Source organism: Theropithecus gelada, chromosome 12 (genome assembly GCF_003255815.1).
Source record: "Theropithecus gelada isolate Dixy chromosome 12, Tgel_1.0, whole genome shotgun sequence".
NCBI lineage: Eukaryota > Metazoa > Chordata > Mammalia > Primates > Cercopithecidae > Theropithecus > Theropithecus gelada.
Genome location: NC_037680.1, coordinates 44,714,492 through 45,238,615, shown reverse-complemented (window position 1 = coordinate 45,238,615; position 524,124 = coordinate 44,714,492). Strand labels below are relative to the sequence as shown.

General features: G+C 39.7%; 3 protein-coding genes and 1 non-coding gene across 7 annotated transcripts in view; 2 read left to right on the top strand and 2 right to left on the bottom strand.

Annotated features, from left to right (window-relative positions):
• NOSTRIN (nitric oxide synthase trafficking) overlaps positions 1 to 11,044 on the bottom strand; it is a 62,480-nt gene extending 51,436 nt beyond the window's left edge. Inside the window, exons 1-2 of one of the 3 annotated variants that reach the window (XM_025404410.1) lie at positions 10,799 to 11,044; positions 2,243 to 2,328 (exon numbers count right to left, since the gene is read on the bottom strand). In XM_025404410.1, the coding sequence (XP_025260195.1) occupies positions 2,243 to 2,328; positions 10,799 to 10,825 (113 nt within the window). In that variant the 5' untranslated portion in view covers positions 10,826 to 11,044. The remainder of the gene's footprint in view (positions 1 to 2,242; positions 2,329 to 10,798) is intronic. The other 2 variants (XM_025404411.1, XM_025404412.1) reach the window with 2 other exon arrangements.
• Positions 11,045 to 36,740: 25,696 nt separating this feature from the next.
• Positions 36,741 to 354,122, bottom strand: CERS6 (ceramide synthase 6). 2 transcript variants are annotated; one of them, XM_025404126.1, is made up of 11 exons: positions 353,503 to 354,122; positions 262,348 to 262,453; positions 248,243 to 248,373; positions 179,007 to 179,064; positions 119,365 to 119,415; positions 115,274 to 115,366; positions 94,608 to 94,736; positions 91,743 to 91,849; positions 46,353 to 46,509; positions 45,737 to 45,760; positions 36,741 to 42,361 (listed from the first exon to the last, which is right to left on the bottom strand). In XM_025404126.1, exons 1-11 carry the CDS (start codon positions 353,670 to 353,672, stop codon positions 42,209 to 42,211), a joined length of 1,179 nt encoding a protein of 392 aa, XP_025259911.1. In that variant the 5' UTR covers positions 353,673 to 354,122; the 3' UTR covers positions 36,741 to 42,208. The 2 variants fall into 2 exon arrangements, with proteins under 2 accessions (XP_025259911.1, XP_025259912.1); XM_025404127.1 differs by lacking the exon at positions 45,737 to 45,760 and having other exon boundaries at positions 353,503 to 353,866.
• LOC112636775 lies at positions 203,776 to 203,881 on the top strand. The gene has a single exon (XR_003122252.1). It is a non-coding gene; the product is annotated as a U6 spliceosomal RNA (small nuclear RNA).
• LOC112635964 lies at positions 252,198 to 252,872 on the top strand. Its single transcript, XM_025404128.1, has one exon. It carries the CDS (start codon positions 252,254 to 252,256, stop codon positions 252,761 to 252,763), a length of 510 nt encoding a protein of 169 aa, XP_025259913.1. The 5' UTR covers positions 252,198 to 252,253; the 3' UTR covers positions 252,764 to 252,872.
• Positions 354,123 to 524,124: the final 170,002 nt, after the last annotated feature.

Sequence of the window (524,124 nt, the reverse complement as noted above, 5' to 3'; positions counted from 1 at the left end):
AAAGAAAAAATGCTCATCATCACTGGCCATCAGAGAAATGCAAATCAAAACCACAATGAGATATCATCTCACACCAGTCAGAATGGCAATCATTAAAAAATCAGGAAACAACAGGTGCTAGAGAGGATGTGGAGAAATAGGAACACTTTTATACTGTTGGTGGGACTGTAAATTAGTTCAACCATTGTGGAAAACAGTGTGGCGATTCCTCAAGGATCTAGAACTAGAAATACCATTTGACCCAGCCATCCCATTACTGGGGATATACCCAAAGGATTATAAGTCATGCTGCTATAAAGACACATGCACACGTATGTTCATTGCGGCACTATTCACAATAGCAAAGACTTAGAATCAACCCAAATGTCCATCAGTGACAGACTGGATTAAGAAAATGTGGCACATAGACACCATGGAATACTATGCAGCCATAAAAAAGGATGAGTTTGTGTCCTTTGTAGGGACATGGATGCATCATTCTCAGCAAACTATCGCAAGAACAGAAAACCAAATACCGCATGTTCTCACTCATAGGTGGGAATTGAACAATGAGATCACTTGGACATAGGAAGGGGAGCATCACACACCAGGTCCTATTGTGGGGAGGGGGTAGGGGGGAGGGATAGCATTACCTATTGTAAATGACGAGTTAATGGGTACAGCACACCAACAAGGCACATGTATACATATGTAACAAACCTGCACGTTGTGCACATGTACCCTAGAACTTAAAGAATAAAAAAAAAAATCATGAATAAACTTAATACACTGAACTGTACATTTAAAAATGGCTAAAATAGCATATTTATGTTATGTATATCTTACTAAAATAAGAAATAAACTATGAAAAAAAATTTGGCTGTTAGGTTAGAAGTTACTTCATATTTAAAATGTTTCTCTTTTTGACTCCTTTTGACAAACCTGGTTTTGTTCTTTATAAAAGTCTGTTTGAGCTCTCTCATATCTTTCTTTGGCCTCATTCATTTGGTGCTGATAAAGCTAATGTTTTCCTTTTGTCTTGACCTTGAAGGAAACCAAAACATTCCTCTCAAAAATGCTGGGGATTGTTGAGTTTAAAAAACTCTGCCCCTCTCTCTGCTTTTCCCACCTAAAGACAGTCCAACACTTGCTTATCTGCTCAGAGATAGTGGTGCCAGAGGATCTAGGAGCAGACTTTAATCTTCCCATATATTTACCTTCCCACATTTTCCTGCGTTTTGGAAGCCCGAAGATGCTATCTTCTTTGTCTTGTCCCTATTAGGATTTCTGGCTCTTTGGTGAGATACTATTTAAGCATGACCTCTAAGCCACTGCCTTGAGAGAGAAATGCTTTGGAACTGAGGCCTCTCCCATGTGATGGGTATAGCATGTGTTCATAAATTTCTGCTTGTTTTTTGTTAATCTAACTTGTTTTCAGAAGAGTATCTCAACTAAGAGCTTGAAAAGGGAGAGAAAAGAAATTATGTTTTGTCCCCTACAACCTACTAATTCAGGATGCAATCAGTCCATGGCGTCTTTGGTCTTATGGCACACATTCAATATTTAAAATGTGAAATAGTTTAAACAGTCTCTTCTGAAGGTCTCTTTAGACTTGCTTATTACAGAGCTATCTAGCAGTAGGGAAAAGGCCTAAAAAGTCCCTTATGACCAAATTCAGTCCTTGGGTTTTCTCATTTTAAGCAGGGCTTTTGTAACTTTCTTGACTGAGTTAAATGTCCTCATTTCAGCACAGTGAACAGTTTTACACATGATCACACCTAGTATTAAGAAGACAATGCTGAAAATGGTGACTTTTCATTCATCCACCTGACAGTGACTAAGGAAATCAAAAAGCCAGGCTCTAAGAGGTCAGCATACAATGATGAGTAAGACAGCCTCTGCCTTTCTAGAGGAGAGAAAAATGTAAACTAATAATTGCTGTTGGTGTGAAAAGTGCAATAATGAGAGTATGCATCAGATCCAACAGTGGGCCCCAGGAGAGGGTAATAAACCCAGTCTGAGGAATCAGAAGAGACTTGACTGAGCCTTCCTAAGCAGAATTACTTCCTGTTGTTTCTTGATTTTTATGGCATCCAGTTGATAAATGTGCAATAGGGGAGAATCATTCTTCAAGCAATCTCTCGAGTACCAAAATATAACACCACATTCTGGAAAGTAGGACAGCTTGTAATCACTCCTCCAGTCATATCACTTGCTGCAACTAAAGAGGAAAAACCATTTATTGCAAACGTGCATTTTGTACCTTTGCTGAAGAACAGATGTGACCTGTTTGCAGAAATTCTCTCCATTTTGAGAAAACTCCTTTAGGTTCTTGTATATTTTATTATACTGCAAAACAAGAACAACAACAACAAAAAACAATGAACAGGAAGATTACAAGCAACTCTGAAGATAGAGCACCTATAAATTCAGAAAACTGCATTCACAAACCCACACGCCCTCAGGGCCCAGAAAGCCATTCAGTCAACAAAGCACTTGGTATGTGGTGCTAGCAGAGTATCAAACTAAGGACATAGGGTGACAGAGGAGGAAAGACCTAAAGAAATGAGCGGATCCAGGTCCCTACCTTTGGTGATGGAACAAACTAACACCTAGGATACAGGAACATTCTTACCATATCCATTTACCTTTATGCAGTAGTTTAACTTTCCTGTGAATTTAACACAGAAAGCTGTGATAGGACTTCATAGATGTATATTAATATTAGCAAACCACTTCCTTGAAACTGCCTGGGACACGAGGAAAGTGGTGAGGGTGCAAAGCTTTAATGAGAAAATTGTTAATTTCTAAAGCAGAGTTTGCAAAATCCTGTGGCTGCTGGCACCAGTCAGGCCCCTGAATGAGTGAGGAGCAGGGTGGGGACTGTGAGCTGGAGAGGCAGCTGTTAGAACCATTCTGGCCCATCACTGCCACCTGGAATGTGGCCCAGGAAAGCCAGATCTCCCACTTTGTCCAAAAAAACTGAAATCAGGATTTGCATCCGAAACATGATTTTTTTTTAATGGTAGCAAACAATTCACAAATTAAAAAAACTCTGCAGTGTAAACAAAACACACTTGTAGTGAGGTTCCAATTTGTAGCCCCTCTCATGAAGGAGAAATAATCCTCCTGTCAGAGGCATGAAAGTAAAATCACTGTTTGGCAATCAAGCTTTCTAATTTTTATTTCCAATAAAACTAACTTGCCATATATGAAAGGTATGATACTATTAAGGCCTCCTTCCTCCCCTTACAGGCACACTGGGGAAGTTTAGGGGAGTATTTTGAAATTGTGAGAAGATCTGCAGTAAAGAACCTTGTTTAGCCTCTTTGTTTACTCCTATGTTACCTAAACATGTTCACTAGATTTCTCCCTAAGTCTTTTGTCGTCTTCTGCAACACCTAATAGCATCCCATGAAACACACCTCAGTGTCATGAGAAGAAAATGCATAAATGTTTAGCAGGGTACATGCTCCTGGAATAAGGTCATTTCTCAGCCTCCCTCAACCTTAGGTGTTAATCATGTGACTAAAAGCTATCCAAGGAGATGTGAGGGAAGGTTTTGTATGAGGTTTCAGTAAAGGCTTGTTTGCACTCTTGTCTTCCTTCTGGACTTGAAAATGCAGGCCAAAGCCATAAAGTGGTATTGAGATTGGACATAATGCATTAAGAACATAGAGTGGAAAGAGAAAAAGAGCCTGGGTTCCTGATGGCTGTAAAGGACACCACAGGAGCCCTCAACTCTCTACTTTTGGACTTATTTTATGTGTGAGAAAAATACAATGTTTTTTTAAAGATGTATGTATTTGGGGTTTTTCTAATATGCAGCTGAACATAGTTCTAACTCATACAGGGTCTTTTTGCTTTGAATTATGAAATGTTTTTATGTTTTATAACATAATGATACAGAAAATAATAATAATGTACATTAGATACTCACTACCTAAGTTATAGAGATAGTAACACTTTGCTTCTTCTCTCTCTTTAAACAACTTTTTTTTTCTTTTCATAATTTATTTGGCTATTCTGAGGCATTTATTGTAACATATGAACATTTGTCTAATTACATATCTTTTTAAATCCCCGTTGGGATCCTGATTGGAATTGTATTACATACATACATCAATTTGGGAAAACTGACTTTTTAACGGTGTTTAGACTTTCTATCCAAGGACATAGTAAGTTTTTGCATTTGTTCAAATTTTATTTTATGTTCAATAAAATTTTATTATTTTCTTTATAGGTCCTGTGGCTTTCTTATTTGATTTATTTAGAACTATCTCACAGTATTAAGCTGTGGATTTTTATGTATTGTCTTACTGACTTCTCTCTCCAGCCCACAGCAAAGCAGAAACAGACTCAACAAAAAGCCATGGGGCTGTGTGCAAGAGAGAAAGACCTGGATGCATATGCTTACGAAGTAAATCTTCTACTCTCAAACACTATAAAGCTGGGGCTGAGGATGGGAGAAAAGAAAGCAGAGAGATGGATTCGAGGGATTTAGAGTAGGAAGGAGAAAAAGAACCTTCCATTAGGGGAAGCAGGAGTGGAAGGAAGAGACTTCAAGATGAAATGTCCTACGGGAAAGGCCCTTACCAGTCCACCATCACCAGAGGATAGTCTGCACATAGAAGTTACCTATGGGAGAGAATTAAGGGACCCTGGACATCAAGTGTGGGATGGGGCATGTAGAGAAAACTCTGCCCATAACCAATGTAAAAATGAGTAGAACCAGTTGAGAATTTTTCTATGTGCTTGTGTTACAGGGGCTGCTGCATTTCCTAAACTGATCAAGCCATCAAAACTCCCTAAGACACATTTTTAAATACTGTCTCAAGGGAACTAGTTTTAGGAGGCTAGGCCATGCTGAAAGTTTATAAGCCAGTGATTGAAAACTCAATGGCCTTTAGTGGCAGTGGTGAAGCCTGTGGCAAAGGCATTCACATTCAACCTCTTTGTTTTTTTTTTTTTTTTTTTTTGAGACGGAGTCTCGCTCTGTGGCCCAGGCTGGAGTGCAGTGGCCGGATCTCAGCTCACTGCAAGCTCCGCCTCCTGGGTTTACGCCATCCTCCTGCCTCAGCCTCCCGAGTAGCTGGGACTACAGGTGCCCGCCACCTCGCCCGGCTAGTTTTTTGTATTTTTTTTTAGTAGAGACGGGGTTTCACCGTGTTAGCCAGGATGGTCTCGATCTCCTGACCTCGTGATCCGCCCGTCTCGGCCTCCCAAAGTGCTGGGATTACAGGCTTGAGCCACCGCGCCCGGCCCACATTCAACCTCTTAAAGTAAGGGGCTGCTGGAACAAAGCACTGTCTATGGCCTCCATTGACCCTAGGGCTGCCAGCTCTAGAATTTGGAAGATGATTTTCCGTCATTTCGTAGACTAGTACTTTCTAACTTTTTCCCCAAAATGGCACACGTAGAAAATATTTGTACTGGAAGAGTGTGGTAAATAGACACAGTTGTTCCAGGAAGAGGGAACTGGCCCATGGCTTTGCCTCCTACCTCGCTCCCAGCCATACTCTGTCAATTCAAGGGTGCAGAGGACTTGTGTCTCAGGTACACCTGTAACCATCCTCAGACGTCAAACTCCAGTATGCCCAGGCACATGCAAGTTGAGAAGGTCTTCATAATTGTTAATTTAGTGATCAGATAAGAGATGAGGTTATGAGAGTAATGGAGAGAATCTTTACCTCTGATCCTATATACTATGCACCAGAAATTCCCCAACAAACCCTGATCCAGATTGAGATAAAGGTGACATCAATAAATAAAAGAGTTGCTAAGAATATTTTCATTATCCCAGCATAAATCCTTATTTAGAATCAATGATTCTGTACTTTTCATCATGTACCACCTACTCAGACTTGGAGATAAAAACTGTGAAAAGCAGATCCACTTAAATGCCAAAGCAGACCTCCAGAGACCATATAATTCTCTCTCTCTCTCTCTCTCTCTCTCTGTGTGTGTGTGTGTGTGTGTGTGTGTGTGTTCAGAAAATCTTGGAACATACCTGCTTTGTGGGGGTGAAATCACTTGACTTTAGTTTTGGTTGTCTTACTCCTACCTCACCACACTCCCACCCACTAGAGAGGACTCTGAAAGGGTTCCATGGAGCACAGTTTGGAAGCCACTGAAGTCTAATTCCTTTATTTACAGTTAAGGCCCAAAGAGATAACGATAATCTAATTAGTTAGAGACAGAGTTGTGATTAGAAATGTTAGGTATGAAAATCAATTAGAGAATCCATTAGAATCAAATACATTTATAAATGGCTGATCTTTTTAATCACACTAAGTTTACTCCAAGTTATAGTAACCTTTAAGTGTCATGTGCAATACAGCTGGCTTCTTAATGTCATCAACCAGCAGAAGAAGAAGGGCTTGCTGTGGTCGCAGGGAGGTGGAAGGCAATTTTGGTGTTCTTTTCCTACCCATTGAGCTTTTAAATATCCTAACCCCCTACCAAATATTCATTTCAGAGAATAATCTACTATTGATTCTACATCTCCATATGAATTCATATTAATATGCTGCTTCTCCTGGGGAATCATTAATTATTAGGAAAAACAAAAAACATTACGAGGCTTTTCTCCCCAGATAAAGGGATTTCAGTCTGGTAGTGGAATATCTGGGATCTTCCTAAGCCCCTAAAAAAATAATAACCCCTTCACAAATAGACAACTGGTCTACACAGACATTTCCCATTCAGCCATTAGGAAAATGTTTCTTCCCAGAATTTGTAAGCAAATTCTGTTGATAAATATAGCCATTACAGAAAACATTCAGTAATCCAGCCAATCAGCACACGAAATGGTTAGACAGATGACTTGTAAAGATTATAAAGTGCCTACATCAAGCCTGGCCTACCTGCTCTTTCTGGTTGAATGATTAAGAGGGTTAAATTTAGTTCTAGAAAGAATTATAGAAAAATTTATTTGTATTGATGCTAGTATGGAATAATTTTCTTTGAATAATGATGATCCTCACAGTGTTAAAGAAACCATGATATTCCACTTAAATTTAACACTGGATGCCAGGCTCTGTGCTACTGATATCATGTGAGTTCTGATTCACTGGGGGCGATGTTTCAAAGCACTGCCCCTCTATGAAGGGAATCCATGTACGTGTTCACCAGCTGCGTAGTATTTGGGATCCCTGTGGCAGACTGCCGCAGATTATGGGATATGGAACATTAAAAAGCATAGTCTACTCCATCCTCTCCTTCTTTCACTTTACACATGAGGAAACAGAGGTCCAAGAACGGCATGTTACACATCTCACTGATGCACACTGGAGAGGCTGTGGGCCACATGACGCCCATGCCAGATGCAGCCTCCTTCTGTATTTTTGCAGTGACTCAGATTCTCCCAGGTGCTATGGACCATGGCACCGGCACCATTTGAGTTAGTGACAGTCATTGTCTGGTGTCCAGGCTAAGCCACCAAGATGGGAAGCTCAGGTTGACATCTGAGCCAGGTTACCAACCTGAGGAGCAACCTGGTGCCATTTCAATGGAGGATGACATGAGGGGAGTGGCTGACTGTGTGGAGCCCAGAAGACTTGCTTTGACAGACCCCTTCCTGGATACTGAATGAGTGTGTAAAAAGTAAAAATTTGCTCAAGCCTGTAATCCCAGCACTTTCGGAGGCCGAGACGGGTGGATCACGAGGTCAGGAGATTGAGAACATCCTGGTTAACACAGTGAAACCCCGTCTCTACTAAGAATACAAAAAACTAGCCGGGCGAGGTGGCGGGTGCCTGCAGTCCCAGCTACTGGGGAGGCTGAGGCAGGAGAATGGCGTAAACCCCGGAGGCGGAGCTTGCAGTGAGCTGAGATCTGGCCACTGCACTCCAGCCTGGGCCACAGAGCGAGACTCCGTCTCAAAAAAAAAAAAAAAAAGTAAAAATTTGGCTACAGCTTGTTACTTGTCCTTGATTTCTATGTGATTGTTTGATAGGAAGGTGCTATTAATACTTTCTTGTGATCGAATTATTTCCTTTGGAGATAATTGGATCCTACTTCCTCACTTTTCTTGCACATGGATTTGAAGATGAGTTCCCTAGACATATTTTTAGGTTTAAGAGCTAAACCTAAACCTTCACAGGCAATGGGGCATCAAGGCCCAGAGCCAATTCTTCTCCTTGTCAAAAACAGAACTTTAAAGATATCTTAAAGATATCTTCTTCAAATAAGTTCTGACACTCTCAAGATTAGTCCTACACAGCATTTAGGCAATCTTATGCCAACCTGGTGACAATAATTTGAACTCAAACACTGACCTGGCTCTTTGAGGTTGACGGGCCCAGCTATCAGCCTATTTTGCCCATTAAAACTTGATCTAAAAGAGATTTTTAAATTTTTTCATACCATGAGCCCTTTTTGTAGTCTCATGAAACCTATTTGATTCAGAATAACATTTTTAAGTAGCGTAGGGTTACAAAGGAAATGAATTATATATTTTTAGAGTGTATTTTTAAAATTATGATATTATATGCTTTTTAATTAACATGCTAAATTACATATCTTAAGTATTACCAACATTTTGAAGTCAGGTTGAATGTAAATATTTCTAGATACGTGCAACAACTGTCATGTTGTTATAAAATTTCTGATTTTTATTGGTTACAAAGTCACAGACACTACAGATATTACTAGCAGTATTGGGGCTTATTGCCTATATTCTGGATTGAATAAAATTCTAAATCTCAATTAGAAATCAGTACAAATAGAGATTTGTTTTCACTGAAGTTCATGCAACCCACTGAGTTCCATACGTGGGTATATTGGTATGGGCCCGGTTAAGAACTGTAGCTAAGACTTTATGAATTGTGCTCTGTGCAACTCTAGGGACTCACGGAAAGGGACATTTTGCAGGTGCTTAAAGCTTTGGGTTATTTTATAAAACTACCTAAGTGTTTCATGAGGCACTCATTTGCAATCCATTTCCTTGTCTTATTTTGTTCCCAAACTGTAGATTCATCTTCACATAGCATTGTTTCCCAAGTACAAGCTAAGAATGTACCAGGAAATCAACTTGAACACTTGATTAAGATGAAACAATTGCAAATAAATAAATGTTCTGTGACTTTAGAGGGTATGGAAACCCAGGCTGAAGGGATATCCGCCTCCCCATGACTCCCGGATACTTTTGGTGGCAATGAGCCCATACAGATGACCTTCAGAGTTTTAGACAAGGACAGGAGTCCTTGGCCCAGCAGAGCACAAGGAACTATTCAGCATGTCAGGGAGTGGAGCTTTAAGCGGACCCAGAAGTATGGTTATGGGTTGCCTTGGGGGCTGCTGAAAGAAAACATTTCTCCACATCTTAAGACTGACTTTGCTGCCTGCAAAAACAAAGCTAGGCCTTCAGTTTCCTTTTTATGTATTTATTTATTCTTCTCGTTTTAAACTTAATTACATCTGGCCTCCATTTCCCTCTCTTCTGTCCATTGAACTCGTCCCCTGGTGTTAATTGTCTTCTTTGGTTACTATTAGTGCCAAGATTTTGCTGCCACTTATCCCACGCCTGTCCTGGCCTGCCACCCTGATACAAAATCATCGAGTAGGAGTGTTGAGACAGGGGAGGATTTTACAGTTTAGTAAGGGAGCAACCTCAAGGAGAGATAAATAAATGATAAAAGACTACTTAAAAATTATTCCTAATTACCAATGGAGAGAAGACTGAGATTGAAGTAATTAAAGGTGGAAGTTTCACTCTTAAAAATCTATATATAACAATATCATTGGAATTTGTTTCTACATTAAGCACAAATTATTTTTGTGTTTAAAGACAGTAAAATTAGGCAGAATTGGCTACTATCTTGTCATTAGTAAAATTACTAGTCATTTATGAGTTCATCTCATTTAGCTCATCTGATTTTCTGCAATAGTAGCCATAGTTCCATCTTTTCCAACCATGTGCTTTTCTTATCCACTGAATAAACAAAAAGGAAATCAATAATCCTCTGCTGGTCTTCTTCTTCATGGCTCTATCTCAGCGCCCATTTATCTGCTGCTCCACAGTTTGTGTTACTAATACATGAAGGATGACTGAAACCTCTTGCTTATGACGTCACCAATCTTAGCTTTTCAGCCCCATGTGTTGGGATAAAACACTGACCCTCCTTAATTACTTTATTTTCAAAGTAAACATATCCCCTTTTATTTTAGTTGCTTCTTATTTCCTAAATTACGTCTCTGCTATTGCCACCAGTGACCTCACAATGTCTTTGGACTTCTGACCAAACTTATATTTTTGGTAGTGCTCCGAATATTACCAAAACAAGCAAACATGGAACAAACATGCTGCTAAACCAGTCTGAGAACTACTGCAGGCCAGGCAGAGCGGAGAGTCTATCCTTCCTCCTGCAGGACTTGTGATCCTTGACTCAACAAATGAGGGCAAAAAAGCACAAAAACTCTCCTCCCTCACTTTATTCTCAGAGCCAAAAATTGGCTGCGGACATTCTGTGTGTTTTTGTACCCACTCCACACGTGATGTTGGCACCATGGGTGTATGTCTTAAGAATGTTTTCCAAACAGCCACCATCTGGATCCAAATATGATGCTTTACTCACTCAAAACTTTTTCCAAGAATATGAGAAGGAAAGATGACAATTACCTGCCCTGTCATTTCCTAGAAAAAGCTCTGTTTTTAAACTGAAACAAAGAAAAACCACAAACTTTTGTACCACAGCCAATATCTAAATGTGTTTGGTTTCTGAGTGTCTCAAATTTCTTAAGTTAAAATCCATTAATATATAAACCCACCCTCCACCCTCCTCACACGCAGGCACACAACCCACACCGAGCTACTCACCGGACAATCTGTCAGTGGATCCCTCATGTCGAAATGTGTCTGGCTTTTGTCCTTTCACCTACGCTCCAGCATTCTAGACACTGTAATCAAGGTTGGGTGTGTACTGGACTTCCGGGATTCAAAGGGCCTAGAGTACGTCAGTCCTTGTCAAACACACCAAGGAGGAAGTCCCAGCTCTGGACTTTCATCCCGTTTGTTTTCTGAGAAAGTAAAGAACTGCTCTGGATGAAGAGAGCCAGGGTGAGACAGTGCGAATGACTTCTCTAAACCCTCAGAGGGCAGGATCCTGAGTCCTGAACAGCATAACATTGAGATAAGGCACAGAAGCTGCAATGTGTCTCCAATAATTCTAGCGCTCGGTCTGACAGTGTAGGAACACATATCCTCTCAGCCTGTAGTATTAATCATGCTTGTTATTTTCTATATTGTATGATGCTTTGACTTTTTGGGACCTCGTGGACTTGGAGAGAGACTGCCTGTCTGAGGGTTAGCTAATTCCTAGAGAGAGCAAACAACTGGCTTGTGAGCATGCCTTTAATATGCAAACCAACAAATCTAGAGCCCAACCGCCCCGCCCACCTCCTTTATCCAGCTCTCAAATACCAAGCCCATATTCCCCCACCCCCTAAAATCCCACAGGGCCAGATACCAAACAACTAGGAACCTACTCCTGTAGAACTATAACTACAGAATGTTCAGAAACAGCTATCAGGACAAAGTGTACACTAACCACTTCTCCGAGCCTAACTCCACTCTCCCTCCAGCCCCAACAGGATCAAGAGGCTAAGCTTTCAATGTAAAGAAAACAATTGCCTAGATTTGGCCTCATTTTTCATCACTCAAAAGGATAGACAGAATAAGAACTCAACCACAGCTTGAGTTCTACTGCTTTCTCTGCACCTGTGGTCCCAGTTGCCAATCATTAGATTTCCAATGAATGGGCTATTGACGTATGACAGCCATTTGCTAGGCTGTGGGCAGTTCTGTTTGACTGGCAGGCAAGGGCAGGCCCCAGTTTGAAAGGAGCTCCATCAACACAGTCCAGTGGAACATTTCAGAGTTGAAAAGCATTCAGTTTTCACCTGCCTGGCTGGCTCAGCCTCCATTCATCTGTCCCTGGTGTGCAGGCTCCATTCAATGTCCCTAGAAATAAGCCAGTTGCAGTGGCTCATGCCTATAATCCAAGCACTTTGGGAGGCGGAGTCTACAAGGTCACTTGAGGCCAGGAGTTTGAGAGCAGCCTGGGCAATACAGCAAAAGACTCCTATCTCTACAATTTTTTTTTTAATTAGGGTGTGGTGGTATGTGCTGTAGTCCCAGCTACTCAAGAGTTTGAAGCAGAGGATTGCTTGGGTCTAGGGGTTCAAAGCTGGGCGACACAGTGAGACTCTGTCTCTAAAAAAAAAAAGAAAAAAGAAAAAGAAAAAAAAGAAAAAAGCTTCTAGAAACAACGTAGAAGAGTCGAGACAATTAAGGAAAAGAACTTGCCTTGCACCGTGGAGAGGAGGGGTCTTTTCCATACAATTAATGTCCTCCCTCTTTGCTTATCCAAAGAACTTGATCACTGGAGGTTACAACAATCTTGGGTAGCTATCTCAGGACTGGAATTAGACAAGGCAACTCTGTATAATAAAAGAAATTTAAGTCAGGTACAGTGGCACACACCTGTAATCTTAGTACTTTGGGAGGCTGAGATAGGAAGATTGCTTGAGGCCAGGAGTTCGAGATCAGCCTTGTCAACATAGCAAACCCCATCTCTATTTTTTTTTTTTTTTTTTTTTTTGAGACGGAGTCTCGCTCTGTCGCCCAGGCTGGAGTGCTATGGCCAAATCTCAGCTAACTGCAAGCTCCGCCTCCCGGGTTTACGCCATTCTCCTGCCTCAGCCTCCTGAGTAGCTGGGACTACAGGCGCCCGCCACCTCGCCCGGCTAATTTTTTGTATTTTTTAGTAGAGACGGGGTTTCACCGTGTTAGCCAGGATGTTCTCGATCTCCTGACCTCGTGATCCACCTGTCTCGGCCTCCCAAAGTGCTGGGATTACAGGCTTGAGCCACCGCACCCGGCCCCTCTATTTTTTTTAAAAGAAATTTAGAGACAGGATATAGACGGAAGTTAATAATATGTGACTCAAATTCCCACTTGCGGGGGCTTCTGTGCCCTCAGAGATTTTAAATAAACTTGTCCAGAGCCACAGTTCTAGGATTTGTGGCAGCTCAATGTCTTCTCTGTGATTCCTGCCCCATTTTTCTTGCTGCTCTTTGTTTCATTTCAGTCCCAACTGAGTCCAAACTGGGGAAATTGGTCTCCCTTGCCAGTTTCCACAAGAAATGCTGTCACACAAAGCCTACTGTGATCTTTGTATATGAATTATAGATTGGTAGGGCACTCCTATCCCCAAACTCTTCATGTGTGCCATTCCCAGTGCGCTGACTAGCTTTCCCTCAGACCTCCTGGACATCTGCTGAATTAAAATCCTTTCATCTTGCTCCCGTCTGCTGCAGGGCTGTTGTAAGTGCAGCAGGGGATCCTGGCTGAATCCAGACTGAGAATTAGAATTTGGCTATTTGTTGAGCTTCTCAGAGGAGTGTTTGAATGTGCAAAAAGCCTTGATTTTGGAGGTCAGAAATAGGTTGGTATCATTTATCCTTTGTCACAATAATACTGTGTAACAAACAGAAAACCCAGTGGCTTCAAATGACACAGACTTTACTTGGTTCAAAAATCTATAGTTTAGCTGGGTGGATCTTCAGGTGTCCCCTGACCTCACTCATGTAAAAGCAGGTCATCTACACAGGGCTTGGCAGAGCCATGCATCTGGGCTTTTCTGGGCAGGGGGATGACTGGGGGCTAGCTGTTGGCTGAGGCCGTACTTCATGAGCTGGTAGTCTAACCAGGCTCTTCTCAGGGTATGGCAGAGGAGCCACAAGAGTGAGAGGAACAGCTCAAGGCCTCTGGAGGTACAGCTTAAAATGGACATCCCATCATTTCAGCCACATCCAGCTGATCAAAGCCAGTCATGGCCCAGCACAGATTAAAGGGACAAGGAGAGCTTCTACTTCTTAATAGGAGGAGCTCAGTGTCCCATTGTAAAGGGCATAGAGACAGAGAGGGGCGGACAATTGGAGTTAGTTTTCCATTCCATTTACTACAATGACTGGTTAATATTTGTTCTTGAGTGACCAGAGATAAAGCATCAAGGACAAGGAGCAGGTAGCTGGTTATGTATCTTCCTCTCCCTCTCCCCAACCCAGCCTGGGGTGACATGTTTTGAACCTCAGCAGACTGAGGTTAGGAAGAGAAATAAGAGGACCTAAATCATAAAAGACTCTAGATGGATAAGGGCTGTTCTCTCCTCTGACCCCACATTCCACCCTAAACATACTCTGCTAAGGAGCATAGCAAAAAGCACCTCTGCTGGGTATGGGTTGGGACAAGGCAGCAGCAGGGAGAACCTGCTAAGGTGTCTTCAGCCACTGAGGCTCAGGTAGGTGAGGCATCTTGATAAGGAAGATAGAGCAGGCCACAGTGAGCACATTTGTCCCCGAGCATGTGAGAATTCTTCCAGTCCCGAAAAATGGCCCAAGGGGACTTTGGGAGGAGAAGACTGAGTTCCTATGTGAGTAAGAGGAGCAAAGAACCTTGTAGTTTTGGAATTAATATTAACAACCTCATTTGTTCCTACAGTTCGATGAGAATGTGAACCTAAAGGAAAAAACAACTGAGGCCAACTTAATATAAGTAGAGCATTTACTTGGGCCAAGCTTGAGGACTGCAACCCAAGAGCATAGTTTCAAGTTGCCCTTAGTATGTGCTCTGGTTAGCAGCAGGTACAAGTAGGTTTTTAAAGGAAAAGAAGAGGAAGAGGAAGTTCCTGAGTTGTTTGCCAAGAATTTCCATGAAAATAACGTAAGCTATTGATTGGCTATACACCGTTCTGTGTATCACAAATTCCAGGAACATAAAGATAGTAGATGAGGCAGCTAGTCAGGAACAAAATGCCTTTAAATGATTGCTTCCAGGCGTGGGTTCAAGGCAGAGCAAGACTGGAGCCCCATGCTCCCCTCTCTGGGCCTGATGAATTTGGCATACCTCATATAGCTCAGACTGCTCTAAGCCATTTTTCTTTTCTCAAGAACTATCTCCTATCTATCTATCTATCTATCTATCTATCTATCTATCTATCTATCTATCTATCTATCTATCTATCTATCTAGGTCTATCTATGTCTGTCTATCTATCTCTGTCTATCTATCTATTTATCTCTCTCTCTCTATCTCTATCTATCGATCGATCGAAGCATCTCTTCCAAGAAGGTATACCATTCACACTTTCTGAAAATTTTAATGTGCAAAGAATTCTTTTGAGTTCTCTGTTCTCAGACTTGTCTCTGGTCCTACATTTCTGACCTACACTCATACTCTGGCTGCTTTCCAGCCTAGCCTCCAGTTAGATTTACTGTCTGACCTCTCCTGTCCTAATCTTCCTGCTTTCTTTCTCAGTCTCCGCTCAGCATGTGCCTTCCTGGTAGGGCCTCTCTGCAGAAAGAAAACCTGCAACGGATTCCCTTCCAGAGCCTGGCCTGGAAGCTGCTCTGCTGGACTCCAACTTTCACATTTTGTGCTGCCTCTAAGGGGAGTTAACAACAATAGTACACATGTATTAAGTATTCACAAACAAATACTGGGTGTTGGTAAGCTGGTAAGAAAAAGGAGCCCAAATGTAATAGGAGCTAATGGCAATTCAAAACTTGCCTTGGAAGTTTCTTTTGTAGCCAAAACATGCAAAGAACTGGCAACGGCATAAACATCATCAATTGAGACCTAGGTAAATACTTTATGGTAATATAAGCTCACATTTAAAGGACTTACCACATGTCAGGCACCATTCTAAGTGTTTTACAAATACAATTGGCCCTCCGTATCCCTGGGCTCTGCATCTGTGGATTGAAAATAATAATTTTTAAAGTAACAATAAAAATACAAATAAGTGTTTATGACTACTTATATAATATTTACATAGCATTAAGTGTTATGAGTTACCTAGAGATGATTTAAAGTACATGGGAGGATGTGTGTATGTTATGTGCAAATGTGACACTATTTTATATAAGGGACTTGAATATCTTTGGATTTTGGTATGAGGGGGTATCCTGAAACCAATACCCCATGTACACTGAGGGATGACTTATTAACTTATTTAATCATCACGGTTATCATTTGAGGTAGATATGTATTATTTTGATCCTTATAATACCCATAGGGCAACAGAGGCACAAGGTAGAGACGAGGTCTCACCATGTTACCCAAGCTTGTCTCAAACTCCTGAGCTCCAGCGATCCATCTCTCTTGGCCTCCCAAAGTGCTGGGATTGCAGAAGTGACCCACCGCACCCAGCAACACACACACACACACACACACACACACACAAATTTAAAGGATAACACTTATGCTAACTTTAATTTTTAAAACAGAACTGATAGTTGAGATGATGACAGAGTGCCTTGTTATTTTCGTATGTCTAGGATTTTGCTTACGCTGAGCCTTCCAGTGGGAAGTCCTTCTAGCTTTATATTGACCCAGCTGATTTTTACTTATCTCCAAAGTCTAGCTTGTGTTGTTTTCTCCAGAGAGAGTGAACTCTTGCCTTTATACTACTGCTATCCATTGCACACACCTCTTTTACTTCATTTATCTTATCGTGTTGAAAGTATTCATTTAGGCTGGGTGCAGTGGCTCATGCCTGATATCTCAACACTTTGGGAGGCCATAGCAGAAGTGTAGCTTGAGGCCAGGAGGTCGAGCCCAGCCTGGGCAACATGGCAAAACCCCATCTCTACCAAAAATAAAAAGTAAAAAAACTAGCCAGGCATGGTGGTGTGTACCTGTAGTCCCAGCTATTCAGGAGGCTGAGGTGGGATGATCACCCGAGCCCAAGGAAACTGAGGCTGCAGTGAGCCGTGTTCATGTCACCACACTCCATCCAGCCTGGGTGACAGAGAGGGACCTTGTCTCAAAAAAAAGAAAAAAAAAAAGAAAAGTATGAGTTTAATAGTCTGCCTCCCACAGTACTCAATGAGCTCCTCATAGCCAAGTATCTGGAGCAAAGTAAATGTTCAATAAATAATTGCTTTCCTTTGAATTAAATACCGAGAGAGTGACTCCATTAGCAAGTTTCTCTTTTTTGGCAAGGCAGGGGATATTGTTTACGCGTAGGCCCATATCCTCAGCTATCAGGAAGCAGAGTTCAAAACACTGAGACAGAAGATAAGTGAGACCTTCTGGGCAGGAACTCTAAAATGGGAAATGGTTCCAATGCACTTGGGAGGCTCTGACACTGATTAAAATGGCCTTGACAAGCAGGAAACGAAGTAGGACTCGGCAAGAATCCCAAGGGGCCACTTAGAGAACTTTCTTGGAAGTTTGTTGGTTAAAATATATAAACAGATGAGGTAAGGAGAGTCTTGGGATTGAGAATAAAACCGAAGAGTTCCCTAATGTTAAGAATAAGTTTGGGGCCGGGCGCGGTGGCTCAAGCCTGTAATCCCAGCACTTTGGGAGGCCGAGACGGGTGGATCACGAGGTCAGGAGATCGAGACCATCCTGGCTAACATGGTGAAACCCCGTCTCTACTAAAAAATACAAAAAACTAGGACTACGCCTGTAGTCCCAGCTACTCGGGAGGCTGAGGCAGGAGAATGGCGTGAACCCGGCAGGCGGAGCTTGCAGTGAGCTGAGATCCGGCCACTGCACTCCAGCCTGGGCGACAGAGCGAGACTCCGTCTCAAAAAAAAAAAAAAAAAAAAAAAGAATAAGTTTGGAAGAGCTGGAGTCTAAAATGGGCAGGGGTCTGACAAGTTTGCCAAGAACATCTAAGAGAATTTTTGCCATATTCACAGTAAGACTGGGGCAGCTGGCCTGCTGGTATTAAAGGCCCAGTGGGCAGGAGTACTTAGCCAGGCTGCTGGGGTCCAGGGGTTAAGGGGTCAGGTGGGAGCAGCTAGCTGTCAGCAGGCCACATCTTCGAGAGCGCTTTCTTTGTAGGACTAGCTATGACATGGGTGACACATCTTGATACACATTAACATGTCTTCCCAAGGCCAGCTCCTGGTTCTGAGTCCTGGATGACGCCTAGTCCTTGACCTGTTTGAGCTGACAGAGGAGCAGCAGCTTTCCCTGTTACCGCAGCACACACATGTGCACCACGGTCAGTGTTTACCATACCTGACATCACTTCCACCAATCACCCTCAGAGGGAAGTGTAGAAGCAATTTCATTCTGATTAAGTCACTCTTATTTTCAGTCTGGGATCATTGCAATGGTAAGTTTCCCTAATTTTCATATCTCTCCAAAGCTAAAAGATACATTTCTGAAGACTTGTCTTAATGCACATATTTTTTAAAAAAGTTTTTAAGGGTTTTGAGCTTTGCCCAAAGCCTCAGATGGAAAAAAGAAAACTATCCAATTTAGAAGCACTAATGAGTATTTTAAACTGTGGCAGAAGCAGTGGGGGTAAACACTGATGCTGTTATTGTTAATAGCCAGCCTAATTTGTAGCATCTAAGGTAACTTTTATGCTCTGCTTGTACTAATTACATTGTGGTTGTAAAAATTGCACAGAATAAGCTTTTTGCCTCTTAACACCTCATTGAAATTACTTAATTTTTAAATCTGAGCCCAAATGGTCATAATTAACTTACTATATACATGCAAACCAGTCTTATATTCAGTGTGCTAGGGTTTAATTTTTATTATGCATGTCCAAGTGTCATATATATTAATTTTAAAACTCCAGGTGTTAATGGAGAAAGAAGATGAAACCAAATAGATTAATTTGCATAAAACAAATTAGTATAAATTTACTTTTCCACAATAAGCCCTAGGAAATGAAGACTAATGGACAACTAATTAACAGTCAAGTCATCCTATAGCTGTGATCTATGGCTTTAGCTTCCAAAGGAAAGCATGAGAACAAGGACATTTTACAAATGCAGATTTGCCCAAATTACATTATATCTTCATAATCACCTGAGTTAATATTTATGTGTCATTACTTACATTTTTTTCTAAGCTCATCTATGATCAGTCTTACAAATCTCAATTTAAATGTACACTGGAATATCCAGTATAGAGTTGTTTTAGTCTCCAAGGCACATTATGAGTTGGGCATTTTTGCATAGGTAAAGTGCCAACAGTGGGACTTATTCACCTTTTCCATGTTGGTCCCCTCTACACTTTATAAGTAATGGATTTATAGTGATTTCCTATAAATCATTGCCAAGTTATGGAGATGGAGTCTTAGAGAAGAAACAAAAGCATGCCAAATGGTTATTTATTGTGATCTTTTCCTGTGGCAGCAACTGAGAGGCTAGGGGATGGGCGTGGGAAGTGGTAGAGCTTTACTCTTTACTGGACTTCGTTTTGCACTTTTGAAATTTTATATGCTGTGCTTGCATTACCTATTCAAAACTATTTACTACGAGCCAGGTGTAGTGGCACACCTGCAATCCCAACTACATAGGAGGCTGAGGCAGGAGGATCCCTTGAGCCCAGGAGTTTGAGACCAGCCTAGGCAACATGGTGAGATTCCATATGAATTTTTTAAAAAGTATATATTAATTTTTTAAAGCTATTGTACAGCCCTGAGACTGAGGGCACCCTGTCCACTCAAACTTAGGTTCAGTCAAACAGCCCTCTGAGTACTTGTTAAAAATCATCCCCTTAGGCCCGGCGCGGTGGCTCAAGCCTGTAATCCCAGCACCTTGGGAGGCCGAGACGGGCGGATCACGAGGTCAGGAGATAGAGACCATCCTGGCTAACACGGTGAAACCCTGTCTCTATTAAAAAAATACAAAAAAACTAGCCGGGCGAGGTGGTGGGCGCCTGTAGTCCCAGCTACGCGGGAGGCTGAGGCAGGAGAACGGCGTGAACCCGGGAGGCAGAGCTTGCAGTGAGCCGAGATCCCGCCACTGCACTCCAGCCTGGGCCACAGAGCAAGACTCCGTCTCAAAAAAAAAAAAAAAAAAAAATCATCCCCTGTTGTCTTCTCACTCAAATTATTTAACCTCTAAGTCAACTCCTCTCCCAACTCTTCTGAAATGGTTCTACTGAAAAACACGAGTTTTTGCCTCTCTGTAGCGTTTTACACAATTGATAAATCATTGATGTGCATTCATCCATTCACTCATTCATTCCAGGATGCCTTTGAAGCACCTTCTTTGTTCCACGCATTGACGAGAGATCCAAGGAGGAACAAGCGCCAATCCCTTCTTTCAAGGACAGCAGTTTGATGAAGGAAGGTTACATTATACTATGATAGATTATGAAGACGATGATAGATATGATGATAGATAGATATGATGGACAGATTATGAAGATATGATAGATACAGAGGAGGTCTTTAGAGAAATGTAATGGGAATTACAAAGAGGTATCCCACGCAGCCTAGTTGGGAATGAAGGGAAACACAGAAAATGCTGGTAAGAGATAGTCACACTTGCTGACACTTGATATGCATGTATCAGTCGTGTTTACGTAAGAGAAACTGTTCTGTTGTATCTGGAAAATTATCTCTCAAGAGTGCTTTGAGTGCACAGTTTGCATGGGACCTTATAGTTCATGAGGCTTGGAAGATACTCAAGAGGCCAGATAATCGGATGACTGCAGTGCCATGTTTTAACTTTAACCCAAAGGTAAATGGAGTCACAAAAGGGTCTTTCTTCTCTCCACATAGGAACTTATGCACATTTGTGATATTTAGATTTTTGTTTGTTTGTTTTCTTTTTTGAGACAGTGTCTCACTCTGTCACTTAGGCTGGAGTGCAGTGACACGATCTTGGCTCACTGCAACCTCTGCCTCCCAAACTCAAGCAATCTTCCCGCCTCAGCTTCCCAAGTAGTTAGAGCTAAACGTGTGTGCCACCAGACCCAGCTAATTTATTTTTTAGTTTTTGTAGAGATGAGGTTTCACCATATTGCCCAGGCTGGTTTCCAAGCTCCTGGGCTCAAGCAATCCACCCACCTCAGTCTTCCAAAGTTCTGGGATTACAGGTGTGAGCCACAGTGCCTGGCCAATATTTAGATTTTAGTTTTAGGCTGTTCATTCTGACGGTAGTGTAGAAACTCTAAAGCGAACTGAGATAAGGATTAGGAAGAGTGAGGAGGCTGTTGCCAGGAACCAGGAGAAAAATGGTGAGGCCTTAACTAACCCAGGAGGCAGTGGTAGAGTTTTAAAATGGAACCAGCAAGACTTGGTGATAGACTGGATTAAGGGTAAGTAATGAGGGAGTGGGAGGAATCTAGAACGAAGCCCAAGCTTCTGGTATCTTCCTCAAAATTCCCTTCTCTATGGCCTCCATGGGAGGAACTAAAGAACAGGAGTTAATGATATAGGCTTTGGAGTGTGGAGAATTCAAAAGTTGGCTACGCTACAAATTAGTATGCTAACTTTGGGAGAAATTTCTTAGCCCCTTTGAGTTTCAGTTTCCTGTTATATAAATGGAAGTAATACCATATATTTCATAGCAGAGTATACAAAACGACTGTTCAATAAACATTTACTATTATTACTGTTATCAGGATCACTTTATTTTTTGCAGAATAAAGATGTTAAAGATAATTTTATGGCCAGGTGTGCTGGCTCCTGACTATAATCCCAGCACTTTGGGAGGCTGAGGCAGGTGGATCACCTGAGGTCAGGAGTTCAGACTAGCCTGAGCAACATGGCAAAAACCCTGTCTCAACTAAAAATACAAAAAACTAAACAAAACAAACAAACAAACAAAAAATTAGCCAGGTGTAGTGGTAAGCGTCTGTAGTCCCGGCTACTCAGGAGGCTGAAGCAGGAGAATTACTTGAACCTGGGAGGCAGAAGTTGCAGTGAGCCAAGATCGCGCCACTGCACTCCAGCCTGGGTGACAGAGTGAAGACTACGTCTCAAAAAAGAAAATAAAATAAAGATAATTTTATATTATACATACAAAACACTACAAAATATAACTATCCTAATTCAAAAATTTATAAAACTCACATGACTACTCACCAAACAATTTAGAATTCTCAAGAAGTTTTACTTAATGCATTTTTTTATTTCACTAAATTTTTCCTTTGATAACTTGAGGCACTTGTATTACTTTACGACTCTTGAAAGTCGCAGATAGCATCCTCATTTTAAAAAATAAACATTTTGCATCTAGAGATCTGAAAATTTTACTTAGGACATTAAGATTTTGAAAACAAATATAATGGTTAAAAATACTCTCAAAGTTACAAACAAATTGCAAGTTCATTACAAGGATTTTTTTTTCCTTTTTTCCTGAATAAGTTGCCAATCTAATGCTCATCATCTTCTAATATTTTAGTGTGCATTTCCTTCAAACAAGGATGTTCTACAACAAAACCACAATACAACCATCAAAAGCAGGAAATTGAAGTGGATTCATCACTACTATCTAACCCTCAGTTCCACCAATTGTCCTGCCTAAGTTTCCCATAGCAACAGGAGCTAGTTCAGTATCGTGCCTGGCATTCAGACACTATGTTTCTTTAGTCTCCACTCTGGAACAGTTCTTAGCCCTTCCTTGGCTTTCCTGCCATTGACAGACTTGAAGATGACCAGTTAATTATTTTGTGTAACATCCTTCAATTTGGGCTTATCTGATGTTTCCTCATGATCAGATTCAGGTTTCGTATCTTTGGCAGGAATATCACAGAAGTGCTGCTGTGATCGTATTGCATTCATTCACGTGACTCATTTCATTTGCCCCATTAATGATGGTGTTCACCTGATTACGATGGTGTCTGCCAGGCTGCTTCGCTGTTTTAACCTTTGAAGTTAGTAAATATTTTGTGGTGACGTACCTTGAAACTAGGCAAACACCTTGCTCCTCATCACATTTTCAGTTTATTATATATTAATTTACATCATATGAACTCATAGTTTGCCATTTTATTCAATGCATTATAATTTATTACTATTACTACTTCTATGGCAAAGTTGCTGTAGCATTTTATTATTGCTACAAAAGACAATCAATCATATTTTCAATGAAATATACTCACTGAATGATGGTTCAACACACGAGGCAAAGAGGGATGTCTTTGGAGAAGGCACTTAAAGTAGAACATTAGCAAATTTTACTGCTTGACTAAACCAAAAATGAGCTAACTCAATCTGGCTGGGGGCCTGTTAGGACTGTTTCTTCTCACTGTGGCCTGACTAAAAACCAGCAGCATTAAGCAAGTGTCACATTTCCCATGGCCTGTGCCCCAATGAGGTGGTTCTGCTCTCATAAGCTCTTTTATGAGACCAGTTTTCCCCAGTGCCGGTTCAGAAAATCTGCTCAGAGTTGGCAGAAATGGTTCAGAAAGCTTCTTGAAGGCCCTTTGTTTCTTGGTCTGACTTTCAGTTTGTACCAGCTACTTTAAGCAGCTTCAGCTTCCCAAGGTTACTAGCAACTTCTACTTTTCCTAATATATTTGGTTTTCCATTGCATTGGTTGTGATAGTCTGTTAGACTAGTAGCCTCCCAATTAACTGTACCTCCACTTCATCCCTCTTTTTGAATCTGGGCTGGGCTCGTGACTTCTTTAATCAATAGGAGGCACACTCCAGCTGATATGGTTTGGATCTCTGTCCCCACCCAAATCTCACCTTGAATTGTAATAATCCCCACATGTTGTGGGAGGGACTCGGTGGGAGGTAATTGAGTCATGGGGGCAGGTGCTTCTTGTGCTGTTCTCATGACAGTGAATAAGTCTCATGAGATCTGATGGTTTTATAAAGGGGAGTTCCCCTATACAAGCCCTCTTGACTGCGGTCACGTAAGATATGCCTTTCGCCTTCTGCCATGGTTATGAGGCCTCCCCATCCATGTGGAACTGTGAGTCTGTTAAACCTCTTTCCTTTATACATTACCCAGTCCTGGGTATGTCTTCCTTAGTAGCGTGAGAACAAACTAATACACCAGCTTATTAATTTTGAGGCACAAAATATCCTAGATTTTAGTTGGTTCTATGTCCTCATAACATTTTCCCATCATTCTTTATGTACTTCTTTGCTTTCTGGCCCAACAATGTTCTACACCCAGTCTTAGATTTCCCCGCCCAGGTCTGGGTTCAGCTACTTCAAGGAGCCCTGGTTCCTTTTCGTGGAGAATGGGTTTAGGATGGATTTAGAAACCAAGACCTGGGTCACTAGGTGTGCTAAGGAGGAGCTATTGAGGAGGCATTGACTCTAGGCCCTGAGGTGGACAGTTGTGAAATATCTATCATCTATCTATCTATCTATCTAACCTGTGTGTGGGTATACACACACATACTCACATGTAAATGCAGATATACACTTACATCTCTGTTCATTTTGATATCTACCTATTAAAAACCATACATGGATACCTACAATTTTAATCCAATACTACTAAGTTCATTCGGTTTTCTCCTCCTCCATATTTACACTTCCCTTTTCCAGCAGTGAGAAACTGGCTCCCCTTATTGTTAATATATTTACATCTTTGATCAATCCTCCCCAATGTAACCCATCTCCCACTGCTTCCACTCTGGCTTCTCATGCCAGGCTGCCCCTCTGCAGGGATGGCCTCACCATCCTGCTTGGGCTTTGATTCTTCGTGCTTCCTCCTCCAACTCCTCACTCCCACCTTGTGTGGATTCCTCTTCACCCCCATCTTGGACTATGATTCTGCCAGCTGCCCTGTCCTCCTGGGCAGACACCTCTATGCCCAATGTGGCCCCCAACGTTCCACTCTGGGCCACAGTGATGCCCTCACCTGGCAGAGATATCTGCTCTGCTCTGTCCTATTTGAGGTTTTGGGACTGAACAGTTCAGGAAGAGAAGGGAAAGGAACGGAAAAAGAAAAAGGAAGAGAAACTCATCATTATCATCATTTTTTTTTTTTCTTTTTGAGGTAGGAGCTCACTCTGTCACTCAGGCTGGAGTGCAGCGGCACCATCATAGCTCACTGCAGCCTTGAACTCCTGGGCTCAAGCAATTCTCCTGCCTTGGCCTCCCAATGTGCTTAAATTATAGGTGTAAGCCACCAACCCTGGCTGTCATCTTTATTATTTACATCATTTACATAATTTTTTTCTTATCACTTACCTTTCTTATCACTATTTTCTTTGCTGATTTATCTTCTTCCTCTCATCCCTCAAACATGGGTATTTCTCAAGGTTCTGCTTTGGCAGGCAGTGCAGAAAAGATCAAAGCTTGGACTAAGTTCTTTGCATCACCACTTTCTGGTTGTAAGACCAAGGACAAGGTTTTTACCCTCTTGTGCTTCAGTTTATCTGAAAAAAAAAAAAGAATGAAAATCATAACAGCCTCCAGTGTCAGTCTTCTATTTCCAATTTTTGTTAGACATTTCCACATGAAAGGACTCTCATCAGCTTAAATTCAAAATGTAAAAATCAACCCATTTTTCCTTTCCAAAACTGAGGCATCTTCTCACAGCTCCTCTTTCTGTAAATACATATTCACTCTACAAGAATTTATCGGGCATCTGCTGTGTAGTGGACGCGGTGGCTGATAACGGGCACCTACTGTGTAGTGGACACGGTGGCTGATATGGATCAGCTATCAAAGGCAAGGCCTTTGCCCTCAAGACGTTTCCAGTGAGTCCAGTGGGGAAGGCCGTGTGGTAAGTGTTCTGATGGAGTTAAATGGTTGTACCTTTTCTTCTCAAGGAAGAGCACCAAATTCCCAAAGACGAAGGCTTTCTGGGAAGACTAACTTCTAACATAAATTAGTCTTCAAGGCCAAGTAAGAGTTAGCTACATGAAGAAGAAGAGGAAAAAGGTCTCCGTGGCAGTGTAAGCAGCATGGCCAGAGTCCCGGAGCTGTCACAGGCATGGCACATTCTGAGATAGGCAGTGCCGATGGGGAGGGATGAGGATGGAGTGGAAGGCCAAGGTCAGGCCACTAAGGGGAAGAACAGGTGGTAGGGAGTGGGATGCGGGCTGCCTCACTGCTTCATGCTATATCCTTTGTCTCAAATGCCCTTCCTCTTTCCACTTGACTCATTCAAATCCTATCCATTCTTCCTTGCTTTCTCCTTGAAATATTTTCTTACCTGATCCCAGAAGCAGCTGTTACCAGCAGCGAATCCTTATGGGTCTGCAGCAACCTCAATTCTTAGCTCCTCAGAAGAAAGAAGTTGGGGCTGGGTGCGGTGGCTTATGCCTGTAATCCCAGCCCTTTGGAAGGTCGAGGCAGGCGGATCACTTGAGGTCAGGCATTTGACACCAGCCTGGCCAACATGGTGAAACCCCGTCTCTACTAAAAATACAAAAAATTAGCCAGGTGTGATGGCGGGCGCCGGTAGTCCCAGCCACTCTGGAGCGGGGGCAGGGAAGAATTTGACCGAGGAAAAATAAGGCAGAGAGACTAAGGCAAGTTTTAGAGCAAGAGTGAAAGTTTACTAAAAGGTTTTAGGGCAGGAACAAAATGAAGTAAAGTACACTTCGAAGAGGGCCAAGCGGGCAACTTGAGAGATCAAGTGCCTGGCTTGACCTTTGACTTAGGGTTTTATACATTGGCATACCTCTGGGGTCTTGCATCCCTTTTTCCCTGATTCTTCCCTTCTGGTGGGCTGTCTGCATGCCCAGTGCCCTACCAGTGCTTGGGGAGGGCTGCCTGCGCAACGTGTTTACGGGAGTTATAGGCATGCTCACTTGAGACGTTCTTCCTCTACCAGTCTAAAGTTCCTAGAGGAAGGTCATATACCAGTTAAACTCCCCCATTTTGCCTCATAGTGCGCATGCTTGAGCCCACTTACCTAACTCCTGAGATCTTATTGGGAAGCTGCTGATAACCAGTTTCAGGTTTTTTCTATCTGTCGGGAGACTGCTTTCCCTGGTGCTGGCTGTGACTAATTGTTTTAGAGAAATAATGACTGTAACAGTGTAACAACCACCTGACCATCACTTGATGGTCGTCTGATGTTCCGGATTGGGCGGGCAGCCCTCTCCTGGCCTGCTGATGTCTGCCTACCATAACACAACCTCTCTCTCCTCTGAACTTTTCTGGCAATTACTATTCTCACAACATATTTGATATAACGATGATACCAATGTCTTCTATCTATAGATTTTATTTTTATTTTTAAAAGCCTTTTGCTGGCCGGGGGCAGTGGCTTATGCCTGTAATCCTAGCACTTTGGGAGGCTGAGGCAGGTGGATCACTTGAGGTCAGGAGTTCAAGACTAGCCTGGCCAATATGGTGAAACCCCATCTCTACTAAAAATACAAAAAAAAAAATTAGCCGGGTGTGGTGCTGTGCACCTGTAATTCCAGCTACTTGGGAGGCTGAGGCACGAAATCACTTGAATCTGGGAGGCAGAGGTTGCAGTGAGCTGAGACACTGCCACTGCACTCCAGCCTGGGCAGCAGAGTGAGACTCTGTCTAAAAAAAAAAAAGTTTTTGCCTTGATCATTAAGTTTGATGTACACATAGAACAATTATTTCTTCAGAGCTAATAACTTCTGCCTGTGGCCTGCCTCCCTAACTGGATTGAGACCCCCTTCAATGCAGCAGCTTTGCCCCTGACTTCCTTATACTCCTCACAAAGCCTAACATAATGTCTCAAACGATTGGTGCTCGATATATTTATTGACTTGATTTTGATGTGCATTTTACTGCTTTCATTAGCATTCTGGTTCTGTGGGTAAACAATTTGGTACATGTAGCATAGTGTAAACTACTGGTTACCATAGTGCAAACTATTTTATAACTCCTCAGAAATGACTTGTAAGTGATACAACTAAGAAATGGCAGCACTAGAAGCGTGGTATGCCAGGGCTCTGTTCTGTGTACCATCTAGTACCCTCAGCTAAGAGAAAAACAATATGCATTGCTCTTAAAAACTCTAGGGATCCTTTTGAACTCATCTTTGGTGACATGGCTCCAATTAGTCTGAAATCTAACATAGTCTTGCTTGATGGCTTGCCAGACAGTAACTAGCACTCTGGGTCAGGAACTTAGGCTAGAGCCAAGAGTTCAATCCTGATGAATCAAATTAACAGCTATGACTCAGAAAGAGGAGGGCTGGTAACTGCTCTTTTATTTCCTATAACTCAAGTTACAGGATATAAACTCACTTTGTAGCATTTCATCCCTCACCTACTACCCACCCCTAGGACTATTTCCCTATGAGTCTTTCAGCCCATTCTTAAAACCCAGATCCCTAAAAAACAACTTTACTATGCGGATCCCTTCCATTCTTCAGTCTGCAATGTCTTGAATGACTGAACTGCTTCCCCTGGTTCTTTGTGAACCTGTGTTCTGGGTTAGGTTTGACCTTGCAAGTTCCCAGGGTTAGATTGAGGAAGATGTCCCCTTTGTGAACTAGACTGATAGAGTGAACTTGAAAAATTGAGTTCAGTTATTGATGTGTTTGATTTATTGGGGGTCTTTCCCAAGAAAAGCTTCTGATATTGTTGAAAGGACTAAATAATATGATACCAAAAAGAGGGAAGATACAGATGAAAACTACAGGAGGAAAAATTAGATCTGTAAGAAAAATTAACAGAGGTAGATAAGAAAAAAAGCCAATGGAGAATTCGAAATGCAGTACAAATCTTGGCAGCCCACACCTTCAGAAACAAATGCAAACATTTGGAATGGAAATGAAAAAATGGAATCTGTGTAATGAACCAGAAAGAGTACGCATAAGTTTTGGAATCACTCAGGTCTAGGGTCAAATCTTTACTGTGCTGGGGAGTGTTTAACTGGCTTATCATAAATGAATAAATAAACAAGAAAGCAAGCCCTAATTTGCAGCTTTTGCTGCAAATTATAAAGTTATTAAATACATGGTCTAGGAAAGTAATGTCACTGAACACGGATTTGTGAAGAAATGCACAACAGCACACATAAATACAAATACAAATTTGTATTCATATCCTTCATACAAATACAATAGATGTAAATAACCTCAAGAGCATAGATGATAGTTGAAGATAGGTAAATCATTAAAAGTGATGTTTTTGGGTATTTATTACCTGTAAATATGTATTTTTTTGAGGCAGGGTCTTGCTCTGTGCCCAAGCTGGAGTGCAGTGGTGTGATCACACCTCACTACAGTCTTGACTTCCCAGGCTCAAGCAATCCTCCCACCTCAGCTTCTCAAGTAACTAGGACTACAGTTGTGTGCCACCATGACTGCTGATTTTTGTTTTTTGTTTTTTTGGTTTTTTTGGTAGAGATGGGGTTTCACCATATTGTACAGGCTGGTCTCCAACCCCTGGGCTCAAGCAATCCTCCTGCTCAACCTCCCAAAGTGCTGGGATTACAGGTGAGAGCCACTGTGCCTGGCCTTATTACCTATATTTTAAAATATAATTTTAATTTGTAAGTTTATACAATTTCTTAAAATGACTGTTTAATGATCAGCTTGCAAAATTTCAGAAAATATAACAATCAGCCTGTACAAGCTGGTATGAGCTGCCTCCACCACACCACTGATGAATGATGATACACTTGATCCTTATGATTGCTGGATTCCATATTTGTGAATTCACCTGCCCTCTAAAATTTATTTGCAAACCAAAAATCAATACTCAAAGCATGTGATGGTTAATTTTCTGTGTCAATTTAACTGGGCTACAGGATGCTTAGATATTTAGTTAAGCTATATTCTTGGTGTATCTGTGAAGGTGTCTTTGAGTGAGATTAACATTTGAATCTATAGGCTGAGTAAAGTAGATTGTCCTTCCTGGTGTGAGTGGGCCTCATTTAATTCCTAAAGGCTTGAACTGAACAAAAAGTCTGAGAAAGGAAGAATTTGGTCTCTCTCTGCTTGACTGTCTTTGAGCTGGGACATTGGTCTTCTCCTGCCCCTAGAACCAAACTGGGACTGGAACTTACACCAACAGCTCTTCTACTTCTCAGGTCTTTGGACTTAGACTGGAACTGTACCATCAACTCTCCTGGGTCTACAGCTTGTGACCGAAGATCTTGGGACTTCTCGGCCTCCATCATCTTGGTGTGAACCAATTCCCCATAATAAATCTTTCTCTCCTTCCCTCCCTTTCTCTCCCTCTCTCTGTATACACACACACACACACATACACACACGTATTTTATTGGTTCTGTTACTGTCGGCAAATCTGTACAGGCCTGAGGCAACCTCAATTCTTGCATCCTCAAAAGAAAGAATTTGACTGCGGAGGCATAAGGCAAAGTGAAAGACCAAGGCAAGTGTTTTAGAGCAGGAGTGAAGTTTATTTAAAAGTTTTAGTGCAAGAATGAAAGGAAGTAAAGTTACTTGGAAGATGGCCAAGTGGGCAACTTGAGAGATCAAGTGCCTGGTTTGACCTTTGACTTAGGGTTTTGTATGTTGGCATACTACCAGGGCCTTGCATCCCTTCTCCCGATTCTTCCCTTGTGGTGGAATGTCTGCATGCGTAGTGCTTGCTAGCACTTGGGAGGGGCTGCACTCAGTGTGTTTATTGGAGTTGTATGCATGCTTACTTGGGGCCTTCCTCCCTTACCAGTTGAATGCTCCTAGAAGGTCATATAACAGTTAAACTTCACCATTTTGTCTCTTAATAAGCATGCCTGAGCCCACTCTCCCAACTCCTGAGATCTTATCAGGGAGCTGCTGATAACCAGTTTCAGATTTTTTCTATCTATTGGGAGACTGCCTTTCCTTAACACCACTTTGACAAATTATTATTTTAGAGAAACAGTGTAACAACCACCTGACAATTACCTGATAGTCACCTGACATTCCTGGTTCAGGGGTGGCCCTCTTCTGCCCTGCTCATGCCTGACTAGCTACCTACTGTAACAGTTCTGCTTCTCTGGAGAACCCTGATGAATACATGCATCTTTTATAGTCATCTGTGGTGAAAATTTTGAGTCACTTGATGCACATATTCTAAGCTGGGGCTGAACAAGGCGCCACTCTGCCTTCTTCTTTCAACTCATGCTGTAAACAAATATTCTTTTTGTAGTTTGTCTAGTGACACAACTTTCGCATCTTTGTGCTTTTTGTTGGTGATTTTGCTGTTTAAAATGGCCCCCAAGTGTAGGGCTAAAGTGCTGTCTAGGGCGCTTAAGTGTAAGAAAGCTGTGATATGCCTTATGGGGAAAATAAAACCACCTTTGCAAAATAACAGCGAGAAAATTTTAACAGTGAAAGAAGTCTGATCTAACTAACCCTCATCTTGCCTTTAACCTCCAAACTGCCCTTAATCATTCCTTGGGCTTGGGACAAGCTAACCTTGGGAGACATTTAGTTTATAGTTTAAACAATAGCCATTCCTCAAAACTAAACCACCCTTTGTAAAGCTAATGAAAGACCACCAGGTTAGGAGGATGACAGGAGCCTAAATTCTGCTAAGGTGTAGACATAAAGGATTATCAACCATTATTCTGGAGGTTACAAGATTTGCAACTTCCCCAATTACTCTTGCAGATAACATCTGTCTTGCAGAACCTAAGATTGGCCTTTTGTGATGTCTTTTCAGGTTTTTGCATTTCTGATGACCAGTGTCTCCATCTGGACCTCCCTGTGGCCCCAACCAGGTGGTGGCCCTATCCAGAAGTGAACTGAGCACTCATAAGGACCATTTTCCATACCTCTATGATTGCATCCTTGAAAAAACCCTAGCCTCTGAATTTTCAGGGAGACTGATTTGCATGATAATACTCCAGTCTTCTAATCAGCCAGCTCTGTGTGAATTAAAGCCACACAGAATTAAATTCCTTTATCTTGACAAATCAGCTCTATCTGGGCAGCCGGCAAGGAGAACCCATTGGGCAGTTACAAAAATGCATGTGTTGATAAGCTTCATTCAGGAATGAGTTATAGTGCAGTTGACTGTGAGTTCAATGGTAATTAACCAAAAATACAGATTAAATAGGAAGTCTTTAAACAAATACACATAAAGCAAGGTTATGTATTAATCAGTTGATGAAATGTGACCAGAAGGTCCCGGAAAACTAACCCTGTATTTATCCTAGGAGTAATGATTCAGCACTGGCTAATTCAGTGCTTGCAGTGACTTTTTAGAACATAACTATCATGAATAATGAGAATAAAATGTATCTACCTTTGAGGGGATAAGTGGCTTGACTGAGGTAGTTTTGCACCCAGCATTATGCCTGACACACAGTAGGAAAACAAGGTTGATTCTCTTCTCTGTCTAACCTCCCTGGGTGGTGGTGTGATGCTAAACTAAGTAGGTTCATTCATATGCAACTAGCAGTTGTGAAATCTACAAACAGCAAATATTGTCATTTTTGGCTTCTCTCCTCCTCCAGAGAGGTGCTTTGGAAATCGCTCTCATCCATCAATTCACAGTCCACTAGGTGCCTTTGAACTACATACAGAAAGGTGGTAACGAAACAACGGAAAAGAACTGCCTTTAGTCAGGAAGTTTGCCTTCCTACCTAAAGATCTCCTCTGGCTGATGATTGCCAATTTCTCATATTTTTTTTCAAGTTGCTTTCCTTGAAGTGACCTGGAGGCATTTCCTGTCCCAGATCCTAGCATACTTACAGCAAAATCTTCCACCTCTCACTCTCCATCAGGACTTTGACTTTGTTGCTTGAGGGTTAAATCTTCAGTAATATATAATCCTTTATATCCTCCCATGGCCATGTGCCCATCTTCCTGCCTTGTCATGCAGTGCAGACACTACGGACACACTAGGAGTTTGAGAAGGCTTTTTCCAGTTATAAATACAAATTAGTATTTGTTCCATTGCTTAGCTCATGTTCTTTCTCTTATTAAAGATGAAAACCAATAAGATTATGCTACTCCTGTCTCAAATCCCTGAAGTATTTCCCACTACTCTTAGCCTAAAACTTGCCCTCCTTACCACGGGGATAGGATATGGGCCCTATATGATCTGTCCCTTGCTAACTTTTCAGTCTCATGCCCTGAGCTTTCCTTTTGTTCATTATGCTTCATCCACACTGGCCTTCTTGTTATTCCTTGAATTTAGAAGCATACTCCCACCTTGCAGCCTTTGTCTTGCAGGTTCCCACTGCCTTTGCCTGCATTGCTCCTACGCAAGATCCCCCCACTGGCTGCTCCTGTCAGTAAGGTCTTACTTAGCTCATATTACCTGTCCATAAGGTACCTTTAACCACCCAATCTGAAGAGCCCTGGCAATCACCATGCAATCACCTTATTTCTTCATTACTTTGTCCTTTTGAGATGGGATTGTTCCCTTGACATTGACCCCCCTTTTGGGCAGGAACTGGAGTGGCTTTTTTCACTCAGCCTGCTGAATGCTGGAATTAGCTGGTTGCTCCTCTCTAGCAAAAGCAGGCTCTGTGTGGGCCCTACAATGGCATCCAAGCCTCTGTCCTCTCAGCACCCTGGTTCTTGTCTGGCATCCAGGAAGAATCAGGTCACATAGACGGATTGAAGGGTGGTGTATGCGGAGGATCTTATTGGGCAATAAAAGTGGCTCTCAGCAGGATGGGGAATTGGAAAGGGGATGGTACAGAAAGGTGATCTTTCCCTGAAGCTGCACTGTCTGAAGTTAGCCGCATCTATTTGTAGTCTCCAACACTTGGTTGCTGCTTCTCTGCTTACCACTCAGCCACCTGTATCCCTGACACTCAGCAGCTTGTATCCCCAATGCTCAGCCACTTGTGTTGCTCTGCCAGCTGAGTCCTTTTATGGGCACAGGATAAAGGTGTGGCAGGCGGGGGGGGGGGGAAATTGGGGTGAAAAATGGGGCTAGCTGTTTTCACTTAGGGCTGAGGTTCCAGGCTTAAGGGTGGGGTTTAGCGGGGAGCTCAGCTGTGCCATATCACTTTGTCACTATGTGAAATTGCTTTGTTTTAAGGGCTGAATTGTGTCTGCCTCCAAATTCTTGTTGAAACCTTAACCTCTATTGCCTCAGGAGGTGACAATATTTGGATGCAGGGCTTTTTAAAGAGGTGATTAAGGTAAAATGAGGTCATATGGGTAGGCCCCAATGCAGTATGACTGGATTCCTTAGAAGAAGAGGAAATTAGAATACAGACATACGCAGAGGAAAGATCACGTGAAGATACGGTGAGAAGGAGCCATTCATAAACCAGGAAGAGAGACCTCAGGAGAAATCAGTCCTGACGGCACCTTGATCTTGGACTTCTAGCCTCTAGAACTGTGAGAAAATACACTCTGTTACTAAATTTATTTTCTCATGGTTCTGAGCCACCCAGTCTGTGGTATTTTGTAATGGCAGCCCTAGCAAACCAATATTCCTTGTTTCTTTTTAAAAAATAGACTTTATTATTTTAGAGCAGTTTTAGGTTCACTGCAAAATTGACAGGTATGCTTCCTGCTTCTATGGAACTTACAATAAAGGGAAGAAAAAAAACAAACAAGGAGCTGCACATCATATATCATCAGGGAAATGCAAATTAAAACATCAATGGGCTACCACTACAAATGTCACACAGTGGCCAAATTCCAGAACACTGACAACACCAAATGTTGGCAAGCATGTAGGGGAACTCTGTTGATTGCTGGTGGAAATGCAAATGGTTCACACACTTTGGAAGAGAGAACCCACACGGGGAAACCCTGAGTTCAGAAAGAGTTAGAGACAAAGTGTTGTCTCCTGCTTGTTTCCTAACAGATGGAACGTTAATTGCTAACAACTCTTACTAGTTCTCTCGTAACTGGGTTCATTTGTTTCTTCAGCAAATATTTCTTGTGCCCTATTACATGCCAGACTCTATGGGAGGCTCTAGGAATACTGGCTTTATGCTGCTTATTTTGTTTGCTCTCCCGCATCTATTGTCTGCTGGGAGGCTGAACCTTGTAGTCTATTTCCCCAGGGCTCCGCACTGTCAGCTTTCTGATGAGTCCAGCCAATGGGTAGTACTTTTTGCTGAGTCCAGCTAACGGGTGGTACAACAAGGCAGAAAGAGAGAGACATCGGGGTATTTTCTTTCCACCCAGGTTTATAGCCCCCAAAGAGTGGCCTCTCTTCCACCCTAGCCCCTCTCACTGGCCTCTGGTTACAACCCAGGGATGGTAAAGGCTTCCCATACTTGCTAGCCTCTGGATGCCTCACTTTCCCTTGTTTGATGTTGTAATCCAGCCCATGCCTCTGTAAAGTCATCCTTTTGTTAACGTTTCTTCAACGTAATCATCTCACAGTGACTCTGTTTCCCGCCTGGACCTTGGCTAAGGCAGGCTATATATAATTTTTAAATTTCAGGCTAGGTGCAATAGCTCATGCCTGTAATCCCAGCACACCGAGGCCAAGGTGAGAGGATTGCTTGAGGTCAGGAGTTTGAGATCAGCCTGGGCAACATAGCAAGACTTCACCACTACGAAAAATTTAAAAAATTAACTGGGTTTGGTGGTGTGTGCCTGTAGTCCCAGCGACTTGGGAGGCTGAGGTGTGGGGAAATGCTTGAGCCCAGGAGTTTGTGGCTGTAGTAAACTATGATTGCAACACTGCACTCCAGCCTGGGCAACTGAGAGAAACCCTGTCCTTAAAATTTTTTTTTAATTAAAAATTTTTAAATGTTAATGTCTAGGAATAATATAACTTTTGTTTCTTCGTGCTCTAGCACTTTGGGAATAATCAAGGGTGTGGGTCCCAGGATCCAGTTACCGTGCTGTTTGGCTCTGAGGGACCACCCAGCGTCCCAGCCGATCTTGGTACACAGCTCTCCTCCTTTGTTGTCCTATCATCTCTCAATGTTGTTAGCATTGTTGCCACTGTTCTCACTGAAGCAAGTGCATGGCTGGTGGAAACAGAATTAGGCAGGAATAACAGATGCTTAGGTTGAATATGGCAGCCCCAGTAGTAAGCAATGGGTCCTAGAGAAAAGATGAGTTGCATTTTGGCTACTTGGGGGCGATACTGCTATAGTTTGAATGTCCTCTGCAAAACTCAAGTATTAAGGTAGGACCTTGTCCTGATGCATGAATTAATGCTTTTATTTCAGGAGTGATGAGAGGATGAGTTTGGCCCAGTTTCCTCTGTCTAGCACACTTGCTTTCCCATGTGGCACCTTCCACCATGCAATGACCTTCACCAGTTTCCAGTGCCATGCTCTTGAACTTCCCAGCCTCCAGAACCATGAGCCCAATAAACTTCTATTCTTTATAAATTACCCAGTGTGTGGTATTCTCTTACAGCAGCAGAAAACAGACTAAGATGCTTATAGCATTAGATTATGCTATGTTTATAGAACTGAAGAATTCATGAATTCCAAATACGAAAAATAAGACTATTTTTCATAGTCTGTATTTTTGTGTCTCAGAGGAATGTTGGTAGTTTAACTTATTAAAATAACTCATGCTTGAAATCAGCATGAGTTACTCTATTGTTGGGGTGGTTATAATGTTTATAAGATTTTAATAGGGTATCTGCTTTATTTTTTGTAATACTTCTGATAGTGGTGGGGTGTCTGGTTGAATTTTAGTGCTATTTTTATGGCTTTTGAGTCCTAGATGACCTAACCTTAGAGCAGAAGAGCAGAGTGAGAGAGACAGTATTTCACAGGAAAGACAGAGAAAGATGGAGAGAAGTTCTAACAAAGTGAGGTACAAACCAAGAGAAGATGATGTGGGCCAAACTCCGATGAGGGGTGCATACACAGAGAAGGGAAGTTTTCTGTTGTGCTTTGGGTTGTTTATCCTAAGTGCCTCTTTTAAAATTGCTTTAAAATAAGCATAACCTGATATATTTCAGATGAACTCTATAAACCATATTTTTTTTCCAGAATAAAGTGCTATATAACATTTAACATTGAGGTTTTAATCTTAATTTTCAAAGAAACACTATAGTCTATCCAAGTTAATGTAACATTAGTTTCTCAATGATCACAGTGATACTGGGATTTGACGAGGCTTGTAACAACCTACTGGGATGATGTGAGCCCTTATTAACCTCATCCAGTGAGATGTGATGTTTTACCCACATGAGCTGGTTAGCATTTACAGTAAAGGGCACTTACACTGCACTCTTAATACTTATCTTTATTATGAAAGTGTTTCCAAAGTAAAATGATCCTCATAATAATGATTGCTTCCAGAGATCAAGAATGAATAATTATATTTTCATATAAAAATCAGCAAAACACAATAACAATACATAAAATAATTCTAATTGGCTAACAGTATTTCATTCCATTTCTGACAGAGATGCTCAAGCACTGAATTGTCTTAAGAAAACAAGTAAGGTTTTGTCACCTATCCTATTTCTCACTGCAAGTTGAAAAAAATCAAATCCAAACACCACCACCCCTTCTATGACAACAAATGGCTCTGGAGGTAAATGACTATGTGGGCAAAGAGTTGATGAAAATCATGAGCTTAGGGGCTTTATGAAACTTTGGAAAATCAAACTCAGAGGTTGTTTCCATTCTTAAAGTAATGAAGCTCTAAGTTAAAGTTCCAGAATCATCACATAACTGTTCCTATTCCATAGCTCATTTCTTTTTTTGCAGGCAATCTTATTTTTTTAAGGGTAGTTTCACGATGACAGTTTTAAAAAATTACTGTGGATAAAGAAAAAATTGTCTCAATGAAATAGAATTTTTCACTGAATACAGAAACCATCTCAATAGTTGTTACCCCCTGGTTTCTAGGCCATACAACAGACATCAAACTACGAAGCCAAACTTTCATGGACCTGTGTTAAGAAAAACACACATATATAGGCATACTACTTTTTTTCAGAAAAATTGAATTAGGCAGAGAAGGAAGTGTGGGTGTACAACTGATCCACAAGCTATTGGGAAATCAATAGCTAAAAAATGTCAACACCCTGGCTTCCTTTTATCAGGAACTCCAGGAGGCTGAAAGTAATGTGAGTGCATGAGATAAGCGAGACAGATCTTAAGTTAACGGTCCCCTCCCATCCCTTTCTGGGCAATCTCCAGAATGCCTAGTTTTGTGGAGACACCATGTACTATCTGGCTGCAGAGACTTTCTTAGACCCCGTGTTAGATCCTGTGGGGTCTTAGCATGTGGCCATATGGCAATGCATTCCTTTCAAAGGCTTTGGGTTGAACTCAAGTGGGAAATACCTGGAAAAGACTAAGCTTCTCCTTTGGGTGTCTGCTGATCCTATTAAAAATATTCATGATGCTTTATGATCTCCAATACAATTTTCTCCATGAAAACAAGCATCAGATACACTACCTCTAAGTATTTATTGGAGGGGTTCCAACAGCCTCGTGGACAGGCCTTCTCAGCAGCTACTGAGTGCCCCCTAGGGGTGGGGAGGGGACAGTGCACACAGAGGTAAACCACAGAGCCCTTTTCTGGCCTATTACGATGAAGAACTAAAATGTGGCCAGTGAACCAGTCAGTGCTCATCACTACGGGGTAATTTGAGAATGGCACAATTTCATTTTACCAAAAGAAACCTTCACTGGCTCTGGGGACTTCAATATCTTCATTTAAAAATATTTGCTGCGTTTTCTTCAAGGGCGGCTTGTGACAATTGAACTGTTGATTATTCCTTCCATGGACAGCATGGTAGTGGCAAGTGCAGTAACTGGCTCATTGCATTTTCTCTTTCCATACAAGTTACTGGAACTGCCATGTGATCACTTTTCCAGCAGGCTGACTTCGATGTGATTTTTTTCTTATTTAAATGTTAGAAACACCTCAGGGCTATTATTATTTATCTACAAAGCAGAAATCAGCCAAGGACAAAGGAAAAAAGTAAGCTAATCAGAACCTGAAGACCTCAAATGCCACATGAAATGTAAACATTTAACTTTTTATTTCCAAAGGATTTCTTGAAGCCTCCCTCTCTGGAGATAATGATATCACCATACATACTGATAGACAATCTTTTAATACCTTTGGAATCTTACAATTTTTATACTTCAAATTAAGAAAAACGCTCAAATGTTCAGGCAACTTTGGCATTAACATTTCCAAGAAAGGGACAAAAACAACTATTAATGCAAAATCATGAAGAGATTGGGGACAATTGTGGGTGTCTATAAAGCTCTCTTTGAAAAGCTCTTTAAAGCGAACTCGGGTAAACAGAAATGAAATCTGACTTTACTTAGGCCAAATAACAATGAGGTTTGAATATAAAGTGGAAGATTCAGGCCCTTTTATTCAGTTTGCTCAAATTCAAACTCCACCAAATACTCAGAATGGAAAGTTTGGCAACAGAACTGGACATGTGGAGGTTCACCAACCATTTTGATCAAAGGTGATCTGATTTTATCTCGCTTCTTGCCTACCCTTTCTGCCTTGTTTACCTTGACCAGATGCCTGTGGCATTATATAATAAGACCTCAGGGCACCATCCGTCTGGCAGCCCAGCAGAAGTAGGATGCTAATAAAACCCTGGGGTAAAGCGGCAATCATTTGCATTTTTATCACATATACTTGAATAATCCAAAATACTGAGAGTTGCTTCCCTATGCTCAACATCCATAGGACCAAATTTGGAAAGGTGAACTGTAGTTGGCTTATACGATGGTCTTAGGTTCTCTATGACCTGCACTTAGCCATATTTAGCTCTCTAGATAAGAGGCTGAAAAGATTCTACCACCTTCAGGTGTGTGGAGAACATGACCAGGAGACTGACAAACAAGGAGGGAAGTTTCTGTTGTACCTGGTGAGTGGGTTTTATGAAAAGAATATGGGTAAGGATGAGTCAGTGATATTTTGGTTTTATCACTTTTTGGAGAAACATACATATACATAAATAGAACACACGTTTTTATATAATTTATTGACCTGGGCCAAATTCTATTTGATTTTCTACTTCCTCCCTACTAAGAGATCCAGAAAAGCTATTAACATTAGAGAATAAAGTATTCCTTTTTCTAGAATCCTTTCTACATACCCCTTTTTACCCTGGGAAGCTCTGAATGTGACCAGGAAGGAGGCGATATCAACACAGGCTAAGTTAATTAATGAGAAACAGCACTCTGACTAACCTATAGTTGAATTTACAAAATACACTTCAAAGCTATGGCCCAGCACAGGGGGAGGATGAGATACTGCACATATTTTTCTCTCTCAGCCTTATCAGGCTACCACGGGAAAGCTACAGACAGAGATATATTATTCTACATTATAAAAAGCCTGCAAACCCTATTTTAATTAGCCCCAAAGAACTCTGCCCTGAAATGTCAAATGAAATAAAACTCTCTGGATAACACAGAGGACTGTGTGAAGTGAATGCCATCACTGAGAGAGGCCCCAAGTGTTGCCAGTTCTCCTTCTAAGTAACTTCTGGGGGGAAAAATGATTACTTAGATTTGTCTTTGCTAATGACAGGCCCAATTTACTTCATTTTATGCAATTCTTCTAAACCTTTAATTTACAAGCTGACCTCCTTGAAATTATTCTTCTGTGCTCGGGTGTCATATGATCTAAACCTGAACACATTATGGATCTCTAAAGTTAATTTTACCCATTGAGAGGACTTGCCCCAGACACTAAAGTAAGCTAAATATGTTCATATTTTAATTAAGAAACCTTTACCTTCTCAAAATTTTCAGCTATGCTATTACCTTTTATACATATACCTGCCTTTTAGTAGATGTTCTGATGACTAACAAGTCCTTTTATGATTGTTCTTACAAACTCAACCATCCACAAATTACACTCCTAGACATAGGCCTGTTTTGTGAAATAAAGTAACAAGACTCTAAAAGCAGAATTATTTGCATCGTTTTCCCAATAAACAACCAGATGTACTTCTAAGCCTCTTCAATTATTACTATGGACCATAACAGAAACATTATTTTGTAAATAAGTAGGGAAAGATATAATATTACAGTAAGAATTTTTTGGTTGGGAGCATTCTTTTAACTATTAACCCACAGATTGCAAATTGTGGGCACAAAGCTCTAATTTTTTCAAAGAACTGAATTAAATGTAAATGGTTCTGAGCACGATATGCACTCTCTGGTATTTCTGCACACTCGTTACCATTTCTGCTACTGTCTTCACGGCCCTGATTCACACATTTATATTACGGCATTTTTGTTTGGGGTTCGTGTTTTAAGTGATGGCCTTCTTGATTTATGAAGGGTTTTATAATCCCTTGTTCCTCTTACTAGAAGTTAGAAGAAGAGATAAAATCTTTGGCCAACATACAGTTTTCTTATCTGTACATAAATAACACTGCTGTGTAGAAGACTTATGGAAACTTATTCTTCAGTACTTTTCCTCATTGTTGATATTGCCATTGTCCAATAGAATTTTTCATTTTTTCCAGAAACAGCCCCACTTGAAAAAAAATCCTGGAAACCAAAGAAGCATTGTAGTGTAATGCTGCTCAGTGTCTAATAACAGGAAAGTCATCTGGATTACGTTTAAGGAGAAAAGCAAAGGGTAAAATAGTCTCTCTCCCATTGGCTTTATTTTGCTCAGCAAAATAAAAACATCAACATCAAGTACTAGACAGGGCTTTTTCTTGAAAGCTGGTTGCATTAAAGTGCTTTGCACTGCACATGTAATTTTTATCAACTCTTGAAAGATTTTTTTTGTCCCCAAATATACTTCTTTCTTTTATAATGTGACAGAAGACTGCACTAATTATAGGGTAGTGGCAAAACCTGGCTGAAATCAGCTGCTCTCTTTATGTTATTCCCAGAACACAAGACAAATTCCCATTCTTAACAGTGATTTCCTTGTTTATAACTATGAGCTTCAGTGAATATCCTCCTTCAGAATCAGAGCACTGACCTCATCACAGAGAAAAACAAACAAACAAACACACTCTGTAACCTACAAGGTTACCCCTCAACTAGCTATCACACCCATTGAGGAAATCTTGGCTGTGTGCACAAGAAATGAAATCTATTTCAAAGCAATTTAATACAAAACCATTCAAAAAGTTCTCCAACAACCATCTTCTTTAATTTGAACTGCGAATTGACCATGAAGAGTGAATATTAAACACCTGGTTCGTCCGGTTTAAATGGTCACTGAGACTGTATAGGCAATTTCAAAATGGGCACTGTAACAAAAAGAAAGCAAACCTATTTAGAGCTGAACGAGAATCTTGCACTGGATTTTGCTTGCTCTAAGTGATAAAGTAAGCTGATGCTCATAGCACATTGGACTACAGCAAGAGAAAGGGGGAGAAGCAGATGGAGCATCTCCTTCACTGTCATGAGCCCAGTGAGTAAAAGGAGTGAGGAAACCCTCTTTTGTCCACAGATTTACAAATACAAAAAATAAATAATATTCTAAGACAGTACAAATGCAAATACTGTTCCCTTGTGTCAATTACATACAGCATGCCTACATAGAGAGAATGGTAATTCTTCTTCATTCACAGACAGGACACATGGCAGTGCACTATTCAAAATGCTTTGATAATCTTAATTTTTGTTTCTGGTGCTGAGATATTATGAAAGGAACTGCATTTGCAACTTATTAAATACTTCCAGGAACAAACAGTTCACTTTGCTTGGGACTTGTAGTTTTCAGTAATTAATCATCCATGGAGCAGGAGCCGGTCAGGAGATACCCGTTGGTACCACTGGTCCCATTGGTGGTTGTCGCAGTGTGGGGATTCTTCCCTGGAGGTTCCGAGTCCTCCTCATCTGAGCTAGACTCAATATCACTTCGATCATCCTTGGACACCTGTGGAGTAGAAGCAGGTGAGTATAACCAGCACCTAAGAAATCATCAAGGTATGGCATGCTAGAAGCACATGCAGTCATACACAAAGGGAAACAGATCCCAATGTTAAAAAATTGAAGAGGATGAGAACATTGCCATAGCAATAAGTTCCCCTTCATTGGAGAGATAAAATGTAGGCGACAAAGGTAAGTATCATGGAGGGCTAGACTTCCTGACCTCTTGAAGGTATCTTTCCATATTCAGAACGTACTAGACCATGAATCCCGCTTTTAATCAAAAAGCAGCATACTGTGCCACTGGAACGGCATCACAGGCATTTAGTACAAATGGATAAATTTACTCACTGATGATCACATTCTCCTTGAGAATAATTTAAAGTCAGCTCTCAATTAACCATACCAATGGAGATAGTCACTAGCTCAGAACATTGAAAAAAAATCCTATTTGGCTTTTTAATGCATTGTTTAATGATTACATTTTTATTTTGTGTATGCTATAATTAATTAGGAATTTTGTTTCGTATGTCACACAACAAATGGCAGCAGGAGGCATCTTTTTTTTTTTTTTTTTGAGTCAGAGTCTTGCTCTGTTGCCTAGGCTGGAGTGCAGTGGTGTGATCCAGTTCACCACAACCTCTGCCTCCTGGGTTCAGGATTCTCCTGCCTTAGCCTCCCGAGTAGCTAGGATTACAGGCATGCACCACCATGGCCAGCTAATTTTTGTATTTTTAGTAGAGACAGGGTTTCAGTATGTTGGCCAGGCTGGTCTGGAACTCCTGACCTCAGGTGATCCACCCACCTCGACTTCCCAAAGTGTTGGGATTACAGGTGTGGGCCACTGTGCCTGGCCAGGAGACATCTTAAGAACCTGCTGAGTGGGGTAGAGCTTGAAATATTTCCTGAGGAAAATCCACTGACCAGATCATCAAGAACTGGCTCCCTGCCAGGCGAGATGGCTCATGCCTGTAATCCCAGCACTCTGGGAGCCTGAGGTGGGTGGATTACCTGAGGTCAGGAGCTCAAGGACAGCCTGACCAACATGGAGAAACTCAGTCTCTACTAAAAAAAAAAAAAAAAAAAAAGCCAGGTGTGGTGGCACATGCCTGTAATCCCAACTACTCCGGAGGCTGAGGCAGAAGAATCGCTTGAACCCAGGGGGCGGAGGCTGCGGTGAGCCGAGATCGTGCCATTGCACTCCAGCCTGGGCAGTAAGAGCAAAACTGTCATAAAAAGAAAGAACTGGCTCCCATCCTGCCAAGTCTCTTCAATGCTCCATTCAATCTCCCTAAGTCACATGGAGGTCAAAATAAGGTGAGAAGATGTAAATCTATACATTACCATAAAGGACGAGAAAAATCCTACTGTCTAACAAGGAAGTAATTTTTGTGGGAAATTAAGAAAATACTGCTTTTAAGATAAAAATAGTTTGAACCTCCTACTCTGTAAGTCTAAATTATGGTAAGCATTCTTACCCAGAAGGCCTTAAGATTTTTGAGTAACTCATCACTGCTTACTTATATTTTTCAGTAGTGTGACAAAAGAGACCTGGTAGCCTTCCTTCATAGGAACGTTCCCAATCTGGTCCTCCTGTGATTCTCTAGGGGTGGGCTGGGGAGGTTGGCAAAGTCCCCTGGGAGGTACGGCAGAATTAACTGGGGGCTTTCCCACATCACACCCCGTCTGTGCTACCATTACACTCTAACATGAGAATCCTGGACTCCCTCCACTCTGCCCAACTTGAGAAACTAACAGTTCCTGTGGGAGAACGTCCTCTCTCTCAGGTGGGTGGGGTCAGGAGAACGCGAAAGCTCAGAACTACTGCTTTATGCCAACCAGTGGTGATGAAGTAAGTATCGTAAAAGTGAACCTCACTCCAATACCCTTTGAGATGGGACTGAACTCACACAGGCCATCTCCAAACAGATTTAGATACTCAGACTCCAAAATGGCTAAAGGTAATTGAACTTAAACATTGTGAGTCACAAAGCCAGCATTATAGTAAAGCTCCACTATGTTGATAAGTCCATCAGTCTTAAGTAGAAATCTCCAGTTTTACAAAGTGATTAATTTACATTTGCATGCTCAGTCAGATTTTTTAAATTGCACTTAGAAAAATCTATACTTACGTTACCTTCAAAGAAAGGACAATTTAGAATATCTCAAAATAGCCCAGAGGAAAATAACTCATGGCCAAGATGAATCTTACTGTCCCAGGTGAGAGCCGCAAGGGCAGCTAAGATATTGTGAAGCCTGAGATCTAGAATAAAATTAATCATCATCTCTTCATAAAGTAGAAGGAATAAGTTGAAGAGCAGGCAACGTGTCTGGTAGAAATAGCAATTCAATTTAGGACACAAGTAATCTAAGCAGCATTCTTGCATATTTAGTTATTGTTATCATATTGACAGTTTTGTGCATGTTGACTAAATTTGTATCCAAATGAGGACAGAGAGACTTTAAAATAGAAATACATGATCTTTTTTTTTTTTTTTTTTGAGACGGAGTCTCGCTCTGTCGCCCAGGCTGGAGTGCAGTGGCCAGATCTCAGCTCACTGCAAGCTCCGCCTCCCGGGTTCCCGCCATTCTCCTGCCTCAGCCTCCCGAGTAGCTGGGACTACAGGCGCCGCCACCTCGCCCGGCTAATTTTTTGTGTTTTTAGTAGAGACGGGGTTTCGCCATGTTAGCCAGGATGGTCTCGATCTCCTGACCTTGTGATCCGCCCGTCTCGGCCTCCCAAAGTGCTGGGATCACAGGCTTGAGCCACCGCGCCCGGCCAGAAATACATGATCATTTTAAAGAGTGAGAGGTCACAGAGAAAAATGAACTTTAGCTTCTGAACAATTAATTGATCAAAATAATTAGGATTTCTACTAGAGATGGTGCTGAGAAGTGGTTTCATACTACATGACTAGATGCCCCGACTTCCCCTGCAGAAGAGGCCAGCTCTGTTGACCTTGATGAATCAGAATGGTCACGTGCTACCATATGGCCCTGGGCAGGTCAGGCACACAGCTGATGCTCAGGCCTCCATTCTACAATGTGTTGATCCTCTCCCCCTCCAACTAGTTCTGTTTCTCCTACTTTACTTTGGTCTATTTCTGTCTTTTAGCCAACATATTAAACACCAGTGAAAGAAATTCTTCTTCTCTGTTGGATCATGCAACATTTAGCAGAACACAAGCTCACACCAAAGGGCCCTAATAGAGCTGTCTCTAGTGTCCCTTGCAGCTCATGGAACTGCAGCTCACATGAAGCCTCTAGCCAGTGTCAATAGGTTAGACAGAACAATATGCACGGAAACAAAAGCATCTGAGTGCCCCTCCAACAGGCAAGAGGCACTCAGGACAAGGACAGAGAGAGAGGAGGAGAAACTTACATGTAAAGGGTTCCACTTCCCAGCCTTCCAGGGTAGCAGAAGGAAGAGAACAAACAAGTAAGAACATGTCACAGAGAACGATCTGGAAAAGTCTCTGCTCTACACACATGGTGGGAGCTGAGGCTTAGGAAGCTTTATTCGAATCAACCTCAAGTCCACTTTTAACCAAAAAGATTTAACTAAATCTTGTTGGAAGTCATGAACAGATTTGTTTTTCAGTTTGAAAGAAAGGTTTGTTTAAACGGGCATACTGCACTAAGTGATCCTTCTCATAAAAGGAAGTAAGTGATTAAATTTCTGTTCAGTATAAATATAATCAGAAGAGGTCCATGGTTGACAGGAGGAGCGAGAGCAAACACAACAAATAATATATTATTAAGTCTAAAATTACAAATGCATATCATTGGGTGCCATCGCCAGCAAAGGAACACTGAAGACTTAAAAAATGAACTAGAGAAGGAAATGACATTTTCGTTCATGTTTCTAGGTAGTTTTGTTCAATTCTGAAGAAATAATACCAATTTTGATGAAATATGAAATAGTAAATAGTTGATCCAGAGAAATTACAGAAACAAAATTTTCTAAGACATATTGGAAAAAGTGAGTTACAGCTTACCTTGCCTCTTGAAACAGCTTTGCAAGCTATTTTCACAATCAAGTAAGACCAGAAGCAGTTCAACCCTTGTATTAGCAACAGCAGTAGGTTAAAAACCCACCAGGAAGGGTAAGGTCCAACGATCTCCCAGCTTTCAAATAATGTGGTATTTAACACCCTAAGCAAAAGAAGCAAGTGATTAGTGAATGTGGCATTTTCCTTTGCTTTCCAAGGAACTCTCGTCACTCCTCTAAAGCAGAAGGTCAACAGTGTCTCCCAACTACCCCCTCTCTGGCAGGATGGTATGAAAGTTTGCCAGGTACTTAGAAATGTCATTTCCTGAAGAATTGCCCTGGTGGTATGACTTTCATTTGGTTTTAGGTTGAATATTTTTTCCCTATTCGCTTCTTCGAAAATGATAAAATAAATATAATGTAAAATTGACCATCTTGACTTTTTTAAGTGTACGGGGTTCATTGGCATTAGGTAAATTCACATTGTTGTGCAACCATCACCGCCATTCATGGTCAGCACACTTTTCATCTTTCAAAACCAAGATTCTCTACCCATTCTACCAGCCCGCATCAACCACCATTCTCTTTCCTGTCTCTGTGAATTTGACTACCTTAGCTACAGCATCAAAGTAGAATCATAGTATTTGTCCTTTTGTGACAGGCTTGTTTCATCTTCAAGGTTCATCCATGTTGTGGCATGTGTCAGAACTTCCTTCCTTTTTAAGGCTGAATTATACATATATATCATGTTTTATCCACTCATCCACTGAAATGGAACTTGGGTTGCTTCTACCTTTTGGCCATTGCAAATAATGCTACTAAGAACACGGGTCTACAAATATCACTCTGAGTATGTATCTTTCAGGCATATATCCAGAAGTGTAATTGTTGGATCATATGTTTCCCCCTTCACTTTTGCCATCATTTCTTTCATTAATTTTCATTCATTTTTTTGGTTGGGATGCGGTATCTACTTGTTAAAAGGCCTGTATGATCTTTGAAGTTGCTTTTGGGCTTTAAATAAGTGAGAAGAATGCCATTCAATGCCAATACACTGTAAAAAAAGAGATTAACTCCTAAACATTACTTAAGTACAAGCCATACGCCTAGCACAGGGAAAAACACAGTGGAAGTGAGAATATGAGTGAGACGTAGGCTCATATCTAGTAGGAGAGTCATTAGAGGGTCCTTAATTGTGTAAGGCTTCCCCTGGGAAAGCACTGACAATTAAAAGACATCATTTTGAAGTGATGTCTTGAAATGAGTATCGGAAGGATTTTGACAAAAATGATTAGAGAACAATGAATGTATTTAGTTTTAAGAGTATGTAAGAGTATGTATTTGAATTAGGAAAAATTATTTGAGGTAACTGGTTCTCTCTGTAATCTACCATCAGAACTAGAATGCAACAGCCACCTGGAGCAGATACCTCAAAGGCTGGTTTTAGTGCTTTGCTCTGGTCCCTGCCTGTGTCTGCTCCTAAGCACTTGGAAATGGACTCATGTCATCTGGACCCATATTGCTGCCACAGAGAAGCACAGCACCTGCATAATTTTGGAATCATTCTTATTCTCGGCTCTCCTCCTCAGCTTACCCCAGGGATGGTTTGGAGACCCACAAGAAAACTCACCTAAGTGCATTTCTACTGCCTACCACTGCAGCACTTTGCTGGGACAATCTGATTCTAGAGGAGAGGCTGGGTGGACAACACTTAGTGGTTAAAGGGAAGGGAGAGAAAACTCTCGAATTTAAGACACAGATGACTCATATAAGAACATAAGACAAATAGATAATTTAAACAAAAGAAACTGTGATGAAAGCTTTGAGAGAGGTTAGAAAAGAACTTTGTGAATTAGAAAAGAAAAAAACAGGCCGGGCACAGTGGCTCACTCCTGTAATCCCTGCACTTTGGGAGGCCGAGGTGGGCGGATCACCTGAGGTCAGGAGTTCAAGACCAGCCTGGCCAAGATGGTGAAACCCTGTCTCTACTAAAAATACAAAAAAAAAAAAAAAAATTTAGCTGAGTGTGGTGCTGTGTGCCTGTCGTCCCAGCTACTCAGGAGGCTACAGCAGAATTGCTTGAACCCAGCAGGCGGAGGTTGCGGTGAGCTGAGATCATACCACTGCAGTCCAGCCTGGGTGATATAGCAAGACTCCATCTCAAAAAAAAAAAAAAAAGAGAGAGAGAAAAACAATTATTGCAGTTGGAATAAGAGGTAAAGAAAAAAGAAAAAAGGAGAGGCTAGGCACTGTGTCTCACTCCTGGAATCCCAGCACTTTGGGGTGCTGAGGTAGGAGGATTGTTTGAGTCCAGGAGTTTGAAACCAGCCCGGGCAACAGAGCGAGACCCTATCTCTATATAAATAAAATAACAATTAACCATGTATGGTGGCAGACGCCTGCAGTTCCAGCTACTCGAAAGGCTGAGGCAGGAGGATCACTTGAGCAGGAGTTGCAGGTTACAGTGAAGCTATGATTGTGCCACCGCACCCCAGCCTCGGTAACAGAATGAGACCTTGTCTCAAAAAAATAAAGGAAAAAGGAGAATGAAAAATAAAATAGACAAATAGATTCTTCCCCATCCCCCAATTTCTGCCACTCCTATTTACAGACTAGAATGAGACTAACAGTTTGTCTCCAACCCTGCCATACTAGTTGTCTTTAAAGCGTAATACATAATAAACATGTTAAAATTCTAAAAACGATAGAAATTTAATGATTTGAATTTTACAAGTCATTAAAAGAATAATACCTCATGAAATAGTTGTATTCACTCTGGGGAAGGGGGATAATATTAGGAAATCTGTTAACATATTACAAACATAGGCCAAATTGGTATAAATGTAATGATTTCAACAGCATCAAAGACACTTGGTAATGTTTAATTCCTCATTGTTGATGTTTAACAATTAGAATACAAAGGACTTACTATGATTTTTGTAACCCTTTCAAATCAGCATATTAATAAACACCAGAATTATTTCCTTTAAAATCAGGAAAACCATGGACAAAAAGTGTAACCATTATTATTTAACACTATTCCGGAAGCTCTGGCCATTGAGTATGGCAGGGAGTCAGAGACTGAATTTCAAATACATAGACATAAAATATCTATAAATATTTTAAAAACAGCAAACAACCAAAATGTCCCATAACAGGGAACAATAAAAATTAAAAACTTAGTTTTCATTCTTATTCCAGAAATTTTTTTTTTTTACATTTTAAAAATTTAATTTTTACAATTTAAGTTCTGGGATACATGTGCAGAACGTGCAGGTTTGTTACATAGGTATACATGTGCCATGGTGGTTTGCTGCACTCATCCACCTGTCATCTAGGTTTTAAGTCCCACATGCACTAGGTATTTGTCCTAGTGCTCTCCTTCCTTCACCCCCCAGTCCCCGACAGGCCCCAGTGTGTGATGTTCCCCTCCCTGTGTCCTTGCGTTCTCATTGTTCAACTCCCACTTATGAGTGAGAACATGTGGTGTTTGGGTTTTGAGAAATTATTAATAATAAATAATAAATACTTATTAATAAATACAATTACTTTGTAAAAATGACTAAATTAGGATAATGCCTACATTCCTGCCTTGTTTATTATCTGAAGAAGCAGTTATCTCTTTAAACATCAGTTTGCAGGCCAGGGGGACAACAAGGCTCAACTCCGTGGCAGTGTGGGAGGACTCGCACACCTTACACTCTTCTATCTCCAGCATCCTGCAAAACACCTGGAAGTAACATGCTTGCTAGACACGTTCGTTGCTAGACACGTAACATGCTTGCTAGACATGTGTTTGCTAATCCAACAATTCAATAAATATGAAGAAGAAAGCTCTGAAATAATAAAAATAATTTTATTTCAAAACTAGCTCTGCTTCTTGACATACTACACATGTTGATATTCAGAGAAACTTTAGTTCCCTTTGAACAGAAAGAAGTTCTGTGTAAATAGCAACAATGACTGCATTATGCTATTCATTATAAGTTAACCTTTGCTGGATTATAGACCGAGAAGCTTTCTCGCCATTGTGACGCTAGGACTGATGCTACTGCTTGGCTTAATTTGAACAGGATGTCAGAGCAGCCGTTGGCAACATGGCATTCACATTAATTTCTGAAACACTGCATCAGGATTTATAGGCTTTGCCATGACAATCAGTGGCACCTCTGATTACTTATGAGATGCTGCTCAAAAGTAATGGGATTTCGTTGAAAATCAACTTGGCTTCCCGTAGAGACACTTGAGAAAATACAATCAGTGCACCAAACGGATATATCTCTCAGTGAGAAGCATGGTAAGAAAAACAATATATTAGGAATTTATACTGGGGGAGAGAGAACATATGACACCCGGACTCTAATAAACAGTAAACCTAGGAAAGAGCCTTTGTTTGGCCCAAGAATGTTACAATTGAGGAAACTGGTTTTTTTTTGGACAAACTATTAAAATGGTGACTACAGAATCTTATTTCTGAGAGGTACTTTAGGAGTATGTACTTTAATGATGCCATCACGAACCTATGGTGACAGAGTTCAGGATAGTGGTTGTGACAGTTAATACTGACTGTCAACTTGATTGGATTGAAGGATGCAAAGTATTGATCCTGGGTCTGTGAGGGTGTTGCCAAAGGAGACTAACATTTGAGTCAGTGGGCTGAGGAAGGCCGATCCACCCTTAATCTGGTGGGCACAATCTAACCAGCTGCCAGCAAATATAAAGCAGGCAGAAACACGAGAAAGGTGAGTCGGGTCCAGCCTCCCAGCCTACATCTTTCTCCTGTGCTGGATGCTTCCTGCCCTCAAACATCGGACTCCGAGTTCTTCAGTTTTGAGACTCAGACTGGCTCTCCTTGCTCCTCAAGCTCGCAGCCAGCCTACTGTGGGACCCTGTGATAGTGTAAGTTAATACTTAATAAACTCCTATATGTCTCTCCTATTAGTTCTATCCCTCTAGGGAACCCTGACTAATACAGCGGTTGTCTTTGAGGGAGGACTGACCGGGGGTGGGGGGATCTAAGGGAGGCTGGACCCTTCTATATCTTGATCTGGGTGATGATCACATGGGTTATACATACATACAAATTTATCGAGCCATATACTGAAGATTTTTTGCACTATAGTGCATATAGGAATTATACGCCAATAAAATAAAATGGAAGACAGTACCCTGTGGGCCAAACAAAACACATATATACAAAAAAAACACACAATGTACAGCTTTCGGCTTTAAGAATTACTCTAATATCAGTGTTCTCCTTAGATGCTTAGATGCAAAGGGGTATGGCCTTAAGTATCTTATTTAAGACACTTTGTGTTTGCTTCACAAAAACGGTTGTAAACTGTTGTGCATAAATATGTTCATCCCCTACACACATAATAAAGAACTGTATAATAGTTCTATGATAATCAAAGTTAAGATAAAGAACCCATAAAAGTTAAGCATGAGCTAAAGTAACTACAGGGCATGGCCAATTCAAATTTTATGATTCATTAAAATCACCTACCAAGGCTAAGCTTTTGGGGTGGTCACAGATGAATTTGTATTCAACATATGGCTTCTAAGAAAATAAATTCTTTTCTTTTCCAAATAATAGCAGCGAACCTCTACTGTTGGCCTAATGAGTACAGAGGCAGAAGGGACCTGAGATCATTTTTCTTTTCATTCATGTTAGGCTCACTTAACCACTAGATGGCATATCATGCACGCACAGTGCATACTCAGGCAGGTTTGTTCTGCCCAAACCTTTTGCTAAGGGTGAGTCCCAGTACAGAAAACACTTGATCTCCATGTTATACCCCCCATTCTAAAAATCCCATCAAATGAATGGGCATGCCATCAAATGAATGGACATCCCATCAAATGCATGAAGAGGCGTCAGTTAGAGCTGTTTTCGTCCTGCATTTGACAGAAATGTGCCTACAGGGCAAAGCTGGGCTCCATGCATTTCACTACTGATGCCCTGATACACCTGTGACCACCCCAATATCTTAGCCTTGGTGGGTGATTTTAATGAATCATAAAATTTGATTTGGCCATGCCCTGTAGTTACTTTAGCTCATTCTTACCCTTTATGGGTTCTTTATCTTAACTTTGATTATCATAGACATAAGGGATATGTGTGTGTGGGATACATACATTCATGCAGAACAGTTTACAACTTTTTTTGTGTGTGAGGCAAACACAAGGGAGTCTTAAAGAAGACACTTAAGGCCATACCCATTTGAATTCTAAGCATCACTGTGACTTAAAGCATTATGCTTTCCCCTGAAACCTGAGGACTGAGGTCTCATAATGTCACAGAGTGCAGTGTAAAAAGACCTTCACTGGCATCTTACTCCAAAAAGCTATCTCCAATGCTCAATTTCCCCATTCTCATTGCAACTTCCAAGTAAGAGTTTAAATCCATTCTCTGTAATATGTAAAATTAGATGAACATTCTTTCAGCCCTGTCCATCTTACTTTTAAATACTCCAGTGACATACAGGCAGGAGCACATAATGGTAATCAAGACGTTAACAATGGCCCAGGTGATCTTATTGTATGAATGGGTTACAGGTGCATGTTTTTGATGACACCATGGCCTTTGGCCACGGCAAGTAACCGCAAGTTTACCTCCACCGCTCCTCCCCTACTTTAACTAAAGAGTTCTATCTGAGCCTTGGGTTGTATGTTTTTGGAATGATCTCTAAAAAAACCACAATAATAATTAGATCCAAGTCAAATATCCAGAGAGCCAAGATTTCTTCTCTAAGGAACAGAGTCAGGGCCTCACTTTAAGGAGTGCTACATAATGTCAGTGAGGATACCTTGAAAAGTAAAATGAACTCTGTGGTCAAAATTAGGGTGTGGTTTACTTCATAGCTTTTGAATGGTCTTGACTTTGCTTTCCCAAACAGACCTCAGTGTATTTCATGATGTGCGTTTCTCTGGCATATATGTTCATTTGACCTACATAAAACATAAATGAAAGTAGACTCTGACTAATCTGCTAGCATGTTTTGTCCGTTTTAAAGTAGATGCTGATAGAAATGCATTTAAAATTCACTCTGAACAAAAAACGTGGGCATTTAAAACCTGAAAGTCAGGTAATTAAGTCATGATTACAAGCAGCCCTCGTTGTGCGGGTTTTCTTAAGGTAACAGAAGTTCCAGGCTTAAATAACATCAACATCATTAGTCAACATCATGTTGACATTAGTCAACATCAAGACTATCACAAGGCTGAGAACGATGTTTGCAATTTCCTTCCTTTTTAACAAGACTGCCCCTGCTGCAACTTGCATTCTCCACAACACTGGTGTTGATATCAAGTTCCCAGTTTTGGGAGGACAGCTTCTGGGTAGCCTCCAGCATGGGTGCCTCATTATCTTGAATAAAAAAGTCACTAATCTATTAATCTGTAGCAAACATGGAAGTTACTTATTTTCTTAATTTTTTTTGTAGAGACAGGGTCTCACTAAGTTGCCCAGGCTGGTCTTGCACTCCTGAGCTCAAGTGATTCTCCCACCTTGGCCTCCTGAAGTGTTGGGATTACAAGCATGAGCCACCATGCCTGGCCAGAAGTCATTTCTTTATCCCCGGACAGGAATCTGAACTTGAACATGAACAAATAATCTATCTTTCATTTCGCAGTGCACATAAGAGTTCCATCTGTATCCTTAGCCAATAGGACATGGGGTCAGTGAATTTATTTTTACTTTTAGGTCATAGCCAGGCCAGTCTTAGGAATTGGTCTCTTATCCCAGGAAGTTTGTAATTGGTGACTTCCTGGCTGGGGTAGATGTTATTATTTTTTTTCCAAAAGTACTTGCTGCCCTATTTGCTGTCTGCCTGCCTGAATTCCTAACTCTGCCACTGCCTGGTCTACTTACCCACGCTCCTGACCTTCCAACCTGAGTCCTTCCAGCCAAGGCTGTGTCCTTCGGGATGTATCCTGATTCCAACATGCTTGTTTTCAGCCCTCTAGTTAGCTCTTTGTTGCCTATGTGTGCATAAGACAGACTTTTGCTTGGTTCTCTATAACTTCTCTTCCTGGAGTAATTACCATGTGTTAAGCACTGTGCCAAATATGTTACATACATTGCTTCATTTTTGCCCATTCAACGTCTCTATAAGATCCTCAAATAGCAACACTAATACTAGTTAATACTTATTGAACATTAACTATACGTTAGGAACCGGGCTTAGGCTTTATATGTTAACTCATTTAATTCTCAGGAAATAAAGCCTATGGGATAACTTCTATTTCTTTTTTTCCACACTGTGTCCTGTAATTATCCCTATTTTTCATATGAGGACATGGAAGCAGAGGAATGTAAATAACATTCCCCAAGTCAGATCGCATTAGTGGGGGACACTGAGACTTGAAGCTACCTGTCTGCTGGTCTAGGCCATCAGGTTCTCCCATCCCTTTCTCTGTTCTTCACCCAGGCTTACACTCAGAGCTGATCCGTCCCCACATTATGATGGAGGATGAACATCAATATCTCTGTTCAGCATTTCTGCAGATCTTTGCCATTGGCCTGTAATTCCCTGTAATGTGTTGTCCCTTGGGCTCATAAGCTAGTTTCTGGTAGCCATAAGCCAGGCCCTGCTGCTTCAGTGACCCATTTGGTTTTATTTATGTGGTTTCCCCACTTTGGCCCACCCCACTTGACCCTTAAATCCCAATATAATTGTCTCCATTACTGAAAATTATATAATTCCTTTCATTACTACTTTGTCATGTACACAAAATATTCAAGACACAAAACCAAAGATCTTCGTAAATTCAACAAGGAAATGGGAGTGCCAGCCCTGTGCCCTTTTCTTTGCTTTTCTCTTTGAAAGGACTGAGGCGGAGGTGTATCTGTAAATATCCCTTACTTTAAGAAAAGGATAGATAAGACTGACTCCTGCTAGGCAGGTAGAAGCCTAAGAAAGACTGTGATTCCAGGGACTTACTCTTTCAGTTTTCTAAAAGAGTATAAAACCAGCCTCCCATCCTCATAGAGGCAGGATGGCAGAAGTGGCTCTGAAACCTCCCTACACTTGTGTGCTCCTCCCTGAAGGGCTACGTTTGCTCATTTCCATTGTAGGATCATTCCGAGCAAGGCCAATGGCAGGCCAAGCACTCTTGGGTCTAGGTGGGGAATGCTGTCAGATTACCATGGACTTCCTTACCTTTTTTCCCTTTTCCCCTTCCCTTGAAGATTTCAATGGTATGTTTTGTAGAGGTGAGAGAAAACAAAGACCAAACACATACCAATTTGAGACTCTGGTTGTGAGATTATTTGTTTCAGCTTCAAAGTTTCTGGGTCTAATCAATTAACTCAGTTAAAGTAGAAAATCTTGGTCATTCTGATAATTCACTGAACTCATCTCTGACGGACCCCACTGACAAGGAAGTAGAGAGGGAATTTCTAGCTGCCTGGCAGAAGGAGCCTGTTTACAGGGTGGCTATTTACAGCAGAAACACAGAGAGGCTGCTCTAGTTACTTGCTTCTTGGGAATAGCTTCCATTTTGGCTTCCTATTTGGGCAGTTGCTAAGGCTGGGACAATTTGTATTTTCTCATTTTAACAACTTGAATACCCATCTATGGGTGGGATAGGTTCTTAAGCCAGAGGGGCCTGCAGTGGGGTGGGGGCATGGTTATTGCACTGATCACAGCCCACGGGAGTGATGTGGTTTTGTACATTCCCTAAAGAAAGAAATAAGGCACACAGTATCCATCTTTATGCCTCCATGCTGAGAGTCACACATGGATATTTCAAATGAGGATCCCTAGAGATGACTAGAAAGCATGAGTAAAATACATCCCTAACTAGTCCACTGCAGGATTTAAGAGAGCTAGAGCCATAGTAATATTTCCTTCTGTTTGGAAGATGTTCAAAGACTTCATGTTTATTAGATTCAGTCTCGTTATTAACTGTAAAGTCAGCAGATCAGATACAATACCAACTTTTTGGTCAGGAGATCCAGATCCTAAAATAGTATTTAATTATCCAAGGTCACAAGACAGAGGTTTTGTTGTTTCTTACCAAAACATATAATCTTTAGGAATCCCTCTCTCCTTCTTTTAAAACTTACATTAAAAAAGAGAATGTGGGCTGGGCGTGGTGGCTCACGCCTATAATCCCAGAGCTTTGGGAGGCTGAGGTGGGATCACTTGAGCCTAGGAGTTCAGGAACACCCTGGGCAGCACAGTGGGACCTTGTCTCTACAAAAATAAAAATTAGCCAGGTGTGGCAGCACATGCCTGTAGTCCCAGCTACTGGGCGGGGCGGGGGCTGAGGCAGAAGGCTCGCTTGAGCCCAGGAGTTCAAGGCTACAGTGAGCTATAAGCATGCACTGTACTTCCATCTGGGTAACAGAGCAAAGGCCTGTCTCGAAAAAAACAAACACAGAATGTATAGTCTTGAAACAATTTTTAGCAAATAAGAGCTAAAAGGGAGGTTTAGAAGTGATCATGTTCAGGCTGGCAAGACAGGAAGAATGCTTTCCTCTGCTGCCTAAAAATCTCTCGAGAAGGTTCTGGTAGGGTCTTGGCTCTGGGAGAATCTCAGTATTTAACTCTTTAGGGATCAAATTCCACCCATCTTATTTAGCTTGAAGGGAGTCAACATCACCTTAGGCATTGTGTGTGTACTCTGGGTATCAGAACTTCAGGTAGGCCTTACCTTGTCTGCACTGCAGGCCTGGTTGTGAGACTTCTCTACCACATCCAGGAGGCAACCATTTTCCTAAAGCAATGTATTAACTAATAGGTTCATCTGTGATCACGAAAAAATTTCTGAAAACTGAATATTATGTATTATTATGTAAAGTATATATACTCACTTGCATTTTGTCCTTTGGCCCTTGAAGAAATCTAGGCCTAGACACTTGAACACACCAACTGGTTGGTGGGTCCAAGAGTTATGCTAAGGAGTACGCTACAGTTCCTGAGACACAGACCCTCCTTCTTTCCAACTTCCTTCTTCTCATCTCTCATGTCTTATCTCTGAGACACGGACCCATAGTGCCTCCTGGCTCTCTGGACTCTGATACTTACATGGGGAGTGGTATTTGATGCCTGGCTTCTCACCCCCTTGGAAAGCCCTGACTTCCCTGATGCTGTCTGTTCTAGGGGTCCCCGTCCTGACACTGTCCCCCAAATTCCACCCCCAGCCCCATCAAGCCACACCAACTCCTTCATTTGCACACAGGTGGAGAGGGAGGATGGGAGCAGTTGGGCATGGGGTGGGTGGCAGGAAAGCAGGGGATAAGAGGACAGTGTTTTACCCTTACCTAGAGTGTAAGAAATTTCTCCTCTAGCTAGCTGTGTGTGTGAGGATGTGATTTGGCATGGAATTCTAAACAGGTATAGATTCTACTGGAAGTGTTACAATACTTTAAAATAAAGGTCTGTTTTTATTTCAATATTTACAAGATTAATTCTTCACTTTTATCCTGCAAAAATATCCCTAAAAATTTTGGAAGTGCTGCTAAAAAGAGAAAAAAGTATCCTAGGCCTGCAGTCTTGAGAGAGATTCTGCATCATATTATCTCTAGGTTGGCAAAAGAGAGATGCAGTGAACATGCTTTTAACAAAGAATTGCGCCCTGTGCGCCCCACAAGTAAGAAACAGTTGTGGAAACTGAATTGTAAGATGCTCAAAATCAAGGGGGAAAAGGACCCAAATAAACAACAACAAAAAGCCTTAGGAAAGTGAATGCACAGATTTAGATAAAATTTTGCTCTTGCAGGCTTCACAAGTATGACAGAAAAATCACACACATGAAACGATATGCACTGAATAAGTGATCAAGACAAACATAAATGTATCATTCTGTTTAATCAACAACTGAAATAATGTTAACTACTAGAATCATTGCTATAGAATACGATGGCTGTGCCTGGGAATATGGGTGGGAAGTGAGCTTCCTCAGAGAAGAATTGAGATTTGAGTACTACATTTGAACTGGAAGTCAAAAACACCTGGTGCTAGGCTCAGTTCGTGCATTCCCTAGCTCTGTGATGTGAGTTGTCTTATTTCTCCAAGCCTGTTTCCTCATCTACAAAATAAAAGCCTAAGACAAGATGTTTACTAAAGGTTTCTTAAACTCTAACATAAACAACCTTATGAATTTTTATGTTTTCAGATTTACTTAAAATTTCACTTGTTCTGATTGTTTTCTCCGTGGATAAAATACCCCATTTGTATAGATGCAATCTTCTCCGGTGAGTCTTCATTGTTTCTCTGATTTTAACCTAACAAGCAAAACCAAAGGAAAGGTTTTGTTTTGGTTTTACACCTAGATGTATGGGAAAAAGCAAGAATGCAGAAAACAAGAAAAAAACGTACAAGATCCCATCTTTGGGAAGGAATCTATGAAGGATATAAGGCCCTGAGCAAATGTTATATTTATGAGATCAAACCACTGCCTCCTGAGCACAGTGAACACTGTGCAGAACCTCAGCTTTCAGCAGCAGGACATTTAAGTTGGATAGCAATGGCAACAGAGATTGCTTAGCAAGCCCTCAGTTTAGGCATACTGTAGCTGGCAGCTACGTGCGGAGCTCCTTGTTCGTACCCCATCACCAGCTTCCACAGGGAACCAGGCAACCAGGCATATGAATACACAAGGACTGGCTGGGTGTGACCTGGCAGCAGACAGGAAAGTCTGCAGCCTCACCTTATGTGCCTGTTCAATCCAGCAAAGCTGAAAGCTATCAGCAACACATTTTGCCACGTTGCTGTCTTTAATTTCCAATTTGCATGCAAGGCCTGACGCATGAACTGTACAACTTGGTGTCACTGGACACATTCCAGTGTCAAACTCAGTCTCTCTCTCTCTCTCTATACACACACACACAGACACACACACACACACACACACACATATATATAGTTATTAATTATTATTTTTGTAAAAGGTGGGGTCTGTTGCCAAGGTCGGCCTCAGACTCCTGGGCTCAAATGATCCTACTGCCTTAGCCTCCCAAGTAGCTGGAATTACAGCTGTGCCACCACTACATCTGGCATAATCCATATGCTTAAGATATTTTCTCCATGTGACCAGAATATTAAACATAAAAATGACATCTAAAATGAGCAAGATATTTGGGTACACCCTCCCTAAACAATGAAACTGTATCCCTGAGAGAGATTTTAAGATGGATAAGACTAGGTACCTACACTCAAAGAGTTTACAAATAAGTGTAGGAGAATCAGACAAATACATTGATTACTAAGGTAGAATTATTAAATATAATAGGTGCTCCAAGCAAAGGGAGAGTTTTGAGCAAAGCCATGTATAGGCTGGAAAGCAAAGGGTATACACAAGGGACACACTGGGTACCTGCAAGGCAGTAAAGGAGAAGTGTTGGCATAATTTTGTGGAAGGTCTTTCTTGCTGGGAAGAAAAGTTTGAACTTACAGTGGAAAACAGGGAAATCCTGGAAAATTTGGGAATGGGGGTGGGGGAACTAGATTAAGGCCTTGATTTAGGAAGAATATTATGGAAACTGTGAGATGGTTTCCATCAGGGGAGAGTGGAGGCGCAAGGACGCTGCATAGAGGCCACTGCACATATCTTGGCAAGAGGACATGAGGATCCTAAAAACAAGAGCAAGGCTTGAGAAACACAGCTGCTCTTAAAGAAAAAAATACTGCTCAGTGATTATTATACTTCATGGAAACAAGTACTCCAGAGAAGTGTGGAGCAGTGAGAGAGAAGGATAAACAGGAAGAATGAGATTCCTCAAGAGAGAAGAAAGCTTGATTTATTTACTGAAGTGGCATGGGCTCCCATAGCAGAGTATGCACCCACCTCCCCCTCATCCAGTAGTGCTCTGTCTTCTGGTACCATATTTGGGTCATAACAAAGTACCTGATGCACCCCACACCCCAAACCACATCCTCAATCTCTTTTCTCTTTAGAAAAGGTGATCAACTCATTCGCACAACCGGTTGTTAGTACTGCAGTAAATAAGTTTCCAGCCATATTCTAGCCCCCAGATTCTTTTAACCTGACACTTCCTGCTATAACCTCTTACTTGTGTTTAGGATCAGTTTTGAGGTAACATGGCTTTTGATCAAAGTCACTGCTATCATCAATATTTAGCTCAGTGACCACACTTATCTTTTGCATCTATAGCATGAAAGCAAGTGAAGGTAGCAAAAGGGAGATTGGTTAAATACCTGGTAATCAAGAAAGTTAAGTGGAATTAACTTTATTTTTATTAAGTTTGTACTGTATGCCCAACACTGCCAGGAACTATGGAGGATATATACTAGTGAACCTCAAAGAACTTCCTCTCTATTTGAGGAACTGGGGTTGGAATAAAAATTGGCATACTATTTGGCTGATAATGTTACAATATGTGTCAAAATGTGCACATCTAATGAGCCATGATCCTCTCTGCAAACATCTGTCCTAAGGAAGTAATCAGGAATCCGTGAGAAGATTTATCCATGAAGATGTTTATTTCAATATTATTTATAATAGCAAGCCACTGGAAACATCCCAATTAATGCCCTAAAATAGTGCACCAAATAATGACTTTTTCATATGGCAGATACTCTGTAGCCAATGAAATTATATTATAGAAGAACATTTAATGAAATGGAAAAATGCTCAGAATACAATGTTAAATTAGAAAAGCAAAGCTATAAAAGCAGTATGTGCAGGATGATCTTACTTTGGTAAAGAAAAAAGATGTAATTTTAAACACATAAAATGTTAGAAACAAAGGTATCAAACAATGAACACTGGTTATCTCAGAGCTATAGGATTGAAATTTTTTCTTCTTCTTTGTGGTTTCAATTTTTCTACAAAATTCCTATAACAAGTATTTAACTATAATTAACATGTATGTAATCATATAAATATTTGCTTAAATTAAAATTTGAGGAAGCCACATGAGAATGATAATATACAGCCAAGCATTAACAAAAGCCAATAGAGGTCTTAACTGGGACAAAGAGTGCAACAGATTTTCACAGGGCTGGATGTAAGGTAGAAGGTGGGGCTCAGACACCGGACCACACTGAGAACTAGCTAAAACAGGGCAAGGTCAGAAGCAGCTTTCCATAGGACACGCCCACCAGTGTGCCATGTCAGTTCGCCATTGCCATTGCCAAGCCAGCACCTGGGAGTTAATTGCCCCTCTCCATGACCTGAAGACCCAAGTTACTATGCCTTCCCTAGAAATTTCTGCATTAACTGCCCCTTAATCTGAATGTAATTGAAAGTGGGTGTAAATATGACTGCAAAACTGCCCTGAGCTGCTACTCCCTGCCTAGTGGGTAACCTGCTCTGCAGGAGGACACACAGAGCTACAGCACTGCCTCTTCAATAAAGCTGTCTTCTTCTACCTCCGGCTTGCCCTTGAATTTTTTCCTGGGCAAAGCCAAGAAGCCTTGTGGACTAAGCACCAGTTTGGGGCTCACCTGCCCTGCATCAGATGAGTTTCCAGACAGCCACCTCTCCTATCTCAGAGCTGCAGGAGGGCAGCCTCACTCTAGCCAGAGTCCCAGCTTCCTGCTCCAGAAAAGGAGACAGTTGCCGGAAAAGCTCCACTTTCCCCATCTGCTCAGACTGTCAAGTTTTATGTGCATTGAATAAGGGGTGGAGACAGTTCTGAGCAAGCATTTGGCTCCCTGGGAGTGCTGAGAAGAGAGGAGGCCAGGGAAAAGGAGGGCGTACCTGTGGGAGAAAAGGACCTGCCTATCTGGGATGGGCTTGTGCATTTCTCACTCTAAAACAGATTTTTAAATTCCATCTGAACAAAAGAAGCAGCACTCAGATTCATCCAGGTTATGAGTGTAGGGATTCAGATAGTGAAGAGGGATCAACTTAAACAAACAGTTGCACATTTGATATCCTTTGCCCCTGGAATGTGGGTTTGTTGGCAGGCTTGGAGCTGTCTTTGTCAAGGTGCCTAATATTTAGTGCTTAATAGCTGCCTAGGGACTGTGAAACCTGCCTGGGTTCTGCACTTTTCTGTTACTTTCTCATGTCACGATTTTGGAAGATATAGGAGAGGGAGTGCTTCTGGAAACGATGGGTACAATCCCTCAAATCTTGTCTTTTGGGGAAGGAGGAAATGGTAAGAGAGAGCGGTAGGAAGGGATGGGGGAGGCAGGAATCAGGGGTAGGAAAAGGGCAGACAGAAAGGACCCAAGAGATCTGCTTCCCTGGGGCACTGCAGGTGCCTATACTGTGAATCAAGAGCAGGCCTTGCACAAACTCAGGGTGGCATTTAATACCTGTACCCCAATTTCTGGGATTAAACATTATACTAATAAAAAGACAAATAGTTGTGCCTTAGACCTTAGGAGAGGGAAGCCTCTGTGCAAAACTCAGAGCCTGAGATCTGAAAGCCTTTTCCATCTGTAACTGCCAGGCTGGAAATCTGCCTGATGTGATCAATTTGCTGGCAGGCTTTGGACAGGCACAGACAACACTTTACTGAGGAAGAGAGAAATACAAACACAATTTGACTGAAGCAGTCCCCAGGCCAGTCATTCGGTGGGGTGTGCAGGTTCAGGAGTAGGACCACAATGAGTTCTTTTGCAGAAATCACTGCAAATACTTCCAAGTCATGGTTTTAGAGATGGTGGTTTTATTTAGCAAAAAATATTTTTCCAATACTCAAAAGACAGTATACAGAGTCTCAGGAGGTTTCATCTAAAAATAAATTTTAAAAAATTAACTAACACGACAAGGCACTCTCTTGTGTTTCCACCAGTAATACTGAGTTTAACTGTGCTTATCCATTCAATGTTAATTACTTATTTCCGTAGTCTCTGATCACAAATAAAATGGTTACAGTCAACAAGCTGAAGGTAAGACTTCTACTCTCACTGCAGGAAGAGCAATAGCCAAGGCCATACCTTAAATCAGAGAGGAAATTTATCCTACACACCATTGGCCATCTGAGTGTACAGGGCCTAGCTCCTTGTCAGAAGGTTAGGTGGCATCTGGGTAGCATCTGATGCAGCTTTCACTCACAGATATTACGGATGTTGATGAGAAAATCGCAACATATTCAAAGAGAAAGTGGGCAAAGAATATGAACACAGTTCACAGAAGAAATACAATGGCCAAGAAAACATGAACAGAATGTTCTGCCGTATTAATAATCCAATAAATACAAAGTAAAACAGGATACATGTATGTTGAAGTCTTTGGGCTGAACTATCATGATATCTGCAGCCTAATTTCAGATAATTTCGCAAATGTGTGTGTGCGTGTGTGTGTGTATGTGCGAGCGTGTGTAGGAAGCTCTATTGGTATAAGGGCTAACAGTTGGTGAGGGCAACTGGGGGTATATGCATATTTACTGTTTTTTTTCAAAATTTCTGTGGGTTTGAAAATGTTGAAACTAATAATTAAAAGAAATATTTAAACTATATGATCAAATGTATATAAAAAAGAGAAAACATCATGTTATCAAAAAATAAAGTAAAACCACTCAAGTACATAGTTTGTCAGGGTACAAGTAGGTGAAATCTTCATAGAAAATAATTTGGTTATACATATCCAGAATATCTTAAAATAACTCTCTACCTTCACAGTCACTTTTACAGTTATCTATCTTTTAAGAAATAAAGGTTACCAACAAAGATTTAAGTTCAAGAATGCTTTCTCCATACTATTTGTTTTTAAAAAATGATTAAAAATTCATATCTATAATGGTAGAACATTATTCATACATTAAAATCATGTCTTCTACCTAGTGATGTGAGAATATTCTCACAACTTAATGAAAAGTGACAAAAGATTTAAAAAAAATTTTTTTGAGACAGGGTCTCACTCCATTGCCCAGGCTGGAGTGCAGTGGTGCAATCATGGCTCACCGAATCCTCTACCTCCTGGGCTCAAGAGATCATCCAGCCTCAGCCTCCTGAGTAGCTGGGACCAAAGGCATGTGCCATCATGCCCAGTTAATTTAAAAAAAAAAAAAAATTTTTTTTAAAAAGATGAGGTCTTGCTATGTTGCCTAGGCTAGATTAAAAATTACATACAGTATAATCTCTAATTTTCCTTTAGATATTTTACACACATACGTATAAAATATGATTTAAAGAGTAATTAAGTGAAAATATGCCAAAATGGTAATTAACACTAGGTACTTCTGATTTCAGGGATTTAAAATGTTTTCTACACTTTCCAAATGTTCTCTAATGAGTATGTATTCTTATAATTAGAGAAAATAACATACTTTAAATGTATATAAATGCATATAATCATTTTTCAAAGATGATTATATATATATATAGAAAATATATACATATATATAGAATCCTTTACCCTTTTAAATCAGTTTGAAAATAGCTATTTGTGTTCAACTCTCAGGTGCAGAAGAGGTGAAGCTGCTTCAGTGCCAGGGCTGAACATCTTTAGGATTGCACAAGGTGTACCAAGGGGATAAAACAGAATTTGAGCCTGTTGTTAGTTTTGGTGTTAACATTCCTATGTGTAAGTATCCCCAGTGTGGCACTCAGATAGCAACAAAGAAACAAAGTCAAGCAGAGAAACACCAGACATCAGAAGAGACTCATCATATCCCTTCGCCCCAATCTTCCTTAGATAGAGACCACACTTGGAACTTGATGGCAGAGGGGTGGGATGTGTGCTTTTCTGAAGGTCTATTAGTGGAGACTACCCATCTTCTTGTATGATCAAGGGCAATAAAGTAAAATAATAAACTTATCAAATAAGTAGTTGATGATAAGTAGCAATAAAGTTCTAAAAGAAAATCCCTTTCATAAAGAACCCAAATTCTTTAGATTCTATTATTCTAAACCTCATCCCTGCTCCAGTCTCTGGCTACAAGTCAGGTTGCTAAAACCTGCTTCTGTGTGTTTCTACAAGGTGCTGGGTGGGGCCTCCATGGGCCCAGGCGAGAGGGAGCAGCTCTGGACTTTCTCGGGTCACATAGCTCCCATGCGGTGAGGGGCATGTGAGGTCAAGAGGAGGTGCCACTGGGAGCCCATTCAACCCTTCTACCAGGCTCTGGCGACGGGAATCTGGGGATTCCTGAGCCCACTTTCTGGGTTTGCATTCGCCTCTTCTCTGAGGACCAGATGCGGGTATGCACAACATCCGGTTCATTTTTTACACTGATGGGCCTGGGAGGTGATCCAGAGGCCAGCTGATCTAAGAGGGGAATGTGGCATCCCCACAGGTGAGTATCAGCCCCTCACAGCGCTTGATGACGTCAAAGGTAGGAGGAGAAAGGGAGAGGCTGCCTGCCAGGGGCTGGACGCCCACTCTCCCTGACGCGCCACATTCTGGGGAGGACTCTGGGGAGATGGACATTCTACACTGAATCCAGACTTCTGGATCATTATATAGGTACATTTGTCCACATCTGAATATACTTGATTTAATAGTTGTTAAGTTTGAATTGTAACACCAACATTTAGACATGCAGTCTGTGGGTTTCCATTTGTTCTCTTATCCTGGACCTTCCAATGCTAGGGTTGAAGGTCTGCAGTGAACCATGTAAGCTGGTGTTCGACATTTTAAAAAATATTTTTAAACTGATAAACATACATGAGATTTTGGAACATGTACATAATACATAAGACATGCCTACTGAGATGATTAAAAGATCAACTTTTATTCATAATGGTGCTTTCCATTGCAAAACTCATTTCCCTTTATCTGAATAATTCAGAAATCTGGCTTCTCCACTTCCCACCTGTGTCCCATATGCTTCAAAGAGCCTGTTCAATAGGCTGATGGTTCCCAACCTGCCTGCTCACTTAAATCAACTGGGGAGCTTCAAAAGCAATGCCGCTTGCCACGTATCTCCAGAGATTAGAATTTAGTTATTCTGGGGTGGAGCCTGGGCATTGGAATTTTTAAACAATCCCCAGATGATTTCAATGGTAAACAAGTTGGGGAATCACTTCTGTAAGCTTTTCCCCCTTTTGTTCTCTATTTCCCATCAGTACTCATTTTTAAAAAATCCCTAACTTTGAATAACAATTCTGAGTACCTTTCTATTGATCCATTCCTGCTCTCAGGAAAGACATGATGACTATGGGTCATTTATGATTGTGTGTGCCTGAATGATATTTACTAGGCAAAATCCAATGTTTGAAATTTTGTCCTCCTCCCCTATCCACTTTATTGAGGACAGCAGAGCCTCGAGCTTTAGAATCCTCAACTTTTGAGGTTGCCAAACTGTCCCAACTCATAGATACTTCAGGGACCATTCTTTCCTCACCCTCCTTTACTGAGAGCTGCTCAAAGCTTACGCTTATCCTCCCAGGATTTTGCAGACATTGTCTTTTGAAGCGAGGGTCTGAAGCATGCGTTTGTAAACTCCTTCAGACAGTAAGTTAAAGTCCAACAAAAAGGAGGCGGTGTGTTCGTAGGATCTGATAGCCTGAAAAAAAAAAGGTGTCCTTATCTCCACCCACATGTAGTTCATATAAAGAATGATTCCTAACCAGAAAACAATAACAAGACAAGACACTTCCTAAAAATTCTCTTTTTTTGGTGGTGGTGGCAGGAGGCGAGGGGCAGAATGTGGGGAATCAAGTAAATTTCTATTCAAATGTAAAAATATTTAAAAAATTTTGTGGCCCACTGTATGTTCTAAGCACACACTTAGATCCTGCGCTGGATACCGAGTGAGTGGATGTTTGTGATTCATAATTCAGTTACAACGATTTGGGTCATTTAACATCCATGTTGTTAAAGAGAGAGCAATGTTCATTACAGACTTTTACTTAACAAAAATATTCCCCTTTACCTTCAGTCAATACCATCAAGTTTCCTAAGATGTAGCATCAGGCTTATTATATTTAAAACACTAGAGAAGGTTATATAAAACATTTTCATGTCAAGTTTTTAAAAAGCAACTCTTTCTTATTATTTTGAGACGGAGTCTCGCCTCAGCTTCCCAAGTAGCTGGGACTACAGGCATGTGCCACACACCTGGCTAATTTTTCGTATTCTTTGTAGAGACAGGGTTTCACCATGTTGCTCAGGCTGGTCTTGAATGCCCAGGCTCGAGAGATCAGCCTGCCTTAGCCTCCCAAAGTGGTGGGATTACAGGTGTGAGCACTGCGCCCAGCCAAACAACTCTTATATAAAGCTCCAACTAGTAATTCATTGTCACTTTGCCTCAAGCTGCCTCTTCCAACAGGTGTGTGTATATATGTAGGAATATAGACAGTAATCTCCCATTTAATCACTCTTTCACTGGGAGCGTTACGGCTGGCCCCAAGTAGTGTGAGGCTCTGGAGCAAACTACACCTTCCTTACCTAAGATATCGACTCAAGTGAAAAATCAGTCCATGTGGAAAGGCAACCAAAATTCCAAATAAGTAATTATCCCAAGGAGATAAATATCAAAAGACAGCAGGGAGTGGTTCTACTGTTTAGCGATGCTGAAAAATTTCAGGGACACTCCTAATCACTAGAATCAATTCTTCTAACTTAAGTCTTCTAATGACCACCCACTGCAATTAGAATAAAAACCCAAACACGTTATACAAAGACCCACAACACAGTCCCTAATCTGCTCCCTCTTCTACTTCCCCAGTCTCAATGCCCCTCCTGTCCATCAATCTTTCTGTTCTAGGGCTAGACCAAGGCCATTCCCACCTGTGGGTGTTGGTGTTAATGGTTCCCTCTGCCTGGCCTCTTTATTGTCCTTTATTGTGTGTCTATTTCATTTTAGATACTTGCCCACAAACTTACCGCCTCCCACTTTAAAGCATAAGTACAATGATCACCTGCATTTGACCTGCTTTGGATCTGCCAAGGCACTTATGTACTCTTTATCAAATAATAGGTGCTGATAATGGAGGATTCCCATGCCAAGCAAACGGACAGCTGGCGGAGCCCACTTCAGCAGCCCAGAGTGTCCCTGGTGGCCATACCAATTGACAAGTATAGACCAAACAGGGCTACTCCTCACATTTCTCTTGTAATATTTATACCCACAGGCATAATTTTTCAGTACACTGTTCCACGATAATTGTATTTGGCCTGTTCACTACCAAGACTTTAGTTTTAGCAAAAACTTTAGACATGCAACAGAAAAAAGAAGGAGAACATTAGGCTCCTGAAAATAAAGTTATTAGAAAGGCAAAACAGGGGATGAAACATCACATTGAGACTTATACAAAGTGACTTTAGAAGCCATTTAAAGTGAACAACATAACATGCAGAACTGAAGCGAACTGCAACACCAGTGAAATGTTAACACTCTGTTTTCATCATCATTCACTGTGAGTTGTTTTTTCTCTGCAGAGTAAGACAAACGCCAGTCACGTCAAAGCTCAAACCTTTTCCCCTGAATACTCTGACTGAAGTTGGGTGGAGCCTCAATGACCGTGGAGCTGCCAGCGACATGCTCATTTCTTGAAATGAGTACTATACTGAAACTGATGTTTTCAGATGCCACCTGCATAACCCTGGGACTTCTGTTATTTCCATGCTTCTTGCACCAAGGAATCAATGCTCACAATGCTATTGTTGCTGCTCTCCACAGGTGGACAGTAACATCTATGGCTTTCCATGTGAATAGCAACACATCTTTACAGCATGCTTGCCTGAGCTAGGCCCTGTGGCTCTGAAATGAACATTTTCCTTATTTATTATATATATGAACTCTGGTCTCATTACCAGCATGCTTAATCACACAGTCAACATCATGCTCATGATTCCCTAACTCAAGCTTGTCCAACCTGTGGCCCATGGGCTGCTCTGAATGCAGCCCAACACAAATTCGTAAACTTTCTTAAAACATAGTGAGATTTTTTTTAAAGTTCATCAGCGATTGTTAGTGTTAGTCTATTTCTTGTGTGGCCCAAGACAACTCTTCTTCTTTCAAAGCGGCCGAGGGAAGGCAAAAGATTGGACACCCCTGCTCTAACTGGTTTTCTAGCTCAGTTTGTCTTCTTTTTTTTTTTTTTTTTTTTAGTTCTCCAAATCCATACATATAACTGCCTGCTTGGTGCCTCCTCTTGGATATTTATGAGGCAACTCCAAAATCAAACTCATATTTCCCATTAACCCTATTCAATATAATACCACTATCACTGCTATTATTAATCATCATAGCTCCAGAGATACACTGTTGCTTTTATTCCCCAATTTTGCAGCTCAGTAAGAGGTTAGAGTGAGTAGATAATTCATCCAGTATATAGACGGAGTGATAGAACCAGAATTTGAACACATACAGGGTTTATCCAGAGTCCATGTTGTTAACCACCATCTCCTTACCACAGTCCATGGCTTCAGCCCTCACTGAGTTACTTAAGTCAAAACTGTGGCATCACTCTTTCTACCTCTATCTCCTTTACCCATCCCCTCCATAACCAATGTGGCTACATGCCCTGTCCATCTCCTGAATTCCTCTGGAAGCCATTTACTTCTGTCTACCACCACTACCACCACTCTACTCTAAATAATGACCAACTCCTACTTAGGCAGTAACTGCCATAGGCTTCTAGTCCCCACTTAGACCTTGTTTCAAAGTGATCATAAACAAAATGACAACATAAGCAATGAAATCATGTGGCAGTATTTTGTCAGAAGGTGGTCATCCAGATAATCTAGAAAATGTGTATTTAAAGAAATTAGACTACTACTGTGAACAATTTCAGAATCCTTTCTTAATTCCTGAAGATCTGCGATACCCCAGAGGCTGAGTTAACCCAGGCTCATTCTTCAGATGGCAGCTCCAAAGTCATTCATCAGGGAAGAAGCATTGCCTGAACCTCAGAAAAGGCTGGATGTTAACAGCAGTTGATATGTTTGCATAATGCTCACCACACTGTAGCTATGTCATTCATGTCTCTGCCCTCCTAGAGAGAAAGCTTCATCAGGGCAAGGACTGAAATGTGTGCCTTTCCCATCCTGGTCTCAATTACCCAGTAGTGTTTGGCAAACAGTGAGTTTTCAAATATTGGCAGGATAAATGGAATTTTTCTATAATTCAAATGGCCTTAATATTTTCTAACTCCGAAGATAATACATAGCATGTAGTTATACAGAAAAAGTTAAGAAAGTAAAGTCATGTCTTTCCTATTTTTTTTTCATATTGTGCTTGGTGAATATTTATTTTAACCTGCTGTGTAACAACTTTATGTGAAGTGCTGTTAAACAACATGTATCTAAAGAAAAAAATCCGTGGAATTTTCTCTCATTATGCACCAAATATGCATCAATTCTGGAAAAGACTCAGCACTAATTTTTCCCTTGCTCTTTTTTTTTTTTTCTTTGCCATACTGAACTTGACAACATCAGCTCCTAATTGGACCTGGAGAGCTCAAGGAACATCCCCTTAAATGTTCCTTTCCAGGTCGGGTGCAGTGGCTCATGCTTGTAATCCCAGCACTTGGGAGACTGAGGCGGGTGGATCACCTGAGATCAGTAGTTCGAGACCAGCCTCGCCAACCTGGTGAAACCCTGTCTCTACTAAAAATACAAAAATTAGGCGAGCACCTGTAATCCCAGCTACTTGGGAGGCTGAGGCAGGAGAATCACTTGAACTCAGGAGGCAGAGGTTGCAGTGAGCTGAGATGGTGCCATTGTACTCCAGCCTGGGTAACAGAGCGAGACTGTCTCAAAAAAAAAAAAAAAAAGTTCTTTTCTTCTTCATACCACAGAAAGCAGTGGAGTCAGTTGCATCATGTCATTATTGAGGATTCCACTATTTATGCTTAGCAAAAAATAAAATGGAATAAAATAACAGCATAAAATAACAAGAGTAAATAAAAAATAAATGTAATGCGGGAGACACCATCTGCCGCTCCTCTTAATTCACTTGAAATAGGGGCCATGAATCTTCTGCACCCTTGGCCCCTCCCAGTTCTGACCTGCTTACCTTTCTTAGTGAGACCACCTAGTTGCACACATGGTAAATTTAGGAATTTTCATGGAAATTTTAATATACTCATTTTTACCATATGACGAACCTTAGACTCTATTCCCTGACCAAGATTTTGTTCTACATTGTATGCTGCTCTTCCCTCTCTGCTTTTGCTTATGGTGTGAGCTTAAGGTGGAAGTCCTTCCTCCCATTTACTACTTATTCATTCTTCAAGGCCCAGGTCAAATATCATTTTCTCAGTTAGACCATCATCACTGAATTCATCAAAACTTCTAGTGTAGGCTGGGTGCAGTGGCTCACGCCTGTAATCCTAGCACTTTGGGAGGCCGAGGCGGGTGGATTACCCGAGCTCAGGAGTTCAAGACCAGCCTGGGCAACATGGTGAAACCCCGTCTCTACTACAATACAAAAAAATAAAAAATAAAATAAAAAAAAAAAGAGCCGGGCGTGGCAGCATGTGCCTGTAGTCCCAGCTACTCGGGAGGCTGAGGCAGGAGAATTGCTTGAACCCAGGAGGCGGAGGTTGTAGTGAGCCAAGATAGTGCCACTGTATGCCAGCCTGGCGACAGAGTGAGACTCTGTCTCAAAACTCCCCCCTCCAAACAAACAAACAAAAAAACTTCTACTGCAAAATTTTCTACCGCTGTTTACCACTTCTGGCTGTCTGCTGTGGGTTACAGTTGGCTGCCCAATGTTACAACTGGATTGCAAGCTCCTGGAGCAAGGGTACCACATTCATTTTGTATCCCTGGTGGTTAGCCCTGTGCCTAAGCTTTTTATGATTTACATTTGGTACTTCAAAAAATCATGACATTTTCTTTGACCAAGAAAATGTGCCTAAGCTTTTTTTGACCAAGAAAATGTGCCTAAGCTTTAGCCCTATGCCTAAGCTTTTTATGATTTACATTTGGTACTTCAAAAAATCATGACATTTTCTTTGACCAATAACTTACAAAAAATCTGTGATGCAAACTCCAAGTTATAATGTTCCATTTTATGCTTATTTTGAAGTCCATCCCTCAACAGACTATTTACTTAATTTATTTAAATTCTAATCAGAGGAATGAGAGGTAACAATACGAAAGATTTTTAAATTCTCTGAAGTTCTAAACTTCCATAGTCTTAAGCATTATTCATCTACAACAGTGTTAAAAAAGTCATTATGTAACAAGAACAATTAGATGCATACCAGAAACATAAAGTGGCTATTTTCTGTTTGGTTCCTGATAAGTTGCCATTATTTATCATTTAATAGTCACCACCATCTGTCATTTAAAATCTTCACACCATCCACCAACATTGAATGGCAGAGCAAAGCTGATTCACACCTCTTCCTGTTGGTCACATGTAACAAGCTCTGTGCTAATAGATGCAAGCAGAAAGCAAGGCCTGGACTACCATGCCCAGTGTCATTTGTCACAGAGGGAATCCTAACTCATAATTTGAGTCTCTCACCCTGTATATAAAATAAAACTATATTTCATTTAAGTGTGTAACTTTTATAACTGAAAATTTCAAATATATCCACAAATAGAAAACAGAATAACAACCAACCCATCGAATACACATTCTTCAGCAGCTTTAATAATAATCAACTCATGGTCAACACTGACCTCTCTCCCCCTGCCTACCCTGGATTATTTCGAAACTAATCCTTGACACATTATCTAATGTATACATCTCAAACTCTTAAAAAATGCTCACCGTAATGCTATTATCACACCTAAAGACAGGAACAACAATTCACATTCACCTGTTGATGCCATCGTGAACCTGCTGCAGAAATGGCTGTCACTAAATATTTCCCAATAAATAGTTCAAAAGCTGTTTATAAACTGTTCATATGATGTTCAACTATTACAACGGCACTTTTAGGACAAAAGAAAACTGCTCATTCCCTGAATGCTGCTTAATACTGAATTCAGTTTTTGAAAAGAAGATGTACATTATATTTCTTTATTCACATACAAGACACAGAGCAAAATCCTTTGCATCCACACTCTCATTTCAAGCTCAACAGCCACTCTTCCTTTTGGTCCCTGCCTAGAGTCATAAACATGGATAATTTCATGCAGGATTTAAAATGTGTATCGGAACAAAAGGTTTTAGACACTGCAGCCCTTCATTTTATAATTTCACACCACCCTTAATGAATTTCCTATGAATACTGGCATTAAAGAATTTGAAAGAGGTAGCACTTTTTTAAAAAAGCAAATGTCAGATTTACAAAAGGATGTTGCAAAATTTTTTCCTTACACATTAGAGGAAAAGGACATTTATGTGACAAAGTGTCTTTCTGCAAGCCAATATTGGATTTTCCATTGTTGGTGGCTCAGTCTCTCTTGGGAGGCACTTAATTGAATCAGTCTTGAAAGGTTTTCATTGTGTTTTTCCTGAGACCCTCTTATGTATTACAGATGCAACTGTAGTGAGTACAGCTGTAATGGAAGATGCTGTCATCCTATTCCTCAGTCTGGCCTCTGTCACAATTGCTTGTGCCTCTTAAGAGGCTGGCATGCTATCAGGAAGAGGTCAAGGTAGACAGAAGCAGGAAGCAATAGCTCTTCACAGGAACGGATAAAAAGTAGTGGGCATAAAGAGGTGGTATAGCCACCAACGGATCCCCTTAGCACAAATTCTAGGCAAATCCACCAAAATACAGAGTCAGATCCACACATTTATCAGACAGGGACCAGAGGTGAGAGAGCATAAGAGAATTTCGTCATGGTCTGTGAGGGCGAGGTAGGGCGAGAGTAAAGGGGAAGGGCAGGCATGAGAGACGTGCTGCCAGCAAGCCTGTCGTGCACTGCCTGCCATGCCAGGGCTGTCCCTACACATGCGTCAGTTCCATCTGAGAACCTGGAAGGAAAATGCTAACCACCACACGATTCTCTCTGACTAAATGTTGCAGCTGGATTATTCTTCACTTTCCCTGTTCTATTTGAACAGTCAGACATTTCTCAATTTAAGCCTTTTTCCCTCCAAGAATCCTCCTTTACCTAGGTACCCTCATCTAAGGCCCACCTATGGCCAGGCACAGGAGGCTGAGGCGGGAGGATCCTTGAGGCCACAAATCCGAGACCAGGCTGGACATCATGGTGAGATTCTGTTGCTACAAAACATTTGTTTTTTTAATTCGCTGGGCACGGCGGACATGCCTGTAGTGCCCGTGCTTGGGAGGCAGAGGCAGGAGTCCAGGAGTTTGAGGCTGCAGTGAGCTATGATTGTGCCATTGTACTCCAGCCTGGGCAACAGAGCAAGGCTCTGTCTCTTAAAAAAAAAAAAGCCCACTTGGGTCTGATAAGGTCCTCATTGTGTCCATGTATCAACCATCGTTTTCAAATGAAATAGACACAGCTCTATACAGTGCTTTAAACCTTGAGATACTTTCATGTGCATTTTTACTTAATATACACAAAAACTCTTTACCAAGGAAGGTCTTATTACACTTACTTACAGTGACGGTAACAAAAGTAGGAGAAGAGTGCTGATTTGATCAAGTTTACTAAGAGTAAATTAATGCCAAAATCAAAACACCACCATGCCTGGTTAATTTTTACAATTTTTCATAGAGATGGGGTCATGGGGTCTCGCATTATTACCCAGGCTAGTCTTAAACTCCTGGCCTCAAGCAATCCTTTTGCCTCGGCCTTCCAAAGTGCTGGGATTACAGGTGTGAGCCGCCTCGCCCAGTTGCCTAGAAAAATATTTCTTTCTTTCTTTTCTTCTTTTTCTTTTTCTTTTTTTTTTTTTTGAGACAGGGTCTCCTTCTGTCTCCTAGGCTGGAGTGCAGTGGCACAATCACAGCTCACTGCAGCCTCAATCATCCAGGCTCAAGTGATCCTCCTGCCTTAGCCTCCCAAGTAGCAGGGACTACAAGTATGTGACATCATGCCTGGCTGATTATTTTTTTCAATTTTTAGTAGAGACGGGGCCTCATTATGTTGCCCAGGCTGGTCTTGAATTCCTGAGTTCCAGCAATCATCCTGCCTCTTCAGCCTCCCAAAGTGCTGCGATCATAGGCATGAGCCACTGCACCTGGCCAAAATACTTCTTAAGTGCTGTTGGTGACAAAATCTCACCAGCATTTCATACTCTGTACTCAGAAACTGTTTCATGTCCAAGGATCACACTCATGGAGCCCTGAAACAGTCTGATTATATTACCACAATCTAAACAGAATTAGGGTGTCAATCACACCCTCTTACCCCAGAAAAAAATTGTCCTTGTATAAATTTTTAGGAAGCAGAAATGACTAAGATGGGTAAAATTTATAGGCCTAAATCTACCATTAACCTTAATTGATCAGTTCCTTATTAACTTTTTTTTTTTTTTTTTTTTTTTTTTTCAGGGGTGTGGAAATAGTCTGTTAAAAGTATTACATGGCATGAAGTTGTATCAGCACCGATAGCTGCAAACGAGCCTGGCACGGAGTTAAAAAGTCCTACACTGACTGAACAATCAAAGTGCCGTACTGTTCAATTGAGGCGGCATAAGATCAGTCTTGTAACCCTAAAGAACACATACTCAGTGAAGAACTGGTCCACTTGAGAACAATGTATGTGTTTAAATGCTTTGACTCTGTGGTTGGATGATACTTTATTTTTTAACTCCTGTGGCCTAGTATTTATTTCTTAAAGATTGTTCTACCTTATGCTTAAGGAGCTGAAACTCTGCAGTGTCACTTGTCAGGATAGTGATTATGTGCAAGTGGGAGAGTTTTTTTAAGTCAACAATAAATGTCTTGCACTGTGAAAATAGCAGCTTGACTCCCACATTCATTTCGTAGCAGAAGGCATGAAATGAATTGGCCTTTTTGAATTATTTCCGAAATGTGCTCCAGATGCATATAGATAGAGCACTAAATATAAACCTACTTGCTTTTGTTTTTGTCCCATTGCTAAGCAACTTTTAAACCAAAGTGATATAGAATGAGTTCATCATCACTGTTCTTCAAATTTAAGTCTGTAAGAAAACAAAGCAATGTATATTCCCAATATACAGTCTGATAAACCCTGTTGACTACTGATAGATGGCCAAACACAGCCATGCTGATATGTGTGTGCGTGTGTGTCTGTCTATCTTTTGTTCCTGATGGATTCGTTCATCAGGTTCAGTGGTAGCTTCCTATTTATAGTGGCATAAATGGTTCAGTGTTAGCTTCCTATTTATAGTGGCATAAATTATACCAAGGACGTGTGCCACTCAGATCTCCCTGCAAGACATTTTATCACTCAGCTGTGAGGGGCACAGTTAGCTGACAGCCTCCAGCAGCAGTGCCCTCAGAATCTGCCCCAGGGTATGAGCCAAGGCATGTTTTTCGTGGGCATATCCCCGTCAATAACTGATGGTCAGCTTATTTTGTTCTCCTTCTATACACTGCAGGCTTTTTAAACAAGTAATCTATGTCCACTATCTCTTCTTGCTTACCGCCCACACCTCCTATACCAGAAACCCTTGCATGCATAATTCTACACATTTTTTTTTAACTAGAAGGTCACCAACCCCCTCATCATTGCCAAAGCATAACGTCATAAAACTTTCAGAGCTTTTAGCTCTAAAACTTTTAGCAACTGAGATTTATTCCAATTCTCCCATTTTATGGATGAAGAAGAGAATGTGTACAATTTCACAGTGACTGGTAATTTCATTTGCCTTGATCTGCCCTGCAGTATTTGATACTGCTAACCCCTCCATTTTAAAATAAAGTATTGGCAATCTGATTTTCCCCCCTAATGGGTTCAAGAGAAGGCCTGTGAAACTTTCCTGACAATAAGCTACATTAGGCATGGGAAATGATTACTAGAACATGTGTCCGCTGCAATTCAGATTCTTGGGCGAGACCCTTGTCAACCTTTACCTGCTCCTCCACCACCATCATGTTTCCAGGATTGTCAAGAGGCTTTTGTTACGACTGGAAAAACTCCCTAGAAGTGTATTCAGTCTTTCTCCTATGCTGGAGTTGAGCTGCTTGTCTCTTAACTTTATATATTCTTCTACTGTAAGATATGCATTTGGTTAAACGACAGCTCTAGTAACTGACATACCTTACTGTCAAATTTTTCTCCCTTTTCTCCAACAAAAGTGCATTACTTTGTACTGCCAAGAAGTTTTCAGATGCAGAAGCAATAAGGAGCGGCAAGTTGTCACAGCTTACTGAGAACAGTGTTAACATGAACGAAAATTAACTCTTGTTCCTCTTCGCTAAGGGGAAAACAATCTCCATCTGTTCTCAGGTGATGTGGAAATCTACTTAGCTGTTTTTCAAGGTTCTCAAGATACTGGTCCAGAGAAGCGTATCCTGAGTCTAGTTATAAATCATAACATGAGAGTTTTAAGGCCCATTTGTTGTACCAAGACTCTATAAGCACAAAAAGTGCCAGCAAAATACAGTTTCAATGAAACTGTTGGGTTTTCATGTAAATGCAATGAAGTTGTTTTGTCTGAAATCTCAAAACCATTAAGGCCCTCATTTATGTGATAAACATATTCCCTTTTATTCCTTTTATTGTTTTGCAGCAGGAAGCAAGTGATAGTCTCTCCAAATTTAAATACGAAAAGGAGCCCCATGAACTCCTGGAAGCCACTGGTGTGATACTTATCTGATGTAGATCATAATAAGCACAACTCAGCATCACTGTATGTTTTTATTTACATATGTAAACAGTTATCTTATATATATATTTATCTATCTCTTTGTATTGTAAACACACAGCCAAGTATCACTTTATTTGACTTCTGGAAAAAAAGCAGGTCAGAAGATAAAAAATAAACAAGGACCCTACTTGTGTATGTAGTTATTTTCAAAATAAAGCAACCTTTCATCATCTTCCCCAAATCTTTGAAGGATGGATAGAGAGCAAGTTTTTAAAAAAGGGACAGAGAAAGAGTGAGAGAAGCCACAAGTCAGTTATGTCTGGTGTGGGCTGCCCAAAGGCCAGTCCCCTACATACTACGCCAGAAAGAGAGTTGAACCCAGACAACAGCTCTCAGGGACAGCATGTGGGGTGAGAAAATAATAGAATGGAGAATTAGGTAGAATATGTATGCTAAGGAGGAGAGAGAAGTTAAATAAGTATTACTGTGGCATTCAAAATATTTTTCCTTGATTTGGGAAGAAAAAAGTAAAAAGGTTTATATTATATTACACTGAATTAAGTAAACAAGCTACCGGTCTGGGGAGGGCCATTTATGAAGGTGAATTCCAAATTAAGATGCAGAATAAATCACAGAGATGAACTGCAAGATGCACCAGCACCAGGTGCAAGGGACTAAGCACAAAAAGGGAGAATGAGATGTGGTCCTAGCCCTGTTGGAACTCACTCTTGACTAGAGAAAAGTGACAAGGAAAGAATGATTACCAAACAATTCCATTATAACAGTGCTTCAGGAAAATGCCATGTGACTGCTACTGAGAGTAGGGAATTTAACATCTACTTCAATTTTTTAATGGGATGGGGGAGATAAAATTTGAAATAAATGCAATCATATGGCTAGGAAAGAAGAAGGGGGTCAAGTTCCATGAATAATTCATTGCTCAGACAGACATTCAAGTTCTGTTTCTTCCCTACCTCTTCACGGCAGCTTTAACCTATTTTGTGAAGCAACTGACTTATTTCTCCAATATATTGTAGACAATGTATAAAAAAGGGTTCTGACCATTTTTCATGACATGCTGACTTGGCAAACTGTGCTCCTAACATAATGTAGTATTCTAGGAAAGGGACGTAATTTAAGGAGCTTGTACACAAAGAAAAATTCCTTCAGTGCTTCACATATCTTCTGAGAATTCACTAAGAGACATGGAGTTTGTTACATATTTGAGACCGGGCACCTAACTGACAACACAGTAAGCCTGATGAGAAATCCTTAAGGGTGGCTGCCGGGGACAACTCACCAGGTCCCTCATACAGAATTTAAAATCGTGATGCCAGAACTCTTCCTTGGATGACTGCATGGAAGGGGCAAGATAATTTCCCACCCCCTGCTATTTCTCCTTTGCCCTTCCCTTCCCATGGTCAAATGATACTTGAACATCACTTTAAAGCATTCATTGCTGTATGATGATGTTTGTCCTTCAGTAGCATACAAAAGATAAAATATCCTTATATTTCCACAGGATAAAAACTAGGAAATTTGGTGTACTAAAGTCTTGATTAACGGAAATACTGTGGTTAACTTAGTGATAACTAGACATTTTTCCTTATTTTGTTTTGTTCATTTACTGTTAGTCAAAAGGTATAATAAAAAGCCACTGAAAATATTTTACTGTTATTTGATGGTTCACAATCTTGTGCTGCTTCAGATTAACATCAGTTACGACTGCAGAGCATGACAGAATTAGCAGGTAGGAGGCTTGATTGGAACAGAAGTGACTCAGGGCACTTTCTGGATGTTATTTTGGGAAACAATGCCAAATACTTCCCTATTTAATTAGCATGCACTACTGGGTAGTAGAATTACAGCTAATAGACAATTCCATTTCATTAGATGCATTTTGCTATATTTATATTTCAATTATAAAGACCATCTAAAATATTAAGTGATTAAAACAGTACTTCTGTATCGCTCAGAATTTAAAAGCATTTGGAATTGTTTCAGTCTGGTCATTCTTTTTTTTTTTTTTTTTTTTTTGAGGCGGAGTCTCGCTCTGTCCCCCGGGCTGGAGTGCAGTGGCGTGATCTCAGCTCACTGCAAGCTCCGCCTCCCGGGTTTACGCCATTCTCCTGCCTCAGCCTCCCGAGTAGCTGGGACTACAGGCGCCCGCCACCTCGCCCAGCTAGTGTTTTTTTTGTATTTTTTAGTAGAGATGGGGTTTCACCGAGTTAGCCAGGATGGTCTCGATCTCCTGACCTCGTGATCCGCCCGTCTCGGCCTCCCAAAGTGCTGGGATTACAGGCTTGAGCCACCGCGCCTGGCCCAGTCTGGTCATTCTTAAACGGAATGTACCCAGAATCATTTCTTTGAACATGTTTCCAATGGCCTTTTTGAACAATTTTAATAAATATTTTCATGAGTCCTGGATTCTACATTTCTTCATAACTTTGGAATAACTCATAGATCGCAACACAATGTATTAGTTGCCAAACAAATCAAACTAAATATTTATTTTGCAACACGTCTCTTTAATGCATGGCCTCTATGTAGAATACAAAGTAGTCTAAGACACAACTGTTTGTGAAAATTATATGTGGGTTTACATGTTGTCCATTCAAAAAAGGACTTAAGATAGTTATATTTGGTGGCTGCAACTTGCCCTGAGAGACATGGAATTTGTTACGAATTTGAGGTTGGGCACCTAATTGACAACAAGCCTGATGAGAAATCCCCAAGGGTGGCTGGGGACGACTCACCAGGTCCCTCATACAGAATTTAAAATCGTGATGCCAGAATTCTTCCTCGGATGACTGCATGGAAGGGGCAAGATAATCTCCCACCCCCTGCTACATCTCCCTTGTCCTTCCCTTCCCACGCTGCCCTCTCTCTTTGCTTCACTCAGGAGCCAACATACAACACACCATCATCAAAACCTCAGACCTGGCTGCTGGTCACAGCTAGTCGGAGTTTGCATTTTAGTAGACCTACTTGTTTGGTGATTTTCTTCAAATACATTTGACAAATGTATTTCCAATTCATTGACAATCCACTTTATCAACTGAGCATTTCCGTTTTATGACCAGTTGTGGATAAAGGCAGGACTTACTAAACTTATTAAAAGCAGTACTGTCTCCATCTGATCTGTTTCTATCTGATCAAAACAATTCAGTGGCTGGGATCCTCCTGCTTTTGAAAGCTACTAAGTTACTGTTGTCTTTATCTTCTTTGCATCATAAGGAAAGATGCACGTGGGCTGCAACATCTCAGTCGTGATTGTGCCAAACTGCAGGTGAAACTCTAAAATTTCATTCTCCATTAAACAAATATTTATTGATGGTTTTTTAGTGCTAGCTGTTCCTGGGCACATAACCTAATCTATATCTACATCCCCAACACCCACACTGTGCCTGATGCACAGCAGGCTCACAGTAACGTGCGATAAACAGATCGATAAAGAAGAAATGATTCTTTGTCTATGAGGAATTTGTGAAGTGTTTGCTCTCTTGTCTGGGAAACAAGACACAAAGACATGAAAAGTTAAATGATAATACACGATAAGACACAGCCTCACAAGGAACAGAAGGATTCTAGGGATGCCAATGATCCTGTGGTTCCGTCTCCTTGGCAACACTGCCACCAGAGGCATGGAAGAGGTTCTGCCAATGCAAGGACACGGCCAGGGTGGCCTGCTCTGACAGCACCACAGAGCCCTGCGCTCTGGGATTGTGCAGGGAAGGTTTCTGGGATGGTTATGGTACTGGTCCACCACACAGGCAAGAAGGCAAAGGGCAGGCACACGGCAGTCCAAGGCTGAGGTTAGGACAGTTGAGAAGGAGCTCAGCATGGATGGGAGTGGAAAGTTGGCAGGAGAGACCCAAGACTAAAGTCAGGGAGGTGATGGGAAGTGAGGATGGAGAGCACTAGCCCGGTACATAACTGTGCTATGTAACAGCCTAAGCAAATAGAAACATAGTTGACAATGGTTCTTCACCTGCTCTAGGATTTTCCATAAAGTATCAGTTCTCTCAAGTAAGTGAGATGCCTGGTCAAATACACAATTTTCAAATCTCTGGTCCTAGCATAAGACTTTATTACAACACTCAGATATTTTTAAAACAGAGCAAATGGTCATACTGAATTTTCTCCCTAGATGATAAACACATCTTATAATACCTTGAGCAAACAATCTTTTTATTTTTTTCTCTTCCCCCAGTAAAGGCTTCGCTGCAGGGATTGGGAAGGAGGGAAGGAACACTTAATACATTAATTCTCTACAGAAAGCGTTACTAGGACAATGCACCTTTTTTTTTTTTTTTTTTTTTTTTTTGAGACAGAGTCTTGCTCTGTTGGCCAGGCTGGAATGCAGTGGCACGATCTTGGCTCATTGCAACCTCTGCCTCCCGGGTTCTGGCAATTATCCTGCCTCAGCCTTTAGAGTAGCTGGGATTATAGGCATGTGCCACCACACCCAGCTTATTTTTGTAATTTTAGTAGAGATGGGGTTTCACCATGTTGGCCAGGCCAGTCTCGAACTCCTGACCTCAGGTAATCTGCCCTCCTCAGCCTCCCAAAGTGCTGGGATTACAGACGTGAGCCACCACGCCCGGCCGGTGACAATGCATTTTTTTGTTGATTCAAGTCACAAAAGGAAAAAGCCTACTTAATCAAGAGCATATTCTGTTCTCCCTTCCCAATATTAGGAGTAATTGCCTGAGGTCAGGAGTTCAAGACCAGCCTGGTCAACCTGGTGAAATCCCATCTCTACTAAAAATACAAAAATTAGGTGGGTGTGGTGGCGGGTGCCTGTAATCCCAGCTACTCGAGAGGCTGAGGCAGGAGAATCACTTGAACTCAGGAGGCAGAGGTTGCAGTGAGCCGAGATTGCGCCATTGCACTCCAGCCTGGGTGACAGAGCAAGACTCCATCTCAAAAAAAAAGAAAAAAAAGAGTAATTGCATGTTTTTTTTTTTTTTTTTTTGCCTAAAGTGGACAACAGTTTTAAAGACTATTCCAAGGCTGAATGCATTTAGTACTTCACTCCACCCACTGCCTTATTATTACTCATGAGACTAATTTTTAATGGCCTAGCCAGAAAGTTGGCAAGTCTCTTCTGCAAAGGACCAGAGAGCAAATGCTTTAGGCTTTATGCGGCATAACCCTGTCACAACTACTCAGCCATGCCACTGTAGCAGAAAGCAGCCAAAGACAATATTAATAGATGGCAAGGTTGTGTTCCAATAAAACTTTACTAATACAAACAGGAGGTGGGCTGCTTTGTCCCACAGGCCATACTTTGTTGACCTCTGGTCCAGACCTTCAATCCTAAAATTACATTAAAATTTTTATGTTCATCTGAAAGAGACATCTCAACACACATTATTTCCATCTAACTCTTCCACATCCTGTAAAGGTGTTAACCAATGCTGATAGATGTAAGAATTACGAAAAACACACCAAAATACCTTATGTCCAAAAGATACCAGGTTTCATCCTTCAAATCTTTCTAATATATTTAACATAGACCAGCACCAAGGCAAATTTCAGAGCAAATTTGTTGAGGGATTGCATGAAAAAAAGTCAGGTTTTTCAAATGTGTGAAGTCTGCGACTAATCTGTTCCTTATCAACAATTCAGAAAAGCATATAAGCCATGCCACTTTGGTAAAATACATCTTGAAAAATAAATCAGATAAAAAAAAACTTCTCCTGCGTGTCTATATGAATTTCAAATCTTATCATGGAAAATGGTAAAAGGATGATTGAGTCTCCTCTGTAACTTTTTTGTTTTGGTTTTTTGTTTTTTTTTTTTTTTTTGAGACACAGTCTCACTCTGTTGCCAGGCTGGAGTGCAATGGCATGATCTCGGCTCACTGCAACCTCCACCTCCCGGGTTCAAGTGATTCTCCTGCCTCAGCCTCCTGAGTAGCTGGGATTATAAGGCGCATGCCACCACACCCGGCTAATCACACCAGGCTAATTTTTGTATTTTTAGTAGAGATGGGGTTTCACCATGTTGGTCAGGCTGGTCTCGAACTCCTGACCTCGTGATCCGCCCACCTTGGCCTCCCAAAGTCCTGGGATTATAGGCGTGAGTCACCGCGCCTGGTCAATTTTTTTTTTTTTTTTTTTTTTTAAATTGTAGAAATCTTCAGAGAGAACAAAGTCACAGATAATTCCCCTACTTTTCAGTGAAGCGATCAACAGAAAGCAACATTCTGAGAAGGCAGATGCTCCTGTCCGAACAGTAGCTGACCAGTAAAGGTACATATTTGACTCTAACCCTCCTGTAGCCAAGGCCCTGGCACTTCATGGGACATGACTGGAGATGTGGAAAATCATTATCTGGCCACGGAAAGAGGTTCTGGAGATAGTGGTATGCCCATTCACTTGGGATTTGTGAGAATACGGTAAGCTAGTACAGTTTCAATATTACATGCTCACTGACTACTGAGAACAGAAGCCACTAAAGGGAGACAGTTTAAGTCTCATAATTGGATAGACCATTTTAGAATTTTATTTCAGATGTATCTATGGTCATGATTCCTTAATACAGACTAGTGGGAAGCTATAAAATGTAATAAAAACTTCTGACCACTTGGCTATAATGGGAATTTATGTATTTAACAGTAACAGCATATTTTGAAAAATGCCTAATATTTATGAAGTATTTTATAGTTCGTAAAATACTATTACACTTGATCCTTAATATTTCTGGTAAGGTAGGTAGACTATTCACCATTATTTTACCGATGAGGACATAGGGTAGGTAGATTATTTACCATTATTTTACCAATGAGGACACAGGTGCAGAGAAATCACACACCTGGTCTTCAGACAGTGTGGGAGGAGAAATCTGACTCAAAACAAGCAGCCTTTCTAGCCACTGTACCATGCCACTTCTCTTTCAGCATCTTTGTGAATTTGCTCCTTTCTTTACCAGATTCTAATGTATCGCTGATAGATGATGATGTTTGCAGTATGTTATCTTGACTGGGGCAGAATGACAGAGGCAATCATTTTTAAATGACTCTTTTTTTTTTTTATTGAACTACCACCAAATATGTATCTTATCAAATGCTTTATGGCCTTAAAGAAGAGAATATTGCATTGTAGAAAGAACAAATGGAACATAGTAAGTACTTGCTGAATTGAACTGATATTAGGAGACCAGAGTCCAGAGAGCCCAGTGAATCATTGACTAGATGAATCTGCTTTCTCTGTGTATTAAGGGAGAAATCGCACCTATCTTACTTAACAAAGATTTAAGGAAATCAACTAAGAAAATGGACATGAGACCGTTTATAATTAAAGAGTACCTAATTAACTCAACAAATACTTACTGAGTGGGCACTGTAAGGCACTGTTGATGGATGTTAATGAGTTTGAGTACAATCTATGCCATATTAAAACCACAGCTTTTATGGGAAATTGTTAGGAACGTAGAGATTACATATAAGTGGACTATAAGAGAGAGTTGCAGATCAATGAAAATTTTAACAGCTTACAATGATGCGTAGATTTACTCTCAAAAAGGATCAGATCATTGACTGTGTGACTACAAAGTAAAGGCTAAAACGCATAGATTTTTGAGTTGAGGAGAGCTAACTAGACACGACTTTCCAGAAATTTAAATACAAGAGAAAATATTTAAACTTTTAACACTTTGAGTGATGGCAAGTCGGTGGGGCACCAGTGATTGCTTGTTTGGTAATAGTAGTGCAACAAGTATCCAATATGTATTATTGAAGCTTTTAAATACTGACTACAAACCCAAATCTTTAGAAGTATATGATAAATAAAGACTTGGCTAAAATTTGATCTTGACTATATACAGCACCATCTGGGAAAAATAAGTATGTATCTGAAGGAGATACTGATAAGAAAGTCTGCTGTTAATTATATCAACAGTGAAACTACCTGATTCCACAGATGTCATTTAATAAAAGAACAATCAAATTATCTAAGGATGTGTTAAGAAAGAATTCCTACCAGATAAATTCTCAGCGACCCACTAAATATTTGATTATTTGATAAAACTGGTAAAGCAGTAAAACTCTTGATATAGTAAACCTATTCATATGTTTGCTCAGGTTTTAGCAAAAAACTATGTAATTATGGAAGAAGAATGTTGTTACTGAGAACAGGAAATAAAGACACATTATCTTGGCTTCCAGGATGGTCATATTATGAAGTTACAATTTCAGAGTTTCATATGTTAGCAAAATGTGAGAAGATGATGCTTCTACAAAGATTATCATCACACGTACCTGGAGGAAACCCATAACAGTATTAGCAAGATTATTTCACAGTCATTATATGATATAATCATACAAATACTGATTCAAAATAACAAGGTATTATTAAGACAAATAGTAGAGAAAACTACATTTTGAAGAACTGATGTAATGTTCCCAGATGATTTGATACAATAAAATTCAGAATCAGAAAAGACCAGCATGAAAGCCAGAGAAAAAGGTGACTGAAGGAATTTACAATGTTTATCTTGATGAAGATAACAGGAAATGGGGGAGTAAGAATTTTTTTTTCCCCCGAATATTTGCTGGGCTGAGGTATAGAACAGGAATTAGACACTGTATATAGTTCCAGGGTCAGAACTAGGACAAAAACGCAGAAAGTATTGGGAGGTAAACTGTGACAGCCTGGGGCAGAACTCTCTAATAATGGCCACTGTGCAACTGGAAGGGACTCTCTTTAGAGGTGCAGAGTTTCCTTCCACTGGAATTATTCATGTGGTAGCTGAATTATTTGACAACAAAGTCCTCTTCCCACATCATATTCTACTTATCTCACAATCCAGGAAAGACTGTGAACAAGAAAAAGCAAAGCAAGGAATTCTGTGGTGAGGCTGTGGGCAGTGTAGTGATGGGCTAGAGGAGGAGTTGCCACTTTCTTTATCCTCCCCTCCAAAATAGGGTCATTAAACAGGTTAGCAGGGCCAACAGCAGCACAGAGTGGATATAAAAATTGCACTTTCTGGGGTAAGTCATGTCCTAGGAACAGCAAGGCCAGCATTGGCTGGAACCATCTACACAGGGAGACCACAGAGGACAGTGATATCATCAGGAAGGAACAGTGGAGAGATCAGTTTTGGTGGCCTGTGTGTGGGAGGGTTGCATCCCAGATGTCCTCTGGACAGAAATAATCAACACTCCCTTGGATAGCGTCCCAGCTTGGAGAGAAGAGGAAAGGGCTGTGCAAATGTGTCTCACCTCTTGGCTTATTAGACAGGATGAAGAGTTCCCAGGCAGGACGAATGAGTCAACCTAGGAAGCAGGCCACAGATAAAATATAGTGTGATGCTAAGAAGTGGAAATGAATTAAAGCCAGTAAAGGGCAGTAAATGAGGAATGTGACAAACACAAGTTCGCTTCGTTAGAGTTATGTGCTGAAGATGATCATAATAAAATCAATAGCCAATCGAGAAATGGTGTGGGGATGACTGAATACCCACACACACAAGAATGAACTTGGATACCTACCTTCCACCATACACAAAAATCACCCCAAAACAGAGCATAGACCTAAATGGAAGAGTTAAAACTAGAAAACTCCTAGGAAAAAAAAATAGGAGTAAATCTTCATGACCTTGGATTTGACAATGGTTTCTTATGACGTCAAAAACACAGGTGACAAAAGAAAAAATAGACAAACTTTATCAAATCTAAAAGCTTTTGTGCTTCAAAGGACATCATCAAGGAAGTGAAATGCAACCCTCAGTAAGGGAAAAAGCATTTGCAAATTATATATTGGGTAAGTCCTTTATATATCAGATACATTATTATATTCATCATTCAGATATATAATCATACATAAACTTTGACAACAATAAAAAGACAAATAACCAAATTACAAACGGGTAAATAATTTGAAATGCAAATTAAAACTACAATAAGATACCATTTAATACTCACTAAAATGAATACAATACAAAAAATAGTAGGTGTTGGCAAGGAAATGGAGAAAGTAGAACTTTCATACATTGTTGGTCAGATGTCAAATGATGCTGCAACTTTGTAAAAGAGTTTGGTGGGTGGGGTGCAGTGGCTCATACCTGTAATACCAGCACTTTGGGAAGCCTAGGCTGGAGGATCGCTTGAGGCCAGGAGTTCAAGTCTAGCCTAGGCAATGTAGTGAGACCCTGTCTCTACAAATAAATAAATCAGCTAGGTATTGTGGCACGTACCTGTAGTCCTAGACACTCGAGAAGCTGAGGCAGGAGAATCACTTGAGCCTAGGAGTTCAAGGCTTCAATGAGCTATGATGGCACCATTGTAGCCCAGCCAGGCCAACAGAGTGAGACCCTGTTTTTTTTTTTTGTTTTTTTGTTTTTTTGTTTTTTTAAACTTTTGTTCTAGCTCTAAAGAAAAAGAACATTTGGTTGTTCTTCAAAAAGTTAGAGTTACAATGTAATCCAGCAATTCCATTCCTAAGCATATGCCTAAGAAAATTGAAAATGTGTGTTCACACAACATCTTGTATGCAAACATTAATAGCAGCATTATTAACAATAGCCAAACAGTGGAAACAATCCTGAAGTCTGTCACCTGATAAACAGATAAATAAAATGTGGTACATCCATACAATAAAGTATTATTCACCAATAAGAAACAATGAAGTACTGATACATGCTACAACATGGATAAACCGTGAAAACATCCGGAAACAGAAAGAACTCAGTTACAAAAGATCACATATTGCATGAAACCATTTATATAAAATGACCACAAAATGTAAGTTCACAGAGACAGAAAGCAGGTTAGTGATTGCCAGGGGATTATAGGAGGGAAGAATGAGGAGTGACTGGCAGTGCAATAGGTTTGTTGACAGCAGCATCAACACAAATACATCAGTAATGAATGCACTGTGCTATGATGCTGTCATAGGAACTTCTTAGGTCCATTATAATCTTGTAGGATCACTGTCATATGTGCGGTCCATCATTGGCCACGAAGCGTAGCTATATGGTACATGACTGTATTTCCAGAAGCTACAATTTGCTTTCTTTACTTATGGTGAGGTTAAATCTTTCTATAATTTTGTCATTTATATTTTTCTGAACTGTGCCAGTTCAGAGCCACTCCAAATACTTCTATTGAGTTATTGTTCTTTTTTTCTTATTCATTTCCTAAGAGGTCTCTCTTTTCATGTTAAATAAATAATCTCACTTAACAAGCCAATACTTACATAACAATTACTATGAACCTGACATGTTTCTTAGCTCTATAGAGACATAAAATCACTTAATATTTACAACAATGCTGTGATTGGGCATCATCATCATTTTTATTTAAGAGATGAGGAAACTTCAGCACAAAGGTGTTAAGCAGTGGAGGCAGGATTTGAACCCACGCACACCGGTCCAAACGTCCCAGCTAACCAGTATACTCTCCTGACTCGTACAGATGTAGCAAACAGCAAACTTAAGAATGTCAACCAAGATACTCAGACCCCAGAAAATGTGTAGAATCTGGTCACTGTAAAAGACTGTGATAGGTGTTCTTTTCTGGAACTGCACTGTCCAATAAGCGAGCCACATGTGGCTCCTGAGCACTTGAAATGCAGTTAAACTAAATCTAGATGTGTGGTAATGTGAAATATACACTGAATTTCAAAGATTTAATATAAATTAAAAGAATGTAGATACTCAAAACATTTTAATATTAATGTGTTGATAATGTTAAATAGTATTTTGGGCCGGGTATGGTGGCTCATGCCTGTAATCCCAGCACTTTGGGAGGCCAAGGCGGGTGGATCACTTGAGGTCAGGAGTTTGAGACCAGCCTGGCCAACATGGTGAAACCCTGTTTCTCTAAAAAAAAAAAAAAAAAAAAAAAATTACACCAGGCGTGGTGGCATGTGCTATAGTCTCAGCTACTTGAGGCTGAAGAATCACCTGAACCTGGGAGGCAGAGATTGCAGTGAGCCGAGATTGTGCCACTGCACTCCAATCTAGGCGACACGGCAGGTTTTTTTAAGACTCTGTCTTAAAAAAAAATACTATTTTGAATATACTGAGTTAAATATGTTATTTAAGTGAATATCACCTTTCATCTTTAAAAAAAAACTTTTAGTATGGCTACTAGAAAATATTGTGTTACTATAAATCCTGCATTATATTTCTGTTGGACAGGGTTGTTCTAGAAGGATGTATTGTGACTGGAAGAGAAGTCTGGAGGAGCAGTGCATGGTTCTTAAAAGGCTAATCATGGTGTATGCTGTCTTTGAGGACCATGGATTGATTATACAACAGACAATAAGCCAACTGTTACTAAACCCATCAACTACCAATATTCTGATGACTCTTGATGAATTCAAATATAGTCAAGAGGAACCTGGAAGATATTGTTGGTGAATACAAAGAAATGGGTTGAAAACAAAAAGGAATATAGGGCAGGGGAAATAATTTTGTTTCTTCTACCTAAAGCACAGTCTTTGAAGGAGAAATAGGTCTGTGAAATGCTTCTTAAAACTAAAGTCTAATCTACCTCCATGACACTTTACCCTCCACAGGTGAGTCACTATTTCACACAAATACTCTATTTGCTATAATGTATAATTTAGCCAACAGAGTTGCTCAGTAAGTGCAACAAAACTATTTAAATATTGATAATCCATCGATGTTACCTATGTCCAGTAAATGTTTGGAAAAAAAATTTATAATCTCTGGCCTCCCCCACCCCATACCCCAAATTATAAACCAGAATATTAAAAGGATCTGTAGGAATTCAACTGCAAGTACCCCAAGGGCAGCCCTATGTCTGACTGAATTATCAGCATTACCAGTACCATCCCAGTGCTAGTAACGCAGCAAATGCCCAGTAAATTTTCACTAAATACACACAGAAAATGGTAGTTCATTGGAATTTTAAAGTCCACGCCTAAACAATATGGAAAACGCAAAGAATGGATATTCTAGACTGGCGAGCTTACTGTTGTAGATGGCTAATCACACAGATGGGGGCAAGTACTTAGAATGAAGACCCAGGAGTCAGCAAAGGTTTTCTAAAATCCAACTTCACATTCTTTTCCTGACTCTGCCTCTATCTGTGCAGGGAGTGACTCAACAGAGTAAATCCTGAATTCCTTAAGACCTTTGACAAAACTCTTTTATATACCTTAACCAAGGTGGGGAAATAGCAGGCATGACAATCTAACAGTTAGAAGGCTTAGTAATGAGTAGAAAAATCATACAGGAAGACTGGTGTTTGGGGAACTGAGGTCAATCTAAAGAAATTCTTCAGGGGTGGACAAGGAATCCCTCTTGGTCAACATTTTTCTTCAGTAAGTTGGAAGACACATGAAAGGCATATTTGCCAAGTAACACAAAGCTGGAAGAGACTTTGGATAGAATTCAAAGACTATTTGGTTAGAATGGTATATAGCTAATGCAAATTCTCTAGGATAGTGGTTTTCAAACTTTAACATGCAGCAGAATCATCAGGAAGGCTTATTAAAACACATTGCCAGGACTCATCTCCAGAGTTGCTCACTCAGTGGGTCTTGGGTGGGGTCAAGGATGTGCACTTCTAACAGGTTCTCAGGTGATGCTGCTGCCACTAATCCAGGGACAACCCTTTGTGAACCCGTGGTACAGGAGATTCCTGTTATATACTTGTTTGCAACACTACAGTTTCTTTCTTAATTCCAACCTTCATGGCTGAGGTTCCTGAGTCATATTCCAGACTAGTGCCTTCTATGACCGATGGCTTTCTGTGACTTCAGAACCCATGCAAGCCACATCCTTTTCCAACTATTCTGTGGAAATCATTAGTAAAGAGTGCCACCCTCTTCTGGAAGAAGAAATCAAGCAGTTTCTTGAGGTATTCCCCTCCCCCAATATATTTAAACCTCTAAATACTTATGGCAAAATTCAAAAGGAAAATGGTTCAGAAAGCTTATTTGGAAAGGGTGGCTCTATCAGGAAGAAGACTGGCATACTCACCAGAGAGGAAATATACCCAGTCGTGTGGTGATAAAAACCACGGCAAACATAACAAACAGGAGATCACACATTTTCTGAAACTTGGCATAATTTGCCATTTTGGCAGCCTATGAAAGAAAGGAATGTGACCTATTAATGTAGTTAAACTGATAATAAAGTTTCTTTCAATATGCATGAGTCTGTTATAAGATACACTTTATCAGATGCATAAAATTGCCTGTGACTGAAATGTCATATATCATGCATCAGTATTTATAAATTACCCACAAGCTGAGTGAGAGGCAGCATTAGCCGTAAGTAGAATTCCTGACTGTTACAGATTTAATAAAATATTCAGCAACCTGAAAAATTCAATTGTACAGTTGACTTCAGAAAAACAGAGAGAAAAATAAGAAATTCTTACATCATAGATGATATTAGCAAGCCAGAGATACCAAAACAGAAATTTGGTATAACAGTTCAAACAGAAGTGCTGGATAATCCTTTAAACCTTTTTATGAATCTCAAATACTGAGGCCACAAACTTTATATAGAATATATGGAGCTTTCTGTGTTTTTCTTCCTTTCTCCTTAAAATTACAGGTTTTCTTTAAACAGGCACAAGGAATACTCTGGGAGATGCTTTTCTGGCTTATTCTCATGAACTTAGAAATGAAGAAAGTGTCAAGATCATGTCATTTCAACTAATCCATTTAGGTAGAATTTTCAAAGTTACATGAATGGGTCATTTTTAGATGAAAGCCACCAATGCTCAAAGGGTCTGTGAAAAGTACTCTCATAATTTATGAGAGCGATTTAAGTGAAGACTTTTTATATTATAAATTAGGGAAGAAATCACATCCCTTTCTCTACCATCTACTTTTTTACAAATGATTCTAAAAACAGGTGAGACTGAAAACATAATTTTGCTTAATCATCTCTTTTTACATTTTTACATAGAATTCACAGCACCTACACACAGGGTTATAAATTGATGATGTCTTCTGAATTTATAACGTTATTTTCTACTTCTTGGAAACTTAAATTAACTGAGTCAGATTTGAAAAGATTGTTGACATTATCCACAGAAGCTATAATTTAAAAGATTTAAATAAAGCACAAAGTTATGAGAGGAATGTATTCCTAAGGGGAAATATCTATTAACTGGGTGGAAGTTAGGATTATAAGCTTTTAATTTCATGAACACTTCAGGGGTAACACCATAAATTATGTTAAAAGGTACCTTTTACCTTCTTCTGGCTAGGTAAATCATGACATTTTTCTTTTATATTTTTTCACCAGTATTCAATAAATAAGCTTTAAACACAAACTTTTCAGAAATGTCTAGGCCATAAGATAACATGTTGAGGAGCTGACAGGTAACTTATCTCATTAATTGAATACTCTGAGTGTTATTTATTTTTATAATGTTAAAGAGAATCTAGGTGATGAAGAACATTTGTTTTTAAGCCACATGACTGAGATTTCTGAATTTTTTTTTCTGGATACAAGTGGAACTTGATTAGAAATTTTCTGAATCTACCCCATGGCACTACCAAGCATCATGCCAGCCATTTCCACAGGCAATGCAGTTGGCTAATTGTACAGGATTGATTGTACAGCCTTAGGTTGCAGCATAAATTTCTACATTCAAGCAAACTTAGGATTTAACCAAATGGTAACTCATTTCCAGGGGACTGCAATATAAGCAATCTATATTATTGATTATACTTATTATATTTCTTTATAGTAATTATATTTCTCCTATTAAAAATATGTTGAATAGAGGTTAGCTTGAATCACTTAAAAATCATAGCAACAAATTATCATTTGACTTATCTAGCCCATTAGGTCTATTTTTCTATTTCATAACATGAAAGGACCAGTTTTTTTTTTTAACAAAGTACTGTATACACCTCAAACTTTAATTGCCTTTATAGTAGATTCAAATTTTATAGCAAAGAATTCTGCTTATATTGCAATGACAGGTCATTATTTGAGGGTATGTCTAGTCTACATTCACAGTACAGTAATTGCTTCAAAGGTGGCAAAACAAAGCAGTTAAAGCAAAATGGTTGGCCTAAAGGAAAATAAATCAGAATTCAGATCAGACTGTAAGAACCATTTCTACACAGGCTTTGTACTCTTATAAGGTAATTCTGACCAGTTATATTAATTTCTTAATATAAAATGCAAAGATTTTAATGATTAACATTATTGAGTATGACTCTTCACAGGAGCCACAGTTAAAAGTAAATATCACATCACAATCTTCCTTGGGATTTTACCTTTTGAAATATGCTAGAACATTTTAATTTATTTTACCACTTGAAGAATTCTAAACAATAGTAACCAATTCATATATAACCAATATTTCCACAGATATTCTTTAACTTTCATATATAGAAAACATAGTTTCTACATAAAATTTGCAATTCGTATGCACTTTTCACTGTAAAAACATTAGGAAAATGTGTATTGGCAATAAAAATGATGATCCCTACTTAATTTTACTGGGATGTATAGCTTCCATCATTACCCAAACTGAGTTTTACAAAATTTCCCAATAAATCAGGGTAAAAGTTACAACACACCAAACAAAACCTAATCAAATAATGATTTTCCTTTGTAAAATCATTCATTTCTTAAGTATGGATTAGTAAAGGTTTTCAGCATTTTATTAACAATTTTTTTTGTATAAAAGTTTACATACTAATTTAAAATCTCATTTTCACCAGTTTAACCTACAAAGAAACACTGCAGTTTCAAGGCAGTTATTTACTATTGTACCCAAGCACCATCTAGCATAACATTGAAGAGCTAATGAGATTAGGGACTTCCTAAATTCTGGATTTTGTATTCTTAAAGATGAAAGAAAACTTTTACCTCCAGAAGAGCATCAGCCGAATCATGAAGACAAAGGACCAGCGTTCCTACTCGGGCCATATTGTTGACATATGAAAAGGTAATCAAGAAAATACATACAAGGTGGTGCAGGAACATAATGCCAAAGTCCTTGAGGAAAGAAAAAACAGCCATATTAGAGTCTAGCAACATCACATTTCCATTTCGCCATTCAGCCACTGAACCAGTACTTACTGAGAACCTCCACAAGCCTAGCACTGAGGATGAATAAGGTATGAATAAGGTATAACTCTTATCTTGTGGGAGTCCATCACGTGTTGGGAGAGACACATAGGAGATCGGTGGAAGCCCAAGATCAAGGCTCTGGCAGATTTGGTATCTGGAGAGGGCCCACTTCCTTGTTCATAGATGGTGACTTCTAGCTGTGTCATCATATGGCAAAAGGGGCAAAGCACTTATTTAGGGCCACAGGAGATAGGAGGAAATCAGTGACTACCAAGAATGCGATCAAGCCAGGACAAAGACCATATCATAAAGAATGTTTTGTAGCAAGCCAAATAATTTGAAGCTATGGGAGAAATCATTACAGAATTTCAAGAAAAGAAGGGTACTATTTGCATTTGAACCTTTTTAAAATTTTTTATTTTATTTTATTTTATTTTATGTTTGCTCTGTTGCCCAGGCTGGAGTGCAGTGGCGTGATCTCAGCTCACTGCAAGCTCCACCTCCCAGGTTCGCGCCATTCTCCTGCCTCAGCCTCCCGAGTAGCTGGGACTACAGGCGCCTGCCACCACGCCCGGTTAAATTTTTTTTTTGTATTTTTAGTAGAGACAGGGTTCACTGTGTTAGCCAGGATGGTCTCGATCTCCTAACCCTGTGATCCACCCGCCTCGGCCTCCCAAAGTGCTGGGATAACAGGCGTGAGCCACCGCGCCCAGTGTATTTGAACTTTAGGAAGATCTTTGGGGCAACTGTACAGGTTTAACTGGACCACTTCTCTGACTACTAAATGGTTGGGGCTTCAGAAGGTACTGGTTGTGTCTTTGAACAGAGTGTGGCATCTATGAAGGGACAGCAGGTTAAGGTCAGAGGAAAAGGGCATCGTATAGCTCCCAGCCCAGATGGTCCACTGTCTACAGAAGGGCTGATAAGCCACATAGCAAGGGTAACGGTGGTGCTGTGGTCTAAATATTTGTGTGCCCATCAAATTCATGTTAAAATCGTAATGCCCAAGGTGATAATGTTAGGAGATGGGGCATTTGGGAGGTAATTAGGGCATGAGACCAGAACCCTCATGAATAGGATTAGTGTCCTTGTAAAAGGGACCCCAGAGAGCTGCTTTGTCCCTTTCACCATATGAAGACACAGTTAGAAGGCACCATCCATGAACCAGGAAATGGGCCCTCATCAGATACCAGATCTGCTAGAGCCTTGATCTTGGACTCCCCAGCCTCTGAAAGTATAAGAAATCAATTTCTGTTGTTTACAGGACTCCCAATCTACAGTATTTTGCCACAGCAGCTCAAATGGATTAAGATGGGGGTGATGGTTTTCTGTTATCTCAGATTTGTTGGAATGTGCATCTCAGTGTTAGCATCCTTCTCCCAGAATATGCCTGTTGGGATACTAAAATAAGAATCCTACCATGTTGGCTTTTCTGATAGGACCTACACAAACAAGCCCCGAATTTTTAAAAATTGTTTTATGTTAGATTCAGGGGGGTACCTATGCATGCTTGTTACTTAGGTATACTGCATACTCATGGGGATTGATGCCCTGAATTTTAATCATTATCTGTCCATAGACATTAGAAAAAAATATATCTTGCAGCAATAATAGTAAATTGACCATCCTTATTTTGGTCAGCTTCAAGGGAACCTCATCTTGGCCTCAGTGAAGATTTTTTTTCTGATATTATCTCTTGACTATCTGGACATGGTTTGTTGTGAAATGGAATTTTTGTTGCTTAGAAATATAGTCTTTTACTCATACTTTTATCTAACCTATATATCTCTCTCAGAGTAAGTCTGAATTTCTTTGAGACTTAAATGCCAAGACTGACCCTAATGTTGCTCTATTTGAAGCCTCTGGCGGAAAAGGACTATTCCCCATAGACCATTCATCTAGGGTAGATTTATTTGAATCTTTCTCTCTCTCTTTTTTTTTTTTTTTTTTTTTTGAGACGGAGTCTCGCTCTGTCGCCCAGGCTGGAGTGCAGTGGCCGGATCTCAGCTCACTGCAAGCTCCGCCTCCCAGGTCTACGCCATTCTCCTGCCTCAGCCTCCCCAGTAGCTGGGACTACAGGCGCCCGCCACCTCGCCCGGCTAGTTTTTTGTATTTTTTTAGTAGAGACGGGGTTTCACCATGTTAGCCAGGCTAGTCTCGATCTCCTGACCTCGTGATCCGCCCGTCTCGGCCTCCCAAAGTGCTGGGATTACAGGCTTGAGCCACCGCGCCCGGCCTTGAATCTTTCTCTCTAAGGGAGACAGCGTGAAAATGAAAAGCATATCTGAAAACTGACGTATGAGCAGATCCCGATTATGAAAAAGCGCAGCATGTAGGTTAAATCTAGGGGAATAAACCCAAATTTTTATCTTGAAAAGTCAATATTCATATAGTCATTTATTCATTAAAAATAGTGACTGAGCATTTACTATGCTCTAGACAGTTCTAGGCTTTGAGGAAAAATAAGTAAGAAAACTAGACAAATACTTTTGCCCTTGTGGAACTTGTATATTCTAGTAAGGGAGAACAGACAAAAAATATAAGTAAATGATCTCTTATAGTAGAAGGTAAAATTGTGCTATGGGGGAAAAAAAGCAATCATGATAAGAAGGGTGGGGAGTCCTGGTTGCTGGGGGAGATACATTATAATAATATACAGAGGGGCCAGGCCAGGGCAGGTCTCTCTAAGAAGGTGACTTAAAGATGATGAGGAAGCTAGTCTTATAGATAGATGGGGAGAAAATATTCAAGCCAGAAAAAACAACCAAGGCAAAGGCATTATCCATCACGGTCTTTCTATCCTGATGTGTTTAAGGAATAGTGAGGAGGTGAGTGTGGCTGGAGTCAAGTAAGAAGGAGAGACGTGTAGAAGCCAGAGCAGCATTATAGATTATAGATTTTAAAAATTAGTAGCTTTTTTTTTGTCTATTACCACTCTTTTAAAAAGATATTTTAACTTTGTTGAATAGAAAGTAATCACTCTACTATTTAATCCCTGATATGTAACTGTTCTACGTATCATTTGTATTCAGATCTAAATTGGGAGGTTAAGGGTCAAGAATAAAATTATTTCTGAGGTTGTAAGGACTTAATTTTATCTATCACATTGCAGTAGGTACAAAGCACTTATAAATACTCTCTAATACTGCTCGTCATGATCACAAAACAGGACTAGGTTTTTATTCTTACAGATGTCTTCATAAACTCCTTCCTACAACATTCCCTCGTGAGTATTCTCGTTTGTTCTGAGAATCAGCGTGGGCGACAGTGCTAAGGTTGGTGGATGTTCTGCCAAGCTAAACATCTGGTTTACAAAGGCAACAGCAACTAGATTAGGTAGACTCCTCGGTTCCTTGTGAATTCCACTTAATCTTCTACCCAAGGGGAAGGAGGAGGCCCTAGTGCTCTCTCTTTTTCTAAATAGCCTTGTACTTTTCCTCTGTGACCCTTTAGCTCTCATGGCTTCTGCCCTGGTTCCTGATTCACTGGGTGACAGAGCCACTTTCTTCTGGACCCCCACTTACCTATCCTGGACCCTCACTTACCTATCCACCTTTCCACAACTCAGAGAGGCCTCTGTCTCTAACTTATATTCTCCAATTCAGTTCAGTTATTATTGTTTGATTTTTCTGTGGTTAAGGCAACTTCTAAGTTAAACATAAGTGCAAGAAAGTTAAAACCAGGGTCTTTTCGACAGGACCAGACTCCTGAAAAATGTAGGTGTCTTGAACAATTATGGAGCACCTATTTCATAAGAGCCAATTTGTAATCCAACTCATCAATTTTGTAATTTTTGGTAGGGTAATTGCCTATCTATATAATTTTTTTTTTTTTTTTTTTTGAGACAGAGTCTTGCTCTGTCACTCAGGCTGGAGTACAATGGTGCAATCTCAGCTATTGCAACCTCCGCCTCCTGGGTTCAAGCCATTCTCATGTCTCAGCCACCCAAGTAGCTGGGATTACAGGTGTGCGCCACCACATCCAGCTAATTTTTGTATTTTTAGTAGAGATGGGTTTCACCATGTTGGCCAGACTGGTCTCGAACACCTGACCTCAAGTGATCCACCTGCCTCAGCCTCCCAAAGTGCTAGGATTACAGGTGTGAGCCACTGAGTCTGGCTATCTATACAATTAAGAGACTGGATCATGTTATTTTTATGCTGTCAATTCTATAATTCTAGGCTTCATAGTTATGGTGATTAAATAATATTTGAAGTCTTTACTAATTTCATATTTGTGTATATGTGGCGGGGAGAGAGTGTGGGAGAGCCCACACATGCGCCCTCTTTATTTAGCAGCTGAGTAGCTGCTGATGTCACTACAGGTTAGGGTCTGAAAAGTCAACTTCAACAACTTTAATTGCCTAAATGATTCTGTCTACAGTTTAGTGAACATGTCCGGAGGTTATTTTCTTCCCTGGAAAGTGCCTAACATTTATGGACAACCATACATATTGATTTATTACTAGGATAAACAGTATATTAGTTTGCTAAATGAGGTCAGATAATTTAAGAAACGAAGTGCAACGATTTCTCTTATTTTCAATTAACCTAGTCTCCAAACAGCATGACACATTGATGGTAGATTCCACTGTCAGGAGAATCATGCGTCTTCCAACAGTTAATTCTAACTGCCCACGACAGAACTGAGCATTGAGAATGCAGTGGCTGACCTACCACTATATTCCTTCATCTAGACTCACATTTACATCTAGTTCTCAGCTCAGGCAGAAGAGAAATGATGACCATACTCTGAGTTTAACACGTGATTATGTACAGGTGCAACTTACCAGTTTTACCTACTTCTGAAATTCTGCTGTCTTTGCAGTTAGTACCTAAGGTCTTCTTAAATCATCAAAGTTAGACAATACCAAAATGCCTTAGACATACAATAAAAATTGCACTGATAACATTTTCCACTGAAAGATAAAATCTGTTCTCTCCAAGCTGTTACTTACTAGATTCCATCATGTGGAGTATAGTATTCTACCAGATAATAACTACTTCAAAACAATGGACCCATTAAAGTAGAGCTTACCTATCAACTAATATTTTAAACTGTTTCCTAAACATAATCAAATGAAAACACACACTGCTTAATTCAGAAATTCAATGAGTTTATATTTGCTATGCTTAATACACAGATTTCAAAGTTTAACCAGCTGAACACCTAAAAAGAACAATACTTTCCACATTTTCTATTGTTCAGCTCTGAATGATTGCTCTTGGCTCACTGAAAGAGAACAAGGGTTTTTCTCTATTTAATTTAAAAATGAATAAATATAAATTGATTAAAACACTTATGGAGGATTAGTACCATTTTATAACGAAGTTTCCTGAGATGTATCTAATATATCGTCAATAAACAACCCAATGGCCTTGCCAATACAGCACAGCTCCTTTAAAAATAAGAGCCTTGTTTTTCAGACAAAATTTGCTTTGTAAAGATGTTTTTTGCATATAAATCACCTGGTCCTAGAAAACATTTGTTCTATTACTGAAGGATTCACAGTTATGCCCATGGCAGAAGACCAATTTTCATTACAGTCCTATCTGTATGAATATGAAAAAAGAATGAATAATGGATTTGCCATCTTTTACATTTCTGCTTCAGAATGCATTATACATAATAAAATACCTTTAATAAAGGCCATGCAATCATTATTTTATGTGTTACTCACGTCCTCCTGACCCAACACATTTCTTTGAGCAGGCACTGAATCTGGTCCAAATAACCATTTTAAACAAATTGCCAATTTGGATTTTATCAATGCAGGGTGGAAAACTTCCATCCTTATATTTGCAACTGTTGAAAGTGATTAGTGCATACACAGACACAGTCATGGCCGAAAGAACATTAGCATTTTAGGTTGAAATGTTTTCCTGCATTTTTCATAACTGCAATTAAGGACAGAGACTGTGATTTCTTACTGGTCTTCAGACTGAAGACTGATGCCAAAGCCTTTATTCAAAACAGACTGGCCTGGACACGTGCTTTACTTGTGTCCTCAACCTCCTGCTATTCGGCCATATTGTTTCTTGACATTTTCACAGCCATTATCAAGGGCTCCTTCTATGTTCCCTGCTTGATATTTACCCTAATGTTGACCTTTACTTCAGTAGCTTTGCCTATGTTAATTATCAGAGACAAGGGGGAAAAAAATCAAACATGGTCATCACTCAAACTTAATTAGAAGTCTGAAATAAAAGAATTCAAGGAAGAGTCATCCATTTTAGTATTAAAAGCTGGTAAGATAATGCTGTTTTTTCCTCATTACATTTTCAAATAGCATTTAGGGAACCTAGAAAACTTTCCTAGTCTGTTCTGTGTAGCTTTCACATCAGAAATTCCTGGGTACAGGTAAAATTCCAGCTACCTGGGCTCCATCCCCAACTGTTAGAATGAAAATCAGCATCTTTAATTCAGTTCTCTAGGGGAATTTTACGTACAGTAAAATATTAGCACCAAACATCCAGAGGGATCTACCTCTCATTGAGACACAGATCTGAAAGTTTATATAACGCAACTCCCTTCACAATGATCAAGCTGTAGAGAATCTCTGAAATAATATTGTTTTCAGGAGGCACTACAAATTCATCTTGATGTACATGCCTTTACAAAAACAAAATTCACCCATTTTTCATTAAAAATAATACATACACATACTATAAACAGGAACTGTTCCCTAAATTCTCATTGGCTGGATAATATATTAATTTTATGCAATCTCTTTTGGGAATAATTTTTGCAACTGATTAAGAAAAAAATATTAGTGAACCTCTTTATAAAGGGAATTTAGAAGATCAAGATTTTAATTAAAGGCTGATTTAGATGTGCACAGACAAGAAGAATATGAAATACTTCTGAAGTGCAAGAAAAAGGCTCTTCTCCCTCAGATGCAAATGACGCATATGAGCTTTCCTGAATTTAATAAAATTAATAAATCTGTAATCTAACTAATATGAATAGAAGTCAGGTAATAGCACCAGGTTACTCAATGAACTGATTTTCAGACTCTCTAGGAAACAGAAGAACAGCAGCATAGCTTAAAGCTGATTTCATTTTATGGCAACTGCAGTAATAATAGAAACCCCTCATTAAAAAACAAACAAACAAACAAACAAAAAATAGTTCTCTTATTTGAAACTCCAAGGCACATAGAAATTTATATGACTTTTTACAGAGTAACATGTTTTTCTTTTTAGGGATAATAGCAAACAGTTTTCCTTTCTCTCTCGTGATTTTCCTGCCTTGGCATAAAACTCAGAATGCTGGGGGTAGAAGTGGACTTTAAGCATGTAACTTGGCAACGTGCTAAAGAGAGCAGCTACTCAGCCTTCATCTCCATTTTAGAATGAATAAACAGATGGAGACGGTGAGGATTTCAGACAAAATTTACACACATCAAGAATAATCATGAGCAGCTTTTCCATTAAGGGAATATAAAGATATAACAGCTTTTCAGCCTTTGGAGATGGGTAAAGTCCTGATGATCAGGATGAATATATATAAAATCTCTTAAAGAATACCAAAACCCCCAAATAGTATACTAACAAATCTTAATATTAAAACTAATGTGTGCAAATAAATCACAAAATACGTCCTTAAGGCAAAAATGAAACACAGTACCAGAAATTCACATCAGAATAATTTGCTGCTTTGTCCTGTCTTACGGTGGGTTCTAGAATAAATAGCAGTACAACTTCTAAAGCTTTAATAATTTGGTTAAAAAACAAAACAAAGAAATAAAAGACTAAAAAATTGTGTAGGATTTTGAGACAATGGCTAAATAATAAAAATATATTTGGGGTGATTTATAGAAATCAGTTGATTCTGGGTCTCTCCCCATTAGATAATTTGAGGAGAATCATAACCTTCTCTTACCAATTCATGATGTGAAGAGTTCACATAATGTATGTACAATCTCCCACAATTTATTTGGTTGTTCTGTTTCGACTGGCTTTGAATTCTGGCTCACTCTAAATAAGAGAGTTGGTTAAATGGACCATTTAAAGAAAGATATTTCACATAAGGCTCTTCAAAACTCCAACTAGAACTCACTTTTTTCTTATGTATAGCCTATGCACCCTAAGGTAAATATCTACAGGAAAATGTGGAAAGGAATGAAGAACTGTGACTTATTTGGGAAACGTTTGTTCCATTATAAAGTGGAGGAGTCCTGGCAGGAATGAATCAATTATTCCCTTCTCCAAAATTCAGTTTGTGAATAAAATTTCATTCACATTAGATCTAGAGTTGAATCTATTTCAACACTTTTTTCCCAATAGATTATAGATTTTTCTCCTTTTGGACTAAATGTATACACATTTAGGTCCTTGAGGGGGATAACTGTAACACACAGACTTCATTTTAAAAACACCAAGTGCCATGAAATTAATTGGTTTAAAGATGTTGAATTTACTATGGTTACTATCAAAATGTTTTTATAATGTATACTGATGTGATTTAAATATCTCCACTAGCCATTCTCAAATCTAACATCCCCACTGTCCATCAAATATGCACAACAGGTTATTCTACTTTACAGCAAAGACAGGCAAAGGGCCAGATGGCCAGATTTGGGTTTGTAAATAAGGTTTTATTGGAACACAGCCATGCCCATTTGTTTACTTACTGCCTATGGCAGTTGTCTTGCTATAGTGGCAGAGTTGAGAAGTTGCAACAGAGATTACATGTCCCCCCAAATTAAAATATTACCTGGCTCTTCACAGAAAAGCTTTGTGACCTGCCTTAGAGTCACATCAAAGGACATACGGGAAAGCATCATATTGGAAAAGTCATATTATCTAAGATGTGGTAACCGCATAGGCTCATGGCTAACTTCACCACATTTTTGTCAGACCAAAAAATGTGTAAGAGATTTAATTTTCATAGCTGTCCTGATGTAATCCATTAAATATTACTCTCAACATTCAGATAAACTATAAAGAAAGAGAACCAAAAAAATTCTCATGATCAAGTATAACCACAGCTTTTAAACAATTTGAAAACCAAGGAGACTTCACAAGCTTTCAAACGTAAGATGCTTGTTTGGATTCAGTATTGTTTTCTCTACTGCTAGATGTGCCGTTACTTTATGGCTTCTAGAAACATATATAAATGAAATAACCATTGTATAAGCAGAGTTTACTCAATCTTTCTCCCATGCAACATTTATGGTCCCATTTCAACATCAAGAACTCATAATCTTGTCTGCTGTAAATTATTTAGTTAATATTTAATCTTTAATTGATTTTATCACCATGGAAAAGGACACAATAAAATTTTATTTGCACAATAGAAAACAGTAAGATAGTGCTGTTGATTAGCTTCTGATGGGCCTGGCCAGAGCGTGGAGCTTGATTTCGAACGCCTTGGAGTCCTCCTTCACGCCTTCCTTCCTCTCCTGATCAAAAGCACACTCTCCAAATGCACTCTGCTTTCAAATGATGTAGATCGTTTTCTTAATTATACATGTCTTTTTATTCACTGAACTTTAGATCCTCAGAAGCTCTCTATTACTATGAGCCTTGCTAAATCACAAGTGCCTGGAGACGACGGTCTTGTACTACACCTTCTGGGTTCTGTTTAAATTACCCTTGGCTCAGTCACACTAGTTTGCACAGCTTTTAATGGGGAAAGGTCACTTCTGAGACATTTAAAACATACTCAATCTAACAGTCTTAAGTAATACAAGGGTTAGCAGAATTAACTTTTTTTTTTTTTTGCAATAATCCCCGGAACAGAGATAATGGTAACCGTTTATGATATCAAACAAACCAATTTGGGCTGAAAACATCCAGAATGATCAGTAGGGGGCAGATTGTGTTCTACTAAAATCAGAAACATCCCAGGACTCAAAAGCCATCGTCCATGTACTATAAAGGTCTTGAGGCCTAAATTGACAATGGGTAACCAGGGACTCAATTTTGTGCTTTAGACAGAAGATGGAAAAAGTCTCCCTCAGGTCAACCAGGTTGGGATGGCATGTAAATTGTCAGGAGGGGTTTGGGGAACTCTCATCATCCTCAGCCTTATCCTCCACATTCTAACTCCTCTTTCTTCAGCTGCCTGAGCTACCCACTCCTGACTCCTCACAAACATACAGAATTCTAGCTGCAGAATTTCCTGGAAGCTGCTTCTTGTCTCTGTGCAGACCTCTGGCCACACAGTTTTTTTGTTTTTTGTTTTTCCTTCTGGCTGTGATGCTTGTGTTTTCTCCTCATTTGGCTCCTGGCCCCATCCCACCTTGACTACCTGGTGAATTCCTACTTACCCTCTGATTTGCCTAATTCTCATGTGCCAAAGGCTCTTCTGTCTGATATTGTCATTTATTCTTAACAACAACCCCATAAAGCAAGTGTGACTTTGAAACTCTTATTTTACATAGAAACTGAGGCACGGGAATGCCACATCATTTTCCCTAGTCACACAGTGAGGACGGGCTAAGCCAGCTCTGCATCCAGTTCTGTGTGACTCCAGAGCTCAGGTATCTACCTACCATAGCAGGTTGCTTCTCAGAAATGGACGTGTGAGGAAAATGTCTCTGAGGAAGGAGGCAGGAAAGAGAGGACACTCTGGAAAACACATATAAGTGAGAGACTAACAAATAGAACAAGGTCTACTCCTGGAAGACAGGAAGAGATGGGGATCAAGAACAAAGGTGCGGCCGGGCGCGGTGGCTCATGCCTGTAATCTCAGCAGTTTGGGAGGCCAAAGCAGGTGGATCACGAGGTCAGGAGATCGAGACCATCCTGGTTAACATGGTGAAATTGCCCGTCTCTACTAAAAATGCAAGAAATTAGCCGAACGTGGTGGCAGGCACCTACAGTCCCAGCTACTGGGAGGCTGAGGCAGGAGAACTGCTTGAACTCGGGAGGTGGAGGTTGCAGGGAGCCAAGATCACGCCACTGCACTCCAGCCTGGGTGACAAAGTGAGACTTGTCTCAAAAAACAAACAAACAAAAAGAACAAAGGTGCAAGGGTGAGCCTTGAGTGGAAGGTGTACCTCTTCTCAAGAGGCCAAAGGGAAAGACAGATGAATGGGTTTGTTTATATTTATGGGGATGGAAAGTGAAGGTGTTCATGACTTCAGGCAGAGAGACAGAGCCATAAGCAGCCAAAGTGGGTGTTTTCCCAAGGCCCCTATAATTGACTTGAGAGAAACTCCCCAGCAGAAGCTGAATGACCAAACATCCCAAGGGCCAGCAAGACCTCCTGAGAGAGATGGGACTCCTGAGGACCCGAACTTATGAGCCCAGAGCCCGAGACCAGTAGCACTGCGTGGCTCTCTGTAATGCTGCAGCCCTCTGCAGCACACTGGAAGAAGAGGCTCCTGGTCATCACCCTCCTGCAACCTGAATTGCAGTATGTGGCTGAGTCTATGAGAACCAGGGCTGACCAGTGGCTGGTTATCTGACCACGAGACCTAAAGATGTCTAAGAGCCTCTCCTTTGACAAGGCACTTGGATGCTTGATTGCCAGCATAAGCCACTGCGGAAGCCAGCCTTTGAATAAAATCCCATAAAAACTGCCCCATGAAACACTTCTTTTCCAGACAGTAGTTCTATTGTTCTTCCACCAGTCTGCACATGGTGCTGGGTTGCAATGCTTTGATCACAAATGGTAGCTTATTAAAATGAGCTGCTCCTTTTCCCTGCTTATATTCTGAAGACACAGCAGTGAGAAAAAAACACAACACAGGCCTAAGACTTGGGAATATCTGCCTCAGAGGAAACTGAACTTCAAGGGCAGAATACTGCAATTCCAATCATGAGAAGTTGCATAAAAGAGCAACTTCACACCTTTGTGAAAGAGAGGTGAAGCGGCCCTCCTGATTGTGTCTACAGGTAGCAGGAGTGAGGTTACAAGGAGAGAAGTCTACATCAATCCCCATCCCTGCTAGGGTGATCTGATGTCATCTGGTGTGATTTTAGCTTTTCAAGAAAAGAAAGAACATGCTGATGCAATGTGAGGCACTACCTAGGAGTCACTTTTTTTTTTTTTTTTTTGAGATGGAGTCTGGCTTTGTCTCCTAGGCTGGAGTGCAGTGGCGTGATCTTGGCTCATTGTAACCTCTGCCTCTTGGGTTCAAGCGATTCTCCTGCCTCAGCCTCCTGAGTAGCTGGGATAACAGGTGCGCACCACCACGCCCAGCTAATTTTTTGTACTTTATGGGCTTTCACCATGTTGGCCAGGCTGGTCTTGAACTCCTGACCTCAAGTGATCCACTTGCCTCGTCCTCCCAAAGTTCTGGGATTACAGGCATGAGCCACAAAAACTGATCTGGGAGTCATATTTTTAGGAAAGACTTAAGAATATTCCAGACCAGCCGTTCTCACACATTTTGGTCTCCCCTTCATAGTCTTAAAAATTATTGAGAACACCAAAGAGTATTTGTTTATGAGGGATATATCTATCAGTATTTAACATACCCACTGTTAGAACTGAGACATTTAAAAAAATATTTAAAACACATTTATTAATTTATTTTAAACAAACTCCATTACATATTAACAAATTTTTACTAAAAATTACATTTTCAAAAAAAAAATTGGTGAAGAATGGCTTTGTTTTCCATTATTGCAAATCTCTTTAATATCTGTTTAATATTAGAGAGTTGGATTCTCGTAAGTGTGTATACATTTAATCTGTTGCCAGATGTTGTTTGGGTTGAAATATTTGGTGAAAACCCAGTATCACGAAGACAGACAGCTGGAAAAGGAAGAAGTACCTTAACAGTACTTTCAGATAGTTATGGATATTCTTCTTTGGCACTGTACTAAAATTTGTCAAGTCAGATACTCTTAAAAGTTGGTTGTAATATGGAATCTAAAACCATATCAATAAACTTTTTATATTCTGTTACATTAAAATCCATTGGTCTGTGAATGGATCTTTTACTCATGCATGATTTTATAACATCGTGCATTAGTTATCTGGAAAATATTGATTCACTGAGTAGTGATTTTTTAAGTAAAATATTTTTGAAAATCACATTTGTTAATATCACTACCAATCTCATCAGAAATGTCAAGGATTGACAGGCTGTCAAGTTTTTGCAGGTACACATAAGCTTTCCAAAAATCTAATTTTTGCTTGAAAGCTTGAGTTTTATCACTGACCACAAATAATGTCAGTTGCTTTCTTTGAAACAACGTGACAAGCTCATTTTGTGCATTTTCAAGACAATGTCTGTCAAATACACAAGTTGGAATGACTACAGTTTATCATTCTTTTAAGTAAAAATGGGCTTCTATGAGAAAAAGTTCAGCTCAAAAGTAAAATAACTGCATTTTTCTTAAGACAGACACCATTGCATATCTATTTCCAATTTCATCACACACAATATTCTTTTTCAATATATACTCAAGGAGAGAGGTTTAATAAAATTAATACTGTTGGCCCTCCATTATCCATAGGTCCTGCATTCATGGATTCAACCATGAATTGAAAACTTAAAAAAAAAATGGACGGTTGTATCTATATAAATATAAAAACAGATGGTTGTGTCTGAATAAGAAAAATGGATAGTTGTGCACATGTATAGAATGTATAGACTTTTTTTCTTGTCATTATTCCCTAAGAAATACAGTACAACTATTAACATCGCATTTACATGACATTAGGTATTATGTAATCTAGAGATGATTTAAAGTATATGGGAGGATGTGCATAGGTTGTACACAAATATACAATTTTATTTTATTTTTAATTATTTTTATTTTATTTTTTAGCGATAGGGTCTTGCTGTGTTGCCCAGGCTGGTCTTAAACTCCAGGGCTTAAGCAATCTGCCCACCTTGGCCTCCCAAAGGGCTGCGATTACATGTGTGAGCTACCACAACTGGCCAAATACTACACCATTTTATATAAAAGACTTGAGCATCCATGAATTCTGGTATCCTCGGGGGCGGGGCGTGCTGGTCCTGGAACCAATTCCCCATGGATACTGAGGGACAACTATAGTTTTTACTGCTTCATCAAGAGCATTCTCAGGTGAAACTGACATTTTTTTTTCTTTCTGCAAGAGTGTGGCATGAAGGGTACAATGACTACTATTAGTAGCAGTTTGGTGCCACCACCAGCAATTTTGCCCATGATTACTTTTGAATTCTCAGTGAAAATGTCAACACCGTGAGAAAGGCAAATGACATCTTAGCACTATTATACAAACAGTTTTGCCCTTGCAGGCCTCCTGAAAGGGCCTCAGGGATCGTCAGGGATTCAAACAGCACATTTCGAGAGGTACTGATTTCGACAAATTATTTCCAAATATTGTCCTAGGAAATGATAACTAGCCATATTATTATTAACATCTGCGCCAGTCAGGATAAGCTAAGATATGCAGCGATTACAAAGACCTTAAAACCTCAGGGGTTTAAAACAAAGGCTTATTTCTTACTCATTACATGTTATTATTGGTTGGGGGCCAGGGGACTCTGCTTGCCTGAGGCACTAAGAAACCCAGGCTGACAGAGCAGCCCCTATCTCCAGTGTTACTAATCACTGTGCTAGAAGTGGGAGTTCTAGAGAGTCTCATGCCAGCAACTATAATACTCTAGCTCAGAAGCGGCTCAAATCAATATTGTTCACAGCCCACTAGTCATAGGGCCCCACCCAATCACAAAATGGGAGGCTGGCTGAGAAGCACAATCCTGGGTGTGCCTGAGGGTGAAAAGCTGGCAGTATCTGGCAAGTGCCTTAATGACTACAAGGAAAGGCTACATTTATTGAGCATTTATGATGTGCCAGGCACTGTTCCAAGTACATGTACTACTTATTTACTTATTTACATTTACAACACACCCATGAGGTAGGTTACGTGAACTCCATTCTCTGGATCAGAAAACTAACGTACAGAAAAGTAAAGTAACTTGCTCAAGGTCACATCGAATTAGGAGTGGTGCTGGGCAGGTAGACAAACTCCAGAGCCCACGCCTTTAACCTCTAAGCCATATTGCACCCATAACAATGTTTTCCCCAGTCTAGGACAAAATGAGAAAAACAAAGACTTTTACTTAATGATAAATTTAAAGGATTGTCCTTTATTACAATATGTCCTTTCTCCCTTTCTTTTATGGTAAAATGCCCTTTCCTTTATGAATCAATGGTGTTAATGGTAGGTGCTTTTTGACTTTCCTTACTGGGTCATTATGTTCCAGGTACTGTCTAAGCGCTATTTGTCAAGCACTGTACTACACAGTTTTACATACATTATTTTATGTAATTCTATTCCATGCTGCTTCTTCATAAGAAGATTAAAACATGCATTTTCCTTTCCCCTAAAACTAACTGCAGCAGGCAAGATCTGGAGCATGATACGACCTCCAAAGGCATCTAAAGCACTTACAATAATGGCCTCCAGTTATTCTCCACAAAATGTTAGTAGAGAGCTTACACAAGCTTATCAATAAGTTTCTTGCTAGACTTAATCATACCTCTCTGTCAGGAATCTTTTATAAGATGTAGTGTTTCTCTCGGTTTCAAGACCAAAAGAGCAACAAGTTGATTTCACCAGCTGGGCCCTGGAACTCTGCCAGGGATGCTTTCCTGAGAAGGACTCTGAATACAAGCAGAACTCATTGGCCGAAGGCCCAAGCCTTCAAGCCAAACAGCAGCTTAGTTAAAAGGGACATAGGATTTAGACATAAGCAAGCTGTTCTGAGCTCCAACACGAAAATATTTATGAGCTTCCTTTGGATATTTTAGATGGCAGGAGAAATGTTCATTGTGAACAGGTGCTAAAGGATAAAATTTTGATAAAATTAAGCCTTGGGAAATAGAAGAGAATTTAAACATCTTTTATTTTTCATCTAATCTTCCCTTTGGGAAGACAATAGTATTTCTCATCACTGACCAAATAAGTACCAACTCTGGAAATGATTAAAAGTGAGGCAATGTGTTCTGTCACCATGAAGATGAAAAGTTCTCCCCTCATTTTTAAACTTCAGATTCTATGTGGAAATAGAGCAACTAAAAAAAAAAAGATGCCAAAAAAGAAGAGTTTATGAGTACAAGAGCCATTTTAGAAAAATTCGTGAACCCAATAAATCAAAATAAGTGATTGTTAAACCTATTTAAAGTACTGATTCTAAAAGTTTGAGGCATGCATTTGGAGCCAGTGTTTATAAATCCTGGTCCCTGTTTGAAAATGGCCATTGACACTCTTTGTCATTTAATATGGGAGCCAAAGAAACACTGTGATAACCCTTCTGTTAACAAAGTCATGAAAAGTCTTCTGAAGTTGATTTCCATAGTGTATTGCCAATGGGTGTCTTCAAACATCCCTATCCCATCATAAAGAAGCAGGCTGTTTTTAGAGGCTTCAGTTAATAGTTCCAATACAGAAGATGGAGAGTGCATCTGGCAGACAGAACGTGCCATAAATCTTCACTGATGGCTAGAACAGCAGGTCCTCCAAGTGGGGGCGTAATAAGGATGAAACTGCCAAGGACCCATGGGGCCATTCAGCAAGATGCAAAGGGGAAAAGCAAGCACTGAGGCTCCCTAATGAGAGATGGCAGCAGAGGAAAAGGCCTTCCTAATTAAAACCTGTGCCAGGGAATAAGCACGTCTGGCAGTGGCCAAATTCCCATTTTTGTGCAAGAAACAAGAATAAACCAGCTGCATCAGGAATGTACAAATGTAATCTGACCAGGAGAAGACAGAGGCGCTACCTATCTAAAACAAACTATTGGTGTTGACTAGCAAAAAATATACACTCGATTTCTAAACACTGACAATATATACAGGCCTAGGATCAATTCCACAAACTTTACTACAAAATTATCCCTTTTACAGGTGTTTTCCACTGATGCTATATATGTTAAAGTAATACAAAATGATACATTTCAATCCCCCAAAATAATTTACCTATGAAAAGTATTGAGATAACAGTCATTTGGCTTAAAGCAATTGATATGGTTTGGATCTGTGTCCCCTCCCAAATCTCATGTTGAAATGTAATCCCCAAATATGATTGGATCCTGGGTGTGGTTTCTCATCATTTAATACCATCCCCCATTGGTGCTGTCATCGGGATTGTGAGTTCTCATAAGATCTAGTTGTTCAAAAGTGTGTGGCACCTCTCCCTCTCTTTTGCTCCACCATGTAAGACATGCCTTGCTTCTCCTTCACCTTCTGCCATGATTGTAAGTTTCCTGTGGCCTCCCCAGAAGCCGAGCAAATCCCAGTATCATGCTTCCTGCACAGCCTATGGAACTGCGAGCCAACTAAATCTCTTAAACTTTTCTTAATAATTTACCCAGTCTCAGGTGTTTCTTTCTTTTTTTTTTCCTTTGAGACAAGGTCTGGCTCTATCACACAGGCTGGAGTGCAGTGGTGCCATGTTGGCTCACTTGGTGCACAACACCACGTCTGGCTAAATTTTGCATTTTTTGTAGAGATAGGGTTTTGCCATGTTGCACAGGCTGGTCTTGAACTCGTCAGCTCAAGTGATCCACCCATCCATCTTGGCCTCCTGATGTGCTGGGATTGTAGGCATGAGCCACCATGCCCAGCCACAGGTACTTCTTCACAGCAGTGTGAAAACAAACTAATACAGCAATAAAGACTTCTTGAGCCCTGCTGGCTCATTGCAAAGCCATGTTCCCCATGTGATGAGAAAGCTCAAGCTAGTGGAGGGACTTGGTAACTTTTGGTACAGCAATGTCTTACTAGGACTGGCTTCTGGAAGCCAAGGACAGCTATTCCTGCTTTTTGACTCTGGATGGCACCTCTAGTTCTCACTAAGCAAGAGAAGGACCGATAAAATGGCAAAGAGCTGTGAAAGGCTTACTACCTGTAAGGAGCATAGCAAGGCAAGGATTATGTACGTGTGTAATCCAAGAGTGAATCACAAGGCTCTACTTGGTAAGCCTAGCCTCTAATTCATTCCCATATTACATGGCCTTGAGAAACGTACATAAACTCACTCTGTGCATCAATTTTCCCAAGTTAAAAAAAAAAAAGAAGAGCGTTCTAGCTCTCTGTTATATAAGTGTTTTATGTGACTACCTGGACAAAAGGTCTCCTCAAAAAAGAAAATAAAATGCAACATGAGCCTTGCACAGTACCTGGCATATAGAAAATAATCAGTCTACATGTATTGGCACTACGTGACCAAAGAAGGCTCCCTCATGTAGGACAGAAGAGACTCACTTGACATACCATCACTAAAGAGTCTGTAAATGATTTCAGAAACCAACTCGGAGTATTGGGTGCAATGAGTAAAGGAACCACAAATTATGGTTGTCAAAGAGTCATCTGTTATGCTCAAGCTCGCCTTGACAGGGACCACCTACTTCTTCTGAGAATCAGTTGGTATATACCATATTAAGGGCCTTGTAGCCATACAATCAGAAAAGACAGCTTTTTGCCACCCAAGTAAGCCACTGCTGTAGGATGGTGGAAGGAGCATATGTGGGGAAGGGGACTTGGGTAGTAGGCCCATAGACTCTTAAACGCTTTTCAGCTGCCACTTGGATACCAGTTTGCAACTTAGCAGATTACTGATTTAACCAATAAATGATACATTGCAGTACTGTGCTCCATCATAACGTAAAGGAACTGATTTCGCTTATTCATTTACCCTCAACTTACTGATCCCCACGATGAGCAGCTACACTGATAGTCGTGGGGGTGCAAAGGTGAACATATCTTGCTTGCTGGGGACTAAATGCTTGTGTCCTCCTCAAATATATATATATTGAAACTCTAACCCCCAAAGTGATAGTATTAGGACATGGGGCCTTTTGGCAGAAGCCCTTGTGAATGGGACTCATGCCCTTATAAAGGAGGCCTCAAAGAGCTGTCTTGCCCCTTCCACCATGAGAGGACAGAGTGAGAAGGTTGTCATCTATGAGAAAGTGGGTTGTTGCTAGACACTGAATCAGCTGGTGCTTAGATCTTGGGCATCTTACCTTCCAGAACTGTGAGAAATAGATTTTATAAGCTACTCAGTCAATCTGGCATTTTGTTATATTAGCTCAATTGGATTAAGACATTGCGTTTTATCCTCCAAGTATTTGAACTTTATCTTGAAGGTTTTAGAAACATAATTCTTAGGCAGCAGATAAATAAGAATGACTACTTAGATAGGAAGACTGTTTGAGACTACATAACAGAGTGGGCAAAAGGAGAGGGAACTGTATGTTTGTCAGTGATATTAAGGAAGAAGGTACATGGAGTGGCAAAAACAAGAGCAAAGGAAAACGTCCTGGCTGACATGACTATTGGTTCTAAAGGTTACTGGAGGAAGAACAAGACTAGAAGACCATGTCTTCAGTCAGGAGCACTTTGCATGTAAGGCTTAATTTCCTCATTCATAAAATAAGCATAAATAATAAAATAATCAAACTGGACCTTTGATTTGTTGTCAGGACTAAATGATATAATGTACAAAAACAACACAATGTATGTTGTGTATCCCTTACCCCAAACGCTTGGGATTAGTAGTGTTTTGAACTTTGGATTTCTTTGGATTTTGGAATGTTTGCATTATACTTACAGATTTACATCCCTAATATAAAAATCTGAAATGCAAAATGCTCCAATGAGCATTTATTTACTTTGAGCATCATGTTAACACTCAAAAAGTATCAAATTTCAGAGCATTTTGGATTTTCAGATTTAGGGATGTTCAACCAGTACTATCATCTGTGACTACAGATGTGGAAGTATGGACCCAGAGATAATGTGGGGCAGAAGAGAAACATTTCAGAATTAATGGGAAGGAAGTACAAACTCAATCATCCAGGGAGATGGCATCCTGTAATTCAGGTCCAGAACTCTGGTACACCCAAATATGTAGGGCACGGGGCATTAAGACAAAGGACAGCAAGGTGACTTTGAAGGACTGATCCAAATATGGTGTCACAGAAAAATAAGTAGTAAAGAGCTAGAAGTGCCAATTCTGCCCAGAAGCTAGTAGGATGAAAGCCAGAATAAGTGGATTTAACACGTAGGGGGTCACACAAAAGCATTTCCAGTGGAGGGAATAGGTGGAAACCAGATCACAGTTCACTGAGGAATGCTGCATTTCCGAGACATATTTTGACACTGGATAACCCTGCAATTGGGGAATTAATTCCGTAGGGCTGAAACACTGAGACTTTACTCTCTCCCAGGAGCTACAAATAGAATTTTTGCTTTTTATTTAATTTGGAGAACAGAGGACTTGGGAATTAGACTGAGAGAAAATTATTTCTATGGGGATTCACTGCTACATTATTACATGCAGAAAAGAAGGCTGAGTTTTAGGGGATGAGTGAAGAAACAATAGAAACAAAATACAAAACAGCACAAACAAAAATGGAGAACTTTCTGTAATAATGCAGCAGGTCATACTACCCTAGGGCTGCCAGGAGAACAGGTATGAGTGCCTTTGAGAGTCTACACCCACCTGCTAAGGGCCATTAAAGATGCATGTTTGCAAGTACTTTAGGACATAACTGCTCTTACCTTTCTTTTGATATCGGTGAACTGCGAAAACATTAAAGACCAATAAAACGACAGCTCCAGGATGTAATAGTAGTGAAGGTCAGTTGTGAGTGGCTGAAGGTGAAAGAAAAAAAGGAATGATTAATAGTTAATAGGGAACCCAATTTGTATCCCAGACATCTCAAGTTCACTGCTCAAAAGTAACATGGTCTTGCACCTGCACAAAGGCAGTTTCTGTCCTATTCTCTTTGTAGATGATGGGGCATTGAGGATAACTTTCATCCACAGCTTGATGATATTACTCTCATTTCATCTCCGACTCAAAAAGCATTAATTAGCATGAACATTTGGGACTCAATTCATTATTCAGTTTAACAATAGCATTTATGATTCTTTGTCACAAGTATCTGCAAGATTCCTTAAGCAACCTGAAAAAAATTCCAATACAGACAAAGAATAACCCTGGACAACTGCTGAGAGTATAGGGACAAGACGGTAGGTGATAGGAACTGGAATACTATATGGGTCACTGAGGCATAGATTTAAGTTCCGCATTAATCAGAAAGCTTTTTTTTTTTGTTATTAGAAAATGTTCAGTACATTTCAAATATCAAAAAGAATTATTCAAAAATATTTACTGAAAGATCAGAGGGACAGGAAGGCTGCCAGCAGATACCAGACTAGGCACCCAGCCAGGATATCTGATCACATCTCAGCTCCACAGCTTAGCAGGTATAAAACCTGGGTCTTAGTTTAGTGATACCTATGCTTTAACTGCTCAGAGGCTCAGGGTTGGGGGGAGGCTCAGAGAGGCAGTGGAATTCAGGAATATTTATTTTGCACACAATCCCACTAAAAACAAGAGAGTTTTCAAAAAACATTTTTCATGAGTTGTTTTTAATTGTTATATTGAGTTGTAATGATATGTCTTGCTTTATCAAAATGAATGAAAAACATTTGAAATTCATCACACAAACAAGTCCATACCCCCATACACAAGATGATACCATATATAGTAAATATAATTGAAATGTAAATGTTTTGTACACCAATAGTAGCATAATGAATGACAATCAGAAGAAGCTGGCACTCACCCACTCTATGCATGGGAATCACGGAAAAGTTGTCCTGCATAGGTCTTTGACAACAAAATACACAATGGGACAGGATACTCTAACCAGCAATCCTAAAGTCTAAATGACAATGAGCCCCGCTGTAGACTGAAAGTTTGTGTTCCCCCTAACATTCATATGATGAAGCCTAATCCCAATGCGACAGTATTTGGAGGCAGGGCCTTTGGGAGGTAATTAGGTCATCAGAGTGGATCCCTCATGAATAGGGTTAATGCCCTTATAAGAAGGGACATGATCTCTTAGCGTATTCTCTTCTAGCAGCCTGAACGGAGACAAGCATCAATTCAGCAACTCCCTGAAGAGAATCCATTTCCCACTGAACTGTCCTTGTAAAACTTGAAGGCATTAATGATGAAGGATGGATATTCAGGGCAGATGGATAGCTGCAATAAAGTTTAGAAAATTGGGCTCTGGTTCAGGACCCTTTGAGCCAAGGGTAAATTTTTTTAATGAGTTCTCAGCCAAGGGCCTGAGAACTACAATTGTGTAAAATAAGCTATTGGTTTCACCATTGCTTTAGTCTCTATCAAATATCCTCTGAATGTTCAGCTTTCTTGCCATGTTCTATTGTTTATTTATAGTGTTTTCTAATGTGAATAAACCACTCGAAAGAGATGAAAATGCCAACTTCCACCACCTGGGGAAAGGCCCAGAGGAATTATAAGGGCAAGTCAGAGAGCATCTGGAAACCGCAGAGTTCATAGAGAGCGTCCCATTATAATAATTACTATGTCCAAGGAGTGCTTTGCAGTTGACAGTGCTCACTCACATGTTAATTTCTTTGGTTCTCATAAAAATCCTATAAAATTAGTACTATAATTCTAGACCTAGATTATATAGTTGACAGGAAATTGCTGTCAGTTAATTCAGGTTAAGAGGCTAAGGCTAGGTCTCACAGCTAGTGAGGCCCCATGACCACAGCTAGGGTATCTCATGTCCAACTTGTGCTTCTTATGCCAAGCTGGACAAGGTTCAACTGAATGCAGCTTCACATTGTTTTAAACTTAGACTATACACATGTATATGAAATTATTTAATATGTAACAAATAACATGTGTACTTACATAAAATAAGTGTATCCTTAATAAAACTGAAGTAGACAACTACTTTTTCACCTAAATGTCTGTTCAATTATCTATTTAACATATATATGCTAAAGATACAATAAATACGTTTCATAAGCATGTCTTTAAAAGTGCCCTTAAGGATAGCGACTGACTTGGAACAGCAATCTATATATTTACATAGACATGCTTACACACAAAGTACTATAATTGCATACATAGTAATTGTATGTTGTTTAATTCCACCCCCACCACACACAAAGAAATCAGCTAATATTCTTTATTGCTATATGGCATTTTCAAAGATGCACCATTCCCATGAGAGACTGTGAATTTGTCCTGCATTCTGGGGACTATATGCTGAATCATACAGAAAACAATCTTGATCTGAGTCCTCACACATAGCATCTTGCCTTCCATACTAGTGGTGTTTCCTGTTTTTTAAAAAATTACTATCTCCCAGACCCTCAAACTTTCATGTTGAATCTACAGTGCTGTGAAACCCTCTGCAGCTACAGTATAGCTCTAGCAACTCATTTTCTCAGAAATAAGCAATTTCTCAGCTCCAGCCATGAACATGGCAGTTATTCTGGACTAAATTATAGTTAGAAAGAAGAGTAGGGATTACATTTCATTTGGCATTTGTATGTACTTTTATAAACAGAAATGTAGACATACATGGATTTTGCCACTCACTATACCATTACAGGACACAAAGAGCCTTATGTGACAATGTTCCAAGTATGGTAAACAGCAGTTGGGCCTGAGAACTACAATTGTGTAAAATAAGCTATTGGTTTCACCATTGCTTTAGTCTCTATCAAATATCCTCTGAATGTTCAGCTTTCTTGCCATGTTCTATTGTTTATTTATAGTGTTTTCTAATGTGAATAAACCACTCGAAAGAGATGAAAATGCCAACTGGAATTCAATTTCAATGTGTCCTTAACGTTGAACTAGCTCAAGGAGTATCCAGTGCCAGTCCCCACCCTCTGCCGTGACACTGTGTGTAACAAAGAAGACAGACACAGGGCAGGGCTGTTCCCCATAAGCCTGTGTATGCCCCGAAGACCAAATACCTCAACAGACAACTCAAAGAAACCCCAAACAAAAAACCTGAAGTTGCTCATTATAATGTATAATATGTCTCTTCAAAATACCTAGCTGCATTTGCTTCTCTTACATAACATATCCCAACTGAACACAGAGTTATAGAAATTTCCCAGCTAGAAACTCTTAGATAAGTTCCAGCTTTTTTAACTGATCTGGGAACCACAACAACACATGCTTATATCACTGAATTCATGGAAAGATGCAAAGGTGTGCCAGTGGGCAGAGATCTAAAATGCTTCCTTTCTGGAATATGATTTTAATCTCACTTTCAATGATGCTGTTTTTAGTTTCAGAAATAATCCTTCCACACGTCATAGTACAAGCCCATTTTTCTGCATTCAGGGAAATGGTGCTTGATTTACATATTTGGAGGCTGCTTCTAAGCCACAAAGTGAACTGAACTCAGTGTACCTGCTCCAGCCTCACACTTGATCCTTCCCACTTGCTGTTGAGGCAGGTCTGTGCTATGTCAACAGAACTACAGACTTACCTGTGATTAGAAGCAGATCAGCTGTTAGGAGCAGGAATTTTCCACCTGTTGAACTGATTGATCCTATTCCCTTGTAAATGTACTTTCCAAGCTGACTCCATCTGCTAGGGCAATCGGGCCTTGATTCTGAACTTCACTAAGAATAATGCACAAATTACTATCCTCACTAGATTATGTCCAGCACTGATCAGCGGCAGTGGGGCCAAGAATGAAGGTGGTTGCCCAACCTGTTGGGGCCTGCCTGAGACCATGAAATTGACCTAAGGTAGATACTTTGTGTGTGTAAAAACCCAGACAATAATGCCTCCTTACCTGATAGGGGTAGTTGTACCAGCAGTGCCTCGTATTCCACAACCAGGGGGTCTGAAAAAAATGACAAAAAATATTTTACATATTTTAGAACATGGATAAGAGCATAAAAAAGGTTTACAATAGGGTCTTGCTCTAATATTTTTGGATTTCAATAATTTACCTGGGTGGGAATTGAAGAGCTTTAAAACAGTTAGGCATAGGATACTAAAGCAACTAGTATACAATATATTCTCTCTTGGTAATCTAAACTCAACTGGTAGTATTTTAGGCTGCTTCTGGGATGCAGTCTCAGCTGGTATTTTTTCTATTTTGCTGGTCACTTAGACATATTCCTGCTACATAACCAGCCTCAACAGCAGCGCCCTGCAGGGGTCTCACAGAAACCAGATGTAAATCCTCCATCTCACTCTTATCTATAAACATTGATGACAGTTAGCATAAACTGCCCCGAAACTCCTCAGACTCAATGTTTACCAAGCGACATTATTCATGCCTTGACCAGGGTTCAGTGACATGCAGGTACACTTCTTATTTCAGCAGGACACTTAAGACTAACCCTCACACACATGCCAACTCCAGACCTGTGATCCAGGTCTTTTTATGACAAAATAATCATTCTTAATTTGAGGGCAATTACTTGCCTTATGACACAGTATAATTAGGAAAATCTAAGTGTACACACAGATTCCAAACATTTGTAATAATCAAGGAGGGGTTGGTATGAATTCAAATAGACAGCTGAATTATCCAATAAGACCAGCACAAACTTTCTCAGGGTTTCAAAATAATTTCAAAAAAAGTATTAACGTTATAATTCTTTTGCATCCCTTATCCACAGCTGTCAGCACTTTCTGATATACATCTATATACATTTGATATACATCTATCTGTTTCTTACAATTAATCTGCCAACATCTTCATCAGCCCTGTGTCATAGGAATGAGGACAATTAGCTTCAGGTGGCTAATATCTGCTGAGTCCTCCTTATGTCATATATACTTTTAAAGGCTCCTACACATATTAACTCATTTAATCCTTATAGTGGCTACTAGTATTTTTCTTATTTTATAGATAGGTAAATGGAGGCCCCGAGGCTGTGAATAACTACCTAGGTTCAATAGCTAGGCAGTGCCAAAGGTGAAAATCAAACTCAGACTCTCTGATCCCAAACCCAAACATGACACTGTGCACCCTGTCTCTGAGTCTGATCAAACTAAACCCGATCTCAAAGGAGGGAACCAGATTCCTATACAAAGCCATGCACTGTTGTAAACCTAACTACGTTCCAGAATCTTTACATTTCCCTTTCATTCAAGCACTTTTCATTTTCTTTCCGAGATCTTAACTCGGCTCCTGATTTTGCCTTTTGCTCCCTGTTCAGCACTGTCTGTATCATGTAATCTCACTGCACTTAACTTCCTGAGTGTCTGAGTTGTCTGTCTGTCTCCTCCATTTCTCTCATCTATAACATCGATGTTCATTATTGACCTCACAGAGTGATTGTGAAGATCAAACGAGGTAGTGTGCATAAAATTACTTGGGAGGCTTACTGTGTTGTTAAGTCAGCAATATGTGCCCATTTAGGAAGATGTAAAAAATAAAGAATAAAAAGTAAAAATAATTTAAATTTTCATCACCATTAACATTTTGATTTATGACCCATTTTTGGTCTTTTGTTTCTATGTAATATAGTTATAAACATGATACAGATCAATTTACTTTTAAATACCCATATACATGCAGGTTTTAAAAAATGTGGGTACAACACAGCAACATCTATTTTAAAGTACAAATATTAGTTATTGCCATTCTCTCTGATAAAGTTATCTCCTCAATTGAAAGCCCTTGAAGGAAAGTTATGTCATATGCATGTTTATCCTCTCACCATAGACTTCCAAGTTCAGCACTCATCTACTGAATGCTAATGAAAAGGAATACACAATAGAAAGGCAAGGCCTCGTGTTCATCTAAATTTATCAGTCCCAAGACCACTGGGCATGTGTGTGCTTGCCCCTAAGGATGCAGCACTCATCTCTGCCACTGTGGCCATCCTTTCCAGTGACAGGCAGGAGGGCAAGGTATAACTCACAATGATCCAGAAAAATCTGTCGTTCAAAACTTCCCTTCCTTTGTGAGCTTCTTGGCTGATCAGTCTTCTAAAACCCAGGCTTTTCTCTGTGTGAATCAGATGTGCATCCCCTAGACCTGTTTTCACTGCATGCCCAATGCCTGACTGAACTACAGAAACAGCGAATAAGTGTCTGCCTCTCTTCGGGCTCCTATGCACTGGAGGCAGGGGCACAGGCCTGGATACCATGAATCTGATGAAGCTACCAGGGCCCAAGGTCAGCTCACAAGTTTTCTGGCCAATCATTTAAGAATATACTCTTTCACACAAATGCATGTTCACATACACCCCTCACTCTGACAACATCAGGTATTAATATCACCTTCTATATGCACAGTACATTTTTCTAGGATCTTAAGTTATACCCCCCAAACACGGTGAGACAGTAGAACAAATATCTTTCCCAATTTATAGATAAGAAAACCGAACTCTATGAGTTGATTCTCCTGATTTCTTACAGCTCAACACTGGTGTATGAATCTGGATTGGCTGCTTATAATTTAGGCATAACTTCTCCTTCTTTTTTTTTTTTGATGGAGTCTCATTCTGTCACCAGGCTGGAGTACAGTGGTGCGATCTCAGCTCACTGCAACCTCTACCTCCTGTGTTCAAATGATTCTCCTGCCTCAGCCTCCCGAGTGGCTGGGACAACAGGCGTGCACCACCATGCCCAGCTAATTTTTGTATTTTTAGTAGAAACAGGGTTTTGCCATGTTGGCCAGGCTGGTCTCAAACCCCTGATCTCAGGTGATCCACCTGCCTCGGCCTCCCAAAGTGCTGGGATTACAGGCGTGAGCCACCACACCTGGACCCAATTTAGGTATAACTTCTTTAAGTTGATACTATAAAGCTGACATTTATCTACTTTCTCCATTGATAAAAATTTTCCAGTTTTTTAGAATCATTTCCACATTCATTTGATGTCAAAATCCATATATTCTATCACACAAATTATAGGACAGTAATGTAATTAAGAACTTAAAAAGATGAAATATTTAGACATCATAGAGGAATGGTGATTAAAAATACACTAAAACCCTCAATTTAGAAAGTTAGGCCTAGCATCTCCCTAACTAATAATAAAAACTCTGTACCTAGGAGGTTGCATGGCAAGTCAAGCACATTTTCCAGAAACAGAATGCCTTTTTCACATGACATTACAACATCAAGGAAGGTTATCAAGGTTGGAAAATCTGAAATCAAATTTTGGGTCAGTCGTGGTGGCTCACACCTGTAATTCCAACACTTTGGGAGGATGAGGTGGGAGAACCGCTTGAGCCCAGGAGTTCAAGACCGGCCTGGGCAACACAGTGGGACCTCATCTCTACAAATAATATGAAAATTAGTTGGGCCTAGTAGCATGTGCCTATAGTCCCAGCTACTCAGAAGGCTGAGGTAGGAGGATTGCTTGAGCCTGGTGGGGGCCAAGGCTGCAATAAGCCATGATTGTGCCAGGCATTGGAGCCTGGGCAACAGAATGAGATCCTGTCTCAGAAAATAAATGTTGTTACAATAACCTATGGTTCACATTATTCCTTCTCACTTATGTACACTTAAATCATGTTATAAAACATTTCACAGATTTAAAGTATTTTATACGTGTCATCTCATTTAATTCTGACAACAACATTGTAAGCAATCAAGATAACATCACCAGTAGAGGCCAGCAGATACCATTAAAGATTTACAAAGAACATGCCAGCTCAGAGCTTCACCAACTGTTAAAATGCAGACTGAGGTCTGGGCTTGGGGATGAAATTCTGCATTTCTAAAGCTCTCCGTTGATGCTGATGCTTTTAGGCTACGGACCACATTTTGCCAGTAGTAAGGTACTAGGGAAAAGTAAGAAGGGTGATTCCATCTTTTTGGTATTTACCATGTGTGAGGCATCTTGCTAAACACTTTGTTATGATATTTCACAATTCAATATAGATAAATGAATTAATGAATTATTTCTAATCTTTGCGAGAATCATTTGAAGCCAAAGAACCACTGCTACTAAAGCAATAGCTAAAGATATGCTTCTCATCCAGCCTCCTTGGCTGGCACAATTCTGGTGGAAGCAAAGTTTGTGTGTGCCACTTGGGGATGATGCCCCTAAAAGGTCAGTGTGAATGAGTTCCTCTCAGCCTTTCTCCATTCCCATTGAAGGGAGATAATGAAAACTGAAGCAGTCACCACTGGCCCTGAAATGGAAGTTTCTATGGAGTCCAGTATCAGAAGTCTCCCACCAGCCCTGATCTGCTTCCCTCTGGATTGTATGTATGAGATAAATAAATTCCTATCATTTCTCTCATATCTAAGCTAGTGTGTTTTGCTTACTTTTATATACAGTAGCATAGCCTGTATTCTAATATTAATATCTGCATCAAGGCAAGTATCAATTATTTTGTAGACAAAGAAACAGTCTCAGAGAGGAACAGTAATTAATTAAAGGCTACACAGCTGCTAAGTAGAGAAAGTGGAAATCAAACCTAGGCCAGCTGGGCTCTTCCACTGTGCCTTCTGCTGGGTACTCTGGGTGACGAAGAATGAATAATGAAAGAAAAACATCACAGGCATTTGGAATAGATTCCCCCAAATGAGCTATTACCTAGAAACACTGAATTTTAGGTTTAGAAAGGACCTCCAAGTCCTGTAATCTACAGAACAATCCACAGGTCCAGATGGGTAACCAGTTCTTCTTACTATTAAATAACTCAATGGTTATCTCACTGACAAGATCCCTTAGGCTTCCTTCTTTCCTGCTTTTTTTTTTTTTTGCCTTGGTCAACAGAAATTGCATTTATTTATTTATTTATTGCATCTGCCCTAATCACTAACATGACTGTATTTGAAGATAAGGCCTTTGGAAGGTAATTAACGTAAAATGAGGTCATAAGGTTAGAGTCTTAAACAAATAGGGTTGGTGGCGTTACAAGGAGAGGAAGAGGAAGAGAGAGATTTCTCCCTCTCCACACGTGTGCTCAGAAACAAGACCACGTGAAGATCGCAGTGAGAAGGTTGCTCTCTGCATACTAAGAAAGACTGCACTCACTAGACACCAATCCTTACCAGACCTTATCTGGAACTTCCAGTTTCCAGAACTATGAGAAATAAATTTCTGTTGTTCAAGCCATCTAGTATATGGTATTTTGTTACAGTAGTCTGAGCTGACTAACATAGCATCATAAGAGAACTCCTCATAAATGGTGCTTACTAGCTATTAATTACACGTCAACTAATTTCAATTTAAGAAGACTTATAAAACATCTGAATAAGGCTAAGACAGGCCATATCATAGTGGAAGAGAAATTACCTCTAACTCTCTCAATCTAAGCCACAATGTATAATGGGATTTTTCATTAGATTAAAATGTGCCTCTTCTCCCAGACGCATCAATTGAGATCTAAGTCAGCAGCAAGCATATCCATCAATAACAGATTCCCTTGGGAGGCATCTGTGGCTGTTCTTACCCTGAGCAAACCTGATCCTGGCACCAGGATAGGAGTCAGAAGCACTGGTGCAGGTCAAGCCTTCATCGACATTTTGACTATACACATAAGAATTGAGTGCCATTTATTCTATGATTTTTTTAAAGAGAAGGGTAAAGAAGCATCTTTAAGGGTCAGTAAATCTGCTCTTTCATCCAGTTTCTTCTTTTACTGGCTGCACTACAGAGGTTTCATTGTGAACAGAAGTCAGAAAAACAGGTAAGGCCTGAAACTTTACTTTACCATCTGCAATTATCACGTTAGTGCAAGCTTAAAGAAATAGAGATTTTGAAGCAAGGACCAGAGAAAAGGATATCTGATTAACCAGGCAAGTGGTCAGTGGTTAAACAGAAATATAAATACACATATATACATATATATATGCTTTTTTCCCTCCAAGAATCAGTAGGTATCTGCAGCTGAAGAAACAGTAGTTTCTTTGAATTAATAACTATTTTGATTTAACAAAAGAACATGAATCATAAAACATATTAAAAACATTTTGTTGCCTCATCAAAAATGTAAAAGGTGTGTGGGTATTTACTCGAAGTCAGCACATTGAGGCAAATTTCATCTTTTGCTCTTTCCATAAAAACTCTTACCTAGCTTTCACAAAGCCCAGCTGATGCAACTGGGAGTCAAGGAACATAGTCTAACAGACATTTGTTCTCTACGTAGTTGGATTATGTTTAAAACTACCAAAAATCTAGATTCTTAAACTACTTGGACACTACTTTCACTAAAACTACTCTGAGAAAACACTTCCTGAGTTATATTCAAACCTTATAGCTTTTGCTTACATTGAGGATTTACCGTAAGAAACAAACAAAAGAAAAATGCTTCCATGAATTTATACTGGAAACATTCACCCTAAGTCCAATGTGTAAGTTCCACAGGACAATTTTGCTTCAAAATTTAGTCCAAGGCAGGATGAAATACTTCCTTTCTGTTAATGCTTAGCATGTTTCTTTGTGCCAAGTGATAATTATGTTTCCCCATTGTTATTAATACCTTTCCACCCTGGTTTTGAGAAGCTGAGATCTAATTCGAAAGCTCAGTCATAGCAAGTGTGACCTGTGATTGCCTCTCAACATCCTTGCTTATTTCTCTTTTCATGTGTAATTTTAAATGTTCAATATCTATATTGATAATTTGTTACCTAAATATTGAAGATTCTTTTAAGAAACAACTGTGTAATTAATTTAAATGAATGTAAATCAAATCAATTTGAGATGATAATCTATAATTTTAATTGAATACACATTATAAAATAACTCAGAATACAAAGAAATATTTCACATTTTGTGAGTTTACAAAGGTATAAATAAATTGTGTTTGGGATGAAAAGAATGAAGCCAGAAGTCTCTCAGCCTGAAGAAATTCCTGATTAGTGGTGAGCAGCCGAGAGCACTCCCAGAATGCAAGAGGTGCCCTTTCCTCCTTTCCTAGGACAGTAGACGTGTTACTATAAATCTACCAAGCACAGCAGTAACCCCTCCCTAGAGGCCTGTGGCATCTGCATTAGCCTTGAAAGCTCTCCTGATGTGGAAATGTAATTTGGACTTGACCCCATGGCATTACATAAAGATAGCCTTTCATATTGATCAGACTTTAAAAAGGATGCTAGTCCTCTAGACCCGGTCTAGCATGTGCCTTTACCACATTCTGCAATCAATTTAGTAAGTAACTTTCAGATCTGTGAAGTACATACAGGTATAAAGATTTTTTTGGAGATAAGCACTGAGGTCACAGGATTTCCAAGAGAGTTCTATCATAGAAACAAGTAGACGGAAAATGTGAGTGGCATTTCCATGGCTTCTTTAGCCTTTCAGCCAATAGTTCTCAACTTCTGCTTCTGTTCAGCTGAGGGGCTCCACACACATCTAACAGTCACCACGGCACACTATGCACACTACAGCTCAGGGTAAGAACGCCATGGTTCTCAAGAGTCTGGGAATATGGCACTTGAAAGACCACCTCTCCCATTTGTTCTGATGTGGACTCTCTTCTTCACCCAGCAAGAATCACTGCCAAGTAGAAAAGACCAATCAATTCCATGTTTAGAACAGGAATTAGGGAGAAAGAGACCAGGTATAGAAAAGAGAAGATGAATGAAAATGAGATAGAAAGACCTAGAGGGAGGGAAATGGTGAGAATGTCAACACACGGGGAGAGAGATGTGCAGGCCAATGTAGAATTTGAGAACGAAGCCAGTGAGAGTGGCTATTAAGAAGCACAAAATTAGTCAACGGATATTTTAGAGAAATGGTTGATAACATGAGACAAAGGATTACTATTTCTAATATGTAAAGAGGTCATAAAAAGTGATTAAAGCATTTAAATATCCAATGAGAAAAATGGGAAGAAGATACAAACAGGCAACACATCAAACAAAAACATGTGACCAAAAGCACATGTAAAAATCACAGATTAAAACTAGACAGAATTTTTTATCTGAGAGTCTGGCAAATATTTAAAAAGGTTCATACCCAAAGGTCACTTATATACTTATAGGAAAACCAATACTCTGCAAACTGGAATAACCTTTCTGAAGGGTAATTTGGTAACATATATCAAGGGTCTTTAAAAAGTACATATCTTTGACCCAGCATTTATTGTAAAAAATTAACTAGACCCATATGTAAAGGTATTGATACATAGATACCTATTGTAATTCTATTTACAATAAAAATTTAAAACATATCCTTGACCTAGCACTTACTATTTAAAAAATAATTAACTAGATCCATATGTAAAGGCATTTATACCTAGATATCCATTATAATTCTTTTTATAACAAAAATTAAAATAAATCGGATTGTTCAATAATACAGGGTTGACATTTTTTTACTTTGGGATTCTCTGGAAAGAGACAGAGATAAAGACCCGGATGCAAGCTGCTTTGGAGAAAGTAAGATAGACAAAGCTGAAAAACCACTACAATTTTCAGGAATGAGCTGGTTACTGCTGCAGGCAACTGCATAGGGAGCCCCTGCGGAACCACTCAGCATGGATCTTGTAACTGTCTCAACATGGGACAGGGATGCTGCGGCATTTATCCACCAACACCCACCCCCCATTGTGAGAGTTGTAGTATTAACTCCCCCATTTTTCTAGGTTGTATCTTCCTGTGTCTCAGTGACCTTCGCAGCTCTGGAGAAAGAGCAGAAATATGGTCCAGCTTGTATGTCATGTGGCACTGTCAAGGGTGCATGCCACTGCTCACTACTGCTGTGCTAAAACCAGATGAGCTACGGAAATGTTAACAGGCACATTCATGTTTTAAGTTAAGATCCAGTCACAAGAAGGTATAGAGTGTACTTTACGTTTAAAGTAGTTATATATTTAAACACACCCACTAAAAATTCCCGGCAATATATTTACCCAAAATTGCTTAATAATTATTGAGTAATAATTATTTCAGGGGCTTTCTATTTTTTTCTTATGTTCATATATTACTATTAAATTATATATTGTCATAGTTATGATTTTTCTGCAATGACCAAGTCTTATCTGGATAATAAAAAGCCAAGTTTATGTAGTTTTAACAGGTCTTATTTCAAAAAACACACTGGCAAACTAAAAACAGAACTACCATATGATCCAGCAACCCAACTACTGGGTATACATCCAAAGGAGAGAAAATCAGTATGTTAAAGAGATATCTGCATTCCCATGTTTATTGCAGCACTATTCACAATAGCCAAGACATGGAATTCAACAGATGAATAGATTTTAAAAATGGTATGTATACACAATGAATTACTATTCAGTCATATAAAGGAATGAAATCTTGCCATTTGTAGCAATATGAATGAATTTGGAGGACATTACTTTTAAGTGAAATAAGCCAGGCACAGAAAGACAAGTACCTCAGGTTCTCACTCATATGTAGAAGCTAAAAAGTTGATCTCATAGAAGTAGACAGTAGAATAGTGGTACTAGGGGATGGGCAGGGTAGGGGAAGGGGGTTAGCCAGAAGCTGGTTAGTGGGTACAAAATATAGCTAGAAAGGAAGGACAGTCCTAGTGCTCTACAGCACTGTCGGGCACCTATAGCTAACAATTTATTGTGTATTTTCAAGTAGCTGGAAGAGTGGGTTTTGAATGCTCCCAACACACATAAATAATGCATGTCTGAGGTGACACATGCGCTAATTACCCTAGTTTCATCTTTATGCATTATATACATGTACTGAACTATCACACTGTACCCCAAAAATATGTAAAAATATATGTCAATTAAAAATAATAAAAGCGAGAATGAAAATACTTTAAAAAACCCAACTTTGCTCTATATTTATAAACAACATTAATAGTATTAATAATACATTGCCACCCTCAAATTATTCAATAATTCTAATTAACTTTAATAGCTAGCACAGGATATAGCTGCCTTTAGAGTATTTATATGTTCACAGTGATATTTCAAGTACAAACAAGTCATTAATAATTCTAAATTCCCAATTAAGAGAAAGTAGAATGAGATAAATAAGATGAGCAAATAGTATAGAATAAAACCTTGCACTCATTACAGTGATAATCAACCATTCTGCCACCCACCCAACTTGCTCTCACCTTCCAAGATCCCCATCAGTCCCTTCCTTACTACTTCTCAACCCATTTACCTAGGCCTTAATCTGTTTGTGCTATTACTGCACGCTTCTCATTCACACATTGTTTCAAGTATTAACTGAGTGCCTGCCATGCATCAGGCACTGGGCTGGGCATGAAGATGCAATGGACAAGCTCTCCATTCTCAGGGAACTTACCATCTCCTGGGTAACCAAAACAATTATATTACGTGTTACAGCAGGAATAAACAGAAGTGGTAAGGACATAGTACATAAAAAGACACTTGGTCCACTTTGTGCTACTATAACAGAATATCACAGACTAATTTATAAAGATCAGAAATTTATTCCTCGTAGTTCTGGAGGCTGTTGTCCAAGATCCCTTGATTGGGATTTGGTCTTGTGAGGGCCTTCTTGCAGCATCCTCACATGACAGAATGCTGAAGGGCAAGCTACCCAAAGGCTGTGGGAAGCCTCTTTTATAAGGAGCCCTCATGGCCTAATCTCTTCTTGCAGGTCCCACCTCTTAATATTATCATGTGGCACCACCTGAACTCTGGAGGGGACACATTCAAATCACAGCAGCCTTGGAGGGTGGGTCGGAGGGGAAGGCTCCATGAGGAGACGCCCGGTAGTTATAGACAGAGGACAAACAGAATGTAGTCAGTGAGCAGATGGAGGAAGGGAACTGCAAGATGGAGGGAAGAACCTATGCTTTCTTATAGCTTATGGACCAAGTCGTATCTCCAACATCACCATTTTTCCTTATCATCCCTTTCCTTGCATTATTCTCCAGATGAAAAAAGTTCAAATGCCTCCTCCCCATTTCCAGCTGAGAAGGTGAGATGACTGTGCCTGGTTTTCCAGGTTCCTGTCTGTTTGGCAGACAACCGTGACCATGCATGACTAAGTCCACTCTTCCCAGCCAGCAACCCCTGCCCTCCCCAGGCCAACTTCCTTGTGTTCTATTCATTCCTATCTCCTCGCCAGAACTACTCAGACCCCTCTGTCTTTCTGCCTGCTGCCCAATCTTCCAGGCTCTAGTTTGCTGGCTTTCTGCTTCCAAAAATGTTTTTAAGCATTAGTGAGTCTTTCTCTGCATAGAACTCCAGACTCTTTGAAAATGCCGTAGTTCATAAATTACTTTCAATGTTTAAGAAGTGCCTATCATGTTTCCCTGTGGTTTCATCCTCTTAGGTATTGATTTTCTGAATCAATCATCAACATTTAAAAAGACTTCTAAGCACATAGGAGGCTGCAGGCTATCGGATATTGCTCATAAATAAGAACAATGTGGATCAGTGGAAAGAGGCAAGTAATGAAAGAGTAAACTAATATTCATTGGCCCCTTTCCTGATATCAGGCACAACATAAGTCCCACTTGTAGTTTCAGGCATTGCTGTATGAGATGCTCATCGTGAACCTCATAAACACTATAAAATAGAGAATTGACAGCAATGGCCAACGACCTGAATCCAAGCCTCTCTGAACCATGTCCTATCTGTGTATGAGCGAGGTACTAATCTTCCTAAACAATATTTTCTTTTTTTTTTTTTTGAGACGGAGTCTTGCTCTGTCGCCCAGGCTGGAGTGGTGCAGTGGCCGGATCTCAGCTCACGGCAAGCTCCGCCTCCCGGGTTCACGCCATTCTCCTGCCTCAGCCTCCCGAGTAGCTGGGACTACAGGCGCCCGCCCCCTCGCCCGACTAGTTTTTTGTATTTTTTAGTGGAGACGGGGTTTCGCCGTGTTACCCAGGATGGTCTCGATTTCCTGACCTCGTGATCCGCCCGTCTCGGCCTCCCAAAGTGCTGGGATTACAGGCTTGAGCCACCGCGCCCGGCTCAATATTTTCAAATAAACTGTTTTTCATGACTAAGATACAGTTTTGTCAAACAGAAAAAGAGATTATGAGTGGAAGTCATAGATGAGAAAGAGAGAAAAGATGGGGATTTCTATTTTAACATCCCCTAATAGACACATCTGGATATACATACAGTGTCTTTAGTTTTTAATTGACACATTGTAATTGTACATACTTATGGAATACAATTTGATGTTTTAACACATGTAGATATTGGATAATGACCAAATTAGGGTAGTTCACATATCCATTACCTCATGCATGTAATCATTTCTTTGTGGTGAAACCATTCAAAAGCCTCTCTTCTATTTTGTAATATACAATATCATACTGTTAAGCATAGTTGCTCTACTTTGCAATAAAGCCCCAGAACTTATTCCCCCATCTAACTGTAACTTTATACCTGTTGACAAACATCTCCCCACCCTCCCTCCCCAGTCTCTGGTAACTACTGTTATAATCTCTGCTCCTATGATAACTGTTTAAAATCGATGCCACACGAATAAGATCATACAGAATTTGTCTTTCTGTATTTGGTGTATTTCACTTAACATGATGTCCTCCAGGTTCATCCACATTGCTATAAATGACAGGATTTTGTTCTTTTTCATGGCCAAATAGTATTCCATTGTGTACATATGCCACATATTCTTTATCCGTTCATTCAATGGACACTGAGGTTAATTCCATGTTTTGGCTATTTTGAATGTTGCTGCAATAAACATGGGAGTGCAGATATCTCTTTGACATACTGATTTCCTTCCCTTTGAATATATACCCAGTAGTGGGATTGCTGGATCATAGGATCTCTTTACTTTTAATCCTATGAAAACATCTATTATTCCAAGGAGTTGATGCATATTGTCATTCCAATTAGTGACTAATACAAACGTCTGTCTAAAGAGCCTATGTGTTCCTCCCAGGGATTTACGAGGGCTTCTGGAGCCATGCCACCTCCTCAAGGCTCCCAACTCCCACCAAGAATGAAGAGCTGGTAATAAAAGTGTAATTACCATGTACAGACAGGTCTTCTCATTCCCATATGAACAACTACTCAGGGGGGAAAGTAACATATTATGAAGGTAGAGGACATGTGAAAATAAGACAATGGACTTAAAACAATAAACCAAAATCTTGTTCTTCCCTTGTTCCAAGGTAATGGGCTTTTCAGCTGGAAGTCTGACGATCCAGCCAGACAGTGCTTCTCAGCCCCCTTGCACTAGGAAGCAGACATGCTTCCTCCACATTTCCCTTTCCAACCAGTGGGAGCTCAGATGAGGCAGGAATCTTGCTCCCAGTAGGCCTGACAGTACCTCAGGCAGCAATTCACGAAGGGCCATCTGCAGATTTTTGAGGGTCCCTGAATCCAATTTAGGATAGTATGAAGTCAAAACTCTCTTCATAACAATAGTAAGACATTTGCCTTTGTCACTGTGTTGATATTTGTACTGATGGTAAAAAAGCAATGGTGCCGTCACACTGTCTTCCACAATGGTTGAACTAATTTACACTCCCACCAACAGTGTAAAAGCATTCCTATTTCTCCACATCCTCTCCAGCATCTGTTGTTTCCTGCTTTTTAATGATCGCCATCCTAACTGACGTGAGATGGTATCTCATTGTGGTTTTGATTTGTATTTCTCTAATGATTAGTGATGATGAGCTTTTTTTCATATGTTTGTTGGCTGCATAAATGTCTTCTTTTGAAAAGTGTCTGTTCACATCCTTTGCCCACTTTCTGATGGGGTTGTTTGTTTTTTTTCTTGTAAATATACCCAAAGGATTATAAATCATTCCACTATAAAGACACATGGCCGGGCGTGGTTGCTCATGCCTGTAATCCTAGCACTTTGGGAGGCCAAGGTGGGCGAACACCTGAGTTCAGGAGTTTGATACTAGCCTGACCAACACAGAGAAACCCTGTCTCTACTAAAAATACAAAAATTAGCCAGGCATAGTGGTGCATGCCTATAATCTCAGCTACTTGGGAGGCTGAGGTAGGAGAATCACTTGAACCTGGGAGGCAGAGGTTGCGGTGAGCCGAGATCGCACCACTGCACTCCAGCCTGGGCAACAAGAGCGAAACTCTTGTTAAAAAAAATAAAAATAAAAATAAATAAATAAAGACACATGCACACATATGTTTACCGCAGCACTATTCACAATAGCAAAGCCTTGGAGCTAACCCTAATGCCCATCAATGTTAGACTGGATAAAGAAAATGTGGCACATATATACCATGGAATACTATGCAGTATAAAAGAGTGAGTTCATGTCCTTTGCAGGGACATGGATGAAGCTGGAAACCATCATTCTCAGCAAACTAACACAGGAACAGAAAACCAAACACTGCATGTTCTCACTCATAAGTGGGAGCTGAACAATGAGAATATATGGGCACAGGGAGGGGAACATCACACACCAGGGCCTATCGGGAGGTGGGGGGACAAGGGGAGGGACAGCATTAGGAGAAATACCTAATGTAGATGACGGGTTGATGGGTGCAGCAAACCACCATGCACATGTATACCTATGTAACAAACCTGCACATTCTGCACATGTATCCCAGAACTTAAAGTATAATTTAAAAAAAAAATCTCCAAAAAATCCCCCCAAAAAACAAAGCAATGATGCGTAAAACTGCCGGAGGCTTAGCAGGAAACAAGACAGTAGCACCAAACTCTACTAGCAGATACTGTCTTCTTCACTAGTAGACAGCTGGGATTAGAAGGAAACAGTTTCACTGAAGTCTATCCTTGATGAAGCATAAAAGTCATTAACTTCATTAAACCTCTACCCTCGAGTAAACATCCAGATGATGGAACGAGAAGTACACATGAAGCACTTCTGGGGCAAAAAACAGGGAAGAAACTTGTGTGATTCTCATTTGAGTTGCAGGCTGAACTAGGCACTTTTTCATAGAGGGCCATTTTGATACAAAAGTATGACTGACAAGGTGTGGTTATTCTGAATTAAGTACTTGTAGACATTTTCTCAAAAATGGACAAAGAGAGCCTGTCACTTAAACAAAATCAAATGACAGTATGTGCTGCCAATGATAAAATTCAAGCTTTTAAGTGAATATTGTTAGTATTTTGGAAAACATGTATAGTCCACTATGAACCTTAAATCTTCCCAACAGCTAAAAATTTTTCTGAGGGGATCAATAAAAACATTAACAAATGTGAGTTTTTAATATTCCATAATGACATGTGTAAACACTTGTAAGATCGCCATACCTCAGTGGACCAGTAATTTCCAAATGACCAATGCATGCTAAAAAAACCATGTATGGGTGAAACAGCCATTCAAAGGAAAGATAGATTAATAGATGTTAACATTAACTGTGTATAAAAAGTCCACTAACATTAAAAAAAGACTATTTGTTGAGTTTTGCTATAGGATCAAATAAGAATATTTACAGTTTTCTGGAAAACACATTAAGATACACCTACCTTTCCCAACTACATATCTTTAAGTTTAGGTTTTCTTCACATACTTCAACCAAAACAACACATCACAACAGATCGAATGCAGAAATAGGAATGAGATTCCAGCTGTCTTCTACTAAACCATATATTAAGGAGAACTGCAAAAATTTCTAATTTTTTGGTTTTTTTTGGTTATTTTGGCTGAGTGCAGTGGCTCACACCTGTAATCCCAGCACTTTAGGAGGCCGAGGCAGGCAGATCACAAGGTCAAGAGATCGAGATGATCCTGGCCAACATGGTGAAACCCTGTCTCTACTAAAAATACAAAAGTTAGCTGGGCATGGTGGCATGTGTCTGTATTCCCCGCTACTTGGGAGGCTGAGGCAAGAGAATTGCTTGAACCCAGGAGGTGGAGGTTGGCAGTGAGCCAAGATCACGCCACTGCACTCCAGCCTGGCAACAGAGAGAGACTTTTTTTCTCTCCAAAAAAAGAAAAAGAAAATAGTTATTTTTTCCAAATGTCATTTATGTTACCTTGTAAAGCATTTATTATTATTATTTTGTTGTTGTTGTTGTTGTTCTTGTTTTTTGTTTTGTTTTGAGACAGGGTCTCGCTCTGTCACCCAGGCTGCAATGCAGTGGCACGATCTTGGCTGACTGCAGTCTCGGCCTCCTGGGTTCAAGCCATCCTCCTGCCTCAGCCCCCCCAAGTAGCTGGAACTACAGGTGCATGCCACCATGCCCAGCTAATTTTTTGTGTTTTTTGTAGAGGCAGGGTTTCATCATGTTGCCCGGTCTGGTCTTGAACTTGTGAGCTCAAGTAATTTAACTGCCTCGGCCTCCCAAAGTGCTGGGATTACAGGCATGAGTCACCATGCCCGGCCTATTGTTATTTTTCAATAAGGTAATGTAAGCCACGTGCGGGGGCTCACACCTGTAATCCCAGCACTTTGGGAGGCCGAGGTGGGTGGATCATGAGGTCAGGAGATCAAGACCATCTTGGCCAACCTGGTGAAACCCCGTCTCTACCAAAATACAAAAAATTAGCTGGGTGTGGTGGTGTGCACCTGTAGTCCCAACTACTTGGGAGGCTGAGGCAGAGGAATCGTTTGAACCCTGGAGGTGGAGGTTGTAGTGAGCCGAGATCACGCCACTGCACTCCAGCCTGGTGACAGAGTGAGACTCCATCTCAAAATAAATAAATAAATAAATAAATTAAATAAATAAATAAATAAATAAAGTAATGTAAATTCCTCAACTTTAATTGTTTATACAATAAATGCCAATAGATATGACAAATAGCTAATATCAATAACATAAACAAAAGCTCTTTAAGATCCTATATAATCATTACAAGAGTAAAGGTCCTGATACCAAAAAGTCTGAGAACCACTGCCCCAAGGATGGGAAATCAACAGAAGAAAAAAACCCGTCTCTGAATATCACGTGGAGCAGAGCTGCTCTGCTGGGCTAGGCCATTCAGAGCGGGGTTGTGACATGAAGCAGAAATGAACTTCTCTGTCCTTTAAGCCACTGTGCCGCTAAGTTTCTTTGCTACATTACTGCTTCATCCTGACCAATTCGAGGTACATATGGCAAGAACTCCAGTTCTCAAGATGTAAGTTCCTTCAAATACATTTGCCAAATAAATAATATTCAGAATGTGCAATGTCACATCAATAGTATCTGATATCCAATTAATGTACACCCTCCCTCAAACTTCCTAGCCAAAGGCCAAAATTAGTATCAAGAAGCCAAAAACCAGTCAAATCAAGTTGAGTGTGGGAAGACTCTTTTTGTTAAGGTTAGCAATATAGAAGTTTAATTAGACAATCCTTAGCTGTGGAAGAGGAAAAGGGATGGCCTTTGAGATAATACAGCCTAATCAACCTTCAGGATTTTCACAAGTCATCTATTTCTAAAAATGAATTTATGTTGAGTTAAGGTCTAGCTATTTTAAAATATCATCCTCCTGAGGACACTTCGAAGCAATTATACAAGAAAAGGTTGAAAAGCCAACATGCTCTCTCTCTTAAACATATTAGACACTCTCGGCTTGACTTTTCTTGCATATGAAAATTGACTTGCTTTTTAAAATGTTATTTTGTCATCGTGCCTGGTTACTACATCTGAAAACCTACATGTAACAGGTCACAGTATATGAATCATGACTCCAAACATATTAAGTATAAAAAGTTCTCTATTTCCCAAACTCATACCCTAGGAGAAACTCCCAGTCATCTTCTGTCTAGAAATGATTGCATATGGCCATGGAAGACATATTTTACATGAGTGAATATATTAAAAGGAAAAATGTTATGCTGTCATTATTTGAGAATGCCGCAGGAAAATACAAAATTCAGACACTTCCAAAGCAGCCAAATACCGGTAACATTAAATTATTTAAGCAGTGAACACCTCTTATATGAATGGCAGGGGAATCCAGAGTAGAGAGACAAAAGCTCCTTAATTTCTCAATCCCTGCAAATTCTGAAAAAGCAGGGAATACGAAGGTGCAAACTAGAAAGGACCCAGGAGCCCCACTCTCAGGCCTTACTCTGCCATCAGCCAGCTGGGTGACACTGAGCAAGCCAATTCTCCCATCTGGCTGCTCATGTATAAAATTAGAGGCTGGACCAAATAATTTCTAGAATTACTTCAAGCCCTAAATTTCACCACCACCTTTTTTCTCCCAAAAGACAAATTCTAGTTTGTCATGCTGACCGTGGTGCTGACCGACCCCATGAATGGAAACTTGACATCATAGGGAGTCCTCCCTTTTCCTTCTTTTCGTAATGACCCAATTTATCCAGTGTAATTTAGACTTTTTGAATCGCTGATAATATGAAGCCACTTTTATTAAACATAATCAGGGCATTATTAGTAATCAGGACAATAAAAAGCTCATTTTGTGCAATTTTATAATGTTTGAGTAAAACTCATAAAGTGAGTAATTGCTTCTCAATGTATCCTCTATCTGTGAGGCTCAAGTTTTATATTATGTTTGGTATTAAAAATTAAAATTTTCTAAATTAAACACTGATGAAAATTTGATGGTAATGATTTAGGAAATTAATACTCACCCTCTTTTCTTCATAGCTACTTTCATACATTAGAATTCAGAAGGAAATAATAATTTGGCTTATCATTACTCAATACTAATAAGACAACTGGTCAAACTATGTCCTTCAAATAAACAGCACATCCTTATTTATTGTGTATCTCCTGATTTAGGATAGAGAAGTTATCCTTTGAGTTGCTCAGTTAATTACAAGGAAGGAATTGCTCTCTAGGCAGTTATGCTTTGATAATCAGTTTCTGATTTTAATCAAGCTTGTTTTGCTGTTTTCCCAGCTTCTCATCTTCCAAAATTGTGTAATCATTTTGGGGGGAGGAGTTGCAAGATACAAGTAGGATAGATTAATGCAACTGAACTATGTCAAGAGGCTGAACCAGCAATACAGAAGAGATTTGCTGAATATAAGATAAAGCTTCTCTCTGAATGAATCAAGAGAGCTCTTAAAAACAACGAGACAGAAAGCCTTGGTGATTAATGAAACTAGGATATTGAAAATGTGATCTCAAGTTCTCTCTCCACTTACTTGGAAACAAAAACTAGATGGCCAAGTAGTCACAGTCCACCACTGACCAACCTGTATCTATGCAAGCAGAATACACTAAGTAGAACTAGGCCTTTCTTTATCTTCTGTTGTATTTTTGGAATGCTTTTTTGTTTTGTTTACCCCAACACCTAATAAACTTCTAACTTCACTGATGTCTACAATATTAGCCCATCAATGTGTACATTCTTGTAGTTAGGCTCATACTCTCATGGGGTTTCACTTATTACTTGCCAAATACTCGATTCTTCAGGTACATGTACTATCTTTTTCAGAACTTGCCTGTGCAAACAACTGAAAAACAAGATTATTACTGTACTAGAAATTGGCAATGTTGGAAAAGGACATGAAGTTGAAACAAGCTGGAGGCATCAGCCTTTAGGCCAAGGTATACAAATGACTTCAAAACTCCAATCTATACTTCCAAGGGCTATGACTCAGAATGTATCCATGAGGCAACCATTAAATGGGAAACAGGCAAGAGACAATGACACTGTACTCCAACTGAAATAACTTTAGTAACTGAGCTGAGAAGACACACTGTTCCATCAACTTTGAGAAGTATTATCTAGAAAACTTACATGGAGCTAAGGTGTAATCTTCACTTAATAGATGCATCATTGAGTTAAATGACAATGCTGTTTTACACCTTCAACTAGCATTTCTAAGATACTCTAATTGAAGGGGTTTTGCTACCATAAAAATATTTTCAACTGTATAGAAATAGCCCAGTTTGGAGTGCTTAAATATTACTAGTCACCAATTCAATAAATACATATTTTATAATGTAAACTGGGTGAAAATGTATCAATTTAGCTTCTGAGTCTAGGACATATATCCTGAAAGAATGACCCCATTTTCATATATCATGAGTTGCAAATAGAAATAACAGATATCTTTTACATAACAGTGTAATAGGATTGTATTATAAGTAGCTACTGTGCCAGCAAACAAATTTTAATCAAAGATAGAAATAAATCCACTCATTGTAATATTAAAGTGTTTTATAATGAGACTCACAATTCACTGTAATTTTGTGCCTGGAAAAACTAACAGGACACCCAAGAAGAGGAAAATTACAATTAGTCTAAACAGGAAGTAATCAAAAACTGTCTAAATATAGGGAAAATTGGCATCTATAACAAGCTCCAATAGTAACAAGATATAACTAGCTGTACCACGGATTTCCTTAAGCTTCAGATTATATTTCTTTAAATGACGCCACTTTAACAAGTGCTATAAAAATAATCAAACTGAATGCTGGGACAATTAAGTCTCTAATGTATCCTCACTTATTCATTCAAGAATATGCATGTGGCTGGGTGCAGTGGCTCATGCCTGTAATCTCAGCACTTTGGGAGGCCGAGGCAGGTGGATCACGAGGTCAGGAGATGGAGACCATCCTGGCCAACATGGTGAAACTCTGTCTCTACTAAAAAAAAAAAAAAAAAAAAATTAGCTAGGCATGGTGGCATGCACCTGTAGTCCCAGCTACTTGGGAGGCTGAGACAGGAGAATCGCTTGAACCCAGGAGGCGGAGGTTGTGGTAAACTGAGATTGTGCCACTGCACTCCAGCCTGGCAACAGAGCAAGATTCCGTCTGAAAAAATAAAAAATAAAAAAGCATGTATCAAGCACCTGCTCTGTGCCAGCTTTACAGGTGCTAAATTTCAGAAGGAAATCATAATTTGGCTTATCATTACTCAATACTAATAAGACAACTGGTCAAACTATGTCCTTCAAGTAAACAGCACATCCTTATTTACTGTTTATTTAGGAGTGAACAAAACCAAACAGACAGAAAATCATTGCTCTCCCAGAACTTATCTTCTAGTGGAGGAAACTGTCAGTAAACAAGAGAAATAAGTGAAAATACACAGTATTTTACAATACAATGAAGGCGAAGGAGGAGAGCAGGTAGCAGGAAAGGGGCATATGAAGTGTCAGAGGGTGTGCAGGGAAGATGATATTGATAGCACAGCCAGGAAAGCATCACTGAAGTAGTGACCTTAGAGCAAAAGCCTGAAGGAAATCACTGTCATTGTAACTTTCACTTTTCTGTTTTGACTATGTCGTTTTCTAGTTTCTACCTTTATTTATATAGAAATAAGCCATCCACACAGAGGAAAGAAGGCATGAATAAGAGAAGACAAAAGGTAAACTTGGCTTTTAACTGGCAAAAAGTTCACCACTGCTTTCTTCATTTCTAAGTTTGTGTGTCACCTTGTGAGTGCTGCGTTACATCCTCAGGTGCAGTCTTTGCTAATTGATGGGTCCTGGAAAGAGCTCTGAGATGGGGATAATTAGACCTAGGTGGTGGGGGAAGGGGATGTGACTAGAATTCAGATTTCTCAGGAGGCTGGTATTCTCTAGCAAGTTGGAAAATGAAAGGGAAAAAATGCAGAAAAATTGACTGTTTTTCTGCATGAACCCCTTAACTGCTCCTTCATTTAAACTGACATCCTATCAGCTTAAAAAATAGTGTGATTTTCTGTTTCAATTCTCTGCTCTATAAGATAGCCAAGGTGATTATCCATGAAGTTTTATGAAGTCAAAAAGAGCAAGAATTTTAAAAGTAAAAACACTGTAGGAATAGATGTCATTGATTTTATTCCTTAGATCATCCCAATTGCAACATGTTTTGATAACAAAAGACAACAAAGTAAGTAATATAAAAACGAGTCTGATGGATCATACTGATAATATAATCAGGATTCTGAAGCTGTTTTTACATCCAAGACCCATATGATAAACACCTAATTCTTCAACACGTTTGACCAGTGTGTCTAATCATTCTAGTGTTTCAAGAAAATCTGCTGTTCTTATACAACACATTCTTCTGACACCGTCGTGTATGTTAAGATATATGAGTTCTTATGACAATCTCCTAATTTATGTCTCAGACTAACCCGCGAGTATATAACTTTATGCAGTGGTTGTTATTTCTGGAAAACATAAATTCACAAGGGCAATGATTTTCAATTAAGGTGTCATATGAGGATCATTTTTACTTTTTTTTAACTTACAAGTTCCTGGGTATCAGAGACATGAGACACCCAATAATACCAGTAATAACAGGTTTATTTTGCTCAGTATGAAGAGGGTGGCTTTATCTATCTTGAGCAGAGCTGCTTGTCCTCCTCCTCTAATTGCCTACACCAACATCATTCTCCCTTCTCTTCCGTAATTATAGAACCCCAACATTAAGGTGAACATACTGTCTCCTGAAAAAGCAAAGATGACAATTCTCAGCTTTCTTGCAGTTAGGTAGGGCCCTGTGACTCAGTTCTGATCTATGAAGTGAAAATGGTGTGTGGAATGTCTATAAAGGCTGTTTAATAAGAGATGACTTAGCTGGAGAACAACTTTTTAGCTATCTACCTTTTCCTTCTTTTGGGGAATTGTTTCATTGATGTGATGGCTGGAGTTCCAGCAGCCATCTTGCACCAGGGAATAATCGGGAAGATAGAAGCCGTGTACCGGTATGGTAGAGCATAAAGACAGAAAGTCCCCATATCCTTAATAACATAATGGAACCATATGTTCCAATAACATAATGGAATCATATCAGACTTCAGACTTCTTTGACATGAGAAATAAACTTTTTTCTTGTTTAAGCCACTATGACTGACTGACTATTACATGTTCCAAACCTAATCCTAACTAATATACTAGAGAGGAACAGCAAGGGACATACATACAAAGTCGGAGAAAGATTTCAATGGTTTACAGTACCCATCCTGTGAATTTCTAATGTACTGACATTCTTCCCCAATATCTCAAAAGTCATGCATATGTATAAGTCTAAGCATATAAAAAGATCTAATAGCATTTCAGCCCCATATGCTGAAGCAATAAAGTAAAATAATTCACCTGAGCTCAGTATACTAAAGAATAATTAGCATAGTTTAATAGTTCTAAATTGATAAAAGATTAGAGTTGCAGCCTGGTGCGGTGGCTCACAGCTGTAATCCCAGCACTTTGGGAGGCTGAGGTGAGCAGGTCACCTGAGGTTAGGAGTTTGGGACCAGCCTGGCCAACATGGCGAAACCCCATCTCTACTAAGAAAAATTAAGAAAAAAAAACTAGCTGGGCGTGGTGGCGGGCACCTGTAATCTCAGCTACTCATGAGACTGAGGCAGGAGAATCACTTGATCTCAGGAGGCAGAGGCTGCAGTGAGCCCAGACCATGCCACTGAACTCCAGCCTGGGTGACAGAATCAGACTCTGTCTCCAAAAAAAAAAAAAAAAGATTGAGTTGGAAATGGAGTGCAAGCAATGAACTAAAGCTCCACAGAAGGACTCCTTAGGACATGCACTCTTGTTGACCATGGAATAATGGATAAAGAGGAGGTAAATATGATCCCAAGGCCTCTAGCTTGGGTGACTGCTGCAGATGGCGAGACCCATAAATAAGATGAGGAAAATCAAAGTAGGAATAATGGGGAAGGAAAGAGAATGAGTTTGGTTTTGCCCTTGAAGAACATTTCACATTATCTATGGGATACAATGCAAAGAAGAACGTTAGAAAAGAGGCTGGTAATTCAGGTTCACTTGTTCTGCATTTTAAAAACATCTGATGATTCCACACCAATTACTCAATAAAGCCTGGGCTCCTTATCATGATTTCAACCTGAAATCAATTTACAACTTAAAATCTGCCCTCCACCTACTTTTTCAGATCTGTCGTTAACATCGCTGTCTTTGCCTACAAGGCCCCACCAAATACAAATATTATGCTTAAGTCACAGATGACTCTTCAGAGGTTCCCCCAAACAAGCTTCACAGAAGGTCCCTCCATGCATATTTCTTTCACAACATGTATCCATTTCACTTGAGGTATCTGTTTACCTGTCTGCCTCCCATACTAGACAGAACTATTTGAAGGCCTAGCCTATTATCTTGGATGTAGTACATTAAAACTGAGAAGCACACCAATACTTAGTTAACAGAGGCTCACACCTGATGCCTGTATTTTTGCTTCCTCATTTATCTGGAACACAGAAAAGAATCAGTGATGACTCTGGATGTCAGGGCTGGGGGAATAATGCAGTAGTCTCATCCATTAGAGAAAACATATTTAAAAAAAAAAAAAAAGAGAGAAAAAAAACTGCCAAATAGCTAACAGAAGCAGAGAGCTTTATACCAGAAAAGAGGAACACACACACTCAAGTCTCTGATAACTTTTATTTCATGTGACAAAACACATCGAGTGCAGAACTGATAGCTCACATTCGGTAAAGGCAGGCAGGAGAGTGTGACATGGAAGAAGGGTCAAGAGGCAGGGCTGGGCTGGGGTAGATAAAGAAAAGCACTACAGGAAACCTCTCCAAGCCCCCAGAACACAATGGCCACTTTACCTATAAAACAGAACTGAGATGCTGAGCTACTTGCTCACCCTCGCCTGTGCAAGAAACTGACAAAGTGCATGGGCTGATAAGATCTGGGGTTTTCCTGCTCAAAAGTTTTCTAAATGTCACTAGGTTAGCATGGATCATCCACTTGTTAAAAACACAGAAAATCCCAATCCGAAATACATTGCTTAGCTTCTCTAATTTATAATGAAAAGAAAAAATAAAATAATGACAAGCTATAGCGTAGAAAACAGAGGAGCCTTATCCATGTTATATGTGAAAACTTTTGCCAGCTTTTTGTGACATGTATCTTATTTTTGGTGAGAATTAACAAAGATGATCAAATGTATGTAGATTACCTTTTAATTGGCATGATACAGTACAATATAACACAAGATATACATTATAATATTATGAAATGCTGACAGCATGAGAACTTGTTTGAGCCCTTGAGAAACAGTGTCTTCTTAGTTTATGTATATCTCAGGCCTTTTATACACAGCATTGGAATATGGTTTTAGAAGACTCCAAGAGAGGAGAACCTGAAAAAGGAAATGTGGCACCACTCACGTATGCCTCACTCAAATTTCAACTGCTTCTCATTGTGGGTTCTCAATGCAGGCCCTTTATAAAGACACGATGAAAATGAATATTGTTTGACCTAGCAATCACATTCCTTAGTATTTATTCAAATAAGCTGAAGACTTAGGCCCACATGAAAACATTCACACAAATGTTTATATCAAAATATGGAAGCAACCAAGATGTCTGTCAGATGAATACACTGTGGTATATCCACATAATGGAATATTATTCAGAGATAAAAAGAAAAGTGAGCCATCAAGCCACAAAACAGACATGGAATAAGCTGAAATGCGTACTGCTAAGTGAAAGAGGCCAATCTGAAAAGGCTACATATGATTCCAACTACATGACATTCTGAAAAAGGCAAAACTTTGGAGAAAGTAAGATCAGTGGTTGCCAGGTCTAGGGAGGTAGGAAGGGATGAAAAGGCAGAGAAGAAAATTTTTAAGGCAACAATGTTACTCTCTATGACAGTGTAATGGTGGATGCATGTCATTATATATTGGTCCAGATCCACAGAATATACAACACTAAGAGTGAACCTTAATGTAAACTATGGACTTTAGCCAACAATAGTGTTGTAATATTGGCTCATTAACTATAACAAAAGTACCACTAATAATGCAAGATGTTAATAAAAGGGAAAACTGGGAAGTGTGGGGGTCAGGGGGTGACAATGGCAGGGTGAAGAGTATATGGGAATACTCTGTATTTTCCATTTAATTTTTCTCTAAACCTAAAACTATATATACGTATATATACACACACATACACAAATACACAATCTACTAATTTTTTAAAAAAATTCTTAAAACCTCCAAGTTATTTAATGACATCACTTTGTCAACAGAAAATGCAAGCAGCTTGGAAGATAATATGCCATAATAATTCAGAGTATGTAACTTCTTGAGCTAGACCTCCTGGGCTCAAATTGTAGTTCGTTCACTTACTAGTTGCATAATTTGCATAATCTTGTTTTATTTCAGTGAGAATTTACTGACTACTGTATGTCAGACACTATTGTAGGTATGTGGTATACAGCAGTGAACACGTAAAGATCCTTGGCCTCACAGAGCTCATATTTTACTGTGCAGAGACAGGCAAAAATAAATCAACAGATAAAGTAAATACAGTAAGAGAGAAGGTGATGAGCATGTTGGAAAAATGAAAATGGAGAGCAGGTTAAGGGGGAGATTAGGTTACGAGGGAGGGCTGAGGAGTATTTCCTCATCTGTTAATGAGAGATACAATAGTTTCCACCATCTGAGGGTGCTGTGTGTTCCATGAGATCTTCCATGGGACGAGCTTCCACAAATAGCACTTACCTGGCTCAGTCAGCAAAGGTGGCCTCTTACTACAATTATTGCTAAGAAAAACCTTAAGTAATTGGTAGTAAATGTTTAAATATGTTATACCTACCGTATTTCAATTCCTTATTTTTTTTTTTTCCCATAAAATGCTAGAGCAGAAGCTAGTATCATGGGAAGTGTAAAATTTAAATACCTTAAGAGACTCATACACTTCAGGAAAAACGAATACTTGTAGAATTTGTGGCTGTTTACCAGTAAAAACCATCTTTTCATTTACCTTTCTATTCACTTCTGCCAAGAAATCTCATATATGATTGTTGATCATAGAAAAGATGTGGCAACTGTGTTTGTGTAGGTTAGGTTTGGCTGCAAAGAACAGAAAAACTCAAAGAAACAGAGGCTTAAGACAAGAGAGGCATTCGTTTGTTTTGTAAAATGTCTGGAGACGGTGATCCAGGGCATCATGGTACCACGATGTCATCAGGGACCTGGGTTCCCCGTCAGAGGCGTGTGAGCCAGAGTAACTCCATCTTAAGTAGAAGCTGGGTAAAATGAGGCTGAAACCTACTGCGCTGCATTCCCCGATGGTTAAGGCATTCTAAGTCACAGGATGAGATAGGAGGTCAGCACAAGATACAGGTCATAAAGACCTTGCTGATAAAACAGTTTGCAGTAAAGGAGCCGGCCAAATCCCACCAAAACCAAAACGGTGATGAGAGTGACCTCTGGTCATCTTCACTGTTACACTCCCACCAGCACCATGACAGTTTACAAATGCCATGGCAACACCTGGAAGTTACCCTATATGGTCTAAAAGGGGGAACCACGAATAATCCACCTCTTGTTTAGCATATCACCAAGAAATAACCATAAAAATGGGCAACCAGCAGCCCTCAGGGCTGCTCCATGGAGTAGCCATTCTTTTATTCCTTTACATTCTTAATGAACTTGCTTTCACTTTACACTGTGGACTCACCCTGAATTCTTTCTTGCACAAGATCCAAGAACACTCTCTTGGGGTCTCGAATGGGATCCCTTTTTTGTTAACACTCCTAGCTCACTGCTCTGCCACTCTTAAGGTGTAGACTTAGTCCCTAACATCCAAGGAAGCTGCTGGTGCCATCACATCTGTGTGGAAGGCACAGGAAGAGATAAGGAAGGGCCTCCTGCTTGCCTCTGAGGAGACTACCCAGAAGGCCTTCCCCACAATGCTTTTCATGTATGTCATTAACCACCAAAATATCCTAGCCCTTGGCTGCAAGTAAGGCACGGGTTGTTGAGTTGGCAGCTGTGTGTGCAGCTAAGAAACAAGGAGAATGGGCTCTGAGAGGTAACAGCAGCTGTTCAGAAGGGTGAAACACATGGCCATCCCACTTATCTGGCTGAATGGAGCACCCAGGACTCCAGAGGAAATGCAGAAGGAGACTTTCTGTTTGCAAGATTTTTATATAGTTGCTGGGAGAAAAGGGAATTGATGGTAGTTGCTGACATATTACTGAAAATCAGTGAAGAGCAGCCTTTTTTTTTTTTTTTAAACGGATCCAAATTCTACCAAAGACCAAAAAACAAAGCAAAAAACAGACAAAAACAAACCACCCATAACCAATTCCAATAGATTTTAAGACTGAAGAAAAACTTAGAGATTTTTTAAAAAGTATATATTATACATAACACTACAAGAATACCTATGGTGAATCTACATAATTTTTTTAATGTAACTGTTGAAAAATATTTTCAAATACCATATAATAAGTGAAAAGGCAAGGTACAATATAATGTGAACTACACAACATATGTATATGAATGATAGTAAAGAAATCAACCTAATTTTAGTTTTCAAAATCTCTATATAGAAAATGTGAATTTAAAATTATAGGGGCTGGGCTCTGTGGCTCACGCCTATAACTTTGGGACGCTGAGGCCAGAGGATCACTTGAGGCCAAGAGTTCAAGACCAACCTGGGCAACATAGTGAGACCCCTCTTTACAAAAAATAAAAAATAAAATTATAATTGTTTTTTTAAATTCTGAATTCCAGTAGTAGTTCTGAACTGCTTGACTGCCTTTATATTTTCCTATGATCTTTGGTGTATTTTAAATTTATAATCTTTAATCATATATAATTTCAAAAGTCTAAAAGGCATTCAATGAATCATCAACTGAACTAATAATGCATTTTTAAAGTACTATCATTTTTAAGTTTGGAAAAAGAAAAAAATACACACACTGTGTTTAACTGGATGGTGATTTGGAAACAAGAATGAAAAATCAGTAACTCAAAAGCATCAGGTTCTCAAAGGAAGCGAACCACATGGTGCTAAAAGAATACAAAACAACATAAACCTCCTAAAGATCTGAACTCAAGTGGGTCCTAGCATTACCAAGATACTAAAGGTCGAACAATAGGCTCCATTCACACTGGATTCCAGGCTTTCATTTATGACTGGGATAAGATAAAAAGAAAAATCTTCAGCCTTGTTTTGATATTTTTGGTTATGCCTGACTTCTCTTCATGGCAAAGATGAATCATTTGAATAGCTACTAAGTATTTACTACATGCCAGCAAGATGTCTGGCAGGAAGCTACAAAGCCTTTATACCACGTACTGTACGCTGTGGGAAGCTGGGCCGTGGGACCCCAGCTCTCTGGGTCTAGCTTTCTTTCCAAGGTCTTTTTTTTTTTTTTTTTTGAGATAGAGTTTTGCTCTTGTTGCCCAGGCTTCAGTGCAATGGCGCAATCTTAACTCACTGCAACCTCTGCCTCCCGGGTTCAAGTGATTTTCCTGCCTCAGTCTCCCAAAGTAGCTGGGATTACAGCCGCCCGCCACCACGCCCAGCTAATTTTTTTTGTATTTTTAGTTGAGATGGGCTTTCACCATGTTGGCCAGGCTGGTCTTGAACCCCTGACCTCAGGTGATCCACCCACCTTAGCCTCCCAAAGTGCTGGGATTACAGGTGTGAGCCACTGCGCCCAGCCCTTTCCAGGGTCTTTGTAGGTACAGCTGTTCCCTTCAGATACTGCCTGTCTCCAGCTCTCACCAGTGATACTCTTCCTTTTACAGCGATCTCTACTCTCTCCATTTTATTTGATTCTGCAATTGTACTAGGCAAAAAAGACCACTGTATAGAATCCAGAAATTGTTTAATATAAAATATAACAAAGTATGTGAAATGTATTTCCTCCAAAATGGTGTTTAAGTTGGTTAGAAAAAGTATATTCCAACTAGCAAAATTAAAATCAAATACTAGGTTTATAGGAATGGGAAACTACAAAATTTGAAGAAAAAAAAAAGAGAGAGAGAGAGAGAGACAGCCTTGAATGGTATACCAGGGCTCAAAGGTCTCAGCTGAAGATAATTATGACCGAACACTCAGTATTGTAATAGTCTGTCCTGATGCTGTCAACCATCTATTAGAGCACAGAATATTCTTATTTAAAAGAGACTACAATATGTCTGTAAGCCAATCTATTTTCATAAATCTTTTGGTATAAATTGTCTAAAAACTATCCTTTGATTCTTAGCAATACAATACAAGAAAGAATCTTTTCTGACTATCAAAATGCACTACCCATGTAACATTTCCATCCAGTACAGCTGCAAGCAGCATTCCTGGCAGACATTTGCACTGCATCCCAGTGGGGAGCCCGGCAGCCAGGCAGCTTTAATGCTTCTGTATCTTGTCACTTTGTGTATCTGACTCTCCCCAGGGATCCTAGTTTTCAAAGGTGCTAGTGATTCTTAGCTAAATACCCCTGTCAACTTTACATTGCTTACCCTGAATGCATGAGAGAAAGACAAAAATCTAATTCTCAATCTTAAGCGAAAATGTCAGGGATTAAACTTGCTCTAGGAAAACAATATCCCTCTAATGAGCCACCGGAGGAAATACAAGCAGAAGATAAGAAATGTAAAGTGTCTTCCCATAACCTTAAATGGGGAGAAAGGTTTTGTCGGAGATGAAAAACGTGATTATGTGAATCACTGTGCTCCTTTCCACTTATTGCCTATAACTCATAAATTACAGCCTGTCTACGAATGGTACATTTGGTACTTGGGAAATTCTTTATAATTAATAGGCCTCATAATTCTCTAGCTGCTAGTCTAGCAGGTAATCTTACATGCCTAATTGAAATGATTTCCTAATCTTCATTCCATTTAAAAATATAATTAGGAACATTAATGATAGTGAGTTTAAATAAGCCTTTTCCTAACATGTTCATTCTTAGGATACAACTATACTCGGATTTCGTTTGGCTTCTCTTTTTCCCTTTTCTTGAGTCACATGTACATCCTCCTGGGACACAGATACTGCTACACTGCTGATGCTAAGAAGCAACTCAGATAATCCAGGCTGTGTATGAACCGCCCCATCCCCTCCCGCCCCTCTGCTCCCGGCTGCCACTCCAGATAATAATCTCTACAGATTTGCTGTCTGAATAATCCTATGGATTTGTTGTCTGCACATAAAATGCACACTTCTTTGTTCTGTTACATTAAAACCAGGAGGCATTTCTCATTATCATGCCTCTATGTTTAAACATCACATTTCAATGTATCCGAACTATACTCTAGGAAAGAGATGGTCAATTTGGAAATTGCTTCTGGGACAAACATTTTCTTTCCATCGTGCAACAAATTTACCTTTAAAACAAGAGACACAAATTTTCCTTTCAAAAGGATTCAAAACCAAACTGAAGCCAAAAGAAAATAATAGACTATGTAATAGCAAAAAAAAGTGTAAAATTTTTAGAGATAAATGGATATCCAAAGATAATGACGACACTGCTATTGCTTTTCTCATAAAGAAGACATGTTATTCAAGATTTTTTCTTTTAATTCCAGTGAACATATTTAAAAAGTCACAGGTAGTGGTCAAAATATATCTGGAACAAATTTTTTCTTACTATAATGTTTGTTTTATATTTCTTACAGAGTTTAGAAGAGTATGAAAACATTTTTCTACTTCAGCCCTTGGGGAAAAGCAAAGCATCACGTGACAAAGCATTACAACTTCTAGGTGAAAACATTACCAGGGCCCTTATAAAAAAAAGAGAGACTGTTAGAAAGCAGGAAAAAACAAAGCCTCATTAGGTAATAATTAGCTAGGCATGGCATAGTAAACAAGGTTAGAAGTTTCTCTAGAATCTCCTTTATTTGGAGAGGTGGGAAGGGCAGAGGATTATGGGTAAAGCTAGGTTTCAGATTCTCTTATATTTGAAAGGTTAAGGGCAGAAAGCATAACTTGATGGCAGTGCCCATAGAGCTCAACCCAGTGCCCCTACATAGAGGCCTCTCAATAGATATCTGTTGAATGTTGTGCTGAGTAAATTTCTCAGCCAGCCATGTAAACATGTAGAGAATTTTCAATTATATTCCACAATCACTTAAGGATCCATGTCCCTTGCTGTTATACTGGCAACAGAAAGCATACACTCACTCCAGGCACATTTCCACGTTTGTATTCCATTTGAATTTTCTCCTCTCTTTAGTATAAAATAATCTGTTTTCTTGATTTTGCATCATAGTGCAATACTCAGGATCAATTTTAGCTTTTTAATGAAATATTTCCTACAAAGAAAATGGCATTAATTTCTTTATCTATGTGTTCTTCCATCTGGGTGATTGTCTTAATTTTATACTGAATGCCTGCTGTGTGCTAGTCAGTGTGTCAGGCACCAGGGTCACTGTAATGACCAAGCCACCATCCAGCTTTGCAAAGAGTTCATAGCTTAGATGATTAAAAAAAAAAAAAACCCAGACAATATGATCAAACAGGCATTACAACTAAGATAAGGTACCATGGAAATATACAAGGGAAGTGTTAACATTGAATACACTGAAGAGACGGGAAATGATGGTTGGGGATTAGTCTTAACCTTTCTTTTCTTTCTACATCTTGTGATAATTTACCTAGCTAAAGTAGAAATTTAAAAATAAAAAAGTAATCTGATGAACAATGTGTATTAGCATGATTCCATTATTTAAAATAACATACATATATTTGTTTATGCATAAAACATTTCTATACACCTAAGAAGTACTTAGATTTCTAGAGAGAAAATACTAGGGGTAGGAAATGGTGTGAGGGAAAGAAAAGGAGATTTTTGTTATTTTTATGCTCTTTTGAACTATTTTAACATTTTCCCACATGCATTAATAACTTTAACTTAAAAATGACTTTTAAAATATGGAATTAAATCAAAAGAAAAGTGAAGGTAGTGACAAACTGAAGGCAAGGTTGACAAAACCATAACAAACCAAGTGGGTGACTACAGGATCACCTACAATCTAAAGCGAATAATGGAGTAATCACGACAAAGCCAGGGTATTTCAGACTAGTGCTCTGAATGTGTTCTATCACAACAACGCAAAGGCAACAGAGGCCTCAAAGCTTGACCAGGCAGGGGAGGCAAAATCTACTTCCTTGGGATTGCGTCAAGGACCCTAAAAGAGAAAACCTGTTGTATAAAGTTACAAACCAAGGGTGGGATACAATGATTATTAGCTTTCTAGTGGTCAACTGTAAAGAAGAAAATTTATAACGTCTAGGAAATAAAAGCAGAGCAATTTGCTCAGGGAATTTACCTACTCTTGTCATTCAGAGCTGAGAAAAATTTCTTCTAGAAGTACTCACAAAGAGGATACTGTGTGATACAGGGTATCCTGATAGTCTCACGATATCCAGTGACAGGTTTCATAAGACTTCTTCCCATAATTACTCCCAACAGAAGCTGATGGCACCATGCCAAATGTAACTCACAGAAGCATTTCTGAGGGGGACCGTCTAATGTAAAAGACTGGGACATCCTGTTTAATAGCATGGCTCTGGAACCAGACCGCCTGAGTTCAAATGATGGCCCCACCACATAATGTGTTGTAAGAACTTAGGCAAATTACTTGACTTTTTTTCTGTCTCAGTTTCCTTATCTGTGCCTTAGGGTTTGGTGAGAAACAAATGAATTAATACATACACAAATTTTAGCACATTGCCAAAGAGGCAAACACTCAATCCACGATGGCTATTTACACAATTATGCTTGACTTTTCTGTCATGTGAGGCTTTACTCAGGCATTAAGCATGCCTGATACTGGGGATGACTATGGTCTTTGCTGGCTAGGTGCAGACTCCCATGCCTCTGCAAAGAGTTCCCTCTTCTGTGGAGGCTCAGGAGCCTAGCAGAGAGCAGAGACTAGAGGATCTCCTACAATCTAAAGAGAATAATGGAGTAATCACGACAAAGCCAGAGTATTTCAGACTAGTGCTCTGAATGTGTTCTATAATAACAACGCAAAGGCAACAGAGGCCTCAAAGTTTGACCAGGCAGGGGAGCCAAAATCTACTTCCTTGGGATTGCATCAAGGACCGTAAAAGCGAAAACCTGTTGTATAAAGTTACTGATACTATGTTTACATTATTATTTATATTGCGTATAAACTAGGACTAGGCATTGCTCACTGAATTCTGAACAATAAAGCTCTTAAGTAGGTCCAATGACTATCTAATTTTACAGATAAGGAAACTGAGGCACAGAGAAGTTTAGGTAATTTGCAACATGTCACACATCTAGTAAACGACAGAACCAAGACTCAAGTCCAGCACACTGGCTTGGCTCACTATCTTAATTACTATATTGTATTACATCACATACCACATCAGTTAAAAGTTACAAAACTTTCACCAAAAAATTTATAAAGCTTACTACAGAACAGCCTTGCTTTCTGACAAGGTTTAGTTTAAGCCCCTTCTAGATAATAACATATTAACCTCCTATAAAAGAATGCCTGTTCCACATCATTGGATCAATGACTTCTTTGGAATAAGTGGCTGCCACCATCCAGGCAGAATCTCTTCTTAACCCTCTAGGACCTATTTAGGAGGAAAGCCTTCAGAAGACTAAAGAGCAACAAGCCCACAAAGAAACATGTGGGCTTTCCTCCTGAAGGTCAAAATGCATACTATCCGTATTTATTTTTCGTAAGTTTTATCATGTAATATTTCAGGTTTACAACATGATGTTATGGGATACATATAGACAGTAAAATAGTTACTACAATGAAGCAGATTAACATATTTATCATCTCACACAGTTCCTTCTTTGTGCATGTGATAAAAGCAGCTAAGATCTACTTATTTAACAAAAATCCCTAATACACTATTAATAACTATAGTCCTCATGCTGTACATTAGGTCTCTAGGCTGGTTCATTCTACATATCTGCTACTTTGTATCCTTTGATTTACCTCTCCCTATTTTCCTCCTCCTACTCACCTACCCCCTGCTCTTTTATTCTCTATATTTGCATATTTGAGCTATTTTAAAATTTCACATAAGTGAGATCATGCAATATTTTTCTTTCTGTGTTTGGCTTATTTCATTTAGGATAATGCCCTCCAGGTCCACTCATGCTGTGGCAAATTGCAGGATCACCTTTTTAAAGCTGAATAATATTCCACTGTGTATACATACACATTTCCTTATCTATCCACTGATGGACACTGAGGTTGTTTTAATATCTTGGCTACTGTAAATAATGCTGCAAGGAGCATGGGAGTGCAGGTATCTTTATGAGGTGATGATTTCATCTACTTTGGATATATACCTAGAAGAGGGATTGCTGGGTCATAGGGAAGTTTAATTTTTAATTTCTTTAGGAAACTTCATACTATTTTCTACAATGGCTGTACCAATCTACATTCCCAAACCAGTGTACTAGAACTCCCTTTTCTCCATACCCTCGCCAACATTTATCTCTCTTCTTTTTGATAAAAGCCATCGTAAGAGGTATGAGGTGGTATCTCACAGTGCTTTTAATTTGTATTTCCCTGATTAGTGATATTGAGCACCTTTTCATCTGTCGGTTGGCCATTTTTATGTCTTCTTTGGATAAATGTCTGTTTGGGTCCTTTGCCCACTTTTAAAAATCAGGCTATTTGTTTTCTTGCTGTTGAGTTGTAAGTACTGTCCTTATTTATAAAGCCTTTTTGCATGACTGTACTCTACTGGCCTATAGCAACTAACTTAGGATAAGAAGGCTTAGGTTCAAGTCCTGGTTGTACATGAGATGTATAAAGAAGAGACCTTGGTCAAAACAAACTTCCTGGTCTTCAGGTACTATATCTACTATAGTGTTCTTGAGATTATCAATAAGACAATATTGCCTCGTTGTAAAAGTTAAGTGTTCTATAAAACCATAAGATAAGCATTGGGATCATCATTTATCTTCAAGTAACAGGACTTGAATAGTAATGATATAAAATATTACTTTTGTACAGAATTCTACTATTAACTCATGGCCAGAGAATATTTAGAGCAGGTTTTGCACTGGTGTGGCCAACATGATTCAACATGGCCAACAAGATCCTGTATGCTTCTGTAGGTCTTACCTTGTGAATTACAGCATACATTTTTGGGTTTTTGGTTTTTTTGTTTCGTTTTCTTGAGACAGAGTTTCATTCTTGTCACCCAGGCTGGAGTGCAGTGGTGTGATCTTGGCTCACTTCATCCTCCACCTCCCTGGTTCAAGTGATTCTCATGCCTCAGCCTCCCAAGTAGTTGGGATCACAGGTGCACACCACCACACCCAGTTAAAATTGCATTTTTAGTAGAGATGGGGTTTCACCATGTTGGCTAGGCTGCTCTCAAACTCCTGAGGTGATCCACCCACCTTGGCCTCCCAAATTGTTGGGATTACAGGCATCAGCCACCACTCCAGACCTACAGTACACATTTAAAAAAAATGTACAGTTGGTTCACAGGACCTCATGACAGACACTACCTATAGCCTTGACTTCAGCAACACCTATTTTTAATAACTAAAAACAAAATCTAAGTCATTTTACCAAATATTTTATAGGATATCACTATATCAACTTATAATTTCTTTTCCTAAGTGCTGATGTCTTTTGATTCCTGAGATGCATGAGGAATCTGAGTTTATCAGTTTAAGTGCTTAGTAATCTAAAACCAAAAGTTTCAACTCTGAAATTCATTAGGAAGATTATATATTGAGGGAGACGCATTACAGAATGGCTGATAATCAGCATCATCTCAGCCCGAGGTCCTTTCTTACCAATATTAATATGGTGCCAAAAAGGGCCATCTGACTAGCACTTTCAAGCAGATGATTTTCTAACTATTTATTAAAGAGAAATATTTTCCATGTCCCAGGGCATATTGCTAAGACAGGGATTTGTAAGTCCCAATTCATTATTGGTTTTGGCAGAATTTTACTGTCACAGTTGTTAGCGTTGCTGGCAGCAGATACCATTTCTCTGCTGCAGCAGTCCATAGAAGAGATGTCCTAGATCAGCAATAAAAATGGAGGGAGCCAAATAATAGAAATGAAGATTTAAAGGCAGTCATGTGGAGCTGATAAACCTAAGGACGGAAGAGATAATTGAAAACAATAACACACATATCTAAGATAATTAAACAAACATAGCACACCAGAACATGTCCTCAGGTCATGTAATTTTAACACAAGGTATTTAAATCTTAAATCTCTTTCAAAGGAGAACTAGAATCCTTCATTGTGTTGCAGGAAAAAAAGAATTCTAGGTACGCCTGAATGTCCTTGTTTTATGAATAGTTCCCTGATGCAATCAAGATGGCCATTATCAGTGTCAGAGCCATCTAGTTGAAAAATGACTCCCATCATGAAAAGTGGAGCAGCCATTGGAAATGGTAGCTGTGGAGAGCCCACTGGGGTGCAGCCTGAGTTTAAATCTCTTCCCTTCAGGGTTTCAATTGGAAAAACAGTCATTTACAAACACAGTGTCAGCACATTCTATTTTTCTTCTGAGGGACTTGCAGACCTTTAAGTGATTTTAATACTCATGACAATACTGGTAAAAACAACAATAGAAACTTTGCTTCATATTTACTGTACTCCCAATGACCTGATAAGAGTATTGCCCAGCTACCTTTAGAGAAGCCAGACTTCAAGTGCATATTATTCACTTCACGTACCTGAATCCATGACATGTATAAAGGCTGATTGTTGGGCAAATATGTCTATGGAAAAAGAATACAGTCAACAACTTGCCATAGAATTAAAATGGGTGTCCTAGTTATCTCTTCAACATGACTCTTCATTTACTTTTACAAGGAATGAAACTGGATGAATGTGAAAGAGAGCATGTGTCTGTGCATTGGTGAGGCTTCCAGATGTGCATAAGGAAGAACGTGATTTTTTTTTTTTTTAAGACAGAAGCAAGAGGCTCCTTAGTGGGGAAAGGGCCAGATTTCCCAGGATGTTTTTGTTGTTACTATGTAGCAATAAATTGGTTTATTCTTGTCTCTTATTTTTCCTACTTGCAAACAATCAAATCAGATTAAGCTTTAAATACAAGTAATATAAGAAAAGTTTAAAAAAACAACAATTCATTAATTTTTCCTTTTTTAATACTTTTTCCCCTTGGTTTTAAAAAGAACTACCTATTTATTTAGCGGCTAAGGGCTTGGACTTAGAAATCATTAATGAATTATGTGGTTTATGTTTGCGCTTCCAGATTGAAAACAAAGGAGCACAGCTCAGGTGTTGCCTATGTGGCTTAATCCCTAAGATCAAGCAATAAATTAGTAACTGAACTAACATTTAGCTCTTCAAATTAAACTCAGAGTTATTCATAAACTTGTTCCCATCATTAGCTGGTATTCCATTTTTAGAGGCAATGTTTTGATTACCAACTTGAACAGAGGCAAAAATTCGGAGGTCAACTGGCCGCAGGGAGGGAAAATTATGAAATTAGTGAAGCTTCTGGCCACAGACCCACTAGTGACCCTAACGATTGATTTCCTTGAACTAAGTTAGCTTATTTGATTAGAGTCATCACAGCCCATCAGCAAATGTGACTGCAATTTATAATACTGACAAGCTTTTTTTTTTTTTTTTTAATTCTTAAGGTCTAATTATGTAAGGGTTGTTGTGAAGCTGCCAAAAAAAGGGGGTTAGGGAGCAGTGACAGAAAGCGATAATGTATGAAAAAGAGATTTGTAAACAACACCACACAGCACAGATATGCTTTACCAGCTAATAAATTATCAATCACTACTGTAACAGTCTTATGAACTGCCTGGCAACTGAGGTATTAGCCACGCTTTCAAAAGATACATAGTTGGAAAAAGGGACGAGGACTTAGATATGGTAGGCCTGGCTCAGATTAAAGTTACTGATATGGTTTGGTTCTGCGTCCCCACCCAAATCTCATTTCAAATTGTAATTCCCCATATGTCAAAGGAGGGAATAGTGGGAAGTGATTGGATCATGGGGGCGGTTTCTCCCATGCTGTTCTCGTGATAGTGAGTGAATTCTCATGAGATCTTATGCTTTAAAAGTGTCTGGTGGTTCCCCGGACACCTCTCCTGAACCATGTAAAATGTGCCTTACTTCCCCTTTGCCTTCAACCATAATTGTATGTTTCCCGAGGCCTCCCCATCCATGTGGAACCGTGAGTCAATTAAATGTCTTTTCTTTATAAATTACCCAGTCTCATGTAGTTCTTTACAGCAAATACGAAAATAGACTAATAGAGTCACTTAAAAAATCTTCTACTTCCCCTTTGCTTTAATTCACAGAATAAATGTGTAACATACTTGTCCCAAAGGCTACAGAGGATACAGTTAATATGAACATAAATGACTACTTTGGAAAATAAACATATGGCTTGGTTCTAATAGTTCATCCTTCTTTAGTGACTAAATGAGAAAAAGAGTAGGAACTGCTACCTTCACAAGACATGAAAACCTAGGTAAAAGCGGAGCTAGGATTGCTATGCCAAACTGCCCACTGTAGCATGCATCACTGCACATCCCTTTGTAATCTCAAGTGTTCCTATATATAAAAAGTTAGAAAATCTAATTATCACCATTTAAGAAAAATTTCAACACAGATTTACTGTTTGCCTCAAGAAAACCTCTTCATTCATTTACAACTAGAAACTTTCTCTCCTGACTTCCCTTTCTCTCACCACCCAGTCTCCTCAAAGCTACCTCTCACACTCCTGCCCACTCTCCAAGTGACAGAATTTCCACAATCCTAAAAGCAGAAGGAAAATTTTTTACTTCTATATTGTTCAGGAAGAGTGATGCTGATAAAAATGAGATATGAGACAACAAATAATTGTTGATGCTTTTATAAAGGCAATATTATATGACAGTAGGAAAAACAAAATGCATATTTAAAACTGCAGAGAAATACTGTGAAACATTTTAATAACAATTGAAGGGGTACACGAATGCACCATGTAGCTGCCACCAGCACAGATCTAGCAGACTTCTGGTAAATTTCATTAAAAAAAATTCACCAGAAGTCAGATAAGATAGATAAAAGCATTCAGATACTGCCTCTGGAGTGTAATAAATAGACAAAGGGGGCTGGGAGAGTACTTCAGGTTGCACCAAGATCTCACTATGAATTAATTTGGTTGTGATTTAGAGGCTTCAGGAGTTGGGCTATTTCATTCAAAGAAGGAATCAGTATTGGTTGGTAGGGCCAAAGAAATGTAAAGGATTTAACAATTGATGAGTCACTCTCAGTGTTCAGAGCAGGAGGGAAGGTTGTAGTAATAAATTCCCAAGCTCTGTCAATGATGTGCTCGTGAATGGACAGACAGTAATAGAGTGGAGCCACCTTTCCCTCCAGCTCCCTAGTGGGACTGTTGGACACTCTGGCATTTGTGATTCCTGTCCTTCCCCTCCTCTCATGAGACACCAACTCCAATGTCTGCAAGAAAGCAAACAGAAAAAACAGGATATACCGGACCCTACCAAAACAGAGGTTTCTTTGGCTTCAGCTGTCTATTCTCCTGATGTCACAATTAAACCTGGAGCAAGTGAGCAGCTACAGGTAAAGCACTGCTACGTGGAACCGCAGCTCCTCCTTTGTGTGTGTGTGTGTGTGTGTGTGTGTATGTGTGTGTGTGTGTGTGTGTTTTTAAGTCTCACTTACCTATTTCTTTTTCCCCCTTCTCTGTTAAATTTGTCTCAATTCTCAATATACCTTACTTAACATGCCATCGGTTTAATCTCATATACCTCCTGGACAAAAAGCGGATCTAGTTCAACTATTTATAGAGTATTCATGTCCAGGAACCATCCTTGAGGGGCTTACAGTAAGTTTGGGGAAGCAAACAGGGAGCACTGTGACAAGGACAGTCACACACTCTTCATGGGGTGAAAGAGTGTGATGGGGTCGGGGAGGGCAGGGACTTGGGATAGCCCAGAGGGAGGAGGAAGGGAAGGGAAAGGAGGATGGAATGTGAACAAAGACTTGTGTAATCAGAGGGGTAAGCCAAGGTAGGAAGGGGTGATAGCACTTAGGTCTACCAGTGGCAAAACAGAACTGCTACCGGGGAATAAAGCAAACCTTTCCCATAACAAAGTGAAATATTATTCTTTCTAGTACAGCCAAAGCTTTTCTTGGTTAAAAAAATACAGAAACAGAATTTCTGGACACTGCATACTACATAATTTTAGTAGAAATTAAATACTTTAAAGGCTAAAAATATTTTTAAAATAATTTCTTTCCCATTTCCTGCCATAAATTATCCATATTAAGACATAATACAATATCACGGAATTGGTTTGTTTTTTAGGGGTTGACTTCACACTGAGATGGAGTATTTTTACCAAGAGAGGCCATGTAACAGTGATGAACGTGGAGAAGGAAGCCCACGACCTGGGGCTGATGCCAGATCTGTCACTTAAAGTGACTTCACCTCTCTGAGACTGTTTCCTTCTGTTTTAAGTGGAGTAATAACACAGATGTTGGAGGGCCAGGGAGAGGATCAACGAAACATCACACTTGAGGATGTAGCACAGTACAGCTTGAGGCAGTAGGCTGAGGAAGCCCATGGCTGCTGCAGCGAACGACTCATCTTTCTCTAAAATCAGTTTCCTTCTCTCCCCTAAGTACCGTACAACTAAAGTATATTTAAAATTATTTGTATTAGGATATTCAGGGCCTAAACTCAACATTGGACCAAATGAATCTGACAGAGTTCTACAGAACTCTTCACCCCAAAACAACAGAATATACATTCTCCTCATCATCACATAGCACATACTCTAAAATTGACCATATAATTGGTCATAAAACAATCCTCACTAAATGCAAAAGAACTGAAATCATACCAAACACACTCTTGGACCACAGTGCAATAAAAATAGAAGTCAAGACTAAGAAAAGTGCTCAAAAACATGCAATTACACAGAAATAAAGAAATTAAGGCAGAAATCAGGAACTTATTTGAAATGAATGAGAACAAAGATAAAACATACCAGAAACTCTGAGACACTGCTAAGGCACGGTTAAGAGAGAAATTCATAGTACTAAATGCCCACATCAAAAAGTTGGAAAGATCTAAAATTAACAACCTAACATCATAACTGAAAGAATTAAAGGAACAAGAACAAATGAACCCCAAAGGTAGCAGAAGACAAGAGATAACCAAAATCAGAGCTGAACTAAAGGAAATCAAGACATGAAAAATGATTCAAAAGATCAACAAATCCAGAGTTGTTTTTTTGGAAAAAATTCATAAGATACACAGGCCACCAGCTAGACTAATAAAGAACAAAAAGAGAAGAGCCCCTACGTCTCTCTCTCTCTCTCTCTCTGTACTCTCTCTCTCTTCTCTCTCTCTCTCTCACTCTCTCTCTCCGTCTCCCCCCTTCTCTGTCCTTCCTCCTCCACAAAAAAAAAAAGAGAGAGAGAGAAAAAGAGAAAATCCAAATAAACGCAATTAGAAATGACAAAGGGGATGTTACCACTGACACCCGCAGAAATAAAAATAACCATCAGAAACTACTAGGAACACCTCTATGCACACAAACTAGAAAACCGAGAAGATATGGATAAATTCCTGGACACATACACCCTCTAAGACTGAACTAGAAAGAAACTCATTTCCTGAACAGACCAATAATGAGCTCTGAAGTGGAATCAGTAATAAATAGCCTACCACCAACAACAAAAAGCCCAGGACGTGATGGATTCACAGCTGAATTCTACCAGATTACAAAGAAGAGTTGGTACCATTCCTACAGAAACCATTCCAAAAAATGAGGAGGAGACACTCTTCCCCAAGTCATTCTATGAGGCCTGAAATCACCCTGATACCAAAACCTGGCAGAGACACAACAACAAAAGAAATCTTCATGCCAATATTCTTTATAAACATCAACACAAAATCCTCAACAAAATACTTGCAAATCAAATCCAGCAGCACCTCAAAACGCTAATCCATCATGATCAAGTAGGCTTCATGCCAGGGATGCAAAGTTGGTTCAACATACCCAAATCAATAAATGTGATCCATCACATAAACAGAACTAAAGACAAAAGCAACATGATTATGTAAATAGAAGCAGAAAAGGCTTCTGATAATATTCAACACCCTTCATGTTAAAAATTCTCAGTAAACTAGGTGTTGAAGGAACATACCTAAAAATAGTAACAGCCATCTATGACAAACCCACAGCCAACATTATACTGAATGGGCAAAAGCTGGAAGCATTCACCTTGAAAACTGGCACAAGACAAGGATCTCTCTCACCACTCCTATCCAACACAGTATTAGAATTCCTAGCAAGAGCAATCAGACAAAGAAATAAAAGGCATCCAAATAGGAAGAGAGGACATCAAAGTATCTCTGTTTGCAGACAACATGATTCTGTATCTAGAAAACCCAAAAGCTTGGCCCAAAAGCTCTTTCAGCTGATAACTTCAGCAAAGTTTCACAATACAAAATCAATGACAAAAATCACTAGTATTCCTACACACCAACAACAGTCAAGCCAAGAGCCAAATCAAAAAGGCAATACTATTCACAACAGCTATAAAAAGAATAAAATACCGAGGAATACAGTTAACCGGGAAGGTAAAAGATCTCTACAATGATAACTAGAAAACACTGCTCAAAGAAGTCAGCAAAGACACAAACAAATAACAAAACACCCTATGCTCATGGATAGGAAGAATCAATATAATTAAAATGGTTGCACTGCCCAAATCAATTTACCGATTCAATACCATTCCTATCAAACTACCAATGACATTCTTCACAGAACTAGAAAAAGCTATTTTAAAATTCATATGGAACTAAAAAAGAGCCTGAATAGCCAAGGCAGTCCTAAGCAAAAAGAACAAAGCAGGAGACATCATGTTACCTGATTTCAAACTATACTACAAGGCTACAGTAACCAAAATATCATGGCACTGGTACAAAAACAGGCACATAGACCAGTGGAACAGAATAGAGAGCCCGGAAATAAGGCCACACACCTACAACCATCTGATCTTTGACAAAAACAAGCAATGGGGAAAAGATTCCCTATTCAATAAATGGTGCTGGGATAACTGGCTAGCCATATGCAGAGAAGCCTGAAGCTGGACCCCTTCCTTACACCATATACAAAAATCAACTCAAGATAGATTAAAGACTTAAATGTAAAACACAAAACTATAAAAACCCTGGAAAACAACATAGATGATACCATCCTGGACACAGGAACACACAAAGATTTCATAACAAAGATACCAAAAGCAGTCGCAACAAAAGCAAAACTTGACAAGTGGGATCTAACTAACTTAAGAGCTTCTGCACAGCAAAAGAAAATATTAGCAGAGTAAACAACCTATAGAACGGGAGAAAATATTTGCAAACTATGCATCTGACAAAGGTCTAATATGCAGGATTTATAAGGAACTAAACAAATTTACAAGAGAAAAGCAACCCCATTAAAAAGTGGGCAAAGGAAATCAACAGACACCTTTCAAAAGAAGACATACATGTGGCCAAAAAGCATATGAAAAAAAGCTCAATATTGCTGATGGTTAGAGAAATGCAAATAAAAACCATGATGAGGTACCATCTCACGCCCATCAGAATAGCTATTATTAAAAAGTCAACAAGTAACAGATGTTGGCAGAATTTCAGAGAAAAGGGAACACTTACACACTGTTGATGGGAGTGCAAATTAGTTAAACCATTGTGGAAAGCAGTATGGCAATTCCTCAAAGAGCTAGAAGAAGAACTACCATTTAGCCCAGCAATCCCATTACTGGGTATATAACCAGGGGAACATAAATCATTCCACCATAAAGACACATGCATGTGAATGTTCATTGCAGCACTATTCACAATAGCAAAGACATGGAACCAACCAAAATGGCCATCAATGACAGACTGAATAAAGAAAATGTGGTTTGTACACACCATGGAATATAATGCAGCCAGAAAAAAGAATAAGAGCATGTCTTTTGTGTGAACATGGATGGACCTGGATACCATTATCTTTAGCAAACTAACACAGAAACAGAAAACCAAATACCACATCTTCTCACTTACAAGTGGAAGCTAAGTGATGACAATTTATGAACACAAGGAAGGAAACAACAGACACTGCGGCCTTCTTGAAGGAGGAGGGTGGGAGGAGTGAGAGGAGCAGAAAAGATAACTATTGGGTACTGGGCTTAATACCTGGGTGATGAAATAATCTGTAAAACAAATCCCTGTGATATGAGTTTACCTATGTAACAAAACTTCACATGTACCCCCGAACCTAAAATACAAGTTAAAAGATTTTTTAAAATAAAATTATTTGTATTTTATACTAAGCATAACTTTTTTAAAAAGGCAAAATAAGGAACAGGGTTTTTTTCCCTTCTCCAAAAACAAACTCAAAAAATTATATTCATTATCTTCACTGAAATATGGACGTACCTTTTTTCGCCCCTCTCCTGCTAAGTTAGAGACTCTAAATGAAAAAGTGCTTTCTCTGTGGAAAAAGGAAATCACAAAAAACCCCACAGTTTTGCCAGTTAGTGAGTAATCATTCTCTTGGGTAAGGTGGGATGGCGGGAGAACAGAATAAATCTTTAAAAAAACTCCCTCTGTCTTTTCTCCCCTTTTAGAAGTTACTATATATATATATATATATATATATATATATTTTTTTTTTTTTTTTTTGAGATGCAGTCTCGCTCTGTCACCCAGGCTGGAGTGCAGTGGTATGATCTCGGCTCACTGCAACCTCCACCCCCGGGTTCAAGCAATTCTCCTGCCTCAGCCTCCTGAGTAGCTGGGATTACAAGTGTGCACCACCATGCCTGGCTAATTTTTGTATTTTTAGTAGAGACGGGGTTTCACCGTGGTGGTCAGGCTGGTCTTGAACTCCTGACTTCGTGATCCGCCCGTCTTGGCCTCCCAAAGTGCTAGGATTGCAGGCATGAGTCACCGTGCCCAGCCTAGAAGTTACTTTTAATATGTTGAAAACATTCTGCTTATCTCTTCTTTCTAAGTTCAGTCTTACCTCTTCAATGCCTGGTAAGTCTTCCTAACAAGCAGGAAATGGTTTACTTGCCTGAAATTGGCTGTCAGTTGAGTTTTCTTGGGTATGCCTAACAAAATCCGCAAGTGATACCCAAAAGGCTGTTTCCCTGCATGTGGACCAATGCCAAGGAAAACAAGGAACACGACTGCTGCAGTGGCTAACACAGGTCTCCTTGCCTCCAGTCTTTGTGAGTTTTAATTCATTCTGCACACCGTGACCAGCTTTCCTTTCTTCAGCTCAATCATCTGTCACTTCTTTATGCTTTCACTAATAAACAGAAGCTGAATGCTTGACCCAACCTTTGTTCTTCTGCCTCTCATCGTTCTCATACCTGCTGCCTCCTCTCTTCCCCATCCCCAAACACAACCCTTCCCACATTCCAGACTTACCACTCTCTATTCTTCCCCTTCACCTCCTCTCTTCATCTTCCTGAGCGGAAGCTTCTTTCATCCTCACTGTCACATGCTCAGTTCAGACTTCCCTGAGCACCCTATCTGAAATCCTCCCTCCCCTTCTGTAATCCTAGACATCTGTTTTCATCATCACTATACTACTTATCATGTGCTGCCTGATGTCATCTTAAAATACTTGCAAGCAAGTCATATCTTCTATTAGCCTGTAAGCTGTTTAAGGATAAAGAATATGTGACCTTTCCACAGAAAGATTTTTATGCTATATCAGTTCTTCACAAAATGGCATTTCCCTCTGGATATACTAGTGAATGCCTTCTCAGAGATCAGGAGACACCAGTAGGGAACCGGCATGGTATGATAGGCTGAATAATGGCACCCAAAGAGATCCACATCTTAAATCCTGGAACTTGTGAATGTCACCTTATATGGCAAAAGAAACTGCAGATGTGATTATGGACCTCGAGACGAAGAAATTATCCTGGTGTATAGAAAGGAGACAGAGGGAGGTTTGACTACAGAAGAGAAGGCGATCTGATGACAGAAGCAGAGATTATAGTGATGGATTTTGAAGATGGAAGAAGCTGCCATGAGCCAAGGAATACAGGCAGCCACTGTGAGCCAAAAAAGGCAAGGCAAGGAATTCCCCCTCCTGAGGGAGATGACAATAATGATCAACTGGTATCAAGACCTAAACTCTATTTTTAGTTTCTACACTCCCATCTAAAGGGCTACAGTAGTTATAATAAATGATGCATAGAATGGTGCATTTTTGGTGCTAGCATTCATTAATCAGAATCTTGCTAGTCTTTGACAAAACATCATGCTATCAATACTTCTTGTACTACATAGAAATCAACTAGAGGAGTCCATTCTCTAAAGTCAAACAACTGGCTAATAAGAAAAGGTAAGTGGTGAATCATTTCCTGCCTAGCCCCACCCAACAACAACAGAAAATATTATAAATTAGGTCTATAGGGCCTCACTCAAGTTGTATCCCATAGCATTTGGTAATTTTGTTTTTACAGTTTTTTAAATAATTCACATGAAATCAAACTAATTAGCAAAGTATCACTTTATCAATTTCTTTACAGCTTCAAGTACTAGCTTAAGTAAAAATTGAGGTGAGGATGGAAGGGGCTGTGATTAGGAACAAAGTAAACAGAGCTAGTTCTTGCTTCATGCTTCTGATAGCAGTGATGCGTGCACATACACACACGTGGGCAGAACAATGCGGTATAGTTACTACCTCTGCCCATTCGGATCAAATAGCTAGTGCCAAAATATAACTCTTCTGCCAATACTGAACAACATGCATCCTATTAAGAAACTATGTTATGATACCACATCATTTACTCTTAACCCCCTAATCAAGGGTCTGCTACGGAGAAGAACATTCATCCACAAAGGAGATCCTGACAATTCACAACAAGGCTATTAGTTGTGGAAACAGAGTATGTTTACTTATGCTGTGGTTACTAAGTGTCCTCAGTATGCAAGTCATTATAGGCACAATTCCTAGAATATTATCAATTAGTGCTCCTAAGCAATATGGGCCTTTCCTGTACTCTGGAAAGAGAGGGCAAGTGAAATGCTAAAATGGTTATATTCCATTCTGCAACTTTCATTAGACTACCAGGAAACCTTGTACTGTGCCAGGGAGAGGCAAGAATACCTGATCTTCCATTTTGAGGACCCAAGAGTCAGTTTGATGCTCCCTGATTACTCTGTTAAAACTGTAGTAACGGAGACATCATGAAGCATCCTTCAGTCACTTCTTAGTGGTGGGACCCTGGCTATCAGCCACCACAGCGTCACTAACCAGATCACACATGCATGTGTGTGTGTACACACACACTCTCCTTTAAACATAAGACAAAACTACTGGAAAACTGCCAACCGACCAACTATTCAGAACTAACATTCTAAGGGTAGATCTTTTTTGTGTTTTTGAGACAGGGTCTCTTTCTGTCTCCCAGGCTGGAGTGTAGTGGCACGATTAGTGCTCACTGCTGCCTCAATCTCCTGGGCTCAACAGACCTGCTCGCCTCAGCCACAATGCCTGGCTAATTTTTATATTTTTTTGTAGAGACGGGGTTTTGTCACATTGCCCAGGTTGGTCTCGAATTCCTGGGCTCAAGTGATATGCCTACCTCGGCCTCCCAAAGTCCTGGGATTATAGGTGTGTGCCACTGCCCTGGCCTACGGTTGATCATTTTTACTGCTAATTCCACATACATTACTAATGGGAAATAGGGTAACAAGAGTTAATGAGAATTCTCACCTAATTACTACAGCATACTTCATTTTAGTCATTAAAGTTCTTTTCCCCAAAAAATTTTTAACAAAATTATTACAAAATAGCAAAGTGGCATTTTTAAAATATTTTGTTACTCAAGTTTCTATGAACCATCTACCTGGCTGGATATCAAGCGCTATAGGAGATTCATGTGGGGTATGAGGCCCTGCTGCGAGCAGCTTACAAAACTGGATGGAAATAAATTTGAGATGAAAGCACTCAGACATGATACTTCAAACTTAAGTACTGAATGATATTGTATAATAATGATAATTCCTATTTACGAATTTATGAATGAACACCTCTTGTGGCTCAGGGATGAAACAAGGTGCTTTACATATATGCAATACAACCTTCCAACCTATACGCTAGAGCTTTAAAGGGCTTAACATTATAGGTGTTCAATGGTGAGGGGATCCACAAAGAACCTGGGCTGGTAGGTTTTAGGTAAAGGTGAGGATGGTCATTCTATGTACATAAGCAAACCCTGAGGAAGCCATGCATCCATTTGCCTGGGACAGGAATGTGTGGGGCAGTGGAAAGTCTAAAGACTAGGTGACAGTTTTATGCTTCATTTGCCTTTGTCAAAGTTGCTAATGTCCAGAGGAAAAGCTGGAGACTTTGTTCAGTGCAGTTTCTATGGGAAGCCAGGGAAGAAATCTCAAGAACAAATCAGTTAAACTGATTACAATGAAAGACGTGTCTAAAAGAAAATGACATTTCCAGCACAGTAATACTCATCTGGTATTTGAAAGCAAGGCAAATGGTGCAGAGAAGGGTGAAATGGGGCGGCTGGGGAAGGACAAGTGGTCTGAGCAAGCATGTCGCCTGTGAAAGGGTTAAATGGTAATGAAGGAATAGTGACATCAACATCTGGTGGTTAAGCTCTTCCGGCCAGGATTAAGGATGTAATTTTACAGCAATCTATGCGTGGATTGGGCCGAGGGATGGAGGAAAGCTCTGAAATGACTCTCCACCGTCATCTTTAGTTTCCAACTCCCCTCAGTCACCACTCTGGGTATATGGAGGAAGATGGGAAGAGAATACAGAGGAGACATGGGTTAGTGGTAGAGAATGAGTTAATAAGATGAGAGACTATAGATTAAGGTCAGGGAGAAGGAAAGTGAGGAAGCCCTTTCCATACAAACACCAGGTATCTTTTACAATGAGGACAAGCAGGAAAACTAAGCCTTCTTTGCCTAAAAAGTCCCATCTCCTTAATGCAACATTCCACTTATCAAAAAGCCTCATATTGTATAAGTATTTTTAGACAAAGCTTAACTTCTCTGCTAGATTACAAAATCCCTGAAGGCAGGAGCCATACCTTCCTGCATCTGACACCATGCCTTGTGCATAGATGCTTAATAAATGTCAGCTAAATTGAATTAGGCTCCCATGTTACTGATGACACCAGGGAAAAGAAGAGTAATAATAGCCTTGGCACCACAAGGTGAGTGTCTCAGACCATTTCATCCATGGTGCCCACAATCACTGCTGTCATAGGATGGGTGCTCAACAGATACTTAAAGAAAGAATGAACAAATGAACAGAGATCAGTATCTCCCACCAGATGAACAGAAGCTCTTTGAAAGTAGCCATGAATGGAACACCCTTTAAATCCCAGCTTCTTCTACTTGAATGCTTTATGCCCACATTTCCACTCAGCAACATGCAGGGACTGCTTTGTCCGGCAGCTGTAGGATTAACAGAAGCTATTAAGTTGTCAAGGTAAAGTACACGGTCCTAAGGGCACAGAAACTTGATGCATGTCTAGATATGTAAATACTGACATCACTATCCATATCGAGAACATTGCCAGCACTCACTCTAGCAGGCGCTCTTGGGCCCCCCTACCCCCACTCAGGAAAACTACCTCTATCAATATAGATTAATTTCTATCAGGGAAAAAGTTATTTTATCCTTTTCACTCTTCACTTCCTTGTGGAAGCCTAAATTTCTTGGGCACAAAATGGTCATCTTCTCTGTGCTTTGGAATAGTCATCCCAAGATGTCTAGTATCACCAGATTTTTGATTAATAAATCCTAAGCAATGACAGCAATGGCCCCTGTCAGGCAGGCCTATTCTCATGTGCATTAATAAATGAGAAGAGAGGCAAACATAAACAAAAGAAAGCACAAACACTAAGCCATTTGTCCCACCTGACAGCAGACCCAGTACCAGATACTCCCTGAACTAGAGTTCCCCTGGAACCACACACAGAGCTATAATCAGAGCATGAGCTGGTCCGATCGGAATTTCTGCTGCTCTGCTCCACATCAAGTACTTGTCCTAAGCAACCCACCCCCGTCCCAAACACACCCAGACAAGATGAGGCCCTTCCCTGCTGAGAAAGAACATCGGTTTCACAAGCAGAAGAACATCTCATTACTTCCCCCAGAAAGCTGTTCTTAAGCAAAGAACATCTGGTTTGTTTCATTATTGTTGTTGATGAGGAAAATGTTCTATTATGGTGATCATTGTATGTGAACGCCATTAGCTCTCAGATTTTATAAAAAACACACTTGAGTAATGCTTTCCTTGCTGAATTCAGTAAATGATTTTTCTTTCTTTTAGCTAATGCAGAGTGAATGTGCTGGTACAGATTTTGATACATGGATCGATACTTCATATCAAATTACCTGAATCTTCTGGGAGTTACTAGTTTTCTATTTCCCATGGTAGAAACAGGAGATGAATACTAATGCAATTCCCTTCTCAGGCACTGCCTCCAGCCAAAGGAAGCCTGTAAAGCTAGTTTTGTCATAGCATATAAATTAGACCAATGTTTTCCATAGTCAAGTTCAACTCTAAACTTTTGAGAAGTCTATGCCTTTAGGGGACTGTCTAATAATGAAAATCATATTTAAGTGAGTGTTGGTAGACTTTGACATGTGCTCTTTTTTTTTTTAATTTCTAAAGTTTCTACAAAGTTGCTATGTTACCAAGTGAGCTGAAATAATAAGATGTATGGTTTTATAAAACACCAAATCCAGAAACTCTTGTATAATTCCAGAAGAGCAAGTACTCAGAAGGCAGCAGCCACCATTTGCTCTTGGAGTTCAAGGAATCCCCAAAATCTCCCCCAAAAATCTATATTTCAGCTGTATTAAGTTCTAAAGTCTGTATATCTCACAGCCTGAAGAAAGCTGCCAGTCTGAAACGCCATTATATCAAGACACAGCCTGAACACAATGCAGAGACAACATGAAGAAAGGCTTCTCAACGCTCTTTACAGAAAATTTTATAAAACCAAAATCAAAGTACTGCATACCATTAAACAAGAAGCTATAAGCTATAATCTCAGTGCTGATGAAATACCTTTATCATCTGAAAAAGTTTTTAATTTATCCTAGGCAGTGGACAATTTCAAAGTATATTTCCCGAAACGTCAAAATACGAAGTTGGTCAAACTAGCTTTTAAAAAAATCCCTGAAGTGAATTTTTGTTTATATATTTTAATTGATATATAGTAGTTGTACTTATTTTGGGGGTAATGTGTGTGTGGTTTTTTTTTGATACCTGTATACAATGTGTAATGTTCAAATCAGGGTACCTGGGATATTCATCACCTCAAACATTTTTCTTAGTCCAATCAGTTTCTTAATATGAATAGTATATAGATGGTCTGCTAGTTACATTGTAGAAAATAAATTCATAACATAGAAGGAGAGAAAAAATTGTTCTGTGGAATGATATCAACTTGTGTAAAAAGGAATTTCTATACCCAGTCTGAAAATTAGGAGATGATTTCTGATGAGATCCAAACTATCAAGAATGCAGCAACCGCAGATTCTCAGCTTTGCTAGTATGAGTTCAGCTGAAAGTAGTAGATAAATAAAGCAAAACAATGAGAACTAGGCAAACACAAACAGCTGAATTTTTTTTTTTTGTTTTGGACCAAACATTTCTATTTCTTCGCCATTTAAATGGAATTCAACTTTTAATTTTTATTTCCTCCTCTTTAAAATTCACAACCTCACATTCTTTTATGACCCAGGTATACCTAATCCTACGCATAGTCTCTTCCATTCCAATTCCTACATTTCAGAGTTAATTTTATTTAATAGAAAATAAAGTATTAAAGATATATTGAAAAAAACCCTCCAAATTTCTACCTCTAAAAGGAGTCTTGATTTTTACCTACTGTTGTGATTTATCCACTACATGACTGCCACAGTAAAACATATACATGAGATAGTTACTTTCATGTAACATTCTACTACACATTTTAAGAATAGTTTCTTTATAGTTTTTCTTAAAAAGATTGCATGCGCGGTGGCTCAAGCCTGTAATCCCAGCACTTTGGGAGGCCGAGGCGGGCGGATCATGAGGTCAGGAGATCGAGACCATCCTGGCTAACACAGTGAAAGCCCGTCTCTACTAAAAAAATACAAAAAAAAAAAAACTAGCCAGGCGAGGTGGCAGGCGCCTGTAGTCCCAGCTACTTGGGAGGCTGAGGCAGGAGAATGGCGTAAACCTGGGAGGCAGAGCCTGCAGTGAGCCGAGATCTGGCCACCGCACTCTAGCCTGGGCGACAGAGCAAGACTCCGTCTCAAAAAAAAAAAAAAAAAAAAAAAGATTGCATGCCATTTTGTCACTTTGATAATTTAATTAAAATATTCTTCTAATATGAGACATTAAGCTCAGCTTTAGATTTGCTATTTTATATATGTGTATATATTCATATACATTTAGTGAATATCCATCACCTCCACATTATCCCAAGTTGTAATAAGCAACTTCCCACATTCACACATCCATATTTTGTATTCCTGTGTAATTTTTTCTCTTTTTTTTTTTTCAGATGGAGTCTAACTCTGTTGCCCCAGGCTGGAGTGCAGTGGCACGATCTCAGCTCACTGCAACCTCCACCTACTGGGCTCAAGCAATTCTCCTGCCTCAGCCTCCTAAGTAGCTGGGACTACAGGCATGTGCCACCACACCGGGTTAAATTTTTTTTTTTTTGTATTTTTAGTAGAGACAGGGTTTCACCATGTTGGCCAGGCTGGTCTTGAACTCCTGACCTTGTGATCTACCTGTCTCGGCCTCCCAAAGTGCTGGGATTACAGGCGTGAGCCACCGTGCCCGGCAATTTTTTCTTAAGGATAAGTTAATCGGAGTTGGATTGCCAGGTCAAAATATGGGAAGATATTTAAGATTATTATGCACCATCATGCCGCCTTCAAGGAGGTGGAACCTGCTCACCATACTTATCAGCAACTTCAAATTCTTTACTCAATTATGGGATATGAGCTGAAAGCTGTTAGTCAGGATAGTCTACATTACTGATTTTAGAGATGAAGCAATTAAATCCAAGAGAGATTAAGAGGCTTGCGTAAAGGTCATAAAGCTGATTAATGGCAGAATTCAATAACAAACCCAGGCGTTCTGACTGCCTCTGCAGGGCCTCACAGTCACATTATCCTTGGTTTCTCACTGGCCTTGGAATGCCCTCCTCAGACAGAATGCCAGCCACAAGCCAACACAGAAGGAAAACGAGGTAGGGTAAATGAAAGGGATGAGGAGAATCAGAACATATGCAAGAGGGTAGATGTAGGTAGAAGAGGGAAAGGAAAATGCAATAAGCAGCAAGCAGCACTGAAGAATTTCCTTTGGTTATTCAAGATTGCTTTTGTTGCAGATGTTTACCTATTTGCAAGCATCAAAGCATAGCCAGGACAACGGGTCTTACCAAGTAGGAGGCAGCAACAGTACAGTGTTTTTCAGGTGAAGGGATGACAATGGACTTACACAAATAATTCCCAGCAGAGACCACCTCTCTTTTCCCATCTTATAGATGAGAGAAACGAGGTTTCAGAGAGCAAAGGTTCCATTAAATATAATGAGCAGGGTCAAGACTGAAATCTCACTCCTGACTTCCAATTTATCATTCTATACTGATGTGACTTTTAGCTTTCATTAGTAAGGTAAATTTACTAAAAAAAGTTAAACGGCTAGCTTTTTATTATCTAAGTTGTTGTTGTTGTTATTGTTTTTAACCTAGACAGTCTAAAGACAGCAAAACAGGCTTCCGGTTTGGCTTCGGGCGAGTCAATTCATCTTTCTGAAATTGGTTTTTGTTTTCTGAAATGGGAAACTTGGGATAGGTGATCTTTAGGGTCCCTTCCCAATGTTAGTATTATATATCATGTGCACTTCTTATAGAAGTATTTTATGGGGGTCATTTTCATTAAAACCAAATTTAAAGCCTCCTTAAACAGCAACATAGTCCAAGCAATTTTAAGATTTTTTAAATGACACAAAGAACAAAATCTTAAACGGACTCATATTCTAATGGCTAGACAAATTCTATTCTCAGTCTCAAAATAGGCAAAACAATTACAATCTTGTTTCCATGTCAGAAAGATTCCAAACTAAGCAATAAGCAAAAGAGAACGTCTCAAAATATGAAACCAGGGGAACACTTCGTGGCTTTGTGTGTTGAATTCGAGAACACCGCATGAACAATGAAAGGCTGCACCTTAGTTCAGGTTGGATTCAGAAAGTCTAAGGGAGTGGGCAAAGGACTCAGTCTGACGGGGCACTCTCAACTGCAAGTTTTCACCCAGCAGTTAGTCGTGAAGTCAATGTAACGGGGGCAACCGTCATGTTTTAAAAATGTAATAAAGTAAGTTATAATAAGATTTATCAGAGTACATTTCAGAATGCAGCAATATGAGACAATTGGGCTAGTTATTGAGATACTGCTGCCGGTCTCAGAGCGGAGACTGTGCAAGCCACATTTCTATTGGCTTTAAGGAGTTGGTGCCTCGCCAAGTTTAGCTTCTTAGAAGCACTTGAGGAAGGCTGGAAGGCTGCAAGAGGAAAATGGGACTTGCTCCTTTCTGTTTTGCTTCTAGTTCTTGTCATCACATTCGTCCCCTGCCTCCCCACCCACTCAGAAGTGCGTCTTCACTCCAGTAGTGGCAGTTCATTCCAGTGGCAGCAGCTGGTTCCAGTTTGTAGTTTTTCCATATTCCCAGAGTCAAGCCCATCCTGTTCCCTCAGGGACACCAGCTGGTCAGTGTCCCCTTGTCAGAAGTCTTCTCTGGCTCCATGGCTCTTCCTTTGAGCCTCTATGTTCTGGAATCCCCTTGTCCTCACAGTGGCAGTGCCTTCCTGCTATTACTACCTTCACTATATCTCAATGCGGCGCTAATGGATGAGGGCCAGTCCTTGAAATGTCTGTTACAGGTCCACAACAACATAAGGAGCTTACACCAGAGGTAAATTAACTAGATCACTAAGCACACTGTTTTCAGCTAACTTTTCTTCATTGAGAGACTTTTTCAAAAATCAGGAGGAGCTGCTTTACATTCAGGTGCAAGCGTCTTATCTCACTGCAGACTGGCAGTAAACAGCAGACCAATTTACTTTGAGCAACACAGTCTTGATGGTTCCCTCTGGTTAATGATTCTTTATGTTAATGATTCTTTATATTACAGTCACTCCTAAAATTAACTTCTGTGGTTTCTATCTCCAACGGATCCCTGACTGATATTGAAATTAGACTTAGGTATATCTTGAGTAACTTTTCTTTTACATACATGCATGTGTGCAAAATGAATTGTGTACAAAATGTACCACATGGGTTGGGCGCAGTGGCTCACACCTATAATCCCAGCACTTTGGGAGGCTGAGGCAGGCGGATCACCTGAGGTCAGGAGTTCGAGACCAGCCTGGCCAACATGGTGAAATCCCATCTCTACTAAAAATACAAAAAATAGCCTGTCATGGTGGCACACACATGTAATCCCAGCTACTTGGGAGGTTGAGGCACAAGAATCGCTTGAACCCAGGAAGGGGAGGTTGCAGTGGGCCAAGATCGCACCACTGTACTCCAGCCTGGGCAGCAGAGTGAGACTCCATCTCAAACAAACAAACAAACAATAAAAAACTCCACATGGTCAGACATGTAGTTTATAAGAAAAAATAGAACCTAGGAAAATGTGTTAATTTGTATGCATACATTGTCTGCTAGGACTTCAGAACACTTGAAGTATTTCTAGGTCTTCTTTAACAAAAGTATTTGACTCTGGCAGTTATAATTATGAGCAGACTCTCTTATATACAGCAATTATAGAAGCAGACTATAAGTCAGGCTTACTTTCAACTGCTTAAGTATTTCCTACCAACACAGCAGTAACTTTACTGAATAGTTCACTAACATGTCTGTAAGGTTGTTCTGTAGTATCTACTTCCCTACTTTTTAGGGTAGAATGGGTGCTTACTAAACCACCGTAGAAAATGAGACACAACAGGCTCATCTGACCTAAAGATAGAAGAAAATCGATCAGTGCAAGCTGTCAGGGATTTTTCTAACAGCACATGTAATAATTCACATTTTTGATTCTAGAAGTAAGTAGCCTCTCACCTCTTAAAATGGATCCACTATGCTGGTATTATGAGGATTTTTCTACTGTACTTTTTGGAAGAATCTGAACACAAAGACAAATTTATGCTGTATGGATAGAACTTTGTGCTTATTTTCTAAAATTTAAGGCATTATACAAATTTGAATTACTGTGTTTTGATTATTTCTGATGCTGCATCCCTAATTTTTTTCTCTCAGTTTAGATGGGCAAATATATTGTCCATTCCAAGAAAGTTAATACAAATATTTTTAAAACGTGCATTAAAAGAAGTATTTAAAGTTCTATAAATAAGCAAAAATGATTCAGCTAGGTCAAGTCTGCTACCCAAAGAAGGAAGTCACTTGGAAATCATGCTGAGGTCAGGGCGGTTAGGGCGGGCTCACCAACCGGAGAGAGCTCTGGAATAAGGAGGAGGAGCATGTGTTTCTTGTCAGGTTCAGCCTTTAATAAACTGTGTGACCTTCCGAATGCCACCTACCCTCTTCTGGATTTCTGCTTCCTCAGCTGTGAAATGAGAGGGTTGGACAAGATGGCTTATGAAGTCCTCCAAAGCTATTTCAGTCAGATGAATTCTATGTATGCATTTCTACTTCACATTATGATTAAGACTAAACCACACAGCTCATCGAAAATTGAGTGCTACTTGGATGGAATTAAAGAAAGAAATTCCCACACAAATTAATTCAACAAGAAGAACAATGTCTAGTTCTTCTTTTCTTTCCTTTTTACTTAAAAAAAAAAAAAAAAAAAAAAAAGCATTTGTTATAACCAGAGGCAGTTGAAAGGAAATTGGCATAAAACTGATCTAGTTTAAGAAAAAATAATTTCCAAGGTAACAATCTACTGACAGTTCCTCTTACTGCCTTGTGCAGACTCACTGAGGACTGGTGGATAAAAATTATTCTCATTCCATTCTGTTTGTTTAGGGACAGAGTGAACCAGAGCGAAGTGTCAAAGTGTTTCCTGTTCTGATGACAGATAACCACATTGCCATATGAGAGCTAAAGAGGCTATATCCAGCAGGCCTAAAAGTAAAGGGCAAAAACGTGCTCATACTCTCTTTCCTTTCTCACCAACAAAGCCCCTCACCAACAGAACCAGGCATGAATTCTGAACCTTGACCTTAGTTAACAACTTGACCTTCCCATGAAGCACACCTCCTCCACATCAGCTGAAATTCCATCCAAAGCCATTTCCTCTTCCAAGGTAGTAAAGTTATAAGCACAAAAGCTCTACAGCCATTCTATTTTTTCTAGATAAGTAAATCTGAAAACTAGAACAGAATTCCAAAAGAAGCCGTTTAAACCATGTTAATTTACTCCAGTTGAGAATTTCTTCATACACAGAAACCCCACAGAGTAAAACTCATCCTTTTAAATAAATTCAAACGGCCTCTGGGCCATATGGTCTTATTAAGTGAAAATAAGTGCAATTACCAAAGGAGAAGACTACAAGTAAAAAACAATCCTCTAAAAAAATATGATAATGGGAAACAACCACTATTTATAATAGAATTCACTGCAGGCAGACAATATTTGATAACCCAGATTTTAAAATCTTTTTTTTAAATGTATTTAAAATTTCCATGTCAATATTTACAAGATTTTTTTTTTTTTTTTTTTTTTTTTTTTTTGAGACGGAGTCTCGCTCTGTCACCCAGGCCGGAGTGCAGTGGCCAGATCTCAGCTCACTGCAAGCTCCGCCTCCCGGGTTTACGCCGTTCTCCTGCCTCAGCCTCCCGAGTAGCTGGGACTACAGGCGCCCGCCACCTCGCCCGGCTAGTTTTTTGTACTTTTTAGTAGAGACGGGGTTTCACCATGTTAGCCAGGACGGTCTTGATCTCCTGACCTCGTGATCCGCCCGTCTCGGCCTCCCAAAGTGCTGGGATTACAGGCTTGAGCCACTGCGCCCGGCCAATATTTACAAGATTAATAAGGCATGACATTTGGCGCATTCCCAATTTTAACAAAAATTCTGTAATAAATAAAGATAACACTGATATCACTTTGGAGGCTAATACTATAGAGAACTTTTAAAAATAATTCCCCACGTTATGCCAAACCACTATTGTTAACATGTGTACAACTATGAGAAGATAGGTCTTCACAGGGTTTTATTTAACGAGTCTAACCCGATAGTAGTTCCAGTAAGAATTGAAATAACCTGGAAAAAGACTATAGCAGTCACAAGGCATTACTTTCATAGATTTCGGTCCCTCAGTTCATGCAGGATTATAGTAAAATCAATAGCAGGGGAAACAATCTATGAAAGAAATGAAATTTTTCACCAGCAGTTAGTGCTGCCCTGTTAGTAACTACGCAAGAGACAGAGAGAGAGAGAGAGAGAGAGAGAGAGAGATTATATATTATATCATATAATATAATTATAATATATCATATAATTATGATATATCATAATATATAATATAATTATATATTATAACATTTATACTATATCATATAATAATATAATATATATTATATACAATTATATATAATACATACTAGATAATAATTATATAGTACATATAATGTACATAGTATATTATATATAGTTATTTCTACTGGTGAAGAGTACAGTGGTAATACATGCTGCAACAATTCATGTTTTCAAATTGTGTGATGTAGAAACTCTAACTTCTTTCAAAACATCAGATGGATTTTATAAGCGTCCTAATGCCTGAAAAGTAATGAATAACGTACTGGAGTGAATATGGGACTTAGCAACATCCAAAATATTTTTGTAAGTCAAATGAAAATGCACAAATAATTCTTAGGAAACCTGTTATGATGATCTAAAATATTATTACAGTCATATGTTAAAAAAAACTGAGATATAGACGTACACTTATATAAGAATTATGTAAAATATTTTGAGAGATCCTACCTTTTTCAGGAATCTCACTCCGTAGGTAAATACATAAAGGTAAAATGAAAATCTCCACCTGTAGAAGGTTAAAAAAAATTCTGTGACATTCAGTTTATATATTCGCAGCATATACTGAAACATGTAAAGGAGGGGAAAAAGTTCATTAAATTAAATTTGTCCCCCTCCCTCAACTAGGGATTAAACTTAATGAGCAATTTCAGTGCTAGCTGAAGCCATACACTGGTATACATGGCTTACAGAAAATATTTTGAGTATTATATTGATAACTTAATTTTTTCATTGTTAACTGCAATATTTGCCCAATTGCTCATCTTCTCATTCTCCAACATGTGAACAACTTCTTGTTTATCATTCATGAAGGGATATGATTCAATAACATGAAGGTATAATATCTGAATCAGACAAATAATTCAAAACCAACAACTTGAGTTAAATGAAGTTCATATTTGTTTTAAAAGACTGAATATTTTAAAATTAGGTAAGAATTTCACTTTGTCTTTTAACAACTATATCAACATCTTTTTGGATATTACTAAAGGAAGGCACATAGAATCTAAAAAAATCAAATTACAACTATAAATGAGAATCTTATACCATGCCAAACTTACGGTCTAGTTATGACTTTCACTTTTAATGAAGAAAAATTTTTAACTTTTCTTTTGATTTTAAATGATGGAAATGTTTTAAGTCTTTTAAAATATAAGATATATACGTGTGTGTGTGTGTGTGTGTGTGTATACTTACTACAAAAAAACTCTTATTCTAGTACTAAATCCCCAATTTTATTTCTTGTACTTCTGAGTATGCCTTTAAAAGCTGGCTGGATGTCACTAAATGGCATTCCTGATGTCATTTTAAAAAGTTATCTTGTGAGTGAAGACAATTAACTTATTGTAGTATAAAAGTCAAGAACTTAATTTTAACTCCATCTCCATTAACAATCTCTCAGTGGTTGTGGGTGAGAGTGATAACAAGTTTCTGTTGGTTGTACAAATTCTAGATCAAAAATTAAAACCAGCGATGTCTTCACGGGTGTGTGACTTAGGCAGTCACATAAGACTTCATGCTTGATTTAATGCTTTGGTGTTACCATCTTGAAATTCTTAACAGTTGTTGAACAAGGAACCCAGCATCTTATTTCGCATTGGATTCTGCAAATTATGTACCCAGTTCTGGTCAAGACAGACTCAATTAATTTTGGGCAAATCTGTTAATATCCTTTGATCTCAGTTCCATCTCTATAATGGGAGAGTGGGTTTGTGCTACAAGGATGCCTTAAGGATTTGGTAGCACAAGTATTATCTCTACTTCTCTCTCGTCCCTCCCAATCCTTCTTGTATGGAACTAGCCTACTTCATGCATTTGCCTTATCTGGCCCCTGGAGGCAAATTAATTTGCAACTCTGAGATTAAATTATTTACAACAGCTGTTTCAAGTCTAAGACCCTTGTTAGTAGGTAGTGATCAGGCAGTTTTTATGTATAAAAAAGTTTTACAGAAGTCATTGGAATTCCTACCATCACTTATGTATCTACATTTTATTTCATCACTAAAATGACCCAGTTTTCATAACACATAGATTCTATTATAGGAGTACTGATGCCTCCATCATTTGAATAGCAACTTGTGATGAATATTTACAAGGCAGAGTTTATTTCCACAAAATATCTGCAGAAAGCAAAATTTCCAAGCATCTTGCAACTTGAAAAAGTACTTCTTTAAGTTGTAGAGTTTCATGTTATAGTTTTAAATGCTAGCTACCAGTCCCTGATATAGTCCCTCCCAAGCTTCTACTAAGATACCTGTAAAAGAGATAAATAACAAACTTCATGCAACCATGAAAAGGAAGATATGACCTTCAACCTACTGCTAGAAGCAGTGAAGAATTCTTATAACAGAAAAAGAATGAAATTAGATGTAAAAAATGTGATTAGCAGTGAACAGTCACAAGCCTTGAAGGAAGCAGGGAAATCTTCATCTGCATATCACCCTGTCTCCACTTTCTGCCATCTTGCATAGAAATGCAAAAATCTGTGTCAGTCGGAAACGTTGCCCTTTGCCACAAATGACTGTGTACATTTCTTGAGGCAGCAAGAGAATCCCCCACCCCATATGTTAGTGATGGCTACTTTCAAAAGCCAACTGGAAGAAGGAGATGCATTGTGAAACCTGGCAGTTTCAGTGACAGAAAGGCAGATTTAGGGAAAGATGACCTATGAAGGTATTGCATTCTGGAAGTTGGCGTCCTTACATAATCCATATATAAAGCAACAAAGAACAAGGCATTGGAGATAGCTGCTTTATATGAAACTTTCACTGAAAATGGGTCCGACTCTATAGACATCAACCTGCTACAAGGTCAGAGATCTAAAAGAGGACTTTGACTAACAAAACAGGAGGAGAGAGAGTGGGGCTGAGAGCAATCCACACATCCCCTCTGTTAGCAGGTCTAGATGAATATCTCTAAATTTGGGAATGAAAATAACAGCTTGATATCAGCATAGTTCTACTAAGTAGTAATAAATGTGGAAAGAAAAGGGCATGTTAAAGATTCAAAGGAAGAACAGTCTCCTAAAAATCACTTCCTAGAGGAATCATTAGTAATTTTTAGGAAAGTTTTAGGCATTGCCAATATAACACAAGATACGATCCCTTGAAACAAAACAGAAAGTTGTAAGTCAATAAAAGACTGCTGGGTAAGTTATAGGTGGAATAAAGAAGCATTGCACAGAGTCTGAAAAATGAAGTGCAGCATTATTATCCACTGGAGGGGAGGAAGATAGATACATATGGTATAAAATTAAGTCATTTACATAGAGGGTAAATACCCCCGTAAGGTCAGAGAAAAGAACCAAAGATGAAAAAAGATCCTAGATCTGGAAGACTAGAAAATAAATCTAATTACAGTTGTTTCTGAGGAAATACAAGAACTGAAATGGAAGTAATACTCAAAGGCAAAAAGACTAAAAAAATGTGAACTGAAAAAAAAGACAGACAACTAAATTGCATTCCAAACAATATCAATTCAAAGCAATTTCTGACAAAAATGTTGAATCCTAGGTTTAAAATTAAAAAAAAAAAAGGTTCTTCAGTGTTCAAGCATAAAAACAACAAGTCGACACACATAAATCAAAGGAAAACAAATCACCATCAAAGGAACAAATATCCAGTTGGTCTTACAACTCTGCTGTATTATTAAGTGCCAAAAGAAAGGGGAGACTCAATCAAAGAAAGCTATTGCCAGGCAAACTGCCTCTCATTTGCAGAGGAATATATGAAAAGTATTCTCATATATTCAGAGGCTCTGAAAATACATTATTCATTAACCTTTATGAAAAAATTACTTCAGCCTATTCTGACCCAGCAATATACAAATAAAAAATAAGATTTCAAAAAGTAGAATTCCAGCATGAAAAGACTATGGTTAGCAACATAAACCATTGCCCTAAACTTCATCGCCAAATTAAATGCTGTTTTTAAGGGATAGTTTAATACCAAATATTTAGCAATAATAATCAAGGGATGAATTCTTCGATTAATGAAAACAAGGAAATGAAGCATTGAATTCATTCTTACAGGAACATTTCAAGACTTCTTTCGATAACAGAAATAGACTAAGCCTATTTCTTTAAAAATTTAAAGATTACTCTTGGTTAAACAAGGTAAATTAAACACATAAATTTACCTCTGTGTCTTTGTGAATGCACTAAATGGGCAAAAGAGGGATTATGTTTAGTAAAGCATAAACTCCCAGGGACACAAAACTGGAGTGAGGACAACCACCCTGTTTCAGGGCCTGGAAAGCTGCAGGGCAGGAATGTTAGCTTAGCTAGTGGAACCAGAAGTTGAATTCTAAACTATCTGTGGAGGATGCTCGGAAGGACCACCAATTCCCAGAAAGACTCCAAATAAGGAAATAACTTTGTAAGACCAGTACTGGAAAAAGAAGCCTAGGGATTAGCCTGTCCAAAGCCAGACACTTGGTAAGTGGAAAAACTGGGACACAAACCTACCAGTGACTCTAAAGCCCTGTCTCAAATTCTACAGAGTTAAAGCATACTGCTTTGCCTAAAGACGTCAATGTGTTCCACTACATTTCCTTGGATATGGAAGCCTTTTATATCTTTCAAACCTGAAAATTAGAATAGGAAGCTAGTAAAAACTACCACCCACTGAATCTGGTTTATTGTCCTTACACAACAAGGTTGAACAGGGCTCTTTGTTAAAATCAAGACTACTAAAATGTGCATTTGAAGCAGGAAACCAGAGCATTGAGGTCCCAGGTCTTGTTGCCAGGCGTCACCCAAAAGGCAAGGGATTGTAAACTACAGAGGCAGGAGAAGCAGGGGAACCATCCGGAGCAGCCACCACCCCGGGCTACCCTTCGCAACTCAGCACATGTTCTAGGAAGACCAGGGCCGGCATACGAGGGCCATTTGATTTACAACTGTAACATAGTACTTCCTCTATCCCCTGAGTTCTTCTAAGCACTTTACAAATAGGAAGTCATTTAATGAAACTGTTCCACACAAGGTGGGCACTATTATCAACATCTTTATTTTTTTTCCCCTGATGAGGAAATGAGCACAGAGTGGGTTTAATTACTTGCTGAAGGCCACACAGCTAGTAAGAGAGAAAGTCGGGATTGGAAATTAGGCTGTTTGGTTCCAGCATCCAAACTCTTAACCATTAAGCTATGCTACTTCTTCCTGATTTTATACCTAAAAATTGAAGACAATGTATTCAGCTAAAATGATGTTTCTAATCTGGTGGATATTAGTGGGTGCTGTATAATTGAGAATAGTCTCTACCCTGAGGAACGGCAACTGACTGCTTGCAAATCTGGGGATAGAAGAGGACTGAAAAGACGCTTCTTTTCAATACCAGGGTAGCTAAAATAATATTAAGCTTATTGACAATCATTACCCAGAGAGTTTTTCTCTGTCCTACTCACTCATCTCTCTCTACCTGCTGAGCCACTGTGGCTCCTTCAGGATTTATGTCAAATTCTAGTTGCTCCATAAAGCCACCTTTTCTGGATGCTGCAACATGGAAAACACTGTAATTCTGCCTTGTTCTTTACCTCCTTTCCTTCTCTTTGATTATAGCCACAAGCCTTTGAATTGCTTGTGAGTTCCAAGTAGAGTAAGACTGAGTTCTATTTATCTTTGCATTTCTGACCACAAACAGTGGCTTGCAAAGAACAGTTCCTAAATTGACAACTGAATTTTTATTAAGGGTATCAGTGCTCCTTTCATTTACTGACTTTTAAGTATATTTAAACCACAATAGGTCAAATAATTTATCAACTACTTCCAGGAACGGTGCAAGTATGAATAAAAAAGGGGAGAGAGATGACATATATTGCCAATCCAATTTTTAAAGTGATCAATCAATCTGATAAAAATTTGGAATAAAATGATAGTCAACTCTGGAATGGTCTAGCTAATGAAAAATACTGTTATTGTATGTAAGACTAAGATACATTGCTAGAGCACCAAAAAATCAGTATATGGTTCTTTTGATTCTGAAATTGATTTTATTAATTGAGACATTTCTCATTTCAGCTTTTCCATCATCTAAATAAAAAGATTAACTCATTTATTATCAAATCCATGAAGAAAGGTGAAGTATAGCTTATACCTATGACATTAAAATTTTTCTTTCATAAAATTTAACATAATATAAATCATTGTGCTGTATCTTACCAATTACTACAAATGAAGTGAACTTATATAGTTGGATAAATGAGCAGAATATATTTAGGAACAAATATAGACTTTAGTCTAGTGTTACTTTAAAATACATAAATCACTTTACCTCTAAGAACAAAGTAAATTAAGTGTCTATTTTTCCACTGAAAACTCACAGCTGATGACTTTCATGAGATATGATATTGCACTCATTTTTATCAGTTTTCCTGTCAAGTACAATGGAATTATAAAAACCTTCCACGAGGTTTCTGTATTATATGTGACACATTCACTTCCACAAAGTTTTGACATGAAGTAATTGTGGATTCAAGTTTGATAGAAATAGTCATCTTTGTGAAGTCCTTTTACTTACAGAAGGTTCTCTTGGGGGGCGGTCACCTATTTTTACAAAACAGTAAAAGCTGGCATTTCATGGGTACTTACTTTATACCTGATACCATCACAAGAGTCTTACATATATTAACTCACCTACATTTTGTAAGAACCCTATGGGATAGATACATTGTGTCACTATCATTCCCATTATACTATAAGATGGCAAGTTTAAATTACTTGCCAAAGTACATGGTGAATTTGGGATTCAAATCCAAGCAATTTGACTCCAGAGATCATGATTTTTACTATGAAATACTGAAAATTTTAGCACATACATTAAAATCTTATTTTTACTATAAATACCATTACTCTGCTGCTACCATCTCTGTTTCAGCTCCTTTTCTATTCTAAGGTAGGAGGGCAAATAAGACTTTGTCTACTCATTTCTCTATTATAAAGCACACACTCAATGTGAAATGACTTAGCTAAAATCCTATTCAGAGTTGGTGTCATGAATGTATACTAGCAGAAAAACAGTTCACTGAATGCAACAATTCGGTCTTACAGGTGTTTTATAGGAACATCAGTACATTTCTGTCCACATAAATCAGAGGCATCTAATCCTGCATTCTTAAATTTTCTTGAAGCAGATATTGTTTTTAACAGCTAGGCAGGGTCCCTAAGAGCCCATCTATGACCTTATCCTACAGATGGAGGACCCATGGAATTGTAAACTTTTCTACATTTAACAATTTAACTTTGTGAAAGAAAACAGGTGTCCCCATTTTTCACACCAGGTCTCCATCAACATTTTGGGGTCCTGTGACCTTAAAGTCAAGACTAGAAATGGATAACTATGCCACAAGTGTCAGAAAAAGACTCAGATACCTGATATACTGCCTATTTTCTGAGAAGGTAGTATAGTGCTCTTTAGTGTATAAACATCACATTTTACAGATTAAACTGACATCTAAAGTTCTTAAAAGTCACCAGCTTCAGCCTTTGTTTGTTTGGCTAGATTGGTAAATTTTTGATTTGTGGAACAAAATAAGGTCCTTCAATTATTTTGCATTTAATAAGTCAAACAAAGCCATCAGACATATTCAAGCACGCTAATGATTCAGATACAAAATTCTTTCTTGTCCCATGGGCTTTTAGCCAAAGTGTCTAAACACGGCATTTTTTTCCTGCTTTACTGAGGTATAACTGAAAGAGAAAAATTGTATGACGTGAAGGTGTACAACACGATAATTCATACACAGATACTTTGTGAAATGATTCCCATAATCTAGTTAGTTTTAAACCTGGGTCACCTTACCATGTTATATAACAGATCCCTGGAATGTATTTATCTTACAACTGAAAGTTTGTTATCTTTCAACCAATATCTCCCTCTTTCCCCCAACCCTATCCCTGGTAATCACTATTCTACTGTTTCCATGAGTTCAACTGACACCATATTCTGAAGTTGAGGAATTGGCTTGAACTCTTGGTTAACTGATTGGTTTCATCTGTAAACATGGTTAAAAAGTTGTCACATGATTTTTAGGTCAGTAGTCTCCTTTTCAAGCTGTTACTGAGACACTGACTATTACTTGAGTTCAATGGAGATGTTCATCAACTAGGGAGGAAGCAAATTGACTGTAGTTTGAAAAACATCCCATATGTCTTAAACAATAATATAAAAGTGAGATGAAAGATTCCTTTTTGGAAACTCTGACATAAAATCTAAATTTCTAGAGTAGCTTTCAAGCTTTCATTAGTTTAAAGAAACTAACGCCCAAAGAAATATGATAGCTAGGGGAAAAGATGTTACTCATCCGATGGACAGGTTATGCAGACTTCAGTTCTTGCTTTAAGACAAACATTTCCTGAAACTATTTTCACCTCCATCAATAATTAACTATAACTTCAAATAATTTTCTTCATTTGCTTAAGGCTCAGCTCTTTCTGTTTGAAAAGGAACAGAATTATCACTGCAAAGTCCTTGAGGTTGGAGGTAAGGCAAACCCATTCACCTATTCACTGTTCATTCTCCAGTCAAAGGTGAACTTAATTTGGGCAGAAGAGTCATTAAATCATTGATTCAAAAAATGTATTAGGCACTTATGGAAAGTCTGATGATTTGCAAAGGAATGCTATATGTCTCTCATACATATGCATATATAAAAACACACATATATGTAGTAAAAACAAAAGAAAATATAAACATCAAATTCAGGATAGACATTACTTTTGAAGAGTAAAGAACAGAGAAGGTATACAGCAAGCTGGTCCAAACCACAGCCTGCAGGCCACGTGCAGCCCAGGATGGCTTTGAATGTGGCCCAACATAAATTTGTAAACATTCCTAAAACAGTATTAGATTTTTCGTGATTTTTTGTTAGCTCAATGACCATCCTTATTGTTAGTGTATTTTATGTGTGGCTCAAGACAATTCTTCTTTCAGTGTGGCCCAGGGAAGCCAAAAGATTGGACATTCCTGGGGCATAAGGGGAGCTTTAGCTGATTCTGTAATATTTCCATCCTTCAAAACAGCATCAAATATAACTGGGTGGGTTTTCATTATATTAGTCTCTGTGCTTGTTACATTTTCTCTGTATTATAAAATATTTCATTATTAAAAGATTCTGTACACAAGAATTACGCTCACTCAGAAAGTATTAAATGAGTATGTCTTTTACTTCTCACACTTAGAAACGTCATGACTTGTTCTTTATGCCATCATCAACCATCCTTTTCTAAGCATCGTAATTACTTTTCCTGTTTTTCTGTCATTGTATTCATGTTTTCAGGGCTAAAATTGCAATTGGAAGTGTATCAGCTATTGTATGCATATATAATTCTAAATCCATGTTCTATTTCACACATTTAACTTTGATTTCGTTTTTTAGTGATTTGGTCATAGGCTCCATTAACAACTAGCCCATATTGTTCTTTATTGGGACCCATTCTTTTCTCTCCAAGTTGAGTACCCTTGTCAAGCACCCATCAAGGTAGAATTCAGCACCACTGGTATCTGTCCTTTCCCATTAGTCTTCCCAACATCAGTCCTAGTCCCTACAATCTATTCAAAATACATCTGCAAAAAATTCAATGTCATTCTATTAGGTGAAATTCTACCTATAAAATACCTCTCATTACTTCCAGAATTCCCCTGAATATACACTAATCTTATAATTGTCAGCTTGAAGTCTATTTACACTCATTTGAATGACCATAATTTGTGGGAATCAGAACAAGCAAGAATTTTCCAACTAACCATTGTCTAGTGTAAGGATAAAAAAGGGAGTAAAATATTGATCTCTTGTGGCCAAAATTAAATTCAGTCAATATGACTTTGGAGCATGCACTGGCAAAGGTCACAATTCTTTAGTGTGTGGTTCAAACAAAAGTAGCGAAAGGTTTATTATTATTTAGAATCAAACTAATGTCATGTGTCCCTCGAACATCAAGCCTCTATGTAATTTTTTTCTTGTCTGAAAGCATATTGAAGACAGAAAGTCACTTCTTCAGCACTGATACTGCGAATTGCTAAGGAAAAGAGAAAACTAAAGCCAAAGTTTTTAAGTTCTCAAAATGCACGTACATTTGATTTTAAGAAGTGAATCTCCCCAGCTGGGCAGATGGCTTGAGCCCAGGAGTTCAAGACTAGCCTGGGCAACATACTGAAACACCATCTCTGCAAAAAATACAAAAATTAGCCGGCCTTGGTGACACGAGCTTGTATTCCCAGCTACTGGGGAGGCTGCGGTGGGTGGATCACTTGAGTACAGCTGGTCAAGGCTGCAGTGAGCTGTGATCACACTGTGTCTAGAATTAGTGGGTTCTTGGTCTCACTGACTTCAACAATGAAGCCATGGACCCTCGCAGTGAGTGTTATAGTTCTTAAAGATGGTGTGCCTGGAGTTTGTTCCTTCAGATGCTCAGATGTGTCTGGAACTTCTTCCTTCTGGTGGGTTTGTGGTCTCACTGTCAAGGGTGAAGCTGCAGACCTTCGTGGTGAGTATTACAGCTTTTAAAGGCAGAGCGTCTGGAATTGTTCGTTCTTCCCGGTGGGTTTATCCTCCCGTTGGCTTCAGGAGTGAAGTTGTAGACCTTCAGGGTGAATGTTAACAATTCACAACACCAACACCAGCGTGGACCAAGCAAGCAGTAGCAAAACTCACTACAAAGAGCAAAAGAACAAAGCTTCCACTCTGTGGAAGGCGACCCAAGCAGGTTGCCACTCCCGGCTGGGGCAGCCTGCTTTTATTTCCTTATCTGGCCCCACCCACATCCTGCTCATTGGTCCATTTTCAGAGAGCTGATTGGTCCATTTTAGAGAGAGCTGATTGGTCCGTTTTGACAGAGTGCTGACTGGTGCTTTTACAATCCTTGAGCTAGACACAGAGTCACAGAGTGCTAGTTAGCTAGATACAAAGTTAGCTAGATACAGAGTACCAATTGGTGTGTTCACAAACCTTGAGCTAGACAGAGAGTGCTGATTGGTGCATTTACAATCCTTGAGCTAGACACAGAGTCACAGAGTGCTAGTCCTCCAAGTCTCCACTGCTGGTGGACCCGGCACAACCTCCGCAGCTGCTGGCCCAGGTGCTAAGCCCCTCACTGCCCTGGGCCAGCAGTGCCGGCCAGCCACTCCATGTGCGGCGTCCCCCCAAGCCCATGCCTGCTGGAACTCACACTGGCCCTCGAGCATGGGGCACAGCCCCAGTTCCCACTAGGTTAGCTAGATACAGAGTACCCATTGGTGTATTCACAAACCCTGAGCTAGACACAGAGTGCTGATTGGTGTATTTACAAACTCAGAGCTAGACACAGAGTGCTGATTGGTGCACATACGATCCTCCCGCTAGATATAAAAGTTCTCCAAGTCCCCATCCAGTTCAGGAGCCCAGCTGGCTTCACCCAGTGGATCCTGCACCAGGGCTGCAGGCCCAGCTGCCCGCCAGTCCCCAGCTGCCCAACAATCCCCAGCCGCGCCTGCACGCCTCAGCCCTTGGGCTGTGGATGGGACTGGGCACCACGGAGCAGGGCGTGGCTCCCGTCGGGGAGGCTCAGGCCGCTGGGGAGCCCACAGCAGGAGGAGGAGCTCAGACATGGCGGGCTGCAGATCCCCAGCCCTGCCCCGCAAGGAGGCAGCTAGGGCCTGGCGAGAATTTGAGTGCAACCCCTGCAGGCCAGCACTGCTGAGGGACCTGATACAACCTCCTCAGCTGCTGGCCCGGGTGCTAAGCCCCTCACTGCCCTGGGCGGGGGGTGCCACTGGCTGCTCCGTGTGCGGGGGCCCCCAAGCCGGCGCCTGCCAGAAGTCGCACTGGCTTGCGAGGGCAGGGTGCAGCCCCGGTTCCCGCTGGCGCCTCTCCCCACAACCCCTCCTGGCAAGCAGAGGGAGGAGGCGCCGGCCTCAGCCAGCCCAGAGAGGGGCTCCCACGGTGCCTTGGCAGGCTGAAGGGCTCCTCAAGCGCCGCCAGAGTGGACGCCAAGGCCGGAGGCTGAGGAGGTGCTGAGAGTGAGGGCCGCTAGCACATTGTCACCTCTCAACACCACTGCAATCCAGCCTGGGCAAGAGAGCAAGGCCCTGTCTTTAAAAAAAAAAAAAAAAAAAGTGAATTTGCCCTTCTCTATTACCGTGTTTGGTGTCAGTTTTCTGCTGCAGGCTCTACTACACGTCTCATAACAAAACATGAGACTGAGTAATAGAACTTTCACAGGGATAAGGTGGAATCCATCACTTATTACTAAATCCATACCTATTAACAATAGAGTAAAATGTCTTTAGTTTCTTTATCTGAAAATGGGGACTAAAATACCTAATTATTAAGGTTGTTAGGGATGAGAAGGGAAAAATTAAGACGAATAGGAATGGATCCTAGTTGGCTGAGGAGGCTCATTCTACTTTTTTTTTTTTTTTTTAATTTTTGTTTCCATAGGCTTTTGGGGGAATAGGTGTTATGTGGTTACATGTGCAAGTTCTTCAGTGGTAATCTGTGAGACTTTGCTGCACCCATCACCCAAGCAGTAGACACTGAACCCAATTTGTAGTCTTTTATCCCTCACCCCCTTCCCATTCTTTCTCTGAATCCCCAAAATCTATTGTGCCATTCTTATGCCTTTGTATCCTCATAGTTTCCACTTATGAGTGAGAACATACGATGTTTGGTTTTCCATTCCTGAGTTACTTCACTTAGAATAATAGTCTCCAATCTCATCCAGGTTGCTGTGAATGTCATTACTTCATTTCTTTTTATGGCTGAGTAGTATTCTATCATATATGTAAATATATATGTGTATATGTGTGTGTATATATGTATTATATATATGGAATGTAGAACCAGTCCAAATGCCCATCAATCAACGAGTGGATAAAGAAACTGTCCACTTGTTGATTGATGGGCATTTGGGCTAGTTCCACATTTTCACAATTGTGAATTGTGCAGCTATAAAACTGTGTGCAAGTATCTTTTACATATAATGACTTCTTTTCCTCTGGGTAGATACCCAGTAGTGGGATTGCTGGATCAAATGGTTCTACTTTTAGTTCTTTACCATAGTGGTTGTAATAGTTTACATTTCCACTAGCAGTGTAGAGGTGTTTCCTGTTCACTGCATCCATCTCAACATCTATTACTTTTTGATTTTATTATTGCCATTCTTGCAGGAGTAAGGTGGTATCACATTGTGGTTTTGATTTGTGTTTCCCTGATCACTAGTGATGTTGAGCTTTTTTTCCTGTTTGTTGGCCATTTGTATATCTTCTTTTGAGAATTGTCTATTAATGATTGTTTTTTTTTTCTTGCTGATTTGAGTTCTTTTTAGATTCTGGATATTAGTCCTTTGTCAGATGTATAGATTGCAAAGATTTTTCTCCCACTCTGTGGGTGCTCCATTTACTCTGCTGACTGTTCCTTTTGCCATGCAAAAGCTCTTTAGTTTAGTTAAGTCCCAGCTATTTCTCCTTGTTTTTTCTGCATTTAGGTTTTTGGTTCTTTTAGGTTCTTGGTCATGAAATCCTTGCTTAAGCCAATGTCTAGAAGGGTTTTTCCAATGTTATCTTCTGGAATTTTTATAGTTTCAGGTCTTAAATTTAAGTCCTTCATCCATTTTGAATTGAGTTTTGTAGATGAGAGATGAGGATCCAGTTTCATTCTCCTACATGTGGCTTCCCAATTATCCCAGCACTATTTGTTGAACAGGGTGTCCTTTCCCCACTTTACATTGTTGTTTCCTTTGTTGAAGATAAGTTGGCTGTAAGTATAAACCAGGCTTTATTTCTGGTTCTTTATTCTGTTCCACTGGTCTATGTGTCTATTTTTATACCAGTATCATGCTGTTTTGGTGACTATAGCCTTATAGTATAGTTTGAAGTCTCCAGATTCGTTCTTTTGCATAGTCTTGCTTTGGCTATGTGGGCTCTTTTTTGGTTCCATATACATTTTAGGATTACTTATCTAGTTCTGTGAAGAAGAATTATAGTATTTTAATGGAAATTGCACTGAATTTGTAGATTGCTTTTGGCAGTATGGTCATTTTCACAATATTGATTCTACCCATCCATGCGCATGAAATGTGTTTCCATTTGTTTGTGTCATCTATGATTTATTTCAGCAATGTTTTGCAGTTCTCCTTGTAGAGGTCTTTCACATTCTTGGTTAGATATATTCCTAAGTATTTTATTCTTTTTGTAGCTATTGTAAAAGGGGTTGAGTCCTTCATTTGATTCTCCACTTGGTCGCCGTTGGTGTATAGGAGAGTTGCTGATTTGTGTACATTAATTTTGTATCCAGAAGCTTTGCTGAATTTTTTTTATCAGTTCTAGGAGCTTTTTGGAGGAGTCTTTAGGGTTTTCCAGGTATATAATCATATCAGCAGCAAACAGCAACAGTTTGACTTCCTTGTTACTGATTTGGATGCCTTTTATTTCTTTCTCTTGTCTGATGGCTCTGGCTAGGATTCCAGTACTATGTTTGAAGATAAGTGGTGAAGTGGGCATCCTTGTCTTGTTCCAGTTTTCAGAGGGAATGCCTTCAACTTTTCCCCATTCAGTATTATTTTGGCTGTGGGTTTATCATAGATGGCTTTTCTTACATTGAGGTATGCCTGTTGAATTCCAGTTTTGCTAAGGGTTTTAAACACAAAGGCATGTTGGATTTTGTCAAATGCTTTTCTGGGTCTATTGAGATGATCATGTGATTTTTGTTTTTATTCTGTTTATTTTTCCCAGATGTTCTTTGTGCTTCTTGCATTTGGATGTCTAGGGCTCTGGCAAGGCCGAGGAAGTCTTCCTCGATTATTCCCCCCAATATGTTTTCCAAACTTTTAGATTTCTCTTCTTCCTCAGGAATACCAATTATTCTTTGGTTTGGTCATTTAATGTAATTCCAGACTTCTTGAAGGCTTTGCTCATTTCTTCTTACTCTTTTTTCTTTGTCTCTGTCGGATTGTGTTAATTCAAAAACCTTGTCTTCAAGCTCTGAAGCTCTTTCTTCTGCTTGTTCGATTCTATTGCTGAGACTTTTCAGAGCATTTTGCATTTCTCTTAGTGCATCCAGTATTTCCTAAAGTTTTGACTGTATTTTACTTATGCTGTTTATTCACTAAAGATTTCTTCCCTCATTTCTTCTATTATTTTTTTTTTTTTTTATTTCGTTAAATTGGACTTCACCTTTCTTGGGTGCCTCCTTGATTAGCTTAATAACTGACCTTCTGGATTCTTTTTCAGGTCAATCAGGGATTTCTTCTTGGTTTGGATCCATTGCTGATGAGCTGGTGTGATTTTGGGGGGCTGTTAAAGAAACTTGTTTTGTCATATTACCAGAATTGATTTTCTGGTTCCTTCTCATTTGAGTGGGCTATGTCAGAGGGAAGGTCTGGGGTTCAAGGCTGCTGTTCAGATTCTTTTGTCCCATAAGGTGTTCCCTTGATGTAGTACTCTCCCTCTTTTCCTAGGGATGTGGCTTCCGGAGAGCCGAGTTGTTGTGATTGTCCTCTCTCTTGTGGATCTAGCCAACCAGCAGGTCTACCAGGCTCTGGGCTGGTGCTGGGAGTTGTCTACACTGGGTCCTATGATGTGAACCGTCTGCAGACCTCTCAGCTATGGATACCAGTGCCAGAGGAGGTGGCAGGGGGGTGAAATGGACTCTGTGAGGTTCCTTAGTTTTGGTTGTTTAATGAACTATTTTTGTGCTGATTGGCCTCCTACCAGGAGGTGGCGCTTTGAAGACAGCATCAGCTATGGTAGTATAGGGAGGATCAGACAGTGGGAGGGGGGACCTAGAACTACCAAGAGTATATGCCTCTTGTCTTCAGCTACTAGAGTGAGCCAGGAAGGACCATCAGGTGGGGGCAAGGCTAGGCATGTCTGAGCTCAGACTCTCCTTAGGCAGGAGTTGCTGCAGCTGCTGTGGGGGATGGGGATGTGGTTCCCAGGTCAATGGAGTTATGTTCCCAGGAAGATTATGGCTGCCTCTGCTGTGTCATGCAGGTTGGTCAGGGAACTGGGGAAAGCCAGCAATTACAGGCATCACTCAGCTTCCACACAACCCAAAAGGCCGCTGTCACTCCCACTATGCACCCCAGCAACAGCACCAAGTTTGTTTCCAGGCAGTGGGCAAGCAGGACTGAGAACTTGCCCCAGGCTACCAGGCTCCCAACTGTGAAAGCAAGCTGGGCTCTTTTCATTGCCCTGACATACCAGTCACACGATGCAGACATTTAGAAATCATGCCTCATCTCCTGGAGTTTTAAGTTGTTTGTAAAGAAAATACCTGTATGTGTAGACACAGATGTTTATGTATATGTATATGTTCACACATATGCATATGTATATTATGAAAATATGTGTATGTACATACGTTTGTATGCACATATGTATGAAAGTCAAATTCATGTATGTCAAGGATCTCCCATCCAACTGAAAACAAATGTAGGTGCACAGACTTCTGACTAATAATTTGTATTTTCTATTCGAGAAGATGCTCTTGCTCTTTCCTCACTCAGAGAAGGGACCATAATCAGCCTAACAATCTGTCTTAGATTTTTCGAATAAATGCCAGTAAATTTGCACTCCCGCATAAGAAAATAAGCCATTTCACAAAACCCAACCCCGTTACAACGTACAAAATGAAGTTCTTAGCTGACTGGCTGATGCCATATGAGCTGCATGCTGATTGGAAGAGTTATGAGTTACACATCAGCTATATTCATACTGCAGCACTTTATGTTCTAAATAACAAGGGCCCTTTTTTCACTAGGAGCATGTGAGGCTGAGCTGCCCACTTGAACCGAGCATCATGATTTCTGGTCCTAGCAGCTATTACACGGTATTATATATTGACCATAAAGCTATACTTAGAAAATGAGCAGCATGAAACAATGGGTGAACATGAGATCATGAGGTTGCCAAGCAGGAAACACTGTAGTAACAGTGTTTACACCTATGATACTCATAGGGTGATCCTGGGCAAGTTTAAGTGTCTCTTCTGGAGAAACAATCAGACCATTAAGTTCTCTTGAATTCTTATATTTTGAGTCCAAGTCCTATATTAGTTAAGTCTTGTATCCTGATCCTGCAATATTTGGCACAACTGGCCATTCCACCTTGTTTGAATCAGTACTGCTGTGTTCATTACCTTTTTGTCCAACCCTCTGCTTCTCTTGCCTTGTGCACAGACTACCCTTGGTCTGTGAATGCCAGTGACACATGGGGTTCCATCCTCAACCTTCTTTTCACACCATGTGCTCCTGCTAGGTGAACTCACCCACTCCCTGTATGCTGGGCAATCACTGTCCCTAACCATTTCTATATCCCTGGACACCCAATGTCATTTGGACACCCAAACATCGGCACCTGAGGTTCAAAATCCAAAAACAAACAAACAAACAAAACATATTATCTTTCTCCCAGGAATCCACTGTTTCTTCCTTCCATTTCTGTCAAGGACACTATTCTCCACCCAATGTCCCAGGTCCTTGAGTCCTCCTTCGCCTTCAACCCCCTTTATCCCAGGCATCAACCCTCAAAGTTCTGCATTGGAAATATCCCTTTCATTTACTTCCTTTGCTCCATTCCCTCAGTCTCTTCCCTAGCCCAACACACTTAGTCTTCATCTTTCTTCAAGAGGTAGGCTGGCATTAGCTGAGTGCCACAGCCAGACCCGTAAGCCAGGCTGTCAACTGATTAATCATGACAAAGAGAACAGTCACAAAGTCCAGAATATTTTCTTTGATATGAATGAGAGTTACTCCCCCTGCAGAAATATCTACACAGGAGGTTGCTTGCAAAACATAGAAAAAGAACAAGAGGAGTTTGAGATCTTAAGAAGTGCTGCTCAGACAGATGACCTAAGGTACTGTCACCAAAGAGCAAGTCTTACATATCCAGCAGCCAACACTCCTAATCCCCCAGTGCTTTAATATTCTCAGCCAACCTGAATATCAAAATCTCTGCAATAGGCAATCCATATGATGTCTCTGTGCCTCCACCCTTTTCTTAGTTGGGTAAAGCTAATCAACTGTTGCTCTGGCCTAGCCTGGGATAACTTCTTTAGGGAGTCTAGACAAATTTCATTCTTGTTTCACCATATGTGAATTAAACAAAACAACACAAAAAAGCCTTAACCCTGAGTTTTCTTCTTCGTCCAACTCAACCTTTCATGATCCTCCTGCAGTTTTCTCTGGTCTCCACCTCCCAGGAAGTGTTTATCCCCATAAGATACTATTCTAACATTAAATAACGTATGTTATTAGTCATCCTTTAAGTGACCTACAATCATTTGGATATTTTCAACTCTGAGTGAAAGATCTGTCTTAAATCTTCTATGCAGGACTCGCTCTCAGGAAGCTATGTTCACTCAGCCTGGGCATGAAGACTTCCTCCACAATTTTCACACAGTCTGTTTGATCCTGGGCACTCCCTATGCCTCTTTCTCATCTGCAAAATGAAAATAAAACCACCTACTTCAAAGGGTTAGAAATGAGGATTAAATGAGGCAATACTCGTATAGAGAATAGCATTCAACACATGGCAAGGGCTCTGTAACTCTTAACTATTATTACTATTTTTATATAGCTGGTATATGACGTGCACCCAATAAATGACTTCAAGTTTCATGAGTATGGGCCAGTGCCAATGGCTAGACAAACTATCAACTACAATATGACTTTAGGACAGACATCGTCTACTAGATTTGAAGAAGACACAAGTGTAGAATGAAGGAGGGCTTCATTCTTACAAAGTGGTTAAGCAGTAGGACATGTAAATAAGAGACTCTGTGTTGCTTTTTTGTTAAATTTATGTGTCAGGATTTGGCTGACTTCTTACTTTTCCCTTGTTTGCATTTTTAAGGTTATTTAATATTTAATGTTATAAAACCACTTGAGACTGCTACTACCCTAAATCTGTACTTTGTACAAGCAGCTCTGAAAATGTTAAGTGTAAAATTTAGTAGGGTTGGAAAGTGAAAAGTACAGCAGTGAATTTCCATGGCAATGTGGTGTTATAAATAAGACATGATACATGGATAAATCGACCAATGAAGATGTACAGATGAACAAAATAAGTATGTTTATTCATGGGTTTTAAAATCCTTTTGTATTCTGGTATTTTATAGCCACAAAATTAAATAATCTAACCTTCAAGGTCATCATGTAAGACCTTTAAGTCTCTAAACAAAAAGTTGCAAACTTAAATCTCTACAGGGACTAGGCAGGTTAAGGCAATTGAGGAGCTGGTTAAACTTAGCTCTCAGAGTACTGAGATGAATGGTTATTGGCACACAGTTTCTATGCTGGCAATGCTGGGGAATGTGGCTATTTCAATACCCCACTGAAATAAGGGCCGGTCAAATGTCAAGAAATAATGCAAACTCAAGTATTGTCGATTTTCCTCATTTTTTCATAGAAAGCTGAAAATCTGATATTTTATAAGATGTCAGACTTTGTAAATACTGGTGATTAATTCTACTAAAAATAAAAATCAGGCAGGTGCAGTGACTCATGTCTGTAATCCCAGCACTTTGAGAGGCTGAGGCAGGCATATCATCTGAGGTCAGGAGATCGAGACCAGCCTGGCCAACATGGTGAAACCTTGGCTCTACTAAAAATACAAAAAAGTAGCCAGGCATGGTGGTATGAGCCTATAGTCCCAGTTACTCTGGAGGCTGAAGCATGAGAATTGCTTGAACCCGGGAGGCAGAGGTTGCAGTGAGCCACTGCGCTCCAGCCTAGGTGACAGAGCACGACTCTGTCTCAAAAAAAAAATAAAAAAATAAATAAATAAATAAAATCATACAGGCCAAATTGTGCAGGCTAGATTCAACTTGGGGCTACCAGTTCACAACCTGTGCTTTAAACTCTTTAATAGTATAACTATAGTATGTGGCAGAGATGGGTGGGATGATCTACTCTTCTTACACTCTAAACTATATTCCATATAGAATGAAAGTCTGCTTTCCTGAAGCATAGAATTTTCATAGGGAAAGTTCCCTCTTGCATTAGATTACTAAATACCAATCTAATGAACTTTTGCTCAGTTCTTGGAAAATATCTACCAAGTAAAAATGAAATCGAATCAAATAAACTCTATTTGTTATTATGCTAACAACCAGATATGGCCATTCATTAAGAGATACCAAGGATTTACTAAATACCAAGATATACAACTAGGTGCTGGGAATATAAATACGAATTAAGTCAAAGTCCTTCCCTCAGGGGCTGACAAGCTAATCTCCAAGGCTGCTTCCCGACGGACGGGCAACAGCTGTAAATCTAAGCAAGCCTTACCTATTCTAAAAAAATCAGTCGCATCTTTTGTCTTCACTCCCAGCTTGTGACAATATTTGGAGAGTTACCTCTATTCTCAGGGTCATCCTGCCCTAGTGTCACTGGGAAAAAATGCCTGGAGAACTCAGTCTTTCCACATCAAACCGGTTAAGCCCGGTTAAAATAGAGATGGTGTCCTTTCTCATTCCTTCTCTGGGTAAGCAGCAAGGAAAGAGTGGTTGAGTAGAGAGGCAGAAGACAAGGCAGAATATAAAACTCAAAGAAAGTTCCTGTGAGCTAAGTAGTTTTCCCAATGTCCAAATCCTCTCAAGACTTTAGGGTCACACAGAGCAGGGAAAAATGGACAAGGCTTCAGTGGCTCTCAACAGAGGGCTGTCATTAAAGCTATGAAGGTCCCTACTCCATGGTAGTGGAGGAAGAGCTCATAGGAGCTGAGGGTGGCCAGGTCCTTTCTGGTATTGTTCTGAGCCTAAAAAGGACTTGGAGCAAAAAGATTCTTGACATTATGAAACATTTATCAAGAATGAACTATATTCTTATATTTATCTTTCCTCTTCTAGTAAAAAGCACAATAAAGGCAAATCAATGTTCATACTTCAAGAAACAACAAAAAGGAAATGTAATCCACCCCACTGTCAAAGATTTCATCATAAGATCTTTTTAAAGTTTGAAAATGTACAAAAGAAGGGAGGCCGGGGTGGTGACTACTCACAGTCCCAGCTACTTGGGAGGCTGAGGTGGAAGGATCCCTTGAGTCCAAGAGTTTAAGACTGTAGTGGGTAGGTGGGAAGGCAATCAGTAAGAAATTTCCAGCTAGAGTTACTACAGTAAATAGGTCATTCCAAGTATCTCATGAATGATAACAATTTAAATTACAAAATGAACATTTCAAATTACAAAAATAAAATTATTTACACTTTTCCTAGAATATACTAGGTAATTCAAGGCAGAGATAGACTATCATATAGAAAATTGATTCTCAAGTGGTTCTTGTAATCACTTGTACATATTTGGAATATACTGGCTAAGGTAACAAACACACATTCTTTGTTCCATTGCATGCTTTAGAGTAACATTATTCCTAGTGCTATAAAACCTCTTTCATGTAGAACCTCAGGGTAACCAGGAAAGCACTGACAAGAAAAGACGTAGGTAGAGAGCAAATTGCCTTCAATGAAGGGACAGCATGCAGATATTCTCAGAACCAAGCCTAGAGATTAGGACTGCTTTCTAACAGGGTTAATAATTAACACTTGCAGTGTTCCTGAATGTGGTTTCTGACTCCAGGACTTTGTCCATTTATAGCCAGATTGAGGTTCCTAAAAGAACAACTCTGAAGACACTTAGTAATTGAGCCTCAAGGTTTTCAATGATTAAATCCCACCTTTAGACTCTGGGTCTTGGTCTCTACTAGCCCAATGTGTGTGTCTCCTGAAACATCAGCTCTGGGCCTGCTGCTGCCTTGACCAACCTTCATCATCTGTCAAAAACAAATCTCTCAGAGAGGGCCCCCACCCATCATTTCTTCTGCAAGACTTCCCTCTTCCTTCAACTTCTGTGGTGCTTTCCCTCAGAAAGGGGTCACAGGATTCTTTTGCATTGCCAATCATGCCTCCTTAACATCAAAACCAAACAATCAACAACAAAAATACATCTATTGACTACCTACTATCTTCCAGCCACTGTTAAGTGCAATCAAATATGTAATACTGTTTTACCCATCACAGCAACACGTCAACATGGTTTGTCTGAAGTCAACAGCTAGTAAATACAGGAGTGGGGACCCAAACTCAAGATGACACCAGGGATGTCTGATGTGAAAGCCTGTGCTTTTTGTACAGCAGCACTCTACCTATCGTTTAACAACAACAAAAATAATAGTTAAAATCTACCAAATAATTACCAGCAGATATGCTTCTAAACACCTGACATGTTCTAATTCATTATTCCTCACAAAAACTTTGCAAGGTTAATACTGTTATTACTCTCATTTTAGAACTATGGAAGGAGACACAGAAAGATCAAGCAATTTGCCTGAACTCCATGTCTTGTAAGTGGCAGAGTATGTGCCCTTAAGCAGTATACAGTATCTTCTGATAGTGCTGCCTAGCTGTTTTCGGATTTTTATACTAGCTCTTCTGTTCAACTTCTCCCCCTATATTCTTTATCATCCTTTTTGCATTATAAAAGAAAGTCATTTAAAGGGATGAGTGGTATGTATGGAGAGTAGGGGAAACAGAAATGAAAAAGGAGCACTCCCACTTCTTGGCCTTGGTGGTCCAGACAGGATGAAACCCTCAGGCTAGACTTGAGATAGAACCAACCATCCAAGATAAGCTCTCCCTACTGATGTCCTTGAAGTCACCTTTGACAGATGCACCCTAAATGGAAAATGAATTAAACAGATATAGGCCATAGGGAAACCTGGCGCTGCCTAGAGCTCTAGCATTGTGTGGGTATCCAAAATATTCAAACTACCTAAAGAGGTGACCAACCCTGGCACTGACTCTTTGGAGGAGTTCCACAAATCCCTACAAATCTCAGCTTTAGAATAAAATAATCAACATGAGAAAAAAATATTGGAAATCTCTTCTATGTTATGAATTCTTAACTCATGTTTCAAAATGCATTGCCCTTCAAAAGATACCATAAATAAAAGACAAGCCATAGACTAGGAGAAAATGTTTGCAAGTCATTAAGCCCACAAAGGATTTGTATAAAGAACTCTTAAAACTCAATAGTAAAAAAAACCCCACAACTTTAAAATGTGCAAAAGATCTAAACAGATATCTACCAATACATAAATGACCAATAATCACATGATAATGCCACATCATTATTCACAAGGGAAATAAAAGTTAAAGTGAGAAATCATTTCACACGCCACTAGAATGGCTATAATTGAAGAGATAATAGCTATGTTTCTGAGGATGTAGTGAAACTGGAACCTGAACACACTGCTGGTGGGAAGATGAAATGGTGCATCTTACTAAGTTTCATAATTTCTTAGATATTCATGTTCACATTTCATATCTCTAAATGTGAATTTATCATATAACTCAGTAAGCAATTTCTCTTTTAGGTAGCTACCCAAGAGAAATGAAGACATGTCCAGGCAAAGGCTTCTATCTGAATGTTCACAGCAGCATTATTCATAGTAGCCAAAAGGCAAAGACAATTAAATACCCACTCAATGGTGAATGGATAAACAAAGTGAGGTATATCCATTCAAGTGAAGTATTGATATATTCTCTAAGCTGTATGAAACTCAAAAGCATTATGCCAAGTGGAAGAAGTTAGCCACAAATACCACATATTGGGTGATTCCATTTATATGAAATGTTCTGAAAAGGCAAATCTATTGCCACAGGAAATAGATTAGTGGTGGTTGCCTGGGACTGGGAGTACAAAGGAGTGAAAGCAAATAGGCTATCCACAGTTGCTCTGCTTGCTCCACAGGGAAGTCAGCTCACAACGGAGGTTCTCTCTCTGATGCATTCAGAAGGATGAAACATACATTAAGGAAGAGATAACCGGTAACCAAGGTATTTCATGACGGAAGCAAACACTGAGGTAATGTTCCATTCCATATGAGCCCAGAGCCAACTCCTTCATATGGGGAGGGGGGCATTCTGTAATTCTCTTCTCTTTGTATACTTCCAGAATATATTATAATGACTACTGATGGATTTAAAATTTTGCAGCAAACCTTTTCTACTTTTTTCATTAACCCCTGAAAAGACTGCAAAAACATAAGACATTTCTATTAAGATATACTAGTTTTGGCCTGGTGCAGTGGCTCACATCTGTAATCCCAGCACTTTGGAAGGCCGAGGCAGGCAGATTACGATATCAGGAGATTGAGACCATCCTGGCCAACATGGTGAAACCCCGTCTCAATTAAAAATACAAAACTTAGCTGGGCATAGTGGCATGTGCCTGTAATCCCAGCTACTTGGGAGGCTGAGGCAGGAGAATCGCTTGAACCAGGGAGTCAGAGGTTGCAGTGAACCGAGATCATGCCACTGTACTCCAGCCTGGCAACACAGCAACTCCATCTCAAGAAAAAAAAAAAGATATACTAGTTTTGATTACTGGAAAGAGTAATTTAGAAGAGTTTTTTTTAAAAAGTAATGAATTATCTCTTATAATCAAAATAAGGAAAGATGTTACAACATCATTCCCTAGACCAAGAGTTAGTACATTTTTTTCTGGAAGGCCAGTTAGTAAATGTTTTAGGATTTGTGCACTAAGAAGAAAAACTAAGGATATTGTGTAAGTATTTATATAACCATTTAAAAATGTAAAAACCATTTAAAATGTAAAATATAACCATTTAAAAATGTAAAAACCCTTTGTATTAGTCCATTCTTGCATTGCTATTCAAGAAATGACTGAGGCTGGGTAATTTATAAAGAGAAGAGGTTTAATTGGCTCATGGTTCTACAGGCTGTACAGGAACCACAGCAGCATCTGCTTCTAGAGAGGCCTCAGGAAACTTACAATCATGCCAGAAGGCAAAGGGGATGCAGACACGTCTTACATGGCCAGAGGAGGAGCAAGAGAGAGACAGGGAAGGTGCAACACACTTTTAAACAACCAGATCTCATGAGAACTCACTATCGTGATGACAGCACCAAGGGGGATGATGTTAAACCAAGAGAAACAAACCTCATGATTTTCCAATCATTCCACTATGTCCCACCTCCAGCATGGGGATTACATATCAGTATGAGATTTGGGTGGGTACACAGATCTAAACCATATCAATTTGCCCCTGGCCCCCTCCCAAATCTCATGTTTTCCTCACATTTCAAAATAAAATCATACCTTCCCAACAGTCCCTCAAAGTCTTAATTCATTCCATCATTAACTCAAGACCACAGTACAAAGTCTCATCTGAGACAAGCCTAGTTCCTTCTCCCTATGAGCCTGTAAAATAAAAAACAACTTAGTGTGCTCACTTTGGCAGCACATACACTAAAACAGGAGGATCCAAAGAACATTAGCATGGCCCCGGCACAAGGATGAGACACAAATTCTTCAACCATTCCATATTTAAAACCAACAACAACAACAACAATAAGTTAGTTACTTCTAAGATACAATGGGGGTATAGGCATTGGATAAATACTCTCATTCCAAAAGGGAGAAATTAGCCAAAAGAAAGGGGCTACAGGCCCCATGCAAGTCTGAAACCCAGCAGGGCAGTCACTAAATCTTAAAGCTCCGAAATAATCTCCTTTGACTCCATGTCTCACATCCAGGGCACGCTGGTGCAAGAAGGTGGTTCCCCAGGCCTTCCTTGGACAGCTCCACCCCTGTGGCTTTGCAGGGCTCAGTTCCCATAGTTGCTCTCAAGGGCCAGCAATGAGCACCTGCAGCTTTTCCAGGTGCAGGGTCCAAGCTGCTGGTGGATCTACCATTTTGGGGTCTGGAGGATAGTGGCCCTCTTCTCAGCAATGCTAGGCAGTGCCCCAGTGGGACTCTGTGTGGGGGCTCTAACCCCACATTTCCCCTCTGCACTGCCCTAGTACAGGTTCTCCATGAGGGCTCTGTCCCTGTAGCAGGCTTCTGCCTGGACTTCCAGGCTCTTCCTTACATCCTCTGAAATCTAGGTGGAGGCTCCAAGCCTCAATTCGTACACTCTGTGCACCTGCAGGCTTAACACCATGAGGAAGCCACCAAGGCTTATGACTGGCAGTCCTGAAGCAGCATCTCAAGCTATACCTGGGTCCCTTTGAGCCATGGCTGGAGTTGGAGCAGCTGGGATGCAGCGAGCAGTGTCCCAAGGCAGGGCAGCAGGGTCCTGGGCCTAGCCCAGGAGACCATTCTTCCCTCCTAGGACTCTTGGTCTGTGATGGGAGGGGGTGCTATGAATGCCTTTGAGGCCTTCTCCCCATTGTCTTGGCTGTTAGCACTTGGCTCCTCTTCATCTATGCAAATTTCTGCAGCTTGCTTGAATCCCTTCCCTGAATACAGGCTTTTCTTTTCTACCACATGGCCAGGCTGCAAATTTTCCAAACTTTTATCCTCTGCTTCCCTTTTAAATAATATTATGTAAGTTCCAGTTGGGTATCATTTCTTTGCTCACACAATATGAGCATAGGATGTTAGAAGCAGCCAGGCTACATCTTGAATGTTTTGCTGCTTAGAAATTTCTTCCACCACATACTCTAAATCATCATTCTCAAGTTCAAAGTTCCACAGATGCCTAGGGCAGGGTCACAATGCCTCAAAGTTCTTTGCTAAAGCATAACGAAAGTGATCTTTGCTCCAGTTCCCAATAAGTTCCTCATATCCATCTGAGACCTCATCAGTTTGACCATTTCTGTCCATATCACTATCAGCATTTCGATCACAACCATTCAACAAAACTCTAGGAAGTTCCAAACTTTCCCTCTTCTTCCTGTGGCTTGTGGAACTGGGTAATGGGCAGACATTGGAACAGTTTGGAGGGCTTCTTCTGAGAAGCCCATTACCCAATTCCAAAGCTGCTTCCACATTTTCAGGTATTTTTTTATATCAATACCCCACTCTCAGTACCAATTTTCTGTATTAGTCTGTTCTCACATTGCTATAAAGAAATACCTGAGACTGAGTAATTTATAAAGAAAAGAGGTTTAATTGACTCATGGTTCTACAGGCTGTACAGGAAGCACAGTGGCTGCTGCTTCTGGGGAGACCTCAAAAAACATACTATCAGGGCAGAAGGCGAAGGGGAAGCAGGCACATCTTACATGGCCAAAGCAGGAGCAAGAGAGAGAAAAGGGAGGTGCCATATACTTTTAAACAACCAGATCTCATGAGAACTCAATGTTGCAATGAGGTACCAAGGAGGGATGATGTTAAACCATAAGAAACTGTCCCCAGGATTCAGTCACCTCTCCAGGCCCCACCTCCAGCATTGAGAATTGCATTTCAACATGAGATGTGGCTGGGGACATAGATCCAAACCACATCGCCCTTCTTATTTCACAAGTCATACAAAAACTGGCAGCAGGCCAGATGTGGTCGACTGACCCTGGTTTACCAACCCCTGACCTATACACACTTCAAACACACACATGTATACAACTGCTCAACTTCAATCTGTCTCTGTCACACACATACCCCACCCTACAAATATTTTTGAACACACTTTCCTGTGGCAATGTGGAATTAAACCCTTGCAAAAGTTGTGTTTTTGAAAAGCATAACCCCTCAAGTAGCCAAAACCTACAGCGGAAATTGCTTATAATTTTCAAGTCAGCCAGGAAATAGGGTTAAGGGAAAAGGACTAAAATCAAGTATATCTTAATTAAGGATGGCTCCAAGGAATGTAAAAATATTTAAATCTTTGTTTCGTCTTCTCTGACAGATTGAGAATGACTCCCTCAAACACATTTTTACTTCTAACGCGTTTTCATTTTAATATCAAATCATATCTAATAACAGTTCTCCATAATTCCACTGCAGAAGTAAACCAAAAATTTTTATTGTTTCGCTACTGATCTCAGGCTCTAGGTCAATAAGATGCAGAGATTCAGAGCTAGAGATAGACTTGGATATAGACCACGGACTCGAGAGAACATAATCAGCCCACAAACTACGCTCAACTGCCTAACTCCATTTCTTACACAAACGTGGCTTTAGGACTAAGGGGCTCCTCATCAGACTCTTCAAGCTCCTAACAGCCACGGTTCTTCAGGCATTAGGCCAACAACTGTAGCCTAGATTTAGGTTTTAAAGACATTCCATCATGGAAGCTATAATTACAATCAGGTCTCCCATTGGCAGCTGTGAGAGAACAGGACCTTCCAGGAGGCTGAGCTACACCTGTAGCCGCATCTGAAAGATGTTACAAGAGCATTGGAATGCCTGCTGGGAAGGCTACAGCCAAAGCACAATAAATGGGCTTCGGTAAAATCCGGTACAGCCAGTTTAATCATGAACATTAAAATCTCTTGTAAAATCAAGGCACTATTAAGCTAAATCATCCTTTGATTTTTCAATTGTTTCAGAATCAATGCCCAGATGTTCATCTATCTACATATCGATTGATATTCATTCTCTGTAGTTATTTCCCATAAAGGCTGCAAATATTCATTGGGTTATTTGGCAGCTCTTTCAGATCCCTCACGTACCTCCCTCACTACACAAGTAGCCATCCAAGTCACTCAGGGTGATTCCATGGGGCTGCTGGAAAGGGAAATGTTTGAATACGAAAGGAGAGCCCCATTTCTTCCCATCCCCAATGAGGCCTTGGGGCACATACTACTTCTCTTTTTTCAAAATGAGATACTCAGTAAAAATATCACGTTGCTACAAACATCACCTGACATTTAAAGGGCAAACCCAAGGAGCAGCAACTGAGTAATAAAGAAATCAAGAACTCTGAGCTTCTGTTTCTCCTTATATAGAATGAAAGATCATTGTTACAGGCTCACTACATGGGGATGCTCAAGTGGAGGACGGGATGAATTGAACTATGTAGAGGTAGATAATGTATACATTTCACAAAATGTTAAGTTCACGGAATAAATTAGCTGCAACATGTTTCATGCTGGTTTGGAGACTCATCAGTGCCCCCAAAGAATTTTCCTGAAATGATGGCACTACAGGAACCTGTATTTTTGAATGGTGACCTGTTCAGGACTGAGATGCTGGGGCTGGGAATAAAATACTGTCCAAGAACCAAAGAGTGGCTACCCAGGTCAAACCCCAAACCCCATTCCTTTGTGCACACACAAATAACCACCACCCTGAACTTCACTTGATCAGATTTTTCCATTTTTGATGTCAAATCATGAGGTTAATGAATTCAAGTTCATTTATACCCACTGACCACTCTGCATGCATAGATACTTATTATTCTTCTCTTTCCCTGGGAGTAAACTACATATCTACATTACTAATTTAAACTCTCTGAATACTAATACTGCATAATTCTGGCTGATCAAAAATGTTATTTAACTACATGTTCCTTTGTAAAAAGTCTGTCCACATAGGTAGGTAGATCTGGGTGATTTTTTAAAATTTATTAAGCCTATAAAGACTTGGATCAAATTAAAGCTATGGCTTCTATCAATGGGCCAACATCATTTAAGTACTTATACATTTAGCAAAAGCACTAAAATTATAAAGTCTTATACCAGGCAAATAATTCATGTATCTTTATCTTAGTTGTACTCAGATATATTTTTTAAATACTTCTATGTTTCTTAATTTTGGCTAAACTGATTTTTAATATCACTTGATCTGAAAAAAATACTGAAAATCAATTCCCTTATATTTTCTAAATGAGAGAAATAGAAAAAAGAATCGGCCAACGCTTATACTGTGCAATACGCTTGCTATCTGCAACCCCCACTTCTTCTGTTACTGCTGAAATATGTGTATACCACAGTGACTGCCTCTCAGAACCCTGTCTAAATTAACTTTATTGACTTGGCGTTTCATTTAAGGTGTTTATTATGATTTTTGTGGTTTCAAACGGCAGTAAATTTTACTTCATCTGTGCTTCCTTTTCTAGAAGTCATTTAAAAATATTCTACTTCTGTATTTTCAAGCTCAACATTGCATGCAAATATAAGATCTATGAATAAAATTTGTTTTTTAAGGGTATCAAGATAAGGCCAAGAGGGCTGAGCGAGGTGGCTCATGCCTGTAATCTCAGCACTATGGGAGGCTGGGGTGGGCGGATCACCTGAGGTCAGGAGTTCAAGAACAACATGGCCAACATGGCGAAACCCTATCTCTACTAAAAATACAAAAATTAGCCAGGCATGGTGGCATACGCCTGTAGTCCCAGGTACTTGAGAGACTGAGGCAGAAAAATTGCTTGAACCCGAGAGGTGGAGGTTGCAGTGAACCAAGATCACACCACTGCACTCCAGCCTGGGCGACAGAGCGAGACTGTCTCAAAAAATAAAAATAAAAATAAAAATAAAAAAAGATAAGGCCAAGAAACTGGCATCCACCTGAGAATGTTCAACATTCTCCTCTATGAAATGAGATGGCTGGACTATGAGAACAATACTGCTAGAAACTGTTCAATCAGAATTCATCATTGGTCTTTGTCTTCAGAAAGCAGAGGTCCACAAGCAACCAGCAGATGAGTATACAATACTATTGATAAATGCAAATTAAGTTTAATTTAAATCATAAGTTAACATCACGGAGAGAAACAGATCTGTTGTACTGAGAGTCACAATTATATAGGGATAGGTTCAAAATTGTTTCCCAGATTAGGCCGTGACCTTATGTGGGAGACTGTGTCAACATTTTTAATGGAACTCTAGGTGGTAAAAGAAAGCCACCTGTTATGTCAGCTGACAATGTATATTTTTATCTACTTTTGTGAAAGGGTGTACATCTATCCAATTTGCCTGGTTGAATCACAGGGCGTAGGCTGAAGTGTAATAAGTACTGAGAGGTGGGGAGTGTGAGGAAACTGATAGAGAAGCCTTGGATTCTATGGTAATCATTTTGCATTGGCTCTAGAGGCTAGTGGACATCAACCCATGAGGTCTGTTAGGATCTAATACTTCTAGATGCACCGAAAATATTTTGTAGTTTATTGGTAAATAGAAATCAGGTGATGGTTAACTTTGCTCAATACCACAGAAAAGTAGGAACTAGACTTGGCTACCACTTACATGTGACCATTACCAAGGCACTATTAGATCAATTTAATTCAATCCTAAGATTTAATGAGTACAAGTCATTGCATTAGATACCATAGGAAATGGAAAGATGCCTTTAAGGAATGTTTACAGTCTAGAACCTCCAGTCAAGAAATGAGATGGAATAAATATACAAATAACCACAACTCAGGAAAACACACAAGGTAAATATTATCAAGGTGCCTTTAGGTTTCAGAGTGAGTGAGATGCCAAGGGGTTGAACTGCAGAAACACTTCTAGGTTGAGGGGATATATGAAAAGGGCCTGGGGCAAGGACATAGATTTTCAGGGATTTTCTTCTTGCTTTAAGATAAGTATGGTAGGTCGGGGGCGGTGGCTCATGCCTGTGATCCCAGCACTTTGGGAGGCCATGGAGGGCAGATCACGAGGTCAGGAGATTGAGACCATCCTGGCTAACACGGTGAAACCCTGTCTCTACTAAAAAATACAAAAAAGTAGCCAGGCGTGATGGTGGGCACCTGTAGTCACAGCTACTCAGGAGGCTGAGGCTGGAGAATGGCATGAACCCAGGAGAGGGAGCTTGCAGTGAGCCAAGATCGCGCCACTGCACTCCAGCCTGGGCGACAGAGCCAGACTCTGCCTCAAAAAAACAAAACAAAACAAAACAAAAACAAAAACAAAAAAAAGAGAGACAGAGAAGTATGGTAGTTTATCGCAGAATAAGTTGGATAGTTTACCCATAACTAAGCAGATACTACTGTCACCTATAATGTTTATGGAGAGAAAGGAAAGGAGGAAGGGGGAGGAAAACCAGGATGTATTAAAGCCTTCAGTATACAAGTTACAAATGCTGTAAGAACCCAAGGAGGTAAGCATCACTGTATCACTGTAACCGTATCATCAGTCTAATGATTTTTAGGTTTATCAAGGGGAAGTCAGATTTTACCCCCAGGTGATTCTGACTTCAAAGCCCATTCTGGTCTTATGCTTACTACTAGTGTATCAACCTCCTTGAAGGAAAAGAGCTCATCTCTACATCACCAGCCCTACTTCCTCTTTATATTCACAATTCCATAAATATTTGTGACATTTAAATGTCCACATGTGAGGCTCAAGACAATATTCTTAATAAATTAGATACTTTATAACCTGGAAGGGTTGATAGATGGTCCTCAAACTATATATACAACCTCAAGCATATATAAAACCAACATAAAGGTCTCAAATAAACGTTACACAGATCTCAAATGAATGTCAGTAAATGATCTCTTTCCTGAAGTTATCTCTCGAGAACAATGTTTTGTAATCTAAAAAGATTTAGTGGGAGGCAGGGATTACTAACCTACTTAAATTCAGAAGTCTTTCAGGACAAGATAATAAACCCTAGCACTCACAGTTGAATTTACTCTGACAACGTTCATTTTAAAATGAACTGATATTTCCTTTGTTTGTTAAGTGTACCTGCATTCTTATTTTGGGCAAGAGAAAAAATGCAAAGAGAAAAATATAGAAAGGATAAGAATTTACTGCCCTTCTTCAAAAAGAAACAAGACATGGTTGAAGCACTTTTAGGACAATCACTTCTAAAACACATTCATGACTATGTTTTACACGTCCCTGGAAGGAACAGGAGTGAGAAATAGGATTTGAGAGGATTGGGGGGAGAAAAGAACCACAGAGAGCACAACTGTACCAAGATTTTTCCTCCACCCAGAGAAGCAGCCTGTTTTCCCACGCTCTACAAGGTAACCTGAGTCAATTTGCTTAACCTTTCAAAGCAACATTTCCTTAAATGTTGAAAAGAAAACATAGGAGGCAGAAGAGTAGGGTATGCCTCGAATGCCCTAGTCTACATCTCAGAGTTCTTGTGAAGATGGAATTAAACAATGCTCACAAAGTTCCTTGAAAATCACAGAGCTAGAAAAATGTCAAGTGCTGTTATTACCACAGCCTGCTTCCTCTTCCGAGCCTCTTCTGACATGTGTTTCTCTTGCTAGAGAGGCAGTAAAGATCTCGAGAGAAGTGGATTAGTTGTGACCATGTTCCAGTAAGATTCTTCTATACCTGCTCTTCCCAAACTTACCAGATTCTAAAAAGAAAATGTTCATATTAATTGTTCTATGTTGTATCACTGCAATATGTAACACCACTTTAAACAGAAATTAAGATTAAAAAAAGATTAAGGGATAGTTCTATATTGCAGAAGTGAAGATTGAAGACAATCTTATAAGCTATGTTATTCAATTTTCTTTCTGTACTGGTTGGGGAATTGGGACCTTTTTTCCATTAATTCTGTTGTTTTATTTGCTATGATGGCATTATGTTCTTAGATTGCCACACATTAATTATTTAGGGTTCACGAGTACCATGTGATAATCATTAGCCTATTTAAATTTCCCATATTCCAGTAAACCACTATTTTTTTTTTTGCCCCTTGCCATTATTTTTTTTTAACCATCAAAAATACTTAGGAATGTAAAACAAGGAAATAAACAATGTGGCCAGTAGACGTGGAAAAGGAAAAAAAAAAAGAAAACCCTCTGGTTAATTACTATGCCACATATAAACTGAAGATACGTTTTCTCTTCCCCCCCAAAAAGAGGCTGTCATATATTCAAGTCATTACGGTCTCTTATTTATAGACTACTGTCTCAAGCGCTTTATTTAGAACAAAGAAGTATTCTTTGAAGACACTCAAATCTGAAACAACTTCAATCAACGCCAGTCTGAGATGCTCAAGAAGGTCAGCTGATGGAAACAGCTATTCTAAGGGAGCAAAGAAATTTAACAAATACTTAAGTCATTATCTCTAAGGTGGTGACTTCATAACTGTTTGTATTAGATGTCACTGTTAACAAACCTTTCAAAGATCCCTCTTAAAGGGAGGACAGAAGAGAGTTACATGTGGGAGATCCTCAATATACACCTACAGATAAAGGACAAAAAAAAAGTCTGAAAGAGTGCTAAGGCCTGGGTTAACATTTACAGAAAAAACTTCTTACATGGATTCCAAACACATTGAAGTCTATGCAATTTAGATGGAAGGGAAGAGAAGGCACTCTGGCACATTGTCCTAGATGACTCTGAAGTAGCTTCGCTGACAAAGACATGATGTCAAAGATGCAAATACAGGCTCTGAATAAATTATTTCATGAAAGTGAATAGGAAAAGCATTATATCTAAATAAACATATTAATGTTATTAATATACATATCAATTGTTTCATCTCTAAAACTTTACATATTCAAGGTGGTCCCAGAATATTTTGTATCATTGGGAAACTGGAGATGTGTCTTATAGCTACGGGCATCCTACCTTCAACCATCTATGGTATCTGGGAATTGAAAAAAGTAGAAGCTTGTATGGCAGATGCACCTGACGGCAACATCTTAAGTATACCCTGAGAATGACCCTGTAAGGCAGACACACCTGAATGTGTCTTCAGCGTTCTGAGCTAAGGAATCCGGGAGTGGCCATCCGACAGATTCATTACTTATTTATGTGGAACATCTGATCCCCTGGCCTGTCCATGGAATGCAGGTATGCAGGGGAAAGATACTCTGTTTTGGATTAAGGGAAGGTTGCCAGGCAGAGGTTGTTAGAGAGAGTAGCTCTAAATATTATATAAATTGTATACTTTTTACAAGCATGCAATTTATATAATAAATAATGCTCTACTGTCAAGCCTGCTGCCACTAGACTGTCCCTGTATGTAAGTTCCCTCCAATAAAAACCTGTGTCTTGTTCACTGGCTCCAGGTCTCTTCTTCAGCCTCTCAAACCTAGCGCCATCCCTACTGAAGTCAATAGGGGCCTGACGCGACAAAGCTAAACTCATAGCAGTGTGAAAGTGGGTCAGAGATCAGTCAGAATATTGACTTCAATGTTCACCAATTGGAGTTCAAGAAGCAGGAAAGATGCCACGAACAGAGCATTGTATTTTAGAGGTAGAGTATATGAACGTTTGCTACAATAAAAGAATTCTTGCACTCAGTTTATATTAGAGCAAACAGAAAGTTGCACAAACTCCAAGAGCATTTGCTCTTAACTCTAACTTTTGTGCATCGACAAAGGGATGGGGGCCGGGCATGGTGGTTCATACCTGTAATTCCAGCACTTTGGGAGGCCAAGGTGGGTGGATCACTTGAGGCCAAGCATTCACGATCAGCCTGGCCAACATGGTGAAACCCTGTCTCTATTAAAAATACCAAAAAATTTGCCGGGCGTGGTGGCACACACCTATAATCCCAGCTACTCAGGAAACTGAGGCAGGAGAATCACTTGAACCAGGGAGGTGGAGGTTGTAGTGAGCCGAGATTGCACGACTGTACTCCATTCTGGATGACAGAGTGATCTCAAAAAAAAAAAGGGATGGGGCCCTGAAACAATGATTTAATGAATGAAGGCAAGTAAAAAAGCCACTATACTGAAAATAAGCTTTTCCTTTCATGTTACATTTTCCCACTCATGTTACGTTCTGCCAAAGCTATTCATCTACATTTCCCTGAACAATTTCTGGAAGGAGGCTGGAAGTCCAGTAAAAACCGCACCAAGAAGACGACAACCCCTCCCCCCAACCCCCCACCCACACACATAATCTGGTCTCCATCCTATTGAGGTCCCATTTCACATGACCCTGTGATCAGCAACAAACTTGGTACCCTCAGTAAGATCCAAAACCAAAGCCACTCATCTCATAACCACATAACCTCTTCTCTTTGTGGCTCATGACTAGGATCCAAGTCTACTAGCCAGATGCATAAACATTTACAAACAAATGTTGAATTTTGGCAGCTTAATGATAATTTTTATTTTTATCTTTTTTTTCTTTTTTTCTGAGATAGGGTCTTGCTTTGTTGCCCAGACTGGTCTTGAACTCCCAGGCTCACATGATCCTCCTGCCTTGGCCTCCCAAAGTGCTGGAATTACAGGTGTGAGCCACCACGCCTGGCCTAACGATAATTTTTAATGTCTTGCCAATTTGGGCACCTTTCCTTTACATCTAGAAGAAAACATGAAGTCCACTTAAGTCTACTTACATTGAACAAAAAGGTCTGCCAAAAAGAAAAAAACATACAATTCTTCTTTTTGATCTCCACAAATCTTAAATAACTATGTAAACAGCAATATAACTTTTTTCAAATATAAGGCAATATTCATGTGAGTCAAACATTAGATGTTATTTGATGTCTGTATAAAGACAAGGTAAAGATGGTATCAATTCAAACCATTACAATTCATTTGCTGCAATATATCTGAATCTATAATGAAAATGTTCAATGAGAGATACTCTTCATAAGTACCATCAGCCTTACATTTATGTTTACATTTTAATGCTGTCACTAAAATCAGTCAATTAAAATTGGTATTATACATAATCCAATGTAAGGAGATTCAGGATTAAAAAAAGAGAGTAAAGAGAGAAAGGAATGAATGCAATTGTGGTATTTATACCTTTTCTTTCATCCATTGATTTTTACACTCCCAATAGTGTCTCAACATTCAATCTAACCTTGGTCCAAGAACTCTCAAGCAAAAACCACATGAAAGGGAAGTGTGGGCTAAAAGCTCAGACTAAACAATAAATAATTATCTTCTTCAGACTGAAAATATTCTCCCAAACATCTCACCCTCTGACAAGTCAGGAGCTGGGAGTGGAATTATTCCGAAACAATGCATAGGATACATGTGCTCCTTGTCCTCTTATGTAATGCTTCCCCCAGTAAAAGCCACAGAAATTGGCCCTGTAAACTTTTTAAAAAGCAACCATGAAATGCTTTGAGTGTTAGGGTGCTTCTGTCTCTGCAAGCCAGAGGGCTAAACTCCAATAGAGGGCAATGGTCACTTTCCTTCATGATGCCTTGCTGAACCTGAGAGTCAGCTGCAAGCTATTGCACCTGCATCCTAACAGCCCCAATACAGCACTGGCAATTCTCTTAATCTCAAAGAAAGTAAATGTATTCCTCAGATTCACTTTGAATCAATCAGCAAACCACCATATACTCACTGAACACAGCCTGAATACACAGGCAATCTAGCTGGGGTGAAAACAAACACTAAGATACATGAAACAAGTAGAGAATAATTCTAAATAATTCTACTGGCTAATGGCTAAAATTAGCAGTGCTCATTATTAGTTCCACAGGGGTTCAGGAAAGAACCTCTGGAGAGATTCACGTGAGAAAGAATAGTAGAAAGGGCTCATGGTAATAACATGACTTGAGTTGGGCTTTGAAGGGTAAGTAGGACTCACATTGGGGTGGAAAGGAGGTATCCCAGAGACTAGACAATGCTTGGGGCAGGCAGGCATGTAGTAAATATTTTTTAAATGAATTTTTTTTTTGAGACAGGGTCTCACGCTGTCATTGAGGCTGGAGTGCAGTGGCATGATCACAGCTCACCGTAACCTCAACCTCCCAGGCTCAACCAATCCTCCTGCCTCAGTCTCCCTAGTAACTGTGACCACAGGTACAAGCCACCACGCCCAGCTAATTTATTTGTGTTTCGTAGAGACAGTAGTCTCCCTATGTTTCACAGGCTGTTCTCAAACTGCTGGGCTCAAGCAATCCTCTTGCCTTAGCCTCCCAAAGTGCTGGGATTACAGGCATAAACCACTGCACCTGCCATGAATGAATTTAACTATTATAACAAGTATCTTCATTTGATGAATGAGTTACTCAACAAACAAAGCACGCACCGAGTAATTTACATAAGATACTAATAATAAAGGACTCGGGAAATTTTATAAACTCTGCTTTAGAAATAACTCTTATAAGTATAATAATAGTATTTTCACAAAGCATACTGACTCTTAATGGGAAAGTAGTCACAATGTTATCTGTACATGAAATGAAATAATCACGAATATTAACATAAGCCCAAAGATACAGGATCTGAAACAATTTTGAAAGTTTTTAAATAAAACGAAAACATCACATAGTTGGTAAAATTTGAAAGTACAACCAAAACCAATGTAGCAATACCATTCTTGGTGCTTGTTGTCACACAAAACAGAGTAACAGGGTATTCATGGTCATAGTTAAGGCTAGTTCAAGTTTGCCTGGCAACAGGCATTACTGTACTAAGACAAAGGAAACTTCGTTTAGGATTCCTATGGAACACTAGAAACTTTATGCAAACTTAGGAGAGAGATACAGATTATCCTAGGAAAAATGTTTTATTAGGTTCTAAAAGGGAACTAGAACCTTTGAAAAAGTTAAGATGTTTTATAAAGTTTTATACTATTAAAAAAGGATGAAGAAATTTCCAGAATCTCCTGACCTGCCATAAATTCTTCACAGTTAAACGGCTTATAACAAGTGACAGAGAATGGGCTAATACCTTCTATTATGTGCAAAGAAAGACTACTACCTTAACAGGGAGAAAACGAAACAAACGAAATACACAGAAACTCAAAAGTTGGGAAGAGGCAAGTGATGATCATGAGAGCAGGTACATGATGCCTCTTTTATCCCCTTATTTAAGTCATTTTGCCACTTATGGGATTAATCAAGAAAACTGGGGGTACTTGATCTGACAAGTACAAGTGAAGGTCTGTTTGCTTTAAGGATGCAGACGGTCCAAACACATTGGATGGCAGAGGGGAAGACACCTCCATCAAGAGAGAGCTGGAGGAGCTGGGCACGGTGGCTCCTGCTTGTGATCCCAGCTACTCAGGAGGCTAAGGCAGCAGGATCAATTGATCCCAGGGAGTTCCAGATCAGCCTGGGCAACACAGCAAGATCCCTTTCTCTAAAAATGTTAAAAAAAAAAAAAATTAGCTGTGCGTGATGGCGCCTGCCTATAGTCCCAGCTACTCTGGAGAGGCTGAAGCCGGGGATTGCTTGAGCCTCGCCTCTTAATCCTCCGGAGGGTTTTTTGGGGGTTCCAAATTGAGACTTGCAAATTGTTCCAAATTGCAGACTGGGCATTTTAATTCCCACCAGGTACTCATGACAAAAGAGCTGTGGTCAAATGATGTGGCAGGCAGAGTAATGGCCCCAATATATCCACATCCTAATCTCCAGAACCTGTAAGCACATTACCTTACACGGTCAAAGAGGCTTTGCTGGTGTGATTAAATTTAAAATTTTGAGATGCGATATTATCACAGTGTTCTGGGTGAACCCAATATAATCACAGAAGTTCTTATAAGGGAAAAAAGGAGGCAACAGGGTTAGAGGAAATAGGAGTGTCAGAGAGAGAAAAAGATTGGAAGATGTTATGCTGCTAGCCTTCAAAGTGGAGGAAGGGTCAACAAGTCCAGGTGGACTCTAGATTAAACTAGAAGAGGCCAGGGAACAAATTCTCCTCTAAAGTAATACACCTTCTGCGGAAGTAACACAGCTATGTTGACACCCTGAGTTTATCCCAGTGAAACCACTTGGACTCCTGGCTCCTAGAATGGTAAGATAATATATTTGTGTTATTTTAAGCCACTACGTTTGTAGTCATTTGTTGTTACAGCAGTAGGAACTAATATACATAACACCCGAAAATAACAGCTTCACTTTCCTGAAGCTGTTATTAGAGGAATGGGTATTTTTTGTCATAATATTGATGGTCTCCCAGTCCCTTCTTCCAACTCACAGCAGCATAACAGCTGAGGAAAACCCGCCCCTCCACCCTGCTGCACAGAGGTAAATGCCAAGTAGTCACTGGGCACAGTGAGTTTCCACTGTTCCTGAGATCGCTCCTCCCCACTGTCCCCAGCCTTTCATTCCCACCAATTCTGCAGGGTACACACCAACAGCCTGCCTTCACCCCACGCTGCATGCTGCTGGTTAACCTGCTTGATTTAATCTCCTATCAAATACCATTCCTGCTCAAACCCCTCAATGACTGCCACTGCTGCCCTGGTTAAGGTTCTGCTGCTGGCTTCCAGAGCCCTCCCCACTCGGCCCCATCTGCTTCTCCAGCCTCACCTCCCTTTCCCACGGCCTGAGCTCCAGCCAGTGGGGCAGCTCAGGCTCTCCAGTGCTTTCCTGGGCTGTGCCTCTGCCCACAGCTGGAATAGGCTTTCCATTCTCCATTTTCTGCTACTCAAAATTCAGTCCATTCTCTCCAGTCTTTCTGAACCACCATCTCCTCCACTAAGCTCACATATCCTTAAAAACATTTTTCACTTACCTCATTTGAAGCCCTATGGCTTTTGGAGAGTCAAGTACATGTAATAATACACATTCCTCCCATTTGGGGCATTTATTTTCTTCTCATCTCATCCCCCCTCCTAAATCCAAAGTTCCATCAGAATTGTCTTATATACAATTCTTTGACACTCAGTTGAAAGTTGGCAACACAACAAAGTGAAGAGTTGGGCGCCCTGCAGCCCAATTATTAAAAGAATGCCTCAATCCTGGTATTTCTGCTCTGATCTATTTGGTATCCCAGCATTGGGGGTCCATGTGGAGATTCACTCTATTCCATTAGAAAGGGCTTGTACTTCTCCCTCCACAGTCCCCTTCTCTAAAATCTAAGGAAGTTTGAGAAGGTCCAGGTTACTCTTCCTTTTGAATTATACTCCTCAGAAATCAAGCATTCTGTACTTTAAAATATTTCTAGAATCTGTTTTTATGCATCTTTATAACAATCAAATTAAACCAAGGAACATGCTGAATGGGAAAGAAAGTCTTTTGCTAGGGCACTGCAAGAACCAATAGTTAAAATGATAAAATTTAAATGCCAGAGAAAAAGGAAGCTCTACTATGAAAAAAATAAATTCTATTCAATGAAGTTTTTAGTGATTAATGTTGACTTGAAAATTAAGTCTAATGTTAAAACTAATGACTGTGTAAACATTAAGTCACTCAGTATTTCAAGGATGAGACACACATTGTATACTAGATAGCACTATTAACCCAAGTTATTTAAAAGTATGATTTGATTTAAATGCCAGTAATCTCAATTTGGGTATCAAATTCTCATTCTGTCAGTCATTTTCTGCAGCTAACAGTCTAGGGACAACATGAAATTTCATGATGTGGATGGTGAAGCCATTTGGGATATCTTCTAGAGACAAAGAGAAATAGCACTAACAATACTATGTAGAGAATTTTGAATAATTTAAAAGTCATCTTTATCTTTTTAAGCAGTTATTTTAATCCAGTAATTAAATTACTTGGACTCTATTACAAGGGTAGTCCACAATACAGGGGGAAAATACACACAGAGGTGTTTACGGCCCTATGACATTTATAATAATAAAAGACATATTAAGACTAGTCCTAGATAATATTATAATAGTTAAATAAACCTTGGGACCATCCAATAGCTGCAATATTATATAGCTATCGAAGCAAGCATATATAATAAAGAGATGGCAGTAACATGGGCTGTTAATGCCACATGAGGCAGCAAGATGCAAATCCCACCTGTCTCTCCATAAGTAGATAACATGACAAATTATCTGGATTCAGTGTTTGTAGTAATTGACCTTCCTAGTTATGGGCTTTGGGCAAGTTATTCCAATTCTCTATGTCTGAGTTTCCTTGCCTATAAAATGAGAACAAAAACAGAACCTACCACAGATGGGCATTGTAAAGATCACACAAGTTAATCAATGTATTAATAGGATGCTTAATCCAATGTCCACCACTAATAGTATACATTTAAGTATAGTGCTTTACAGGAGAGAAAATTGTATACATAACATGATCCCACAACGATATTAAAAAATACAAAATTATACGCTGAAAAATGTTTTCACTAATTATATTAAAATAGTCTTATTTAACTTTATTTTCTAAAATTCTCTTTTATATACTCTTACATAATGGTGGTAAAAAAGCAATTTTACTTTGAAACTTCACTTCCAAGTGGCTTACCTTAATAGGAATATCATGTCCCTGATATACACTAGAATTATCCACAATGTATATGCATACATACATATATACATACATATGTGTATATAAGTGTGACAGTTTATTTCAAATATCGTTTTATTCAGTAGTAATTTTTCTGATAACATTGTTTATATTATAGCCTAATTTAAATTTGTTACTGAACCTAAGTTTAAAATGGCCAAAAGATCAAATTAAAGCATAGCCTTCAAACCAAAGGACAGGCTTCACTCTTCTATTTCTTTTAGTTACGACCATATCCTCTTCTAGTTGCCCAGGTGAAAGGAATTTCACAGCAAGAACACACTTGGTAATTTGGACAAATGCAGTGGGTCAAACATCTAGCTGATATGTTGGGTTCCCTGAAGCAGGCTATGCCCAGCTGAAACCTCTCTTATCAGTCAACTGAGCAGTTCTGGAATCTTCTCCCAGGTACTGTACTTGTTTAACAAATTTGAGGCAGCCAAGGACTTTTGTCTAGCTAGGTCTTCATTAACTCATGGTCTGTGTGAGTCAGCTTTTCAGTCTAGGCTCAAACATAAAAGAAGTTTATTGCCTTTTTACCCAGAAATTCCATTTCTTGGAATTTACTCTGAAAAAGGAACTATAAAATATGCACATAAGAATGTTCCTTGAAGCCCTCTTTCTAATGGTTATACCAATAAAGCAATAATTAGCAAGTTAAATTTCTGCCAAATGCCATCATAAGTTAGAATGAGGTACATCTGTATGTAGTGGACTAGAATGACGTCTTTAATAAATTAAGCAGAGTAGAAGTAGTAGTATTAGAAAAAAATGTAAAGCATGAACACTTTAAAAATTATATTAAAAAATACATGTAAAAACATAGAAATACACCCAACATTTGGAAGGAAAGACATCATTTTCAGAGATTAATTAGAAGGCATGCACGGTATTGGAACTGGGTAAAAAAGCTCACATGCTTTCACAAACATTTCTTGTTTGAACTTGCTGCATCGTTATATAATGAGGGAGGCAGTCAGAGCAGGGTACTAGGAGTTCAGATCCCAGGACCATGCTACCTGACTCACATACCAGCTCCAATTCTTAGCAGCCAACACCTTTATACCTGTTTCCTCTTCTTTCAAATGGAGATAACATGACCTACCTGCCTCTAATATTTTAACAGATTAAATAAACTAGTACATTTAAAATAAAGCCCGAAACTCATACCTATTAGGATGTCTATTATAAAAGAAAGAGAGAAGGAAGGAAGGGAAAAAAAACAAAGTAAAAGGTATGGGCAAGAATGTAAAGGAATTGGAATCCTTGTTTACTGTTGCTGCGAATGCAAAATGGTGCAGCTTCTATGAAAAATATGGTGGTTCCTGAAAAAGTTAAATAGAATTTCCATATAATGCAGCAATCCCACTTCTCGGTATATACCCAAAAGAACTGAAAGCAGGGGCTGTGCGTGGTGGCTCATACCTGTAGTCCTAGCACTTTGGGAGGCCAAGGCAGGCAGATTGCCTGAGCTCAGGAGTTGGAGACCAGCCTGGGCAACATGGCAAAACCCTGTCTCTACTAAAGATAGAAAAAATAGGCCAGACGTGGTGGCACATGCCTATAGTCCCAGCTCCTCAGGAGGCTGAGGCACAAGAATTGCTTGAAACCAGGAGGTGGAGGTTGCAATATGTGAGATCCCACCATTTCACAACAGAGCAAGACTCTGTCTCAAAAACTTGAACAAATATTCGTACATCCAGGTTCATAAGAGGATTATTCACAGTAGCCAAGAGGTGGAAGCAACCCAAGTGTCCATCAACAAATAAATGGATAAACAAAATGTGGTATACACATACAATGGAATATTATTCAGCCTATAAGAAGGAAATTCTGACACCAAAACATGGGTGAACCTTGAGGACATTATGCTAAGTGAAGTAAGGCAGTTACAAAAGGACAAAAACTGTGTGATTCCACTTATATCAAGTACTTATGGTCATTAAATTCATAGAAACAAAGTAGAATGGGGATTGTGAGGAATCTGGGAGAGGGAAAAAATGGGAAAGTAAGTGTTTAATGGGTATAAAATTTCAGTTTTGCAAGATAAAGTTATGGAGATGGATGGTGGTGATGGTTGCATTGTACGACACTGTGAATGTACTTAGAAGCCACTGAATTGTACACTTAAAATGGTTAAGATGGTAAGTTTTATGCTATGTCTATTTTGCCACAATTAAAAATAAAAAAGGCCAGGTGTGGTGGCTCATGCCTGTAATCCCAACATTTTGCAAGGCTGAGACAGAAGGAACACTTAAGGCCAGGAGGTCAATACCAGCCTGGGCAACATATAGAGATCCCACCTCAACCAAAAAAAAATTAAAATTAGCCAGGCATGGGGGCATACATCTTCAGTTTGAGCTGAGGCCAAGGATCACTGAGCCCAGAAGGTCAAGGCTGCAGTGAGCTGTAACTGCGCCACTGCACTCCAGCCTGGACAACAAGAGTGAGACACTGTCTCTAAAATATAATAAAGTAATAAAGCACCTAGAGCAGTACTTGCCCAGAGTAGGAGCTCAATAAATTTTGGCAAGAATAATAATGTTATACTACTATATCATTATGATGTCCTACTTGTTAAAATGCAATTTAAGAAAACCATACATTAAAATGAAAAGCCCTCAACTTCTTTAAAAACTTACTATATATCATATTATATATTAATGTTTATAAGTTAATCATATTATATATTAATCACACTAACTTTGCCTGTATACCATATGCCTTCACTGAAGCATTTTTTTCTCAAACTACTCCTTCCAGAAAGGCAAAGAGGGTTTTTCACAGCCAGGAGCTGACACTTAGCAACTACCTCTGGCCAAAGGAAACAGAGAAGAAAAAGCATTTAACACAATCATGACTTGACATTGAGGCAGAGGCCAAGAAAACCTTCATTACACAAAGGCCCTTGGCAAGGAGCAGCACTGCTCTGCACTTATTTTCAGCTCCATCTCTGGCTCCTGAATTGGTGTAACCAACACATCATCAAAATAATCATGTCATACCACTTGGTATGCCACCCTATTCAGAAACTACCATAGGATATAATCTCCTCAGGTCAGCACTGGTCATTTGTAACACAATTTCAAGAAGCTCACAGAGGGGCGCATCTCGAAGTGTAATACGCATCTGAGAATGAAGAAACCAGACATAATGATTCAGTTTCAATAAACTTCTATTTTATTTTATATTTTATTTTATATTTATTTAGTTTTGAGACAGAGTCTTGCTCTATCACTCAGGCTAGAGTGTACTGGCGCGATCTCGGCTCATTGTAATTTCTGCCACCTGGCTTCAAGTGATTCTTGTGCCTCAGCTCCCTTGCCCACTGCATAGCTGGGACTACAGGCGCACAGCACACCAACATGCCCAGCTAATTTTTGCATTTTTAGAAGAAACAGGGTTTCACCATGTTGGTCAGGCTGGTCTCAAACTCCCGACCTCAGGTAATCTGCCTACCTCAGCATCCCGAAGTGCTGGAATTACAGGCGTGAGCCACCGCGCCCGGCCTCAATAAACATTTATTAAGGACCCCTAGTATATCAAGGAATGTGCCAAGAAATTTAACACTTTATATTATTTAAATCTTACAATGGTCCTCTGAAATATGTAACATTCCTCTCATTTTTCAAGACAGGAAATATGCTCAAAAATTAAGGGATTTCCTGGGGACTTGTGCTTATCAGGGGTACAGGCAGAATTCAAACCTGAATTTCAGAACCATAAAACCAATGACGTGTGAAACTTATGGACAACAAAATGAAAAAATGAAATGGTTACTGTAGCCTTGTAGTATAGTTATGGTACTGGTACCAAAACAGATATATAGAACAATGGAACAGAACAGAGCCCTCAGAAATAATACCATACATCTACAGTCATCTGATCTTTGACAAATCTGACAAAAACAAGAAATAGGGAAAGGATTCTCTATTCAATAAATGGTGCTGGGAAAATTGGCTAGCCATAAGTAGAAAGCTGAAACTGGACCCTTTCCTTACTCCTTATATGAAAATTAATTCAAGATGAATTAGAGACTTAAATGTTAGACCTAAAACCATAAAAACCCTAGAAGAAAACCTAGGTAATACCATTCAGGACATAGGCATGGGCAAGGACTTCATGTCTAAAACACCAAAAGCAATGGCAATGAAAGTCAAAATTGACAAATGGGATCTAATTAAACTAAAGAGCTTCTGCACAGCAAAAGAAACTACCATCAGAGTGAACAGGCAACCTGCAGAATGGGAGAAAATTCTTGTAATCTACTCATCTGACAAAGGGCTAATATCCAGAACCTATAAAGAACTCAATCAAATTTACAAGAAAAAAACAACCCCATTAAAAAGTGGGCAAAGGATATGAACAGACACTTCTCAAAAGAAGACATTCACACAGCCAAAAGACACATGAAAAAATGCTCATCATCACTCGCCATCAGAGAAATGCAAATCAAAACCACAATGAGATAACATCTCACACCAGTTAGAATGGTAATCATTAAAAAATCAGGAAACAACAGGTGCTGGAGAGGATGTGGAGAAATAGGAACACTTTTATACTGTTGGTGGGACTGTAAACTAGTTCAACCATTGTGGAAAATAATGTGGCGATTCCTCAAGGATCTAGAACTAGAAATACCATTTGACCCAGCCATCCCATTACTGGGGATATACCCAAAGGATTATAAGTCATGCTGCTATAAAGACACACGCACACGTATGTTTATTGTGGCACTATTCACAATAGCAAAGACTTGGAATCAACCCAAATGTCCATCAGTGACAGACTGGATTAAGAAAATGTGGCACATAGACACCATGGAATACTATGCAGCCATAAAAAAGGATGAGTTCGTGTCCTTTGTAGGGACATGGATGCAGCTGGAAACCATCATTCTTAGCAAACTATCTCAAGAACAGAAAACCAAATACCACATGTTCTCAATCATAGGTGGGAACTGAACAATGAGATCACTTGGACACAGGAAGGGGATCATCACACACCAGGTCCTATTGTGGGGAGGGGGGAGGGATAACATTAGGAGATATACCTAATGTAAATGACGAGTTAATGGGTGCAGCACACCAACATGGCACATGTATACATATGTAACAAACCTGCACGTTGTGCACATGTACCCTCGAACTTAAAGTATAATAATAATAAAAAAAAATGAAATGGACCCAAACAATCGTTTTATCTATGTGTCTAGTGTTGGGTAACTCCACAGTTAAAATATTTCCAATAAACACAATCTTGGCTATTTTTGAAGATCGAACAGCCCTTTGAACCTTCCCTTGAGGTACACAAGTAAAGGAGGAAAAACAATAAAATGTACACCTCTTCTATATACTTGGGCAAAATCTAATTTGCAATTATCTTCATTTCCACTGAAAACAAAATATCTTCCACCTAATAAATAAATGAGGGCTATTTTACACAAATGCTTTCAAAGGGTGTTTTATAATGGGCAAAGGAAAGAAATGTTGTTTTAGTCCTGATTTTCTTTAGTTCCAAGTCAAAGTGTCATCTTTGACTATCTAAAAGATAGCTCCACACAGGGTAAGCCTCCTTTTTCCTTTTTTTTTTTTTTTTTTTTTTAAATGGTATCTTAACAGCCTGGGCAACATCACAAAACTCCATCTCTACAAAAAAATGCAAAAATTAGCCAGGTGTGGTGGTGGAAGCCTGTAGTCCTAGCTAACTGGGAGGCTGAGATGGGAGGATCACTTGAGCCCAGGAAGTCAAGGCTGCAGTGAGCTGTGATCATGCCACTGTACTCCAGCTGGGGTGACAGAGTAAGACCCTGTCTCAAAAAAATAAAGTATCTTAACCTGCCATTAGCAAGGATGGCACTCAAGATAACTTATATTGTAGAATCTAAATGCCTTGGTTGCGCAACATTTCCCTCCCTAGTTGTGTAACATTTGAACTTAAATCAGGTTGAAATGATGCTTGGAAGGGGAAAGATGTCACATAGGGAGACATGTGGCCCCAGATTTGTGAAGGACCAGCCCACATATTTTCCTGATGGGCTTCTACTCTGTCTTTATGAGCCTCTGGTTCTTCCTTCTGGTATATCCATGATCCACATTCTTCCCACTTATTTCAAACACTTTTCTTTTTTCCTCAAACCCTAGGGCCAGAATGTAATTATAACAATTAGAAAACTTCAGTGGTGCTAGGTGACATCCATGGAGCATCTGCCACACCACAGGCATGGTGAAAAGACCTTTCCCTAGACGATCTGCCTTCCACCTATGTTGTACATGAAGAAAGGGAGTCTTACTGAGGCAGAATTGGCTTGGCCAACATCACACATCTGGTAAGCAGAAGGTTTTAGTTCAGATCTGTCTGACTTCGTAGCCTGAGCGTTTAACCATTAGACCATACTTTTCAGGGGAGAGACAAGGATAGCAGAAGAATGTAGAACATGAACTCCTTGGGGAATGACACCATGCCTTGTCCATCACTGTCTCCTGCACCTATTGCTCAGCATATATGTGCTTGATGAATACTGTTAGATGAATGAGTGAAGGAAGGAGAGTGACCAAGAATCTGGTCTTAAATGCCTTCTATCTGGACCCAGACAGGCGCTGTTCATTCAGCATCCTGTAAGCATGAATCTCCACTGCTATTAATGGCTGGGCCCCAGAGAATCAGTGAGTCGTGTGTTTCCTGACATGGGTCAAGGAACACAAACCATTTGCACGCTCAGTACCACTTCAACTGGAAGAACCAACCACCTCTTATTGCTCAGCAAATATGGAGTTGGCATTTCTTTTTGTTAAATTCTTAAGATAGGACATGAAATCCTGCTGACTCTTTCTGCCATCTCTTTCACTGAGAGCTCCAAAATTGACACTGAGTGCAGCCATAAATCTAGAGATAATATTGACTTACATATTTTATACTTCCTCCAACCATTTCACAGGAAAATAATCCAAGCATTACTCTTAATTACTCTGTGTCATAAAACAAATATCAAACAAAAAACCCACAATTTCTTGCAGCCATTTTTGTTTGTTGGTGTCTAGAGTTAAAAAAAGGATTTGCCCTTTTTTATGGCAAAACTTTTATGGCAAATTCTCCATATCAAGTTGCCAATGAGCACCTCTCAATTTCAGTGAAAGAATACTTTGAAGTATGTGAATAGACTTTAATTCAAACAGTGTTATCAAACTCCAAGTGATTAGTGCCCCACCATTACCTGTTTTGAAAGAGTTGTTGGGATAAACCCATGTTAGGGAAAAGGTCTAGTGAAATGGGGAAATTGTGTAAAAAGAAATTAGGGAATGTGTGACCAAATTTAGTCTCAGTGAGACCCACAGAAGCTGTGTGTACGTGCATATACAGTTTGGTCATGGCTTAATAATCATGACAGCATTATGTCTTTCTCTCTCACACATATTACACATACAGATTCCACTGTGAAGTTTTTCTATGTAGATAGATATTACTGAAAAACCAACTGGAAAAGGTTTATTCATTTCCACAGAGGGGTATCAGGCAAACAGCAAAAACATGGGAGTTGAGAAACCTAAAAAACATCTTTCTTGTAAAGATACAGTTTCACTGCAGCTCACTGGCAGTATTCATTATGTCTGTGACTCAGCCATAAAAAAGGAATGAGCAGTACCTGCATCTCTGGAGAAAGTTAATCTTAAAAGCAGCTTTGATTACTTAGGAAATTACTTAGGAAGCGTAGGCATTAGGGCCAGTCACAAACAGATCCTGACTCTTCATTACATATCATGGGTAAACTGCTTAACCTTTTTAAAATTAGGGTAAAACCATCTACCCAATGAGAGTGTTGGAAGGATTAAATAAGATGACTAAGGAAGCGATCTTGGTACATTCTAAGTATTCAGTACATGTCAGATGCTGTCATGATGGCAAAAGGCCAGGTCATGATGGCAAAAGGCCATTACGATAATCACCAAACAGAGAATATTCACAAGGCCTCGAAAAGCAGCCAGCACAGAGTCAGCATTCATTTTATTGAATGATAGAATGAATTCCATATCCATGGATGACAAATAATGATACATGAGAGCAGGAAGGCAAATAAAATTACAGGAATAAATGGACCCTGTAGCCTTTCAACTAACTACAAACTCCAGACAACCTAGTCCTCTAAAGGTCCTGCTTCACGCTCATTATCTTCTTCTCATAGTTCAAACAACCCTGATAATATTAAGGGATGGCATTTTAAAATTATTCTCTAAAAGCCTAATGACTGGTTTGGTCTAAGACCCAGGGAGGCCACCCAAGAGGCCTCCACTCATTGCCATGTGGTTAAACTGCAATCTACTCAAATTCTAAAGAGAAAGCAAATGAAAACGAAGCAAGGAAAGCTAAAAAGATTCTGTAGTTGGCTGAAAAACGATCTGCAGTTAGGCTTTGCCCCTATCCAAATCAGAGTGGGGCTGTTTCTTGAATGTCAGAACTAAAGTGTTTTCTTCTCTCACACTTTTCTTAACTGGTTCATTTCCCAATCACTTTCTTGGTGGAGTCTCTCTCTGCCAAAAGGACATGCCCGTCAATCCACACACACACTACTTATTTGTACCTGTCTCGACGCCGCCCCCATCTCTATCTATTCCTACACTACACTATCGTTAGTGCATATTTCTAAGGTTCAAAATTTTACAAGATTCTTGTCCTATAAGAGCAATTTTCTGCTTAACACTACCAAATTGATCAGTCTGTGCTGTGTATATCCACCATTCCCTCAAGCCAGCCAAATCTGATTAAATGTACATTTGTCTATGCATTATTTTGTAACCGCAAGCCTTGCCTACGTTGCTTTCTGGCACGTTAGGCAATCGTCTGTTTGTCAGTTATTACCTACTACATACCAGACAACAATATAGGCTAATCTATAGCTTTCATGTCTTTCAAAGGCGATGCCCATCAAGGCCCCTCTATACCATAACTGTACACTGTGGGTGCTTGGAAAGCATGGCTATTTCACTGGCTCACTAAGAAATCACCAGCTATTTCACTAGCTCACTGTGAATTCAAGCACCTAAAGCTGTCGTATACATGCAATTTCAGGAAACTGTTGCAGTCAAAGTTGGGAATTGCACTGGACACAAGGCCAAACTGATCTTGTTTAACTTCACATCAATATTAAAATAATGCATCACATAAAATAAAGGTGTATGAAAATTACAGTTTTCAAATCCTGACTGACCACATTTGAAACCTTATGATTGCATAGCACACATTTTTTTTCAGTACTAGATAATAGTTATTAAATGATTTAAGGTCTTATTAGTACTTCCTTTCCCAGACACAGCAGGCTAGGCTCGTCAGACAAACCCCTTGCTCTCTATTAAAAACAACTAAATTCTCAATTTAAAAAATATTCTTAAAAGTATCAGAGGTGACAAGATAGTAAGAAGCTCTCAGAATAAAAATCTAAGGGAAACTAGGAACCCAGAGACCTAAGTAGAACACCATAGTTCTTTCTGGCCCAAAGGCATCTCTACCATGAGTTAATCTGGGTTTCTGTTTTGGCAGCCCCTGGAGGAAAGGGGGAAGAATCTAGGCCCAGTGCCCACCTAATGTGGAGGATATTATAGAAGATACTGCCACTGCACATATTAAGCTGGGACCCCAAGATATAACATTCATAGGATGAGTGTGTGCCATACATAAACCCCACCTCTACCCTGAATTCTGGGAAACTTCAGAGATGGTCACCTCGGCACTAAGCAGAAGACGGGAAAAAGGGAAAGGAAAATAACACAATGAGAAGTTGTGGTAACAGACCCACACTGTGACCATGACCAAGGTGGTTACAGTCATGGGGAGTTAGCCCAGGTGGACCTGGGAGTCATGGTAAGTCATGTGCTTGGTCTGGGGTGATCCTGGGCTGGGGTATCGTCCACGCTGGATGGGAGCATAAGCATAAACTCTCTGAGAGAATCATCAACTTCCTAGGCCTCAAGATTCTCCCTCCTTAATAATTCCTAAGAACAAAGAGTAGTACACAACTAAGCACACAAGGAAAAACAGGTTCCATGAATTAGAATCAGAAACACACCCACAAATATTGGAACTGTTAAATACAGATTGTAAAACAACTATGCTTCCTTATGTAAAAAAATAAAAGACCACATAAAAAGTATCTGAAAAGAATAGGAAACTATGAAAACCAACCAAGCAGGTTTTTAAAAGATTAAATATAACTTTTATAAATAAAAATATATACTAACCAAATTAAAAACTAGAAGGAGAAGATAAACAGAAATAGTTAAAAGGGAATTTGTAATTTGAAAGATATGTCAGATGACATCTAACATATGGCCAAAGAAACAGAAACAATGAACAACATAGAAGGAAAGTTAGAACTCATGAGGGTAGCGAGAGGATCTAAAATAGATTTAACTGTAATTACAGAAGAAGAAAATAGTGAGAGTAGAGAAGAAGCAATATTTAAAGAAGTAATGACTGAGAAATTTCCAGAACTGATAAAGATAGCATTTGGGCCAGGCATGGTGGCTCACGCCTATAATCCCAGCACTTCAGGAGGCCGAAGCAGGTGATCACCACAGGTCAGCAGTTCACGACCAGCATGGCCAACATGGTGAAATACTATCTCTACTAAAAGTATAAAAGTTAGCCAGGTGTGGTGGCACTCACCTGTAATCCCAGCTACTTGGGAAGCTCAGGCAGGAGAACTGCTTGAGCCTGGGAGGCAGAGGTTGCAGTGAGCCAAGATTGTACCACTGCACTCCAGCCTGTCCCTCTCAAAAAAAAAAAGATAGTAATCCATAGATTCATAGATTTAAGAAGGCCCAGAGAATCTTGAGAGGAATATATATATATATTTTAATTGCAATACAGAAAGACAAGACTAACGGGAAAATCTTCAAGCCTACAGAGAGAAAAAGGGCATTATCTTCAAAGGAATGACAGGGTGACTATCATCTTCTCTGTGGCAAGCATGTAAGCAAGAAGACAGTGCGATGATATAATCATTATACTGAAAGGAAATAACTGCTAGACTAGAATTCTATACTCAGAGAAAAACCTTCAAGAATGAGGGAGAAATGAACTCATTTTCAAACAACAAAAAACAAGAGATTTCATCTGTAGCAGGCTTCAAGGATCTTCAGACAAAAATTCAGTGATTCCAAATGGAAGGTCTGGGTATACAAAGGAATTAAAAACAAAGAGAGTGGTAAATATATGTGCAAATCTTAAAAAAAAAGTCTCTGTTGTTTAAGGTTAATAATGTCTCTAAGATTAAAACCATGGAATAAAAGCCATGACAAAAGTAACTTAAGTCAGAAGAGGGAACACGGAAATAAAATATTCTAAACACCTTGGATTTTCTAGGAGGGTAAAAGAGGGGTCAACACTGCATTTTGATAACTTAGGTATACCCATTGTAATTTGTAGGATAACCACCAAAATAACTAAAAATTGAGTGCATAATTTCAAAACTAAAAGGGAAAATGGAATCAAGTCAAGAAAAGGGAGAAAAAGAAACATAAAATAGGCAAAAGCACAAAACAAGATGAAGCTGTAAAAGCATGTAAAAATGATTATATTAAGCACATATGAAATAAGCTCTGGTGGGAAAAAGAACAAATGTGTCCGGACTGAATAAAACAAAATCCCACCATATGTTATCTATAAGAAACACATCTAAGCACATTCCACTTGTATTAGGTTTTTAAATAGGCAAAACTAAATTATGGTGTTTGGGAATACTTGTTAAACGGCAAGGATGTGAGTCAAACTAAGACAATGATTAGCGCAGAAGTTGGTAGAGAGTATATTTCTTGGGCGGAAAAGTGGTGTTGTGATTATCAAGGGGCCTATGGATTGGGGGGCACTAGGGAGCTGAAGAAAGTCGAAAATGTGGAGCAGAACGTTCCAGGACGATGGGAAAGCAAGCGCAAAGGCCAAGAGGCAGGAACGAGCCCAGCAAGCAGAGAGCACCTCGACATCACTGAAGCGCAGCGAGAGGAGCTGGGAGAGGTGAAGTCAGGGAGGTCCACAGCCCAGATCTGGACCATGCAGAGCCCTGCAGGTCCTGCAGGGTTCCCAGTTTAGATCTTAATCCAGAGCACAGCAGAGATGGGGAGGGCTCTCATGGGAGCACCAGGTGGGTATACCTGTGCCAGGCAAGGGTTGGGGTGATGCGTAGAAATCTCAGAGGAGAAAGGGTGCCTAAGCTAGACTTCAAGGAAATGAATAAGAATCAAACGTAGAAGAAAAGGGGGTGTGGAGGTCCCTGGGACGGAATGCACGGAGAACTTTGAGCAGTTCATTCTTACTAGAGCATGGCACGCAAGGAAGGAATTGGAGAAGTATTGGTGACTCTGGTGGACTTGAGGCCATGGAGAACTAAGAGACAGGATTTTTTAAAAAACACATTTGCAAGCTCTAGGTCTCTAATTTGGAAGCCCCAACCCATATTAAATACATTACCTTGAACCTACATCCCGTATTAATGTTTTATCTATTAAAAAAAGTGAGGGTTGTTCTCCTGTGCCCCCCCGCCAACTCCATGGGCTCCTTGACAATCACACCACCACTTTTCCTCCAAAGAAATATACACTATACCAAAGTCTTTAAAATACTTTTTACAACTTTCCCTTTAAGAATTAATAGCGTAAGAAGATGGCAGAATGTGTACCACTGTCAAAGCTATATGATGGATACATGGGAAAATTCATTATACTATTCTCTCTCCTCTTGGGCATATCAAAATTTTCATAATAAAAATAACCAAAGGAATTGTTATTTTGTTCCTGTTCAGATTAAAACTTTATTATATTTACATATAAATCTCTGATTTGAGTTCAGCCATGAAATCATATCTTGTAAAAACAGAGACATTTAATAATGTTAGGAGAAAAATTTTGAGATAATTATCAAAGGCCGAGGATTACTTTTTAAGCACCAAGAAAATTTACATCCATAGGATTTTACAATGCATCCCTTATGGTTCTTTATTTGCTATTTGGTTGTCTTCCAAGTAAAAACCTTTTTTAAAAAGCAAGAAACCTTGATCTAAAACACCTAATGAGGATATAATATGGAAAGTATAAAGAGAAAAAACTAGAAAAGAAATAAAAACATGCTGCTTTTTTTCTTTTCTGTCCTTTCTCTCTTATTTTTATACAGCTTTAGAAAACTGTCTGGTTGGCTGCAGGCATATCTGGATGTGTTTCCTGAAATTAAAAGCATAAATTAAATAAAAACGTCTAATGTATCAAATCATCTAAAACTCAAGAGAAATCCATGTGGCAGCTTAAGCATCTTCAGTATGTGGCACAGAATTTCTTAGGAGAGAAGGGAGTTTAGAATGGAACATCATCCAATTTAATAAAAATTTACTACCTCAGCAGCTTACTGGATAATGAACTAAAAGACACAAAAGTACTTTACGAACATGGTAACGTTTTCCTTCAAGGTAATAAAATGCAAAGTAGGCTCCATAGGTTGGTTTTATATCCTCAGTATCTTCAAAAGCTACAGACTGAGTGAGGGACATAAGAGACTTGCCCTCTCTCTTCCTGTAAACAATGTGAAAATGATAAAAAATAAATGTTTACTAGTTCCACAGTCTGGTCTGATAAATGCCTAGAGCTAATCTGCACCAAATATCTGAGCGAGGGCTCCAAACCTCCCAACCCTGCTTTCAACCTAGTTTCCCATACCCATAGTGATTCATTATCCTGTGAAGGTTCCACCCCACTCCTGGGCTTTTTGGACTGGGACACAGTGACTTGTGAGTGACTGCACCCTACTGGCACCTACACCTCTTACTCCCTAGAAACGACAATGTACTGGTATCCCTCGCCCTCACTATCTGCCACCCACATGCAGACAGACATGCCAAACAAAGAAATTAATCAACACATCTTCAGAAAATTGTTTCACACTTTCTCCCCACTCCTCAAAATGCCAATACTTCCTCCTCCTTCTTCACTCTCCTCTGATGCCCATTTCCTATTTCATAAAATTCTTAGGAAAAGAATAAAAACTTGTTCAAGAAGGGAGTCCATACAGAGAAGGCCCTTCTTTGCTTCAGAGGCAATCACAGTGCTACTATAGTGTTATCATTAGTATACTAGCTAACATTTATTATGCGCTTACAAAGTGATATGGTTTGGTTCTGTGTCCCCATCTAAATCTCATCTCGAAAGATTGAGAGTGAGGAAGTGGCACTTCCTCACTCTCACTCTCCCCTGCCGCCATGTAAGACGTGCCTGCCTTGCTTCCCCTTGCCTTCTGCCATGATTGTAAATTTCCTAAGGCTTCCCCAGCCATGAGAAACTGTAAGTCAATTAAACCTCCTTTCTTTATGAATTATCTAGTCTCTGGTAGTACCTTTATAGCAGTCTGGAAACGGACTAATACATAAGGCACCAGTGCTCTATGTGTTTTGAACAATTCTAATGGCCCCATTTTAAATTCAAGGTACTATTTTGACTCAGGTTAAGTTTCAAGAAATTGAGGCTGAGGAAGCTGGTCAGTGCTAGAGACAGGCAGGTAGCGCTGGCAGTCAGAGCTGTCCTCTTGGCCTAAGATAGAAACCTCCCAGTTCTACCACAAGGACCTCACCCTACTGTTTAGACAAGTAAGGAACCATGGTTTCAAATTACATGCCACTTTAAAAGTCAGAAAGCCAGAAAATCATGTTCTCAACAAGAAGCTTTTCTTTGAAGAAGGAAAACAAGAAAATAAAACTATGAGATTTAACTTCTCCAAAAAAAATCACCATATCAAATCTGCCAAATAATTATACCTTCAAACATTTGGAGATTTAATAGAAACAAAGCCCAGATAAAAGGCGCATGGTACTAATGTATACCCAAAAGTATTAAGCAAGCTTAGAATGGTATTATTTGATTAGGTAGGTGAATTCAATCCATTTTGGCAGCCCTTAATACTAATTGAATTGATCAAAATTAATCAGTTTTCTTGAGCTCTGACTATGTGTTTGGCAATATTGTAGGTGCTTTATATGAATCATTTTATTTAATCACTATATTAAATAACAACTTTATCAGGTTTTTAAGGTTATTGCCTTGTTTTATGGATAACGAAATGAAGGACTGTTTGTTCATCCTAAGGATGATGATAAAATAAAGAGATATTACCATTTATGTATCAAGGGAAGAGATCCTGTTTTTTCATCTAGCAGCAAATACAGAACCCAGCAGATAGTAAATGGTTTACAAAAAACAAAAACAAAAACAAAAAAACAAAAAAACAAAGCTTATTGAGCCACATAAGTATTGGAAAGAACCAGAAAGGACAACTTAACTGTCATGGAGTAAGAGAAGCTTTTAGGTTTTAATACACCAAAGATTTAGCCAGGGATTCATGTAAACGCTTCATAGTTCCAGATAAGACAATATTTTATTTTTAAATCAATTCAATGGAAGTGATACACACAAGTTCAAGTCTTATTTCAGAACTGGAATCAATAAGAACTGAAATCAGTTCAAGTTGGACACACTTCCCTCACTAAAATGGGAGAGAAAACAGTAGAGCAATATTATCTCAATGAATAATGGAAGGGAAATACGAGTGTCCACTGAAAAGTACATCTAAAGGACAACGTTAGAAGAAATTCTGCATTTGGCGGCTTCTGGAGATCTGTTTGGGCCTATCAACTAGAGATACAGGTGCAGTTTGAATCCCTTCCTACCTTCTCGTAAAATACTACATGGCCTCCATTCCTCAAACACTGAGAATGTCTCACTCAGTTTCCATTTTTCTGCAAACCGTATCCCAGGCTTCAGATCACTTAGTGGGACCTGATCCGAGCCAAAACCACTCCTACTATTCGGGCCTGCTCCAACCCCTCACCTACTCCTGCTCCACCCCCAGTCACCCACAGAAAAGGAAAGGAGAACTGAGAGAAAGTTCCATGACGGATCTGCAAGAAAGCTGGGTCCCACTGACAAGGAGCACCAAAGGTCCGAAATAAAGCATCTCCAATCTCAGTGACTCCCGGCACCTAGAACAATGATAAACACGGCGAGGCTTAATGGTATGTGTGCCAAAGTTGGAATGTCTGGCAGAATCCTACTACAGGATGGTCACTTGTTGTTCCATGGGTATCACTAGATAAATACTTTTCCTTTGAAAAATAAAAATAATATAAATTGTGATATAACCCACTTAGCCTATATACTTCAGTAGTAATTCTGTCCCCCAAATCTATCATAAAATTTATTCACAAGCAGCTCTCTACATTGACCAATTCTTAGATTTGTTGATTTCAAATCTGGTTTGCTACCCAACAAGTACTCACTCATTTACAATATGATGACTTAGCCCTGTCCCCAGGGAGAACTAGATGCTCCTGTTGCTGTCTGTCTGCTAAATTATTGTGCCTGATTCCCCTTTAAACTCTGAGCACCAGAAAACAGTGATTTTATCCTTTTTCCCCCCACAGGTTATTGGAGTACAGGTGGTGTTTGGGTACACGACTATGTTCTTTAGTGGTGATCTGTGAGATTTTGGGGCTCCAGTCACTCCTTTTCTTTTTCTCCATTTGGTCCATGTAACCATCCTTGAAAATTTAGCAGTGTCACCTCCTCCAGAAACCCTTTCCTGCCTCCTCCTTCCCCTTTTCAGTCTTCCCTAGGACTATTTGAAAGAATAAACTCAAGTTTTCTCTAATTACAGTTAGGCCTCTAGTCCCTAGAGATTCACTCCAATCCCTGAAGTTCAGTTAATTGACTCATTCACTGGACATTTCTGGGGGCCTTACAAAGCACCAGACATTGTGCTGAGTGGTGGGGGTGAAAAGATAAATAAGACACAGTCCCAGAACTCAAGGTATTGATGGCCAAACAGCAGAGATAGATGCAAACAGTGAACACGGCAAGTCTCCAAGTGCTCTAGTAGAGAACAACTAAAAGTGCAATATGGGCGGCAAGGAGAAAGCAACAGATTTAACTCCAGCCCTTCTTAAGTTAGAGGTGGAAAGGAAAGAGAAAGGAGGCTGTCATGTGCAAATACAAGACCAAACTGCCCCCTTTCCATGTTTGCTCTGCAGGCAGTAAAATAATATATTACTGAATTTCTCTAACATTTCTCTTCAGCTGGGTACAAATCCCAACTCTGATGCTTAGTAGCTGTGTGGTGTTGGGTCAGTTATTCCACCTCTCTTTACTTCTCTTTATTCGTGGGTGAGAAGAACTTTTAATATCTAACATATTACAAAAGATTGTTGTTTAAATGTAAAGGCTCCGTCACAGCATCTGAACTGTATAAATACCTCAAGAAATACCTCTTTCCCCTCTCTTGTCAGGGTCTAAGTCTCCTGCCCACTACATCTGCAAGAAAACCTATTATACACTAATATGTAAGCTGAAAATATGCAATTTTATTACAACTGTGGCTAAAGGCAGTACAGGAGTTAGAAAACTTTGCAGAATTAAGGAATATGGCCAAGACTTGGGCCTCTAATGCCAATTCTGCTGTTAACCTTAGCCGGTGCACCAAGTGTTTAATGCTGCAACATTCCCTCACAGTATATCTTCCACGGAACAGTACACCAGCTTTTCTACACAGTTGAACCTTAAAAGCAGTAAACAGCCTCCCTTGTCCACTGCTAGGACACTGTAAATGGACAATATAAGAAATAGTGCCCAAATCTACAGTAATCTGCCAGCAGCTCACCTTGCAGTCAATAATAACTGAATTGTAAATTTAAAAATAATTAAAAGAGTATAATTGGATTGTTTGTAACACAAAGGATAAATGCTTGAGGTGATGGATACCCCATTTACTCTGTGATGTGATTATTACATGCTGTATGCCTATGTCAAAATATCTCACATACCCCATAAATACATACCCCAAAATATCTCACATACCCCATAAATACATACCCCAAAATTACTCACATACCCCATAAATACATATACCCATTTATGTACCTACAAAAATTTTAAAAATCAAATAGAATAAAAATAGTTGGCTCCAATTGCTTTTAGTTAAGTTTCCTATCATGGGTAGGGCTTATTATGAATTTGGATATGGGAAGGCCTATAAATAAACCTCACAAACCTACTTCCAATAGTCATTTGGAATCTGCTCAAATCATTCCAACTTGAGAAGCGGCTTGATGCCCTGTTACTTAGTCCAAAGGCCCATCCTCAACCACCACCATCTTATGCACAAACTCCTTCACCCTTATATTCCTAGGTGTTATATTCAAATATCAGGAGCCATGTGCAATGTGCCAACTTTTAGGACAAACAGACAAATTAGTAATGGTTGAAGATTCTTTTAATCCTTGCCAGGATATGGTTACCATGAGCTAATAACTGCAAGGCGAATAGCCAGGAGGAAATCAAACACTCCGGCTCCAAGCAGAAGGCACCTACCCCTATGACAACGGGAAGTGACTGCAAAGGAGGGAGGAAGGAAGCATGAAAGAGAAGGAGAGCAAGAGAGGGCAAGCCAGACGGGATTCCCAAGAGGAAGCAACAGAGTGCTGCTTTTTCGACAACCTAAAATGTCATTCTCTTGATAGCAAAGTAAGATACAAGGCCCAGAATAACCCATAACTGGAGCCATAAGGAAGGGGCCCTAGAAGGGAACCACTTGGCTTGAGTATTACAACTGATGGCTCCCTGTAAGGTCTTAAATAACTTTACCAATGCGCAGAATCAATTGTCCCTGTGAGTTCTGCAAGGTCAGAAATTGTTGCTTACTCAACTTTGCAACCACATTTGAAAGGGAACCAAGCACTGGGAGATGCACATTAGACAAACATCCCCTCACTTAATCCCAAATGACTTTATAAATAGTAGCTATTATTCTCTTTTCACAGAAGAAAAATCTGGGGCTTCGCAACATCAAAGGACTTGCTAGGGGTAACAGAGCTTGAGCCAGACCATGATCCAAGTAGATTCGATTTCCACTCTCAGATTTCTTCAAGATCAGTTGCCTCTTGTACTTCTCCTGCACACAGGAGGTAACCAATAAATATTACATTTAAGAGCAAGCTCCTGTACCCAGAAGTCACGCTGACCTCCTAAGGCTGATCAGACTGTCCAGGCTCCAGCAGAGGTGGCTTTCTAAAGCCAGCACCACAGAGGACCAGGCTTTGTTCCTCTATCCCTCCTGGCAGAGGCAAGCTGTGTCCTCTTCAGAATCACCTGGGCAAATTTAAAATCTCTGAAGTTCAAAGACATTCACTGTGTATTCTGACATTTCTCATGTGGGGCCTCAAAAGCCTTGGCTTCTGGAGGCACAGGGGGCATCACTCCCTAGTGAAATAGGACACCTTTCTTCATCCACTTCTGTCACGTTGCTACACAACAGCAAGCCAAAGGTGCCGAGGCTCTGCACTCGCGTTGGTGTTTCATCTTTTTCTTGTGCGTGAGTAATGCCCACGTCGATAGTCCTGTGAATCCACATGGATTCTGCCTCCTTGGGGTTCCACAGAATGAAAGAGCTTCACCCTAAATGGAGAATCTGCTCTCCTTGCATCTTCTTGGATCTCTTCTCTTCAAAATGATGACATCAGAGCCACCTCTCTTAGGTAGCATGCTTGTGGCTCTGAGGAAGCCATGTGGCCAGGGCATGGCCGTGACAGACTAATAGCTGTTTGCTGCGGCTCCTGGTACCCCAACTTGAGTAACAACAGAAACCGACGACCTTCAGGCAGCTGACACTCACTACCCCCATACCATGTGCAAGACACCTTTCTAAACACTCCATTTATATATATTAATTCATTCAGTATTCACAACAACCCTATGAAGAACACTCTTAATGTGCCCATTTTACGAAGAGGGTGGCCAGTAACCCTCCCAAATACCCCAGAGGTGTTTATCAGAAAGAAGACTCAAATGTAGACTCCCGAGCTCCACGGCCCACTGCCTTCACCACCACACCGACCCACTGGTCCTGCTACCAGGCTTGTGGTAAAAGCGTGCATATCTTCTAAGGTGAGCCTAACACGGATTTCATATTTGCTTATATCTGATTTTGTCTGCCAGAAACACTAGGTGAACACGGAAAACTGAACCAGGCTGAACTGAATGGCCTAGGAGCGTATATGCACAACACGTGTGAGCACACACACACACTTTCTTCAAATATGTCCAAGCTACCTTAGTCACACCAGCTATGAGCCACACCCATCTGGTATTGCAACCTTCCCTCTGATTTCAGGTCTTCCTCCTTCCAGCACTTCACAATAACTTACTGCCACCCTTCTGACATTGTTATGGACTGAACTGTGTGCCCCCAGAATACATACGTTGAAGCCCTACCTCCCAATGTGACTGTCTTGGGAGATGAGGCTGTTAATAAGGTGATTCAGGTTAAATCACGTCATAAGGGTAGGACTCTATTCCAATATGATTGGTGTCCTTATAAGAAGAGGAAGAGACACCAGGGATGTGCACACACAGTGGAAAGGCCAGGGAAAGACACCCCTGGAAAAACCAAACCTATGTCACCTGGGACTTTCAGCCTCCAGAACTGTGAGAAAATACATTTCTGTTAAGCCACACAGTCTGTGGTATTTTGTTATGACAGTCTGAGATAACACAGCAACAGCCACTACAAGCAAATGTTAGGTCTATTTCAAGGTCAAGTGCCATATTTATTGTAGTAGCTATGTATTTCTTAACCATTTAATGTGTATAAAACTGCTCCTGTTTTTATTAGGTTCCTAGCTTATTTTCAAAGTGTCACTGATGAAATTTCCCAGCGTTGTGTCCCTAATCCATTCTTCTCACAAACCCTAGGTTATTTTGTTTTGTTGTGCGATTTTGCATGGTGTGGCCATTTTTAGGAATGCATATGTCATATGACAGCACAAGTGATTATACTACTGCCCACAGGTCAATGACTTACAGATCCTGAAGATGAAGCATAAAACATAACCTTTCTACAGTCATCTTCAGGCACTCTGATGAGACTGGTTCTATTAAAAACATTTCAAGAAGGGTAGGTGCCAAGTACAGACACACATGATGTATAAACATTGGTGAGGGCACATGTATAAAATATGACACTGTATAAGCAGTAAATGAAAAAGGATTTATTTCTGGATGGTATGCTTTGAACATTACAGTTCTGTATGAACATTATGTAGACTTTTATAAATCCTCTACAATCAAAATCAATTATAAGGATTTGCATGATTCTACTCTAAATCAGAAACGAGTAACAACTTTTAAAATACATTACACAACAACAAAAAATAGTACATAGGTTCAAAAATAACAGGGTTAAATAATAATATGAGGCCTTAATAAATTCAGTTATTCCTCTACATTGTGTCCTCTTTATTACCATCCAATTCCATGTTGAACAAAAATTATTGAAAAAAATATTATTTTAAAAGCCTTTAGAAATTTAGGCCTTAAATGAAAACTGACCACTCAAATGTAGGCAGAGCACAGCAGTAGTTAATATGCAGCCAGCCTGACCAAGGTATGGCCTGTCTTATATTTTTAGCAAAAATCTCTTTTCCTTAATTAGCCAACACACATGCATTAGAGGCCTAGCCATATGCCATCAAGGAATGTGTGAGGCTTGTTCTAAATGGAAAACCTGAGTTCACCGGCCACAGATGGTAGGTCTAGAATAGAATGACGGGGGCAAGGTTTAGGCTTATTCAAGGCAAAAGAGCAGACTGTCCATAGTACAGTTCATCGATCTTCAGAATTTCTGTAATGAAAGCAATGCTGCCTTGAGGATACCAACAGATTTGAAGAGTGCCTGGCTAGGCTAAATGAAACTGCACTCCATCAAGGCACCATATCCCAGGAATACTGGAGATAGGCATACCAATTACAGAACTATTCAAATTTTTCTATTAAATGGCAAAACTCTGAGAAATAGATGACTGTGCCTAGCACTAGGAGACTATATTCTCTTCCTTGAAACTCTGAAAGAACTACAAATAGTATTATAACCCTAAAGCAGGGTTCTGCAAACTATGGCTAGAGGGCCAAATCCAGCCTGCCATCTGTTTTTGTATGGCCCATGGGTTAAGAATAGCTTTTATTTTTTGTAATGTATTTTTTAAAGAATAATACTTTACGACACATGAAAATGACATATTCAAATTTCAGTATCCATAAATACACTTTCACTGGAACACAGCCATGCACATTTGCATCGTCTCTGGCTGCTTTTATGCTGCAGCAGAATTGTAATTACAACAAGGTCCATATGATCTAAAATATTTATTTTGGGACCATTTATAAGAAAAGTTTGCTGACCTCTGTCCCAAAGCTAAAACTGACCTGAATACAACGTGCAGATATAAAACTGTTTAAGGTAATAGTCTTGCACACCAAGACATTCACTGAGCAATAACTAGGACTACAACAATGTACTCTGGATGACAGAAGCTGCTCTCCAAACCAGGGACTGTTTTGTATTAATGGAAAATAACCACAACTCACCATAACATAAACAAAACAGCTCAACCCTGTACTTTTCAAGAACTAGAGACTGTCCACCAATTTTATGATTTTTTTCCCAGACTTATAATCAGCATCTACACATTGCTGATCATGTATCCTAGTACTGAAAAAACAAAGATACCGTTTCTCTAGAAGATAATAGTTTCTTATTTCCCCCTTCAAAAACTGCATTCATTACGAGGAGAATTTTGGCAGTAAATTTTGTAATTGACACTCCTGTCATGGTCTAAGAGAGAAAATAATCAAAATTGAATTTTCTCTCTGGCAAAACTTTGTCCATCGCCAGAGTATGAAATATATGGAAATGGTTTACAAATATTCAGGGTTTTATTTTTATTTTTTTGCAAGTAGGTGGCTGTTTATGAAAACATGTTGAACATATTCCCCATACTATTTCCTCAGATAAAAGACTGATCTGAAATAAAAGAATATGAGAGACTCAACTACTTGTTTCCGATACGACCTCACTTCCCTTCCCCTGTCATCAATTATTAGGCTCCACTTTCTATGAAGGTCACAAGATAGCACTGATAATTTATAAACAGCTGTAAAAACTGCTATTTAGATTCAAGGTGACCAAGTTAGAAGCATGTAGGCAATTGGTTAACCCATTCATTTTTCAATGATGAATTAGCTCACGTTCAATGGAATCACAAACTAAGAAAAATCACAGGGCTTCTTTGCAGAAATAGTCACAATTTCGAAAGGATCCCAGGTTTTGATGAGTCTGCTGCCACTATACAGAAACACACAAATATGGAAGGATTGGGGGATAGTTTTAATCAGTATCAATTCTAAAATGGAATTCCTAAAGAAAAGGGAATCTTGAGCTGTCACCTTACTCAACAAACTCCGTAACTTCAGCAGCATATGGAGTAAGCTCCAATTCAAATCGCTGAGTATTAGTGTGAATATTCCTTGCCATAGATTTTCAGATTACATATGGGAGATTCATCTTTCCAATCTTTGAGACTGCTTAAATAAAAGCCCTATATTATATGTCCTCCTAGACCTGTGCTATGAAATGTACTGCACGATACTCAAAAATGATGAGCACAGGTAGGGTCCAAATGAAAGGAATGCCATTTATTCTGATATCTTATCTCCGCTTCTTCCTGTTATATCCAGCAAATATTTTAATACATTATTTATTTTATATTATCCTGAGTGATAAAAACCCACCTGGATGCAATTGTCAGAGAAGGATGATACAGCTTCACCAGTCCAAAGGCATAATCCCAACCGGCACCTGCTTCCATTAGGAACCAGTTGCTTCTAAAACGTCTCAAATGACATCTCATTTTTATAAATTCTTCACTCTCTCTTGAAATGCTCTATTTAAGTTGCCAATAAGAATTTCAACGCTTTTGCAAGAAGTATTTGTCAAAACTAACATGACTGTGAATGACTGACATAAAGCAAGAGAAAAAAAAATCACGTCAACGTATTAGCATTTTACTCGCTAAACAGCTTCTACTCAGTCCATCTACATGTAACGGATGTGCCAGAAATTGGACATGCCTGCATATGCTTACAAGCACAGTTTGGCTTGCATGTTGGTGCTATTCCACACTGCTGAAAGATGAAATACAATTATCCTGAAGGAATTCTATATTTTGGAAAATAGAAACTTATATAACAGAAAAATTATAGATTCTTTACATTTTGACCCTCAGGTGACAAGCTCCAAATTTGTGTTCTCTTGTTTTCTCATTTGATTTTTAGTATTTCTGAGCAGCAATTATCTTTCTTCTTAACCAGGGATGTGTGTTATAAGCACTTGGGGCATTTTTTTCCATGATATACATGTTCAGACTGTACCTGAGTCATCATCCTGACACCCTGGGATGGGGCTCGGGCACGTGTATTTTGAAAACATCACTAGGTGATTGTGAAATGCATCCTTAGTTAAGAACAACTATTCTAGATCTTTTTTTATATAGGTAAGTAAGTATGACACACACATTTGCATACAGAGACCACTATAATTCTACTTTATCCCTCATGGTGTTCTCTAAATGTTCTCCTTTGCCATTCCATTCTTTCCTCTGAATTTCTGCCTTTAAAATTGTCATGGAGCTTTCCATAGTCAGGTAATTTTCCTAGACAAATTTTATGCTAAGGTAGTATATATTAGGCACTCATTTATAGGAGCAAAGTGACAAATGAGGTCAGCAACTCTTTCCAAAACAATGCCATTTTAACACACAGTCATAACAAATTATTTATTTGGCAGAGTCTGTCTGTTAGGGTAAAGACTGAGAGGAATGAAAGAACAAGATGTGACCCTGTGGTCTTCAAGCAACACAGAACTGGAACTGAAATAGTTAAACAAGTTAAGTAACCATATAAGGCAGTATATGATTCAGGGTTAAATTCCTAGTACTCTAAGGATGTAGGGGAAGCTGTGCTCACTCCAGTCCTAATAGTCAGGCCACCCTTCACAGAGGGCCTGGGATTTGAAGAATGGTGAGGAGATAAGTAGGCGAGGCAGAGGAAGTTCCTGGCCTGGAACACCATATACAAGGCAGGAAGGAAAAAGGCACAGACAGTGAAAACACAACCCTCTAGAAGGAAGATGTCATTTGGGTGATGGACATTAAACAAGCAAAAGATAGACTCTAGTTATCAGGCTCAGGGACCTAATATTTATCCTATAGTTGTCTTAAAATCATCAAAGTTTTAAAGCATCAGAACATAGGGATAGTAGTATTTCAGAAAAATAATTTGCGATTTTTTGGTAGCAAACAAAATGTCTATGTGTATGCAAGATAAAAAAAAATAAGGAGACATATGAAAGCACTTTGGGCTATAATGGTGAATTTACAAAGAATTAATAGAACACAGCGGCTGATCGACTTGAGTTTCCAGCCTATGACAAAACAGAAGCATAAAAACAATAGGAAAAGTAAAGTCAGGAGTGGAAGCAAATTAGAATTGCTAGCTGGAGCTGGCAGAATGATGCCTTAGAAGAAACATCTGCACTGTACACATGGCTTTGGAAGAAGCTGGTGAGAGGAAATGATTTTAACACATAGAATGGAAGGTAGGGTAAGGAAAATATGAGATTGAAGACTAAATCTGGAGTGTCATTAACACATTAAAGACCACAGAGCAAACACAGAATAAATGATGCAAACAAAAGACCTTGGAAAGGCAAGAGAAAGTAGTGGCAACTCACAAACCAAGGAAGAAGAGAGTTTCAAAACAAAACTTCATCAATACTATACCATACAACAGAAAGATGAAAGGCCACTGACACTGACCCAGTTCTAATCCCAGCAAACCCCCCGTGTACCCCAACCTACAGTTGATCTTTTCCCTTTAATCTTTACTGACTATCCATATCAATCCTACAACACACATATCTGGTTATTTTTCTTTTTTTTGAGATGGAGTCTCGCTCTGTTGCCCAGGCAGGAGTGCAGTGGTGCAATCTCAGCTCACTGCAAACTCCGCCTCCCAGGTTTACGCCATTCTCCTGCCTCAGCCTCCCAAGTAGCTGAGACTACAGGCACCCGCCACCACGTCTGGCTAACTTTTTGTATTTTTAGTAGAGACGGGGTTTCACCATGTTAGCCAGGATGGTCTCGATCTCCTGACCTCGTAATCCGCCCGCCTTGGCCTCCCAAAGTGCTGGGATTACAGGCGTGAGCCACTGCACCTGGCCCCATATCTGCTTATTTTCTAATATCTATCTTCGACCTACACATACTAAGATATTATGTCTTACTTCCACAACACTATTACAAGTTTCTTGATGGAAGAAATGATGTTATTTTATGCACCATCTCTTCCCCATCATGGTGCCTCCACATTACCATACCACTAGCAATCATTCAGAAGCATTTTTAATTGATTATAACTATGACTGTCTTATTTATTGTGGTATGCACATAATAACTGTGGAATTCATGGAGAAGACATAGACACTGGTCTAGAGTTAGTACTTGCTACACAAAGTGTGATCTCTAGACCAATGGCACCAGCATCCCGTGGAAACTTGTTAAAAATGCTGCCATCCCAGACCAAGTAAATCAGATTCTGCATTTTAACATGATCCTCAGGTGACTGATGCTTATCTTAAAATCTCAAATACACTGGTATTTGAGAGAAACTGGTGTAGACTCAGCATAGTAGGGGCTGGCACCAAAGTACCAAAGAAGTTAGTCAGAGGAGGGAAAGATGGCACATGATGTTCAGCACGCAGACATGTGCTGAGACCCAACTTCACCCTTACTCGGACTTGTGGCTCAAAGACGGAGCCCAGGCCCTTTGGATATATGGCAGGGCCAAGCTGGGAAGCAATTTTGGCTTTTGACCAGGAGCCCAGATACATAAATCCTTCTCTCATAGACTGCCACTAAGTTCATTTACTGAGAGGGCTTTGCTGATCGTATCTACCAGGTTGCTTTTCCCGACTTTATAAATATTCTCACCTCCGAAAGACCCTGTTCATGTTCTCCATATTTCCCCATCCCTAGGAATTTGTGATATTTTTCTGCCTTCCATTCATTTCTCCTATAACATTAGGTTTCCCTCTAAGGATACAATTAATGAAATACTTTTTTGACATAATTGAAAGCCAAAGCTGAAAATGCAACTTCAACCCCAAACAGAAAGGGCCTGCAACTAAGAGAACTACGTTGAAAGCATTATTGTTTAAATGACCAGGTGTCAGGAAAAAGCTCCCGAAAGAAGAAATGGAGAAACTATTAGAAGACACAGGAACAGTAACACCCAAAAGATGGAAGACCACATAGGGTAATGCCTCTCTGGGCAGCTCTTCCCTTTGTTGGGGATGTGCTCAATGTTTCAATGTATTTTTCTTTTTTTCCTATAGGTAAGTGCATGAAGTATCACCACTTCAAAATATCACTGTGCTGGAAGAGCTCTCTGTGGGTCTTTTAATATTTTTAACAGCTTTATTGATATATAATTTATACACTATATAAAGTTCACATTTCAGAGATGGAAGAGACTTCCATTCCATCCCCCACTTTCAAGCAATGCTTCATTAAACTCACCCAGAAATGTAATATAGCCATTTCTTAAATCTCCAGGAATACAGAAGATTGCCATGGCCCTCTGATAATACATCCTAATATCTCAGTTTTTATTAGTAGGAAGAACCTAAGTTGCCTTTATGAAAATTCAAACTATCCACATCTATAAAACTAATGACTTTTAATGCTATATTTCAAAGATGACTGATTGAAAAGACCATTGTAGATCCTTTTATAATATGCTTACTTTGTAGAAACTCCATTAAGAAGTGAACTTTATTTACTGTATCCAAAGTGGAAATCACAAATTCTTACCAACTACTGCTTCCTGTGTTTTTCCTGAACTATTTTCCCACCTGACTGCAGCTTTTTAAGGGCTGCTGAAGCCTGCACAGATCTGTATTTTTCACCTCAGGGTTGGCATGAGTACTTAGGTCTTTTCTTTCAAAAAGAGAAACAGCAGCTTACATGCTCTCACAGAACCTCGTCAGCGTGCTTGGCTTCTCCTGATTGCGTCTCTGTCGAAACCAGCGCTGAATGCTTCGAACATCCCAGTCCAGTTGCTTGGAGAGGCCTTCCAATCTCTTTTCATCAGGATGCTAGGGAACAAGGTACCAGAAAAATAATTTTCAATCCATTTTCATTTTCACCATAAACAGGTCTGCCCTTGTCTATATCTGAGGGGTTTTTTCTTCCCCCTATTGTTTACTATCTGCTACTGAGATTTCTATTTACCACTGAGGACCGAGGCCTTCCACTAGAAGCATGAACAAAAATAACCACTAGGACAAAAGTAGTTACTCATGAAACAACATTTAAAAACATGAATCTTGCTCTAATGCTTGCAGTTCTCCTCATCAGCAATGTGCTTCCCGAAGGGCAACAAAGACTCAATGGAACATCCAACTAGCTGAGTCAATCCCATCAGCCTTCAAAGGAAGGGAGTCCATTGAAGGTAACTTTGTAAAGAGGTATCAATCAAATATCTCACTTTCTCAACAACAACAACAAAAATGCTATACCCAATGATCACATATCAAGATAATGTAGTAGAGACAAAAAGCATGGAAAAAAATCCCAAAATGCCTCACTTAAGCCTAAGGTACCATTTCTACCAAACACAGTTTATCTTTCTTCCCCTTCTCATACCCTTTGTTCCCATTTTTGACACATTCCTCTCTATTGGTTTTCTTGGTCATCCCTTTGTAACTGTATCCCACATCAAGTCTTTTACTAAGACTATGCATTACTTGAAAAAAGTAAACTTGGTGAAGCGGCAAGAGACGGCCCTGAAATGATAGGCACTTGTTCAATTCCTCACTCCACTGACCTCTCTGAGCCTCAGTTTCCTCATCTGTAAAAAAGAAAAGGTTGTTTACCAACCTAAATTATATTGCAACAAGAACCAAATATGAAACTGTATGTAAAACTCAGCAAATGTTAATTTTCCTCTTTCCCATCTGATATGGTTTGGCTATGTCCCCACCCAAATCTCATCTTGAATTCCCACGGGACCCAGCGGGGGAGGTACTGAATCATGGGGGCAGGTCTTTCCTGTGCTGTTCTTGTGATTGTGAATAAGTCTCATAAGATCTGATGGTTTTAAAAAGTGGAATTTCCCTGCACAAGTTCTCTTTTGTCTCCCACCATATGGGATGTGCCTTTCACCTTCCACTATGATTGTGAAGTCTCGCCAGCCACGTGAACTGTAAGTCCATTTCCTTCTTGTTGTAAATTGTCCACTCTCAGGTATGTCTTTCTCAGCAGTGTGAAAATGGACTAATACACTATCCCTCCCCTCTCTTCAATGTGTTGGAGAATGTCTAGCCAACAATCACATGAGGGTGACATACTACACAACAATACCAAGCCATGTGAGCTCCATTCCTTTATTATATCTTTGCTTAATATTAACTATGTTTATTTAATCTTTCTTTGATTTGATACTAACGCTTTAATGCAAGTGATGGGGAAAAATAACCAAAAAAGGGGTAAGGAGAAGGCACACTGGCCAGCGTTCAAGTTATAAGGGTGAAACATATATACATATAGACACAACACCTTTCTAAAAGCAGCTCAAGCAGCTCTAGGGGTCAGTGCTATGGAGGGAATGCCTGTGCCTCCCAAAATATTGTATGTTGAAACCCCATGCCCATTGTGATGGTATTAGAAGGTGGAGCCTTTGAGAGGTGATGAGATCATGAGGGGGGAGCTCTTCGATTAGATTAGAAGTTATTAGAAGAGACACTAGAGAGCTTGCCCATGCTTGCATGCTCTCTCTCTCAATCTGTTCAATGTGAGGATACAAGAGAAGATGGCCATGTGCCAACCAGGAAGAGGACCTTCACCAAGGGCTCAGCCACATCTGCATGCTGATCTCAGACTTTTAGTCTCCAGAACTGTGAGAAATAAATATTTGTTGTTTAAGCCACCCAGTTGATGGTATTCTGTTATAGCAATCAGAACTGACTAGAACAGACACACACCCAGAAAACATAGTCAAAATCGCTTTAGGGTACAAAATGTGCTGACCTTGTGCCTATAAATGTTATTTGCCAACTTTCGGTTAAGTATGTATTTTGAGGATTTTTGGTTTTTTGTTTTTTTGGTTTTTTTAGTAGTAGTAATGACACCATCTACACTCACCTTTGATGTCTCTCTTAATCAAAAATACGGAAAGAAGAAAAATCATTGCCTACAATATACCTTGGCTACATCATTATCCTAATGGAATTCATTTTTAATTTCAATTTATTTTCTAAGTTTATTAATAAAGAAAAAATTCATACGGTGCAAAAATTTAAAAGTATCCAAAGTTTCACCTTCCAACTTTGTTCTCTTTCAATTCCTATTCTCCCCTTCTTATCAGATAACCACAGTTATTATTAAATCAGTTTCTTTTTGCTTTTTGAGACAGAGTCTTGCTCTGTTGCCCAGGCTGGAGTGCAGTGGTACGATCTCAGCTCACTGTAAGCTCCGCCTCCTGGGTTCACGCCATTCTCCTGCCTCAGCCTCCCGAGTGGCTGGACCACAGGCGCCCGCCACCACGCCTTGCTAATTTTTTGTATTTTAGTAGAGCCGGGGTTTTACCACCTTAGCCAGGATGGTCTCGATCTCCTGACCTTGTGACCCGCCCACCTCGGCCTCCCAAAGTGCAGGGATTACAGGCATGAGCCACGGCGCCCGGACTAAATCAGTTTCTTTCCAATATTTATGCAAATATAAGCAAACTTGAATATATATTATATCTCCCCTTGTCACAAAAATAGTTGCATACTACAGACATTTTTCTGGGCTTTGGGTTTTTTACCTTACAACGTATATTGAAATATTTCCTTTTCACTATATATAGAACACTCTCACTCTTTTGTAGAACTGTAGAGATATACCATAATTTACTTATCCATTCTACTATTAATGGACATTTAGTAGCTTCTGAGCTTGTTCTACAGACAATGCTACAATAAATAACCTTACCTGGGCCATTTTATACATGTTTCTCTCTGAGATAAGTTCCTGAAAGTTGTAGATCAAAGGGGTCTATGCATTCGTAATTAATTTTGAAATTGAAAAGTTATTCTCACTAGTGATTTTACCAATTTATACTCTCACAAGCAAGAGTGCCCATTTTCCAAAGCCTCTTCGATAGACTATGATATCAGACATATTCATTGTTTCAAGTCTAATACATAAAACAGGATCTCAGTTTCAGTTTCCTTTTTATGAGAGAAGCATTTTATCATGTGTTTCAAAAATCGACTGTATTTCTATTTTTTATGAAGAGCATATTCATGTCTATTGCCTATTTTTTCATGATTCCTTGGTATTCTCCTTGTTGATTTGTAAGGCATCTTCATTTGTTAGGGTGATTAAACCCTTCTCTGTACCAGAAACTGCATACTTTTTTCCAGTATGTCATTTGCATTTTAGAATTTGCTTATGATGTTTTTTGCTTGTTTTACTTCCAGAAATTTGATAAAAATATATTTGAATTTATCAGTCTTTTCTGTTATAGTTTTTACATTTGGAGTCATAATTAGCAAAGCCTCCTTCATTCCCCACGTTCAAAAGATTCTCCCAGGTTTCCTTTCAATAAATGTAGGGTTTTGATTTTTCTATTCAAATCTTTAGTACATTTGGAATACATATTGGTATTGTATGTATGAGGAATGAATCTAACTTTGTTTGTTTCCAGATGGCTACTTATATACCATTCATCTTTTCCCCCATCAAAAATCCAAATCTTTTCTTCCATTGGTCTATTTATTCATGTGCCAGTACCAGTACTACACAGTTACTTTTCTCAGAAATCTTTATACATTTTTCTATGTGAATTTCAGAATTAGCTTATCTATTTTCAAAATAAACAAATGGTCACACAAGGAACCCTGTTAGTACTTTCAATAAGATCATACTATTTCTCTTCCGGTCGCGGGACACCGGGCGTAGAGGGCGGTCGCGGCGGGCAGTGGCGGCAGAATGTTGGCTACCAGGGTATTTAGCCTAGTTGGCAAGCGAGCAATTTCCACCTCTGTGTGTGTACGAGCACATGAAAGTGTTGTGAAGAGCGAAGACTTTATGCTCCCAGCTTATGTGGATCGGCGTGACTATCCCTTGCCGGACGTGGCCCATGTCAAGCACCTGTCTGCCAGCCAGAAGGCCTTGAAGGAGAAGGAGAAGGCGTCCTGGAGCAGCCTCTCCATGGATGAGAAAGTCGAGTTGTATCGCATTAAGTTCAAGGAGAGCTTTGCTGAGATGAACAGGCGCTCGAATGAGTGGAAGACGGTTGTGGGCACTGCCATGTTCTTCATCGGCATCACCGCGCTCATTATCATGTGGGAGAAGCTCTATGTGTACGGCCCCCTCCCGCAAACCTTTGACAAAGAGTGGGTGGCCATGCAGACCAAGAGGATGCTGGACATGAAGGTGAACCCCATCCAGGGCTTAGCCTCCAAGTGGGACTACGAAAAGAACGAGTGGAAGAAGTGAGTGAAGCTGGCCTGCGCCTGCCTGTCACCTCCATGCAACTCCATGCCTATTTACTGGAAACCTGTTATGCCAAACAGTACTACTGCTAATAAAATGACCAGTTTACCTGGGGAAAAAAAAAAAAAGATCATACTATTTCAATAAGATCATAATATAGGGTGAATTCACATCTTTATTTGTCTTTTGTGTCCTTCAAGAGTGTTTGAAAATTTTCCTCATTCAGGTCTTGCACATACCTTGCTATGCTTATTCCTAGCTATATTATTCTTTTAGGTTTCTACTGAGAATAAGGTACTTTCTTAATCTTTTATTATTTATTTTATTTTTTGAGATAGGGTCTAACTCTCTTGCCCAGGTTGGGGTGCAGTGGCGCCATCACGGCTCACGGCAGCCAGGATATCCCCATGCTCAGGTGATCCTCCCACCTTAGCCTTCCAGGTAGCTGGAACTACAGGTGTGCACCAACACGCCTATTTTCATGTTTATTTTTTGTAGAGACAAGGTTTCACCATGTTGCCCGGGCTGGTCTCAAACTCCTCGGCTCAAGCAGTCTTCCCACCTCAGTCTCCGAAAGTGCTGAGATTACAGGTGTGAACCACCATGCCCAACCTCTTAGATCTTTTAATGCTTATTGTTTGCTTTTATATATAGAGAGAGCAAGATTATAACAAGACTCAATAAATACTTCTTTATGTATGAATAATTCTTCACAATAGCCATAGTTTTGTCAACTACTTTCCAATTTTTATGACTTTATTTTCTTTCTCTTACTTGCTAGTTTAATGTAAAATTTGGCACAATATAGAAATATAGATATAGAAAATAAGGGGCCAGGTTTGGGACTATGATACAAATATATTTGTCATGTAGCAGAAACCACCTATCCCCACTTAAACAATTTATTTTAATCAAAAAGATGTCAGGTTTCAGCATCCATGGAGTGTGATATATTTTCTTGTTAGATTTACCCATAAAATGAATTATATAGATTTTTATATCAAATTATAAATAATTCTTTTAATGTGTTACTAGGTTCAGTTCACTAATTTTTTATTTAGGATTTCCTTATCAATATTAACAATAAAATTTGGTCTCTAGTCTTGCTTTTGTTTTTTAGTGAAATTTTTGTCAGGCATTGATGTTAATGTCTTATTATTATATTAAAAGAGAGCTGGATGGCTTTCTTAATTTTCTATGATACAGTTTAAGAGAATTATCTCCCGTTAAGGGTATGTTAGAATTTTCTGTGAGATGGACATATTGATTCGCTTGACTACAGTAACCATGTCACCATGTGTAAGTATACTGAAACATTATATTGCACATCTTAAATATTCACAATAAACAAGGAGACAGGGGACATATAATTTTTGATATTATAGGTATGAGTTTAGGCCTTCATATCTTTAAAATGCTAATCACCTGAGCAAAGGAAATAAAATATACCTACATGTTCAATAAATGCTTTGGGTTAATGAAAAACAAAATCTTTTGTGAGAGCATCTGAGCCTGGTACTTTTTTGTAGTTTAGTTCCTTTAATTTGATCTTTACATACACACACACACGCACGCATGCGCACACACACACACACACCACACACACACAGAGACAGAGTAAATTATATTGCTAGAATAAATTTTGTATTCAAGTTTTTCTATTACATTTGCCCCATTCTCTTAATTCTCCTGTTTCTGTGGTTATCGACTTAACATTATTTGTGCTTGCTTTTTTTCTTAGTCGAGTTGGCGGCCTTTTGGTAAAACAAAAATAAATAAATACATAAATAAATAAAGGATTTGGGGATTTTATTTTAATTCTATAGTTTTGCTAACTCACTGATTTTAGTGTTATCATTATTACTTTCTTCCTTCTGCTTATCTCCATTCATTTTGTTGTTCTTGTTCTAATGTTTAACCAAGTGGCTATTTTTTTGATATCTGTATGAGTTTTCAATGAGCACTGCTGCAGCATAGCACATAAAGGTAGTGCTTTCATTACCAATGTTTTCTAAATATTCTGAAATTTCAATTTTACCCAAGAGTTAATAAGACAGTATTTATAAATTTTTAGGATGAAGAGGTTTTCTTTTCTGATTTTTCTGTTTTCTAATTTCTAGTATTAAATCATGCCTAATTTTTTAAAATCAAAGTTTTTTAAAACATAACACAGCATCAATTTTATAAGTATTTAATAGCTACTTGAACACAAAGTACAGTCTCTACATTCAGAATATAGGATTGTAAATGTACCCCCTTAGATCTTCCTAATTATGTTCCTTAGAATTTCTACATTCTATTTTATATTTTCTCACTGACTCTATCATGCCTCAGAGGTAAATCAGAATTTCTTTCTGTTGTGTTTCTATCTTTTCTTCAATTCCTTTTTATGAATATATAGACACACTAATATTTAATACATATATGATTCATAACTATTTGATCTTCACCGTGAATTGTAACCTCTGACAATAAAAAGCCAATTCTTCCTTTCGTTGAATGCTTTTAGAAATCCTACTTTGTTATTTATATGTGCCTGGATACCCTCACCTATGCTCTTCTTTTCAACATTTGTTACTACTTCGTCTTAAGGTGCCCCTCACATATATACTTTTTTTTCCTGACTGCATTGTCTTTCTACGGCTGCTGTTAACAAAGCTCCCTAAACAACAGAAGTGTATAGCCTCCTGGTTCCGGAGGCTGTTAAGTCCCAGATGAAGGTGTTGAATCGTTTGCTCCTTCTGAAGGATGTGAGGGAAAAATCTGTAGCAGGCCTCTCTCCTTGGCTTGTAGATGGCTGCCTTTTCCCCGTGTTTCTTCACACCATCTTCCCTCGTGCCTATCTCTGTGTCCAGCTGTCCCCTTTGTATAAGGACAGCCGGCATATGGATTAGGACCCACCATAATAATTCCACTTTAACTAATTTACCTTTGTAAAGATCCTATCTCCAAATAAGGTTACACTATGAGGTACTAGGGGTCAAGATTTCAATGTATACATTTTGGGGAGGAAAATAATTCGACCCACACCAATAACCAAAGCCTGAATTAGTTTTTATTATATAAATTAAGTCCATTTATGTGTTAATATGATTATAAGTTTGTTTATAGCTCTCTACTTTAATTATGTTCTATTTTCCATTTTGATGATTTTAAAAAATATTTTACTACATGGCTTTTTTTTTTTTTCCTTTTGGGAGTAATTTCTGTTCTGATGGTTATCCATACGACTCTCTTTTCCATCTCTAATAAGTCAAATGAGCAATATTTAAAGTAACCTTATTTCCTCCACCTTATTAAAGTAGCCTTATTTCCTTCTCCTCCACCACCAAATACTACAATAGTCAATAATATTATCTTTCTCAGCGTTTACTCTTGTACTATTAAATATGCATATACTTCTAATGATTTGCCAGCTTTAACTGATATGCTTTGACTCCCAACTCTTAGAGATCATGCAATCAGTGAACTGATTCTGCCTCCCACCTTCTTCCCCTCTACTCAGTTACTGCTGTATCATTTCTACACTGTGAGAACCTAGAACATTAACATTCTGTCTGTCACCATTCCTCATACTTCTTTTTTAGTACTACAGTTTAAATATATTCAAAACTTACAAACATTCCCAGTGATCTCTTGGTCAGCTAAAATTAATGATTTAATAAAGTCTCTTCAAGAAAGACTCATGTAATAATATCCCTAAATTTTTTCATGTTCAAAGATGTCTAACATGATGTCTATAACCTTCACCGAGTAAAAACAATTTGGCTAGATATAAAATTCTTAGTTCACATTTTCCTTGGGAATATTGAAAATGTTACTAGAGAAAAGCCTACAATCACATAACATTTTCCCTAAAACAAGAGATCTGATTTTTTACCCAGCTGCTCAGTGAAGGATTTCTTTACTTATCAAGTCCAGCTACTTTAATAATGTAAGTCTTAGTGTTGAACTTTCTGGGTCCATTTTCACTACATTCTTGTTAACATATTAAAATAAACCTCCATTTATTTCAGGAAAAAATCTTGAATTATATCTCAGAAGTTGTTTTAATTCATTGTTTTATTTTGCTTTTCCTTAAGGGATTCCTATTACAGAAATGCTCGATCTATTTGCCTATATGTCCATTTTTTAGCTCTTTTTGGTTTGTTTCATTTAATTCAGTTTTATTCTTTCTATCTTCCATAGTCTTTGCTGAGTTTCCTGCAGTGACTAGTGTTTCCTGCCTTCTTCCCAATTTTGACTTTTTTCCTGTGATGGATTTGGTACTTTTCTCTGAACTCTACCAGCTCACATTCCACCTCCTCTTGTTGACCAACTATTTCTTTCTTTAGTTCTTATAGTTCTTCTTTGTGATCTTCCTTCACAGAGTTACTGCTTCATTTTTTTAAATTTACGGCAAAATATTTAATCACAATTTTCATTTGCCTCTTTAGCCTCATTATTCTAGTGAAAATTTTGTTAACAGGAGTTGCTATACTTTCCTTTCATTGTCTTTGATGTTGTGTGAGTTGCTTCTTTACTAATCATCTTTAAATTAGTTGAATTTTCTTGACCTGCTTTCCAGTATGGGGAGCAGGAAGGATGCTCTTCCAGTCTGGCTGCCAAGAAGGGAGATGGCCTCCTGAAAACATACCCTTCAGGTGGCTTTATGTGTCCCTCCTCCACTCCTGCCAGCCTGGCTCACCTGTTCCTGCACCTACTGTTGCAAATAGTGGGTGGTGCTTTTGTCTGCTCAACTCTTGAGAACTGCCTTTGTGCTGGTTTTCCTGTAATCCACCCCCACAGGGCCCTCCAGACACACTTCACGCTTTTCACTTCCTTATACTTGGTTTCTGCCCAATCTAGTTAGCCTTTATATATGTTTTGAAATCTAGAGATATGCCTCTCCTAATTTGCCAAATAAAACATCTGTGAGATTTTCTTTCATTTTTTTCTTTCTTTCTGTGTGTTTGTGTGTGTGTGTGTGTGTGTGTGTGTGTGTGTGTGTGTGTGTGTATACACTGTATGTGGGGTGGGGGTTTCTTATTGTTCTTTCCTTATTATTCTCCATAAGTTTTTTTGAAAGATTTACAGGCAAAGAAATGAATAATGGTGACTCACATAAACATTTATATATTACCAACACCTAGGTTAATCTTAAAAACATTAATCTTAACCAGTACTAGGAGGGGAAGAAGGAAAGTATAAAATAAAAATGAAAGGAAATAGGTTATTGAGGAGAATTAGGAAAAACAAATTATAGGAAATCTGCTTTTCACTTTAAAATTTAGTCTAACATACCAAAAGCAAATTTTATTATTTCCCTGGATCATAAAACCTGGCTTTATACCTGACATATATTCTCATCCCCATGGCTTAAGCACTGATTTGATTAGAAAAGTGAGGTAGTTAGCATCACAGGTATGTACAAATAATATGGTAGGAGAATCCCCAAAAGTTAAAAGCATATTTATCCAGAAAATTCTGAATATAACCAGTTAAGAAACAACAAAACCAGTTAAGAAACAGGAGCTCAAAAATATTCACTAAACAAATACTCATTCTGTTCATTTGAATGGGTCTGACAATCCACAATTGTAGATGTTCTGGTCCCATTCCAACACTATTGATGAGAATCTCTAGAAACATGATGCAACACTCTGCATTTTAACCCTCAGGTGATCCTAAATGCAAATCAAAATATGGGAACCAATGGGACAAAAGATGCCATATCATTTACTGAATGATTTCCAAGATTATTTAACCCTCATGAATGCCTGTGAGATGCTTATTCAAAGATTTTTACAAATGAGCTTATCTGCAGCCTAGGGAGGTTAAGAAACTCACCTAAGGCCACAACGACAGACACAGCAGAGCTGAGGTTCCAACACAAATATCCAGGTAGGACTGGCTCAAACACCAAGGCTTCTAATTCTTTTACAATAGGAGTAGTTTCTATAAAATGTTTACAAAATTTTAGATAGGGGATGGGGGAGGAGAGAGAGATAGGCAACAGGCAGACAGGTGTTACTTCAAAAGGAAAGACTGCTAGAGAATATATAAGGGTTCAAATTTTTCAGCTATTAATAATTTCACAAAGGAGAACCAGATAGTCGGGGCATGTGACCTGTGCTGTCACACAGGAAAAAACACATTCAGAAAGGTCCACATTTGGGGTTGGAAACCCTGTAGTCACCATCTTGAAATTCTTAACAGTTCTATCATGGAATTTGTGCTTTATAAATGAAGCCCAATGGGGCAAAGGAGCAGGTGCCAGAAGCTTGGATTCTTGGCTCATACACAGTCCCACCACTTCCGCCAGATGTGTGTGTGGTCGCCCAGTTCCTCATCCCCTGGCTTGTAGCACCCACCAGCCTCCCTGTCTCCCCACCTCCTAGTGACTGCTGCTGCCTTCAGCCCCCAGTAGAAGGACGAGTGCAAGCACAGAGAGTCGGGGGTCGAGTTTCAGAGAGGATGGAGGCAGCTACCCCAGTGCATGTGGTTGGCAACTCGCTATGGCTAAGCCTCTTGTGTACCCCTGGATCTGGGCATAGAGGTTGCAATGCACTTGAAGGTCACTCATCACCCATGGGTTGGGGCAGTGGGCCTGGAGAGAGGCCTGACTCTATTTCTCTGCTCCCCTGAACCAAGGTACAGTGTGTCAGCCAGTGGCTGGAAAAAAGGGAAACCTGGCAGCTGGTGGGTCATGTGCACACTAAGTCACAGGGTGTACCCCCCAGGTACCTGTGAGGGTCTATACTTTCCCCAAGAGTCTCCCCATGCCATTAGGGAACACGATATTACACAGCAAATAAAAAACACTTTGACCAGGTATGGTGGCTCACAGCTATAATCCCAATACTTTGGGAGGCTGAGGCAAGAGGATTGCTTGAAGCCAGGAGTTCAAGACCAGCCTGGGCAACATAGTGAGACACTATCTGTACAAAAAAATTTTTTTAATTAGCCAGGTGTGGTGGCCCACACCTGTAGTTCCAGCTACTTGAGAAGCTGAAGCAAGAGGATCATTTGAGCCCAGAGTTTGAGGCTGCAGTGTGCTACGATTATGCCACTAAACTCCAGCCTTGGGAACAGAGTGAGACCTTGTCTCAAAACCAAAAACAACAAACAAAAAAACACCTTGACAAGTAGAGAGAGACTAAGGGAGGAAGGAAAAAGTTTTATATTTTTGTACTCTTAATGGCACTTTTTTTCATGCTTTCTGAACAAGGGGTCCCACATTTTCATTCTGTACTGGGCTCCACAAACTATATGTAGCCAGTCATATACAGAAATTTTAAGGGTTCATCTCTCACACTTGAAGGATTATAATCATGCCCTTCTACAAAAAGGCAGCTGAACTGTAGTGAGACCAGGATACTGGATGATCATTCACACACATATACAAATGCACACTTGGTTCCAGCTGTCCCAAGTCCTGCCCCTCCTATTCCAGTCAACTGACTGGTTATATTTCATATCACAAATAAGATCGGAGAACTACAAAGAATACAAGGGAAAACGATTCCAACTTTTGCTGTATTTATATTTCACACATGACGCTTCTGTTTTAATCATGTAAAAACCTCCAAAGGAATCACCTTGGAAACTAAAAGATATGCTCATTCAAATTAAGTAGAAGCAAGTATTCTTTTTTTTTTTTTTTTTTGTATGTTTGTTTTGAGACGGAGTCTTGATCCATCACCAGGCTGGAGTGCAGTGGCGCAATCTCGGTTCACTGCAACCTCCGCCTCTTGGGTTCAAGCCATTCTTCTGCCTCAGCCTCCCGAGTAGTTAGGACTACAGATGCACGCCACTATGTCCAGCTAATTTTTGTATTTTTAGTAGAGATGGGGTCTCACCATGTTGGCCAGGGTGGTCTCAATCTCTTGACCTCATGATTCGCCCTCCTCGGTCTCCCAAAGTGCTGGGATTCTAAGCGTGAGCCACCGTGCCTAGCCAAGCAAGTATTCTTTAGAGCATCCAATCTGGCTGCAAAATCTTTTTATTACCTTTATGGAGGAAATTTCTCCAGTAACTGTAAAAAACATAAGGCAAGGGAAGTGAAACATCCACTGCAGGATTTTTAAGGAGAGGCATCAAATTTGGGGAAAATTTAAAAAACAAAAAACCCTCATTTTATTATTCATTTAGAATACTATATGTTTAATGTACTTAGAGTAGTTCACAAAGAGACTCCAAATATGTTATAATCACACTCACAAATGAACCTGAGATGTCCCTACACACCTGTTTTTTTAAGAGGGAAAAAGTTGTTTCACTCAAGTAATTTGATACACTAAATGAAAATGCAAGCTTTTTTTTTTATATATATTTTCTTCTTTTAAATACCATAAGATATGTGTCCCTTCAGACAGGAACTTGGCAATCTGAAATTACTCCATAAAAACCACCAAAAGAGCTTTTCCTAAAATTCCATTCATTCTTCTCTTCTTCCTAGCAGGGATATGAAAAACACCTGGTAGTTTCTTAATTTTTTGAGAAAAAAAAATTTTTTTAAAGGACAGAGGGAAAAACTCTAGAGAATTTTGGAAGAAATGAAGACCATAAAATAGGCGAAAGTTTTTGGATATCTGAATTAATAGTTGTAAGACGAGATAGCTAGTACAAATGGCTAGAAACACAAATATCAAGAAAAGAAATAGAATTTGCTTAATTCTATCAAATCACATCTTGGAAGCCTGGGTAATTCTCCCAGAAAAATGAGAGAGAGAAAATGAGTCATTTAATATATGAACACACAATACTTCTCATAGAACACTGTATTTGTCCTGATCTTTTCCTTTTTCTTGTCCAGACAAGAATAAGGTAAGATATATAAAAACTCTGTAATTTGCTTTATTTTCCTATGGCCTTCAATTGAGGGTTTCTGACTTCGGCATTCTCCTCCCTCTTTGTTCTGAAGGAGATCTGAACTTGGGATGGGGGTGGAGGCAGGAGACACGGTCTCTTCTCCCCGCTTCTCTTCCGCTCCCTCCTTCCCACTCCTAGTTTGGGCTTCATCTCCCACCTGTGTATCTCCTCCCTTTTATTCTCCACAGTGAACCTATCTCTTCACTTAAGACTCTTCTGACCCTCCTTCATACATTCATGGTACAATCTTTTATCCTGCAATTATGCCTTCTTCTTGTTTTTGTTTACATTTGCCTACTTATCACAGCTCCTAGAATCTATGGACAATGCTACAAGCCAAGAGGTCCTTTTTTTCCACACACACATAAATCACACTCTTCAGCTCTACCCAGTCATCTCCACAAAGTCCCTCCCAGCCCTCATCTTGCTTCAAGTCAAATCTTGCTTCAGGTCACATGTGATTAAAAGAGTCACAGAATTAGACTAATTGTTATTTAATCAAGACTCTTCTGAGGCAAGCTACTAAAAATCAACCTAAGCGTAAACTACTAGGTCTAAGACAAGCCCATCTTCATTCCACTTCTACTACGCTTACATTCCTTCTGACAACATGTTCTCCAGCATGAGGTTAGGCAAAAGTTGATTCTCCAAACCCAGAAGGGGAGGAACTGAATGACAGCAGGCTGAGAATGGTGACCGGGGACAATTCATACCCCAGGAAAGGACAATCATACCTTCGTAATTGCAGTGAAGACCTTTTCCAGAATGGCATTGGGCGGAGCAATCTGTGGTCCATTGGCCTGAATGTTGAGGGCTATGGCACACGGTTTGGCTACAAATCTAAAAATTACAAAAAGAAAAAAGTAGATGGTCAGAATTTATTCTTTCTATGTGATTCTTAATGCCACCAGTTACACATAACTCAATTATCCCAATAAAGTGTTGGTAGGATTTCATGGGTGTACATTGTCAACACTCCTGTCAGTAACTGTAAGGCCGACTTAACCATTTGTCTCTCCATTAGCCCCCAGCAGTAACATTAAAAAAGAAATCCTTTTAAAACATTTAAACCCTCCAATCCTCAACTTCTAATGAGACAAAGCTAGAAAGACTATCAGATGAAAATATAAGTGTATAAGATAGAAATAAAACAATGATTTCAAAATGAGATAACTTATACTGTTCTTACACAGAGCAATAGTCATGCTATATTTTCACTGTGAGAAAACGTTTACTAAGCATCTAATTATGCATGCAGAGAGAGTGCTTTGATCACCCCTAGTCATAAACTTGGCAATTTTTGTCTCCATAATCAAAGTGTGCTAAATTCAGCCCCAATCCCTTATGGCTTCTTAAAATTCTCTGCTTTGTGGTTATTTGCTTTTTTCTCATAAAGAGTAATGAAGGATGTCAAAAGGCATGATGTCCCAGACGAGATGAAAAGTCGTAAGTGTTTATGTATGAACATCCACAAAACTGTTTTTATCCTAAGCCAATGCCTACGTCAAGAGGAATGAGAGGACTGAGCCTTCTTTCTGGTCTCATTTGCTATGTGAATGAGGTGCTGAAGGGGAGCAGGTGAAGTGCATGGGGCCCCAAAGATGTGGGGACATCGCTAATAAAACTGTGTTAAAAAAATTAAAAGTTGTTTTAGACTAAATGCTCAAGAAATAAAACTCTGTAAATATTCATTTTCAGTAGTAACATTGAACATTTTCTACGAATACAGAACAATTTTATACCATGTGAAAGTATTACCCAAATTAATTCACTGTTGGTCAAAGGCAACAATTGATAAATATGCAAAACAGACCAGGAGTAAATCTTAGATGAAGCTTCCTTAATGACAGTTGATGAGATTAAAGAACAGTAGACAAGGTTTTTGTTTTTAAAGTAGGGCCAATGAAACTTATATACAAAGTACCACATAATATCCTACTGGGTCCTATTACAAGTAAAAGTGAAGAAATTTATTTAAACAGGAAAATAGAACACTGTACATGTACAAGCCTAAACTAGGAAAGACAGACACAGAAAATGCACCGTAATACTTGGTACACTGGGCTCTCTGGGACAAAGCTGGGAAGGAAGAAGAATCACCCTTTCCCGATATACAAATCCTCTAGATACTGGAGTTTTCCCCAAATTTCTACATTCTCAGTTCTGTTTAATGTAAAATTTTCTAAGCGGTATTACCTACCTTCTTGGCAATAAGTATAACCTTTTCCTAACGACTCCCTTTTTATAAATGATAATCATGGGGCTATGGCTGTAGTGATGAAAGAAGGAATTTAGTAGGCAATGACCACAAGAAAGAGTCTAGAACTTGTTTCCTTGACAAGGTTTCCTGTTTTGTGGTTATTTGCCCCTCATCATAAGGTACAAAGAGGGGGGTGAAAAGACATGTGGTCCAGCAAAAGCAAATGATAAGGTAAGACCACAAAATGCATTTGGTGTGAAGGACACAACTATTCCAATGGTTTCCTTCTAGTCTTTCCAGTTGGACTCCTCCCTCGCCCTCCCTCAGCCTCCCCTTCCCACACCTCTGACAAACTGTGTTCCAATTCCCTTCGGACTTTGTCATTATCATCTTTGTAGCAGTCTGCTGTTCCAGAACAGTCTTCTTTCTTCATCTAACTAGCACAGAGTCTCAATGCAGAAGCTGATCCTTTCCTCTTTGTAAGCCCTGTGACAATGCCTGTGCATACACAGGAGGGGGTCAAGACATTTAATCAACTGGTTATCTTCAGTAAATATGTTTTGTTGTTGCTACCATGGTGTTGAGTGCTGCTGACAAGTTGACATTCTCTGTGTGCCCTGTAACAATGCACGGGCAGGCAGTAGGGGAGTCAAGAAATTTACTCAACACCATCTCTTCAATAGCAACTTCCTCACCTCCGTTATCCGCCAAAAAAAACAAAACAAAACAAAACAAAACAAATTTTTAGTATTTGTTATACAACATAATGTATACATCTCTCCTTCTCTAAGTTTCAACCCACTTTTAAAACTCTATTTTCTTTAAATTTCAAGAAAGAAGGCAACAGTGTACCACTTAACAACTTATCAAATTTCAATAATCAAAATTATCAAATAAATATGATGCTGTTAACGTATTTTTAAAGCAATATCCAAAGGATAGGGTGGGAATTATTTCTGCTGCTATCTGGCTATGGAGACTTAGCTACAGAAATTAATCTCTCTCTGCCTCAATCTCCTCACATGTGAAAAAATTATTATAATTATATATGTACACGTATGTGTTTCTACAAATACATGTATGTATTACAAATCATATCATAGAGTTTCTTTGCCTAAAATGTTTGACAGGAGCCATGGGTAAGGTTTCACATAATAGCATTTACAAACCATGCCTTTCCTGGGCCCAGCGGTTCACCAGCCTCAGGTACACTGAACCAAGCCATGTGTATTCAAGTTGTAAAAGTATTATACCAAGCAGAAGCAGAAAAAAGAGACCAGATGTCAGGATAGGCACTGAAAGAAACCAGGGACATCTGGTCGAGTAACCACTTGCCCCAGTTTACCCTCCGTCCAAGTGTTCTCAGCACCATGTGCACTGACAGAAGTGTCCCCGTGTGGTATTTTGCCATAGTTAAAAGGACAAGCAAAGAGTCCCATATGGACATTAAATTGTGGTGACTCTCATCCTCAAACCCCAGGCCTGGTGCAGGTCCACAGTGAGTCCACACCAGCAGTGCGATCGGGGTCTGAGCTCATCCACACCTGGCCTTCTCTAAGGGCCCAAACCTTTCCAGCTCCCCTATTCAACCCAATGGCCCTCCAGGGTGCTGTGGCCACACTTCCCACAGGAGAGTTAAGTGTTGGTATAACTCTCCTGTATATAACATGTGCATCTCTCTCCTGTGTGTGGGGGCCCCCAAGAGAGCAGGACCAGGCCTCAGTGAAGTCCACATCTCCAGAGCCCTGTTCACAATCTCATTTAATCCTCCCTCAACCAGATGAAGCGGGATTACCATCATCCCCACTTTGCAGAGAGGACCAGAGATGTCAGTGGCCTCCACTTCCAGGGAAATGGAAGCAGAAGACAGTATATTTTTTTCCCAGAAGGGTCACTGTTATAATCAGCTCCCCATTCTGATTCACTGGACAGGCTAAGCTCCCAAATCTGAGGATGTAGAGACAGACAGACAGTGAGAGAGAGAGAGAACAACAGACAAACTTAATAGAATTTAACTCAATTTAAATGTTGAAGTCCATTAAAGTTTAAATGACCCATGGTAGGCATGTGCATAAATCATCGTTCTTTGAACAACGTCATAGGATCTTTTTATTTATATGCCTGGCACACTGTGGGCACTCAATGAGTATTTGATGGATGGATGAATGAATGAATGAATAAAACAATCAAGTAAAATACAATGGCAGGTATCCTTACTATCTTTTCCAAAGGGGCTGTGCATTTTAATTTCCTTGAATATCCACATCTACTCAGGGTCATCTGGGACCCAGAAGGTAGGAGACTGACCACTCCAACTCAAGAAGCCACTTCTTTAATATTCATTGTCCCTAGGATGTGAAAGCTGCCTAGAAAGAGCTTGTGCAGGCTCTACTCACTAGGAACGCTCTTTTCAACATAACTCATACTGAGAGCCAAACACTTAATTTCCAAGATTTTTTAAAAATTGCATAAGATAGGCAGAAAAAGTGAACCTCAAATGAAAGAAGAAAAAAGAAGAGCATATAATTATTATCAAATAGGTATTACTGATTATATGAAAATACAGAAATTTTGTGTTTATTCTCCAAAAAAATGTGTGAATCATATTTTCTTTTTCAGAGAGCCTATTTAGATACCAAATAAGATCCATTACACAACTACTATAATTTTATCACTGACTATCATGGTCCATTACACCATGTAAAAAGCTGGATTTTTTTTTTAACGCTGGCTCTAACATAAATAAGTTCACAAAAGCCGTCTTTCATAACATTTTGAGAGAAAGAGATAGAGTCAGAGAGAGAAGCAGATTGATGGGGGATGGGGGTAACACATTGACAAATGTAATAGTTGAAAGGAAATATGTGCTTTCAAGCTTTGATGGTTACCTCTATAAGGAAATGCTCACCTAATCACTTTTTTTAATCAAAGGTGGCAACACCACCTTCAAAAGATCAAACATCTATAAAGTACTTTCATGTACTATATTTGAAAGTAAATATAATAAGGATGTAAACTTTGAAAAATACTAGGCTCAGTTAAAAAGCAGAGAAAATATGTAAGACATTGCTACTTTTCAATTCTATTTGGCAACATGTATTTGTATTTTAAACATGAGGTAAACATCTCTGCACAAAGTACTGAAGAAAGCACCGGGCAGTGTTGTGGTGGAGATATAGTCAAAACATAAAATGGGCCAGATGCAGTGGCTCATGCCTGTAATCCCAGCACTTTGGGAGGCTGAGGCAGGCAGATCACATGAGGCCAGGAGTTCAAGATCAGCCTGGCCAACATGGTGAAACCCCATCTTTACTAAAAATACCAAAATTAGCCAGGTGTGGTGGTACATGCCTGTAATCCCAGCTACTCTGGAGGCTGAGGTAGGAGAATCGCTTGAAACCGGGAGGCAGAGGCTGCAGTGGGCCAATATTGTGCCACTGCACTCCAGCCTTGCCAACAGCACGACTCCATCTCAAAAGAAAAAAAATAACACCCCCCCGCAAAAAAGATAACCATGAAATGAACCTTGCACTCAACGAAGTTTACAATCTGCAAAAGGAGGTTATTAAAAAAATAAACATTTACAGGGTATATGTCATTGTTCTAATTACTTTAAAATATTTAATCATCTCCAGTGGGTTGCATGGCCAGAGACTTTTATTTCTTTCAAACTGTAGCACTTCTTATACTTTCCAAAAATAGTTGGGATGCTGTGATGGTGGCTATACAAGCCTACACGTGATAAAATTGTATAGAATTAAATCTCACACATACATAAATGAGTACAAGTATTAATAAAACTGGGGAAATCCGATTAAGATTGGAAGATGGTAACAAGGTCAAAAGGCTGGTTCTGATACCATACTAGAGATTTATAAAATGTTACCATTGTAGGTAACTGGGTAAAGAGTTCATGAGCTCTCATTGTATTATTTCTTAGAACTGTATTTGAATCTACAACTATCTCAGTAAGGATTTCAATTAAAAATAATTGAAAGGGACATTCTCTTTTTGTTGTGGAGGAATGAGTTAATGGATTTCACAACTTATGAACACCACACTCTCCCCACCCAAACAAAAACAAACAAACAAATACTACCTGAGGGCTCTGGAGACTGGAAAAAAAGGAAACTGACTTTGGGGAAGTGTCAAAGTTGGAGCAAGCAACCAGTAAAGAGTGACCTCTCTGTCTCTTCACTTATATATTTACTCTGCAGTTCTACCCTGAGATCAGACACAGTCACAGCAGCAAGCAAAATTTTGATAGAAAAACACATCCCCTTTATAGCTGCAGGAACCAGGGGAAAAAGCCTGGGGAAATCAGAGAATGACTAGAGAACTACAGAAGAGACAATGCCAAAGAAGCAAACCCTAATTCTGTATATAAACTAAGCATGATTCTAGCTGACTTCTGAACCATGAATATACAAGGTAAACTGAATGCAGATAGGAGCTAAGGTTTAAATAATGTATCTGAGATTAAAGCCACTGTCCACTGCAAGCATGAAAGGCTACAATTTGAGTTTAAGTAAACTGCCTATTAATAAAACATCAACATTTTTTAAAGCAACGTAAAAAAATCCACAATCTCCACAAAATAACTTTCACCATGCCCAGGATACACAATCTAATAGGCTGATGAAGAGCAAGTAAAATATGTTCCACTCTAAGGGGAAAAGACATGCAAAGGAAAAATTCAGTGAACCTGAACCATGCAATCTGAAAAAAAAAGAAAGAAAAAATGGAGAAATAAACAGATTTTAAAGACCTGTAGAACAATTTTTCAGAGTCTAACATGTAGGTAATTAGAGTCACAGGGAAAAAGGAGACAAATTAGGGGGAACAATATTAAAAGAAATAATAGTCTGTAACTTCCAAAATCTGGTAAAAGATATAAACATGCTGTTATACTTTGGGTGTTCTGTCCCCACCAAACCTCATGTTGAAATGTGATCACCAGTGTGAAAGGTGGGGCCTACTGGAAGGTGTTTGGGTCATGGGGGCAGATCCCTCATAAATGGATTGACGCTGTCCCTCAGGGGTGTGTGAGCTCTAGCTCTACTAGTTACCACAAGAGCTGGTTTAATAAAAAGAGTCTGGCACCTCTCCCTGCCTCTCTTGCTTCCTCTCTTGCCATGTGATCTCTGCACATGCCGGCTCCCCTTCGCCTTCCATCATGAGTGGAAGCAGCCTGAGGCCCTCACTAGATACAGATGCCTAATCTTGAACTTTTCAGTCATCAGAATCATGCACTAAATAAACAGTTTCTTTATAAACTGCCCAGCCCTTTCAGATATTCCTTTGGAGAAACACAAAACAGGTTAAGACATACAGATTCAAGGAGCTCAAGAACTCTACAGAGAGGTAAATTGGAAAAGAAGAAAACCTACACAAAATACAGTCAAACAGATGAAAATCAAAGACAAAAAGAAACTATTGTAATTTACCAGAAAAAATGGCTCACTATATACAGGGAAAAATAATTTGAAATACAATGCTCTTCTCGTCGGAAATTATAAAGGCTCAACAACGTGCAAAAACATCTTTAAAGTACAGTTATGCATCACTTAATGACAGGGATACATTCTGAGAATTACATCATTAGGTGTTTTTGTCTTTGTGTATCATAGTGTCCTTACACAAACCTAGATGGTATAGCCTACTACACGCCTAAGATATATGGTATTGCCTATTGCTCCAAGGCTACAAACCTGTACAGGACATTACCATTACTGTAGTGAATGGGCAATTAAAACAGAATGGTATTTGTGTATCTAAACATATTTAAACACAGAAAAGGACTTCATCTGTCCTGTTGTCCTGTGAAGAAGGTGCCTGCTTCTTCTTTGCCTTCAGCCATGATTGTTAAGTTTCCTGAGGCCTCCCCAGCAATGCAGAACTGTGAGTCAATTAAACCTATTTCCTTTATAAATAAATAAACATAAAAAAGGTACAGTAATCATAATCTTATAGGACCACTATTGTATATGTGGAGTTCCCTCCAACTCTCCACTCCCCATAATTAACTGAAATGTTGTTAATGCAGCTCATGACAATACTGGAAGCGGGGGAAAAAAAAAAAACTGTCAGCCAAAAATTCCATGTTCAGCAAAATATCCTTCAAAGAATGAAAGTGAAAAGGAAACTAAGGGTATTTGTGGCCTCCAGATTCCCATTTCAAATATGCTAAAGGAAGTTCTTCTTTAGGTTGAAAGGCAACACAACCAGATGGAAACTTAGATCTTTACAAATGAACAGAGCATCAGAAATGACAAATATATTGGTAAATACAAAAGTGCTTGCAAGGTCTTTGAAATTAATCACAACCAACTAATAACAGATGAAATAGTTAAATCCAATTAGGAGAAATAACATATTCCCACCCCAAACTGTGCCAGAAAGAAACCTATATATAAGTAAAAATTCAATAAAGGAGAAGTGAGGAGAGGTAATTGAGTCAATGCATTGCTTAACTACTAACACTTCCTTGGATACCAATATTTGTCAGGAATGGTGTGCCGTGGCTACTATCCCAGTAAGTATTATCAATTTAAAACTGACGAGAACAATATAGACTAGACTTTGAAAGCTAATATGAAGGTGCATGTTTAGACAAACACACGTGCATGTGCCTGAGTGAGCAGGCATACGTGCATGACTGTATATTGTTAAATCCTACCTAAGACGAAACTGTTTCAAGAAAACAAATATCTAGTGGAATGAAGGCCAGGATAGAGAAAGGGGACTGCTATTTATTGAATTAAATATTCATTTCATTTAACAGAAATATAAACTAAAGCTCAAAGAAGTTAATGAGGGTGCCCAATGTCTTAAAGGTAGTTAAACACCTTAGACAAAATTTTGACCCAATCAATCATAACATAATCTATTAATAAAAACAATATTTTCCACTCTCCCTAAAATAAGAAAAGTAAATTAAAGAGGCATTGTTAAAATATTTGTGATATGGTCATACACTCTGCTCAGTAATCCCACTTTTAGGTATTTATCTAAGACAATCTGTCAGACAAAGAAGAAAGGCCACAGATGTAAAGATTTTCACGCACAATTATCTGCAGAGGGGAAATGGGTAAATAGCTTAATGAGTCACTACAAAATGACTCGGTGAGCATCTATTATGTATCAGCCCTGCTCTAGGTATTGGGGATGCTGCAGTGAACAAAATCCCGTTTTTATGGAGCTTACATTCTAGCAGAGGGAGATTAAAAATAAACCAAGCAGTGTATGCTATGCCAGATGGTGAGAAGTGCTAGAGAGAAAAATAAAGCGTGCTAGTAAGGACAGGGCTACCTAGGTTGGGCTGTCATTTAAAACAGATTGGCCAGGGAAGACCCCATTGAGAAGGTACACAGAATCCTGAAGGAAGTAAGGAAAGAAACTAGAAAGGTAAATGGCGGAAGGACATTCTAGAAGGAACAGCAGCCAAGGCTGAAGGCTGAGAAGGAATCTGACTGAGACGCTGAAGGCATATATCCAGAAGGCTAGAGAGACTAGTACAGAGTTAGTAAGCACGGGAGGAATGAAGAGGGGTTAGAGAGCGGCAGGCAGCCACACACAGTGCCTTCTAGGCCATTTTGGGACTTTTTGTTTTTGTTGTTACACACAGTAAGGTAGGAAGCTTCTTCAGGACCATGTGAAGAAAACCTAAATGATTTATTCTGTCCTAAGAGGATCACTAGCTCCTCTGTTGAGAGCAGACAGAAGGGGAACAAGGATGGAGACAGCAAGGCTAACTGGAAGGCTGCTGCAATTATCCAGGTCAGAGGTGATGGCAGCAAAAGAGGCAGTGAGAAGTGATCAGATCCTGGAAGTATCCCGAAGACTGGGCTCACAGGATCCACAGACAGACTGAACATGGATGGGATGAGGCAAGAAAGGAATAACAGGTAACGACAAGGTTTTGTCCTGGCATGGGGGTTGGGCTGAAGTTCATGACTTCAGTATGAGGCCTGGTAAGACTGAGGTAATGCTTATTAGGCTACCAGGCTTATAAATGGAGATGTCCAGTAGGCAGCTGGATATGCTAGTATGAAGTTTAGGTTTGGGCAAGGGATACAAATTTATTTTCATCAACATATAGATGACATATAAAGCCACAAGAACAAGGAAATCACCTGGGAAGTGAGTATAAATAAATACGGGAGGAGATTCAAGAAATAAACCCTAAGGTGACACCAGTGTTTAATATCCGAGTACAAAGAAACCCCTGAAATATTATGTAGCTACTAAAAAGGATATTTACACAAAATATGCAAAACATGAAAATCTATAATACATTGATTTCTTTAAAGCAGGCTATTTTATAAAAACTATAAAATAAAGTATGTGATAGAATAAAATCTGAAAAACAACACTTGCTGTACCGGAGGAAATTAGCCACTCTCCCTAAAATAAGAAAAGTAAATTAAAGAGGAAGTGTTAAAATATTTGTGATATGGTCATACACTCTGCTCAGTAATCCCACTTTTAGGTATTTATCTAAGACAGTCAGACAAAGAAGAAAGGCCACAGATGTAAAGATTTTCACGCACAATTATCTGCACAGGGAAAACAGTAAGTAGCTTAATGAGTAACTACAAAATAACTCAGTGGCCGGGCGCGGTGGCTCAAGCCTGTAATCCCAGCACTTTGGGAGGCCGAGGCGAGTGGATCACAAGGTCAGGAGATCGAGACTATCCTGGGTAACATGGTGAAACCCCGTCTCTACTAAAAAAATACAAAAACCTAGCCGGGCGCGGTAGCGGGCGCCTGTAGTCCCAGCTACTTGGGAGGCTGAGGCGGGAGAATGGCGTGAACCCGGGGGGCGGAGCTTGCAGTGAGCCGAGATCGCGCCACTGCACTCCAGCCTGGGAGACACAGTGAGACTCCGTCTCAAAAAAATAAAATAAAATAAAACAAAATAACTCAGTGAGCGTCTATTATGTATCAGCCCTGCTCTTTATACTTTGCTTTACACTTTGCTCTTTCTTTATACTTTGCTTACCATGCTTTTATTAAACAAAATTGCATCATTACTTTGCAATTATTTATGTATTGCAATTATATGTATTGCAAATACATATAAATTATGTATTTATAATTTGCTTTATTTTCCTACTGTGAATATTTCCCTCAGAAAATTACATATCCTTGTAGGGCATGGTATTTAATCGTTACAAAGACTTACACTGTTGTTCTTTTTTGTTTTACAAATTTTGTTGTGTATATTTGAGGTGTGCAACACATTATAGGATACCTATATAGTAAAATGGCTACTATAGTGAAGCAAATTAATATATCTATCATCTCACATCAGTTACTTGTGTGTGTGCGACAAAAGCAGCTAGTATCTACTTATTTAAAATAAATACGTTTATTTATTTTATTAAAAAATCTCTAAAACAATACAATGTTGTTAACTCAGACCTCACTGCACATTAGATCTCTAGGTGTGCTCATACTATATTTTTGTTCTTACTTCTTGCTGCTGGGAATATTCTCTAAGAAAACAGTCACCGGGCCCTTTCTGACAGTACAGAACTCTGATCAAAGTCCTACCATGTTGTTATGATATCAAAGATACAAGCAAAAGTGAATCTGAAGAATTAAATTATTTAGGTTGACCACTAAAATACTCTGTCATCATAGGATAACTATCCATTCTTCCATCCGCATTATCTCTGCCACTTCAATTTAGGATCACTTTTGCTAGTTAAAGCTTCAAGAAATTAACTATAAAGTTTTGAAGATGAAAATTTCCAGACTCTTCTATATCCTAGATTTTCACATTTTTAAAGATTTTTGATGATCCATAGAAAAATGGGCAAAAGATGTTAAATAGGCAATTTTCGAAAGAACAAACGGAATATCAATAAACATAGAACAAGATATTCAGCCACATCAGGAAAATGTACCAAGACCATTTCATGCCCATCAGGCTGAGTTTTATAATGTGAAATACAGCCAAGGATTTGGAGAAATAAAAATAAATTTCTCATGTGGAAGTTTAATTAAAAATGCACGAGATATAAAAAAGTAGTATACAGAAATAAGTAACAAATGACCAATAGACATACGAAAAGATGGTCATCCTCACCCCCCAAAAAAAAAAATTGATATCTAAACATTGTTGGGCGGGGCCAAGATGGCCGACTAGAAACAGTGGCGATCTGAGGCGCCAATCAAAAAGAATGATAGTAAGCGTGTGGATCCTTCTCCGGTAACCAAGATATCCAGCTTCTCTCATCAGAACTGACTAGCAGGCTGGCATGATCCACGGAGAGGAAGGAAGAGCAGTGTGGTATGGAGGCCCACCTGAGAGCCACACGGGGCAGGAGAACCCTATGCCCCGAAGCAAGGGAAGCAGTAAGTGAACATGCTACCCAGCCAGGGAATCCGTGCTTTTTCCGCGGAATGGTGGAACCCATGGATTAGAAGATCCTACTCGCGAACGCACTCCACCGAGGCCTAGCGTCCCAACCTCAGAGCCACACGGATTCTCAACAGCCTTTCAGCTGGCATCTCCTTAAAACTACTGAGCTCCCGGGGGAAGGGTGACCAGCACCACAGCTGCGGCTGCCTGCTGTCTAAGTCATATGAGTTTCTTAGGGGAGGGGCAGCAGCCAGCACCGGGACTCACACTGCTTAACATGCTAAGCTCCCTGGGCGGGAGAAAGGCAGCATCTAACACTACAGCTCCAGGACATGCTTTTCCCCTGCTGGAGCCAGGGAGGCTGGACGGCTTGGTCCCAAGACGTGTCCCCAACAGCCCAACACACCGGCTGTGGCAGAGGGCAGCCAGAGTGCCTCTTCAGGCCTGATCCTCACTGGGCGGGGCTTCCCTGTAGGAACTCCAGTAACTCTAGCCAGAGGCTCAGGGACAGAACACGGATCTCCCTGGACCCGATCCCCTAGCGGGAGGGGTGGCCGCAGTCTCTGTGTAAGTATTGTTAAAAATAGAGATGAACAAGATGGTCTGTATCCCAGGTAAGACTCAAAACTCAGTGATACAAAAATCTAACATGGAAAGCCCTGAGACAGCTACAATTTAGCTAATTCCACAGGGCTCTTCTAGCAAAGGGCTCCACTGTGACTGAGACAAACGAGAACACAAATGGAATAAAAATAAAAGGCCATTTCAGTACCTGTTCAGATAGAAAAAAAGGATGACATTCAAGGCAATGAGAACACCAAAAGACATGAAACTATGCAACTGGATGAAATTACTCCAAAAAAAGTGTTATCAACACTAAATAAATATAGTTAAGAGAATCTCTGATGCCACCAGAAAAGAAACTGCTTCTTCCGGTGCCTGGAGATACCACAGAACTTCTCTATTTTCTCATCTACATAACAAAAATCATAATTACACTCTGTTTCATGTTGGGATTTTCTAAGTCACTGGCACCTTGGGAGCAACTGGAATGGGACAGAGATAGGGGAGGATGGCATGAAGAGTAGTGCGCAGTAAGAAGACAATTCTCTTCTCAGGAAGAATATCAATTGTTCTCTAGTAGCATCATACAGTAGAAATAACAATTCCTTTAGTGCAAACTCATATCCCAGGTGCACCTACTCTGAGCCTAGATTGTTGGAAAGCAGTTTAATATTTCTGAACCCTAGTTACTATGTTTACAAAATGAAGACAATAAAATCTGCCTGGCAAATTTTGTCTAAGCACTGACAACGTAAATATAAACCTCTCACAACAGAGCCCGAATTTGGAAAATATTCAGCAAGTGCTGGTTCTCCTTAAATTTTGATGACAAGAAGAATACTTTCACACATCAGAAGGTGCCCTCATCTGTGGTGGTCAGTGACTTTTTTTTGTTTGTTTGTTTGTTTTTTGAGACAGAGTCTCGCTCTGTTGCCCAGGCTGGAGTGCAGTGGAGCGATCCTGGCTCACTGCAACCTCCACTTCCCAGGTTCAAGCGATTCTCCTGCCTCAGCCTCCCAAGTGACTGGAATTATAGGTGCCCGCCACCAGGCCTGGCTAACTTTTGTATTTTTAGTAGAGACAGGGTTTCACCATGTTGGTCATGCTGGTCTCAAACTGCCGACCTCAGGTGATCCACCCGCCTCGGCCTCCCACAGTGCTGGGATTACAGGCGTGATCCACAGCACCCAGCTGGTCAGTGACTTTTAATGGGAAACATATTATGGGAAGAGCGTAAGATGCACAGATTTGTGAAAGAGCCAGAAAACTTCCAGCTTGCTATGTCATTTGGTCCAGCCACCTTTCTCCCAGCCAGATTTTTCTCTAGAGAGAGCATTCAAAAACTTCCTTTAGGCATGAACTCTCCCTTTATGTTTCTTTGCAATTTCCTGTGAAATCTATAATTATTTCAAAATAAAAAGTTGTTTTTTAATCTTCCCTAAGTGTCCTATTTTAGTTTTTCATCATACTCAAAATATTCTTCCTGTGTCATTCCTTCTTGCTGAAATGTAAACCCATTTCCTCTTTTCTCAGTCCTCTAGAGAGATGGTGCAGTCTATAACCTCCTCAAATACTTCAAAACACAGATTAAGTCATCTTGCATTCTTCTTTCTTCCAGAATAAACAGCCTGAATCCTATAAACCTTTCCTCATCCGTCTTTTTCTTTTCTAACTTTAATTTATTTTAATTAAGGATTGTTTTCTGAATCTATCTTCATTTTAATATTTTTAAAAAGTGGAAAAGCCCCTTAGACAGTGGTTGCTTTTTTAAATAACCATTGGCAAAGGCTTTTTGTGGTAGTAGTTAAAAACGATTCACAAGAAACTTTTTCAAAATTACAGCTCAATCTTAAATAGCAGTAATAAACAGATCAGTCAGTCTAGTCCATACCAACCTCATTTGAGGAGTTGATCACTTCAGATCAGAGACCGAAAGGCCATCATGTTCAAAACCTAAGAGCTGGGATCCTTGGAGAAAGTCCAAGGTAATGTGAGAAATGTCAAAACTGCCACTCCTTGCTACACATTTCCAGGATTCTAGGAAAAAGTACCCTAAACTTAAGATATTTCATCATAAGTTCACTTCAACTATTACAGAAACACAGAATCTAGCTGTTAAAGGATGAAGCTCATAAAATTCAAACAAATTATGTCTTCATCTTAAACAATGAAACATATGTTTCTGTATTTTGCATAAAACCAGACATAAAAAACATCAAATAGTAGAAGAACAATTGCACGGTATGTATTTATATATGAAAATACCCTTCTCGAGAAAGTCTTTAAGACATTACCGTTAAGTGTTAGCCAGTGTTTGCACAGTATTGTGGTGCTTGTAAAATTACAGTAATTGTCAATGAATCTTTTGGGAATCTGTAATGTATGAGTAAGGCAGTATCTTCTCTGCACATGGAGAATGATGCTGTCTGCCCCTCTCATGGAGGGATACAACTGCACCCTCAGAATGTTACTGTCAGCCATGCCACTGTACCTCACTGAATGCAATTTGGCAACTCTCTTTAACTGCTGCTTCCAGCACAGCCTGTCAGCTTTTGACATGTCACACAAATCGAGAGCTCTGCCGGAGTGCCTCAAAATTCCCTTTAACCATACCTCTCGGCACTCTTACAGACACGTTCCCTGTCACTGCCCTCAGGCAGCTCACTATGTGTGGGGGCCTGGGCCTCCCTTATCATTCATCTTCCTCAGATGACCAGCCGAGAAACACATAGCTGCAAGAAGCAGGCCTTCAGCACCTGTACACAGACTGTCTTGCAGGCCCCTGTGACTGGTGGATTTGTCCAGAAATCCCCAAATTGCCCCTGAAGCTAAATGTCAGGTCTTGGGGGTGGGGGTGGGATTCCCCAGCCTTCCTGTAATGCATTAATTCTTTAATTCCATTACATTTTCGAGGTGCCTTACAATCCACCAAACCCCTTCACACTTGATCTCAGTCAACCGTCAAAATATCCCTGAGGAATAAGCAAATAGATATTATCATCACCGCTTCACAAATGAGGAAAAGACTAGTGTTTCAGTAACTTGAACTAAAAACTGAAGAGGTGAATGCCAATAGAGATTCCTGTCATTTTGCTCCAAGGACTGAACCCTCTAATATTTCTGACTTTGTCGAGTTGGTGACACATGTTTATGAGTCTGTGAACATTCCTTTTGGCCTAGACATTAATACTACAAGGGATTATCCATTGGTGCCTTAAAGCCCACAAAATTTGGTTATCAATGATCGGTGTCTGGTTTTACTCCTGATCTACCACAGAAGACTTATGGTTTTATGTAGGGTTTAATGAGGATGATGACCTTTATTTTTCTGGCAGATTACTGATAACACAATGACTTTATAGAATTTCAAGAAACAGAGTCACCAATTTCATAAAGGTTTTCATTAAAACTCATGGTCTTTTAGTATGCTAAAATTCCCCCCAGAAGAATCTGACAGCCTAACACCACTACTTACCATATGCCTGTTTCACAATCGAGGATGACTGAGAACAACAGAAAGAATGAGACAATGAAGGTAGAATCCTTCACACTGACAGAAATGGAGAATAATTAAGAAAGTTGATTCTCAATGTCAACAAACTAGTTTTGTCCACTATAAAATGGTGAAGTTAAATGAGACAGCACATGCTCCTGGCACAATGAATGCCAGGACAGAGTGGCCCTCATGATGACTTGGTCTCTATAACCCCTCACCCTATTATCACTTAACGACCCCTATGGTCCCAGCAAACTCCTTTATATAGACAGAGATCAAGTCTGATGATGGCATTACAATGTTACTTCATTGTCACAATCGTTTATTTGAATTCAAGGCCATATACTTTTTACAAGTACTTTCAATTCTCTTAATTTCATTTAACTTCACAATCAATATTACCTAAGATTTAAAGGTGAGGAAACTGAGGTCCAGAAAAAGTAGTACTCCCAAACGTATAAGAAAAGCTGATGCTAGAACACACAGCTTCTCTCATTTGGCTGCTTTCTCCTGTTTTTTGTTTGTTTGTTTGTTTTCCTCATATTTGACATGCTATCCCAGCAGTGACTCATGCTGTAAAACTATGAACCTAACAAATTTGTTTGCAAATTCCTCTAGTTCTACAGCTTCTGCCTAATTCCCTTATGTCAGCACTGGGCAATATGTGTTCACAGTACATGCTTCAATGTAGCTTAGAGGTTACTCTCCCAAAGAGTATTGCTCAGCATCTAGTCAGGAAAACAGAAACCATGAATTATTTTAACAGGCAGAATTTAAAATAAGAAATACTTAAATTGATATTAGAGTACTAAAAGACACAAAGGAAACCCTGAGATGTCACAGAGGAGGTAGGAACAGCCACCAGTCCTAGGGCTGGGAGGAAGAGTAGGGATTGGGGAAGAATAAGACCCCTGATGAGGGGGCAGCCCTCAACTGGAGATGTCTTTAAGAGGAAATGCTGGGGAAAAGGCAGAAACCAGAATCAACCACTGAAAACAAAACACTCCTGCTGGGTGTAAAACAGATGCTGATGAACTTTCAGGGCAGTGAAATCACCTTCTGTAATACTATAATGGTAAATAACATGGCGCTATGGTTTGAATGTATCCCTCAAAATTAATGTACTGAAAACACAATCCCCAATGCAACAGTGTTGGAAGGTGGGGACTAATGGGAGGTGTTTAGGTCATGAGGGCACCACCTTCATGAATGGGTTAATGTCATGTAAAAAGGGCTCATGGAGGCTGGGCATGATGGCTCACACCTGCAATCCCAGCATTTTTGGAAGATCTAGGTGGGCAGATCACTTGAGCTCAGGAGTTCGAGACCAGGCTGGGCAACATGGCAAAATCCTGTCTCTATAAAAAATGCAAAAATTAGCTAGGTGTGGTGGTGCACACCTGTAGTCCCAGCTACCTGGGAGGTTGAGGTGGGAGGATCGCTTGAGCCTGGGAGGCAGAGGGTACAGTGAGCTGAGATCATGCTACTTAACTCTAACCTGGGCAATAGAGCCAAACTCTGAATCCAAAAAAATGGATGGCGGGGGGCCCTCAAGGAAATGAGTTCACTCCCTCTTGCTCTTCTGTTCTTCTGCCATGGAGAATGGCATTCGTCCACTCCAAAGGATGCAGCCTTCAAGGTGCCATCTTGGAAGCAGAGACTTGGCCCTTACTAGCCACCAAACCTGCCAGTGCCTGATCTTAGACTTCTCAGCCTCTAGAACTGTGAGAAATAAATTTTAATTCTTTGCAAACTACCCAGTGTCAGGTATTTTATTACAGCAGCATAAAATGGACTAGGACACATCGCATTATAAATCTGTATAAACCTACAGAATGTACAACACCAAGAAGGAACCCTAAAGTAAACCATGGACTTTCGGTGATAATAATACGACATAGGTTAATCGATTGCAACAAATGTACTCTCTGCTGGGAGATGTTAATATCAAGGGAGTCTATGCATGTGTAGGGACAGGGATATGGGAAATCTCCGTACTTTCTAATTCAATCTTGATGTGAACCTAAAACTGCTCTTAAAAATAAAGTCTATTTTTAAATAAAGAAGAAAAATCCACTGATGCTAAGGGGCCACTTTCAGGAAAGGAGGCAAACAGGACAGGCATGTCCAGTCTTCCTCTTCTAGCCAAGCAGCCTCCCTCTAGAACCTCCTGTTGATAGAAACTATAGGGAAGAAGCTGGCAAAGGAGAAACATGGTTTTAGAGCCTCAGCCCCAATGTCACAAACAAAATATGAAGGGTGGATTTGGAGCTAGGAGATGACGGCTTAATAACCAGCACAAAGCGTTCTTCATGTATTCAAACTCTTCAATCTGGGGATGCTCCTGCCAACTGGGCATCTATCTTCACTTGCTTTTTATAGCACAGGCTAATACAGAATGTGTTGATGGCTGCTGGATAAGAAACTAAAGAGATACTAACTGACCAGGACATTTATTTTCTCCCTCTCCCATTCAAAACCTTTTGCTGTCAGGCCACTCGCACAGGGTGTGGAAACATCTGCATTCCAAACAATTTACTGTTTGTATTAAGAAACCTCACTGTATAAAAAGCAGCTAAACAGCTTTAAAGGCAAGCTGTCATAGGTTCAAATCCTGATTTGATCACTTACTAGCTGTGAGATATTAGGTTAGTTTACCTCCCTGAGTCAGTTTTTCTGTAATACAGTTATATCACCTGGACCATATGGCTTTTTAAATAATTAAATGATACACTGGTGTAAAGTGCCTGGCATATATACAGGCAAATGCTGGTTTTCTTCTCTTTGTATGAGAAAAGTAACATATCAATAATAAGTTAATAAGAGCTATTAATAATCAGCTTTTCTTTTTTGAGCTCTTCATCTTGTATTTCCAGTTGGTCTATGAACTGCTTGTGCTTCTAGGAGAATATCCCCTCAATGCCACAAAACCTAAACAGCAATGGAAACTCACAGGATTAAAATCAAAGAGAAGCTCAAATAAGAAGTCTTAGAGAGCAAACTCTGAAGCTAACAAAGGCAAAACACAGCTTACTCATAAGGAGCAAATAGGAGAAAACGGAATGAAATATTCACTTGGCTCTTAATAAGGAAACATGCATTTCCTCTTGGGGGACATTTTGTTTTCCTAATGCAAACTTGCATTACCCAAACAATGGATACAGGTCCACATTATTTTTTAAAAGATTAGTATTCTCTTGATTTACTGTAATCCTTCCACGGCCACAACCCTAGGGGTATCATTAGAAAGCACACTGAGTGGACACAATGGTATTAAACTCTCAAAATTCTTTGATAGGAGCATTTGTGAGAAATAACCAAATGTGCAAGTGAATATCAGAGCTCAATTAAACTTAAAAAATGAAGGTCATTTCCATTTAAAGCTCAGTGGTAGACTCAATCAATGAGGCATTTTCCTAAGGGGCAATGGCTCACAGAGTGACTTAAATGAGTTCTTATTTAAAGACCTGCAGAGAAGAGTCATAAAATGCTAGTAATGATGGTGTGATAATTGTAAGAAAAGGGCATTTTACCACAAAAATTTTTTTGAAAGGCAAAAGTCAACTTTTTCTTTGTCCCTATTAGGGACTTACCAAAATAAAATCATTTCACAGGGGCTCAGCATTGTATAGGACTTTGAATATCCTCTGGCCCAACAGCCCATTGAATGTTTAAATTTCCTCAAGCCTCGTCATCACTGACGAGGAGTTCTTTACCCCCTGTTACACGAAGTGTGGCCCAAGAACCATGAGCACTGGCATTATCTGGGAGATATTAAAAATGCAGACTCTCAGGCCCAATTCTAGGCCAACTCAAATCAGATTCTGTGTTTTAACAAAAATCCTCAAATAACTGCCACGCGCAATGTAGTTTGAGAAGTATGCTGTACTTCATCCAGTGTTTCTTAAGGTGTGGTCTCCAGACCAACAGCCTCAGCCTCACCTGAGAAGTAGATAAAAATACAAATTCTGGGGACATGTCCCAGCCCTACTAAATCAACAATTCTGGGCGTGGGGCCTAGCAACCTGGGTTTAACAAGCCCTCCAGGTAATCCGGAAGCGTTCTGACGCTTGAGAACCACTGCATTGGCCTGGACTTGAACAGACTGGTCTTAAGGAATGCAGGAATTCTCTAAAGCAGCCCACACTGCACCTGTGGGCAGCACCCTAAGGAAATTCTTCTCTAGAACTGAACCTAAATGTCTCTCCATAACTCTGCCAACTGGGCCTTTCCTACCAAGAGGAATAAAGACAAACTTTCTTCCACATGACAGTCCTACAACATCCAAAAATAGCTATGATATTATGCATCTTTTTTTCTTCAGGCAGAATGTCCACATAGCTAGAGATACAGACATAGACACAGATACATAGTTTAGATATATAATACACAAGGAATATAGTTAAAATATACATTAACATTATATTAACATACACTACAATTAATTTTATTAGCTATTATAATGGCATAGTCACTGTGTGAAACAAATCCTCTTTAAAGAGACATGTGTAAGTACATACCACATACATGAAACCCCATATTAACTAAAAGAAGAGTAAAATGATCATCTATCTCATTCTAGAAGTCAAATACCAACAACCAGAGCTACAGACACTAAGTTTTTAGCAGCCACATCATTCACTGGGCTTATCTCATCCCAACCCCCTGAGTGCTACAGCAACAATAATATTATTGTTTATCATTTTGTTACATGGATTTTTTTTCTTTCCACAAATGCCACTCTTTGAAAGGTGACTGGGTGTCTCGATTCTGCCTCTGTCTGAGTCTCCATTCTCATTTCAGCTTGACCCCAGCATGGAGCAGCACTGAGCTATCTGGATAGAGACTTCAGAGAAGACTGAGACTTAGCTCCACTCCTTTCACAATCACCACGTCTGTTTCCTTAATTTCTTCCCATATAGCAAAATTAGCTCAATGACTTCTCTAATTGTATGGAAAATAACTTGGCATGGCTTATTAACCATCATTCAAAATGAAACTAATGTAAGTTATGAGCATTCTAAGCCTACCACAGTTCATTAAACTGCATGATATTATCACATCACACTAAGAAAGTTGGAGCTGTGACTCAAGGTCCTTTGAGACTTCCATTTGCATAAAACACGCTACCTGCTTCTATAGGTTACAAACAACAGACGTCAGACACACACACGAACTCAACATTCAATTTGAAATGCAGTCCGGGGTGGCCCTTGAATGGGTGGAACATGAAAGGGGAAAACATTAGCATGTCTACTGGGGAAGGTAAGTCTATTTGCAGGAGCATCCAGCACTGCAACTGGTACAGAACAGACATGCCTGCAGAGGACACTAAGTTATATTTCATCCATCTATTGCTATCTAATGCAGCATTGCAGCAACCACCATGGCATGTGTGGGCTGCAAATACTTCCCAATATGCCCACTGATTACTCTCCTAGGACACCTGCTATACAAACCCAGGGCTTTAGTCTTTGCAGAGGTCTAAAGGCCACTGCCTGTCCATCTACACCTATTGAAAATGCCAGTGAATATCACAAATAATATCTTCTCCAAGATTTTCTTGAACCTCCACACCTCTCTCCAAATCTTCCTGTAATAGTGTTTTATTTGTTACCTCCTTGACACTGTCGTTATTGCACAGATCACTACAGTCATTTGGTTATTGGCCTTCTCTCCACCAGCAGGTAGTGGGGTCCCTGATGGCCAGGGCTTGCTCTTTCTACTCTAAAAGTGATAAACATGCCACTGTGGTACACAGTATGGTTCTTCCACCCAACGACCACCCCTCCTTCATTCATACAAACAAAACACCCCTTTTATTTGGAAAGGGTAATTACGAATTACTATTCATCTCAGGCAATCATGAAAATCAGATTCTTACTCTCTAAATATCTGTTTTCTCTGTTTCCCTAGCAGCTATGGAGAAGTTTACTAGGGGTTCTAGAAAGGACTGAAAAAAATCTTCTTCCCTGATAAGAGAACAACTGTTCATTTTTCCACTCAGCCTTTAACTTCTGCTTCCTCCCTTGCTATAAAAGTTGTTTGAAGCAGGGGCAGCCATAATGGGATCAAGAGGTGACAAGCTAAAGGACAAAATCCAAAATGGTAGAGCAGAGAGGCAGAAAGGCTCTAGGTCTCTATGGCGTTGTAAAGCAGCTAGTGCAGCAAAACCAGAACAACTGACCTACATGCTTCTCGTTATGCAAGATCATCAGTTTTCATCTAGCCAATATCCATCAGGTATTGTTACTTTCAGCCAAAAGCATTACTAATACAGCTATCAATAGTATCATTGCTGGCACGGAACAAATGCTTGAATATTTATTCAGATACAACTATCTAATTGAGTTTCATCTATTTGAGTAGTTAGAAAACACACAAAAGTTCTTGATATCTCATTGCAACCATTTTCTCCCCCTTTATTCAACATTTCAGGGGCCAGGCACAGTGGTTCACACCTGTAATCCCAGCACTTTGGGAGGCAAGGCATGAGGACCACCGAGTCCAGCCTGGGCAACATAGTGAGACCCTGTTTCTACAAAAAAGTAAAAATTATTTAAAAATTAGCCAGTTGTGGTGGTACACACCAGTAGTCGCAGCTACTCAGGGAGGGGAATGAAATTGGAGGATCACTTCAGCCTGGGAAGTCGAGGCTGCAGTGAGCCATGATCGCACCACTGCACTCTAGCCTGCACAACAGAGCAAGACCCTGTCTAAAAAAAAAAAAAAAATCACCTAAGTTACAGGGAAGAGCCAATTTCTAACTTCAATGAATGCTAACACTTTTAGCATACTAACTAAATTATTATTTTTTAAATAGCAGGGAAATGTTTGTTCAGAAGAAATTACACTTGCAGTAACAAAGAGAAAAAAAATTTTAATGTTCAGTACTATGTGAGCCCTGCTTTAAAAGGTGGTTTATGTATTACAAAATAGCCAATAGTTCATCCTAAATGAAGTAGCTGGGCTATATCAGAAACCACATAAAAACCTGCAGTTCTTCAGTTCTCTACCTGTATCCATCCAGTTCTCTACCACCTGTGCCTACTACACAGATCCCCAAATCTGTGTAAATTATAATTTCCATAGGTTTGTGACTCATTTTCCATATTCAAGGCCAATGCTATAAAACTATATCCAGACATATAGTTTGGCAAAATTTTCCAGGAATCAAAACCAAACAAAGTCGCAAAAATATATCATTTGCACAATACATTTTCCAACTGTGTTCTCAAGTCAATCACTACCCAGGAACAGGAACCTTAAAGATAACACATTTACAAAAATAGGCTTTCAATGATGGAGGTGGAAAGGCAATAAAAACCTCTACATGCCTCTATTTTACTTTTGAACAATTGCTTCTGACAAATTATATATAAACTTATATTTCCATTCAAAGAAAATTATGCTTAGTGAAGCCCCTCAGGGCCTAAAGGTTTCTAAAGGCTATTCCATTTTTTAATTTAGATCTTTCCACTGTTCCTGTCAGAAATGAAGGATCTCTCTTGGCTCGCACACCTTGGAAATCTTTGCAGGGGAAGCTCCCAAGCTACTGGCAGGATTATTTTCAACTTCTGGCCTTACTAATGTCACTTATTAGTTTAACGTGACAACTTCTCATCTTTCACCTCTGACTCAGTGAGAAGAACCCAAGACATCTGTCTGGAAGGGCCTCATTTCAAATGCACCCTAGAAGCTGCATTAGGAACTCACTGAACTGCCTGGCACAGCTCTGTTACTATCATCATCTCCTGCTCCGCCCCCTCCCTCCCCTCCTCCTCCTCCTCCTCCACTTCTTCTTCCACCTGGAACTTGGCCAGTTCTTCAAAGCCAGGGACACACCCTTTATCGCATGGGATCTTTATGACAAATCTATCAAGCTCACAGGGTAGGCGTTATCTCTCTGTTAGAGAGGAGAAAAATGCAGTCCAAATTTGAAAAGTCAGATCAACAGGAACAAAAAAAGGGATCTGGTTTCCCCATTGCCCCATATTGACCATTAAACTGTAACGTTTTGCTTACAGAGCATAACTCTATCAGGCTTTATTAGGCTGGTCCTGAACCCAGCTTTGGAAACCATCTGGAGTACCTTCCGTTACTTTCCAGTATTATCACTGTACGGCGTTGTCAGTCTCAAATTCTATCAGTTCAGATTTATTCTCTGAAGGTAGAATCATTAAACCAATTCTACCAAACTTGACTTAGTAATCTATCAAAAATAGAAATCTATATATCTATAAGAGATAGAATACAGCATTTTCATGCTTTCATAAACATCAGCAAATAAATAATGCTGCAGGAAAAGAAGAGTATAGAAGTCTTTCCAAAATTTATTTACAGTATTTAATTCAAAGTACACCAGTTGGGCGCGGTGGCTCATGCCTGTAATCCCAGCACTTTGGGAGGCTGAGGCGGGCAGATCACATGAGGTTAGGAGTTCGAGACCAGCCTGGCCAACATGGTGAAACACCTTCTCTATTAATAATACAAAATTTAGCTGGGTGTGTTGGTGCACGCCTATAATCCCAGCTACTAGCGAGGCTGAGGCACAAGAATTGCTTGAACCCAGGAGGCAGAGGTTGCAGGGAGCTAAGGGTGCACCACTGCACTCTAGGCTAGGCAACAGAGTGAAACTGTTTCTCAAAAAAAAAAAAAAAAAAAAGTATATTGTAAATGTTAAAGACTTAAATGTAAGAATTTACACTATAAAAATCCTAGAAGAAAACCTAGGAAAAAGTCTTCCAAGACATTGGTCTAGGCAAATAATTTATGACTAAGTCTTCAAAAGCAAACACAACAAAAATAAAAATTGACAAGTGGGATCTAATTAAACTAAAGAGCTTCTGCACAGCAAAAGAAACTATCAATAGACTAAACAGACAACCTACAGAATGGAGAAAGCATTTGCAAACTATGCACCCAACAAAGGAGTAATCCAGAATCTATAAGGAACTTCAACGAATCGAGAAAATACAACAACCCTATTAAAAAGTGGGCAAAGGACATAAACAGACATTTCTCAAAAGACATACAAATGGGCAACAACAAACATATGAAAAACGTTCAACATCACTAATCATCAGAGAAATGCAAGTCAAAAACCACAGTGAAATAAGATCTCACACCAGATACAATGGCTACCATTAAAAAGTCAAAAACTAACAGATGTTAGTGAGGTTGCAGAGCAAATAGAATGCTTATACACTATTGCTGGGGATGCAAATTAGCTTAGTCCATGTGAAAAGTCCCTGTGGAAAATTTCTCAAAGAACTAAAAACAGAATTATCATTTGACCCAGCACTTCTATAACTGGGTAAATACCCAAAAGAAAATAAACCATCTACCAAAAAGACAACTGCACTTGTATGTTCATCACAGCACTAGTCAAATAGCAAAGACAAATCAACCCAGATGCCCATCAACAGTGGATTGGAAAAAGAAAATATGGTATTAAAAGTAACGGCAAAATCTACAATTACTTTTGCACCAACCTAATACATATACACCATGGAATACTACACAGCCATAAAAAAGAATGAAATTATGTCCTTTGCAGCAACATGGATGCAACTGGAGGGCATTATCCTAAGTGAACTAAGAAAACCAAATACTGCATGTTCTCAGAAAACCAAATATTGCAAGTGAGAGTTAAACATTGGGTACACGCAAACACAAAGATGGGAACCATAAACACCGGGGATTCCAAAAGGGGAAGGCAGGGAGGAGGGCAAGGGTTGAAAAATGACTTATCAAGTACTATGTTCACTACTTGGGTGACAAATCATTAGAAGCCCAAACTGCAGCATCACACAACAGACTCATGCAACAAACCTGCACATGTACCCCTTGAATCTAAGATTTTAAAAAAATTTTTAAAAGAAAATTATATCATAAATGTCTATTGCTTTTTTATTTAAGACCATATCCCTTGAAAAAGGAATCTCCTACTTCCCAGTATATTTTTCTATATATGGCAGAATATTGCCAAGAACCAATATAATTGATGATACATGGTCAGGAAAACTATTTGAAAAATGCTACCAAGGCCAGCATTCTAAGGAATATCAACTAGCACCAAAACATTAACCCATATTTATGATGTACATAAAATTACTGTTCAATTAGTTAAAAATCCTTGTTGCATATCTACAGCAGTGATCCTCAACGCTGCTCCACAGCACAGTCTCCTGGAGCATTTTGAAACATATTATGACTCAATTCGAGTGGGACCGGGGCACTGACTTTGTCAGGCACTCCCTGGGCAATTCTAGTGTGCAGCCAGGTTGGGAACGCTGACTGTACAAAATGCTAAGAAGGTGGGTGGGAGAAGGGCCATGGGGAACAAAGATACTTGGGAGAGATGCATAAAGGAGGAAGAGAATACCAATGGTCAGCCTTAGAGATGCACCCATCTGTTGACAGAGAAATGCAACTTAGAAAGACATCAGCTTTGCAGGGAGAGAAACAGATCAGTTTTCAACGCGTCAGTATTAGTGATAGCTGGAACTGTGGTGGCTGCAAAAAGACTAAGTGGTCAAAGGTCCTAGAGACATAGCTGTAGGAACACTAGGCAGAGGGGTATTGGTTGAAACCAAGGGATTGTATCAGAGAGCTTGGAGAGCTCTGCATGAGTACCCAGAACTGAGCCTGGGGAGACGCCAGTCATATAAGGGCAGGAAAAATTAGCGAGTGGGAGGAAGGAGAGGCAGGAGGCAGGAAGAGAACAAGACAAACATATACATAGAGATTTCTAGCAAAGTATGGAGTAAGTCATTTAAGCATAAGCTATGAAATATTCAGAAATCCCATAGATTTCAAGAATCATTTCTTACACACAGGCAAAGCTATTTTCCTATGCTTGGGTGAAGTCTCTTTAATGACTATCTTCCTATATAAGTAGTTCAAATACAATTTCAGAAGACACTGAGCCTATGCTATTGTTAAGACGGGAACAGAAAAGTATTCCCCACCTTCCAGGAATTTATAGAGTTGCAAGTCCAAACAACCAAAAGACAATTTATAATCAAATGTTGGGTTGTGTGATAGAGCCAGTTTGGTTTTACAGCACAGAGAAAGAAAAATAAAACTTACTTTCAGATTTGGGCCCTAAACTAGATTCCCAATGAAGAATAAGTAAAAGATAACAATATAAACAACAATGACTAAACCATGATACATCCTTTAATGTCCTTTCAAGCAAAGCACCAATAGTCACTCACTGCAGAATTAGTCATGAGAAAAAACTCTGCTACATCGCCATCGTACACTATTGTGCCATTTCAATGATTAAGGGCATGCATCTTAATTTTTTCTCTAGTCTAAAAGGAATGTGCCATCTGTATATATCTGCCAAATAAAATATGAAAGGAATACTTTCCCCTCCAAAATTTTAGAGGTTATCTTGCAACAAATAACCAAAAAGGGGGTAATCTCTTACACTCTCAGGATCCCTGCAGTTTATTTTTATGGTTTTTAAAAATTAATTCCAGTTCCAAGAAAAAATTTTGCAGGATTTTTAAGTTAAAAAAGACAAGATGCCTATGTCTCTTTTTTTCCATGGAAGTTGAGGCTACTTTTGCCCCATTAGCTAAAACCAAGAGGCATTAAAGGCCTCGATAGCCCTTTTAAAACAGTAGAGACAGCTTTAGTTCCACAACTACACCATCCACTTGTTTTTACTTTTCTTTTTATTATTTATTTATTTATTTTTGAGACAGAGCCTTGCTCTATCGCCCAGGCTGGAGTGCAGTGGTGTAATTTCGGCTCACTGCAACCTCTACTTCCTGGGTTCAAGCGATTCTTCTGCCTCAGCCTCCCAAGTAGCTGGGATTACAGGCATGCACCATCATGCCCAGTTAATTTTTTGTATTTTTAGTAGAGATGGGGTTTCTCCATGTTGGTCAGGCTGGTGTCGAACTCCTGACCTCAGGTGATCAGCCCAACTCTGCCTCCCAAAGTTTTGGGATTACAGGCATGAGCCACTGTGCCCGGCCTCTGCTTGTTTTTATAATCATCCTCCTGACCCCAAGAGTCCATCCTCCTGAGAGTAATCTTCCCTGAGAAAATAAACTGTTTCAACAAGAGACCCAGTTCTGGTCCATTTGGGTTCCTATGAGACCCTTCCAAACCAGGTGTTCCTCTTTTCTCCAAACCATAAGATTTACAGAGTCCAAACAACACCCATTAAACATTTGACTCATTATCCTAACATTAATGAGGGGAGGAGAAAGTTTCAATGTATACTTTTTATTGTCCATTTTATGACAAGGCCCTATATTTGGACAGACTTGTGATCAAGAGTGCAAAACTAAAAGATGCCAGAATTCAACTGAATAGAAAAAGAGACTTCCACAAGAATTGTTCAGAAACGAAATGGGCTGCTGTGATACAAAGAGGCAACATGTTGAAAGCAAAAGAAAAGCTAGAGGCTTCACACATGGGTGGGTTTGGCTTTCAGTCCCAGCTCTTTCCAGGCCTAAGGTCACATATCAAATAACAACGCTTAGCTTGCTTTATTTCTAATATGGGAATATTCACCATAACAGCTCCGGGCCAGCCACTCTGCCAAGAAACTTACACCTAGCAAAACTCATTTAATCCCCAAAATAACTCTAAAAGGCAGGTACTGATGACAACATTTCTCATTTTATCAATGAGGGCACTGTGGCAGAGAGAGACTGAACAACTTGATTTCAAAGTCGTATGGCAAAGAAATATGGCACTGAGATTCATTCAGTCTGGCTCTAGAATGTGTTCCCTTAATCATTACACAGTCACTCAAAAAATTGCAGCTGCTATTGTAATTTATTATTACCGAAATAAAATAACAATATTATTATTTATTATATGATATTATATAGTATACAAAATTAAATTGTTATTAAGCTGCCTGATGCTGGCCATGTTCCAGCAGAAGTTGGAAACTCCCCTGAGCAATCTCTAGGGTTCTTTTCTACTCTATGACTGGATTCCATGGTGGGTCAGTCTGGTTCTTGGAACTGATGTTATGACATCTTAGCTCTACGTTCTTCAAGCTAGGCCCCATCAATCCCATTACCACGTGGCAAACCTTTACCCAAGGAAAATGCAGGTGGTTTTGAACATTCTGGAAACTACCTGCAAGAAGGAGACTAAACTATTGAAAATGGAAGCCTTGGTCCATTGTTCCAAATTTCAAGATGCAGCTTAAGCTGTCAATACAAACATTTGCTGAATTCTGAAGTTCCACCTCCATTTGGAGAATGTCCAACAGAAAGGGTTTGAGTTCTTTCTTTTCCATTCTTTTATACTGCAAGGGACAGACATCTCTATGAGCCAATGCTTCTCAAAAAAGTCACCGGGGATAGGATCCCAGAAAGCTAGAGAGTAGTGTCAGCTACAGTACAGACAATTTCTCCAACAGAATTGCCTCGTTACAGATTCTCTTCTTGGCACAACATGTACTTTCAAAAATAGTAGCCCAATTTCACAAGCAAGTTGGAACCCACTGATCCTGACTTCTAAAATACCGCATTCCTTCTGTTGCTAGTAATGCTCAAAATATGTCTCTTAAAATTACTTGTCAAAGTCTCCTTTTAACAGGGCCAATTACTTTTCTCCTGAGACAAAAGCCTGAGAACCAGAAGCCTAGGAAAATGAATGGATCATGATCTTGCTGGCATGTTTAGCAATGAACTTAAAGTGGTCCCCACTTTCCACATCAACTCCCCTCCCAACTTTGTGATGAGAATTCGAATGTTGTCAAAGATTCTGGACCAGGACCATCTTTAAAGTTTAAAGAATTTTCGTTTTATAAAGTTTTTTCCCACAGTGACTACATGGTTAATTATCAAAAAGGAAAAAGGTCAAAAGTTACTTTCTTAATTTATATGCTGGACTTGGACATGGGGGATTAATTTGAGCAATCCAGTTATGTTTCTGTGTATTAAAATGTAACTGGCAAAAAATACGTAATTGTTCATTCTTAACTATTAAATTGTGGAATATGTTCTCCTGCAATTCTTAGACAAATGAACTATTCAGTAAAATAATTACATGAGTCCATGTTCATGGCAATAACAATTTTAAAGGCCATTTAAGGAGAAAGTCTAAAATACTAAAATTTCATTTTATTCCTATTATCTAGCTTCCAATATCAGAAACCAATTACAAAGAAATTATTTTCTCATTACACACATATGTGTGTGTGGACACACACATTACTGGCATCCACTTATCATGGTGGAAGGAGCTCAGAACTAAGACTCAGGTGAGCTCTGATCTGTTTCAGATGGTGCTGCAAAGTCAGTCTTGTTATGCTGGCTGAGTGAACTATATGATTCAACTTCTTCAACTGTGAAAATAAGGTACCAGATGATCTCACAGGTCCCTTCTAATTCTATAGCCATTCTTAAAAGTTCTCTATCTTCACCAAAGAAATTAATTTCTACTAGCAATGGACTCATTTTCACTTTCCACTGCTCATTGCTCCTCTTTATCTGAGCAGTTGTTTTCTAGAGAAAAAACACCCCAAAGAAGTATGTCTAACCCAAGGGAGGCAGGTTCTTCTCCTCCGTCTATAACATCTGATTTAGTGGTTTGGAGGAGCACATTTGGCAAGCAATCAACTCTTGCTAGTAAGTAAATCTTCCCTAAAGCCACTTGAATTTGTAATCATATTTTAATCATATTTAAACCCATATTCTAAGGTTTAAAAAGGGAACCTTTTGGGGTGTGTGTGTGGGGGTCCCCCAGGACTGAAGAGCATGTATCTCACATGTGCCTTTTTCTTGGCCCTATCCTGAACTACTTGTAACTGATAAATGGCTATTATAGACGGTTGGATCCAGTTAAATCCAGGAAAAACAAGTCATATTAGAGGTGAGACTGACCACAATGTAGAAGGAACAGAGACACACTAAGGAAGGGAGTTGGCATGAGGGGACAGATCTATCTTTCCAGCAGTACTCAAATGACTATACTTCTTTGGGAAATTTTTAAGGCAAGGGGGAGCAAAGAAGGGTTTAAAATTTGGCCTGACAGACTCTGACTGTTCGTAACTAAACTGTCAAAAAGCTTTCAGAAAAACATTTAATTTTTTCTAGACTCCTCAAATGAAGTGGTCAAGAATGAAAATGGCAAATAACAACACTGTAAATTCTATCATTTCCCTTTTCTCCATAACTTTCAGAAATCGCACTTGAGCATAACAAGGTAGTGTCAAGCACAGGGTTTTTTTCACTTTGTATTTTGGGCATAACACTTCTTAGAGAGCCGCAGAACAGGGACGAAGAGAAGGCAAAGCTGAGGGGAGGTGGTGAGATCTGGAAGAATGAGCGCTTCTCTCTCTCCCTAGCTCTGGTACGGCTCCACCTCCAACCAGTTCCAATGGCCTCAGGAACAACGATAAAAGGGAAAACAGACAGAGAGAGCAGGAGACAAAAGACGGTAAGGAAGAGAAACCATTCCTTAAGTGTCAGCTGCTGCAGTGATTTCTTCCCAAAGACTGTAGTATAGAAACCAGGGGTGCTAACTTTAGAGCAGAGAAACCTGGCAAACACCACATCAGCCAGGTGAGCGGGGTCAACATCCACCGTGGTATATGCCCTTGACATGATGGGGTGATAATGGCACGTCACCTCTGTGGTCTTCCTCCCCAAACCCATGACCTGAGTCCAATCATGGGGAAAACATCAGACAAACCCCAATTTAGGGACATTCTACAAAATACCTGACCAGTACTCTTCAAAACTGCTCAAGTCATAAACAAGAAAAGTTTGAGACACTGTCACAGCCAAGAGGAGCCTAAGAAGATGTGACTAAATGTAATGTAGTATCCTGAATGGGACCCTGGAATAGAAAAAAAGACATCTGGTAAAAACTAAGAAATTCTGAATAAAGTATGAAAGTTATTTAATAACAGTGCATCAATATTGGTTCATAAATTGTAACATGGGCTACACTAATGTAAGATGTTAACAATACAGGAAATAATTAGAAGGATAAATGGGAACTCTGTGCTAATGTTACAAATTTTCTATAAATCTTAAACTATTCTAAAACTAAAAGTTTTCTTAAAAAACTCAACAGACCTCATTCTTGTACACACAGCTCACAATGAACATTTTAGTGCCCCAATCCCAAATATATGGGGTAACCAAGGAGAACTACACATTTGAGGAGAGACTGCAGAATTAAAAATGACAGAAAAGTATAAACCAACAATAAAATGACCTCCAGAAGAAAATAACTGTAGAGGCCGGGTGCGGTGGCTCATGCCTGTAATCCCAGCATTCTGGGAGGCCGAGGTGGGAGGACCATGATGTCAGCAGTTCAAGACCAGCCTGGTCAACATGGTGAAACTCCATCTCTACTAAAAATACAAAAATTAGCTGGGCATGGTGGCAGGCATCTGTAGTCCCAGCTACTCTGGAGGCTGAGGCAGGAGAATCACTTGAACCCGGGAGGCGGAGGTTGCAGTGAGCCAAGACCGTGCTATTGCACTCCAGCCTGGGTGACAGAGCAAGAAGACTCTGTCAAAAAAAAAAAAAAGACAAAAAAGAAAAGAAAATAGCTGTAGAAAAAAAATCATTAATTGGTACTCTCATAGAGACTCAAGAAGATACTGTATCCATGATAGATGAGCAAGGATCTTTGAAAAAGGAACAATCAGAATACATTAGAACACTTTGAAGTTTTAAAAAAGATTATGAGGACTGAAATGTTACAAGAAACCAATAGGTTTGGAAAATAAAGAAAAATCTCAGGATATACAACAAAAAGATGATGAAGTGGTTTTAAAAATATGAAAGGAAAAGAATTTAGGGGGATATGTGATGAGACTGTCCTATTTTTTTTTTAACTGTGGTAAAATATATACGACAAAAAATTTACTGTATTAACCATTTTTAATTATACAGTTCCGTGGTATTAAGAATATTGACACTATTGAGCAACCATCACCACCATCCATCTCCAGAACTCTTTTCACCTTGCAAAACTGAAAACTTAAATAGTAACTGACCATTTTCCTCTCCTCCTAGCTCCTGGCACCCAGCATTCTACTCTCTGTCTCTATGAATCTGACTATTCTAGGTACCTTATATGAGTGGAATCATACAGCAGTTTTTCTTTTATGACTGACTTACTTCACTTAGCCTAACGTCCTAAGGGTTCAACCCTTGTTGTAGCATGTATTCAAATCCCCTTCCTTTTTAAGGTTGAATGATATTTCACTGTGTGTGTGTGCGCGCGCGCACGCACACGCACACATATGGTTATGTATATCTCACATTTTGTATACCCATCCATCCACTGATAGATAACGTGGGTTGTTTCTACCTTTTCGCTACTGTGAATCCTTTATCTTAATTATAGTGGTGGTTACACTACTAAATGCATTTGTCAAAACTTATAAAACTGTACACTAAAATGAATCTGTATGTAAATTATACTCCAAATTTTTAAAACTTTAAATATGGAAGGAAAACTAAGAAAACCAGGATTAATTGAGAAGTTCCAACAAACTAGAAAGAGTCCATTTGCAGAAAAAAGAACAGAGATTATCAAGATATTTTCAAAGAAGTAACACCAGAATAGAGCCCAAAGCTGTGGTTTCTAAGTCCTCAGCCCGAAAAGGCCCACAAATGCTCAGCACAATGGAAAACAAAACCAACTCTTGTCCAACACTGTGAAACTTCAGAACACCAATAAGACACACAGGAAAGAGAATCACACAGGCAAGAAAACTTCTCTTCAGCCACAGAGGAAGCAAAAAGACAATACAGCAATGGCTTTAAAGTTTCAAAGGAAGGAGGATAATTTTCAGCCCAGAATCTTCCAATTAGCCAAACTGTCAATTTAATGGGAGATGATGGATAAGAAAAGTAAATAAAAAGAAAAAATATAAAAACCCAGAACATTTACTGTTTAAACTTTCTTTTCCAGGAAGTTATTTAAAGATGTGCTCTAACAAAATGTAGAATTAAACCATGAAAGGAGAAGGTACAGGATGGAGGAAACAATGGATCCAACCAAGGAGAAATGGAGACTTAAGAAGATGGCTGTGTAGCATATGCAGAAAATCAATTACACTAGATTGGGACAGGAGGATGGAAAGAGGCAGCAAGAATAAAGGAGATTTGAGAAATTTAGCATTCTGAATCTGTGGAGAGAGATACTATGGCAAAGTGGTAAACAGCATGGGCGCTATATCCACACAACACAGGTTCAAATCCCAGCTCTACCACTTAGTGTCTGCATAGCCATGGACAATTTGCTTAGCTTGTCTCTATTTCTCAATCTTCTCATCTAAGGTTATTGTAAGGCCTTATTTTATTTTGTTTATCTTTTATAAAATTTTATTTTATCTTTATTTTATTGTAAGTTAGTTAATGCATGTAAAACAGTTAGAAATTACCCAGCACATTGGGCCCTTAATAAAAGTTGGCCAAGATGATAGTAATGATAATGCTGCAGAAAGCAAACAATATAAAATTTAAAAACTCACAGACTCCAGGAAAAATAAAAAAACACTGAACAAGAAAAGAAATGTAATCATAGCTCTTGGTTTTATAGAACAAATACTTATTGACGACAATACAGTCACACTTCACTTAACGATCAGGGCATGCTCTGAGAAATGCACTGTTAGGCAAATATCACAGGGTGTACTCACACAAACCTGGAAGGTATCGTCCACTACATGTCTAGGCTATGTGGTCTGCCCTATTACTCCTAGAACACAAAACCTGCATAGCACATTACTGTACTGAATACTGTAGGAAACTAGAACACAGTGGTATCTGTGCATCTAAACACATCTGAATATAGAAAATGTATGGTAAAATATCTGTTTATAAAACATAAAAGATGGTACATCTGTTTATAGGGCACTTACCATGAATGGAGCTTGCAGGACTGCAAGTTGCTCTGCTGTTTTATCAGCAAATCATCTTCTAATAAGCCTCTGGATTCTGTTAACTGAAATGTATGGACTAAAACTACTGTCTAAACCACTTAATCCTTATGGAGGAATAAAAATAATGCTTTAAAAAAAAAAATACATGGGATCGGACTCTAGGCTTTGCCAGAATCTAATCCTATGTATCAGATAACTTGTGTTTTGTTTTGTTACCAATAATTATAAAATATCAAGTACTATACCTCATATATTACTGATTTTTAAAATTTTTCTTGTGATTATATTTTTTGGGCATGTTATTGTTACCCACTTTTTATATATAAGGAAATAAAGAGATAAACAGTTTGGAAACTAAAACAACACAAATCTAAACATAGCTGTTTTCTGTGTTTGTTTGGTTTTTGTAGAGACAGAGTCTGACTGTGTTGATCAGGGTCATCTCAAACTCCTAGCCTCAAGTGATCCTCCTGCCTCAGCATCCCAGTGCTGAGATCACAGGCGTGAGCCACTGCATCTGACCCTACTGTTGTCTTCTGAAAGAAAGCTGCTGGTCTGGCCTCAATGTAGTCTTTCTTTACGTTAAACTGTATCAGTACACCAAGTACTCTACAAATACTGAGATTCACCATCTATTACATAATTTCATCCATTATTTAGAATATACAGACCACAAGAGCTAGACCTCAGACATGATTAACCCGACATTCCCATTCATTGATGAAGACTGAGAACTAGAACACAAGTTTCTCCCAGTGCCAGAGCTACTGAATGATAGAGGCAGGGTCAGAATGCAGGTCTGTCCACCACTATCTTTCTTAAATGTCACCTGGTTCATAGACCCATTGCTTTTCACCACAAAAACTGGAATAAATATGTGGAAATTTAAAATTAGAGCTTTAAATATTTACAATGTGCTCAACAATGAAACTGGTTGTGTTAATGGCATTAACTTCAAGGTGATTTGTAGCTTAGGTAATTTTACAATAAAAAGGAAGAAAATGGTTATTGCTCTTCATGGGTTTTACTGCTGTTGTCATCTTATGAAAAGTAATTCAGGATACATCACTCGTGGTGATACTGTTAAGAATGTTTGAATTTGTGTCCAATAAATGGAGCATTTGGTCAAATCAGCAAGAAGCCAACTGCGGGTATAGAATCAATCCTTAAAAAAGAAGAGAGACTCTGCCAAGAATGAATTAGTCTGAACTCTTCTGTAGCCAGTATGAGTTCACAAAAACAATGGCAATAGAGAAAATGGAATTACCACTTAAATTACCATCTAAAAAGTAAAATTCCCACAACTCAAGATAGGTAAGAGACATAAAATGTCACCTAAAGGACAAATTGGTCCCCAAATCTAGAAACACTTAACAGTAATCTGATTTCAGACACTAAGATACTTTTTAAAATTTAGTTTTATTTATTTTTATTATACTTTAAATTCTGGGATACATGTGCAGAATGTGCGGGTTTGTTACATAGGTATACACGTGCCATGGTGGTTTGCTGCACCCATCAACCTGTCATCTACATTAGGTATTTCTCCTAATGCTATCCCTCACCCATCCCCCACCCCCCGACAGGCCCCAGTGTGTGATGTTCCCCTCCCTGTGACCATGTGTTCTCATTGTTCAACTGCCACTTATGAGTAAGAACATGCAGTGTTTGGTTTTCTGTTCCTGTGTTAGTTTGCTGAGAATGATGATTTCCAGCTTCATCCATGTCTCTGTAAAGGACATGAATTCACCATTTTTTAGACACTAAAATATGTTAAGAAGGGGTGCACTGAAGGTGCTTAACAAAGGATGGAAGACTAAAAGGAGAGGCAGTGGCTCCAAGGCAGAGTTAAAAGTGTTCACTCAAGCCTTATCTAGGGAGAAAGTGAACTTGACTTAAGAGAATATGTTGGCCTGAGGATGCAATTAACCCAACTTTTTACAGATCATTCATCAATTTTTAACTTAACCCAACCCAACTGTTTCAACGCAGGAGGCTTTGCTATTTCATCCAGATTTTGCTGATTGTTTCAGGGAAGCAACAGTAAGTGCCCTGAAGTTATAAATTTATTCAAACACCGAGGCAGACAATCCTACTGTAAATCAATGTTTTCCAAACTCTGGCCATCAGTTACTGAGAAAGGATTTACCAGCTTACAGCATCGTCCTTTTCCACTGTACAATTAGAACACAGTGAATCAGGATCAATCATAGAATATGGACAGACAAAAGCAAATAAAAAATCAAGAACTCCCTTTATGCTCAGCAGTACAACTTTAAATAGGTAACTGTCTAAGAATAGACGACACGACTCCCATATCAGCTCATTTTTAATGTATGTGTTCAATATACTATTACCTATGTTTAAGGCACAGTGAGCAACCTGAAATATCTAACAGTTATAAATCTTTAAAACTTTCCCAGAGAAGAAACAGAATGAGGAAGGCAGTGAGAGAAAAGGAAAAAAACATCTTTCTCAGAAAAGAATATCAAGTAATAAATGTAAAAAGAATGATGAAAATAGTAGAAAGTACCATTTTGCTATCATCATAGAGGTGGTTGATTCAGGTGGAAGTTGTCATTGGATGTCGGTGGAGAGAGATTTGATAAGGAACAAGATGTTGGCAAAATCTTGGAAAACCTCCCCACAAAATACTAATCAATTACAAAGAGGGAAATAGTAAACCTAACATGTGTAAACCTGGCATACACCAACATGACCAAGTGATCCAGATTATCACCACCAATTGGCAGGATGAGTCAGCATCCTGTGCCTTCAATGCAATGCCCTGAGAGGAACACAGCATCATTTTTGTGCAGTCCACCAAGAATGCATTAACTGAGCCCAGTCATGAGGAAACACCAGAAAGATCCTACATCCTACTTCAATTAAAGCCTATCAAGGCGCTTTAAAATTGTCAAGGATACAAAAGACAGGGAAAGACTAAGGAACTTTTCCAGAATGAAGAAGTTCAAAAGGACACAAAAATTAAATGCAATATTGGGCAAGATCTTGGACAAGATAGGAAAAAGGCCTATTGTTGAGTTCACAATGATGACATTATAAACTGAATGACAGCGATGTACAAATGCTTGTTTCCTGATTTGGAGTGTTGTATATACTGGTTATATAGAAGAATATCCTTGTTAGGGGAAAAAAGCATACTGAACCACTTAGAAGTGATGGGACATGATGTCTGCAGCTTGCTCTCATAGGGTTAAGCAGCAGACTAAAGATCACACACACACACACACACGCATACACACACACACACAGTGCACACATGGGACAAATACAGTAAAATATTGACAACCAGGAACCTGGGAATACAGGAATACTTTGTTCAACTTGACAACTTTTCCGTGTTTGAAATCATTTTGAAATTATTTTAAAAATTAATCCACTGGGAAAATATATATTATTATAACCTACACCATATATTTAATTGAAGAGAAGGATGTCAATATGAAAATTGGCCAAATTTTTTAAGCCACGAACATTTAATAATATGGAAGTTAGCAATCTACTTGCTACAAATCTGTTTTAAATGACACAATGCTTTACTCCTTGTGAAAGTTACTATATCTCTGGCCTGCCAGATTCTCTTTCTCGAGAAGTTTGAATGAAGACAAAAAGAGTCATTTGATTAATAGCATCAGAAGCAGCAAAAGTGGGAACAGGTTATCATGGAGTCCCTATGAAGTCTATTCTAAAAACCTGTGAGTCTCTCACCAATGGGATTCAGAGCTTTGCAAGGGCAGGAAGTTGCTCCCAATCTCTGTGCTGTTATATCCTGATGTGTCTTACTCAATTGTAAAGTACGCTGTAAATAGAATGCCACCAATAGTCAAATACCAAAGGGGGCTACTATTCCTTATAGAAAGTCCTTAATACATGTTCAAAAAGATGTACAAAATATTCATTTAACAATAAGTAAATGAACAAATAAAACATCATAATCATAAAACAGAACTACTCTATAGGAGTTAAAACAAATAACTTTCACCCATATCAAAGGATGAGAAAAGCAAGCTACACAATGATACAATATACATCATTTATGTAAATGTTAAAAACGCTAATAAAACAATACGATATTTAATTCATGAATAGAATAATAGGCAGAAGTATAAGAAATAGACTAGAAGGAGAGGCACTGAATCCATTATGAGTGTTTGAATGTAGAACAGAAGTGGGGAATCACACTGGAAATGACCAAGTAAATTTGATCTGTAATGTTTCATTTCCTAAATAAATAAACAAATAAACAGACCTAAAGTAGCAACATATTAGTGATTTTTTACTCTGGATGGGGTACAAGATGCTTGTTACGTAATTATGTTGTTACAAAAGGGCTTACTCATAATAACAACCTACTGAATTGTTTCCAGGCTATGTGATTTAACAAAAAATAATGGTACATGCCTAGGGTCTAACGTTAGTCCTGACTGTAGAGTTAAAAATTGTGAACTGACATGAGCTAGCAGAAACTTCACCTTGATAATTCAGTTCCTGCAGTGTCCGATGTGAGACTTTTTAATGAATGTAATTCTATTAAATGATCTGAAACTTTGCAAACTGTTAACTTTTTCAAAGTAATTTATAAAATTAAAATAAAACATTACTCATCCACTGCTTTTTTCTGAAAAATATTGAATAAGTAATTGGCATGCTTCGGTCTCCACAATGGCAAGCTAATTTTTAAAACTGTCCGGCAAACATAAAGACAGCCCTCTAGATTTTAGCCTTAAAATGCTAATTTAGACACTCCAGAGGCATGATTGGCACCTACTTAATTTTATTACCTATATAAACTACCACACTACACTCACCAAGTACAGAATCAACCTATCCATAAGCACGTATGGTGCAAGTGCTATGTGGCCACCCCAGCTTATCCTTTATTGGAAGGCACAGGTTTATATAAATAATCCACTATCACTATCTTATTACTACAGGGGGACTTAAAGCACTATAATAAATGATCCTTGACCTAGGATCTTATCACCTGCTACGGCTTGAATGTCTGTCCTCTCCAAAACTGATGTTGAAATTTTATTGCCACTGTATAAGTATTAAGAGGTGGGAACCATTGAGAAGTAAATAGGTCATGAGGGCTCCACCCTCAGGGGTGGGATTGGTGCTATTAAAAAAAGGCAAGTTTGACCACCCCACTTGCTCTCTCTATTGTCCTTCTGCCTTCTGCCATGTGATAACACAGCAAGAAGGCCCTTCCCAGATGCCAGCATCTTGATATTAGAATTCCCAGCCTCTAGAACTGTGAGCCAATAAATTTCTGTTCATTATAAATTACCCAGTCTCAGGTAGTCTGTTTTAACATCACAAAGCAGACTAATACTTCACTTACTTGGAGAGATTAAAAACACATAAAAATAATTGTGTGCTAAGTGACAACAGTGATTATAAGGGCAACCAGCAATTAAGTAAAGAAAAAGTTCATAGTGGAAACACAGATGAGAGAAAACTGGCAGAGAAGACAATGAGGAAATTCCAGATAGCACAAAGCGTATAAGCCATATACAGAGGCAGAAATGAATACAAGTGATAGAAGACAGAAGTTGAGCCTGATACACACAAGCAAGTTTATGGGACATGATGGGATACATGGTTGGACAGGCAGAACTGTAGAGTTTGGACCAAATGCTAAGGATATGGTAAGTCTTTGGTTTTTAAGATGGGGTTTGACTTGAAGATAGGGTTTGACCTGATAATAGTAGGAAAGTAGGATAATACAACTTTCTAAGGGCTCACCACATCACTGAGGGTAAAATCAAAGTCATAGAATTACTATGTGATCCAGGAATTCCAATTCCAGTTATATAACCAAAAGAACAGATGCTTGCACATCCACGTTTATAGCAGCATTCTTCTCAATAGACTAACATTGGAAGCAACTCACATGTCCAACAAAATGAATGGATAAACAAAATGTGGCACATACATACAATGGAATATTATTCCATCTAAAAAAGGAAAAAAATTCTGGATATATGATATAACACAGATGAACATTAAGGACAGTATGCTAAATGAAATAAACCAATCACAGAAAGACAAATATTGTAAGATTCCACTTATATGAGCTATCTAGAATAGCCAAATTCATAGAGGAAGAAAGCAGAATGGTGCTTATCAGGAGCTGCTGGGAGGGAGAAATGGGGAATCATTGTTTAATGGGTACAGGGTTCAAGTTTGGGATGCTGAAAAGGTTCTGGAGTGGGGACAGTGATGATGTGGTTGCACAGTTTGTATTGATTTTGTTTTTTTCTGTGACAGATTCTTGCTCTGTCACCCAGGCTGGAGTGCAGTGGCATATTCTTGGCTCACTGCAACCTCTGCCTCCTGGGTTCAAGCGATTCTCCTGCCTCAGCCGCCAGAGTAGCTGGGATTACAGGCACATGCCACCACACCCAGGAATTTTTTTGTATTTTTAGTAGAGATAGGGTTTCACCATGTTGGCCAGGCTGGTCGCAAACTCCTGACCTCAAGTGATTTACCAGCCTCAGCCTCCCTAAATGCTGGGATTACAGGTGTAAGTCACTGCATCCAGCCACACAACATTTTGAATGTACTTAATATCACCTAATTTTACACTCAAAACTGGTTAAAATGGTAAGTTTATGTTATGTATTTTTACCTCAATTAAAAAAAAAGTTAAAAGATGTCACCTTTTTATGAGCTCTTCCTAACTACTTCATTTTAAATTGCAGACTTTCTCCCTAACTTCTTCCCAATCTAGCACTTCTTACCATTATTCCTCCTCTGCATTTTTTTTCTTTCGTTGACACCAAACATAGATATTTCTCTACTTATTTAGTTCGCTGCCCGCTTTCCTAGAACGTAAGCTCCCGAGGAGGCAGGCAGCTGCCTGTTTGACTCCCCAGTGCCTACTACAGTGCCTGGCATATAATAAGCATTCAGTAAACATATGCTGCATAGATTGTTTCTGTTATGCCAGAAGGATTGGAGTTGAGAGAGGCTGGAACCAAAGTTAGCCAATCTTAGGCTATGGCTAGAATCCAAGAACAAGACAGCAGCGCTGAGGATGTAGAATATCTGTTATAAGAGAGAAGAAAGTACCAACCTAAAAGATGCCTTCCAAAAAAGGATCTATAAGAATTTTGAAACAGGTTGGGAAAAAAATGAAACAGAAAAATGTGTCAGGATGGATTTTATTTTGAGACAAGAAGAATGAGAGCACTAATAAGATAAATAGGGACAGGGAGCTAGTTTTAAGAAAATATAAACCAACATAGAATAGGCACGTCAAGCTAGAGGTAAGGATCTGTGACCCATGCCAAAGGATGGTTTAAACCAAAGGAGTAACAAATTCACCAAAAGACAATGTGCTTAAAAAGAAAGAAGGGCAGAGGGTGGTGGGCGTAATCTGGGTGAACACTGCGAACCTAAGATAAAATTCTAAGCCCCTAACCACTGAGTGAACCTACTGATGGCCAAAGGGACCCCAGAGTAACCTTGAAAACTGAGTTCTCAGTGGTTGGTTGATATCAGTGGTAGAGTCTTTTGAAAGGACTGGTTTCTGTTTAGCCTTTAGGGAAGAAAGTTAAGGGAGGGAGGGAGGGAGAGAGGAAGGAAAGGAGGGAGGGACGGAGGAAGAGAAGAAGGAAGGGAGGGAGAGAGGAGGATTTAAATCTTTGTTGGTCACAATGGAGAAAGCCTGACATGCCTAAGATAGTTTATTTGTGAGCACAATTAGAACAGAGAGGGTTCCAGACCTCTCAGAAGCAGTGGAAGGCCTTTTTTAATTGGTATTACAAGAGCTCTAAAGGAAGTCAGGACTCTGATAGCCTCCTTCAAGGAGACAAACTGAAAGCTCAAAGAATCCAATTTGAAACCTGACCAGTGTATTCAAAAACTTGAGAGCCTCCCTGAGTTAGATTCTAACCACGAGACAGAAAGATGCCTCATCTCCTATCTTCCCCTGCTACTGCCCCTTCTAGGCTGGCCACATTCTCTCTTGCTCTGCTATCTTCCACCCTTTCTGAGCTTCCTTTCTTTCCTCTTCTATCCCCGAGCAGCCCATTCCTTTTACCCTCCCTTGAAATTTCTTATTGCTCCCTTTCAAGCTGCACAAAATACCAGAGCCGGGGGAAAGGGGAGAACTATTCCTTTCCTCCTCGGTCTAAAACTGATCTCTTATCTATTAGCAAAAACTTCCCAAACTCCAAGACAAACTCACTTGAATCTGAACAATATTTCAGTTTAATTATAAATGTCTATCGGCCAGACCTTCCCAATGTTTACTGGCTCATTTTACTGCTGGCGGGAAACATTTGAGCTAAAGAAGGGATGAATCAGGTGGGTCAGACACACCTGGACACTGATCTTGTGTTTACAGAAGAGGCTCCTAAAAAGGCTGAGGAAGTGATTACAGAGCTGATTAAGACTATCCCAGTTAATTTTGCCACATCAGGTCAACTGGAAGTCTATTCAAAGGTGTATTCAGAAAAGGGATGAGCCAGTCTTTGATTTTCTCAACTGATTTGAAAAAAACTGTCAGACAGAATTCAGGCATCAAGGATTTAAACAATCATAGCCAAGCATTTCCATTTGCTTTTTCTTTCAAGGCTCAAAGAGACCCTTAGAACTCTAGTTCAACAACAAGATGCTGACTGGACCTCTAGAAGGCCTCGTGAATTGGCACCCGTATCTGACCAACTCTCAAAAAGAATAGAAAAAGAGAAAGATACTCAGGCAGCGAGGACATTCAAATGTCAGGAAGAACCTGCAAAACTCATGGCCCTACACGTTAAGCAGCTCAGGGGCCTTCTGCCAAATAGCAGGCCCAATCTAAGGGGCAAAAGACACAACAGTGCCTGATACAAAAGAATGCTCTTCATTATTTTTGCAAGTAAGTTGGTCACTTTAAATGGGATTGTAATAAATACAAAAAACAGCTCCTAAAGAATAATCCTGATTGAGCTAGAAGAAACCAATTATTTCCCCAAAGCAGACTGACCCCAGACCAGTTCCTTCCTTCATTACAAGAATAGGGGTACCGTGGGGAGACAGGGGGAATTTTCCCTCTCCTAACAAATTAATTTAATTGGGAGAAATTGATCTTTAATAATTGAACAGTCCGAGCCCTAATAAATACTGGGGGCCATGCTTTCAGTACTCAACTCCAACTCTTTTAGAAATCCCCACCCAGGAGTAACCAAACCATATAAACAGTCAGGGTCACTCATCAACCTATCACCGCTTTGAAGTCAGCACTGATCACTGATCTGCTGGGTCCCCTTACAAGCATCACAGTATCTTGCTTGTTCTCTCTGCTTTTATCTATCTGATAGGGAGAGACTTCCTTGAGAAGCATCAGGCTCATAGTTTTTTTTCTTTTTTTTTTTTTGGAGACAGGGTCTCGCTCTGCTGCCCAAGCTGCAGTGCAGTGACACGGTCACAGCTCACTGCAGCCTTGAAATCCCAGGCTCAATCAATCCTCCCACCTCAGCCTCCCAAATAACTGGGACTACAGGTACATGCCACTATGCCCAGTTAATTTTTTTCCATTTTTTTTGTAGAGACAAGAGTTTTGCCATGTTGCCCAGGGTTCTCTCTCCTAAATCCTGGGCTCAAGGGAACAGCCCGCTTGGCCTCCCAAAGTGCTGGGATTACAGGCGTGAGCCACCACATCTGACCAGGCTCATATTTCTTTTTCTCATTAGGGAGATACCATTCTGCAGGTCTCTCCTTCAGAAACCTTGTCAATTGACCTTACTCATGTCTTTCCCTTGTCTGTCGCTAATTACTCAGTTGCCACTGAGCACCTGCTTTAAGAGAACTGCCTGATACACTTGGCTAAATCTAACACTGATGTGAGTCTATTACCATACATTTAGACCCCAACAAACCTCTGCCTAATGTAAGGCAATGTCTCCTCGATCCTGAAGCTTTGGCTGGTAGACAGCCCATTATTAATGATATCCTCTTCAAGGGTCTCAGTCCCTTGCACTAGCCCCTGCAGCATGCCCATACTGCCTGTCCAGAAACCAAATGGAAAGGGATGGAGGTCTGCTCAAGACCTGAGGGTCATCGACAATACTGTTATACCTCAGCACCCCACTATGCCAGACCCACATACAATCCTAACACACCTTTTGACACTCGATGTTTCTCAGCTATTGATCTTGGTGGTACCTCTTTCAGCATCCCTGTCAACCCAGGAAGTCAGTTTCTCTGCTTTCACATGGAAAGGCCAACAGTTCACTTGTACAGTCCTTCTCCAGGGATACAGAGTGCCTCACTCGTTTTTCTCACATTTTACAAGCTGATTTAAAGGACATGATCTTCCCCCACAACTCTACCCTGTTACAATGCATTGATGATTTCCTTTTTTTGTTTAAATGGGATCTCACTCTGTCACCCAGGCTGAAGTGCAGTGGTGCAATCTTGGCTCACTGCAGTCTCAGCCTCCCAAGCAGCTGGGACGATAGGTGCACACCACAAGACCCAGCGAATTTTTGTAGAGATGGGGTCTCCCTGTGTTTCCCAGGCTAGTCTTCAACTCTTGAGCTTGAGCAATCCGCCTGCCCTGGCCTCCCAAAGTGCTGGGATTACAGGCATGAGCCACCATGCCCAGCCTGATAATTTACTTTTATGCCTCACAAGACACTCGTCTTACTGACATACTTCACTTGATCTACCAGCTAGCCCTTAAGGGACACAAGGTCTCTAAAGACAAACTGCAGTTTTGTCTGGATTCAATTAAGTTTCTTGGACACCCATTAACCCCTTTAGGCTTAAGTACCGACCCTTCTCTTTTCCTTTCCTCTCCGGACCCCTAAGAAACAGCTTAGAGGGTTTCTCGGACTTGCAGGATACTGCAGAACTTGGGTCCCCAACTTGTCTTTGATGGCACAACATCTATATCCTTTGTTTAAAGTTTCCTCCCCTGACTCCCTTATTTGGACCCCAAAAACTAAAAAGGCCTTCAAAGACCTAAAAGGTCAACTCACCTCACCTCCCACTCTAGGACAGCCAAATTATGATCTCCTCTTTTCCCTTCCTGTCCATAAACCAGAAGGAAACACCATGGGAGTCCTAACTCAGTCCCATGGGAACAGCAAGTGGCCGAGTGGGTATTACAGTCAACAAGCAGACTCCATAGCTCAAGGACTGCCAACTGTTTGAGGGCAACTGCTGCCATTTCTACCCTCACTAAGGCTACCAAAACATTAATAATGGAATCCCCTCTCACTGTATGTTCCACATTCCTACCTCTCACCACACTCAGCATCTTTCAGCCAGTCAACCAACCTCCTAGGAGATACTTTTCTTCTCCTCCTCTTATAACCCAACCACTGTTTGCTGCAGCCTCCTTAACCCTCCCATCCTCTTGCCTTTACCTGAAGAGGGTATCTCCCATGACTCTACTGCTTTCACAGACACTGTATTAGTCCATTTTCACAATGTGATAAAGAACTTCCCTGAGGCTGGGTAATTTATAAAGAAAGAGGTTTAATTCACTCATAGTTCCACAGTGGCTGGGGAGGCCTCAGGAAATTTACAATCATGGTGGAAGGGTAAGTAGGCATGTCTTACATGGTGGTAGGCGAGAGAGAGAAGCAAGAGCAAAGGAAAAAGAGCCTCTTATAAAACCATCAGATCTCATGAGAACTCACTCACTACCATGAGAAAAGCATGGGGGAAATCACTCCCATGATCCAATCGCCTCCCACCAGGTCACTCCCTCAACATGTGGAGATTATGGGGATTACAATTCAAGATGAGAATTGGGTGGGGACACAGAGCCAAACCATATAAGACACCCTTCTCTCACCCTGTGCGAACTTTTATTTCATTTTATTTATTTATTATTTATTTATTTATTTTTGAGACAGAGTCTCGCTCTGTCACCCAGACTGGAGTGCAGTGGCATGATCTCAGCTCACTGCAAGCTCCGCCTCCTGGCTTCACATCATTCTCCCACCTCAGCCTCCCCAGTAGCTGCGACCACAGGTGCCTGCCACCACACCCGGCTAATTTTTTTGTATTTTTAGTAGAGATAGGGTTTTACCATGTTAGGCAGGATGGTCTCAATACCCTGACCTTGTGATCTGCCCTCCTCGGCCTCCCAAAGTACTGGGATTACAGGCATGAGCCACCGCGTCCGGCACCCTGTGTAGACTCTTAAAAGACTCCCTTATCCAATCCAGATTTTATCTGGTACATTGATGGATCTTTTTTCTGAGAGACTGGGCTGGTTCCTATTGGGCAGGCTATGTGGTGGTCTCTCTGATAAAGACCACTGAATTAGGCCCCATGCCAGGGGCCAGATCTGCCCAACAGGGGGAACTACATGCCCTCACTTGGGCCTGATAAAATGGCTAATATTTATATAGACAGGAGATGTGCCTTTGGAGTTGCCCATGATTTTGGCATGCTCTGGGGACAGACGATTTTTAACTTCCTCTGGACAATCCATTAGAAACAAAGATTTTGTTTTGGCCTTCTTGGATGCCATTCAGACTCCTTGAGCCCTAGCCATTATCAAAGTCTAGGGACATTCCCTTGACAAGACAAAGGACAACAAAGACAACCACGCTGCAGATGAAACAGCCAAAGCTATCACCCTGCAAGTGACTTCTTCTCCCCTTGTGGCTGCTTGACCCTCTACCTCCCCTTTTACCTCTATTCCTCCTCTCCCTTATTCTCTTCCTTATCTGAAGATCTTCTTTCCATACTCTGTCTCACGAAAGACAGTTTCAGAGACTGAAAGAGGGAGGTGAATAAAACAAAACAATTCTTTCAACTCCCGAAATAAAATTATGGGAAGGTCCAAACGAACATCCAATTTTAGCCAGCACTCTGCAAAGACAGATTTTAATCTGACCCATTGGAATCCAGACAAAATGATCCAACGGGGTAGACAATACTATTGGAGACTATGCCCAACTGTCATGTCTCAGGTATACAAACTTTGCAATGTGTTGCCCCAGTACAACCCAGGTAAGTCCCTAAAGCCCCCTCCAGGCCAATTCTCACTCCTCAGTGGTACATTTGCTATCTGGCAACTTGATTTCATTCAGCTACCATCATCCCATAGTGGTATGAAAACAAATATGTGCTTGCAATTGTTGACATGTATTTTCATTGGGTTGCAGCTTTCCCTTGCAAATAAGTCACAGCTCTAGGGGTGGTCAGAATACTACCTGAGAAAATCATTCCTATCTGGTGTGTTTGAACTTTGCAGTGATAGGGGAACTCATTTAACCAGCCAGGTACTGGAAACAGTTTGAAAAATCTGGCCCATTCTACAGCATTTTCACTGCCTGTCACTCCCAATCCTCTGGGCTAGTTGAGCGGGCTGATGAAATCATTAAAAAACAGCTGGTCTGGCAATGGTCACAAAAACTTTTAATTTTGTCCTGGCCTAAAGCCGTTTCACTGGTACTACTGATTCTGCAGTCCACTCCTACCAGAGAACAATGACTCTCTTCTTTGGAAATTGTTACTGGTTGGTCCATTCCCTGTGACCAAGGAATATTTCTTCGACCCAATTATAGGGGGAACTCCTGGCTTATTGCCAGGGGCTCATAAAAGCTATAAGGATCAACCACCACAAGGTGTTAGAATCTTCTTACAGCTTCCATTCAGGTCAAAAACTGCAGCACCACCACCTCCAACCTATTGACTATGTATACTTGAAAAGACGTCAGTTAAAAGACTCCCCCCAGCCCCATTGGAAACAGCCTTATCAAATATTCTTGACTAATCCTTGTGCTGTTAATTTAAAGGGAGTTGACTCCTGGGTAAACATACCTAATCTGAAAATGGCACCTATCCCTGCTGAATCATGGATATTGCTGCTGGTATCTAATACCAAACTCAAGTTAACCAAAGCCTCATCCTTGGGCTCAAAGAAAAGCCAACAACAACAGTGAACTGCTTTCATAAGACTGTGGCCAGGCCTGTATTCAGATAAACACTTATACTCACCTTCTACTGGCTATCACACTTGGTGTTTTAGGTTTAGAAATTTTCACAATTACTGTTGCCTTACGTAAACGGGGAAATACCCACTAGCATCTTCTAAATGCCTAGCCATACACCTACATTATAATCGCTTTAACTGTTTTAAAGGAATTCTATGTATGCTAGGCCACATTGTGGCAACCCCATGAATTCCAACATTTAGATACCCATAGTTAGTTAAAATACTTATAAACTCCCCCCAACACACACAATGTCAAAATTAGACAGGACTCATGACCCTTTTCTCTGAGGACACTGTTATTTCATTTCTTGTAAGTCAGGTGCTCTTTTACTTCAAAGATAATTCCCCAAAGCTTGTCTGACAGTTCCCTTGAGATTGTATGGAACCTGTGGTTTCTCCCTTAGTTTGAATTCTTTAAATAGTTTTAATATCTGTTTCCCTTTCTTCCTTTGCTCTTATGGCATTAACAGCCTTCTCCCTCCTCCTTGTAATTGTCCCCCATCCCAATATACGAAATAGCATGATAATTCTCTGGTTAAATTGTCCCAAAGTGTTGCCACCAGAGGAAACATCGGATTGTTGGATGTGTCCACAGCTTCCTAAATCCATTCACAATAAACATCTGCCATTAATAATATCCATTTCCAATTTCCCCAATGTCACCAGTTACCTGGACCAAATCCATTCCTTGTCAACTTTCTGGGTACAATTGCTTGCACAACCAAATATGACCACCCCTTGTTTTAATTTGTCTCCTGTTATTAATGGTGTACATTCATTCTATACCGTAAGACCCTCTCAATCTATGAAGTACTGGGTAGACAAATGCAGTATAGATCAAGGAAATAATGTAAAACTTCATCTCTATTATGCCAACAATACTTATATTTAAAACGTCATGTGAATGGATTTTGGAAAGCTTGTGAGAGAAGTGACCCATTTTTCAATTTAGTATTGTCTGCCCTTTGATGAGTCCATCAAAGAACATACTCTTGGGGGTATCACTTGTGCTCCCCCAGGTTATGTGTTTATAAGTGGCATAGGATCTGACCCACCCACACTAGGGTAGCACACTGCTGCTCTGACAGCCTGCACAAGGTTCTTGTTTGTTGAGACATTGAATAGCCCCCTTCTCCATCCAGTCCAATGATGAGAGGTATCCTGCTTTCCACAGACTGAAAAATGAGTTACCAGGAGGATATCAAAACACTTGGGGGCAGAGCCTCTTTGGGCACAGCAGTTCCCAGTTACAGGGTTTATGCAAATAGAGACATGATAAAAAATCTATTGGCCACCCTAGGAAGAATTGCCAACGAAACCACAAAACGTACTGCAGCACCACAAAAACTGAGTCAAGAAACTTAACTCAAGTGGTTTTAGATCATCGAGCTGCATGAGATTTTCTTCTAGCCAAACAAGGAGTCTGTGCAGTGGCTCAAACCACCTGTTGTACTGACATCAACACCAGGTGAGGTAGAAACCCATCCAGAAAAAATTTCCAAACAAACCAAATGGTTACAAGAAGTACAAACTACAGACTATGGACCCCTTCAATGATCTTACAGCTGGCTCGCTACAGATTTGGAGATTGGTTTGGATCCACCTTGCAAACCCTTGTCATAACAGGGTTATGTGGTAGTGTCGTAACTCACTACTTTGTTCCTTTTTCTGATTATCAAAATGCTAGTGTTCTATATAACTAATTATTGCAAGTCTGTACCTAAAACCAAGTTTATGGCGGCTCAACATGAAAAACATATAGATAAGTCCATTTTGTAACCTTGCCTTTTGGCTTTGGTTTCGGCTCTTATATTGCTCAAAAGGCTTTAAGGGTTACTGAGTGCCTGCCCACCTCCATTCCAGTCTGGCCTAGAATACTTAATTGGGTGTAGGTCTTTTGTCTCTAAGTCCCTTGACCACAGGGGTCCCATCAAGGGACAGGACCTGGGGCAGGTAGTCGCATCACTCTGGTAATGTTATGGGACAAAATAAGTTTGGCTATCACTGTTACCTCTGACAAATCTCAGCCAAAAGGGGGAGAACGTAAACCTAAGATAAAATTCTAAGCCACCACCCTACTGAAGGACCCCCACTTGGCCAAGGGGACCCCAGAGTAACCTTGAAAACTGAGTTCATGGTCATAACAAGATGTGGGGGCAGGTCAGACACACCTCATTATACCCCTTCCCTCACTAACCACAATTAGGCTTTCTTCCCTCCCTAAGGGCTAAATAGAAACCAGCCCTTTCAAAAGACACACCCACTGATATGGACCAACCACCTGACGCTGCCCATCCCTTCTGCAGTTTTAGCGCAAGGACTGACCAGCACTCCTTCCTGGTAAGAGACCACCAGCCATGGTGTGGTTCTGGCCAGTCTATGGAGGATGCACACAAATGGCTACTGTGTCCTCTGCTTTATCTTTTGATACAAAGAGCCTAACTGAAACACATTTACATGTTAACTCTCCACCCCCAGATGAACATGGGATGCATGTTGCATACACGTTAGCCTACTGCGCATGTGCATGCCGCCGTCTCGTGAATATTCATAGCTCCCCGATAACCTGCTGAATATGTATCCCTGGCCACCCTGCTTGGTGTAATGTACATGAAAGTCAGACTATCACAAGTATAAGGCTATGTTTCTCGGTTAATATGTTCCCAATGAGGACAATTTTGTTTATCGGCGTTCAGCCATCCCATGGGTCAAACTATATGTCACAGCAGCAGCCAAATCTAAGCAAAGGACTGCAATATTCTACCCTGCACGGCAGATGCACCTGACAGCAATAACTTAAACACACCCTCAGAATGACCCTATGGTCTAAAAATAATGTGTGTTCAGAGTTCCAAAGTAAGGAATCCAGGAGTAGCCAACCCAGAGATTCCTTCCTTATCTATGAGGAACATCTGAACCCCTGGCCCACCCCACAGAATGCAAGCCATACAGGGAATCAAAGCCCTTTGTGTTGGGTTAAATGAAGGTTGCCAGGTGGAGGTCACTACGGGGAGAACGCTAAGTGAAAAAGCTATCGATACTCCACGCTTTTTACAAAGGGTACTGGTTCTCCCATCTAGCCTGCCACCACTGGAACACCCTGTATGTAAGTCCCCTCAATAAACCCTATGACTCGTTCGCTGGCTCTGGGTCTCTTCTTGGGTCTCTTGAACATGATGCCATCCCTACTGAAGTCGATAGGGGGCCAGCAGGACACACTCAGCTCACTGGAAAAGGCTGACAAAGACCCATTTATTTTTTCCTTTGACAGATATTGAGAAACTGTTATTTTATTTAACAAGCATTTACAAAGTGTTAGACACATGTTTTAATTTAAATACTAATTTATTTGATCCTCATCATAACCCAAAGAGATACACACCATTTTTATCCTCATTTCACGGATGAGGAAACTGAAGCACAGAAAGGTTAACTAGCCCAGGGTTGAAGAACTAATAGACACGGAAGCTGAGGCAGTCTGAGTCCAGAGTTCAGGCTCTTAACCACTGCACTCTATAAAAGGCACAGAGCTAAGCACTGGGAATCTACCAGGGAGCAAGACAGACCCCATCTCTGTCCTCTCTGGACCTCACCTGCTAGCCAGGAAGGACTGGTAAAGAGCAAGTCATATTAAAAATGTAATGACAACTGCCAGAATGCCACAGTGGAGAAGTGATGGGGCAGCTGCACAAACAGAAGGGTGAAGGACGAGAAAAACATTCCCTGAGCCCTCGACGATTCCTCCTACAACACTGGAAAATAACGAATAATATTCTCATTGTAGAAAGGAGGCTATTCTGGCTTAGTGAGAAGAGGCGAAAGACAGTGGCAGAATTCACCCTCAGTTTGCGCAGTCTTGACACCAGTCTGGCTGTTAGAAAAAACTTTCTCCTAGATCACTTCCACCTGCTGTCATTGTCATCTTATTGCATTATATTATATATGTTGTATGTAATATATTGATATATTAATGTATATTATAGTAATATATTATGTTAATCTGTATGTTACATTATGAAAGGTTTAGGTATTTGTATTATTTGGGTGTCTCACCAAATGCAGAAGCCTGGTCTTATCACTTTGACAATAACCACCTAATACCAAGTACTCTGCTCACAATAAGATTGTAATATATATGGGTTATTGGTGTTCATCTAAAATTGACTCCTATCATTGTTGATCTGAAGCTGCCCTATCTTGGTAGCTGAGGAGTTAAAAGAGTGAGGAGACAGGAGGCAGAAGAATAAACATACATCTTATGACTTCATTCCAAGAGGCTGTCAGGTGTTTTCACAAGTTACTTTATTTAAGTGGCTAGGAGAGATCAGATGTTTCAGATAAGATGGATCTGAGAGGCTACTGGGGCTGATTTTAAAGAAAAAAATTTTTTTTTCATTTTAAAAGTACAATAAGGAAAATGGAATGTAACCAAAACATCCAGTTTCAAAAGAACAGAAATTTAGCATAAAAAATTATGTTTGCAAGGAGTTTGTAACAAATGGAGAAAAACTGATATTCTAATAATCTTCACATATTCAGAGAAAGAGTAAAGAATGACAGAAGTATACATTCTACAAACAAGTAATAGTACTAATGGATCCCATTACGAAGTAAAAAGAAGATGATTAAGAGGAAATTTTAACACATATTGTATACCACTCAATTGTTTCCTATACATAGTTTTTTAAAAATTAAAACAAAATTACATTTAGTGTCTTTACGTATAAAAATGGCAAAAATACTTAAAATATAAAGTTACTGTGACAGGACAATTTTTTTAATACAAAATAATTTTAACTACATATTCCTCTCCCAATAAAAGAAACTAGAAAACTTAAACGTAAGACCAAAAACCACAAAAATCCTAGAAGAAAACCTAGGCAATACCATTCAGGACACAGGCATGGCCAAAGACTTCATGACTAAAACACCAAAACCAATGGCAACAAAAGCCAAAATTGACAAATGGGATCTAATTAAACTAAGGAGCTTCTGCACTGCAAAATAAACTATCATCAGAGTAAACAGGCAACCTACAGAATGGGAGAAAATGTTTGTAATCTATTCAGCTGACAAACGGCTAACATCCAGAATCTACAAAAAAAACTTAAACAAATATACAAAAAAAAAAAAAAAAAAAAAACCATCAAAAAGTGGGCAAAGGATACGAACAGACACTTCTCAAAAGAAGACATTTATGTGGCCAACAAACTTGAAAAAAAGCTCATCATCACTGTCATCAGAGAAATGCAAATCAAAACCACAATGAGATACCATCTCATGCCAGTTAGAATGGCAATCATTAAAAAGTCAGGAAACAACAGACGCTGGAGAGGATGTGGACAAACAGGAAAGCTTTTACACTGTTGGTGGGAATATAAACTAGCTCAACCATTGTGGAAGACAGTGTGGCGATTCCTCAAGGATCTAGAACTAGAAATACCATTTGACCCAGCAGTCCCATTAGTTGGTATATACCCAAAAGATTATAAATCATTCTACAATCAAGACACACACACACATATGTTTACTGCAGCACTGTTCACAATAGCAAAGACTTGGAACCAACCCAAATGCCCATCAATGATAGACTGGATAAAGAAAATGTGGCACATATACACCATGGAATATTATGCAGCCATAAAGAAGGATAAGTTCATGTCCTTTGTAGTGACATGGATGAAGCTGGAAACCAACATTCTCAGCAAACTAACACAGGAACAGAAAACCAAACACCACGTGTTCTCACTCATAAGTGGCAGTTGAACAATGAGAACACATGGACACAGGAAAGGGAACATCACACACCGGGCCTGCTGGTGGGTGAGGGACTAGGGGAGGGACAGCATTAGGAGAAATATCTAATGTAGATGACGGGTTGATGGGTGCAGCAAACCACCATGGCATGTGTATACCTATGTAACAAACCTGCATGTTCTGCACATGTATCCCAGAACTTAAAGTATAATTTTTTTAAAAAACAGAAACTAGAAAACTTGAACACTATTAACCATAGTTCCATAGTTAACCCTAAGGAGTCAGTTTCTACTTTCTTACTTTGTCTACTTTCCTATCGTTTAAAGTATTTATAATAAGCATTTATCACTTTCATTACTGGAAAAAAACAAAGATTAGAAAAGAACAGATAGTAGAGAAAATATACTAATATGATAAGTGGTAGGATTATAGTTGTTTTGCCAACACCTAAATATGAAGTCAAATATAAAGAAGCCACAATTGTCACTTGGAAATGATTAAGTTCAAAGTAAAACCTAAAACTCTGCTTTTAATGAAAAACAGCCAAACGTGTGCACAAAGCCCTATATGAACAAAGGAAGAAGCACTCCTGAGTTTTAAGTATTTTTAACCTAATTCTCTTTCCTTCCTCATATTCTTCTTTTTCAGATGTGGTAACCCTGTTTTCTTTCAAACAGTTATTTGGAAAGAAAAGCTGACAATGGCAATTTGCTGGAGCCAGGTCACAGACTCCATCCTCAGCATGACTGTCAACTGCCTCTGCCTGCAGACAATGAGGCTCTTCCCTCACCTCTTTGGCACTCCTTGCTTCTAGGCTTCCCAGTTCTTTTGGGACTTTTGTTTTTCCCCTCAGAAAATGTTACCTGCCTCCCCAAAGCATGAATACAAACTGCATCTCACAAAACAGTGAAAGAAAGAAAACTGCTGTTCTAAGTTAGCCTGATGTCAAAGTGTCACTTGGTAGCAAAATATGGATCTTCTTTGCAAACTCTGTGGGAAGGTCTGTTGACATCATACACACTATCATCATGTATTCTCTCCTTTGAGGTATAGACGTCCTTTGTAAAGCAGAAACAAAAGAATAGCAGGGAGCCCCGGTTCCTCTCTGATAGTAAGCCCACTAGAGCCTCTCTCTCTCTCTCTTGCTTTTTACAACTAAAAGCTCTGGACACAAAAATAGCTGAGTGCCTGGGACAGAGATGAGCAACAAAGGGAAATATGGGTTGTGACCTGAGTAAGAAAAGTCATGTCCTGTAAACTTAGCAGAAGCATGTGCTACTCAACAGTTACCAAAATAATACAAAGAGCAACAACTGAGGACTGAAATGTTAACAAGGTGAATTCTGGAGGAGACAAATTTAAAGAAATAATCTACAAGGAGATAAGTTTCCAGTTTTGTTTTGTTTTTTCTTTTATTCTGACAGCCTCCACTATACAGGAGAACAGCAGGGCAGCAGCCTGAGCCACTGGTGCTCCAGGAAACCCAGTCTTTATGACCACAGGAATCTGGAAAAGGAGCCCTCACAGGCCGAAGAGGATGGGGGAATCACGGAGACAAAGAAAATGGAGAAGGGAATCCCCTAATTCTGAACATGAATCAGCACAATTCCTGGCTTCACCCTAAGCTGTGCATGCATGACACAGATCTAGAACAGTATAGCAACAGCTGTAAGAAGTGAACTAAGTCTAGAAACCACTGCCCCTGAGAGGCACACATGAGACAGACCTAGAGTCGCATCACAAAGACTTTGAAACCTGAACTGAGAATAGTACCGCTAGCCACAAAAAGGTGAGACAGAAATGCAGCCTGAATCTAGCTGGGTTTACTCCCTGCTAAAAGACATTTTAAAAGATCAACATTATTCAGAAGATTAGAACAGGACCCAGAATCTATACCACACAACATACACAAGGTCCAGGATACAATCCAACATCATTCCACACACAAAGAACTAGGAAAATATGATCAGTTCTTAGGGAAAAAAGCAATCAGATTCCAACTCTGAGAAACCCAAAGGACAAATATTATAAATATCCTCCATGGTGATATGGAATGAATGGAAAGACAGAAGTTCTCAACAGAAAAATTAAAACTAGGCCCGGCGCAATGGCTCCCGCCTGTAATCCCAGCACTTTGAGAGGCTGAGGGGGGCGGATCACGAGGTCAGGAGATTCAGGCCATCCTGGCTAACACTGTGAAACCCCGTCTCTACTAAAAAATACAAAACAAAATTAGCCGGGCGTGGTGGTGGGCACCTGTAGTCCCAGCTACTCGGGAGGCTGAGGCAGGAGAATGCCGTGAACCCGGGAGGCGGAGCTTGCAGTGAGCCGAGATCGCGCCACTGCACTCCAGCCTGGGTGACAGAGCGAGACTCCGTCTCAAAAAAATAAAAATTAAAATTAAAAAAAAACAAAAATTAAAACTAGAAAAGCAAGTGGAAATAAAAATATCTGAAATACATTCATGGGATAGCTCAAGTCAAAATACATATATATAACAGAAGAAAGAGTAAGTGAACTTGAAGAGTCAGTGAAATGATCCAATATGAAGAACAATTAAAAAAAATTGTTGAGACAAATGAGCTGAGCCTCAAAGACCTGCAGGAAAATATCAAAAAATTCTAGCATTCATGTCACTGACTATCTAGAAAAAAAACAATTGATGGAGAAACTATTTGAAGAAATAATAGCCCAAAACTTTCCAATTATTAAAAGACACAAATTTACAAATGCAAGAAGTTCACAAACCCCAAACAGAATAAGCTCGAAAAAAGTCACACTTAGTCAACTGCTTAAAAGCAAAAAGAAAGTATTCACAATGACTAAAGTTACACATTATTACAGAAGAAGAATGGTTTGAATTACTGAAAACTTCTCATCTGAAACCAAGCAGGCAAGAAATCAATAGAAAACCATCTTTAAAATGCTCAAGGAAAAAAATCCACCAACCTAAAATTCCATATCCATCAATAACATCCTTCAGGAAAGAAAGCTAAATAATGGCATTTTTAGATGGAGGAAAATTAAAAATATTTTCAGCAGACTTGCTCTACAAAAAGCTAAAGAGAAGCTTTAGGCTTAAGGGAAATAACCCCAGAAAGAAATCAGAATCTTCACAAAAAACAGAAATAATAAATACCTCAGTAAATACAGAAGACTACTTTCCCTTAAGTTCTTTATTGAAAGCAAAATGTGTAACACTGGTGAGGTTTTCAATAACCTACAGGTGAGTGGGAAAGGATAAAGGAAACTATCATAAGGATTCTACATTTTACTCAAAGAAAACAACATTAACTCTTGAGTAGGCTGTGACAGTTTTGGTGTGTTATATTGTAATTCCTAGAGCATTCACCAAAAAAATTTTTTTAAAGATAGCAAAATAGCTAATATGGAATATTAAGATGGAATACTAAAAAGATTCAAATAACCCAAAAGACAGAAAAAGGAGGAAGAAACAAATAACTGACGGAATACACGGAAAACAAACAACAAAATGGTGTGTCTAAATCCAATCATGTCACTCACTATATTAAACGAAAACGATCTAAACACACCCATGAAAAAAGATGTTTCTAAATAACAAGAATCAACTATATGCTGCCTACAAGAAACCCATTTTAACTACAAATCCTACATAGATTAAAAGTAAAGGATGAAGTAAATTGTCATATAATAATCAAAATCTATTAATATATTAACATATAGATTGGCTATATTAATTTCACCCAAAATCCTATTCTTGTTTTTCCCAATTTTTAATTCCTCTATGCTAACAAATTCATACATAGTGAGTATTCCCTCTTTACTCAGAAAAGTATTACCAGAGTATTAAGCTGTGTTCATCAACAATTTATAAAATATATCAACATATCCCTTCGCTTTATGAACTTACCATCTAAGACAATATTAATGCAACAGTTATTTTAAAAACGACAGCAAAATACAGCAAATAGATCTAAAAGACTGCATGTCTGACAGAGGTGCTGAGTTCCTATATACACAGGATTGTATAAGCTCTAGGAATGGTATGACATCCTCACTAACAGTTCCAACTGGGCCAGGGCGGTGGTTAATGCCTGTAATCCCAGCACTTTGGGAGGCCAAGGTGGGAAGATCACTTGAGGCCAGGAGTTCAAGACCAGCCTGGGCAACAAGGCAAGACCCTGTCTCTACAAAAAAAAAAAAAAATTTAAAAATTAACTGGATGTCATGGCACACACATGTCGTCCCAGCTACCTGGAGGCTGAGGCAGGAGGATTGGTTTAACCCAGGAGTTTGAGGTAGGAGGATTGGCTGAGCTATGACTGTGCTCCAGCCTGGGTGACAGAAGGAGACCCTGACCCTTAATAAAAATTAAAATTAAAAAATTAAAAGTTATAGCTTATGTGGTTTAGAGAATACTAAGGAAAACACATAAAAGTAGCTTAAGAAAAAATATATTTTCAGAAGCAACTAAATGTAGATTTTGAGTAAGCATGCCTAAAGTAAGCATAAGGTTATATAGTATACAGATAAGCCTCTTAAAATTGTATGAAACTTATAAAGATTAGCAATAGCATTAAATGAATCACTGCATCTTACACCTTGATGAAAACAATGTTTTGGGGGTTATACCTGACAGATGTCCTTCCAATTAATATTTTGACCCAAATATTCTCTCTATGAAATTGCAGCCTTGGAGGCACTCCACCTCTCTGCCAGTCATTTCTTTAAAATAGTAGAGGAGAGAGACCGAAGGAGATTAGGCAATGGAAGGAAAATTCTACAATGGAAATTCATCAGTTGCCTAAGACCCATGGATCAGAGTCTTCAATGAAAACCGCAGTTATAGTTAAAACTAGAGGAATAGATAAATAAGAAGAATAAAATGAAGACAAAGAAAAGAACTGAACCCTGTAGTACAAGTGAATAATCAATACCCTTTCTCACCTTCTGTGTTTTAACATACATGTTGTGTTGTGATTTAAAAACAAAAACAGTATCACTCTGCTGTAGGTAAGAGGAATATTATTTCTATTTTACAAATGAGGCAACAGACAAACAAAAAGTGCTTTATCAATATAGCACCCCTCACTTTTATGATGCAGTTCATTCTTGGAAATCACACTGGAAAAAAAAAATCTTTAAGTGGACTATATGGAATTCATTAAATTCATTTACTAAAATAGGTTTGACATTAGCAGTGAAAGCTAGCAATGAATAAGTGGATGAGGACAAGAAGATGTGAAATGCTGGAAGGAGATGTGAAATGCTGGTCCTTCCTTTCACTGTGTCACAAGGAATGTTTGGAGGAGTGAAATGACTACACAAACAAGCAGAGACCTTCTGTAATCATGGGTATAAGCACTGACCTATATTATTAAGATAAGCGGGATCAACACAGGAGGAACCCAAAGCAAGTGCTACAAATTTGCAGTTAAAAAGTAAGGCAGTAGAGAGTCTAGAAACAGACTCACACAAATACAGTCAACTGATCTTTGACCAAAGAGCAAAGGCAATTCAGTGGAAAAACGACTGTCTTTTCAACAAATGGTTCTGCAACAATTAAACAGCCATATACAAAAAAAAAAAAAAAAAAGAATCTAGACACCTTTAACAAAAATTAGCTCAAAATGGATCACAGATGCAAACATACAATGCAAAAACTATAAAACTCCTGGAAAATAACATAGAGAATCTACATGACCCAGAGTTTGGCTTTGACCCAGAGTTTGGCTTTGACTATTTAAAATATACAAGACATATCCAAAAGCATAATCCAAGAAAGAAAAAAAATCAGTAAGCTGATCTTCACTAAAATTTAAAACCTTTGTTATGCAAAAGAGAATAAAAGGACAAGAGAGAAAATCTTTGCAAAACATGTACCTGATAAAAGACTACCTGGTATCCAAAATATTCAAAGAACTCTTAACAATAAGAAAACAACCTAATTAAAGAAAGAATGGGCAAAAACTCTAAACAGACACCTTACCAAAAAGGACATACAAATGGTAAGCATATGAAAAGATGTTCAGTATCTCATGTCATTAAGAAAATGCAAATTAAATTGATGAGACACCACTGCACACCTAATAAGCTAAGATCTAAAACACTAAAACAAAAAAAGCTGGTGACAATGACGAGCAATGGAAACTCACACATTGTTGGTGGAAATACAAAATGGTACAACCAGTTTGGAAAACAGTTTTGCAGTTTCTTATGAGACTAAACACACTCTTATCATATGATCTGGCAATCAAGTTGCATGATTGCCAAATCATGCTAGATATTAACCCAAATGGGTTGAAAACTTACGTTCACAAAAACCTACACACAAATATTTATAGCAGCTTCATTCATAATTGCCAAAACTTGGACACAACCAAGATGTCCTTCAACAGGTGAATAAACTGTGATTCGTTTATCCATAAGGTGGAATATTACTCAGCCATAGAAAATGAATTATCAATGAATGAAAAAACATGGGAGAACCTTACATGTATATTGCTAAGTGAAAGAAGCAAATCTCAAAAGGTTACACACTGTATGATTCCAAGTAAATGAAATTCTGGAACAGACAAAATCATAGACATGGTAAAAAGATCAGTAGTTCCAAAAGTTCACTGCAGAAGGAGTCAGAAAGGGATGAACAGATGGAGAACAGAAGGGTTTTAGGGCAGTAGAACTATTCTCATAGCGTAATGATGGATATACCTCACTATACATTTGCAAAACTCATAGAATGTACAACACAAAGAGTGAATACTAATGTAAACTATGAACTTTAGTTAATAATAATGTATCCACTTGGCTCATCAACTGCAACAAAAGTACCACACTAATAAAAGATGTTAATAATACAGAAAATGTGAGTGTAGGGGAGAAATGTGGAAACTCTGTACTTGCCATTCATATTCCTATAAACCTACAACTGATTAAAACAATAGTCTATTAATTCTTTAAAAAAAAAAAAAAGCAAGGCAGTGTGTCATCTTTTGTGTTTTCGTGTTTTACTTAAGTCAAGATTTTTAAATGGCACCAAATGACATTTTCATTTTCTCCAATTTCATAAGCCTGAACTGTATTATGAGGCAAACAGCTGAAATAGAAAACCACCTAATGAGAGCCTGCCTACATTTTCTATGCCTTCTTTTCTCATTAACTTCCAATATGCCTAGTTATTCATTTGTTTATTTTCATAAAGAAGGTACATTCTATTCCACTATGAGAGAATATGAAGCGTTATTTCAGTCCCCAGGGATTTATCTGTGGAAACAGCCCGCTTCACATCCCCTTAAAGCTGGACCTAGGGCAGTTTCCAATGAGTATTCACAAGGCTGAAAATACCAACATATCAGGATCAGGACTTAAATGCTAAATGCCTCTAATGAGAAAAATTTGGAATGAAAAGACACTAAAGCCCCTGTTCTAATCTGAAGGGAAAAAAAACCACGCACACTTATATTAAAACACAAGTGAGCATAAATTCTCCCCACAAAACACCATCAACAAGTAGTTCAGCATTTCCAGCTATTAAAGAAGAAGAGCACTCAGATTATGTGTCTATGAAGGTACATGTCACCTTACCAGTGTGGTTACAGTGGACAATTACTTTCTTCCCTCCTCAAGATCTGGAAGAAAAAAAGAAAAAAAAAAAAAAAAAAAGGCCAGGTGCAGTGGCTCAACGCCTGTAATCCCAGCACTTTGGGAGGCCAAAGCAAGTGGATCACCTGAGGTCGGGGGTTCAAGACCAGCCTGACCAACATGGAGAAACCCCGTCTCTACTAAAAATACAAAATTAGCCGGGCGTGGTGGCACATGCCTGTAATCCCAGCTACTTGGGAGGCTGGGGCAGGAGAATTACTTGAACCCAGGAGGCAGAGGCTATGCTGAGCTGAAATCACACCACTGCACTCCAGCCTAGGCAATAAGAGTGAAGCTCCATCTTAAAAAAAAAAAGAAAAAAGAAAAAGAAATAGGTACTAAAAACAGCATTTTTGTTGTACTCAGTGACATGTAGAACTTTCTCCTGATTGTGCTTTTATAAAATAAGCACAGACTGCCTTTTAGCTTTGAACATACTGGTACAATATTTTGAATATATAGAGATATTCTATACCAGTAGTTCTCAAAGTGTGGTCCCTGGACTAGCAACATCAGCATAAACAGGGAACTTGTTAAAAATGCAATTCAAATCCAGATCGACTGATTCAGAAATTCTGGAGGTGGGACCCAGCCTTCTGTTCACGAGAGCTCTCCAGGTGACTCTGACGCCCAGTGAAATTTAACAGCCACTGTTCTAGATGTTCATATTTTCTCATTAACTTCCAATATGCCTAATTATTCATTTATTTTCACAAAGAAGGTGCATTCTATTCCACTGTGAGAGAATATGAAGCGTTACTTCAATCCCCAGGGATTCAAAGTTGACTGGACTCAATTTTTGGTGAAGTCTGGCTCCAGGGAGTTCCTCATGCTCATGATATTAGAATGGCTGGTTAAGTATCTCATCTCTTAATCCCTGCTTCCCTACCATGCAAGGGTAGGACATTCAAGTGTTCCTTTACGTCAGGAGAAAGACACATATTTGATGCCGACTCGGAACTAACTCTGCTTTCTCGGTAAAAAAAAAAAAAAAATCAAAGACTCCCTCTAGAAAGAGACTGGCCCTCCCTCAACCTCCCATTTTGCACAGAAGAAAGCTGAAACACAGGGAAATTTGAGTAATCAGTAAATAGTATCCAGTCCAAGATGAGTCAACCAATAAGCACAGAGAGCTTCCACTCTACACTCCAAGCAAAGTGGTGTAAGCGTCTTCAGAAAAAAAAAAAAATTAGCTATGTAATCTTGGACGAGTTATTATACCCCCAAGAGCCTAATCTCCACATCTATAAAAAAAGAAGTAAACATAGTACCTACTTCACAGACTTTATGTGAGGATTAAATGAGATAATCTATGTAAGGCTCTAAGAATAGTGAGTGATAGTAGCACAGCTACAATAAATGTTAACCATAATCTTTGATACTGACACCACCACCACTACAGCTATTAAAACACTACTGCAATTATGAACTGGGCATTTTTAAACCTATTACTGTTTCTCTTTACTCCTGCCTTTAGACTTTTTATACTGTCTAGACTATCACATGCAAGAGACATGAACTCATCATCTTTTGGGCTATGCTGGAATTTACAAGAGATTAAACCACTAATACTTAAGAGATGGCTATTTTATTAGCAGCTATTTCAATCATTAGACACTTACTTTTTATTTCGATTTAGAGATGAGCTCTTGCAAAGATAAACCCAATAATTCTGTCAAATGTACACAGCCTTCATCCTGGAGAGCTTCTGGAAATGCAAGGAAAACAAAAGGCTTAAAAATAAGCCTGCAAACTGAAAAACTGCCTTCAGCTCTGTGCCACTGCATTGATCAAAAGTAGTGTGAGTCCCCAGTTGTATAAACAAAAAACAGAAACTTTTCTCTTAGCAAATCCTTCCAGATAGATGCCTGATTGCAGCCTTTTTGAAGTTGACGCAGTTGAAATCAAATTTTTTGCATGAATTATGCACTACAGCAGAACAGAAGCAAGACCACTCATAATATGACTCATTGTGTGAGAAAGCTGAAGGCACAACTTGTACTGTGCATTTTCTGGGAAGCCAACATTCCTGAACTAGGTGAGAGGCACATGGTGAGAGGTTACTTTAGCTTCTGTGGCTACAAAACCCACAAGAGCTAATGGCTTCAACAACTGCGCAGACTCACTCACTTGTCTTTCAGTGGCTTTGTTCCACTAAAGTTCCAAGTCCATTGATCTAGTCCACCATAACTGATTTTAATCCAGTTAGTAAATGGGAAATTAGCATGCATTTAAATTCATTTCAATTAAATCAAGATAAACTCTAGAAAAGCTATTTTAGTTTCTAAGGTCCACTAACCATCAAGATTCGTCCAATTCAAGATTCGTCCAAGTTCAAATTTAAAACCTCATTTAATTTTTTCCCTAAAGGACTATGATTCAAGTTTAAACACCATACTTTATTATTTCAGCACTTGTGCTCTCACTACAAATTCTACAAATCAAAATTGTTCATATTGACTGGATTTCTAAGGCTTCCATAACAGAATTTCTGAAAGTCTTTGAAAAATGTTTTTAAAGATTCCCTCTGAAGTTATTCAAAAACTCAACCTAAGCTTAAAGTGCTGTTTTCTAAAGGGAAATAACTTCTAAACCAAAACTATTTCTAAATTAAATGTATTCATGCTGGTACTATTTCAAGTTAAGAAAGACACAAGAGGATAATAGATGTTCGTATTTACATAGGAGTGATTTCTTAGCTCAATAAGTAAACCCACATTTGGGAGAAACAACTGGTCTTTCAGCTAAGCCATGATTTCAGGTTTTTCCTACTTACATAACAGATTAAGCATTTATTTCTCAATATGAAAGTCAAAAGAAACATGGGGCATTGAAGAGCTTTATGATAGTCTAAAGGCCAGCTTCAGATCTGGAGCTAATGAAGATGGGTCAGGAATTACCCAGGAATTACATTATTCACTCTATTCAGTGTTTACACCTAGAAGGCTCAATCAGCTGCAACTGATCCGACTTGACCATGAAATCAAAAACTTTCTGAGCACAGGTAAAAAAGGTTGCTCAGCTGCAAAGTCAGCTTGCTTCTGATAACTTGTAACTGTCCTTTTTTTTTGTTTTTTGAGACGGAGTCTTCCTCTGTCGCCCAGGCTGGAGTGCAGTGACACAATCTTGGCTCACTGCAAGCTCCACCTCCCAGGTTCACGCCATTCTCCTGCCTCAGCCTCCCGAGTAGCTGGGACTACAGGCGCCCGCCACCACGCCTGGCTAATTTTTTGTATTTTTAGTAGAGACAAGGTTTCACCGTGTTAGACAGGATGGTCTCCATCTCCTGACCTTGTGATCTACCCACCTCGGCCTCCCAAAGTGTGGGAATTACAGGCGTGAGCCACTGCACCCGGCCAACTATCCCTCTTTCAAACCACAAGCTCCTCAAGGATCCTCAGTGCAGGTGCCTCTCTGTGAGTCAAGCCCAACTTGCAGAGTAACGTTTCATTTCCTGCATGCTTTTTCTACATAGCACCAGTAAGCCTGGACTTCTAGCCACTTGCTCTTGCCCATGATAGAAGCATGCCCCTAATTCTCAGCTATCTTTCTAACATGAACTCCACACCCTACTCAGGACTTCTATCCACAATTTATGTCCTCAACAGACTCTGGCTTGTCTGAGGGTTCCAACATTTCCCTTTTATTCTGACTTAGATACATGTCTACTCTATTACACATAACTTTCCCCAGTTCTAGCTTTTCACCCTAAATTTAATGGCTCAAACTCTAATATCTGGCTTCAAAAAAACTCAGCAGAAGTTCAAAAGCATTTCTATTCCTCCAAGCTCATATGTCCTTTATCCTACACTAGGCTGAGGTCCCAGATGTCAGTTCTCAGACACATTAGTGGCCCTAGATATGCACTTAAAGCAAATATAACCTTAAAGGGTAAATAAAGAACCCGGAACTTGGAATTAGCATATGTGTTTCTGCTGCTAGCTCTGTCACTAAGATCACACCACTGTATTATCTTGGATGAGTCTGTTTTTTTCATCTCTAACATTAAAAGGTTTTATAATTTCAAAGTTCTCTTCCAGCTATGAAATTTTATTATTATATTCTGCAAAAGTAATTGTCAGATTAATTCCTAGACATACATTTAAAGGTTTAACACATTATCTATTGTTATTTACTCTGTCATTTCTCCTCTCCATTAGTGTGGACAATTGAAAGTCAATTACGTATGCTAAGGCAAAGACACTGGAGAAGATTCCCTATACTTTTACTCCACTGGCATATCTGGATGAACAACTTAGTGCCCCGCTCATTAAAAGACTCGAAGACTCATCCACATCCTTTTCTCTCACAAGTTTAAAGAAGCAAAACCCATTGACTGCTATCTAATATGGGCCAGGCATCCAGTTAAGCACTTTACTGCATCAATTCCAATCTTCACTATTTGAAAGGAAAAAATGATCACCATTTCACAGGATCAGAGTGGTTCTTTAGCTTACTCAGCATCACAGCTCTAATAAATGGTGGTGGGAGAATTCAAATGTAAGACCTCTGCTTAGGACAGGCACACTAGTAAAGATCAGAAAAGATATTAAGGCCAGGTTGGTGGCTCATGCCTGTAATCTCAGAACTTTGGGAGGCCGAGGCAAGCGGATCACCTTAGGTCGGAAGTTCAAGACCAGCCTGACCAACATGGAGAGACCCTGTCTCTACTAAAAATACAAAATTAGCTGGGCATGGTGGCGCATGCCTGTAATCCCAGCTACTCGGGAGGCTGAGGCAAGAGAATCGCTTAAACACAGGAGGAGGAAGTTGCAGTGAGCTGAGGTTGCGCCATTGCACTCCAGCCTGGGCAACAAGAGCGAAACTCTGTCTCAAAAAACAAAACAAAACAAAAAAGAAAGGGTATTTAACATCTCAGGCTTGGGCACAAGTGATCGCAACACTCAACCTGCCTGCCATACCATAAGCATGCATTAAACTTTCTATTGCATTTAACAGTACTTACATTGTGCCCTTCCCAAAAGTTAGAAACAGATTCTCCCAGGAATGGCTTCAAATTTGTCATATGTGAAAAAAGAAAATAAAGTCTATAATTTAAACATTATCTATACACACACACGCATATCTACTTGCTCTATTTAAAAATAGAGTTAGAAATGAAGATATGTTAATGACTATCATTTTGAATAAGTAAACACAAAATGGAATAAATAAAAATACAGATGAAAATAAATGGGAAATACAGAAGTCATTTATTTTAACTCAGAGTTTTAAATTGTCTCTAAAAATGAACAGAAATTAGTACTAACTAGTAAGATAAATTCTAAAGTTACAATAATTAAAATTGTCATCATACGGTAGAAATTTATAATATGATCGAGGTAGTACTGCAAATCAGAGAAGAAAATACGGATTATTTAATAAATCATGTTAGGACTATTTGCCGGCCAACTGGGGGAAGAAAACTAAATCTGGAGTTCCCATTTCTGACACCAAAATTAATGAAATTCTTGTCTCTCACACCAAAATTAATTCAAGATGGCTCAAAAATTTAAACAAAAAACACAATGAAATATTCAAAGAGAGAATTTTTGTTAAACATAACAAATAAAGTAAATGTTTTTATCTCCAAGACCTCTTGAGACCCAATAAAATCACTAAAGATTAAACTAAACAGGGTAAAATTCTAAAAGGACTAATGATGATGATAACAAATAAGAGATGTCACCCAAGGCAGAAGGGCCAGGGTAGCTGATTAAGCCAAGTGGAGACAGCTGAAGCCTAACCAGCTCCAGTGATAAAAGTCTCCAGGGATGGAAATCAAAGAAAGACGTCTTACACTTTCATATGCACAAGAATCACCTGGTGATGCCCAGATTCCAAGTCAACAGATCTAGGGTGGAACCTCAAGTGCTGCATTTCTAACAAGCTCCCTGGTGATGGGGCAGAGGCTGATGGTCTAGGGTTCACACTTTGAGTAGAGAGGCTTTAGACTAGAGAATGCCAGAAATGTTTGACAACTGTAGGCACCAGATACCTCTGGAGGTCAGGGTGCAAAGTTCAGCTGGAAAAGGGTACTGGTCCAAAGTCTGCATAAGGAACATGAACACCTCCAGATCGGGTCCCCAAAACCAGGTGACTGCTCTCCCCCAGGCCCAGCAGAGAGGGGTGGTTTACTCCTGGGGAGGTTGAATCACAAAGGACCTGGCTTTTGGGACACTGAGTACAGTGACCAAAACAGAACTAAGATAAATCTTAATCTCACTGCTCAGCTCTCAGAACAGTGGCGGCAGGCTTATAACCATCAAGCAGGCTAGAGAAAAGCTGTTCTCTGGGGAAACTGACTAGTTCAAAAGAAAGTACTCTAAGGAAAAAACAAAACAAGCAAACAAAACCCTGAATGATCAGATTACATAAAACTTGGAAATCTTCAGCCAAGGAAAAATATCATAAAGTCAAAAGACAAATAAAGCACATAAGCACATATTCTCAGTACACATGAAAAAGAGCAAATTTCTTTCGGTTTGTATAGAAAGCCTTTATAAAACAATAAACACTCCTAAAAAAGACAAAAACATTAAGTAATTCATGGAAAACGAAATACAAGTGGCTTTAAAGCACATAAAAATGTGCTTAACTTCACTTTTAAAAGGGCAAGTTAAAATAATACCATTTTTCACAGTCCACTGGCAAGCATTTGCAAGTTCAATCATACTGTTAGAAACTTTCCTTCAGTTAGCAGAAATATATAAACAAGTGCAATCCCCTAAGGGGACAATTCTCCAATATCTATCAAAATTCAAACAGACCCAGCCACTTCACACTAATAGAAATTTAAGGTAATTCACATGGAAAGAAAGATAGATGTACAAAAGTTGCCACTGTGACATTGCTTTTAATAGTGTATGATTGGAAATGATCTCAAGAAGCACTGATACAGGAGTGGTTAAATTATGATAAATATATGCATTATGTATGCTATATAAAATGTTAAAAATTCTATACAACCATAGCCGGGCACAGTGGCTCACGCCTGTAATCCCAGCACTTTGGGAGGCCGAGGCAGGTGTATCACAAGGTCAGGAGATCAGGATCATCCTGGCTAACATGGTGAAACCCCGTCTCTACTAAAGATACACAAAAAAATTAGCCAGGCTTGGTGGTGGGCACCTGTAGTCCCAGCTACTTGGGAGGCTGAGGCAGGAGAATGGTGTGAACCCGGGAAGCAGAGCTTGCAGTGAGCCGAGATTGTTCCACTGTGGCCCAGGTGCCTCTGTGGCCCAGGCACTCCAGCCTGGGCCACAGAGCAAGACTCCATCTAAAAAAAAAAAAAAAAAAAAAATTCTACACAAACATTTACTAGAAAAAAGTTGACTTTTCAATATTTCCATAAAAAGATGTTCAAGATATAATAAGTGAAAAACAAAGTGCAAATGAGCATATATAGTTGCGTTAAAATGTAGAGCGATACATTGCTATGGACTGAATGTTTATGTCCCCCAAAATTTGTATGTTGAGGCCTACAACCCGAATGTGATGGAACTAGGGTGTGGGGCCTTGAGAAGCACTTACGAAGGTGGAACCACCATGAATGGAATTAGTGCCCTTTGAGACTCTCTCTCTCTCATTCCTTTCCTCCCTCGCTCTACCATATGAGTATACAGAAAAAAGACAAAGAGCCTCTGCAAACCAGGAAAAGGTGCCTCACCAGACACTGCATCTGCTGGTGCCTTGATCTTAGGCTTGTCTCCAGAACCATGAAAAATAAATTTCTGTTGTTTAAGCCACCAGTCTATGGTATTTTGTCATAGCAACCTGCGATGGTTAATTTTGGGTGTCAACTTTACTGGATTAAGGTATACCTAGAGAATTGGTAAAGCATTATTTTGGGGTATGTATATGAGTGTGTTTCCATAGATTAGCACGTGACTCTGAGTAAATTAAATGGGGAAGATCTGCCCTCAATGTGGGCAGACACTATCCAATTGCCTGGGGACTTGGACAGAAAAAAAAAAAAAAAAAAAAACAGAGAAAAAGGATTTCCTGTCTTTCCTGGAGCCAGGACACACTCTTTTCCTCCCGCCTCTGGACATCAGGACCCCACGTTCTCCAGCCTTGGGGCTCTAGGACTTACATCAGCAGTCCCCGCTAAATTCTCAGGCCTTTTCACTTGGACTGAGCCAAGGTACTGATGCTGCAGGGACTCCAGCTTACAGATAGCCTATTGTGGGACATCTCAGCCACTAAGGTCATGTGAGCCAATTCCCCCAATAAATCTCCTATCTAATCTATCTAAGTAACATATTTATCTGTCTATCATCTATCTATCCATCCATCCATCCTATCGGTTTCTCTGGAGACACAGCCCTAAGACATATATACTTGAACATGCATAGAAAACATTCCAGAAGGCAGTTACAAATGGTTGTCTCTGAGGAGAGAGTTTTATTTTTCATGGTATACCCTATTTTATTGTTTAACACTTTTTTGCAATATGCATGCATTGATTTTTTCTTTATTAGCTTTCTTCTCTGAGAATTACAAAGAGGAAGGTGATACAATGATGATTACAAAAAAAAAAAAAAAAAAAAAACAGAAGATGCCAGAGAGGAGCATAATTAATGCACTGGCTGGATGCTGCCATTCCTTGTTCTGTCCAAAAATTGGTTTGAGGAGATAGGCTAACCTCTTTTGCAACTCTTTCTCCGTACCTCAGAAATAGAAACAATAGTAATAACACACAAGTTTATTTTAGTTTATAATTTTGAACCCTACATCAATTGTGATCATTTATTTCATAAACATATGTCATATATTTGAACCTTTTCCAACTTAGTGCCTTAGGCTTACCTAGCTAACCAAAATAGTGAGTCCAGACTTGCATGTCAGAGGGTAGTTGTATTCAACATTAACAAATGTCTGATTCTAAGCCTCGAAACCACCATGTTGCAAGACCAAACACGACCCACAGAAGCACAAACGCTACCACATTGGGGCAGGAACCAATAATCTTGAGAAAGTTTGCCTGCTGTAACTAAGTCTAACAGCCTGATCTATGAGCCAATGTGCTTTATATCAATTTTCTAAAACCAAAAATATCATTAAGAAACTAGTTAGCTACTTCTAGTAAACTTTTGGTTTCCCAATTCAAACCCTTAGATACAACTTCCATAAAATACTCATCAAAATATTATATATAATCACTCATTTTTCACTAAAATATTGCTGCTAGCCTTACTGTTTACGCATCCATTAAATTTAATCATTGATTCTACATTTATGGTCTTCCTCTACCTTGTCATTTTACCAAATCCATACACAGTAAGTTCTCTACCACTTTGAAGCTATACATTTTTAAGAGAAAAAAAAAATCCCATGATATAAAATTGCTTTTAAAAAAGTTACTTTTAAAAAGCCATCCTAGAATGTCTTTCTTCTCAGAGACATTCTAGGATGGCTTTTTAAAGATCCATGCTCAGCTACTCACTGGTGATGTGTCATAGCTGCGATTTACTTTGCATGCTACAGAAAAAAACATGATAAAATGTTAATAATCATTGAATTCTGGTGGCAAGAATATGAGTGTTCATGGCACTTTTTTTTAGCTTTTCTCTATATTTGAACATTTTCATAAAAGTCAAAAAATGTTAATACATGCCATCCTATTGGTATAAAAAAAAACTTTTCCCAAGTAGACAAGCACGATGAGATAATACGATGACTAAAAGGTAGGGTGGGACAGGCAATCAAATGTTCTGAAGAACAACCTAGTTCTAGATTTAAAGTGTTTTTGAGTTCTCAATTCTTAGTTGTTGAATCTTGGTTACTTGTTGCTTGTTTACTTGCTGAATGAAAATGTTTCTACCATCAGAATAGCTTAATCATAAGGTAACTCTTCTGATAATAAATTATTAGGAAGCCCCATACCAGGACAGATATTCTTCATTCGTGATTTCTTGTTCAAGATAACTTATGGTTGACTTTCATTTGTTGTAAAAGAATATAACACAACACTCACCATTCCTGTCAGCTAAGTGACCCTAAGGCAATGAATTGGGAAGGGTGAAATATGTTTGTTAAATGTTTGCAATAGATGTCACCAAGTTCAAAAGCATAAACTTGAATTTCTCATTGTATTTTATGATTATCATTCCCATTTCTTTAAAGAAAGAGTGGCAAAATGTCTTGTTACGATATTATTAAATTGCCTTCCTAACCAGCATCCCAACCTTCTGTTCTTTGGAAAAGTCATCATGTTAAAATAGTTGTTTTAACATGAACTTAATCTTTATAGATTAAGTTTACCAAAATTACATTCTGTTTGCTGCAGGATAAGTCATGGTTGGGAGGACACGAGGAATGGGTTTCCTCATTCTGCATTGGTAGGGATGTCAATTGGTATAATTTTTCTTGAAAGGTTTTCAACGCATTTATCAAAATTTTAACTCTGCACATCCTCTGATCCAGCAATTCTACTTCTTTATGTAAGTTTAGAGAAAAATACCTAAATACCAAGAAGTCTGCATAAGAATGAAGTTACTGCATTGTTTCCTATAGCATTTATGGAGAAGCAGTTAAATCAACTAGGAAACACCCACATAATGGGATGCTGTGCCATCACATTAAAAAGAAAATGGCTCTACATTCACCAACATTGGAAAATCCCCAAGACATGGCCTTAAATAAAAAAAAGACAAATAAGTTTCAGAGCAAGACTCAGAGTATACTATTCATATTTTCTTTTGCTTTTTGAAAGACAAGATCTCACTATGTTGTTAAGCTGGAGTACAGATTCACAGATGCAATCATAGCTTACTGCAGCTTTCAACTCCTGGCCTCAAACAGTCTTCCCGCCTCAGCCTCCAGAGTAGCTGGGACTACAAGTGTGTGCCACCACACCTGGAATCATTCATGTTTTAAACTAACTTTATCTTTCCATATACATATATATGTAGGTAAATAATTGAAAAAGGTCCAAAAGGACATATATATCAACTACTAATACTGGACACATCAGAGAAGAAAGTGAGATAGAAGAAACAGTGAAAATGGAGAATTGGCTGTGTGGTTTTTTTTGTGTTTTTTTTTTTTTGTTTGTTTTCTGTATTGGGAGTTTCCCAATGAGAGTACATACACATCATTAGTAATTTTTAAAATAACTGTTAAGTCAAGAGGTATCATATTCTAAATATTTCAAATACAATTTTGTAGCATTATTAATCATGTTAGATATTGAAACATTTTTAATCCACAAATTAAAATTAATGCCCTAGAAACTAACAAATGGTTACTGCTGACACAATAATGCACTAAAATTTATTATATATATTGTGTCATTACATTTCTAAGAAAACTGAAAAGAATTCAGAAGTTCCATTTAAAACTAGCCCGAAAAAACAATCATCTCAAACATGAATAATTTGGAAGAACGTTGTTGTGCCCTCTTTGCACAAATACTAGGACTTAGTAAGGTGTTATGAAACTGAAAAAAATGCAGAGATGGCAGCACAATACAAGGGTAAATTTTTTTAAGATTATAGAAACATTAAGAACAAAAGAAAAAACAAACATGAGTGAAAAGATACATGGCAGGCATGTGTGAAAAAAATTAATAAAATCACATAAAAAACTAATATATTAAAATGATTATAGACAAGATGATAGACACTAAAGGCAGAGAAAGGAAATCTAACATATGTATAACTGATATTCCTGAAGAAGAGAAGAGGATAAAAGGAACTAAAGATAGATCCAAAGACAGAATAAAAAGCTTAAATTAGAAAAATTGATATGAAAAGATACACGTTTTTAAGGTGAGCATAATTTTTCAGATGCAAGCACTGCAAGTTTTAAAGACATTATTTTCAAAACAAAGTATTCCAATATCACAAACCAATACTTTGTGTTCAAAATATCCGGCTTTTTCAAATCCAAAATATCGGATAGCTTTGATTCCATTGTCTCAATTGACAAATGAGTAAGACCATCTATATTCAAGGAACAAGATCCAGACGTTTGTCAACAAACTTATACACCTATCCCATTTAACATCCTTAATTTGTTTTTTTTTTAAAAGACGTAAAGATACTGTATTTTTGTCTCGTTACTAGCATATATCCTTATAAAACAGTATCATTAATCAAATAAGGTGGAAAAGAAAATGGATGTTCTGACTATGGCCTTTCTCTTTCTCACATTCTCACATCCTCTTCCCATTCCTTTTTCCGTAATTTATTAAATTTGATGGCTAAATACTAATCAGATTTTGTATACATACACACACACACACACACACACACACACATATATCTAAGCATGTGCACAGACTTAACACAAAGAGAAAAAAGAAAGTTCTATTGGTAAAGGCAAGTACCAGAGCTCATGTTTTCCTCCTTAAGGAACCTACTATTCCTTAAGTGGAATAGTGAGTTTTGCTGCATAAATTAGGCCTTTCATTTTCATACTGCAAATGGGGTACTAGCTTCTGGGGTACTAGTAATGTTCTGATCCTTGATCTCGGTTCTGATTAACGAACACATGGTGTATCCACTTTGTTGTGATAATTCAATGAGCTGTACAAGAAAGTATACTTTTGTTCATGTTTCAGTATGAATGCTATACAGGGAGAATAAAAAGTCTACTTTAGAAAAAAACATAGCATTTTTCTAACAATGCCATATGAACATTTGCTAAGCAAGTGATTACACATTTGAGTGTTGGGGTTTAGAGCTAACCCCCCCTAGGGTATAACGGTGACTGAATCAGCGTTTCTCCAAGATGGAATTTTAAGCCCAACTCAGGAATCTATGCTCCCTTTCATTGTGCACACATGGCAGAGGGTCAGTCAGGGTCTGCACTCACACTCTCATCTTCACCACTTCCTCTCTCCACAGATTTGAACTGGACCTCAGAAACAAAAAGACTGTGTTCAACTTTACCTGCAAAGGTAAGTATAACCTGTTCTCAACATCCAAAATATATAATCATACACTATTTACTTTAGCAGTTCTCATTCAGAGCAGCAGCCGGACTCTTTCAGATTGGCTTTTAAAGTAAGGCGGTAGGAAGTTTCTAGCAGCTAAGTGCATTCAATTTAGAAAAGCTTTAGACAATCTGAAAGGACAGAAATTCCTTATATTTGATCCCTGAATAAAGGATTAGTTATTGGCTGGAAAGTGGAATGGCGATTGATGGGAAGAGCAGCTACCCAGGTCTGGTTCTGCTTTAAATGCAATATTTTTGTCTCATCTTTAACTCTGAAAAGGGGGGAAACAGCTTACCAAAAAATAAACAGTTGTTTTAAAGTTGTAGAACACAATAACTCAAATTTATTTCCTTTTTAGAAATCAGAGAAACAGCCTAAAACCATGACGTTATCTTTGAGAACAGAAAGAACATTTATTTTATGCTATTTATTACAGTTTTAAATGCCAAAAAACTAAAAAGTAGTATGTCACAAATAACATTAAAAGTTTCGCAAAAGTTGAGGTGAAAGCTCTTATTAACTATCCAAGTGGATTTGCCCCAAACTCATTATTACCCTGGGAAATGTGAGAACAACAGACCATCTGGTAACCTGGGCTCGGGGCCAAAAGGTAAAAGGGATCCCCTTCCCAATGAGGAGATTCCTTTTACCCAGGACACTTTTAAAACAAAGCAGGTTCTGGGAAAGAGGGGAAGGTAACACGATGTGAAAGCACTAGGCAAATAGGATCAGCAGTCAAATAAGTGGTAAGCCATGGTCCTAAATTGGTTACTACTTGCCCTCTGCCCAATCTTATATGGCTTGACACTACACCAGGTGTGGACAGCCTGGGGCCCCTAGGGACACCACAGGTATTGACACTGGTAAGCCTGTTTGCTTGCTTAGAGACCCATAGCTAACGCCTGCCTCTGAGGGAGGCAACCTGGGGAGGAGCTGGAATTTCCTGGCACTGTTCTTATTAAACTCTAAGTTACAGTTTACTGCATGTTTATTTCAGGAGCCTCATTCCTTCAAATAAACTATACCTAATGCTAGCCAAAAGTAAGCTTCACACATTGTAAAACTCAAAACTATGAACATAAAACACATACACAAAACCACTTGACTGCCTGAACCCTCCTTAGAAATCCTGTCTGGTTAACAACCACCACCTGCATATCTGTTTTTGTTCTCTCTCTGGTCTCTTTACAATTCTGCAAGCAGCCATTTAAGTGTGGGAGCTTAACAAGCAAGACTTAACACACACTGGGTGAAAGTAGAAGGAAAACAAAAAAGTTTATGGTCTCGGTAACACAGGCATGCAAAGGAGGAATTAGCACACCAAGAACTGACCCTGGCTATCTGTAGACAGTTCTGCCCTCAGGAGCTCCAACCCATACTTAATGGGGAGCCTTTTAATCACCTTTTTAAAAAGCCACAAAATGTGGTACAGGGGCAGTGGGGGCAGGCAACACCCCTCAGTCACCAAGGAAGCTTCTTCCCACAAACACTCTAAGTCACCCTTAGGGCAAAACAGAGAAGCCATTTCTTATGGTGCAATCATAGTTCACTGCAGCCTGGACCTCCTGAGCTCAAGCGATCCTCCCATCTCAGCCACTGGGGTAGCTGGGGCTCCAAGTGCATACCACCATGCCCAGCTAATTTTTTTTTTTTTTTTTTTGGTAGAGTTGGCAGGGTCTCACCAGGTTGCTCAGGCTGGTCTCAAACTCCCAGGCTCAAGCGATCCTCCCAAAGTGCTGGGATTACAGGCATGAGTTACTGCCCTGACCTCAGGATGGGTTTAATAGGCTGAGCAGTCAGGTAGAGTGGCCAGCTGTTTCAATTTTCCCTGGACTGGCATTTCCTGAGACAGTCTCAAACAAATCAGAATGAGATGGTAACTCTATAACGGCACTGCCAGGGTTCCAGGTCAGCCAGGCTCTGCCAGGACCTGAGTGAGTGGCAGAGCACAAGTCACTTCATTCATCTCTTCAGGCTGGGTATCTTCATATCTAAAGTGGGAGGTGGAGTAGTATTTTTATCTCTGCCAGTATTTCTCAAAGTGTGGTCTTCTGGTCACCTGTGCCATAAAACAGTGTCTGACAGCAGTATTGCAATTGTAGGGGTGGGTAGGAACAGCGTGCCCTGGTGGGGAAGAGTATTTTATCACTTCTATCAATTCTGTGTTTATAATTGGCTTCACATGGTGCCAATAAAAAGACTAACTTTTAACCAATTTTTAAAAATTCTCTACAGCTAATACATCGCTTACTGCATGTACCCAAAGCAGATCAAACCCACCATTCCCCACTTTAGGACACCACTGTTGTCTAACCCACAATGGACTTGTAGATCTCTGAATGAGTAAGTTTCAATTTCCATTTTCAGTAGAAAGTCTACGACCCTAAATGATGACTGAATTAAAACGGGCAATTTTTAGTAATTTGTCGTTACACAGCATTGTGGTTTCATCTTTGCCTTACTTCCTCATTTAATAGACAACCCACCACAAATGTCCTCTTTCATCACCCTAAGATGTCTCTAACAAAGCCTTAAGAAATGAGCAGGTTTGTTAAATTATTTACATGGCTAACTACTTACAAATTATATTTAAACTATGCAGGGCTGGAAAAGTGCCTATAGTTGAAAGCAGGTGCAAATTCCTTCTGAACTAATTTAGTCAGGCTAGGTTCGCCACATTCACGCCCATGGAAGTTCCAATTTGGGGGTGTGGGTTTATTTCTCTTAAACAAAAAAAAATACCTACATATATTACTTTCAGCTAATTTTGAATGTTTCTATTTTCATAAATTTGATCCCAATGTCAGTAGACTAAATTTCTTTTTTTCTTAAGGATCCAAATAAGATAATCCACTAGGCTTAAAATTCGGAAATAAATCAATAAAAGTATGTCTTGAGGCTATCCTATTTCTGGGAGGCTCTTATTAGGAAAAATGTTTCTGAGCTGTCTAGATATTAATGTACACCCTCAGCAAAGTGCATTACATGAGTGTGAAGTGGACACAGCCCCATTCTTCACTAAACTGCCAGGGGTGTTTTCTGCCAGCTACAAGAAGAAGAATCAAAATCTTCCTCAGGAAAAAAAGAGAGAGAAGGGAAAAGAGAATAGGGAAAGTAAAACTCTGTACACAGACAGCCCTAACTGGGGAAAATGGGGATCTATACAGAAATGAGGTCTATGGTAAACATCTACGATGTAAAGATAAGGCCAGTGAAGTCCCATTTCTGGAAATAAGAGTTCCAACAAACACTCAGAAAGTGATCGTGTATGTGTGTGAATAAACCTGAAGAACAAGTAAGCACTGCTTCACTGAGCTAGGCACTGCCCTAAACACAATGCATGTATTATCTCATTTAATCCTCACAGCAACCCTATGAGTTTCAGATGAAAACTGAGCTTGCAGAGATTAATTTGTCCCTAGACCAGCAGCTAGCAAGTGGCAGGACCAAAACACAGCCCAGGTCTTAAGTCAATATAAATGCCAAACTTGATGTGCGCCATTACTAGTGGTCAAAGACCCAATCAATTTTCCCTTGAGACTGTGTGCAATAAACAACTATCATCGGGGCTAGACCGGGGCAGTAAGTAGGTGGAGATATCTGCATATCACTGAATGGCAGCTTCCAGAGAAAACTCCACCCAGATGGAGACCACCTTTGGGAATGGGGGTCTCTCTCCAAAGGCACAGAAGCCAGAGCAGAGGCCAGGCTCTCAGTGACACAGAGAGGCCCCCCACTTGTTTAATACTCCACCATTAGAAATGGTTTTCCACAGGTTTCCGGTATACAATCCACATCATTAACTGTTAAGAAAAGGCTTAAAAGCATCCTCCTCCCTAAACGGGCACAGTGCTGAAAAGATTGGGGTTTCAGGGACTGTCTAAAACTCTAAATATTTACTCTTCAATAGAACAAGTAAATCCTCCAGGTCCAGCATCAAATATGTAAATAGGCCCTACTGCTTCCACAAGCTGTACCCTGACCCCATGTCCTTGGGCCCCCACACATATACCCATTTATTTTATTTTAGAAAATCAAATTACAAAACAGTATTTCTCAAGCAGATACTAAATACTGTACTCTGGTATCAATTATTTTCTACACAATGTGTATTGTTAAGAACCAGGTTTCACTGAATCCCCTTATGTACACTTTTGCAGAGAGTGCTCCATACTGCAAAGCGGCATACTCTCCATTTTACGAGAGGACACCAAATTTGAAAGAATACGTTGTCTATTACTGCACAGGTGATAAACAGCACTGTTTGAATTTAAACCTGAATTCCGTAATCTTTCTGATATCCCACCCATTTTCCTTTCAATTATAGCTAGAAATATACATGTCTATTAATTGCAATAGATAAACAAAATAGCAACATAATTTAAATATACTATTATCAAGTCTATCCATGCACTCAAAGATGTACACACACCCTCTGACATACAAAGCCCTTTTCGTCTCCCATTTTCCATAAAGCTCAAATGACTGATTGCCTCATTCTCAGTTTTTCTTCACTCAAGCTATTGTGTCCAAAACTGCCACTCTGCTTAAACCACCAAGTTACTTTATTCTGCTTTGAAATGGTGAGCTATTAAAACAAGATCTACAGGGCCACTTAGACCAGCTGGCAGCTTTTACTCTGATACTTGCCAAACTGTCCCTGGACAAGATTTTAGATAGTTTTCTAAACACCCTCCCCCACTCTTAACTCTATGCTGCTCCTCTTCTCTCAAAGACTTCCCTGTGTCTTTAATAAAGGGTCTGTACCAGTAATAACAAGAAAGAAGAGAGGAAGTGACAAAGAAAGAAGAGAGGGAAGGAGGGTGGGGGAGGAATCGAGGAAAAGAAAGAAAGAAAATACAATCTTAATCACAGCTTCAGGAGAGCAACAGTACCTTTGTAATCTGAAAATCTCAAAGATAAGATGTGACATTTATGTAGACAATGGCAAGTCACAAACAAATATTATTCTTAGGTCACTGTGTGAAAAAGGTTACCTAGTAAAGGAATGCGTCTCTCCTGCAATTAAAAACCATTTGTGTATCTCTAACCTCAGCCTTGTCAAAAACAAGCCCCACAATCCAACTCTAAATTATAGTAATAAAAGCAAAAGTAGGAATAGAAGGCAGGAGTGGTCCAAGAGAAGTCCACTTTGAAGACCAGTAGAGAGATAAAGGAAGTTCTCCTTGAAAAGAAGAAAAAAGAAAAACAGCACTGCCCAAAACATTCTTACAGATGAATTATGGAAAGCAGTATTTTGTACAATGATCAAACATTAGAATAAACTTCAAAAACTACTGTTCAAGAACATGTACCTGACTGCTTCCAATCAGATTGTTTTTATAATATGCAGCATTTGAGAAAAATCCCATTTAAGTATTCAAGTGTTTGAATCATTTGCTTGTAAAATGCATGGAAAATTAAACTGAAAGCTAGGGAGGAAGATGAAATCTGATCTTCACTCACCCAGAGCTTCCATAGGATATACCTGTGGCCTAGGCTGCTAAGGAGAGTTTTATCTCATTATCCTGGTTTGCTTTAAATGGATTGTGTACTTACCAGGTGACTTGGCTTTAATCCTAGGCTCCTCTGAAACTATGCAATGTGCTTTTCTAAAGACACTTTGCTCTCCTCTTCTATACATGCAGCCAGTTTACTATTATTAAGTTGTCATATTAACAAATGGACTTGAAATGATATGTTCAGTTCAAGTGCCTTCTTAAAAAAACAGGATACTTAAGAGCTCTCTGGGTTTAAAACCTTCCTTCTATCAGCCCTCACCTCCCACCCACCCATGCCAGACGATTCTGGAAAGAAGAGGCGCTCTCCTAGATTTGAAGGGAATTAAGCAGTTTTAAAAAAAAAAAAAAAAAAAAAAAGCAGTGCTTGATGAACTGAGATCAACAGAACTGGGATGTTTGTTCCTAACTAGAAAAATGTCAAGCCAAGAAAATGAAGGCAGTAATTTCTAGTGACCTTTAAAGTCAGCCAATCTTCGATTTTTTTTTAAATTGTGGTAAAATACACATAGCATTAACACTTACCATCTTAACCATTTTTAAGTGCACGTTTTATGTCATTAAGTACATTCACATTGTTGTGCAACCAAGACCACCATCCAGAACGCTTTCCATCTTGCAAAACTGAAACTCTGCACTGCCCTCCAGCACCTGGCAACCATCACTCCACTACCTGTGTCTATGAGTCTGACTACTCTGGTACTTTAGATAAGTAGGATCCTACAGTATTTGTCTTTTTGTGACTACTTTATTTCACTAAGCATAATGTCTTCAAAGCTCATTCATGCTGTAGCAGAATTTCCTTCATTTTTAAAGATGAAAAATATTCTATTGTATGTTGCTATGGTCTGAATGTTTGTGTCCCCCCAAAATTCATGTTGAAACCTAATAACTAAGTGTGATGGTGTTAGGAGGTGGGGCCTATGGGAAGTGATTAGGTCACAAGGGTTGAACCCTCATGAATGGTATGGGTGACCTTAGAGAAATGGCCCCAGAGCCACCTTGCCCCTTCTGTGATGTGAGAATACAGTGAGAAGGTGCCATCTGTGACCCCAGAAAGTGGGCCCTAGCCAGATGGTAAATCTGCTCACACCTTGGTCTTAGACTCCCCAGCCTCCAAAACTGTGAGCAATAAATTTCTCTTGCTTATGAATTATCCAGTCTACAGTATTTTGTTGCACCAGCCCAAACAAATTGAGACATATGTATATGCCACATTTTGTTTCGCTGTTCATATATCAATAGACACTTGGGTTGCTTCTGCCTTTTGGTTATTGTGAATGATGAACATGGGTATACAAATATATCTTTGAGACCCTGACTTCAAATCTTTTGGGTGTATACCCTTAGAGACAGCATTGCTGTATCATATGGCACTTCTATTTTTCATTTTTTGAGGAACCTCCATAGCAGTTGCACCATTTTACATTCCCACCAACAGTGCACAACAGATCCAATTTGTCCTTACCCTAGCCAACAAATGTTATTGTTTGTTTTTTTGTTTTGATAGCAGCCATCCTAATCGTTATCTCATAGTGGTTTTGATCTGTAGTTCCCTAGTGATTAGTCTAATAATAGTAAGTCTTTTTTTGTTTGTTTGTTTGTTTGTTTTGACATGGGGTCTCACTTACCCAGAATTTAGATAATCTATTACAGGAGTTTTTTTTGTTTGTTTGCTTGTTTTTTTGAATTTAGGCTCTATCCCTCTTTCCCTCATAAAGACCCATTCATTCTTGATGCCTCAGTCTTCTTCCCAGTCTTTTTCTCTGCCTCACTCTCCATAATGAAGTATTACTATCAGTTACTTCATCATCCTCTTGAGTGTACTCCTTCCACTATCTAAAATCTGAGAAGCTCCCTTCCTGATGATGGTGACTTAGCATGTAGGGAAGAGTCGGGAGGAAGAAATAAATAAAAAAGTATAAGGCCAGGCGCAGTGCCTTATGCCTGTAATCCCAGCACTTTGGGAGGCCAAGGTAAGCAGGTCACTTGAGATCAAGAGTTCGAAACTAGCCTGGCCAACATGGTGAAGCCCCATCTCTATTAAAAATATGTAATCCCAGCTACTTGGGGGGCTGAAGCATTAGAATCGCTTGAACTTGGGAGGCAAAGGTTGCAGCAGCTGAGATCTCGCTACTGCACTCCAGCCTGGGGAACAGAGTGAGACCCTTGTCTCACACACACACACACACACAAAGTATAAATATGTGATCAGAGAAATAGACCAAGATAAGACCACTCTGCATTAAAAAGAAAGAAAAACCTGAAGGCCACCAATTTCTTACAGAAAAAAGATAAAAACAACATCTCCTCATCCCCATAGGAAAATATACCTGAATTCACAGAAAATGAAATAACAATTATTAATAAATATTTGAAATAAGTTTATCATAAGCAATATAAGAACACACATTGTAAGAGTAACATTTTTTTCAATTCAAAGCAAAAAAAATTTTTTTGTTTTGAGACAGGATCATGGTCTGGTGCCCAGATTGGAGTGCAGTGGCGTGATCTCGGCTCACTACAACCTCCACTTCCCAAGCTCAAGTGATCCTCCCGCCTCAGCCTCCCAAGTAGCTAGGACTACAGGTGAGCAACACCACACCTAGTTAATTTTTGTATTTTTTTGTAGAGATGGGGTTTTGCCATGTTGCCCGAGCTGGTCTCAAACTCCTGGGCTCAAGCAATCCAAACTCCTCAGCCTCCCAAAGTGCTGGGATTACAGGCATGAGACACGGTACTCAGTCTCCAGTTTTTTTCCAATGATAATAACCTATATTCTGATAAGGAAATACAAATGGATATAATCTTTCTGGACAACAATTTGGCAATTTGTATCCATCAAGAACACTAAAATATTTATCCTTTTGGCCTCAGAAATGCCACCTCTAGGAAATATTCCTTAGGAAATCATCAAGAATTTAAAAACTTATATAAATAAACTGGAAATGGCCTAAATATCCAACAAAAATATGAACACTGATTAAGTAAATTCTGGTATAACTATAGTATAGAATGGTATATAGTCATTAAAAATATTTTTGAGTAAGTTCAATTACATGGAAAGTATTCAGATTATATCATTAAATGGCAAAAGGCTAAATATAAAACCATATATATATACAGCATGATTTCATGATATTTACTTTATTTTTATTTTTATTTTTTTTTGGAGACAGAGTCTCGCTCAGTCACCCAGGCTGGAGTGCAGTGGCGCGATCTCGGCTCACTGCAAGCTCCGCCTCCCGGGTTCACGCCATTCTCCTGCCTCAGCCTCCCGAGTAGCTGGGACTACAGGCACCCGCCGCCACGCCTGGCTAATTTTTTTTTGCATTTTTAGTAGAGACGGGGTTTCACCGTGTTAGCCAGGATGGTCTTGATCTCCTGACCTCGTGATCCACCCACCTCGGCCTCCCAAAGTGCTGGGATTACAGGCGTGAGCCACCACGCTCAGCCGATATTTACTTTAAAATAGAAGATCACCAAAATTGTTAGATCAAGAAACCTAGTTCCAAATTCCTACATTGCTATTTTAAGTTATATAAAGTTAAGTATATTTCCTAAATTCTCAATCCTAAATTTCATCCATAAAATGGGGAAAAATTAGTATCCACCTTACACGGCCTGACAGGGGATTAAATAAAGTAAACCATGTAAAGTAATAAACTCATTAAGGAATAAATATTAGTTGTTACTATTGTTTCCAAAATTTTAAAAGTTGTTCATTAAAAATGGCAGTCATTCAAAATAGTCAAACATCAAACAAAATAAATAGTAAGCACCAAGTCATAGCTTCAGACCATGCAGCCAAACATCCACAGCATTAGTAACAAGAAACCCCAAAAAGACATTGTAAGAATCCCCCTGACCGGCTGCAGTGACTCACACCAGCAATCCCAGTGCTTTGGGAGGTCAAAATGGGAGGATCACTTGAGGCCAGGAGACTAGGCTGGCCAACAAAGCAAGACACCATCTCTACTGAACACAAATTAAAAATTAGTCAGGCATGGCGGCACCCACCTGTAGTCCTAGCTACGGGGAGAATGAGGTAGGAGAGTTGTTTGAGCCTCAAGGCTGTAGTGAGCTAAGATTATGACACTGCGCTCAAGCCTGGACAACAGAGTGAGGCCCTGTCCCAAAAAACAAGTAAATAAATAAAATAATCACCCTTTTGTGTTCAATCATGCCACAGTATATAAAGTGTCAATAAAGATTATGGTGTCAGGAAAGAGAGACCAAAAAAAGCTTATGAAATCATTTTTAAAAGGTGGCCAGGGGGAAGAAACCAAAGAATAAAATCTTAAGAATAAGGATTCTCAAGGCATTGCTAATATGAAAGGATCACTGTGCTATACGAGGCAATCCTGTTTACCTTTAAAAAAAAAAAAAAAACGAAATGAAAAATGGTTTCTAAGAAAAATTAAGTGACACAACTAGACATACAATCTGGAACCCCAGTATTCTGACTCAAGGGTGTTTAAGAAAGTAATCAAAAGAAGATGAGCGAGGAAAAAACTAAAATTTTGAGAGTCCCGACTATGTAAGAAATAAATAAAAAATCTGGTTTCACCTGGTGATAAGAGGAAGAAATGTAAGTGTATGCAATAACATTTGAAACTTTTAATATACAACACGGGCCTCGGTTCTGGTGTTCAGCACCAAGGTTTAATCAGGTTAGTAAAATACAAGAGGGCAGCCTGAGGATAGTGCAGCAATGTTTGACTGGTATGCTGATGGAAGAAACTCACCTGAAATCCCATTTTCCCTCTGCTGCCACCTGTCCTTCCCCATCACAGAAGAGCAACCACTTCTGAAACACTTTACAACTAGGAATCCAAGAGAAAACTAGCCCTGTCCATAGAGAATTCAAATATTTTCAACAGAGAAGTCATAAGTGAACTCAGGGCATTAATTTCATAATCCTAGATGACATTAGATCATTGCGATAATTTAAAATTATCTCACCTACCTCCTCCACCATTCTAAGGCACTGCCCCTTAACAATAATGTTATGCCTTTTGCCCACAAATTAACCTATAACAAATAGCCAAACTACTGCACTGTGTAAATTCAAAACTTTTTATTTTACTAGATGAGAAAACTGTACTAAGTTCTGCAAAGAATGCCAACCCTCTGATTTCAGGTTGTTTTCCAACAAAACATCCACTGTCATTCAACCTTCCTATCCCACTCAGAAAGTATGAGAAGCTATTTATGTCTGCAGCCCACTTTTTTTTGTTTTGTTTTTTTGAGACAGAGTCTCACTCTGTTGCCCAGGCTGGAGTGTGTAGTAGCGCAATCACAGCTCACTGCAGCCTCAGGCCACCGCAGCCAGCCTGAAGCGCACTCTTGCCTCACACACTAGTCTCTGGCAAAGCAGGTATCCATAGTTTCAATGTGAATCATGCAATATAACTTAACAAGCTAAATAAGGAACACTCATAGGGTTTAATATCCAGCACTGATTGCATGAGAAAACCATGGTTGTATGCAAGTTGTTCTCAAACACTCTTTAAAAACATATCAGATCAGTCTCTTCATTACAAGGTACACTATAGGAACACTGAGGAACAAATTCCTTCAGTAATGAACCTCACCTAATACCCCCACTGTTTCCTGGCAGTCATTCACACACGCCCCTCCTTTCCCCCTAAGTATCAGCAACCAAGAACATGCTCTCACACATTCTCATTCATTCATTCTCTCTCTCTCTCTCTCTCATAGACACACACATACACATTCTCATTCATTCTCTCTCTCTCTCTCTCACAGACACACACACACATTCTCATTCATTCTCTCTCTCTCTCACAACTATCCTCAAAGGCCTCACCCAAGGCTAGTGGACAATAAATCTAAAAGAAAAAGCCTGCTGGCCAGACATTCCCTTAGACACAACTGAGACCCTGTCGTTTCTTGAAGGTTTGGGACAGCAGATCATTCTTGGGCTGAGTGAGTGAAGCCAGACTTTGCTGTCAGCCTCGCGAAGGATGACACTCCTCACATAGCCTAGCATTTTGAGAGCCAATCTGGCAGGAATTAGCTTCTCCTTCTTACCCAGTCACCACAAGAGGTGCCAGGCCTACTCTGGGTTCTACCTAAAAGAGGTCTAAGGAAACCAACAATTGCTTTCTCTGTAGAATCTTTGTTGGTTATTCTGAAATACTGTAGCTTTTTGGAGCATAAATGATAACAGCCCAAATTATTCTTTTGACTCAAAACACAACTGAAAAATACAAGAAACAAAACCATTGACTACAATATTTCTGTGGGAAAAAAAAAAAAATCTCTTGGCCAGGTGCAGGGGCTCACACCTATAATCCCAGCACTTTGGGAGGCCGAGGTGGGCAAGTTGCTTGAGCCCAGGAGTTTGAGACAAGCCTGGGAAACACAGGGAGACCCCATCTCTACAAAAAATTACAAAAAATTAGCTAGGCATGGTGGCATGCACCTGTGATCCTAGCTACTCAAGAGGCTGAGGTGAGAGGATTGCTTGAGCCCAGGAGGTGGAGGTTGCAATGAGCCGTGATCATGCCACTGCACTCCAGCCTTGTTGATGAAGGGAGAACACGTCTCAAAAAAAAAAAAAGACATTCAGCCACTTCAAAGTTTCATCAGATAATAATTAGTAATCTTCAAGCACAGAAGATCCACAGGAATCAAAGAATCAGAAGGGTGAAAACAACAAGTTACAAAGGCCATTTGCCTCTACACATAAATGAGAAAATAAACAGAGATAAATTAGGAAGCTGCCCCAGTGTAAGTTTTGACTAGAATTTGAGTGTTCTGATTCCTGATCTACACTTTCTGCATCTCTCCTAAATCCACAGCATTAAAGTTAACATTTGTAACAATAACTCAAAAAATTTTTATTTCTAAACAGAGAATCAGCACGATTTCCACATTTATAAATACCATAGCAAAACACATTTTTGAAAAAGTAAAGTTGGAAGAAGCATTTATTATAGTTCCTGAGGATGGCTTACTGAATCTAAACAAGCATTAAATCAAAAATAAATCAAATAGATGACAATGGTATATTATTAATAAATAACATTTTGTTCTTTGTGATCAAATTAACAACATAATATAACAGTATACAATTTTTATTCTAAGAGAAACAGCCCAGTTGGGAAAAAAAAAAAAAAACACACACACACACATACTTTACTCTGTCAATCAACTGGTCGCTACAGTGGTCCTTCTGGTCCTTACCCAGAGTTAAGTATGATGTAAAGGCTATGCTAAAAACCACCAAGCTTTGAGATCTTCACAGACTCAGCCAAAAGTCATTGACCTTACGCTGCCCCATTTTTTACCAACCATGCTGGGCTTCCATATTGCTGTCCATATGCTGTCATAAAGCGACATGTTCTAGCTACCAATCCCTCCACTATCAACACCCCAACAGCCAGGATGAAAACAAAAAGACAGGACTGTTTAACTGGGCAAAGTCCAATTCAGTCAATTCTTTGATGTTTCTCTTCGTAGAGAGAAATACCTAAGACTGAGAAGAAGGCATTCAAATTCACGATTTTAGCCTCAACAAGGACATTACTGACTTCACTTAATGTAAAATAAAAACTTGGATAAACAGGTATTTCTTAGGTATGGTCTCAGCTTTGAAATAAATGACAAAGCATAAAAGGAGAAGAATCTTGAGAGAATTATTCCTATTACAAAAGCATTTCATTCTACAAAGGGATTCACAACAGGCTTTTAAAATTATCATATACATTATAGAATGCTGCAAAAGAAAAAGATGTATATTCAATATGCTAGAAGGCTATTGAAAGTGAGTTGTAGCAGTGATAATATTGAATGGTTCTGTTTTATTGATTCAGGCCCTTGATGGTTGCTACTGAGATGAAGGTTACAGGTTGGATCCCAGAATATGTCATTTAGGTTTGAGAAAAGGAGAAACATGCAGAACTTCTAACTGTAGATACAACTAAATTGTGGATTTTCAGAGAATTGAAAAGGTCTGAAGGGTTAAAGACAGAGCTGTCATAGGAAGAAACAAAGTAGACAGTCTTCCAAAAGTCAGTAGCATTCTGTGACATATGTGCCATATTTGATTATTATTCTGAACATTAACCATAAACTTTCACTTTCCATACAGGCCATTAAATCTCTTCTACTTAGATCAATGGCCTGAAGGAAACTGACCAACTCACTTTATTTTTTTTTTTTTTTTTTTTTTTTTTTTTTTTTTTTTTTTTTTTTTTTGAGACGGAGTCTCGCTCTGTAGCCCAGGCTGGAGTGCAGTGGCCGGATCTCAGCTCACTGCAAGCTCCGCCTCCCGGGTTCACGCCATTCTCCGGCCTCAGCCTCCCGAGTAGCTGGGACTACAGGCGCCCGCCACCTCGCCCGGCTATTTTTTGTATTTCTTAGTAGAGACGGGGTTTCACCGTGTTAGCCAGGATGGTCTCGATCTCCTGACCTCGTGATCCGCCCATCTCGGCCTCCCAAAGTGCTGGGATTACAGGCTTGAGCCACCGCGCCCGGCCCAACTCACTTTATATCAATATGAGGACATTTGCTGTGACTGACAATTGAAAGCAGCTCACCCCTCTATGTAAACTGTAAGTCGAGTCATAGGATTATGGAAAAAAAGAAAGAAAATAAAAAATGTTTAGAAAGAGGAAAAATGTACTTCCGATTTTCAACTATTACATTAGTGTTTATCTTTTTAAAGGTAGAGACAATCTAAGTACCAAGCCATCTCCATTCTAACAAATTAATTTTTTTAAACACAGTGAACAGCCTGGAATCAGCATAGAGAAGGAGGATGTCAGGAAAATTCAGCTTTTTGTGCACAGATCATGCTTTTGTTCTCCAACACATAAGACTGCACATCTCTTTCAAATGCATTAGCTATCTAAAAGTGAGCCCAGCCAGAATTTATCAGACACAATTTATCAGAATTCAGCAATTGTGTGTAGATCCCCTACTATGTGCCAACATAGAGCAACCTGCTATCCCTGAGTCTGCTTGTTTTTGGAGAGACTGCAGAACTGTAGAGTCCATATTTTCTGTAACCAAACATTTGCTCTAGAAGTAACTCTACACCTGCAAACACACCCACTTTTTCACAGTAAGTGACAGCACTGCTGTGACTTTCTTGATTCTTTTTTGTATAGGATCAATGACACATCTGTATTAGATTCCAACAATTTAAACATAGGTCTTTAAGTCTGTTGCTTTGTGCATGTCAATTTCTGCAGGCGAACAGCTGAGTTCGTTTTCAAGCAGCAACATTGTCCAGTGAAAAATATACCTTTCTGAAACAAAAGATACTTTTTGTCCTCATGAAGCTTTGTTGCCTCTTCCAGCAGCAAATGACTCAAAAGACGTGTTCTGCCATCCTCAATAGCGGTTTTCAGGCAAAGAGGAACAGCAAATGAGGTACCAGCAAAAGCTTAAGGAACAAAACCAAGGTGAGTTGAAGGCGGGGAAGAAAGGCAGAGTGGAAGCGAGAAATGCAATCTAAACTCTACTTTGTGATCTAAGAAATTCAGCCTTTACTGATGAATTGGGCAGAGGAAGGGGAGGGTACAAGAAAGGGGAAGACAGTATTTTCTGTTACGAAGGAAAAAAAAGTGTGCTGCTGTCCCGGTTTTCTTTCAGTACCAGCACCCAGAGAATGCATGGCAGGCACAATATAGTTTCGTGATGAAAACGGATTCCATGAGAATAACACAAGTTTGTATTTGACACAATGGAGATATCCAACCAAACCGAGAAACTATACAATTGCATGACAATTCCTCAAAATTTTAAGTGCCTTCGAATACCAAAAAAGAAGTTTATAATTATTCATAGGACAGGGTTATCAGTTTAATATGACCATTTGCAGGATGTGCACCCGTCCTGTCATATCCTATTTTAAAGAAACCGCTAATGACCTGAAATGCTATTATCCCCTATTTGCCAGGACTGCGGGCCTGATAGTGTCACGGATAAAAACCAAACAGCGACCAGAAGCCAAGAAGTCCCTAGCGAATTCTTTTGAAGCGCAATCCCTACAATCCATGTGCCGGAGCGTAAAGATTGAAGTGTGCGCGGTTCCTCCTCCCTCCGGGCCGCGCGTCCGGAACGTTCCTGGTTGTCAGGTGGGTGGCGGGGGCCCCGGCGGGAAGCCCTGCCTGGCAGCCTTGCGTGGCGCGCCGGCGGAGAGGACCGAGCCCCGCGGAGTGCGGCGAGTCCCCAGCCAGACCACCGCTCACCTTTGTTCGCCTGCCCTCGCCGGGAGGAGGAAACAGCAGGGCCCAGGAGGACAGGGGGCGACCCTAACGATCCGCGGCTCCTCCCCGGCGCCAGGGAGGAAATCCGTGGCAAGCCAGACCCTTTCTGGCTCCCAGAAAGCCAGCCGGGCAGGGGGGTCAGCAACCCCTCCCCGAACACAAAGGTTGGGAAGCGTGAACGCGAGCGTTGGGGGCGCGGGGGCGTGCGCCAGAGAGCACGCGAGTGTGCGTGTGCGCGCGTGTGTGTGTGCAGGGGGAGGGGAGGAGGGGCTTCAGCCCTTCTTACCTCTCGAAGATGAGCCGCACCATGAAGATGCAGAAGGCCAGGGGAAAAGCGAGATAGAGGTCCTCAGCCTGCGGGAAGGTGGCCTCCTCCGTGTTCTTCAGGTCCGCCCAGGTGACATTGTGCGGGAGCCAAAACCTCTCGTTCCAGAACCAGGCTAAGATCCCTGCCATCTTGCTTTGTCCACTCCTGTCCTGCGGCACCCGCAGCCCGCCAAGCTCTCCACCGCGCAGGGCGCCCGGGGATGCGCGCCCGGCTGGCCCCGAGCCTGTGCCGCCGCCGCCGCTCTCGCCCGCCGCCGCCGCCGCCTCCTCCGCGGCCGCTGCTCTCGAAGGCTCGCGGCGAGCCCCGGTTCTCTCCTCCCTCTGGCCGCGCTGGGGAAAGGGGCCGCCTCGCCCGTCACATGGCAGCTTGGGCCGCCCGCCCTGATTGGCTAGTCTTCGCGTCAAACAGCGAGGCACACACGCGGCCAACTCGCCCACTCCCGGAGGGCAGGGCGCAGTCGCTGCGCCCTGGGCGCAGGGGCACCTCTCCGGGCAGTGTCGCCCGCCCCTGTTCTCACCGCTCTCTCGCTTTGTGCTTAGGGCGACCTGAAGTCAGCCCCCCAAATCCGCCCTAGCCCCCTGGCTTGCTCGCACATGCTCAGAACGCTGGCTCCTGCCCCGCTGGGGTTTCAGGGCTCTCAGTCCTCTTCCAGTGCACCCGGAGGCGGTGGGTCGGCAGGTAGGGGCTGCGGCCAAGCTTCAGAATCAGCCCTGCTCCAGGAGGAAAGCAAAAGGAGAACTGGGGGGGGGGGGAAGGAGGGGTGTGGGGGACGTGGGGGGAGCAAAGAGCAAAGGAGGAAGTAGGAGGGAAAGGATCCTCCACTCCCGCGCTTGGAGAGGCAGGGTGAAAAATCAGGAACTGAGGCAGAATGGTTTGGCAAGAGCCTTCTGCCTCAGCCCCACGCCTGCCTTTCCCCAATCTTTGACTTTCCGGCCTCTTATTCTGCTGCTTCTCATCAAAGTAGCTCCCCGAGGGAACAAGCCCCCCTACATTGATTTATGAGGTGGTACAAAAAATTAGGCACTTAATTGCTATTTGATTATTGCTACTTGATGACGATGATGATGATGATGGTGATAGCAACTGCAGCGTTCTGTAAAACCACCCCTCTCAACTAACCTCTCTGAAAAGGCTGCTAGACCACATTTTGACCTCACAGATCATGAGAACCTCCACTGTGCTACTCGGCAGGCTCGTTATTTCTGCCTTTTGAATCTGAAACCTTTAAGGCATTAGGCCTGTGAGGCCTATCGCAGGCACCTTCCCTCCCGCAATGCATTTCCCCATTGGTACAGGAGCCATGTGTGAATTTGTTCCATGGCCCATGTATTCCTGGGTCTGGGACATTTTTGTTCATTTTTCTCACATTCATTTTCTGCCTGGTGCTGCCAGTAAGCTATACTGAACCTTTCCAATGGGCATATAACTGCACACACACACACACACACACACACACAGAGAGAGAGAGAGAGAGAGTTTTACTCCTCTTTCCACTCTATCTCTTGAAAGTGAAACTGAAGAATGGCCTATACTGGTACTTCCAATTTCTCTGCCCTCGTTTTCTTTTGGACTTCCATTTGGACATGTGTCTCCTCTGCTGCATTGAAACTGCTCAAGGTCACCTGTGATCTTTATGCTGCTAAACACAAAGGTCAGTTCTTATCTTAGTTCATTCTGCTTAGACTAGGTGGCTTAAACAGCAGAATTTATTCCTCACGGTTCTGGAGGCAGGGAAGTCCAAGATCAACGTGCAGGCAGATCCAGTGTCTGGCAAGGATCCTCTTCCTAGTTTGAAAACAGCTGTTTTCTTATGTATCCTCACATGGCAGAGAGCACAGAAAGACGAAGCGCAGATCAGTGACTTATCTTCTTATAAGGGCACTAATCCCATTCATGAAGGTTCTACCCTCATTAGCTAATTACCTCCCAAAGCTCTATCTCTGAATTCTATCACATTGGGAACTAGGATTTCAGCATATGAATTTTGGGGGACACAGACATTCAGTTCATAGCAGTTCACAACACCTCTGTCAGTAGTATTTGGCCCAGATGTCAGGTCCTGTATATTGAAACATTCAATTTGGCTTCCAGAAACCTCACTTTTCTGGATTTCTTCCTCCCTCATGGCCATGTCTTCTCAGTCTCCTTCCTGGTTACTCCTCACTTTTCTAACCCCTAGAAGTTCGAGTGGCCTAGGAGTCAGTCTTTTGTCCTCTTCACTTTTCTATCTGAATGTATTCATTTGGCGATTTTATCCAGTCTCGTGGCTTTTAATGACATCTGTATGACCTCCAATGTCATGCCAATAGCTCCTGTATTTATATGTCTAGCCATGAACTTTTTCCTGACCTTCTGACTCTTAAATCCACTGTCAATTTAACAACACCACTCAGATGTCTAAAAGCCATCTCATGGCCAAACTATTAATCTTCCCCTTAAAATCTCTTCCTCCTGTAGTCTTGGCTCAAGCCAAAAATGTGGAGTCATTTTTTTCCCCTTCTCTCTTTCTCTCATACCTCCTTTCTAGTCCATCCCAAATCCTGTCAGCACCATTTTAAAACCATAATCTCACCATTTTTCACCACCTCCCCTGCTAGCATCTTGGTCCAAACAACCAATATTTCTAATCCATGTTACCCCAGTAACCTCCCAACTCCCAGTTTCACCCTTTGCCCCTCTACAGTCTATTCTCAGCCAGTGTGATCCTATGGAAATTTGTCAGATCACCCCTGGGTGAAAACCCTGCTTCTTCCCCATCCCTCCCAAGTGAAAGCCAAATTATTCCAATGGCCTGTGATATTTGGCTCCATATTAACTCTGACTTATTTACTCTTCCCTCTCCCTCACTCTGCCTGAGTCCACTCTGGCCACCCTGCCCTTCCTGGGACACACCAGCCATGCCTTAGAGCCTTTGTGCTTGCTTTTCTCTGTCCCTGGAACTCTTTTCACACAAATATGCATGTTTGTTTTTTCCTGATGTCATTTTCTCCCTGAAGCCTTCCCTGGCCACCCTAGTTAATCTACATCCCTCACTCCCCACCACCACTCCTCCTATCCTGCTTTGTTTTCCTCCAAGGCACTTACCACCATCAACACAAGATATACTGTACCTATATCTTCATCAATCACCCACACACACATGCACTAAAATGTAAGCTTCAGAAAGTTAAAAGATTTGCATTTATGTTATCAACTGTTCTATTCCTAGCACTTAAAAAAAAACTGCCTGGCACATGGTAGATACTCAATAAACTATTGAATAAATGAATCAACATTACTCTAACCCCAAAAAGTCTTCTCAAGGAGAATAAAAAAATCTGAATAATTGTGTTAAATGTTTATATATCCATGTTAGACTCGTGTGAAGAATAGTGTGGGCATAAAGAAGGGATTGGTCAATCCAGGGGTGAGGGAGGTGAGGTGTCATTGAAGTGAGTCTTCATTCGGGAGTAGAAGTTGCCATCACCACTCCAGACCATGCGGCCAGCTTCTTAGTAACACTGCAATATGCGTTGGCACCAACTGCATTCTCGTAGGCCATAGGCAGAGGTTTGTTAAGACCTCTCACCGTCTTTGTGTCCAAAAGTCATGTCATGGTGGAGCCTAGCCTTGTGGGCCAGCCACACTTCCTCTGTGACTACCCTGGGTTTCTCATGTCACTCCCGTCTATATGACCTGATAGTACCTTGCCTCCTACTCCATGGCTTATGTGCTCTCTGGCAGCTCCTTCTGTGTCCCCAAGCATGTATAATAGTGTTGGTAAGTTAATGCCCTGAGATCTGACTTTGATCATGGGCAATGAAGACAGTGAGTACATTTTAATTCCTTTCCTCCCCACCCCTCGGACACACACAATGGCTTCAAACAGCCTCTCTGAAAATATCCCCGTCATTTTATTTCAAGGTTGTGACCCACTTAGTAACTCACCCCCTGATACAAACTCATCATTTTATTTCAAGGTTGTGACCCACTTGGTTATTCACTCCCTTATATGTCATCTCCTCTTTCTCAGCTCCCTCTCCTTTTCTCTCATTCCTGCTTCCCTGAAACTACACTTCCCTGGAACTTAGAAGCTAAACTAATAGGAGAGCAAAAGATAATGTGGCTCTCCCATTCATCAACTTTGAGAAGGTGGTAGGATTTCAGGAACATTTTGAAGGGTGAGTTTCGTTGGACAGTAAAAGGAGGATTTAGTACTTTCTATGAATCTTCCATAAGTTCCTTTGTTTCTAAGAACATGTCAATACCCTCCTGTGTGATTTGTGCATCCACAGTACCTGTCTTGACTCTGTCATTGACTGTCATTAGGCTCATATGAAATAACATGTGAGAAAAGGCTTGTAAACTATTCCTCTCTATACCCATGTACAGTTCAACAAACACCTACTCCTTATCTGTCTAGTAGAACTCCTCCAGCCAATGGCTCCTTCCTACCACTTTGCATCTAAATGGTTACCCCAGAAACATAGTAGAGTAAAATATCATTCCAAATATGATCACATTTTATTGGTCCAGGGATGGACAATTGGCCCAACATGGCAATAAAAGTCCTTTTTCAGGTGTTGTGAGTCGGGTCAAGACAGTCTTTCTCTGGACGCTTAGATTCAAGGATTCAAACTCAGAAGCTCTTGGCCCCCTTTCTTCATTACACAGCTAGAAAAAGCAGAAGCTAGTCTACAACAAGAGAAAAAAATAAAGCAGACCTGTAGAGTTAAGACCTGTAGAGTTAAAGGTAAGAGACACACAGGGAGTCCTGTTGGCATTGGAGCTCCAGGTTCCATTTAATACCCAGGGGCCAACTGTCTTCTCATCCTTAAGTTCTGTGAAACAGCCTCATATCTCGATAATTCCACTTTTGGGTTGAGTTGCTGCTATTTCAATTCGCAAAAGACCCACTATCCAAGACATTAAGAGCACATGTCTTTTTTTTTTTTTAAATGATGGGGTCTCACTATGTTGCCCAGGCTGGAGTGCAGTCCCACTACTGATCAGCATGGGAGTTTTGACCTGATCAGTTTCCAATCTGGGCCAGTTCACCCCTCCTTAGGCAACCTGGTAATCCCCTGCTCCCGGGAGGTCACCATATTGATTCTGAACTTAGTGCAGACACCCATTTGGCATAGTGCACTGTAGCCCAGAACTCCTGGGCTCAGGCAGTCCTCCTGCCTCAGCCTCCTTCCCGAATAGCTTGACCACAGGTGCATACCACTGTGCACAGCGAGAGTACATGTCTTTAACACTATCCTGAGCCCAGCTGGGGCCTTAGGGAAGTTAGTCACAGGAGGGGGAGAGCACAGCATACCTCCCAAGAAAGCTACTTTGTAAATATACAAGAAAGACTTCTAATTGTTGCCCCAGGAAACCAAAATACAATTTATGCATCAGACTAATATGTAGCCCAGTGAGAAAGTAAGTAGCTGGTCGGTAAATAGAAGGGACAAGGCAAGAGAAAAGGGGAGAAAAAAATGTGTTCAGGGGAAGTGACAAAGTTACACTGCATATTAGGAAAGCATGCTTTGTTTTCTGAATAGAAAACATCACCTGAGAATACACCCTGATTTTCAAGCAACTGGAAAATATCAACAAGGCTGAGCTTTCTCTCTCATTCTCAGGTCCATACCCAGGTCTTAATTTGAGTTCACATTGTAAGCAATTTCCACTTGTTTTGTTTTGTTTTGTTTTGTTTTGAGACAGAGTCTGGCTCTGTCGCCCAGGCTGGAGTGCAGTGGTGCGATCTTGGCTCACTGCAACCTCCACCTCCTGGGTTCAAGTGCTTCTCCTGCCTCAGCCTCCCAAATAGCTGGAATTACAGGCTCATGCCACCACACCTGGCTAATTTTTGCATGTTTAGTAGAGACAGGGTTTCACCATGTTGGTCAGGCTGGTCTCAAACTCTTGACCTCGTGATCTGCCCACCTTGGCCTCCCAAAGTGCTAGGATTCCAGGCATGAGCCACTGCGCCCAGCCGCAATCTCCACTTTTTAGATGCAGGAGAACAGCCAGAAGTTTAGATGAACTTCCACTATGGGTTACATAACACGAATTTATATAGTACTTGTTCTACAAAAAGAACATGAAAGCTATTTGGGGAGCAGGATGTGCTCACATGAAAAGCTAGATAACAATACATGCCAACACCACTGAAGATGGCCCTCAACAGTATGTGACAAGTGTGCAAGTACTGCAGACAACAAGCGCTTCCTGCTCAAAGGAGGACGACATTCTGTTTTGAAGAGATCAAGGGAACTTCAAGGAAGACACAAAAATGGAATCAGACTTTAAAGAATGAGTAAGATTTGAAAAGGCGTGATCAAAGATAGAAAGTGAGGAAGATTTGCTGAGGGACAATAAACAAAACATTGCCGGCACTCCAGATTCCAAATGGCCTTTAGGATGAGGCAAAGGAATACTTCTGTTTATTTAGTGAGAACTGTGTTTTATCTCAGATCATAGCAGTAACCATGGTGCCTGGTACACAATACACACTCAACTATTGTAGGTTTTAAAAATATATACAAATAAAGGTTATTTGTTGGTTAAAACACAGGAGAATACTAAAGGTAGGCGCTCAGTTTAAACACACAATTCATTGATTTTAAAGGAACCTGGTTTTCACTGAGAATAATATGGAAATACTGCTAAATTTTATTTGTACAGTTGTTTTTCATAAATGTAAAACCTCCTTGCTGAGGTTGGCAAAACTATCTTAAATCTACACTCATTTTTTGTGGTCCATGTACTAATCTCTTGAGTTTTCATTTATACAATATTGAATGGGAGGTGGGGAGGATGAGTTTGGGCAAGAAATAAGCAGGATTTAGCCTCACAATATGAAGATCCCCCATAGCAGTGCAGAAAACGCAGCATCTCCTGCCATCTTAAGATAAGGAAATGAGTATTTAACTCACAGCATTGGAGTTAGGCTGAGTTAAGGTCTGTAACCCAGATGGGGATTGAGTACATGTTATTGCTGGAAGTTGTCCAGCAGGACTGGCTCCCTCCTATGCTCGCCTTCTTTCATACAACCATGTCAGATGTTGAAGATCTTTCTCCTCCCTCCTTTGTCTTGACGGTTTCTACCTCTGGAAAATCTTTTCTAATACTGACAACCATCAATTACTCTGGTATTCGTAGCTAAGCCAAATCACTGGCTAGATTTTCTGACTTCTCTCTAATAATCAAAATCTATTTAAATGTTAATGTTCCCCTTGCAACTTTCTTCAGCCTACTAATGTTGTGTTAGAGTCCCATTAAAATTTTAACCAGGCCAAATGTGTTGCAACACTACCAAAGAAAAGTGAGAAACAGCTAGGTTGATCTGTCTGTGGGCTGTCCAGTTAGAGACTGAATTCACCTAGTTACATATCTGTAACTTTATGCATACATTCAACCTCCTGCTAGACATAATCAGCAATTATGGCATTTTCTGCATATACATATAGGTAATTAGCATTTAGGGAGCAGGTGTCTTTTTCTGTTTTCTGCTGCTGTAACATAACACCAAAGACTGGGTAATTTATCAAGAAAAGAAGTTTATTTGGCTCATGGTTCTGGAAGCTAGGAAATCCAAGAGCATGACACTGGCATCTGGTGAAGGTCATCCCATGGCAGAAGGGATCACATGACAAGCACACATGAAGACAGAGAGAGATGAATGGGGCTGAACTTATCTCTTTTTAAAATCAGGAATCCACCTTTGGCAATAACTAATCCACGCCCAAGATAACAGCATTAATCCAATTGAGGACACAGCCCTCATGGCCTGTTCATCTCTTAAAGGTCCATCTGTTAATACTGTCACAATGGCAATGAAATTTCCAACATACAAACTTTTGGGGACACATTTAGATTTATGAGCCAGAATGTCTAAGTTCTACTTTCCATTGTGCAAAGGTTTTTACAATCAAAGAGAAACAGAAACTCAAGCAATTATCTGGCCAATTTGTGGGAGGAGTAAATAACTTGAAATATTGCTTGAAATTATTGACTTTATATAGAAACAGAATTTCAGGACTGGAAGGGACCTTATATACCAATGAGTAAAATTCATCTTTTGTGATCATCTGAGCTATAACTAAACATCTCTGATGGCAAGAAGCTCACTACCTCACAGAAAGACCCATTCTATTTTGACACACCTATGACTCTGAGAAAATCCATTAATAAAGACATGATCTTGTGAAGCCCAGAAAAATCATCTTAGTTTTCACACTTATAAAATAGGAATCGTATTTTTGTGTTGGATAGATGGATCTAGAATTCAAGGACAGGATTCACGTCTAGTATCATCACCTTGAACAAATCACAGCGCTATGTATTTGATTAATCACTTCTACATGAAGACATTAGGAATATCTCCATGTCACCCAGGGATTCCTTGCCTCTGAACAACAGCAACAACAACAAAAGTCTAACTTGCCTGCAGGATTATCAACCATTTGCCTAGTGAGTTCAGATGAATTTTGTGCTATTTTTGGTTGGTTATACTTGATTTTTTTTTTTTTTTTTTTTTTTGAGACACAGTCTTGCTCTGTTGCCCAAGCTGGAGTGCAGTGATGGAATTTTGGCTCACTGTAACCTCTGCCTCAGCCTCCTAGGTGCCTGCCACCATGCCCAGCTAATTTTTGCATTTTTCGTAGAGATGGGGTTTTACCATGTTGACCAGCCTGGACTCAAACTCCTGCTCTCAGGTAATATGCCTGCCTTGGCTTCCCAAAGTGCTGGGATTACAGGTGTGAGCCACTGCTCCCGGCCTTGAAAAATTTTTTAACAGATAGGCATCATAGAAATCATCAATCAGTGGTGTTGATTCAGAGAAAAATGGAAACTTCCAAGGTTTAAAGTCTAAGATCTTCACGAATTCTACAGAACATGAATGACCTTATAGCATATAGTTTTCTGTATAGAATAAAAAATTTAAAGACAAATAGAGAATAGAAAGGTCCTGTCATATGTAGAAGCTGGGTAGTTTTCTAGGTGCACTCATTTGCCGAATTACTTCATGCCAAACAGTAGTTTTAGAGGACAGGTAATTCATATTCATTCCACAACAAGGTTAGAAGTTACCAGAAGTCATAGACCTATTGAGATGCTTGGGAAGGATTACAACTGTAACTATCAAATCCTTGGAAGCCAAGAATGTGCCATGTTATTTAAAAGTAGGGCTTGAAACTCAGATGACTTCAGGAGCCAGAGAGGACACAAAATAAACTAAACAGGCCAGGTAAAAGAAAATATTAGTGAACTGAAGATTTTACAGGGATTCAAATTCTCCTTTCTTCTTCCTTCTTCTTTTTATCTATTGGCCAGTGTTTGCAATCTTCAGTTACTTCCTTGTCTTCACGCCTAAAGGACTGTATTCATTTAGGAGGCCATATTTTTAAAGGAGCACTTTTTTAAAATGGAATTTATCCAACGAATAACAATCACAATAGTGAGGGATATGGAAATCCTGAGGAGATGTTTAGTAACCATGTTAAGAGTACCAACTTTGGAGTTAAAAGGCAAATGTGGGTTTAAGGGCTGGATTTTGCCAGTAATAATGTATTTTTCCTTATAAAAACCACTCGAGCTCTTGAAAGCTGTTTCTTTACATGTACAAAGGGAATCATATTGTCTACCACCGGGGCTTAAAGTAAGATTTAAATGAGATAATGTAACATGTTTAATATTTAAAAGGAGGAATTTATTGTTTATTGTAACAAGTTGGTGAACATTTCATTGTTTTAGGAAAAGAAGACCCGGACTTTGTTGAAGTAATCTACCTTTAAGGTAGGCTGAACCTTTTAAATCTGGGAATGAGTGACTGCTATTTCTGAGATGAATAGAAGAATTAGCTTTTACTGGGCAGAGAAAATGAGGAACGAAGCAAGGAAGGGAGAGATAAAGGGAGGGAGGGAGGGTTCAGAAGCCCATGCATCTACTGTGCGATTCCTCAGGATGTTTTTGCCACAAAGCTATTATAAACATCTTAAACACAAACTGCTTAGATCCAGTGTCATTTTGTGGAAACCTGTAAAGAGACTGGGTTTTGATATTGGCAGTTTATACAAACAAGCAAATTAGAGAATGTAACCTGAAGAAAATTAGAAAAATTATAGAGTTGGATTTTGAATCTCAGGGGACCAAGAAACTGAATTTGAGCCATGTGTAAGGAACAGGTGGGATCCACAGGGACAGCTGTGTTCCAGTTATCCTGGGAACCATGGAAGAAACTAGAGAATAAAAGATTGTTGGGAGACCTGATATGTGTGTTCCAATATTGGAAGGGCTGTCAGGGGTGCGATTTTACTTATTCTCTATAGGTGGAGAGGGTAGACTTCAGGACAATTTGCTGATGTAACTAAGAGGCTAACTGTGTCTTCACAGAAGAAATGCACAAAGCTGGCCAAAAATTAGTCAGCAGCTACATCAACCAGTAAATGTCCTGTCATGTGAAGTGTTGAGGTAGAGGTTTAACTGTTAGACATGTGGGGGAAGAGGTATTCCTGTGTAAATGTGACTTGGAAATAGAAGTCATCTAAGTGCTCTTTAATATTTTGGAGTTAATGTAAAACACCATGGAGGCCGGACGTGGTGGCTCACGCCTATAATCCCAGCACTTTGGGAGGCCGAGGCAGGCAAATCATGAGATCAAGAGATTGAGATCATCCTGGCTAACACAGTGAAACCCCATCTCTACTAAAAATACAAAAATTAGCCGGGCGTGGTGGCATGTGCCTGTAGTCCCAGCTACTCGGGAGGCTGAGGCAGGAGAATGGTGTGAACCCAGGAGGCGGAGTTTGCAGTGAGCCAAGATTGTGCCATTGCACTCCAGCCTGGGCGACAGAGCAAGACTCCATCTCAAAAAAAAAGAAACACCATGGAAAGGATGGCAGGAATACAAAACAGAATCTGGAAGTCCTTCTGTTGGGAGGAAGACATGGACCCTAATAATTCCCTTTTCATGTGCCCATGATGTGGAAATTTTAATCTGCATGCTTTTGAAGTTGATCCTGTTCAGCAGTTTTATTCTAGGGGTATTTTTCTCATCCTCAGAGACTTTTCATTAACCATCTCAAAAGGGAGGAGATTAAAAGCCTAAAAAAAAAATAAAAGTATGCAAGAAAGTACAATAAAAAGGGAGATACAGGAAGCAGTACAAAGAAATACTATTAAACTATTATTGATCTATCATTTGAAGGTAACCAAAATGGATTATTTTAATGAGATTAAAATTGCATTTTTAGGCCGGGCGCGGTGGCTCAAGCCTGTAATCCCAGCACTTTGGGAGGCCGAGACGGGCGGATCACGAGGTCAGGAGATCGAGACCATCCTGGCTAACACGGTGAAACCCCCTCTCTACTAAAAAATACAAAAAACTAGCCGGGCGAAGTGGCGGGCGCCTGTGGTCCCAGCTACTCGGGAGGCTGAGGCAGGAGAATGGCGTGAACCCGGGAGGCGGAGCTTGCAGTGAGCTGAGATCCGGCCACCGCACTCCAGCCTGGGCGACAGAGCCAGACTCAGTCTCAAAAAAAAAAAAAAAAAAAAAAAAAAAAAAAAAAAAAAAATAAAATTGCATTTTTAAATTATTTTATACCTTTATGTGATAGCATCATATAGTGACTTAATTTGTATGTTCATATGGGATCTTTGAGTAATTTTAAACAAATTCTTTCAACACACATGTATATCCTTAGAGAATGACTAATATCCTTGAGTAGGCAACTCTGGAACAAATTTAGATTATTTGAATGGGGCAAAAATGAGGAACATCTATATCAGAATAAGCACTGCTGTGCCACAGAATTGAAAAAAACAAACTTTCTCTGGCTTGATGCATGAAAAGGTTGTTTCTCATTCATACTACATGTCCAATGTGGATCATCAGGGGTCTCATTTTAATCAGAGATTCGGGGTACCAGAAACTATCATCTCAAGATGCACTTTCATGATTACCATTGTAGGAACAAGAAGCATGATAAATCATGTACTGGTGCTTAAAGCTTCTACCCGTAAGTGACGTTGCTTCTCCTGTTCACATTTTATTGGCCAAAGCAATTAACATGGCCAGGTCTAACTTCAAAGTGCGACATGGATGTTCAAAACAGCTACTGAGAAACCTCAATTTAAATGGATTCATAACTTGATGCTGTGGCTAACAGAGAACACAGTATAATTTAACAGTTGAAAGCATGGGTTCTCAAGTCAAATGCCTGTGCTTGGAGTAAGGGCCTCTAGTCACTAGTTATGTGACCATTGGTAGGTAAAAATCTCTATGCCTCAATCCCTTTTAAAGAGGTTCAAAGAAACCAGCACCTACCCCATAGAATTGTTGTAAGTTTCAAATAAGATAATGAATGTAAAGCACACAGTGTAACACCTGGCATGTGGTCAGTGTTCAGTAAAAAGTGGCTTCAGTCATTTTGATGATGAGAAGGAGGAAAAAGGAAGATGCAGAGGAAGAGGAGGGGGAGTTGTGTTTCACCTACAGATCCTGGGATGCAGTACTAGGATGGACTTCAGTCTCAGAATTCATTCATTCATTCAACAAATATTTACGAAGCTCAATGCCAAGAGTGAAACATAAAATACTGAGCAAAAGAGACACGGTGCCTGTTGTTTTAGATTGTACAGTGCAACCGAAATTCTATAGAAAGATACGTAGCTGAGGCAAAAGTATCCCCATTTCTAAGGTGTCTTCATCAGGGCACTGTCTACTGTTTCATGCTTAAACCATCTTGCCTTACATATGTCTGCTTCTGGCACTCTGATTGCTTATATAATCATACCAAAGGCTTACCCTGGCATTCCAGAGCCTTTACTGCCTACTGACTCTACCTAGTGGGAGGTTTGCTTATAAGCCTAGATCCCCATGGTATCACACTTCTTGGCTTTGCACACATGTCTTAGCCTCCTGCCCTGTTCTACCCTGTTCTGCTGCTATCCAAAAATATCCAATAACACAAATCTCCAATAACACAAACTGGGCAATGCGCTAATACTTTAGGACATCTTCTGTCCTATATTTCTCCTCTCTCAGAGGGCAGATGAAACAAGGAATGAAACGAAATGGAGAAAGAAAAGACAAAGCAGGAGGCAGTTACTGTCAGACAGAAGCATGCTCAAAAGTTAGAGAAATTTTAAAAGCCAAAGAAATAAATCACTTTTTTCTTCATCCTACATCAAGTCCTAAAAGCATCCAAAAGGCCATATCATAATATGTTCCTGGCTGCCTACAGGATCTCAGTGGGGAAGAAAAAAGCAAAGGGTTCAGGCCATATAGTTGTATTGGCAGTACCGGTTACTTGCCAACTTCCCTTCCTTGCACTTTGAACATTTCTGCGCTGTTTTTAATTGTGAGAAGTTCAACATCAGAAATCACTCTGCACAATCTGAGAATCAATGATGCTAAATCAAAAGACTGTATTCTTCCTTTCCCTCAATGGCTGATAGAGTTCAAGGTCATTGTCATGTGTGGATCCAAGAGAGTAGAATCTCAAAGGTAACCTTCCCTTGCAGTAATTGTTCATCATTAATGTTGCCTTCAGAAGTACATCTTGGGCAGGTGTTCATATCTGAGTCTAAAATAATCATTACTTGGCAATCATTAACATATATGAAAGTAATCTCTATGTGGTCATATTTGAAAAGACATAATTTTTAAAGTCTTCCCCTAAAATTAAAAAATATGTTAATCTACATAATAACCAAACAGAGTAGCCCACTTTCATTGCTAAATTCAATGTGGCATAGATACTTTAATAGAAGAATCATATCGTAAATATGCCAGAGAATTAATTGATCTCATTTAATTGAATCTGAGACCCATCAACTGTGATACCTTGTGCTGCCCTCATTGCATGTGATGTTGTAAACGATCAACTCCATGTGATGGATGTGTCTAAGCTGAGATGTATCTATTTGTCTGGCATTTTTATGATCTCTGATTTCACTTAAACTTTAAAATGCAGTCAAATTACAGCATAATCAGGATTTAGGGAAAAAACAAGCTTTCAAAAATCTGCACAGATGTGGGTTATTAGGTTTAGGCACTCTGAATTTACCAGCTATATATTCAGAAGACTTCCCCAGTGATTGCCACAGAATTATTAACAAAATCCAGAGGCCCTGGAGCTTCTTAAATGCTTATGAATGAGTTGGCTTAAAAGACTTTTGCAGTCCTCATTTGCATAGTAAAACCGGCTTCAGCTATAAGTTTAGGGAGAAGTTTTAGAAGCTCTGACATGGCAAGTTGCCATGAGAATATTTTCCCTGTGGGGAAACGAAACTCAAATGTGCTAATTAAGGGTGCTTAATATCCTTCAAAATTAATTCTTTGTTACCTGTGGTGGTTTAATTATTCCCTTATGGAAAGCTTGGAAATGCCCTGCATCTTTAAGTACCAGTGGACCACACATTGATACTGAGTCAGCAGCCACTTTGAAAGTATTTCTTCCGCTCATTGACTATAGGGCAGTGGCAAAAGAGAAAAAGACTTTAGATGTTACAATAAAACAGTAAGACAAATCTCCACTGGTGGTTTGCAAAATTCGTTTCATTGATATCATCATACCTCAAATAAAAGAACCTTCCAGAAAAAAAAAAAAAAAAAAAAAAATCTTTATAGCAATAAAAATGAAGGGAAGGAAAAAGTTGTAAATAACACCAGGCAATTCTAACTAATCTCCAACCAGCAGGAGCAGCCAACCAACTCTGACACTTCCCCACAAGCAAGTAGCCTGCCCTGTCCACAAAAGTAAAAATCAAACGTTCTCAGAGGATATTGGTTGGACTCAGAGATAATTAAGCATGTATGAGACTACCTTAAGTAAGAGACTTGAGTGTTATCCAGGTAACTATTGTTTCTTGTGGAATTCTTGCATCAGGGAGCTCTATATAGTTATGGGACACAATAAAAAGCTCTAAATGTTCAGCTCTAAATGTAGGTACAAGTCATGGGCTCAAACATCACTTCCTCTGGCAGTGAACTCTGACCATATAATCTAAAGTTGCTACCTAATCTATCAAATCACCCCATGTTATTTTCTTCACATGCTATGTGAAATCTTCTTGTGGGTTTAGTTATTTACTTGTTTGTTCTTGTCTTCCCACCACAGCATGTGGGCTTGGGGACAGCAGGGCCTGTCCTGGTCACTGTTCTACCCCATGCCTTGGGCAGCCCTTGGCAGCTGGGGCTGTTCAGTAAATCATTGTTAAACGAGTGAAATGCAGGGTTATTGAGGGTTTTTGTATGTCAAACTTACTTTTTTCTAACAATCAATAAAGATTTATTCTGGAAGCTGAGCTAGGACAGTGGCTGGATATCCTGTGTAGGCAACACGGGCCCCAGGTATTTGATCAGAATAACTGTGTGTGGACCCAAAGTCACATGCACACAGGCAAACCTTCGCACTAAAACTGGCCATCTTAGGTGAGTTTGGCCAGAATCAATCAAAGTGTAGTCCAAGCCGAGCACGTGGCAGGATTAGCTAACAACACTTGCAGTGTTACTCATTTTCCTAGGCTGGAATCTTCTCAGCTCAACCCTCATGTGTGCTGTCTCCACACAGAATCTCCAGGTTCTCATTTTTGGTAGATTTAACAAGTGCTCATAGACTACCCCTTAAATGCTTTGAGAACAAGAAAACTCTACAAAGCTGGGCTTGGTGGTATGCAACTGTAGCCAGGAGGCCGAGGCAGAAGGATTAGTTGAGCCCAGGAGTCCTGGGATGTAGGGTGCTATGCTGATCAGGTGTCTGCATTAAGCTTGCTTCCAATATGGTAAACTCCCTGGACTGAGGGACCACCAAGTACCCAAAGGAGGGGTGAACTGGCCCAGGCTGGAAATAGAGCAGGTCAAAACTCCTCTGCTGATATGGTTTGGCTCTGAATTCCCACCCAAATCTCATGTCAAATTGTAATCCCCAGTGTCGGAGGTGGGGCCTGGTGGAAGGTGATTGAATCATAGGGGCGGTTTCTAATGGTTTAGCATCATCCCCCTAGTGCTGTTTTGTGATGGAGTTATCGTAAAATCTGGTTGTTTAAAACCATGTAGCACCTCCCACTGTCTATCTTCCTCCTGCTCCTGCCATGTAAGATGTGCTTGCTTCCCCTTCACCTTGCACCATGATTGTAAGTTTCCTGAGGTCCCAGAGGGAGAAACCTGTACAGCCTGCAGAACCATGAGCCAATTAACCTATTTTCTTTATAAATTACCCAGTCTCAGGTATGTCTTTATAGCAGTGCAGGAATGGACTAATACACGGGCTGATCAGCAGTGGGATTGTGCCTGTGAATAGCTACTGCACTACATCCTGGACAACATAGCGAGACCTGTCTCTTTAATAAAATATTTTAAATTTTTATTACAAAAAAAAGAAAAAATGCTATAGACTGCTTCAGGGAAGATGGACAGCTCAGTCAGCAGGACCTAAAATGGGCAAGCTTAAGTACTGACACACATATAATTCACGTTAATGCACACCAGTTTTCCAAACCTGGAGGTGTTTTCCTCTATGGCTGGGACTCAGGAGACAAGTGACGAAGCTCCATAACTTCCCCATATTCAGAGTGCAGGGAGGTCAAGTGAGGCTCCATTTGTAGGTACCTAGTCAGGCATGAGCAGGGCAAGAGAAGGCTCCCTACCACCACCAGGAATGTCAGGCAGCCATCAGGTTATGGTCAGGTGGTAGTTACACTGTTTCTCTAAAATAATAATTGGTTGCAGCCAGTACCAGGGAAAGGCAATCTCCTAATAGGTAGAAAAAACCTGAAACTGATGATCAGCAGCTTCCCAGTAAGATCTCCGGAGTTGGGTCAGAGGGCTGAAGCATGCTCATTAAGAGGCAAAATGGTAGAGTTTAGCTGGCATTTGACCTCCTAGGGACATTTGGCTGGCAGGGGAAGAACATCTCAAGTGAGCATGTGTACAACTCCAACACTGCGCATGCTCCTCTCCTAAGTGCTAGCAGACCACTGCACATGCGGACAGCCCACCTCAAGGGAAGAATCACAGGAAAAGGAATGCAAGACCCCGGAAGCATGCCAACATATAAAACCCCAAGTCAAAGGTCAAAGTACATACTTGATCTCTCCAGTCACTGGCTTGGCCCTCTTCCAAATGTGCTTTACTTCCTCTCATTCCTGCTCTAATTTTTAAAATAAACTTTCAATCCTGCTCTAAAACTTGCCTGTTTTTGGTTTTATTTTTTTGAGACGGAGTCTTGCTCTGTCACCTAGGCTGGAGTGCAGTGGCGTGATCTCGGCTCACTGCAAGCTCCGCCTCTCGGGTTCACGCCATTCTCCTGCCTCAGCCTCCCGAGTAGCTGGGACTACAGGCGCCCACCACCACGCCTGGAGAATTTTTTGTATTTTTAGTGGAGACGGGGTTTCACCGTGTTAGCCAGGATGGTCTCGATCTCCTGACCTCGTGATCTTCCCGCCTTGGCCTCCCAAAGTGCTGGGATTACAGGTGTGAGCCACCGCGCTCAGCCTAACTTGCCTTGTTCACTCCTTCTGCCTTATGCCCTTCAGTTAAATTCTTTCTTCTGAGGAGGCAAGAATAGAGGTTGCTGCAGACCTGTACGGATTCGCTGCTGGTAACATACTTCAATTCTTTGAGGCTCCTGGTATATTAAAATAAATAATAACAAAATGGCTCTACAGACTTACAAGACTGGCCATTTTAGAAACTTCCTAATTAAATTAACACACACAAACACAATGCAATATAATTGTGCCATCATCAGACAATTATGAAATCTATTTAAAACACTTGAATTATAGAGCACAATGGGTAATATAGACTAGCACATACACTTCAGGCTGATGAGGAATGTCCTCTCCCTCTAGAGCTGTCAGTGAATCTCACAAGTTCTAGGACTCATCCCATTTTGACCTACATTGGTACGGTCAAATGTCTACGTCTGAGGCACATGATAAGCTTAGGAAGTCTAGGCCAAATGCCCTGTGCAGGCCCCTACCCTGGCCTCTGGGCTGACCTGCCTCCTAATGTACAGAAGTGATAGCTGCACTCCAGTTACTCCATTCTTCCAAACAATGTCAAAGAGTTTCTTCTACAGGCTTGGTGAACAGTTTGCATAAGTTTGCATGTGGGTATTATCTCTTTACTTAAACATGAGGATATGGTTTTCTATGCCTTCTATACCCCTCCTAATTCAGTGGCCAGCCAATAACTGTTTTGACCGGTGGACTAACTTTTAAGCTGCACACCAGAGCTACTCAGCGCCTGAGGGTAAGCATGGCAGCCCACATGGAATTAGACAGTTTATAAGCTGTTGTCAGTTTGAAAAGAGAAATTTTCACGGAGGCAGAAAGCCTGCTTTATTTTCTCACACTATCTGATTCCACCTACTCTAATCTAGCCAGCAGCACAGACAGAGGTGTCTGCTCAGGCTTTACAAGGTTAGTCAAGGTAGAGATTATATGGGCATTGTAGCAATTACTTTTCTGGACTCCAGATCATTCTCACAAAGGCTACTTAACAAGGATGAGTCTCCTCATAGATCTCAGTGAAGAAGACCTCTATGGTATCAAAAAGGAATAACAAATCATTTGGAAAATTTTCATGTCTTAGGCTTTCCATAAAGAGAAATTATTTTAATTGTGCAAGGCTAAAAATACAAAGATGAACAAATGTAATTGCAGAGGCCCAGGAAAAGGCTGTAACTGTGAAGTAACCCTTCCTCCTGCCCTTCCCTCTCCCAGTTAACTTTCAGGACTGTAGTGGATTTGCTCTTCTCCCACACACATTCTCCCCTCTTGCAAACCTTTGCCCTCCCTGGGAATGACTGCCAGTCATTGGCCTCTGGTTGAGAATTTAAGCACAAATCCCAGCCTTTCCCCCCACTGTTGGAATGCATCTAAGTAACTTGAAAGCCACATGAAAGGCAATGCCACTAAAAATCCAACCCAAGGAAACAAAATAGAGCCCTGGAGATGAAAGATGAGTCTGGCTCTCCCTTTGGGGTACCCCAACCAGCTTGAAAGTATGCAAGGTGGATCCAAAAATCCTGTCCATTAGAGGGGTTACAGGAGCTACCTAGTATTGAAAACACCTAGATAATTTCACCACTCCTCTGCACAAAAGCCTCTGAATGGCTCTCCCTGTCCACAGGACAATTCCAAACTCCTTTGTGGACAAGCAAGGCCTACCACAACTGACTTCCCTTCTCTCTTTCCTGATCCGTCTTTTGAGGCTCTCACCCAAACCACCTAACTTTCTATCCATCTCCTGACAATTCAACCTTCCTTTCTCCACACCATGCATTTTAACAGACCATTTGTCTTCTTTTTTCTTAATATGATTTCCTCGTTTAGAATGTCTTTCCCTTTCTTTCTTTTCTACCTATCAAAATTGTATTTATAAGCTAATTTCCATTGGAAAAACCACATTCTAGAATTTTCTCTAGATCACATCAGGGTTAAAACTAATCCCTCCCTACTTGGTGATCCCAGAGGACCCTAAGAGCCTTTCCTACTATGCATGTTGTCTTCCCTATTGAACCCCTGGCTTCCTTAGGCAGGAACAGGATCTTATTCCATTTCTGTCATCCCAGGACCTAGCATGGATTTGTACACACAGTGAGTGTTTAATAAAGTTTGGACTAACTGGATTTCTTAGGAAAACAACAGCTAACAGCTAGTTAGCTGTTGACATAAACTATGGACGAGTTAAGGAGTAAAAATACTTGGGTCTATTAATAAATCCTGGCTTCACCTCTTAGAAGCTGTGTGGACTTGGACAACTCTCAACTCTGAACATCTTTAAACCTGAGTTTCCTCATCTGAAAAAAAATGGCATCTTTTCATACACATACCTAACAGTGTCTACCTCATCTAGCTATTTCAACTAAATGAAAGCATTTAGCACTGTGTTCAGCACTTAGAAAGGATTCAATGCATGTTACTTCTCTCCTCCTGCACCTTCTCCTTCTCCCTTTTCCCCTCCTCCTTCTCCTCCTCCTCATTATTACTACCACTGCTATTACTAGTAGTATCCTAATCCCATGAGGGCAAGGCCCGCTGTGGAATATAAAGCCTTCTGCTACCTGCCCCACAGCTGGGCTCCCATATTTGAGCTACATCTTAGCAGGAATTTTTCTTCTTGCAAAGAGTTCTGAAGCTGTGGCCTTGATATCTCGCTAAAGTAGAAAGAAGCCTGGGAAAACTTTTTTTCACAGCTTTGAGCAGTGTACAAAAAGAGAATTTATTTTTGAGTTAACTCCTCTTTTGTTTAGGGAAAACTACCTGACTGTTCTTTGAGACATCCAAATGAAAAGGAAACGTGCACCCATTGTTTTGGCAGCCACGTGAGGTCACCTATAACCAGAAGATTCATGTTTAGCCCCAGAAGTCAGAGGTTATGTTTGGTACATAAGTTCTTTTGTTATGAGCTGAGCTTTTCCAGTAGACTTTGTTGCAGTTTTTTGGTGGAAAGGAAAAACATAAGTCTTCCTAACCCTTGTAGAAGTAAGTTTGGACACCCAGGCTGAATTACGGCCTGTCCTAGATAGCATAAGGATAGGATGGGGTGGATTCTTTTGCTTTTATTTTTTTTTAAACAGAATCTCGCTCTGTCACCCAGGCTGGAGTGCAGTGACAGGATCTCAGCTCACTGCAAGCTCCGCCTCCCGGGTTCACACCATTCGCCTGACTACAGGGGCCAGCCACCATGCCCGGCTAGTTTTTTGTATTTTTAGTAGAGACAGGGTTTCACTGTGTTAACCAGGATGGTCTCCATCTTCTGACCTCGTGATCTGCCCGCCTCGGCCTCCCAAAGTGCTGTGATTACAGGCACCCGGCAGCTGCTTTTTTTTTTTAAAAAGAAAGAAAGAGGGAGGGAAGGAAGGAAGGAAGGAAGGAAGGAAGGAAGGAAGGAAGGAAGGAAGGAAGGAAGGAAGGAAGGAAGGAAGGATTAGCATCAGTGAAAGGGAATGAGAATGACATGGAAATGAAATGGAAGGATCAGCTTTCATGGACCCTGTCAGTCTCTGGGAAAGGCTATGCTACTTCTCTGCCTAGGTGACAAGACAAAATGTGGCTCGGAGTTGGTATGTGTGTCTTTGTTCCTACCTTTGTGCAAAACCAGTTCTCCTCTGGCTCCCCCAGCTGCTTCTGTAGAGAGAAGACCCAGCTCCCTTGTCACCGATGTTCTCAGAAGTCCCACTGTTGGCAGAGGAAACAAAGTCAGGGTATCTGTCTCGCGGAGGACAGATAGGTTTGTAGGCACATGAGACATACCTCTTTAGGAGCTATAGAAATAGTGAGAAAGAAATTTTAGGGAAAACAGTAAGATCAAGGACTTGAATTATTAGAGGCTTCAGCTCTTGTAATTTGAGCATTAAAATAATTGTGATCTTGTATTACCACCCCGACTCCAGGTTTATGAAGTCTGTGGTATACTTTTTATAATAGAAATTGAAATCCATTATTTTAAATTTATTTTTTCTTTAAAAATTTAAAGCTGGAAAGAATTTGGGGTGGGATATAGTGTAACACTGATTTTTTTTAAGCATGGATTCTGGAAACCAGTAGATTTCTATCTTGGCTTTTCTTTTTACCAGTTGTGTAATCACAAGCAATTTATTTATCCTCTTTAAACCTCTGGTGTTTCATCTATAAAACACAGGTGTGTGGCAGTTTATATTTTCCAAAAGACAGCTGCACCAATATATATTTCATCCCACATGCTAGTCTCGTGAAGTGATGTTGATATTCCTTCATCAAGAGATGGGATCTGTATTCCTTTCCCTTGAATCTGGGCTGAGCTTTGAAACTGGCTCAATAAAAGAATGTGGCAGAAGTGATGTGACTTCCAGCCAGGGCTTCTGCCTGGCACTTTCTCTCTCTCTCTCTCGCTCGCTCGCTCTCTCTCTTTCTCTTTCTCTCTCTCTCACACACTTACACACACACTCACACACACTTGCCATTGAAACGCAGTCACTATGATGTGAGGAAGCCCAAGCCACATGGAGAGGCCACATGTGGGTGTTCCAACTGATATCCCCATCTAGACCCGTAGCTGACAGCCAGCGTCAACCACCAGACGTGAGTGAATGAGCCTTTAGAACTTTGCAGTCTCCAAGTCCCCCAGCTGAGCCAGACCTCATGGGGCAGAGATAAATTATACTTACTATGTTTCGTCTGAATTCCTGACTCACAGAAACCGTAAGAGCTAATAAATTAATAAATAAATTTATATTTAGTAAATAATTTAATAAATTAAACCATATCTAATGCATGGTGGTATTATGAGGATTGAACAAATAGTATACTACAGTAAGTGCTCAGTAATGTTAGATATTATTATTATTATTATCATAAAGGCAGCTACTAGAGGTAAAACTTGGAAGTGAATGGGGGCTCTCAATATACACCCTTTTCAGGCTCTCTTAACAGATAACTGGGGGAAAGAGAAGTTGAAATGCAAGGGGAACCAAGTTAGAAGATAGTTGCCTGTGGGGTTTGTGCTTGAATCAACAGTCATGTGTAGACTTTGTCTTCATTCCTCTAGAAAAGGTCCTCTTAAAGCTGCTGCAGCCAGAACCTCGGGATAGAAGACAGAATATATTTGTTTGGGGCCACCGTCATATCTGTGGACCTCACAACTCTTAGCCCACCATCCGGTGGCAAGCACCAGTCCTTAACAGAAGCGCACTTCTGTATGAAATTATAATGATCTCTCCAGTCAATTATCCTCCAAGTAACCTATCAGGTGCTGATCTAATATTAGTTTCTTGGAGTATTTCAGTAAGATATCAGCATGCCATAAAGCCCTTCTGTAAATCCATATGGCGTTAACGGGAAATTGGCCATATGCCAAGCTTGTCTTGTGTCACTTGGTAATTGCCACGCTGTCATCCTCAGAGTTTGGTCTAGTTTCCACAGCCATCCATAATTTTGATGTGGATACATGTGGACCATTGAATATTTTGGGGAGGTTCACAATGATTAAGGATTTCAATCAGAAAAGGAAAGATAATGGTCCATTTTTACTTCTAACCTTTTATTTCCACATGCAAAAAAAAAAAAAAGGTTATCAAATGTTAGAAAGTCACTTATGGAAGAAGGACAATGAAAGTCAATTGGGAAGTATCGCTTTTTTCCTCTGTTCATGAATATGTACTGTGTAGAATTTGGGATTCATTCAGATTATAAGCCATTATTTTATAAGCAGCGATGTGAAAGGAGAGGCAAGGCTTTAGTGGTAGTGTCTCTGGCATGGTAGCTAAGGAAATGACTTTTAGGTTAGAAGTCATTTTAACATCCTTTAAATCATCCTTTAACCTTGCTGACATTCACATCCTGGTAAATTAGATACCACTTATTAAGTGCTTTTTCTTGTTCTAGGCACTGTACTAATTTATCATAAGAGGGAGTTGAGATGTCATCCAAAGCCTGCCTTGCCCATTACACAGCATTGCCTCTCTGCTGCTGGCTGAGAGCCCTTCTCCACTCTGTGTGTCTAGAGTCTGCCACCATTCAAGACTTAGCTCCAGTGTCACCTCCTCTCAGATAGCTTTCTGTTCACCATGGCTCTCTGTGTCTATCCTACCACATATATAGGACATACTCCCCTACTCCTCTGTAAACTTCTATAACAACACTGCCTAATAGAAATAATGTGAGCCAAAGATGCAATTTTGAGTTTTCTAGTAGCCACGTGAAAAAAGGTAAAATGAAACAGGTTAAATTAATTTTAATATATGTTTTCCTTAACCCAACATATCCAAAATATTATCACATTAACATGTAATCAGTATTTAAAAATTGAGATGCTTTGCATTTTTTCAGTAAATCTTTGAAATACAATGTGTATTTTACAATTAATGGTGCATCTCAATTCAGACCACATTTCAAATGCCTCAGTAACCAATTAACTGGCAATTATTCTATTGGATGGAGCAGTTCTATTGCATTCAGCACATGTTATTTCCATCTTATTTTATGTATGGTTCTTAAGGTCAAGAAATGGCGGGACTCTTCTATGTATTTCCCAACATTGCTAGAGTACTATGCCTAATAAATGTTTGAGTCAGTGTGAAAATCAAGAAAACAAGTTATCGTGCCTTGCTGAATTTGTAGAAGGGAAGTGTCTCTACCACATCAAGGCACAGGTAGTTCTCACAAAATGAAAAGTATCTTTGCACAGCAGAGCCTGGGAAGCTGCAAGTTGCTCTGTGGGCTGAAAAACATCCTTGAGGTCAAAGTTATGAAACTGACAAGGACAAAAAAGAAAGACTGCGCTGGGGGCTGTGAAAACAAGGAGACAGAGACAAATCACCCGGCCACTTTCTAGGTTAGCATTTTGAAAATGAAAATGAGATGAACTGATAATGATGAGAGGGTACTCACCTGCCTGAAAAGAATAGAGAAATAATTGACACTTCAATGTAAAAGGATTCTTTAAAGCTCTCCAGTGTGGCAGACACAGTTGAATCACATCTTGAGCAAATATTTCCAGCATATAAAGGTGACATATTTGAAAAAAAAATACTATTCTTTTTGGTCAACTATTCTTTTTGGTCATTCAGGTTATATCTGGTTGACGCAAAATAAAACAGGTAAAATCCATTTTTTAAAAGAAAAGTCATTAATGAATGTTCTAAAAAGTTGCCCATTATTTTCAGTTTTTTCTTTTTTGCAATGAGTAGCTGTTAAACTACAAGAATCCAACTTCAGAGTGTATTTATTGTATTGTTTGCAAATTTGTATTAAACATTGCCCTGGAGACTATGAAAATTAGTAGCATATCCTAAAATACTTTGTGTGGGACTTCACTGTTCACTTTTATATGCATTATCTCATCTTGATTAAAATCTCCAGAACATTTTATGTCACTCCCATGGATCAAGGCTTCTTGAGTTGATAAAATCAAAATTGCAGACTGTTGATTTGAAACTCATGTTAATTTATACAGTTTCAAAATGATGAAAACTCAGTCTTCTTTAAAACCATAGCTCCCCTTTTCTATACATACGTCTTTTAGTACACACCAGTCGATTCTATGTGGAAAATCCTCAGATGCTGGCTTTGCATGCTGAGATAATAGGGTTTTGAAAGGGCATTTGACTAACACACTTTGATTTCCAGCAAAAACATATAGTACAAAGGTTGTCAACAGCCAACGACCACTAGTAAAATATGATAAGGTTCAGTTTGTTTGTTTGTTTTTTAAAGTCAAGGAGCATTCTAACCCCAAAATGTCATCCTCAGAATGATTGTCATTCAAGAGGAGGCTTGAAACCGGTAAGAAAGCCTTTGGGCACTGTGGTCTGGGCACTGAGGCTCCATCTGCAATCTGCACTTGAGCTGGCTGAGGACACCTTGTCCTGGGGAGTCTTTTTGTGTTCTCACCATGAGGCCAAGTAGCTCAGTCTGCCCAAAAGTTCACCAACTGTAATTTAATGATTGGTAACTGAAAAATAGAATATGACGGTACTTCTTTTCTGTTTTTCAAATCCTGTGCTAATTTATATTTAAATCCTTCTAAGCATTCAGAGAGATAAAGCAAAGCTTTCTTCCCTCACATGGCCATTAAGAGCAGAGTGTGGATTGGGTCACTACATGCTTTTTACACCCCATAAAGCTTAGAGAGAAACTGAGCTCCTAGGAGCCTGAGAGTTGATAGTTTTAAAGCCCCCTCCCATCAGCATTTGAAATGTGCCATTGAATCTTCAATCAATATTAACCCAAGATGTTATGGTTGTGAGAATAGAGTCATTTTCTGAGGGCATTTATGTATATAACTAACAGGAAGGAAAGTATGTTATCTTAAAAAAAAAATTGAATAACGTTGAAAATTCCACCCTGATGGATCTTTAGTAACAAACATGTTTAGGAGGGGATAGGCTGAAAGACTGTGGGAAAATAAGAGAGGGCTTTAGGGTCATGGTCATGGTACTTGTTCATTTTTATAACAAGTAATTTAGAATGCCACCATGACTATCTTCAAATAAAATTTAAATGAACTTAAAAAATTGAATATACTTTCCTAATGGTAATATAAAGGAGAAATAAAGGGAAGCAATTTAAGGAATACATAAAAATATGTCTGCAATATACAAGTGCTTGGCCAGGAGGACACTACAAAATACACAATGAAGGAGTAAGATGCTTGTGGGACCCACAGAATCTAGGAAGTGCAGGGGGTGACACTCAAGCTCTGAACCTCAGGCGTCGCCTTGACATCACCACACACACCGTTGCCATCTTTAAAGATGTGATGTCTCTAAATAGCAAAGACCCTTGGGGAAGTTCCAAACCAAATACAGTCTTCACTCAAAAAGTCCCAAATATTTTGTTTTTGTATGTAAAACAGAGTCAGATTCTAGACTCAGATAATTATAAACAGTGTTTTTTTAACCTGGGGACATTTGAAAAGGACAGGAGATGACAGATACTTTTTCATTGTGTGTGACTCTCCTGTACATTGCAGGAAAACTAGCATCTCTGCCCTCTCCCAAATGTCAGCATTGACCCCAAAACATTGCAACATCCAAAAATACTGCTATAAATTCCTCTGTGGGCATGGCCTAGGAAGAAAGAAGGCCCACTAACCACGGCTGGAGGCAAGTTTCTAAAAAGACAAGCAGTAAGAAATTCCCAGAGTGGCCTTGTATTGCACTTTAAGCAGTTACTATGCTGAAATCTCCTATTTTTGGCCCTAAACCTTCAGCAAAGCTGGAGAATCAGTCTTGGAGATAAGTAGCCAAAAGCAATGCCCATATCATGCCATGAAGTTTGGTGAAGACTTTGCCACTCCTACCACAGAGCACAGACCAATCAGTGTGCCTATTTGCCACTACTGCTAGACTTTCTGCCATCATTGACTCAGGAAACCAAACGCAGCTGTCTCCACAGGCATCACCCTCAACTGCTTCAGAACTGCAGGGTCTCTGCTTCTCCACATCCCTGACTTCCACAGCCAAGTGGGGTGAATGCATCTGATTGGCTCAGCCTCTGTCACGTGCCCTTGTCTTAGCTGCAGGGGAGGCTGGGAAAATGTTCAAGCATCTTCAACTTCCATAGGCACTCTCTGCTTCCCTCAAACTTAAGAAAGGGCTTCAGATGCAGAGCAGCCTGAAAGAATGACACATGCCCACTCTAATTAGCTGGCCAAATTAGTTCTACAGAAGAGAAGCACCATGGGATTTTGGAGCAGAAAGTGATGATTCTGAGGCGGCTTTAGAGGAGGGGAGATTTGATCAAGTCTTGAAGGAGGAGAAAATTGGTAGGGTTGTGGGTAGGGATAGGAGAAGGATTTCGAGAGACACAAATGGAATGACAACAGTAACAATGCTGAACTGGGGAAAACAAATGCAGGGCTAGGAATCCAAGTTCACCAGCACTGAAAGGTCAAGGGGAGTCGGCGAAAGACAAGACTGGAAAGGACAGGAACAGCACTGGGGAGTTACTGAGGGTTTGACGACAGTGCTAGGAGGTAGCTGTGAGCTGCTTGACGGGGGTACTTATATATCTTTGCACTTGCACTGCTTTATCAAAAAATAATGTCCTTGGCAATTTGAATCTTAGTCTTTAAGAGAACACATCTGTGTTTATGATTACCAGGAGTCTTTTTGTTTTTTGTTTGTTGCTTTTGTTGCTGCTTGTTTTTGTATTCTTTCTGGTAATGGGACTAACTCCTTTTCACTTTGAATTTGTATTACATTGTATCCACAGAGAAATTTCACAAGTATCTTTTACATTATTTTAACAAAGACTCCCAAACCTACAACTTTAAATTAAATATCATGATCCATTATTTCCAGTACTTGTTGCCCACCTAACATGTGCCAGACTCCTTATTTAATGCTTTCACCAGGATATTTAGTATCGTCTTAAAATTATCTTTTTATATACAAAGACATAGGACCTGAGAGAGTAAGTAATTTGCCCAATGGCACACAGGAAGTGGTGGGATAGGGGTTCTAACTCAGGTCCGCCAATCTAATTCCTGATTGTTTCTCCCAATCAGAATGCAGTCTGAAATGATGTTCTTTTTTAGGGCTGTGCTAACAGGAAGGCCTGTGATGTTTGCAATCAAGCCATTATGAAGTCAAGAATGGAGCTTCCATTTTTAAAGAACTCAGAGGGGGCAGATCTTGATTGACATCTCATCTGGGGTCACCTGGTCTTCAATTGAGAGATCTTTTTGTTCGCCACGGATGCCTCTTGCAGTTATGGAAGGAATAGTCTTTATGCCACTTTTGCTTGGTTGTCCCAACAACCCTACCTTGAAGTGATATAAACTACCTTCCTCTAAACAAACTTGGTGGCACTTGGTACTCAGGTGCTGCCTATTTAGTGCACCCTTGTGCAATAAAGTTACACCTGAGGGGATCCACCGCACTCTTGCCTCATCTTCTGAACCAAGGGCTCCAAGTCCTCGAGAATAGTAAGACAAACCAACATCCGTGGGCTAGGGGTTATGATGGAGAAACAAGGGTAAGTGAAGTCCAATAATAACAAGCTACTTTTGTGCCCACTTCATCCTTACACCACCAAAGCTTGAGCAGAGACTTTATGATGTGGTCCATTCAGTCTAACCTTTCACATTTCAAGTTCACTCTGAGAGAGAGGTAAATAAACATTAAAATGTAAAAAAAAAAAAAAAAAAAAGCAATATTGGAAGGAAAAAGGAACAAAAAGCAATCCATGGTGTCAAACTTGACTGGACCTCTCCCCTGCTCTGCTGCCCTTAGTGAACCTGACCCTGCAGCAGGAGTCACAGACTCACCACTCACCTCAAGTCCTCACTTCCTGGACCCTCAATCTACACGTCACTTTGTCTTTTATTTCCCTGAGAAATATAGGCCATCAGTTTGCAGATCTCTCCTTTCCCCTTACCCTGCAAATCTCCATCTATTTGGAAAAGTGTGCCTCCTACATTCCAAAGCTAATCCCTCCTCCTGTGCCCCTAATATCAGCCCTACCTGCCTTCTTCTGTAACTTGCTCCATTAATTACCTCCCCTCTCCCCCAAGTCTCCCAGCCTATAAACATATTCGAGGACATCATATCTTAAACAAAGGCCAGGCACAATGGCTCACACCTCTAATCCCAGCACTTTGACAGGTCAAGGCAGGAGGATCACTTGAATCGAGGTATTCAAGACCAGCCTGGGAAACAGGGAGACCCTATATCTACAAAAAATATGTATTTTTAAAAACTAGCCAGGTGTGGTGGTGTGCACCTGTAGTTCTAACTACTCAGAAGGCTGGGGTGGGAGAAATATTTCAGCCCAGGAGGTCACTGTGCACAATCGCTTTATTTCTTTTTCCCTTGGTATAGACTTGTTGAAGAGTAAGGTTTCATGTACTGTTTCTTCACCTCACATTCACTCTCAACTGGAGGCAGTATAGAGTCTTTGTACATGCAGCTTTCTCCAGACCAACGATGTGGTTAGACATCTGGTTTTGCATTGTTGTTGTTTGATTTCTCTGACTAGCTTCCCTGACCAGAGGTCGTTTTGAATTTCCTTCTCTGGAATGTGACCACTGAGCAGAGACACATAGGAGAGAAGATGTGAATGCTGAGTCATCAATCAGCATCCCTGGGAAGAAAAAGCCTCTCAGTTTCTTCTGCTGGGACTCCCAGAGCTGGAGTATTTTCTGCTCTTCCTAAGGTCTGGTAATTCAGCTCTTTGTGAGACTGTGAGCTTTACCATACCCTTCCAGTAGCAACCTTCTTTTTTAAGTTCATTGCAGGGAGTAGGGAGTGATGGCTAATGGACATAGGGTTTCTTTTTGGGGTGACAAAATGTTCTAAAATTAAGTGGTGGTGATGGTTGCACAATTTTGAATATACTAAAAACTAGTGAATTCTAAAGTTTAAACAGGTGAATTCTATGCTATGTAAATTGTATCTCAATGAAATTACTAATACTCTAAAGCCTCCCAAGTGCCTTAGATGTTCAGTGAATGTTGAAAGCCAGTTATTTATCACATATCCTTAAGTCCTGCTACCTGTCACTCAGTCTCTAAGTTCAGTTTCCTCTTTGGTTTGACTTGGACCAATCTGCAACAACTCTTGATGTTTCTTGTAAATTCTTTGACTAACTCCCAGAATGTCCCCTGTCTATCTGATACACATTTAGCTTCTCCTTTCAGGCCTCAAACAGCATGTTTAGAACAGAACCTATCTTCTTCTCCCCAACCTGCTTTACCTTTTCTATTTCTCACTCAGTTACTGGCACAAACTTCTACATATATGTTTAAGAAGACCACTCCTTTGACTTTCCCTGCTCCTTCTAACTTACATCCAATTAATCAAAATGTTATATCAGTTTTATTTCTGAAACAATCTCTCCCATCTTCTTTATCTCTTCATTCCACTGCCAGATCTCAGAGTCCACCCTTCACTATTTTATGTTGGATTAAGGCAAACCTCCTGTAAAGAGCTTCCCTGTCTCCTGCAGTCTCATCCTCCAGTCCCCCTCCATGCCCACACTGAAGTCCTCTTCCTAAAACAGGAATAGGATTAACTCACTCTCCTCCCCCAAAACTGTTAGCGGCTCTGCACTGAGTAGTGGATCAAGTCTAATGTAATGAGAAGGCCCTATTCAATCTAGGCCAAACTTCCCTTCTTAGCCTAGTGTCCTCCTATGCCCCCTGTACAGACCTTAGCTCCAATCACACTAAACACTGCCATTACCCAGACACACTGTGCTAGTCCACATTCACGTGCCCCCAGTTCACACCTCCTCTTTTCCTGGAATGCCATGTCCATGTGGCCTGGAGAATGACCTAAAGTTAGTGCCAGCAAAGAGCTTATCAGTAGTGGGTCAGGTCACAGCGGAGAGCAGGTTCTGGAGCTAGGGTGAGGTGTCAATGAGAAGAAGGGTGATTTATTAAGAAGTAAGCTCATTTCAAGCCATACCCCTGAAACCTGATGCCCAAAGAGGAGCAGAGACCCAATCAACTGCTGATATAGCTTGTGGCAGTGAGCAGGCTGGAGACTTGAGAGAACAATAGACTGAGGCAAGTGTAACCAATAAATTAATTCCTTACCAACCTAGGATCGCTGGAGCATGGAGTGCCCCAGGCCTGGTGGCACCAAGACTTTAAAAAGAAAAACCATTAAACAGTGAAATTCTGTCTCTACAAAATATTTAAAAATTAGCCTGGCGTGGTGGCACACAACTGTAGTACCAGCTACTCAGGAGGCTGAGGTGGGAGGATCGCTTGAGCCCAGGAGTTTGAGGCTTTTAGGAGTTTGAGGCTTGCTATGTTGCTCAGGCTGACCTCCAGCTCCTGAGCTCAAGAGATTCTCCCGCCTCAGCCTCCTGTGTTGTTGGGACTACAGGCACACACCACCATGCCCTGCTGGTTAGCTGTTTCTAAAAATTATTTTTAGAGCATCATTAAATTGCTCATACTGAAAAAAATGGCTTGGATACTTTAAGAAGAATAAGACAGATTTGAGCATTCAGCAATAATAGCTGAACTTCCTAAGAGACTGTAGCAACCTAGTTACTAGGGATATTTTTTTTTTCTTTCCTGAAAAAAAATCCTGTGTTAATATATCATTTTAGATGTGTAATGTTAAGGGGTCCTTATTGTTCAAGGAATATAAAGTAAGAGGGGACGTCTCTCATTGTATAATATAAAACAAAAAAGAAAAAGTATTGATCTCAGAGAGAAAGTGAAGGTTACGATGGCAATTAACACTTCATGGTAGACAAGTGAGTGCTATGTGGGTCTCAGCCATTCAATACCTGGAAAATGTGGATATCAAATGTGGAACATAACTTCAACAGTTTTCTGAAAGCAACAAGGAGAAAACTAGTTGAGTAAAGATGTATAACACGGGGTCTTTAGATCAACTTTTACTGGACTTGTAACTTGGTATTTCTTCTTTATTTGTGTTGTTACGGCATGGTATTAAACAATTTGCTTAGATATACAATCAGAGGACTGGGCCTTATATCCCTATGCTACTGCTTAGTACTTGGGTAACCTTGGCCATATCATTTTACAGATGACCTTTCTGTCATCTGTAAAATGCGACAAATAAAGACACTTGCCCTACTAACCTCAAAAACCTATGGGGAACTCAAAAGAAATATTTTAATAATGTGAACATATTTAATAGCAAATTATAAAGCAGGATGCAAATATTGGTTGTGAGTATGCAAAATTTAGTGATTAGCAAATGGTTAAATGCTTTATACAGTCACTTATTACTTAACAACTGGAATACATTATAAGAACTGCACTGCATCCTTAGGTGATTTTTGTCATTGTATGAACATCATAGAGTATACCTACACAAAGCTAGATGGTATAGGCTAGTATAAATGGAGGCTATATGGTCTACCCTATTACTCCTAGGCTACAAACTTGTATAGCATGTGGCCGGGCACAGTGGCTCACGCCTGTAATCCCAGCACTTTGGGAGGCCGAGGCAGGTGGATCACGAGGTCAGGAGATCAAGACCATCCTGGCTAACACGGTGAAACCCTGTCTCTACTAAAACTACAAAAACTTAGCTGGGCGTGGTGGCAGGGGCCTGTAGTCCCAGCTAATCAGGAGGCTGAGGCAGGAGAATGGCATGAACTGGGAGGCGGAGGTTGCAGTGAGCTGAGATCGCACCACTGCACTCCAGTCTGGGCGACAGAGCAAGACTTTGTCTCAAAAAAACAAAACAAAACAAAACAAAAAAACTTGTATAGCATGTTACTTTACTGAATACTGTAGACAATTAGAATACAATGGTAAGTGTTTGTGCATCTCAACGTATCTGAACATAGAAAAGGTAAAGATACAGTATTACAATCTTATGGGACCACTGTCATATATGTGATCCATCGTTGACTGAAATATGCGGTGCATGACTATATTTTAGGGATATGTTTTTATAGTGAAAGCAAAATTAACTTCATCAGAAATTTATTTAAAATAAATAATATTTGTAAATTATGGGCACCAGCATTAGACACCACCTGATGGCAGTTAAGAATAATGCAAGTCCATTGCCTTGCAACAACACAAGTGCCACAGAAAAGTAAGGTACATAGAATGTCAGATTCTGAGAACCTCAAACAGAGGCTTAGACTAAAATGAGCTCAAATGGGAATTGGCATACCTAGTATTGAAGCTGGAAAATGCATCTAGGATTTGGTGTTCTATGAGCTGCAGCAGCCAAGCTGCTGCTTGGCTCAATTATAGCTAAATTAGAGGAAGAAAATCATGCCTTTTATTTATCCTTGACTCCCCACTGACCAGAACAGTGCTCAAGAAATTTATTAAATAAAGAAAGAATCAGAAAAAAAAAATTAAAGGAAGAAAAAGTGGAAGGAAGAAAGTTAGGAAGGGAGGGAACGTATCTTAAAAGAAACTGTAAACCAGTCTGTTCTGTTTTTATTTTTTTCCCTCCTAGTTGCCAATTGAAGTTTACTCTTAAAAATAAGAGTAAACTGAAGTAAGTTAAAACATGTCAACTGAAGTAAGTTAAAACATGCTGGCCGGGCGCGGTGGCTCAAGCCTGTAATCCCAGCACTTTGGGAGGCCGAGATGGGCGGATCACGAGGTCAGGAGATCGAGACCATCCTGGCGAACACAGTGAAACCCCGTCTCTACTAAGAAATACAAAAAATAGCCGGGCGAGATGGCGGGCGCCTGTAGTCCCAGCTACTCGGGAGGCTGAGGCCGGAGAATGGCATGAACCCGGGAGGCGGAGCTTGCAGTGAGCTGAGATCCGGCCACTGCACTCCAGCCTGGGCTACAGAGCGAGACTCCGTCTCAAAAAAAAAAAAAAAAAAAAAAACATGCTAACCTGGCATAGATGAAAAGAAACATTATGTCTCTATAGGTTCTTTGTGATGAAACAAATCCGTCTTGACCTAGAACACTAGCAAGGCATGGGGTAAGGCAAATAAGACCTAAACGTTTTGATGATTTGTAGAAGATAGTGAAGTTCACAGTTCAGCAGTTCCTTCTTGCCTAGGATGATCTTCACAACACCAGCCCCCAAATGGAAGAGTAACTAACTGCTCCAGTTCAGTTGGCTACCTTGTGAGGCTGGCATCCATTCCTAGCAAAAATGGCCGGAAATGGGGAAATTAGCTTTTCACTTTGACCTTCCTCCATTTTCTCTTCTCCAGAAGGTCTCCACCAAGCTCCCAGCATCACAGCATGCTCAAAACCTGACATATCCATGATAACTTTTCACAGCAATGTGATGAAATTTGAGAAACAGACCAGAAATGTAATGTGATCACCCACATCCTACTAGCCTCACAGGCAATCAAGAGCTTGGCTTCAATTACAGAAAGAACTCCAGAAATCTTCCAACACTTAGTCAATCCCAGCCTTCACATGAAAATGTATTTAATTTACATAATACTGTGAAGAAGGTATTGTTATGATCCTCACTTTGAAGCCTATGGAAGTAGGGATTTGTCTTTGATGAAGAGTCGGAAGATATATGTACTTTCAAAAGTGATTTAATATGGAAACTAGAAAAAAATTATAAAACATGTAATGGAATCCTAAATAGGATTCTGCTAAGGTTTGGCTCTGTGTCCCCACAAAAGTCTCACCTTGAATTGTAATAATCCCCGCGTGTCAAGGGCAGGACCAGGTGGAGATAACTGAATTATAGGGGTGGTTTTCCCCATACTATTCTCATGATAGTGAGTTCTCATGAGATCTGATGGTTTTATAAGGGACTTTCTCCCTTTTGCTCAGCACTTCTCCTTGCTGCTGCCGTATGAAGAAGGATGTGTTTTCTTCCCCTTCCTCGGTGACTGTCAGTTTCCTGAGGCCTCCTCAGCCATGCTGAACTGCAAGTCAATTAAATCTCTTTCCTTTGTAAATTACCCAGTCTTGGGTATGTCTTTACTAGCAGCATGAGAACAGACTAATACAGATACCCAAAGTCATTGATATTAGGACAAAGGAGCAGAAATTCATAAAGGAAAGACAGAGACACATAGAGATGGCTGACTTTTTTCTTAATGCCAGGTTTTAGAAATGAAAATATTTAAGGCTTTGATATACATTATCAAATTATATTTCAAAGTGTGATAATAATCTACAGTCCATCCCAAAAGTCTTGAAAATGTTTATTTCATTTCATTAGGTATGATACATTTAAAAGTCCTTGAACCTTGATACACAAGAATATATTCAAATAATTTTGCACTTTCTTCAACATTTTCTTATATGTGTGATAAATATATTTCCTATTCTGTGTATTATTATGGTTTTTATACTTATCATGTTTTAATATTTTAAATTATTTTATAACAAACATATTAACCTTTAAAAAGAAGACAAATGTAGACTGTTTTTAATTACATTCTGCATTAGAAACCATGAATATTATAGCATTCAAATTCATGAAGTCGAGAAGAGTCTTGAAAAATTCTGTAGGTGTTCAAATGGAAAGATGAAGAGATTGGAGAAAAATTGATCTCAAACAAGAGGGAGAATGAAAATCACTCATAAGAAGTATAGGTGTCCCATGGCTAAATTTGGCAATGGTGGTAAAGTGGGAGGTGTAGATGAGAAGATTTTAAATAGAATAAATAATCAAGAATATATCCTTAAAACACTGAGTTGAAACATAAGACTGGAATACCTTTATAGAGGTGATTCTATTATGCAACCAGAGTTGAGAACCACAGGTCTCATTGATTTATGCAGTCCTTTCCATCTAGAACCCTCTCTGACTTTAAATTCAATGTATCAATACATTGATATTTTATCACATCCACTTCCTTTCTGTCCATAGTCACTTTGGATGGACAGTTTACACAATAATTTGTAGAAATAATAATAAATAACAAAATAATGTGGAGAAGAGTTTCCACAATAATTCAATGATTTTGATATTACACATGGTCTTAATGGCTTGATAGAAACAAATATGTGACTTGATAAAAGATCAGCAGATCTCATGAATTCTTAAACACAGCTCTTTAAGGAATTTTTCCTATTATAAGGAATCATCATATGAGAAAAAAAATTTAAGCTTTTAATATCATTGGACTTGCTATTATTTTTAGTTTATTAATTTTTTAAAAAAATTAGAAATGAATTAAAATTAATGGCAGAAATACCTTCAAATACTTTCACAGTGACTAATCTGAATGGGGTTAGGGATAGAAAACACCAACTCAAAATGACACAGAGGAAGAAACTTCAAACTTCCTGGGGATTTTCTGGTAAACTGACTAAAAACTAACTCCTCTGATTATGCAGCAATGTTCCCTGCTAACATAGCCTTCCTTTTGGACTACCAGCTTTTTTTTTTTTTTTTTTTTGAGACAGAGTTTCGCCCTTTCGCCCAGGCTGGAGTGCAATAGCGTGATCTCAGCTCACTGCAACCTCTGCCTCCCAGGCTCAAATGATTCTCCTGCCTCAGGCTCCTGAGTAGCTGGGATTACAGGCACCCGTGGACTACCAGCTTTTTAAGTGGACTTTTCAGCCAAAGGTCAAGGGAAACTACCCTCTTCCTACTGGAGTTCAAAGTGATTAAAATGGTTTGCTTTGACTTTTGTCGAAGTCTCTTTATTTTCTTTTTAAGATTATGTTAAATTATAATCCACATTGGCTTTCTTTTTACAGGTAAACTTTTTCTCTTCTAGATTTCTAGACGACCTTCCCCCACTTCATTTCTTTCTGTCTTCCCCTCTCCCACCTCCCCAAGTTAGAAGAGGCTGATAAAAAGAGGTTCATCAAAGTTAAATGTTGTCAACATAAATTGGTCCCTCTTCTCTTCCTTGATGTGACTGGTCTCTCAACCTGTTGATGACATCCAGTTACAACTTTCCTCTTCTCACTTGGGACACTGGGAGGAGAGTAGCCTCTATTTTTAATAACAAAGTAGTGAGTATGTAACGCTTCTGTTGACTGTGCAAAAGACCCAAACTGGAGAACATTTTAAGCTTTGATTTTCTTTCTCTTTGTTATAACTTAGATAAATTATCTCTTGGGAATGGAATGTTCCAGGCCTTTCTGTTTCATCCTCTCTTAGTAACAGTGTATCATTCTGGGTTTACAGGTGAAGAAAATATCATCAAATGACAAATGGCCATAAAGATCTCTCATCCAGATTATCTAATGGTTTTACTTATGCACAGAGACTGTAGGCTCTGACCTTTTAGAGTTTTGTAATACTTTTAATGACACTTTTTTTCCTTTATAGAGCACCTACAATCAGGCAGGTGGAGTATTTTCTGATTGGGATGAGTTCATAAGACAAGTATATATTATGGGAATTATATGATTGTTCCACCTGCATCACATCCAGATCACCTCTGGACTGAGCTGTAGGGATGCAGGGAAACCCTGCTAAGTGTCAAGCTGCACTCTCCCCTGCTGGTGCCCATGCCTAGACCCTCATTCCGTTGTTCACAGAATTCTATGGCTTGGGATTTTGTCTCTACTTGTCCAGAACTCCAAATTCCTTCACTCTTCCCACATTCTAGGTCCTCCTCTATCAATTTAAGTACCAGATCCCTGTCAGCTGCCTTCCCCAGACTTTAAGTCAGAAGCTCAGTTTGATGGCAGGGTGTGTGTTTCCAGGGGTAGAAGGGTCATGGGGGAAGCCACCACTCTCTCTGAACATATTCCCCCCAAATGGCACTTACTCCAACAGTTTCTCAAAGTATATGTTAACATAATGATTGTTTTCCACAACAGTTGGACTTGTTTACAGTCCCACCAACAGTGTAAAAGTGTTCCTATTTCTCCACATCCTCTCCAGCCCCTGTTGTTTCCTGACTTTTTAATGATTGCCATTCTAACTGGTATGAGATGGTATCTCATTGTGGTTTTGATTTGCATTTCTCTGATGGCGAGTGATGATGGGCATTTTTTCATGTGTCTGTTGGCTGTATAAATGTCTTCTTTTGAGAAGCGTCTGTTCATATCCTTTGCCCACTTTTTGATGGGGTTGTTTGTTTTTTTCTTGTAAATTTGTTTGAGTTCTTTATAGGTTCTGGATATTAGCCCTTTGTCAGATGAGTAGATTGCAAAAATTTTCTCCCATTCTGTAGGTTGCCTGTTCACTCTGATGGTAGTTTCTTTTGCTGTGCAGAAGCTCTTTAGTTTAATTAGATCCCATTTGTCAATTTTGGCTTTTGTTGCCGTTGCTTTTGGTGTTTTAGACATGAAGTCCTTGCCCATGCCTATGTCCGGAATGGTATTACCTAGGTTTTCTTCTAGGGTTTTTATGGTTTTAGGTCTAACATTTAAGTCTCTAATCCATTTTAAATTAATCAAGGATCTAGAACTAGAAATACCATTTGACCCAGCCATCCCATTACTGGGGATATACCCAAAGGATTATAAGTCATGCGCTATAAAGACATATACACACGTATGTTTATTGCAGAACTATTCACAATAGCAAAGACTTGGAATCAACCCAAATGTCCATCAGTGACAGACTGGATTAAGAAAATGTGGCACATATACACCATGGAATATATGCAGCCATAAAAAAGGATGAGTTCGTGTCCTTTGTAGGGACATGGATGCAGCTGGAAACCATCATTCTCAGCAAACTATCGCAAGAACAGAAAACCAAACACCACATGTTCTCACTCATAGGTGGGAATTGAACAATGAGATCACTTGGACACAGGAAGGGGAACATCACACACCAGGGCCTATTGTGGGGAGGGGGGAGGGGGGAGGGATAGCATTAGGAGATATACCTAATGTAAATGACGAGTTAATGGGTGCAGCACACCAACATGGCACATGTATACATATGTAACAAACCTGCATGTTGTGCACATGTACCCTAGAACTTAAAGTACAATAATTTAAAAAAAATTTCAAAAACATAATGATTGTTAAGACTTAGTAGAAAAGCCCTTAAAAAGGTGAAATACAAGAATGAAACTTGGCGATGAGATCATGAATTGCATAGAGAAGGGAGTAGAAAAGTTCAGCCAACCCATCCCTTCTGCACATCCAAAAGTGGGGTTCAGTCTGGGGGACCTTGTGTGCTTGGCTTCACACAAGAAAGAAGTCAAAAGCGATCTGACAGAAAAAAGTAAGAGGAAGATGAATGAAATAAAGGAACAAAGGGAAGACTGCTCCATAAGCAACGTAGGGCTACCCCATAGGCAGAATAGCACTGTGGGCTGCTCACTGGTTATATTTGTGGTTATTTCTTGATTATATGCTGAATAAGGGATGGATTATGCATAAGTTTTTTGTAAAAAGGGGCAGAGAACTCCCAGAACTGGGGTTTTCTCCCTGGTTTAGACCATTCAGGGTAACTTCTGAGAGTGGCCATGGCAATTGTACACTGTCATGGCCCTGACATGTTTTTTAGCATGCTAGTGAATTATAATTTGTGGATAATGAATAGTGAAGGTCACTTTCATTCCACCTTAGTTCTAGATGGTTTATTTATTTATTTATTTACTTTGAGACAGAGTCTTGCTCTGTCGCCCAGGCTGGAGTGGAGTGGTGAGATCTTGACTCACTGCAACCTCCGCCTCCCAGGTTCAAGCGATTCTCCTGCCTCAACCTCCCGAATAGCTGGGACTGCAGGTGTGCACCACCACGCCCGGCTAATTTCTGTATTTTTAATAGAGATGAGGTTTCACCGTGTTGGTCAGGCTGGTCTTGAACTCCTGACCTCATGATCTGCCTGCCTCAGCCTCCCAAAGTGCTAGGATTACAGGCATGAGCCACTGCCCCCAGCCTGGTTTCTTTATTGTTATCCTCTTAGCAGCAGGATCTTGTGACCTGTTGTTTACTGTCTCCTGTGTTATTGGTGGGGTCATGTGGCCTGTTGTCTTGGAGACTATGACTGCCAATTCCTATCTCCGTTCTGTGGGCTGCCAGGCTCACTCCAGGGTGGATAGACCAGGTACAAGGGTCTGCTCTGAGCATCTGCCCGAACTTATGGCATCTTTCTACCCTTCCCTGCTTTATGTCATCCTCTCTGAACTTGCCTCTTCCATCCTGTTGACTTGTAGTATGTGCCATTCCACTACGGATCCAGTCAAAGTCCCACTCTTGTTCCCCTCAACCTCTTGCCCCACAACTCATAAGACACAGTCATTCCTTTAAACTGCGCTACAGTCTGCTTGGAAACCCCCATGAGCAGAACTTAAAACAAGGAGGGCAGGGGAGATGGCAAACGAAGACTGTTTGACCCTGACTTCTTATTCACATAGGGACTCATTATAGATTTTTAGCCTGATCTTTTATTGCAGCATTACATACAACCACAAAGATAATGACAGGATTAAAAGACAAACATATTCATCATAGAAATTTACATTTTTGTCTTTCATATGTATACTCTGATTTCTTATCTTTCATGATTTGTAGCTGTGATGACTAGCGTACTTACTTTTATTATAATTTGTATCAAAGGCCTATTGTTAATTGTAAACAATATATAATCATTGTAGGTCTCTTTTGGTATTTTGTCATTTTTAATATGCTAGAGCCTCAGAAAAAAAAAAGAAGAAGAAGAAGTGGCCCAAATTTCTCTTGTCTTCTGAGAGGCTCTATAATAATATGACAGTATATGATGGGTTCTATTGCTACTCAGAATTTGAAGTTAGCTTGGACTGGCATAACAAGATAAATTGCAGGAGGGGTAGACTTTAGTCTTTCCCTCTTCTACTGTTATTATGCCTTACCAGAGATTTTCACCTTTTTGGCCTCTTACACAAAAAGAATGTAGTATTTTCTTACCACTGACATCTTACCTAAGCCTCAAGGGAACTGGCACCTCTGCTTCATTTGTTATTTACTCTCGGCTCATTAATGTATCATGCCCATGTTCTGTTAGCTGGAAGAGTCTGGGAGTTGCAGGAAGGAGTCTCGGGGTAAATTTTCTCTATCCTCTCTCCTACCCACCCTTGCACCCCCACCACAACCAGGATCAAGTCTTTCTAAAAGAACTCAAAGAATTCCCCACAATGAACTTGGCTTTCGGACCCTCTCTTCTGTTTTTCTTTCCATACCTAACCAGTCCTGTTCAGAAAAATGATCTGATTATTCTAATCAGAGACATTTTTGAAAAGAAAATTCTAAAGACACTTTGGGCATTCGATCTGCATATTTACATTGTATGAAAGCAATTTATAAGTCCCTTTTTAAAAGTGCTTAACTGTGAGAGATTCAAAGGGAAAAAGTTACAAAGAGCAATACAGCAGATGTCTTATTTGGCTATTTTGAATTACACATTTTAAATATTTTGTCTTGGGACCTGGCGTGGTACCTCACGCCTATAATCCCAGCACTTTGGGAGGCTGAAGTTGGAGGATTACTTGAATGCAGGAGTATAAGACTGCAGTGAGCTATGATTGCACCACTGTACTCCAGCCTGGGTAATGAAGCAAGACCCTGTCTCTATAAACCAATTAATCAATCAATCAATATGTTGTCTCATTGGCTCTTAATCTTTTATTTATTTAAGAAATAACACACTACAGATACAGATCAGTGTTCTTTAAACCCTATCCCCAGGATTACTCCCTCCTCTTCTGGTGTGTTTGAAGTGTTGTCTGTTTTCTTCCAGTCTATTCTGGAAGAGAATTACATTAATCTCCATGTAGTTTTACATATATCTAAATATAGATGTGTGTACCTATACTTATGTACACATATATACTATGTCTGCATTTTAATGCTATGCATATGTAAAAGATAAAAATACTTGTAATATTTTCTTTTTTTTTCTTTTTTTGAGATGGAGTCTTGCTCTGTAGCCAGGCTGGAGTGCAGTGATGCAGTCTTGGCTCACTGCAACATGCGCCCCCCAGATTCATACAATTCTCCTGCCTCAGCCCCCCAGGTAGCTGGAATTACAGGGGCCTGCCACCATGCCTGACCAATTTTTGTATTTTTAGTAGAGACAGGGTTTTGCCATGTTAGCCAGGCTGGTCTCTAACTCCTGACCTCAAGTGATCCAACTGCCTCGGCCTCAAAGTGCTGGGATTACAGGCGTGAGCCACCATGCCCGGTCTTATTTTCTTTTATATATGGTTAATATACATAAGCAGCATCATCTTCTATGTATCAGTCTCTATCTTGCCTTTCTTTTTCAGCATGGCTTTTGGTGTCTATTCATATTAATGTTTATAAAGTTAAAGATCTTTTAAACTACCACTGAGTATTAAATTGCATGGCTATCATACATTTCATCCCTTCATTCCCTTGTTGATGGGCATTAAGGTTTTCCACTTATTTACTGTTAGCAGTACTTCCATGAATATCCTTGATGTTTCTCCTTTTTGTAATATCTGTGTTTTTCTAGAGAGTGTACTGAGACATAGAATTAATGGATTACAGGATATGTATATTTTCAAGTTTACTAGATGCTACCATGTCATTTTCCAAAGCATTTACTAGATGCTACCATGTCATTTTCCAGAGTGTCATACCAGTTTCTGCTCCAGTTTCTATTGAGTTGTCCTTTTAAAATTAATCTGTCAGATTTCTATATACATGACGTGAATATTAATCCTTTGCTAATTATTGTGCTAAAAAGACTTTTCCAGTCATTTGCTTTTCTTTCAACTTTTTTCATAGTGTCTAACTATGTGGATGTTTTAATTTTAACATAGTCCAATTTATCATATATTTTTCCTTTTGGTTGATGGTTTTTGTTTTATTTAAGAAATATGTAACTGTTATATTTCTTTTTCAAAAATTGCCTTCACTATTCATGTACTTTGACTCTTCTTTATGAATTCTGGAATTAGCTTATCAAAATTTCTGAAAAATTATTTTGTAATTTTTATTGGAGCTTATTGAATATATTGATTAAATTGAGAAGATATTTTTAATAATAATATGTCCTTGCATTTTTATTTATTCATATTGTCTTAATATGTGCTTTAAAAAGTTTATAATTTTCCTATAAAAATCCAACTTTTGAAAAATTAATTTCTTGGCATTTTATACTTTGTACCCTTCTTGAGAATGATTTGGTATAAAGAAATTGGTATAAAAATACTATTGATTTTTTTTAAATTTAGTTTTTATGTTTTAAGTTTTGAGTCAGGGTCTTACTCTCTCACCCAGGCTGGAGTACAGTGGCAAAATTATGGCTCACAGCAGCCTCAACCTTCTGGGCTTAAAGGATCCTCCCACTTCAGCCTTCCAAGTAGCTGGGACCTCTGGTGCTTACCAACGTGCCTGGCTAATTAAAATTTCTTTTTTTTTTTTTTTCAGAGATGGGATCTTACTATGTTGCCCAGGTTGGTCCTGAAGTTCTGAGCTCAAGTGATCCTCCCACTTTGGCCTTCCAAAGTGCTGAGATTATAGGCATGAGTCACCACATCTGGCCTCACTGAGAAAATTTTGCTGAATTATCTTATTCATTAAAATAGTTTTTCCACTTCTTGTCCTGAATCTTGATAAGATTATATCATTTGCACATAATGACAACTTTGTCTCTTTCAGAAATGAACAATGTGGTTAACTTTTAAATTTCCAAACCACAATAAATTGAATATTGCTTAGTCTAATTGATACATTCTCTAATATTTTTTACTGCTTATTTTCTGTATTGACTAGGACTCCTAGGACAGTATTGAAAAGTTATGGTCTCCTGACTCTAATGGAAATATTTTTAAAGTTTTATGATTAAATCTATTTGCTGAAGGATTTTTAAAAAGTATTCTTTTCTTATTAGGTTAAGGGATTTTCTTATTTTCCTAATCTACTAAAAAAAAAAAATCTTTTCATGGGTAAATGTGTGATATGGTTTGGCTATGTCCACCCAAATCTTATCTTAAATTTTAGCTCCCATAATCCCCACATGTCCTCGGAGGGACCAGGTAGGAAGTACTTAATTCATGGGGACAGGTTTTTCCCCAGCAGTTCTCATGAGAGTGAATAAGTCTCACAAGATCTGATGGTTTTATAAAGGGGACATGCTCTTTTGCCTGCAGCCATGTAAGACATGCCTTTGCTCCACTTTTACCTTCTGTCACAATTATGAGGCCTCCCCAGCCATGTGAAATGGTGAGTCCATTAAACCTGTTCCCTTTATAAATTACCTAGACTCTGCTATGTATTTATTAGCAGTGTGAGAATAGACTAATACAGTAAATTGGTACCAGTAGAGTGGGGTGCTGCTGTAAAGATACCTGAAAATGTGGAAGTGACTTTGGAACTGGGTTACAGGCAGAGGTTGGAACAATTTGGAGAGCTCAGAAGAGAGATAGGAAAATGTGGGAAAGTTTATAACTTCTTAGATACTTGGAGGGCTCAGAAGACAGGAAAATGTGAAAAAGTTTGGAACTTCCTAGAGGCTTGTTGAATGGCTTTGACCAAAGTACTGATAGGGATACAAACAATAAAGTCCAGGCTAAGGTGGTCTCAGATAGAGATGAGGAACTTGTTGGGAAGTGGAATAAAGGTCCAGCACATGTCAAAGAACTTTGCGGCAACCCCTCTCATCACAGGCCCGGAGGTTTAGGAGGAAAAAATGGTTACTTGGGCCAAGTCCAGGGCCCCCTTGCTATGTGCAGCCTTGGGACTTGATGCCCTGAATCCCAGCCACTCCAGCTCTGGCTAAAAGGGGCCAAGGTACAGCTCAGGCCATGGGTTCAGAGGATGTAAACCCCAGGTCTTGGTAGCTTCCACATGGTGTTGAGCCTGCAAGTATAAAGAATCCAAGAATTGAGGTTTGAGAATCTCTGCCTTGATTTCAGAAAGTGTATGGAAATACCTGGATGTCCAGGCAGAGGTGTGCTGCAGGAGTGGAGCCCTCATGGAGAACCTCTGCTAGGGCAGTGTAGAAGGAAAATGTGGCATCAGAGCCTCCACACAGAGTCCCTACTGGAGCACTATCTAGTGGACCTGTGAGAAGAGGGCCACCATCCTCCAGACCCCAAAATGGTAGATCCACCAACAGCTTGCACTGTATGCCTGGAAAAGCTACAGACACTCAACACCAGTCCCTGAAAGCAGCTGGGAGGGGGGTCTGTGGCAAAGCCACAAGGACAGATATGCCCAAGGCCATTGGAGCCCACCTCTTGCATCAGTGTGACCTGGATGTGAGACATGGAGTCAAAGGACATTAGATCATTTTGGAACTTTAAGGTTTAATGACTTCCCTATTGGGTTTTGGACTTGCATGGGGCCTGTGGCCCCTTTGTTTTGGCCAGTTTATCCCATTTGGAGCAGGTGTATTTGCCCAGTGCTTAAACCCCCATTGTATCTAGGAAGTAATTAACTTGCTTTTGATTTTACAGGCTCATAGGTAAAAAGGACTTGCCTTGTCTTAGATGAGACTTTGGACTTGGACTTATGAGTTAATCTGAAATGAGTTAAGACTTTGGGGTACTGTCGTGAAGGCATGATTGGTTTTGAAATGTAAGCATATGAGATTTGGGAGGGATCAGGGTCAAAATGATATGGTTTGGCTGTATCCCCACCCAAATCTCATCTTTAAAAATAGCTCCCATAATCCCCATGTGCTGTGGCAGGGACCCAGCAAGAGGTAATTTAATCATGGGGACAGGTTTTTCCTGAGCTGTTCTCATGATAGTAAATGAGTCTCATGAGATCTGATGGTTTTAAAAAGGGCAGTTCCCCTGCACATGCTCTCTTGCCTGCCACCATGTAAGATGTGCCTTTGCTCCTACTTTGCCTTCTGCCATGATTATGAGGCCTCCCTAGCCATGTGGAACTGTGATTACATTAAACCTCTTTTGCTTTATAAATTACCCAGTCTCTGATATGTCTTTATTAGCAGCATCAGAACAGACTAATATAGTGTGCTTCATAAAATGTTTTTTCTGTAGCTATTGAAATGTCATTTGAAAAATTGACTAATTTCCTGAACAATATTGATAGGACATAGATTTCTGCTACTGATCATTTTATTTCTGGAATATATACTACTTTATCATTAGCACATATTAGATTCAATTTGCTTATGATTTATTTAGAAAGTTTGCATTGGTCTTATTTGTTTATTACAGAATTAAAAGCAGTGCTTCTCTGTGTTCCATTTAAATATTTGCCTTTAATTTTGCTACTTTGACTTATTAAGGATCTAAGAAAACAAATAAAATATCATTTCTTCAAGGAGAACTTCTCCAAACTCCAGCCTAAATTAGATCCCTTTTTAGCCTTGTCATAGCACCCTGTATTGTAATTATACAGTTATCTGGAAAGTTGTTTATTGGCTGAGTTATCAACTAAGCTTTAAGTTTCATAGCAGTAGGGGGTTCCATCTGTTTAATTCACTGCTATAATCTTAGTGCCTAACCTGTGAACAGTATGAGGAAATTTCAAATTGAAATTTCTAGAAAAATAGAATTAAAAGTAGATCCGGGCAAAATGACCAAATAGGAACAGCTCCAGTCTGCAGCTCCCAGCAAGATCAACACAGAAGGCAGGTGATTTCACCATTTTCAACTGAGGTATCCAGCTCATCTCACTGGGACTGATTAGACAGTGGTTGTAGCCCATGGAAGGTGAGCAGAAGCAGGGTGGGGCATTGCCTCACACAGGAAGTGCAAGGAGTCGGGGAACTCCCTCCTCTAGCCAAGGGAAGCCGTGAGGGACTGTGCTGTGAGGAACAGTGCATTCTAGCCCAGATACTGTGCTTTTCCCACAGTTTTCACAGCCGTAGACCAGGAGATTCCCTCAGGTGCCTACACCACCAGGGCCCTGGGTTTCAACCACAAAACTGGGTGGCCATTTAGGCAGACACTGAGCTAGCTGCAGGAGTTTTTTTTCATAACCCAGTGGCACCTGGAGTGCCAGTGAGACAGAACCGTTCACTCCACTGGAAAGGGGGCTGAAGCCAGGGAGCCAAGTGTTCTAGTTTTGCAGATCCCACCCCAACAAAGCCCAGCAACTAATATCCACGGGGTTGAAATTCTCACTGCCAGCACAGCAATCTGAAGTCAACCTGATATACTTGAGCTTGGTGGGGGGAGGGGCGCCTGCCATTACTGAGGCTTGAGAAGGTGGTTTCCCCTCTACAGTGTAAACAAAGTCACTGGGAAATTTGAACTGGGCACAGCCCACCACAGCTCAGCAAAGCCACTGTAGCCAGACTGCCTCTCTAGATTCCTCCTCTCTGGGCAGGGCATCTCTGAAAGAAAGGCAGAAGCCCTGGTCAGGGGCTAATAAATAAAACTCCTATCTCCCTGGGACAGAGCACCTAGGGGGAAGGGGCAGCTGTGGGCACAGCTTCAGCAGACTTAAACGTTCCTGCCTGCTGGCTCTGAAGAGAGCAACAAATCTCCCAGCAAAGTGCTCAAGCTCTGCTAAGGGACAGACTGCCTCCTCAAGTGGGTCCCTGACCCCCGTGCATCCTGACTGGGAGACACCTCCCAGCAGGGGTCGACAGAAAGCTCATTCAGGAGCACTCTGGCTGGCATCTGGTGGGTGCCCCTCTGGGACAAAGCTTCCAGAGGAAGGAACGGGCAGCAATCTTTGCTGTTCTGCAACCTCCACTGGTGATACCCAGGGAAACATGGTCTGGAGTGGACCTCCAGCAAACTCCAGCCGACCTGCAGCAGAGGGGCCTGACAGTTAGAAGGAAAACTAACAAACAGAAAAGAATAGCATCAACATCAACAAAAAGGACATCCACACAAAAACCCCATCTGCACATCACTAATATCAAAGACCAAAGGTAGGTAAATCCACAAAGATGGGGAAAAATTCCAAAAACCAAAATGCCTCTTCTCCTCCAAAGAATCACAACTCCTTACCAGCAAGGGAACAAAACTGGACTGAGAATGAGTTTGACAAATTGACAGAAGTAGACTTCAGAAGGTGTGTAATAACAAACTCCAAGCAAAAGGAGCATGTTCTAATACAATGCAAGCAAGCTAAGAACATTGAAAAAAGGTTAGAGGAATTGCTAACTAGAATAACCAGTTTAGAGAATAACATAAATGACCTGATGGAGCTGGAAAAAAAAAAAAGCACGAGAACTTCATGAAGCATACACAAGTATTAATAGCCGGATTGATCAAGTGGAAGAAAGGATATCAGAGTTTGAAGATCAAATTAATGAAATAAAGCATGAAGACAAGATTAGAGAAAAACGAATGAAAAGGAACAAACAAAGCCTCCAAGAAATATGGTAGTATGTGAAAAGACCAAACCTACATTTGATTAGTGTACCAGAAAGTGATGGGGCAAATGGAACTAAGTTGGAAAACACTCTTCAGGATATTATCCAGGAGAACATCCCCAACCTAGCAAGACAGGCTAACATTCAAATTCAGGAAATACGGAGAACACCAAAGATACTTCTCAAGAAGAGCAACTCCAAGACACATAATCATCAGATTCACCAGGATTGAAATAAAGGAAAAAAATGTTAAGGGCAGCCAGAGAGAACGGTCAGGATACTCACAAAGGGAAGCCCATCAGACTAACAGTGGGTCTAGCTACAGAAACCCTACAAGCAAGAAGAGAGTGGGGGCTAATATTCAACATTCTTAAAAGAATTTTCAACCCAGAATTTCATATCCAGCCAAACTAAGCTTCACAAGTGAAGGAGAAATAAAATCCTTTATAGACAAGCAAATGCGGAGAGATTTTGTCTCTACCAAGCCTGCCTTACAAGAGCTCCTGAAGGAAGCACTAAACATGGAAAGTGAAAACTGGTACCAGCCACTGCAAAAACGTACGAAATTGTAAAGACCATCGACACTATGAAGAAACTACATCAACTAATGGGCAAAATAATCAGCTAGCATCATAATGACAGGATCAAATTAACACATAATAAAATTAACCTTAAATGTAAATGGGCTAAATTCCCCAATTAAAAGAGAGATTGTCAACTTGGATAAAGAGCCAAGACCCATCGGTGTGCTGTTTTCAGAAAACTCATCTCATGTGCAAAGACATACATAGGATCAGAATAAAGGGATGAAGGAATATTTACCAAGAAAATGGAAAGAAAAAAAAAAAAAGCAGGGGTTGCAATCCTAGTCTCTGATAAAACAGATTTTAAGCCAACAAAGATCAAAAAAGACAAAAAAGGGCATTACATAATGGCAAAGGGATCAATTCAACAAGAAGAGCTAACTATCCTAAATATATGCACCTAATACAGGAGCACCCAAATTATTAAAGCAAGTTCTTAGAGACCTACAAAGAGACTTAGACTCTCACACAATAATAGTGGGCAACTTTAACACCCCACTGTCAATATTAGACACATCAAAGAGAGAAAATTAACAAGGGTATTCAGGACATGAACTCAGCTCTGGATCAAGTGGACCTAATAGACATCTACAGAACTCTCCACCCCAAATCAACACAATAGACATTCTTCTTAACACCACATTGCACTTATTCTAAAATTGACCACATAATTGGAAGTAATTTAAAATATTTTTTAAGTATAATTTTAAAATTATTAAAAAATAATTTAAAAGAACTAGAGAAGCAAAAGCAAACAAATTAAAAAGCTAGCAGAAGACAAGAAATAACTAAGATCAGAGCAGAACTGAAGGAGATAGAGACACGAAAAACCCTTCAAAAAATCGATGAATCCAGGAGCTGGTTTTTTGAAAAGAATAACAAAATGGATAGACTGCTAGCCAGACTAATAAAGAAGAAAAGAGAGAAGAATCAAATAGGCACAATAAAAACTGATAAAGGGGATATCACCACTGATCCCACAGTAATAAAAACTACAAAGAATACTACAGAGAATACTATGAATACCTCTATGCAAAATAAAACTAGAAAATCTAGAAGAAATTGATAAATTATCAGACACATAGACCCTCCAAGACTAAACCAGGAAGAGGTCAAATCCCTGAATAGATCAATAACAAGTTCTGAAATTGAGACAGTAATTAATAGCCTACCAACCAAAAAAGGCCCAGGACCAGACAGATTCACAGCCAAATTCCACCAGAGGTACAAAAAGGAGCTGGTACCATTCCTTCTGAAACTATTCCAAACAATAGAAAAAGAGGGACTCCTTCCTAACTCATTTTATGAGGCCAGCATCATCTTGATACCAATACCTGGCAGAGACACAACAAAAGAAAATTTCAGGCCAATATCCCTGATGAACATCGATGTGAAAATCCTCAATAAAATACTGGCAAACCAAATCCAGCAGCACATCAAAAAGCTTATCCACCACGATCAAGTCAGCTTCATCCTTGGGGTGCAAGGCTGGTTTAACATATGCAAATCAATAAATGTAATCCATCACATAAACAGAACCAATGACAAAAACCACAAGATTGTCTTACTAGATGCAGAAAAGGCCTTCAATGAAATTCAACACCCCTTCATGATAAGAACTCTCAATAAACTAGGTATGGATGGAACATATCTCAAAATATTCAGAGCTATTTATAACAAACTCACAGCCAATATCATACAGAATGGGCAAAAGCTGGAAGTATTCTCTTTGAAAACTGGCACAAGACAAGGATGCCCTCTCTCACCACTCCTATTCAACATAGTATTGGAAGTTCTGGCCAGGGCAATCAGGCAAGAGAAAGAAATAAAGAGTATTCAAATAGGAACAGAGGAAGTCAAATTGTCTGTTTGCAGGAGACATGATTGTATATTTAGAAAACCCCATCATTTCAGCCCAAAATCTTTAAGCTGATAAGCACTTTCAGCAAAGTCTCAGGATACAAAATCAATGTGCATAAATCACAAGCATTCCTATACACCAATAATAGAAAGCCAAATCATGAGTGAACTCCCATTCACAAATGCTACAAAGAGAATAAAATACCTAGGAAACCAACTTAAAAGGGATGTGGAAGGACCTCTTCGAGGAGAACTACAAACCACTGCTCAAGGAAATAAGAGAGGACACAAGCAAATGGAAAAACATTCCATACTCATGGTTAGGAAGGATCAATATTGTGAAAATGGACACTGCCCAAAGTAATTTACAGATTCAATGCTATCCTCATCAAGTTCCCATTTACTTTCTTCACAGAATTAGAAAAACTACATTAAAGTTCACATGGAACCAAAAAAGAGCCCATATAGCCAAGACAGTCCTAAGCAAAAAGTACAATGCTGGAGACATCATGCTACCTGACTTCAAACTATACTACAAGGCTACAGTAACCAAAACAGCATGGTATTGATACCAAAACAGATATATAGACCAATGGAACAGAACAGAGGCCTCAGAAATAACACCACACATATACAACCATCTGATCTTTGACAAACCTGACAAAAACAAGCAATGGGGAAATGATTCTCTATTTAATAAATGGTGTGGGGAAAACTGGCTAGCCATAGGCATAACACTAAAACTGGACCCCTTCCTTATACCTTATACAAAAATGAACTGAAGGTGGTTTAAAGACTTAGACATAAAACCTAAAACCATAAACACCGTAGAAGAAAACCTAGGCAATACCTTTAGTACACAGGCATGTCCAAAGACTTCATGACTAAAACACCAAAAGCAATGGCAACAAAAGCTAAAAGTGACAAATGGGATCTAATTAAACTAAAGAGCTTCTGCACAACAAAAGACACTATCATCATAGTGAACAGGCAGCCTACAGAATGGGAGAAAAATTTTACAATCTATCCATCTGACAAAGGGCTAATACCCAGAATCTACAAGAAACTTAAATTTACAAGAAATAAACAACCCCATCAAAAAGTGGGCAAAGTATATGAACAGACACTTTTCAAAAGAAGACATTTATGAGGTCAACAAACATATGAAAAAAAGCTCATCATCACTGGTCATTAGAGAAATGCAAATCAAAACCACAATGAGATACCATCTCACACCACTTAGAATGGCCATCAGTAAAATGTCAGGAAACAGGCCGGGCATGGTGGCTCACGCCTGTAAACCTAGCATGTTAGGAGACCAAGACAGGTGGATTGCCTGAGCTCATGAGCTTGAGACCAGCCTGGGCAACATGGTGAAACCTCGTCTCTACTAAATTACAAAAAATTACCTGGGCATGGCAGCATGCATTTGTAGTCCTAGCTACTCAGGAGGCTGAGGCAGGAGAATCACTTGAACCTGGGAGGCAGAAATTGCAATGCGCCAAGATCGTGCCACTGCACTCCAGCCTGGGCAACAGAGCAAAACTCCATCTCCAAAAAAGAAAAAAAGTCAGGAAACAACACATGCTGGAGAGGATATGGAGAAATAGGAATGCTTTTACACTGTTGGTGGGAATGTAAATTAGTTCAACCATTTTAGAAGACAGTATGGTGATTCCTCAAGGATCTAGAACTAGAAATACCATTTGACCGAGCAATCCCATTTCTGGATATATACCCAAAGGATTATAAATCATTCTACTATAAAGACACATGCACACGTATGTTTATTGCAGCACTATTTACAATAGAAAAGAGTTGGAACAACCCAAATGCCCATCAGTGATAAACTGTATAAAGAAAATCTGGCACATATACACTGTAGAATACCATGCAGCCATAAAAAAGGATGACTTCATATCCTTTGCAGGGACATGGATGAAGCTGGAAACCATCATTCTCAGCAAACTAACACAGGAACAGAAAACCAAACACCACATGTTCTCACTCATAAGTGGGAGTTGAACAATGAAAACACATGGACACAGGGAGGGGAACATCACACACTGGGGTCTGTCAGGGGGTGGGAGGTAGAGGAAGGATAGCATTAGGAGAAATACCTAATGTAGATGATAGGTTGATGGGTGCAGCAAACCACCATGGCACTTGTATACCTATGTAACAAATCTGCATGTTCTGCACATGTATCCCAGAACTTAAAGTATAATTTTTTAAAAAAATTAGCCAAATGTGATGGTGCATGCTGGTGGTCCCAGCTATTTAGGAGGCTAAGGTAGGAGGATCACTTAAATTCAAGTGGTTGAGATTACAGTGGGCCATGTTTGCATCACTGCACTCCAGCCTGGGTGACAGAGTGAGATCTTATCTCAAAATTAAATAAAATAAATAAATTAAATTAAATTAAAAATATAAACTTCATTTGTCAACATAAGTTTCGTCAAGTTTAATACATTATTAACTGAAGAAAAATGGGTGCCTTTTAAAGACTTGATAATAAAATGAAGTTTGAAGGAGCCAAATCAGGACTGTAAGGTGGATGCCTAATGATTTCCCATTGAAGCTATGTTAAAATTGTGTATGTTTAATGAGAGGAGTAAGTAGGAGCATTATTGTAGTGAGCAAGGACTCTACAGTGAAACTTTCCAGGCATTTTTCTGCTAAAGTATGGCTAACTTTCTCAAAACACTCTCATAATTAGCAGATGTTGTTGTTCATTAGCACTTTAGAAAGTCAACAAGCAAAATGCCTTGAACATTAAAAAAACTTTTGCCATGACCTTTAATCTTAACTGGTCCACTTTTGCTTTGACTGAACCACTTCTACCGCTTAGTAGCCATTGCTCTGATTGTGCTTTTTCTTCAGGATTATACTGGGAAAGCCATGTTCCATCCCGTTACAATTCTTCAAATAAATGCTTCAAGATATTGATCCCACTTGTCTAAAATTTCCTTTGAAAGTTCTACTCTTGTCTGCAGCTAATCTGGATGCAATGATTTTGGCACTCATCAAGTGGAAAGTTGGCTCAACTCTAATTTTTCAGTCAGAATTGTGTAAGCTGAACAAGTTGAGATGCCTATAATGTTGGCTATTGTTTCTAATAATTGTTGGCTCTCTTCACCTAGGTCATGGACAAGATCTTTTCTTTGTAGATTGATGTGGATAGTCTGCCATCGTGCACTTTATCTTCAACATCATCTTATCACTTCTTAAAAGTATTCATTTGTAATCTTTTGATTCATTTGTAATCTGCTGATTTATTTGCCCTGTGAGGCAACAGTTTCTTACCTGAGAGCTGCCGAATGCCAACTTTTCAAAACCAAAGATAAGACATGCTAAAGGTCAGTTCTGGGTGGGGAACTCCAGTTCCCTGGGGATTTCCATAATCAATTATAGGAAGGCAGTTGACTTTTCACATCCCAGCTCTTTGGAAGGGCCAAGAAACTCTATGAACAGGAGTGAACAATTCCTGTTTTTCTGATTCTCCTTTCCCACCAAAGGTTCCTAACTTTCAACACAGTTGCTGAAGCTTAGACAAATTCCAGTGTTTAACAGGTGACTAAAGGTAATCTCATTATTTGCCATCAATTACATCTTTTAAAAAAAGTTTCCAAGGAATTTTCAAGACATATTTTTCTGATTTCTTAAAAATATATATCTCATAATCAAGAAAAGGAACAATTACATTTTGCCTATAGTGACATTTTAAAATTAAATTAATTTTACTTTACTGTATTTATATTCAAAAATAAGGTACTTGCAAAATTGTTTGCACCAATTATTAGGCTACCAACAGTGGTTAAATCTATAAAATGCACTGATAATATAGTATCATATTCAAAGTTTGTCAATTTTACAATTTAGAATTTATAGTCAAGTGTTCAGTAAGTTTCCATTCAAAGGGTAAATTTTAATGAATAAATTAACTTTGTTCACAGGCAAAAATAGAATTTTAACTGGGCACAGTGGCTCATGCCTTTAAACGTAGCTATTCAGGAGTCTGAGACAGGAGGATCCCTTGAACCCGTGAGTTTGAGGCTGTAGTAAGCTATTATCACAACACTGCACTCCAGCCTGGGGAACAGAGTGAGACTGTCTCTTAATAAAAGAGAATTTGTTTATTAAAAAATTCGTCCTTTGAGTTACAACTTATAGAGGACTTACAATGTGTTGAAAACTATTCTAGGTGCTGGGCATATAAAAACATAAAGACAATATATTCCCTGCCATCATGGAATTGAGAAACTAAGAAGGAAAGGGATAGTTTTGTACTGTGTTATCTTAGCTAAGATGAAACCATGTTTCTCAGAACTTTCACATATAATTTTGGTTTTGTGTTGTTCACAAGGTACATCAGTTTGAGATTTGGAAGGTAAAGGGAAGGGAAGCAACAGCTCTGAAAGTCAGTCATGGGTACCAGGGGCTGCTGCAGCTCATACACGTTGTCACTGAGCTGCTGGCTCACCTCGGTAGTGGGGAAGCTGGCCAGCATCCCCTTCAGTTTCTGCCTGATTTCCTCCTTCAGCTTCTCTTAGTCCCAGGGTAGACATATCTGCATTTCCATAGTGAAGGCTACCTGATTCTTCTGCAGATTTTTCCCATCAAGGTTGCGGGTAGTGAGAGGTAGGTGTGGGTTTCAGTCTCCTCCTGGGTTCCTGCTTGCCCTTGGTTTCCCCAACTTCATGCCTAAATTTCCTCCTGACTGCCAGTTCTGCTGACCCATGGAGACCTCAGGCTTACCACCAGAGGCAAGGCAACAGCCTTCCATAGATTTCTTCACCAGCACGCACAGTGGCATAAGGTTTAATCCCTATAATCTCTAGATATATATTAAGAGAGTAGGGTGGTTCTACCTCTCTGATCAAATCTGATACAAGGAGATAGACTTGATCGAAGAATCATACAGTGTACTATACAGTTACCAATTTTGTTAAGGGATTTGAAGAAAGAGTATAAGCTAAAATGAGACAATATGGCTATAGTGCTTTAATTTAGATTTGGAAAGAACGTGTCAGGGTAGACACTTTGAAGGAGTAATATTTTAGCTGAGTTTAAGTAGACATTAACTAAGTCATGAGTTATACAAGAGGAATAGTGTGTGCAAGAGCTCTGGGGCTGCCCCTTTGGGGGAAGTAAAAGAGTATCACAGTAGCTGGGGTAAGAAGAAGGCAGCATGTATTAAAGAAGGCCCAGGCCACTGGGTTCCTGTAGTTCTAGGTCTTGAGGCTTCAATCAAAGGGGATTTGATAGGATTTGACAGGAACTGGTTTCTGTTTTTAAAAGATTACTCTGCCTGTTGTATAGAGAAAATAATCACATATATTTGAAATTTAAGACCATTGAGAATTAAGCATTTTCTATAATGAAAAAGAAAATTCATTGAGAATTAATGAATTTTCTGTAAAATTCAGCATTTCTCTGCCTCTTGAAATAAAAGTTACATACATGTCAAAAGTTCACAACATGCAGGAAAATAAAGACCCAGCCCCAGAATACTCCAAGTCTGATCACCAAATGTGTGAAGGATGGTGGCTTAGTTGTGATTCTTGATGAATCATATTGTCATATCATAGATGCCTTTCACCTTCACTCTTCTGGCAAAGTCTGAGATTTTGAAACAAGGAAGGCAAACTACAATTTCAAGATTCTGACTACAACAATGAATTAAAAGGAGAAGGTTATCTGAACCCATGTCAAAAAAAAAAAAATGGGAATCTCATTCTAACAGACCTCTTTTCAAGTATCACTGGATCTGTCTTTTTCCATCAGATCTTGAGTTAGCCACATGCTGATTATTGTGCCTGCAAAAAAAATAAATCTCATTCTCACAATGTAGATGCTTTTCATAACCTCTATTGCACTTGAGATTTTTCTTATATGTTTTTTCCTTCTCAGAAACGGGGTTTGGGGCCATAATTTATCAGTATCAAGTTTGAAAACTATATTACAAATTGATTCTTTGCTAGTTTAAGTGGCCAAAAACTGAGTCACACAAAGAAAAATTAACAAGGGTGGTGATGATGATGATGATGATAATAATAATGATAGAATCTGGAATTGGTAAGAAAAGACTGGCTTAAGAACAAGTTTCACAAGTGGAAAGGCTTAAAGGAAACACAATTATGAGTTTAGATTGTTTGGTTTTCCCAAGGGAAGAAAACTGATAATAAAGTCTGATAAGGACGGAAAAATAAAGAGATAAGAAGCAGGAGGTTATTACAGTGGGACAAATGAGTAAAAGAGCTGTGGCACTGGGAACAAAAAGGAGAGAAAATGCAAGCGTCTTTTAAGAAGTAAAGGTGACACTTGGGACAAGGTGGCCATCTAGATGCAGCCAGGAAGAACTTCTCCCATTGAGAGAAATCAGAATATCAAGCCGACTGACATACTCCAAATAGATCTTCAGAAACAACATACTAAGAGTGGAGAGAGAAATGACACAGACACCAGGGTTGAAGCCGGAGGAAGCTGGGAATTCTACATGGGGTTGCTGAGCACCAGGACTTGTTCCTGACCCTGAGCAACTCCCAAAGAAGGGGCAAGTGAAATAAATGTGGGGCATACCCCTGACACCACAGACCTCTGGGATCCTAGCTACAGGAAATCCCATGACCCCAGTGGACATTTGAGTTGGCAGGGGGCACTGCCTGGAGAGTAAGCAGAGACTGAGCTTGAATCTACATGAGGCCCAGGTGGTTTGGTGCAGGGACAGCTGCAGTAGAACATGGCCATAGATGCCAATCCCCCACCGTTCTCCAAACTCCTCTGAGTGGCCTTGGCCTTTATTATGTGCTAGACCTGAAGAGAGCAGGGCTGTCTTTCCTGTGGGAATGGGCTGAGTCTGATTTGCATGCCCCCCTGTCTGCTGGTCCCTCCTAGAGTGCCTGCCACGCTGTGCTAGCTCACAGCATAGATTCAGTCATTGTGCTGAGCACTGTTGCCAGCAGCCCCTGTTGCCCTACCACAGCACTTTTGCTGACAACCCCCTGCCAGAGCATGTTCACTCATAACCCCCACGCTGCCCCACTGGGGTGCATTTGACTGCAGTCCCCAACAGAGCACTGTTGCCAGCAGTCTGGGAGTACCTTAGCCCACTCCAGCACAGCTAGTGCTTGACCTCAAGGAGCCAAAAGACAAAGCCATAGGCTCAGTTCCAGCCCCATTGTGTTAAAGTACACAGACCAGGAATGCAAAGCTGAGCTTTGGGTCTCTAAAGGCATCCAGAAATGAAGACTTTTCACTATACCTGACTTGCACCATTTTCAAACCCTCAAGGATAATAAAGATCACAAAAATAGAAGGCACCATCCAAAGGATAACAACTTCAAAGGATAAAGGAACATCAGCCCTCACAGAGGAGAAAGAACTAGTGTGAGAACTCCAGAAACTCTGAAAGCCAGAGTTTCTTCTTACCTCCAAATGATCACACTAGCTCCCCAGCAATGGTTCTTAAGCAGATTAAAATGTCAGACATAGAATTCAGAATATGGATGGCAAGGAAGCCTAATGAAATAGAAGAGAAAGTTGAAAGCCAATCCAAGGAAAACAGTAAATGATTCAAGAGTTGAAAGACAACATAGCCATTTTAATAAAGAACCAAACTGAGCTTCTGGACATGAAAACTTCACTATAGAAATTTTATAATACAACTGGAAGCATTAACAATAGAATATACCAAGCAGAGGAAGGAATCTCAGAGCTTAAAAACTGCTCCTTTGAAGCAACTCAGGCAGACAAAAACAAAGAAAAATAATTTTTAAAAATGAACAAAACATCCAAGAAATATGGGATTATGTAGAGACCAAATCTATGACTCATTGGCATTCCTGAAAAAGAAGACCAAGCCACTTGGTAAACATATTTGAGGATATAATCCACAAAATTTTCCCCAATCTTGCTAGACAAGTCAACATGCAAATTCAAGAAATTCAGAGAACCCCTGTGAGATACTATACAGGATGACCATCCCCAAGACACATAGTCATCAGATTCTCCAAGGTTAACATGAAAGAAAAAAAAAATCTTAAAGGCAGTTAGAGAGAAGAGGCCGGTCACTTAAGGGAACTCTATCAGGCTAACAATGAAGCTTTCAGCAGAAACCTTACAATCCAGAAGAGATTGGGGGCCTATTTTCAGCATTTTTAAAGAAAAGAAATCCCAATAAAGAATTGCATATCCCACCAAACTAACCTTTATAAGAGAAGTAAAATCCTTTTCAGACAAGCAAATGCTATGGGAATTCATGATCACTAGACCTGCCTTAGAAGAGGTCCTAAAGGGAATGTTAAACATGGAAATGAAAGAATGATACCTGCTACCGTGAAAACACAACTAAATACATAGCCCATTGTTACTGTAAAACAATTATACAATCAAGTCTACATAACAACCAGTTAACAACACAATGACAGGATCAAATCCTCACATATAAATATTGACCTTGAATGTAAATGGGCCACATGCCCTACTTAAAAAGCATAGAGTGGCAAAATGGAGAAGGAAGCAAGACCTAACTATCTGCTGTCTCCAAGAGACCCATCTCACAAGTAACAACATCCAGAGACTCAAAGTAAAGCAATGAAGAAAGATCTATCTGGCAAATAGATAACCAGAAGGAGCAGGAGTTGCCATTCTTATATCAGATAAAACAGACTTTAAACCAACAGTGGTCAAAAAAGGACCCCAAAAAAGGCATTACATAATTATAAAATGTTCAACAAGAACACTTAAGTAACCTAAATATGTATGCATCCAACACTGGAACACCCAGATTCATAAAACAAGGTCATAGATATCTACTAAGAGATTTAGATAACTGCACAAGAATAGTGGGATACTTCAATACCCCACTGATAGTGTTAGATCATTGAGGCAAAAATCTAACAAAGATACCCTGGACTTAAACTTGACACTTGACCAATTGAACATAATAAACATCTACAGAACACTCCATCCAACAACAGAATAAAGATTTTTCTTATCTGCACATGGCACATATTCTAAGGTTGACCACATGCTCAGCCATAAAGTACATCTTAATAAATTTTAAAAAATTGAAATCATGCCAACCACTTTCTGGAAACATAGGTGAATAAAAATAGAAATCAATACCAAGAAGATCTCTCAAAACCACACGATCACATGGAAGTTAAACAACCTGCTTCTCAATGACTTTTGGGTAAGGAACAAAATTAAGGCAGAAATCAAAAAATTCTTTAAAACTAATGAAAACGGAGATAAAACATGCTGGAATTTTGGGGACATGGCTAAAACAATGTTAATTGGAAAATTTATAGCACTAAGCACCCACATCAAGAATTTAGAAAGATCTAAAATTAACAACCTAACATTACACCTAGAGGAACTACAAAAACAAGAGAAAACAAACCCCAAAGCTAGCAGAAGAAAATAAATGTCCAAAATCAGGGCTGAAATGACTGAAATAACATACAAAAGAAATCAGCGATAACACAAAATAGAGAATCATTCCATGCTCATGGATAGGAAAAATCAATATTGTTGAAATGGACATACTGCTCAAGGAAATTTACAGATTTAATGCTATTCCTAACAAGCTACTAATGTCATTTTTCATAGATTTAGAAAAAACTATTCTAAAATTCATGTAAACCAAAAAAGAGCCTGAATCACCAAAGCAATCCTAAGCAAAAAAAAAAAAAAAAAAGGCTAAGAGGCATCATACTACCTGACTTAGAACTATACATTAATCAAAACAGCAGTATACTGGCACAAAAACAGACACATAGACCAATGGAACAGAATAGAGAACCTGGAAACACACACCTATAACCACCTGATCTTCGACAAAGTTGACAATAACAAGCACTGGGGAAATGATTCCCTATTCAATAAATGCTGCTGGGATAACTGGTTAGCCATATACAGAAGACTGAAACTGGACCCATTCTTTTTATCACATATAAAAATTAAGATAGATTAAAGATTCAAATGTAAGACCTTTTCAACTATAAAACCCCTAAAAGAAAACCTAGGAAATACCATCTGGACATAGGTCCTGGCAAAGGTTTCATGATGAAGATGCCAAAAGCAATTGTAACAAAAACAGAAATTGACAAGGAGGCCCTAACTAAACCAAAGAACTTTGGCACAGCAAAAGAAACTATCAACAGAGTAAACAGACAACGTACAGAATGGGAGAAAATAGCCACAAACAATACATCTGACAAAGGTCTAACATCCAAAATCTAGAAGGGACTCAATTCAACAAACAAAAAGCAAATAATCCAATTTTAAAATGGGCAAAGGACATGAACAGTCACTTCTCAAAAGATATACATGGAACTAAATACATATGAAAAAATACTCATTACCACTAATCATTAGAAAAATGCAAATCAAAACCATAATGAGATACCATCTCAGATGAGTCAGAATGGCTATGATTAAAAAGTCAGAAAACAACAGATGTTGGCAAGCTTGTGGAGAAAAGGAACACTTACACATTGTTGGTGGGAAAGTCAATTTGTTCAGGTACTGTGGAAAGCAGTATTGAGATTCCTCAAAGAACTTAGAACTACCATTTGACCCAGCAATCCCACTACTGGGTATATACCCAAAGGAATATAAGTTGTTCCACTAAAAAGACACATGCACCCATATATTCATTGCAGCACTATTCACAATAGCAAGGACATGGAATCAACCTAGATGCCCATCAACAGTGGACTGAATAAAGCATATGTGATACATATGTACAATGGAATCCTATGCAATTATAAAAACGAAATCATGTCCCTGCAGCAACATGGATGCAGCTGGAGGCCATTATCCTAAGTAATGCAGGAAGAGAAAACCAAATACTACATGTTCTCACTTATAAACAGAAGGTGCACAATGAATACACATGGACACAAAGATGACAACAATAGGGACACTGGGGAATACTTGAGGTGGAAGAATAGGAGAAGGGCATGGGTTGAAAAACTACCTCTTGACTGCTATGCTCACTACTCAGGGGACAGGATTATTCATACACCAAATCTCATTGACATGCAATCTACATGTAACAAACCTGCACATGTAATCCCTAAACCTAAAATCAAAGTTGAGAGAAAAAAAAAAAAAAGAAGTAAAGGCAATATGACTTGGGGTCTGACAGAACATGAGCAGTATAGGAGGAATATGTCTCAGGGATGATGATAAGGGTGAAACTGAGGAGAATGGAAGAGATGTTTTTTATTTCAAAACAATTTCAAATGTAATGTTACTAATAAAGAAGGTGCTAACTCCAAGTGTTTTCTGGAGGTCAACGAAAGAATGGAGACTCCTTTAAAAATATAGCTAATTTCTATTTTTTTAGGCATTCAGATGCAGTCAAACTGCAGCCTGGAGAATTACTGAAACCTCAGATACCCGAGAAGGAGAAGGCTGTATTTTTCAGAATAGAGGAAACACAGGGACATAGTCCCTTAAGGCAGGATAGGAGTGGCTTTTAATTGGCTTTGACTTTTCATTTTTTTGTTATGCTTGTGGCCCTGGTTTAATTAATGAAACTCAGAATGGAGTTGTCTTGATAATAGCATCACTGGTACTTTGAATCTTCGTATTCACTTGAGCACACATGCAATTATGTCTAAGACAAATAGTAGTATATGAATATGATCATGCACTTGGGTATTCTCTCTGCTCAGAGTATTCCTTTGTAATTTGGTTTCCCCTGAAGGCACATGTTCTGAAGGAGGAACGGGGTGAGAGAAGGATGATATTTGCTGCCAGCCTCTACCTACTTCCTCTCCCACCTTGCACCTCCTGAAATTCTCCCTAACATGTCTGGGCCCTTCTGTGCTCCTGAACTCTGTAAGTAGGAAAAAAAAAATCCATTATTTATGTAGTTGGCAAGAGAAAAATAGCAATTATTATCTGTGATGAGAAACTACTCAGATGAGGGAGCTGTGAACATTCCATTACTAAGAGTAATAAAATATTGAAAGGCTAGGGCTACAAGTCATGTTTTTAAATTGTAAAACATATTATTCTGTAGTTTGTTTGGAATCAGTTACTGAGGGATTATGGCTCTTGACTTTGGGTCCCAGAGAGGAAGCCTTAGGGTCTGGTAGAATGTGTTCTGTAGCACATGCTCTGATTCTAGAGAGTTCCTGAAAAGGGACTTTATTGGCACTTCCAAATGCTAGGCATTTAGGTTATTTTCTTTGTCTTTTAACATGAAAACGGTTATCAGTTTCAGCCCTAATTCTCTTGTAAGGCTGCCATAGATGTTCAAAAGCCTCTAAATATTATTAGGTTGGTGCAAAAGTAATTGCGGTTTTTGAGATTATAAAGCATTATCAAGTAGCTTCTTTCTATTCTCACCCTTTTCCCTTCAACTAATACATGCACAAATCACTACCTTGCTTTAAACATTTTTTTTAATCTTTGGAAAGACCAGAACTCTAAAACATCTGGGAAATTCTTAATCAAGAATATCTGAAGAGTTAGAGTTTAATGGGTGCAAAGCTTCAGTTTGGGATGATGAAAAAGCTCTGGAGGTGAATGGTAGTGATGCCTGCACAACCACGTGAATACACTTAATGCTACTGAATTGTACACTTAAAAATGGTTAAAATGGTAAAGTTGATGTTATATATATTTTACCACAGTTTAAAAAAGTCAAGCCCATGTTTGCTTCAGGAAGTTCGGAGTAATTTGGAAAGGGCCTAGCTTTACTCTATTTTTGCTCTAGTGATGTTCAGTCTGGTCAGTAATTATTATGCTTACCTTTGTTTTATTAGAACATGTAATTGTGTTACATTTTCCAATAAAAAAAGTTAATTAAAAAGTTTCTTAAAAGACTGTTGTAAATGGTAAGAATTATGAGGCTTTGGAAAGTCCCTTCTTCTGCTCTGGGCCTCATTTTTAATTTTTGCTGTAAGATGAATGAGTTAAACTAAATGATCTCAGAAACCTTCCAGGGGCTAACATTCTGTGAGTGTATCAAATTACTACTTGTGAATGAAATAACCACAAAAAACAGAAACCGAAGAGTATAATTTATTTTGGCTGTGTTTTCCTTCAGAGAAATTGAAAAATCAAAGGAATAAAAAAACTGGGGGCAAAAAAATCCACTGGCTAGTAAGAAACATGAATTTGTCTAAAATATAGCCTAAGTAAAGTTGACTGCTCTAAGATATGGAAAATGAAGAGAGAGGAATGTTTGTCACTTAATCTAAGGAAGCAGGGCGAAGAAAGCTCCACACAAGGTTAGATGGGGTGGAGAAAAGAGTCAGGCATGCCTGAGTTGGAGCAATAGGAAAGACCTTGTGCCATCTTGGAGGAAGAGGCATTGTAGCTGCAAGCATTTGCCCTAATCGCTTTCAAATGCAGAATTTCTAGTGCCAGCTTTGCTTCCACACAAAACCATCCTCCTCTCCATAAATCTTTATTTTCCAGATTCATCCAAAAAACCTTGATCCTCAATGGGTCCTAAACCTAAGTGGTGTCTTTCTTATAATTTTCCCATTTTCCAAAAATCCTACTTGTCCTTTGAGGCCCACCTGAAGTCTTCACCATCCTTGGAACCTTCATAATCACACCATCCCTTTTCTTAGGTTTCCATGACGCTACTCTCTTCTGCTTCTCCTTCTCCTTCCTTGTCCCCTCCTCTTTACTTCTTCCTTGACTCCACTTTCTTCTCCTACCTCTTAACTTCCCAGTGCACCTAATATCCCAAAATCTAATTCAGAAATACACCATATATTGTCTCAGAGTTTTTACTTAAAAAAAGGTTTGGCAAACCATGGCATGCAGCCTATTAACTGTTTTTATAAATAAAGTTTTATTGGAACACAGCCACATTCTTTATGTTTTGTCTATAGCTGCATTTGTGCTTCAATGGCAGAGGTGAGTCATTGTGACACAGACTATATGACCACAAAGCCAAAAATATTTACTATCTGGCTGCTTATAGAAAAAGTTCCCCAACTCTTGCTCTAATGAATTAAACTGTTAATATTTCTTTTCAATCATCATCGTTTATTGTCTGTGTTTTATTTCTCCAATTTGAGGACAAGAACCATGTCTAATATGCTTTTGTGCCTATTCAGAGCCCTTCTCACTGCCTTATACTTTGTAGAATCTCCATAAACACTTAATGATGGACGGATTGTAAAACTACTAGCGCTTTTGCTGAAATAAAATTGTCTGAGGTGGAGTAATACCTTCTCCTAGCTCTCCCCTTCAGGATAGCTCATTCTCACCTTTCCAGTCTTGCAAGGCATTAGGATAGCATGGTGATTGGCCATGGGTTCAGGGGTTAGAGAGCTTAGGGTTTGCATCCTGATTCTCCATCTTGCCAGCCATATGACCTTAAACAAGTTCCTCAAATTTTCCAGGCTTCACCACTTTATCCATCAAATGGTAATAATAGTACCCTATCATAGTGTTGTGATTTTTTTTTTACTTTCTTATTTTAAAATTTTGTGGATACACAGTAGGTGTATATATTTTGGGGTACATGAGATGTTTTGATAAAGGCTTGCAATGTAAAATAAACACATCATGGAGAATGGGGTGTCCATTCCTTCAAGCATTTATGCTTTGAGTTACAAACAATACAATTAGTCTTTATTTTACAATGTACTGTTGTGAAGATTTTTAAATAAAATAATGTAATGTATTTTAAGTGTTAGGTATGATTTCTGGGACATAAATAATCAGAATATGGTTGACAATTGTGATTGTCCTATTATAATTACACCTTGTCCCCTTCCCCCATCCTTTTCGCCCTTTTCTCTAATCCAGTTTTTTTAATGGATGTGTTTTCTCTATAGTGCCTGTTTCTTGAATTGTACAGTTAGAAAGTCGGGGTTCTCTTGGCAGCAAAGAGAGCGTGGCAATGGACAGAAAGTTTCCCGTTGACTTTTCTTTTTTTTCTTTTTTTTTTTAATTGACAGGGTCTTACTGTGTTGTTTAGGCTGGAGAGCAGTGACATAATTATAGCTCATGCAGTCCTGAACTCCTGGGCTTAAGCTATCCTTTCACTTCAACCACCCAGGTAGCTAGAACTACACATGCATACAACCATACCTGGCTAATTTTTGACGTTTTTGTAGATGTGGGGACTCACTATGTTGCCCAGGCTGGTCTTGAACTCCTAGCTTCAAGTAATCCTCCTGTCTCAGCCTCCCAAAGAGCTGAGATTACAGGTATAAACCACCATGCCTGGCCTGATTTGGCTTATCTTAATTCTCTTGCCATAGAAAAGCAACAACTCTTTTTGCTTAGTAATCAATTCAGAAGCTCAATAAAGTTAATGAATGGTTATTGAAAAATGGCAGCCTACTAGGGGATGAATGAGGTATGATGACTTAAGAAGATGAATAGCATATTTTGCACTAATTTGTGAGAAAATACCAATACAACAAAGCTAAAATAAACATTAAAAGCAAACTTGAGGCCGGGCATGATGGCTTATGCCTGTAATCCCAGCACTTTGGGAGGCTGAGGTGGGCAGATCACGAGGTCAGGAGATTGAGACCATCCTGACCAACATGGTGAAACCCTGTCTCTACTAAAATACAAAAAAAAAAAAAAAAGAATTAGCTGGGCATGGTGGCACATGCCTGTAGTCCCAGCTACTTGGGAGGCTGAGGCAGGGGAATTGCTTGAACACTGGAGGTGGAGGTGGCAGTGAGCCCAGATTGTGTCCGAAATTGGTGTCTCACTGACTTCAAGAATGAAACTGCGGACCCTCGTGGTGAGTGTTACAGTTCTTAAAGATGGTGTGTCTGGAGTTTGTTCCTTCTGATGTTCAGACGTGTCCAGAGTTTCTTCCTTCTGGTGGGTTCGTGGTCTTGCTGACTTCAGGAGTGAAGCTGCAGACCTACACAGTCAGTGTCACAGCTCATAAAGGCAGCACATCTGGAGTTGTTCGTTCCTCCCAGTGGGTTCGTGATCTCACTGACTTCAGGAGTGAAGCTGCAGACATTCATGGTGAGTGTTACAGCTCATAAAGGTAGCGTGGACTCAAAGAGTGAGCAGCAGCAAGATTTATTGCGAAGAGCAAAAGAACAAATCTTCCGCAGTGTAGAAGGGGACCCAAGCGGGTTTCCACTGCTGGTTGGGTGGGCCTGCTTTTATTCCCTTATTTGGCCCCACCCACATCCTGCTGATTGGTCCATTTTACAGAGAGCCGACTGGTCGGTTTTACAGAGTGCTGATTGGTCCGTTTTGACAGAATGCTGATTGGTGCATTTACAAAGCTTTAGCTAGACACAGAGTACTGATTGGTCCATTTACAATCCTTTAGCTAGACAGAAAAGTTCTCCATGTCCCCACCTGACCCAGAAGCCCAGCTGGCTTCACCTCTCAATCTCCCCTCTAAACAGGACACCCCAACTGCTGTTGGGAATTTGGCCAATGACCACTCTAGCTACTTCCTGCTGGACGGGGCGAAGAAAGGGCCCCGCAGTTGTAGAGTCCTCCAGAGGGGAACTCTTTAGGCCACTGGAAGGGCCAGTGGGTCGGTCAATGTCAACTAACAACTTTGGTAGAAGTTGTTAGTTTAACTCATTTGGGGTTCCATTTGTAAGACCATCTGTAGCTTAATATCCTCAATTCTAGAGGAAACAAATTTGATAAGAAGGTTAAAAATATAGGGCCCAGAGGCAAGTAACAGCAAGATAGCTGCCATGGGACCTAGAAAGGGGAGAAGCCATGTTGCCCAACTCTAGAGGTTAGTATAAGAGTTTTGAAAGGCATTGTCTGAGTTTAGAAGCCTTTTCTTGTAAATGCCGGGCGGCATCTCATACTACCACTGACTGGTTAGTGTAAAAACAACACTCTTCCCCTAAGAAGGCACAGAGTCCTCCTTTCTCAGCAGTGAGGAGGTCTAGGCCTCGGCGGTTTGGGAGAGTCGCTGCTGCTAAAGAGTCTATTTGGGATTGTAGAGTAAGGATAGATTTTGTTATTTCTTGCAAACTGTCTAGAAATCCTTTGAGTGTTTGTGGTAGTAGGATAATGAAGTAGATAAACTGGCTATTCCAGTTCCTGTAGCAGTAGCCATTCCTAACCCTAGAAGTAGGGGTATTAGTTGTATGGCTCTGCACTGATGGACTTAAGTTTTGAGGGGTACTGATAGGGTCTGATTTCCATAACATTAGAAGTTAGGATAATATATGTTTACACTCTTAATTTTTAGCAAACTTTACTTTTGTTGAAAACCTTGTAAGTTTGGGATTTCAAGTATTCTTCGCTATTAATAAGACCTCATTCAGTCCATATTAACCTAAAATTGATATAGATGGCTCCTTCCTGATTCTGTAAGTATTTTAAGGTTTGGCTGAGTGCAAACGGCTTGCATGTTTGAGTAGACCAATTATTGGACAATTTTCCTAACTCTGCTTCTACAAGAGTTTCCTTATCACTTAGTGAATACACATTGTGTCTTTTTCCCTTAATTGCCCAGGAGGAAACATGTATCATCCTGTCCTGAAGGGAGTTCCTCCCTGATCTGGTGGGACCTTTGTATGCTAATCAATTAAGATTTAGATTCCCTGTTAGAAAACCTGCTGGGTTAAAGATTTTTGATAGGAAGGCTATGGGTTGTCAGTGGCCTCAGTGCTTTCGGGCTATGCCCTTGTCTACATGGACAATAAGGTGGTATTGGAGTGTTATAGGGTTACAGAAAGACCTTCAATGATCAATTATAGGTTTTAAATTTACCCTGGCTTTTAAAGGAATAGGGTACACTGTTTTTTCTTTACTACTTCCATCTCTCTTTTTTTCTCTTTGACTCCTTTGTCTCTTCCTCTCTTTCTCTCTTTCTGACTCCCTCTTTATCTCTGTCTCTGTCTCCTTTTCTCTGACTTCCTGTCTTTCTCTTTGTTTCTTTCTCTCTTTGTCTGTCTGTCTCTTCCTTTCTCTCTCTCTGACTTTCTTTTTCTCTCTTTCCTTTCTGCTGATCTTTCCCTGCCTCTGCCAGCCATTTGTCCTGCTGTTCTCCCCTTTCCTCCCGCTTTTTGATGGCTTGGGCAGTGTAAGACTGCCACCTCCTTGGGTTTTTGCACTGCATGCAATAACTCCTTGATTTCCTTGTGCTATTTAATGGGGGTTCCCCCAGAGGTTATGAACTCTCTTTCTTTCCATATTACAGCATGGGCATGTAGGATTAGATAAGCATATTTACTATCTGTATACACATTTATTCTTCTTCCCTTTCCCAGTTCTAAGGCTCGGGTGAATGCCACTAGTTCTGCTAACTGGGTGCTGGCCCCTGGGGAAAGAGGCGTACTTTCAAGTACGGTTACATCACTAACTATGGCATAACCTGCCCTTCGTATCCCATTTTCCACAAATGAACTTCCATTGGTATATAGGTTAAGGTCAGGATTAGCTAAGGGGACTTCTAAGAGATCATCTCGGGCGGCATAACTCTGGACTACAACCTGTTGGCAGCCATGCTCAACCGGCTCCCCATCCTCTGGGAGAAAAGTGGCAGGGCTGAGGGCTGTACACGTACACACTTGAAGCACCAGTCCCTCAAGGAGTAGTGCCTGGTATCTAAGCAGACAGTTGTCTGATAGCCATAAACTTCCTTTGGCACCTAGTATGCCATTTACATCATGAGTAGTCCAGACAGTGAGATCCTTTCCTTGCATTAGTTTGATAGCCTCTGACACTAAGACAGCCACCACCACAACTACCCTTGTGAGGCCAGTGAGGCCAGGCTTCTGCTACTACATCAATTTCCTTACTTAGGTATGCCACTGGTTGTGGGGTTGTCCCACAAGTCTGAGCAAGGACTCCAAGGGCTATCCCAGCTCTCTCTGATGTATAAAGAGAAGTTTTGTCCTGTGGGAAGGCTTAAAGCTGGGGCTTGTACTAGGGCCTGCTATAAGGTTTTGAAGGCTGTTTCTGCCCCTGGTTCCCATTCTACTAGATGAGTATTTGCCCTCTGGGTCTCCTTGATTAGAGTATAGAGGGGCCTGACTATCTCACTGTATCTGGGGATCCATAGTTGGCAAAAGTCAGTGATTCCAAGGAACCCCTGCAACTGTTTTAATGTCTGAGGGTGAGGATAAGCCAGTATAGGCTGTATTCATTCCTTGCCGAGGGCCCTGGTCCCTCTGACTAAGATTAGGCATAGATATTCGAACTGCTGTAGGCAAAGCTGGGCCTTCAACATAGACGCCTTGTACTCTTGATTAGCTAGAAAGTTCAAGAGATCTAGAGTAGCCTGCTGGCACGAGGCTTCCAAACTGGTAGCCAAAAATAAATTATCCACATACTGAAGGACCAGAGTGCCTAGACTTGAGAAGTGGCCTAGATCTTGGGCCAGTGCCTGACCAAACAGGTGAGGGCTATCCCTAAACCCTTGTGGCAAGACCATCCATATAAGTTGGGACGTGTGGTCTGTGGGATTATCAAAGACAAAGAGAAACTGGAAGTCAGAGTGGAGGGGAATACAGAAGAAGGCATCCTTGAGGTCCAGAACAGTGAATCATTCTGCTTCCTCTGTTATTTGAGAGAGCAGAGTATAGGGGTTGGGTACAACTGGATATAGAGGAATTACTGCCTCATTGATGAGTCTAAGATCTTGCACTAGTTTCCACTGACAATCTGGTTTTCATACTCCTAGAATTGGGGTGTTGCAGGGACTGCTGCATTTCCTTACTAAGCCTTGAGCTTTTAAATGTTTAACAATATCCTGTAATCTTTTATGAGCTTCAGGTCTTAAGGGAAATTGCCTTTGATAAGGAAAAGTGGTGGGATCTTTTACCCTGATTTGAACTTGGCGGGCATTTTTTGCCTTTCCAAATTGTCCTTCTAATGCCCAGACTTCAGGGTTGATTCCCTCCTCAAGTAGGGGACAACAAATGGGTAACTTGTTCCCCATATTCATGTAGATAATAGCTCCAGCTTTGGCTAATATATCCCTACCTAATAAGGGTGTGGGACTTTCAGGCATAACAAGAAAGGCATGTGAAAAGAGCAAAGTCTCTCAGATTACAACTGAGGAGGTAGGAGAAATACCTGGTTACAGGCTGTCCCAGGATTCCCTGGATGGTAACGGACCTTGAGGGCAGTCATCTAGGACTGGAGATTAATACTGAGAAAGCTGCAGCAGTGTCCAGGAGGAAGTCAATTTCCTGGCCCTCAACAGTTAAAGGTACCCGGGGCTCATTGAGGGTGATGACATGAGCTGGCACTTGCCCTGGGCACCCTCAGTCCTGTTGTTGAATCATCTGGTTAGGGGTTTCTGACCCAGAGAAGCTTTGTCATCTGGGGCAGTGCACCTTCCAGTGATTGCCTTGGCATAGCGGGCATGGATGAGGGGGTGGCTTGTTTCTCACTGGACAATCTTTTTTAAAGTGTCCTTGCAAACTGCACTGGTAACAAGCCCTACCAGGTGATTGTCCTGCTCCATTTTCTGTCCTCTCTGAACCACCAAGGTTTGTTTGTCTGAGAGCCGTGACTAAGGCTGCGGCCTTTCTCTGATTTCACTTTTCCTTTTGGGCCTGTTCCTTTTGGTTCCTATTATAGAACACCGAAGTTGACAGGTTTAATAATGCCTCCAGATTTTGTTCAGGACCCAAGGCTCCTGAACGCTTTTAGAGCTTTCTCCTGATATCCGCAGCTTATCTTTTAGTATCAATTGACCCTCAAGTGAGTCAGGTGATGGGAGAGTATATTTTCTTAAGGCCTCCCCTGGCCGCTGAGGAAGGCAGAAGGATTTTCTTCCTTTCCCTGAGTTATGGTAGACATCATTGAGTAATTCATGCGCTTTTTCCCAATTCTCCTTAGTCCTTCTAGAACACAGGTCAACAGATGTTTACAACTCCAGTCCTCATGATCTGAGTCAAGGTCCCAGTGTGGATCCATACTGGGGACAGCTTACTGACTGGTAGGGAATTTATCACTTTCTTCAGCTCTCATTCTATCATGTACTTGACTAAGATACCAGGTATCTCCAAACTCTCAGGCTGCAGCTAAAGTTGCATTCTTTTCATTAAAGGCCAGGGTTTGATCTAACAATAGCATGACATCTCTCCAAGTGAGACCGAAGGTTTGCCCTAGACCCTGTAGGACATCTGTGTACCTATCAGGATCATCTGAAAACTTCCCCAGGTCTGCCTTGATCTGCTTTAAATCAGAGAGGGGGAAGGGGACATGTACTAGGGTTGGGCCAAATTCTCCTCCCCCTACAGCTTGAAGGGAACATAACCAATAGCCCAGGGGGGTTTGTGGTCCTTTGGAGATTTCTTTGCTTATTTCCTTCTGGGCAGGGGAGATTAGAGGAGGCTTATCATTAATAGGAAGGGGAGCTGTAGAGAGGCTAGAATATGGGAGTAAGCTGAGAGATCCTCCTGTGGGATGTAAATTGCAAGCTTTGCATGGTTGTGGATTCTCCTTCAATGAAAAGAAATCTTAGACATAAGGTACTTCACTCCATTTGCCTTCCCTCTTACAGAAAAGGTCAAGCTGCAGGATAGTATTGTAATTTGTACTTCCCTCTTGTGGCCATTTCTCCCCACCAGAGAGAGAGTATTGGGGCCAGGCTATAGTGCAGAAAAAAATGAGCTGCCTCTTTTTCAGGGTTTGCGGGTCAAATTGGCCCCAATGACTTAGGATGTATTTCAAGGGTGAGCCTGTTGATGCCTGAGTGTTTCCCATCTGAAAAACAAAACCACCCATGGTTTTGGTTTGTTTTGTTTCTCCCCCTGCCCGAGAACTCACAATGGTCCCTGGACCCTGCTGATCAGAATAGTTGCACTCACCAATGCAGCAGCAGAAACAACCCCTGCCCAAGAACCCACAACGGTCCCTGGGCCCTGCTGATCGGAATAGTTGCACTCACCAACGCAGCAGCAGAAACAATAGTCTTCCTCCCAGGCCACAAGGAGGACCGAGGAAGGTCAGATTTAGTGGCCCTTACCGACACATTCTCAAAAACCTGCATCCTTGCCTGTCCTCTTAGACCACAAAGAGGACTGAGAAAAATCAGAGTTAGTGGCCCTTACCGACGCATTCTCAAAAACCTGTTAGAGTCCTAAGTGTTCTCCTGTTAGTATTGGGACTTAACCCATGTCCTATAAAGATGTTATGCCCCAAAAATGAAGTGGAGGGCCTTACCCTGAGGGAGGGAAGGGATCTTCAGGGTTGGAAGAGTGACATCTTTTGTCCTCATTTATATGAATAGGAAAGATACAATTTCTGAGGCTCCCCATATCCTAGCTTCAGGAGTAGCTTTTGTTAGGCCTGCTGGTTTGAGGAGGGATCCTAAAATTCCAGATAGTCTCCCCTGCGACAGGGTTTTGGGCAAAAATTATGTCTTTCTGATTGGTGAGCCCAGGTGCCTAAAGAAGGTAACAGAGTCCTGAAGTTTATACTAGAAATCATTTTTATAGAAGAAACTAGAAAAGCACCAGAGACAGGGAGTGGTTTTTAGAAGCGGGACTAGCCTTGGAGAAGAGAGGCAAAAGGAAGTTTGTCTGACAGGCATTAGGACCCAGGAGGCAAGGGTCAGGGTAGATAGAATAGATGGGTGAGTCTCACTTGGGCAACATGACTTTGAGAGTTCCACTCATGGCCACAGGGTCAACCATCTTGTTATCGGGACCCTGGAGCTGAATGGCTTTCCTCTCTGTCGACCCTTGGCTCAGCCCAAAAATACAGGAAAAGCGGAAGCTGGTTCCAGGCAAACCAACGCTCCCAACTCCGAAGAGTCGGGGGTTATTAGAGAGCTCTTTCCCAGAAAGCCTGACACCTATGTCTTTAGTCCAGCAGTCACACTAGTCACCAGCAGGTGCCTGGTATTTAACCCCCGAATTCTAAGGAATTCTAAGGAAAAATAGGACAGAATAGCAAGCAAAAGGGGTCTGATGGTACTCACTGCTTGTGAGTACCATGGCAATAGTCCCTTCGTGGTCGCCAAAATGTGTCCAGAATTGGTGGGCTCTTGGTCTCACTGACTTCAAGAATGAAGCCACGGACCTTTGTGGTGAGTGTTACAGTTCTTAAAGATGGTGTGTCCAGAGTTTGTTCCTTCTGATGTTCGGACGTGTCTGGAGTTTCTTCCTTCTGGTGGGTTTGTGGTCTCACTGACTTCAAGAGTGAAGCTGCAGATGTTTGCAGTAAGTGTTACAGCTCATAAAGGTGGTGTGAACCCAAAGAGTGAGTAGCAGCAGGATTTATTGCGAACAGCAAAAGAACAAACCTTCCACAGTGTGGAAGGGGACTCGAAGGGATTGCCACTGCTGGCTAGGGGTGGCCTGCTTTTATTCCCTTATTTGGCCCCACCCACATCTTGCTGATTGGTCCATTTTACAGAGAGATGATTGGTCCATTTTGCAGAGTGCTGATTGGTCCATTTTGACAGAATACTGATTGGTGCATTTACAAACCTTTAACTAGACACAGAGTGCTGATTGGTGCATTTACAATCCTTTAGCTAGACAGAAAAATTCTCCAAGTCCCCACCCGACCCAGAAGCCCAGCTGGCTTCATCTCTCAAGATGGCACCACTGTACTCCAGCCTGGTGACAGAGCGAGACTCCATCTCAGAAAAAAAAAAAAAAAAAAAAAGCAAACTTGAAGGAATATTAAGTCTCCAAAAACCAACGGAATGGGAAAAGCCAGTGAAGCAGTATTTCATTTTGATATTAGCATTATTTGACAAAGTTGACCACTCTATTAATAATAATTTATCAAACACCTTCTATGTGCTAGGCTTTGTTTCAGATGCTAGGCATACATCAACAAATTTAATCAGATAAAAATCCTTGCCCTGGTGGACATACTTCTAGTGAGGAGAAGGTAGAGTGAGAAAAGAGAATAGTATGTTTGCATTTTTAAATAGGATAGTCAGGTGACATTTGAATAAGGATGTGAGGGTTCTGAGAGAGTGAACCACAGGAACATCTTGGGGGGGGGGGAAATTACAGAGGGAACATACTGTACAAATACCGAGGCAGAAGTATATCTGGCTTGTGCAAGGAATAATAAGGAATCAGTGCACAGGCTAGAAAGAATAATTGTATATAAATGAAGTAGCTAATCTCTCTTGAGCCTTTACTCTGAGCATTCTTCTAAGCACTTTAACAAACCTAAGCATTATTACATATAATCTTCAAAAAAGTCACATAACATAGGCAAAGTTATTCTCTCCATTTTATAGGTAAGTAAATCAAAAATTTTAAATGGTTGAATAATTTGCACAAGATTACACAGCCAGCAACTGTTGGAGTCAGATATGTCTGATTCTAGGGCTTATCTCTTTGTCACCATATCTTTCTGTCGTGGAGGTCAAAATGGGATTAGCTCAATTCTGTTTCCCATCTGTCCAAACTGCTTATTTTTTTGTTGTGACTTCTTTTAATTTTAAAAATACCTTTAGATTCATTTTAAACTAAATTCGGAGCTTAAAATATTGGCAGGGGTTTTCCATGTCCGCTTTACAACCTTGCAACATTTCTGGATTCTCTCCTCTTCTTTCCCATTTTAATTTTCCATTATTTTACCAGCTCTGCCTTTGAGTACAAATCAATCTTTGTACTCAAGGGAAAATCTACATACCAGAGAACAACCACATTTCTAGCCTTCTTCCTCCAGAACAACTGATGTAAGCTGGAGCCTTTTGAAATATTTATAATATAGGACATTTTTGGACAACCATACATGGAGACATCATTTTTGTAAGTTATTTTGGTGTATTCCTTTTCCTTCCTGCTTTAAAAAAATGCAGTTTTGAGGATTCACTTCACCCTTTCACAGTGTTACATCAAAAATTTTACATTCTTAACTCTGTGTATCCTCTTCTTAATCAAATGCAAAGTCTATTAATAATGAAGCCAAGAAACAGTACTGAAATTTTAAAAGTGTGTTCACCTTCTGTCCACTGAGGAATTCTTTTATCAGAATTTCTATGAGCATCATACCTGTCCAAATTAAACCATTTCCTCCTCTCTTCAAAGAAAACACAAGAGGATTGATCTACTTCTTTTCCTCCTTTGACATGTATAAAAGATTTTCTTCTGGCAAAAGTGTATGTCAAATTTCAAACCAAAACCAGAAAGATAGAATGTTCATTTCTCTAGCAGGTTATAGAATCTCTGAACTAGAAAGATAAGAATCATTACAAGAAATAAATTAATTCTTTTGCAATCGTATTTGAACTGAAACAGAGAAAAGAGTAGAAAACTGGGATATTTTCCCCATAAAGAATACTTAAAATTAGTAGTTATCCAGGTACAGGTATTGTTGGAATGGGCATTGAAATAGATAAGGGTAGAGAAAACTGTGTTTCAGGAATACTGTTTAAGTTTAATTTTATTTTTAATTGATAAATAATAATTGCACATATTTATGGGCTACCATGTGATGTTTTGATGCATATATACATTTTGTAATGATCAAACTAGGTAATTAGTATATTTATCACCCCAAAGATTTACCTTTTTTTTTTTTTTTGAGATGGAGATTCACTCTTGTTGCCCAGGCTGGAGTGTAATGGTTGATCTCGGCTCACCACAACCTCTGCCCCCCAGGTTCAAGTGATTCTCCTGCTTCAGCCTCCCGAGTAGCTGGGATTACAGGTGTGCACCACCACGCCTGGTCAATTTTGTATTTTTAGTAGAGACTTCTCCAAGTTGGTCAGGTGGTCTCCAACTCCTGACTTCAGGTGATCTGCCCACCTTGGTCTCCCAAAGTGTGGGATTAAAGGCATGAGCCACTGCACCCAGCCTAAGATTTATCACTTCTTTCTAGTGAAAATATTCAAAATCCTATCTTCTAGCTATTTTGAAATACATAATACATTGTTATTACCTATAGTCACTATACTGTGCAATAGAACACCATATCCTATTCCTCCTGTGTAGTAGAAACTTTGTACCCCTTGACCAACATCTCCTCTTTCATTTTTTAACCCTCCCTCCTAGCCTCTGGTAACCACTGTTCTAATCTCGACTTCCATGAGTTTAGCTTTTGTTAGAGTTCACATAATACGAGTGTGAATTCATACCATAAGGGATAACGTGGTATTTGTCTTTCGGTGCCTAGCTTATTTCACTTAATGGCCTCTAGTTTCATCTATGTTGTCTACAAATGATAGAATTTCCTGGTTATTTTATGGATGAATAATTTCTATTTTGTATATATGCCACATTTCTAAAATTCATTCATCCATTGATATACACTTAGGTTGTTTCCATATCTTGGCTATTGTGAATAATGCTGCAATAAACATGGGAGTGCAGACATCACTATGGCATACTAATTTCAATTCCTTTGAATATATACTCAGTGGTGGAGTTGCTGGATCATATGGTAATTTTAGTTTTAGTTCTTTAAGGAGCTTTCCTACTGTTTTCCAAAATGGATATACTAATTTAATTCTGACCAACAGTGTACAAAGATTCCCATTTCTCCATATTCTTGGCAACACGTGCTATCTTTCATCTTTTTGATGATAGCCAGTCTAACAGGTGTGCGGTATTAGCTCATTGTAGTCCCAATTTTCACTTCTCTCATAATTAGGGATGTTGAGCATTTTTTATTTGTCTATTGGCCATTTGTGTGTCTTATTTTGAAAGACATCTCTTCAAGTTCTTTGCCTATTTTTTTTAATAGGATTATTTGTCTTCTTCTTGTTGAGTAACTTGAGTTCCTTATATATTTTGGATATGAGCCTCTTATTAGATGTAGGATTTGCAAATATATTCTCCCAATCATGGGTTGTCTCTTCACTCTATTGATCATTCCTTTGCCATGCAGGAGCTTTGTAGTCCAATGTAATCCCATTTGTCTATTTTTGCTTTTATTACCCCTACTTAAAAAAATATATTTCCATAGGTTATTGGAGAACAGGTATTGTTTGGTTACATGAGTAAGTTCTTTAGTGGTGATTTGTGAGATTTTGGTGCACCTATCACCTGAGCAGTACACACTGAACCCCATTTGTAATCTTTTATCCCTCACCCCCTTCTCACCCTTTCCCCCTGAGTCCCCAGAGTCCATTGTGTCATTCTTATGCCTTTGCATCCTCATGGCTTAGCTCCCACTTGTGAGTGAGAACATATGATGTTTTGTTTTCCATTCCTGAGTTACTTCACTTAGATTAATGGTCTCCAATCTCATCCATGTCTCTGTAATGCCATTCAATCCTTTTATGGCATTATATATATATAATGTGTGTGTATATATATATTATATATATATAATGGAATACTACTCAGTGTATATATATATATATATACACACACACACACACATAATGTGTATACACACACACACACACACACACCATGGTTTCTTTATCCACTTATTGATTGATGGGAATTTGGGTTGGTTCTATGTTTTTGCAATTGCAAATTGTGCTGCTATAAACATGTGTGTGCAAGTATCTTTTTCATATAATGACTTCTTTTCCTCTGGGTAGATACCCAGTAGTGGGATTGCTGGATCAAATGGTAGTTCTACTTTTAGTTCTTTAAGGAATCTCTACAGTTTTTTGGTTTTGATTTGGATTTCCCTGATTATTAGTGTTTTTCATATGTTTGTTGGCCATTTAGATATCTTCTTTTAAGAATTGTCTGTTCATGTCCTTGGCTCACGTTTTGATGGAATTGTTTGCTTTTTTCTTGCTGATTCATTTGAGTTCATCATAGATTCTGGATATTAGTCCTTTGTCAGATGTATAGATTGTGAAGATTTTCTCATGCTCTGCGGGTCGTCTGTTTACTTTGTTGACTGTTCCTTTTGCCAGATGAAAGCTTTTTAGTTGAATTAAGCTCCAACTATTTATCTTTGTTTTTATTGCATTTACTTTTGGGTTCTTGGTCATGAAATCCTTGCCTAAGCCAATGTCTAAAAGGGTTTTTCCAATGTTATCTTCTACAATTTTTATAGTTTCAGGTCTTAGATTTAAGTCTTTAATCCATCTTGAGTTGATTTTTTTTATAAGGTGAGGGAGGAGGATCCACTTTCATTCCCCTACATGTGACTAGCCAATTATCCCAGCACCATTTGTTGAAAAGGGTGTCCTTTCCCCACTTCATGTTTTTGTTTGCTTTGTCGAAGATCAGTTGGCTGTAAGTATTTGGGTTTATTTCTGGGTTCTCTATTCTGTTCCATTGGTTTATGTGCCTATTTTTGTACCACTATGATGCTGTTTTGGTGACTATGGCCTTATAGTATAGTATGAAATCAGGTAATGTGATGCCTCCAGATTTGTTCTTTTTGCTTAGTCTTACTTGGATATGCAGGCCCTTTTTTGGTTCCCTATGAATTTTAGGATTGTTTTTTCTAACTCTGTGAATAATGATGGTGGTATTTTGATGGGGATTGCGTTGAATATGTAGATTGCTTTTGGCAGTATGGTCATTTTCACAATACTGATTCTACCCATCCGTGAGCATAGGATATGTTTCCATTTGTTTGCATCATCTATGATTTCTTTCAGCAGTGTTTTGTAGTTTTCCTTTCCCTCCTTGGTTAGGTATACTCCTAAGTATTGATTATTATTATTATTATTATTATTATTATTTTGCAGCTATTGTAAAAGGGGTGGAGTTCTTGATTTGATTCTCAGCTTGGTTGCTATTGGTGTATAGAAGAGCTACGGATTTGTATGCATTAATTTTGTATCCAGAAACTTTGCTGAATTCTTGTATTAGATCTATGATCTTTCTGGAGGAATCTTTAGGGTTTTCTAGGCAAACAATCACATTATCAGCAAACAGCAACAGTCTGACTTCCTCTTTACTGATTTGGATGCCCTTTATTTCTTTCTCTTGTCTGATTGCTCTGTCTAAGACTTCCAGAACTGTGTTGAAGAGGAGTCATGAGAGTGGACATCCTTGTCTTGTTCCAGTTCTCAGAGGGAATGCTTTCAACTTTTCCCCATTCAGTATTATGTTGGCTGTGGATTTGTCATAGATGGCTTTTATTGCATTGAGGTTATGTCCCTTGTATGGCCGATTTTGCTGACAGTTTTAATCACAAAGGGATGCTGGATTTTATTGAATGCTTTTTCTGCATCTATTGATATGATCATGTAACTTTTGTTTTTAATTCTGTTTATGTGGTGTATCACTTTTATAGACTTGCATATGTTAAACCATCCCTGCATCCCTGGTATGAAACCCACTTGATCATGGTGGATTATCTTTTTAATAAGGTGTTGGATTCAGTTAACTCGTATTTTGTTAAGGATTTTAGCGTCTGCGTTCATCAGGGATATTGCTCTGTAGTTTTCTTTTTTGGTTATGCCCTTTCCTGGTTTAGGTATTAGAAGGGTAATACTGGCTTCACACAATGATTTCAGGAGGGTTCCCTCTTCTTTATCTTGTGGAATAGTGTCAATAGGATTGGTACCAATTCTTCTTTTAATGTGTGGTAGAATTCCACTGTGAATCCACCTGGTCCTGGACTTTTTTTGTTGGTAATTTTACAATTACCATTTCAATCTCACTGCTGTTATTGGTCTGTTCAGGGTATTTAATTATTCCTGATTTAAGCTAGAAGAGTTGTATCTTTCCAGGAATTTATCCATCTCTTCTAGATTTTCTAGTTTATGTACATAAAGGTGTTCGTAGTAGCCTTGAATGATCTTTTGTTTTTCTGTGGTGTCAGTTGTAATATCTCCCGTTTTGGTTCTAATTGAGCTTATTTGGATTTTCTCTCTTCTTTTCTTGGTTAATCTTGCTAATGGTCTATCAATTTTATTAATCTTTTCAAACAACCAGCTTTTTATTTCATTTTTCTTTTTTTTGTTTCAATTTCATGTATTTATGTTCCAGTCTTGGTTATTTCTTTTCTTCTGCTGGATTTGAGTTTTGTTCATTCTTATTTCTCCAGTTCCTTGGGGTGTGACCTTAGATTATCTGTTTGTGCTCTTTCAGACTTTTTGATGTAGACATTTAGGGCTATGAACTTTCCTCTTACTGTGGCCTTTGCTGTATCCCAGAGGTTTTGATAGGTTGAGTCACCACTGTCATTCAGTTGGAATAATTTTTAAATTCCCATCTTGATTTCATTTTTGACCCAATGATCATTCAGGAGCAGGTTATTTAATTTCCATGTATTTGTATGGTTTCGAAGGTTCCCTTTGGAGTTGATTTCCAGTTTTATTCCACTGTGGTCTGAGAGAATACTTGATATAATTTCAATTTTCTTAAACTTATTGAGGCTTGTTGTGTGGCCTATCATATGGTCTATCTTGGATAAAATTCCATGTGCTGTTGAATAGAATGTATACTCTGTGGTTCTTTGATGGAATGTTCCATATGTATCTGTTAAATCCATTTGTTCCTGGATATATTTTAAATCCATTGTTTCTTTATTGACTTTCTGTCTTGATGATCTGTCTAGTGCTATCAGTGGAGTATTGAAGTCTCCCACTATTATTGTGTTGCTGTCTGTCTCATTTCTTAGTTCTGTTAGTAATTGTTTTATAAATTTGGGAGCTCCAGTGTAAGATGCATATGTGTTTGGGATTGTGATATTTTCCTGTTGGACAAGGCCTTTTATCATTATATAATGCCCCTCTTTGTCTTTTTTAACTGCTGTTGCTTTAAAGTTTGTTTTGTCTGATATAAGAATTGCTACTCCTGACCCACTTTTGGTGTCCCTTTGTATGAAATGTCTTTTTCCACTCCTTTACCTTAAGTTTATGTGAGTCCTTTTGTATTACGTGAGTCTGTTGAATGCAGCATTTAGTTGGTTGGTGAATTCTTATCCATTCTGCAATTCTGTATCTTTTAACTGTATCTTTTAAGTGGAGCATAAGGCCATTTACATTCAATGGTAGTATTGAGATATGAGGTACCATTCCATTCATCATGCTATTTGTTGCCTGTATACCTTGGTTTTTCTTTTTCTGTTTTGTAATTGTATTTTCATTTTATAACTCCTGTGAGATTTATGCTTTAAAGAGCTTCTGTTTTGATGTGTTTCTAGGATTTGTTTCAAGATTTAGAGCTCATTTTAGCAGTTCTTGTAGTGGTAGCTTAGTAGTGGAGAATTTTCTCATCGTTTGTCTGAAAAAGATTGTATCTTTCCTTCATATATGATGCTTAGTTTTGCTGGATACAAAATTCTTCGCTGATAATTGTTTTGTTTGAGGAGGCTGAAGATAGGGCCCAAATTCCTTCTAGCTTTTAGGGTTTCTGCTGAGAAATCTGCTGTTAATCTGTTAGGTTTTCCTTTATAGGTTACCTGGTGCTTGTGTCTTAGAGCTCTTAAGATTCTTTCCTTTGTCTTAACTTTGAATAACCTGATGACAGTGTGCCTAGGTGATGATCTTTTGCTATGCATTTCCCAGGTGTTCTTTGTGCTTTTTGTATTTGGATGGCTAGGTCTCTAGCAAAGCTGGGGAAGTTTTCTTCAATTATTCCCGTAAATATGTTTTCCAAACTTTTAGATTTCTCTTCTTCCTTAGAACGCTGATTATTCTTAGGTTTGGTTGTTTAACATAACCCCAGAATTCTTGGAGGCTTTGTTCATACTTTCTTATTCTTTTTTCTTTGTCTTTGTTGGACTGGGATAATTCAAGGGCCTTGTCTTCAAGCTCGTTTGTTCTTTCTTCTAATTGTTCGATTTTATTGCTGAGACTTTCCAAAGCATTTTGCATTTCTATAAGTGTGTCCATTGTTCCCTGAAGTTTTGATTGTTTCTTATTTATGCTGTCTATTTCCTTGAATATTTATTCCTTCATATCTTGTATCTTTTTAAAATTTCCTTACATTGGGCTTCACTTTTCTCTGGAGCTTCCATGATTAGTTTAATAACTAACCCTCTGAATTCTTTTCAGGTCAGTCAGGGACTTCTTGGTTTGGGTCCACTGCTGGTGAGCTAGTGTGATTTTGGGGGGCTGTTTAAGAACCTTGTTTTGTCATATTGCCAGAGTTGGTTTTCTGGTTCCTTCTCATTTGGGTAGGCTCTGTCAGAGGGAAGGTCTAAGGTTGAAGTCTGTTGTTCAGATTATTTTGCCCCATGGGGTGTTCCCTTGGTGTAGTACTCTCCCCCTTTTACTGTGGATGTGGCTTCTTGAGAGCTGAGCTATAGTGATTGTTATCTCTCTTCTGGATCTAGCCACCCAGCAAATCTACCAGGCTCTGGGCTGGTACTGGGGATTGTCTGCAGAATCCTGTGATGTGAACCGTCTGTAGGTCTTTCAGCCATGGATACCAGTACAATGTTTGGGGTGTCTCTTGGATCCTTCAAGTGCAATCCACTTCTTTCAGAGGGTCTGTGGGTCCTGTTACATTTCCTGATTTATTCCTGCAGTCGTTTGAGAGAAAAACCATGATGCGAGCCTCCACACGCTACTCTGTCCAGCCGAGTCAGAGCTGCACACCTTGCTTGTACTTTTGAGGTCTTAACCAAAAAGTCTTTGCCCAGACCTATGTCATGGAGATTCTCCCCTATATTTTCTTCTAGAAGTTTCATAGGTTTGTGTCTTAAATTTAAGTCTAATTCATTTTGAGTTGATTTTTGCATATGGTGAGAAATAACATTCTTCTGCATGTAAATATCCAGTTTTCCCAACCCTGTTGAAGAGAGTGTCCTTTTCTCCATTGTGTGTTCTTGGCACATTTGTCAAAGATGAGTTGGATGTAGATGCACAGATTTATTTCTGGGCACTCTATTCGTTCCATTGGTCTACGTGTCTGTTTTTTTGTTTACCAGTACCATGCTACTTTTGGTTATGATAGCTTTGTAGTATATCTTGAAGTCAGGTAGTGTAAGGCATCCAGGTTTATTCTTTTTGCTTAAGATTGCCTTGCTTATTACAGGATTTTTGTGGTTCTGTAGGAATTTTAGGATTGTTCATTCTATTTCTGTGAAGAATATTATTGCTATTTTGATAGGGATTGCCTTGAAACTGTAGATTGTTTTGAGTAGTGTGAACATTTTAATGATAGTAATTCTTCCATGAAGATAAAATACTTTTCCATTTACTTGTGTCTTTTTCAATTTATTTCATCAATAGTTTACAATTTTCAGTGTGTAGATATTTTACCTCCTTGGGTAAATTTATTCGTAAGTATTTTACTTTTTTGGCTATTGTAAGTGGGATTGCTTTCTTGATTTCTTTTTCAGAGAGTTCACTATTAGAGTATAAAAATGGTACTGATTTTTTATATTGATTTTGTATCCAACAACTCTACTAAATTGATTATTTCTAATAGATTTTAATGGGGCTTTAGGGTTTTCGGTGTATAATATCATGTTGTCTGCAAACAGGGACAATTTAGCTTCTTCCTTTTCAATCTGGATGCCTTATATTTCTTCCTCTTGCCTGATTGCTCTGACCAGGACGTCCAGGACTACGTTGAATAGAAGTGGCAAAAGTGGACATCCTTGTCTTGCTACGAGGAAAACCTTTCAACTTTCCTCCATTCAGTATGATATTAGTTGTGTGTTTGTCATATATGAGTTTTATTGTGTTGAGATACATTCCTCCCATACATAATTTGTTGAGCATTTTCATCATGGAGTGATGTCGAATTTTGTTAGATGCTTTTTCTGCACCTATTGAAATGATCATATGGTTTTTATTTTATATTTTATTTTTTGGTTTTTGTCTTTCATTCTGTTAATGTGATGTGTCATATTTATTGATTTTCACATGTTGAACTATCATTGCATCCCTGGGATGAATCCCACTTGATCATGGTGAATGATCTTTTAAACATGCTATTGAATTTGGTTTGCTAGTATTTTGTTGAGGATTTTCACATCTATATTCATCGGGAATATTAACCTATAGTTTTACTTTCTTGTTGTATCCTTATCTGGTTTTGTTATCAGGGTAATGCTGGCCCACAGAATGAGTTTGGAAGTATTTCTTCTGCTTTAATTTTTTGGAATAGTTTGAGTAGAATTGGTATTAGTTCTCTAAATGTTTGGTAAAATTCAGCAGTGAAGCCATCAGCTCCTGGGCTTTTCTTTGATGAGAGACTATTACTGATTCAATATTATTACTTGTTATTGGCCTGTTCAGATTTTTTATTTCTTCATGGTTTAATCTTTATAGGTTGTATGTGTTCAGAAACTTACCCATTTCTTGTAGGTTATCCTATTTGTTGGCATGTAATTGTTCATTTTACTCTCTTATGATCCTTTGTGTTTCTGTGGCATCAGTTTTAATGTCTCCTTTTTCATCTCTGATTTATTGATTTGAGTCTTCTCACTTTTCCCCTACAAATCTAGCTAAATATTTGTAGATTTTATATTTAAAAATTCTTCATTTCATTGCTCTTTTGTATTTTTTAATCTCTATTTCATTTATTTCCACACTTATCTTCATTATTTCCTTCCTTCTATTCATTTTGAGTTTATTTTTTATTTGTTTTTCTAGTTCCTTGAGGTGCAATGTTAGATTTTTTTTATTTGAGGTCTTCCTTCTGCTATGATGTAAGCATTTGTTGCTACAGACTTCCCTTTTAAGGTCTTTGCTGTATTGTGAGTACAATTTTTGAAGGAAATTTTACTTTAAAAAAAAAATGAAAAGACTTAACTATGTTGACCAAATTTTTGAGATTGATGATATAAATGACAGAAAGTCTATCTGTGGTGTTTGTTTCCTTCAGAAGCTAAAGGTACATTTTCTTTTTTAATTATATAGAAAAACCAGGCACAGGTAGTAACCAAGCTCATTGAATCATTTGCTAAGTGAAAGCAAAGCAGTTCCTTAGTCATGACAGGCAAGATGCCTATGGAGATGATCTGGCTGAACTCTTCATTGGAAACCATTTGAAATTTCTTTGCTTTCCTAAAGGTATGAAATTATTGAGAGATATTCCTGAATAAATATGACTTTATACAATTTTTTCTTCATTCTCTTATGGAAATTTTCAAATAAATTCAAAATTAGAGAGAGTACTTTAACCCTCAGAACTCATTGTCCAGCTTCAACCACTATCAGTGCATGGCCAATCTTGTTTTATTTATACCTCACCTTCTTAATATCCTTCCATATAATTGTGAATCCAACTTAAGACAGCATTTCATCTCATCTGTGAGTACACAATTTTTTCTTAAATTTAGAGTTGTCATCTGAAACATGCATAAATTAACATTTTAAAAAGTACTGGTGGTCTCTTTTGTATTTAAATGTGTTTCCTGGTTCCCTTGACTCACCATAGCTTCTAATGTTAGTCCAAGAAAGACAAGGGCAGTTTCAACGAAGCCTACCCATTAGTTTATTGGAGAAAAGGTTAAAAAACTAAAGATTCACTATCCGATGTAGTGGACATATATAATTATTTTTGTTTGCCTGTCATATGAATACCCATTTCTGTCATTGGAGACTTCTTCCTTTTGAGGGTCCATGGAAGACAGAGTCTATTTCCTACTGTAGGAGCTGAAAATGCAGAAGACTCTTGTTCCCAGCTCCCTTGTATGTAGGGCCATGGCCATAATTGAGGGTTAGCCACTGAGACACACCTGCTCCAGATTTTATTTTTATATTTATTTTATTTTTTTGAGAAAGAGTCTCACTCTGCCACCCAGGTTGGAGTGCAGTGGTGTGATCATGGCTCACTGCAGCCTGGATCTCCTAAACTCGAGTGATCCTCCCATTTCAGCCTCATGTGTAGCTGGGACTACAGGCATCCACCACCATGCCCGGCTATTTTTTTTTTTTAATCTTTTTTTACAGATGGGATCTCACAACGTTGCACAGCCTGGTCTCAAACTCCTGGGCTCAAGCAATCCTCGCAGCTCAGCCTCCCACAAAGTGCTGAGATTAACAGGTGATACGGTTGGGCTCTGAGTTCCCACCCAAATCTCATCTTGAATTGTAATCCCCACATGTTGGGGGACTGGCCTGGTGGGACATGTTTGAATAATGGGGTAGACGTCCCCCTTGCTGTTCTTGTGATAAAACTTTCATGAGATCTCAGCCAGGTGTGGTTGCTCACGTCTGTAATCCCACAACTTTGGGAGGCTGAGGCGGGTGGATCACCTGAGGCCAGGACTCCAGACCAGCCTGGCCAACATGGCAAAACACCATCTCTACTAAAACTACCAAAAAAAAAAAAAAAAAATTAGCCAGGAGTGGTGTCAGGCTCCTATAATCCCAGCTACTTGGGAGGCTGAGGCAGGAGAATTGCTTAAACCTGGTAGGCAGAGGTTGCAGTGGGCTGAGATTGTGCCACTTCATTCCAGCCTGGGCAAAAGAGTGAAACCCCATCTGAAAAAAGAAAAAGGATTTTCACAAGATCTGATTGTTTGATAAGTGTGTGACTTTTCCCCTTCACACTCTCTCTCTCACTTGCTGCCATGTAAAACTTGCTTTGCTTCCCCTTTACCTTCTGCCATGATTGTAAATTTTCTGAGGCCTTCCCAGCCATGTGGAACTGTGAGCCAATTAAACTTCCTTTCTTCATAAATTACCCAGTCTCAGGTAGTATCTGTACAGAAGTGTGAGAATGGACTAATGCAATGGGCATGGGTGACCCAAAAAAGTGGAAACAGAGAAGGCTTGCTGTGGAGGCAGTGGCTCTGGCAACTTTGCCCATTTCTTGGAGGTGGGACTGGAGAGAGCAGAGAGGAAGACTTGGGGGCAGAAAGTGGCAATGGTGTGAGTTCGATGTCAGTGTATAGACTAGTGATGAGTGCTCAGCAATGAAGTCAGTGAGGGACCAGTTTTGATTATGGCTGGGTGCTAGCTGAGTGGTTTCCCAGTAGACTTTTCAGCTCTTCTGGCCATTCTTTAAGCTATCCAATATCCTGTGACTAAATTATTTTCCATATAACCAGTAAGTTTATGTTTTTTCTATCAAGAATCCTGACTGATACACTTGGGAGTTTATGCAAAATTTTAAGGCATCATCTCAAAGGCACCCTAAAACATATTAAAGAAGAAATAAAGAGAAGGCCAAAAATTACTCAAAGGTCACCAACAAAAAGTCAGTACAAACACATCACAGTAGCAGTCTGAATAGTCACAGAACATTTTTAACGAGGCCATAAGGTTTTTCCACTACATTTTGCTTGAACTTTTTGGTTCATGGCATTGTTGATGTGTAAGGATGTTCATCAAATATTGACTACAGTAGTTTAAAAAATGGGGAAAAGGTCACCTTAAATATCACCAGTTGGATTGACTACATTAAAACAAACTATGCAACAATACCTGTCCTCATCGCCACAAAAGTTAAAGGTGAAAATTCATATTCAGTCTTTAGAAAATTGTCAATGACACAATGTTAAGTAAAAAAAAAAAATCAAGTTAGAGAGAACAGTAGTCCAAAAGGTAGCCCCATTGCTGCAAGTTGTGTTTTTGCGAATATGTATATAAATAAGAACACAGCAGAATTTGCTGTTGACTCTCAGTGGTGGGGGGGTGGTGAGAATAAGGAGATAATTTGTTTGGTTTTGTTTTTTCATTTTTTAATTTTTGTGGTTACTTAGTAGGTATATATATTTATAGAATGATAAATACAATATATTTATACATGAGATATTTTGATATGGGCATGCAATGTGTAATAATCACACCAGGGTAAATAGGTATCCATCACATCAAATATTTTTTCCTTGTGTTACAAACAATCCAATTATAATCTTTTAGTTATTTGAAATGTACAATTAGATTATTGTTGACTATAGTAACCCTATTGTTCTAGCAAATATTACATCTTATTCATTCTTTGTTTTTCATATCCATCAATCATCCCCTCTGGTCTTTCCCAACAAAACTCCACTACCTTTCCCAGCCTCTGGTAACCATCCTTCTAATCTCTATCTCCAGGAGTTCAATTACTTTAATTTTTAGCTCCCACAAAAAAGTGAGAACATGCAATGTTTGTCTTTCTATGCCTGGCTTATTTCACTTAACATAGTGACCTCCAGTTCCATCCATGTTTTTGCAAATGACAGGATCTCATTTTTTAATAGCTGAATAGTACTCCATTGTGTATATGCACCACACATTCTTTATCCGTTTATCTGCTGGTAGACAGTTAAGGTGCTTCAAAAACTTAACTCTTGTGAATAGTGCTGCAACAAATATGGGAGTGCAGATATCTCTTTGATATATTGATTTCCCTTCTTTTGGGTATATACCTAGGAGTAGGATTGCTGGATCCTATGGTAGCTCTATTTTTAGTTTCTTGAGGAACCTCCAACCTGTTCTCCATGGTGATTGTACCAATTTACATTCGTACCAGCAGTGTACAAAGGTTCCCTTTTCTCCACATTCTCGCTAGCTTTCATTATTGCCTGACTTTTAGGTAAAAGTCATTTTAACTGGGATGAGATAAAATCTCATTGTAGTTTTGATTTGTATTTCTCTGATGATCAAAAATATTGAGCACCTTTTCATATACCTATTGGCATTTGTATGTCTTCTTTTGAGAAATATCTATTCAGATCTTTTGCAATTGGATTATTAGATTTTCTCTTGTAGAGTTATTTGAGCTCCTTGTATAGCCTGGTTACTTAGCCCTTGTCAGATAGGTAGTTTGCAAATATTTTCTCTCTTCCCTTTGTTGATCATTTCCTTTGCTGTGCAGAAGCTTTAATTTGGTGTAATCTCGTTTGTCCATTTTTGCCTTGGTTGTCTGTGCTTACGGGGTATTACTCAAGAAATCTTTGCCCAGTTCAATGTCCTGGAGAGTTTCTTCAGTGTTTTCTTATAGTAGTTTCATAATTTCAGGTATTAGAGTTAAACCTTTAACCGATTTTGATTTGATTTTTTGTATACAGTGAGAGATAGGAGCCTCATTTCATTCTTTTATATATGGATATCCTGTTTTCCCAGCACCAGCACCATTTGTTGAAGAAACTGTCCTTTCCCTAATGTATGTTCTTAGCAACTTTGTAAAAAATGAGTTAACTGTAGATGAATGAATTTATTGGGTTCTTTATTCTGTTCCACTGGTCCATGTGTTTGTTTTTATGCCAGTGCCATGCTGTTTTGGCTGCTGTTGCTCTGTAGTATAATTTGAAGTGAGGTAATGTGATTCCTCCAGTTTTATTCTTTTTACTTAGGATAGCTTTGCCTATTCCGGGTCTTTTTTGGTTCCATATAAATTTTAGGATTTCTTTTTCTACTTCTGTGAAGAGTGTCATTAGTATTTTGATAGGGATTGCATTGAATCTGCAGATTGCTTTGGGTAGTATGGACATTTTATCAATATTGATTCTTCTAATCCGTGAATATGAAGTATCTTTCCATTTTGTGTGTGTGTTCTTTAATTTCTTGCATCAGCATTTTAAAGTTTTCATTGTAGATATCTTTTATTTCTTTGGTTAATCTCTAAGTATTGTATTTTATTTGCAGCTATTTTAAATGGGATTGCTTTCTTGATTTCTTTTTCAGGTTGTTCACTGTTAGTATATAGAAATGCTATAGATTTTTGTATGTTGATTTTGTATCCTTCAACTTTATCAAATTTGCTTATCCGTTCTAAGAATTTTGTGGTGGAGCTTTTAGGTTTTTCCAAATATGTCATATTATCTGAAAACAAGGATAATTTGACTTCTTCTTTTCCAGTTTCAATGCTCTTTATTTTTTTCTCTTGCCTGTTCTAGCTAAGATTTCCAGTACTATGTTGAGTCACAGTGGTGAAAGTGGAAAGACTTGTCATGTTTTCAATCTTAGAGGAAAGACTTTCAGTCCCTCTTCCCCACTTCAGTATGCTACTAGCTATGGGTGTGTTGTATATGGCTTTTATTATGTTGAGACATGTTCCATCTATAACCAGTTTTTTGAGGGTTTTTATCACGAAGGAATGTTGAATTTTATCAAATGCTTTTTCAGCATAAATTAAAATAATCAAATGGTTTTTTTCCTTCATTCTGTTGCTATGGTGTATCACATTGACTGATTTGCATGTGTTAAACAATCCTTGCATCCCAGGAATAAATCACACTTGGTTATGGTGAATGATCTTTTTAACGTGTTGTTGAATTCAATTTGATAGCATTTTAGTGAGGATTTTTGTGTCAGTATTAATCAGTGATATTGGCTTATTGATTTCTTTTTTGATGTGTCTCTGTCTGGTTTTGGTATCAGGCTAATACTGTCATCATAAATGAGTTTCAAAGTATTCTCTCCTCCTCTACTTTTCAAATAGTGTGACTAGGATTGGTATTAGTTCTTTAAATGTTTGGTAGAATTCAATAGTGAAGTCACTGGATCTTGGGATTTTCTTTACTGGGAGACTTTTTACCATGGCTTCAATCTTATTACTTGTTATTGGTCTGTTCAGGTTTTGGATATCTTCATGGTTCAATTTTGGTAGGTTGTATGTGTCTAGGAACTTAACCATTTCATCTAGATTTTCCAATTTATTGGCATATAGTTGCTCATAGTAGTAGCCTCTAATGGTCCTTTGAATTTCTGCAGTATCGGTTGTAATGTCTCCTTTTTCATCTCTGATTTTGTTTATTTGAGTCTTCTCTGTTTTTTTTTTTTTCTTTGTTATTCTGGCTAAATGTTTGTCGATTTTGTTTATCTTTTCAAAAACCCAGGTTTTTTTTTTTTTCACTGACCTTTTGTATTGTTTCTTCATTTCAAATTCATTTATTTCTACTTTGATCTTTATTATTTATTTTCTTCTACTAATTCTTGGTTTTGTTTGCTCTTGCTTTCTAGTTCTTTAATATGCATTGTTAGGTTGTTTATTTGAAGTTCTTCTTTTTTTATTTAGGTGCCTATAGTTATAAATTTATCTTTTAATATGTTGTGTTTCCATTACCATTTTTTTTCCAAGAAATTTTTCAATTTCCTTCTTAATTTCTTTATCATTCCACTGGTCATTCAGGAGTATATTGTTTAATTTCCGTGTGTTTGTACAGTTCCCAAAATTCCTCTTGATTTCTAGTTTCATTCCATTGTGGCCAGAGAAGATAATTGATATTATTTCAATTAAAACATTTTTTAATACTTTAAGTTCTAGGGTACACGTGCACAACGTGCAGGTTTGTTACATAGGTATACGTGTGCTATGTTGGTTTGCTGCACCCCTCAACTCGTCATTTACATTAGGTATTTCTCCTAATGCTATCCCTCCCCCAACCCACCACCCCCTGACAGGCCCCAGTGTGTGATATTCCCCACCCTGTGTCCATGTGTTCTCATTGTTCAACTGCCACCTATTAATGAAAACATGCGGTGTTTGGTTTTCTGTCCTTGTGATAGTTTACTGAGAATGATGTTTCCCACCTTCATCCATGTCCCTGCAAAGGACATGAACTCATCCTTTTTTATGGCTGCATAGTATTCCATGGTGTATATGTGCCACATTTTCTTAATCCACTCCATCATTGATGGACATTTGGGTTGGTTCCAAGTCTTCGCTATTGTGAATAGTGCCACATAAACATACATATGCATGTGTCTTTATAGTAGCATGATTTATAATCCTTTGGGTATATACCCAGTAATGGGATCGCTGGGTCATATGCTATTTCTAGTTCTAGATCATTGAGTAATCACCACAACTGTCTTCCACAATGGTTGAACTAATTTAATTTTTTAAATGTTTTAAGACTTGTTTTGTGACCTAACATATCGTCTATCCTTGAGAATAATCCATTTGCTGAGGAGGAGGTGTATTCTGCAGCTGTTGGGTGAAATGTCTGTAAATATGTAGTAGGTCCATTTGGTCCCTAGTACACATTAAATCAGATGTTTCTTTGTTGCTATTCTGTCTAGCAGATCTGTCCAACACTGAAAGTGGGGTGTTGATATCTCCAGCTATTATTGTCTTAAGGTCTCTCTTTAGCTCTAACAATATTTGCTTTATATAACTGTGTGCTTCTGTATTTAGTGCATATATGTTTACAACTGTTATATCCTCTTGTTAAATTGACCCCTTTATCATTATATAATGACCTTCTTTGTCTCCTATAGTTTTTGTCTTGACAGCTATTTTGTCTAATTATAGCTACCTCTGTCTTTTTTTGTTTCTATTGGCATGGAATATCTTTTTTTATATGCATTTATTTTCAGTCTATATGTGTCTTTATAGGTGAAGTGTGTTTCTTGTAGGGAACAGATCACTGGGTCTTGTTTTTTAATCCATTCAATCCTTCTGTGTCTTTTGATTGGAGAAATTAGTCCATTTACATTCAGTGTTATCATTGATAGGTAAGAACTTGTTCCTGCCATTTTTTATTAGTTTTCTTGTTGTTTTGTGGTCTTCTCTTCCTTCTTTCCTTTCTTCCTGTCTTCTTTTCAGTGAAAATGATTTTCTCTCTTGGTGTGATTTAATGTGTTGCTTTTTATTTTTTTGTACCCATTTTATGTTTTTTGATTTGAGGTTACCACAAGGCTTGCAGATACTCTTATAACCCATTATAAGCTGATATAACAACTTAACACTGTGCATAAACAAACAAGTAAAAACAAATCTAATAAAAACTCTACACCTTAACTTTGTCCTCCCACTTTTATTAAACTTTTTGTTATTTCTATTGATATCTTATTGTACTATCCATGTGTTGATAAGTAGTTGTAGTTACTATTTTTGATTATATCATCATTTAGTCTTTCTACTTAAGATAAGCTTACACATCACAGTTACAGTGTTATAATATTCTGTGATGTTCTGTGTGCTATTACCAGTGAGTTTTGCACCTTCAGATGATTTCTTATTGCTCATTAATGTCCTTTTCTTTCTGATTCAAGTACTCCCTTTAGCATTTCCTGTATGATAGCTCTGATGTTGATAAAATCCCTCAGCTTTTGTTTGTGTGGTAAGGTCTTTATCTCTCCTTCATGTTTGAAGGATATTTTCACCAAATATACTATTACAGGGTAAAAGTTTTTTTTTTTCCTTCAGCACTTTAAATATGTTATGCCACTCTCTCCTGTCCTGTAAAGTTTCCACTGAAAAGTCTGGGGCCAGATGTGTTAGAGCTCCATTGTATGTATGTCTTTTCTTTTGCTGCTTTTAGCATCCTTTATTTATCTTTTACCTTTGGGAGTTTGATTATTAAATACCTTAAGGTAATCTTTTCTGGGTTAAATCTGCTTGGTATTCTATAACCAATTTGTACTTTGATATTGATATTTTCCTCTAGATTCGGGATGTTCTCTGATATTATCTCTTTGAATAAACTTTCTACCCCATCTCTCTATCTCCTCTTTAAAGTCAATAACTCTTAGATTTGCCCTTTTGAAGCTGTTTTCTAGATCTTGTAGGCATGCTTTATTGTTTTTCACTCTTTTTTCTTTTGTCTCCTCTGGTTGTGTATTTTCAAATAGCCTGTCTTCAAGTTCACTAATTCTTTCTTCTGCTTGATCAATTCTGCTATTAAAAGACTCTATGCATTCTTCAGTATGTCAGTTGCATTCTTCAACTCCTTAATTTCTGCATAATTCTTTTAAATTATGTCAAGCTCTTTGTTAAGTTTATCTCATAGAATTCTGAATTTCCTTGTCTGTGTTACCTTGAATTTGAGTTTCCTCAAAACAATTATTTTGAATTCTCTGCCTGAAAGGTTACATATCTCTGTTTCTCCAGGATTAGTCCCTGGTGTCTTATTTAGTTCATTTGGTAAGGTCATGATTTCCTGGATTGTCTTGATCCTTATAGATGTTTGTCTGTGCCTGGGCATTGAAGAGTTGGATATTTATTACAGTCTTCACAGTCTGGGCTTGTTTGTGCCTGTCTTTCCTGAGAAGGCTTTCCACAGCTCGAAAGGTGTTGTGATCTAAGCCATATCTGCACTTGAGGGCACCCCAAGCTCAAAAATGCTGTGGTTCTTGCAGACTCATTAAGGTACTACCTTGATCATCTTGAACAAAAAACAGAAAAATGCTCTGAATTACCAGGCAGAGACTTTTGTTCTCTTCCCTTACTTTCTCCCAAACAAACAGTCTCTCTTTCTCTGTTCTGGAGCTGGGGTGGGGTGACACAAGCACACCTGTGGTCACTACCACTGGGACTGTGCTGAGTTAGACCCGAAGCCAGCACAGTACTAGGTCTTACCCAAGGTGCACTGTAACCACTACCTGGCTACTGCCCATTTTCTCTCAAAGCCCTAGGGCTCTACAATTAGCAAGTAACAAGCCAGCCAGGCTTGTTTCTCTCTCTCTTCAGAGTGGCGAATTCCCTTAGGCCCCAGTTAGGTCCAGAGGTGCTGTCAGAGAGCCAGGGACTGGAGTCAAAAGACTTAGAAGTCTACCTGGTGTTCTATTGTACTATGGCTAAGCTGGCACTCAAACCATGAGATGCAGTCCTTTTTGTTCTTCCTTCTGCTTTTCACAGGCAGAGGTGCCTCACCCCATGGCCATCACCACCACAGGCCCACGAGAGTACTGCCAGGCTACTGCAGATGGTCCTTTAAGGCCCAAGGGCTCTTCAGTCAATTTATGTTGAATGCTGCCTGGGACTCACCCTTCAGGGCAGTGGGCTCCCCTGTGTACCAGAACAGATCCAGAAATGCTGTCCAAGAGCCAAGGCCTGGAACTGGGGAACCCCAAGGAACTGTTTGGTGCTCTGTCCCACTGTGACTCACCTGGTACCTGGTTTTTGGTTCTTATGAAGGTAGTTTTTTGTGTAGATCATTGTTAAGTTGGTGTCCTTGCAGCTTGGGCATGATCGGTGAAGCCTTCTATTCTGCCATCTTGCTCTACCCCTGTCTCAGGAGATAATTTTTGTTTTTCATAAGCTGTGTGTTTCCTAATGCTGCTGTAAAATTCGCCACAAATTTAGTGGCTTAAAACAATACAAACATATTCTCTTATGATTCTGGAGTTCAGAAGTCCAAAACGAGTCTTACTGGGTTAAAATCAAGGTCAGGGTTGTGTTTCTCCTAGAAGCTGCAGGGGAAACTCTGCTTCGTTGCCTTGTCCAGCCTCTAGAGGCCACCTGCAATCCTAGAATGATGACCCCTTACTCCCTCTTCAGAATGTGTGACTCTAACCTCTGCTTCTGTCATCACCTCCCTTTTTCTGACTGGGATTTTCTTGCCTCTCTATTTCAGTAACCCTTGAGATTGCACTGGGCTCACCTGGATGATGGAGGATAACCTCCCCATCTCATGATTCTTAATTAAATAATATCTACAAAGTCTCTTTTTCCATGAAAGGTAACATACTCATAGATTCTAGAGATTAGCACATAGCCATGTTTGGAAGGCCATTGTTCCGTCTGCCACACTATCTGAAAAACAACGTTATTAAGAATATAGTTTTTCTACTAGAACTCCTTGTTCTTTTTTTTTTTTAATTTTTGAGATGGAGTCTTGCTCTGTTGCCCAGCCTGGAGTGCAGTGGTGTGGTCTTGGCTCACTACAACCTCTGCCTCCCAGGTTCAAGCGACTCTCCTGCCTCAGTCTCCTGAGTAGTTGGGACTACAGGTGCCCGCCACCACACCTGGTTAATTTTTTGTATTTTTAGTAGAGATGGGGTTTCACCATGTTGACCAGGCTGGTCTCAAACTCCTGACCTCATGATCTGCCCACCTCAACCTCTCAAAACACTGGGATTACAGGCATGAGCCACCATGCCCGGCTGAAGTCCTTGTTCTTAATAGTTTAAAAGCTTATTTATAGGCAAAAATAATTCCCACAAAGGTTCAGAGAGCAATGTTTAAGCCAAGTAGATTAGATGATTACTTTTTGTTGCCTTTTTTTTTTTTTTTTTTTAACAAAAACAATGTTTATTTCAAATCCAAGCTAAGTTTTAGAATAAGGGAATTTGTAGTCCTCTGTATCTCCTTTCTTTTCACCACCATGGCCTTTTTCTACAATAGTTATTTTTTTTTTATTTGACAAAATGTTGTTTGATACAGTTATGGTTGACATTTAATCCATTCTCTCACTTGTTAAAAATAGACACTATGCTAAGTGTAGCTAAACATATGCCAACAAAGCCCATTAAAAATAAATAACAAAGGTGATAACTTTTTAATGATAATTTACCAAAAAATTTTAGTATGTGTATTAAATAAAAATAAGAAAAAGCTGAGAAACTATAGCAGATTGGAGGATTCAAAGGAGGCATGATGACTAAATGCAATGTGGTAACCTGAATGGGATCCTGGAACAGACACAGATGGAAAAAGTAGTAAAATCTGAATCAACTCTGTAGTCTAATTTAAAAAAAAATTAACGTTTGCATTAAATATACATGGCTTTTGATGCCTTTAAACCTTGACACCAATGATAAATAAAAGAATGATTTCTAGTTCAAGTGTGTCTTTTATTTGAAAACAGAAATTCATGATCAGTGCATTTTTGTTCAACTACCTATAAATGTTAATTGTCAGGAAATTTTTCCTGCACTGTAAAAGGATCCTCAGTTTTTTTTGTTGTATGAAATAATATTAAATCTACTTGCCCTGATTTGTAAAATACTTCACAGAAAAATACTGATGATAACCTCTAGAGTCAGAGATGCTACCTACAAGGCTAACTGTGATTAACAGGCCCGGGAAATCACCCAGCTAGAAAAAAAAAAAAGACAACATAGCATTCATTTGTCAACCCACCTTAAAAGCAAATGACAGGAGCAATTTCTCTTACTCCTTTACTAGGCCAACATGAATTCATGCTCATTAGTGGGTTGAGAGTGCAATGCCTTGCAGGTGCTCTTTTGTAATATGGGAATATTAATTAAGTCTTTGCACAATATCCAGTCACTAATTACTATTTAGCTCCACTGGTTCATATCTTAGAGTCTGTGTGTTACTGTTTTCTGGGCTCAGCCAGCCTCCTTTGCTTGGCAGTATTTTGCATTTGCCTTCACCTTGTGTGTTTGTAACCATTTCTCTGGTGTGGATTATTTTTCAGCCTTCACAAAGCCTTAGCTGCATAGTGGGTATTATTTTGAGTACATTGAAAACCTGTTAAAAATTCTCTCTCCACCTCCTCCCACCGCCTACCATTTTCACGTTGTTCCCAATGATATCTCGCCAACATTCTAGTTTCCTGGGAAACTTTATGAAGACCCTTTTCTGAACTATATAATCTTGGCAGAAATAATCATAATGTTAGCAGGTGGGTCTGCTTATCTTAGAAAGAAATGTAGGGAATGGTTTAATCCACAGGAAAGAATGTACTTGTACAAAAGATTTCCAATTAGAACATTTTCCTTCTAATGGTAGAGTAGTTAGAGGGGTCAGGTATGTATAGAAGTGTAATTCCTTGAAGATTATTGGTTCATAGTTTAGGCTATCCCTGTGTACTCTGAGCAACTGACCAACTGGAATGATTTCAGAGCTCTGAAAAGCTACTGGCCCCAAATATTTCTCTGACTCAGGTTTAAAAGAACTGCTTCTTACAGGCTTTCTGGTAAAGATGTTGTTTTTGGACCACTAGCACATTTAGTGGGACTAGTTAAACCTATTACTATTCATGGTTACCAGACAAAGAGTAGCTCGTAAGGGAATGAGAACTCATGACAGGTTATTTTTTGATGGAAAGGACCTATTGGGGGAAGTGATAGAGGAAAGTCCAGAAAATTCCCAGGGGTCAGCAGAGTGCAATCAGGTATTTGGTGGTTCGAAGTTCCTTTTAAAAAAGGGGGATGCTGGAAAGTTTCAGAAAATGCTGCACAGTTTCCCATATAAATATATGTATGCGTCATCTTACAAGGGCTCTTATTAAGTATTTATATGCTTATGGTCCTATTAAATCATTTGGTGTCAGTGACCTAAAGCAGTTTTTCACATTTTTATTTTAGTGGTCAAAATCTTTTAAGTTAAAAGTTGAAGAGATTCCCAGTGTGCAAAGCAGTTGAAAACAGCTCTTCTGATGGAAGAGGGTTGGAATATCAGATTATTACTCCTCCCCACAGCACTTGGCCTCTCCCTTGCATCCCAACAATCCCTGAGGCGGCTTCCTGATGAAGGGCTATTAAAGTAACAAACATCCTTTGAAATGATTCAGTGTATTCAATAGATTCATGATTGGAACTACCATTTTGGAAAGAAAAATCACTCTTTGTTAAAGTTGGCAAAGATGAGAAATTGCTGATAAACCCACAACATTAATTTATTCACTCATGTATTATTTCAAAAATATTGATAACTTGCTATACGCCAGACACTTGACCAGCCCTGGAGATACAACGTGACCAACTAGACATGGTCCCTGCCTCGTGGAATTTACATTCTAATTAGGAATCAGCTATGTGCAGCCACACACATTGTTTGAAGGGATCCTTTGCACAAGTTCTCCCTGTATCCATCCACACTTTACTCAAAGCAAATTTTTCCACAGATAATATTTTAGATGTGTCTCATGATAACTTGCTCATGCTGTACAAAGTTCAAACAATTACCTAAGTAGGGGAAAAGACAGCATTCGAGAACATCATTTGAAAGATTGCCAAAGCATGGCCCAATCTCAAAGGACATTATGATTCTATGGTCAAAATGTTCATAAGTAAAGGGAGTTTTCTATTCATCCTACTTAATATTTCTCAGTTCAGTTCATCTGTGAGGTTCTTTGGGACATTTAAAATTTATTCTCTGAATGAACTCAAGCCACCTCAACAGCTGTTTTCTTTTAAGCCTTTGTCTTCTCTGTCACCAACAATAATAGAAAAGTGGAGACCCAGATTTCCGTACACTATGATCTCAGGACGCTGTACCAGGCAGGCACACTAGCTTTCATCATAGCTGCTGTGTGTGCTCCCAGGGTCTGCTCCAAGGAGACTCTCCTGCTCTAGGAAGGTCCAAGCACTGCATCTTTCTAGAGTTTTCAGTATTTTACGTCATGCCATTCCTCCTCTCCATGGACTCTCCAAACCCACACATTGCATCTTTTATTTCAAAAATGTTCCTTAATTTTTCTTTTCTTTTTTGAGACAAGGCCTCACTCTGCCACCCAGGCTGGAGTGTGGTAGTGCAATCATGGCTCACTCCAGCCTTGACTTCCCAGGCTTAGGTGATCCTCCTAACTCAGCCTCCTGAGTAGTTGGAACTGCAAGTATGTGCCACCATCCGTGGCTAATTTTTGTGTTCTGTGTAGAAACAGGCTTTTACCATGTTGCCCAGACTGGTCTTGCATTCCTGGGCTCAAGCAATCTGCCTGTGTTGGCATCCCAAAGTCCTGAGATTACGGGTGTGAGACCCATGACAGGCCCTGAATTTTATTTTGGTAATCCCCGAGATAGCTAGAACCACGGGAAAGTGCAGCACCACAGAGCCAGAAAATCAGTGGCACAGTAACAACTAATGTGTAAGTAACACTAGTTTACAGTTAGTTATCCACGACTAACTTGATTTTCACAGTGACGTGGTGAGGAAGATATTCTCATGATTCCCATCTGACAGATGGAGAAACTGAGCTTCAAAGATGTGAAGGATCTTCAAAGTCAGATCTGACTGGGCCTAAACTCCAAAGCTGGTTTTCTGATATCAGAACCGAGTTGGATTGGTGCCCATGCCTGCATTTCTGGACATTTGGGATCATCCCAGGCCTCAGGCATCCATTTTTCCTACTTTGACACTCTTGAGAAATCTCATCTGAAAGAAACTTCAAGCTTGGCTCTTAAAAGAGAGGGTAGGGTAATAAGAATAATTAGAAGAGTAATTAGAATTCTGCCATAAGAAAGAATAAAGACAGAGTGGTCTGCTCACACCAATGGCTGGCTGACTTGAACTGTAGAGTGGCACTGCTGCTTTCTGTCCCCATGCAAGGACATGCTCTGCCTCCCCTGCCTCCTTCAGCACGTGTCAGCTGCACGGATCTTCTTTTGTCCTTGCAGCACACGAAAGCTCTCTCCCACCTAGGGGTCTTCACATGGCCATGCCCTCTGGATCCTGGAACCTTCTCCTTGCTAGCTCATTCCCATTATTCCTGGTCCCATTCAGATGCCAGGTCCTCAGGATGCCTCTTCTGCCCACTCTGTAGAGCCCAGCCCATTATACTCTGTCCTGTCACCTTCATTTATTCTCTTCAAACTACTTACTGTCTTTAAAATTAGCTTATTACTTTTTTTAGAATATACCATCTTAACCATTTTTAAGAGTACAGTTCAAGCCAGCGGTAGCTCACACCTGTAATCCCAGCACTTCGGGAGGTCGAAGCAGGTGGACTGCTTGAGCCCAGGAGTTCAAGACCAGCCTGAGTAACATGGCAAGAGGCCATCTATACAAAAAAAAACCTTGTTTTTTATATTAGCCAAGCACAGTGGCATGCACCTGTGAGCCTAGCTGTTCAGGAGGCTGAGGTAGCTGAGGCAGGAGGATGGCTTGTGCCTAGGAGGTCGAGGCTGCAGTCAGCCATGATTGTGCCTCTGCCTCCCAGTCTGAGCAACAGAGCGAGACCCTGTCTCTGAAAGAAAAAATGAGTGTACAGGTCAGTGGCAATAAGTACATTCACATCGTTATGCAACCATCACCACCATCCCTCTCTAAAACTCTTCGTCTTGCAAAATTGTGTGCCCATTAAACAAAAACTCCCCATTTCCCAATCCTTCTAGCCCCTAGCAACCACTCCTATGCTTTTTGTTTTTATGGATTTGGCTGCTCTAGGTACCTTATAAAAGTGGAATCATATGATATTTTTCTTTTTGTGATTGGCTTACTTCACTTAGCATGATGTCCTTGAGGTGCACCATGTTGCAGCATGTGTCAGAATTCCCTTCAAGACTGGATTGTGTTTCATTGTATGTATGAACCACATTTTGTTTGTCCATTCACCCACCAATAAACATTTGGGCTGCTTTCACCTCTGGCTATTGTGAATAATGCTGCCATAAACATGGGTGTACAAATATCCCTTTGAGTCTCTACTTTCAATTCTTTTGAGTAATACTCAGATGTTGAATTGTTGGATCATATGGTAATTCTATTTTTAATGTTTTGAGGAACCTTCACACTACTGCAACATTTTACATTCCCATCAGTGCATTACAGTTTTGATTTCTCCACATCCTTCCCAACATTTATTTTGTTCCGTTTTTTTTTTTTTTAATAATAGCCATCCTGATGGGTGTGAGGTAGTGAAATTAGCTTCTCATCTACTTGTTTATCGACTATTTCTATTTACCAGGATAAAAACTAGCAGAGCATTATTTATTCAACAGTGTTTGGCATGTAGACAATCAATAAATATTTTTTGACAGAACATAGGATGATCAGCGACCATAGGGCACATACTTTTTCATTTAATTTTTAAATGAAAATTTAAAATTTTTATGTGTGTGTATATATATATGTGTGTATATATATCTATATATACACATATATGTAGTAAGATTTGCTTGACAGGTAAGTCTCTCTCCCCTTGCCCCCAGCTACCTAATTTATTTCTTCAGAAACAACAACTTTTACTAACATCTTGTGTCTCCTTCTAGAAGTGTCCTATAATTATAGTCATGTATACTCTTTTTTTCATGCAAATGGTAGCTTACTGATTTATGAGCGAAATGTGGATTAGGAACCAGACTAATGGGCTAATTCTAGGGACACAGGCCAGAATTCCGTCCTCAAAGTAAGGAGGGAAACCAGTAGGTCAGAGTTAGGAAGGTGAAATTGCACCAAGGCTCAGGATTAGAGGCCAGAACAGGCAGTTGTTCCCAGGCAGAAAGGAAGATTCTTGCATGTGTCACACACATCCCTGCCTGCAACTGGCAAAGTCTTCTCTCTGTCCCTCATGTACCAATTTACTTCTAGATGTCTCGCCTACCTGCCAGAGAGCAAGCTCACATGGCAGGATGTGCTCTGAGCACATGGTGACTTTGGTGGAGGAGTCTGAGATCATGGCACAATGTTGAAGTGGAATTATCCAGTGATGGGGATGGAAGTGGTGAGAGTGAGTCTTGACTAGAGTTAATGACTTGGGTGTCAACTATACAGAGAGAGGGGGGTGCTGAAGTTTATGGGCAACAATGAGCCTGCTAAAATTAAGTGTCATCTGGGCATGGTGACTCATGCCTCTAATCCCAGTGCTTTGGGAGGCCGAGGTGGGAGGATCACTTGAGGCCAAGAGTTTGAGACCATCACTGGGAACATAGTGAGATCCTGTCTTTACAAAAAGAAATCAAAAATCAAATAAATAAATAAAGTGTGTTAAGAGAGAAGAGCAACAAGCAAAGACTGCGCCCTGCCAATGCCCACTGAAATCAGGAAGTGAAAGAGAAATTGTTGAAGAAAGAGGAATAATCCTTATCACCCTTTTGGCATGGGCACAATGGTGATGTTTCTTCATTTAGGAATCCCTAAGTTCACTCTGAATCACATGAGATTTCCTTTTCAGTATTTCCGGTAGTTTATTCGCTAATTTATTTGCACCGAAACCAAATGCTTTCCTGGAAAATTGGTCTGTAAAACTATGTCACTCTCCAGGACACTTGATCCCACCATTTGCTAATGAGGAGCAAGAAAGAAATAGTGTGCCCCCTCCACAGACTGTATTCTTAACATGTTCATCTGCCCAAGTGCTTGCCATATTTCCATTATTTTTTTCAGTCTTTCTTTTATTCTTCAACCTATTTTAAAATATGACCTTTCTCTTAAGACTTAACTACTCCTTTGTAACCTATACCAAGAGTTGCCCTACCCTCTGCATTGCAATATCATTTTTATCTCTGTAGGTAGGGAAAAACAGCTCTCTAGGATGTTCAATTAAGTTTTTCTTGGTTTGCCTATAAAAGCTATTTGAGGGTTTCTCTTAGGAACACTGTCCACAGTGGCTTGCTTATACCTTAGAATAAAACCTCTGAGCTTTCAAAACTTATCTTTCTCCTCTGCTCTCCTGTTTCTTTCAGCCCCAAATATGCAATACTGCCCTCTGAAAAGCAGGCAAGTCTCTCATGTGACATCTTCAAATAATGCAAGAAGTGATCTTTTGCCCTAAAAGAATAAAGGGAATTCTGATTCTTTTTGCTGTTTTACAATGAAATTTCACCCTTTGCTTTCTATTTATGGCTTACCAAGTCTCAATGCTATATTGCTCTTTGAGAGAGAGCAAGAAGATGATTCATATTGCTCTTTGAGAGAGAGCAAGAAGGGCTTACCCTAGTAAGGCCATAGCACATATTCAGCCTGTAAACTCAAGTTCTAGGATCTAAAACCCATTAAACATAAGTCTGTGACATACAGAGAAAAGAACAATAGCAAAAAAGGAGCCCAATTATTCTCAAGAAAATACAGCTAGGGGAAGAGTTTTCAAAAATATTTAGGTTTTCATATGCATCTATACCAGCTTTTTTTTATTCAACCTGCATTTATTGACTATTTATCACGTGCTAGGTACTTCATTAATGCTGGACATGTAGAAATAAATAAGCTTCATAGAATCCACCTGGATAAACAAAGAAAATGAGCTTGACCTTTCCATGGAGAAAAGTATGTATGATACTATTGGTGTTACGGAGTCCCAAAAGGATAGAACTGTCAAGTGGAATGGGCCATTAGAAGGGAAATCTAGGTCAGAAAATCAATCTAATGGAAGAATTATGTCAAGAAGGTATAAAACCCTGTGTGAAATTCAGAAGGACATTGTGGCAAGGTTATATTTAGTAATGGAGGGTTGGCAATTCATACTTCTGCTAGAAGTGCCATTCTTCCCACAGGGGAGTATCTAGTAAATCCTTGGCTTCGTTTATTGACAATTCGTCCTCCATTAAAGTAAGGAAAACAATGAGAAAAACAGCTATGCCAAACATGGTTCTGATCAACATAAAAGACTGGCTGGGGGTATGGAAGAGACAGCAGTCATGAGGAAGGGGGAGGAATTTTGAGTGGGTAGATATTTCCCTGGACTTCCCTGAGGAAGTAGCTCAAAGGATGTTTAAAAGAAATGGAGGCATGATCCATTGTCTGAGACTAAGAAGGAATATGGCTAAAGAAAAACTGGAGGTTCTACAAAGCAAAATATTGACAAGATCATCATAAATGATCTCAAGTAGAAAGAAAATGGAAAGCCAATATAGAGACTGATGCAGGTACATAGGTACTCTGAGGAGTTCTGTTTTTGACAAGCTATCTGAAAAAAAATGCAAGGAGGGACACAAAACGAAGGACACCAAAAAGTGACACAATCTTGATAGGGAAGCAAGAATCAGCCTACGATCTGATGGGGCAAGATACCAATTCAATACTTTAACTCTGGTGTCTCCCCACCTCAATCCCTCAACCCCCATAATTGTTGTCTTGTACTCCTCCCTTAACAGCAAGCTAGACACAAGGCACCTGGCATCTCAACATTGAACACAGCATACAACCAGGAGAAAAATTAGTCCTATCCTGGGGCCTACATTGTTTTAGAGCTTGGTCAAGATGAGAGATACCCTCAGACCCTATATACTGATTGCCATATTTCTATGAGAAATTCCTGTGTGTGGTGAGGGGGAGAGTTGGAAATGGGTAGGGCATGGTCTTCCAGATTGCATCTCCACTCCCAACTCCTCCCCCACCACACACAAACACACAAGAACTCCATGGCCATGGTGAAGTGACTGTGCAAGAAATCAAGGTGTTTGAACTCTTCTATTAAGAGGCAGAGGGCAGAAATGATGGGCTACAGAGACATCACCACCTATCACAACTCATTTTAGATAGTTTCAATGGGAAGGTCCCTCACTGTGCTTTATTAAACCACAAATCAGCATAAATTCTAGACAAAGGAATGTCTCACAGAAATGTGGCAATCATTACACAGTCTCTTCTATTTTTGCAAGAGATGGATGTTTATCTTCTGGAAAAGGGGTTTACAGATCTTACTATGACCTACTTTAGAACAATAGTTAACATCATAAATTGATGTTATTTGCTTTTCCCAAAAAATAAAACCCTAATCACATTAATTGCATAATAGTTTCTCTAGGGTATTGTTCAAAGAATGAAGTATAATTGGCGGAAGACATTGATCCTTCCTTCACACAGAAAACAGAGCTCATGTGCAATAATTACACATGGGCTGGATTTGCACCAGTTTCACTGTGCAATCACTTAATGGTTGGATGCCACTTAATGGTTGGATGCCAATGTGAAAAGAAGCTTCTAGTGGTATCTCAAAGGAATTTATTCTTTTTTTTTTAAGTTTAACAATGACTGGGATAGAAACATGGAAATCATAAATAACTGTAATATACAAGCAAAATAAAGCTGGTGGGAATAGACAATATTGCAGACAGTAGAATCAAAATATTAAAATGTCTCAACTGATTGGTAAAGTGGGCTGAAATAAAAAACAACTGAGAAAAAAACAAATTCTCACATTGAGGCTAGAAAAAAATACATTTTTTTCAAATCTAGATCATGTAAAAATGTCTTAAGAGCAGATCTCATGAAAAAATGCTAGGTGTTTACATTGGCTAGAATGTCAACATGGATGAGATTAAAAAGATCAATACATTTTATTTGCAGTGAGAGGGGATCAATGCACTTGAAAGGTACATTAATGGCATACCTAATATCCACATCCAGGGAAGTACTTGTCTCAACTGTGCTTTACCATGATCACAACTCACTGGGGTGTTGTATTGAATTCTTTGTACCTCATTTCAACATTGACAAGCATTTAGAGTTGGGCAAGTAGGATTGCTAGGAACTAATTTAGGGAATTTTTATATACCCACAGTCACTCTATAAGAAAGGAACAGCCCTTCTCCCATTCAATGTAGTCCTGGTGAGATTATCTGTCATTGTACTCACTCTAGCCTATTCTCCAGAATGATTGCTCCAGGCACTGAATGTGACTTATGGATATTAAAGGCTCCAGAGTTTTTCATCATTGTTATCAGAGGCTATAAGATATAGGCTTGGGGCAGCCAGCCACAAACTTTCTGGCCATAAGGAGCCTGTTGCCAGCAGAGGAGAGTTAGGTCAACATGCCTGGAGAAGCCGAGATGGTGGTGTGCTGGAGTCAGCTCATATTGGCTCATAAGCATCAACTGTTAAATTTTCAGGAGATTTTGTGAGCCGGTCATTAAAGACAGCCATGATTAAAAAGCAAATTATATAAACTTACAATTAAATAAATTATAGTAAAAGCAAAGATAGTACATATTCAAAACTCATTTCCTAACTATTTGACTGCATTTTATTATTATCTATGTTCCTGGGGTTAGTTATACCTTTTGTTATAAAACAAAAAAAATAAGTTTTTTTGGAACTTATATAGTATTTTGGTGGAAATGCTACATAATGGTGTTTTACTGCACATTTTTTCTTAATTCTGTGTTCAGTGACATTTACATTGGCAGCTTGAAATTACCCATAGTGGGAATATTTATACCATGAAAATTTTCAAACACTACAAGGCTTAATTTATTATTTTGTTGGTTTTCTAAACCAAAGTTCACAAGTTCTTTTTGTAAAAGACCAGACGATAAACATTTCAGGGTTTGCAGGTCATATAGTCTCTGTCAGAACTCCTCAACTGTGCCATTGCAGTGCAAAGGCAGCTATAGACAATACGTAAACAAAGTCAGTGTGGCTGTGTTCCAAAAAACTTCATTTACAACAAACAGACAGCAGGCCAGATTAGGACCACAGGGCATTTTGCCAATCCCCTATCTGAAGTTAACAGTGATGGAAAAATTGTTAGTAATGCAGATTAAACTTTAAAATGTGTCATCTCTAAAGATGCTACATAAACAGAACAAAAAAGAAATAAAATATTCTGTTATCCAAAAACTATTATCTGGTTGAGCAAAGTTGTTAGTCTTTGCAAAAAACGTAAAGTTCCCATGTATGTCTTTATTGTTTCACTTTCTTTTTTATCTGTGTGAGTCTCTGTGGGCCATGACAAAATACCATAGACCGGATGGCCTAAACCACAGAAATTTATTTCTCATGGTTCTGGAGCCTAGAAGTCCAAGATCACGGTGCAGAAAGGTAAGTTTCATTCTAAGGTCTTCTCTCTTGGGTTGTAGGTGGTCTCCATCTCACTGTGTGCTTAGATGACTTCTTTGAGTCTGAGAATTCTCTCTCCCTCTTCCTCTTCTTTTAAGGCCACCAGTTCTATCAGATTAGGGCCCCACTTTCATGACTTCCTTTAACTTAATTAACTCCTTATAGGCCCTATCTACAAATACAGTCTCCTTAGGGGTTAGGGCTTCAACAAATAAATTCGAGGAGGACACAGTTTAGTACATAGCATTGTCTTTCTTGTAAATGAAAATATCCACTAACATTCAAGTCAGAATTATACTGGTTCTTCAAAAACAACCATATTTGTTTACAGATACAAGAGTTTAACAAAAATAAACAAAAGTATCTTATGAGAATAAATTAGCTGTATCAAATTTACATAAAGAATATTAGGCCGGGCGCGGTGGCTCAAGCCTGTAATCCCAGCACTTTGGGAGGCCGAGACGGGTGGATCACGAGGTCAGGAGATTGAGACCATCCTGGCTAACACGGTGAAACCCCGTCTCTACTAAAAATATAAAAAACTAGCCGGGCGAGGTGGTGGGCGCCTGTAGTCCTAGCTACTTGGGAGGCTGAGGCAGGAGAATGGCATAAACCTGGGAGGCGGAGCTTGCAGTGAGCTGAGATTCGGCCACTGCACTCCAGCCTGGGTGACAGAGCGAGACTCCGTCTCAAAAAAAAAAAAAAAAAAAAAAAAAGAATATTAGATATTATTCTTTGTAAATTGTGCTATACATTCCTTATATTAGTAAAATTTATAATAACTTTGTGTATGTATGTACGTACATACATTTTTTCCCCAGAGACTTAAACACTTACCAACCCAACAAAAGCAGAAAACAATAAAGAGAAAGATGAGTAAAGAGCTCAGGGAACAGCATTTGAGCCCTTTTTGTAATTGGCAGCTCCACCCTTGTACTTTCCAGTTACATGAGCAAGTAAATTCCTTTCATTGTAGTTTCTTAAAACTAATTTTAATTGGATTTCTGCCATTTGCCCCCAAGAATCTTGACTAACACTCTGTGTCATAGACAAGTTCAGGGAACCTATATATATATATGTGTATATATATATATTTTACTTTCTCTCTCTCTCTCTTTTGAGTGCTGAGAGAGGTTTCTGTAAGCTGAAGATCCAGCCCACATTTTTAAAAAGTCAGATAAGTCTTTAAGTATAAGGGAATAACAAACTCTATTCTAAAACTCTGGATTTTGCATTGCCAGCTCTACTGCTTCTCTGACTCTGCACTCATGTTTCACTTTCACAAAAGGGTTCAAGCTAGGTGTGGTGGCCCATGCCTGTAATCCCAGCACTGTGTGAGGCCAAGGCAGGAGGATCTCTTGAGCTCAGGAGTTTGAGACTGGCCTAGGCAACATAATGAGACTTCATTTCTACTAAAAAAATTTTTTAAAATTTTTTTTGGTTAATGCCTCAATAAAGGGTCATTTTCTGAGCCTTGATTCTCATTTTTCACCCAGTTCTGCAAATGAGTATCTTCCCGTTCTTGCACCTGATTGACTCGCCTGGTGTCAGTACCTTTAGGACCGGCCCTGCCTTTTCCTTACCAGATGCTCCCAGATGTGGCATTTGTACCTGAGGCTCAGCTGCTGGAAGACAGTATGCCCTGTACTGCCAGCTGCCATTAGCTTCCCAGCAGCCTGTTTCCAATTTCCCATAGCAGTGCTCCTGTGGGGATGAACTCTGCTGGTCCTCTCTGATGTAAATTGCTGTTCTCAACAACGCCCTCCAATCTGTAATGTGGCCCACTGGACATGGGATTCTGCCTGCCACAGGAGACCCCTTCCCAGAGTCTGCTGCTCAATGGAGCCGACCCTGCTGACTCTCCCCAGTAAGGCCCTTCCTTGCAGGGCCAACTCCTCCCAGGCGCCTGCTGCAGCTGGTCAAGCCAGGCCCTGACAAATCTCTTTTCAAAACTGCAACACCTGGTGTCATCTTGTGCTGAAAACAGAATCATATGCTGCAGTTTGGAACCCAGTTATGTGACTGTCTTTAACTTAGGACTTAGAGTTCTGCTTGAACACATTGAGAATAGTTCTGCCTGTGAAAAATACATTTTTAATATTCTCTAAATTTGTTGTTAAAAGACAAATTGGGCTGGGCGTGGTGGCTCATGCCTGTAATCTCAAATATTCAGGAGGCTGAGGCGGGAAGACCTCTTGATCCCAGAAGTTCAAGGCTGCAGTAAGCCATGATTGCACTATGGCACTCCAGCCTGGGCAACAAAGCGAGACCCTGTCTCAAAAAAAAAAAAAAAAGAAGAAGAAGAAGATGCTGGGAAAAATTTTTAATAAAAAATGATGCTGAAGGGGGAAGCAATCTTTAACAGATAAGACTCATTCAAGATCCACAAATATAATAATGTAAGTATTACAATTGAGGGTTTCTTTCTCAAGCCATATAGGACTTCCATTGGGGATTTCCCCACAGTAATGTGGTTTCTTTTAGTTTTTCCCTGAAGCAGCTGTGCTAAACTTTTTTTGTACGACAGCTTACTTGATGAATGATATTTAAATCTGCAATACTCCCACAGGCATGTCCAGATTTTAATGAGTCAAAAACAATTTGTGTGTGCAGAAATAAAGTGCTACAATGATTTTTAATGGCCGGAGCTATTAAATGTAGATCAGTAATAGAAAGGCAAGACTATCAGCTATGTGTAATTTCTGATACATTAGCGATCATTCCACATTTTTTTCTCCCACTCAAGAAAGTGTTATGGGTTTTATTATTATTATTATTGTCATTATTATTTGACACAGGGTCAGTCTGTTGCCTAGGCTGGGGTGCAGTGGTGGGATCACAGTTCACTGCAGTCTTGACCTCCCCAACTCAAGCAATCCTCCCACCTCAATCCCACAAGCAGCTGGGACTATAGGCACATGCCACCATATCCAGCTATTTTTTTTTTTTTTTAATTTTTTTGTAGAGACAGGGCCTCCCCATGTTGCCCAGGCTGGTCTCAAACTCCTGGGCTCAAGCAATCTTCCCACCCCAGCTTCCCAAAGTGCTGGGATTACAAGAGTGAACCACCACACCCGGCCAAGCACTATGGATTTTAGATTATTGAGAGTTATGTTATTCTGCAGAGTAACCTTGAATCCATTTGCATCTATTTTTTTAAGTAAAATATTTGCAAGCTTAAGAACTCTGGCTCCTATCAGTTATACGTCACTGTGACACACCTCACAAGTGGCTGAGGGTCAGTCTTGGGACATGGGCCATCACATAACAACGGGAAAGAAGGGGGAAAGAAACAAAAGCCATTTTGTAGGAAATAGAACAAGGTGGGGAAGAAAATAGGGGGTAAAAAAGAAAAAGAATTTGGAAAGAGATGTGGAATGTTAGAACACCAGATCATTTGACTTCCCTCAATTTAGCAGCTATGGTTTAAAAACAAGGAAAGCAAATCAACTTTGTCCTTTATCCAGAGGAGTCACAAGTCTGGGTGTGGGGTGAGGAGATGGCCTCAGTTGGGGCCAGCATGTCCTAGAACTTCTTGTGAGTGTGAAAAGGAAAAAGGAGAGAAGACACACTTTTGTCAGCCAGTCTTAAGTAGCTAAAATGCTTTCCTCAACCTACTGAGAAAAAAGTTAGGATTCACCATTTTAGTATAAAATACCCTCACTCATTTAAAAATACATTTTCTAAAAATTTCCCCTTTCAAAGCAAGACATCTAATTTGAAAAACTCATATCACAACTTTTAACTGTAATATAAATTAAGTGATTTGGTAGGAATTTTAACATTAGAACATGGGTACATGTGACGATATTGGCAGGGAACAGCTGGCACACTCAAAGGGGTAATGAGTAGACGTTTAACAAAGGGACTATTCACAGAGGTGGGAGCAGAGTCAAGAGGAAAACAAGGGGAGTGAAGCACCCTGGATTGGCAGCACTGGGCAGCCTTCACCATCATGAGACCTCAAGGGAGCAGGGGAGGAGAATTGAGCAGATCTTGAGCACAGCTGCAGAGCTGTGGGAGGGAGGGGGTGCCTGACTGGAGCCACGGCTGACAGCAGAGGAAGGCAGCCCTAGCCAAGAACGGACAGGCAAAGAGGGTGCAAGGGGTAGTGGAAGAGGGGCAAGATTCAGGACCTCATGGTGCTCACCACTGGCTAATCCCAATCAGAAGCCAGAGGGAAAGAGAACCAGAGTGATGGAGCCTCCGTAGGCCCTGAAGAGATGGAGGGCCATTCAAATACAGAGAATGTATTTGAAGATGGAGAATAACCTGCTTAGGGAGTTTCTGCATTGCCTTCTCCCATTCTTATTCCTGCCTCTTCATCATGCTGAACAGTCATTGACAGTGTGAGTGGAAAGGAAGAATTGGCAACCTATGATTTCCAGAATTTGCAACGCTCACCATTTTGATTTGGGGCACACTGCTCTACTAAAGGGGAAAAATTTACACTCAAAATAAAGATATCAGTAGGTTCAAGAGGTAACCTAGGCAGTCTGGATCAAAATTTGGTGCCTTGTTTCTAAAGCATAAATGTGGTCTAGACATATGGTTTTGAATAGAATCGGTTTCCTACAGACAAAAGGCCATGAAGATCAACAAATTGTTCTTAACTACTTCCACTTAACTTAATTGCATGAGGCCGCATTATCTACACAGCTGAAGAGATGTACTTACAACTTGGATGTGGCTTTCTTTGTTCATCAACTTTGAAAAGGCTTAGAATAAAGATTGTTTTTTCTTGTAGTGAATTTCAATATGTCAAAGAATAACTCAGCTTGAAATGAATAAGCCCCAGTAGGTTTTGCTTCAATATAAGAATTAAATGATTTTATTCTGATATATAGGCAATCTATAAAGAGTCACAATTTGATGCCTGGTGCAAAGTTTTACTTTTTAAATAGTTGTCATTCTATTTGTATCTTTCATGATGCTGAGAGAGCAAAGTAAAAGGAGGCTGTGCTGTTATCCTGACCTGACAAGTCTTAATTCAAATTTCGTTAAAGTTTACTACACACTTAACACATTTTTATTATAAAGTTTATAATATCTAGTAAAAAGTTGTAGGTGAAAAAACAAGTTCTAAGTTCAAATATGGTTAGGATGTACTTGATTAGACAAATATAAATGAATTTGTTGCTATGGAATTTCTCGTATCTGTCATATTTTAACATGATGTACTTATACAAGGGGGCTAACGGGTGTAGCCCTCCCAGGTTTCCTTAACCATCAAATGCTTGTGTCGCACATCATCTTGTAAGATTAATGTTTCATAGAATGTTTTTGAAGCACTCTTTTAACAGAAGGTCTCCAAGTTCCTATTTCTGTAGTAACAGTGTATAAATGCTGAGCAATATTAGTGGTGAGACTAGGTTTTTAGGAATGTCTATGGGCTGATGGAAGCATCTCCTGGGTGTAGAATCAGAAGAATTAAGTTTATTCCAAACTTAGTTGCACTTGGTTGTACTACTTACTAGCAGAGACACACTGGGTAAATCAATATGACTTTTCTGAGACTCAAATTTCCTCATCTCTAAGATAAATGATCCTTACCTCAATAGGTCTTTGAGAAGGTTTTCAAGTAGCTTAGGACTTCCACAAAACATTAAATATATCCCTACCATAATGATGAAGACTTTCTACTCCCAGGTATTTATTCAAAGAAAGAAAGGCATAAGTCATATAAGAATGTTCATGGTAGCTTTATTTGTAATAGCCAAAGGTAGAAATTACTCAAATGTTCATCAACATGGAATGAATAAACAAATTGTGGTATATCCATACAATGGAATATTACTCAGCAATGAAAAGAACTGAACTATTCATACACACAACAACTTGGATGAATCTCAAAAATTTATCACCAGTGAAATAGGCAAGACAAAAAGCATACATACTATACCATTTTATTTCTGTAAAGGTATAAAAAACTAAACTATAGTAACAGAGAAAGGATCTGTGGCTTCTATGGTTGCCTGGGGACTAAGGGAAAGGGGGCAACAGGAAATGGTGGGAGGGGAGAATTACAAATGGGGTTATGAGTAAACTTTTGGGAATGACAGATGTGTTCACCATCTTGATTGTTGTGACAATTTTGTGAGTGTATGCATAAGTCAAAATTTTTCAAATTTTACATTTTAAGTACTTGCAGTATATGAGAGTTTGGGTTTCACCACATCCTCCTCATATTTGGTGTGGTCTTTCTAATTTTGTCAATTTAATAGATATGTGGTGATATCCATGACAGTTTGAATTTGCATTTCCATAATAACTACAGATGTTGAGCATGTTTTCCTGTGCTTATTTGCTACCAATATATTTTCTTTGGTGAAGTGTCTATTTAATTTTTTTTTTTCCTTTTTTTATTTGGTTGTTTTTTCTCTTATTGTCGAATTTTGAGAGTTTTTAGATATTTTTGATATGAGTTATTTATCAGATACATGATTTGCAAATATTTTCACCCAGTATGTGCTTTTGGTATTTTGTGCAAGAAATCTTTGCTTAACCCAAGGCTGCAAAAATTTTATCCTATGTTTTCTTCTAGAAGTATTATAGTTTTGGGATTTTACACTTAGGTCTACTGTTCACTTTGAGTTAATTTTTGTATATGGTACAACATGTGGATCAAAGTTCATTTATTTTGCACATGGATATTCCCTTTTTTCCAGAACCATTTGTTGAAAGGCTACATTTTTGTCCAAGAACTGGGCTTTAAACTTTGTCAACAACCAAGTTTTCATTTATGTTTGGGTCTGTTTCAGGACTCTGTTCTGTTCCCTTGGTCTACTTGTCTAACTTGACTCCAGTACCACAGTGTCTTGCTGCAGCTTTATACACTTTGAAATCAGGTAATGTTTAGTGTTCTCAACTTTTTCCTTCTTTTCAAAATTGTTTTAACTAGTCTAGGTCCTTGGCATAGCCATATAAATGTCAGAATCAGCTTGTAAATTTGTACCAAAAAAGTGTGTGAAGATTTTGAGATTGTGTTTAATCTATAGATCAATTTGGGGAGAACTTTAACTTAGCAATATCAAGTCTTCAATACCATGATATCTTTATTTATTTAGATCTGCTTTAATTTATTTTGGCAATGTTTTGTAGCTTTCAGCATATAGGTCTTGCACATATCTTGTCAAATTTACATCTATGTATCATATTTTTATGTTACTGTAAGCAGCACTGTTTTATTTAAATTTCTGATAGTTGGTTGCAAGTACATAGAAACACAACTGATTCTTGCTTGCTGATCCTGTATCCAGCAACATTGCTCATTTATTAGTTTTAGGAGCTTTTCAAGATTTGCTCAGATTTCCTATGTAAGCTATCACATTATCTGGGAATAAAGGGAGTTTTACTTCTTCCTTTCCAATCTGAACATCTTTTATTCTTTTATTTATTTATTTTTTCATTATTGCCCAAGCTAGAATCTCAAGCACACTGTTAAATAGAAGTGGTGAGAGCAGACATTCTTGTGTTGGTCCTGACCTTAGTGGGAGAGTATTCAGTATTTCATCATTAAGTATGATGTATGCTATAGTTTATTTCATAGATTCCCTTTATCAAGTTAAAGACATTCCCTTCTTATCCAAATTTGCTGAGAGATTTTTAATGAGAAACAGATGTCATGTTTTGTCAAATGTTTTTCTGTGCCTATTCGGTCTGTTTACATAGTGAATTACATTAAGTTGATTTTCAAATGTTAAATTCTTGGATTCCTCAGATAAATAGCATGTGGTCATGTTGTAGTCTCCTTTTTCTAAATTATTACATATGATTCCCGAAGTTTTATTTAGGATTTTTGCATCTATGTTCATGAGGGTTATGAGTCTGTAATTTTTTTGTCTTGTAATATCCTAGGTTCTAGAATCATCATACCTTATAGAATGAATTTCCTCCTCTTCCATTTTCTCAGAATGTTTGTGTAGAATGGGTAGTTTTTACGTCCTTAAATATTTAATAGAATATACCACTGAAGCCACATGGGCCTGGAATTTTCTTCGTGGGAAAATTTTAAACTAAAACTTCAATTTCTTTCATAGATTTAGGGCTATTCAGATTATCCGATCCATGCTGAGAGAGTTTTGGTAGTTTGTAATTTAAGGCAGTTTTTCCATTTCATTCAAGTTGGTGAAGATATTAGCGTAAAGTTGTTAATAATACTCCCATATTGTCCTTTTAGTATCTGTAGAATCTGCAGTTATGTCACCTCTCTAACTCCTGACTTGATTTCTTCTTTCTTTTTTGTTTCTTATCAATCTGCTGAAGGTTTGGCAATTTTATTGATCTTCTTAAAGAATTAGCTTCTGTTTTCATTGATTTTTTTTCTACTTTCTATTTCATTGACTTCATCTAAGATTTTATTATTTCCTTTCTTCTGTCCACTTTGGATTTTATCTTTTCTAGTTTTTGAAGTTAGAAGCTGAAGTCAATGATTCTAGACCTCTTTTCTTTGATAATATGGACTTTTTGCTTTTGTGGTATCTCACAAAGTTTGAAATATTTTTATTTTTATTTTTATTCATTCAAAATGTCTTCTTTTTTTTTTTTTTTTTTGAGACAGAGTCTCGCTGTGTCGCCCAGGCTGGAGTGCAGTGGAGCAGTCTCGGCTCACTGCAACCTCCGCCTCCCAGGTTCACGCCATTCTCTTGCCTCAGCCTCCCGAGTAGCTGCGACTACAGGAGCCCACCACCACACCCAGCTAATTTTGTTTAGTAGAAACGAGGTTTCACTGTGTTAGCTAGGATGGTCTTGATCTCCTGACCTTGTGATCTGCCCCCTTCGGCCTCCCAAAGTGCTGGGATCAAAATGCCTTCTAATTTCCTTTTTGATTTCTTCTTTGACCCATGGGTTACTTAAAAGTATGTTATTTAGTTTCCATATATTTGGGTGTTTTCCAGAGGTCTGTTTTTTGTTTCTCATTTAATTCCATTAACATCAGTTAACACATTTTGTATGACTTGAACCTTTTAAATATATTGAGACTGGTGTCATGGCCCAGAATATGATCTCTCTCTGCAAATATTCTTTGGGCAATTGAAAAGAAGGTATCTTTTGCTCTCATTAAGTGGAGTTTTCTATACGTGTCAATTAGGTCAAGTTGGTTGACTGTTGCTCTTCTATATTCTTATTGATTTTCTCTCTACTTGCTCTATCAATTATCAGGAGAACAGTATCAAAATTTCTGGCTATATTGTGGATACATATACTTCTGTTTGCACTTCTCTCAGTTTTTGCTTCATATAATTTGGAACTCTGTTGTTAGGGGTATGAATATTTAAGATTGTTAGGTCTCCTGATAAATTGTCTAATTTTTTATTAGGAAATTACCTTTCTTATGCCCGGTGATATTATTCCATTTTATCTCTTGTGTTGGCTTACTAGCTGTAACTCTATGTTTCATTATTTTAGTGGTTGCTTTAAGATTCATCGTACACATCTTTAAATTACATAGTCTACCCTCAACTGATATTATACTACCTCATGTATAGCATAAGAACCTTATAGTAGTATACTTCCACTTGTCTTCTCCTAGCTTTTGGGCTTTTTTTTTTTTTTTTTGAAACAGAGTTTCACTCTTGTTGCCCAGGCTGGAGTGCAGTGGCGTGATCTCAACTTACTGCAACCTCTACCTCCCAGGTTCAAGCCATTCTCCTGCCTCAGCCTCCCGAGTAACTGGGATTACAGCCATGCGCCACCACGCCCTGCTAATTTTGTATTTTTAGTAGAGATGGGGTTTCTCCGGGTTCATCAGGCTCATCTTGAACTCCCGACCTCAGGGGATCCCAAGCTCAGGTGAACTGCCTCAGCCTCCCAAAGTGCTGGGATTATAGGCATGAGCCACTGCGCCTGGCCAAGCCTTTGTTTTTATATAATTTACTTTTACATATTGTAAACTCTACCTTATATTGCTATACGTTTTGTTTAACCAGTCAATTATTTTATAAATACATTTGAATAATGTGATAAAAGAAATTCATGTAGTTACCATTGACGGTGCTTTTCATTCCATTTTGAAGATCCACATTTTCATCTGGAATTACTCCTTCTGCCTAAAGGAGTTTAACATTTCTTACAGTGTGGGCCTGCTGGGAATGAATTGTTTTTAGTTTTTTTGTCTAAGAAGTCTTCCGTTTTTATCTTCATTTTAAAAAAATATTTTAGCCAGGTATAGAATTCTAGGTTGACTTTTTTTCTTTCAATACTTTAAAGACATTACTTCATGGTCTTTCTGTTTGTTCTATGCCCAATGAGAAAATTACTGTTATCTTTATTCCTTAGTATATCACATGCCTAAAAGAAATCATGTATTCATACCAATATAATTTGAATTTCAGATTATTAAGTTTTACTTAACATTTTGGGGTTTATATTTTATGTATTTTTTTATACTGAAAAAAATCTTGGCTCCTAATAGTAAATTATTTGCATACAAACATATGTGTATGTATTAATAGTTCTAAAGTAACAATATAATTATTACTACTAGCAATAATACTACTTAATGCAGATTAAGAATTCTTTCCTTTTTCCCCCTTCTAGAATATATGGTAGTAGAAAGTTACAGTCAAAATACTATGCTTTAAAGTCACTTGAAATAATTTGTCTTCATATTGTTATGAGTACTAAATGATACACATTTGATGTTTATTTCAGTTTGTTTTTTTATTTTTAGCGATTTACTCTTTAAGAATTTTCAATTGTGTAAAATATTAACTTTTAAATGATGTGAAATATTAACACAGTTCCAAAGTAGCATTATGCTGGTAAATGTTTATAAATAAAAGACTGGATTTTGTCAATTTTTATGGTATGCATATTACCACCATGACTGATTTTGAGTTATCAATGTTATAACAGTTAATGCAGAATTTGGAAGAATTTGGTAGTACACCATTATACAGGAGTTCTACCATGCATATATGACACATATAAAGCTCAGTAGCACAGATAATTGTAAAATGTATAAAAATAATTAAAACATGAGTTTTAAGTATTTATTGTCTTTTTAAATATAATTTATTTCATATTAAGTTACATAATTTAATCTTTGATAATAGCTGTTTCATAGCTGGCTCACAAAATTCCTGAAAATTTAACTGGCTCTTGCCAGCTGGTATAAACTGGCTTTAGCACACACCTCTGTTTCAAAGTAAAAACCACAAAACAAAGTAAATCCAGAAAAGGATTGCTTTCATGTGCTTTCTATCCCATTTCCTCCCTCCCTATATGAGAGGTAATTGTTTTTGTCAGATTTGGTCTCATCCTTTCATGGTTTATTTTTGAAAATATAAACAAATACAATTATATAGTTCCTTAACCAAAAGATAGCACACAATAAACACAGTTCTGCTCCGCTTGTAGGTTAGAATCTTGATTCCTGTTAAATTGCAACTCTTCTAGGAAAAATAAAGAGGTGCATGTGAAATAAAGAGGTGCATGTTAAACTATCACTAGTTTCATACTTCAGTAGAAATTAGTTTCCTTGTCTTTTTTGAGAGCTGAGAAGTGTCTGAATGGGAATGGAAAAGTTTTCTTTGAGAATAGGGATGAATTCAGGAATCTGGGAGCATCACAGGCAAACTTTACAATTTTACTTGGCATCAGAGGAGTGGGAAGGCAGGCGCTGGCAACCTGTTGAGGTGGCGAGGCTGCATGGATGAGTGCTCAAGTGCTGGCTTATACAGTATAAATCCAGCTACTTTCATTGTTATAAAACATCTTGCCATCAGAGGGGGTAGAGTTTTATGTCTTAGTTGGACTTCTCAGCTGAATTAAATGTGATAAGGCTGTGCTTATCACCCTTGTGAAAGTCATTTCTGCAATATTTACACAAACTCTATGAGACTGAAATCTTTTATTGATTTTCTGTTGGTCTCTGATAATGTTTCACTGAGAGGAAATGACTGAGATCTTGGAATTCACGTCTTTATCACATGACTGCTTCCAAAGTCACTAGTAGTTGTTGTTGTTGTTGTTTTAACAAACCTCTTTATTTCCTACAATAAGTAGATTGACAACCCTGGTGCTCTTAGCTTATTCTTGCCCCACAAGCACAAAGAAACAGATTGAAGGCTGTGGAGTAGTTCACTGAGCCCAGCCTTCCTTACAGGAGGTCCTTAATCCCTTAGGTGGGAACATTTTTTCAGAAAAAGACTCTCCTGAACATTTACTGACTTTCCCCATGGCCTATTAAGTCTTAAATACAGGTACTGTGGGGCAGGTCAAACATTCCCTTAAATTCTTTCAGCTTCAGAATTATTTAATGTGACAATCGTCATGATGGCATCGTAGAGTCAACCAATGCCCACACTGCCTGGATCTCACCATTCCCCAACTCTCTTTAGCAGCTTCCTTTAATAGAGAGCTTAAATCTGCCCCTTGGGAACTCCCAACTTCCCTCTAAATGTGATTAAATTTTGTATTTAAGTATTTAAGTATTTTTTAAACTAATTTCTGCCTCTAGGTGTATGGTAAACTAAACAATCCAAAAACCATGTAGCTCCACAATAATCAGAAATTCTGGATCCAGTAAAACAAGTCTCCTTTAAGACACGGCTGAATGCTGGAAGAAAGTTCAAAAAGTTCCTGGAGTCAAAAATGAAGTGAGAAGGAAAAATGAGAGCAGTGAGTACGTGCATGTGTGCTAGAGCTACTCAGGGTGGGAGTTGCCGGGCTCAGGCACCTAGAGGCTTGGATTAGTATGCTCAGGCCAGGGCAGAATGTGGAGATGCAGAATGCTGGGTGTTGGAACTGCAACCCCTGTAGAAATCCTGGTCCTAAGAAGGGCTATACTCACAGTGAGGGAATGAATCAGGAAATGCACCCGTGGGCTCAGGGAGACAATAAAGGTGATATTCTATCTCAGTAGTCTGGGCTCTAGGGGAAAAGTTTCCCTTGAGAGTTTGTAACCATGGGTCTGTCATTCCATTGGTTCCGAGAACCTCCAAACTGAGAAATTAACATAAACTGAGATGGAGGCAGTAATTCCCCTTGGGCAGCTAACAGAAACAAGGGCAAAACCTTCCTGATCTAGAGGATTAGGGTTGTCCAGGCCCCTTGGGATTCCCTCCAGCTGTTCCTGCATTTGAAGATGCATTGCTCTTAAGCTCTTATTCTCATACTTTTCAGTTCCAATGACCACAACTCTTTCAACAGGTTTTTATAGGAGTTTCCAGAAACTTCATCCTGCTCATTTTTTTCTGTGTTGTCTCTAATATGTCATGTTTCATTTAAAATGTATCCTTTTCCTCCAGTTCAGACCTATAGGTAATACACCAGAAATTGTCTAATGTGTAGTACAAAATAGGACCATGATAAAAAAAGTAATAAAAAATTATATTACTATAATTTATTAACATCATATCACTATAATAAAACTTTTATTATAATAACAGCTACAGTTGAGTATGTCTTATGTGCCAAATACTATGTACTAGACATGCACTGTCCTTTTTAATCTTCAGGAAACCCCGGGATGGGTTCTAACATTACCCTCCTTCTACAGATGAGGAGAAAGAGGCTTAGTAACTTACTTGGGGTAATGGAGCTGGGAAGTGGTCACAGAGTGGCAATGTGTTATCACCAAAGCCAGGATTTAAACCAGCCCTATCTACCTTCAATGCCCTTGCTTTAAGTCACGAATCCTCCACCTCTCTTACCTGGTAGGGCATCCACACGCAAGTTCCCTTGTTAGTGACTATCACGCTCTTGAAAGTGTTTGAAGCGACCTAATATCCCTAGGATCCTTATTTCTTTAAACATTTAAATCACAGTTATTTTTCCCAAAGATAGATTGCCATGGGAGAGGGGAACAAAGACGAAGGAGGAAGGTACAGGCAGGAAGGGGGCAGAGGACCAGCAACAAAGGCAAAGATAGGAGTGGGTGGGGACACGGGAAATTTCTTCTGCTTACTTCACAAGCTTACAGCCGACCTGGCCTGGCAAGTGACGAGGTGCCTATGGATGACACAGCCAGGGATTCTTCTAGGCCATGCAAATATTCAGTTGCTTTTGATTTCTTACATTGTTTTGAAGGTAATACTATATTTCTGAAACGGCTCTCACGGACGCGCCTTTGTTTCTCCTGGAGCCGCGGCTCCGCAGCTGAGGGCATTTGTGTTTGGGAAGCCTGCCCCCTCCTGGATTAGTGAAACCTTACAGGCCACGTCTCCAAGCTCTCCAAAATGAGATCTAGTATGTGAAAACGTTTAAACTGTTGTTCAGAGATTTGAGGAAAATAAATAAATAATCTTTTTCATATGATTTCCCTGAGATTTTTGGATTATTCTCATATAAATCTTTAGGTGGATTTTATGGATTTTGAAATCATACCCACCTAAAAATCCTGAAAAAATGTTTTAAGGACCCAAAGAGATAATAATAACAGCAATAATGGTAAACATTATATTCAGTGATTTCTATGTGCCAGGACTGTGCAAAGTACTCTGTGAACAATGCCAATTGCAGCACTCACCACCACCCCAAGAGACAGGTTCTCTGCATTATTACCCCCACCTTACAGAAAGCCTTGAAGCAGCAGTCCCCAACTTTTTTTGGCACCAAGGACTATCTTTGTGGAAGACAATTTTTCCACAGACCAGGTGGGGGATTGGGCGGGGGTGGTTTCAAGATGAAACTGTTCCATCTCAGATCATTAGGCATTAGATTCTTATAAGGAGTGTGCAACCTAGATCCCTCGCATGCACAGTTCACAATAGGGTTCATGCTCCTATGAGAACCTAATGTCACTTGCTGATCTGACAGGAGGCGGAGCTCAGGCAGAAATGCTCACTCTCACCAGCCACTCACCTACTGCTGTATGATCCCGTTCCTAACAGGCCACGGACTGGTACAGGTCCGCGGCCACGGGGACCCCTGCAAACTGGAGAGCTTCTCTACCACCACCCTCACACACCCAACCACCCATAGGTTGGGAGCCCCTGAAATTCTTGAACTGTCATGCCATCTATTGACCACACTTGACTGAATCAGAAATAATCGACCAAGCTGAGTTACTTGGATACTTTCTCCTGGGAATTTGGAAGCAGAATGAAAATAGCCATCAGTCTAGGCTGGTCACTTGAATGGAGGTCATCGAACATCAGGAGCCTACTGTGGAAGAGCATCTGCTGCCATGGAGAAGCAAAAAAGATAACCAGGAGAAAGAGAAAAGAACAAAGGGGAAGCATAGGAAAAAGCAAAAAAGACAACTTCCCTTTTCTTAGTCCCAGTCCTTCCTGAGGCTCCCCTGCTGGTTACGCTGATTTGGCTACTTGAAATAGGTTTGCTTTTGTCTATCAAAAAAAAAAAAAAAAGTGTATATAACTAAGTCGTGTGAGCAATAATATCTAAAAGTGAATCAAAGCTACTGTTACAATGGTATAAAATCTGAAGTTAATATGGCACATTGAATGATGTGCATAATTTTATTGTAATCCATGGCAATTAGGCTCAAATAGGGAGCAATTAATGAAAATGACTATCATTATTATGATGTCAACAAAGCCAAGCCAAGCAATTCCAAAGTCAGCTGTAGGCAGGAGGAATTAGAGACAGCAGGAAGTTGTTCTGGGGTTCCTCGGAAGGACCTGGGATTTAAAAACCAGGACACTAAGTCCTCCCCTTGCCGCTCACTTCTCTAGCCACCATGGTCCAGGAGGACTCCGGAGGTCCCAGCTAAGAAGCTATGAGCCTCTAGCTACTCCTGACCACTCTCCTTGCCCTGCCTCTTCCCTCGATGCTTCTCCAAAGAGGAGGAGTCCTGAGGATGGTGGGTTGTGGGGGAAGGGCTGCGTTTGCTTGAAAGGCTGTCTGTTCCTCAACACTGGATTGGTGAAATCTGGAGCACAGAGAATTGGAAACTGTTTTAGGAAGAAGTTGCCAGCTTACTTTCCATGGTGCACGCCTCCTTCAGTCTATGTCTACCCTTGACACAAAGCGTCATCAACATGGTCCAGAATAGCTCAGCCGGGATCTGTGTTGAGGATGGCGATGAAATCCTCATGGCAATAAAATGCATGCAATGGCGTGGCTTTGCTCTCTGTTCCATGGGCAGCTGCGGCTGGGAGTGTGACACGTGGTTGAGGTAGCACCGGATTGGGTTGTTGAGACTGCTGCATCCCAACTAAATACCATCATCTTAGTCTCTTTTCCACTGATGTACAGCTAACAAAGACCCCTCAGAACAGTCAACAAAAGCCAGATCCTAGACATCTGAGTAGTTTGACCTAAAGTAGCCCATACTTAGAGAAAGAAAAATTCAGTGACTGGAAGTATTTTGTTTTCCTCCTTCCACTAAACCAGTACCTCAGTCTGAACTTTCACCAATCAGGGGTGCATTTGTGTTAGTAAGCAAATAAATATCAGCTATTTTACACGTATTACTTCCCTGAAAATGTGTGTGTTTTTTTTTTTTTTTTTTTTGGTGTGGGGATAAATTAATCTAATTAATTAATTAGCTATGATCCTGGCATAAGAGCAATGGGAATGTCACGGAAAGAACCAAGAAAGGTTTTTCTGGAGTTATTCAGTAAACATTGAGTAAGTACCATGTGTCAGTCATTGTGTTAGGCCCTGGAGGAAAAAAATCACAAAACAGACCTCTACTTTTTTTTTTTTTTTATTTTTTTTTGGACGCAATCTCACCCTGTTGCCCAGGCTGGAGTGCAGTAGTGCCATCCCAGCTCACCACAACCTCTGCCTACTGGATTCAAGCGATTCTCCTGCCCCAGCCTTCCAAGTAGCTGGGACTACAGGTGTTTCTGTATTTTAAGTAAAGACAGGGTTTTGCCATTTTGGTCAGCGTGGTCTCAAACTCCTGACCTCAGGTAATCCGCCCGCCTTGGCCTCCCAAACTGCTGGGATTACAGGTGTGAGCCACCACACCTGGCCAGAACTCTACTCTTCAGGAACTTAGTGCATCGGGTACTCAACATTAAGTGCATCACAACTAAGTGTGATGACTTAGGGGCAGGAAAAAAGGAGGCTATTTCTATCTTGGAACATTTTAATAACCTCCAAACATTTTATACGGATAAAGCTGGGTTAAAACAAATATTAAGAGGTGTCTAGGAGAGAAAGGATGGGGGTGGGAGCTGGAAGAAAATTGTAGGAAAGGGGAGGATTGTTATCTTGGAGCTAGAGATGGCTTCATCCTTGTGCATCTGAGGGCTGTTTTTAAATAGTGTCTGTCTGAATCATTCCTCCGCCCTCCACCCTTCACTTTCCACCCTCCACCCAACCCTCTTCCTGAGTCACCCTGACTGCCATTTCTCACCCTGAAAGGAGAAAGAGGAAAGGATATAATTTGTATCAAATCCCTACCAGCTGCTAGGATACATTCGTACGTACATTTCGATTGGAACGTTTCATCTACACATACCACTGTGCAATGGGTGGGAGTTCTTTTGTGTAACGATGGGGAAACTGAGGTACAAAAGGGTAGGTAGCATGACTCTCCCCTTATTACACAGCTGATAAGACAAAGTGCCATAATGCAAACTCATATTCTAAATTATATCATTAATAATGAACATGCATGCTGCTCTTTTTGAAAGTTAAAAAAAAAAGTACATAAGTGTGAAACAAAAGTCTTTCCTTCTCTACATTCCAAAGTGTTTGGGGGCACATCCCTATGCAGTTTTCCCTTGCATACACAAATGTGTACCTACATATGTGACATATAACTGTATATGTGAACATGAACATTTTGACATAAAAGGGCATTCTAACCATATTGCTCTATAAATCACTTCTGTCACCTCATGCTACATCATGGATATTCTTCCATGATGCCCACATCTTTACATTTGCTTCATTTTTCTAAGATCGATATGAAATTTAATAAATATATATTATGTAAGTATTTTCTTATTGATGAGGATGTCTCTGTTTTGTTTTAAGGTTTAATATTAGTGCAGTATTTAATACTAAAGTATTATCTGTATCTGAGTTTTAAAATTTACTCAAACGCAAAGCACAGGAGTTCTGAAACGGAAGTTTAAGTGTCCTTTTCTCTCACCCTCCATTCCAACCTCCAGTCCCCAGAGTCGTGCTGTTGCTGTTGTTGTGTGTTTTTCTTCTAGTACTTAACATTTTAACTTTAAATACTATAGTTCTTGATTTATCTGTTTTAGAAAGTATCTGTTGTCTTGCCTCAATGACAACTGAGTTTACTATACTTTTTTTTTTTTTTTTTTTTTGAGAGGGAGTCTCTCTCTGTTACCCAGGCTGGAGTGCAGTGCCACGATCTCAGCTCACTGCACCCTCCGCCTCCCAGGTTCAAGCGATTCTCCTGCCTCAGCCTCCCAAGTAGCTGATATTATAGGCGCCCACCCCCATGTCCAGCTAGTTTTTGTATTTTTAGTAGAGACAGCGTTTCACCATGTTGGCCAGGCTGATCTCAAACTCCTGACCTCAGGTGATCCACCCGCCTCAGCCTACCAAATTGCTGGGATTACAGGCGTGAGCCACCACGCCTGGCCAAGTTTATCATACTTATGCTATCTCTACCTCTTTCTTTTAAATGTTAGTCATATTTATAATTTTTAAGTTATTCAGTGTAAATTTGTACTTTTCTTTAGCTATGTCTTGTGTGATTTGTCAAAAAATTTAAATTTTTGAAAAAATTTAAATTTTTGACAAAATGTCTTATGTGCTTTGTCAAAAAATTTAAATTTAAATTTTCAAAAAATGTAAAACCCAATCTCAAAAAATGTATTCTGATTATGTAAATATTACATACTATAGTTCCAAGTAGTGTGATAGGATCCATAGGAAAGGAGACACTCTCCTCTGTGACTTAACCATGCTGGCTGCTTGAAGGAGAAGGACTGAGATCTAATGGCTTATGCTTTTATTTCTTTTCAGTTTCCTCCTAAGCCATACTGGTCTGCACTGTTCTTCATATATCAGGTTCAAGCTAATGGATCCAAGCCAAAGGACTCCATATTCTCCAAAGCCTGTAAGCAGAATGCTGGTGTGGTGTGGGGAGGAAGAAGTTCCATTGTGTCCCCACTGAGGGGACACAAAAGTCCCAAAAGGGTCACTGAACTGCCAGGTACCAAGAGATACCAGGTACCATGAGGCTGCCAAAGGCAGAGACGGGCCAATTCATCCACTTCAGCTGAGGTTGAGACATGGCATCCCTAAATGCGAAACAGGACATTGCAGGGAATAAGGATCAGAAAATCAGGTGTAAAACAGGAAGTCTCCCTAGAACCCACATGTGCTTATCCAAGACACCGTTATTCTCAAGCCACAGTGTTATCTATTCCCTTGCTCCAAACACCCAGATACCATTTTGGTGAGGAACAGGAGAAAGGAAAGGGAGTAGAATGTGAAAGGACTGTTTGAATCAGAAGAGACTGACATATTGATATTTGTCCAGTTTCATTGTTTCTACCCGACACCCAGTAAGAAAGAGTCCTAAGAGGAACATTAGTTCATGAGACTAACTGGCTGTTCATTAAACTCACAGCTGGACTACATTTTCCAGCCTTCCTTGCAGTTAGGTGTAACCATGTGAATGGATTCTGACCAATAAAATGTGAGTAGAAGTGGTAGATCCCATTTCCTGACCTGATACACACAGACCTCCCATGCATTATCCTTTATGTTCTTTTCTTTTCCACAGTGATCTTGGAAACCGTGTATTGAAGATGGTGAAGCCACAGATGGAAGGCACCTGGATCCAGTTTTAAACGAGCTGCCTGCCAATCAGGAACACCCTTTTTGAACTTTGAGGATGTGTTTTAGTTCTCATATTCCTGCATAACAAACAACTCCAAATTTAGTGGATTAAAACAATAATTTATTATAATCCCTATAAATTCTGTGAATTGACTGGGTTTAGCAGGGTGGATCTCACTTGGGGTGACTCATATGATTGCAGTCAGATGTGGGCATTTTTCTTTTAATTTTTATTCACTGCCTAGATCCTTTACTGGCCCCTGGGAAATACATTATTAAAAATTCATATTTTCGGCCGGGCGCAGTGGCTCACGCCTGTAATCCCAGCACTTTGGGAGGCCGAAGCGGGTGGATCACGAGATCAGGAGATCGAGACCATCCTGGCTAACATGGTGAAATCCCGTCTCTACTAAAAATACAAAAAATTAGCGGAGCGTGGTGGCGGGCGGCTGTAGTCCCAGAAACTCGGGAGACTGAGGCAGGAGAATGGCATGAACCCGGGAGGCGGAGCTTGTAGTGAGCTGAGATCCGGCCACTGCACTCCAGCCTGGGTGACAGAGCGAGACTCCATCTCAAAAAAAAAAAAAAAAAAAAAAAAGAATTCATATTTTCAGGCTGTCTCTGTTTCCAGGGACTCCATCCAGTGGGATTGGAATAGAGTCTGGAGATATGCAGCTTAAGCAGCACTTTTAGGAGCTTTATTCCTCTTGTTAGTTCTTCCCATTTCCTAAATCCCTAAGAACCTAGAGAATGAAAGTCAGTCTCTTTGTAGACTTAATAGGTCTAAAACTCAGCTCAAGTCAGAATGACTCCCCAGGAAACCACCTGTTTCCTTTTAAAGATGACACTTTCTAGATTCTGCTCATTGAAGTGCCTGTTTCTCTTCTATACTGGGCACACACCATTGTTCTGATGCTCTGAGCTAGGTCTTCAAATAGTAGCAGCGATAAGACTTCTCTCAGTCATTCATTCCACATTCTTTTTACGAAAGTGTCCAGAGCATCTGCTTTGACATTTCAGATTTTCTGCTAGGGGCACGACGTGTCTCCCTAGTTTTACCTGAGTATAAGCGTGACCTGGGTTTTGCATCTACTGGGCACATTTATATAATAAAATCCTAATATAAAGCTTCCAAATATATTCATTTCCTGAGATTTGTCTTTCGCTTTAAAATATCAGCATTCTTCATTTCACATCCTTCATGCACACACTGGTACTTCCCCTTGGCCAAAGCCTTTCCTTAGCCTGTAGGGATTTCTGGAAAGTGTTTGGTGCAAAACATTCTCTTCCATCTGAGAGGCAAAGAACCTTCGAGTTTAGTCTGACTCTGCCCAGCACTGTATTTCACCACACACTTAGGAGACCTACTCCTTTATGAATCACTAGGAATTCGAGAAGTCACTGAGCCCATTCAACCCTACCCTCCAGGGAGGATAAAAGTGAAACTGCTTTATTCAGGTGAACATTGATCTTATTTCTAAAGACCACTAGGGAAGAAAAGGGTGACAATGAGACTGCTCAAACACTAGCATCATCTTTTGCTGTGGTTGTATTAATTAACTGATTGACCCACAATTGTTTCAAACCCAGAATCCTAATCACAGAATACAACCACCTCCCTTATTTTTGGCTGCTTTGATCTTAGCCACCCCTTCTTCAAACTCTCCACAGGAGTTCAGCTCCCTTACTTAACATTCCCAGCTCATGTCTTTTTATGACTACTGCAACAGTGATACCCTTTGCCTAGATATATTTTTCCTCTCCTGGTCATGCTCCATTTTTATCCTCCTTGAAAACAATGCTAAAAATGATCCGTCTCCAACAGCAAACCATCTAGGGAGGAACAGGAGCTGAGGAATGAGGAGGAATCTGTTCAAGGTCTGGTTAGCTGCTGCCTGGCTGTATTACCAGACAAGCAAAGACCAGAAACCTACTCTTCATTTTCTTCATCTGCAAAATTGGATTCGTGCAAATAACAGAGCCTACCCCATTGGGTTTGTGCTGCAGGCACACTGGCCTTCTTTCAGTTCTTGGAAGCATCCTCTCCTACCACAGGGCTCTTGCAAAAGAGCTGTTCCCTCCCCATGGAACATGGGGCCCTTCCTCCATCCTTTACTCTAGTGAATGCCCTTGATCAATTAAGTTGACACTTCCTCAGTGATGAGGCCAAATGTCCCTTTCATGCCACTATGTACTTCACTTTCAGGGCACTGATCACAGTTCTAAATTTATATTGATTTGTGAGATTAATTAATTAACAGCATTCTTCTATAATAGACCATGTGTTCCATGAGAGCAGACACATCTGTTTTCTCTCACCAGTTTATATCCAGCACACAGCACTCAATAGATATTTGTGGAATAAATGAACATAAATAAATGAATAACAGTTGCACAAATAAAGGAGACTGTGCAGGCCACATTGTATTATTAATATTATCTTTTCCAAAGCAGCATTTATAATAATAATACCAACTATAAGGATCACAAGGACTACAGGGGTAAAGTATACGAAAGTTGTTTGTAAATTATAAAACACTAGACACATGTTAGCATTTTGTGGTCATTGAAATCTCATAGTTCTTTTTCCTGCAAACACCACAGTGGTTCCCTGCACAGCCATCTAACGCATATCTACACTTGGAGACACCCGTGCTTCTGTCACCTGTTATGTGCCTGGTTTACCTATTAATTGTCCTCATAAACAAATTACAAGCCATACAGCAATAACACCACTGTTTGAAGAAGGAAGTGACACATTTTAAGGAAATGGCTCTCTTAGAACTCAGACACTGCAGCTCTTGTTACGGAGTAGGCTTTGTCACGAGAGAGTGAGGCAAGCAAAGAATTCTTGAAATTCTTGAAAGGATGCAGGGCTGGGGAAACTGAACTGGAGATGGTTAATTTTATGTGTCAATGTGACTGGGCCACAGTGTGCCCAGATATTTTGTCAAATACAATTCTAAGTATTTCTGTGAGGTTGTTTTGAGATGAGATTAAATCAGTAGAGAGAATAAAGCAGGTTGCCTTCCCTAAGATGGCTTCTTACAATCAGGTGATGGCTTGAATAGAACAGAAGACTGACCCTGCCCTGAGTAAGACAGAAATCCTTCTGCCTGAGTCCCTTTCAACCAGGACATCAGCTTTTTTCCTGCCTTTGGACTTGAACAGAAACACCGGCTCCTCTTGACTCTCAAGCCTGCTGGCCTTTGACAGAAAGTCCACTACGTGCTGTCCTGATTCTCAGGCCTTCAGATGTGGACTGGAACTAGACCACCAGCTCTCCTGGACTTCTAGCTGACCTGCCATGCAGATCTTGAGACTTGAGTGCCACCATAATCACATGAGCCAAATCTTTATACATTATCATAATACACACACACACACACACACACACACACACACACACACACAAATTTGTTCTTTTTCTCTGGAGAACCCTGACTACTACAGCTGGTTACAGATGCTACTCCCAGCATTTGTGAAGGTCAAGCTCAGTGCCCAAAAGCAGAAGCTCATGAGAAAGGTTTCAGCAGTCATCGGCACTGGCGTATGATCTGGTAGATGCTGCAGCATGAACACAAATGGATCAGGTTCAGTAACATCAAGTTGCTCCTAGTGTTTCAGTCAACCACAGCAGGATGTGTGGTTGAAGTCTCACCAGTGGTTGAACTCACAGGGACTTTAGGAAAAGGAGTAACTGCACATTAGAGATGGCCTCAAACTCTGACAATCCTCCCATGAAGAGATGGTGTCTTTGTCCCCTCCCCTTGAAACTGTGGCAGACTCTGTGACCAATAGAATTTTTCAGGAGTGTCATTGTCAGTTTCTGAGCCCAGGCCTTACAAGACTCACAACTTCCAAATTCTGTCTTTTAGAACATTCCCGGAAGAAGCCAGGGGCCATGTAAGAAATCCACCTACTCTGAGACCTTCATGCATGAGACCAAGCCACAATGCTGTGACTAGGCCCTGAAGGATGAACCTAGGTTGAGAGAGTAAGAAGGAGAGGAGCCAAGGGACACCAAGGTAATGGATATATATGCAAGTGAAGAAACCATAGTTATATGAAGCCACTGCATTTGGGGGTAATAGGTTATACAGCAATAGATAATTAAAACAGTAGTTAACTGGCAAGAGAGAGGAATCCAAGCCCAATCCTGCTTTGATAAGGCTGGTGAGGTTCAGGAAGTGCTATAGATCTAAATGGAGACTGGTCTTTTAGGTAAATTATCAGGCTGACCACTAAGGAGGAAAAAGCTAAAAAGATGACTCAGGGTTACTTGGCACTGGCATTTCCCCAGACTCTGGATATGCAGTTAACACAAGCCCGCCAGAAGGTAGGGCTAAGCCAGTTGCTGCACTTCCTGGCTGTGCAGGTGAGGAACTGTTAGAGACTGAGCTCAGCTCAAGGTAGAACCAATCAGGATGCCAGCATGGAGTGGGTAGGAGGAGGGAGGCAGAGAGAGACCACCAGCGAGCGCAAGAGCGTACAGGCATGGGGCACTGTATAAAGATTAGGGGAACAATGTTAAGAGTTGTGGGCTCCAATAAGCTTATTAAAATAAATTAGCCAGGAGTAGTGGGGTGGGGGGCACCTGTAATCCCAGTAGGCTGAGGCAGGAGAATCGCTTGAACCCGGGAGGTGGAGGTTGCAGTGAGCCAAGATCGTGCCATTGCACTCCAGCTTGGGGGAGAGAGCGAGACTCTGTCTCAAAATAAATAAATAAATCATTTTTATTAGACCTGGAATATTTATATATTACTACTAATTCTTTTAAATTACTAGTGTATTGAAGGCAACAATTATACTTAGTCTTTTTATATCCTTCACAAGGTAGAATTCATATGTTACAAAGTTTAATGTGGTTTTGTTACCAAAACCCAAATTTCTTTTGTCCTCTCTGAGCATCCCCTTGCTTATGCAAGTCTCAGCAGTGTGTGAGACATGAAACAGAGAACTGCAGGCCACTGAGATCTCAAGGGATCAAGTTATTTATACGAAGAGCGGGAAGGGAGAAAGACTAGTTTAGTTCACGGTATTAAATGGAACTAAGAAAAAATAAAAGTTTTTGTGCAGCCAACCTAGATTATTTTGTTTACTAATCTGCTATAGTCGTTTTCATAAAATGTTTAATTATAGCAAGACACAAGTTTAATAATATTTAAAAGTAATACAAAATTAGCCAGTCCAAGATTCCAGATCCAATACATGCCAGTTCTGTGAAGAGTCTGGTTTTTGTTTTGTTTCGCTTTGTTTTTACAAACCAAGTTGAAAATAGAGCAAAGAGCTTGCCAAATTTAAAGCATTAGAACTCCTTAGAAAAAGAAACGAAATCATGCATATCTCACACTTAGGGAATTATTTATTTCCAGCATAAAGACTCTGGAGACTTAGGGGTAATTCTCCTGGATTCTCATGTGAATGTACCTTTCCCACCAAGCACTACTACCTAGTTATTTCAAGTGAGCAAATATTACTATGTTTATGAGACTAGACGATTCACAAAGTCAGGCTGTATATACATTAACTTTTTAGATGTTCATTACATGACCTAGTAGAGTAAAAGACACTATGAAAACTTCATTAATACAGTTGAATTGACTAAATGTCAAGGAAATCCTTTATAAATCACTGATTGTGATGTAACTATACTTTATTACAGTAGCTAAAATATGATTTTTAAAAACTTATTTATTTTTATTTATTTTGAGACAGAGTCTCGCTTGTCACCCAGGCTGGAGTGCAGTGGTGTGATCTTAGCTCACTGCAACCTCTGCATGCCGGGTTCAAGCAATTCTCCTGCCTCAGCCTCCCAAGTAGCTGGGACCACAGGCGCACGCTGCCACCTCTGGCTAATTTTTTGTGTTTTAGTAGAGACGAGGTTTTGCAGTGTTGCCCAGGCTGGTCCTGAATTCCTGAGCTCAGGCAATCTGTCCACCTTGGCCTCCCAAAGTGCTAGAATACAGGCGTGAGCCACTGCACCCAGCCTCTAAAATATGCTTTTAAAGAGTATTTTTTTCTCTTATTTTGAGCCACATAACTGCATAAAATGTGATTTAATAATTCTTGCACTGAACAATATTAATGATTTTTCTTGTTAGCTGAGAGTAGTACTTCGATCATTGGGGTTTATAAAACCCCACTAAAAATATATGCTCACTTCTTCCACCCAGTCAGATAAATAAGCAATAGTATTTGATCATACTTTCAAATGCAGTTAAGGTCCACAATAGTTCAGCTAGTTCTCCTTGGTAGTAATTGCATGAATTCTTAAAATTCTGTATTTTATAAATACAACAAAAGCAAAAGTTGAGGAAAAACAAAAACGCATTCTTTGAAATTAACTATATAGAGTTTACTAAAAACTAACAAATATATATTAGAGATTAAGTTTCTCTCCTCCTCTGCAATGATTATATCCTTATATTCCTAAGGTAGAAAAGTCACTGCAAATAAGAAAGAATTTGATTTTAAAGTTTTAAGCGATTTTGTGAAGTTCAGGAATTCTGCAGATCAGAAATTCAAAAAGCGTTCAGCAAGGATAACTTTTCCCTCTTTGCAATGTCTGTTGCCTCGGCTAAAAAGACTCTTATAACGGGGAGCTGGAATCATCCACAAGCCTGTTCACTCTCACATATGGCATCTCAGCCAGGATGAACTCCTGATCGCAAGCCAACCCTCCCAAAGGGTTGGAATTATGGTGTGAGCTACAACACCTGGTCTATTTTAAGATTTTGTTTGCTAGTATTTTTTTGAGGATTTTTGAATCTATGTTCATCAGGGATATTGGTTTGTAGTTTTCTTTTTTTGTTGTGTCCTTGTCTCATTTTGGCATCACAGTGATACTGACCTCATAGAATAAGTTAGGGAGAATTCCCTCTGCTTTAATTTTTTGGAATAGTATCAGGATTAGTAGTATTAGTTATTTATATGTTTGATAGAATTCAACTATGAATCCATTTGGTCCTGGGCTTTTCTTTGTTGGGAGACTTTTTATTACTGATTCAAGCTCACTACTCATTATTGGTATGTTCTGGTTTTCTATTTCTTCATGATTCAGTCTTAGTAACTTGCATGTTTCCAGGAATTTATCAATTTCCTCTAGGTTTTCCCGTTTGTTAGCATATAGATGTTCATAATTGTCTCTGATGATCCTTTGTATCCTTGTGATATCTGTCGTAATGTCTCCTGTTTCATTACTGATTTTGTTTATTTGGATCTTCTTTCTTCTTTTCTTGGTTAAGCTACTGGTTTATCAATTTTATCTTTTCGAAGGACCACCTTTTCATTTCATTGATCATTTGATTTTTTTTTTTCAGTCCCTATTTTATTTGGTTTTGCTGTGATCTTTATTATCTTTATTATTTCCTTTCTTCTGCTAATTTAGAGTTTGGTTTGTTCTTTCTTTTCTAGTTCCTTAAGCTGTATTATCAGGTTATTAACTTGTGATCTTTCTACTTTTTTGATGTAGGTGTCTATGCTATAACTTTTTTTTTTTTTTTTTTTTTGAGACAGAGTCTGGCTCTATGGCACAGGCTGGAGTGCAACGGTGCAATCTCGGCTCACTGCAACCTCTGCCTCCTGGGTTCAAGTGATTCTCCTGCCTCAGCCTCCCGAGTAGCTGGGACTACAGGCATGCGCCACCATACCCAGCTAATTTTTGTATTTTTAGTAGAGTCGGGGCTTCACCATATTGGCCAGGCTGGTCTTGAGTGCCTGACCTCGTGATCTGCCTGCCTTGGCCTCCCAAAGTGCTGGGATTACAGGTGTGAGCCACTGTGCCTGGCCTAAACTTCCTTCTAAGTACTGCTTTTACTGCATCCCATAGATTTGGGTACGTAGTGTTTCATACCAAACATTTTCATTTGTTTCAATAAATTTTTTAATTTCCATCTTAGTATCTTCATCAACCCGATGGTCATTCAGTAACATGTTATTTAATTTCCATGTGTTTGTATAATTTCTAGAGTTCCTCGTGGTATTATAGTTTTTGTTTTGTTTTGTTTTTGAGACAGAGTCTGGCTATGTCTCCACAATCTCGGCTCACTGCAAGCTCCGCCTCCTGGGTTCACGCCATTCTCCTGCCTCAGTCTTCCAAGTACCTGGGACTACAGGTGCCCGCCACCACACCCGGCTTTTTGTATTTTTTTTAGTAGAGACGGGGTTTCACCGTGTTAGCCAGGATGGTCTTGATCTCCTGACTTTGTGATCCGCCTGCCTCGGCCTCCCAAAGTGCTGGGATTACAGGCGTGAGCCACTGCAGCCAGCTAAGTTTTGCTTTTATTCTGTTGTGGTCTGAAAAGACACTTGATATGATTTCAATTTTTAAAAATTTGTGGAGACGTATTTTTGGGCCTAACATATAGTCTATCCTGATGAATATTTAATGTGCTGATGAAAAGAATATATATTCTGTGGTTGCTAAATAGGATGTTCTGTAAATGTCTGTTAGGTCCATTTTGCCTCAAGTCTATTTTAAATTCAGTATTTCTTTGTTTTCTGTCTAGATGATCCTTTTATTGCTGAGAGTAGGGTATGAATCTGGGTACTCCAGTGTTGGGTATGTATTTCTTTAGAATTGTTATATCCTCCGGATTGATCCCTTGATCATTATACAATAAGCTTCCTTGTCTGTTTTTTTAAACCTTCTTGACTTAAAGTCTGTTTTCTTTGGTATAAGTATAGCTACTCCTGCTCGCTTTTGGTTTCCATTTGCACAGAATCTCTTTTTCCATCCCTTTACTTTCAGTCTGTATGTCTCTTTACAAGTAAAGTGTGTTTCTTGTAGGCAGCATGTAGTCACATCTTTAAAAAAAAATCCACTCAGCTGTCTATATATTTTAAGTGAGGAATTTAATCCATTTATATTTATGGTTATTATTGAGATACGAGGTTTTGTTCCTATCATATTGTTAATTATTTTCTGGTTGCTTTATATATTCTGTGTTACTTTCTTTTTCTCTTATTGCCATTGTGATTTAGTGGTTTTCTGTAGTGGTACACCATTTGAGTCCGTTATCTTCCTCATATGTGTGTTTGCTTTACCAGTGAGTTTCATACTTTCATGTTTTTTCATGATGGTAAATATCAGTCTTTCACTCACAGGTTTAGCACTGTCTTTGAACATTTCTTTTAGGGCCAGTCTGGTGGCAACGAATTCCCTTAGCTTTTGCTTGTCTGAGAAAGACTGTATTTTTCATTCATTTATGAAGGATAAATTTGCTGGATATAGTATCTTTGGCTGGCAGTTTTTTCTTTCAGTACTTTGAATATATTATCCTATTCTCTCCTGGCCTGTATAGTTTCTGCCGAGAAATCCACTGTTAGTCTGATGGGGGTTCCTTTATGGGTGACCAGATGCTTTTTTCTCCTGCCATTTTTTAAAATGTTCTCTTTGTCATTGACTTTAAACAGTTTGACTATAATGTGCTGTGGAGATTACTTTTTGCATTGCATCTGTTTAGGGATCTCAGAGCCTTCTGTATCTGGATATCTAAATCTTTTGCTAGGTTTAGGAACTTTTCACTTAATTAAGTAGGTTTTCTAGTCTTTCATTCTCTCTTCAAATTCTGGAACCCTGATGATTAGAATATTTGGTTGCTTTATTGTGTCCGATATGTCATGAGGTTTTGCTTATTTTTTTATGTGTGTGTGTGTGTGTGTGTGTGTGTGTGTGTGTATGACTGGGTCATTTCAAAAGACTTGTCTTTAAGTTCTGAGATTCTTTCTTCTGCTTGATCTGGTCTATTGTCAAAACTTTCAAACATATTTTGTATTTTATTCAATGAATTTCGCAGTTACAAAATTAGGTTTTTTATTTTTTATTTTCATTTTTCGAAACAAGGTCTCGCTCTATTGCCCGAGCTGGAGTGCAGTGGCATGGTCACAGCTCACTACAGCTTCAACATCCCAGGCTCCAGTGATCCACCCACCTCAGTCTCCCAAGTAGCACACCTGGGACCACAGGTGTGCGCCACCATGCCCAGCTAATTTTTGTATTTTTTGTAGAGATGTGGTTTCACTATGTTGCCCAGACTGGTCTCAAACTCTTGGGCTCAACAGATCTGCCTACCTCAGCCTCCAAAAGTACTGGGATTATAGGTGTGAGCCACGATGAGTGGCCCAGAATTTCTATTTGGTTCTTTTTTTATGATCTCTTTGGTTAATTTCTCATTTATATCCTGAATTCTTTTTCTGATTTCTTTGTATTGTTTTTCAGCATTCTCTTGTATCTCACTGACCTTCTTTAGAATCAATAATTTAAATTCTTTTTCTGGGATTCATTAATTTCTTTTTGATTGGGATCTGTTGCTGAAGAATTATTGTGTTTCTTTGGAAGTGTCATATTTTCTCGCTTTTTGGTTCCTGTGTCCTTATATTGATATCTGCACATTTGATGTAACAATTGCTTCTTCCAATTTTTTTTGAATTTGCTTTCATGGGGGAGGACTTTTTCCTGAAGATGTATCCATGATGTTGGTTGGGTAAGACGCTGTCTTTGATTCTTGGTGTGTGCAGTAGTTTAGTCACTGTATGATTTCTTCAGCTGTAAACAATGTTAGTAGTATCTGTAATTTCCTCCATGGCTTCGGGTGCAGTTATTACTGGAGGCTGTGGTAAAGTTTTGCTGGGGCCTGGGACAACAGGTAGGCCAGTCTTTGAGCCCCGGGGTGGCAGTGGTGGGCTGAGTTCACCTGTTCCTGGATCCCAGGGCTGCATATACCAGCACTGATATTAGTGGACCAAGGCAGCCCAATTTTTGGCCTCCAGTGGCTTATTTTGATGCTGGTAGTGGTAGTAGTGGACCAGGCAGGTGGGGGTGGTTCTTCAGCCCTTTGGCAGCCAGCATGGTGTGACAATGGCAGTGGCAGTGGTATGATGACCACTGGGTCCCAAGCTGTGTGTGATAGTGTTGTCAGTGGCTGAGATGGGCTAGGCAGACCAGTCTTGGGGCCCACAGGTAGCACATGCAGGTAGGTGCCAGCTATGGTGTTAGTGGCTCACTGAGTAGGTCCAAACTCAGGGTTTGGTGAGGAGTGTTCTTGTTCCAGTGGTGTGGACTGGCATGGACAATACCCTGGCCCCTGGACTATGTGCTCTGGCACAATGGGTTGGGGGGTCTAAGCTGAGCCAGATGGGCTTTTCCTCAGGCTCTCTGATGGTGTGTGCAGGCACCAGCCATGGTAGGCTGGGGCAGGGCAATGTCCAGGCCACTGGCGGAATGCTCTGGTATGGACCACAAGTGACTGCACTGCTGCCCTGCCACTGGGGAGGGTGGTGCTACCTTCAGTAGCAAGTAGCGTAGGCCAGCAGGTGGAGAATGCACACACAATTCATGCCAGGAGTGCCTGCATCTCGACACTTGCTGCAGAAGCCAGCGCCTCACTCACACCTCAGTTGTGGGTGTTGTAGCTTGCAGTTGCTTATGCCTAGGCCTTGAGGGCAGCAGCCCATGCTTCACTTGTTCCTCAGACTAGCGCTGTTGGGCCCAAGGATAGTACACAGCCCACTGGAGGTTGGGCTCTAAAATGACACCTTGCTGGAGCTGCTTATGTCTCAGAGAGTGTGTGGGACCCAATGCAAGCACCCCACCCTGATTCAGGAGCCAGGAGGAATGCCGTCATACAATCTCCTGGCAGCTCCCTGTGTTATTTTCAGGACTCACAAGAGTCTAGGGGATTTCCCATGGCTAGGATTGCAAAAGTCCACAGCAGAAATGTAGACCACTGAGAATCTTTCACTTAACCTTTCCCCACATTGAGGAGTCTCTCTCAGCTTCTAGCCAATTCCAGTCCAGCAGATTGCTTCACTTTCATCTCCTTTCTTGTTTTAGGTAGTTCCTGTCACTTTTCCATTGAATTCTAGTATTCTTTCTTGGATGATCTATTCCAAGTGTAATTATCTCACAATTTTGGTTCTTCTTAGAAGAGGTTAGTATAAAATGTCTCTAGTCAGCCATCTTTGAGCCCCTCCAGAAAGAGCGCTGTATTCAGAATTTATACATGGCCCCTCCAGAAACAGCACTGTATTCAGAATTTATACATGGCCCCTCAGGGCTCCAAGAGCCCTGTTCATTGAACCTGTGTTCATTGAACAAGGTGAAAGCTATATGACTTTTATGATATAGCCTCAGAAGTTTCATAGTCCCACTTCTGTCATACTTTTTGATCCAAGCAGTCACAAGCCCACCAAGATTCAATAGGTAGTGACATACTTGTCACCTTTTGATAAGAAGAATGTCAACAAATCTGTAACCTGTTTGAAAATCACTATGATCATATGTTTTTCCTCCCCCTACTTAAACATTTAAAGATCTCATCTACCACCTATATTAGTCAGGATGCTCAAGAAAAACAAAGCCAATAGCATGTGTCTATATATATGTATATATATATATATAGAGAGAGAGAGAGAGAAAGGGATTTATTATAAGGAATTGGGTCATGTGGTTATGGAGACTGGCAAGTTCAATATCTGCAAAGTGGTTGGCAGGTTGGAGATCCAGGAGAACCTGTATTCAGTTCAAATGCAAAGGACAGTAAGCTGCTGTAGAACCAAGAAAGAGCTGATGTAGATGAAGTCCAATCTACTTCCTGTAGAATCAGGAAGTAGATGAAGTCCAAAGGAAAACGTCTTGCTCAGGAAGGCCATTTTTTGGTTCCACTCAGGACTTCAACTTACTGGATAAAGTCCACCCACAGCCTATTATAATCAAAGTCCACCAATTTAAATGTTAATTTCATCCAAAAACCCTCACAGAAATACTCAGAAGAATGTTTGACCAAATATCTGGGTTCCCCATGGTCCAGCCCTGTTGACACATAAAATTTACTATCCCACTACCTCTATATCACATTCCTAGTTTTAAAAATACCTTAAAACTCATTTTATTTTATTGCCATGTATTAATAATTTGCATACTAAGTGCCTTTTTGTTTTTATTTCTACCTTTCTGGTTTCATTAGAGGTTGGAGCATTCTCCCTAAATTCCTACTTGGAGGGACTAGAGAGTCACATATACTTGATCCTATAATTCTCAGTTCCAAAAGAGTTCACAGAAATAAATATACTAGAATTATGTAATACACAAGTTTAGGCTCTGGAGGAATAACCTCTGTGGTCTCCAAGGTTAAACCATCAGAGAGCAGTTGACATGATATCTCCAGTTAGGGTCCTAATGCAGACCCTTGATCACATTTGTTATCCTGTTTCCACCTCTTCAACCCCCATTATCCTCATCTCTATTCCCTTTTGTTTTCTGCAGGACTATTTCCTGCTTCACATTAATTAATACTTACTGTAGAGAGCTCTTAGTTAGTCAATAACTGCACAAAGTTCAAGCCATAAAAGTCAGGCATTCTGCTTCAAGAACGCAAAGTTCATTTTCTGTGTTTAAGTTGCTCTTTCTTCTTCTGCTTCTAGTAATTATTACAGAAAACATCCAATGCAAGAATTGCAGGAGAGTAGACTCTCTCATGTAGCTTTCTTTAAATGGTATACAGAGCCCTAGATGAAGGCTTCTGTTAGGCCTTCTTGCAGTTACAGCAATGTCATGAACATATGGTCTTAGGTAGGTACTGATCTAAGTGGTTCCTGGAAAACTCTCCTATTAAGCAAAATCTTATTTCCTCTCTCACAAAAGACTCTACTTCAGAGGGCTATTTTTCCCTAGAGCTGAGATAGAGTTGTTTGTCCTCTAACATCTTTGGAATGCCCTGGGCTACATATTAAAGTGCAGATCCCTGGTCCCCACCTAGACCAACTGAATTGCATTCTCTAGCTGGAGGGCTGCTTCAAGAATTTGCTTTTCTTTTTATTGTGGTAAAGTATACATAACATAAAATTTACCACTTTTTTTTTCTTGAGATGGAGTCTCACTCTGTCACCCAGGCTAGAGTGGCAGTGGCGTGATCTCATCTCACTGCTATCTCCATCCACTAGGCTCAAGGGATCCTCCCACGTCAGCCTCCCTAGTAGCTGGTGTTTCCAGAATTGGTGGGTTCTTGGTGTCTCTGACTTCAAGAATGAAGCCGCAGACCCTCGCGGTGAGTGTTACAGTTCTTAAAGATGGTGTGTCCGGAGTTTGTTCCTTCAGAAGTTCAGATGTGTCCGCAGTTTCTTCCTTCTGGTGGGTTCGTGGTCTCGCTGACTTCAGGACTGAAGCTGCAGACCTTCCCGGTGAGTGTTACAGCTCTTAAAGGTGGTGCGTCTGGAGCTGTTCATTCTTCCTGGTAGGTTTGTGGTCTCGCTGGCTTCAGGAGTGAAGCTGCAGACCTTTGCGGTGAGTGTTACAGCTCATAAAGGCAGCATGGACCCAAAGAGTGAGCAGCAGCAAGATTTATTGTAAAGAGCAAACGAACAAAGCTTCCACAGCATGGAGGGGAACCCCAGTGGGTTGCCACTGCTGGCTCCAGCAGCCTGCTTTTCTACCCGTATCTGACCTCAACCACACCCTGCTGATTGGTCCGTTTTGACAGAGTGCTGATAGGTGCGTTTACAATCCCTGAGCTAGACACAGAGTGCTGATTGGTGCATTTACAATCGTTTAGCTAGACACAAAAGTTCTCCAAGTCCCCACTAGATTAGCTAGACACAGAGCCCTGCTTGGTGCCTTTACAAACCTTGAGCTAGACACAGGGTGGTGATTGGTACATTTACAATCCTTGAGCTAGACACAAAGTGCTGATTGGTGCATTTACAATCCTCCAGCTAGACATAAAAGTTCTCCTAGTCCCCACCCAACTCAGGAGACCAGCTGGCTTCCCTAGTGGATGCTGCACCCCGCGCAGGGGGAGCTGCCGGGGACTGCACCCCATCAGTCTCATGCCATGCACAGGCCCTTCTCAGTCCTTGGGCAGTTGATGGCACCCTGTGCCATGGAGCAGGGGGTGGTGCCCATCTGGGAGGCCCGGGCTGCACTGGAGCCCACGGAGTGGGGGGGCGGGGGCCCTAAATACTGATAGCCACTAGGGGGTAGTGGCAGGGGTGGGGGGGCTCGGGCATGGCAGGCTGCAGGTCCCAAGCCCTGCCCTGAGGGGAGGCGGCCCCATGAGAATTCGAGCAAGGCCTGGGTGGGCCGGCAGTGCTGGAGGACCTGGTGCACCCTCCCCGCAGCTGCTGGCCCTGGTGCTAAGCCCCTCACTGCCTGAGGCTGGCAGCACAGGCCACCCGCTTCAAGTGAACCATCTGTCAAGCCTGCGCCCACCCGGAACTCGCTCTGGCCCGTGAGCGCAGGACGCAGTCCCGGTTCCTGCCCGCGCCTCTCCCTCCAGCAAGCAGAGGGAGCTGGCTCCTGCCTAGGCCAGCCCAGAGAGGGGCTCCCACAGTGCCGTGGTGGGCTGAAGGGCTCCTCAAGCACCGCCAGAGTGGACGCTGAGGCCAAGGAAGCACCAAGAGCGAGGGCTGCTAGCATGTTGTCACCTGTCACTGGACTACAGGTGCGCACCACCACCCTCAGCTAATTTTTAATTTTTTTTGTAGAGATGAGGTCTCACTATATTGCCCAGGCTGGTCTCAAAGTCCTAAGCTCAAGTGATCCTCCCACCTCAGCCTCCCAAAGTTCTGGGATTGCAGACGTGGGCCACCATGCCACTCATACACTATTTGTTCTTTTATGTCTAGTTTATTTCACTTAACATAATGTTTTTAAGGCTCATCCAAATTGTAGCATGTGTCAAATTTTTCTTCCTTTGCAAGGCTGAATAATATTCCATTATATGCATATACCACGTTGTGTTTATCCGTTCATCCATCAGTGGACATTCAGGTTATCTCCACATGTTGGCTATTGTGAATAATGCTGCTGCGAACATGGGTGTACAAATATCTGTTAGCATCCTTTTCATTTATTTTGGGTATAAACCTAGAAGGCATTGCACATTTTTAACAAGCTTCTCTAGTAAGCTTCTTGCCCTAAATACTGATAGCCACTAGTTTAGAGGCTTTGCTAGTTAATTATTTTATCAAATCATATGTAGATATATGTTTAAATTTATTTTAGAATAAAATGAGTAGGGTTTCGTACCTTTTTCCACATCCATGTTAAGGATCTAAAATCTTGGGTTTTGCCCACTACAAAATCTCCTTTGATAAATCTTTTCCTTTTCCAGGTTATTCTCAGCACCAGGGTCAGAGTACCCTCCCTAAAACACCTCTTTCATTTTTCAAATCTACTCCACCTTCTTTAAAATCCATTCGGCAGTTTTCACAGCCTAAACAATAAAACCAAAACTCTTTAGCATGACTTTCAGAGCTATTCACCATGAGGCTCCATTCATCTTCTCAGTCTCATCTTCCTAGAAATGCTACATTCTTGCCTAGGGTTCTCAAAGTATGGTCTGTTAGAAATGCAGACCCAGCCAGGCACAGTGACTCATGCCTCTAATCCCAGCACTTTGGGAGGTTGAGGCAGGAAGACCACGAGGTCAGGAGTTTGAGACCAGCCCAGCCAACATGGCGAAACCCTGTCCTACTAAAAATACGAAAAATTAGCTGGGCATGGTGGTGGGCGCCTGTAATCCCAGCTACTCAGGAGGCTGAGGCAGGAGAATCACTTGAACCTGGGAGGCAGAGGTTGCAGTGAGCCAAGATCACACCATTGCACTCCAGCCTGGGCCACAGAGCCAGGCTCTGTCTCAAAAAAAAAAAAAAAAAAAAAAAAAGCGGACCTATTTAATTAGAAACCTTGAGGGTGGGGCAGCGAGGGAGCAGCCGGTTGTTTGTAATAAGACTTCAGACTTCAGGTGATTCTGGTAGCCAAACTACTTGTTATAGTCATCCCCAAACACTTCTACTGCCAGCTGAATTTATTCTCATATTATCTCCACCTGCCTGGGATTGCTCTCCCTTTCTGCCCATTCAGATCCTGTGTGGCCTGCAAGCCCCAAGTCATTTGCTACCTTACTCATACAGCCACTGCACAATTTCCTATTAGAAATCCTTTTCCCAGCTTTGGACACAGATGCGTCCCCCTACCGTTTTTTTTGAGACAAGGTCTCACTCTATCAGCCAGGCTGGGGTGCAGTGACACACTCACTGTAGCCTCAGCTTCCTGGGCTTTAGCAATCCTCTAACCTCAGCCTCCCAACTAGCTGGGAGTACAGGCATGTACCACCACACCCATCTATTTTTTTTTTAAATTTTTGTAGAGACAGGCTGATACTATGTTAGTCTCAAACTCCTGAGTTCAAGCAATTCTCCCACCTTAGCCTCCCAAAGTGCTGGCATTACAGACATGAGCTACTGCGCCCAGCCGGATGGTTCCTTTTCTATGAGCCATTTGGCCATTTATCCTGCACTAACTCCTCTGTGTCTTGCACATAACTGGTAACGACTAAACTTTATTGATCTAAGTAGATTTGATTTACCTCTACTGGATTTAAAAGGCAGCTGAGGAACTCAAACTATAGCCCTGGTCCCTTCAGACCTGCTGAAGCTCCATATTTTTAATATACTCCCAAGTTATCGATAAGGATAACAAGACACTTCCGACAGAAATGCAACCGTGATTTACCAGCCCCGAACCGAAGGTGGATAGTGTGAAATGGTGTGAAAGTCAATTAGGTAGCACCCAGATGAATGTTCATTTCAGGAAATGAGTGAGGCTCAGCTGTAGCAACAGATGAGGAGTGGGGTGGTGCCTGCATCCACCAGAGGGAAAGGGAGAGAACAAAAACACAGGTGCGAGCCTTTTGTTCTTTGGCGCATTCCCTGTGGGTTTATGGAGATGTCTGGGAGCACCTCCCTTTCCTTTCAAGCTTTATGACACATAATCTAAAACGATGGGGCAGCTTCCTTGCAATGACTCAAAAAGGAGTAAGTAGTAGATTTCGTGTAGGAGGATCGGCTAGGTTCAGTTAGACTTGCTACAAAACCTGTGAGAAGAAACAGTGGGAAAGTGAGATTTCATTTTTCCTCCAGATGCTGAAGAGTCTCCGTATCCCATAGGGAATGCTGTAATGTGTTCGTAATGGGAATATCTATCTTTATGTTCAAATGCTGCCTAATTCACTGGCAAACAGGGAGGGAAATGCTTTTCTACACATAACCCAATAAGATGATTCATTAGAAATACTGTTTAGAATTAATGAAATGTTGAATGATTTTCCATCCTTTTTTTTCCTAATAGTTGGTTAATGAGGATGAAAAGCAATTATTTTTTATAATACATTTTCATGTAATTGGTGGCTAAGTGTACTCAATAGAGAATAATGAATATACGTTTGCAGTGAGTTTCTTTGAAATGGAAACAGTAGAATTGGGAAGACTCTGGAAAATTTTACCCTTTGGGCTACAAGCACAAATTTTCCTCCATCAATCATTATATATAATTTCCAATATGTTCAGTATTGAAAGTGAGTATTATTATTCCTTTAAAAAGGCATAATTCTTTGAGATCTCTGCATTTGGGATGAGTTTATAGTGTTGCTGCAAATTTGAAGGCTGCAAACTGATAGGAAAAGCATGTTTGTTTTTTAAAGTTGGCTATTTTTAGCTATGTATGCTAAATGAAAAGGCAATCATATTTAAAATTATGCTACAATGTTTTTCTTTGATGTATGAAAGGAAGCTGTTCACTAAATGAAATTCACAACTAAGTGCAGGGGGTGGGGGGCAGGGAACTTTTTAGTCTAAGAAAATGTTTCAAATCTTCTGGCCAAGACTCTCTTGAGGAGGATAATCTCCCAGTGTTTTCAGACTGTGATCACAACCACCAATAATCATGTGGAACTTTCCAGGAAACTACTTTGGTTTATGTCCCTGAAAACTAATTTCTAGCTTCTAGAAAAAGGTGTCAAGTGTACACTAGAATATTCAGACCACTTACTAGTTTCTGTTGATCTTTTAAATATAACTATTTTCATAATTATATCACTTTAAGGCTCTTCTTTCACCCTCCCCACCCACCCCAATATTCTCTTGAAGTTCTTTCTGCTATTGATGGAGAGCATTCTGCCTGGGGAGCTGTCTGATTCAAAGCCAAGTTTGGAGTTGTACAAAGGAGGGTCCTTGGGTGTTTATTGCAGATGTAGGGGTCAAGGGAAAGCGTCTCCTCTGCCTTCTGAAGGTTTGCTGAAAATGAACTCAAAACAGGCAGATTAACAGGAAAAAAAAACCTGGACTGAGTAGTTTGGAGTTTCATTTAGTGAAAACAGCTTCCTGTCATGTATCAAAGAAAAAAAAGTGTAGCATAATTTTAAATATGAATTTGTGGATGTACATGGACACAGAAGCCTTGCAAATATGAGACTCAGAGAAGGGCCAGATTATTGAGGTTTAAATACCCTCCTCATATTGTCACCGCCTTCGCAATATTGTGACAGAGAAATCTGACATAGCCAACTCCATCTTACTTCTAACCTCCAAGCTGTTCTTATTCATTCCGGGGTGTAGATCAAGCTAACTTGGGGAGGGATTTTGTCTTTAGTTTAACCTTAAAGCAAGGATGATAATAGCCCTTCCCAAAACTGCTCCCTCCTTGTTTGAGGACCAAAACCAACTTTATAAAACCGATGAAAGGCTACAAGACTAGGATTATGGGAATGGCCTTAACTCTGCTAAAATGCGGTTGTAGTTAAAGGATAACCAGCCATTGTTGCCAGAGGTCATAAGATTTGTAACCTCCCCAACTGTTCCTGTAGATAGCATCACTATTGTAAAACCTAAAATTGGTGTTTGAGGTATTTTTCAGACACTGCATTCTGATGGACCAGCTTTCGCCACCCATACTGCTAACCCATACCAAGAAACTGGCTTATTTGGTCTTCTGATCCCACCCAGGAACTGACTCAGTGCAAGAAGAGAGCTTCAGCCTCCTATAATTCCATCCCCAACGCAACCAATCATCATTTCCTACCCCCTAGACCCCTACCCACCCAACTATCCTTAAAAAACCCTAGCCTGTGAATTTTCAGGGAAGCCGAATTGTATAACAAACTTCCATCTTCCAAATGGCTGACCCTGCATTAAACTCTTTCTCTGAAGTAATATTGCTTCTTCAGTAATTTGACTCTATCTCTCTGTGCAGCAGGCAAAAAGTACCCATTGGGTAATCACAATAGAAGACAGAGAAAAGGGGGAAATGTGGCAATTTTAAAAGGTAATAAATAACTTTTAGAAAGAATGAATGGACTCAAGAGGCAGATGTTATCTTGTAAATGATTCTCCTAATAAACTAAATGAGACTAGCAAGTTATGGGAAGGTGGGGGGCAGAACTGCACTGTGAAAAAGGGTGTCTTATTATATAGATAAAGTCTCCCAGGTAATCTTTCAAACCTTCTCTCAGAAAAATTAATGAAAAGTCTGCCAGGGTGTGCAAACAACTGTTATTAATAGTTTCTTCTCTTCTCTGGTGGCGAATTTTTCCTGGTTATTTGACAAGGTTACTAGGGAGAGGGTCTTAAGACAATTGCATTTCTTTTGGAAAGAAATTTCCTTAGATTAAAAAAAATTCCAGAGAGAGCCTCTCCCTGTGCTTGGGGTAGGGGAGGAAACGAGAAGATTAAAAAGTTTTTTGGTTCTAAGGCAGCTTCTAAGGCCTTCCAATTCCTTTTCATTCAAATTAGTCAGCATGCCAAAGCTTCAAACTTTGAGGTATGCTCTCTCTACCCCAACACAGGTGATAACAGAACAGCATTGGCACTGGTTTCTTTTCCTTCTAGAAGGGAAAACGGATGACTCCAAGAACACTGGGATTGCTAGATTGTCCTTTGAAGATATCAGACCTTCTTACAAGGTCTCAATTTGTATTCTTTCTATGCAGTTTTGTAAAAGAGAACATAAGTTTGTTAACTTTGTGAATTAATTCCAATAATGTTAACTTGAGTTGTTTTCTTTTTCCTATTTAAGAAATAATTTGAATTTCTTTCTCCCTCCAAATCTTTTTTCATACATCGTTCTTATCTGCTTTTCCCTCGAGACGGCCATCTCTGATGACAAATAGCCCTGTAATAAATCCTGGGTTGATCATCAAATAGGAAGATTCAGAGAGACTCTTACTGGGCCAGGTGTCAACTTGCTGCATTCAGTAGCCTGAGAATCGTAATTCCAGTTTGTGAAGTTAAAACTTGACAGTGACATTGTGAAATCTTGTTTTACTAATGACTGTATCAGTGATTCATTTGGTTCCTTGCATTCATGTGCCCTGCTTTGCAAATTCAAATGTACTTTTCATAACAATATGCTTACTTCTTTCTTTAATATTAATAAGAAGGCATCTGGTCCCTTTCCCTGTCTCTACCTTTCAATTACCATAACAATCATTCTAACTTAGACCACATTTTTTTTTTTTTTTTTTTTTTTTGAGATGGAGTCTTGCTCTGTTGCCCAGGCTGGAGTATAGTGGCATGGTCTCCATTCATGGCAACTTCCATCTCCCGGGTTCAAGCGATTCTCCTGCCTCTGCCTCCCAAGTAGCTGGGAATACAGGCGCACGCCACCACACCCAGCTAAATATTGTAGTTTTAGTAGAGACAGGGCTTCACGATGTTGGCCAGTCTGATATTGAACTCCTGACCTCAGGTGATCCACCCACCTTGGTCTCACAAAGTGCTGGGATTATAAGCATAAGCCACTGCGCCTAGCCTTCAGACCATTTTTGTTTTTCCCTGTGTACTGCCCCCACCAGCATGTCCCATATATTCCATCTTACATATGCTCATCAAATTAATCTTCCTAAATTGAAGCTGTCATATTTTCTTGCTTAGAAACCTTAAACTACTTTCTCTTGCCTGATATACTTACACTGGTATCTGCGTAATTGAGCTTTAACCATTTTTTCCAGTCTTATCCCCAGCACACTCCCCCAAAACTTTCACTACCTTCAGCCAAAGGAAACACACTAGAGCTTTCCACATCCTCATTTTTGCTCATACTGCCTAAAACAGGGGTTAGCAAACTATGTCCAGTGGATTTGATCTGCAGACTGTTCTTGTACAACCCATAGGCTATGAATGGTTTTTACCTGTTTAGAAGATGAAAAAGTGGAAGAGGTAGAAGAGCAGCAAAATAAGAATATGCAACAGAGACTGAATGTGAGCCATAGACCTTAAAATATTTATTATCTGGCTCTTTACAGAAAAAGTTTGCCAATACCTGGCCTAGAAAACACCCTTCCCTCTCCTGGTGCTGCCATTAAAATTGCATTTACTATTGTAGGCCTATGCTAAACACAGCTTCACACCATCCTTCTCCTACTCAGCTGCCTAAATGTCTCCTGTCTTCAAACCCCTTGGGGCCTTTTTGGGCTCTTTTAGACCTCTTACCTTTCTCTGTTGTGCTATAATTATATGTGTAAGTTTTTATTAAGTGAAAGCTCTCTGAGGATAAAGACGGTTTCTCATATTTAAAAAAATATCTTCCAGTATTCCAGCATCTAGTAAAGTGAGTTACAGACCAAATAAACTTGGTAAATATTTGTAATTGAATTCAATTAGGGTCAAATATAAGCCATTTCCTGGGTTCCTAAAAATGAGTACGAGTTTTCTTTTTCCGTGGGCCTCTATTTGTGTTACTCCAAAGATCACTATTCACTGAACCAAGAAGACCCAGGATACAACATAAGGGTGAGCCTGGAATTGAATGAAACCACAGGTACTGCTTGAGATCTGGCCAAATGAAGAACAAATGCAAGTTGTCAATATAAATTATATCGACTCCTAGAAATGTCACTACTTACTCCAAAATGCTGTTGTGTTTTCTGAGTTTTCTACTGTAGAGGTAGAAAGGTGTGATACCTTCCTCACTCATCATAAGGGTCAAGGCCGACACTCCTATAAGAAAACACAGGTTAACAAGAGAAAAGCATAACAAACTTATTTAATTAATGTTTTATATGACATGGGAAACTTCCAAAATGAAGACCCAAAGACCCTGGAAAAACTGTCTGTTTTTATGCATAGGTTTGATGAAGGATGGACAGCCTTGTAGAAATGTGGTTGGAGAGAAGGATGTGATCTAATGGTAACAGACTGAGAGGGTAAACCCAGCAAGGCCTGTCCAGATTCATCTTGGCCTCTCTGTGTAGCATTCCTTCCTCCTGGGAATGGGGCAGAAGCCCTCTGGAATGAGGGTCTTCAAGAGAGAAAGAAGGGGCTGGGTGCTGTAGCTCATGCATGTAATCCCAGCACTTTGGGAGGCCCAGATGGGCAGATCACTTGAGGTCGGAGTTCAAGACCAGCCAGGAAAACATAGTGAAACCCTGTCTCTACTAAAAATATAAAAACTAGCCAGACATGGTGGCGTGTGCCTGTAATCCCAGCTACTCAGGATGCCGAGGCAGGAGAATTGCTTGAGACCAGAAGGCGGAAGTTGCAGTGAGCGGAGATAGTGCCACTGCACTCCAGCCTGAGTGATAGAGCAAGACTCTGTCTCAAAAAAAAAAAAAAAAAGAGAGAGAGAGAGAGAGAGAGAAAGAGAAAGGAGAAGGGAGAGAGTGACCTTTCTAAGCTTTATGGCTTGCTTTGGGGAAGGAGAATTCTAGTTTCCATGACCTACACTGGGGAAGAGGAATCTGGTTTCTATGTCTCGCTTCCAGAGAGAAAGAAGGGTGGAAAACAGGAGGATGGCAGAAGGTCAAACAGACCTTGTTTCTGAGGTCCTTCCAGTATCCTTCAGTTCAAAGTACTCAGCATGCCAAGGTGCCACACTTTGGGGGTATCATGCTTGAGCCCTGACGCTGTTTAATAACAAGATGAAGGATTTGCTACATTTGATGTAAGTGATTGATTTAGATAACTCCTTGAATTTTATGTTGGAATTTCGAAGTTTAAGTCATGGATTTATAAGGATCAAAAGTTTACCAAACCAGGTACTCCATGAAGTACACTCTATTAGACAGTAAACTATAACAAACATTTGGCAGGAGTTATGGCATAATTTGATAATATACAAAGCCAGAATATACAAGTGGGAATCTGAGGTAATGTGACTGACAAGTTGTTAAAGAGATATGAATGGGGCTGACCTTCTAAGCCAGCGTAAGTTTGGTCATTCATTGGATTCAGTGCACATCAGTCATTTCTACTCAACCAATAAGTATAGAAAGCATCCTTTGGACAGAAAACAAACATAGTGAGTGGTCCAAAGAGAGACATGGACTTTGAAATAAGAAAAAAGAAGCTAACAAGTTTCAGACAGATTTCAGGGAAGGCAATATGGTAATCAATATGAAGATCTAATCTCATGTTAGTGACAAATCCATCAAGGACATCACACACACACAACCAAGATATGAGATCCAAAGATAATGTGTTAGCAAAACATGTCATTTAGGCAGAAGGGGAGTTTATATTATCGTTGAGGAAGGAAGAAAATTGTTGAAGCCAGAAATATAGTGCCCAATTTCAGGTCTAAGGAGTGAAACAAGGCCATCATCAGATAATAGCATCAGAAGTTAGAAGATTGGCAAGATCTTGATAGTTAGAGGGTGAGGCAGGACAAGATAAGTGGATACGGATGAGGGCTATGCTGGCATGAGGGTGTCAAACATACGGTGTCACCTCCATGGGAAAGAATTTGCAGACAAAGATCATTATGCTATGGTTTTCTTGTCCCCACCAAGACTCCAGTTGAAATGTGATTGGCATTGTAACAGTAGTGAGAGGTGAGGCCTTTGAGAGGTGATTAGGTCAGGAGGATTCTGCCCTCGTGAAAGGGTTAATGCTATTACTGCAGGAGTGGGTTACGTATCATATAAATGGGCTCGTGATGAAAGGATCAGTGCAGCCCCCGCTCACACTCCCTGTCTTCGATGTGCTTGCTTGCCCTTCCACCATGTTACAAGGCAGCAAGAAAGCCCTCACTGGATGGAGACCCTTCATCTTGGACTTCCTATCCTCCAGAACTGGGAGTCTAATAAGCTTCTTTTCTTTATAAATTACCCAGTCTGTGCTATTCAATTATAGTAGCAGACTGTTTTCAGACTAATACAATTACAAAATGGGGATCTTCTAGTGAAATTGCATCCAGACACTAGACTAGGCCTCTAGAACTTTAGACACAAATAATATTTTCCAAGGTAACCACAATATCATTGTCATACCTAAAAAGATGAATAATTATTACTTAATATTATCGAATACCCAGTCTGTAGTCTAACTTTCTCCATAGTCTTTAATAAAAAGCAAATTCTTCACATATTTCTTATGGTGACATATTTCAGAGACTGTAATGGAGCCTAATGTTTATTGATTTTATGTTCCATCTCTGAGGGCTGCAAATAAATATTTTCAGAATCCCATGGTGACAGAAGCAGTAACATGATGTCATATCTGAGACTCTGGCAAGGGCAGTAGCTGGACTGAAGTAATGTTTAATGGAAATGCAAGGGAGAAACAGGGCCAAAACTATACCAGGATGAGTAGTTAACTATCTACAGAGGGCTGCCTTCAGGGTAAAAAAGATCCTCCTCTTCTAAACTTTCTCCTACAACTCCTCCACCTGTCCCATCTGTTACACCCTCCTTATTACCTGGCTTGAGCAAGGACAGTCACTTTGAGCAGCAGAAAGTCCATATTTGGCTACTCTGGCTGGCACTTGGCAACATGGTTTCTTTTCTCACCCCGTGATCTGCCCTCCTGCCTTCCTTGTTCTAAGGACAAGTTCGTGTTCTAAGCATGATCCATTTGCTTCTGGGCTCACCCTTTACTCCTCTACTCTGGCATTCTGACTCCCTCTCATTTTTCCTCACACAGTTCCACTTCCTCTGGCTTAATTCCAGGTACATCTCATTTTGAGATCTCCACCACTTTCTTCATTGTGTTTACCTCCTGCTCCTTAATAAGTGTCCCTGTGGTTCCCACACTCCTACAGTTGAAAGGCCTTAGTCTATGCTTCCAACTACCTCAATGCCTCTTGAGGCCCTTGTCATAGCCAGTCATGCACAGTGGGTCTTGCTCCACTGAGATTCTTTAGAGATTTGCATGCTCCCAAGATAAACCTCTGGGCATTGCTCTACCCCCTCTACAACTATGACCTTCATCACTCCATGTGTGTTATGACATTTATGAGCATTGCTCAGCCCATGGAATTATCAAGGACTAGAAACAAGGCTCTATCCACAAAGATAAAATAGGAATCAAACCACCAAAAAGGCATGCACAGGACATAAGTGGACTTGGGGGGTACATTTTTTTTTGTTTGTTTCTAGAATAAAGAAGTACATTCAGTTTGAACAATGTAAAAACTCCACAAGGTCAGAGAGACCCAGAATTACAGGCTCACTACCTTCATACCATTTCAGCTGTGGGAGGGGCCCTATCAGCTCTCCAGGGCCCACTTCATCACTATTGGAGAAAATTCTTATTGGGCCACATTTACACACTCCTGTGTTCTGTTTCTTACTATATCATTGGGCTTACTTGAGGTTTCAATGCAATAGGCTTGGTCAGAGCCTACCATATAGCTTCTATGATCACCTCTATTTTACGGACAAGGCAAAAATAATTTAAGAAACTTGCATGAAGGACATAGCAACTATACAGCTAGAGAGGTCATTTGAACTCAGATAGCCTAATTTCACAGTCCATCCTCATGACATTTCTTAAAATGGCTCTTCTGTTACTGAATGGTGTAGCACATTAGCTTATTGGTACCTATTAATCAGAAATTGAGATTTGATTAGCTGCCTTGAAAAATGAAAGAACAAGTACATTTTGGTAGAAATAATCTATAAGAGGAGCGTTGCCATGGAATGCCTTCAGTGATGGGGGAGAAAGGGATGTGTATGCCAAATTAAAGTATGTAAAGGAAGATACTGAGTAACAACCTCACAAATTTGCCTAGAGCCACATCCAGAATGGAAAAGGAAGGGCAGCCAGGATAGTGGGTGGGAAAGGATTCATCTAACAGATAAGCACACAACTTATAACTCACTTTCAAGCTGAGATTCACTATAGACCTATAACATATAACTTTATTGGTTGTTCCAATAACCCTTCTATGGCAGCCAGACTCCAAGAAAACTAAAGATCCCCACCTCCTGGTATTCATGTCCGTTGTGTAGTCAGTCCACTCCCACATTGAACAGGGCTTACTTGCATAACCAAAAGAATGTTGCATAATGACAGAGCATGACTTCCAAGACTAGGTCATGAAACACATTATGTCTTCTAAGTTGCTTTTGTGGATCACTTGCTCTAGAGGCAGCTTGATACATGTGGTGAGGATGCTCGTGAATGAAGTTTCCTGCCAATTACTGGAAGAGACTGAGGCCTCCTGCCTAGAGCCACATGAGTGTGCCATCTTGAAGCTGATCCTAGAGCCCCAGTCAAGCCTTCAGATGACCACAGCCCAACACCTTGACTACAATGTCATGATGTACCTTCAGCTAGAACCACCCAGCTAAGCCACTCCTGAATTCCTGACCCGCACAAACTATAAGATAGTAAATGTCTGTGTTTTAAGCTGCTAAATATGGGGTAGTTTTGTTATGTAGCAATAAAAACTAGCTTCTTTGTTTCTGCATTCATTCATTTGATCCAACGAATGAATATGGAGCTCTTTTGGCTCAGTTGCAAAGCAAGGTATACAGTACTAATATGCATGGATAGAAAGAAACAGCTGCATCCCAGACTTATGGGCACATGCACGCAACTCACAGCCTTAGTTGAGGTAGGGACCCTATTTCCAAAGAAGCTACATTTAAGGCACCACTACCAGATAAATGAGGAATACCCTATTTTTAAAATATTTTAGGAACAGAGATTGTACTAATTATCAGGGAATTGTTTTCATACCTCATTCCTTCATTTAGGAAGCTTATTTTACCCCTTAGGCAAAATTCTTGCTATTATTTGAGTCCCTTTATTCCTATCACTTCTTTGGTGAAGACAGGAAACATACTGTATAAGAAATCCATCACTGACTTCAAATTACCCATCTCAGTGTCTAAGTAGTTAATTTTTAAAGGGCACAGATCCTACTGTGCTAAGTACAATAGAAATAATGTATATCTATGTGTTTCTCATGCACTTGTCCTTACCATATTGTATGGATGAAAGATTTAATCAATCTCATTTTGGACTTAGAAACCAAGCCAGTGATGCACTGTTATTAACTTTTGGAACAAATATACTTCCTTCAGTGCATAATTCTTTTTAATATTCAAACCCACTGGAGAAAACTCCTAAGGTATCAGCCTGAATTTCATAATGTTTGTTTACTCACATATCCCCTTGGTACATTTCTGATATATGACTTTCCTTCTTCAGTAGCAGGCATTTTAAATTAAACATGATTTTGCATGATACTTTTCTAGACTGTATATAGACTTGCATAGCTTTGTATTCTTGAATAAATTATTATTATAGTCATGGCACATCTCTCAAAGCACTGTATTAGAGAGTTTGGCGGAAAATATCATATTCTTTTTTAAGCTAGCAGCCAAGTTTTCGTCGGAGTGGAAAATACTTCATTGTACAAACCACTAACTAAATTTGAATTGTAATTCTTCTCAAACACGTTCTTCCAGACTCAGTTTTTAAAGTATGTTTACTAAAACCCAGGTATGTCAATAGTTTATTAAAAGACCTTTTGATCACAAGTTGTACAAATTAGACTTCCTAAATATAGTATTTTCCAAATGAAATATCTTAGCCTTTTTATCACAGAATCAAAAATGAATCATTTTTCTTTGCAGATTCACTTCAATTACCTCAAAATTATGTTTGGCCATTGGATTTATTTCTGAGTGGTCAGACATTCAAAAACTAATTTTAGAGAATGGGTGCCCAGTGAGTGTCAGAGAAGAGAAATGAATCTTTGGCACCTAACTTTAGTTCTTGTGGCAGAGAATATAATTGCCCAATATGAACGTGCTGCTAAAAATAACTGTGGGTAAAACTGCGGCCCTGCGGTCAATTAAAATATCTCCTATAAAGATGATTGAGCTTTATATATATATTTAGCTGTTGGGATGAGACAAAAACTGGAGTCTGTTGGATAAGACTATTAACCAAACTCAGTCCTGTTTTAGTTGAAGGCAAGTTATCAAAGAGATAGTCTAAAGAAATCATATGAGTTCACATTTATTTTTAATTTTCAATTTCTCTACACAGTAAGGTCTTCTTTTTAAGAGCAGAAAAGCACATTTCATAAATGAATAAATTCATAGAACAGCTCGGTGAGACAGGTCATGTTGACAGAAAGATGGGTTGAGGAGGGGTGGAGTGCAGAGACTGTCTCTCTGCACTCAAAATTCAGTGTGTGTTAATTTTGGAGAGAAATTATTTATGTTACCACTGCAAATGTTTAACTTATAAAAGCCACACTGTGGAAGAGGGAATGGCTGAAGGGTTAGGCTCATCCAGCAAAAATATCTGGTTCTCAAGTTTATAGCAAGCTTTTGTTTTGATAAAAGAACAAAAACACATCTTTTTAGTTTTTTTAAAAAAAATGCCAGATGGAGTGTTTTGCTTTGTTTTGTTTTTTTTTTTTAAAGAGGAGTGTATTAAATTGACATTTAAACTCAGAGTTCAGGAAAAAATATTCACTCTAGAAATGAAGTTTTGTTAATTTATTTCATAAGGAATAATTAAGACCAATACTGTATCTGCCCAATACAGTAGCTACTAGTCACATGTGCTATTTAAATTTAAATTATTTAAAATTAACTAGAATTAAAATTACTTAAAATTAAGTAAAATTAAATTTTCAGTTTCTCAGTTGCATGTGCCACATTTCAAGTGTTCAACACATGTGGCTAGTGGCTACCATATTAAACAGCACAGATAAAGAACATAGGTAGCTACAGTCTAATAGCTCACCCCTGAGCTTTTGTATAAATAGCTCACATTTAGAAATACTCCAGGAGGCAGAACAAGCTGGCAGAATAGAAGCCTATGCCCTTTGCCTCCTCTGCAGGAACACCAAATTTTAACAGCTATCTGCACACAGAAAAGCACCATCACAAGAGCCAAAAATAAGGTGAAGAATCATAGTACCTGGTTTTAATTTCATATCACTAAAAGAGGCATTAAAGAGAGTTGGAGAGACAGTCTTGAATCACCAACACCACCCCTCCCCCATCCCCAGGCAGCAGCTGTGCAGGGGGGACAGTCTGTGCACTTGGAGGAGGGAGAGCGCAGCAACTGGAGGACTTTACATTGAACTCACTGCTGCCCTGTCATAGAAGAAAAAAAGGCCATGCTGGGTTCAGCCAGCACCTGTTCAAGGATGGGACATTTGGACCAGACCTAGCCAGAGGGGAACTGCCCATCATGGTGGTCAGAACTTGAGTTTCTTGACAAGCCTTGCCACCATAGGCCAAAGTGCTCTTGGGTCTTAGGTAAACTTGAAAGACAGTCTAGGACACGAGGCCTGCAATTCCTAAGCAACTCCTACTGTTGAGCTGGGCTCAGAGCAGAGGACTAGGGTGACCTGGCACATCGCCAGCTGGAACAGCTAAAAGAGTGCTTGTGCCACTCTTTCTTCAACCCTAAGCAGTGCAGCTCACAGCAATGAAAGTGACTCCTTCCTTTTGCTTAAGGGGAGGAAATAAAAGAGTAAACAGGACTTCATCTTGTATCTTGGATACCAGCTCAGCCACAGTAGGATAGAGCACTGGGCAGAGTTGTGAGGCACTCCCCCATTCCAGACCCTAAATTGTGGACATTTATAGACACACTCTGGGAACCCACTGGAAAAATGGGAACCCATTGCCTTGAAGGGAAGGACTCAGTCCTGGAAGGATTCATCACCTGCTGACTAAAGAGCCCTTGGATCCTGAATAACCAGCAACAACACTGGAGTAGCACGCTGTGGGCCTTGGGCTTTGAAAATGTGCAGAGTTCAGGTGTGGCCTGGCACATTTCCAGGTGTGGTAGCTACAGTGAAAAACTCCTTTAGACTCCTTCCATTTGAGAATAGCAGAGGGAAAGTAAAGGGAACTTTGTCTTGTACCTTGGGTACCAGCACAGCCAGAGCAGGGTAGAGAAATAAGCAGGCTCTTGCAGTCCTCGAGTCCAGGTTTAGGCTCTTGGACAGCATTTCGGGGCCTGCCCAGGGCATGAGGGTAGCCTATTACCCTGAAGGGTGAGTCCTGGCCCTTGTAGCATTCGCTACAAACTGACTGAAGAGCCCTTGGGCTTTAAGTGAACATGTGCAGTGGTGTGGCAGAATACACCCCCGACCTGTGGACCCATGGTGGCAGTGGCCACAGGGCGATGCTCCTCTGCCTGTGGAAACGGGAAGGAAGAGCAAGAAGGATTTTTTTCTGGTTTGAGTGCCAGAAAAAATGGCACTCAAAACTCTGGTTTGAGTGCTTAGCTGCAGTACAAAAGAACATCAGGTAAAATCCTAAGGTTCTTGACTCCAATCTCTAGCTCTCAGACACCATCTCTGGACCTGCCCAGGGCCTTGGGGAACTTGTTGCCTTCAAGGGAAGGGCACAAACCTGCCTGGCTTTACCACCTGATTACAGAGCCCTGGGGCCTTGAGTGAACGTAGGTGGTAGCCAGGCAGTGGTTACAGTGGGCCTTGGGCAAGATTCAGTGCTGTGCTGGCTTCAGGTCTGATGAAGTATAGTCCCAGCAGTGGTAGCAACAGGGGTGCTTATATCACCACACCCGCAGTTTCAAGTGGCTCAGCAGAGAGAGAGAGAGAGAGAGAGAGAGAGAGAGAGAGAGACTCCATTTGTTTGGGAAAGAGTCAGGGAAGAAAACAAAAGTCTCTGCATGGTAATCCAGATTATTCTTCTGAATTTTATCCAAGGTCACCAAGGTGGTACCTCTGTGAGTCTGCAGGAACCATAGTGTTATTGGGGTTGGGGCCCAACTTGCTTGGAATACCTGGAAAGCCTTGCCAAGAAGACAGACACAAAAAAGCCCAGACTGTGAAGACTACAGTAAATACCTAACTGACACTTACAAACATCCACAAGCATCAAGACCGTCCAGGAAAATAGGACCTCACCAAACAAACTAAATAAGGCACCAGGAACCAATTCTGGAGAATCAAAGATATGTGGCCTTTCAAATAGTTCAAAATTTCTATTTTGGAGAAATGCAATGAAATTCAAGATAACAGAGAAGGAATTCAGAATTCTATCAGATAAATTTAACAAAGAGATTAAAAAAAATCAAGCAGAAATTCTGGAGCTGAAAAATGCAATTGACATACTGAAGGATGCATCAGGTCTTTTAATAGCAGAATTGATCAAGAAGAAGAAAGAATTAGTGAACTTGAAGGCAGACCACTTGAAAATACATAGTCAGAGGAGACAAAAGAAAAAAAGAATAAAAAAGAATGAAGCATGCCTACAAGATCTAGAAAATAGCCTCAAAAGGACAAATCTAAGAGTTATTGGGCTTAAAGAGGAGGTAGAGAAAGAGGAAGGGATAGAAAGTTTATTCAAAGGAATAAGAACTTCCTAAACCTAGAGAAAGATACCAACATTCAAATATAAGAAGGTTATAAAACACCAAGTAGATCTGACCCAAAGAAGACTACCTTGAGGCATTTAATAATCAAACGCCCAAAGTCAAGGATAAAGAAAGGATCCTAAAAGCAGCAAGAGAAAAGAATCAGTATACAATGGAGCTCCAATACATCTGGCATCAGACTTTCCAGTGAAAAGTTTATAGGCCAGGAAAGAGTGGCATAACATACTTAAAGCATTAAAGAAAAAAACTTTTTACCTTAGAATAGTATATTTGGGGGAAATATCCTTCAAACACAAAGGAGAAATAAAGACGTTACCAGACAAACAAAACCTGAAGGATTTCATCAACACCAGAACTATCTTATAAGAAATGGTAAAGGGAGGTCTTCAATGTGGAAAAAAAAAAAAAATGTCAATGAGCAATAAGAAATCATCTGAGCAAGGCACAGTGGCTCATACCTATGGTCCCAACACTTTGGGAGGCCAAGGTGGGTGGATTGCTTGAGAACAGGAGTTTGAGACCAGCCTGGGCAATATGACAAAACCCGATCTCTTCAAGAAATACAAAAATTAGCTGGGTGTGGTGGTGTGTGCCTGTGGTCCCAGAAACTCAAAAGGCTGCGGTGGGAAGATCACTCAAGCCCAGCAGGGCAAGGCTGCAGTGAACTGTAATCACACCACTGCATTCAAGCCTGGGTGACAGAGTGAGACCCTGTCTCAAAACAAGCAAACAAACACAATCTGAAGGTACAAAACGTACTAGTAATATTAAGCTTAAAGAAAAACACAGACCAAGCGTGGTGGCTCACGCCTGTAATCCCAGCACTTTGGCAGGCCAAGGCGGGCAGATCACAAGGTCAAGAGATCAAGACTACCCTGGCTAAAACAGTGAAACCCCGTGTCTACTAAAAAAACAAAAAATTAGCTGGGCATGGTGGCATGCGCCTGTAGTCCCAGCTACTCAAGAGGCTGAAGCAGGAGAATTGCTTGAACCCAGGAGGCGGAGGTTGCAGTTAGCTGAGATCATACCACTGTACTCCAGCCTCTGTGACAGAGCAAGTCTCTGTCTCAAAAAAAAAAAGAAAAACAAAAACGAAAAAGAAAAATACAGAATATTATAACACTGTAATTTTGTATAAACTACTCCTAAGTAGAAAGACTAAATGATGAACCAATAAAAAATAATAACTATGACAAGTTTTCAAGATATAAGAAGACCTAAAGAGAAACAGGAAAGAACTAAAAGGTGAGGGGATGAAGTTAAAGTACAGAGTTTCTGTTTTGTTTGGTTTTGGTTTTTTCTTATTTGTTTATACAACAAATGTTAAGTTGCCATTGGTTTAAAATAATGGGTTATAAGATAGTATTTGCAAGTCTCATGGCAACCTAAGGCTGAAAACCGTACAATGGATACACACACACAAAAAGCAAGAAGTTAACTCCTGTCACCAGAGAATATCACCTTCACTAAAAGGAAGACAAGAAGGAAGGGAAGAAGAAAGAAAAGACCACAAAACAATCAGAAAACAAATAACAAAATGACAGAAGTAGGTCCCTACTTATCAATAATAACATTGAATGTAAATGGACTAAACTCTCCAACTAAAAGACACAGAGTAGCTGAATGAATGAGAAAAAGACCCTATGATCTATTGCCTACAAGAAACACACTTCACCTATAAAGATACACATAGACTGAAAATAAAGGGATGAAAAAAAATTCCATGTCAATAGAAACCAAAAAAGAGGCAGGAGTAGCTATACTTATATCAGATAAAATAGATTTCAAAACCAAAACAGTAAGAAGAGACAAAGAACGTCATTATATAATGATAAAGGGGTCGATCCAGCAAGAGGAGATAACAATTGTTAAGTATGCATGCACTCAGCACTGGAGTTCGCAGATATATAAAGCAAATATTTTTACAGCTAAAGAAATAGACCTCAATACAATAATAGTTGGAGACTTTAACACCCCACTTTCAACATTAGACAGCTCTTTCAGATGAAAAATCAACAAAGAAACATCAGACTTAATATGCACTATAGAACAAATAGACCTAATAGATATTTACAGAATATTTCAGCCAATAGTTGCAGTATATACATTCTTCTCCTCAGCACATGGATTAGTCTCAAGAATAGACCATATATTAGGTCACAAAACAAGTCTTAAAACATTCAAAAAATTGAAATAATGTCAAGCCTCTTCGCTGGCCACAATGGAATGAAACTGGAAATCAATGACAAGAGGAATTTTTGAAACTATATAAACACATGGAAATTAAACAATATGCTCCTGAATGACCAGTGGGTCAATGAAGAAATTAACAAGGAAGTGGAAAAATTTCTTGAAACAAATAATAATGGAAACACAACATACTAAAACCTATGGGATACAGCAAAAGCAGTGCTAAGAGAAACATTTATAGCTCTAGGCACCTACATCAAAAAAGAAGAAGAAATTTAAATTAACAACCTAATGGTGCATATTGAAGAACTAGAAAAGCAAGAGCAAACAAAACCAAAAATTATGTAAAGAATAATAAAGATCAGAGTAGAAACAAATGAATTTGAAATGAAGAAACAATATAAAAGATCAATGAAACAAAAAGCAATTTTTTTTGAAAAGATAAAATTGACAAATCTTTAGCTAGACTAACAAAGAAAAAAAAAAAAACCAGAGAGGTCTCAAATAAATAAAATCAGAGATGAAAAGGGAGACATTACAACTGATACTGTAGAAATTTAAAAGTATCGTTAGTGGCTACTATGAGGAACTATATGCCAATAAATTGGAAAATCTAGAGGAAATGGATAAATTCCTAGATGCATACAACCTACTGAGATTGAACCATGAAGAAATCCAAAACCCAAACAGACCAATAACAAGTAACAAGATCAAAGCCATAATTAAAAGTGTTCCAGTAAAGAAAAGCCCCAAGACCTGATGGCTTCACTACTGAATTCTACCAAACATTTAATGAAGAACTAATATCAATCCTAACTCAAACTTTTCTGAAAAATAGAGAAGAGAATACTTCCAAACTCATTCTATGAAGACAGTATTACCCTGATACCATATCAAGAAAAGAAAACTACAGGCCAATACATTCAATGAATATTGATGCAGAAATCTTCAACAAAATACTGCAACCAAATTCAACAATATATTGAAAACATCATTCATCATGACCAAGTGGGATTTATCCCAGAGATAAAATTGGTTCAACATATGCAAATCAATCAGTGTGATAAATCATATCAACAGAATGAAGGACAAATCAATATAATCATCTCAATTCATGCTGAAAAAGCATTTGATAAAATTCAACACCCCTTCATGATAAAACCCCTCAAAAATCTGAGTATAGATGGAACATACCTCAACATAATAAAAACTATATACAACAGACCCACAGCTAGTATCACATTGAGTGAGGAAAAACTGAAAGCTTCTCTTCTAACATCAGGAATATAGCAAGGTTGCCCACTTTTACCACTGTTATTCAACATAGTACTGGAAGTCCTAGCTAGACCAATTAGACAAGAAAAAGAAATAGAGCATCCAAATACAAAAATTAGCCAGGTGTGGTGGCACATGCCTATAATCCCAGCTACTCAGGAGGCTGAGGCAGGAGAATCACTTGAACCCGGGAGGCAGAGGTTGCAGTGAATCGAGATCACCTGGGTGACAGAGCAAAAAAAAAAAAAAGCATTCAAATTGGAAAGGAAGAAGTCAAATTATCCTTGTTCGCAGATGATATAATCTCATATTTGGAAAAACCTGAAGACTCTACCAAAAATCTCTTAGAACTGATCATCAAATTCAATGAAGTTGAAGAATACAAAATCAACATACAAAAATCCATAGCATTTCTGTATGCCAATAGTGAACAATCTGAAAAAGAAATCAAGATGGTAATCCCATTTATAATAGCTACAAATAAAATACAATACCTAGGAATTAACCAAAGAAGTGAAAGTTTTCTACAATGAAACCTATAAAACTCTGATGAAAGAAATTGAAGAGGACCTTGAAAAGATATTCCATGTTGATGGATTAGAAGTATGAATATTGTTAAAATGTTCATACTACCCAAAGCAATCTACAGATTCAATGCAATCCCTAGCAAAATACCAATGACATTCTTCAAAGAAATAGAAAAAAAAAATCCTAAAATTTATGTGGAACCACAAAAGACCCAGGATAGCCAAAGTTACCCTAAGCACAAAGAACAACTGGGGGAATCACATTACCTGACTTCAGATTATACTACAGAGCTATATAGTAAACAAAACGGCATGGTATTGGCATAAAACAGACACATGGACCAATGGAACAGAATACAGAATCTGGAAAAAAAATCCACACCTCTACGGTGAACTCATTTTCAATAAAGGTGCCAAGAACATATATTGGGAAAAGGACAATCTGATGGTGCTGGGAAAACTGGACATCCATATGAAAAAGTATGAAAATACTAGGCCCCTATCTCTCAAAATATACAAAAATCAAATCAAAGTAGATTAATAACTGTATTAGGGTTCTCTAGAGAGACAGAATAGGATACATGCATATATGAAAGAGAGTTTATTAAGGAGAATTGACTCACACGATCACAAGGTAAAGTCTCACAATAGGCTGTCTGTGAGTTGAGGAGCAAGGAAGCCAGTGGTGGATCAGTCTGAGTCCCAAAACCTCACAAGTAGGAAAGCTGACAGTCCAGCCTTCAGACGGTGGCCAAAGGCCCGAAAGCCACTAACAAATCATTGGTGTAAGTCTAAGAGTCCAAAAGCTGAAGAACTTGGAGTCTGATGTTTGAGGGCAGGAAGCATACAGCATGAGAGAAATGTGAAGGCCAGAAAACTCAGCAAGCCTGCTCTTCCATCTTCTCCTGCCTGCTTTATTCTAGCTGCTCTGGCAGCTGATTAGATGGTGTCCACCCATGCTGAGGGTAAGCCTGCCTCTCCCAGTCCACTAACTCAAATGTTAATTTCCTGTGGCAACACCCTGACAGACACACCCAGTAATAATACTTTGCATCTTTCAATCCAATCAAGTTGACACTCAGTATTAACCATCACAAAGACTTAACTCTAATACCTCAAACTATGAAACTACTACAAGAAAACATTTCAGAAACTCTCCAGGACATTGGACTGGGAAAAAAATGCTGAAGTAATTCCCAACATGCACAGGCAACCAAAGCAAAATGGACAAATGGGATCACATCAAGTTAAAAAACTTCTGCACAGTGAAGGAAACAATCAACAAAGTAAAGAGACAACCCACAGAATGGGAGAAAATATTTGCAAACCACCCATTTCACAAGGGATTAACAACCAGAATATATAAGGAGCTAAAACAACTCTATAGGAAAAAGTATAATAATCTGATTTTTAAAATGGGCCAAAGATTTGAATAGACATCTCTCAAAAGAAGACATACAAATGACAGACATATGAAAAGGTGCTCAACATCATCAGAGAAACGCAAATCAAAACTACAGTGGGATATCATCTCACCCCAAATAAAATAGCTTGTATCCAAAAGGCAGACAATAACAAAGGCTGGCGAGGATGTGGAGAAAAGGGAACCTTCATACACTGTGGTGACATAAATTAGCACAACCACTATGGGGAAGAGTTTGGAGGTTCCTCCAAAAACTAAAAATAGAGCTATCATATGATCTAGCAATCCTGCTGCTGGGTATACACCCAAATGAGAGAAATGAGCATATCAAAGAGATATCTGCACTCCCATGTTTGCTGCAGCACTGTTCACAACAGACAACATTTGGAAGCAACCTAAGTGTTCATCAACAGATGAGAGGATTTTTAAAGTGTGGTAATATACACAATGGAGTAATATTCAGCCATAAAAAGAATGAGATCCTGTCATTTGCAACAACATGGGTTGAACTCAAGGTCGTTATGTTAAGTGAAATGAGCCAAACACAGAAAGATAAATATCACATGTTCTCATTTATTTGGGGACGCTAAAAATCAAAACAGTTGAACTCATGGAGCTAGAGAGTAGAAGGATGGTTACCAGAGGCTGGGGAGGGAAGTGGAGAAGTGAGGAGGAGACAGGGATGGCTAATGAGTAAAATATATATATAATAATTGGAAAGAATGAGTAAGACCTAGTATTCAATAGCACAGTGGGGTGAGTAGTCAAAATGATTTAAGTATAAATTTAAAAATAACTAAAAGGGTATAATTGGATTGTTTGTAACACAAAGGATAAATGCTTGAGGGGATGGGTTAACCATTTTTCATGGTGTGATTATTACACACTGCATGCCCATATCAAAATATTTTATGTACCCCATAAATATATGCATCTACTATGTACCCACTAAAATTAAAAATTAAAAAAAAAGTACTCCAATTGGCAAGACACCCAATTAACTGGTAAATTAGCAGATGGGACCTGTCCACCTGCCAAGAAATTTTTTTTTTTTTTTTTTGAGACAGAGTCTCGCTCTGTCACCCAGGCTGGAGTGCAGTGGCACAATCTCGGCTCACTGCAACCTCTGCCTCCCAGGTTCAAGTGATTCTCCTACCTCAGCCTCCCAAGTAGCTGGGATTACAGGTGCCCACCACCATACCCAGATAATTTTTTTTTTTTTTTTTGAGATGGAGTCTTGCTCCGTTGCCCAGTAATTTTTGTATTTTTAGTAGAGGTGGGGTTTCACTGTGTCGGCCAGGCTGGTCTCAAACTCCTGACCTCAAGTGATCCACATGCCTCGGCCTCCCAAAGTGCTGGTATTACAGGCATGAGCCACTGCGCCCAGGAAAGAAAATTTTATTCAGGGATTAAAAGAGTACAGGTAACTTTAAAACACTTTGAGTAAGCAGTAAAATTTTAAAGATATATTTAAATTCCAGTAAGTCATACTTTTTATTAGCAATTTTCACACCTGTAAGATCTCAACATAAACAGCACATTTGTAAATATTGACTTTTTTGTTTACCAAATTCTAAATGAGGTTTTTCAGTTCATTTAGGTAGGTTTGATTTACATTGCAAATAACTGATTTCTCTACATGGTTCTATGCATAACAGACTTGGTATATGTGTTAACATTCATGGCAAAAAATAGTTCCACTTCCAAATGAGTTAACCCACCTTCAAAATTGCAATGAGAATTTTTTTTCTTGACTTAGATTTTTGAAAATAGTAGTTAATTTAAAATATTTCCATTATTGTCACAAAATGACTTCTTAAATGATAGTATTCTGAAATATTTGACTCATTTCAGTTTGCTTGCTCTTCTTAGAAATGTAACTCCTTTATTTTATAATTATAAAATTATGTTCATTTCTGCATAGAGATAAATCATGTCACAATTTACAAATGCATCAGATTTATATAATATGAATAATGTTTCACTGCTTCCTCACTCTTCTACTGTAATGTTTTCCAGTTCTCTGTAACCTACCTATTATGAGTCACTACTAGATATTTTCCTCCCCATTGCCATATCAAAAATTTGAACTGTTCAATTCTCTGGTTTCCCAGAAGAAATGCTTATCAAAATATGTTTTCAGGTCAGGTGTGCTAAGCTTCACTCAACCCCACCCTGTTATTGCTCTGACATCTAAATCCTGGTTTCGGTCACAGGACATTGATGAAGCCTGTAAAATAACTACAGAAATTCTTTTAAATCTTAAGTTTTTCCCCTAGAATTTACAAAAGTAAACGTTATTATCTCAGCTATATCTACATATTCATACAACAAGTCAATTTTGTGTACTGTTGAGAATATCTGGTAAGCAAATTCAAAACTAAAATAAAGATGAGATATGAAGAAACTTTGCATACTTGAACTGGCTGTTGAGTTTGCTGGATCACTGAATGGGCAGACTAAATGCATGCATGGGGCGTCAGAGAGAGAGAGAGAGAGAGAGAGAGAGGAAGCTAGGTTCCACTTCAATGAATTTATCAGAACATTGCCATCTTAAAATCCAGAAAGAAATCATTTATTTTCCCCTAAATGTAACATTTGTATGTTCTGGCTTAATATCGTTTTTATTTTTAGACATATGTGTTGGAAAAAGGGTACCAATTTGTTTTCAATGCTTAGAGGCTCTAAAAGAGACGAGCTTAGTGGAGATCATCCCACCCAGAGGAGATATAATTGTGCCATCATTTTAGGCCATGTTGCTCAGGCAATAGTGCATTTCAGTTCTGATGTAATCAATGTATGTTCTGAGCCATGCCAGCCAGGGACTCAGAGGAAAGAGAATTCCTGAGGAAGTAGTGCTGACTACCCCATACATACCCCTGGGTTTTAGGCCACTATAGAGATGCCCTTAGGTATTCCTAACAAATCAGGTCTGTAGTGTCTCTGCTGTTGCTGGAAGAATTCATAGATCTTTCTTTTATTATTATTATTATTATTATACTTTAAGTTCTAGGGTACATGTGCGTAACGTGCAGGTTTGTTACATATGTATACTTGTGCCATGTTGGTGTGCTGCACCCATCAACTCGTCAGCACCCATCAACTCGTCATTTACATCAGGTATAACTCCCAATGCAATCCCTCCCCCCTCCCCCCTCCCCATGATAGGCCCCGGTGTGTGATGTTCCCCTACCACAGCTCGGCTCCTAAGGGATTTCACCCACTCAGGCTGCACCAACTGAGGAAGGTGTGAGTACACTGGGTCACCCTTTTTTCCAACTAGCATGCCTGTGTTTCAATGGACACTTTCTTCTCCTCTGTTAGTTGCTACTTTCTATCTTCATCAGTAGATTCTCAACCAAATAAAATGAGCAATTGTCCTCTGTGGACTTTTAACACACATCAAATTCTTTTTTTTTCTTTTTTTGAGACAGAGTCTTGCTCTGTCACCCAGGCTGGAGTGCAGTGGCATGATCTTGGCTCACTGCAACCTCTGCCTCCCAGGTTCAAGCAATTCTTCTGCCTCAGTCTCCTGAGTAGCTGCGACTACAGGCGCGCGCCGCCACGCCTGGCTGATTTTTGTATTTTTAGTAGAGACGGGGTTTGACCATATTGGCCAGGCTGATGTCGAACTCCTGATCTTGTGATCCACCTGCCTCGGCTTCCCAAAGTTCTGGGATTACAGGCGTGAGCCACCACGCCTGGCCACATACATCAAATTCTATGATTGATTTTATGTGCTGAAAGTTAGTTCTGTCTTCTACCAAGAGTTCAAAACATAGTCACTTTCCAAGTCTCTCAACCTTCAACCCTATAAAAAATACATAAAATCTCTTTTAGCAAAACAACCCAGAATGTTGGTTTTATTTAAATAGACAAGAACAATGTCTTAAATGAAACTATTGTGATGCTGGCAAGAGAGACAAAGAGTTTTTCAATCCAAGTAACAGCAGGGATGTGAATGGCCACTTTCCTCCTAAATTCTGGTCTCGGTTACAAGATATTTATGATATGAGTCTTATACAATGAATGCAGGCAATGATTCAGTTGACTTTATCTGGCAAGATTTTCCTTACATATGATTATGAGTTTGGGACTTGAGCCAGCAATCAAAAGGGATTGTAAATTTAAATGATTACATCATCTAATAAAGTCTTATTTTTGGCTAGGACAGAGGCACCTTCTTCAAAATTTATTCCGAATACATTAGAGTCATTCTAGCTGTGTGACCTTGGGAAAATTAATCTTTCTGCAGCTCTGTTTCTTTATCTGTAGAGTGAATAAATTAAAGTATCTACCTCATGGGTGTATTGTGTTAGTCTGTTCTCACACTGCAATCAAGATACCACCTGAGACTACGTAATTTACAAAGAAAGGAAGGTTTAATTGACTCACAGTTCCACTGGGGAGTGTGTCTGGGAAGGCCTCAGGAAACTTACAATCATGGTGCAAAGCAAAGGGGAAGCAAGGCGCGTCTTACATAGTGGCAGGAGAGCGGAAGTACACAGGGGAATCTGCCACTTTTAAACCATCAGATCTCCCTTACTATCAGAACAGCATGGGAGAAATTGCCCCCATGGTACAATCACTTCCCACCAGGTGCCTCCCTCGACAAGTGGGAATTACGATTCGAGATGAGATTTGGGTAGGGACACAGAGCCAAATGATATCATTTACTAAACAAGTTAACATTTGTAAGGCATTTTGGCTCCCTGGCACAGGTAGAGTCTATATAAGTATTAGGTATTATTATGATTACTATTGCTAGTATTATTAGATTGATAGAGTGAAGCTGAAAAGATTTTACATTTATTTGAACTCACGTGATAATCTAGCTAATACAATTTCCACTTAAGGAATTTTGAAAGACATATTTTGTATATTTAAACATTTTCCAAATAACTAATCAAATATAAACCCCTTCAAGGAATAATCTATTTTTAGAAGAAAAATATTTTGCAGATGAATGTCTTATCTTTGGAGGATGAAGGCAGACCTAAAAATGGGAGAGACAGGCTGGGCACGGCGGCCCACGCCTGTAATCCCAGCGCTTTGGGAGGCCAAGGTGGGTGGATCACCTGAGGTCAGGACTTCGAGACCAGCCTGGCTAACATGGCGAAACCCCCTCTCCACTAAAAATACAAAAAAAATTAGCTGGGGATGGTGGTGGGTGCCTATAATCTCAGCTACTCAGGAGGCTGAGGCAGGAGAATTGCTTGAACCCAGAAGGCGAAGGTGGCTGTGAACTGAGATTGCATGGGTGACAGGGCAAGACTCCATCTTAAAAAAAAAAAATGAAGAGACATACAATGAAAAATGTTGATATGAGCTCGTAATTACTACTCGGGTCTTAAAGTTTTGTTTTTCATTGACCTGCATGAAGGTAGCTGCATTTAAATACCTTGGAGATTTCTCACATATATTTTTTGTTTACCTCAATATCCCTTTGGTAATCTAAAAATCATTTTAAAATACTATTTTAAGTTAGAAGATATCTCTTGGAAAAATTATTCCTGTTTTAAAAATTAAAAACCTTAGAATTTATGCTTTTGCCATGATGGAGTATTGGTACTGGACTAGTTCTCCTGTGGTAAAACACTAGAAAACTGGGAGAAGGATCTGAAACAACTGTCTTCAGATACTGGACTACAGGCAGTACAGGACCAGTATCCCTGAAAGAAGGTAAATAAGCAAGGTAAACCCTACATTACCTAGATTTGTCACATAGAGGCACCCTCCAGGCCCTCTTACAGAGAGTGCAAATCCAAGCAAAGCACAGCGTCTCACTGAGCTAAAAGGACAGATTCTAGGGAGGCTGAA

Excerpts from the sequence above, each read along its gene's own strand:
- LOC112635964 (XM_025404128.1), top strand. The coding sequence starts at position 252,254 with ATGTTGGCTACCAGGGTATTTAGCCTAGTTGGCAAGCGAGCAATTTCC.
- CERS6 (XM_025404126.1), bottom strand. The coding sequence starts at position 353,672 with ATGGCAGGGATCTTAGCCTGGTTCTGGAACGAGAGGTTTTGGCTCCCG. Across the intron at positions 262,454-353,502 it reads GTGCGGCTCATCTTCGAGAG|ATTTGTAGCCAAACCGTGTG; the intron begins GTAAGAAGGGCT and ends TGTAATTTTTAG. Across the intron at positions 94,737-115,273 it reads TCACCGATATCAAAAGAAAG|GACTTTGGCATTATGTTCCT; the intron begins GTAAGAGCAGTT and ends TCTTTCCTCAAG.